Source organism: Dendrobates tinctorius, unplaced genomic scaffold (genome assembly GCF_039654945.1).
Source record: "Dendrobates tinctorius isolate UK_male_01 unplaced genomic scaffold, ASM3965494v1 ptg000021l, whole genome shotgun sequence".
NCBI lineage: Eukaryota > Metazoa > Chordata > Amphibia > Anura > Dendrobatidae > Dendrobates > Dendrobates tinctorius.
The window spans coordinates 29,397,956-29,916,376 of NW_027361689.1; the positions used below are offsets into that span (position 1 = coordinate 29,397,956).

Genomic DNA, 518,421 nt, shown 5'->3' on the forward strand with positions numbered 1-518,421 from the left:
CAGCTCCTGCACCAATCTCAGAAGCATCCACCTCTACCTGGAACGGGAGTGAGACATCAGGTTGCCGCAAAACCAGGGTGGAGGTAAATCTTCGCTTCAGCTCCTGAAAGGAAGCAACAGCCTCCGGAGACCAATTCAACACATCAGCACCCTTCTTAGTCAGATCAGTCAATGGCTTGGCAATACTAGAAAATTTTGCTATAAATTTCCAATAAAAATTAGCAAAACCCAAACATTTCTGGAGGGCCTTCAAAGAAGTGGGCTGAACCCAATCATAAATGGCCTGTACCTTGGCCGGGTCCATTTCAATAGTTGACGGAGACAAAATAAATCCCAAAAATGAAATCCTCTGTACTCCAAAAAGGCATTTCGATCCTTTGACATACAGGGAATTCTCCCTCAAGATCCGGAACACAGTCCGAATATGTTCCACATGAGAATCCCAATCCTTGGAGAAGATCAAAATATCATTCAGATAGATAATCAAAAATTTATCGACAAAGTCTCGGAAAATATCGTTCATGAAGCACTGGAAGACAGAAGGGGCATTAGTGAGCCCAAAAGGCATCACCAGGTACTCAAAATGTCCCTCCGGAGTATTAAACGCCGTCTTCCATTCATCCCCCTGCTTAATGCGGATAAGATTATACGCCCCCCTGAGGTCAAGCTTGGTAAACCAGCAAGCACCTCTAACTCTAGAGAATAGATCTGAAATCAGGGGTAACGGATACTGATATTTAATAGTAATTTTGTTGAGGGCACGATAATCAATACAAGGCCTTAAAGAACCATCCTTTTTGGCCACAAAAAAAAAGCCAGCACCTAAGGGTGAAGAGGATGGTCTAATATGACCCTTCTCCAACGCCTCCTTAATATAGGATCGCATAGCCTCGTGCTCGGGTACAGATAAATTGAAGAGCCGACCCTTGGGAAATTTACACCCCGGGCTCAGTTCAATTGCACAGTCATAACTCCTATGAGGAGGCAAAGATGCAGACTCATTCTCACTAAATACATCATAAAAGTCCGCCAAATAGTCAGGAACATCATGCGACTGAGGAGAGGTGGAAAAAACCGGAGCCTCACTAAAGGCACACCGACAACCCCAACTCACCACAGACACAGATTTCCAATCCAAAACTGGATTATGAATTTGCAACCAGGGAAACCCCAGAACAACGGCATCATGCAGACCATGCAACACCAAAAATCTGCAATTTTCTTGATGGTCTGGGGTGACCCGCATGACCACCTGGGTCCAAAACTGAGGTTTATTTTTCGCCAAAGGAGTAGCATCAATCCCCCTCAAAGGGATAGGCGTCTGCAGAGGTGTCATCGGAAATCCACAACGTTTGGCAAAATCCAAGTCCATTAGGTTTAGCGCTGCTCCTGAATCCACAAAAGCCTTGGCGGAAAATGTGGACAGGGAGCAGATCAGAGTAATTGCCAGAAGAAACTTAGGTTGAACACCACCAACAGAAAACGTGTGTGCAAAGCGTTTCTCTCGTTTAGGAACAGAAATAATATGCGAGGCATCTCCACAGAAAAAACACAGCTTATTACGCCTTCGTTCATCCTGACGTTGCACCCTAGACAAAACTCTATCACATTGCATAGGTTCAGACGTCTGTTCAACCAGTGGAAACACCTCTCGTGCAATCCTGCGTTCACGTAAACGCCGATCAACCTGAATGGCTAATGACATAGAATCGTCCAGACCAGAGGGAACAGGAAATCCCACCATAGTATCTTTTACGGCTTCTGACAAACCCTTCCGAAAGAGAGCAGCCAAGGCATTATCATTCCAGGTAGTAAGGACCGCCCACTTTCGGAACTTTTGACAGTACAACTCTGCAGAATCTCGACCCTGGTTCAATGCCAACAGGGTCTTTTCAGCCTGATCAATAGCATTAGGGTCGTCATACAACAACCCCAAGGCTTGAAAGAATGCGTTCACATTAGTCAGAATAGGATCACCTTAAAGATGATTTCAGGGAATTAGGCTGTAAGCTTAAAGCAAGGACCTCCAAGGTGGTATTTTCGGAAATACTTCCTGTACCACGTGCCACGCCAGAGAGGCAACGGGAGATTAGGGAGGTTAATAAGTGGCTCAGGAATTGGTGTAGGAAGGAGGGGTTTGGGTTCCTGCAGAACTGGGCCGACTTCTCAGTTGGCTACAGGTTCTACGCTAGGGACGGGCTGCACCTCAATGGGGAGGGTGCAGCTGTGCTGGGGGAGAAAATGACTAGAAGGTTGGAGGAGTGTTTAAACTAGGGACAGGGGGAGGGTATTCCTTTTATAGGAGGGGAAGACAGTGCAGATAGAGACCTGGGCACAAATAATGACATTGGGGGTGGGGGTGGCATGGGGGGTGGGGTTAGAACAGTTAATAATTTAAGAAAGAATAGAGGTACAGAGAGATACATAAAGTGCATGTATACTAATGCCAGAAGTCTCGCCAACAAAATGGAGGAATTGGAGTTAATGTTGTTGGAACATAATTATGACATGGTGGGGATATCTGAGACATGGCTGGATGAGAGCCATGACTGGGCAGTTAATTTACAGGGCTATAGTCTGTTCAGAAATGACCGTACAAATAAGCGAGGGGGAGGCGTATGTTTATATGTAAAATCATCCTTAAAACCCATCCTTCGTGATAATATATATGAATCTAATGAAAATGTAGAGTCCCTGTGGGTAGAGATAAGGGGAGGGGGGAAAAATAATAAATTACTGATAGGGGTTTGTTATAAATCTCCAAAAATAATGGAAGCTACAGAGAATATCCTCATAAAGCAAATAGATGAAGCAGCGACTCAAGGAGAAGTCATTATTATGGGGGACTTCAACTACCCTGAAATACATTGGGGAACCGAAACCTGCAGTTCCAGCAAAGGTAATAGGTTTTTGACTACTATGAGAGACCATTACCTTTCACAACTGGTTCAGGACCCAACAAGAGGGGGGGCACTGCTAGACCTAATATTATCCAACAGGCCAGACCGCATATCAAATGTAAGGGTTGGGGGTCACTTGGGTAATAGTGATCACAAATTAATAAGTTTTCATGTATCCTTTAATAAGATGTGTAGTAGAGGGGTTACAAGGACACTAAACTTCAGGAAGGCAAATTTCCAACGGATGAGAGATGATCTTGGTGCAATTAACTGGGACGATATCCTGAGACATAAAAATACACAAAGAAAATGGGAGACGTTTATTAGCATCCTGAATAGGATCTGTGCACAATATATACCGTATGGGAATAAACATGCGAGAAATAGGAGGAAACCACTATGGCTAAATAGAGCTGTAAGGGGCGCAATAAGAGATAAAAATAAAGCATTTAGAGAATTAAAGCAAGTAGGTAGTGATGAGGCATTAAATAAATACAGAAGATTAAATAAATTCTGTAAAAAGCAAATCAAGACAGCAAAGATTGAGACAGAGAGACTCATTGCCAGAGAAAGTAAAAATAATCCCAAAATATTCTTTAACTACATAAATAGTAAGAAGCTAAAAAATGATAGTGTTGGTCCCCTTAAAAATAGTCTGGGTGAAATGGTGGATGAGGATGAGGAAAAAGCCAATATGCTAAATGACTTTTTTTCAACAGTATTTACACAAGAAAATCCCATGATGGATAACATGATCAGGGATAAAAATTCTCCATTAAATGTCACCTGCTTAACCCAGCAGGAAGTACGGCGGCGTCTACAAATCACTAAAATTGACAAATCCCCGGGCCCGGATGGGATACACCCCCGAGTACTGCAGGAATTAAGCACAGTCATTGATAGACCACTATTTTTAATCTTTAAAGATTCCATAATAACAGGGTCTGTGCCACAGGACTGGCGTATAGCAAATGTGGTGCCAATATTCAAAAAGGGGACAAAAACTGAACTTGGAAATTATAGGCCTGTAAGTTTAACCTCAACTGTGGGTAAAATCCTGGAGGGTTTTCTAAGAGATACTATACTGGAGTATCTGGAGAAGAATAACCTTATGACCCAATATCAACATGGGTTTACAAGAGACCGTTCCTGTCAGACTAATCTGATAAGCTTTTATGAAGAGGTAAGTTCCGGACTGGACCAAGGGAATGCAGTGGACGTGGTGTACATGGACTTTTCAAAAGCTTTTGATACGGTGCCACACAAAAGGTTGATACATAAAATGAGAACAATGGGGATAGGGGAAAATATGTGTAGGTGGGTTAAGAGCTGGCTCAGGGATAGGAAACAAAGGGTGGTTATTAATGGAGCACACTCGGACTGGGTCACGGTTAGCAGTGGGGTACCACAGGGGTCAGTTTTGGGCCCGCTTCTTTTTAACATATTTATTAATGACCTTGTAGGGGGCATAGAGAGTAGAATTTCAATATTTGCAGATGACACTAAACTCTGCAGGGTAATTAATACAGAGGAGGACAATTTTATATTACAGGAGGATTTATGTAAACTAGAAGCTTGGGCTGATAAATGGCAAATGAGCTTTAATGGGGATAAATGTAAGGTCATGCACTTGGGTAGAACGAACAAGTTGTATAATTATGTGCTTAATTGTAAAACACTGGGCAAAACAGTCACTGAAAAAGACCTGGGTGTATGGGTGGACGACAAACTCACATTTAGTGGCCAGAGTCAAGCAGCTGCTGCAAAGGCAAATAAAATAATGGGATGCATTAAAAGAGGCATAGATGCTCATGAGGAGAACATAATTTTACCTCTATATAAGTCACTAGTGCGACCACACTTAGAATACTGTGTACAGTTCTGGTCTCCGGTGTATAAGAAAGACATAGCTGAACTGGAGCGGGTGCAGAGAAGAGCGACCAAGGTTATTAGGGAACTAGGGGGTCTGCAATACCAAGACAGGTTATTACACTTGGGGTTATTTAGTTTGGAGAATCGAAGGCTTAGGGGTGATCTTATTACAATGTATAAATATATGTGGGGACAATACAAAGACCTTTCTAATGATCTTTTTACTCTTAGACCTGTGACGGGGACAAGGGGGCATCCTCTACGTCTGGAGGAAAGAAGGTTTAAGCATACTCACAGACGCGGATTCTTTACTGTAAGAGCAGTGAGACTATGGAACTCTCTGCCATGTGATGTTGTAATGAGTGATTCACTACTAAAATTTAAGAAGGGACTGGATGCCTTTCTTGAAAAGTATAATATTACAGGGTATATACACTAGTCTCCTTAATATTGCGTTGATCCAGGGAGCTAGTCTGATTGCCGTATGTGGAGTCGGGAAGGAATTTTTTTCCCCAATGTGAAGCTTACTGTTGCCACATGGGGTTTTTTTGCCTTCCTCTGGATCAACATGTTAGGGCAAGTTAGGATAGGATATGGGTTGAACTAGATGGACTTAAAGTCTCCCTTCAACCTTAATTACTATGTTACTATGTTACTATGTTACTATCTGGTTTCAAACAAAACGCCCAATCCTGGGGATCGCCACGCAGCAAAGAGATGACAATTTTAACCTGCTGCGCGGAACTCCCTGACAAGTTAGGCTTCAAGGAAAAAAATAATTTACAATTATTTTTGAAACTCAAAAATTTAGATTGATCCCCAAAAAATACATCAGGTGTAGAGATCTTTGGTTCAACAGCATGCGAACGAGCAAGGTAGGCGGAAATTCCCCGCACTTCCGCAGCAACCTGCTCCACATGATCAGACAATTGCTTTATCTCCATTGAGAGAAAAAAAAATTCCCCCTACGGCCTCAGAGATAAAGAGGAAAGAATATACACACTTTTTTTTTTTTTTTAACACAATTCTTTCCTCACAACAGGCTGGCTCCATTCTCTTCTTCACTTCAGCCAGCTCGCCCCGGATACTCTTCAGTTCATGTCTCATTTCCTCAATCCATTGAGGCTCTTCGACAACGCTTACGGAAGCCTCCATGCTACGGGCCTTCCCCATGGGAGCTGCCATCCCCTGCTCTTGCTCTCGCACTCAGGCCTGACTCCCCACTTTGGAGAAGGCTATATGTGGGTTCATTCGGACCTGTTCCCGCAATGCCTGCTTGATTAGTGGGTCCCCGAGTCTAGTCACTAGCAGGTCGTGCAGGGTAATGTCGATGGGTCCTACCCCTATTCCGTCCTTCCTCTCTATGACTGTGTATAGCTCCAGGAGGGCGCTCAAATACTTGGTGATGGTCTCCCCCTCCCCCTGCATCCGACTGAACAACCGGGTTCTCAACTCCCCCACGTCTGTTGGATCCCCGTGGGTCTCTTCCAGGATCTGCAAGACCCTGGCAAAGGTGTTGCGGCGTCCCGGGGGTCTCAACATCACTGACTTCTGGGCTTCCCCATCTAGCGCCATAAGGGCCACCTCAGCCTCTAAATCGGGGGTCATGGGGTGCATGCGGAAAAGGCCCCGCATACGCTCTGTTCAGCTCCACAACAGCGTATCGGAGCCAGAGAACCGGGGCAAGTTACTTAGCATAGCCCCCAGGGAGATGCTGGATCGGAGGCCCCCATTATTAGCAGCACCCGCGGCCCCACTCTGATCGGGCGCACCACCGTCTGCGTTCGGAGACTGCATCCTGCCGACTACGCCAAATGTGGTACTAGCTGTTACGCAGGATGCAGTGACGAGTCGCGAGTCGGTTTGGTGCTTTTATAATAGGTGCTTTTATAATAATGTTTATAGGCCTAAAGAGGACTTTCCTCAGTCTCAGCCTGTTCAACCAAAGGGGGTAACAAGGGTTGCCCTCGCAGGGGCTCAATACAGTTCACACAAACAGAGAACACGACTAAGTCCGGCGAGAGCCGGTCACTATAGGGCCGCGGTATGGCCGACTATGGGTTCTTAACTATATAGTCAACTTAGCCGTCCTGACGTCCCTCAGCATTCTCGACGGTGGTTCTTCGGCGGAGCAGCTGCTGGGCCAGCTGCTGAAGAGTTGGCGTAGTCTTTCAGCGTTCCGCCGCTCCTGTGGCACTGGGGCACAGGAGTCCTTGGACGAGTAGGCCACAGCCCCTGGACGGGGGCAAGCGGCAGTGATGCAGGTTGGCGGGTGACAGGCCACCTGTGCAGCTAGCCGCTGCGACGGGGACTCAGTGGTGAGCAGAGGCTCGGCCCTTGCCGCGGACCGAAGCGAGACAGTGGTGGCCGCCGACTGCACTGGACTTTCCACAGCCACTGGTGAAAGCAGGGTGGCTGCGGGTGGCGGGGAACAGGCCGCAGCCGCAGGCAGTGGCCGCGGGCTGGAGCGGGGCAGCAAGTTTCGGTCGTTCGTCTTGGCGCGGTCCCTCTGAAGTCCTCAGTGAGCGTCTTCCATGGCACTGGTTGGTCACTCTAGCTCTCAGTCGCTTCCACAGTCTTATGCTGCCTCTGTCCCAGTCTGCTGACTCATCGTGACTGGCGCTCCCCGCCCCTTTTATACTGGCCCCTCCCCTAGCCCATCTGTCTACCTCAACGGTCCGTCCCCGAACTCTATCCCCCGCGAATAGTTGCCCCGGAACCTAGATGTCGCCTCCCTTGGTTCCGGCCCGGACACTCGACGGGGGCCGCTCCTCCCACACTGGAGCAGAGGCGGCCACAGACATTGGGGAGCAGACCACAACCGGAGTAGCAGACAGGACAGAGGCGGCCACAGGCATCGTCGGATAGGCTGTGGAGTCGGCTGCAGCCGGGATCAAGGCGGCCGTGGGCTCCAGTGAGTAGGCCGCAGCCGAAGCCGCAGATGGGACAGCGGCGGCTGCGGATGCCGGTAAATAGGCCGCGGTGATCTGAGGCGGGCCCGAAGTGACGGCAGGCCCCAATGGATAGGCTGCGGCCAGAAGACGGAGCTCAGGAGGGGTGGCCGAAGGTTGGTTCCGCGCCGGCGCTGCCGGGCGGGGTGGATCGGGGTGGTTGTCAGGAGCCCTAAAGTCATCCTGGGCCATAGTCGCTGGAGAGCGGGAGGTCAGCCGGGGAGGTCGAGGACCGGTGTCAGGGCCCGGGGGCCTGTCTTGTGCTCTGGGCGTGGGGGTGGTAACTGCCTGTTGCCCGCTGGGCCGGGGAAATGCTCACCTTCCCCGGCATCGCAGCTCCCAGCAGGCTTTCCCGAAGCTCCTTCAATAGCCGTGGGTCTTCACCCTGCCGTCCGGCAGGGCCGGCCTCCAGGCCCAATGGCTCCGCGGGGAGAACTCGTGCAGATTCTTCCAGCGGCTGTTCCAACAAGGTCGGGGTATCGAGAATGGCTCCCAGGGGCAGGTCACCCGACGAGATTCGATCTCCTGACGCCATTTCCATTCCAGGCGTCCGAGGCAGCTGCAGCATCGCATCTTGTCCGAGTTCCCGAAGCTCAATGGCACCAAGCACCTGCATCCAGTCTCTCCACCTGGGCCACTCCTGTTCTTGGGTGGGTCGTTGATCGGACTCTCCACCCACCTTCCAGGGTCCAGCATGGGAGGGCGGCTGTCTCCTGATGTAGGCCGCTCCCCCCAGGGGCGGGTGCGACATAGTCCCAGGTTGTCCAGCATGGCTGCAAACTTCTGTGTATTTTTTTGATGCTGAAATGCCACAGCCATTTTGACAAAACACTTTTCCGCCCCGGATCCACCAGCAATCCTAAGCACAGTCCCAATTTGTAATCCACAGGGAAAAATAAAATCTTCACCCCATACAGCTTGGGGTCCTTTAGTACTTTGAGGCAGGCTTGCCGCTGAAGGTGTTGTATTTGCGGCAATAATCCTGCCGACTACGCCAAATGTAGGTAGGGTGACCGACAGGGGGGTGACCCGCTTCTTGCCGCTGACAGACACGAGACAGAGACAAAATTTCTGTTCAACAGGTCCGCTTTTATTGGCCGTCCTCCTGACGACCACAGCAATACACCACAGCAGCTTCACACTTCTTCATACACAGGCCCGGGTACCTTCACTCTCTTTTCCTGTAGTCGTGACGTCCTCCGTGTTTCTCTTCGCCGTGGCTGCCCTAGGCCTATCTACCACAGCGCTTCACCAATCTGAGTACATCGTCCGTTTGGTACCCCCAGGTCATCTCCGTCTGTGGCTTTTGTTGTGTGGGCCACCCCCCGTGACCGTCTCAACTGTCAGTCCCCTACGGAGCCTCTTCTCCGTCCTCTCTCCTCAGCAGAGCCTCCTATCTCTTGCGCTCCCCTCACTGACTGACCCTTCCAGAACCTTCTCTTAGCCTTTTATCCATCCTGTTCTGGTAATCCCGCCCACCATGACTTGACAGTTTTCTCAACCAATGGCAGTTATTCAGTCCCATTCCTACACTCTCCACTGCCCTCTAATGGTCAAACTACAATACTACACTACACCTCTGCCTCTCCACTACAAACAGTTCCGCCCGTCAATCCACCTTCCCTACAAGTACATTGGACAGTATGCAGTATGCTGTTAAGCTCCCTCTAGTGGTGATTAAAGGCAGCAAGAATGCTACAATGCAAATTTGCCGCTATGTGGCCTCTATCAGTGTGATGACCAAGAAATAAACATCACAATATGTTTGAACTGACAAATTCCTGATAACAATCAATGGAAACCTTGTTTCAAGTTAAATCTATTATAAGATACATCTTAATGTGACCATGATTTTCATCCTTTTACTTTTAGATGCTGCGGATTATTTTAGACGTGCTGGTGAAGGAGTGTCCAAATGACTTCTCACCACTTATACACCTTTTTATGTCCTTAAAGGGGTTTTCCATTTTTTCCAGCTAATCTCTGCCAATGTAGATGGTACGAGCTGCTGACCTCCCCGAATAGCGATTAACATGATGACAGCACTGCAGACAAACAACAAAAATGGGGAAGCGGCTGAAACTCAGCGTCTGATCTGAGGGAAGGTGAATAAAGCTCAGCTTGTTTGAGTTTTGGTGCATCAAATTAGGACTGGAGACAGAAGTTTTCTGAAACTAGAAAACGCTTTTAGCTTCTTCCCGACGTACTGTATGATGCACTGGTACGGCCACTGCTGGGTCTCTCTGTTTGATGAGGGCTCAGGATCTGAGCCTGCATCTTATGTTATTCAGCCATCATCTGTCTCTAGGAGCTGTGAGTGGAGCGGAGCTTCACAATTTTGATGGACTTGGAATTTATTTCTTGTTTTCCGGCACATTGCAAGGAAAAATGTCATTCAAACATACAACTGATCCCGTAACAAACAAGTCCCCATACAAATATTTTGCCAGAAAAAAAAATTATTGCTTTTGGAAGAAGAGGAGTAAAAAAAAAAAAAAAACACTCAAAAATCTCTGTTTCCTCCGCACATCACCATTGTGGGGTGCGCCACTGACCAACCAGTCACAAGGGCACAGCCACCACCGACAACACCAGGGATCGGACCCATGCCCACTGTGCTGGGTTTCCTGTGTACTGCATATACAGTATGTGATAGAGAGGAGGCCATATCTCAGGAGGAGAGGCACAGTAACAACAGAAAAAGAACACTAAAGGCAAGAGAACAACGATATTTACAGCGAGTGACATATTAATGGCAACTGATAGCATTAGCAACTCTTTCAAGTGAAGATCCCTTTTCATACGAAACCTATGGAAAAGCATAGCCTTGCAATCTGCATCCTCCAAATGTTTAAAAAAAATTTTGGGTGCACACTTCCAGAAAGTGTTTCAATTTTCACAACCTGTAACTTGCCATCCACTCTTTAGGAGTGTATATTTCCTCTTTATCAGCATTCTGTCAGCACTATAAGAGCTGGAACTTCCTTTCCAACCTTCCTTAGCATATGTTTCTTCTGCCAGTGCCTTGCCTCCCTTGAACTGAAAGCCCGTCTCTCTCTTGTGTCTGTATGCAGACCTGAGAGCTGGATAGATACCTAACCTTCCTTTTCTACTGCTAGAGATGGATTAAATTTTATAACAGGCAGTAAAAAGTGGGTTTGAAAAAGGAAGGCGCATAGAGGATTTTTAGATAAAGCGTTTTGCTGATTGTCTCGTAATGGCTTTGGTTGCCTTTGCCATCTCCCACTCGAAAATAAATATTGTTGTAGTAGGCAGGGTCCTATCTCCCAACTTTTATAAACAGGGAGAGAGTTTTGTATTGTGGCATATACACAGTAATTATGCCTCTATTGAAGTTCCTCAATGTTGTCATCCAATGAAACCCCTTTCATGGCAATTATAGAGTATGATGCTCCCAAAAAAAGCCCCCACCCATACACACAGAGAATAATATACCCACACACACAATTATGATGGCCGCAACAGTCATCAATCAGTATGATGCCCCTACACAGACATAGTATCATTGCCCCCCACAGCCCCTCCCACAGTATGATGGTACCTCAGAATAATCACCTCACACCTACTCAGTGTAATGCTCCCACAGCCCCCATTCTGTATGCTGGCCCCCACACAGTATGATGTCCCCACCTCCTCTCCCCACACAGAATCATAGCCCCCACAGCCCATTGCACAACATGATGGCTCTTCGTTATGATGCACTCAAAGCCTCCAATCAGTATTATGCTCCCCAGGTGCCAGCCCCACTCAGTCTTGTGGTCCCCAATGCCAGCCACCACTCAGTATGGTAGAGTCACGATCCATTTTCGGATCTGTGGCAGAGTCTGGACTCTCTTATATGAACCTTTTTCCTGTCTGGCCTCGGAGGTTAATATGGAGTTTTGCCCCTGGTGGCCGCTGGTGTTATTACAACTGTAGTTGGTCGGCTGCTGGGTTTTTGCCCCCGGTGGCCTCTGGTGTTACTACAACTGTAGGTGGTCGGCTGCTGGGTTTTGCCCCCGGTCGGCGCTGGTGTTACTACATGTTTAATTAGTCAGCAGGTGGTGACCGGGGCCTCCTTCCTATAAAAGGTCATCAGCTGCTGCTGCTCCCTGTTGGTAATAATGGTCATTTGCTAACCAACCTTGGTGAAGACTGGACCTACCTGGTGGAGAGGGGGTTCAGTGTATGTGGAGCAGAAGGAGTTGCTGCTGGACGCTGTTCGGGTGCCTTTCTCTGCTGCTTGGAGCATTGGCAGCAGGTAAAGCTAAGTTTGGGTTTTTTGTTGCTTTAATGGGACGCCCTCACACCCAGGGCTTTGGGGTACTCGGTACCGGGCCCGATGTGCTTTGATGGGAGATGTCACGGCAGCTGGGACCTGGCCCGTGGCCCTGGGCGCTCATTGTAAAAAGGGAAATGTTCAGTGTGCTTATGATGAGTGAATCGTGACGCCACCTGTGGTGTTCAGCAATAGAGATGTAAGCCGACGCTGCAGACAGATCCTCTGGGACAGATGGTGTGGTGCAGCATTGATGGTATAGCCCTCCACAGGCAGGGCTGTAGTCCCAGGGCAGTGTAGGTGAAGTGACACTTAGATGGTGTAGTGTCAGGCGCAAGGGATGTAGCAGTGCTGGGCAGGTTGGTGCAGGAATAAGTTGAGGACACCAGGTCATGTAGTTCCAAAGCTTTACTCAGTCTGTTGAAGGTACAGGTGCCCGCATCCATGCCGTGTCCTCCGGGTCAGGAGCTCAGCCAACCTCCAGGCAAGATGAAGTACTCCTTTCCAACACTCCGCCAACATGTGCCTTTTCTGAACGTCTCCTCCTATAGTGCCTTTGAATGAAGTACTCCTAGTACTGAGTTACACTGGAGTTCCTCCTGTCAGATGTTCCTATGAACTCTACTTGTACGGCAGACAGCACTAGCCTGCTTCGGGGACTCCTTGCTGCTGAGTCCTGGCTCACTAATATGTTGCTGTTGTGCCCCCAAGTCTTGTGTGGGAATAAAGTGGTCACTACTTCTATTCCTCCGGTGTCTGCTGCAGGACCATTAGTATCCGTACAACCTCGGGGACCGGACCCCGGCCTTGCGCTTAGAACTTGAAAAGGGTTCTCCTCTAACCCTTATTCTCCTCGCGTTCTGTGCTAATCCTTCTACCCAATGGAGATTCAAGCTTCCTTTCTCTGTCTCCTTTCTGTGCCAGCAGACCCAGATCACTGTAGCCTGCAGCAGCACTTCCTTCTTCCATCCCTCTCCCGGGGATCTCTCTTTCTCACACTCTGTCCTTCTACAGCCTCACTCACTGACTGAATGACTAGACTGACTGACTGACTCAACTGTTCCCGCTCTTTTGTGCGAACTAAACTCCACCCACCTCCCAGCACGTTTCGTGTTCTAAGCAGGGAGCCACCAAGGGGTGCTATGCTACACTCCAAGCAGGGAGCCACCGAAGATGCTTTGATACACTACTTTGTGGTGTGGGGTGCAGGTGTTGGAGCGTGGTCAGGTGTCTCCACCTTACCTGGATGGTGGGGTACCACACCTCAGGAGGAGGTGCAGTACCTCTGTGGTGACTGAGCCTCAGGGGCACCACATACCCTCCCCCATTAAACACAGCACGTCTGCGGGCTGCAAGGAAACAAAGTTGACAATACAGGAACATACAAATTTTTATATTGCATAATGAACATGTCTTATACTAAACTTCCCAATGTGGGAGGCACTGTTTCTTGAACGTTACAAACAATTTAACTGTCTATCTATATTTAAAGTTATGCTACCTAATTTAAGGTGCTATGTAAGCAGATTCACTATCAACTTTAGTAACACATTTCTTTTCTGTTATCTTTCACATTTTCTACTCTCTTCTTTTCCTTTTGTCTTAGGAGTGACAACCGCTATTGCCTGATTCGTCATCTGCATATTTTTATTCAATTCTCACATCTTTATTCAAACATTGTAAAACATTCACCGTATTTCTTTCTCAATTAAACCCTATGAAATCTGTCATTAATACTTTCACTTCACACTATCACTTTCTAATTTCTTGTTCAAAAATACTAAGCATTATCAATAAGTGCAAAGAGTAGACATTGGACCGGCCATCATGTCTGACAATGTCCCTATAACGAGGTAGTCCTTGTTCCAAGGGCAGGTTCCTATGTAAAACCAAGAGAAAGCACCTAAAGAGGTGCAAGCTATGTACATTAGCAGTTCTGGATCACTCAGCGTCCATGATCTCCACAGTTCAAATGTTAAGGCTGCCAATCAAACTGGGCAACAACTGGGAATAAAACAAGAAAACAACAACATGATAACCAAAAAAAATAGAAAACAAGAGCAAAGGTGCAAATACCCTCCTGGGTAACAAAAGTTAGTTTAAATCAACATTAGGGCTAGTTATCCCCTCCTGGGGTTCCGGAAGCTGGTTTCTTGGACTGCTTCCAGGGGAGATGCTCTGGGTGTCCATATGGGTTGAGGAATCGCTGGTGCTCATCTGGCATGGCTGCTGTCTGAGGTACAGCTGGTGTTGCGATACCAATGGTTGCCGGTGATGCCCCTGCTACCAGTGATTCAGTGGGAATGGCAGCTGGTACCAATGGATAAGATTCTTCATCCTCAGGGGGTACCGCCGCTCTGGTCCTTGATCTAACATCTAGGGATGCCGTGGCCTGTCTGCGTTGGTAAGAGGCTACCTGGGGGTTTTGCAGCTGCGGCCAAGGGAACCCATGATGCACTTCAAGATCCCAAAGCTGCCGAGGCCTTTCCAAGTCCCGAAGGTGTCAGATAGTACGTGCCTGCTCCAACCGTACTTTTCTCAACAGGGCTTTCCTCCACTTCCCCATCTCCATCAGCCTGGTGCTCCCGGATGACTCATCCAACACCCCCATTTCAAGCTCCAGCAGGCTAGCCTCCGACAATGAGAACACAGAGGGTAGTCCGTTGGGAGGGCCTGCATCCATACCTGGTGGCTCTCGGCGATGCTGCCTCAGGTCTGGCACAAGCCCGGTGCGGGCCCTGGTGACAGCGGTGGTGGAGGTGGCCTTCCGGGTAGATATCGGAGACGGTGGTGGAACAGATGGCGGTTCCGGGTCCGCGGGGGTCTCCTGTGGGACCTGTGCGGCCATGCTAGGTCCAGGCGGGAGCTACTCTTCCTCCGCTTCAGCTCCAATGCTTCACACAGCGGCGGTGGTAACGGAGATATCACAGGGGATGCTGCCGGTGGTATTGCAGCAGTCGCAGGCTCTACAGGGTTTGCCTAGGGATGATCTGGTACAGCGATGGCGGGTACCAGTGACTGGGGTACCGTGGGTGTAGGCCCCTCCAGGGCCGGCTGCCACTTCTTCCTCCAGAGCGCCTCCTGCTTCAGCCGCAGTTCGTGAGTCAACCGGGCAATCTCCTCCTCCAGCTGTTAACAGTTCATCCTGGAAGCCGGGTCGGAGCCTTCAGCCATTGCGCCGGGGAGATTCAGCGCAACCTCCTCGCGCTCTGCAGGCCTCCTCCCTTCTCCTTCCAATATGGCGTTCTGGCGTCCTTCTTCCCGCCTCGGCCCTTTTCCCTCCACTGACTTCCGCTCCTCCTTCTGAGGGCGGCATCTTCTTCCAACTCCTCCATACCGGGCCAGTATATGAACCACCAAGGGGTGCTATGCTACACTCCAAGCAGGGAGCCGCCGAAGGTGCTTTGCTACACTACTTTGTGGTGTGGGGTGCAGGTGTGGGAGCGTGGTCAGGTGTCTCCACCTTACCTCGATGGTGGGGTACCACACCTCAGGAGGAGGTGCAGTACCTCTGTGGCGACTGAGGCGCCACATTAACCCCATGGTGTCTGTTTTATTTTCCCTTGTGTGTTATTTGGTGCAGTTCACTTTATTCCCTGTCTCACCTCCTAGGGAGGGGGCTGTGGTTTTAGCTCAAGGCTAAACAGGAGATAGACTGGGGCCTCACTACCTTCAAGTGTACCCCCAAGTTAAGGAAAGTCAGGGCACCTCCTTAGCCTGAGGGGCAGTTCAGGGGCCCAGGTTCCATGTATCTCCTGCTTTCTCCCTACTGCCCCGTGACATGTAGCCCCCCAATGCTAGCCCTCCTCTCAGTATGAGGATCTCCAATGCCAGTTCCTCCCTCAGTATATTAGCCCCCAATGTTGGCCCTCCATTCAGTCCACACAGCTCTACTCAGCATTACAGTTCCCAATGTCAGCCCCCACTTAGTATGAGGGTCCCCAATGCCAGTCCTCCACTCAATATGAGTGTCTCCAATGTCATCCGCCACACTCAGTATGATGGCCCCCAATTCCAGCCACCATCAGTATGTGAGTCCCTACAGCCCTTCACGTAGTATGAGGGTCTTCACAGCTAATGACATAGAAAAAAAAATAAACACTAGCGTGCTTCTCCCATCTGTGCTGAGTGAGTACTGATATTTTGCACTGCAGGCGCGATGTAGTGACGTCATCATGCGTGTATTGCGCGGAGTCTCAAACTCACGGGCGCATGCTGAATGGTGGACCACACAAGTCTTCAGCTCCCTGATCCACTATTCCATTGAACAGTAAAATTGTGGAAACAGGTAGAGATAAGGGACCAGTTCCGAGAGGCACTGCCCCTCATCGCTGGATTATGGTCCCCATACTGGTGGAGTGGTCTTCCACTAGAGGCAGTACACCCTAGCTACCCAAGAAATTCCTTTCTGTTAAACTCCTTTTAAAATCCAGCACAATCTTCAATACTTTATTTTTTCTTTCTCTTCTTCAGTACGTGCCCTCTACTCACTCAAGTGGTGAATTTCTTCCTGCAGATCTAAGGCTGTAGTCCTCACTTGTGATACGGTACATCATCAGAAAATATTTTTCTTTCTCCTCTGTACTTCTACACATCACGAATGACCTCCTGCCCATCAAAATCTATTTTCACCCACACACCAGCCTGCAGCTTCTAACAGTCCAAGGTGTCTACAGAACCTTCACATAAGAAGGAAACTTTGATATTTTTATTCCAGATCACTTTTAACATGAGCCTGGAGAATGGCACTGTACACAAATTGAGAGAGAAGGATGTCACAGATGCCCAAGCAGATGATGGGCCTCACACAAAAGACATGTTCTGGGGCTGAGTCGATTCCTAAAAGAATACGAGCAGCTTCCAAAAACCTGTCCTGTCATTATGACAAATTGTACTTGCGGCAGCACGTCAGACAAAATTGTGGAAAAATCGGTAAAAACACAAGGTTTATATACATCCAGAATATTATTTCAGATGCTAGTAATAGAAGAAGAAAAAGAAGTAATAGAAGAAAGAAGAAGTAGAAGTAGTAGGAGAAGAAGAAAAAGAAAGAAAGGGGAAGAAAAAGTAGAAATAGAAAAAGAAGTAGAAGAAGAAGGAAGAAGTAGAAGAAAGAAGAAGGAAAAGAAGAAAGAAGAAGTAGAAGAAGGAAGAAGTAGAAGAAGAAGCAGAAGAAGCAAGAAGAAGTTGAAAGAAGAGGAAATAGAACAAGAAGCAAGAAGTAGAAGAAGAAAGAAGAAGTAGAAGAAGAATTATTAGTAGTAGTAGTAGAAGAAGAAATAGTAGAAGAAAAAGAAAGAAGAAGAAGAAAGGAGAAGGAAGAAGTTATGAATACTGTAACCCATTGATTCCAATTTATCCAGTATGGAAAAAATGTTGATGTGTTCAGGGCTCGTTCAAACATCAGTGATTTATCTCAGACGTACAAAAACGGATCGTTTTTCATCAGTGTACTCGAGACAAGTTTAGTCAAGGTTTAGTTAGCATTTCATCACTGAAAAAATAAATGAATAAATAACTAAATAATTTACAAAGTTTCTTCAACCCATTGCAATGTTAAAAAATATGAACGGCACACAGTGTTCATGTAAGATGAACTGCAATAAAAGCAGCCTTTGGAATGATGTGGCATTGATTCTAGATAAAAAATAGACTTGTTTTATCTTAAAGGGAATCTGTCAGCAGGTGTTTGTATGTAATCTGACAGCAGCCTGATGTAGGGGCAGAGACCCTAACTCCAGCACACTGGAGCACATAGTTTACTGGGTGCAGCAGTTGTGATAGAATCATTGTTTTCTCTGCTGCAGATCTAGCAGAGCTCAGAATACAGAGCTGTGTATAACCCCGCCCACACCACTGATTGACATCTTTCTGTGTACACTGTGCATAGGCAGGAAGCTGCTAATCAGTGTTGGTGGTGACGTGGTTGGACTAGTAGGCACAAGGAAGTTTGTCCTCTAGTGATAATCTCCTGCTGATAAAACACTGATTTAATTGAAACAGCAAAACACGGCCTAGTAAATGATACATTGCTGGAATTAGTGTCTCTGCCCCTATATCATGATGCTCTCAGACTACATATAAAAAACCTGCTGACAGATTACCTTTAAACAACTACTTTAACACATCATTTTTTCTTGTCTTGAATATAATAACAAAAAAAATAAATAAACTGAACTTGTACAGAGGCACACAGAGTCACCCCAGGTCACCGTGCCACCATATGGGGTCTCCTTACAGTGTGCTACTCTGCAATACTGTGCCAAATTATCAAGTTAATATTTTATTCCATTAGATTTATACAGAGCCTGACCAAAAGTATCTCTGCTTCCCTCCGTATGAATATACACTGTATGGTTCTCATCTTTAGTCCAGGTAACAATGATCGTAATTCTTGGTGACTGCAAGCTTCAAGCTGTCGCTTCTTTTCCCACAAGGAGCAGGATGTATCGTTGTCAGTAATATACCGTATAATGATATTCATTGCTGGATCATGTCCCCCAAAATGAATAAAAATATAACCATCTCCCTGACCTTTGCAGATTGCGACAAACAAAAGGAAGAATTCTAAGTTATCGGATACATTATTTGCCGTTAATGTAGGCTGGAGGCATCAAAGTAATGGAAAACGTCCCTGTTGGTATGCAAGCTACAAGAGCGCGGCTTACAGCAGGGAGCTCAGAGTTTTAGCGTTCGTCAGCAGAAGCTGCAATCTTCATGAAATCGCTTCATCAATCATAAACCTATTGAAACTGTATTAACTGATAAGCCAGTGAGCACAGCGAAAAAGAAAGCGTTGGCGGTCTGCAAAAGCCGTTATTAATAATGGTGTGGTCTAAAGCAATCCGGCCATTTTTGTCTTGGAGAAAGCAAGAAAATATTTTGGAAGTGATATATTTGATGTGGAAAAAGCCTCTAAGCCGCTAATATATTACAATATATAATGCTTAATACACACAACTCCAAAAATGAATGGAGAAAAAAAAGATTACTGAAGAAAAAAAATAATCCAAAAATTTTTTTATTGTAAAAAAAAATATATATTTTTTGTTATATATCCATAAGAATCATATCAAAAAGTGAAAACCACAAATCAAAGGACACGGATCAAGGGACATGTAGGAAATGCCATGGTTATTTTCACATAAAAAAATGGTAAAATATATACATACCGTATATATTATATTACAACCTACAATAATAATTTGTATACCAAAATTTCTGCAAAAATAAGAGGTCTTAGGCCGGGGTCACACTAACTGACGCAAAATAAGGTCCTTATTTTACATGCGTAATACGGATGAATGACCCCTAAATAGTGTTCCATATGTCATCCGTAAGCAAGGTGTGGTCGCGTATTTGGCGCATGTGTGCATCCGTATGTAATCCGTATTGCGAGATTTTCTCGCAGGCTTGCAAAATGGACATTTAATGGTTTTGAGGCCTGCAAACTATTTAAATCATTAGCCTGCACCCTATTTATTGGCTCAGGAACAGGTGGCAGCCTCCATTCTGTTCAGTTGTGACCTTGCCTTCACTAGGTGTGTTGGTGTTGTATGTGCAACATGGCAGACAGTCTGAGTTTCAACACAACTGAGCAGGTTCTCTTCAACTGGCTTTTGTCACGGCGCTTTGGTCAACCATACCCAGTGATAGTGGATCCGCGGAGGAGGAGACGCATGTGGGTCCATCCACATTTGAGGCAACGACTCACAAGAGGTCATTTCCACCGCCTCTATTCTTCTCTGCAGGATCATCCTGAAAAATTCTACCAATACTGTCGCATGAGCCTTGCAACATTTGATCGACTCTTGGAGACAGTGTGCCCTGGGATAACCTTTCAGGACACAAGGATGCGCAAAGCTATATCTGCAGAGGAGCGAATTCTACTCACATTACGGTATGTACTACACAACCACATTCTCTATGTTCATGATGAGTTGCCCAAAGTATGTATTTTTTGCTTTTTGGACTAAGTTTAATGCCCGCATCTTATTCCAGATATATATAAACTTACAGACCAGAATGTTATGTGTAATATGTACTGAATATCTCTTAGTCATTGTGCGACCAAATATGTGTGTGTTAGTAGATCTGAATCGCTAACAAGTTTGGTATGTATGTACCTGGTCTTTTGTTAATTTGTACATTCTAAAATGTTCCATTTCTGTTGTTCTTCAGCTTCCTGTCCACTGGCCTGTCTTATGCCGCCCTCCACCATGAGTTTCTCATAGGAAGATCTACTATTTCTGGCATAGTCAGGTCGACATGTAGTGAAATATGGTCAAGACTACATCAACCTCGTTATGCCCGAGCCCAGGATGGAAGACTGGTTGAGGATATCAAGGGACTTTGAGGAAGAATGCCAGTTTCCTAATTGTATTGGGGCCCTTGATGGCAAACATATCCGGGTGCGTAAGCTGCCAAACTCTGGCTCCCAATTCTTCAATTATAAACAATACTTTTCTGCTGTATTGTTGGCTCTGGCCGACCCTCAATACAAGTTTATAATTGTTGACATTGGGGCCTATGGAAGGACGGGAGACTCTCGAGTCTTCAATACTTCCATTATGGGTCAGCGGCTACGCACCAACCAGTTGGATCTACCACCACCACGCCACCTACCAGGCTCCACTCAAGAATCAGTCCCTTATGTCCTTGTGGCAGATGAGGCGTTTCAGTTAACGCGCAATGCCATGAGGCCATATCCCCGGCGCAACCTGGACCACCGGCGCAGAATTTTTAACTTGCGCCTATCACGTGCTCGGCGACTGGTGGAGTGTTCCTTTGGCATTCTTTGTGCCAAATGGCGGGTACTCCAGTCTGCCATTCAGCTGAGTGAACAAAATGTTAATGAAGTTGTTAAAGCCTGTGTGGTTCTTCATAACTTCACCAGGATACATGATTGTTCCTCCTCTGCTGGTGTTGTGCGTGGGTTGGACAATGTGCGTAGAGCGAGACCACCTATCAACCCTCAACGTAGATCGCTCTCTGGGCTCAAAGTGCGTGATATTTTCACAAATTACTTTATGTCACAAATTACTTTATGTTACCTAAACTTCTTGGCAAGAGCATGCTGTGTCTATGTTACAATTTTTTTGTTTATGTCTGTCTAAATACCGTATTTTCCGCTTTGTAAGACACACTTTTTTTCCCCCAAACTTGGGGGGAAAATGGGGGTGCGTCTTACAAAGAGGATATACCTTATCGGGTGTAGGCCGCAGGGGTGTTCGGGCGTCTCCGGGTGTCCGTCAGCGCTGTGGGTGTCGCCGGGTGCCCAGCCGTGTCTCCAAGTGCCCAGCGGTGTCTCCAGTTCCCATCCCGGGGCTCTGCCGACATTTTTCGACAGGCCAGAGCCCCGGGGCTCTCTCTCGGTTCCCTCTGTATTGGCTGTAGTGTCAGCACTGAAATCTCATCCCTCGAGAATTATACGGCTGTTGGGAGCTGCCCCATAGAGAATCATTTGTCCGTGTGTAATGCGTGCTTTTAACGCCTCTCATTCATCCGTATTCCACTCTATTGTGACCCCCGCCTTAAATGTATATACCAAACCCCACAAGAAGTGTTCAAACAATACTGTTATAAAATTATTATAAAGTGCTAAGTGCATAAATGGGGTTAATCTTGTGCAAAAAAAGAAAAAAACTTGAAAAAAGCCCATGTATATAAAACTAATGATAAATCACACACAAAGTTGAAATCCCTGTGAGGTGATTCCAAAAGCGAGCCTAAAGTATAATAGTACACACAATGCGCTCTAAATAATCATGTGTGCATGGTAATATGTTAAAAAAACGGACAAAAAATGCAGCATACTGCAATGGAGGTAAGAAATCCCTGTGAGGTGATTTCACAAACACACCTAAAGTGCAATAGTACATGTAATGTGCTCTAAATGGGTTGCCCTCGCACACCCAGGGCAGCGGGGTACTCGGTACCGGGCCGGTGTCGAGGCGGGAATGTGTCACAGCAGCGGTGACCCAGTCCGTGGCCCTGGGCACCCAATATCAATGGCGGTGATGTTAATGGTGTTAGTTTATTAGAATAGTTTGTGACGCCACCCGTGGTGTTTGGCAAGTAAGATGTTGAGCCAACGCTGCATGCAGATCCGCTGGGACTGATGGTGTGGTGCAGCAAAGATGGTGTAGCTCCCCACAGGTGGAGCTGTAGTCCCAGGGCAGTGTAGGTTCAACGGATGAGGAGAGGCGCAGAATGGTATGGAGGCTGGTACCCAGGTGTAGTGGTGCGGGAATAACTGGAGGACACCCGAGTATGCGGTTCCAAAGCTTTACTCACTGTTTGCAGTTCACTCAACTGCCTACCTCCGTACAGTGTTCTCCAGGTCAGGACTCCAGCCAACCTCCAGGCAGGATAGGATTCTCCCTTCCACACTTCGCCAACATGTACCTTACTGAACGACTCCTCCAATGCGCCTTTAGGTGCGAAGCACTCCAGTACTTAGTTACCCTGGAATGCCTCTCTCTAGGTGTTCCTAGTCTTTACTTGTATGACAGACAGCTGTAGCCTGCTTCGGGGACTCCTCACTGCGTCCCGGCTCTCTATTCAGTTGCTGTTGTGTCCCAAGTCTATGATGGGAGCAAGGCATTAGCGGCTCACTACTCCTCCGGTGTCTGTTGCCGGACATAAAGATCCAATCAACCTCGGGGACTGGGCCTCGGCCTTTGCGCTCTCTGGACTGGAAGGCTTCTCTATCTTTCTTCAACCGGCTTCCCACCGTCCTTCTATTCTCCTTCGTTCCGATCTGTTCTATCTCTCTTATGGAAGGTTAGGTTATCAATCTTATCAGTCTTTTTCTCTGGTCTTTCTCATGCCAGCAGCCCAGATCACTGGGACCTGCTGCAGCATGTCCTTCAGACACCCATCTTCTCTCTTCTCTCACTCTTCCCACTCTTTTATATCTAACTCCACCCGCCTCCCCAGCACCTCTCGTGTTACGAAGCCAGGGACCACAAAAGGCACCCTATGACCTTTCCAGCATAAAGCATGGATGGGTCCCTGCTGAACTGTCCTGTGTGTGGGGTGCAGGTGTTGGAATACGGAAAAGAGTTCCCAGCCTACCTGGATGGTGGGGCACCACACCTTAGGAGAAGGTGCAGTACCTCTGTGGCGACTGAAGCCTCAGGGGCGCCACATAAACAAACACATGTGTGCCTGACAACTTGCTGTGAAAATGCAGAGACAGACAAATGCAGCAACTGCAATAGCGATAAAGGTTGTATACCTGTTATGTAGCGTAATGACCGTCCCACCAGAGCCGTGTCCTCTCACCCTTTCTTTAATGTATTACCATGCACACATAGGATTATTTAGAGTGCATTATGTGTACTATTGTACTTTAGGCTCACAGGGGAAGAAGTGGTGTCACTTGCTGGCCCCAATCATAGACCGAGCTGTTCGGCCCACCAAGTCGGGTGCTTAGATGACATATGCTGGTGGTGGTTATGCTCTTAGTGGTCAGGTCCCCACTGATCTTGGCATGGCAAAGGTTGCAAATGACTCCTTTTTGTGTCTCAGTCCTATCTATAAAAAAGTCCCAGACTGGGGAACACCTAATTCTTTGACTGAGAAATTCACAAGTGGCTGTGCTTTGCGGAACAGTTGCCCGCCTTATCCCTCTGGTCACCCCCCCACTGCCTCTTCCTGCCTGTTTCAATGCTATACCTCCTCCTCAGCTGTGCATGCCAGTTTCCCTGGATGGGTGAGTGACTTCGTCATCTACCACCTCATCTTGCACTGCCGCACCCTGGATCTCCTTACTTGGTGACTTAACAAGAACCTGACTTATTGGCAACTATATCTCATGATCATCTGCCTTCTCAGACAAAACTTGCCGTACATCACTATCATCTTCTTGTGACTGTGGCTACTTTAAGTTTTGTTCATCACTAAACAACATTACCTCCTGTCTCTCTTGGAGAATACAGGGTCAGAGCCCACACTCAAGAAATGATGATATAAAGAACTCCTCGGAGTGTCCTAGTGTAGGATCATTGGTTTCCTGGGACTCAACATGGTGGGGGAAGGAGGATCATGGTGAAGTGATCCAGACTCTTGCGAGGTGAGACTGGACCATGTGGAAGACTGCATTATCTGCTATCCAACTGACCATATGTTCACACAGAAGTGGCTTCAGAAGTGATATCTCATGTCTCCCTGCAAAGTGGGACTAGAAGCTATGTGTCGTAGATGGGCGTGTTGCTTGTGCGCAAGCAACAGGCACATTGACACTTGACCCACATCCTCTCTGTCTGTGTGCACCATCATCAGCATTTACACTTTCCTGTCCCTTACCACATGCCTTACGCATTTTGTAATTGCTAGGTCTCTGTAAACCAAGTTTCCTTGATTAATTGAAACAACATTTTTTTAATAGAAAAAAAAATGTGGTCACCTGTAGCAGACTTTTTTTTTAAATATCAAATCACAGTAATTTCACACAAAGCTTGTTAAACTGTATGGATGACAATATAGTCAATTTTTTCACCAAAAAAAATGTGATCACCTGCAGTTGCTATATAGTATTTGGCAATGGACTGAAAGGCCCTAAGCCCTGCCTAGAGGTTGCATTCAGCCACTCTCTTTGCTCCAGCAGTTGGCCCTAGGCTAAATAATAATAATAAATCTTTATTTATATAGCACCAACATATTCCGCAGCACTTTACAATTCAACAGTTCATATACAAGTCATAAGTAGCACCGTTAAAGATAATACAATAATTAAAGCAAAGATAATGATGACCCAGTCTGTAAGAGCTTGCAATGTATGATGCAGAATATATTGCATAAAAACAGGAAATAAAACAAGATTAGCCCTTTGAAGGACTTTTAGTACAATGGTTGGTTCAGCATCAGCACCAGTAGCACCAATGCAGGACTGAAACTGTGCACACACAGGCCTGGACAACTACTCTTTCCCTGTTTCTGAGCTGTGCAATAGCATCAGTGAGCTGAGCGTGGTGGCCCCAGTCCTTTTATAACCTCTGATGAGGTAATGCGGCCAGACAATCATAGTAATGCCACTCTCAAGATGGCTTTGGCATTACAGTGACTGGCAAGCAATCCCCGCATGTTTATTGAGTGAGTGTTAACAGGCGCCAAACATGGGGTCGGGAAATCAAGCATTCAATCCAAGCACCAGCCATTGCTAGACGAGTGCAGAGCATATCCCTATTGGGAGGGTGCCTTTTATACAAGATGCCACCCAGCTCTTGGCTGGGGGCATCTTGCAGCTGCGTGCTACCCATTTAAGAACCGAGGAGCATATGCGCGCACACTAGGTGCGCTGCCATAAGTCAATGTGGAATGCACAGAAGAAGAGGGAGAGAGCAGAGGAGCCATGTGGGGTCATCTTCAATGTTCGTCACTAGTGAAGAGCGAGTACTAAAATGCTCGAGTGCTCGTTGCTTGGTTCGAGCAAATTGGAATACTCGGGTACATGACCCAAGCAACGAACCCAATGTAAGTCTATGGGCAAACCGAGTATTTTTACCGCAACCCCCTCCCCGGGGGATCCTTCTAAAGTCTAAAAACGTCAGAAAATGATGGAACCAGTGCTCAAATGACATGGGAACATCATGGGGATCGCCCTTGGAAGCATTTCTGACTCCCAGGTCACAGCTGTAAGCAATGTTTGCGCCATTTTTCCATTTTTAAAGGCGCACAATAAAACTTACAAAAACGAAACCAAAATTGATTTTCCTGGAAATATGTTAAGGAACATCCTTTCCAGGGTAATGGCTTTTATTTAAGGCAAAATAATTAATCCAAAACAAAAATTTTCTTCATCCACTTGGGCTATGTTCACACGTAGTGTTTTTGATGCGTTTTTCAAATTTAGCATTGCTTTTAACCAAGACAAATGCATTCATTTTAACAGTTTACAACCTTCTTTGGCTATGTGGTATGTGACACATCATCAGACACATCCTGTTTCATTTATGAAGTCTATTTTTAGAGGTCCAGCAGTTGTCCCTCACTATTCTTAGAGAGCCATCTGTCGGCTATGCTTTGTTGTTCCCATGATTAAACATTGGGTCTCTTATACTATTATTGTGTATGCAATGAATGGCAGGGCTGCCCAAAATTTGGACGCACCCCAATAACCCATTCAACAGACGTCATGGATGACCACATGCAACCAAAGTTCCAAGTATTTATTTGGTACTCCCATACTGTTTGCTTATGCAATGAATGCAAGGCCTGCCCTGCACCAAAGTTACATGCACCCGAATAAGCCTTTGAACACACGTACTGGTGTGGGGAGGAGGATCCCCATATAGTGTTTGGGCCGGAACCAAGGGGACCGCCATCAGAGTTATTGAAGGAAGCACAACAGGGGAATTACAAAGGGAGACATGCAACTGAGGTTGTCAGGGCAACAGGGGGAGGGGCTAGGGTAAAAGGAGCAGGGGACGCGCTGAAGTGGCAGTTGGGGAAGAGAGGGAGTGAAGGCAGGACGCAGGGTGACTTGCAGGGGCACCGAGAGGAGCCTGCGAGGAGAAAGCGAGCGATTTACCGACAAGAGAGACGTGAGAGACTGTGCCCAGAGACTGCTCCCCGCTCCCGTTCTGAGAGAATTATCCCCGCTAACCCCCGCCTTGAAGAGAGAGGAACTATACCTCCGGTTGTGGCCGTGAGTATCGGTAACCAGGCCTCAGAGACCTGGGCCCTTCCCCCCAGCCTTCCCCCATCACGCCGACCCGGCCATCATCGGCCTCAAGATACGCCACATTGTCACAGGCGGGATAAAAGGCTCGCTACCCTGGCTTAGGAAGAGACTCCTTGGTAAAGGACGGCTACAGGCCTTTCTGGGGAACTGCGTCATCACCGCGCACCACCTCCATCATTTACTTCAGGGCCCGTTGAGCCCCAACGGCATTGCTTTCTTCAGGGCCTGTTGCGCCCCACCGGCAGTGTTTTCTTCAGGGCCTGTTGCACCCCAGCGGCAGCGTTTCCTTCAGGGCCTGTGGCGCCCCAGTGGCAGCGTTACCTTCAGGGCCTGTTGCGCCCCAACGTCCCCGTTTCCTTCAGGGCCTGTTGCGCCCCAGTGGCAGTGTTTCCTTCAGGGCCTGTTGCGTCCCAGCGGCAGCGTTACCTTCAAGGCCTGTTGCGCTCCAACGTCCCCGTTTCCTTCAGGGCCTGTTGCGCCCCAATGTCCTCGTTTTCTTCAGGGCTTGTTGCGCCCCAACGGTATTATTTTCTTCAGAGCCTGTTGCCCCCACCGACGTCACTTTCCTTAGGACAGCCACCTCAGTGACCTCAACGCGGCCACGCTACTGAATCCAGCAGTCCCTGGAAGGCTAAGTGAAACTATATTGGGTTAAGATTGTTGAGTCCCTGCGTGGACTGTTGGTGTTGTACTTATTCCTTGTTTTGTTCAGCCTAGCCCTTCGGCTAGGGTTATATAAAAGAAATTTCGAAAACCACCATTCGTTTATTGTCTCGTCACTGCATCCTGCGAACCTGTCCGACCCTACACTTGGCGTAGTCGGCAGGATGCAGTCTCCGAGCATAGACGGTGGTGGCGCAGGTCAGGGGAAAGCTGTAGAATCTGTAAATAATGAGGGCCCCCGTACTAGCATTTCATTGGGGGCCATGCTGAACAACCTGCCTAGATTTTCCGGCTCCAATACTATGCTATGGAGCTGGACAGAGCGAATGCGGGGGCTCTTTCGGATGCACCCAATGACCCCTGACCTGGAAGCTGAAGTGGCACTCATGGCCCTAGACGGGGAGGTGCGGAGGTCAGTGATGTTGAAACCTCCGGGGCACCGCAACACTTTTGAAAAGGTGTTGCAGATAGTGGAACAGACCCACGGAGATCCCACTGATGTGGGAGAGTTAAGGACCCGTCTGTTTAGTCGGATGCAGGCAGAGGGGGAGACGATTACTCAGTATATGAATGTGCTCCTAGAATTGCATACAGCTATTGAAAGAAAAGATGGGGTAGGGGTAGGACCTGTTGACATTACCCTACGTGACCTACTGGTGACTGGACTGCGAAATCCACTGATAAAACAGGCATTACGGGAACAGATCAGAATGAGTCCCCAAATAGACTTTTCAGAAGTGGGAAGTCAGGCACGGGTTCGGGAGCAAGAGCAGGGGATGGCGGTCCCCGTGGGGAAGGTCCGAGGTGTGGAGGCCTCCTCGAACACAGGTGAGGAACCCCAGTGGGTGGAGGAGATGAAGCGAGAATTGAAAAATATTAAGAGCGAGTTGGCTGAAGTAAAGAGAAGAACCGAACCAGAGACTGGACGACCCAGTGTTAATCCCGGTCCCTGGGGGTCACGTTCTCCGCGGGGTGGTCAATCTATACCGGCCCGGTGTTATGAGTGTGGAGAACCAGGCCACTTCACCCGAGAGTGTCCGCGGCGTGGGAGATACCCACCCCGGCGGCCATTAAACTAAAGTGCTCCGGGCTGGGGGAACGCCGCTTGGAGCCGAAAACCACAACTAGGGGTGGTGGAAGTCCCGAAGATTTGATAGCAAAGTGTCTGGTAGTCTGGGCAGAAGTAGAGGGCCGGGCCGTCCGGTGTCTGGTGGACACAGGGTCACAAGTTACCACTATGCCCGCAGCGTACTTTCAACGAAACTTTCCAGAGGCAGCAAGGCCCCAGTGGGGACCCATGATTAGACTAGTAGCCGCTAACCAACTGCCGGTCCCGGTTGCCGGGGTAGTGTGGGTGCAGATGACGTTGTGCGGTAAACCCCTCGGCCGCAGAGGGGTGGTGCTGACTCAAGGAGAAGCTGATCAACGACACCCCGTCACCATAGGCATGAATATTTTAAAAGAGTTTGGTAACCTGTTGCTTAATGATCCCACACAAAGGACACTGAAGCAGTGGGGTTCTCGCACAGCTCAGGGACAGGTATTCCAGCAGCTGGTGCGAGGTGCGCGGATGCATCGGGACTGCCAGGAGGGTGAGGCTCTGGGTAAGGTCATCGCGTCAGCGGCACCCCTGCTTGTGCTGCCTCCTGGACAGACAGTGATGGCCCTGCCAATTCGGGCCCCGATACCTTTGGAGGGCGTAGAGGTGCAGGTGGAGCCGTGTCACTCAGAGCACTTACCTCCTGGCATACTGGTGGCTCGTTCCCTCGCTACGGTGCGAAAAGGAACCGTCCTGGTCCGCTGCGTTAACCTTGAAGACCAAGATACCATTCTGAAAGCACGGACTGTACTGGCCAAACTAGTAAAGCCTTTAGAAGAAGTGCTGCCCGCTCCTGCGGTTCAATTACGAGTACACCCCGAGGATCCTTGGGAGGTAACAATACGAACCTTACAGGCCCACGAAGTCTCCACACAAGAGAAGGGCCGAAATATTTTGAAGCAGATGCGGGCCGAGCTTTCTGGACTAACTGCGGCCCAACTTTCACAAGTAAAAGCATTGCTGGGACAGTACCACAAAGTATTTGCTAGCCATGAGGACGACTTTGGGTGTACCACCGCCATCACTCATGAGATCCCCACAGCAGGAGCGGCCCCTATCCGAGAACGATATCGAAAGATCCCGCCACAACTCTATCAAGAGGTGAAAACTTTGCTGGCTCAGATGCTGCAAAAAGGGGTGATACGGGAAAGTCAAAGCCCTTGGGCGGCCCCCATCGTGTTGGTCCGGAAGAAAGATGGTACACTACGATTCTGTGTGGATTATCGTAAATTGAATGCTTGCACTATTAAAGACTCATACCCACTGCCCCGCATAGAAGAATCTCTGTCTGCATTGGGCAAAGCAACATATTTTTTGACCCTGGACTTGGCCAGTGGGTACTCGCAGGTGCCCATGTCAGAAGAGGACAGAGCTAAGACGGCGTTCATAATGCCCATGGGACTGTTTGAGTTTAATCGTATGCCATTCGGGCTGGCCAACGCCCCCGGGACCTTTCAACGATTGATGGAGCGATGTTTAGGAGATCTCAGTTTTGAGGCCACGTTGATCTACCTGGACGACATCATTGTCTATGCCGCCTCCTTCGAGGACCACCTGAAGCGGTTGGGACAGGTACTCAGCCGGCTGCAAAACTACGGGTTGAAGGTGAAGCCTCAGAAATGCCACCTATTTCGCTCTCAGATTGAGTATCTGGGTCATGTCGTTTCGGCAGAGGGTGTGAGGCCGTCCCGGGAGAAGGTTGCTGCTATCCAGGAATGGCCTACCCCCGAGACGGTGAAAGACTTGCGGGCTTTTCTGGGGTTAGCTGGATATTACCGTCGTTTCGTAAAGAATTTTGCATGTCGAGCTCGAGCCCTGCATGACCTGCTGAAGGGGGCTTCCGCTGGGGCCAATGGGCGAAAAATCCAGTAGCAACACCCTCAGGAAGAGGCCTTCCGAGATCTTAAGGCTGCACTCTCGGATGCCCCAGTGTTGGCTTATGCGGATTTCTCTCAGCCGTTCATCCTGCACACTGACGGGAGTCTTCACGGGCTAGGGGCTGTGTTGTCACAGGTTCAGGATGGCCGGGAGAGGGTGATCGCATATGGAAGCCGTTCACTCCATGACTCCGAGCGTAACCCTGACAATTACAGCTCTTTTAAGCTCGAGCTCCTCGCAGTGGTGTGGGTTATGACGGAGAGATTCGCAGAGTACCTAGCGGGCTCCGAGGTGGTAGTGCGAACTGACAACAACCCACTGGCTCATTTGGAAAATGCCAAGTTGGGGGCTTTGGAGCAGCGATGGGTGGCCCGAATGGCGAAGTACAATTACAAGATTATTTACAAAAGAGGGGCCGAGAATGTTCATGCAGATGCTCTTTCCAGGATTCGACATACAACTCCCGGACAGAATCGAGATGAAGAATTAGAAGGAGAGGAAATACCGTTCGCTCTTACCGCTGCCGTGCTCATCAATGTTGATGCAAAAGTATCTTCCCCAGAGGCCCACAGGGGCATCCTGGAACAATCTCGGGATAAGTGGATACAACAGCAACAAGAAGATGAAGAAGTTGGACTTCTCCGGACATGGGTCGCCGCTGGTCAATTACCCACTGATACTCAACGACAAACTTTGACCCAAGACCTGTCGCTGATGCTGCGACAATGGGAGACACTGATTATCCGAAAGGGACTACTGTACCGTAAAATCACTTCGCAAACAACCTCAACGACTGTTTGGCAGGTGGTTACACCCGGAGCTCAACTACACGAGCTGGCTCAAGAGGCTCACGAAAAAGGGGCCCACTTTGGAGTCAAAAAGACTTTGCAATGGTTACAACAGAACGTTTATCACCCACGCTTGTCGGCTGTTGTGGAAGAAGTTTGCCGTACCTGCCGCTTGTGTGAATTGGCCAAACCGCCTGCTCAGAGGGCCGCAACACAGACGATTGTGACTTCAGCACCCTTTGAGCTCCTGACAGTGGATTATCTGACCATTGGTCCCGCATTCCAGAGATACGAACATTGTCTCGTCATGGTGGATCATTTCACCAAGTTCGCTGTGGTCACCCCTACTCGAGACCAGACCGCGGAGTCAGCCGCCTCCGCAATTTGCAGAAACTTTATACAAGTGTACGGCTGTCCTCAACGTATACATTCCGACCAGGGAGCATGTTTTTTGGGAAAAGTTATGGAGGAACTACATCATCTTTATGGGATTGATAAATCCCGGACCACACCATATCACCCGCAAGGGAATGGGGCTTGTGAGCGATTTAATCGGACATTGATTCAAATGCTACGCACTCTGGAGAGTGACAAGAAAGCTCGTTGGCCTGAATATGTTTCTGAATTAGTATGGGTTTATAATAATCGGGTACATCGAGTTACGGGCTATACTCCTTATTTCCTGCTGTTCGGACGAGAGGGTAAAGGGATCACGGAGGTAGAGTTGGACCCCGAAGAGCCTCGGCCCTGGACCGGAGTGTCATCTTGGGTCCGAAATCATCGCCACAGGCTGCAAACTCTTCACCGAATTGTACATACCAAACTTCAAGACTGGGAACACCCAGGGAAGAATACAACCTCCCCTCCCCATCTCCAAAGCGGGGACCGTGTGCTTGTACTAGATCAACGCCCCCAGAATAAACTGGAGTCACGTTGGGAAGAGAGTCCTTATCGGGTACTACGCCGTATCCATCCAGAAGGACCTGTGTACGAAATACGGCCCGAGCAGGATGAAACACTGCCCACCCGCATTGTGCATTGTAATATGTTACGCCCGTGTATTTTCACCGACCCGAAGCAACTGGAACCTGTTCCGAAGACATCCGAACCAGAGTCCATATGCTGGGACTCGGAAGACGAGGATTTTCCTCCAGTTCCCAAGGGCCCTCCACCCAATAATGAGCCAGTTGACACAATTAACCCACCAGCACCATGCAGCCCACCGATGTCCACCACCCCAGAAGATTCCACCCCAGAAGATTCCACCCCAGTCGAACTTAGACGCTCCGAGCGGTCAACAGTCGGCAAACCCCCGAACGGTATGAACAAGATCAGTTCGTATGGCAACGAATATTAACACCTTTACAGGCCAATCTTAATAGACTAACTCCCTCGCCCGAGGACTGGCGAGCTTACAGGGTGGGGGAATGTGGGGAGAAGGACCCCCATATAGTGTTTGGGCCGGAACCAAGGGGACCGCCATCAGAGTTATTGAAGGAAGCACAACAGGAGAATTACAAAGGGAGACATGCGACTGAGGTTGTCAGGGCAACAGGGGGAGGGGCTAGGGTAAAAGGAGCAGGGGACGCCCTGAAGTGGCAGTTGGGGAAGAGAGGGAGTGAAGGCAGGACGCAGGGTGACTTGCAGGGGCACCGAGAGGAGCCTGCGAGGAGAAAGCGAGCGATTTACCGACAAGAGAGACGTGAGAGACTGTGCCCAGAGACTGCTCCCCGCTCCCGTTCTGAGAGATTTATCCCCGCTAACCCCCGCCTTGAAGAGAGAGGAACTATACCTCCGGTTGTGGCCGTGAGTACCGGTAACCAGGCCTCAGAGACCTGGGCCCTTCCCCCCAGCCTTCCCCCATCACGCCGACCCGGCCATCATCGGCCTCAAAATACGCCACATTGTCACAGGCGGGATAAAAGGCTCGCTACCCTGGCTTAGGAAGAGACTCCTTGGTAAAGGACAGCTACAAGCCTTTCTGGGGAACTGCGTCATCACCGCGCGCCACCTCCATCATTTACTTCAGGGCCCGTTGAGCCCCAACGGCATTGCTTTCTTCAGGGCCTGTTGCGCCCCAGCGGCAGCGTTTTCTTCAGGGCCTGTTGCGCCCCAGCGGCAGCGTTTCCTTCAGGACCTGTGGCGCCCCAGCGGCAGCGTTACCTTCAGGGCCTGTTGCGCCCCAACGTCCCCATTTCCTTCAGGGCCTGTTGCTCCCCAGCGGCAGTGTTTCCTTCAGGGCCTGTTGCGCCCCAGCGGCAGCGTTACGTTCAGGGCCTGTTGCGCCCCAACGTCCCCGTTTCCTTCAGGGCCTGTTGCGCCCCAACGTCCTCGTTTTCTTCAGGGCTTGTTGCGCCCCAACGGTATTATTTTATTCAGGGCCTGTTGCCCCCACCGACATCACTTTCCTCAGGACAGCCGCCTCAGCGACCTCAACGCGGCCACGCTACTGAACCCAGCAGTCCCTGGAAGGCTAAGTGAAACTATATTGGGTTAAGATTGTTGAGTCCCTGCGTGGACTGTTGGTGTTGTACTTATTCCTTGTTTTGTTCAGCCTAGCACTTCGGCTAGGGTTATATAAAAGAAATTTTGAAAACCACCATTCGTTTAGTGTCTCGTCACTGCATCCTGCGAACCTGTCCGACCCTACACTGGATGGCAACATGAAACCAAAGTTCCCATTATTCTGATTTTTTTAAGTCACCTAAAGTTTGCCCATGAAGTGAATACAAGGTCTACTCAAATTCAATCCCCCAAGGAAGAAATGTGGAGGATGGTCTTAGCAAAATGTTTTCCCAGTTTACAGGAGCGGGTCTCCTATACTTGTAATGCCCATACACTAAGTGCATAGACTGAAAAACATTTTCCCCTTGGGGGGGACACCTCAACATAGAGTGTAAACATTTTTGGAGTGGGCATTATAAACACTCTTGAAAAAAATTACTTGGCTTTTGCATCACGGGCAACGATTACCCTGGTGTTCTAGTGGTGTTGTCGGAAGAGACGTGGAGGATGGCCTACTAAAACTGTTTTCCCAATTTACAGGAGCGGGTCTCCTATACTTGTAATGCCCATACACTAAGTGTATGGGCTGACAAAAATTTCCCCCTAGGGGGAACACATCAACCTACTGTGTAAATATTTTTTTTATGACCATCATAAACACCCTTGAAAAAAATTACTTGGCTGTTGCATCATGGACCTCAATTACCCTGGTGATCTAGTGGTGGTGTCGGAAGAGATGTGGAGGATGGCCTACTAAATCTGTTTTCCCTCCTAACCCCACACATAAACTTACCCCATCCAGCACTATGACAACCAGCACAGCAGAGTCGTCCTACACTGAGGCTCCTGATCATGTGACCCCTGACTCCTCCCCTTCTGTGACCTCATCACAGGTCCTGTGCACACAGAACAGCCACCATGCACTATTGAATGAGCGCCTCCCCCTGCACTCTGTAGTCACGGAGCTCCATAACTGGTCACTAAGAGATGTCGGCAGCAGGTCTCATCCTCCATCACGTAAGACACTGGGGGGTGGAGTGCAGAGCTCAGGGGGAGGAATAACTGAGTCCATGCTGGAGGAGGGGGCACAGGACATGATGGAAGCCCAGGTCCCACTTGAAGCCGGCTGCTTCTTTGCTTGACTGGGCGGGCCCCTAATCTCTCCAAGGCCCCGTCGCAGCTGCGACCCCTGCGACCTCAGTAGTTATGCCCTGGCAACAGGCTGTATGGTTCCCACACCCTGGCGCCCTGCAGATGAAATACAATGTCCCTTGTACTGCATGTGCAAAACACACTCACGGTTATCGTCAGAGGCATCTCGGCTGCTGTCATGTGGGCTCTGCATTCATGAGCTCCGCAAATCACTTAAGAGATGAGGTCTTTTTCCAACAGCTTAACTTTAATAGACAGCAGCGTATTCATCACATAGGCAGCACAAGTCAAACACAGAGACATCTTATCTGCATTTTTCACACAGGCAGCACAAGTTGAACACAGAGACATCTTCTTATCTTTCCTTGTCATCTTGACAGACTCTATCTTATGCATCAGCTTCCCTTTCCTGGCAAGGTCAACTATATCCCTGGACAATCCGTGTCTCACCTGTTTCCTTGGACAATCCCTGTCCCTCTTCTGGATAATCTCTGTCCCTCTTCTGGACAATCTCTGTCCCACTTGTGCTCCAGGCCCACCAGCTTCCAGCCATTTCCCTGGTCTGGCTGCGAGTTATAGCGTAACGGGCTCGCCAACTCAGCTGCCTCCTAATCCCAGCCGCTAGCTTTGGATCCTTCCTTGGAATGGCTCTGTATAAGCTGGTGACAACCTACACGATTCTCAGCCCGGGGTCCCTTGCTGAAACAGCTTTATCACCACGGCCTGTAATACTCTGCTTACACGTCCTGCCCTTAGGCAAGGTTCCTGGGCCTCTGACAGAACCAGGAAGTATCTGTCCTATACCCCAGTGCTCTGTGCTGGTCTGCTGTGTGACTCCTCCCATCTACTTAACCTCTATGCTGCCTGTATCTAACTAACACTCTTATATATCCTATTCTCTATCTCTAATGGGCCCCCTCTATTCTAATCCCCTTATGGTCCTGCACTACTTCTTAATCTATCTCTAAGCCTATGCGCAACACATGACAAATACATTTACATTGCAGTGCATCCAATAGTAAAACAATAAAACATCAGGGTGCCTCATGTGACACAGGTGAACAGCGTTAAGGAGAGAGAAGGTACATGAGGGTCCCCGCCACCTGCTTACAGTAGTTTGACACCTACCCAATGCCTAGGGCAGATAAGCTTATTGAGAGGTTAGGACCAGCTCAGTACATCACCACCCTGGACCTCACAAAAGGATACTGGCAAATTCCCCTGTCCAAAGAGCTGGGTGAAATGAGCTGCTCACTTACCTCCAGTCAAGTTTATGGAATGTCTGATTTAAGGCAACTGGTGTTGTCTCACTTTGTCTATGTGTGTGTAAGGTGAGTGAGTAGGCCTTGTATGTGCTGCTCAAACCCTGCTGGAGTTTGAGAGTGAAGATTTAACATTTAAACAGGTGAGCCTGTGATTTATATGGACTGGTTATTTTCTCGGAAGCTGCTGCAAGCGACATTTTATGGGTAACAGTAGCAAGGGCAATACAGTATGTTATTACACTATCAGAAAACAGCGATGTGACTAAATACAATATCTATGCAATGTTCTATTATATACACTTAATGTTCTTATTATCTAGCAGTTAAACAACTATTAATGCCTTTATGTCTCAGCTATACAGGAGTTACTCTTAGTATTATGCCCATCCTCATTGTAGTTTCTGTAAACTCCTCTGATCGTTAAACTGGCCCTGGTGGGGGTCACCGGTATTTCCCACTTGGCCACAATTGCTAGATATTTAAGTCACTGGGTATATGGTGTGCTTGTCGCAGTGGCCAGCTCCGTTCCCTGAAGCACGGACCCAACTCACACCCTGTACCATTCGTCTGTATTGGAGGAAATGGCCCACAGGAACGGTCCTCTGCTTCAGCCACATCATCTCCCGAGCCTGGTTCGGATATGGTCACTGTCTTCTTCTGGCGCTGCTTACGGTCTTTTACTGGTGCTGCTAATGGTCTTCTACTGACACTGGTCACATTCTCCCTCACAGTTCAGGCCTTTTACCACATCTGAGCGCTCTCAGACCCTTCTGTGGCGATCGTGGCTGTAAGCCCACCTTGCAGCTACCCAACCTGCCTGGTATAGGTTCTGGCGCCAAATCCCCTTCTTGTCCGTCCAAACCTTTTATAATTAGTAACTGCGTACCGATGTATTTAAAACCTGACCATGTGAATAGTACCATGTGAAAGGTAATGTCCGATGTGGACATGCTGGGTAAGACGGCTTTATATGCGTTTGTATTCAATTTTGCAAAGATTTGGGAGGTCTCCACCCCTCCCTTGTGGGCCATGCACATATAAAGCCGTCTTACACAGCGCATCCTCATCGGACATTACCTTTCTGAATCCTGCTTATATAGGTACTATTCACATGGTCAGGTTTTAAATACATCGGTTAGGGACTGCTCTGATGGGTATACCTTGACGTTAGGTGGAGTGGCTTAGTATACATTTTTTGCAAGAAACGTGTCAACTAAATACCCTGTTTTGTTATCATATTTTTACTAGCACTTGCTGTTTACTGTTATATATATTCTTTTACAACAGAATATTTTGACACGTTTGTTATACTGTGTTTCTGTCTTTTGGTGGTGTGAACACTGTCCTGCTGACTTGTCCGCTGTGTGCATGGCACATGTGTTTGTATTCATACACATTATAAGGCCTGCACTTAATATGACGCCCACAAAGTCATCCCACCCACAGTATGATGACTGTAACAGCCCTCCACATAGTATGATGGCCCCCGTAGTCCCTCACATAGTATAATATCTCTCACCATCCCCCAAACACGGTATCATGGCTCCCACTGCTCCTCACACAGTATGATTCCCCCAAGGTATCACTCCCTATGGGATAGGGGAAAGCTTTGCAACTTTATAGAAGGGAGTACATTATCGTTAAAGGGGTATTTGGATTCTTAAGTCTGAAAGTTATCATCTATCCAAGGTTCAACTGCTGTAGCCCCAGTGATCCCAAAAAAACAGAGCTCTGAAGAACCTCATGTGAATGGAGCAGTGGTCAATCATGAACTCTGCCAGAGCAGCATTCAGCAATCACCGGTGGTCCTATTAAGAGTGAATGAAGTGGCAGTGTGCATGATCGACCGAGCACTGCCTTCAGAGTCCTGGTTCCCAGGATTAGTGGGAGCCCCAGCTGTCAAACCATGGATAGGGAATAACTGTCAATTTTGAGAATATCCCTTTAATAAAAATGCGCTCCCTTCTGTAAAGTTATAGGAAAATGAGAATTGACCATGAAGTTGTGTGGTGTGGTGGCCTCATGCCTTGATATATTATTTATATTGTTTACAGAGGGGAGATACACAATGGCAAAACATACTATTATTTTTAGTGATTATTTATTTGTATGTGTAGAATATTTGAATACAATGTATCAATAGTACAGAAAGATATAAAAGGCTTTAATGTACACCTAAATAAATAGACTCACGTATAAATGCTGTAAAATCTACTGAAATTGATCTAATGAGTCATAGTTACATCCAATCAATTCACATGGATGAGGTCGGTGATCTTGAACTGCTGACAGGCCTTTTTAGCTCAAACCTCTGACACAACAGTCTAAGCTTCGGTCCATTGAGATCAGTAGTAATATGCTGAGATGAATGTGTCAGATTTCCCATCAGAGATATGTCTGAGCTGCGCCAAAGGTTTTTGACATCTATAGAGATTTCTCATTCTGGAAATCAGTGACGGTAGGAGGTTACTCACTTCACGATGCTCTTGATCTATTAACTACAATATATCACAAAATTGTGGATTCAGTGTGAACAGTTCACAACTTTCAAAATGTATTCTCTTCTTTATTACATAAGAAACTATGCAAGGAGAAATGATACCCCTTGGATCCCGGTCAGACTCCTTTCACCCAGCCGAACCAGATCTCACACTTTGCACTGACGAGGGACAGTACCCCGAAACACAGTGTCTGCAAATTAAGATTCTGGTTTTGGCTTTTATCCTAAGTCATGTGACAAGGCTCGTTAAAGGGTCAACATTCAATTCTAGGTTTGCTACTTCCTATTGGGGTCACTAGAGTTCTAGTTCTTTTCCTCTCTGAAGATAACCTTTTGCATATTTCTCAAAGGAGCATTGCGGCTTAAAAGTCTCCTCATCTCGGCATACTTTACATGTCACTTTCCGCAAGGAGAAACATTACCCCTTGGATCCCGGTCAGACACCTCTCACACAGCTAAACCAGCTCTCATACTTTGCACTGATGAGGGGCAGTACCACGAAACACAGTGCTTGCAAATTGGGAATCTGGATTTGGCTTTTGGCCTAAGTCATGTGACAAGGTGTGTTAAAGGGTCGACATTGACTTCTAGGACTGCTACTTCCTATAGGTGGCACTAGAGTTCTAGCCCTCTTCCTCTGTGAAGAGACAATTTGCATAAGAAACTATTGTAATACAATGTAGAATCTGGTGTCATGTTCTACTTAATCCCATGAAGTCATGAGTAGGGAGTCCTGCCAACAAGAACAAACGTACAGGAACAATGGGATTCTTTTTCTGTCTTGTTTACCGCTTAAATACAGGTGTAAAACGGGGACATTGGGATTAAATACAAAGATACTTCTAAATAATGAGAGAACATTCTGTAACAGCCCAAGTGACACTATGTTCAGCAGCAAAGTATTTTATACTATCTTATTTCGCGTTCCTTGCTAGAGTCATAAAGTACAAGCTGACTATGCACAGTCATCAGTGAAAAGTGAGAAATAAATGTTTATACTTATTTTGATATATAGATTGGCCCGTATTGATTCCTATTAAAATCAAATGATCAGAAATAGAAAAATAAAAAAATTTTAGGACCAAGAAAGTTCCAAATTTGCCTAATTAATTTGAAGGTAAAATGTTCCTGTTGTGCAAATAGCACAATCTTTTAGAGTTTCAGACTGAAAAAAGCTTTGGATTTGCTTATGAAATCTATTAGTTTACATCTTTTACAGTTTTAAATACACTGCAATACTGAAGTATTCTGAAGCATAATGGGAGCAATCAGACTTAGGCCCCCTTTACATTTTAGCGTCTCCTGTACGTGTCGTGCCATTTCTCACACGTATCGGAGACACACCCGCACACCCATTATAGTCTATAGGGCTGCACACATTGCCGTATGTTCACTGTCGCCTTGGCCGGATTGGAGGAATGCTGGACTACGTCGGAACATTTTTTAAAATATATTGAAGAGGGACAGTGTCTTAGTTTTTGTTTCTCTCTTTTTATGTTTTTCAGGTATCCATTTGTGGACTATGTCGGATTCCCAGGACTACGCAGGACCTGCATCTGGCTTTTTTTATATATAAATTGGTGCACCAGGGAAAGTGTGTTGGGTGTTTTTTCAAATAAAGAATTTTTTTGTGTGTTTTTCTTTTTATTACTGGGTTAGTAATGGGGATGGCTGATAGACACCTCTCCATTACTAACCCCATGGGTTGATACCAGCTGTGATATTTGACAAATCACAGCTGACGTCAACCCCAACTACCATTGACCTGATTGCCACCGCACCAGGGCAATCTGGAAGAGCAAGGCAAAGCGCCAGAATTGGAATCTAATGTGATGCCCCACTTCTGGAGTGGCTGTGGGCTTGTATTTTTAGGCTGGGAAGAACCCGTTAACCAGGGATCTTCGCAGCCTGATAATATCAGATCACAGCTGTCTGCTTTACATTTGCTGGTTATCAAAAAAATGGAGCGAGCCCATGTCATTTTTATTTATCTTAATACATGTACAGTAAACTACACTTGCAAGGAAATAACTTGATAAATAGATTCTACTCCCTTCCTCTGCTTGTAAACACAGTAGATGCCAGCAGTGGGTAACATGGTAATTCAGTGATTAGCACTGTAGTCTTGCAATGTTGAGGTCCTGGGTTCAATTCGTACCAAAGACAACATCAGGCGCTTGTATGTTCACCCCATGTTTAAATGGGTTTCCTTCGGATACTCTTGTTTCTTCCCATATTCCCATGACACACTTATAGGGTATTTAGATTATGAACCCCAATAGGGACAGTGATGATAATGTCTGTAAAGTGCTGTGTAATTAATAATGCTATATAAGTGAGTATACTAAATACTGTAGATCAGTGAGGAGAGCAGTGCTGTGTATCATTACATGTGTCACACAGAGGAAGCTGGGTTTGATTATCTTTTTTTCCCCCTGCCTTACTCCTCTTGCTTATGATTGTTCAATGTCATGCAAGGCAAAATGTAACAGACCCCAGAGATAAATATATGGTAAAGCCCCCTTGGTCTTAGCAAAAATTAGAACTTAGACTTTACAAGCTAATGTATCCGTAAATTGGAAAGTCTAGTTTTGAAGCATGAACATAGAATAACAAAGAAAGGTGAGCTTTCTCTTCATTTTTTAAGTTCTACTCTATATATATACTATACCATTCTCTGCTCAATTGACCAATCATTGTCTACCTGACAGGTTTGTTGGTTCATTTAAACCTTAGGACTCGATAGTCAGCCACTGTCTGTTTTAATAAATGCAATTCAGCATAGTACTAATTACTAATGGAGAATAAGCAATTATCTTTCTTTGCCCTTCTAGCAAATGACATGTTGTATTTCCCATTTCCATTGTTAAGTGTACATGTTTTTATTTTACTACTTACCAAGAAATTTATACTCTTTTAGAGCTGGATTAACCCTCTGACATCTGGTGGGCAGTGGGCACCCCTCATGGGCTATTTTATGACAATGGATGTATTTGTTAATTTTGGTAAACAAGTCACAGATTAGATGGCGGAGGTGGATATTCTGGGCAAGTTAATGTGTTTGGGAAGGTTGCAAGACACACATGGGCATCTATGAGAAGGGGAATAGGTTAGTCATGGCTAGATATTTGTAGACCTTGGCATCCAAACCCCACTATAATTGGATCCAAATATGTATGGCAACTGCTGAATTTTCTCTTCTGCTTAACTGGGTTGTATACTACTGGATAACCCCTTATTAATGGGCATGGTGAGGTGAGAAAACAAAACATAGTACCTCCCATACAGGTGTAAGGAGATGGACATATTGCCCACATTTCCCCCTTGAAGAAATAGTAAATTTTTGTTTCATGTAATGTGAACTGAGATATGCGTTAATAGTGTTGGCATTGTGTTCTGCCCGACAGTAGGGAGAGTTAGAGTTAATGGTTGGGACTAGCCCAGAGTGGGAGGGGCTAAGCTAAAGGGACAGAGACATTTTTATCTCAGAACGTCAGATGTGTGCATCTGAAGTAGACCTAAGGTCTGCACAGTAGGCAGTGTCACATGATATGAGTGTCCTGAAGCAAGGGAAGGCCGAAACTGTGGTTAGCGTGAACCAGAGTACAGAGAAAAGGTAAAACAAGCAGTGAATGATCAAAAGGAGGAGGATCTTGGAAGACGCCTAGCAGTACGGCCCAGAGTTTATAACTGCAAGAGATAGATGGGACAGACTATGTGAGATGATGAGGGTGCCCCAGGCGGGAGTTCCAGAGTGTCAATGACAGAGAAGTTAAGTACCGGTCATACTGGCAACATAGTTCCCTTGAGGGGAAAGAAGACGCGGAACTGTGGATAGACAATAGGCCTCTTGCTAACTGGACTGAGTTGGGTTGTGGTGAAAGAAAGTGAAACAGTGGAGATTGACAACAAACGAGTAACGAGAAAGGATTCGGAACTGTGGTTGGAAAATGCTCTGTGTTGTGGAGGAAACGTTCTTAAAGTTGTGTACCCGTTATATGAATATAATCCCCACCATGTCATCATTCAGTAAAAAGTTTATTTTTGATTAGGGGTCTCCCTCATTGAACTGTTCAACTTCTGGTCCTGGCCTACCCAAGTCATCACTAACATGCGGCCTGCAAGGATGTAGCACCCCTATAGCACAAGTCCCAGCAGGACCCCACCTTCATGTAACGTGCCGGGCGGAAGAAACGAGTACCTCACCCATGGCTACTACAGTGCACCTGACCCTCTGTAATCAGCGCTGCGTACCCTGTCGGTCTGCTTGGATCAGTGTACTTGTATCACCTCCACCAGATGTTGATCCCAGCAGACCAGTAGGTGGTGCAATCAGGGCCGGCAGTTGGGGCAGGCAAACAAGGCAGATGCCTAAGGCCCCCACCCACAAAGGGGGCCTCCTGCATCTGCAGCCCCTTTAGGAAGTGCACAGAGAGTGCACAGAGATTGGGGGCCCCACTTTGAATTTTTTCCAGGGCTCCAATTTATCTAAAACCAGTACTGGGTGCGTACTGGGTGCAACGCTGTGTACAGGGGATCAGCACCCAAATAGAGTTTCAGGGTTTTTTTTCCTCAGTATGTTAGGGCCAAGGACTGGACAGGATCTCATGCGGAAAAAATCTGAACACCTTTCCCAAAAAAGGGAAGACATACTGGGCTCTTGGAAAAGTTGCTAATTGTTCTGACTGATACAGATGCCTCATAGGACATTCTGGTTATGGGATGCTTCACAAAATATTTCCGAATGCACACAGTTTGTGGGCAAGAAATGGGATTTGTTTAAGGGTGTAACATGTAAAAAGGAATCAAGATTATGGATAAAAACAATATGTGGTAAGCAGATTTGCGTAATAAAAAACCTTATTCTATGAATTATTATGGGGCACTTTGCTGGTATTATTAATGGATGCACTGTTTGGATGCACCCCTGTAAGAAGATGAGTCGAGACGGAGTCAGTGGTGTGCGATGCCCTTAAAGGCTGGAACTATCGGGGCTGTCAGCACTGTTGGCCGGGGAGGTTTCCTCTGACAGGGAGAGACCTTTCTCTCAGACGGCAGGGGGCGCGGGGTGCATAAGGCGACCTGAGCGCGGGAACGGGGCAGACTTGGCGGGAAGGCGACAGGAGACAGTTGACTCCCTCTCCGCCGTTGACTCTGACACCGCCACTTCCCACAGACCCCCGTGTGCTGACCTTGAGACTTCTCGTGACGCTATTAAGTTACCGTCTGTTCCCACACTGTTGGATACCCCTGTTTAACCCGAGATACCGGATAAACTGCATAGAGACTATTCTGGCTGTTGCCTCTTGTACACGTGCTCACAACCCGTGTCCGGCACCATCTCTGAGGAATCCACATAGAAGACTGTTTCCACGTTCCGACACACCCAAGTCAAGCAGGACTGAATCCATCAGCATTGTCAGGTGGCAGTGCTACTTGTATCTCCATAGCAAAGCCAGAGACATTGTGTATCATTTGAGACACTGCCAGGAGATTTTCCAGCCTTCCCCTTGCCAGAACTGCATCCAATAAGTTGTCCCGTTTCTTTGTATATTTTTTTGCTGATTGTCTTTACTTCCCTGCGTGAAGTACCGCTTGTTATTGATTGTTCCGTAAATCCTTGTTAATGCCTTCTCTGTCTCCGGTTACTCACTGCATCCCATGAACTGTTCGCTCCTTACAGGGGCACTCTGATAGGACAAATAGGGATTTTCTGGGGAGATTATTTATGTAGGATACTACAGTGAGACTGATTATGGGGGAACTCCAATAATCCTAGTATTGAAGTCATTCTGAAAACACTTTTACAAATATTTAAGTTATTGTTTAGGGCTTAGTGCTTAAAGGGATTGACCAGGGTTAGAACAATATGGCTGCCTTTTTCTAAAGACAGCATCATCACTATATATCGATAAGTTTGGTCTGGTTGTATATCTCCGCTCTATTTACAGGAGTGGTGCATAGCTGCAATCCCACACACAATCTGCAAAGAGGGCGGCACAGTTTTTGGAAGAAGTCAGCCATATGTTTCAAATTCTGGACAACATGGGAAAAAATCCATATTTCATGTTAACGGAAACTGTCAGTAAGTTTTTGCTACTGAAACCGAGAACAGCATGATGTAGCGGGAGAAAGCCTGATTTCAGTGATGTATCACTTACTGGACTGCTTGATGCAGTTTTGATTGAATCCCTGTTTTCTCTGCTATAAATGTAGCAGTGGTCAGATCGCTGAGCTGCGTGTAACCCCGCCCACACCCCTGACTGGCAGCTTAACGTGTACACTGTTAGCAAGCTGCCAATCAGTGATGGTGGCGGGGTTACACAGATTAGTCTGTTTGTCTTGCATGCGCCACCTAGTCCTCTAGTGATAATCTCCTGCTGATAAAACACTGATCGTATTCAAACTATAACCAGCTGCTGAGCAAGTGACTCATTGGTGGAATCAGGACCTCTGCCCCTATATTATACTGCTCTAAGATAAAATAGCAAAAACTTGCTGACAGATTCAATTATCCCTGATAACATTCTTTGTTTCAATAGCACTTACAATTGTATAAAAACATGAAAACAGAAATTTACACGAAACTGAAAAGTATAAGATCCCGCAAAAAATATTTTTTAAAGCAAGCAAGTATGGTTGTAGGGCTAGTGGATAGTTTGTATGGACTTCATTTAAATCCTTCATGACTGCCAATACGTATTTTTATTGACCTGAGATACAATAGAATATCATCCACATACAGGTGACAATCCAGCAGCTGTCAGCTGACAACTTGCTGCATCAGCCACGATCAGTGTTTGCACCATCCATATCTGTTTAACCCCTTAGATGCTGCTGTCAATAGTGACTACATCATATAAATGATTAACAAAGTGTGGGGGCTCCCTCTTTATCCCCATTGGCATCCTGAGATCATGATTGTGTGGTCCTGATGTTTGCCATGGCAGTTCATGGCCAAATAGCGGCCTTAGAGTCTGACGGCTGTTGTAACCTGTTCAGTAGTTAGCATCATCTAGGTGGTAAAAATACACATTTTCATTCCTGATATGCCACTTTGTATTAATTCCTGAAAATCACCTGAAGGGTTAATAAACTACCTGACTGCAGTTTCAATATGTCAGGAGGCACTGTTTTTAAAATGGTATAACTTTTGGGTGTTTCCCAATATATAGGACCACCAAAGGCACATCAAACCTGGATAGGTCCCTAAAAAAAAAATTTTGTAAATTTCCTTGAAAAATTGAAAAATTGCAGCTACATTTTTAAACCTCCTAAAATGCTAAAAAACTAAAAGAACATTTTACAAATGGTGCTGATGTTAAGCAGACTTGTTGGGAATGTTATTTATTAATGTTTTGCTGTGGAATTACTATCTGGATTAAAGGGATAAGCATTCAAAGTTTGAAAATTGCACATTTTTAAACATTTTCCTCAAATTTCTGATTTTTTTTTATAAATAAACACAAAACATATCGACCTAAATTTACCATTATCATAAAGTATAATGTGTCACGAAAAAACAGTCTCAAAATCACTGGGCTTTGTTGAAGAGTTCCAGAGTTATTACCAGATAAAGTGACATTGGTCAGATTTCAAAAATTTGTCTCCGTCACTGATCAACCAGCCATAAGAAATCAAAATAATGAACCAGTTTTTAAACTACTTATGTTCGGTGTTGTGCTCCAGATTTCTGACCACGTATCAGTATATTATGCTAATTCTGCTCCATATTTGAATAAATATACATCCCAATTATAGATGTAAATATAGCTGAATAAGCAATTTACATGCAGATTCCATAACAGATGTGAGTTGTGATGGTATGTGTTTTTCAGACATGAATTAATAATTACATTCAGTTGGTTGCTTCGCAGTGCAATGAAAAAAAATAAATATTAAAAGTATTTGCCCCTATTCATGTGTCCCCAGGTGTCATTCAGATTCTGCAGAGCAATTTAGTGACATGTCGGAATTAACTCCTTCATGCCAGTTTTCCTTTTAGTGCTTTTGACTCTTCATCTCTATGTCCCATTGATGTTTTAATGTCACCATGAATGGCTCAGGTTCCGATGATGTTAACTTTGTGTTATCTACTAGATTCAATCAATAGCGATCACAGCATTTAGAAGATTGTGAGAGGGAGTGAGCTCCTTCTGTCACCCATCCGGCACCCCTGCGACATGATCACTGAGGACCGAGGGTTTCAAGGTAGTCTGAGGTCAAATGATGACCTCTGAGTCTGCCAGCTACGTGGCCTATTAGACTTAGACAGCAGCAAGGTCTAACAGGCTATCTGCCAATGTAAAACTGACAGTTCTCATGCATTGAAATACAGCTGGGCAGAATGCTTGGGCACTACAATGTATGGGCAGTACACTGACAGATTTGCATTTTCACTAAGCAACATCCAGTGCTGCTTGTTATCGATCGGAAGCAGCAATCTACACCTGCAGATAAATTCCCAGAGGGATGTAATTTCCAAAACGGTTCACTTGAGGAGGATTCTGCTCTTCAGACACTTAGGGCCTCTGTATATGGAGTCTGCAAACTATTCTTTAAAAATTTGTTCTCCAAGAATCAAATAGCACTCCTTCCATCCTAAGTTTTGCCATGTGACTAAGCAGTACTATACAGCCACATAAGGTGCATTGCCACGCTCAGCGGAAATTTTGTGCCAAATTTTGGTGCCATTTTTACCCATTTCTCCTTGTGAAAATGTAAAATCTGGCTCTAAAACTTTTTTTGTGGTAAGCAAGCACCTGAAGGGTTAATAAACTTCTCGAATAAGGCTTTGAGCACTTTGAGGGGTGCAATTTTTAAAATGTTGTCTTTTGGGGCATTTTCTGTCATATAAGCTCCTTAAAATCACTTCAGATATGATGTGGCCACTTAAAAAATTGGTTTTGTAAATTTTGTTGGAAAAATTAGAAATTGCTGAAAAACTTTTACCCCTTCTAACTTCCAAACAATAAAAGAAAATTATGTTTTATATTTCAAAAATGATGCAGATGTGGTAAATGTTATTTATTAACTATTTTGAGTGATATAACTATCTGGTTTAAGGGCATAAAAGTAAAAAAAAATTGAACATTGTTAAATTTTCACCAAAATACCAATATTTTCACAAATAAATATAAAAACATTTACCTAAATTTACCACTAACATGAAGTACAATATGTCACTACAATCCGTTGAAGCGTTCTAGAGTTAATAAAATATAAAATGACGCTGGTCATAATTGAAAAAAATTGGCCTGCTCAGGAAGTTGAAAACAGTCTCTGTTTGGGATTTCCAGATGGTTTTGCCTGATTTATCTGTGGAAAACATCGCAAAAATTTGGCACATCTGTACTTCAGTATCCCACCCGGGAGTGATTTTATGCAGATCGAGTAAAAAGCTCAATTTTTTGCATCATTTTGAAAAAGATGCAACTTTTTGCTAAAAAAGTCGCAAAAAATGGTTAATGACAGGTAAAAAAAAAAAGTTAATTACTGACTTTGCACAAAATCCATGAACCGCCTTTGCCATTTTGATGAATTTGGGGCAATAAGCATCACGAATACCACATGAAAAAAAAGTAGGCAAATGATGGCCAATATTGTTTTATGTACATACACATTTGTGGGATTTATCTTTGCGGTAAGCCTTCATCCGTCATTTAGATTCATTGCTAGAACATTTCATAATCTTTAACCTTATGGGACCTCAATGATATTGTGATGTCCATATACAAAGGGTCCCTGATGCAGAGATAAATACATTCCTGCTGTTGATTCCTGAAAAAGTAACAGGGGCATTGATGTAGACGGTCCGTTCCAAAAATTCATTATGGCTGACAATTTTTGTCATCATACCCCATAGTGACAATACCGTTCTTCCAACTGATCACCAAAGCTATTCCGTGTGCCTAATGGACCTACATTTTTGTAGTGCTGTAATATTATATTTGTAGAATACAATCAGAATTCTTTTTTTCTTGAAGTGAAAAAAATACATCGATATACGTCCCCAAGAGATCAGATTCAGATTTAGACAAACAAAGCAAAAATGTTTTGCCTGTTTATAATGGTTAGGGTCAGCTTTAACTGCGTCGTAATCCTTGTTGAAATCATTGTTCACATAGATCAAATAGTTTTTTTATTATAGCATTGGGGTAAAAATAAACAGTCCAAATCTATATTAACCGACAAAAATTTCTACATTTTTTGACTTTTAATGAAAAATTGTTCCTTGAAGCAGGTGATTAGCTCCAACAACTTCAATAGGGTTGACTTATGATGCACTTTTTGGGCCTTTTTATTGAAGGAGATTGTCAGGTCCATTGCCCATTGAAAGGACCCTGGCAGTCAGTTCTTTGCTAGGTATGTTGTCTGGGGGTGTTCTTACCACTGAGAAATCTTGTAGAACCTGTCTTTTTTCCACTTTTTAAACTTTTCATTAACTCCTAATAGTAACATTTTAATTAATATTAAAGGGAACCTGTCAGCAGGATTGTGCTGAGTAACCTACAGACACAGTCAGGTTAGCGCCGTCATACTGTGCATGCGCCATCGGCACCATCTTGATGGAGTCAATTTTTTTTCCTCTAGCAAAATGATGCCACCGGTGCCTGTGCAGTAGCATCTATGGAATCGCCGATATATGCTACTGCACAGGCAAGGCCAGTGTCCTTTTGAGAAAGATTTTTTTTTTTAGAATCAATGTATATGGCTAAATAAAATAATTTAATGCACATTACACATGCGATCATGCTACAGCGCAGGCGCTGCTGCCGGCGCCTGCCTGCTGAAGGTGATTTTTTTCTTTTTAATACATATAATAATAATAATAATAATAATAATAATAATAATAATAATCAGTAAGTAAAATACAGCAGGTCAGTGAGGGATCAGTGACCTGTCATAAGCCATCAGTATGAATACCTAAGCAGAGCACCACATGAAAACCCCCCCCACAGGCCGCCCCAGAGCATGGGCATATCATTAACTCAAAACTGAAAATAAAGATTAAGCAACAACCACAAGACGGATTCCTCAACCAAGGCATCATTGTAATCAGTATAATGGCGCCAACTTGACACTGTCTGTAGGTTACTGTGCACAATCCTGCTCACAGGTTCACTTTAATGCAGTATATTGCAATTTTGGTTTATTTCCTTTGAGAGCAAGAAAATATTTTGTTCAAATGAATGTTTCAGAAGTAGTCTTCTTTTAGTCTCTATTATAAGGGCTCTCTGAGCGGATTTCCTCCGAGCATAGCCTAACAGCTTGATGCTGTCTATCTAATATTTCCTAGTGTATAGAGTCTCTTTGTACTTTCACCCTGACATGCTCGACTTGGCAGTAAAACAAGAAGCCCTTATACAATATTGAAGCCTCTAATCAAATTCAATCTCTTTCAAGCCGCTTAACATTTCTTCTTTTTTTTTTTTTACAAGTGGTAAAGCGGGGTCTTTCAACCATTTGCATTTAGGGAGATTCCAATATTGCCTTATTATTCTGGTGTTAAGAAAAACTGTTAATCCTTTCCATGAATATACTTTCATTAATCATAAAAGAACCTCACCTTTAAAGTGAAGCAGGGAAAAGCGAGCTTGTGGTCTGCCTTTTTATCTTTTATTCAGTCGTCGCTCGGCACCGTTGAGTAGACAAACCCATCCGCACTTTTTCAAGAATGAATTTTAAATGAGTCCATGAGTTAAAATGCTGATAACAGTAATTTCCTTGTAATAAAAAAGCTCTGACAAATTATACACTGCTCCCCTTTACTTGGGAAATAATTTAGACTTCAATATAGAATTGTTCTTAGACTAAGAAAGAAAAGAAAAAAAAAATCACCTGATGTCTTCCATGGTCGCTTCTATAAAAAGGGAACTACCCATATTGGTATATCTCATCGCACAACGTATTCTTGAAGTCTTTCCAAATAATTTGGCAAGTGATCCTATGACTATGAAAAAGTTAGAATAGAAAAATAATACGTGTGAATACTTCCTAATGTGTCTTAGTTTCTGCTCACAGCTAGTTTTATGTCTCCTTTTACTATAATTGCGGGAAAATAGCTTCTAATCATTAGGTTAAGAGGAGGTGGTGAAGGACACCTAACGGAAGTATTCATCATCCTCAATAAGCTATACATAATGAGCTTTTCATAACATACATGTTAAATAGATGCTATTATGGTCTGTTAGTGATAGCGGTGACTGTCAGGGCTTGTTTACATAACCGTATTTTCGGTACGAGTGCTAGCCGTTAAAAAAACGGACCAATGTTATTCAAAGGGTAAGTGTAGAGGAACAATTCTCTTCTGGCGTGTGAAAAAAATTGCAGCATGCACTAGTTTCTTCCAAAAATCAGATAAAACTTGTTCATTCAAACCTATGGGTGCGTTAAAAAAAATTGGATGCCATACAGAGCCACTGCATAGCATCCGTTTCTTACGGATACATTGCAATTTTGTAACATAGGAAACTGTAAATTGTCTTAGAAATGATTAATAGCTGCAGATTGTATACAGATGACAAGTTAGAAAAAAAATCGTCCCACTTTTCTGGATGAAACTCTGAATGATGTTTTATACGCTTGAGTGCAGCTACCCTTGGTGACGTTCTTATTCTTACGGTCTCCATTAGAACTTGGTGAGGTTTCGATGTTGCGCATTTTCTGCAGCATTTTTTAACCCCTTCCTGACATCAGACGTACTATCCCGTCCATGGGACCCGGGCCCCAATGCCCATGGACGGGATAGTACGTCTAGCGCGATCAGCGGCGCCCACATGGTGAGCGCCGCTGATCGCGGCCGGGTGTCAGCTGATTATCACAGCTGACACCCGGCACAATGTGTCAGGGGCGGTCACAGACCGCCCCCGACACGTTAACCCCTTGCACACCGCGATCAAACATGATCGCGGTGTACCGGGGGTTAAAGGGAAGCATCGGCAGGGAGGGGGCTCCCTCCGTGCTTCCCTGAGCCCCCCACGGCAGCGCAATGTGCAGCGCTGCTGCGGGGGGCTCCTTTCCTGCAGGCCCCCGAATCCAAGATGGTGACGGGGGCCTTCGGGGGCCTGCAGGAAGCTGGCTTCCTCAGTGCCTGCAAAGCGCAGGCATGAGGAAGAATTCTGCACTGCCTGTGACAGATTGCTGATCTGTCACAGTGATCTGTGATGTGACAGATCAGCGATCTGTCACAGGACAGTGATGTCCCACCTGGGACTATTTAATAAAGTAAAAAAAAAATAAAAAAAAAATGTTAAAATAAATTTAAAAAAATCGCCAAATAAATTAGAAAAAAAAAATAAATATTCCACCAATAAATCCATTTTTTGGAAATAAAAAAAAAAACAATAAAAGTACACATATTAGGTATCGCCGCGTCCGTAACGACCCGCCCTATAAAACTGTCCCATTAGTTAACCCCTTTAGCGAACCCCTTAAAAAATAAAAATAAAAAACGAAGCAAAAAATAATGATTTATTATCATACCGCCAAACAAAAAGTGTAATAACGCGCGATCAAAAAGATGCATATAAATATCCATGGTACCACTGAAAACATCATCTTGTCCCGCAAAAAACGAGCCGCCACACAGCATCATCAGCGAAAAATAAAAAAGTTATAGCTCGCACAATAAAGCGATGCAAAAATAATTATTTTTTATATAAAATAGTTTTCATTGCATAAAACCGACAAAACATAAAAAAACGACCTAAATGAGGTATCGCTGTAACCGTACTGACCAGAAGAATAAAACCGCTTTATCAATTTTATCGCACGCAGAACGGTGTAAACGCACCCCCCCAAAAGAAATTCATGAAACGCTGGTTTTTGTTGATTCTGCGTCCCAAAAATCGGAATAAAAAGCGATCAAAAAATGTCACGTGCCCGAAAATGGTACCAATAAAACGTCAACTCGTCCCGCAAAAAATAAGACCTAACATGACTCGGTGGGTCAAAATACGGAAAAATTATAGCTCTCAATATGTGGTGATGCAAAAATTATTTTTACAGTAAAAAGCGTCTTTTAGCGTGCGACATCTGCCAAACATAAAAACCGCCATAAATAGTAAATCAAACCCCCCGTTATCACCCCCTTAGGCCGGTTTCACATTAGCGCTTTTTAAGCGCACTCACGGCCGGGGGTAGCTCCGCCCCCGAGCCGGCTCTCTGCCCGGCGTGCCCGCCCCTTGCTTGTAGCGCCGCCTCCTAGCGGACAGCGGCGCCTGCGATCGGCGCACCCTATCTTTAGCATAGGGTGCGCAGATCGTGCGCAGGCCGTGCGCTAGTTGCGCTTTGACCTGTGCTGCGCACTACTGACGGTGCGCCGTGCGCGCCAAAATCCGAAAAGTTCGATTTTGGCGCGCACGGCGCACCGTCAAAAGTGCGCAGCGCAGGTCAAAGCGCAACTAGCGCACGGCCTGCGCACGATCTGCGCACCCTATGCTAAAGATAGGGTGCGCCGATCGCAGGCGCCGCTGTCCGCTAGGAGGCGGCGCTACAAGCAAGGGGCGGGCACGCCGGGCAGAGAGCCGGCTCGGGGGCGGAGCTACCCCCGGCCGTGCGTGCGCTTAAAAAGCGCTAATGTGAAACCGGCCTTAGTAAGGGAAAAATAATAAAATTAAAAAAATGTATTTATTTCCATTTTTCCATTAGGGTTAGGGCTAGGGCTAGGGTTAGGGCTAGGGTTAGGGTTAGGGTAGGGTTAGGGTTAGGGCTAGGGTTAGGGTTAAGGCTAGGTTTAGGGCTGAGATTAGGGTTAGGGGTGTGTTGGGGTTCGGGTTGGAGTTAGAATTGGGGATTTCCACTGTTTGGGTACATCAGGGGCACTCCAAATGCAACATGGCGTCTGATCTCAATTCCAGCCAATTCTGAGTTGAAAAAGTCAAATGGTGCTCCTTCCCTTACAAGCTCTGCCATGCACCCAAACAGTGTTTTACCCCCACATGTAGGGTATCAGCCTACTCAGGTCAAGTTGCAAAACAATTTTTGGGGTCCAATTTCTCCTGTTACCCTTAGGAAAATAAAAAATTGGGGGCAAAAATATCATTTTTGTGGAAAAAAATTTTTTTTTTTTTTCACGTCCAAGCGTTATAAACTTCTGTGAAGCACTTGGGGGTTCAAAGTGCTCACCACACATCTAGATAAGTTCCGTGGGGGGTCTAGTGTCCAAAATGGGGTCACTTGTGGGGAGTTTCAATAGTTTAGGTACATCAGGGGCTCTCCAAACGCACATGACAACCGCAGACCATTCCATCAAAGTCTGCATTCCAAAACGTCACTGCTTCCCTTCTGAGCCCCGACGTGTGTCCATACAGTAGTTTTCTCCCACATATGGGGTGTCAGCGTACTCATGACAAATTGGACAACAACTTTTGGGGTCCAATTTCTCCTGTTACCCTTGGGAAAATGAAAAAATTTGGGACTAATTGATCATGTTTGTGGAAAAAATACAATTTTTTTATTTTCATGCCCAGGCATTATAAACTTCTGTGAAGCCCTTGGGGGTTCAAAGTGCTCACCACACATCTAGATAAGTTCCTTAGGGGGTCTCGTTTCCAAAATGGGTTCATTTGTGGGGGGTTTCCACTGTTTAGGTACATTAGGGGATCTCCAAAGGCAACATGACACCCGCAGACCATTCCATCAAAGTCTGCATTCCAAAATGTCACTACTTCCCTTCCGAACCCTGACGTGTGTCCATACAGTAGTTTTTTCCCACATATGGGGTGTCAGCGTACTCAGGACAACTTGGACAACAACTTTTGGGGTTCAATTTCTCCTGTTACCCTTGGGAAAATAAAAAAATTGGGGACTAATTGATCATGTTTGTGGAAAAAATACGATTTTTTTATTTTCATGCCATGGCATTATAAAATTCTGTGAAGCCTTTGGGGTTTCAAAGTGCTCACCTCACATCTAGATAAGTTCCTTGGGGGGTCTAGTTTTCAAAATGGGGTCATTTGTGGGGGGTTTCCACTATTTAGGTACATTAGGGGCTCTCCAAAGGCAACATGACACCCGCAGACCATTCCATCAAAGTCTGCATTCCAAAACGTCACTACTTCCCTTTCGAGCCCCGACGTGTGCCCATACAGTAGTTTTCTCCCACATATGGGGTATCAACATACTCAGGACAAATTGGACAACAACTTTTGGGGTCCAATTTCTCCTGGTACCCTTGGGAAAATAAAAAAATGGTGACTAAAAGATCATGTTTGTGGAAAAAATACAAATTTTTTATTTTCACGCCCGGCCGTTATAAACTTCTGTGAAGCACTAGGGGGTTCAAAGTGCTCACCACACATCTAGATAAGTTCCTTGGGGGGTCTAGTTTACAAAATGGTGTCATTTGTGGGGGGTTTCCACTGTTTTGGTACATCAGGGGTTTTCCAATCGCGACATGGTGTCCAATCTCAATTCCAGCCAAAAACGTCAAATGGCGCTGCTTCCCTTCCGAGCTCTGCCATGCGCCCAAATAGTTGTTTACCCCCACATGTAGGGTATCAGTGTACTCAGGACAAATTGCACAATAACTTTTAGGGTCCTGTTACCCTTGGAAAAATAAGAATTGAGGGTGAAAAGATCATTTTTGGGGAAAAAATATGATTTTTTAATTGTACTGCTTTATGTTATAAACTTCTGTGAAGCCCTTGGGAGTTCAAAGTTCTCACTACACATCTAGATAAGTTCCTTAGGGGGTCTAGTTTCCAAAATGGTGTCAATTGTGGGGGGTTTCCACTGTTTTGGTACATCAGGGGTTTTCCAATCGCGACATGGTGTCCGATCTCAATTCCAGCCAAAAACGTCAAATGGCGCTGCTTCCCTTCTGAGCTCTGCCATGCACCCAAATAGTGGTTTACCCCCACATGTGGGGTATCAGCGTACTCAGGACAAATTGCACAATAACTTTTAGGGTCCTGTTACCCTTGGAAAAATAAGAATTGAGGGTGAAAAGATCATTTTTGTGGAAAAAATATGATTTTTTAATTGTACGGCTGTATGTTATAAACTTCTGTGAAGCCCTTGGGGGTTCAAAATTCTCACCACACATCTATATAAGTTCCTTAGGGGGTCTAGTTTCCAAAATGGTGTCATTTGTGGGGGGTTTCCACTGTTTTGGTACATCAGGGGTTTTCCAATCGCGACATGATGTCCGATCTCAATTCCAGCCAAAAACGTCAAATGGCGCTGCTTCCCTTCCGAGCTCTGCCATGCGCCCAAATAGTGGTTTACCCCCACATGTGGGGTATCAGCGTACTCAGGACAAATTGCACAATAACTTTTAGGGTCCTGTTACCCTTGGGAAAATAAAAATTGGGGTGAAAAGATCATTTTTGTGGAAAAAAATATGATTTTTTAATTGTACCGCTGTACGTTATAAACTTCTGTAAAGCCCTTGTGGGTTCAAAGTTCTCACCACATATCTAGATAAGTTCCTTGGGGGGTCTAGTTTCCAAAATGGGGTCACTTGTAGGGGGTTTCCACTGTTTAGGTACATCAGGGACTCTTCAAACGTGACATGGCGTCCGATCTGAATTCCAGCCAATTTTGCATTGAAAAAGTCAAACGGCGCTCCTTCCATTCTGAGGTCTGCCATGCGCCGAAACAGTCGTTCCCCCCCACATATCAGGTATCAGCGTACTCATGACAAATTGCACAATAAATTTTGCAGTCCAATTTCTCCTGTTACCCTTGGTAAAATAAAAAAAATTGAACCTGAAGTATTTTTTTTGTGAAAAAAAGTTAGATGTTCATTTTTTTTTAAATATTCAAAAAAATTCCTGTGATGCACCTAAAGGATTAATAAACTTCTTGAATGTGGTTTTGAGCACCTTAAGGGGTGCAGTTTTAAGAATGGTGTCACTTTTGGGTATTTTCTATCATATAGACCCCTCAAAGTGGCTTCAAATGTGATGTGGTCCTAAAAATAAAATGGTGTTGTAAAAATTAGAAATCGCTGGTCAACTTTTAACCCTTATAACTTCCTAACAAAAAAAAATTTTGGTTCCAAAATTGTGCTGATGTAAAGTAAACATGTGGGAAATGTTAGTTATCAAGTTTTTTGTGTGCCGTATCTTTGTGATTTAAGGCCATAAAAATTCAAAGTTGGAAAATTGCGAAATTTTCAAAATTTTCGCCAAATTTCCATTTTTCTCACAAATAAACGCAAGTTATTTGAATGAAATTTTACCACTAACATGAAGTACAATATGTCACGAGAAAACAATGTCAGAATCACCGGGATCCATGGAAGCGTTCCAGAGTTATGACCTCATAAAGGGACAGTGGTCAGAATTGTAAAAATTGGCCTGGTCATGAACGTGCAAACCACTCTTGGGGGTGAAGGGGTTAATCTATTAGATAAATAAGTTACTTGCATTTTTTCATTGCGTTTTTGATGGCATTTTTATTGCCCTCTTGTCTCTTTTTGGTATCTCGTGTTTGTTACTAAGCTGCTTAGTTGTTGATACTTCCAAATATTTGACTGATGAAACTTTATTGTTACAGTCATGTGAAGATAACACGCATTTTTATTTCCTGCAGATTTTCCTCATTTAATGCAATTCTATGTGGGAAAATAACAGAAATTAGCATGTTGCGGATTTGAAACTCGCACCACAGGTCAGTTTACGCCGCAAAAAATTAAAACACAATAGGCCTGAGATTTCTATGAATCCCTTCTTCTTTGATAGAACTATTAGACACTGTGTTTTTTGCTCAGTGAAAATCTGCTGTATCAAAAACCAATTGTGGGAATTTAATTGTGATGAGTGAGCATGCTCGGATCAGGTGTTGTCCGCCATGCTCGTGTGCTAACCGAGTGTCTTCGTCGTGCTCGAAAAATATGTCTTGTGGCTGTTCAACAGCTGTAACACATGCAGGGATTGTCTGTTTCTTAAGCAATCCGTGCATGTGTTGCGGGTGTCGAACATATTATTTGAACACGATGAAGTCAGTTGGTTAGCACACGAGCATGCTCGGATAACGCCTTAGGCCTCTTTCACACTTCCGTTTTTTACAATCAGTCAAAATCCGCCAGGTTTTGAAAAAAAACGGATCCGCAATTTTTTTTGCGGATCCGTTTTTTTCCCCTTTGACTACCATTATTGGCGGATTTTGACGAATTGCCGTCCATTGCATCCGTTTTTGTGCGGATCCGCCATAATGTTGCCGTCCGTTAACATCCTCAAAGATTTCAAAACGGAGCTTGCAACGTTTTTTTGCCCGGCGGATCCTCCAAACACTGATTTAACACGAAATTTTGTCTGGGTGCCGGACAAAAAAAATCTCTCTCTCTCTCTCTCTCTCCTTCCCGGCCAGCGGTTCCTTTAAATTACCTCATTTTGCGGATCCGTCAAAAAACGGATCCTGTGGCATCCGTTCACATCAGTTAACAACGGATCTGCTTCTCCGCCTTTTTGGCGGATTGTAACTGACACAAAAAACTGAAGTGTGAAAGAGGCCTTATCCGAGCACGTTCGCTCATCACTAGATCTTAACCTTACAATTGCAGCATCTAATGGGTGTTAGTTATATAACACAGCCCAGACTCTCTGCAAACAGCGAGAGCTCGACTTCTATATTCATTCTGTGCACTTATAACTGACCTAAATTGTATAGATGTGACCTTTCTTAAAATTACAGAGATATCACAATGCAGACAGATATTCCCAATGCAGAAAAGTGTAACTCACCCCTAACTAAACAAATTCAATGGCTGTAAGTTAAGAGATAACTTTCTACGTCATAATTGGGAGGGTGTTAAAAGTAATCGATCAGTAGGACCATCCCTCCTAAACCGGCTATATGGGCATGTAGGTCATGGGAAGCTGAATAAAATACCTTGATACAGTGGGGAAAAAAGTATTTAGTCAGCCACCAATTGTGCAAGTTCTCCCACTTAGGAAGATGAGAGAGGCCTGTAATTGACATCATAGGTAGACCACAACTATGAGAGTCAAAATGAGAAAACAAGTCCAGAAAATCACCTTGTCTGATTTGGCAAGATTTATTTTTCAAATCATGGTGGAAAATAAGTATTTGGTCATTAACAAAAGTTAATCTCAAGGTTTTGTTATATATCCTTTGTTGGTAATGACAGAGGTCAAACATTTTCTGTAAGTCTTCACAAGGTTGGCACACACTGTTGGTGGTATGTTGGCCCATTCCACCATGCAGATCTCCTCTAGAGTAGTGATGTTTTGGGCTTGTTGCTAGGCAACATGAATTTTCAAATCTCTCCAAAGGTTTTCTATGGGGTTTAGATCTGGAGACTGACTATGCCACTTGAGAACCTTCATATGCTTCTTACGAAGCCACTCCTTTGTTTCCCTGGTGGTGTGCTTGGGATCATTATCATGGTGAAAGACCCACCACATTCCATCTTCAATGCCCTTGCTGATCTTAAGATTTTTACTATTCTTACAAATCTTCAACGATAGCTAAACTATTTTTTATTTTTGTAATTATCTTCCAGGTATTGCAAAATTATATTTTTTTTGTAATATACTTCATTAACTTACTTTTGTATCTCTCTCTCCTGAACATAGATTCATAGTTTTAAGGTAGAAGGTAGACATACGTCCATTGAGTTCATCCCGTAGCCTGCAGTGATGTTTCAGTTCTTAGCTCCATTACAAGCTGCTTTAAATTGCTCCTCAGCAAGATCCTGACATTGCAAAGTTAGGATTTTTTGTAAAATATTTCATTAACGGATTTTGCTTTCTTCTCACTTAAACACTATGCATGTTGGTTAAGTACTGGGATTGGAGGTGGAGAGGCTCAGATGGGAATTTCAGTAGACATCTTAGTCTTAGCCTCTCCACCACCAACCTCAGTACTCAAAACAGCATAGTATTTATATGAGAAGGAAGCAAAACAAGGTCATGAAATAAATTATAATAAATTATAAAAAATCCTAACTTTGCAATGTCTTAAGGTTTATAAAAAGAAAAGTTTGACTACTACGCAATGCACATTTAAAATTGGTTTATTGTAGGGTCCCATCTGTATAGGGTTTCCTTGTCAGAGCAGATGGGATCTTATTGTTTGACCAAAATGTCTGCTAAGAACTGAACATTTCTAAGTATAGTAGTAGCAGTAAATATAGCTATAAGACAATTTGACATGATTTATATAGTCAGTGTTTTCATAAAGTTTAGTGAAAGAGTGCTGCTGGATCTTTTGGGGGGTTTTTTGGTGAAGAATTATAGTTGTTAGGATTTTTTTTTCTTTTTTTAAATAAGTGTGCACTTTTTCTTAAAGTGTGACACTCTGTTTATGGTCTAAAGCTCATCCCTAGACACAGCTAATGGACAATAATAGTGCAGTTTCAGGAAGTTAGAACAAAATCTTGGATGTGATTGTGGTGTCTTATGTCATGAACCATCGCTCGACTGCCAACTGCTCCTCTATTTAAAAGTAAAAATCCCCACTTTAAGTTGGTTCACAGTATGTGAAAATATACGACATTGTGCAAATTCTGCTGTTTGAAATAAATCACAAAATTGCAGTAAAATTACTGTATTTTGTACTGTGATGTGTTCTCATATAATTTAGGTTGTCGGGAGGTCCTGCCAAAATTAGCGCTGTCCATCTACAATATTTTAATTTCAATAGGTTTAAAAGTGTTGTCCGGTGAAAACAAGATATTACCTATCCAGTGGATTGGTGATAACTTTTTGATCTGTGGGGGGCTGACCAGTGGGACCCGCACCGATCAGCAGAGTGTTGAACTTTTATACCCCCTTCAATGTAGTGGCTCCATTTATTCCCTATGGGGTTGCTGGGCTCTGAGGTTGGCTTTTTCTGTCAACTGCACAGAGAACAAATGGCGTGCCAATTGGACATCCATCTTTGTCATGTCTGTTAGAGGCTGCAGGCTCAAAAAGAGTTACCTTGGACAGATTCGGCATAAGCCACTCAGTTTGGCAGATTCCAGAGGAACCCAAGCGTTCACTGTTTAACCCCTGTAAAGGGATCTGGACTTATAACGGGGTCCACAGAATTGTTTCCACAGAAGGGCTGCCATCCAGAGGAGCAAACTAGAACAATAAGGGTCACCATGCTGGGTCAATATCAGGAAGTCACATTGGGTCAAAATCAGGAGGCAAACAGGGAATCAAATTAAGGACCGAGGCCAGACAACAGGATACACAAAATCACACAGGAGCAAGGTATCAGAAACCAGGTCAAGATGAAAACTAACTAATAACTAGCAGCTAGTGTCAGTCGGCTTGGGTTCATATAAAAGGGAGCCTTGCACATGGCTCCTAGCAAAGAGTTATTTACCTACCAGCTCACTGCAGCAAAAGACAGGTGTTTGGAAAGATAGAACAAGCCTCACCAATCTTAAAGTTAAATGCCCACATGCTTCTGTGGCGCCCCTGAGGCTCAGTCACCACAGAGGTACTGCACCTTCTCCTAAGGTGTGGTGCCCCACCATCCAGGTAAGGTGGGAACTCCTGACCACGCTCCAACACTCACACCCCACACAACAGGGTAGTTCAGCAAAGCCACATTGCTGCTCTTGCTTGGAGTGTAGCAGAGCACCTTTTGAGGCTCCCTGCTTGGAACACGAAACGTGCTGGGAGGTGGGTGGAGTTAGAATTCATAAAAGAGTGGGAAGATTTAGGATTTAGGGCAGTCAGTCAGTCAGTCGGGGAGACTGAGGGAGGGAGTCACTCAGAGAGGAGTGAGGAATGGAGATCCCTGAGAGAGGGATGGAGGAAGGAGTGCTGCAGCAGACCTGAGTGACCCGGGTCTGCTGGCACGGGAAAGGAAAGAAGGAGACAGACACTGAACTGAAGCCTGAGCTTCCATAGGAAAGAAAGACAAGTACGAAACGTAGGAGAATAAGAGAACACAGAGGACGTGGGTTTGGGGTTGTATGGACACTAATGGTTCTGCAGCAGACACCGGTGGAGTAGTGGGCTGTAAATGCACTACTTCCATCTAAGACTTGGGGGCACAACAGCAACATGGATAGAGAGCTGGGACTCAGGAGTGAGCAGTCCCCGAAGCAGGCTACAGCTGTCTGCCGTACAAGTAGAGTTCTTGGGAACATCAGTTAGGAGGAACTCCAGTGTAACTCAGTACTAGGAGATCTTCACACCAAAAGGCGCTATAAGAGGAGATGTTCAGAAAGGCACATGTTGGCAGAGCGTTGGAAGAGAGCATTCCATCTTGCCTGGAGGTTGGCTGAGTCCCTGACCCGGAGGACATGGCACGGAGGCCGGCACCTGTGTGTACTACAGACTGTGAGTAAAGCTTTGGAACTGCAAGCCCTGGTGTCCTCCATTGATTCTTGCGCCAACACACCCAGCACTGCTACATCTGGGTACCAGCTTCTACACCGCCTGCGCCTCTCCTCTTCCCCTACATCTACACTGCCCTGGGGCTACAGCTCCACCTGTGGGGAGCTTCACCATCTTAGCTGCAACCCATCACCAGCCCCAGAGGATCTGCAAGCAGCGTCGGCCTAACATCTCACTTGCCGAACACCACAGGAGGCGTCACGAATTATTCCACCATAAACAATTTCCTCATTACTTGGGCGCCCAGGGCCATGGACCGGGTCACTGCTGCTGTGACACATCCCACTGATACCGGCCCGGCACCGAGTACCCCATGGCCCTGGGAGGGCAACCCACTTCCGATGTCCAACAGAGACAGTAGGGTTAGTGCACCGCCACCTAGCAACCAGGGCAGAATTTGCTGCAGTATGTTCAGACACGGATGTGACGATTTTGTAATGATTATAAAAATTCCCTGTTCTGACAATTGGTGCGAGTCAAAACAGTCAGACCCCCACTGATCGGTAAGTTGTTAGATAAGAAGAGAACTTGTTTTCACTGGGCATATCTTTAATGTAGGGTGACCATTTAAACAGGGATCCACTCTGGAGCCGATTCATCAAACTGTTTTTTCAGTAGAATTTTGGAGTAAAACTTTTAGGGTATGTGCGCATGTTGAGGATTTGCTTTTGTGAAATTCTGCTTGGAAACTTCCTCTCTTGGCAGAAAAGGCAGTTGAAAATCTGCGCGGTTTTTATGAGGATTTGATGCAAATTTTCATGCGGTTTTGTCTGCGAATTTGCAAACTAAATAAAGATATATTATTTAACAAAAAAAAAGAATTGTGATGTCATTTCACTTCTTTTTCTTTCTACATTGAAGACCATAATTTTATTACATAGCATGTTCAAATATAATGTTTACACACACAAAACAAATATAAGTATATATATTACATACAGTATATACTCGAGTATAAGTCGACATGAGTATAAGCCGAGGCTCCTAATTTTGGCACAAAAAACTGGGAAAACTTATTGACTCGAGTATAAGCCGAGGGTGGGAAATGCAGCAGCTACTGGTAAATTTCAAAAATAAAAATAGATACCAATAAAAGTAAAATTAATTGAGACATCAGTAGGTTAAATGTTTTTGAATATCCATATTGAATAAGATGCCCCATACAAAATACGCCCCATATAATGCTCCATAAAGTTCATGATGGGCCCCATAAGAAGCTCCATACAAAAAATATGCTCCATATAATGCTGCACAAAGGTTAATGGTGGCCCCATAACATGCTCCATATTAATACATGCCCCATATAATGCTGCACAAAGATTAATGGTGGCCCCATAGCATGCTCCATATTAATATATGCCCCGTATAATAATGCTGCTGCTGCAATTTAAAAAAAAAAGACATACTTCACCTCTCGTCGCTGCCCGCTGCTCCTCAGCGTTGCCGTCTCTGCAGTAATTGTTGAGGCAGAGGGCGCGCACTAAAAACGTCATCGCGCCCTCTGACCTGAACGTCACAGCAAGAGGACCCGGGAGACAGCACAGCAGTGGAATGGGGACAGGTAAATATGGCATGGCTCACCTTCCCCAGTCCTACTCACCCTCCTGGCATCTACATATCAGGTTCTGCTACAACTCAGTCCCGGCGTCTGCATCTCTCTTCCTGTCTTCTTCCTGTGCGGCCATGTGATACCACTCATTAAAGTAATGAATATGCGCTCCACCCCTATGGATATGTCCATATTCATTACTTTAATGAGCGGTGTCACGTGACCGCACAGGAAGAAGACAGGAAGAGAGAAGCAGATGTCAGGACTGAGATGTAGCAGAGCCTGATATGCGGACGCCAAGAGGGTGAGTATGATGTCTTCTGCTCCCCTGCTTCCCCTCCCCCGCCAGCTTTCTGGCATATGACTCCTGTATAAACCGAGAGGGGCATTATCAGCACAAAAAAAGTGCTGAAAATCTCGGCTTATATACGAGTATATACGGTATATACAGTGGAGAAAAAAAGTATTTAGTCAGCCACCCATTGTGCAAGTTCTCCCATTTAAAAAGATGAGAGAGGCCTGTAATTGACATCATAGGTAGAGCACAACTATGAGAGTCAAAATGTCAAGTCAAAATGAGAAAAAAAATCCAGAAAATCACCTTGTCTGATTTGGCAAGATTTATTTTTCAAATTATGATGGAAAATAAGTATTTGGTCATTAACAAAAGTTCATCTCAATATTTTGTTATATATCCTTTGGTGGCAATGACAGAGGTCAAATGTTTTCTGTAAGTCTTCACAAGGTTGGCGCACACTGTTGTCGGTATGTTGGCCCATTCCTCCATGCAGATTTCCTCTAGAGCAGTGATGTTTTGGGCTTGTCGCTAGGCAACATGAATTTTCTAATCCCTCTAAAGGTTTTCTATGGGGTTTAGATCTGGAGACTGAGTAGGCCACTCCAGGACCTTCATATGCTTCTTACGAAGCCACTCCTTTGTTTCTCTGGTGGTGTGCTTGGGATCATTATCATGGTCAAAGACCCACCACGTTCCATCTTCAATGCCCTTGCTGTTGGAAAGAGGTTTGCACTCAAATTCTCATGATACATGGCCCCATTCATTCTTTCATGTACACAGTTCAGTAGTCCTGGTCCCTTTGCAGAGAAACAGCCCAAAAGCATGATGTTGCTACCCCCATGCTTTACAGTAGGTATGGTGTTCTTGGATGCAACTCAGCATTCTGTCTCCTCCAAACACGACGAGTTTTGTTTCTACCAAACAGTTCTATTTTGGTTTTATCAGAGCATATGACATTCTCCCAATACTCTTCTGGATAATCCAAATGCTCTCTAGCAAACTTCAGGTGGGCCCGGTCATGTACTGGCTTAAGCAGGGGGACACATCTGACATGGCAGGATCTGAGACCCTGGCGGCGTAGTATGTTACTGATGGTAGCCTTTGTTACAATGGTCCCAGCTCTATGCAAGTCATTCACTAGATCCCCGTGTGGTTCTGGAATTTTTGCTCACCGTTCTTGTGATCATTTTGACCCCACAGGATGAGATCTTGCGTGGAGCCCCAGATCGAGCGAGATTATCAGTGGTCTTGTATGTCTTCCCTATTCTTATTATTGCTCCCACAGTTGATTTCCTCACACCAAGCTACTTGCCTATTGCAGATTCAATCTTCCCAGCGTGGTGCAGGGCTACAATTTTGTTTCTGGTGTCCTTCGACAGCTCTTTGGTCTTCACCATTGTGGAGTTTGGAGTGTGATTGTTTGAGGTTGTGGATTGGTGTCTTTTATACTGATCACAAGTTCAAACAGGTGCTATCAGGGGCGTCCGTCCACCAATAGTGAAGGAGAAAGAGGACCCAATCATGTGACCAGCAGCATGCTTTTAGGTGACCAAATACTTATTTTCCACCATAATTTGCTAAATATATCTTGCCAAATCAGACAAGATGACTTTCTGGATTTGTTTTCTCATTTTGACTCTCATAGGTGTGGTCTACCTATGATGTCAATTACAGGCCTCTCTCATATTTTTAAGTGGGAGAACTTGCACAATTGTTAGCTGACTAAATACTTTTTTTCCCCACTGTATATACATATTCATATATACATAAATATATATATATATATATATATGTCAGCTAGATACCCTCATTATTAAAAAGGTGCGTAAAGAGTTAAATAAAAGACACACACACATGCAATTGCGTGAAACACAATATCTGTTTATTTTTCTAAAAACTTTTAAAAAATTGAGTATGCTCCCACGTAATTTTCATAACCAGCAGAGGGAAAGCCGACAACAGAGGGCTGATGTTAATATTCTGGGTAGGAGCCAATATCCATGGCCCCTTCCCAGGTTATTAATATCAGCTCACAGATGTTTGCTTAGCCTTTCCTGGCAAGTTTACCGGGGAACACCAGAAAAGAAAAATCTACATGGGGTCCCCCTATAAAATCGAACCAGCAAATGCTAGGCAGACAGCTGCGGGCTGATATTAATAGCCTGGGAAGGGGCCATGTATATTGGCACCCCCAAGACTAAAAACATCAGCTCTCAGCCACCCCAGAAATGGTGCATCTTATAGATGCGCCAATTCTGGCATTTAGCCTTGCTCTTTCCACTTGCTCTTGCCCTGTAATGGTGGCAAGTGGGGTAATATTTGTGGGGTTGATGTCACTTGTGTATTGTCCAGTGACTTCAAACCCATGGATTAGTAATGGAGAAGTGTCAATAAGACACCTATCCATTACTAATCCTATAGTTATATGGTAAATAAAGACACAACCGAAATAGTCCTTTATTTGACATAATAGCACACTCCTTTATTGAATCTTAATTAACCATACTTACTGCATCGCTTAATCCCCGAATCCCTCAATCTCCTGCAAAAAAATAATAATAAACAAACATAAATACTCCTTATCCGATGTAGTCCTAAATAATAAGTGTCCCACGGGGATCTCATGTGTAGAACAGTCACATCAGGAGATGTGACTGTTCTACTCGGCCTCCGATGATACACTGTCAGGAGCTATTTGCTCCAGCAGTGTATCACTGAGAGTTCACAGGAGTTCGTGCTCTCACTTATGGCACTACAGCTGCATGAGAATTTTCTCACACAGCGGTGCCGCAAGTGAGAGCATGAACTCTGGTTACTTCTCACAGCGGTGCAGTGATACACTGTGGGAGGATTACCTCCTGTCAGTGTATCACCGGAGGCAGAGTAGATCAGTCACATCTCCCGATGTGATTGTTCTCCATGTGAGATCGTCATGGGGCACTCGTTATTAAATGACCTATGGCGTAAAGGTAATTATATGTTGGTTTATTATTTTATTTTTGTTGCAGGAGATCAAGGGCATCGGGGATTAGGTGTTTGGTGAGTATGAATGGGTTTTTTTGTTTTACAGTTTAACACAGTCGCCGGATGATGGGACTACTGTCCCATCATTGGCTCATGCTGTCACTAGGACTCATGACCGGCACACACACAGGCACCCGCAGACAGACACACATACAGACACCCGCAGACAGATGGACACAGACAAACAGACATGCACATATTCTCCGCCCACACACGCTTCCTCCTTCCTTTCCGCAGCGTTTTTGGCACGCAAATCCACAGCAAATCCAAACCTTTTTACACCTGTGCTTGAGCTGCGGATTTGACTGACTCAATGTTAGTCAATGGGTGCACAATGCTGCAGATCCGCAAAAAAATTGACATGCTGCGGAAAATAAAATGCTGCGAATCAGTGCGGAATTTTCCGCAGCATGTGCACACCATTTCTGAATTCCCATTGATTAACATTGCTTGAGCACTCCTTTGCAAATTTGGTGCAAATCCGAGCAGAAATAAAGCTGCGGATCCGCAACAAATCTGCAACGTGTGGGCATAGCCTTAAATGTCACAAGAATTTGTGACTTTAGCCACTCCTAGACCAGTTCTGGCAAGCTACAGCAATGTTTTATAAAGTAGGTGGTACTTAATGCAGCTGAGAAATTCATTATTTACACCACAAAGATGGCTTAAATTACAACAGAGATATACTCCAATCGTTGACTGTCGCACATTTCTTGCGATGGCACAAGGAAGCTAAAGAAAATGCCACAATTCATTGATTTATTCTGTTAACTTTTTAAAAAGTTTTAAAAGGTTTAAAAACGTAACAGTAACTTTTCTTTTTTTTTTAAGGAAATTTACAAAACATATATTTTTAGGGACCTATTAAGTTTTGAAGCGACTTTGGGGGTCCTATATATTGGAATCCCCCAATAAAGATACATTTAAAAACAGCGCCCCCCCCAACATATTTAAAATTGCTTTCAGATAGTTTATTAACCTTTCAGGTGCTTTTCATGAATTAATGCAAAGTGACATGAAAAAAATTATTTTCACCACCTAAATCTTTCTAACTTTTGAGCAGGCCGCTATAGCTAGATGACTTTAAGGCCGTTACATGGCCATGAATTGCCATTGCAAAAATCAGGACCACACGATCAAGATCTCAGGGTGCCAATGGGATTAAAGAGAAAGCCGTCAAATTCTGTTAGGCTGGTTTCACACTTTCGTTGGGCAGAGCTGCGGAGGACTGCATACTTCCTCCGTTAAGCCCCGCCCACTGCCGCAACTCTTCCATTCAGCTCCACCTACGTCGGCATGCGTCCTGCATAGCTATCTTTAACATTGGGTACGCAGGCCATGGGAATGTATACGGATGCCTCCGCATGCGTCGTTTTGACGCTGCGCCGAACTGCGTCGAACACAACATGTTGCATTTTGATGTGGTCAGTGCAGTGTCAAAATGACGCATGCGGAGGCATCCGCATACATTCGCATGGCCTGCATACCCAATGTTAAAGATAGGTACGCAGGACGCATGCCGACGTGGGCGGAGCTGAATGGAAGAGGTGCGTCAGTGGGCATGGCTTAACAGAGGAAGTACGCAGTCACTATTTAAAACAGTATTTAAGGGGTTAAACAGCCACGGTTGGTGCTAACACTGATGGTGGCTGAAGCAGCAGGTTTTTGTCAGCTATAGTGTACAGCTGATAGCTGCTGGATTGTTACTTGTATGTGGGGATGTTAGTCTCTTATATCGAAGGTCAGTTTAAGTCGTATTGGTGGTCATTAAAGGGTTAATTATTTATGGGACTGTCGAAGGTAGCCAAGTAATCCCACGGTCAGGAAAATAAGGCTCAGAAATGCCCCTTGTAAATCAAAAGATGGGCACCACTTGATTCATTCTCCATGGAAATACTGGAGATAGCTGAGAAATGCGATCAGATATTTCTATCAGATCCATAGAAATGAATGGAACTGTGTCGCACATCCACAGTCACTGCTCCATCCCTATGGAGCTTTTCAGAGTCCTGTTTTCAATATCATGGGCAACTCAGTAATTGAAGAATGAATGCAGTGGTATCTTACATGCAACGCCACCAATAAATTCTGTCGGGGCACTGGGATGGGTGTTAGTCCAATTGCGCAGACCGCTACCGATTCACAAGGTAAGGCCGGGATCACACATGCAAGAAACACGGCCGAGACTCACATGTTAATACCCCGCACTGCCGCCGGCACTCTGGAGTGGAGCGTTTAGCTGCATGTATTGCTATGCGGCCGCACCTAAGTGCCGGCGGCAGTGCCGGGTATTGACATGCGACTCGGCCATGTTTCTCGCATGTGTGATCCCTTTAATGTTTTATCTGTAAGCAAACAAAAACCATGCTGATGTGCCATCAGAACTCTACTTCAGAATGTGAATTCATCCTACACATACAAAAATCTACAGACGATTTTGCATCTTATGGGAATAATACACAAAGCATCTGTTTTGACTTTAATAATCAGTTTATTATTATTTTTTACAAAACTCTTTTTTTTTACTGAAAGCATAAAACCTCATTAAAGTACCACTCCAATGTTTTTTTTATTGCAGCGCCTGAGTGGTGCAACTAATCTAAGTTTCTTGCACTTAAAATTATGTTTATCAGCCACTGTCTTCATCTTTTATTAGTGTCGCTCCTGCTGGTCTCCAGCAGTTTGCAACCTGCCGGCTCACTCCAATGTTTGCAGGGCAGTCCGGAAGTCAAAACTAAATGTAAGTCTAATGGCAGAGACACACTGGCGAATTTTTTGTCCAAGAATCGGATCGTAAAACTTGCCCTGGCCGGCACCTCTCCTGACCTGAACTTGACAGCTGCATAGTAATCCATCACGCTGTCAAGCTCAGGTCTGGAGAGGTGCCGGCCAGGGCAAGTTTTACGATCCGATTCTCGGACAAAAAATTCGCCAGTGTGTCTCTGCCCTCAAAGAGCCAGAACAAGGTCAGATTGAGGATCTCATAGACTTACAGTGAGAGCTTGTGACCAATACCTCTGGCTTCGAGTCGCTCAGAAGTAGCGGTCACAAGATGGCGGCACGGGATCTGAGCGGTTCTGGGAAGAGTAGAAGATGGCTACTGATGAGTATAATAGTAGGGTCAGAGAACTTAGATAAGTTGCACCACTCCAGGGCTTTAATAATAAAAAAAATGCTGCAGTTGTTCCCTTTCAAATATAATTTGTTTCTTGCTGCATTTATTTATTAAAAAAAAAAAAAAAAAAACGTGCACTGCACTCACCTTCCCCAGGTCGAGTCTTCGCTGCTGCTCACGGTGTCTGGCATCGGCTGCTGCGCTGATGTCACATTGACTGTGCAGCAGCCAATTAGAGAGCTCAGCTGCTCGGAACTTGGCGTTCCGTTTACACTGGATTGTGTGCTCAATGATTGGCTGCAGAAGGTGAGTACAGCGCGGTTGTTTTCTTTTTTAAACAAAATGCAGCGAGAGATCAAATTATATTTGAAAGTGAACACCTCCTTTAAAACAATTCAATAACACTGAAGGAATTGATTCGTTTCTTGGTAAGACCCTCATGACAATGCATATTTCTCTACAGAAACATCAGAAGTAAGACAGAATAGAGCAATGAAATACAGATACAATATGGACTGTATTCATATCTGCAAGATTACATTTTAAACAAAAAATATTTCCCAATTTAATTTAGGTAAAACATTCAAACACCTATAAGCATTACGCCTATAACACATCTTTTCAACAGGATTTATTTCTATGAACCATCCTTACAAATCCTCCCCAATAGCAATACCATCTATTTATGCCATCTCCAGAGTATGAATCTTCTATCGGAGATAAGGATGAAGCTGTTTAATCTTTGCTTTCTTTGACAGGCCAATCCTAAGAGGACCTGAGCGTGTCTTGAGTGGTGTCACTCTTCCAATCCCATGAGAAAATGTCACTGCTGGGGAGAAGATAAAAATGTCTTATCGTGAGACGCAGTTCAGTAATGATATTCTCATTTTTTCGTTGAAATAATAGATAAACAACAGTGCCAAGTATTGTTGGGAATGACAGGCTCTACTTGACAGACAGATGACCAGCTGGGAATAAAGATTTATGTTTCATTGTTTTATAATAAATCAAATCCATGAATTCAACTAATTCCATTCTGTCACTTCTGCTACATGATACATATATTTCTTCCTGGTAAAGTCTTATAAATAATACAAAATTAAATTTTTTCCACACTACAAAACCAGCATCTTCCCTGGAGATGGCAATGCACTGTGCTGGCAACCTGCCAGAAATACAACATCGGCTGGTACTGCACTTGAGCATATGCAAGACACTAAAATCTTATGGAGAAATAATACTGGGACCACCCTCCTTTTACTAGTTCACTCCTCCAGTCTGAGACTTCCAGACATACAAAGGCTGTGAAGTGAAGTACAGACCCCAAAGTGACGATCCTCCCTACAAGGAGTCATATACCAGTAGAATAGCCTTTCTTTATGTTATATCAAAGGGACAACGGCTTCTTGTATCATCATTTTAAGCCATACTGTATGTTCGGGTTTGATTTCATTCAGAACAAACTATGTAATAAATTGGTGTTGCAATTAGGACATAAGTTCCACATCAAATTTTGTGTTATTTTGTGATCCCCTATTGAACTAATTACTGATACTTTTTTTAAATTTGTAATAGTGGCTAACCTTTAAATAAGACAAATGAATGAATCTAGTGGTTGATCCCAGTTACTTGTATCGTTTCACCATATATAGGGCACTGACTATTGACATCAATCAAGGTCTCAAAAGAATAATCTACATATTTCCCAGACCCTTTTGAAATGTGAAGGAAACTGATTTCACTGTCTGTTATACTGACGAGCAAAATGGTAAAAATGTTTTGAACTTTTAACTCTCAGGCTCCATATCTCACCATCCACTACTGCTTTGAACGTGAGACTGCCATCATTTTACAGACATCATCTTGGCTATCTCATACATAAATTTGACTTGCAACTATTTAGCATATGATTAGCTATGCAGATTCTTGCTGTTACACATGTGGTTGAGGAACCACTGTGCCACGGATCGTGGAGAACCTGGGCATAACTAAGCAACTACCTGGTTCTTCACTAGAGCTTCTGATAGTGTGATTAGACCTGAACCCAGGAGCATGCCAGGTGCTACTTCAGGAAAGACACTGGAGCCACGGCAGCTGACCCTCAAAAGGACAGGGAAGCAGCACCAGCCAGGAACTGGATAACAAGGGGACGTGTGGCTGGTAGACAGAACAGGTACAGGATCAGAAACAGACAGGATAGGTTCAGAAATACAGGACAGACTCAGATACATGATCACAGGTGCAGGTTCAGACTGGACTGGTGAGGGTAGTGGTATAGGTGCAGACAAGATGGATCATGCTCTGCACATGTTAAAGGTAGGATGGGCTCAGGAACAGGTTACAGCAGTGCAGGCAAGAACCATTTAAGTCAGGGCAAGCAGGATCAGGTGTGGGCATGATGGACGGACAGAATTAGGTTCAGACACGGCAGACAGGATGGTCAAGATCAGTTTCAGTGAGCACAATGTGATAGCCAGAAACACACTGAATACTAAAGTTGCTGAGGCACCTCCCAATAGGGAAGGGTGCCTTAAATATCAGACGTCTCCCAGCTATTGGCTGGGGACATTTTCAGACTCACTTGCAGAGGCACTGGCGCTGTTCTAGCACTTGTCATGTCACTGTATTGCTACTGGTGGTGGAAAAATCTTTTTTTCCTGTATACTACAAAATACAATATGTTCTCGCATTCCCTAATATCCCAATGTTTAATTAGGTTGATGCCTAAGCAAAAAGGCACTAGTTCAATAGTTTGAATTGATGAGCAGCCATAAAGAAGATTTCCCAAGAAAAGAGAAACTGCATCATCCAGCTCATTGATAGCGGTCTTTCGGCCAAGAAAATTGACAAACTGTATCATCTCAGCACCATGACAGTTGGAAGAATATGAAATGAAGTCCATCCATCCATTTAAAAGATAAGAGGTGGACATCCAGGCAAAATATCAGAGTCAACAAGTCGGCTCATCACAAGGTCTATCAGTTCTGTCGCGACAAATATGGCAGTGGAGGAGGTTCGTATGCTTCATAATAGTGAGATCACAGATGTCCATGCAAGCACTGTGAGACGCACATTACACAAGTCTGAAATGGTGGCTCGACAAAAAGGTCAAGGAGCCTCAACTGCAATATTGTCAGAAGTAGGGTCAGCTCATGTTTGCAAAAAATTATATTTTGGTCGAGACATGTTTGAATATGATCTAGAGCATGCCCAGAAGGATTCTCGCAGTGTTAAAAGCCAAAGGTGGATTTACAAAATGCTGCTAAATTAATAAAAATTAAAATGAGATTTTTAGGAGAAAAACAGGAACAATGAAGTGACATGATAAGAATCTGCATAACTAATCATATGCTAAATAGTTGCAATTCAAACTTATGCATAAGATAGCCAAGATGATTGTTTGTAAAATGATGGCAGTTTCATGTTCGAGGCAGTAGTGGATGGTGAGATATGGAGCCTGAGTTCAAAACATTGTTTCCCTTTTGTTTTAAGGGTAGGTGCACACGGTCACTAACCGCTGCGGGTTGGACACTGCATACTTGCGTAGTGTCCAAACTGCAGCGTCCAGATGATACAGCATAGCGGATGGGATTTCAACAAATCTCATGTCCACTATGCGTCCAGAGACGCCTGCAGCTTACCTGTGGAGGCAGACAAGCGGCGCGTCTTTCCAGACCACAGCATGTCTATTTATCTTGTGGAGACGCGAACCTCCACAAGATAAATATCACCTGTACAGTGTTTTGGATGCGGTGAATTCACACGATTCAGTGAACACATGCGGATTCACGTGCGTTCAATAGCCGTCAGCGCTTTGTACGCAATGGACATGTGCTGCATCCAAAGCGCTGCTGGGTCGCCCTCCCAGGGCTGTGGGGTACTCGGTGCCGAGCCGGTTTCAGGGGAATGTGTCACAGCAGCGGTGACTCGGTCCGTGGCCCTGGGTGCCCAAGTAATGGGGGAATGTAATGTAGTTTAAGTGGAATGGAATAGTTCGTGACGCCACCTGTGGTGCTCGGCAAGGGAGGTGTTAAGCCGGCGCTGCATCCTCTGGGACAGATGGTATGGTGCAGCAGTGATGGTATAGCCCTCCACAGGCAGGGCTGATGTCCCAGGGCAGTGTAATTGTAATGGTTGTCAAGAGGCGCAGGCAGTGTAAAGGATGGTACCCAGATGTAGCGGTGCTCAGCGGGTTGGCGCAAGAATGAATGGAGGACACCGGGGCTTGTAGTTCTAAAGCTTTACTCACAGTCTGCGGTACACAAGGGTGCCTGCCTCCGGGCCGTGTCCTCCGGGTCAGAGACTCAGCCAACCTCCAGGCCAGATGGAAAGCTCCTCTCCAACACTCCGCCAACATGTACCTTTCCTGAAGACTCCTCTATTGCGCCTTAAAGTGTGAAGAGCTCCAGTACCGTGGTACTCTGGAGTTCCTCTTGTCAGATGTTCCCAAGAACTCTACTCGTATGGCAGACAGCTGTAGCCTGCTTCGGGGACTCCCTTCTCCTGAGCCCCGGCTCTCTAATCAGTTGCTGTTGTGCCCCAAGTCTTAGTTGGGAGTAGTGCATTTACAGCCTACTACTTCCCCGGTGTCTGCTGCAGAACCATAAGTGTCCATACAACCTCGGGAACCGGGCCCCGGCCTTGCGGTGAGAACCTATAGGCATGGTTCCTCTTCCAACCCACATCCTCTCTGTTCTCCTTATTCCTTCGTTCCGTATTGATCCTTCTCTCTCTTATGGAAGCTTAGGTTGCAGTTCTACTTCTTTCTCCTTCTTTCCCTTTCCCGTGCCAGCTGGCTCAGATCACTGAGGCAGCTGCAGCACTCCTTCCTCCATCCCTTCTTCCAGGGATCTTCACTCCTGTCTGAGTGACTTCTTACCCGCCTGACCTTCTGCCAGACTGAACCTGTAATCCTACACTTTCCCACTCTTTTATATATCTCAACTCCACCCACCACCCAGCACATCCAGTGTTCCAAGCAGGGAACCACCAGAGGTGCTCTGCTACTCTCTAAGCACTGAGCCGCAATGTGGTTGTGCAGAACTACCCTGTTGTGTGGGGTGCGAGTGTTGGAGCGTGGAAAGGAGTTCCCACCTTACCTGGATGGTGGGGAACTTCACCTTAGGAGAAGGTGCAGTACCTCTGTGGCGACCGAGCCTCAGGGGCGCCACACTGCCAATTACTGAACATGTGCATATACCCTAATGAGTGTGAGTATAAGAAACTTTGCAATCTAATATACATTTGTGAGTCACTTCTCTCTTTTGCTTCCTGGTCTCAGCACACATGAGAAACTTTAAAATATATCTTATTAGAGGGAAATGTCCTTTTATGAGCCACTTCTTATTTTCCCTCTTGTACCCTGGACTCTTCTGAAAAGTGTTAGATTTTACAAGACACTTTTTCAGCTCACTGTGGGATCAGATAACATGCTGAGAGGAAAGGAGGTGGGGAAAAGCAGCTACACAGAGACAAGGATTCACCCAAAGACAATGCTGCTACTTTCTAGTACTGTAAGTGTTTTATTTGATCCCAGTGAAGGATTCACAGCTACAGTGCACATTTCTACTATGTAATATCCTCAATTCTGCTGCTGTTTAATGTATCTAATTGAGAGAGATAGCGGAGCGGGATCTCCTCATCTCTGTGTACTTTGTATTGGAAACATCCACTAGTCTGCAGAGAAGAAATCAGAGTAAGGCCGGGATCACACATGCGAGAAACTCGGGAGAGGAGCCTGCAGCTCCATGTATTGCTATGCAGCCGCACGCTCCGGTCCGAGTGCCGGTGGCAGTGCCGGGTATTAACATGCAAGAGTCGGCCGTTTTTCTCGCATGTGTGATCCCGGCCTTAAAGGGACTCTGTCAGGACAGAATGACAGTTCAAACCAATTACACAGCATGCCCAATCATTTAAATACAACTTCCCACCTGATTGTTTGTTTTCCATCTATGTCCACCCCCCATTCTTTGATTGACAGCTCTGGCTTCATAGAGCCAGAGAAGGACAGAGATAAATGGAAAATTAGCAGGTGGGAAGGTGTAACTAAATGATTGGTCTCCCCGAGGTGCCAGAGCGCCTGTACTTGGTTTGAACAGTCATTCTGTGCTGACAGAGTCCCTTTAATCCAAGGTTCTCCCAACTCCAGTCCTCAAGGCCCACCAACAGGTCATGTTTTCAGGATTTCCTTAGTATTGCCCAGGTGATAATTGCTTCAAAGACTTTGCAAATTAAAACCTCTCTTATCTCACAGGAAATACACAAGAAATATTATACATCTGTATGGGGGTTATGCTCACATCATTTTAGCTGGTTAAAGGGAATTTGTCACCCTATTTTTCACCTAACAGCTGCCGACACCGACATCAGGGGCTTATCCCTGTTGAGGGCAGAGCAGAGTCCTGCAGTGCGCAGGTGCGGGAGAGGTCCGGCGCCTACGCACTGCAGTATTCTGCTCTGCCCTCAACAGGGCAGAGCAGTGCACCTGCGCAGGAGCCGCGACGGGAAGGAAAGAAGAAGATGTCACTGTTAGAAGATATGAGGCGCCGCACCGGACCGCGACACCCATCGGACCCGAACCGGACCAGGACCGTTCCTGGGTGAGTATAATCTAACTCTTTTTTCTTATCTTTCAGGTTACATCGGGAGCTTATCTACAGCATTACAGAATGCTGTAGATAAGCCCCTGATGTCGGTGCCGGCAGCTGATAGGCAAAAAATAGGGTGACAGATTCCCTTTAATAGTGTCACCTATAAGCTGAGCAATATGGAAAGGAAAGAGATAAAATAACATATTAATGTAGTCAAAGAGCCAAATTATAGATATACCTGTCTGCAAAAAGTGGCAGTTTTTAAAGAGGTTGTCCAGGCTTGAGGTGCAAGTCTGCAGTCACTCTTTCTGACTGCAAATTTGAGAATCCTCTCAGAGTGCGGTGTGTGCGCTGTAAGGCTGTGTTCACACACAGTGTTTTTTTAGCGTTTTTACCGCGGTTTTCACTATAAAACCGCTATAAAACCGCTAAAAATAAGCTTCCCAGTCATTTCTATGCATTTTGCACTTTTTGTGCACATTGATGCGTTTTTTACCGCGAAAAAAACGCATCACGGTAAACGCAGCATGCTCATTAATTTTGAGGATTTTTCTGCGGTTTTGGCTTCTTCCATGCGGTTTGAAACCGCTGCGGAAAAATCGCATCAAAAACGCATCAAAACCGTGCAAAAAACGCGCAAACACAGCCACGGAAAAATAGGTGCGGTTTCTGGGAAGGGATTCAGGTTTTTGAGCAGAAATTTTCTGCAACGTGTGCACTTAGCCTTAGGATTCTCTAGGGATGGTGTAGGGAGCAGACAGTCATGTGAACACAAGTACTTGCATACTTCTGAACATATTTCAACTAGACATGTCTGACCTCGCTTAATTCACTTGTATTAATGAGGCCGCACATGTCTTGTCAGCACGTAACCATATCTATGCAAATCGCACATTTGCGGTCACACTCCCGCCCGCTCCTGGAGCCAGTACCGGGTAATCCTGACAGTGCGTACACATATAGTGACTGCAGACTTGTACCCCAAGCCTGGACAAACCCTTTAACGCTATCATTTGTAGAGAACAGTGCTTGCAAATGATGCAATTCTAGTAGACCCAATGTTATAAGGAAAATCAAATATAATCCTTTATATAATGTTTACTTTAGTATGAAGTTATCATCCAGAGATTATATTGACGTCACCATGATAACGTCTGAATTATAAGGTGAAAATATGAGCATCCAAGAGATAAAATAGGAATCTTTATATTCATAATTGTCAGCCAAAGTCATCATAGATCCACCTTTTAAAAATAACCCTAAAAAATCTGAAATATACAGTGGGTACGGAAAGTATTCAGACCCCTTTACATTTTTTACTCTTTTGATTCATTGCAGCCATTTGGTAAATTCAAAAAAGTTCATTTTTTTCTCATTAATGTACAATCTGCACCCCATCTTGACTGAAAAAAAAAACAGAAATGTAGAAATTTTTGCAAATTTATTAAAAAAGAAAACTGAAATATCACATGGTCATAAGTATTCAGACCCTTTGCTCAGTATTGAGTAGAAGCACCCTTTTGAGCTAGTACAGCCATGAGTCTTCTTGGGAATGATGCAACAAGTTTTTCACACCTGGATTTGGGGATCCTCTGCCATTCTTCCTTGCAGATCCTCTCCAGTTCCGTCAGGTTGGATGGTGAATGTTGGTGGACAGGCATTTTCAGGTCTCTCCAGAGATGCTCAATTGGGTTTAGGTCAGGGCTCTGGCTGGGCCAGTCAAGACAATTTTAAGCGGTATGTGTGGAGAAAACCAGGCACTGCTCATCACCTACCCAATACAATCCCAACAGTGAAACATGGTGGTGGCAGCATCATGCTATGGGGGATTTTTCAGCTGCAGGGATAGGACGACTGGTTGCAATTGAAGGAAACATGAATGCGGCCAAGTACAGACATATCCTGGATGAAAACCTCTTCCACAGTGCTCTGGACCTCAGACTTGGCCGAAGATTCACCTTCCAACAAGACAATGACCCTAAGCACACAGCTAAAATAACAAAGGTGTGGCTACAGAACAATTCTGTGACCATTCTTGACTGGCCCAGCCAGAGCTGTTATGAATGAGCCACCGAGGAGGAAAAAACAAAAAACAAGCTAAGCCCAGAAAACCGGAGAGGTTGGTAACTAGCGGATTGCAGACCCCTGATCCTATCCACACAACTAGCAGTAGCCGTGGAGCGTGCCTACCGTGGTCCTAGACGCCTCGTCACGGCCGGAGAACTAAATAAGCCTAAAGAAAGAAAGGGAAAATCTAAACTGCCCCAGAGCAGACCCCAAAGCAATAGACAGCCCCCAACATGTATTGTCGGTGAAACAAGATGAAAACACAAACACAGATAGAAAGATAGGCTGAGCAAACGATGGGGCCCTCACTAACTAGAAAGGACAGGAAAGAAAAGCTGCTGTCTGCAATCACGCAAAAAACCCTGCCAAAAAATGTCCAACACGTCTGATAGAAAAAGGCCCTGAAGCCGCTAGACTTCAAATCCCTATATCAGCACTCAGGTATATTCTGAAGACAGAGCAAAAGAGATCAACTGATCAGAGACAAAATGGGGATTCAGCCCAGTCCCAACCAGGGCTGGCTGAACACAAAAACTAAGTAAACCAGACGAAAACTCATATGAACAATAGCAGAGAAAACTTAGCTTTAAGAAGGCAGGAACCAAACTGGAAACCAGAAGCCACAGTCAGGAGAAATCACCAGCAAGAAACTAGGGAGTCAGCTGCCTTAAATCCAATCAGAAATTCCTGATGTCCAATCACAGTGCTCTTCCTCAGGTGGATGGTCTCTGCCATTTAGATCAGCTTCATTACCTCCCTTCACCAACAGAGGGAGTCCAGATAGAGAACTCACTACTCCTCTGTCAGCACAGCCAGCTCCATAACCCTCACCAGAAGCCAGAGGCAAACCCGAAAATGAGCTCACAACAGTACCCCCCCTTGAGGAGGGGTCACCGAACCCTCATCCATGCCACCAAGCCGATCAGGATGGGCCCGATGAAAAGCACAAACCAATCTATATGAATATCAGAGGCAGAGACCCAAGAATTGTCCTCCTGGCCATAATCCTTCCACTTGACCAACTACTGGAGTCTCCGTCTAGCCAGACGAGAATCCAGTATTTTCTCTACCTCATATTCCACATTACCTTTACCCAATACAGGGTCAGGAGGTGCCGCCATAGGAACTACTGGCTCAACATATCTCTTCAACAGCGACTTATGAAACACGTTATGGATCTTAAACGTAACAGGAAGAGCCAATCGAAAAGAAACCGGATTAAGAATCTCCAAAATCTTGTAAGGTCCAATAAATCTTGGCTTGAACTTTGGAGAAGCCACTTTCATAGAGATATTCTTTGATGACAACCAAACCATATCACCCACTTTAAACCGGGGACCAATGGTCCTATGCCGGTTAGAAAACCGCTAGGCCTTTTCCTGGGAGAGAGACAACTTATCCACTACTTGGTCCCAAATCTGCTGCATTCTCTCTACCACAGTGTCAACACCTGGGCAGGCTGAAGATTCCACTTGCCCTGAAGAAAATCGAGGATGAAACCCAAAGTTACAGAAAAAGGGGGACATCAAGGTGGCAGAACTAGCTCTATTATTTAAAGCGAATTCGGCCAAGGGCAAAAATTAAACTCAATCATCCTGATCAGCAGATATAAAACATCTCAAATAGGACTCCAAAGTCTGGTTTGTTCTCTCCGTCTGCCCATTGGTCTGAGGGTGAAACGCAGAGGAGAAGGACAACTGAATTCCCAGCTTGGAACAAAAGGTTTTCCAGAATCTGGAATCAATCTGAACTCCTCTGTCAGATACAATGTTCTCAGGAATCCCATGCAACCGAACCACCTGTTGGAAAAACAAGGGTACCAACTCTGAGGAAGATGGCAACTTTGGGAGTGGTACAAGATGGACCATCTTAGAGAATCTATCACAAATCACCCAGATAACAGTCATTCTCTGAGAGACAGGAAGATCAGAAATAAAATCCATTGAAATATGGGTCCATGGCCTCTTAGGCACCGGCAAGGGCATCAACAACCCACTAGAGCGAGAACAGGGTTTAGACCGGGAACAAGTCCGACAGGACTGCACAAAATTCCTGACATCATGAGATAAGGCAGGCCACCAAAAAGACCGACTCACCAAATCTCTGGTACAAAAAATACCTGGATGACCAGCTAATGCGGAGCAATGAACTTCAGACATCACTCTCTTTCTCCACTGGTCAGGAACATACAATTTTCCCATAGGACAACGCTCAGGTTTGTCCTCCTGGAATTCTTCCAGAGCACGTCTCAAATCAGACGGGATGGCAGAAAGAACTACCCTCTCACCTAGGATGGTAGTAGGCTTGGTCACAATAGGAGAATCAGCAAAGAAACTCCTAGAAAGGGCGTCTGCCGTAACATTCTTAGTGCCTGGAAGAAAGGAGACCACAAAATCAAAACGCATAAAAAACAAGGCCCACCTAGGCTGTCTAGGATTCAAGCGTTTGGCCGACTCAAGGTAAATCAAATTCTTGTGGTCAGTGAGGACCACAACTTGATGTCGAGCTCCGGCCAACCAATGTCTCCACTCCTCAAATGCCCATTTCATGGCTAACAATTCAACAATTCCCGATTCCCCACATCATAGTTGCGTTCAGATGGGGAGAACTTTCGGGAAAAGAAAGCACAGGGATTCATTTTAGACGTCACATTATCTTTTTGGGACAAAACAGCTCCTGCACCATTCTCTGAAGCGTCTACCTCCACCTGAAAAGGAAGTGAGACATCAGGTTGCCGCAAAACCGGAGCAGAAGTGAACCTTCGCTTCAGCTCCTGAAAGGCCGAAACAGCCTCTGAAGACCAATTCAGCACATCAGCACCCTTCTTAGTTAAATCAGTCAGTAGTTTAGCAATACCAGAAAAATTAGCTATAAATTTACGATAAAAATTAGCAAAACCCAAAAACTTCTGGAAAGCCTTCAAAGAAGTGGGTTGAACCCAATCATAAATGGCCTGTACCTTGGCCGGGTCCATTTCAATAGTTGACGGAGACAAAATAAATCCCAAAAATGAAATCCTCTGTACACCAAAAAGGCACTTCGATCCCTTAACATACAAGGAATTCACTCTCAAAATCCGGAACACAGTCCGAACATGTTCCACATGAGAATCCCAATCCCTGGAAAAGATCAAAATATCATCCAGATAGATGATCAAAAACATATCCACAAAGTCCCGGAAAATATAATTCATGAAGGATTGGAAGACAGAAGGGGCATTAGTGAGCCCAAAAGGCATCACCAGGTACTCAAAATGTCCCTCCGGAGTATTAAATGCCGTCTTCCATTCATCCCCATGCTTGATGCGAATAAGATTATGCGCCCCCCTGAGGTCAAGCTTAGTAAACCAGCAAGCACCTTTAACTCTGCAGAATAAATCAGAAATCAGGGGTAACGGATACTGATATTTAACCGTAATTTTGTTGAGGGAACCATAGTCAATACAAGGCCTTAATGAACCATCTTTCTTGGCCACGAAAAAAAAAACAGCACCTAAGGGCGAAGAGGATGGTCTAATATGACCCTTCTCCAACGACTCCTTAATATAAGATCGCATAGCCTTGTGTTCGGGTACAGATAAATTGAAAAGTCGACCCTTGGGAAATTTACACCCAGGTCTCAACTCAATTGCACAGTCATAACTCCTATGAGGAGGCAAAGACGCAGACTTGCTCTCACTAAATACATCATAAAAATCAGCCAAATAGTCAGGAACATCATGCGACTGGGGAGAGGTGGAGAAAACAGGAGTGTCGCCAAGAGCACACCGACAACCCCAACTCACCACAGGCACAGATTTCCAATCCAAAACCGGATTATGGATTTGCAACCAGGGAAAACCCAGAACAATGGTATCATGTAAATTATGCAACACCAAAAATCTGCAATTTTCTTGGTGGTCTGGGGTGACCCGCATTATCACCTGGGTCCAAAACTGAGGTTTATTCTTCGCCAAAGGAGTAACATCAATACCCCTCAAAGGAATAGGCGTCCGCAGAGGTGTCATAGGAAAACCACAACGTTTAGCAAAATCCAAGTCCATCAGATTCAAGGCCGCTCCTGAATCCACAAAGGCCTTCGCAGAAAATGTGGATAAGGAGCAGATCAGAGTAATTGCCAAAAGAAACTTAGGTTGTACACCACCCACAGCAAATGTGTGTGCAAAACGTTTCTCTTGTTTAGGGCAGACAGAAAAAACATGAGAGGCATCTCCACAGAAAAAACACAGCTTATTACGCCTTCTAAACTCCTGACATTGCGCCCTAGACAAAACTCTATCACATTGCATAGGTTCAGACATTTGTTCAAAAGGTGGCAGCGCCTCCCATGTAGTCTTGCGTTCACGTAAACGCCGTTCAACTTGAATGGCTAATGACATAGAATCATCAAGACCAGAGGGAACAGGAAATCCCACCATAGTATCTTTTAAAGTTTCAGACAAACCCTTCCGAAAGAGAGCTGCCAATGCACTATCATTCTATGTAGTAAGGACCGCCCACTTTCGGGATTTCTGACAGTATAACTCTGCAGGATCCTGACCCTGGTTCAATGCCAATAGGGCTCTCTCAGCTTGATCAATAGCATTAGGTTCATCATATAACAACCCCAAGGCTTGAAAAAATGCATCCACATTAGTCAAAACAGGATCTTCAGGTGTCAAAGAAAACGCCCAATCCTGGGGATCGCTGCGCAGCAAGGAGATGACAATTTTAACTTGCTGCGCAGGGCTCCCCGATGAGTTAGGCTTCAAGGCAAGAAATAATTTACAATTATTCTTAAAATTGAAAAATTTAGACCGATCCCCAAAAAGCACATCAGGAGTAGGGATCTTTGGTTCAACAGCATGTGAATGAGTGAGATAGGCGGAAATTCTCCACACGATCAGACAATTGCTTAATCTCCATCAAGGAGAAAGAAAAAAAAAGAATCCTCCTATGGCCCCAGAGGAAAAGAGGAGAAAGTATACATATATAAAAAAAAAAAAAAAAAATTCCGACACTTTTTTTTTTTTTTTACAATTCTCTCCTGCTTTTGAGTACCCTAGAATCTGCGGTATGGCTGGTGATTCTGTTATGAATGAGTCACCGAGGAGGAAAAAACAAAAAACAAGCTAAGCCCAGAAAACCAGAGAGGTTGGTAACTAGCGGATTGCAGACCCCTGATCCTATCCACACAACTAGCAGTAGCTGTGGAGCGTGCCTACAGTGGTCCTAGATGCCTCGTCACGGCTGGAGAACTAAATAAGCCTAAAGAAAGAAAGGGAAAATCTAAACTGCCCCAGAGCAGACCCCAAAGCAATAGACAGCCCCCAACATGTATTGTCGGTGAAACAAGATGAAAACACAAACACAGATAGAAAGATAGGCTGAGCAAACGATGGGGCCTCACTAACTAGAAAGGACAGGAAAGAAAAGCTGCTGTCTGCAATCACGCAAAAAACCCTGCCAAAAAATGTCCAACACGTCTGATAGAAAAAGGCCCTGAAGTCGCTAGACTTCAAATCCCTATATCAGCACTCAGGTATATTCTGAAGACAGAGCAAAAGAGATCAACTGATCAGAGACAAAATGGGGATTCAGCCCAGTCCTAACCAGGGCTGGCTGAACACAAAAACTAAGTAAACCAGACGAAAACTCATATGAACAATAGCAGAGAAAACTTAGCTTTAAGAAGGCAGGAACCAAACTGGAAACCAGAAGCCACAGTCAGGAGAAATCACCAGCAAGAAACTAGGGAGTCAGCTGCCTTAAATCCAATCAGAAATTCCTGATGTCCAATCACAGTCCTCTTCCTCAGGTGGCCGGTCTCTGCCATTTAGATCAGCTTCATTACCTCCCTTCACCAACAGAGGGAGTCCAGATAGAGAACTCACTACTCCTCTGTCAGCACAGCCAGCTCCATAACCCTCACCAGAAGCCAGAGGCAAACCCGAAAATGAGCTCACAACACAGAGCCCTGACCGAAACCCAATTTCACATCTCTGGAGAGCCCTGAAAATGGCTGTCCACCAACGTTCACCATCCAACCTGATGGAAAGGGAGACGATCTGCAAGGAATCATGGAAGAGGATCCCCAAAACCAGGTATGAAAAAGTTGTTGCATCATTCCCAAGAAGACTCATGGGTCATGGCCGTACTAGCTCAAAAGTGTGCTTCTACTCAATACTGAATAAAGAGTCTGTATATTTATGACCATGTGATATTTCAGTTTTTCTTTTTTAATACATTTGCAAAAATTTCTACATTTCTGTGTTTTTTTTCAGTCAAGATGGGGTGCAGAGTGTACATTAATGAGAAAAAAAATTAACTTTTTTGAATTTACCAAATGGCTGCAATGAAACAAAGTGAAAAATTTAAAGGGATCTGAATAATTTCCGTACCCACTGTATATACACATTAAAATAGAAACATACAGTATATAACAAAAAAATCTCAGTTGAATGTGGACTTTTATATGGGACTAGCTGAAGAGCCCGGCGCTGCCCGGGCATAGTAACTAACTGTGGTTAGTTATAGCAAATTATAATTATCCTCCATCCCATAGTCCCGTGCCCATATACCCATCATACATATCCACGATCCCATAGGCCCGAGCCCATATACCCGTCATACATATCCTCCATCCCATAGTCGAGTGCCTATATACCCATCGCACATCCTCCATCCCATAGTCCCATGCCCATATACCCATCATACATATCCGCCATCCCATAGTCCCATGCCCATATACCCATCATACATATCCGCCATCCCATAGTCCCGTGCCCATATATCCGTCATTCATATCCTCCATCCCATAGTCCAGTGCCCATATACCCATCACACATCCTCCATCCCATAGTCCCGTGCCCATATACCCGTCATACATATCCTCCATCCCATAGTCCAGTGCCCATATACCCATCACACATCCTCCATCCCATAGTCAACCATTATGACATCATAATGAGCGGCGGGGCTTGCAACCTATGATGACATCAGCGTCGCCATGGCAACCATTATGACATCATAATGAGGGGCGGGGCTTTATACACACACACTTTTTCCCCATTATGTAGATAGGGGCAAAATTGTTTGGTGAATTAGAATGTGCGGGGTTAAAATTTCGCTTCACAACATAGCCTAGGACACTCTCGGGGTCCAGACGTGTGACTGTGCCAAATTTTGTGGCTGTAGCTGCGACGGTGCTGATGCCAATCCCGGACATACATACATACATACATACATACATACACACACTTGAGCTTTATATATTAGATATCTGACTTTCATATGAGCTTCTAATAACCTCCTGGCAATATGAACAGAGCTAGCCACATTCAGTTTGCAGCAGCTCAGCCTCAGATGCCCTGTGTCTGAAAATGCTTCTGAGAGGGGAAAAGACAAAACATTTGATGAAGAATATGTGTGAAGGGGCATGTGGTTTGGTGCCATAGTTTAAAAATCAGAATCAAAGCCCACATGATACGCATAGGAGATGAAGAGAATAGGAAAAAAAATACATGTTAATATCCCATGCAATGCAGTACAAGCAGTTTAGATTAGAATACATTTCTAGACACTGTTTCTTTAAAAAAAAAAAAGAAAAAAAAGCGGCGCTGGTAACCAAGGAAGACGTCGAATGGTGATCAGCAAGTATATTACCGTACTTACTTTACTCTACATATACACTTACACAGATATAGGAAATAAAATGTTTCATGGAAGTGATTCTACATCAAATTGCGTATTTCTTTTGAGGAATTTATATGCATATGAAAAAGTCTATGGCATTTCTGAAACAAAATCCGCAACAAAACACACAAGTAACACATACAAATTTGCTGTGGAAATATTGCAGAAAATCTCATTAAATTCTGTAATTCTGTACACGTCCAGATTCTCTTCAGGGCCCTAGAGAGCAAGGACTTTCCAATGTCTTATATCATTTGTTCATAGACATTTTGGACATTTCATATTTCACAGCAGTTCATGCAATCTGTACTTTTACCTTTCTCAGGGTACGATGAAATATTGGTTTCTGTGTCACTACTATTCAGAAAGGCTGGTTTCCAGGATAAAGATTTTGGAATGACTTCTGTAAAATATGTATTGTAAGATAATAGTTACACAATTTATTTATTTTATATATTTATATAGCGCATTGCTGTACAGAAATTGCCATCGCTTACATCTGTCGTGTCCCCATCAGGGATGAAATCCAGATTCTAAATTAATAAATCAGTAAGTTTTTGGAGCGTGAGAGGAAATCCATAAAATCACAACAAGTGCATATTAACTTAAGGGAACAGTGACATAAAATATGACAAATTTTACTCATTGGTGATGTTGTTGATAGATCTTTGTGCAGTGAAAAACTATATATTGTTACTGTATATCTAATATTAAAAACACTTAAGCAATTGTCCCAATGAAAATAAAAAAAATCTGGTTGGTTTATACTGCTCCTATACAGATCGATGTGTCCTTCACTAACACACCTTGGTGGTTATCACTGAGATTATTACTGGTTGTCTGAGGAATGTTCTGCGGCGCTAAAAATGCACTTGAGCAAATCATCAAGATCCGCTGCTGTCAGCTACTTGGCAATTGTCGATGAATGATGTCCTAGATGTACTCGATGGGGGACAAGTTCAAAGACACTGCAGGTCATGGTAGCTTATTTACGTCACACAGGCTGCTCACAGTAGCATGAGCAACATACAACCTGGCGTTGTATTGCAAAATGGCTAGTGGGCATCTGCAAATAAGCCTACTCATTATATGAGGAAAAAATTAAAAAGAGATAGACTTACCTGGAGAATAAATAGGATTAAAAGTTCGACAGGATATTTCTATTCGCATCCACAGGACATTGCGAATGTTTTTGCTACATTTTTTGAAACATTGTACAACTTACAACAAGATCCCAAGATTCAGTGTCCAGATCAAAATGCTATCAACTCCTTCTTAGCGGGCTTAAATCTTCCTCAAATAGATAAATTAGATTTGAAACAATTAAACAAACCCATTTCCCTAGAAGAAATCAATAATATCATTCACAAACTTAAATCATTTAAGTCTCCTGGTCCCGACGGGTTTGCTAATGAATACTATCAAATATTTTCTAAAATCCTTTCTCCCCAATTAAAAATCTTATTCGATCACGTAGCGACTCTAGGATCGTTTCCAGCAGACATGTTGGAGGCTACTATAATATTAATTCCTAAAGAGAAGGGTGAATCAGAGTGTGTAAAGAATTATAGGCTATCTCCCTGATCAATGGAGACATAAAAATATACTCGAAGATCTTAGCGGAAAGACTTAAGCATATTTTGCCTCGCCTGATCAGGTGGGTTTTATTATTGGGAGGCAGACGTATTCTTATTTTACTTAATTTGGCCCAATCCACTAACGTTCCTTCTCTCTTTTTAACATTAGGTGCGGATAAGGCTTTTGCTAGAATCAACTAGTTGTATCTCAAGAATGTCCTGTTTAAATTTGGTTTTGACGACAACTTCATTTCTTCCATTTTTTCATTATATTCTAATCCTAATGCCAAAATTTATATAAATAATCATTTATCCAAATTCTTTTGCATTACCAATGGTACTAGGCAGGGATGTCCCCTGTCATCCCTTCTTTTTGCATTGGCTATAGAGACACTAACCGAAAAAATTAGATGAAATCCTTCAATTTCGGGTTTCCATACTAAAATCGTTCACACAAATTGAGCCTTTTCGCTGATGATTTATTTGTTTCAGTAACCAATCCGGTCAATTCTGTGGTAACGTTAATGGAAGATTTGGGGCATTTCTCAAATATTTATTTTTCAAGATAAACACGCAAAAATCTAAAGTTTTTCCTTTCAATTTATCACACAGTGATATCAAGCTAAATTTTAGATGAGACTAAGTTCCAATTAGAAACAAAAAGTTTAACATATCTTGGTATTGAAATCACCTAAACTCTGAGCCACATTGTCCCTGCTAACATTGAAAATCTTATAAATACCTTATCTAGGGATTTTCTTCATTTTGATCTCAAAGATCTTACACTTATGAGCAGAATTCTAGTTGTAAAATCGTTCATATTGCCCAAAATTCTCTATATATTTCAGTCTATTCCTTTGAAATTTAATGCAAAGCTCTTGCATAAAATACAGACTTTGGTAAAATTGTTTGTTTGGAAAAACAAGAAACCTAGGGTTTCTCATAACATATTGTTTAGGGGTAAGAAGCATGGAGGTTTGGCGTTGCCAAACATTGAGGCTTACTACCAGGTGACTCTTGTTAAAAATAGTGTGCATTGGTTCACGAAAGGGGTTTGTCCTATGTGGTTAGATCTGGAACTTGCAGGTAATAATTATAAGCCTCTGCAGGATACTTTCTTTAGTTACCTTTTAGAGACTAAGAGCAAAAATCATACACACCCGATTCTGGATGCTATCTTAGGAATCTAGTTGAAATTCTCTAGATTAAAAAGAAAAGAAGACAGAACTTCCTCCTTCAAAAATTCTTTTAAATTGATAGCTGACGTATGCCAATTCTCTCTGCCCAGTGTCTGGTCTGATCGGAAAGTAACAAAAATAGGGGATATATGGGATGGTTCTCAGGTCGTTTCATTTTCCGAGATAAAGGAGAAGTTTCATATACCCTCTGACGAGTTTATGTCTTATCAGATTTTAAAAGATATTCTCCATAAATTGTTACTCAAAAAGTCTTTGAATCTAGATGTCGCAGTCTCTTTGCTTGGCAACATTAACTCTAGTACTAAATGGTCTCTTAGAAACATTTACTCCAGACTCAATGGAGACATTACTTTCTCCAAACATACCTATATGGAATGGTGGGAGTCGGACTTAAGAATGACTTTTAGTCTAGAACAATGCCCCATGAGCAGTTTTTCAACATAATACCAGTCTGCATTCTTCTCACGCTACTGTGAGCACCTTGCATGACCTAAACGTGATACCATGGCCTGCAACGTCTAAAGACTTGTCTCCCACTGAGCACATCTAAGACATCATTATTCAGCAAATAGGGAACTGCCAGCAGATGTTTTGAAACTTGGTTTCCATTTTTTCATTATTTGCAGAACATTAATATGTCTATCCCATTCTGTGATTTTCATAATTCCACAATTTTTTTCTTTTCAGTGTTGCAATTTCAATATTGAGGAGTGTAATTAAATAAAATCGAGTCTCACCAACCTCTTAACGTTGGATTTTACTGAGCAGCGCCTCAAACAACAGCTGTGCTGATACTTTTTACATATAATGGTGAACCATACAGTAAATCTGTGGAATTATGAATGATTTGTTGGATTTTTGCACTTGGAATATTTATAGATGTATTGCTCTAAAATAGTAACGCACAATATTCTTGGCACGCACTGAACATATGTAGAGGCATGAATATTAATGAAGTATCTAAGAACCACATTTGCATCCTTACGTAAAGAAAAAAGTCTTTCTACTGTCAAAATGAAAAATACAGTTAAGCGATGTATATCCTTCATTGCTTTTCAACAGAGCATGAGCCACCCCCCATGCAAAACACTTTGTCATCACCCCATTTATGTCAACAGGAGGAAGTTGCAGTTTACTAGATGGGTAGATCGGAGCACTGCCGTTCAGAAAAAATGTAGACAGCTCTGTGGTTGCCCAAGAAGACCCCTACAGAATAAAAAGTGATGAAGTATTCTTGTGAATTGCCAGCACTGCTCTTAGCCTTTCAAATGCAGTTTTTGGGATTTTACAAGATTTTTCTCAAGAGTAGGGGCTGTTGGGTATTAGTTAAAAAATAAAATTACTTACCCCTTGAAATCTCAGCCACTCATGTATCACTGCACTGTTAGTCCCTGCCAGTCATGCAGTGTTGATGTCCCATCCAACAATCACCTGACCACTGCGGCCAATCACTGGCCTCAGTAGTGAAATTACTATGTTGAGTTAAGTGATAAACTTCAGTGGTTAGTTGATTAATGGATGAGGGATCGTAACTCAAGCAGTGGGGAATTCAAGCAGTAAGTGAATGTTTTTCTCTATTTTTTATCATTTTACTCCCTATGGAACATTTGTACAATCCTCAAAGCCCATTAAGAAATTGTGACTAGAAATGGAAGAAATGATAGCTAAGGAGTCATTGAAAAGAGTGAGAGGAAGTTGGGACAAAAGCACTGACATGTCAGGACAGTCCAGCTGAATTGGGGACGATCGAGAGCTCTGTCTAATGTGATAATGATCTTCATTTTCATGTGTAGGTTAAAACAACAACATTAACTGGAACAATTCCAGCTGTGTATGAGGCATAAAACTAGGTGAGGAACAGCCAAACTCTGTTTCAAAGGAAGACAGTTTCATGTCACAGGTCATACAACATGGCAACACTGAGCACAGCAATAAGGCAGTTATACAGCATCAGCAAGGTCAGTCTCAGGCAAATATCTGACAGAAAACTGAGGTTTCAAGATGAGCTGATTAAGCTATTCAAAATAAGCACCAATAAATGGGCTACATAAATGACCAAAGACTTAGGCTAGTTTCACCTTAGCGTTTTTTAGCACTGCGCTTCGTGCGCAATAGAAATGCATGTAAAAAACGCATCATGCATTTTGCATGCGATTGCGTTTTTTAGGCGCATGCATTTTAACCAGTTTGTAGCCATGTTAACTCTTAAAATGCATGCGATTTCAAACTCAGGCGTGCGCTCACTACAAAAAAACACATGTGTGTGCAAACGCTACACCATGCGCCCGCCATGTTAAACATAGGGGCACATGCGCATGGACATGCACGATGCGCTGCGCTAAAAAATGCTAATGTGAAACCAGCCTTAGCGATCGGCCAAAGAAACATTGCAGCAGAGGAAAGGCACATCATGCTGATTTCCCTTCCAGAATAGATGTTTTGCAGTGTCATCAGCTCAGAACTGGCAGCACCAGATGGGACCTAGCTAGAACCATCTACTGTTCAGAAAAGTCTGCTAGGTGACCCTTGAATGAAAGATGGCCGCAGGGTCACACAGGTACAGTGGCCCATAAGCTCCTGCTCAGAGCAAGAGCGGACACGCCCCCCGTCTGCGATGCACTGAGCCATTGCCCTCCAATGCAAAAGCATTGTAGAGTATAAGATCAGCGATCAGGGTAAGGAAAGTTGATGTTCCTTACTGGGAAAAGGTTTAAAAAAATTGTAAATACATTTTAAAAAATCACAAAATAAAGAACAAAAAATTTGCCCAAACTTTTATATGCAAATGTATATTTTTGTAAGAAAAAGTACACATATTTGGTATCGCCGCCTCAGGAACGACCTGACCTATAAAACTGTCACACTAGTTAACCGATTCAGTGTTCACGGTAAAAAAAAAAAGTGTACAAAAACTATGCTTTTTCATTATACCACTGAGCAAAATGTAGAATAAAATGCAATAAAAAAGTTAAATGTAAATATAAGTGGTATTGATGAAAATGTCATCTTGTCCCAAAACAAATGAGCTGCCATACATCTCCATCAGCGGAAAAATAAAAAAGTCATAACTCTCAGAATATAGCAATGCAAAAACAATTCTTTTTTTCTATAGAATAGTTTTTATTGTGTAAAAGCGCCAAAACATAAAAAGTTATGTAAATGTGCTATCAATAAAATCATACTGACCGAAAGAATAAAGTCGTCTTATCAATTTTACCACACGGTGAATGTCGGGCAGCAATGAAGCACAAAAAAACAAATCCTGAATTGCTGGGTTTTTTTCATTCTGCCTCCCAAAAAAATTGTAATTGAAAGCGATCAAAAAATGTTATGTGACTGAAAATGATAACAATAAAAATGTCAACTTGTCCTGCAAAAACAAGCCCTCACATTACCCTATCGGCACAAATATAGAAAAATTATAGCTCTCAAAATATGATGCGAAAACTTTGGTTTGCAAAAAAAAAGGCATCTTTTAGTGTGTGACAGCAGAAAAACATTAAAAAAAATATAAATCTGGTATCGCTATAATCCCACTGACCAGAAGAATAAAGTCATCTAATCACTTCTACCAAATGAGGAACGGCAAAAAAATAAAACTAATTCTTCACCTGCTGTTGATTTGTTCATTCTGCCTCCCAAAGATCGCAGTAAAGCTCCATTCACATTTATCCTGTGCTCTACACTGAGTACTTACACTAGAGTTTCTGTGTAAATCTCTGAAATACATGGTTCAAATGGACCCACCGACGGAAGATCCCTATAATGATGAAGATGGAGACACTGTAGCCTTCATCTGGCCTATGATCTGGTGGTGCCCATCTTTTTAAGTGTGCATAAAAGTGGTTGACCACAGTTTTGTGCACGTCTGAAAAAGCAGGACACCGGTCAAAAGAGGCCAGAAAGGAGTACAGAGTATCTCTGTTGTCTCATTATAGTGAATGGATCCCTTAGGGGTTTCATCTGAATCATGTCATTCAGAGATTTAGATGGCAACCCCGATGAAACCGCTCAGTGTAGAGCACAGAGTAAATGTGATCCAAAATGTTATGTAAAATGTTCCCAATAAAACTTAATTCACAAAAAAGCAAGTCCCCAGTTAGGTCCGTCATCTGTCAATGGAAATACAGGGGGCTTCCAAGTTACTGACAGTGCAGAGATTCTGGAAAAGCGCCATGACTCCTTGGCCCCTAAAAGAAAGACAAGCAAATTCTGTGCTCACAAATCCAAAAGCCCCCTTCCCTTTTTGAGCCCTACTGTGTGCCAAAACTGCAGTTAACATCCACGTTTGGCATTTCTGTAGCAATGAGATCCTGCATAATTTACAGGTTCATGTCTCCAGAAGCACAAGCTGGGCATAATGTACTGGGCACTACAATGTATGGGCATTGCAACATTTGGATGTTACAATGGCAGATTAGCAATTTTCACTCAGCAACACTCACTGCTGCTTGTTTCTGGCAAACACCATGGATTCAAAATCATCACTGCCCCTGTAGATAAGTTCCCAGAGGAGTGTAATTTCCAAAATGTGGTCACTTGAGGGGGTATTCTGCTCTTCTGGCACTTAGGGCCTCTATATATATGGAGTTTGCAATCTATTCTACTATAATTTGTTCTCCAAGAGTCAAATCTCTTTCAGTTCCGAGTCTCACCATGTGATTAAGCAGTACTATACAGCCATATATGGGGTATTGCCACATTCAGCAGAAATTATGTGACATATTTGGGGGCCAGTTTTACTCATTTTCCCATGTTTCCATGTAAAATTTGTGACTAAAACAAAATTTTTGTGTTAAAAATATTTTTTTTCACTTCTCAATGACATAATATTGTGTGATACCACATGTCAAAATGCTCACTCCACCCCAGTGTAGTTTGTAAAATGAGGTCACTTATAGCGGGGTTCTGCTTTTCTGGCACCTCAAGGGCTCTGCCAATGTGATATGGCACCCTCAAACCATTCCACCAAAATGTGCACTATAAAATGTAACTCCTTCCCTTCTGAACCTCAAAAGTAGTTTTCAGCAACATATGAGGTATTGGCATACTCAGGAGAAATTGCACAACATATTTTGTGTTTAATTTTCTCCTAGTATTTCTTTTGAGAATTGAAAACTTAGAGCCAAAGCAATATTTTAGTGGAAAAAATGCTAATTTTCCATCGACTCAGCCCAGTGTTACACAATTCTGTGAATCGACTGAGGGTTAAAAATGCTCACTACACTGTTTTACGAATTCTGCAAGAGGTGTAGTTTCCAAATTGAGGTTTCTTCTATTTTAACAATTCCAGGCTCTTCAAATGTGACATGGTATCAGCAATCTGTTCCAGTCAAAATTGTGCTCCAGAATTCCATAGGCGCTCCGTCCCTTTCGAGCTCTGCTGTGTGCCCAAACAGTAGTTTTTCACCATATATGGGGTATTGGTGAACTCAGGACAAATTGCACAAATTGTATTGCTCATTTTCTAATGTTACCCTTGTGAAAATGAAACATTTGGGGCAAAAGGAACATGTTTGTGGGAAAATGTATTTTTTCAACGTTATATAATTCGTTGAAGCATCTGTGGGTTCAAGGTGCTCACACCCCTAGATAATTTTCATAAGGGTTGTAGTTTCCAAAATGGGGTCAATTGTGGGGGATTTCAACTGTTTAGGCACATCAGTGGCTCTGCTGCCTCTGCAAGCACGACATGGTGTCCGCTATCCATTCCTTCCAATTTTGTTCTGCATCCCTTTCGAGCCCTGTCATGCGCCCAATCATTAGTTTTCCTCCACATATGGGCTATTGGTGTACTCAGTACAAATTGCACAACAAATTGTATGGTTTATTTTCTCGTGTTACCTTTGTAAAAATGCAAAATTTGGGGCTAAATATACATTTTTGTGGGAAAAATTAAAATGTTATTTTTTTCCTTCCACATTGCTTTAATTTCTGTGAAGCATCTAAAAAGTTCATAAACTTCTTCAATGTGATTTTGAATAGTTTGAGGGGTGCAGTTTTCAAAATAGTGTCACTTGTGGGTATTTTCTGTCATATAGACCCCTCAAAGTCACTTCAAATATGGTGCGGTCCCAAAAAAATTGGTTTTGCAAATTTTGTTTCAAAAATGAGAAATTGCTGAAAAACTTTTAACCGCTTCCTGACCGCCAACGGTAGATAAACGTCGGCACTTGCTGGGCTTTGTGCAGCGCCGACGTTTATCTACTGTCGGCGGTTTTGTGCCCCCCAGGACCCCCACATACCTTATAATACAGGGATCCCGGTGCACAATGCTTGCTGCGACCCCCGACTTCATCGAGACCTGATTGGTTCAGGTCCTGATGATGTCAGCATCACAGCAGCCAATGAGAGAGCTCGCTGGGAAAGCTGCTTGTTTCCCGGTGATCTGACTCATAATAACTCGACTTCTCCTCTGATCATCATCTTGCACTGACAGGAGATCAGAGGAGAAGCAGCGTTACTGTGTGACAAGATCGCTGCCTGGCACAAAGTAACCCGACTTTTCTTCTGATCATCATCTCGCACTGACAGTAGATCAGAGGAGAAGCAGCATTACTGTGTGACAAGATCGCTGCCTGGCACATAGTAACGCGACTTTTCCTCTGATCATCATCTCGCACTGACAGGAGATCAGAGGAGAAGCAGCGTTACTGTGTGACAAGATCGCTGCTCCTCTGATCTTCTGTCAGTGTGAGATCAGAGGAGAAGTGGCATTACTATGAGTCAGATCGCAGGGTTCAAAGGAGAAACAGTGTAACAAGCGCTGCTGGCAACAGCTGTGTCAGGCAGCGATCTTGTCACAAAAAAAGCAAAGTAAAAAATAAGCAGGTACGCAGGTTAGGGCTAGGGCTAGGGTTAGGGTTACAGTTAGGGCTAGGGTTAGGGCTAGAGCTAGGGTTAGGGCTAGGGTTAGGGTTAGGACTAGGCTAGGATTAGGGCTAGGGTTAGGTTCGAGGGTTAGGGTTAGGGTTAGGGCTAGGGCTAGAGTTAGGGTTAGGGCAAGGGTTAGGGCTAGGGTTAGGTTTGGAATTAGGGTTAGGGGTGTGTTGGGGTTAGGTTTGTGGTTAGGGTTATGGTTGGGATTAGGGTTGGGGTGTGTTGGTGTTATGTTTGTTGTTAGGGTTATGGTTAGGGTTGGGATTAGGGTAAGGGGTGTGTTGAGGTTATGGTTGGAATTAGAATTGGGCATTTCCACTGTTTAGGCACATTAGGGGCTCTGCAAACACAACATGACGCCCGCAGACCATTCCATCAAAGTCTGCATTCCAGAACGTCACTACTTCCCTTCCAAGCACCACCGTGTACCCAAACAGTAGTTTTCTCCCACATATGGGGTACAAGCATACTCAGGACAAATTGGACAACAGCTTTTGGGGTCCAATTTCTCCTGTTACCCTTGGGAAAATAAAAATTTTGGGGCTAAAATATCATTTTTGTGGAAAAAAAATTTTTTATTTTCACAGCTCTACACTATAAACTTTAGTGAAACACTTGGGGGTTCAAAGTTCTCACCACACATCTATATAAGTTCCTTGGGGGGTCTAGTTTCCAAAATGGTGTCATTTGTGGGAGGTTTCCACTGTTTAGGTACATCAGGGGCTCTCCAAATGCAACATGGCGTCCGATCTCAATTCCAGCCAATTCTGCATTGAAAAAGTCAAACGGCACTCCTTCCTTTCTGAGCTCTGCCGTGTGCCCAAACAGTGGTTTAGCCCCACATTCGGGGTATCGGCGTATTCGGGAGAAATTGCACAAAAAAATTTGTGGTTCATTTTCTCTTTTTACACTTGTGAAAATAAAAAAAATTGGTTCTGAATTAAAATGTTTGTGAAAAAAAGTTAAGTGTTTATTTTTTCCTTCCACATTCCATTCATTCATGTGAAGCACCTGAAGGGTTAATAAACTTCTTGAATGTGGTTTTGAGTACATTGATGGGTGCAGTTTTTAGAATGATGTCATTTTTGGGTATTTTCTGTCATATTGACCCCCCAAACTCACTTCATATGTGAGGTGGTGGCTAAAAAAAATGGTTTTGTAAATTTTGTTGTAAAAATGAGAAATCGCTGGTCAACTTTTTACCCTTATAACTTTCTAACCAAAAAATTATGATTTCAAAATGTCACGAGAAAACAATGTTAGTATCAGCACTATCCGTTGAAGCATTCTAGAGTTATGACCTCATAAAGTGACACTGGTCAGAATTGAAAAAATTGGCCTGGTCACGAAGGCAAAAATAGGCTCTGGCACGAAAAGGTTAATACTTCCAATTTCCTAACAAAAAAATATATGTTTAAAAAATGATGCAGATGTGGTAAATGTGGTGTATTAACTATTTTTGTGATGTATCTGTATGGTTTAAGAACATAAACATTAAAAGTTTGAACATTGTTAAAAGTTTTACCAAAATACCGATATTTTCACATATAAACGCCAAAAAATGTACCTAAGTTTACCACTAACATGAAGTACAAAAGAAGAATCTTAGAATCACTGATGTACATTGAAGCTTTCCAGAGTTATTTGTAATATTTTTGTCATATTAAAAGTCACTTCAAATGTGATGTGGTCCCTAAAAAAAATGGTTTTGTAAATTTTGTTGGAAAAATTAGAAATTGCTGATAAACTGTTAACCCATCTCACTTCCTAACAAAGAAAAATTCTGTTTAAAAAATGATGCAGATGATTATGTTTAAAAAATTATGTTGATGTAAAGTAGACATATGGGAAATGTTAATTATATATTATCTTGCACAGCATGGCTAACTGGTTTAAAGATGTAAATTCTGAAAATATGAACATTGCAAGATGTTTTGTCTCAATTTAGATATTTTCACAAATAAACACAAAAATTTCAACCTAAATTTACCACCAACATAAAGTGCAATGTGTCACGAAAAAGCAATCTCAGAATAACTGAAATTTGTTTAAGCATTCCAGAGTTATTACCGCATAAAGTGACAATGGTCAGAATTGTAAACTTTGGTCTTGTCAGGAAGGAGGAAATAGGCTTCGAGGTGAAGAGTTTAAAGAGGACTTTTCACCAAATTTTTTATGTTGAACTGGACATACAAAGTAAAAATGGCTGTAGAACCGAGTAAAACTTTTTTTGGTTTCCTTTTTAATTTTGCCTCTCTGTTGCGGAGGTATCATCAATCAATAATATTTGGCACTTAATAAGTTAATTTCTATGAAAAATAAAAAGCAAATAAAAAATACATACCGTAAACGTCGGATAAAGAGAAATATTTTTTAGAGAAGGAAAACACATTTTTAATTTAATTTTAATAATTTTTTGCGGTTATAAAAAATGTTGAAAAATAGACAAGAGAGTATGACAGTCATAAAAATAAGACCCCACATCTCACAAAAAAGATAGCTATGTATTAAATGTGAATATTGCCCATTATTTACCTGCCCGTTACTGCTATAATTAAAACATCCTTTTCTGTTACATCTGATGACTCAAAGGCAAATATGAGCTATGCTTGTAGCATCCTTGTCACTACTGCTTTCAACTAATGCCATAGCTAAGGAATGGGAAAACAGAGAGACTTACCGGGTTTTAAGACTCAAGGCACATCTATATTCTTCATGTCCGGCTGTAAAGACCTGCAGCAATCATCGAAGCTATATATTGTTCCTAACTTTAGAGTGGGAAAATGTGAGAACATCTACACATCTGCTAAACAAAGCACCCTTCGGATATGAAGGCATGTACCTTTTCCCTGTGTAACCTGGCTCGATTAATTATACTACCCACTCTTATTTATTGAGACATCTGAACGCTCTATTAAACTCATCCCACAGCCATATAATATTTATTTGCAACCTTCTGTACTGAGATGATTGCTCATATTAATACTACAAACGTGCTGCAAATATTAGGTTATATATTGTAGGTTTTGATGATTTCCCTGATATTATGATTATTCAAGTCAGACCATTTCATATTAAATTCATTATTGAATATTTAATATTTTAAGACAAATTGCATAATGCTGTTTAACATGACAGGTTTTAGATACAATACAATATTTTTTGCATACTCTGTATTCCAAACATATTTATAGAAATTATTCTATAAATTTTGTCAATTTACTTGAGGGAGGAAGTTGTAAAATTATTGTCATAGCTGCCTGTGAAAATTGTACCCTCCACCTTGCAGCTTCATCACGAGACATTTTCTGTTTCTGCTTCTTGACACTAAAGCCCTTTTGAAGAAGCTAACGTGAAATTAGTGTGTTAGTGGTGGTTCAAGTTGTATCACATTCTTTTTAGTAAATTTACCTAATCTGTTCTTCTTCCAATTAATATTTTCTTGGTAATGAGATGGTTAATACTGTGTTTTTGCAACCTATGTATAATCCTTTTCACTTGAATTTAATTTAGCTGTGCTTCTTGTATGCTTTACATTGCATGTCTCAAAATTTAGGCTCAATTTAATTTTACAGCATAAATTTATTATATCATGCCAATTATGGGTTTCACATGAACCCTTTATGGCTCCTATATGTATTTATTTGAGAAATTAATATTTATGCAACTTTCACTTTGCACGCTGTAAATTCCTTGGATTTGATTATGCATTTGCAGATTAGGGCGATTAGGCATTATTAAGTATTTTGCTGTGTTCCGGGACATAGTTCACCGGCGCATGCGCAGTAATGCTTTTCGGCTTTGCCTGCAGTTGGATCAAGCATACTGCGCGTGCGTGAGTCCAGATTGCAATGCGCATGCGTGGAATATGGAGAACAAGTAAGGATATTCACAGAAATATTGTGGACAGCAGCCAAGGAGGGGTGGAGGAAAGGAGCCCACAGACCGTCCATTGGACTGGACACAAGTCATTTACATAGCCTGCCAAAATGAGGTGACAGATTCCCTTTAAGTCAATATCGACCCTTCAATGAGCCTTAGCTCACAAGTCAAACCAGAATCTCTATTTGCAGACACGTGTTTCGATATGTTGCTCCTTCTCAGTGCAAAGTATGAGATCAGAATTGTCTATATGAGATGGCTCTGACTGAGTTCTGTGAAGAGTGACATGCCTGACATGCCAGAGTAAAGAGACTTATAGGCTATGCAATGCTCCTCTGGGAAATTAAATAAAGCTTCTGGTTTGGCTTTTATCCTTTATTATTGGACAAGGCTCTTTAAAGGGTCAGTACTGACTTTTAGGATTGCTACTTCCAGTAAGTGACACTAGAGATCAAGTTCTCTTCCTCTCTGAAGAGACCATATGCATATTTAATTTCTAAGAGGAGCATTGCATGGCCTATAAGTCTCCTTAAACCGGCATGTCAAGCATGTTGCTCTCAACAATGAGAGGTATTAGCCCTTAGTAACCATTTCTATTAAATTTGGCCTTTATTTTTGTTAAATATAAAGCCTTATAGACAGTAGCCTGAAGTCCACTGAATTGTTAAGAAGAAAGTATTTCAGTATTTGAAATGAGCTCTGACTTAAAGGGAACCTGTCACCCCCCCAGGGCACCTTCAGTAGCACTAAGGCTGCATTCTATGAAGGTGGCTCTTCTTTTTCTGACCCCTAGTAATGCTGAAATATCGACTTTTATAAATAGCTCCTCACACCTGTAATGTGTCCCATAGGTATGATGTGTCCCCCTGTATCAGCCGCCTACCATCCGACCATCATGCCTGTCCGGTGTCTCGGTGCCGCCCACCACCTGTCCATCATGATTGCAGACAGTGTCTTTCCTTTCCTATCCTGTCTAGTCAGTGTGGGACATATCATTTTTCAGTCTATTTTCCTGCCTGCGTTTGTGTTTTCATCTTGTCTCACCGACAATATATGTTTGGGGGCTATCTATTCCTTTGGGGTCTGCTCTGGGGCAGTTTAGATTTCCCTTTTCTTGCTTTAGGCTTAGTTAGCTCTGCGGCTGTGCCGAGGCGTCTAGGATCATCGTAGATACGCTCCACGGCTACTGCTAGATGTGTGCATAGGATCAGAGGTCTGCAATCCGCTTAGTTACCATCCTCTCTGGCTTTCTGTGGCTTAGCCTGGGCCTGCTCTCCTCCTCGGTGACCCATTCATAACAGAATCACCAGCCTAACTATAGAGTCTAGGGTACTGTAAAGAACGAAAGAATTAAAAAAAAAAAAAAGTGTCAGAATTTTTTTTATATATTTTTTCCTCTTTTTTTTCTGGGGCTGCAGGAGGAGATTTTTTTTTTTTCTCTAAATGGAGACTAAGGCCTGTTTCACACTTCAGTTTTTAGTGTCAGTTAAAATCCGCCAAAAAGGCGGAAAGCGGATCCGTTCCTAACTGATGTGAACGGATGCCACCGGATCGGGGTTTTTTTGACGGATCTGCCGAATGAAGAATTTTAAAGGAACCGCTGCCCGGGAAGGAGAGAGAGAGAGAGAATTTTTTTTCTGTCTGCCAGAAATGATTTCAGGGTTAAATTTCCTCCTGACTTTATTTCTCCGGGCATGCGCTGTATAAAAATGCGGATCCTGCAGTACAAAAAACATTACATGGTCCGTCCAGGCATCTCGGCGGACGCAAAAAAATTGATGGATCCGCAAAAAAACGGATCCAACGGATGGCCATCCATCAAGATCCGCCAGTAATGCAAGTCAATGGGGAAAAAACGGATCCGCCAAAAAAAGGCGGATCCGTTTTTTTGCAAAAACGGCGGATTTTGACTGATGGTCAAAAACGGAAGTGTGAAACAGACCTAAGTAATTGTCTGATCGTATTGAGCAGCTCGCTGCTGAAGTGCGGGGAATTTCTGCCTATCTCACTCAATCATCTGCTCTTGAACCAAAAATCCCTACTCCTGATGTGTTTTCAGGGGATCGGTCTAAATTTTTGAATTTTAAGAATAATTGTAAACTATTTTTTGCTTTGAAACCTAACTCATCGGGGAGCTCTGTGCAGCGGGTTAAAATTGTTATTTCCCTGCTGTGCGGCGATCCCCAGAATTGGGCCTTTTCTTTGACACCCGGAGATCCTATTCTGGCTAACGTGGACACGTTTTTTCAAGCCTTGGGGTTGTTGTATGATGAACCTAATGCTATTGATCATGCTGAGAAAATCCTATTGGCATTGAACCAGGGTCAGGATTCTGCAGAGTTATAATGTCAAAAATTCCGAAAGTGGGCGGTCCTTACTAAATGGAATGATGATGCCCTAGCAACTCTCTTTCGGAAGGGTTTGGCAGAAACCATAAAAGATGTTATGGTGGGATTTCCTGTCCCCTCTGGTGGTCTAGACGATTCTATGTCACTGGCCATTCAAATTGATTGGCGTTTATGTGAATGTAAAATTACACGAGAGGCGTTGGCGTCTTTCAAACAAACGTCTAAACCCATGCAATGTGATAGGGTTTTGTCTAGGGCACAGCATCAGGAGTTTAGAAGGCGTAATAAGCTGTGTTTTTTCTGTGGGGACGCCTCTCATACTATTTCTGTCAGCCCTAAACGAGAAAAGCGTTTTGCTCACACATTTGCGGTGGGCAGTGTACAGCCTACGTTCCTTTTGGCAATTACCCTGATCTGCTCCTTGTCTACATTTTCCGCTAAGGCTTTTGTAGATTCAGGAGCAGCTTTGAATCTGATGGATTTGGACTTTCCTAAACGTTGTGGTTTTCCCATGATACCCCTGTGGACTCCTATCCCTTTGAGGGGTATTGATGCTACTCCTTTGGCGGAGAATAAACCCCAGTTTTGGACCCAGGTGATAATGCGGGTCGCCCCAGACCACCAAGAAAATTGTAAATTTTTGGTGTTGTACAATTTGCATGATACTATTGTTCTGGGTTTTCCTTGGTGGCAAACTCATAATCCTGTTTTGGATTGGAAATCTGTATCTGTGGTGAGTTGGGGTTGTCAATGTGTTCTTAATGACACTCCTGTCTTCTCCACCTCTCCCCAGTTATAACTGTGCAATTGAGTTAATGCCCGGGTGTAAATTTCCCAAGGGTGGGCTTTTCAACTTATCGGTACCCAAATATGATGCTATGCGATCTTATATCAAGGAGTCATTGAAGAAGGGTCATATTAGACCATCCTCTTCATCTTTAGGTGCTGGGGGGTTTTTGTGGCCAAGAAAGATGGTTCATTAAGGCCATGTATTGACTATCGTTCCCTTAACAAAATCACTGTTAAATATCAGTACCCGTTACCCCTGATTTCTGATTTATTTTCCAGAGTTAAAAGTGCCTGTTGGTTTACCAAGCTTGACCTCAGGGGGGCGTATAATCTTATTCACATCAAGCACAGGGATGAATGGAAGATGGCGTTTAATACTCCGGAGGGGCATTTTGAGTACCTGGTGATGCCTTTTGGGCTCACTAATGCCCCTTCTGTCTTCCAATATTTTATGAACGATGTTTTCCGGGACTTTGTGGATAAGTTTTGATCATTTATCTGGATATTTTGATCTTTTCCAGTGATTGGGATTCTCATATGGAACATGTCCAGACTGTGTTCCGGATTTTGAGGGAAAATTCTCTGTTTGTTAAGGGATCGAAGTGACTCTTTGGTGTACAGAGGATTTCATTTTTGGGATTCATTTTGTCCCCATCTGCTATTGAAATGGACCCGAACAAGATACATGGCATTTACGACTGGGTTCAGCCCTCTTCTTTGCATGCTCTCCAGAAGTTTTTGGGTTTTGCTAATTTCTACCGTAAATTTATAAGTAATTTTTCTGGTATTGTTAAAACACTGACTGATTTGACCAAAAAGGGCGCTGATGTGGTGAATTGGTCTCCAGAGGCAGTCTCGGCATTTCAGGAGCTTAAGCGGAGATTAACCTCTGCTCCGGTTCTACGGCAACCTGATATCTCACTCCCATTTCAGGTGGAGGTAGATGCTTCTGAGATTGGTGCAGGAGCCGTTTTGTCTCAAAAACATCCGGTGACTTCTAAGATGAGTCCCTGTGCCTTCTTTTCTCGAAAATTCTCCTCATCTGAACGTAACTATGTCGTGGGTAATTGGGAATTGTTGGCCATGAAATGGGCATTTGAAGAGTGGAGACATGTGTTGGAGGGAACTAGACATCAGGTTGTGGTCCTCACCGACCACAAAAATTTGATTTATCTTGAATCAGCCAAACGCTTAAATCCTAGACAGGCTAGGTGGGCCTTGTTTTTCACTTGTTTTAATTTTGTGGTCTCCTTTCTTCCGGGCACTAAGAATGTTAAGGCGGATGCCCTTTCTAGGAGTTTCTTTGCAGATTCTCTTGATGTGACCGAGCCTACTACCATTCTAAATGTGGGTGTAGTTCTTTCTGCCATCTCACCCAATTTGAGACGTGCCCTGGAGGAATTTCAGGAGGACAAACCTGAACGTTGCCGTGTGGGAAAATTGTATGTCCCTGACCAGTGGAGGAAAAGAGTAATGTCTGAAATTCATTGCTCCGCGTTGGCTGGTCATCCAGGTTTTTGTTGTACCAGAGATTTGGTGAGTCGGTCTTTTGGTGGCCTGCCTTATCTCGTGATGTCAGGAATTTTGTGCAGTCCTGTGGGACTTGTTCTCGGTCCAAGCCCTGTTCTCGTTCTAGTGGGTTGTTGATGCCCCTGCCGGTGCCCAGGAGGCCATGGACCCATATCTCAATGGATTTTATTTCCGATCTTCCTGTCTCTCAGAGAATGACTGTTATCTGGGTGATTTGTGATAGATTTTCTAAGATGGTCCATCTTGTACTACTACCAAAGTTGCCATCTTCTTCTGCGTTGGTGCCCTTGTTTTTACAACAGGTGGTTCGGTTGCACGGGATTCCTGAGAACATTGTGTTGGACAGAGGAGTCCAGTTTGAATCCAGATTTTGGAGTGCTTTTTGTTCCAAACTGGGAATTCAGTTATCTTTCTCCTCTGTATTTCATCCTCAGACCAATGGGCAGACTGAGAGAACAAACCAGACTTTGGAGTCCTATTTGAGATATTTCATATCTGCTGATCAGGATGACTGGGTCTGAAGGTAGTGGAGCTGGTCAGATTGACAGAGGGGTTGCGAGTTCTCTTTCTGGGCTCCCTCTGGTGGTTACTGGAGGTAATGGAGCTGATCTGATTGACAGAGGCTTGCGGCCTGATAATGAGGATGACGATTGGAGATCTGGGGTTTCAGATTGGGATTTAAGACAGCCGACTCCCTCTATCCCTGCTGGTGATTTTGTTCCTGTGCCTCCTGAGGTCTGATGTCTCCAGCTCTGTCCCTGCATGTTCAGCTAAGTGGTTCATTTGCTATTCTGCTTGCATTTGATCTGGTTTTGTCTATCTCTGTTTTGTGCGGGTCAGCCAGCTCCGGCTGGGGCTGTGCTGAATCACCGCCCATATGTTACTGCTTGTGCCAGTTTGTTTTGTCCCCTGTTAGATTGGTCTCTTTTTGCTCTGCTTTCAGAATATACCAGAGTGCTGATATAGTGGGAGCAAAGTCGTGCGACTTCAGTGTTTTTGCACATCAGACGTGTTGGACTTTTTGCAGGGTTTTTTGTGTGATTGCAGACAGTGTCTTTCCTTTCCTGTCCTGTCTAGTTAGTGTGGGCCCCATCATTTGCTCAGTCTATTTTCCTGCCTGCGTTTGTGTTTTCATCTTGTCTCACCGACAATATATGTTTGGGGGCTATCTATTCCTTTGGAGTCTGCTCTGGGGCAGTTTAGATTTTCCCTTTCTTGCTTTAGGCTGTTAGCTCTGCAACTGTGCCGAGGCATCTAGGATCATCGTAGGTACGCTCCACGGCTACTCCTAGTTGTGTGGATAGGATCAGGGGTCTGCAATCGGCTTAGTTACCAACCTCTCTGGTTTTCTGTGGCTTAGCCTGGGCCTACTCTCCTCCTTGGTGACCCATTCACGCATTTGTAAGAGGTGTATGGAGCAGATCCGCATGTGTAAGATGTGTATGGAGCAGAGCCGCATGTGTACGAGGTGTACGAAGCGGAGCCGCGTGTGTATGAGGTGTACGGAAAGGAGCCACGTGTGTACGAGGTGTAAAGGGCGGAGCCACGTGTGTACGGTGTGGGCGGAGCGAAGCCGTGTGTGTAGGAGGAGGTGTGCGGAGCAGAGCCGCATGTGTACGAAGTGTGCGGAGCGGAGCCGCGTGTGTACGAAGTGTGCGGAACGGAGCCACGTGTACAAGGTGTGCGAAGCGGAGCCGCATGTATACGAGGTGTGCGGAGCAGCGCTGCATGAGTAAGAGGTGTATGGAGCAGAGCCACATGTGTACAAGGTTTACGGAGTGGAGCCATGTGTGTAAGAGGTGAACGTAGCGTGGCTGCGTGTGCACAAGGTGTACGGAGCAGAGCCGCATGTGTACGAGGTTTATGGAGTGGAGCCATGTGTGTACTGAGTGGAGCCGTGTGTGTGCAAGGTGTACGGAGCTCTGCCATGTGTGTACGAGGCATACAAAGCGGAACCGTGTGTGCGCGAGGTGTGCGGAGCCGTGTGTGTACGAGGTTGGTGTATGGTGGGGAGCATTCATGCCTCCCAACCGTCCCAGATCCAGTGGGACAGTCCTGATTTTGAGTGTCTGCCCCGCTGTCCCGGCCGGGAGCTTACTTCTCGCGCGGACACAGGAGTACACGGCTGAGCCCCAAGGAGCACTTTAAAACTCACACGTGACGTTCCACTGGAAGTGACGTGTTGGAAGCTGACCGGAAATGAGATATTTTCGGGAGGAGATTGTGACAGAACCATGGAGGCACTTCAGGGAATGCTTCAGATCCATCACCGTGTTCTCCTCTGACAGAGCGGACAGCGGGATCACCTTGGAATCGGGGATGCCGGCCATGTGAGCGGATCATGATATGTCCTGCGCCGGGAGGCTCAGGTGAGCATTACAACAGGAGCCAGGCTGCTATAGTGTCTTTATAGAATCTTTCTTTCTCTCTCTGTTTCTTTCTCTCTCTGTTCTTTCGCTCCCTCTCTAATCTTTCCTTCTCTCTCTGTTCTTTCTTTCTTTCCCCTCTTTCTTTCTTTCTTTTTTTTCTTTCTCTCTCTGTTCTTTCTTTCTCTCTCTCTCCTTTCTCTCTTTTTTCTCTCTCTGTTCTTTCTTTCCCCTCTTTCTTTCTCTCTGTTCTTTCTTTCTCTCTCTCTCCTTTCTCTCTTTTTTCTCTCTCTCTGTTCTTTCTTTCTTTCCCCTCTTTCTTTCTCTGTTCTTTCTTTCTCTCTCTGTTCTTTATTTCTTTCTCTCTCTGTTCTTTCTTTCCCCTCTTTCTTTCGCTCTCTGTTCTTTCTTTCTCTGTTCTTTCTCTCTCTGTTCTTTCTCTCTCTCCTTTCCTTCTTTTTTCTCTCTCTGTTCTTTCTTTCTCTCTCTGTTCTTTCTTTCCTCTCTTCCTTTCTCTCTCTGTTCTTTCTTTCCTCTTTCTTTCTCTCTCTCTCTGTTCTTTCTTTCTCTCTCTGTTCTTCCTTTGTCTCTCTCTGTTCTTTCCTTCTTTATTTCTTTATCTGTTCTTTCTTTCCCCTCTTTCTTTCTCTCTGTTTTTTCTTTTTTCTCTCTCTCTTCTTTTTTTCTTTTCCTCAGTACCAGCCAGTGTGCCCATAGTACCAGCCACTGTGCCCTCAGTATCAGTCAGTGTATTCAGCAGTGCTAAATGGGTGCGATTGGTGCGTGGATATGGGTGTGACTAGTTGTGAAATGGGTGTGGTCAGGGAATGGCCTAAAATTTGTGGGGGCCAAAATGGAGCACGGGGCTGCAGAATGGAGCAAGGGGCGGCAGAATGGAACATGGGGGGGCAGAATGGAGCATGGGGGCAGGACCATGGGGCAGGATGGAGACAGATGGGGCAGGATTGGAGACAGATGGGGCAGGATGGATACGATGGAGACAGATGGGGCAGGATAGATACAATGGAGACAGATGGGGCAGGATCATGGGACATCACATGGGGCAGAATGGATGCTCATGAGGGCAGGATGGGAGAACATACGGCTGAAGCCAGGAATTTGACACACGGGGGCCAGAATATATCATAGGGGCTAATTAAATGATTATCTGTGTAGCAAGGTGGATATTAAAACTTAACCTTTATTAGGTAAAATTGTAAAAAGCCAAATTAGTCAAACAACAAAAACAAAGGGGTACCACAGTGAAGGAAGTGCCCTATAACCAATCAACAGAAAAAGGAGGGGTTGTTAAAAAGGTACCACTGGCCTCTCAGATCCTCAATATTAATCTGACCTGATAGCAAAGTGACTATAGTTGCCCATAGGATGAATAGTATATACATGATCTCATTTATATGGTACAAATAAGTGGTGCTTATAAGAAAAGGATGTTATACCCATACATGTTATTGTGACTTACTTCGACAAGTGGATGACATATCCTATGGGCAACTATAGTCATTTTTCTATCAAGTCAGATTAATATTGAGGATCTGAGAGGCCAGCAGTACCTTTGTAATACCCCCCCCCCTTTTTTCTGTTCGTTAGTTATAGGGTACTTCCTTCACTGTGATACCCCTTTGTTTTTGTTTGACTAATTTGGCTTTTTACAATTTTACCTAATAAAGGTTAAGTTTTAATATCCAACTTGCTTCACAACTAATCTATTTTGTGGATTGTTCTATTCCTGCTTTACATGCTAATTAAGGGATATTATTGCTGCAGTGATGTATTTATTTTATTTTTTGAGGATACTGTTTTAAATGGGAGGGCAGTCCTGTTAATGTGCAGAGCAACACTTTTTTCTTCATCTGGTGTAGTTTAGAATTTGGGATAAAATTAAGTAATGTGTTCTGGAAGTTGTGCTCTAGATAACTGTGTTATTTCCTGCAGAGATGAGCCCTGGCTGAAAGAAGTGACGGCGGTCAGTGCTGGATGAAAGATGAAAACCAAAGATGAAGGACTTCACCTAGAGATGTCACTTGTGCGTTAGAGTGTTACCTGTACACTGACACTATACCCTGCATACTATATACAGCGGTCCAGTGTATAATGTCACCGGTGATCACTGTATTACCTATACATTATATACAAGCTCCTGTGTATAATGTCACCGGTGATCACTGTATTACCTGTACACTGACATTATATACAGAGATCCTGTGTATAATGTAACTGGTGGTCACTGTACTACCTGTACACTATACACTATATACAGAGCTCCTGTGTATAATGTTACTGTCTCCACCTTTTATCGGCGCCATCTTGTGACTGCAACTTCTGTCTGTGGGAAGTCAGAAGTAGCAGAAACCCTCTATCAGGCCACATTCACACGTTCAGTATTTTACCTCAGTATTTGTAAACCAAAACCAGGAGTGGAACAATCAGAGGAAAAGTATAATAGAAACACGTCACCACTTCTGGATTTCTCACCCACTCCCGATTTGGCTTACAAATACTGATGTAAAATAATGATACTATAGGCTGGTTTCACACATCCTGATATTTCCACTACTGGAAGAAATGGTAGTGGAGATATCTGTGTCCATGTGTGTAATACGTGTGGCAACTGTGTGCCACATCAGTACCACACGGACAGCCGCAGGGGAAGAAGCGCTACAGTAAGCACTGTTCCCCGGCCAGGAGCGCACCTAAAATGAAGCAAGTTGATCACTTCACCTCAGGCGGCATTGAATCCCTGAAGACAGGTGTAAAGATCAATGTTTCAAATATATTCCTATTTAAAAGTGTGTGTATTTTACAAGTGCATCAGGTTAGACTATTAAAGAGTAGACCAGATTTATTTGTACAGATTTTACTATGGTGGGGGGGCGCCATTTTGCAGTTTGCCTCAGGCAGCAGAGAGGCTAGGTTCACCCCTGCTTAGACCCCCTTCACATGTCCATATTTCAAGTACGTATGGAATCCATTTTCTCTCAGAATCCACACGTACCAATTATAACCTGTGGGGTTGCTCACATGTCCATGTTTTTATATGTACTGTGTGTCCATGTAAACCATATGGAGACATGTCCATTTTTTACCAGAAACATGGAAGACAAGGGCCAATACAAGTCTATAGGTCCATGTAAAACATGTACCTTCGTGTGTCATCAATGTGCTGTATGTTTTTAATATTGCAATGCATAGGATAAACTCTGCCATTTCTGTTTCTTTAGCCATACCGGAAAAACTCTGATGGCACACTATTGGCACAGTGAGCCAAAACACTAATGACATCGTATTGTTTTTTCCGGTACCGGATTTATATGTATGGGTAAAAGAGGCCTTAAAGTTATAATGTATAAGAGCAGCGCTCTCCTCTATGAGTGTCTGGTATTGAAGCTCAGGCCCATTTCGTAGAATGCTGGAACACCAAATATTGCCCATTGACAAGAGCTGGGATAAATCTGGTAAAACTGATGCAGCTGCTGTCCTTCATTCTTGATCAAGATCGAATGGGTCAGACATGCACATTCACATATTTATAGTATATGATATCTATGTTTAGAGCCATCAAACCCCTATAATGTTCTCAGACTAGAGTAAACATTAGATAATCTGATTGATATCAGTCTGAGATGAGGAACAGAATGTTCTGACGACTGATGAGCTTCTTTTTTCGCCCTTTACTGTGGCCAGCCAAACATTTAAATCATGTAAGACAGGCTGGCATATGCTATCTAATAGATTGAGCCTTTCAAATGAGGTTGTCAGATAGTGACCCCTCCTCCCCTCAACAATCAGTCTCAATCAGGACAAAGTGTCAGTAAACTGGATCTTAAACGGAATCTGTCAGGAGATTTTTGGTATGTAATCCAAGAACAGCACGATGAAGGGTCTGAAATCCTGATTCCAGTGATGTATCACTTAGTGGACTGCTTGGTGCAGTTTTGATGAAATCACAGGTTTCTGTGCTGTAGATGTAGGAGTTTGCTGAATACTGAGCTGTATATTACCCCACCCTCACCCCTGATTGGGAGCTCCTTTGTACATTGACAGAAAGATGCTAATCAGTGGTGGAGGTGGGGTTAAACAGAGCAGGAAGACTGCATGGCACAAGGCAACTAGACCTCTAGTGATTGTTTCTCACTTATAAAACACTAATTTTATTGAAATGACAAGCAAGCAGCCGAGTAAGTGACACATCGCTGGAATCTATACTTTAGCCTGCTCTCAGATTAAATAACAAAAACCTGCTGATAGCTTTTTTCCAATCTTCTTTTTTCAGAAGCATGCTGCTTCTCTGTCTCCCAACTTCCTGCTTCACAGTTAGGACCAGCAGCCTGGTCTCGCTGGTGCTCAGAACTGTGTTCTCCAATGCCGATAGTAGAGGCAGCTTTACCTCTGCAACATAGGAGGAGCTCATCGGCACTGAAGATGGCAAGATCCAGTGATCCTCACAGCATCAGAGCAGAGATACAAGCTCTATAGCAAAGGGCTTGCAAGTGCTTGCTTCTTATCTAAGAGACCTGCAAATCCATTGCACCAGTCAAACTATGCTACAGATTTTTTGTGTACTATTTGTATGAGATTTCCTTAAGTACCATTCACAATGTTACTACTTCAATTCACAGCGGCTTTTCCATCCAATAAATCCAAATAGAAAATCTATTGCGTATACGGCCAGTGTGCACATGACCTATAGGACCTTTCCGTCAGCAGAAGCCTGGTCCTAGAGAATACTTAAGCTACACTCTGCTGTACAATTTTTTGTTGGATGGATCCATAAGTCAATCAGATCCCTCAGGCTTTATTACAGAATGAATCCATAATAAACTATAATGGCTTCTTTGTAATAACTGAAACCATGCCCTTACCATGAGCCTAGGTCAATTTTCTGAAAATAAACTTATATAGAAATTGAACCTCTCGAAAGCCATTAAATATGTTGCTATCCGTATTATAAAGAAAATTTTGTTTTGGTGTTTCACTCCTACTGTAATAGACAATGTTATCCACTTACCTACATTATCAGCAGAATACAAAGATTCTTCATCACGTGGATAAGAAGACATACATGGCTGAGGCACTTCCTGTTCACTGACTTCAGAGGTAATCTTCCTATCACATTCGTAGTCTTCTATGGTCATTAAATCCTTGCAATCACTACCAACTATTACTTCACAACTTGGAGAATTCTCTTCGATTTCATCCTGCAGCTCTTTGGATTTGCCACAAGCTTCTTCCAGTCTCTCTGCATCTTGTGTCTTGATAGTTTCAACATCTTCTACTTCAATCAAATGGAACATCTTTAGTTCTTCTAAAACCAAATCAAACTGGGCTTTCATCTCAAAATCGGTGTTTTTCAGCATCGCTTTACTCCCTTCAATGGAAACGTCAGTGATTTCTTTTTTAAGCACTAGAGATGCTTCTTCTTTAATTTCTTGCTCACTGTTTTCACTTGTTATAGTTTCTACATAAACACAAGACACTGGGCTCCTGTTCCAATGTCCATTCAAAATGGATACTTTGACATTTTGATTTTCTTCTTCCATGCCATTAAAATTTTTGAATGTCATATCCTCTTCACCATCTTCCTTTTCCCATTCTACATTGTGTTGAGCAGCACCACTGTTCATATTCCCTGTTTGGACTTCATTTCTTTCCTTATTTTTGAATTGCTTTGTACATGACTGATGTTTGAGCTTTGTTTTTATGATTTGGCACTCAGATATACACCCGGAGTGATTTTCCTCCATTGTAGTCATGTTGTCCTCTCTGGATCCACTTTTGTAAATCAACATCTCATTCCGGAAGGAACAATATATCTTGTTGTGACTTTCTGGTTCCAACAAACATTTCTCTAAACAGATTTTTTGAAACCGCTCAGTACAAGACACCTGCTTTGACCACGAACACTCTACATAAAAGTCAACATTATTTCCAGATGTCTCTTTTTCAGACTGTTTAGTGTCGACTCCACTCTGAAAGTGTGAAGGAAAACAGAAGTCTTGTTTGTTAAGTGCAGATTTATACTCCAGCTGAGCTGTTCTAGTGATGATATTTATATTTTCGCCGCCAAGAGAAACCTCCACTTCTGCTTGCTCATACTGCAAGCCTTCGTGTCTTGATGCAAATGATTCGTCAGTCATTTGACAAGAAGTGCTTTGGAAGCCAAGGATAGGAAAAAATAAGAAATCATCTTTTGTGTTTCCAAGTAATGAAGCTGCGAGTATTGCAAAGTTGATGTCAAGCTGTGTTGAAAATGTTTTTTCTTTTGTCAAAAATGTCTCACCACAATGACGATTTTTGTTAACAATACAAGGCAATAACGATTTATTTGTTAGAGAACTTTTTAATTTTTCATCCTGTATCATTCTCCTTTCACAAGCTGTCCAATTGAAACAATTTTGTCCTTGCCTCTCACCTGGTTCGGTGCGGTTAACATCGCTAAGAATAACATCCGTAGTTAGTATACAAGGATGCTCTGACAGTCTGACATGCAGATTAATATTACTGTCAGTGTTGTTTGTCAAACAAAGGCTTTCATCAGAGTCGGCCAGAACGTTCCCGTGTCCTTTCTGTTGCAGACTACCGCATAGCATCTTATAATCAACAGAACTGTCAGCTTGAGGAATGAAAGTGCTACTAAAAACCTCTTTTGCAACACCAAGTGAAAAAGATGATCTAACCAATGACTTTACCGCTGACCCAAAGTAACATCCATCATCAGACATTTTAGAACCGGGTATGACATTGCAGCATGTTTCTGGAGCACTTAGTATCATAGACATAGATGTATTTTTCTCCGAAGAGGCTTCTCTTTTTTCACAGGGTTTTATAAAGCTATCTTGGTCCTTAGATTCTATTTTGGCACAAGGAATAAAATCTATACTTTCCATAAAATAATGATGCAAATCGCCATGTTTGTTTATGATGAAGGGTCTTTTTGTCCTCTTCTCTTCTCTTCCTAACTGTGCGTTTGCTTTCCTCTTGCGCCATCGATTCTTCCTTTTCATAGCTTCCGCTATATTTTGGTTCCAAATCGTCTCCTTGACCCAATCAGCAATAAAAATATCATAAAGAGCGCTCTTAAACCCTATATCACCAACAGATGTCTGGTAGAACGCTATACTGTGCTCATACAGTATATGACGACCGCTAGCCGCGGCCACTTTGGCAATAAATCGACAGTCATTACCAGAAATAGGCCATAAATCATGTGAATAATTAGAATTGTATGCTGATACAATGTAATTCTCCCAGATTAGGTCTAGTTGGGAGAGAATCATGTCCTCCATGGATAAATGCATTACTAAGTGATGGAAATGTGTGTTTTTCAGGCTGCCCACTTCTTTTTCGACTGTGACTCCCACCAGAGAATCTCTTTCCGTGGCCATCTGCATTTGTTGGGACTGCAATGTTCCCCTGTATTTCTGCCATATGTCATTCACTTCTGCGTTTGACTGGTGTCCTGGGTACATTATACGGACTTCACAAATCTTCTCAAAATGAAAAAAGGAGGCTGTGAACATGAAAACACAGAGATAAAATGAGGCGTTAACACATACGGTAACTATTCAGTTAAGATCATAACAAGAAGTTTGGTTTTTAATCAAAGACTGGTAAATGTGAAGTGTCACTGGTGATGATGGAGGTAGGGGTGGGAAGTATTTCCATGGCTGTCTCATTGATCTCTGAATAGGACTTGCATAAATCCATGCAAATACAGCTCTATCCTTCTGTATGTACAGTAGCAGAAATATCTGTTGCTGTTACAATACCCTCACTGTCAGAATTCAAGAAGAGAAAAGCCTTTGTATATAAAAGCAAAATGAAAGAAAAAATAGTATATCCCATCTATTTTCCAAATCACTGAAAATAATTTGTTCAATCAAAACACAAAAACGTATAATAAAATCTGAGTACACTCATGCTTTCAAGTTGGATCCCCAGAATGGAAGAGAATTTAAAATACAAATGAAAACACCCATTTTAGGCACCAAAATCTACGTGTCACAAAAGCGTTTAAAGAATCGCCAGATTTTCAATCAGAAAAAAAATGGTAGATTTTAATCTCAATTTCCATTCGTATAGCATCCTTTTTTATACATCAGTGGCTATTAAAATTTACAAGACCAAATATAGTTGCATATGTTAAAGAACTGCAATGTCTCTGTAAAAATTTGATACTGATATTCGCACTCATAGAATTGAAAAGATAAATCTCATTCAACTTACGGAAGAAGCTGCGATTTTTTTCATGTGCAGATTTGTTCTGTGAAACAAAACATTCATCTGAACAGCCTAAGGCCTCTTTCACACATCAGGTTTTCGCCGTCAGGCGCGATCCGGCGCTTTTGACAAAAACCGGATCCGTCGAAATGCAATGCCGGATCCGGTTTCCCCCCCATTGACTTGCATTAGAGCCGGATCAAGCCGGATGGCCATGCGTTTCATCCGATTTTCGCCGGATCCGGCAATGTGACGCGATCCGGCGTCTGGAAAAAACGGCTACTGTAACGTTTTTTGTCTCCGGCGAAAAAGCCGGACACGCCGGATCCGGCTTTCATACAATGAAAGCCTATGAGCGCCGCAATGCGCCTGATCCGGCGACAGCCGGATCCGGCTGCCGGATCCGGTTTCTTTGGTCTGAGCATGCTCAGTAGCTCTGCCCACAAGACATATATAAAAGCAAGACAGTGGGACCCTCAGCCACACCCAACATGCCACCCAAGCCAAGAACCAGGAGCAGGAGAAGGCAGCAGACATCTGCAGCAGCAGCACCATCAGCACCACCCCAAATGGAGCAGCATGCTGAACAACGGGAGGGGAGTCCAGCAGCAGATGAGAGACTGTAATTATCAAATCCCCCATTCCTCCAAACTAGGGCTATGGAATATCAAGATATTCATTGGCCCTTTGTTTCTCTTTATTCAACAGCCGCCCAATAGATGCAGCAGCAGCAGCAGCAATGGCAGCAGCAGAAAAACCACCCACAGCCATGGAGTCTGGCCATGAGGAAGACAGCACATCTTCTTCTGGGAGCCCTCCCTCGCATCGTCAGCGTTTGACGGTAAGTTTTTATTTCCAAAATCCATCATCTCTGTAATATATGTCTATTCATTGCCTTTTATTTCAAAACAGGAATCACAAGATGAAGAGGAGCTCCCAGAAGAAGAAGGAAGGGGTGGACAGACACTTGGAGTGGGCTCACAATTGGTAAGTTTTTTGCATCAAACGCAGAAACACAACATCACACTACACACAACACATAGAAAACAATGTTCTGCAGACCACACACAGCAAACAAATGCCTACATCCAAAGACATAACATTTTTTGTTTTCTTCTCTAGTCTTCCCAATCTGGTGCTCGGCCAAGAGGTCCTCGCAGTGCCTCCCGGGGTCGTCGGCGACAGCAACGCGGCGGTCACCAGCGTGTAAGTATAAATATTTTTGCTTTGTTTTTTTTGCACTTTTTATTTCATTTCTTTTGTGGAGGCTAATTATGTTATTTTTGTCTTTTTCTTTAACAGCCTTCACAGCGTGCTCCCGACTCTGACGGTGAGGATGGAGGGATTGATGTGGACCGCCTCATCGATCTCGTCAGAGAAAGGGAGCCGCTCTGGAATATGGCTGACCGACGCCACGCTGACCTGATCGTTACCCGACGACTCTGGGAGGAAATCTGTTCGCTCCTTGTGGAACGCTGGGAGGACCTCGAAGCTCGGGCCCAGATTAAAGAGCGTAAGTATATACAGTACCGGTTGCTTGATTTAAACCAGTGTTTCCCGAACTCCAGTCCTCGTGGTCCCCACGGATCATGTGTTCAGGATTTCTATTTACTTTGGAAATCCTGAAAACATGACCCCTGGGGACCATGAGGACTGGAGTTTGGGAAACACTGATGTTGTATACTAACCACTTTGTCCTTTCTCGTTTCAGGGGAGAGAATTGTGAAGCGGTGGCGGTCTGTGAGGGATCGTTTCAAGAAGGAGTTCAATAAAGAGATGCGGGCCCTGAGTGGATCTGGAGGACGCAGGAGCAAGTACAAGTACGCACGAGCCCTGTCGTTCCTCCGGGAGACAATGCTCACCAGAAGGTAAATATTACACACCACATGTGACAAAAAAATGTTTAGATGTAACTTTTTTTTTTCAGCCAGGGCCATACCATGTCACTATTTTAATTGTTTTTTTTTCTCTTTATTCCACAGCACGGTGAGCAGCACTCGGGAGCCTGCACGATTGGACCCTTCTGAGACGATCCCTGAGGAGACCGGCACCGAGGGAGACTTCGACCGCCCCGGTACATCTGCACCTTCCCAGCCTTCCCACACATTCGACCCATCTGTCCCATCCACCAGCACAGGAGCATCGTGGCCGCCTACATTACATGAAGCTGCTGGTGAGGAGATCACTTTCCCTTTACCCCACCCTTCTGCCCCTGCCACCTCTAGTACACCTGCGGGTACTGGGCGGCAGCGGCAGAGGGGTCAGGAAAAGAGTTATGCGCCAGAGTTCTTGCATCTGAATGCATCTTTCCAGAACTGTCTAAAAGTCTTGTCAGAGCAAATCTCCGCAGGCTTTCAGCAGATCAACTCCAGCATTCTGGAGGTGAAGACACTTCTGCAAACCATGCATTCAGAAGCAAGATCTTCGCCAAACCACACCTTTTTCAGGTCTGTTGTGGAGCGCATGGCAACACTATCTCCTACCCAGCAGATGCATGTAATGCATTCGTGCCACGGTGCTCTACAGCAGGTTACCTCCCAACCTCCACCTCCCACCACTGTAGTTCCTCCACCTGCACCCCCTCCAGCCACTTTCCATCCTCCCCCTCCTATTACATCTGCACCCCCTCCAGCCACTTTCCATCCTCCCCCTCCTATTACATCTGCACCCCCTCCAGCCACTTTCCATCCTCCCCTCCTATTACATACCAGCAACCTCCCCAGTACCAGCAACCTCCCCAGTATCAGCAACCTCCCCAGTACCAGACATCTCCCCACTTCCAGCAACCTGCCCCGTATCAAACTCCTTCCCCGTACCAAACTCCTTCCCCGTACCAAACTCCTTCCCCATACAACTTTCCATCAACATCATCTGCTCCTACAGTCCCTGCCCAACCCTCCACTCCACCGCCCACCACCTCTTCTGCCTCCCACATGTCCACCCATTCTGTAGCTTTTTCCACACCATCACCTCTAACTGTTCCTTCCCCACCACGATCCCAGTCCTCTCTCCACACTCCCATTGTCGAAGTGTCCTGCAGCCCCTCCAGCAGTATTTCCACCCCACACTACACAGATTTGTAATGTGTGTTTTGTAATAAAAATGCCCAGTTTTTTTTCAAACCTTTATTAAAAAAGTTTTTTTAACTTTAAAAACAGTTTACAAACAATAAAATATTTTAAATAAAAGTTAAATTATTGTTTACACTGGTTGTCTGTCATTTCTTTCTGCGGCGAAATATGTTTAAAAAAAGGTTAAATAAAGGGTATTTAAAAGGTAAAAAGGTATTCAAAACCAGGTATATAACTGTGGGTAAATTTTAGCTTTTTGCCACAGTTGTGTTCCTGGTTGTGTTTGAAGCAAAGTATTTCACCTAAAAAGTTGTGTTTATTGTTGGTGATTTCCTAACAATGTACACAACTTTTGTTAAAAGGTGAAATACTTTGCATAAAACACAACCAGGTACACACCTGTGGCCTAAAGCTAAAAATAGAGACCATGACAAGATAGCCAACTTTGGTTGGCAAAGGTATATACTGTTGGTACAGAAGGTACACAAGTTTGGTTAGGGCACAAATCTTTCACACTCTGTCATCCTGCCAGTGTACTCTGCCTTGAGGTGACATAAAGTATAGTGCAAAATTGTCCCTCTTTACTGAAACCGTCACAGAACTTCTAGTGGTAATGTCATGGTAATCTTGCAAGGTGGTTTCTTCAGAGGTGTCCTCAATGGAAATGGGTTCCTTGCAGATAACAAAATTGTGGAGTACCACGCAAGCTTTGATCACCTCGTCAACAGTTTCAGTCTTGAGGTTGATCGCAGTCAATAGGACCCGCCATTTGGCTGTCAGAATACCAAAGGTACATTCAACCATTCTTCTTGCTCTTGTGAGGCGGTAATTAAAAATGCGTTTTGGTCTTGTCAATCCTCTGCTAGAGTACGGTTTCAAAAGGTGTTCTGACAGCTGGAAGGCTTCATCCCCTACACAGACAAATGGCATAGGTGGACCAGATGTTTGCGGCAGCGGTCTAGGTGGTGGGAACTGGAAGGTGTTTCCATACAGTTTACGCCCCATGGCAGACAGTTTGAAAACTTGAGAGTCATTGGAGCAGCCATAGGCCCCAATATCAACAGCAATAAATTTGTATTCCGCGTCAGCGATGGCCATGAGGACAATTGAAAAATATTTCTTGTAATTGAAATATTCCGATCCCGATCCGGCTGGCTTTACAATGCGGATATGTTTCCCGTCCACAGCGCCCAAGCAGTTGGGAAACTGACATATCTGTTGAAACTTGTCAGCAATTTCAATCCACCTCTCTGTTGTGGGCTCCGGTAAAAACTCTTCAGCTAAGGAGTCCCACAGTGCACGGCATGTGTACTTCACTATTCCTGATATGGTGGAAATCCCGAGTCTGTACTGGAAATGCAGTGACGAAAGGGATTCTCCAGTTGCAAGAAATCTGTGGGGAATTAAAAAACAATTAATTAGTTTAAAATCACAGCATTACATACCAAAACTCAGCTATAACACTTGGAGATACAAACTACCACCAACAAGATTGCAGTGAAAGTGTGCTCTGATGCGATCACATCCAATAAATGTGGCTTACCTTAAAGTCACCATCAGACGCTCTGCGGGTGAAACAGAGAAGCGGCAATAGGTGTCCGCTTTTCTTATGAGGTGTGCAATGCGCTCCACCAAGTAATCAAAATTCTCCATTTTCATCCGAACATATCCAAAAAATTTATCCGGGTTTCGTCGAAGGTCCATGCAGAGTGTAGAATAGACCCCACGCGTCATTCTCTTGGCTGTGATGGGGTGGATCCACAAACGTCGTTTACGATGCCTGATGCGCTGCTGTCTCGCTCTCTCCTTCTCCAGAACAATTACCCTCAAACGATTCGCCTCCGCTATAAAATCCGCCAAATTCTTCAAAATATTTCCAATCACAACATCCATCTTCGCCAGTAACTTGCTCTTCTCTCCAACCTGCACTTTCTCCTCGACAACCTGTCAAAGAAGGGCTGTAGGAACACTCTATATATAGTTTTCCAGTAGCCAATCCCGTTCGGAAGGCCACAAGGGTCAATTTTAAAAACCGGATCCGGCGTAATCCGTCGAAAAACGGATAGAAAAACGGATGAACCGGATGAGACGGATCCGGTTTTGTCTGTCAAGAACAAGACGGATCCGGCAGAAAACCGGATCCAGAACATCAGGTTTTAGAAAACATTTGCCGGATCCGGCGTTCCGGCACGACGCCGGATCGCGCCTGACGCCGAAAACGTGATGTGTGAAAGTAGCCTAATTGAATAATATTGGTTATAGTGCCATCAGTTTTTTCATGGACAGCACCAAGACTTAAAACACCTAAACTGAAAATTCAAAACCAAAGTACTGCAGTACGCAGGTGCCGGGAAAGGTCATAGAGACCCAGCGCCTACGCACTGCACTACTTTACTCTGCCCTAATGCCCTAAACAGGGCAGACAAGTACGCTTGCGCAGAAGCGCGATGCCGGGGAGCCATGAGGGCGACACCGCAAGAAGATGAGAGGCGCCGGACCCGGACCTGCGACACCCATCGGACCGGATTGCACCGCACCCCCCCTTCCCCCGGGTAAGCATAACAAAACTTATTTTTCTTATCTTTCAGGTCGTATTGGGTGCTTATCTACAGCATTATAGAATGCTGAGAGCATATAAGAAGAGGCGTGAAATGAACAATAAAATTACAATCTTTTATTTGAATTTAACAGACAAACAATGATAAAAAAAAGTGCAAATTTAGTGCAAAGTGACTAGCCAAAGAAACTAAGTGCCACCACCAGATGGCAAATAAGAGCAAGATACATACACAAATAAGCACCAACATAAATAAAACTTGCATCCGGAGACTAGAAAAAAATCATATAGTGTATTGACTATATTTCCATAACCCTCAAAATTACGGCTAAAGTGCCCCGTGACGAAGGTACGCCGTCAAAACGCGCGTAGGGGAAGTGGCACCATCGCATGGTGAGGTAAGATATGTTTATTACATTCATTACATCAATGTAGGATACTATGGTCTTCACATCTGTACTCCAGTGTTCTATCCAATGTGTATTGCAGGCACTTTAGCTGTAGTTTTGAGGGCTATGGGAATATAGTCAATAGACTACATGATTTTTTTCTAGTCTCCGGATGCAAGTTTTATTTATGTTGGTACTTATTTGTGTATTTTCAATCTTTGACTATGTTGTCATTGCATCAAAAACTTATCCTGTTACAGTTCCAGCAAAGTGGATAGAATTTATAGAAATCTCATGCACACAGTGCTTTTTTTTATTCATGGTAAACTGTTTTTTCTATGGTGGAAATGCATGTAATTCGCACCTAAGCAAATGAATAAAGTTTTGTCAAAGCCAAATACCAGGCAGTATAAAAAAACAAAGCAGCTTTGTTTAAAACATGACATACCAACAAGAAAAAAACCCGCAACAAAAGCGCATGTGAAAAAAATCTGCACACTATGACTAAGGGCGCCTACATACAATAATTCAACATGCTTTTTTATTTAATCAAGATAGAATGAAATGTGGATAATTTTATACAAGGAATTGGGATGTCCCGTTTTCTCTACTTTTTCCACATACATTTGTTAGTTAATTTTGTATGTTGTTATATGTTGTATAGCTTCCCTAATAGGAAGGCGATAGAGGGCCCTAGTGCTGCTTTAGAGGTGGAGGTGGGCCCATCTGTGGTTGCACAGCTTTACCTTACTGCTATGTCCCTCTCTCCCTGGTGAAAAGCTGTCAGGCTGTGTTCACAGGTTGTTGTAGCCAAAGCACTTTTTATTTATTTATTTATTTTTAATTCTCATAAAAATAGGTACGTTTTTGCCTTGATTAGGGCAAAAATATATTTCATGCCTGCTACAAACCTCACCTACAGTATATCCTAAACGTGTGCTGTATAACAATTAGCTTATTAGAAACATTAAGTTCAGGAACTCTCGATGTTTGTGTCTTTTATTAAAAAAAATGATTCCGTAAACTAGATTTTTATGCCAAGTTTATGTTTTATGTACAAGATTAGTTACTCATTGAAACCGCAGAAGAGATTTTCACAATTATAACCATGGAACCGTACTGTAAACATGTAACTGAAGTTTGGTAAATATGTACAGTTTGTAGTAAGAGCCACTCCTAACACTGGCAGGAGATCACACTTTAGTTTCTTTAGACTGTTGCCCAGTATCGGCCCACTCACGTAATATGTGATTACTGGTCTATTATGCTTGGATTTGCTGCAGTTCTACGTTTTAAGCAGAAACCACTTTACAGCGACCAGAGGTTGCTGGGATTACAGAAACAGCTGAGCACGCTTGTAACATTGTGTCTATATGGCCGGCGTCACACTACCGTAGAATACGGGCGAGTGCTATGCAAGAAAACATTGCAGCACTCGACCCAGTGTTAATCTGTTCGGCATCTCACATCAGCGTTTATTTTCTCGGGTGTATTCAGCGTGCGTGTAAAATTTCAGCATGCTGCGACTGTACGCGTATATCGTCCAAGACTCACCAATGCAAGCCTATGGGTGCCTGAAAAAAATCGCACAGCAGTCGTGCCATGTGAGTGCTATCCGATTTTTACGCACCGGTGTCCTTTGAAAAGTCGGCAATTCATGTGCCGCGTACAGTAAAATCGCAAAGTGACAGGTTAGAATACAATAGATAGAATAGATATATACAAATAGAATACATAGATATATAGATGTTAGTGACACACACATATATATATATGTATTTATATTACATAGATAGATAGAAGAAAAGCTGGCAATTCATCTGCTGTGTACTGTAAAATCACAGCAGGAGCCGACAGGATAGAAGAGATGGATTACATACAGTAAATGCATATTGTGCGAATCATGTAGGAATAGTGGATGAGGGCAGGTATATCTCGCCCAGATACCTTTCCTATGTGGCCTAGTCTGGTCAGTATCGCATCTGGTGACTAATGAATAATGGGAGGGCGGATATAAAAGGATGCCAGGTGGTTGTGTGAGTGTCTCAGCCTGGGAACACAGAGAGTCTGTCTGTGTGAGAGACACACGTGAGTGGAAGCAGTGCCCACTGTAACTGTGGTTTGGCTGGACGGGAGAAGCCCGCCAGTTGGTAGTTAGGTTGTACCTTGTTTAGTTAGTGCCGGACAGGCAAGGATTTGTTTTATGTTTTTTTTCTTTATGCATTGCTTTCACCTTTAATAAACCTGACCCAGTGTCAGTTATACCTGGACCCCGGCTGTGCGCCTGAGTTTCATGCTGAACGCACGTGACCTTTGACCTCGGCAAAGGCGATCCCGGAGTGTTTTATCACAATATAGAATAGCTACATATACACATGTTAGTGACATATACATACAATTAGTGCAGTGTGTGCAGCTTACTGTACATGTAATAAATTAATAAAAGATTATTTTTCCCAAAAAAATGGCGTGGGCTCCCAAGGAATTTCCGTAACCAGCAGAGAAAGCCGGCAGCTGGGGGACGATTTTTATAGCCTGAGAAGGGGATAATACCCATGGTGCTTCCCAGGCTATTAATATCAGCTCACAACTGCATACTTACCCTTTACTGGCTATTAAAATGAGAGACTCTAAAAAAATGACATAGGGTCCCCCTATAGTTAATCCAGCAAATTATATGCAGACAGCTGCGGGCTGATATTGATAGCCTAGGTAGGGGCCATGGCTATTAGCCCCCCGGGCTAAAAACATCAGCTTTCAGCCACCCCAGAAAAGGTGCATCTCTAAGATGTGCCAATTTTGGCACCTAGCCTTGCTCTTCCCACTTGCAATGTAGCGGTGGCAAGTGGGGTAATTGTTGGGGAGGGTTGATGTCACCTTTGTATTGTCAGGTGACATCAATAAGACTTCCCCATTACTTACCCCATAGTCATGTTGTATAAAAACACAGACACACAGAAAAAGTCCTTTAATTGAAAGAATGACACAGACTAATCTTAATTAAACCATACTTACAACCTCGCCCATTCCCCCGATGACCTCGTCATCTGCAAAAGGGTTAAAAAAGACAACAAAATTCCAAACCTTTCCGCAGAGATGCTGCTAATCCATTTGTTCCACGATGGGTCCAACTCAACTAGACAGATGTACAGTAAATCAGATGCTTTGTGGTGTAGCAAGTGTCATCGTTTTATGAGTGGGGGTCATCATGACCTGTCACCCTGTACCACTCCAGCTCTGCTCCCTTTGTCGGAGTGAGGCCGGGATCACACTATCGATTAAAACGGATGAATGCAATGCGATAAAAAATCGCATTGCCTTCGAATCCATGTTATTCAATGGTGCTGCTCACATCATGCGATTTTCTTATCAGATCCGATCGTCGGACCGAGACAATCGCAGCATGCTGCGATTGTCACCGATTTTCGGATCGGATTCGACAATGCAAGTCTATGGATGCGATAAAAAATCGCATGGAAAACACACCACACGTGTGTCTTGCGATTAAATCGCAAGACTTCTCCTGGGCAACAGGAAAGAGCAGGAGGCATGGCCAGGAAGCTTGGGTATGCAAATTTCTCAAGCAGCATAAAAAAAAACAGGAAGAACGCCTCCACGGGGTCCTCCATCATGTCCACGCCAGTGAATGTGGAAATGCTGATAGTTCTGGTCCAGGAGAGGCCAGAACTATGGGACCAGAGAGATCCCCACTATGCTGACCGCAGACACAGGGAGGCAGCGTGGACAAGAATCTGTGGCCAGATGTTCCCAGGATATGCGGCAAGACCTCGGGAGGAGCGGGACCAAATTAGTAAGTGAAAGAATGTGTTCACATAATCTAAACCCCTAATCTAATCTGCACAATGTAAGGCCCAATAAGTCATTTCTCAGATATCGGTAATTAATGACTTTGCCTTTATTTTTTTGGACCATATTTACTACATCTACATTCCAAATCCCTGACTGGTGGCAGCATGAAGATTTTGCGTGAAAAAAGTTTGATTTATTTAGCTAATTGTTCTGCCACCAAATGCAGTGATCTTCTATTTTTTGGGGCCCGTATCTTAGCCACTATATAACTAGTGTTTTTGTAATAAAAACAGCATAGATGTTCGCATTATTACCACAGGATTTTTTAAATTTGGTTAGCAAATATGTTGTTTCGAAGGTCCTTTGTAGTAGGCCTCAACCTTTTTTTTTTGGTTGATTGGTGTGGAGTCAACAGGAATATAAATCCTATCATTTGTAAAATGTGTGCCTAAGCATTGGGTAAACCTTGATTCCATAGCCATATGTGTGTTGTAACAAAATCCTGTGTTTTTGTTAACATTGTAGTGACTGATGTGACAAGGCGTTGGCGCAGCTGCAGGGACACATATAGGAGGGAGAGACAGCTGAGGTCCCGTAGTGGAGCGGCCGGAACCACAAAGAGGAAATACCTCTATTACGACCGCCTACATTTCCTGGCTTCTGTGATGGAGCTGAGATCGTAAGTACATGGTTTAATGTAGTACTTTGTATATTCTGTAAGCACAATTTACTTGATGTGATTTTTACCATTGTAGCACCGAGTCAAACCTCACAGAGAGGGAGACGGGTTCCGACTCTGAGGTGCTGAATAATCCTGAGTCGGATGTTGCTGCAGGCTCCGGCCCATCTTCTGGACTTCCCAGAGCAACACCAGCACCACCACCAAGATCACCACCACCACCAGAATCAGTTTGCCAGCCAGCACAGCCTGATGACCGGGGCAACAGTAGCAGCCCCAGCATGCCACTGGAGACCTCGCCACAGCCTTCGGCCCTACCACGACGAGGCAGGCGCAGGAGAGAAGGAGCAGCTTCGGGAACAAGAATGCAGGTGGACCGAGGTGTATTGGACTACTTGTCGACAGCTGCTCATGATGATGGGGCGGAGGCATATGGGCGCAGTCTGGCACAGTATTTGAGGGCAATTCCCCGTGGGTACAGGCTGCGTACGAGAGGGGCTCTCCAAATCGTCTTGGATGCCAGCACACCACCCAATAATCCCCACAGTGTCTTTCAGTTTCTTGAAAGGTGGCAGCTGTCAGAGGAGAATCAGATTGATAGGCTGGTTGGACTTGATGTGACAAGTCAACCATCCTTGGAACCTGTTCCTCCTCCTCCTCCTCCACGGGTGGCAACACCTCCGCCTCAGCCTGCACACATCCCCAATGTGGCTCCACAGGTCCAATATATGGGCCAGGGCGCACATGCCCAATATGGCCACTTTAACTTACCCAATGTTGGTGGTTGGCCCCAACATGGGTATGTTAGACATGGACATATTGGGGGATATGGGCAATTTGGGCAGCCCTACCAGGACTACCCACAACAATTACAAAATTACCCCTACCAAAACCTACAAATAGATCCTGGCAGGATGTAACAGATGGCACGGCCACCTGCCAGTGCACAGGGAGACAGAGATGTGGCCCAGCAACCAAGGCCAAATGTCCAAACAGGCCCCCCACCTTCACCACCCCCAACCTACCATGACTTGTAGGTTTTCATTTTTACCTTGTTGTTATGTTTGGTGTATTGTCCATGATGTTTTTTGTTTGCCTTGAAATGTTTAATCCTAATGTGCTGATAACATTAGGCCAAAGGCAACTACTATGGTTATATGTTACCGCAATAACCCCAAAAAAACAAGTAATAAACTTGTTTACATTCTCTATGTGTGTCTGTTCATGTACGTACATGTTCTGTAATGTGTTAGATTGATATAGTAACAAGTACTGGTAAAACAAAAAATTAACACAAAGGTAAAGCCAAAAATCTTTATGAGAACACAACACTAACAAACCACTACATAGATAAGGCATCATCTTGCCATGGAGTTGCACCCTGAGGTGTTACGAAATAATTTGTCAACACATCACGGACTTTGAGTCCGGAAATTGGACGACGGGGTGGGTTTACATGTGTCCTAGGCCTAGACACATTAGCAGAGTCCACTTGAGCATCATCATATGAGGGGCAGTCATGTATCCTTGTAAAGTTATGTAGGACAACACAGGCTTTAATAACTTCATTGACATTAGCTTCACTCAGCTGAATTGCCGACTGTAGGACCCTCCATTTGGCGGTAAGAATGCCAAAGGCACATTCCACCAGTGGCCGAGCACGTGATAGGCGATAGTTAAATATTCTACGCCGGTGGTCAAGGGTTCGTCGTGGATATGGCCTCATGACATGTCTGCTCAATGGGAACACCTCATCTGCTACAATAACATAAGGCACCGGTTCCAGATTTGAGTTGGGAAGCTGACGTGGTGGTGGAAGGTCAAGCTCATTATTACGCAGCCGCCGACCCATAATGGAAGAATTGAAGACTCTTGAGTCTCCAGTTCTTCCATAGGCCCCAATATCTACAATTATAAACCTGTAGTGAGTGTCAACCAAAGCCAACAATACTACAGAAAAATATTGTTTATAATTATAGAATTGGGACCCTGAGTTCGGCGGCTTACGCACACAGATGTGCTTCCCATCTAGGGCTCCAATACATTGTGGAAACTGGCACGTGTCCTCAAATCCACGGGAGATACGCAACCAGTCAGGCATTTTGGGCTCCGGCATTACCACATGATGGAGTCTGGTCCAGATTTCGGAGCATGTAGACCGTACAATGCCAGAGATTGTTGATTTTCCAATTAAAAATTCTAAATGCAGACCAGCATATGAAAGGCCAGTTGAAAGGAAGCTAAAAAAAGAGGAAAAAAAAAATTAGGACATAGCCAAACAAACAACAGATACAGTTTCAAACACATTTAAAGTCGAGGAACTCTAAAGTAGGCATGATGAAGATTACATTACATGCCATGGCTTGGTTCTGAAAGCCACAAGCATAAAATTGTTGTTGGTAAATGTTTTGGAAATAAATTAAGATAATAGGGCAATGTGAAATATGATTAAAGGTGTGTTAAATAAATATGCAGCTTCACACATCATCAACATATTGGTTTGAGACATACCGTAAGGTGAGGAGTAGACGCTCCTCAGCAGAAATAGCTTTGCGCATCCTCGTGTCCTGAAACGTGATCCCAGGGCGCACAATCTCCAGCAAAATATCAAAGGTCGCAAGGCTCATCCGACAATATTGATAGAACTTCTCCGGATGGCTACGCAGAGATGTATAGAGACGGTGGAAATGGCCTTTAGATATCCTTCGGAGCAAAAGGGGATGGACCCACATTCGCCTACGCCTAGTCGGATCCACAATCACAGGGTATTGCTCCCCAAAACGTCGGGATAAAACCCAATAGAAAAGAACGCGCTCAGTGGTGTTAAAAGTGAGCCTGTCTGTCATGTTTAGCACAAAGCAGAGCTAACCAAATCTAAGCAGTGACTGTATGTCAAAGGGAGCAGCCATTGGAGAGGCCATAAATATAGGGCGGGATGATTTTTTAAATGAGTTTCAGGCCTAAGAGCGGTTATTTGTCAATTTTGGAACGGTCAGAGAAAAAATCGGCAGACGGATGTAAAACGGATGCTTACATGCGATTAAAATCGCATCAATGAAGAAAAATCGCATCAAAAACGGATCATTGGTTAAGAGACCTTTGTGCGATTTCGTACCGTTAAAATCGGACCGTTTTTTTAATGGTTGTGTGTGACTCCAGCCTTAGGGCGAGAATGGCATGAAAACACTAGAAGTCGATTAATTTTGCACAATCTTGCATTAAGCAAAAAACAGCAGTATTTCAAAGTTTTTTTCATTAGAATTTTGGTCAAAAAGCTTTCAAGAATTGCCCCTAATGTGTCAAAGAAAAGAAAAAGAAACACAAACACCAGAAAAAGAAATAATCAAAACAAAATTTGAATTTTTACCCCTTAATGACCGCAGATAGGCCTTTTAACAACGGCAGTTAAGGGTACTTATTCCTCTGCACTGCTTTTTAACGGCGCTGAGAAATAAATGTATAGCACCCTCCAGTGTCAGAAATTCTCCAGGGTCAGCTACCGGGGGTAGCTGAGACTCCGATGAACATGATTCAGGTCGGTTTTTACCGATCCCAGTGTTGCGATCACCGTTATTCATGGAATAAAAGCAACTGAAAAAAAGAGTCCAATTTCCCATTTCCACCGAGCCCTCTCATACCTCTGATGTCCCTGGACCCTCCTGCATCCCTTGGTGATGTCCCTCGGCCATCGGCATCTTCTTCCGAGAAGAAAATGGCGGGAGCATGCAGAGTGCACCCGACGAGATCTGCCGGCCAGCGCTGGAAACAATAGGAAATGTTGCCTATTGGTTCATTTTGATCTCTCTGATAGAGCCTATCACAGTGATCAAAATAAAAAAATAGTAATTCAACCTCCCCTTTATCATCAACCTAGTTAAGAAAAATAATAAAATTTTAAAAATGTATTTATTTCTATTTTTCCATTAGGGTTAGGCTTAGAGCTAGGGTTAGGGTTGGGCTTAAAGCTAGGGTTAGGGTTGGGCTTAGAGCTAGGGCTAGAGTTGGGCTTAGAGCTAGGGATAGGGTTGGGCTTAAAGCTAGGGTTAGGGTTGGGCTAGGGTTAGGGTTGGGGCTGGAGCTAGGGTTAGGGTTGGGTAGGGTTGGGGTTGTGTTGGGGTTAGGGTTGTGTTGGGGTTAAGGATGTAGTTAGGGTTGTGGCTATGGTTGGGATTACGGCTAGGGTTGGGACTAGGTTTAGGGGTGTGTTAGAATTAGGGTTGTGGTTAGGGTTGTAGTTAGGGTTGGGATTAGGGTTAGGGGTGTGTTGTAGTTAGGGTTATAGTTAGGGTTCAGATTAGGGTTAGGGGTGTGTTGGGGTTAGGGTTGGTATTAGAATTGGGGGGTTCCACTGTTTAGGTATAGCAGGTGGTTTCCAAACGCGACATTGATTCCAGCCAATTTTGCGTTGAAAAAGTCAAATGGTGCGCCCTCCTTTGTGAGCCCTGCCATGCTCCCAAACAGTGACTTTCTCCACATACAGGGTATTGTGTACTCAGGAGAAATTGCACAACAAATTTTGTGGTCTATTTTCTCCTGATACCCTTGTAAAAATAAAAAAAATTTGGTTCCAAAGTAAATTTTTTGTGAAAAAAGTAAAATGTTCATTTTTTCCTTCTACATTGCTTTAGTTCTCGTGAAGCATCTGAAGGGTTAATAAACTTTTTGGATGTGGTTTTGTGCATCTTGAGGGGTGCAGTTTTTAGAATGGTGTCAATTTGGATATTTGCTGTTAGATTGAACCCCTAAACTCACTTCAAATGTGAGGTGGTCCCTAAACAAAATGGTTTTGTAAATTTTGTTGGAAAAATGCAAAATCGCTGGTCAACTTTTAAGCCTTACAATGTTCTAACAAAAAAAAAATAATGCTTCAATAATTGTGCGATGATGTAAAGTTGACATGTGGTAAATGTTAATTATTAACTATTTTGTGTGACACCACTCTCTGATTTGAGGGTACAAAAATTAAATTTTTGAAAATTGCAACATTTTCAAAATTTTTGCCCAATTTTCATTTGTTTCATAAATAAACGCAAGTTATATCAAAGAAATTTTACAACTAACATGAAGTACAATATGTCACAAAAAAAAACAAGCTCAGAATCACTGGGATCCATTGAAGCGTTCCAGAGCTATGACCTCATATAATGACAGTGGTCAGAATTGTAAAAATTGGCTTGGTTCATTAAGTACCAAATTGGCTCTGTCACTAAGGAGTTAAACTAACCACATAACCATGTAGGAGATGGAGCAACAATAAAAATTATTATTTTTGTTTTTAAACCTGTTTCTCCATTTCGCTAAAAATTTTTTACTATAATAACACAAATGAGGGTGTTCAGTACACCTTTGGCATGTTTAAATACCTCATGGTACTGCTTCACCAACTTAGGCTAGTTTCACACTAGCATATGGAGGAACTGCGGAGGGATGTGGACTTCCTCCGTGAAGCTACGCCCACTGCCACACCTCCTCCATTCAGCTCCGCCTCATCGGCATGCGGCCTGCTTACCCTATCTTTAGCATAAGGTATGCAGGCCGTGCCGATGTATGCGGAAGCCTCCGCATGCGTCATTTTGACAGTGTAGCGACCTGCGCCGAACGCAACGTGTTGCATTTTGTTGCGGTAGCCACACCGTCAATATGACACAGGTGAAGGCACCCACATACATCGGCATGGCCTGCGGACCTAGTGCTAAAGATAGGGTGAACAGGCTGCATGCCGACAGAGGTGGAGCTGAACGGAGGGGGCGTGGCAGTGGGTGGAGCTTCACGGAAGAAGTCTGCATCCCTCCGCAGCTCCTCCATACGCTAGTATGAAACTAGCCTTATTTAGGCTGGTTTCACATTAGCATATCTATGCGCAGCGCATGATCCACATAGATCCGCATGTGTCATGCGTACATATCTTTAACATGTTGTACGTATGGACATGGGTTTGCATGCATTCGCATGCGGATGCATGCACCGTTTCGCAGTGTGCGGCAAACACAGCATGTTGCATTTTTTGAGGCGTCAATTATGTGCAGCCATGCGCATGCGGATTATTGCGGATTGAATGCGTCAAAACAATGCATTACTGTCTATGGGAACGCATTGTTACGCAAGAACATGCGTACACATGCGTTCAATATGAGACTGAACATGTCCAGGAACTGGTTTCATCCACTCCGAAAAACAAAGGGGTATAAAAGGGGGTGAGGACAGCCCATCCTTCAGCTTCCACCATGTATCTGAGTGCAGCAGCCCAGCCTTCCACTTCCACTATGCAGCTGAGTTCAGCACCCCAGAAACAGGAAAAAAAGCAGAGGAACCAGCAAAACGAAGGCCAGGAAAAGAAAAGTAGCTAAGAAGCATAATCCAAACCCTCCAACACCCTCACCTCTGAATGTGTCTTTATTTTCAAGTCTGTCCACACCTTCCCTTGGTTCTCTGCCATTCAATGTGTCAATCCCTTCCAACTTGTATTCCGCTCCTAATGTGTCCTCTTCCCCCAATGTGTCCTCTGCCAATGTTTCTGGCCCAATCCTCCAACTTCCCCAACCACTCCTAGCCTACCATCACAGCCCGACACCCCCCAGGTCCACAATGTAACTCCCTCCCGCAGACCCCGAAAGTACTTCCCATCATTGACCAATTCTCTACCTAGCTTCTTCATTTTCTTTCAACTGACACCCCCACTATCATCATGGGTGACTTCAACATCCCCACTGATACCCTTCAGTCAGCAGCCTCCAAACTCCTGTCCCTTACTTCCTTACTTCATCCTTTGGACTTACTCAGTGGTCCTCCTCAGCCACTCACACAGATCTTCACCCGTCTCTGCTCTCTTTCTAACTTCACCAACTCCCCTCTCCCTCTACCTGACCATCATCTACTCATTTTCTCATCCCTGTCCTCCTCACCGGGCACCCATGTCCAGCAACACGCACACCCCCGCAGAAACCTTGCATACCTAGACACCCACGCGCTCTCTGACTCTATTCTACCACTGGCATCCATATCCTCACTCCATGACACAGACGGTGCCACTGCTTTCTACAATGCCACTCTCACATCAGCTATTGACACGGTTGCCCCTCTCGTTCATGGCAGAATGCGACATATCAACAGACATCCCTGGCACAATAACACCACTAAAAAGGTCCAGCAAGTGTCCAGGATTGCAGAGCGGTGCTGGAAGAAAACAAATTCGCATGATGACTTCACCACATTCAAACAGGCAACACTCGATTTCAAATCTGCCCTCACCTCTGCTAAACAGGCCTACTTCACACTTCACAACCCTCGTATCTTCCCTATCTTACAACCCAAAACAGTTATTCAAAACTTTTAACTCCCTCCTCCGCCCACCACTGCCTCCTCCAACCTCCCTCATCTCTGCTGAGGACTTTGCCACACACTTCAAAAATAAGATTGACCAAACAAGGCAAGTCTTCATCACTCAACCACTACAACTCCTTTTTATACCAGACCAATGCCCAAACCCCATAGCCTCACTCTCCAACATCAGTGAAGGGGAGCTTAATCGCCTATTCTTCAAATCGCACCTCACAACCTGTGCACTTGACCCCATCCCACCTCCTCCCCAACCTCACCACCACACTTATCCCATCCCTAACCCACCTCTTCAACCTATCACTAATGTCCGGTACCTTCCCTTCTGCTTTCAAGCATGCCACAATCACTCCTATCCTTAAAAAGCCAACCCTCGACCCAACCGCTATGTCCAGCTATCGCCCAATATCATTGCTTCCATTCGCTTCCAAACTCCTGGAACAGCACGTCCACGCTGAACTTTCCTCCCACCTATCATCTAACTTGCTCTTTGACAATCTACAATCTGGTTTCCGCCCCCATCACTCCACTGAGACAGCCCTGACCAAAATTACTAGCGACCTACTTACAGCCAAATCAAATGGACAATACTCTATACTCCTGCTTCTAGACCTGTCCTCTGCATTTGACACAGTTGACCACTGCCTCCTACTACAGATCCTCTCCTCCTTCAGCATCAAAGGCCTTGCCCTATCCTGGATCTCCTCATACCTTTCCAACCGCACATTCAGCGTCTCCCACTCCCACACCACCTCCTCATCCCACCCTCTCTCTGTTGGAGTCCCCCAAGGCTCTGTTTTAGGACCCCTATTCTTCTCAATCTGTACACTTGGTCTAGGGCAACTCATAAAGTCCCACGGATTCCACTACCACCTTTATGCTGATGACACTCAGATCTACCTCTCTGGCCCAGACGTCACCTCTCTGCTGTCCAGAATCCCAGAGTGTCTATCAGCCATATCCTCCTTCTTCTCCTCTCGCTTCCTCAAATTCAATGTAGACAAATCTGAACTCATCATCTTTCCTCCATCTCACAGATCTTCCTTACCCGACCTAGCTATAACAATTAATGACATCACACTTTCCCCAGTACCAGAAGTCCGCTGCCTCGGAGTAACCTTTGACTCTGCCCTGTCCTTCAAACCGCACATCCAAGCTCTTTCTACCTCCTGTCGCCTCCAGCTCAAAAATATTTCCAGAATCCATCCTTTCCTCAACCCTCAATCTACTAAAATGCTTGTGCATGCCCTCATCATCTCCCGCCTCGACTACTGCAACATCCTTTTCTGTGGTCTCCCTGCTAACACCCTCGCACCTCTCCAGTCCATCCTTAACTCTGCTGCCCGACTAATTCATCTCTCTCCTCGCTACTCCTCCGCTTCTCCCCTCTGCAAATCTCTTCACTGGCTCCCATTCCCTCAGCATATCCAGTTCAAATTACTAATACTGACCTACAAGGCCATCTATAACCTGTCTCCTCCATATGTCTCTGAACTAATCTCCCGATACCTTCCCTCACGTAATCTCCGGTCCTCCCAAGACCTCCTTCTCTCCTCCACACTTATTCGCTCCTCACCCAACCGTCTCCAAGACTTCTCCCGAATAGCCCCTATTCTCTGGAATTCTTTGCCCCAACAAGTCCGACTATCAACCACACTTGGATCCTTCAGACGGAACCTGAAAACCCACCTCTTCAAGAAAGCCTACAGCCTGCAATGACCCCGCTACCTCCTCGCCACTACCGGAGATATCATCTCAACCAACACCAGAACTGCTGCAACCCACCAACCTACTGTCTCCTTCCCCACCATCCAGTAGCATGTAAGCAGGGTCCTCTCTCCCCTCTGTATCAGTATGTCATTGTTAGTTTGTTTACTGTAAGTGATATCTGTAATTTGTATGTAACCCCTTCTCATGTACAACACCATGGAATCAATGGTGCTATATAAATAAATAATAATAATAATAATTATTATTATTTTTCTTTTTTTTTAATTTATTTGTTAAATTTCAAATTGTTTTTATTTTTGTTATTAAAAATTATTTTGTTTCACAATACCTGTCTCCCTGCGTTTTCTTTATCTCTTTATTTAAACATGTGTATTGTTGAGTGAAGTATTATCGGGTGTTACAGTCAAGGTATTTATTATTAAAGTTACAGTCAAGGTGTTAGTATTAAAGGGATCCTGTCACCCCCCCAGGGCGTTTTTCAGTTTAAGAGCCACCTTCAGCAGCACTAAGGTTGCATTCTGTGAAGGTGGCTCTTCTTTTTCTGACCCCTAGTAACGCTGAAATATCAACTTTTATAAATAGCTCCTCATACCTGTAATGTGTCCCATAGGTATGGAGTGTCCCCCTGTATCAGCCGCCTACCATCCGTCCATCATGCCTCTGTCCTGTGTCTGGGCGCCGCCCACCATCCATCCATCATCATGCCCCTGTGCGTCGCTGCCTCCTCCTGTTTTGAATGCCAGCACCTCCGCTGTGACAAGAGTTCTTGGGCATGCACAGTGCGCACTGCCCGAGAACCAACATCAGGCTATTGCGCCTGCGTGTTGTGGAGGCCCCAGATCCCGCCCCACAGTGAGTTATGATGTATTCACACTGCGGGGCTGGGGCAACGGCAACACGCAGGTGCAATAGCCTGATGTCGGTTCTCGGACAGTGCGCACTGTGCATGCCCAAGAACTCTTGTTACAGTGCAGGCGCCGGCATTCAAAACAGGAGGAGGCAGCGACGCCCAGGGGCATGATGATGGATGGATGGTAGGTGGCTGATACAGGGGGACACACCATACCTATGGGACACATTACAGGTATGAGGAGCTAGTTATAAAAGTCGATATTTCAGAGTTACTAGGCCCTTAAACTATTTCATCTTGCCATGCCACACATCCAATATCCCTAGGCAGCAAATATATCCCTCATTTGGGCAACTTTCACTGTAGTACTCAGAGGGTGATCTTGGTAATCCTGCAATGTGGTATTAACAGGTTCCTCAAGTTCTAAGTTGGGTTGCTCTTTTGCCAGCATGTAATTGTGCATAACAACACACGCTTTCACAACCTCATCAATTGTCTCAATTTTAAGATTGATAGCTCCACAGTTCATCGTGCCCTTTTCAGTTGGTAATTGTAAATCCTTTTGGTGTGATTCAAGTCCTGACTTGAGTACGGTTTTATGAGGTTGGCACACATTTGAAACGCCTCATCCCCAACCACATCAAATGGCATTGGCGGTCCTTCAGTGTTCGGAAGAGGTCGTGGCTGTGGAAAATTGAAATCATTACCATACAAATGTTGGCCCATGACTGAGTTTTTGAAAGTCTGGGAGTCATTTCCTGTTCCAAATGTGCCAACGTCCATGGCGACTAATCGACAGTCAGCATCTGCAATCGCCATGAGAACAATCAAAAAGTATTTTTTGTAATTGAAATACTCAGATCCGCTTCCAGCTGGTTTCATAATCCGAATGTGTTTGCCATCCACAGCCCCCAAATAGTTTGGAAAATGGCAAATGTCTTGAAATTTTGCAGCATTTTCCAGCCTGAGTTTAGCTGTGGGTTTGGGGAGGAATTCTTCATGCAGAACATCACATAAAGCACGGCAGGTGTCTCTAACAATCCCAGAAAGAGTGGATGCTCCAATCCAGAATTGAAAATGTAGAGATGATAAGGTCTCTCAGGTAGCCAGGAATCTGCCTAACAGAAAATGGGTAAAAAAATAAGTACATGGCTTTTCAAACAATAATACTAACGACATGTGTTTGTTTTTTAAAATTATGTACCTCAGGGTCACCAACAGACGTTCCTCCACAGGAATTGCTCGACATAGTTGTGTGTCCTGCCTGGTGATGGATCCTCGGACACGTTGCATCAAGTCATCGAAACTCTGTTCCGACATCCTTGTGTAGTCGAAAAACTCTTGCAGGTTTTTACGCAGCTCTGTGTACAATGAGTGGTAGGCTCCATGGCTCTCTCGGACTTAAACAATGGGGTGTTGTCAATAGCGACGACGTCTTCTCTATCTTTCTCTTCTTCTTTCTTCTTCACAAGCCACAGCAAAGGCAACAGCCAATTTCAATTGCAAATCAAGATTAATAAGGAAGCTCTCCACGCTAAGATCAATCTTGCAGCTGGATACAGCAGCAAAAGACGAGGATTTCATCTATGCAGTGTGTCTATATATATAGAAATCACATGAGTCAGGCCCATTGGGTGTCTGGTGTCAAGGAAACTACTGGAAAAGCATTGGAAATATCGAACGCATGCGCAGAAACAATGCAAATGCATGTGGGTCGCCCTCACACCCAGGGCAGCGGGGTACGTGGTACTGGGCCGGTGTCAGGGGGAAAGTATCACGGCAGCTGTGGCCCGGTCCATGGCCCTGGGCGCCAAATATCAATGGCGGTGATGTTAATAGTGTAATAGTTTATTTAGATGGTTCGTGACACCACCCGTGGTGTTTGGCAAGCAAGATGTTGAGCCAACGCTGCATGCAGATCCACTAGGACTGAGGGTGTAGTGCAGCAAAGATGGTGTAGCTCCCCACAGGTGGAGCTGTAGTCACAGGGCAGTGTGGGTGCAATGGATGAGGAGAGGCGCAGAATGGTATAGATGCTGGTACCCAGATGTAGCGGTGCTAAAGGTGTTGGCGGCGAATGAATGTAGGACACCAGGGCTGCAGTTTCAAAGCTTTACTCACAGTTCATGGTACCCACTGGTGCCTGCCTCTGTGCCGTGTCCTCCGGGGTAGAGACTCAATCAACCTCCCGGGCAAGTCAGGGATCTCCTCTCCAACACTCCGCCAACATGTACCTTTCTTGAACGACTCCTCTATTGCGCCTTTTAGTGTGAAGAACTCCAGTAACGTGGTTACTCTGAAGTTACTCCAGTCAGATGTTCCTAGAACCTTACTTGTATGACAGACAGCTGTAGCCTCTATCGGGGACTCCCTTCTCAGAAGTCCTGGCTCTCTATCCAGTTGCTGTTATGTCCCAAGTCTTAGATGGGAGTAGTGCATTTACAGCCAACTACTCCACCGGTGTCTGCTGCAGAACCATAAAACCTCGGGGACCGGGCCCCGGTCTTGCGCTGAGAACCTATAGGCAGGGTTCCTCTTCCAACCCACAACTCCTCTCTGTTCTCCTACTCCTTCGTTACGCGCTGTTCCTTCTTTCTCTTATGAAAGCTTAGGTTGCAGGTCTACGTCTTTCTCTTTCTCTTCTCTTTCCCGTGCCAGCTAGCTCAGATCACTGAGGCAGCTGCAGCACTCTTTCTAAACTGAACTCAAACTGAACTCAAAACTAACTTCAGAACTGAACTCCTCTCGCCTGACCTCCTGTCAGACTGACCTACAATTCTCAACTTTCCCTCTCTTTTATACTAACTCCACCCACCTCCCAGCACATCTCGTGTTACGAAGCAGGGTTCCATGAAGGGTGCTCTGCTACCCCCAGCCTGAAGCTGCTAGGCGGACCTACTTAACTATCCTGTGTGTGGGATGCGAATGTTGGAGTGTGGAAAGGAGTTCCCAACTTACCTAGGCGGTGGGGCACTACACCTTAGGAGAAGGTGCAGTACCTCTGTGGCGACTGAGCCTCAGGGGCGCCACACATGCACACGCAGCGTTTTTTGCCATCATGCGTAAAATGATGCGGCTAAAAAACGCTGCGCAAACATGCATCTGCATGCGTTTTTACATGCGCTTGCACATGCAGATGATACGCTGCGCACAAAGATGCTAAAGTGAACTAAGCCTTTCTGTCTATGTTGATAGATAGCATTAGATTTTCCAGATATACCTCTGTTATATGATCACTGTCAGCAGCAGAAAGCACGTAAATCAGGGGCAGACATATAATTTGTCAGCAAAGGTTCTGAATACTTATGACCATGTAATATTTCAGTTTTTGTTTTTTAATAAATTTGCAAAAATTTCTACATTTCTGTTCTTTTCAGTCAAGATGAGGTGCCAAGTGTACATTAATGAGAAAAAAATGAACTTTTTTGAATTTACCAAATGGCTGCAATGGAGCAAAGAGTGAAAAATTTAAAGGGGTCTGAATACTTTCCCTACCCACTGTATATATATATATATATATATATGGAACAGTGGGGACCATCATATAATATGTGGGGCTGTGGGGATCATCATACTATATGCTGTGGGGACCATCATGCTATATATATGTGGCTGTGGGGACCATCATACTATATATGTAAGGAGGTGGCGGTGAACCTAATTTGCCTCCTCTCTCCTATGCACTGCGCCCAATGGTTCCTGTATGTTTAAGTGTATTAATGTGTCATGTCTAATATGTAATGTTTTCCATGTCATTGTACATTCTATGTTATGAAAATTGTACGAAGTTATTGTAGGGATAGAAAAGGTTAACTAAGGGGGCTGGATCAGCAGCATCAAAGGGACAGGAAGTTCCTGTCTCCAGTCAGTGCCAGCAGTCTTGCCCATGACAGGATGCTCCCCACTGTCAGAAGCAGAAGGTGCCCTGGTCGAGGGGATAAAGCTGCTGCAGATGCTGCCTCAGTCTGCCGGGCAGTGTAGAAGGACCGTGGGACCGTCATCAGAAAGACTGTTGTGACTCTCAAGTTCTAGAGGGAGCTACTGATACTGACTGGCCTCAAGTAGCTACAGGGACAGAGCAGGAAGCATTGTTTTATGTACAGTAAAGTTTTCCCTGTTGGATCAGAACTGTGCCTGTCGTGTTTTCCTGGATCCTCATCCCCAGTGGCTGCAGTGAGCATGAAAAGAAAGTAACTGACTGTGCTGTAGGATTGGGACCGCACCTGTCTTTTTCATGTGCAAGAGGCCGTGGTACTTATGGACTGTTGCCTTAATAGAATCGGTCATGACTACCACCCCGTGCCACCTTGTTGCATATATATGGGGCAGTGGGGACCATCATATCATATGTGATTCTGTGGGGACCATCATGCTATATGCTGTGGGGACCATCATACTATATATATGGGGCTGTGGGGACCATCACACTATATATATGGGCTGTGGGGACCATCAAATTATATATATGGGGCAGTGGAGACCATCATACTATATATATATATATATATATATATACAGTATATATATATATATATATATATAGTGCTGTGGGGACCATCATACTATACATAGTGGGCTGTATGGCATACTATTGGTGGGGAGCTGTGGGCACCATCATAGTATATAGAGGAAAATGTGGAGCCTCATACTATATACGTAGAGTGGTAGTGAGGACCTCATATTGTATATAGTTATGGCTTTGTAGCCATTTTACTATATATAGGGAGCTCTGGGGTCGTCAGTGTATAATAAAGGGCTTTGGGGCCCATCATATTGTAAATTGGAAAGGACACCATTGTAGGCATTTACTACAGGCCGCCTGTGCAAGCTGAAGATATGGATGAACTCTTTATGCATCAAATGGCCAAGTTCTCCAAAAAATATGACATAGTTGTCATGGGAGATTTCAACTATCCAGACATTTGTTGGGAATCTCTCTCAGGCAAAACTAACAGGTCAAGGAAATTCTTATCCTCTCTTGCTGACAACTTTATCTTCCAAAAGGTAAGGGAGAAAACAAGGGGAACAGCTACCTTGGATCTAATCTTTATAAACAGGGAGGAAATGGTTGAGGAGGTAAAAGTGGCTGAGACCCTAGGAGGTAGCGACCATGCTATTTTAGAATTTTGGATAACTAGAGGCGGAAGACCTGTGAAGACTCAGACGTCAAGGTTAGATTTCAGAAAGGCAGATTTTAAGGGATTCAGAAAGAGAATTGGAGGGATCCAATGGCTGGATATCCTTAAAGACAAAAATGTCCAGGAAGGATGGGAAATCTTGAAAAATGAAATTCTCAAAGCACAGTTGTTAACAATTCCGAAAAGAGGGAAGAATAGGAAGCATTTAAGGAAACCAGGATGGATGAACACAGAACTTAAGCACATGCTAAAAAGGAAGAAAAAAATGTTTATAAAATGGAAAGAGGGAGGCATATCTAAAGAAGAATATAATGCTGTCTGCAGAACCTGCAGGGCACAAATCAGATTAGCTAAAGCTGAAAATGAATTGAGGCTTGCAAGAGATGTCAAAAGCAATAATAAAGGATTTTGGGGATATGTCAAAAGTAAAAGAAAAGTCAAAGATGCTATAGGATTTTTACAGGATGAAAATGATGAAATGGTAAGACAGGATGTTGAGAAGGCTGAACTTTTAAATTCCTATTTTGCATCTGTTTTCTCTCAGAAAGGAAATGTAACATCAACTGTTATTCACTGTCCTATTAAGGGAATAGAAGAATCCAGGATATCTATAAACAGAAAGATAGTGAGGAAACACTTAGCTAACCTAAATGAATTCAAGTCTCCAGGTCCAGATGAATTACACCCCAGAGTACTGAAGGAGATAGCAGAAGAAATTTTTGAACCCCTCTCCATAATCTTTGAAAATTCTTGGAGAACAGGAGAAGTCCCAGAAGACTGGAGAAGAGCAAATGTTGTTCCTATCTTCAAAAAGGGGAAGAAGGTGGACCCAGGCAACTATAGGCCGGTGAGTCTGACTTCTATACCAGGAAAGATCTTTGAACAAATTATTAAACAACATGTATGTCAATACCTGGATAAGAATGAAGTGATTAAACAGAGTCAGCATGGGTTTGTAACTAATAAGTCATGTCAGACTAACTTAATTTCCTTCTATGACGGTATCACTGATTGGGTGGATCAAGGAAATGCTGTAGATATAGTATATCTTGACTTCAGCAAAGCATTTGACAAAGTCTCTCATACAATCCTTATTGAAAAAATGACTAAGTATGGAATGGACAAGGCAACTGTTAGGTGGATTCATAACTGGCTTAGTGATCGGACCCAAAGAGTGGTCGTAAATGGCTGCACATCCAGTTGGAAGAATGTCTCAAGTGGGGTACCACAGGGCTCTGTCCTGGGCCCTGTATTGTTCAACATCTTTATCAACGATTTAGATGAAGGAATTGAGGGTAAACTGATTAAATTTGCTGATGACACAAAGCTAGGAGGGATAGCTAATACTAGAGAAGAGAGAGAGAGGATTCAAAAAGATTTAAATAAACTGGAGAAGTGGGCAGCAACTAACAGAATGGTTTTTAACAGGGAGAAATGCAAAGTACTACATCTGGGCAATAAAAATGAAAAAAGCATATATAGAATGGGAGGAATAGGGCTAAGTGACAGCACATGTGAAAAAGACTTGGGTATACTAATAGGTCACAGACTGAATATGAGTCAACAGTGTGATGCAGCAGCAAAAAAGGCAAATGCAATTCTAGGATGTATTAACAGAAGCATACAGTCTAGATCACGTGAAGTCATTATTTCCCTCTACTCCTCTTTGGTCAGACCTCATCTGGAATATTGTGTCCAGTTTTGGGCACCACATTTTAAAAAAGACATCAACAAACTGGAGCAAGTTCAGAAAAGAGCGACCAGAATGGTGACCGGTCTGCAAACCCTGTCTTATGAGGAAAGGTTGCAGGATTTGGGAATGTTTAGTTTGCAAAAGAGAAGACTGAGAGGAGACTTAATAGCTGTCTACAAATATCTAAAGGGCTGTCACATTGTAGAAGGATCAACTTTATTCTCATTTGCACAAGGAAAGACTAGAAGCAATGGGATGAAACTGAATGGGAGGAGACACAGATTAGATATTAGAAAAAACTTTTTGACAGTTAGAGTGATCAATGAGTGCAACAGGCTGCCATGAGAAGTGGTGAGTTCTCCTTCAATGGAAGTCTTCAAACAGAGGCTGGACAGACATCTGACTGGGATGATTTAGCGAATCCTGCTTTGAGCAGGGGATTGGACCAGATGGCCAAGGAGGTCCCTTCCAACTCTACAATTCTATGATTCTATGATTCTATGTTTCTATGATAGTGTGTATTGGGCTGTAGGATCATCATACTGTATATACAGAGCTGTGTGGGCACTTAGAGGTCATTATTTGTTATAAATAGGGGCATTATTAGTTTTGATAGGGGCACTAAGTTTCCATTATTGTTTTTGGGGTGCATTGTTAACTTTAAGTGGACACTCAAGGGTATTTGTTGCTGAAAGGGGGCACTTGGGATATTATATCCTTCAAAAGAGCATACAGGGCCTTTCTATGTAGCACAGCAGGGGCATTAATAGATTCTATGGGATACTATTTAATTTTGTTTTGGGGGTAAAAATAGTAATGGCACAATTTTTTAAATATAGGGGTCACTATTACATGCCGCAGATGTAGGCAGAGTGGGGAGTTTTTGTAGGTTGGGAATAGATGGAGATGTTGCTGGAGATGTGATAAGTCAAATAGGTTTTTGTTGTAATTTTTGCAGAGGAGTCATGGGTGGAAGAAGTGGTAATGGAGGTCTGGACCAGATGGAAAAGACGGGAAAAGTGAACAACCCCAGAGAGGACGTCAGCTGTACACTGGGTGCACAATTATTAGGCAAATGAGTATTTTGATCACATCATCCTTTTTATACATGTTGTCCTACTCCAAGCTGTATAGGCTTGAAAGCCAACTGCCAATTATGTAAATCAGGTGATTTGCATCTCTGTAATGAGGAGGGGTGTGGTCTAATGACATCAAAACCCTATATAAGGTGTGCTTAATTATTAGGCAACTTCCTTTCCTTTGGCAAAATGGGTCAGAAGAGAGATTTGACAGACTCTGAAAAGTCAAAAATTGTCAGATGTCTTGCAGAGGGATGCAGCAGTCTTGAAATTGCCAAACTTTTGAAGCGTGATCTCTGAACAATCAAGTGTTTCATGGCAAATATCCAACAGGGTGGCAAGAAGTGTGTTGATAAAAAAAGGTGCAAAATAACTGCCCATGAATTGAGGAAAATCAATCGTGAAGCTGCCAAGATGCCATTTGCCACCAGTTTTGCCATATTTCAGAGCTGCAGCGTTACTGGAGTATCAAAAAGCTCAAGGTGTGCCATACTCAGGGACATGGCCAAGGTAAGGAAGGCTGGGAAATGACCACCTTTCAACAAGAAACATAAGATAAAACGTCAAGACTGGGCTAAGAAATATCTTAAGACTGATTTTTCTAAGGTTTTATAGACTGATGAAATGAGAGCGATTCTTGATAGGCCAGATGGATGGGCCCGAGGCTGGATCAGTAAAGGGCAGAGAGATCTACTCCGACTCAGACGCCAGCAAGGTGGAGGTGGGGTACTGGTATGGGCTGTTTTCATCAAAGATGAACTTGTGGGACCTTTTTGGGTTGAGGATGGAGTGAAGCTCAACTCCCAGACCTACTGGCAGTTTCTGGAAGACACCTTCTTCAAGCAGTGGTACAGGAAGAAGTCGGTATCGTTCAAGAAAAACATGATTTTCATACAGGACAATGCTCCATCACATACATCCAAATACTCCACAGCGTGGCTGGCCAGTAAAGGTCTAAAAGAAGAAAAAATAATGACATGGCCCCCTTGTTCACCTGATCTGAACCCCATAGATAACCTGTGGTCCCTCAAAAATGTGAGATCTACAGGGAGGGAAAACAGTACACCTCTCCGAACAGTGTCTGGGAGGCTGTGGTGGCTGCGGCACGCAATGTTGATCGTAAACAGATCAAGCAACTGACAGAATCTATGGATGGAAGGCTTTTGAGTGTCATCATAAAGAAAGGTGGCTATATTGGCCACTGATTTTTTTTGCTTTGTTTTTGAATGTCAGAAATGTTTATTTCTAAATTTTGTGTTACTCTATTGGTTTACCTGGTGAAAATAAACAAGTGAGATGGGTATATACCCTAATAATTCTGCATAGTAATAGTTACCTGCACAAACAGATATCCTCCTAAGATAGCCAAATCTAAAAAAAAGCCGACTCCAACTTCCAAAAATATTAAGCTTTGATATCTATGAGACTTTTCAGTTGATTGAGAACATAGTTGTTATTCAATAATAAAAAGAATCCTCTCAAATACAACATGCCTAATAATTCTGCACATGGTGTAGTAAGACACCATGTATAACTGTACTGTGTTCTGTTAGGTATAGGTAATGGTGATATTATAATATTATGTATTTGCTGTGCAGTGCTAATTATGCAAATTGTCTCCAGAGAGGAAGAGGACTAGAACTCTAGTGCCACCTATTGGAAGTAGCAATCCTAGAAGGAAATGTTGACCCTTTAACGAGCCTTGTTACATGACTTGGGATAAAAGCCAAGCCAGAATCTCAATATGCAGACACTGTGTTTCGAGATACTGCCCCTCGTCACTGCAAAGTGTGATATCTGGTTTGGCTGTGTGAGAGGCATCTGACTGATATCCAAGAAGTATCATTTCTCCTTGTGGAGAATGACATGCTAAGCATGTCGAGGTGAGGAGACTTAAAGCTGCAAAGCTCCTCTGGGAAATATGCTAATTATGCAAATTGTCTCTTCAGAGAGGAAGAGGACTAGAACTCTAGTGCCACCTATTGGAAGTAGCAATCCTAGAAATTAATGTTGACCCTTTAACGAGCCACTTAGGTGCAGTGGTAATGGTAATGGGCATTGTGTAGCCATATTGTTTTGGCCTTTTATAGTACAGTAGTATTTTGATAGTATTGGTCTTTTTATAGTGTATTTTTAGTTAGTAATATTTGTATACTGTAATTTAATTATATACTTTATGTATATATACTCTTTTAGATGGCTGTAGGGGGGCCGTATGAGGAGACATTCACCTTGGGGCTTGGGCCCTTCTTCTTATAGGACCCTAGTAACTCCTGTGCAATTGGTACAACCTGTACAGCCGTGCATGTGCCCAAGAGGTAGGAGGCAGTAGCGTAGCTGCCAGGGGGTTGAGGGGGCGGTTGTCCCGAGGCCATCATGCAGCATGGGGTCTAATAAGGGGGCATCATACAGTGTGGACACTACTAAGGGGATCATCATACAATGTGGAGGCTGCTAAGGGGGCCATCATACAGTGTGGGGCTACTAAGGGGGCTATCATTCAGCATGAGGTTAGTATGGGGGCCATCATACACAATGGAGGCTATTAAATGGGCCCTCATATATACTGGAGGCTACTAAGGAGGAGATGATACAGTGTGTGGAAAACTAAGGGGGACCATCATACAGAGGAGCTACTAAAGGGAGGATGAAACAGTGTTGGGGCTACTAAGTGGGGGATCATACAGAGTGAAGGCTACTAAGTGGGGGATCATACAGAGTGAGTGCTACTAAAGGGACCTCCTACAGAGTGGGGAAACTAAGGGGGCTTTAATACATCATGGCAAATACTAAAGTGGCCATTATACAGTGTTGAAGCTATTAAGTGGGCCATCCTATAGCGTGGGGGCTACCAAGGAGGCACTCCTACAAAGTTGTGTCTACAAATGAGACCATCATACAGAATGAGGGATATTAAGGGAGTCATCTTACAGAGTGGTGGCTACTAATGTGGCCAATATGCTGTGTAGACTATTGTTGCTAGGCATCGGATTCCTGCAGCGACACAACAGGAATCCAGAGCCTCACATGCTGCTCTGCAGCAAGCCATTCCTGAGGCTAAGTCCCTCTGCTGCTCCACTGAGCATGCTCACGAGATGATCTCCCATTGGAGGTCAGGAGTCACGTGCTCAGGTCCTTCTCCAGATCTGATTGGTCCATCTCAGAGATCTGGAAGGTCTCGGCAGCACACGGCTATAAAAGGCCCGTATGGCCACTCGGCCATGCGCTAGTATAGACTCTTCTTGCTAGATGTGTGAATGGTGATGGATGTATGATTCTGGTGACTGACTTATTAAGATTCCCCTCCCTCTGATATTACGCATGTGGATAGGGAACTACAGAAAGAGTCAGCGCCAGTCAGTGGCAAACCTTAGGCCACTGTGCACACCGCACCTCTACACTAGCGTCCGGTGGTGTCACGTCTCTCACGGCACTATCGCATAGCGGCTGTGTCTGCCACCGCGCTGCATTCAGCAGCCCTTACCGGCGACCGCAGTTGCGATGCCGTACGCACGGTAGGTCTAGACGGACACTGTCCCCTGTCTTGGACCCTGTCCTGTGACCTGATACCGTGCGTGCAATTTCGCTGAGACCTGTGGGTCTAACAGGCTCAGTGTTCATGTTTATGTTATAGCGCCTCTGTGAGTTAACAGAGTCCGCTCTGCACACATCGGGTGACGTTGAACCCGTGTGCATTATACCGCCATATAGCGCGTCTGCCATTGTCTAGCAGCGGTTTTATCACCTACTGCATGGTGGACCCCGGGCGGCGAACGCACTTTCTATTATTTTATATTTAGTGTGTTCCGCCGTCCCTAACAATTGTGGAGGCCATAATACAGTTTGGGGACTACTGTGGGGGCCATCATACAGTGAGGGGGCCATCATACAGTGTGGGGGCTACAAAGAGGCCATTATACAGTGTGGGGGCTTCTGAGGAGCCATTATGCAATGTGGAGGGTACTGTAGGGCCATCTCTCAGTGTCCAGAATACTGTGGGGGCAAAATGCAGTTTTGGGGGCGTTATAATGTCTATATTGAAGTTGTAGAGACATCATATTGTATAGAGGGGAGCTGTGGGGACATCATACTGTGAATGGGGGCTATAAAGGTATCATCACATGATTTTTCGAACAGTGCCAATACTTTTGTCCACCCTCTTTTTTATGTTTGGTGTGGAATTATATCCAATTTGGCTTTAGGACAATTCTTTTTGTGTTTTTTCATTTAAGACAAATTAAATGAAGATAATAATACCAAAGAATTTGTGTTTGCAATCATTTTCAGGAAGAAACTGAGTATTATCTGACAGAATTGTAGGGGTGTCAATACTTTTGGCCACAACTGTAAACAGTCTCCAGCCGCGACTAAGGCCTCTTTCACACTTCAGTTTTTTTACGTCAGTCAAAATCCACCCCTTTTTTTTTTTTTTTGCAGAATCCGTTTTTTCTTCTCATAGACTAGTATTGGTGGCGGATTGTGACGGATGGTCATCCGTTGCATCCGTTAGTTGACGGATCCGTTCGTATTTCAGCGTCTCCCTCTCTCTCTCTCTGTCTCTCCTCTTTTCCAGAGTTCACTTTCTTTAAATTTCAGACACAGCGGCGGACCCATCCAAAAAAACGGATCCGGTGCATCCGTTTTTTACAAGGCGGAAACGGATCCGTTTTTTCACACTATGACGGTTTGCAACTGACGTCAAATGACTGAAGTGTGAAAGAGGCCTAATATAATCAGTAACTGCCATCTATGGGCAGGAGCTCAGCTCCTGAGCCCCTTCCACACATGAGGACCCCTTTCCATGAATAACATGTCCATTGGCGGGAAGGAGCTCAGTAGAAGGAAAAAAAAAATTGGCTTCTGTCGCCTTTTTCTGAGACCCATAATATTTGTATTTTTCCATCAATTCACCTGTGTAAGGGCTTGTTTTATTGGGGATTGCTGAGCTATAATATTTATTGGTACATACATACAACATTTTTCTTGCCTTTTTCGAGGGAGGTGCGGAGACTGAACTTTACAGCGTTTTATATTTTGATAGATTGAACTTTCAGGCTATGTTCACACGCTGCATTTATGCAACATTTTTTTTGGTGCATTTATTTGTGCGGGAAACAAAATACCGTATTTTCATCAGCAAAAGGAACAAGATTTCTAAGGTCTCAATTACACAGAGTTTTTTTCCTTGCATTTTTTTTAAAAACCGCAGCATGTCAATTTTTGCAGCAATTTTCACCCAATCGAATGAATTAAACAAAACCTGAAGTAAAAATGCAAAAAAAAATTTAAAAACGTGTGAAAAACACTTATATTGTAATAATAACACTTGAAAAATGCCATGTGTGAACATACCCTTACAAAAGAGACAATCCTGAGTAAAAATGCATGTTTTGTCATTTTTTTATTCTCCTCAACTGAGGAAAAGGCGGGCAAGGGGAGGGGGGGTTCATATTTTTTTAATAATAATAATTTAAATTATTATTTTTTTTTTTTACTACATTTTTAGATCCTGAACCTGCAATGTGGGTGTGTGGAGTATTATGGGGCGGTTTTTTTTCTTACATACTTTTAAGTATAACTTTAATACATCATAAAAATACATATAATAACTAGGAATGTTACCCCACACAAAAAAAAGATTAAAAACTGCTATGAAAAACACTTAAAATTTGCGTCATTGGCTGAAGTGATATGCGCCATATTTCTGTCACAAAACTGAATGTTCTCCATTGTGTGAATTAATTTCTTCCGTGTTCTAATAACCTGTCCCTCAGAGTGAAAATATAATTATATTGAGGGTGTCCTTCCTCTCCTCCTCCTTATACCAGTGGGAGGACTGGTCCTTACTGGTCATTACTGGCTGGACATCGCTTCTTCCCTCACTTAACACCAATTTTACCTCAGGTGGCGCAAATTCTCCTCATAAAGCAAAATATGTACAAACTTTATTGACAAGTAACATTTGTTGACATAAAGTTTCCAGTCAGGAAAAAAAAAGATTAAAAATCACCTCAGAGTTCTGTCATCTTATATTCTCGGACCAAGATGGCGACCCCGTCCTCTTACACAGCTCACAGCCTCCTAATATTCCTCAAAATTCACATTTGTACACATTGTTTTTTAAACCCATTAAAGATGCAGACAATTTTTGTTTTTGCTCTTTCATTTTTTCCCCTCCACCTTAAGAGCAATAACCATTTTTCTTCTGTGTAGATAGACGTAGGTTTTAAGTTGTTGTGTTTTTTTGAGGGATGAGTTTTATTTTTCAATCATCTTACTATATGATGTATTAAAAAAAAACAGACAAAAAAATTGAAAAAAATAAAAAATAAAAAATAAATAAATAAAAAATTTAATTGATGTCAAATAATGCCATTCCGGCGATGTTTTTGGGTTTCATTTTTACAGTGTTCATTGTGCAGTAAAAATGACCTTGTGACATGAATCTTCAGATCCATGCGATTGAGGTGATTCCAAATTAGGCATTTTTTATTATTATATAAAATAGATATTTATTATTATTATTATTATTAATATTATGAAAAAAAACGGTTGAAGTTTGTAAAACTTTTATTTGGCTTGTGATTGTGATGCCATTTTCCTGGACCATGACCCTTAATTTTTTTTTTTTTTTTCTGCCGAGCTGTTGTTTTTGTTTGTACCATTGTGGGGTATATACAATGTTTTGATTACTTTTTATTATATTTCTGGGGCCTATAAATGGCAATTTTGGAGGTTTGGGGGATTTTTTTTGCAGCATTTAACTTACGGTTTAAATAATTAAATATGTTCATGGATCAGACTTTTACGGAGGAGTCTACATTTTGCTTATTCTTATTTATTTTGATATAAGGAAAAGCAATTTGAGATTTTTTTTTAGTAATCAAATTTTTTTTTTTAAATTTTCATTGTATTGTTTAGTCTCCGCAGTTGATTTTAACCTGACATTTTTGTTCGCATGTTCTGTATACGATATTGCAGCATGTAGTGAAAATCACGGCCTGCGCCCTGAGCTCCGTAGAAGTACCATGATGGTAACGACAGGGGCTTACCACAGTTCACGAGCTTTTGTAAGGGGGGTCAGGACTGTAGTCGTGACCAGAGACACTGAAGCATCTGTGTCCCGACCTTCCCTCACAGAAAACTTTATTCCTCTTCTCAGCGTACCTGCATCTCCAGGTTCAGGTCCCCCCAGGCTGCGACGGTCCCTCTTCCAGGGTGACCCCCCAGTAATGGAGACACTGTCCAGGGTAACTTGAACATTCTCTTTACTTAATTCTTCACACGTTACATCCACAGTTGGCACATCATGGAATTCACTTGTCTCCTCATCTTTCCCTGCTTTGCTGTCGCTTCTGTGCGGCACACGCCCAGACCGTCCTAGACTGCTACCCATTTCCTTCCTCGCCTAACCTCATCATAATGACAATTCCTTCTGCCTGTTTCGCCCCAGACTCGAAATCATCAGTCACCCGATTTGGTTACCTCTGGTAAAGCATCCGGCCCGTCTGTACAGTTCTCGTCGAAGCTCCAACTTCCTTCATCTCAGTCCAACCGACTCCTGCCCTAAGACATCTGCCCATGCGATGAGTCACCACATCTTTCCTTTTCTGTTCTGGCCCACTGCTATGTTGCACAGTGGCCGTGGATAACGTGGGTTGCAGCGATTTAACGTTATGTGGCTGCCAAGCTGTCCTGGGCCTATAGCCCATGTGGACACTTCAGGCACCCTGGCCCTGTCTGAACTAACTTCCTACAAACTCCTGTCTTACTACCCAGCAGCCCCTCCTACACTTAACCCTCTGTAAGCATACTATGAACTATACCTACAGTGCACACTAGTATGCCTCCATCTAGTGGTTCCCACAAGTACTACAATTACCCTTAGTAATAAAGGGTACACTTCACTTTCCCTAAACTGCACATGAGCATTAGTAAACATTATTACATTATATACAATGAAGAGCATGACAACACGTTATTATATTACATTAAAGGAACATGACATAATATAATATAGTTCTACAAAGATTGGTAACACATGTATGAATGTGGCAGTACCTTAAATGTGAGAGGTAATACAAATTACAATGTAGCAGTACCACAAATATTAACATAGACATTACCAACATTAGCATATGTAAACATCAATACACTGAGAACAATTAGAGGAAGGTAATTCTGTCTCACCCCCTTAAACTATCATGGCAATGAACGAACCAAACGAATGCCCCATTTTTGTTTTTCATTGTTTACCATGAGGGATAAATACTGAGTAAGGCCTGGATCACACTTCCGTTTTTTAAAATCCATCAAAATCCGTTTTCCGCTAAAAAACGGATCCGCCATTTTTTTTGCGGATCCGGTTTTTTGTCCCATAGACTTCCATTAGCGGCTACCGCGGATCCGTCAAAAAAACGGATCCGTTTGCGGCAAAACGGAAACGGATCCATTTTTTCACACTTTGGCGGATCCATGCGGATGCCAAAAAACGGATGTGTGAAACAGGCCTTAAAGGGATTGTCCACTTTCAGGAAAGTAGGCGCCAAATTGTGTAAAATTCATAAAATAAACTCAGCAGGTACTTACCGTCCCTAGGTCCAGTGTCGAGTCTCAGATCCACCACGTACCGGTGTTATGACTACATCGGTTACGTCATATCAACAGCGTGCGGCACCGCTCTAACCAGTCACTAATCTCAGTGCTTGTGTGCCGATCTCAGCGTCATGTATGGTCAACCTTGATCTCAGGGTCTGATCACTGGGGCTTGCACCGACTGGCAGAAAGGGAAGTTTTCATTCCCGATCAGGAGCTTTTATTCTCTTTACAGAATAGAGCGGCAGGTTGGATGCTTGACGGCCACTCCATTTATTCTCTATTGTGCTGTTAGAAGGAAATGCTAAGAGCAGCCCTGTAGGGAATGACTGGCGCGGCAGCCAAGCATGCTTATTCCCCATCCATTCTAGCAAGGATAAAAGGGCTCCTTTTTGAAGATTAATGCAGGTCCTAGCATTCAGACCTTACCGATCAATAAGTTATCACATCACCTATCCTGTGGATAAGTGATGGTAATTTGTTTCTTCGTACAACCCCTTTACCTCCCAAGGCTGTTTGCACCTTCATCACCAGGCCAAATTTTACAATTCTGACCAGTGTCACTTTATGTAGTAATAACTCTGGAACACTTCAACAAATTCAACTGATTCTGTGAAGGTTTTTTCGTGACATATTGTACTTCATAATAGGGGTCAAATTTCTTTGATATGTACCTGATGTGACTGAATGTCCGGCAAATAATTCAAAATGTTATCCAGATAGACTACCACAAACCCAAACAGCATAACGTAGTTTTTGCTGTGTCCCTCTCGTGCATTAAAAACAGTCTTCCACTCACCCCCCTCCTTAACCCCTTCACCCTGAAGCTTGTTTTCACCTTCCTGACCAGGCCAATTTTTTTCAATTTTGACCACTATCAATTTATGAGGTCATAACTCTGGAAGGTTTCAATGGATCTCACTGATTCTGAAAATATTTTCTTGTGACTTACTGTACTTCATGATAGTGGTAAAATATATTTGATATGACTTACATTTATTTGTGAAAAAATCAGAAGTTGCAATTTTCAAACTTTTAATTTTTATGCCCTTAAATCAGAGAGTCATATCACACTAAATAGTTCAAAAATGTCCCACATGTCTACTTTACATAAATACAATTTTTTAAAGATTTTTTTTATTAGCAAGTTAACCCCTTCCTGACATCTGACGTACTATCCCGTCCATGGGACCCGGGCCTCTATGCCCATGGACGGGATAGTACGTCATAGCGATCAGCGGTGCTCACGGGGGGAGAGCCACTGGTCACAGCCAAGTGTCAGCTGATTATCACAGCTGACACTTGGCACTATGTGTCAGGGGTGGTCACGGACCACCCCGGCACGTTAACCCCTGGCACACTGCGTTCAAACACGATCGCAGTGTACCGGGGGTTTAGGGAAGCATCGGCAGGGAGGGGGCTCCCTCCGTGCTTCCCTGAGACCCCCGCAGCAGCGATGCTGCGGGGGCCTCCTTCCCTGCAGGTCCCCGAATCCAATATGGCGGCGGGGACCGTCAGGGGCCTGCAGGGAGCCGAGTTCCTCACTGCCTGCAGAGCGCAGGCATGAGGAAGCCTGCTGCAGTGCCTGTGTCAGATCGCTGATCTGTCACAGCGATCTGTGATATGTCAGATCAGTGGTCTCACACATGACAGTGATGTCCCCCCTGGGACAGTGTAATAAAGTTAAAAAAAAGTGTAAAAATAATTTATAAAAAATCACTAAACAAATAATAATAAAAAAAAATATTCCCTAATTAATTCATTTTTTGGAAATTAAAAAAACAAACTATAAAAGTACACATATTTAGTATCGTCGCTTCCGTAACGACCTGCCCTATAAAAATGTCCCATTAGTTAACCCCTTTAGCGAACCCCTTAAAAAATAAAAATAAAAAACAAAGCAAAAAATAATGCTTTATTATGATACCGCCGAACAAAAAGTGCAATAACGCGCGATCAAAAAGACAGATATAAATATCCATGGCACCGCTGAAAACATCATCTCGTCCCGCAAAAAATGATCTGCCACACAGCGTCATTAGCAAAAAAATAAAAAAGTTATAGCTCGCAGAATGAAGCGATGCAAAAATAATTATTTTTTATATAAAATTGTTTTCATTGCATAAAAGGGTCAAAACGTAAAAAAAGACATAAGTGAGGTATCGCTATAATCATACTGACCCGATGAATAAAACTGCCTTATCAATTTTACCGCACGCAGAACGGTGTAAACGCACCCCCCAAAAGAAATTCTTGAAATGCTGCTTTTTGTTCATTTTGCGTCCCAAAAATCGGAATAAAAAGCGATCAAAAAATGTCACGTGCCCAAAAATGGTACGAATAAAAACGTCAACTCGTCCCGCAAAAAATAAGACCTCACATGACTCGGTGGGTCAAAATATCGAAAAATTATAGCTCTCAAAATGTGGTGATGCAAAAACTATTTTACAATAAAAAGCGTCTTTTAGCATGTGACAGCTTCCAAATATAAAAACCGCCATAAATAGTAAATCAAACCGTCCGTTATCACCCCCTTAGTTAGGGAAAAATAATAAAATTACAAAAAAATGTTTTCATTTCCATTTTCCCATTAGGGCTAGGGTTAGGGCTGAGATTAGGATTTGGAGTGTGTTGGGGTTAGGGTTGGAGTTGGAATTGGGGGGTTTCCACTGTTTGGGCACATCAGGTACTCTCCAAACGCAACATGGCGTTTGATCTCAATTCCAGCCAATTCTGCGTTGAAAAAGTCAAATGGTGCTCCTTCCCTTCCAAGCTCTGCCATACGCCCAAACAGTTTTTTACCCAACATATGGGGTATCAGCCTACTCAGGACAAATTGCAAAACAACTTTTGGGGTCCAATTTCTCCTGTTACCCTTGGGAAAATAGAAAAATTGGGGACTAAAAGATCACGTTTGTGGAAAAAATATGATTTTTTTATTTTCACGCCCGGGCGTTATAAACTTCTGTGAAGCACTAGGGGGTTCAAAGTGCTCACCACACATCTAGATAAGTTCCTTAGGAGGTCTAGTTTCCAAAATGGGGTCATTTGTGGGGGGTTTCCACTGTTTAGGTACATCAGGGGCTCTCCAAAGGCAACATGACACCCGCAGACCATTCCATCAAAGTCTGCATTCCAAAACGTCACTACTTCCCTTCCGAGCCCCGACATGTGCCCATACAGTAATTTTCTCCTACATATTGGGTATCAGCGTGCTCAGGACAAATTGGACAACAACTTTTGGGGTCCAATTTCTCCTGTTGCCATTGGGAAAATAAAAAAATTTGGGACTAAAAGATCATGTTTGTGGAAAAAATAAGATTTTTTTATTTTCATGCTCGGGCGTTATAAACTTCTGTGAAGTTACCCCCACATGTGGGGTATCAGCGTACTCAGGACAAATTGCACAATAACTTTTAGGGTCCTGTTACCCTTGGGAAAATAAAAATTGGGGGTGAAAAGATCATTTTTGTGGAAAAAATATGATTTCTTTAATTGTACAGCTGTACGTAATAAACTTCTGTGAAGCCCTTGGGGGTTCAAAGTTCTCACCACACATCTAGATAAGTTCCTTGGGGGGTCTAGTTTCCAAAATGGTGTCATTTGTGGGGGGTTTCTACTGTTTTGGCACATCAGGGGCTTTCCAAACGCGACATGATGTCCGATCTCAATTCCAGCCAAAAAAGTCAAATGGCGCTGCTCACCTTCCGAGCTCTGCCATGCGCCCAAATAGTCATTTACACCCACATATGGGGTATCAGCGTACTCAGGACAAATTGCACAATAACTTTTAGGGTCCTGTTGCCCTTGGGAAAATAAAAATTGGGGGTGAAAAGATCATTTTTGTGGAAAAAATATGATTTTTTAATTGTGCGGCTGTTTGTTATAAACTTCTGTGAAGCCCTTGGGGGTTCAAAGTGCCCACCACATATCTAGATAAGATCCTTGGGGGGTCTAGTTTCGAAAATGGGGTCAGTTGTGGGGGGTTTCCACTGTTTAGGCACATCAGGGACTCTCCAAACGTGACATGGCGTCCGATCTGAATTCCAGCCAATTTTGCATTGAAAAAGTCAAACGGCGCTCCTTTCCATCTGAGCTCTGCCATGTGCCGAAACAGTGGTTCCCCCCCACATATCAGGTATCAGCGTACTCAGGACAAATTGCACAATAACTTTTGCAGTCCAGTTTCTCCTGTTACCCTTGGTAAAATAAAAAAAATGGACCTGAAGTAATTTTTTTGTGAACAAAAGTTAAATGTTCATTTTTTTTTTTTAAACATTCAAAAAATTCCTGTGAAGCACCTGAAGGGTTAATAAACTTCTTGAATCTGGTTTTGAGCACCTTGAGGGGTGTAGTTTTTAGAATGGTGTCACTTTTGGGTATTTTCTATCATATAGACCCCTCAAAGTGACTTCAAATGTGATGTGGTCTGTAAAAATAAAATGGTGTTGCAAAAATGAGAAATTGTTGGTCAACTTTTAACCCTTATAACTTCCTAATGAAAAAAATGTTTGGTTCCAAAATTGTGCTAATGTAAAGTAGACATGTGGAAAATGTTACTTATTAAGTTTTTTGCATGCCATATCTCTGTGATTTAAGGGCATAAAAATTCAAATTTGGAAAATTGCAAAATTTTCTACATTTTTGCCAAATTTCCATTTTTTTCACAAATAAACGCAAGTTATTTGAATGAAATTTTACCACTAGCATGAAGTACAAAATGTCACGAGAAAACAATGTCAGAATCACTGGGATCCATGGAACACTCCAGAGTTATTACCTCATAAAGGGTCAGTGGTCAGAATTGTAAAAATTGGCCCGGTCATGAACGTGCAAACCACCCTTGGAGTAAAGGGGTTAAAAGGGTTAAAGGGAGCCATGATTTTAATTTTTATATTAATAATTATTAATTATATAATTAATTATTTATAATACAAAATTAAATAAGCTACTTTCATAGTTTTTTATTTATTAACTTTTACATTTGCCACTGGAGGCTGCCATTTTTGTTAGAGTTGGCATATGTGTCTGGGCACGACACTTGCACTCATCACTTACAGCAGCCATGGGCATAAGAGACCTCAGTCAGACTCCAACCGCATCTCCTATATTGAGGCAGCTCTTCATGCCTCTCAGCTGGGCATGACCCCCTGGGCTGTCCAGATCACAGTTGTGGGAGGAGATCGCGGCCATTTTGTTGTAGCCTGCAGCATGCTGTGGGCTGCGATAACAGTAGATGTCTGGGAGAAGCTGCTGGGAAGTGAGGGTCCAGGGTAAGTATCTGCAGCGCTAGCGGTGATTGCAGTCAGTAATTAGTATTACAGTACAGGCTGCGATCTCTGCTCACTGCCAACCTGGCTGTCTTGCTGCAAGCATCCACCCTCAGTCCACTGGCAGGAAATCGGCCCAGCAGCAGCACGTCTTCCTGTATATGTCTGCTGTATTTCTGTGCAGCAGTGATTTGTGGCTGGATGTGTTGCAATTTATCACCCTGATACAGTGACTGTCAGTACAGGCCGCAGTCTGAAGTCTCCCTGCTCCGTGAAAAGCTCCGGAGGGATCAATGCTTCTGAAAATATAGCAATTCTCTGCAGCACAGGATCCCTGCATAGTTACAAGGGGCGGCACCAAAAGCGAGGCTTGCCTGTAATTGTTAAGCCTTCCCTGCCTGCTATGTAAACAGCGATTTCTCATTTTTTCAACAAAATTTACAAAACAATTTTTTTAGGGACCACTTTACATTTGAACTGTCTTTGAGGGACCTATATGACAGAAAATACCCAAAAGTGACACCATTCTAAAAACTGCACCCCTCAAAATGCTCAAAACTACATTCAAGAACTTTATTAACCCTTCAGGTGCTTCACGGGAATTTTTAGTATGTAGAAGGAAAAATTGAACATTTAACTTTTTTTCACAAAAATTTTACTTTGGACCCGCATTTTTTTATTTTCACAAGGGTAACAGGAAAAACAGACCCCAAAATTTGTTGTGCAATATCTCCTGAGCATGCCAATTCCCCATATGTGAGGGAAAACCACTGTTTTGGCGAATGGAAGGGAAGGAGCGCCATTTGACTTTTTGAAGGCAAAATTTGCTGGAATAATTAGCTAACGCCATGTCATGTTTAGAGAGCCCCTGATATGCCTAAACAGTGGAAACCGCTCACAAGTGATACCATTTTGGAAATTAGATCCCTCGTGGAAATTTATTTAGATGTGTTTTGAGCACCTTGAATGCCTCAGGTGGTTCAATGCAATTTGTTGTGAAATTTCTCCTGGGTACGCCGACACCCAATATGTTGAGGAGAGCTACTGTTTGGGTACACGGTCGGGCTTGGAACGGAAGGAGTGACATTTTGTAACACAGCTTTTGATGGAATGGTCTGCACTTGTCATGTTGCGTTTGGAGAGCCCCTGATGTGCATAAATAGTGGAAACTCCCCCACAAGATACCCCATTTTAGAAAATAGACCCCACCAGGAATGTATCTAGAAGTGTGGGATGTGATGTGGTGTGGCGCGGAGAGCACGTTGCTTCACAGATGTTTATAACATAGAGCCGTGAAAAGAAAAAAAATCCCATTTTTCCCACAAAAATGTTATTTTTGTCCCAAGTTTTTTATTTTTACAAGTGTAAAAGGAAAAAATGGAACCCAAAATTTCATGTGCAATTTCTCTTGACTACGTCGATACCTCATATGTGGTGCAAAACTACTTTTGAGACACAGTGCAAAGCTCAGAAGAAAAGAAGCGCCATATTGGCGTTCAGACTTTCCTGGACTGGTTGGAGGGTACCATGTCACATTGGTAGAGGCCCTGTGGTGCCAGAACAGCAGAACTCCCCCTAAGAGATACAATTTTACAAACTACACCACGCAGTTAATTCATCTAGGGGTGCAGTGTTCATATTGACACCACAGGTAAATCACAGAATTTTATACCATTGGGCAGTGAAGAAAAAATAATTATATTTTTACCACCAAAATTTTGTTTTAGCCCCAGATTTTACATTTACAATGGCACCAAAATTTGTCATACAATTTTTGCTGAATGTAGAAATATCCTCTATATGGCTGTACAGTACTGAGACTTGGGAGGAATGAAGCGCTATTTGCCTCCTGAAGCGCAGATTTTCCTATAATAGTTTGCAGACTCCATATACAGAGCATCTAAGTGCCAGAAGAGCAGAAACACCCATCAACTGACCTCAGTTTGGAAATTACATCCCTTTGGGAATTTATCTACAGGTGTAGTGACTATTTTGACTCCATGGGTGTTTTCCAGAAACAAGCAGCAGTGTATGTTGCTGAGTGAAAATTGCAAACTGCCATTCTAGTGACCAGTATGTTGTAGTGACCGGAACGCCCAAGTGACCAGTACATTGTGCCTAGCGCATGCTTCATCTCTGTAGATGGAATAGTGGCCACAGCCAGGTATTGCACATCCGCTCCCTATTGATTTGAATAGGTGACTGATGTGCAGTAATTGGCCGTGACCACTATACAGTTGACGGAACTGTGCTGTGCAGCTCCGTACCTGAACATTTTCAGCTACCGCCGACACCGGGAACAGCTGATTGGTGGGAATGCCGAGTCGCACCCCCACCGATCAGTCATTGATGACTTATCCTAAGGCTAGGCCATCAATGTTAAAGTCCCAGACAACCTCTTTAATAAGCCAATGTGATCCTGAAAGAGCCAATTGAATCCATAATATGAAGGATTCGACACAACATTATATATGGAACCTACCGCTTAAATCAACATAGCTGCTGCTTACCAAAAGTTTGATCTGTGCTGATGAGGCATAAAAAGTTGAAACAGATCTGTGATCATATCAGTATTACTAGATAAATGAGCACAAGTGAAATTTATGAGTGAGGCTACAAGCAGGATAGAACTTTTAAAGAAGTTGTTCACCACTTGGACAACTTCTCTCATACCCCCCGCTTGGTCCCAATAAAATAATAAAGCTTATACTCACCTCCCATGTCGACACTCCGTCTACTTGGGTTCCTGTGCTGTTGTTGTGAAACGTGATGCCGATGCCAAATCGGTGCTGGCGTCACTGTCCCTGCCTCCTGTCGAACTGAGCAGGAACAGGAAGTCCGAGATCAGCTGCAGCCCGGACTTCCTCTTCATGTTCGAATTGTCCAAAGGCGGAGACAGTGACGCCAGCGCTGATTGGGTGCTGGCGTCACGTGCTACAACAACAGCACCGGAGCCTTGAGACTGCGAATATTGACACAACGGGAATGGTGCCAATATGGGATGTGAGCATAGGCTTTATTATTTTATGGAGCCAAACATTTGGATCAAGAAGGGGTTGTTCTAGTAGTGGACAACCCCTTTAAATAGTTTATCATTTTGGATAAAAGAAAGCATTTTGTGGTCTCAAATGATTAACTTTATAAATAATTTTATTGTATTATTCATTTGCTTCCTCAATACAAAATTGAGTAACTTTCTAAATATTCTTCATTAAAAACGTCATACTATTTTGCTCCTGCCGAGAGTCTGTAATGTAGCTGACAAATCTGCAAAAATGTTATAAATCTGTCAAAGTTCCTGCTCAGTTCTCAGTCTTTCTATCACTGTTGGGCCTCGTTCATACACCCAGGCTCAGACTGGCCCATCGGGTAACAGGGGAATCCCCCGGTGGGCCCCTGTACAAATCTGGGCCCCCAACCCCACGGAGGGGAACAGGATTGCACACAGATCTTTGCAGTGTGGAGAGGGAAAAAACACATACAGTCTCATGGAGTGACAGTCTGTAGAAAAGGAGGATAGAACATGAAGAGAAAATCATCGCAGGATAGAATCTGTGCTGATGTAAGGAGGTGGTGGGGACTCTCGACTGCCTTCTCCCTTCTTTGGACACTGTGCACATGTAACACATGCGGCATCTTATTACATACCGTTTCCCCGAAAATAAGACACCGACTTATATTAATTTTTGCTCCGAAAGTTGCACCATGTCTTATTTTCGGGGGGGGGGGGGGGGTCTTATTTTCTCCAGAAAAAGAATTGACAAATTTTTAACATTTGTTAACATACCAGCGTATGCTGAACAGTAGTTGTAATCATAGAATCATAGAATCATAGAATCGTAGAGTTGGAAGGGACCTCCTGGGCCATCTGGTCCAACCCCCTGCTCAAAGCAGGATTCGCTAAATCATCCCAGTCAGATGTCTGTCCAGCCTCTGTTTGAAGACTTCCATTGAAGGAGAACTCACCACTTCTCGTGGCAGCCTGTTCCACTCATTGATCACTCTAACTGTCAAAAAGTTTTTTCTAATATCTAATCTGTGTCTCCTCCCATTCAGTTTCATCCCATTGCTTCTAGTCTTTCCTTGTGCAAATGAGAATAAAGTTGATCCTTCTACAATGTGACAGCCCTTTAGATATTTGTAGACAGCTATTAAGTCTCCTCTCAGTCTTCTCTTTTGCAAACTAAACATTCCCAAATCCTGCAACCTTTCCTCATAAGACAGGGTTTGCAGACCGGTCACCATTCTGGTCGCTCTTTTCTGAACTTGCTCCAGTTTGTTGATGTCTTTTTTAAAATGTGGTGCCCAAAACTGGACACAATATTCCAGATGAGGTCTGACCAAAGAGGAGTAGAGGGAAATAATGACTTCACGTGATCTAGACTGTATGCTTCTGTTAATACATCCTAGAATTGCATTTGCCTTTTTTGCTGCTGCATCACACTGTTGACTCATATTCAGTCTGTGATCTATTAGTATACCCAAGTCTTTTTCACATGTGCTGTCACTTAGCCCTATTCCTCCCATTCTATATATGCTTTTTCCATTTTTATTGCCCAGATGTAGTACTTTGCATTTCTCCCTGTTAAAAACCATTCTGTTAGTTGCTGCCCACTTCTCCAGTTTATTTAAATCTTTTTGAATCCTCTCTCTCTCTTCTCTAGTATTAGCTATCCCTCCTAGCTTTGTGTCATCAGCAAATTTAATCAGTTTACCCTCAATTCCTTCATCTAAATCGTTGATAAAGATGTTGAACAATACAGGGCCCAGGACAGAGCCCTGTGGTACCCCACTTGAGACATTCTTCCAACTGGATGTGCAGCCATTTACGACCACTCTTTGGGTCCAATCACTAAGCCAGTTATGAATCCACCTAACAGTTGCCTTGTCCATTCCATACTTAATCATTTTTTCAATAAGGATTGTATGAGAGACTTTGTCAAATGCTTTGCTGAAGTCAAGATATACTATATCTACAGCATTTCCTTGATCCACCCAATCAGTGATACCGTCATAGAAGGAAATTAAGTTAGTCTGACATGACTTATTAGTTGCAAACCCATGCTGACTCTGTTTAATCACTTCATTCTTATCCAGGTATTGACATACATGTTGTTTAATAATTTGTTCAAAGATCTTTCCTGGTATAGAAGTCAGACTCACCGGCCTATAGTTGCCTGGGTCCACCTTCTTCCCCTTTTTGAAGATAGGAACAACATTTGCTCTTCTCCAGTCTTCTGGCACTTCTCCTGTTCTCCAAGAATTTTCAAAGATTATAGAGAGGGGTTCAAAAATTTCTTCTGCTATCTCCTTCAGTACTCTGGGGTGTAATTCATCTGGACCTGGAGACTTGAATTCATTTAGGCTAGCTAAGTGTTTCCTCACTATCTTTCTGCTTATAGATATCCTGGATTCTTCTATTCCCTTAATAGGACAGTGAATAACAGTTGATGTTGCATTTCGTTTCTGAGAGAAAACAGATGCAAAATAGGAATTTAAAAGTTCAGCCTTCTCAACATCCTGTCTTACCATTTCATCATTTTCATCCTGTAAAAATCCTATAGCATCTTTGACTTTTCTTTTACTTTTGACATATCCCCAAAATCCTTTATTATTGCTTTTGACATCTCTTGCAAGCCTCAATTCATTTTCAGCTTTAGCTAATCTGATTTGTGCCCTGCAGGTTCTGCAGACAGCATTATATTCTTCTTTAGATATGCCTCCCTCTTTCCATTTTATAAACATTTTTTTCTTCCTTTTTAGCATGTGCTTAAGTTCTGTGTTCATCCATCCTGGTTTCCTTAACTGCTTCCTATTCTTCCCTCTTTTCGGAATTGTTAACAACTGTGCTTTGAGAATTTCATTTTTCAAGATTTCCCATCCTTCCTGGACATTTTTGTCTTTAAGGATATCCAGCCATTGGATCCCTCCAATTCTCTTTCTGAATCCCTTAAAATCTGCCTTTCTGAAATCTAACCTTGACGTCTGAGTCTTCACAGGTCTTCCGCCTCTAGTTATCCAAAATTCTAAAATAGCATGGTTGCTACCTCCTAGGGTCCCAGCCACTTTTACCTCCTCAACCATTTCCTCCCTGTTTATAAGGATTAGATCCAAGGTAGCAGTTCCCCTTGTTTTCTCCCTTACCTTTTGGAAGATAAAGTTGTCAGCAAGAGAGGATAAGAATTTCCTTGACCTGTTAGTTTTGCCTGAGAGAGATTCCCAACAAATGTCTGGATAGTTGAAATCTCCCATGACAACTATGTAATATTTTTTGGAGAACTTGGCCATTTGATGCATAAAGAGTTCATCCATATCTTCAGCTTGCACAGGCGGCCTGTAGTAAATGCCTACAATGGTGTCCTTTCCATTGTTCTGTCCTTGTATTCTTACCCAAACAGTTTCCACAGAACTCCCAGTCTCTGAAGCTTCAATCTCTGTGCAGATATACGCGTTTCTAACATACAATGCGACACCCCCTCCTCGTTTATCAAGTCTGTTTCTTGCAAATAAGTTGTATCCTTCTAGTCTTGTATTCCAATCATGTGTATTGTCCCACCAAGTTTCAGTGATTCCAATGACATCATATTTCTTTTCCTGTGTTAGTAGTTCCAATTCTCCTTGTTTGTTGCCCATGCTTTGTGCATTAGTATAGAAACATTTTAGTTTGTGATTGGTTTCTCTTTCTCCAATATTTTTATTAATTAGATTCTTTCGTCTTTGTTCTTCCTTTCCACTTCTAATAGCAGAGTTCTCAATAGCATTTGTCAGGTGTATGGCTTTTTCTGGTCTTTTGCTTCCCTTCCCATGTTGTTCTAGTTTAAAGCTCTCCTTGCAAGTGTAGCAAGGCGACTTCCAAATACATGCTTACCAGTCTTCGTAAGGTGCACCCCATCTCTAGCAAGTAGTCCATCGTATAAGTAGTTCACTCCGTGATCCAGAAATCCAAATCGTTGCTGACGGCACCATCGACGTAGCCAGTTGTTCACCTGCAGAATCTTATTCCACCTCCTTGTTCCATGGCCATCCACTGGGAGGATGGAAGAGAAGACCACCTGCGCTCCCAGTTCTTTCACTTTCTTGCCTAAGTCTTCAAAGTCTCTAATGTATAATAATTAGATCTGTCTCTTTAAGCAAGCCAGACTTATGGGACTTGGAGGGTGGAGACAAGAGGGATGAGAAGGGAAGTTTCAGTTTCACTTCTGGTAGCATGGGAATGCAACTGTTATGCTGTGTGCTGGAGGACGCAGAATAAAACATATCTAAAGTTTAATACCTTGAATTCTTCATAACGTGTGGATATTACAACTGGCGACGAGGATGGGATATAATCACCTACTGCTGTGAGTACAGACTATATTTTACCGCTTCACACGCCAGCACCACTGAGAGACTCTATCATGGCTGACTACTTGCACACATTCCCACAGTTTGATATGACTGATGTCATTAATCTCTCCCATAACTGGAGAAAATGGCTAAACAGATTTGAGAATTTCCTAGAAGCCATGGACATAAAGGAGGAGAAAAGAAAGAGAGCTTTGCTCCTGCATTGTGCAGGCACAGGAGTCTATGACATATACAGTACGTTACCTGCAGCAGAAACAGACACATACAGCAACTGCACTAAAGCTCTCACTGGCTATTTCAACCCCAAACAGAATATCAGATATGAAAGATATAAATTCAGGATTGCCAAGCAGCTTCCAGAAGAGTCCATAGACACTTATGTCACACGGCTAAAAGAGTTAGCACATGGATGTGCCTTTACAGATGTAGATGATGAAATCCTAACTCAAATAATTGTCACCTGCTCGTCTAATAACCTAAGGCGTAAGGCTCTGCAGCAGGATATCGCTCTACATGATTTGCTCAAAATGGCCCGTGCTATAGAAATAGCAGATCATCAGGCTACCGTAATGGAGAATGGGGATAAATTACATGTGCATAATCTCAAACAGAAAAATTTACCAGACAAACAAGCCCAGAAACAGAAGAAATGTTATAGATGTGGACAGGATTTCCCTCACCACCAGAACAAATGTCCAGCTTTGGGACAAACCTGCAGTAAATGTGGAAAAGGGAATCATTTTGCAGCTGTTTGCAAATCAGCGCACTACAAGCCTCCGCTGCCTATGACAAAATCTGCAGATGTAAAAGTGATAAATCAGGACACAGAAGAAATATCTGCGACTGAGAACTATGTGTTCACTACCTCTGTCACTGGTTCAGTACAGTCTCCCTGTGTTACACTCTCAATCTGCAACACTGACATTACCTTTACAATAGATACAGGAGCTTCAGTGGATATCATAGATGGCACTACATATGAACAATTGAAAACAAGGCCAGTCTTACAACAAGTGCAGACTAAAATCTTTCCTTATGGATCTAAAACACCTCTAGCTATAATGGGACAGTTTGATGCTGAAATTAAATATAAAGAAAACAGGCAGAAAACCACTTTCCACACATTACAAGGATCGGGAGGATGTCTTCTCAGCTATCACACTGCCTTGGAGCTAGGGCTCATCCAGATTATTCATACCATAACTGACCCTGCGGATATGGATGTACAAACTATGGTGAACAGCTTTCCCTCCCTATTTAGTGGTTTGGGAAAACTAAAGGACTCTCAAGTACACCTTCATGTGGATGACAATGTTCGTCCAGTAGCCCAGCCTCACAGGCGTATTCCATTTCACCTGAGACAGAAGGTAGAAAAGGAACTCCAATTGCTCATGGATGAGGACGTTATTAAAACTGTTACTGGTCCCACTCCGTGGGTCTCTCCACTTGTGGTAGTTCCAAAACCAAAGACTCCTGATCAAGTGAGACTGTGTATTGACATGCGCCTGCCCAACACCGCTATCCAGAGGGAAAGACATATCTCACCTACGATTGATGACATTATTCATTTATTAAATGGAGCCACCGTCTTTTCAAAGCTCGACCTCAATAAGGGATATCATCAATTAGAACTGAGTCCAGAGTCCCGATATTTGACCACATTTTCCACCCATGTGGGCCTCAGAAGATACAAAAGATTGACTTTTGGAGTCTGCTCAGCAGCAGAAATTTTTCAGGATGCAATAAGGAGTGTCATTCAACACATCCCAAATGCCTTTAATTACAGTGATGACATATTGGTTTTTGGTAAAACTCAAGCTGAGCATAATCGTGCTCTATATGCTATCTTCGAATGCCTGCTTTCTGCTGGACTCACTTTAAACAAAGAGAAGTGCGAGTTTGACAAGGGTTCATTAGAATTCTATGGTCACAGCTTCTCGGCAAAAGGAGTACAACCAGACCCCAAGAAAGTGGAAGCTATCAGAACAGCCTCAATTCCACAGGATGCTAGTGAAGTGCGTTCTTTCCTTGGAATGGCAAGTTACTGTGCTAGATATATTCCGAATTTTTCAACAATCAGCAATCCACTACGGGAACTTACAAAACAAAGTTGTATTTTTCAATGGTCTCAAGGCTGTCAGGCCTCTTTTGAAACAATTAAAAATGAACTCTGCTCGACAACCACTATGGCTTATTTTGATCCAGCTCTTCGAACTGAACTGATTGTGGACGCCAGTCCCGTGGGACTGGGTGCTATTCTAGCTCAATACAAGGATAACAATCAAAATCCTCACATCATTTCTTATGCAAGTAAGAGTTTAACAAACACTGAAAGAAAATATTCTCAACCTGAAAAAGAAAGCTTGGCAGTTGTCTGGGGATGTGAACACTTTCACTTATTTCTCTATGGAGCTCCCTTCACCATTGTCACAGATCATCAAGCACTTCTTACAATTTTTGGAAATCCCAGAGCTAAAATGCCTGCACGAATTGAACGATGGGGCCTACGTCTACAGGACTACAACTATAAAATTGTTCACAAACCTGGAAAATACAGTAATCCGGCTGATTATCTTTCAAGACATCCTACTAATGATGATATACCTGTGCATTTCTCCATTGAAGAATACCTATGTTTTGTTACAGATCATGCCGTGCCAAAAGCACTTTTTCTTGATCAATTTATAAATGAAACAACAAAAGACAAGACACTCTGTGCCCTAATACAAATCATCCAAAATTTCCTGATTCTGAGATTGATCTGAAAGAGTTAAAACTATTCTCAAACGTACATGAGGAATTATCAGTCACTGAAGAACACCTCATTCTTCGAGGTACCAAACTAGTCGTACCTAAGACTTTGCGTAACTTAGTCATGCAGATAGCACATGAAGGTCATTTAGGAATTGTTGGCACAAAGAAGTTACTCAGAGAAAAAGTGTGGTTCCCAAATATGGATCACTTGGTGGAAGAAAAGATTAGACGCTGTTCTACTTGTCAATTAATCACTCCATCATCAAACTTAGAGCCATTACAAATGTCTCCGTTACCCACTGCTGTCTGGGAGGAAGTGGCAGTCGATATATATGGACCATTGCCAAATCGCCAATACATTCTCGTAACAATTGATGAATATTCTCGATACCCTGTCATTTCATTTATCTCTTCAACATCTGCTAATAATGTCATACCAGAGCTGGACGACATTTTCTCGGCATATGGTATTCCAAAAGTGGTCAAAACAGACAATGGACCTCCATTCAATGGACATGTGCTTACACAATTTTCTGAATACTTGGGATTCAATCACAGGAAAATCACACCTTGCTGGCCGCAAGCCAATGGAATTGTGGAACGTTTTATGCGCACTCTGGGGAAACGTATCAAGGCAGCGAGTCTGGAGCACATCCCACTGAAACAGTCATTATACAAATTCATGCGTAATTACCGCAATACGCCACACTCCACTACTAATGCTGCTCCAGCTCATTTAATGTTCAGCAGAACCCTGCGTATACGTCTCCCTGATGTGACCAGCCATCCCCGACCGAGTGACTCCTCAGTGAGATCCACAGATTTCTCCAACAAACAAGCCATGAAACGTTATGCAGACAGAAGGCGAAGGACACAGTCAAGTGCCATCGAAAGAGGGGATGTCGTGGTGGTACGTCAAAGACCAACCAACAAGACTTCACCTGTATATGGTCCTGCAAAATATTATGTTACCAAAAGGAAAGGCAGCATGATCACAGCTGAACGAGATGGACACTCCATAACGCGAAATTCTCCATATTTTAAAGTCATACCGCAGAATGATGACAATGAACTCTCTTTGGTGGAAGATTTGGTATCCGATGGTGGAGAGGACCAACAAGAGGTAGCTGGTCCATCAACAATGGACTCTCTCAATGAGCCCAGACGTTATCCTACACGAGAGAGAAGAGCTCCATCGAGGCTTATTGAAGAAGTGTAACTACAGTTTTGTTTGTTTTTTTTGTTGTTGTTTGTTTCTCTGGTTTTAGAATTGAACAAATAAGACAAAACGGACATATGATTTCTTTGGACGTTTTCATGTCGTTGCATTTATCAGTAATATAGATTATTTATAAAAAAAAAAAAAAAGGGATGATGTAATGTATAATAATTAGATCTGTCTCTTTAAGCAAGCCAGACTTATGGGACTTGGAGGGTGGAGACAAGAGGGATGAGAAGGGAAGTTTCAGTTTCACTTCTGGTAGCATGGGAATGCAAGTGTTATGCTGTGTGCTGGAGGACGAAGAATAAAACATATCTAAAGTTTAATACCTTGAATTCTTCATAACGTGTGGATATTACAGTAGTCATCACAAAACAGTAGAATCAAATAATCTGTGAATCGTATCAAGAATTTCTTGTTACTATCGTATAATTACAGTATTTCCATGTACAACATGTAAAACAGCGAACAATGGTTCATTTACTGATCTCAATATTTAATAACACAAAACAAGATTTATTCAATGACAACCATGTCATCATCTTCTGGAACATCATCATAACAATCCAAACTCTGAAGTTCCTGTGGAATTTCTTGTGACTCCATTTCCTTCAGAATCATTGGTCCATATCTCTCATGTCTAGCAATAGCACTGTCCTTAAATGAGCACTTCTTGTCAAGGTAACCTGCTCGTAGTGCATTTGCAATGCAAGTGTCAGTGATTTTCTCCCATGAATTCTTCACCCAAGTCACAATCTCTGTCAGTTTAGGTTTCACAAAGTTTCCACGTTGATTTCTCTCCATTCTATTTTCAATGTAGTCATTGATTTCCACACGCAAATTGTCCTTGAATGGCTTGGTAATGGCGATATCGAGAGACTGGAGATAAGCCGTCATTCCTGCAGGAATCATTATTTGATCTATTTTTCTCTCATGAAGGAAGTTCTTCATGTCTTCGGCGTGGTGAAAGATTGTATTTAGAGAAGTCAGCGTCATCAACAAAGGTCTTGAATGCAAATGCGCGTTTATTAATTTCAGCATCTTCCAGCCTAAAGAGTGCTGGGGATCTTCTCAAAGACAGTTCACTTCGTTGAAGGAAGTTATCCAGCCAGTGTTGTGGTGTCTTGAATTCTTCAGGGGCAATTTCAAACTGTGGTGCAATTGCAAGGGCAAATTCTTGAATCTGAGCCCTAGTCACAACAAATGTCTTTGCTCTCCTGTCAGCATCCCACTCACAGATCAGGTCTGCCAGCTCGGAATATAATGGTTGCCGACCAGATCCAAATTTGCGCTTTTTAGCATTTCCGCTGTCCACTTGTTGACAGAGGTTACCGTAATCTGCTCGCCATTTTTGGACCAATCGGACTCTCAACATTTTCTCTTTGCAGAATTCAGTAAGATTTTTGCCCCAAGATTCTTCCACGATTCCTTTTTTGTACTCGACGGAATAGCTCTTTCTTTTAGCGCTCATTTCTAGGGGTAAAAATATACCGTATCACCATTGTTTACGGTATTTCTTTTACAGTACGGTACTTTACGGTAGACCGTTCAGCAGAAAAGCAGACAACAAATCAAAGTAACACACTACGGTATGGTACTGTAATTGCCTGACTCCCACACAGGGCCACAAAACATAAGGGCTCTAAAATGGCCCCCACACACTTTCTGGACACTGTACCGCTACCGTAACAATCACCCACAGCAGTTCCTTTACCGTAGCAGCCCCATCATCATTTTGCAGCCCCAAATATTCCCATCATCCCATTGCAGCCCTCATCATCCCTTTACAGTCTCCAATACAGCACCCCCATCATTCCATTACAGCCCCCATCACTCTACAGTACAGTATTGCAGCCTCCCATCATCCCACATCATCCCACTGCAGCCTCCCATCATCCCGGTATCCCACTGCAGCCTCCCATTATCACAGTATCCCACTGCAGCCTCCCATGTGTGTACCGTACACACACACACACCCTTACACAGACACACACACACCCATACACAGACACACACACTTACACAGACACACACACACCCATACACAGACACACACACACTTTCACTTTCTTACTGGTTTCCTCCACAATGCTGCTTTCAGTGCTTTGATGGTGCACCCATTTCAAAACTAGTCACACCCATGTCCACACCCCAACTGCACCCATTTAGCACTTCTGATCACACTGACTGGTACTGAGGGCACAGTGTTTGGCATTATGGGCACAGTGGCTGGTACTGTGGGCACACTGACTGGTACTGAGGACAAAAAAGAACAGAGAGAGAGAATAAAGAAAATAGAGAAAGAAAGAAAGAAAGAAAGAAAGGAGAAAGAGAGAAAGAAAGAACAGAGAGAGAAAGAAAGAAAGAACAGAGAGAAAGAAAGAACAGAGAGAGAAAGAAAGAGGGGACAGAAAAAAAGAACAGAGAGAGAAACAAAAAGAGAGGAAAGAAAGAAAGAATAGAGAGGGAGAGAGAAAGAGGGGAAGAAAGAACAGAAAGAAAGAAAGAGGGGAAAGAAAGAACAGAGAGAGAAAGAAAGAACAGAGAGAAAGAAAGAGAGGAAAGAAAGAGAACAGAGAAAAAGAAAGAAAGAAAGAAAGGAAAGAAAGAATAGAGAGAGAGAAAGAAAGATAGAAAGAAAGAAAGAAAGAGGGGAAAGAAAGAACAGAGAGAGAAAGAAAGAAAAAGGGGAAAGAAAGAACAGTGAGAGAAAGAAAGAGAACAGAGAAAAAGAAAGAAAGAGGGGAAAGAAAGAACAGAGAGAAAGAAAGACCAGAGAGAAAGAAAAAATAAAGATTAGAGAGGGAAAGAAAGAACAGAGAGAGAAAGAAAGAATCAGAGAGATAGAAAGAAAGATTAGAGAGGGAAAGAAACAGAGAGAAAGAAAGATTCTATAAAGATACTATAGTAGCCCGGCTCCCATTGTAATGCCCACCTGAGCCTCCCGATGCAGGACATATCATGATCCACTCACATGCCCGGCATCCCCAATTCCAAGGCAATCTCACTGTCCGTGCTGTCGGAGGAGGATACAGTGATGGATCTGAAGCATTCCATGAAGTGCCTCCATGGTTCTGTCACAATCTCATCCCGAAATTACCTCATTTCCAGTCAGCTTCACGCACACCACTTCCAGTGGAACGTCACATGCAAGTTTTAAATTGCTCCTCGGGCCTCTGCCGTGTACTCCTGTGTCCGCGAGAAAAGTAAGCTCCCGTTTGGGACAGTGGGGCAGACTCTCAAAATTGGGACTGTCCCGCTGGACCCGGGACGGTTGGGCTGTATGAATGCTCCCCACCATACACCTTGTACACGCATTGCTCCGCACACCTCATACACACGGTTCTGCGTTGTATGCCTTGCACACACACGGTTCCGCTCCACACACCTCGTACACACACGGCTCCGCTCCGCACACCTCGTACACACACGGCTCTGCTCCGTACACCTCACACACACACACGGCTCCGCTCCATACATCTTGTTCACACGCGGCTCTGCTCCGCACACTTCGTACACACACGGCTCCGCCCCATACACCTTGTACACACACAGCTCTGCTCTGCACACCCCATACACATGCGGATCCGCTCCGTACACCTCGTACACACATGGCTCTGCTACATCCATTCTGTAAACCCCTCCTGACCCCACACATAAACGTCCCCTCATACAGCACCATGACAACCAGCACAGCAGAGTCCTGCATACACTGAGGCCCCTGATCATGTGACCCCTGACTCCTCCCTTCCTGTGACCTCGTCACAAGTCCTGTGCGCACAGAGCAGCCCAGTGACGTCATTGCTGGGATTTATCAGTGAGGGGCTGCGGTGGGTCTCTCTGGGAGGGCGAGGAATGGATGGGGTCGGTGCATGGGGGGGCATGGTGGCTCAGTGCAGTGTGGGAAAAATAATCTCCCACCCGGACATCGGGGCAGACAGTCAAAATCGAGACTGTCCCGCTTGATCTGGGATGGTTGGGAGGCTTGTTATTATCTGTTACTCTAAATGTAATGTTCATTTAATGTCTTGTCTTAAATGTCCGACTTAGCTTAGGGATAGAATCTTAAGGGTTAACAGTGGGGAGGAGCTAAAAGGGGAACGGTGAGGAGCCCCAGAAACTTAGGAGAAGGACGTCCTGCTTAAACAGCAGAGCCCGGGCAGGCTTGCCCAGGGCAGGACTCTACTTCACCCGGAGCAAAGGACACCACAGTAGAGGGGGAATACAAGCGGCCCAGGACAGCTGGGCAGTGTGGATGGGCACCTGGTCTGTGAGAGCAATTACAGGAGGACTGTTGGTTCCCAAATTCCACATGGGAGCTGTTGATGCTGCATAGCTGGTGAAGATGCAGGGAAAGCACAGGAAGCATTGCTGTATTTACCTCATGTTTATTAAAAGTTTGCTAACATTGGAACAAGTCTTGGCTTGTGGTGCATCCAGAGGATGCATTCCCAGTGTGATAGAGGTAACTTACCATGCCACAGGACCGGGAATTTATCTGTGTTTTTATGTGCAAGGGTGCTCACTGACTGTGACTTAGTGGACTCGCCCACGACTACCACCCCGTGCCACCTTGTTACACTGATACATGAGACAATGAAAACGAATAGCACCTAGGTACACACAAAGCTTATATCCAGCCTGTATTACTGAGAAAGATGCTCTGACAAGAGAAAAATAAGGAACTAAGAGAATGCTGCAAATGGAGGTATAAATATTTCAACTGTAATTTTATTAACTAAAGGTAATTACTAACATACTGTATATAAAAATGTTGTTTTTCAATCTCAAATGTGTCCATATCCTTTAGATGTTACTGACCTTTTACTAATCTTATAGATTTGGGAACAGCACCATGGCACATTTTCAAAGCCCTTTTTCCTGTAACTACAACTGTTAGGAAGCACAATATAATTTTCATTACACAGAACAAGTTTTGAATGTCGGAGGCACCCCATGCTGCTATAAGTGCCACGTGGGCGTAATGGCTTACAAGATTTACCAATGTCAACTCTGACATTAATGTAACAATGGCAATACATAGAATAAAAACACACCATGTTTGATTTAATAATAGATTTGCTATTTTAATTCCTGATGCAACTTAATATGCATTATTACACTTTAGATAAGGAATAGGTGTTTTTTTTACCGAATTTTATACTAAGTATGGTAAATACATACTTAGGTGCGGATGTTTACGTGTCATGGTTGATGTAATTTCCATAACAAGCCCATAAGTGATTTCTTTATAAAGTGATCAAACAAGGGCTCTGTGGGTAGAAGGAAACATCTGAGAAAACTTTCTGCCTTTATAAAGAGGGAAATATATTTAGTCCACATGAATAGCTTTTCCAGAAGGTCCTTTACATGGCAGCCACAGAAGCAGTTTTGCCTGTGGCATCCATTTATCCAGATAATATCGCATTATCACGTCTCCTAACATTCAAACTCTGCCCAGTTCTACCCGTTAAAATCATTCCAGTTTTTCTCATACAAGTTCTATCTGTGGTTTTCATGGCTAGAACAATTACACTACTGTTCAAAAGTTTAGAGTCACTTAGAAATGTCCTTATTTTTTAAAGAAAAGCATAGTTTTTTCCAATGAAGCTAACATTAAATGATTCAGAAATACGCTCTAGACATTGTTAATGTGGTAAATGACTATTTTAGCTGCAAACGTCTGGTTTGTAATGCAATATGTTCATAGGTGTACAGAGGCCCTTTTCCAACAACCATCACTCCAGTGTTCTTATGGTACTTTGTGTTTGCTAACTGTGTAAGAAGGCTACCCTTGAAAACCCTTGTGCAAGCATGTTAGCACAGCTGAAAACAGTTTGGCTGATTAGAAATGCTATAATCCTGACCTTCCTGTGAGCTAGTTGAGAATCTGGAGCATTACATTTGTTGGTTCCATTAAACTCTCAAAATGGCCAGAAAAAAAGAACTTTCATGTGAAACTCGACAGTCTATTCTTGTTCTTAGAAATGAAGGCTATTCCATGCGAGAAATTGCCAAAAAACTGAAGATTTCCTACAACGGTGTGTACTACTCCCTTCAGAGGAGAGCACAAACAGACTCTAATCAGAATAGAAAGAGAAGTGAGAGGCCCTGCTGCACAATTGAGCAACAAGACAAGTACATTAGTCTGAAGTTTTAGAAATGATGCCTCACAGGTCCTCAACTGGCAGCTTCATTAAAGAGTACACACAAAACGCCAGTGTCAGTGTCTACAGTGAAGAGGCGACTCTGGGATGCTGGCCTGCAGGGCAGAGTGGCAAAGAAAAAGCCATATCTGAGACTGGCTAATAAAAGGAAAAGATTAATATGGGCAGAAAAACACAGACATTGGACAGAGGAAGATTGGTTAAAAGTGTTATGGACAGACGAATCCAAGTTTGAGGCGTTTGGATCACACAGAAGACCATTTGGGAGATGCAGAACAACTGAAAAGATGCTGGAAGAGTGCCTGACGCCATCTGTCAAGCATGGTGGAGGTAATGTGATGGTCTGGGGATGCTTTGGTGCTGGTAAAGTTGGAGATTTGTACAAGGCAAAAGGGATTTTGAATAAGGAAGGCTATTACTTCATTTTGCAACGGCATGCCATACCCTGTGGACAGGTTTGATTGGAGCAAATTTCATCCTACAACAGGACAATGACCCAAAGCACACCTCCAAATTATGCATGAACTATTTAGGGAAGAAGCAGGCAGCTGGTATTCTATCTTTTATGGAGTGGCCAACGCAGTCACCTGATCTCAACCCCATTGAGCTGTTGTGGGAGCAGCTTGACCGTATGGTATGCAAAAAGTGCCCATCAAGCCAAATCAACCTGTGGGAGGGGCTTCTGGAAGCATGGGGTGAAATTTCTCCAGATTACCTCAGCAAATTAACTGCTAGAATGCCAAATGTCTGCAATGTTGTAATTGCTGCAAAGGGAGCATTCTTTGACGAAAGCAAAGTTTGAAGGAGAAAATTATTATTTCAAATAAAAATCTTTCTTTTGTACTTTGTCAATGTCTGGACTAGATTTTAACTTCGTTTGGCAACTTATTTGATTAATAAAAGTATGAGCTTTCATGGAAAACACAAAATTGTCTGGGTGACCCCAAACTTTTGAACGGTAGTGTATGTTTTACAGTATATGGAGCTGTTGACATGTCGGTGTATTTTTGCAGACCGAGCTCATAGTCATGGAGGTGTTTACACTACATAGGTTCCCATCAAGAGATCACTTCATCGTTGGCTGCTTGGCTTGCATGAATTGGCCAAATTATGTGCTAAGTATCTCCTTTTTTTCTTATTATATATTTATTTAGAGCAGTAATGCTATACATATTTCATATATTTCATATTTACATGCCTTAGCACTACAGGATGCAACTTTATTTTTTTTATTAAGGAGGTCACAGTCACGTCTCACTTTACTGCAGGTGGCGGCTGTAAGCACTCCCCGACACTTTGATTGATAGCTCGCGGTGCAGAGCCAGCTTTCCATCAAAGTGTAGGTCCAGGCTTACAGCCGTCGCTCACTGTATGATGAGCAGTGTTGTGAGAGGTGACTGTAGCCACTTAGTACATGCCCTTTTGACTGAAAGCCGGCACTACCCATTTGGAAATTCATTTTCTCGTGGTAGCCACAATTTCACTAAGGCAGCCAGGAAGCATTGTAATGCTAGCTGCCTGCAGATTAGCCCTGTATCTGCAGTCAAATAGTGTTTTCCGAGGCGACAGGTTCCCTTTAAAGTGCCTAGGGTAACATGATCTCTAAGAAACGTCTTGATAATGTCCAGAAAACTTATCAGAAATTGGCCCTTTTATAAAAATAAAAAAATTGAAATAGTCCCTATTACTTTTGTGGATGGATGGTCCCACAAATTCAATTGAGTAGGGATAACTTAAAGTACCAAGCAGAAAGATATGCGACTATGGCACTGCCTTGAGTGCTGCACCACTTTCATTCTGCTGAACATTTGGGCCAGAAGAATCAGATTGTCACACATTAATCACATACCTGTATTTTTCCAAAATAACCTTTTATTTTGGATAAACAGATGTCTGTGACTGCAAAGGGAATTAAATGTTTTTGTAGAATTAAGGCTAAGTGCACACGTAGCAGAAAATTTCTGCTCAAAAACCTGACTCCCTTCCCAGAAACCGCGCCTTTTTTGTCTTTGCGTTTTCCAAACGTTTTCGTCGCGGTTTTTGCGCGGTTTTGATGCGTTTTTTTCGACGCGTTTTCAAAATGCATTGAACAAGCCAGAAACGCAGAAAAATCCACAAAATTAATGAGCATGCTGTGTTTTTTACCACGATGCGTTTTTTTTGCGGTAAAAAACGCATCAATATGCACAAAAAGTGCAAAATGCATAGAAATTAATGGGAAGCTTATTTTTAGCGGTTTTATAGCGGTTTTATAGTCAAAACCGCTAAAAAAACGCTGTGTGTGAACACAGCCTTAGTGGTAGTAGAAAAGTTTCTCACTCAGGGATGGCAAAAAAATATGTAGTCACCCACAGATGTTAGTTCAGAAACTTTACTCACAACGAGGCAACAAGCCTGATGGTTACAGAGTTGTAAATGAGGCAACATGCTTGATGGTTACAGAGTCTTATATGAAACATTAGACAATCTGGTTAACGTAAAGGTGGAATGAAAATAGAGACACTTTGCAGACACTTGTTACAGCCCAACGGTAATCTCTACAAAGACCTGCACAATCTTGTCTGGTAAGTTGCTCAGTTTTAATGCTTATTCAGTACATCTCAGTACTTCCTTCACATGCTCCATCGGCTTTCAGATCTGTGTGGCTATCTCTTCAGCTTACCAATGGCTAACCATTAAATCTGGCAGCTATCTTTTCACCTTAAATGGGCAAAAGAGCAAAATACTACCGAACAGTAGCACATTGCTGACAATACGCAGCAGACATAACATACAGCGCAATAAAGAATATGGAAGCCCCATGCCATAGCAATGGGATCAAGATGACATCAGTCCTTAAACAGGTTTTCCAGGCGTGGGGCTAAAGTCTGCAGCTACTCTATGTGATTGCAGACTTGTGAATCTTCACAGTGCGTACTGTCAGGATTCCCCGATGTGGGTGCCAGGAGCTAAAGGTGATGTGATCGCAAGTATGCGATTTGCACACTTCCGACCACATTCCAACTAGACTTGTCTGGACTCGCACAATTTCCTTGTGCTGAGCAATTCTGCACATGTCTAAGCAGCAGATGACCGCATGTATGTGCTCTGTGAGAATTCACATAAAGTGACTGCAAACTTGAACCCCAAGACAACTCCTTTAATTTTTGTAGTTGGGTGGAAGGTTGATTTTCAACTTTCTTAGTATAATTTCTGATTGCCACTCTTTTCACTATATACTGTATACTGTATAAAGTCAATGTAAAGCTGCTCCCTGTTAAAAACCATTTTTTAAATCAGCAATAAAATATTTGTGGAAATTTTTTCATTAAAAAAAGGAGTTAAAGTTCCCTTTCGGCGCCTTACACAATGTTTCCCTTTTACAGCGAACAATCTTCTGTTTCTATCAAATATATTATTACTCTGTGTGCAGCACTGTGGCCCCAGACACATGCGCACTCCTATAAATCTTACCTGAAGGGTTATTATAGCGGTTGATCTCGTTAACACTGTGTGTGCTGTTCCTGCCTTTCTAGGCTCTTGGGAAGCCTGATTTTCTTCAGAGTGATACTTTTAATCTTGAGCATTACTATTACCTCATTTACACACAAGGGCACAGATCTGCAATCCTTGCGGCTGTCCTGCTTGTTCTCATCCCCTTTGCTATTAGGCTAGGTTCACATTCCATTTTGGCCTACGTCTAGTGACTTCATCGGGGCTTACGTCTGAAACCCTTGAAAACGAGATTCGAACGCTTGTGGTGAATTGGAGAAGGGCAACTGACTGCAATGATGCAGATGGAATCACTATGTGCTCTTTTGGACATCTGTAAGGAGGTGGCGGAGAACCCCATTGCTTCCCTTCTCTCCTATGTGCTGGTCCCGTGCACTTCACTGTATTCTATGTATAAGTGTGCTGTGTTTGCCATGTCATGTGTATTGACTTGTTGTAATATATGTGTTCTTACTGTATATGGTGAAACTTGTACATATTAGAGACAGGGACAGCAAGGTGCTAAGGAGTGGGTTGGGATAACAGCTCAAAAAGGGGAGCAGGAAGCTCCTGCTCTGAGTTAAGAGCCCGGGCACGTTTGCTCAGGGCAGAGGCTCAGTTGTGGCTGGGAGCCTTGCTGGATCCCAGGAGGGGTAAAGACTGTTGCCTGGACCCCAGGAGGGGTACAAAGTGCTGCCCGGACTTTTGGGTAGTACAACGGGTACTAGGACTACGTAAGTGCCCCGCCGAAGGGACTTCAAGCGTCCAGATTCCGGCATAAGTACGATCTCCTCTTTCGGTTGCCATGGACGTGGTTAGGGAGAGAGCAAGAAGCTATTGTTATACTATATTCCTTCTTTTTATTAAATTGTTTCTTTGTTGGACTGCAGCTGTCTCTGGATTGTGTCTGTCCTGCCTATTTTCTGTACAAGGTGTCGGGGTGTACACTGACTTTGGTTTAGTTAACTTGGCTGGGACTACCACCCCTGGCCACCTTGTTACACATCAATTTCAGACATATCTCCCTATTTGAGGCACATTCCAAGATGTAGTCGATTATGTAACTATATAATCCCCGATGGAGCCTTTGTCAGTAAGCAAAAACGCAATGTGAACGTAGCCTTAGGCGGTTAGAACTCTTTGCAGGACTCTGAACTGTGTGAATTTATTTCTATTCTTATCCATTTATTTTAGCAAAATTCCACCAAGATATTCAGTATGAAGTGGTGTACCTCCAATGGTGGCTGTAGACCATACGGCCACTATAGGACCCGTGAGTCGGGAGGTTCAGTGCCGGCATCACACTTCCAACTTTGTCTTTGTTGGCATCCTGAATGCCAATACACTTGAAAGCAATGATGGATGAGGGAGCACCAGCTGACACTCCCTGCTCCATTATGCTTCCTCTGCATCTGATGTGTCAGCACTGCGGGAGTGATGACAAAACTACAATGCGTTCACTGTGCCAAGCAGAGCAGAGCTACAGAAAACACGCTGAGGAGACCGAAGCAGCGGGGTGGAATGGAGGGAGGTGAGTATTTTATTTATTTATTTTTTATCAATGACTACTTGTGTGGCCCATTATATTATATGGAAGATAATGTGGAGCCATTACATTACAGTAAAAGGAAGGCTATGTTGGACCATTACATTATATGGAAGGCAATATGTTGTCCATTATATTATATGGAGGGCTATGTGGGGCCATTACATTATATGCAAGGCAAATTGGAGCCATTACATTATATGGAGGGCTATGTGGGGCTATTACATTATAAGGAAGGCAAAGTGGGACCATTAAATTATATGGAAGACAATGTTGGGGCTATTACATTTCATGGAAGGCTATGTGGGGCTCATTATATCACATGGAAGACAATGTAGGGGCCATTATATTATACTGTATGGAGGGCTATGTGGAGCCATTACATTATATGGAGGGCATTGTGGGGCATATTGTATCGAAGGCTATGTGGGGCCTAATATATTAAATGGATTGCTATGTGGAACCATTATACTATATTTATACTGTATGAACGGCTATGTGGGGGCCAATATATTGTTTGGAGGGCTAAATGAGGAGAGGGAGCAATACATTGTTTGGAGGGCTATGTGGGGCATTACCGTTTTGAGGGTTATATGGGTGGCATTACTGTTTGGAGCACTATATGGGGACCATCATTCTCTTTGAAGGGCTAAGTGGGGGCAATGATACTATTTGGAGGGCTATGTGGGAGCTATTTTCCTGTTTGGAGGGGTATGTGGGGACTATTGTACTGTTTGGATGGCTATGTGGCAGCTATCATATTGTTTTAAGGGCTATGTGGAGGCCTTTATAATGTTTGGACAACTAGTGGGAGCCATTATATAGTGTGGAGGTTTGGGGTCCATCATACTGTGTGGGGGTCATCATATTGTTTGATGGGCTGTGATAGGGTCACAGTTGGGGCACCATACTGTGTTGGTGTCTCCATATTTTGCCAGGTGAGTACAGTGGGGTCATTATACTGTACATTTGGAGGGTGCTGTGTAGGAATCCACTGTGTGGGTGTCATACTGTGTTTCAGGGGCACTTTTTTGGCATTTTGGGGGCAATGAAAGGGGAATCTAGGGCTTCAATAAGAGGAAAATTACTCTGTAAGGGCTGCAAAGTTGTATGGTATGCTCCTCTGTGCCCCACTGAATATAATTTTTTTTTCTTTTTTGGGGGGAGGAGGGGCATTTAGAACTTTTGCTATGGGTCCCCATGATTTCTATGTATGCCCCTGTCAGTCTGTGCCCTAATTGGAGCTCAAGATGAAAATTTCTTATCTCAAAAAAACATGCACAGACTAGGGTCGATTTTCATTAAAAAAATCAACCAGTATATCACATACCTACCAACTCGTGGTGCTACCTATTTGGAAAGTCCTTGAATCCTCGACATTCTACCTTTTTTCATTCTACCTTTTTTCAAGTCATGCACTCCACCGTAACCATTTCATGCCCTGGTTCCTGTCCCCAAATGTGCATTTGGACGGTCGAGCTTCTATTGTTATGTGACACATTCAAATCTTTTTTATATACGGTATACTGTATTTATTTAAAAGCATTTCAAACCATAAAAATATGCAATCCTATTGACCCCCCCAAAAAAAAATAAATTTCTGGCCACCATTTTATTCAAGACAAGAGTAAGACTCATCGCTGCTGAAGTGAATTGACCTCCAGTCCATTCCTTTGCTACATAATAGCCTCCATTGCTCCTTTCCAGCCTCCGATCTACATGTGAAAATTCCATGAGCAACAACACGAAGAAGAGGTCATAAGGAAACGTCTAACTAGTCCTACTCAGAGGATTATCGTGTGGGGTGGCTTAATTGATGATTTTCAACATGGAAACACCAGGTCCCATGTTTCTCATGGTACTGTGAGCAGCCTATGTGGCCTAAATGTGCTCCCATGACTGCAGCATCTCCAGACTTGTCTCCCATTGGACACATCTGAGGAATAATTGGTCGGCATATGTCAAAGAAGCTGCCAGCAGCAGATCTTAATTATTTGCCAATGTTCATTCAGCGTGGCAGAACATTCCTCAGACAACCACTGATGACCTCATTGATAGCAGCCGGGGCTGTAAGTGCGTAGCAATCATACTCCATGCAGAATAAAATTGAGATGCTTTGAAACGTTTGTTTTACAACACAGCAAATGGATCTCATTGTTGAAAGTTATCAGTTAGGAGAAAAGTACAAAAAATATACTAGGCATTACATATACCAATAACCACTCTGAAGAAGATCACCAAAAAGTGGCCACACGACTGGTATGGGGCCCTTGAGGGTGGGGCTCGATGCCAGCAACAGGCCCACACATCATTGCAAATTCAAGTGTATAGGGAGAGACACACGCCCTCTCCCATCATTCCCCCTCTGCATCTGACATCAATGACGCAGATACTGCCAGCTTATGCAATGACGTCACTACTTGCTGCCCGCTCTTCTGAGAAGGAGCAGTGGGGGAACGAGGATGAGAAGTGAGAATTGTATTTTGGTTCTTTGGAGAGTGCATTATACTGTATGGAGACCCCAGGGTCTCTTAACCCCTTCACCCCCAAGGGTGGTTTGCACGTTCATGACCGGGCCAATTTTTACAATTCTGACCACTGTACCTTTATGAGGTCATAACTCTGGAACGCTTCCATGGATCCCGGTGATTCTGACATTGTTTTCTCGTGACATATTGTACTTCATGTTAGTGGTAAAATTTCATTCAAATAACTTGCGTTTATTTGTGAGAAAAACGGAAATTTGGCGAAAATTTTGAAAATTTCGCGATTTTCCAACTTTGAATTTTTATGCCCTTAAATCACAGAGATACGGCACACAAAAAACTTGATAACTAACATTTCCCACATGTTTACTTTACATCAGCACAATTTTGGAACCAAAATTTTTTTTTGTTAGGAAGTTATAAGGGTTAAAAGTTGACCAGCGATTTCTCATTTTTACAACACCATTTTATTTTTAGGACCACATCACATTTGAAGCCACTTTGAGGGGTCTATATGATAGAAAATACCCAAAAGTGACACCATTCTAAAAACTGCACCCCTTAAGGTGCTCAAAACCACATTCAAGAAGTTTATTAACCCTTTAGGTGCGTCACAGGAATTTTTTTGAATATTTAAAAAAAAATGAACATCTAACTTTTTTTCATAAAAAAAATACTTCAGGTTCAATTTTTTTATTTTACCAAGGGTAAAAGGAGAAATTGAACTGCAAAAGTTATTGTGCAATTTGTCCTGAGTACGCAGATACCTGATATGTGGGGGGGAACGACTGTTTCGGCGCATGGCAGAGCTCAGAATGGAAGGAGCGCCGTTTGACTTTTTCAATGCAAAATTGGCTGGAATTCAGATTGGACGCCATGTCACGTTTGGAGAGTCCCTGATGTACCTAAACAGTGGAAACCCCCTACAAGTGACCCCATTTTGGAAACTAGACCCCCCAAGGAACTTATCTAGATATGTGGTGAGAACTTTGAACCCACAAGGGCTTTACAGAAGTTTATAACGTACAGCGGTACAATTAAAAAATCATATTTTTTCCACAAAAATGATCTTTTCACCCCAATTTTTATTTTCCCAAGGGTAACAGGACCCTAAAAGTTATTGTGCAATTTGTCCTGAGTACACTGATACCCCAAATGTGGGGGTAAACCACTATTTGGGCGCATGGCAGAGCTCGGAAGGGAAGCAGCGCCATTTGACGTTTTTGGCTGGAATTGAGATCGGACACGATGTCGCGTTTGGAAAACCCCTGATGTACCAAAACAGTGGAAACCCCACACAAATGACACCATTTTGGAAACTAGACCCCCTAAGGAACTTATCTAGATGTGTGGTGAGAACTTTGAACCCCCATGGGCTTCACAGAAGTTTATAACATAAAGCCATACAATTAAAAAATCATATTTTTTCCACAAAAATGATCTTTTCACCCTCAATTCTTATTTTTCCAAGGGTAACAGGACCCTAAAAGTTATTGTGCAATTTGTCCTGAGTACGCTGATACCCCACATGTGGGGGTAAACCACTATTTGGGCACATGGCAGAGCTCGGAAGGGAAGCAGCGCCATTTGACATTTTGGGCTGGAATTGAGATCGGACACCATGTCGCGTTTGGAAAACTCCTGATGTACCAAAACAGTGGAACCCCCCCACAAATGACACCATTTTGGAAACTAGACCCCCTAAGGAACTTATCTAGATGTGTGGTGGGCACTTTGACCCCCCCAGTGCTTCACAGAAGTTTATAACACCCGGGTGTGAAAATAAAAAATTCGTATTTTTTCCACAAACATGATCTTTTAATCGCCATTATTTTATTTTCCCAAGGGTACCAGGAGAAATTAGACCCCAAAAGTTGTTGTCCAATTTGTCCTGAGTATGCTGATACCCCATATGTGGGAGAAAACTACTGTATGGGCACACGTCGGGGCTCGGAAGGGAAGTAGTGACGTTTTGGAATGCAGACTTTGATGGAATGGTCTGCGGGTGTCATGTTGCCTTTGGAGAGCCCCTAATGTACCTAAACAGTGGAAACCCCCCACAAATGACACCATTTTGTATACTAGACCCCCCAAGGAACTTATCTAGATGTGTGGTGAGCACTTTGAACCCCCCAGTGCTTCACAGAAGTTTACAACGCCCGGGCGTGAAAATAAAAAAATTCGTATTTTTTCCACAAACATGATCTTTTAGTCACCATTTTTTTATTTTCCCAAGGGTACCAGGAGAAATTGGACCCCAAAAGTTGTTGTCCAATTTGTCCTGAGTATGTTGATACCCCATATGTGGGAGAAAACTACTGTATGGGCACATGTCCGGGCTCGGAAGGGAAGTAGTGACGTTTTGGAATGCAGACTTTGATGGAATGGTCTGCGGGTGTCATGTTGCCTTTGGAGAGCCCCTGATGTACCTAAACAGTGGAAACCCCCCACAAATGACACCATTTTGTATACTAGACCCCCCAAGGAACTTATCTAGATGTGTGGTGAGCACTTTGAACCCCCCAGTGCTTCACAGAAGTTTACAACGCCCGGGCGTGAAAATAAAAAATTCGTATTTTTTCCACAAACATGATCTTTTAGTCACCATTTTTTTATTTTCCCAAGGGTACCAGGAGAAATTGGACCCCAAAAGTTGTTGTCCAATTTGTCCTGAGTATGCTGATACCCCATATGTGGGAGAAAACTACTGTATGGGCACACGTCCGGGCTCGGAAGGGAAGTAGTGACGTTTTGGAATGCAGACTTTGATGGAATGGTCTGCGGGTGTCATGTTGCCTTTGGAGAGCCCCTGATGTACCTAAACAGTGGAAACCCCCCACAAATGACCCCATTTTGAAAACTAGACCCACTAAGGAACGTATCTAGATGTGAGGTGAGCACTTTGAACCCCCAAGGGCTTCACAGAAGTTTATAATGCCAGGGCATGAAAATAAAAAAATCGTATTTTTTCCACAAACATGATCAATTAGTCCCCAATTTTTTCATTTTCCCAAGGGTAACAGGAGAAATTGGACCCCAAAAGTTGTTGTCCAATTTGTCCTGAGTACGCTGACACCCCATATGTGGGAGAAAACTACTGTATGGACACACGTCGGGGCTCGGAAGGGAAGCAGTGACGTTTTGGAATGCAGACTTTGATGGAATGGTCTGCGGGTGTCATGTGCGTTTGGAGAGCCCCTGATGTACCTAAACTATTGAAACTCCCCACAAGTGACCCCATTTTGGACACTAGACCCCCCACGGAACTTATCTAGATGTGTGGTGAGCACTTTGAACCCCCAAGTGCTTCACAGAAGTTTATAACACTCGGACGTGAAAATAAAAAAATCATTTTTTTCCACAAAAATGATATTTTTGCCCCCAATTTTTTATTTTCCTAAGGGTAACAGGAGAAATTGGACCCCAAAAATTGTTTTGCAATTTGTCCTGAGTAGGCTGATACCCTACATGTGGGGGTAAAACACTGTTTGGGCGCATAGCAGAGCTTGGAAGGGAAGGAGCACCATTTGACTTTTTCAACTCAGAATTGGCTGGAATTGAGATCAGACGCCATGTTGCATTTGGAGAGCCCCTGGTGTGCCCAAACAGTGGAAACCCCCAATTCTAACTCCAACCCGAACCCCAACACGCCCCTAACCCTAGCCCTAACCCTAGCCCTAACCCTAACCCTAGCCCTAACCCTAGCCCTACCCTAACCCTAACCCTACCCCAACACACCCCTAGCCCTAACCCTAGCCCTAACCCTAATGGAAAAATGGAAATAAATATATTTTTTTAATTTTATTATTTTTCCCTAACTAAGGGGGTGATAACGGGGGGTTTGATTTACTATTTATGGCGGTTTTTATGTTTGGCGGCTGTCGCACGCTAAAAGACGCTTTTTATTGTAAAAATAGTTTTTGCATCACCACATATTGAGAGCTATAATTTTTCCATATTTTGACCCACTGAGTCATGTGAGGTCTTATTTTTTGCGGGACAAGTTGTCGTTTTTATTGGTACCATTTTCGGGCACATGAAATTTTTTGATCGCTTTTTATTCCGATTTTTGGGACGCAGAATGAACAAAAACCAGCGTTTCATGAATTTCTTTTGGGGGGGTGCGTTTACACCGTTCCGCGTGCGGTAAAATTGATAAAGCGGTTTTATTCTTCGGGTCAGTACAGTTACAGCAATACCTCATTTAGGTCGTTTTTTATGTTTTTGTCGGTTTTATGCAATGAAAACTATTTTATATAAAAAATAATTATTATTTTTGCATCGCTTTATTCAGCGAGCTATAACTTTTTTATTTTTTCGCTGATGATGCTGTGTGGCGGCTCGTTTTTTGCGGGACAAGATGACGTTTTCAGCGGTACCATGGCTATTTATATGCGTCTTTTTGATCGCGTGTTATTACACTTTTTGTTTGGCGGTATGATAATAAATCATTATTTTTTGCTTCGTTTTTTATTTTTATTTTTTAAGGGGTTCGCTAAAGGGGTTAACTAATGGGACAGTTTTATAGGGCGGGTCGTTACGGACGCGGCGATACCTAATATGTGTACTTTTATTGGTTTTTTTTATTATTATTTCCAAAAAATGGATTTATTGGGGGAATTTTTTTTTTTTTTTCTAATTTATTTGGCGATTTTTTTTTTATTATTTTTACACTTTTTTTATTTTTTTTTTTACTTTATTAAATAGTCCCAGGTGGGACATCACTGTCCTGTGACAGATCGCTGATCTGTCACATCACAGATCACTGTGACAGATCAGCGATCTGACACAGGCACTGCAGAAGGCTTCCTCATGCCTGCGCTTTGCAGGCACTGAGGAAGCCAGCTTCCGCAGGCCCCCGAAGGCCCCCGTCGCCATCTTGGATTTGGGGGCCTGGAGGAAGGGAGTCCCCCGCAGCAGCGCTGCACATTGCGCTGCTGTGGGGGGCTCAGGGAAGCACGGAAGGAGCCCCTTCCCTGCCGATGCTTCCCTTTAACCCCCGGTACACCGCGATCGTGTTTGATCGCGGTGTGCAAGGGGTTAATGTGTCGGGGGCGGTCCGTGACCGCCCCTGACACATTGTGCCGGGTGTCAGCTGTGATAATCAGCTGACACCCGGCCGCGATCAGCGGCGCTCACCACGTGGGAGCCGCTGATCGCGCCGACGTACTATCCCGTCCCCGGTCATACGGGCCCGGGTACCGTGGACGGGATAGTAAGTCGGATGGCAGGAAGGGGTTAAAGGGATCATTGGTATGGAAGTTAGGGCAATTCCACTAAGCGCTCTGGTTCTGACCCCAGGCCTCTCTTAAAGGGATCCACGGTACAGAAGTGAGAGCAAATCCACTCTGTGCTTTGGTACTGACCCCAGGCCTCTCTTAAAGGGATCATTGGTATGGAATTCAGGGCAAATCTATCCAGCGCTTTGGTTCTGACACCAGGTCTCTCTTAAAGGGATCCCCAGTATGGAAGTTAGGGCAATTCCACTCAGCATTCTGGTTATGACCCCAGGCTCTCTTAAAGGGATCCCCGGTAGGAAGTCAGGGCAATTGCCTTCAAATGCTCTGGTATTGAACCCAGGCCTCTATTAGGCTGAGTTCACACGTGGCTTTTTTTCGCGTTTCCGCGGCGGTTTTAACCGCGCGATTTTGCCGCGTCAAATAAGCATCCCATGCATTCCTATGGTATTCCGCAATGCTGTGCTAATGCTGCGGTTTTTACCGTGGCGGAATCGCTTCGCGGTAAAAACCGCAGCATGCTCATTAATTTGCGGAATCGCGGCGATCCCGCACCCATAGGAATGCATTGTTCCGCTTACTTCCCGCATGTGGCTGTGCACAACATGCGGAAAGTAAGCAGAACAATTGCGGATGGTACCCACGGTCCGGAGGAGAGGAGACTGTCCTCCGGGCTTTGGGTACCATATCCCTGTAAAAAATAGAATTTAAAAATAAAAAATATTGTTATTCTCACCCTCCGACGTCCCGCGCAGCCTTCCCGCTTCTCTTCACGCTCTCGTTCCCAGTAGTCCTTTGCGAAAATGCCCGCGATGGCGTCCGTTCTCGCGGGATCGCAAAGTCTCGCGGTCATTCGCGCGACGTCATCGCGAATTACCGCGAGACATCGCGATCCCGCGAGAACCGACGTCATCGCGGGCATTTTCGCAAAGGATTACTGGGAACGGATGCGCGGGACGTCGGAAGGTAAGAATAACACCATTTTTTATTTTTTTTTTACATTTTATCTTTTACTACTGATGCCGCATAGGCGGCCTCAGTAGTAAAAAGTTGGTCACACTTGTCAAACACTATGTTTGACAAGTGTGACCAACCTGTCAATCAGTTCTCCAAGCGATGCTACAGATCGCTTGGAAAACGCTAGCATTTTGCAAGATAAATACGCTTGCAAAATGCTAGTTTTTCCACGGGAAAATCGCGGGAATTTAAAATGCGATTTTCCCGCGGACTGGAATTCCGGAATTCTCGCGGTAATTTCCGCGAGAGTTCCGGTACGTGTGCACTTAGCCTTAAAGGGATCATTGGTATGGAAGTCAGGGCAAATCCATCCATCGCTTTGGTTTTGACCCCAGGACTCTCTTAAAGGAATCCTTGGTATGACCTTTCCACTCAGCGCTGTGGTTCTGACCCCAGGCCCCTCTTAAAGGGATCTCCGGTATGGAAGTTAAGGTAAATCCCTCAGCACTCTGATTCTCACCCCAGGCTTCTATTAAAGGGATCATTGGTATGGAAGTCAGGGCAAATCCACTCAGTGCTCTGGTTCTGATGCCAGGCATCTCTTAAAGGGCTTCCCGGTATGGAAGTTAGGGCCATTCAACTCAGCGCTCTGTGTTGGGAATTCGCTTTCTGGCCTCCCTCTGGTTATTACTGGTTATTACTGAAGGTAGTGGAGCTGGTCAGATCGACAGAGGGGTGGCGAGTTCTCTTTCTGGGCTCCCTCTGGTGGTTACTGGAGGTAATGGAGCTGATCTGATTGACAGAGGCTTGCCACCTGATAATGATGATGACGATTGGAGATCTGGGGTTTCAGATTGGGATTTAAGACAGCCGACTCCCTCTATCCCTGCTGGTGATTTGCTTCCTGTTCCTTCTGAGGTCTGATTTCTCCAGCTCTGTCCCTGCATGTTCAGCTAAGTGGTTTATTTGCTATTCTGTTTGCATTTGATCTGGTTTTGTCCATCTCTTGTTGGTGCTGGTCAGCCAGCTCCGGCTGGGGCTGTGCTGAATCGCCGCCCATATGTTACTGCTTGTGCCAGTTTGTTTTATCCCCTGTTAGATTGGTCTCTTTTTGCTCTGCTTTCAGAATATGCCAGAGTGCTGATATAGTGGGGCGCTAAGTTGTGTGACTTCAGTGTTTTTTGCATCAGACGTGTTGGACTTTTTGCAGGGTTTTTTGTGTGATTACAGACAGTATCTTTCCTTTCCTGTCCTGCCTAGTCATTGTGGGCCCCATCATTTTCTCAGTCTATTTTCCTGCCTGTGTTTGTGTTTTTATCTTGTCTCACCGATAATATATGCTTGGCTGCTATCTATTCCTTTGGGGTCTGCTCCAGGGCAGTTTAGATTTCCCCTTTCTTGCTTTAGGCTTAGTTAGCTCTCCGGCTGTGCCGAGGTGTCTAGGATCATCGTAGGTACACTCCACGGCTACTGCTAGTTGTGTGGATAGGATCAGGGGTCTGCAATCCGCTTAGGTACCAACCTCTCTGGTTTTCTGTGACTTAGCCTGGACCTGCTGCCCTCCTCGGTGACCCATTCATAACAGAATCACCAGCCTAACTGTAGACTTTAGGGTACTCCAAAGAAGGAAAGAATTTAAAAAAAAAAAAAAAAGTGTCAGGATTTTTTATATAAATATTTCTTTTTTCCTCTTTTTTTTTCTGGGGCTGCAGGAGGAGATTTTTTTTTCTCTAAATGGAGACTAAGCAATTGTCTGATCGTGTTGAGCAGCTCGCTGCTGAAGTGTGGGGAATTTCTGCCTATCTCGCTCAATCATCTGCTGTTGAACCAAAAATCCCTACCCCTGATGTTTTTTTGGGGATCGGTCTAAATATTTGAATTTTAAGAATAATTGTAAAACTATTTTTTGCTTTGAAACCTAACTCATCGGGGAGCTCTGAGCAGCAGGTTAAAATTGTCATTTCCCTGCTGCGCGGTGATCCCCAAGATTGGGCCTTTTCTTTGACACCCAGAGATCCTATTCTGGATAATGTGGACACGTTATTTCAAGCCTTGGGGTTGTTGTATGATGAACCTAATGCTATTGATCAAGCTGAGAAAACCTTATTGGCATTGAACCAGGGTCAGGATTCTGCAGAGTTATATTGTCAAAAATTCCGAAAGTGGGCGGTCCTTACTAAATGGAATGACGATGCCCTAGCAGCTCTCTTTCGGAAGGGTTTGGCAGAAACCGTAAAAGATGATATGGTGGGATTTCCTGTTCCCTCTGGTCTAGACGATTCTATGTCATTGGCCATTCAAATTGATCGGCGTTTACGTGAACGTAAAACTACATGAGAGGCGTTCCCGCCTTTCGAACGAACGACTGAACCCATGCAATGTGATAGGGTTTTGTCTAGGGTTCAACGTCAGGAGTTTAGAAGGCGTAATAAGCGGTGTTTTTTCTGTGGAGACGCCTCTCATGCTCTTTCTGTCTGCATTGAACGAGAAAAGCGTTTTGCTCACACATTTGCGGTGGGTAGTGTACAGCCTAAGTTTCTTTTGGCTATTACCCTGATCTGCTCCTTGTCTACATTTTCCGCTAAGGCTTTTGTAGATTCAGGAGCAGCTTTGAATCTGATGGATTTGGACTTTGCTAAACGTTGTGGTTTTCCCATGATACCCCTATGGACTCCTATCCCTTTGAGGGGTATTGATGCTACTCCTTTGGCGGAGAATAAACCCCAGTTTTGGTCCCAGGTGATAATGCGGGTCACCCCGGACCACCAAGAAAATTGTAAATTTTCGGTGTTGCACAATTTGCATGATACTATTGTTCTGGGTTTTCCTTGGTTGCAAACTCATAATCCTATTTTGGATTGGAAATCTGTGTCTGTGGTGAGCTGGGGTTGTCAATGTGTTCTTAGTGACACTCCTGTTTTCTCCGCCTCTCCCCAGTCTCATGATATTCCAGACTATTTGGCTGATTTTTCTAATGTATTTAGTGAGAGTAAGTCTGCGTCTTTGCCTCCTCATAGGAGTTATGACTGTGCAATTGAGTTAATGCCTGGGTGTAAATTTCCCAAGGGTCGGCTTTTCAATTTTTTCGGTACCCGAACATGATGCTATGCGATCTGATATCAGGGAGTCGTTGGAGAAGGGTCATATTAGACCATCCTCTTCACCTTTAGGTGCTGGGGGTTTTTTTGTGGCCAAGAAAGATGGTTCATTAAGGCCATGTATTGACTATCGTTCCCTTAACAAAATCACTGTTAAATATCAGTACCCGTTACCCCTGATTTCTGATTTATTTTCCAGAGTTAAAAGTGCCTGTTGGTTTACCAAGCTTGACCTCAGGGGGGCGTATAATCTTATTTGCATCGAGCACGGGGATGAATGGAAGATGGCGTTTAATACTCCAGAGGGACATTTTGAGTACCTGGTGATGCCTTTTGGGCTCGCTAATGCTTCTTCTGTCTTCCAGTGTTTTATGAACAATATTTTCCGGGACTTTGTGGATAAGTTTTTGATCATTTATCTTGATGATATTTTGATCTTTTCCAGTGATTGGGAATCTCATGTGGAACATGTCCAGACTGTGTTCCGGATTTTGAGGGAAAATTCTCTGTATGTTAAGGGATCGAAGTGCCTTTTTGGTGTACAGAGGATTTCATTCTTGCGATTCATTTTGTCCCCATCTGCTATTGAAATGGACCCGGCAAAGATACAGGCCATTTATGATTGGGTTCAGCCCACTTCTTTGAAGGCTCTCCAGAAGTTTTTGGGTTTTGCTAATTTCTACCGTAAATTTATAAGTAATTTTTCTGGTATTGTTAAACCACTGACTGATTTGACCAAAAAGGGCGCTAATGTGGTGAATTGGTCTCCAGAGGCAGTCTCGGCATTTCAGGAGCTTAAGCGGAGATTCACTTCTGCTCCGGTTCTATGGCAACCTGATGTCTCACTCCCATTTCAGGTGGAGGTAGATGCTTAGAGATTGGTGCAGGAGCCGTTTAGTCCCAAAAAGATCCGGTGTCTTCTAAGATGAATCCCTGTGCCTTCTTTTCTCAAAAATTCTCCCCATCTGAACGCAACTATGACGTGGGGAATCGGGAATTGTTAGCCATGAAATGGGCATTTGAAGAGTGGAGACATTGGTTGGAGGGAGCTAGACATCAAGTTGTGGTCCTCACTGACCACAAGAATTTGATTTATCTTGAATCAGCCAAACGCTTGAATCCTAGACAGGCTAGGTGGGCCTTGTTTTTCATGCGTTTAAATTTTGTGATCTCTTTTCTTCCGGGCACTAAGAATATTAAGGTGGACGCCCTTTCTAGGAGTTTCTTTGCAGATTCTCTGCATGTGACCGAGCCTACTACCATTCTAAATGAGGGTGTAGTTCTTTTCACTATTTAATTTCAGGAGGACGAACCTGAACGTTGCCCTATGGGAAAATTGTATGTGCCTGAACAGTGGAGGAAAAGAGTAATGTCTGAAATTCATTGCTCCGCGTTGGCTGGTCATCCAGGTATTTTTGGTACCAGAGATTTGGTGAGTCGGTCTTTTTGGTCGCCTGCCTTATCTTGTGATGTCAGGAATTTTGTGCAGTCCTGTGGGACTTGTTCTCGGTCCAAGCCCTGTTCTCATTCTAGTGGGTTGTTGATGCCCCTGCCGGTGCCCAGGAGGCCATGGAACCATATCTCAATGGATTTTATTTCTGATCTTCCTGTCTCTCAGAGAATGACTGTTATCTGGGTGATTTGTGATAGATTTTCTAAGATGGTCCATCTTGTACCTCTCCCAAAGTTGCCATCTTCTTTTGAGTTGGTGCCCTTGTTTTTACAACAGGTGGTTCGGTTGCACAGGATTCCTGAGAACATTTTGTCGGACAGAAGATTCCAGTTTGTTTCCAGATTTTGGAGAGCTTTTTGTTCCAAACTGGGAATTCAGTTATCTTTCTCCTCTGCATTTCATCCTCAGACCAATGGGCAGACTGAGAGAACAAACCAGACTTTGGAGTCCTATTTGAGATGTTTCATATCTGCTGATCAGGATGACTGGGTCTCATTTTTGCCCTTGGCCGAATTCGAGCTAAACAATAGAGCTAGTTCTGCCAGTTTGATGTCGACCTTTTTCTGTAACTTTGGGTTTCATCCTCAATTTTCTTCAGGGCAAGTGGAATCTTTGGCCTGCCCAAATGTGGACTCTGTGGTAGAGAGAATGCAGCAGATTTGGGACCAAGTGGTGGATAAGTTGTCCCACTCTCGGGAAAAAGCCAAACGGTTTTCCAACCGGCATAGGACCATTGGTCCCCAGTTTAAAGTGGGTGATATGGTTTGGTTGTCTTCAAAGAATATTCCTATGAAGGTTGCATCTCCAAAATTCAAGCCAAGATTCATTGGACCATATAAGATTTTGGAGATCCTTAATCCCGTTTCTTTCCGATTGGCTCTTCCAGTTACGTTTAAGATCCATAACGTGTTTCATAAATATTTGTTGAAGAGGTTTGTGGAGCCAGTAGTTCCTATGGCGGCGCCTCCTGACCCTGTATTGGTTAAAGGCAATTTGGAGAATGAGGTAGAGAAAATATTGGATTCTCGTTTGGCTAGACGGAGACTCCAGTACTTGGTCAAATGGAAGGTTTATGGCCAGGAGGATAATTCTTGGGTCTCTGCTTCTGACATTCATGCCGAAAGATTGGTACATGCTTTTCACCGGGCCCATCCTGATCGGCCTGGTGGTGTGGATGAGGGTTCGGTGACCCCTCCTCAAGGGGGGGTACTGTTGTGAATTCGCTTTCTGGCCTCCCTCTGGTTTTTACTGAAGGTAGTGGAGTTGGTCAGATCGACAGAGGGGTTGCAAGTTCTCTTTCTGGGCTCCCTCTGGTGGTTACTGGAGGTAATGGAGCTGATCTGATTGACAGAGGCTTGCCACCTGATAATGATGATGACAATTGGAGATCTGGGGTTTCAGATTGGGATTTAAGACAGCCGACTCCCTCTATCCCTGCTGGTGATTTGCTTCCTGTTTCTCCTAAGGTCTGATTTCTCCAGCTCAGTCCCTGCATGTTCAGCTGAGTGGTTTATTTGCTATTCTGTTTGCATTTGATCTGGTTTTGTCTATCTCTTGTTGGTGCTGGTCAGCCAGCTCCGGCTGGGGCTGTGCTGAATCACCGCCCATATGTTACTGCTTGTGCCAGTTTGTTTTATCCCCTGTTAGATTGGTCTCTTTTTGCTCTGCTTTCAGAATATACCAGAGTGCTGATATAGTGGGAGGCTAAGTCGTGTGACTTCAGTGTTTTTTGCATCAGACGTGTGGGACTTTTTGCAGGGTTTTTTGTGTGACTGCAGACAGTGTCTTTCCTTTCCTGTCCTGTCTAGTCAGTGTGGGCCCCATCATTTTCTCAGTCTATTTTCCTGACTGTGTTTGTGTTTTCGTCTTGTCTCACCGACAATATATGCTTGGGGGCTATCTATTCCTTTCTTGCTTTAGGCTTAGTTAGCTCTCCGGCTGTGCCGAGATGTCTAGGATTATCGTAGGTACGCTCCATGGCTACTGCTAGTTGTGTGGATAGGATCAGGGGTCTGCAATCCACTTAGGTACCAACCTCTCTGGTTTTCTGTGACTTAGCCTGGACCTGCTCTCCTCCTCGGTGACCCATTCTTAACAGCTCTGGTTCTGACCTCAGGCTGATGAGATAGAATCTTAGAATCGTAGAGTTGGAAGGGACCTCCTGGGCCATCTGGTCCAACCCCCTGCTAAAAGCAGGATTTGCTAAATCATCCCAGACAGATATCTGTCCAGCCTCTGTTTGAAGACTTCTATTGAAGAAGAACTTACCACCTCTCGTGGCAGCCTGTTCCACTCATTGATCACTCTAACTGTCAAAAAGTTTTTTCTAATATCTAATCTGTGTCTCCTCCCATTCAGTTTCATCCCATTGCTTCTAGTCTTTCCTTGTGCAAATGAGAATAAAGATGATCCTTCAGCAATGTGACAGCCCTTGAGATATTTGAAGACAGTTATTAAGTCTCCTCTCAGTCTTCTCTTTTGCAGGCTAAACATTCCCAAATCCTGCAACCTTTCCTCATAAGACAGGGTTTGCAGACCGGTCACCATTCTGGTCGCTCTTTTCTGAACTTGCTCCAGTTTGTTGATGTGGGATATTAGGGGTAGTAGTCCGGTGGCTCTGGCTGATGGGATGATGTGGGATTATTAGGGATAGTAGGCTGGCGGCTGTGACGGGATGATGTGGGATATTGGTGGTAATTGTCTGGTGGCTATGGCTGACGGGATGATGTGGGATATTAGGGGTAGTAGTCCGGCGACTTTGACAGGATGATGTGGGATATTAGTAGTTCGGTGGCTCTGGCTGACGGGATGATGAGGGATATTAGTAGTTTGGTGGCTCTGGCTGACGGGATGATGAGGGATATTAGTAGTCTGGTGGCTATGGCTGACGAGGCGATGTGAGATATTATAGTGAATGTGGCTATGCATAGTGGGCGTGGCTCTACACTCAGCTTTATATATATATATATATAGATAAAATCATTATGATTTGTTATAGCTAACCGTCGTTAGTTACTATGCCTGGGCAGCGCCGGGCTCTTCAGCTAGTTATAAATAAAAAAAGGAGGTAATATTATGTATTTTTTACTTATATCTACAATTTCAAACTTGGCAAAAAAAAGTGATGCTAAAATGTTTGATCTGCTAAATTAATTGATGTTCAATTGAATAGATAATAATTAGCAAAAAAAGATAAAAGAGAACCGTATAAAGCAGATAATAAACTTGGCCATCAAGAGAAAAGTATGAGGACTACGCTTTTAGAATTATGTATGAATCTCATTGACTTCCACCAAATAATTATAGTGTTTGCATACTATATGTTGTAATGCTATTGCTGGCACTACTGGATGGTTCCACTTCCCTCTCCATGCAGACGAAGGCAGACGCCGAAATGCACGTCGGGGTCAGGTGCATCCCGGGGATCCTGCACCATGGGCATAAGGTACTGATTGGGCGCATTTTGGACTAATTTTGAATATGTATTCTGTTTGCAGCAATATATACTAGTATTTAGGATCGTTTGCCATTGAGCGCATATTATTGACCTATTTTGTTGGGATATATGTTTGATTATCTTACTACTTGTTGCATGAACAGTCTGTACGTTTATATGCCCTAGTCCTGCTACTTATGGCCTATCTGCATTTGCACTTTGTATTCTCATATACACTGTATTTGGTATTATTGTGTTTTTTTACCTTTTTCTGTTTAATTTTGCATGTGCACTTTATACCTATATATGTACTGCACTTTATATTGCCGTATGCCCTAGCCCATTTTTTGAATTTTGCATTTTGCACTTTATATTTATATATGCACATAATAATTAAAAATCAAGATTTTATTTATTTATTATTTTTTGTGGCTTACTAATCTTTTTTGATAATAGTCTTTATCTTATGAATTTATAAAGCCACACTATATTTATGTGCAATATATTGGTGCAATTGATCCCCAGTGTTGCCCTTTCTTTTGGTATTTTGTTCCCATCACTTCCTCTAGTTATTTGTATTTTGAAATAAACGTTTATCTTATTTTGAATATTGGACGTTTCTGTTTCTTTCGGTTCTTTTCGTAGTAGATTATTTTAATTTCCGATTTGTCCTTTTCTTTTTGTATTGTCCATTTGTACATTGATTGGGTGGACTACATTTAACTATAACCTGTATATTTTCTCTTAATATGTACTTTTTGCCTGGGAATTTTGTTGAATTTAACATTATATTATATGGAAGGCAATGTGGGGGCCATTATATTATATGGAAGGCAATGTGGGGCCATTACATTATATGGAAGGCAATGTGGGGCACATTATATTATATAGAAGACAATATGGGGGCCATTATATTATATGGAAGGCAATGTTGGGCCATTACACTATATGGAAGGCAATATGGGGCACATTTTGGAAGTGCATTGAGCAGCAGGGTAGTTTACTGGTAAAAAGGAAAAAAATCTGTTAAATCGTCTGCCCGAGCGAGTGTGAACGAGCTGAGTGTGACCTGAGCGTAAGTGCGAACTGTGGTAAGTGTGTGACTTGTGATTCAGTGAAGAGGTATTTGGAAAACCTTTAACAAATACCTGTGTGAATTGGTGTGAGCTGCTGAATTGTGGGTTGCTGAGTGCTTTTCTACCTGTTCAAGTTTTGGGGGGCTTGTTTAACCTCTCTACAAGGTTAATCTTTTATTTTACTGTGTCTTTAAGGGTTAACTTTATTGCATTTAAATCTTGAGGTGTAATTATATTCACAAGGGGTTAATTAAGGGTGGGGGATCATAATTAAGGGTTTATGAGGGACAGCTGGTTGGGGCTCAACTCCTTTTGGAAGTGCATTGAGCAGCAGGGTGGTTTACTGGTAAAAGGGAAAAAAAATCTGTTAAATCTTACGGAGCGTAAGTGCGAACTGTGGTAAGTGTGTGACTTGTGATTCAGTGACTTTGGATTCAGGGAGTTTCCAAGGGAGGTATTACTGAATTACTGTTATACAGTGGGGAAAAAAAGTATTTAGTCAGTCAGCAATAGTGCAAGTTCCACCACTTAAAAAGATGAGAGGCGTCTGTAATTTACATCATAGGTAGACCTCAACTATGGGAGACAAACTGAGAAAAAAAAATCCAGAAAATCACATTGTCTGTTTTTTTTTCATTTTATTTGCATATTATGGTGGAAAATAAGTATTTGGTCAGAAACAAAATTTCATCTCAATACTTTGTGATATATCCTTTGTTGGCAATGACAGAGGTCAAACGTTTTCTGTAAGTCTTCACAAGGTTGCCACACACTGTTGTTGGTATGTTGGCCCATTCCTCCATGCAGATCTCCTCTAGAGCAGTGATGTTTTTGGCTTTTCGCTTGGCAACACGGACTTTCAACTCCCTCCAAAGGTTTTCTATAGGGTTGAGATCTGGAGACTGGCTAGGCCACTCCAGGACCTTGAAATGCTTCTTACGAAGCCACTCCTTCGTTGCCCTGGCGGTGTGCTTTGGATCATTGTCATGTTGAAAGACCCAGACACGTTTCATCTTCAATGCCCTTGCTGATGGAAGGAGGTTTGCACTCAAAATCTCACGATACATGGCCCCATTCATTCTTTCATGTACCCGGATCAGTCGTCCTGGCCCCTTTGCAGAGAAACAGCCCCAAAGCATGATGTTTCCACCACCATGCTTTACAGTAGGTATGGTGTTTGATGGATGCAACTCAGTATTCTTTTTCCTCCAAACACGACAAGTTGTGTTTCTACCAAACAGTTCCAGTTTGGTTTCATCAGACCATAGGACATTCTCCCAAAACTCCTCAGGATCATCCAAATGCTCTCTAGCAAACTTTAGACATGTACAGGCTTAAGCAGTGGGACATGTCTGGTACTGCAGGATCTGAGTCCATGGTGGCGTAGTGTGTTACTTATGGTAGGCCTTGTTACATTGGTCCCAGCTCTCTGCAGTTCATTCACTAGGTCCCCCCGCATGGTTCTGGGATTTTTGCTCACCGTTCTTGTGATCATTCTGACCCCACGGGGTGGGATTTTGCGTGGAGCACCAGATCGAGGGAGATTATCAGTGGTCTTGTATGTCTTCCATTTTCTAATTATTGCTCCCACAGTTGATTTCTTCACTCCAAGCTGGTTGGCTATTGCAGATTCAGTCTTCCCAGCCTGGTGCAGGGCTACAATTTTGTTTCTGGTGTCCTTTGACAGCTCTTTGGTCTTCACCATAGTGGAGTTTGGAGTCAGACTGTTTGAGGGTGTGCACAGGTGTCTTTTTATACTGATAACAAGTTTAAACAGGTGCCATTACTACAGGTAATGAGTGGAGGAAAGAGGAGACTCTTAAAGAAGAAGTTACAGGTCTGTGAGAGCCAGAAATCTTGATTGCTTGTTTCTGACCAAATACTTATTTTCCACCATAATATGCAAATAAAATGAAAAAAAAACAGACAATGTGATTTTCTGGATTTTTTTTTCTCAGTTTGTCTCCCATAGTTGAGGTCTACCTATGATGTAAATTACAGACGCCTCTCATCTTTTTAAGTGGTGGAACTTGCACTATTGCTGACTGACTAAATACTTTTTTGCCCCACTGTATTTTATTAATACTTTTTATTTATTTTTGCTTATCTTTTCTGTCTGGTGCAATCCCCATTAGGACGTGCTCCACTGTTGCCATTGCCATCCAGTGCACGTCTTGCCGCATGTATGAAATCCTTGAACAGCCGGTCGAGGGTGCATACTGCTGTGCAAGATGTGAGCATGTTGTGCATTTGGAAGCCCAGATACTGGATATAAATGTGCAGCTGGCAACACTGAGATCCATAGACAATATGGAAAGGAGTCTTCTGCTCACTGAGCAGACGCTCAATGGGATAGATGAGGGGGGGGATGCTAGGTCGGAGCTGCAGGACAGTGAAGCAGCCAGCTGGGTGACAGTTAGAAAGCAGGGTAGAGGGAAGAGCTCCAGGAAGGCTAGTCCTGATCTGGCACACCCCAATAAGATTGCTAAGTTGGCAGATGAGGGGAATGTCAGTGCAAGAGTAGCACTGCAGCAGCAAGGAATGTCCTCTGAAAGCCGGAGGAGTGTCTGCTCCAGTAAGGGTGGAAATAGGAGAGCAGGGCAGGCCAGACAGGTTCTGGTAGTGGGGGACTCAATTATTAGGGGAACAGAAATGGCAATCTGTCACAAAGACAGGGATCGTCGAACGGTGTGCTGCCTACCTGGCGCTCGATCAGGTTGACAGATTACTGGGAGGGGCTGGTGAGGATCCAGCGGTCATGGTGCACATTGGCACAAATGACAAAGTTAGAGGTAGGTGGAAGGTCCTTAAAGATGATTTCAGGGAATTAGGCTGCAAGCTTAACCCCTTAATCCCATATGACGTACTATCCCGTCCATGTGCCCTTGGACTTAATTCCCAGGGACAGGATAGTACGTCATAGCGATCAGCGGCGCCCACGTGGTGAGCGCCGCTGATCGCGGCCGGGTGTCAGCTGATTATCACAGCTGACACCCGGCACTGTGCTAATGCTGCGCTTTTTTCCGCGGCGGAATCACATCGCGGAAAAAATCGCAGCATGGTCATTCTTTTGTGCGGAATCGCAAAGAATTGCCGCGATTCCGCACCCATAGGAATGCATGAGAATTGCTTACTTCCCGCATGTGGCTATGCCCACCATGCGGGAAGTTAAGCATCTCATGTGCGGTTGGTACCCACGGTGTGGAGGAGAGGAGACTGTCCTCCAGGCCCTGGGTACCATACTCCTGTAAAAAAAAGAATAAAAAATAAAAAATCGGGGTATATTTACCTTCCGACGTCGCGCGCTGCATTCCCGGCCTAAGCGTTCCCAGTAATGCCTTGCGGCAAGGTCCTGTGATGACGTAGTCTCGCGAGATCACTATAGCAACGCGAGACCAACGTTATCACAGGTCTCGCAAGGCATTACTGGGAACGCTTATGCCCGGGAATGCAGTGCGGGACGTCGGAAGGTAAATATACCCCGATTTTTTATTTTTTTATTATTTTTTACATTCTATCTTTTGCTATTGATGCCGCATAGGCGGCCTCAATAGTAAAAAGCTGGTCACACTTGTCAAACACTATGGTTGACGAGTGTGACCAACCTGTCAATCACTTTCCAAGCGATGCTTCAAATCGCTTGGAAAGTGCTTGAATATCGCACGCGAAAATCGCGGCAAAATCGCGAACATAATCGCGGTAAAATCGCGGTGAAATCGCGCGGGGAAAAAAACGCGCGATTTCTGGGAAGGATTCCGGTTTTTAGTGTCCGGAATAAAACGCTACGTGGGCACATAGCCTCAGCGTGTGACAGCTGCCAAACATAAAAACCCGCCATAAATAGTAAATCAAACCCCCCGTTATCACCCCCTTAGTTAGGGAAATTAATAAAATTAAAAGAAAATGTATTTATTTCCATTTTCCCATTAGTGTTAGGGTTAGGGCTAGGGCTAGGGTTAGGGCTAGGGCTAGGGTTAGGGCTAGAGTTAGGGCTGAGATTAGGGTTAGGGGTGTGTTGGGATTAGGGTTGGAGTTAGAATTGGGGGTTTCCACAGTTTGGACACATCAGGTGCTCTCCAAATGCAACATGGCGTATGATCTCAATTCCAGCCCATTCTGAGTTGAAAAAGTCAAATGGTGGTCCCTTCCAAGCTCTGCCATGCACCCAAACAGTGTTTTACCCCCACATATGGGGTATCAGCCTACTCAGGACATTGCAAAACAACTTTTGGGGTCCAATTTCTCCTGTTACCCTTAGGAAAATAAAAAATTGGGGGCAAAAATATAATTTTTGTGGAAAAAAATGATTTTTTTATTTTCACGCCCGGGCGTTATAAACTTCTGTGAAGCACTTGGGGGTTCAAAGTGCTCACCACACATCTATATAAGTTCCGTGGGGGGTCTAGTTTCCAAAATGGGGTCATTTGTGGGGAGCTTCAATAGTTTAGGTACATCAGGGGCTCTCCAAACGCACATGACACCCACAGACCATTCCATCAAAGTCTGCATTCCAAAACGTCACTACTTCCCTTCCGAGAACTGACGTGTGCCCATACAGTAGTTTTCTCCAACATATGGAGTATCAGCGTACTCAGGACAAATTGGACAACAACTTTTGGGGTCCAATTTCTCCTGTTACCCTTGGGAAAATAAAAAAATTGGGGACTAATTGATCATGTTTGTGGAAAAAATACGATTTTTTTATTTTCATGCCCGGGCATTATAAACTTCTGTGAAGCCCTTGGGAGTTGAAAGTGCTCACCCCACATCTAGATAAGTTCCTTAGGGGGTCTAGTTTCCAAAATGGGGTCATTTGTGGGGGGTTTCCACTGTATAGGTACATTAGGGGCTCTCTAAAGGCAACATGACACCCGCAGACCATTCCATCAAAGTCTGCATTCCAAAACGTCACTACTTCCCTTCCGAGCCCCGACGTGTGCCCATACAGTAGTTTTCTCCCACATATGGGGTGTCAGCGTACTCAGGACAAATTGGACAACAACTTTTGGGGTCCAATTTCTCCTGTTACCCTTGGGAAAATAAAAAAATGGGGACTAAAAGATCATGTTTGTGGAAAAAATACGATTTTTTTATTTTCACGCCAGGTCGTTATAAACTTCTGTGAAGCACTGGGGGGTTCAAAGTGCTCACCACACAACTAGATAAGTTCCTTAGGGGGTCTAGTTTCCAAAATGGTGTCACTTGTGGGGGGTTTCCACTGTTTAGGTACATCAGGGGCTCTCCAAAAGCAACATGACACCCGCAGACCATTCCATCAAAGTCTGCATTCCAAAACGTCACTACTTTCCTTCCGAGACCCGACGTGTGCCTATACAGTAGTTTTCTCCCACATATGGGGTATCAGCGTACTCAGGACAAATTGGACAACAACTTTTGGGGTCCAATTTCTCCTGGTACCCTTGGGAAAATAAAAAAATTGATGACTAAAGATCATGTTTGTGGAAAAAATACGATTTTTTTATTTTCACACCCGGGCGTTATAAACTTCTGTGAAGCACTGGAGGGGTCAAAGTGCTCACCACACATCTAGATAAGTTCCTTGGGGGGTCTAGTTTCCAAAATGGTGTCATTTGTGGGGGGTTTCCACTGTTTTGGTACATCAGGGGCTCTCCAAACGCGACATGGTATCCGATCTCAATTCCAGCCAAAAACGTCAAATGGCGCTGCTTCCCTTCCGAGCTCTGCCATGTGCCCTAATAGTGGTCTACCCTCACATATGGGGTATCAGCGTACTCAGGACAAATTGCACAATAACTTTTAGGGTCCTGTTACCCTTGGAAAAATAAGAATTGAGGGTGAAACGATCTTTTTTTTTTTGGAAAAAATATGATTTTTTAATTGTACGGCTGTATGTTATAAACTTCTGTGAAGCACTGGGGGTTCAAAGTTTTCACCACACATCTAGATAAGTTCCTTGGGGGGTCTAGTTTCCAAAATGGTGTCATTTGTGGGGGGTTTCCACTGTTTTGGTACATCAGAGGTTTTCCAATAGCGACATGGTGTCAGATCTCAATTCCAGCCAAAAACGTCAAATGGCGCTGCTTCCCTTCCGAGCTCTGCCATGCGCCCAAATAGTGGTTTACTCCCACATGTGGGGTATCAGCGTACTTAGGACAAATTGCACAATAACTTTTAGGGTCCTGTTACCCTTGGGAAAATAAAAATTGGGGGTGAAAAGATCATTTTTGTGGAAAAAATATGATTTTTTAATTGTACCGCTGTACGTTATAAACTTCTGTGAAGCTCTTGTGGGTTAAAAGTTCTCACCACATATCTAGATAAGTTTCTTGGGGGGGTCTAGTTTCCAAAATTGGGTCACTTGTGGGGGTTTCCACTGTTTAGGTACATCATGGGCTCTCCAAACGTGACATGGCGTCCGATCTGAATTCCAGCCAATTTTGCATTGAAAAAGTCAAACGGTGTTCCTTCCCTTCTGAGCTCAGCCATGCGCCGAAACAGTGGTTCCCCCCCACATATCAGGTATCAGCGTACTCAGGAAAAATTGCACAATAAATTTTGCAGTCCAATTTCTCCTGTTACCCTTGGTAAAATAAAAAAAATTGAACCTGAAGTATTTTTTTTGTGAAAAAAAGTTAAATGTTCATTTTTTTTTAAATATTCAAAAAATTCCTGTGACGCACCTAAAGGGTTAATAAACTTCTTGACTGTGGTTTTGAGCACCTTAAGGGGTGCAGTTTTTAGAATGGTGTCACTTTTGGGAATTTTCTATCATATAGACCCCTCAAAGTGGCTTCAAATGTGATGTGGTCCGTAAAAATAAAATGGTGTTGCAAAAATGAGAAATCGCTGGTCAAATTTTAACCCTTATAACTTCCTAACAAAAAAAAATTTTGGTTCCAAAGTTGTGCTGATGTAAAGTAAACATGTGGGAAATGTTACTTATCAAGTTTTTTTGTGTGCCGTACCTCTGTGATTTAAGGGCATAAAAATTCAAAGTTGGAAAATTGCGAAATTTTCAAAATTTTCACCAAATTTCCATTTTTTTCACAAATAAACGCAAGTTATTTAAATGAAATTTTACCACTAACATGAAGTACAATATGTCACGAGAAAACGGTGTCAGAATCACTGAGATCCATGGAAGCGTTTCAGAGTTATTACCTCATAAAGGGACAGTCATCAGAATTGTAAAAATTGGCCCGGTCATGAATGTGCAAACCACCCTTGGGGCTTAAGGGGTTAAAGCAAGAACCTCCAAGGTGGTATTTTCGGAAATACTTCCTGTACCATGTGCCATGGCAGAGAGGCAACGTGAGATTAGGGAGGTTAATAAGTGACTCAGGAATTGGTGTAGGAAGGAGGGGTTTGGGTTCCTGGAGAACTGGGCTGACTTCTCAGTTGGCTACAGGTTCTACGCTAGGGACGGGCTGCACCTCAATGGGGAGGGTGCAGCTGTCCTGGGGGAGAAAATGGCTGGAAGGTTGGAGGAGTGTTTAAACTAGGGACGGGGGGAGGGCATTCCTTTTATAGGAGGGGAAGACAGATAGAGACCTGGGCACAAATAATGAAATTGGGGGTGGGGGTGGCATGGGGGGTGGGGTTAGAACAGTTAATAATTTAAGAAAGAATAGAGGTACAGAGAGATACATAAAGTGCATGTATACTAATGCCAGAAGCCTCGCCAACAAAATGGAGGAATTAGAGTTAATTTTGTTGGAACTTAATTATGACATGGTGGGGATATCTGAGACATGGCTGGACGAGAGCCATGACTGGGCGGTTAATTTACAGGGCTATAGTCTGTTCAGAAATGACCGTGCAAATAAGCGAGTGGGAGGTGAATGTTTATATGTAAAATCATCCTTAAAACCCATCCTGCGTGATAATATATGTGAATCTAATGAAAATGTAGAGTCCCTGTGAGTAGAGATAAGGGGAGGGGGGAAAAATAATAAATTACTGATAGGGGTTTGTTATAAGTCTCCAAAAATAATGGAAGCAACGGAGAATATCCTCATAAAGCAAATAGATGAAGCAGCGACTCAAGAAGTCATTATTATGGGGGACTTCAACTACCCTGAAATACATTGGGGAACCGAAACCTGCAGTTCCAGCAAAAGTAATAGGTTTTTGACAACTATGAGAGACAATTATCTTTCACAACTGGTTCAGGACCCAACAAGAGGGGGGGGCACTGCTAGACCTAATATTAACCAACAGGCCAGACCGGATATCAAATGTAAGGGTTGGGGGTCACTTGGGTAATAGTGATCACAAATTAATAAGTTTTCATGTATCCTTTAATAAGATGTGTAGTAGAGGGGTTCCAAGGACACTAAACTTCAGGAAAGCAAATTTCCAACGGATGAGAGATGATCTTGGCGCAATTAACTGGGACGATATCCTGAGACATAAAAATACACAAAGAAAATGGGAGACGTTTATTAGCATCCTGAATAGGACCTGTTCACAATATATACCATATGGGAATAAACATGCTAGAAATAGGAGGAAACCACTATGGCTAAATAGAGCTGTAAGGGGTGCAATAAAAGTATTTAGAGAATTAAAGCAAGTAGGTAGTGATGAGGCATTAACTAAATACAGAATATTAAATCAATTCTGTAAAAAGCAAATCAAGATAGCAAAGATTGAGACAGAGTGACTCATTGCCAGAGAAAGTAAAAATAATCCCAAAATATTCTTTAACTACATAAATAGTAAGAAACTAAAAAATGATAGTGTTGGCCCCCTTAAAAATAGACTGGGCGAAATGGTGAATGAGGATGAGGAAAAAGCCAATATGCTAAATGACTTTTTTCAACAGTATTTACACAAGAAAATCGCATGACGGATAACATGATCAGGGATTAAAAATTCTCCATTAAATGTCACCTGCTTAACCCAACAGGAAGTACGGCGGCGTCTAAAAATCACTAAAATTGACAAATCCCCGGGGCCCGGATGGGATACACCCCCAAGTACTGCAGGAATTAAGCACAGTCATAGATAGACCATTATTTTTAATCTTTAAAGATTCCATAATAACAGGGTCTGTACAACAGGACTGGCATATGGCAAATGTGGTGCCAATATTCAAAAAGGGGACAAAAACTGAACTTGGAAATTATAGGCCAGTAAGTTTAACCTCAACTGTGGGTAAAATCCTGGAGGGTTTTCTAAGAGATACTATACTGGAGTATCTGAAGAAGAATAACCTCATGACCCAATATCAACATGGGTTTACAAGGGACCGTTCCAGTAAGACTAATCTGATAAGCTTTTATGAAGAGGTAAGTTCCGGACTGGACCAAGGAAATGCAGTGGACGTGGTGTACATGGACTTTTCAAAAGCTTTTGATACAGTGCCACAAAAAAGGTTGATACATAAAATGAGAACAATGGGGATAGGGGAAAATATGTGTAAGTGGGTTAAGAGCTGGCTCAGGGATAGGAAACAAAGGGTGGTTATTAATGGAGCACACTCGGACTGGGTCACAGTTAGCAGTGGGGTACCACAGGGGTCAGTTTTGGGCCCGCTTCTTTTTAACATATTTATTAATGACCTTGTTGGGGGCATAGAGAGTAGAATTTCAATATTTGCAGATGACACTAAACTCTGCAGGGTAATCAATACAGAGGAGGACAATTTTATATTACAGGAGGATTTATGTAAACTAGAAGCTTGGGCTGATAAATGGCAAATGAGCTTTAATGGGGATAAATGTAAGGTCATGCACTTGGGTAGAACAAACAAGATGTATAATTATGTGCTTAATTGTAAAACACTGGGCAAAACTGTCACTGAAAAAGACCTGGGTGTATGGGTGGACGACAAACTCACATTTAGTGGCCAGTGTCAGGCAGCTGCTGCAAAGCAGAGTTAAGCGACTTTGGTCGGATCGGGTTTCATGAAACAAAATTTGTTTCAGATGAAACTGGTCCAACTAGGGCAAAAAAAAGTCGGAGTTTCGTCCGAAACCCGACCCTAATGCAAGTCAATGGGAAATAAAAGTCGGCATTGAGCGGATGACATTCACCCACTCAATGCCGACTTTTATTCCCCATTGACTTGCATTGGGGTCGGGTTTCAGACGAAACTCCGACCTTTTTTTGCCCTAGTCGGACCAGTTTCATCCGAAACAAATTTTGTTTCATGAAACCCGATCCGACCAAAGTCGCTCAGCTCTACTGCAAAGGCAAATAAAATAATGGGATGCATTAATAGAGGCATAGATGCTCATGAGGAGAACATAATTTTACCTCTATATAAGTCTCTAGGGTGACCATACTTAGAATACTGCGTACAGTTCTGGTCTCCGGTGTATAAGAAAGACATAGCTGAACTGGAGCTGGTGCAGAGAAGAGCGACTAAGGTTATTAGGGAACTGGGGGGTCTGCATAGGGGCGGACCTACCACCCGTGCAGCCGGTTCATTGTACGGGGGAGAGGGGGGCTTCTCCTGCACCGCATGGCTAATTATTCAATTTTCAAATTAGCCATGTGGAGCGCAGGAGGAGAGCAGTGCAGAAGCATTGGAGTACCTGTGGTGACATCATCGTCATGTGATCAGAGGGCGGAGCTGATCACAGGCCTTCACCATTGATCAGCTCCGCCCCCTGATCACATGACGATGACATCACCACAGGTCCTTCAGCTCACACAGGAGCTGCATCTTCCAGCAGGAGCGGATTGGAGACGGGACAGGATGGGGGCAAGATTGGAGACAGGGCAGGATTGGAGATGGGGGCAGGATTGGAGACGTGGGCAGAATGGAGATGGGGCAGGCTTGGAGACATTGGGGGCAGGATTGGAGACATTGGGGGCAGGATTGGAGACGGGGCAGGATTGGAGACGGGGCAGGATGGAGACGGTGCAAGATGGAGACAGGGCAGGATTTAAGACATTGGGGGCAGGATGGAGATGGGGCAGGATGAAGATGGGGCAGGATGGAGATGGGGGCAGGATTGGAGACATTGGGGCCAAGATGGAGACAGGGCAGGATTGGAGACATTGGGGGCAGGATGGAGACATAGGGGGCAGGATGGAAACATTGGGGCAGGATTGGGGGCAGGGTAGAGACAGGGCAGGATTGGATACAGGGGGCAGGATTGGAGATACAGGGGGTAGGATTGGAGATACAGGGGGCAGGATGGCAGACACAAGGGGCATGATTGGAGACACGGGGGCAGGACTGGAGACAAGGGGGCAGGACTGGAGACACGGGGGGCAGGATTGCAGGTACAGGGGGCATGATTGGAGACAAAGGGGGCAGGATGAAAGACATGGGGGCGGGATTGCAGGTACAGGGGGCATGATTGCAGACACAGGGGGCTTGATTGGAGACAAAGGGGGCAGGATGAAAGACACAAAGTGCATGATTGGAAACGGCAAAATGAAGACATGGGGCAGGATTGGAGACAGATTGGGTAGGATCATGGTGCAGGATGGATACGATGGAGACAGATGGGGAGATTATGTGGGGCAGAATGGATACTCATGAGGGTGAGATGGGAGAACATATTGCTGAAGCCAGGAATGAGACACACGGGGCCAGGATGGAGGATATTAATACCATAGGGGCTAATTAAAGGATATTATTACTGCAGTGATGTATTTATTTTAGTTTTTGAGTATACTGTTTTAAATGGGGGGGGGCAGTCCTGCTACTGTGTAGAGTGATACTATGTTGCCTTTTTTTCTTCATGTGATGTAATGTAGAAGTTGGGAAAAAAATAAGTAATGTGTTCTGCAAGTGGAGCTCTAGATAACTGTGTTATTTCCTGCAGAGATGAGCCCTGGCTGGAAGACGTGATGGCGATCTGTGCTGGATGAAAGATGAAAAGCAAGGATGAAGGATTTTACCTAGAGACGTCACTGGTGAGTTAGTGTGTTACCTATACACTGACACTATACACTGTATACTATATACAGAGGTCCTGTGTATAATGTCACCAGTGATCACTGTATTACCTGTACGTTATATACAGAGCTCCTGTGTATAATGTCATTAATCACTGTATTACTAGTACATAGACACTGGATAGTAAGTACAGATCCCCTGTGTATAATGACACTTATGGCGATAGTATTGTTTTTTTATTACTGATCAGTATTGTACAGTCATGGCCAAAAGTTTTGAGAATGACACAAATATTAATTTTTACAAAGTCTACTGCTTCATTTTTTCTAATGGCTATTTGCATATACTCCAGAATGTTATAAAGAGTGATCAGCTTAACAGCAATTACTTGCAAAGTCAATATTTGCCTAGAAAATGAACTTTATCCCCCAAAACACATTTCAACATCATTGCAACCCTGCCTTAAAAGGACCAGCTAACATCGTTTCAGTGATTGCTCCATTAACACAGGTGTGGGTGTTGATGAGGACAGGGCTGGAGATCAATCTGTCATGATTAAGTAAGAATGACACCACTGGACACTTTAAAAGGAGGCTGGTGCTTGGCATCATTGTTTCTCTTCTGTTAACCATGGTTATCTCTAAAGAAACACGTGCAGTCATCATTGCACTGCACAAAAATGGCCTAACAGGGAAGAGTATCGCAGCTAGAAAGATTGCACCTCAGTCAACAATCTATCGCATCATCAAGAACTTCAAGGAGAGAGGTTCCCTTGTTGCCAAAAGGCTCCAGGGCGCCCAAGAAAGACCAGCAAGCGCCAGGACCGTCTCTTAAAAGTGTTTCAGCTGCGGGATAGGGCTACCAGCAGTGCAGAGCTTGCTCAGGAATGGCAGCAGGCAGGTGTGAGTGCATCTGCACGCACTGTGAGGCGGAGACTCTTGGAGCAAGGCCTGGTCTCAAGGAGGGCAGCAAAGAAGCCACTTCTCTCCAGGAAAAACATCATGGACAGACTGATATTCTGCAAGAGGTACAGGGAGTGGACTGCTGAAGACTGGGGTAAAGTCATTTTCTCTGATGAATCCCCTTTTCGATTGTTTGGGACATCTGGAAAACGGCTTATTCGGAGACCAGGTGAGCGCTACCACCAGTCTTGTCTCATGCCAACTGTCAAGCATCCTGAAACCATTCATGTGTGGGGTTGCTTCTCAGCCAAGGGAATGGGCTCTCTCTCAGTCTTGCCTAAAAACACAGCCATGAATAAAGAATGGTACCAGAATGTCCTCCAAGAGCAACTTCTCCCAACCGTCCAAGAGCAGTTTGGCGATCAACAATGCCTTTTTCAACATGATGGAGCACCTTGCCATAAAGCAAAGGTGATAACTAAATGGCTCAGGGAACAAAACATAGAGATTTTGGGACCATGGCCTGGAAACTCCCCAGATCTTAATCCCATTGAGAACTTGTGGTCAATCATCAAGAGACGGGTGGCCAACAAAAACCTTCAAATTCAGACAAAATAAAAGCATTGATTTTGCAAGAATGGACTGCTATCAGTCAAGATTTGATCCAGAAGTTGATTGAGAGCATGCCAGGGAGAATTGCTGAGGTCCTGAAGAAGAAGGGTCAACACTGCAAATATTGACTTGCTGCATTAACTCATTCTAACTGTCAATATAACCTTTTGTTACTCATAATATGATTGCAATTATATTTCTGTATGTGATAAAAACATCTGACAAACACACATAAAAACCAGAGGCCAGCAGATCATGTGAAAATATAATATTTGTGTCATTCTCAAAACTTTTGGCCATGACTGTAGTATTCAGTCACTATGTGGTGGTAATATGTAGTCTGGACATGGTGTTGCGGTATTTGTCCCTTGCATGTGCTATTATTTGGTCACTTTGTGGTGGTAATATATGGTCTGGTCCTGGTGTGGCGGTATTTGTTCCTTGTATGTGGTATTAATTATAGGTCAACAGCATTTTTGGTGCCAAAGATATTTCATTGAATTTAGGGTAACTTTGGGGTGCTGATTCTGAATATGTCATCAGTTTTGCCAGATTGGCTCAAGTTTTTGAGATTTTTCGTAAAATGTGTAAAAAAAAAGACGTAATTTGCTACACGCGCATTAATTTTATTGATATTGTCATGAATACAATAAATTTAACAAAGTAAATGTTGATTTTAGTTTATTTTAACTAGTTTTAGAAAGTAATCTTCAAAAATGAACAAGACATGAAAGATAGGAGACATTTAATCGCTGGAAAAGCGCTTTTTATATGATTTTCTTCTATGTGAGCTATTGGGGCAGTCACGCTGTAGATTCCAGCAGTAATCAGCCATCATATGTCTGTCCCATCTGCCTTGGTACCTTTCCTCCATCACCATAATATCCTGATGAAATCTCTCCCCTTGTTCTTCGCTAAAATCTCCAAGGTTTTCTGGAAATCTGTCCAAGTGACTGTGAAGATAATGCAATTTAATGCTCATGTGTACACCCAGATTTCTAAATCTCAATAGCATGTTTTGTACCAGTTCTTCATAATTGTCTGCCTTTTGATTTCCCAAGAAGTTCTTCACTACCAACACAAAACTACACCATGCAGCAGCTTCAATGTCATTCATTTCCTTAGGAAAATTTGAATCTTTAATGAGTTTCCGAATTTGAGGACCATCAAAGATTCCTGCCTTCAGTTTTTCGCTGCTAAGACCAGGGAAAGATCTGCAGATGTACATGAAGCAATTACCATCTTTGTCTAATGCCTTGACGAACTGCTTCATTAATCCTAACTTTATGTGAAGTGGTGGTAGAATGATTTTTTCCCTGTCCACCAAAGGTTCGTTCACTATGTTTGATGCTCCTACTGTCAAGGTGTCCCTTGGAGGCCAATTCAGTTTCTCCCAGTGCTGATGTTTTGCTCTACTATCCCACATGCAGATGAAGCAAGGATACTTTGTGTATCCACTTTGCTGTCCAAGTAAAAAGTTGACCATTTTTAAATCAACACATATCAGCCACGAATGTTCATGGTAGCACAGTTTCTCCAAGACCATTTTGACATTTTGGTATTGTTCTGCAAGTTTAGTTGAGTGAGCTACTGGAAGAGATGCACACTGATTGCCATTGTTCAACAAAACACATTTCAAACTCCTTTTAGAACTATCTATGAAAAGCCTCCAGTCTACAGGACGATATACTTGTAAACCCATTTGCAGCATCAGGCCAGGAATATCCTTACAATATACAAGTAGGTCATCTTCACAGAAAAATGGAAGAAGTGCTTCTTCTCTGGTCCTGTAAGATGTAATTTTAGTTCCAGGCGTCAGACAATTTTTTTCACTTAGCCTTGAAGCTAAAAGTTCGGATGCACTTTTTGAGAGGTTGAGGTCTCTTATTAGATCGTTGAGCTCTCCTTGGGTAAATTGCGTAGGTGTTCTGAAACTTCCTTCATATTCTAGTTCACTTCCAGAACTAATGCTTAGCTCCATACCCTGCATTTCATCATCATCAGGTGGGGGAAGGTCAGGTAACATGGTAAACACAGGTACAGGCACATCTTCACAATGAGGGACAGGCCTTCTTGCAGATTCCATGTTAGGATACTCCCATTTTCGTTTCTTATGCTTATTGAATCCTTGTACTTGCACTGCACAGAAATAACAGTCATCATGATGATTTTTTTGCTCTCTCCACACCATTGGAACACCAAATTTGAAGCTTGTTCTTTGTCCTTTGCTCCATTTTCGTAATAATTCGATACATGCTTTGCACACTATGTGTGGTGCCCAAAACTTGTCTTGGTCCCCAAGCATAACCCCAAAATAGGCAAAATACACTTTTTTAACGAAGTCTGTTATGTTTCTTCTATGTTTTGGCAGTGTATATTCACCACAAATGTAACAGAATGAGTCTGGATCGTTAAGACAACTTCTTCTTGATGAGTTCATGCTTTTCACTGGAAAACAGACAACAACATAAAGTTAGTGCAAAAATCAAGCTATGAACAAACTTTTAGAACACTAATTAACACAAAACTATATTGAGAACTGCTCAGTTCAAGTACTAATCCAAAGAAATTAATGAGATGATGCGTCGCATTTACCAACAAGTGCTATAAATAAGATACCAAAAATCTCAAAAACTTGAGCCAATCTGGCAAAACTGATAGCATATTCAGAATCAGCACCCCAAAAATACCCCAAATTCATTAAAATATTTTGGACACCAGAAAAAAATTTTTTTTTTGTTGACCTGTGATAGGTCACTATGCGGTGGTAATATTGTGTCTGGTCATGGTGCGGTGGTATTTTTCCTTTGTATGTGATATTAATGGTCATTTTAAAAATTGAAAAATAAATACAAATGTACCTAAATTGTATTGCATATTTTAACAAATATTTAATAGGTTATAGTAGAGTAGAGCTTGGCCAAAAGTGTCTACAGTGTTGTGATGGCGGCTTAAAACATATTTTGGCGGAAAAAAAATCTGTCGGCTACATGTGTGATCTGGTGATGGGAACTGTTAATGTGTGATTGGTGAGACGTGGAGTTTTTCAAGAGAGGGCGGTGGGATTGTGGACAGTTTGAAGGGTAGAGGCGGGGCTGGGGTGGAGCCTGGGCGGAGTCTTACGGGGGCCCCGAAAATGTTCCCAGTATGGGGCCCTGAAATTCCTAGTGGCAGCCCTGCCCCTGCCCATATGCTGCAGCAGTTCAGGAATGTGCGGAGTGCGGACACTGGACAGTGTGGAATGGATGGATCCTCTTGGTCTGGCCTGCCCTGCCTGCTCCAGGTAAGATTACTACCAGAGCTAAGCAGGACTGAGGGACTGGGACCGAGGCGCAGGCATGATTTTGGGGGGGCTCCTGGGGTGGGGGAGAACTGAACATTATCTGAAGGTCTATGTGGGGCCATTATACTATATGGAAGGCTATATGGGGCGCAACCTGCCTGTGTCACCTAAGCATTGGATTTTGTTTGGGTTTTTTTTTGGTGGATTTTGATGACTTGTAGAAAAATTCTACTTCCATGTTACTCTGCTTTCCATATTATGCAGGTATACACAAAAGAATAAGACTGTAAGGATCATAGTGATGGAAATGCCCGTCAGATGTCCCTATTGGCGATCTTCTCCTTCATTTAGTCTGACCATTTATTATTATGAACAAATCGTTATCATTGTATGACATCATAGGGAATACAGTAGCATTACAAACCATAGCATCTAATGGCGATTCATGAAATACATGGATGAGCCGGTCGAATAAAGCAAGAGGTGCCTTTGTTAGTGGTTCTTCACACTGGCTTATGGAGAGGAGTCTCGAGCAGGAAACACATTATCATATCTATATGAAACCAGTCAGTGAGGTATAAAAAATGATTCATGTGAACACATTAAAAAGACAATATGAATTTCCTGAAGTTTACCATAACAGCAATGTCAATAAAACATAAAAAAAATTAAATAATAAGTTAAATAACCCTCTCTAGAAATTTCCCAATGACCACAAAGAACAGTGAGTTTTTTAGATATGGTAGAACCTATACTTTTGCTATGACACATTTAAAAAAACTTGCAAAGAAATTAACCCTATATCACTTAAAGGGAACCTGTCACCCCCCCGGGGCGTTTTTAAGTAAAAGAGCCACCTTCAGCAGCACTAAGGCCGCATTCTGTGAAGGTGGCTCTTATACAAGCAATCATGCTGGCTTTGTTCACCCTGCACCAATTTTCCTGCATCCAATGCGTACCTAACAGCGGAGGTTGGCACCCTAAGCAAACAAATGAGTGATGGCGCCCCCGCTCCTTGGCGGCTATCCCTAAATCTCCTAGATAGCCCTATGCCGGTGAATCATGCAACCACCTAATTGTGCGTGCATAGGGAAAAGGAGTAGACAGGGAATGCCGTATAAGGACTAATAGTAAAGGTAGATGGCAATAATAGAGGTGTGCTTAAAAATGTGAACAATGTCACACTGATAAAGTGACATGTGCATAAAGAAATATGTAGTACCTCGCTATACCGTCCCCTACCTAACAGCGGCGGTAGGCACCCTACTTGTCAGGGGATATGGCGCCCCTGTTCAGTAACGACTATCCCTGGGAGTCGCTAATGATAATTCAACTAACCCACAGAATAGCCTTATGACAAACAGCATAGGCAGGTAACATGTGATGTTAGACCAAGAACAGATAGAAGTTCAAATTCACATATTGCTTTTATGTTTTTTTTAATCAGAAACAAAGTTTACTAAGGCTGGTTCCACACTTGTGTTTTTTTGCGCTGTTTTTTCGAGCAAAAAAAGCATGCGTTTTTTTCCTATTCTTAACACGGGTGCGCATACACAGGCTTTTGTACGCGTTTGTATGCGCATGCGTTTTTTTGTAGTGTGCGCTCGGGCGCACAAAATGCACTCTCTTGCCTTTTTTGAGCGTCCGACTTGCCCCAAAAAACACATGCGCACGCATGCGTTTTTTTTCACCCACCCACCCATTATAGTCTATGGGTGCGCTGACGTGCGCATGTTAATGCGCACGTCAGCACAAAAAAAACATGCGTTTTTTTTTAAACGCGCGCAAAACCGCAAAAAACGCACAAAAACGCATGATGCGTTTTTTATGTGCTTTTGCACTGCGCACAGTGCGCAGCGCAAAAAAACGCAAGTGTGAAAGTAGCCTAAGTACCCTGTGTTATGTACATGCACTATTGCTTTTTACTTACTTAGAGCAAGGTATATGTTAATTTTGATTTTTATCTTAGATTCTGTCCAGTGGCCAGTGTGAACATGATCCTACAAGTTGCAAGTATGCCAACTTGAACTCCAGGTAAAATCATTCAGTTTGGCTTTAGGTTCTTGCTCTCAGGGCACACAAGGGCTTTTTACTCCTTTTCTTTGAGCTTGACATTATGTTTATATAGCTTCCCATTGTTGGATGTGCATAGTCTTGGCCCGTTCCTGCTTGGCACGATGACGTCATTTTTGACACGTGATTTTAATATTACGGGAGATGGTTAGGACCATTCCAGTTTGGGTACACCTTGGTGCTGGGGGGAAAGGCTTTTATGCTTTTTTTTTTTTTAAATCAAAAACGGTGTTACTAAGTACCCGTCCCTTTATTATTTATATGCATAACTGTTTTTTACTTACTTATAGCATAGTATGTGTTCATTTTGTTTCCAACTTAGATTTTATTATGGGGACATGGTAGCAGTCATAGATACTGAAATTCTGTCCCTGTCCTTGTTTTAGATCCAGAATAGTGATGGGAGAGCCCTAAATTACTCGGAATCGCTTGACTCTAGCGAGTCCGAGCCCGGGACTCGCTACTCGTTGCGAGTCTAGCGAGTCCAATGTTAATGAATGGGGAAGCGAGTCTTAGCGAGTAATGTGCGATTTACAAATCGCAGATGTGTCTCGGAAAGCGCTTGCATTGGCGATTTGTAAACCCCACTCGCAACAGTTTGTTTCTGCTGTGTCCGAGTCCAAATTCGCATTTGTTTGTCTTATTTAGCGCCGATGAGGCGAGGGAAGCGATTTTCTCTAGCACACACCATGCTTTGAGCAAACAGGAAATAATCCGAGTCGAGTTGACATACGCACACACACACAGAGCAATACAGAGCAATCATGGCCCGTGTCACTGTCAACACGCTGCAGTTGATTGATCTGGTGGAGGCTCGGCCCCTGCTTTGGCTCCCCACTGACCCTGCCTATGGGCATAACATCCAGCGGACTACAGCCTGGAGGGAGATCGCTCAAGTGATGTTCCCTGCACTGCTACGGCCACGACCTCGTCCCTTTGCAACCTCTTTTTTGGGAAATTGTGGTTTTTGTGACATTGTTGACAAATGCACAGTCACCGAGATGGAGTTAGGTGGTGCTGTAGGCGTCACTTGCTGGCGGGGTAAGTGTGTGTGCTGACACCTAGCAGTGAAGCTGCACACTAGTCCCTGCACTGTGCACTGCACTGTAAGGCTTGATCCTCCCTGCCTGCCTGCCTACAGTCTACACAGTACTCCTCTGTCCTCCTGGTAGCTCTCAGAAGAGCTGTTTGGGTTTAATATAAGGAATCTTGAAGTTTCCGTACACTAACTGACAATCCCTATGATCTGCTCAAGCATCTACCTCACCCTGCTCTATCTCAGATCTCTCAGGAATGTAGAGGAAATGGCGGTGGAAAAGGCTTATATACAGCCTCGCCTCTCATACATGACATAGGCATCACGATGGACAGAAGCCAATCATAGTCCTGCCACAACCAACATTACTGAATATGATTGGCTAACATGCTTGTCCATCTAAAAAAGTTTTCTGACCTAACACGCTAGGCTGTCTCGGAAGCTTTGTAGGAACATAACAGATTCTATATTTGCGAGTCCCGAATCCAGTATACAGGACTCGGAATCGTAGACTCGCTCAGACTCGCTCAGACTCGCTGTTGACAGCGATGTGATATAGCGAGTCTAGCGAGTGAGAAAAAAAAACTCTGACAAAACTAGGATTGCAATTGACTTGCATTGGACTCGTTACTGTGCGAGTAATCACTGGGAGACTCGCCAAGTAACGAGTCCAGCGAGTCCCTTACTATTCGCCGAGTAACGAGTCCTAGCGAGTAGACTCGCCCATCCCTAATCCAGAACTGGGGTGAAAAATTTAAGTTTTTTCAAAATGTGGATGATATTACGTCTTGTATGTGGGTGGTGTCCATCCTCAAAATCAAAGATGAGCTTCAATTCCAGATATAATATATTTCTGGGGAAAACTACTAGACCTTTTACGTTCTTAGCTCAACACTCCCCGTTAAGAAATTGATAAGACACATGAGACTTATTTTAGTTATCTTCCCCTGTAATCATTTCTTCTTTATGACAAAATAGAAATGTATATTGAAGTAAGGTATTCATGTATGTGTATCTATCAGCAGTAGCTCTCGTTCCTATGTCATTGCAGTGACTCTGTCCATCAAATGGGCCCATTTCCATGAAGATTATGCTATTAAAATGCTATAATTACCTCCAATGTATTTCTGACAACCTTTAAATGCCGTAAAATGCTGTTAATTGCAGCCAGATGTTTCACTTGTGCTTTTCTATTTAGGGAAGGTCTCAATTGGACAAGATATTTTCTGTATTCCAAGGAAATTAATTTCTGAAATCTTGACAAAGTGAGGGAGATAAAATATAAAGCAAAGGATTCTTTACGCTGATAATGTCACGGAAATTCAGGGATGTACTGAGGCGTACAGACATTTTTATATGTGTACTATATATCTGTTTGGCGGAGAGCAGAGTTTCTACTGCAATCATAAATGTGGAAGACAGGAAAAGGGCAGCTGCTCTAGTAAAAGTCATTATTTACAGAGCTCCAACATATTCTGCAAAACTTTACAACACAGTGGTTATGATGAATATTTACACTTTCTAGATCGGGTCATTTTACAATTTTGCACTTTCCTATTTACCTCCCTTTGTTCCAAGAGCCTAAAACCGTCTGCATGGTCACACAAGGGCTTGATATTTGCGGGAATAGTTGTAGTTTTGAACGTAGTTTCATTTTACTTTACAATGTACTGGAAAGTAAGAACAAAAATTTCAAATGTACCGTAAAGGTAAAAAAAAAAAAAAAAAATCCCACCCTGTTTGTGCTATAAAACAATGACGTGGCTACATGATTCTTCTTGATTGATGATTCTACAAATCTAAACTTATATTGTTGATTTTCTTATTTTAGTGGTTAAAATAAATTCAGAACTTTAGGTTATAATGTGTACGTGTGGCATCCATGAAAAAAAATGGATGACGCACACGTACTGCAATGATGGACCCGTGAAGGAGGCCTCACATAAAGGACTACAATAAAGAATACCTGGCATGCATAATGACAAATGATGAACTCTCACTTTTCAAGTACAGCTCTTTGAGAAGAAACTTAACTCAGCCAACCAATTCTAGTTTGACTTTATGTCCTAAACCATCTATATGGTCAATATTGACATATAGGCGAGCTATCTCCAAGAAGTGGCACTAAAGTCGCTGTTTTCTTCCTCCATGAAGTGGTCATGTAATGTTTCCAGGGAACATTGCATGGTCTATAAGCCTCCTTGCTTCAACTTTACTCCTAAGACCCCTCAAATACAGCGACATATTCTTCTTGTAATGAAGGATACAAATTATATGTCCTTTATGTGACTGAGCAACCTTAACATAGTAACATAGTTTTGAAGGCTGAAGGAAGACCTTATGTCCATCTAGTTCAGCCTACTTTTAGTGCAGCTGTTCTGCATTGGTGATCCTGGGGAAGGCAAAAAACCCACAGAGTAGAAGCCAATTTTCTCCATAGGGAAAAAAATTCCTTTTCCTAAGCTGGGTCAACCATCTACCTATAATATGTTATTCATAACCTTCTATACTGTTACTCACAAGAAAAGCATCCATTCCTTTCTTAAACTCATTCAGTTAGTTGGCCATCACCACTTCCTCAGGAAGAGAATTCCAGAGCCTCACTGCTCTTACCGTGAAGAACCCTCTTCTATGCTGGTGCAGAAATTGTCTTTCCTCCAAACGAAGAGAATGCCCCCTTGTTCTTGTCACAGTCCTTGGTACAAACAGTTCATTGGAGAGATCTCTGTATTGCCCTCTGATATACTTGTACATATATATTAGGTCTCCCCTAAGTCTTTTCTTTTCTAGAGTAAATAGACCTAATTTTGATAACCTTTCTGGGTATTGTAGTGAACCAACTCCATTTATCATTTTAGTAGCCCGCCTTTGAACCCTTTCAAGTTCAGTAATGTCTTTCTTGAGCACCGGCGTCCAAAATTGCACACAATACTCCAAGTGTGGTCTGACGAGTGATTTGTACAGAGGGAGAATTATGTTTTCATCTCGTGTCCCTAGACCTCTTCTAATGCATCCCATGACCCTATTTGCTTTGGTGGCAGCTGCCTGACACTGGGCACTCCAATTTAGCTTCTTATTGACTAAGATGCCGAAGTCTTTTTCCATGTCTGATTTCCCCAGCAGTTTCCAATTTAGTAAGTAATTGTAGTATCTGTTTCTCCTTCCCATGTGCATAACCTTACACTTATCTGTGTTAAACCTCATTTGCCATTTTTAGCCCAATTCTCCAATTTACTCAAAACTGTCTGTAGTTGCAAACTGTCCTCCTTTGTGTTAACTACCTTACATAGTTTGGTATCATCTGCAAATACTGATATTTTACTGTGTAAGCCATCCACTAGATCCCTTTAGGACTCAAGTGTGACTGCAACCTATGCATGACCTATGCAGCAACCCTGAACACATTCTATAGGAAAGATCTTTAAGCAGACCCCTTTCATAAATTTTTTAGTTCTCCGGTAGAGCTGATATAGAACAGTATCTGGGTCCTGTGCATTAAAGTGAAGGGCATCATGTTTGGAACCAGATTTGTATATAGCTGCTCACTTTATTTTATAAGCTCTGATGGGTGACAGACAGCTTTCACTTGGAACCCTTATTTATCCCTAACCCTGAAATCAATCCTATCTGAACAGCACCCTGGTTACATCTGTATGTCCTAACAGAACATAAGTATAAGGTTTGTCTTAGACAACCCCTTTAAATAAAGGAACATAAAAGCCAAATGCAGTTTTTGTAGTGTTTTTCTTTTTGTATATATCGCTTGATGTTGGACAAGTCCTATTGCTCCTTATGAAATGATGCGTGAAGATTATCAGAGTTGGACAATCCATATACATTATCTTCTAATTCTGCATCTCGAGAAAGGCTTTTATGACATTTCCAAGAAACCTTTAGCATTTAGTTAAAAAAGAGCTTAATCAGACATTTCAGTAATACCTTGAAAAACGCAGGATGTGAGCATTTAAATGCAGAACAAATTACATATAATGAAGCACTTGAGCCTCGATTATATGTTGATCAGGTTTCATTAAGGGAAAAGTTCTGGTGAAGTTACAGAACATGTAAAGAGCTATAAAATGGATTTTATTATCCAGCTTTTTAATTACATAAAATGTGCCAAATCAGAGACATGAAAATCACTGGCGCCAGTTATTTGTCTTTGGCAAAAGAGGCTAAGACCATGCCACAACCAAATAATACTAATAGTGGGTTCCCATTGGAAATGTTAGGATAGGGTCTCTTCCTCAGGAAGCCGGCTATGGCAGAAGTGGTATGATGCTGTGGGCTCAATGTCAGTGGTGATGCAGAGCGGAGATCATTGCTTTCCCGGTGGCCATTCTCCTAAAGCCCGTGGGCTTCCAGAGGCTGATGATCTTGGCCCGGCCGAGATCTTAATCCGTGCAAGCTCCCTGAAGCCCACAAGATCCCAATCTGCGCAGGCGCTACCTCCGGTGGCCCACGATTTCAGGGAAATGGCCACCGAGAAAGCAATGCACTCTGCTTTGCCTCACCGCTGACACTGGGAGCGCAGCATCACACCTCTGGAGCCCCTCAGCATTTCCCACTTCTTCCGCTGCCGGCTTCCTGAGGAAGGGACCATGCTTCCTGTGACTCAGCTCCACTGCCACCGACCCCAGGTCAAATACCTTAAATTTGTACTATGACACGGACCCCCACCATATAAAAATCTTTTTTCCTAGTTTCCTTCACAAAATTTGAGGTGCATCTTATGGTCCGTTGCATCTTACAGTCCAAAAAATACAGTAATAAATGAGATCTAAGTATATTGCTGGCAATGTACATGTGATAGATCAAGAAGTAGAAGTCTTGAATAGCCTCAGTGGTCTGTGTGATCATTAAAATGCTTTTTCTATAGCTTTTTACAGATTGTGATATGTAAAAAAAAACTATATACATAACATACATACACGTAACACAAAAACTTGCACAACAGCACATAATTTTCTCATGATAGATTTCATTTAAATGCTTCCCAGCGTTTTAAAATAATAGAAGAAATAAACACCATTACCATTTCTTTTCCATCTGGGTTTTTTTTAATGATTATTATCACCTTCCACCTGCTGGTCTCTTCTTCCTGGTCCCATCCTCGTCAAACCAGCAATGGTCAGAAATGCCTATTCTGTCAACTACTGGCTGTGCAGTGACTCGCCTCAATCAGTGATTGGCCATATGGATCCTTCCAGGGTGTGTTGAGAAACTGGACTAAGAAGGAAAGACCGGCCTGGATAAAGCACTTTTGCAAGAGCTGTGGGTGATTGGCTGAGACATTTTTAAAAAATTACTTGCCAGAATATTCCTATAACCCAGTAGATAAAACCTACAGTCATACCTCCATAAAGCCGACATTGCTGCCCTCCTCATTTACCATTTGCAACTCTACATCAATCTTCATCACATCCAATTTAGTTTTGCGCTTGGAAGTTTAGAGTTAACCTTGGCAAAAGAAGACCCTTAGTAATTTCCTTTAACAGAATTAGGATCTGCCACTACTTTCCCCGCTACTTTCTGATGAGCTGTGACAAGCTTCCTTGCAGCTTCATCAGTGCTCGCTCTTGGCCTAACTCCTTCAGACAACTAAGAATGGCCGCAGTCACCGGGGAAATAAGGAAGAAGAACAACAATTTACATTATACTGCTGGTGACCACTGAGAAGGGCAGAAAATGTCGCTCTTGTCCGGGGTCCCTGAGCATCACTCATTGTAAACCAAATCACGGATGCAGCGTAAGGGTTAGATGTCCATCGATCAAATGCTGAGGCTTCACTGGTCATTCACAGGTTACACAACTCAAGAGGATCCTGACTGCCAAGTGCCTCCTGAAGATACATCAGGAGGGCACAAACGGAATGGATTTTTCATCTTCTTGCTTAATAGGAAAACTAAAGAATAGAGAGTGACCCCTTTATTTACCAAGAAACCACAGTGTGTCTTCCTCGCAGCTAGATCTATCCAGAAAACAAGAAGAAAAACTTAAAGCTGACCTGCCAATCGATTTTACCATACAAGCTATGAGAAAAATTAGCAGCCATAAGAGCAAGTAATTTGCCACAACAGAAGGATGCAGACAGGGTTATGCAGGATGTATACTAGTAGGAAGCAACTAGGATGTAATGTGTATGCTACTAGGAAGCAACTAGGATATAATGTGTATGCTACTAGGAAGCTACTAGGATGTAACATGTATGCTACTAGGATGTAACATGTGTGCTACTAGGAAGCAACTAGGATGTAACATGTGTGCTACTAGGAAGCAACCAGAATGTAATGTGTATGCTACTAGGAAGCAACTAGGATATAATGTGTATGCGTGGCGCCCCTGAGGCTCAGTCGCCACAGAGGTACTGCACCTTCTCCTAAGGTGTGGTGCCCCACCATCCAGGTAAGTTGGAGGCTCCTGACCACGCTCCAACACTCACACCCCACACAATATAGTTCAGCAAAACCACATTGCGGCTCCTTGCTTAGAGAGAGGCAGAGCACGTTTGGTGGTTCCCTACTTGGAACACTAGACGTGCTGGGAGGTGGGTGGAGTTTAGAATACATATAAAAGAGTGGGACGGTTCCAGGATTGAGGTTCAGTTGAGTTCAGAGGTTGAGTAGGAGAGAAGAAGCCACTCGGGAGGAGTGGGGATCCCTGGAAGAGGGATGGAGGAAGGAGTGCTGCAGCTGCCTCAGTGATCTGAGCCAGCTGGCACGGGAAAGGAAAGAAGGAGAAGGACATTGAACTGAAGCCTGAGCTTCCATAGAAGGGAAAAGGACAAGTACGGAACGTAGGAGTAAAAGGGAACATAGAGGACGTGGGCTAGAGGAAGAACCCTGCCTAGAAGTTCTAAGCACAAGGCCGGGGCCCAGTCCCCGAGGTTGTATGGACACTAATGGTTCTGCAGCAGACACTACTCCCATCTAAGACTTGAGGGCACAACAGCAACACGGATAGAGAGCCGGACTCAGGAGTAGAGAGTCCCTGAAGCAGGCTACAGCTGTCTGCCGTGCAAGTAGAGTTCTTGGGAACATCTGTTAGGAGGAACTCCAGTGTAACACAGTACTAGAAAATCTTCACACTTAAAGGCGCTATAGAGGAGACGTTCAGAAAAGGCACATAAGTTGGCGAGCGTGGAAGGGAGCATTCCATCTTGCCTGGAGGTTGACTGAGTCCCTGACCCGGAGGACATGGCACAAAACCGGGCACTACAGACTGTGAGTAAAGCTTTGGAACTACATGCCCTGGTGTCCTCCATTCCTTCCTGCGTCCGTCCGCCTGGCACTGCTACATCCCCTGCGCCAAACACTACACCATCTAAGTGTCTCCACATCTACACTGCCCTGAGACAACAGCCCTGCCTGTGGAGGGATATAACATCATTGCTGCACCACACCATCTGTCCCGGAGGATCTGTCTGCAGCGTCGGCCTACCACCTCACTTGCCGAACACCACAGGTGGCGTCACGAACTATTCATTTAACTACATTCCACCATTCACATCTTCCTATTACTTGGGCGCCCAGGGCCACGGTCCGGGTCACCGCCGCTGTGACACGTTCCACTGATACCGGCCCGGTACCGAGTACCCCATGGCCCTAGGAGGGCAACCCATATGCTACTAGGAAGCAACTAGGATATAATGTGTATGCTACTAGGAAGCAACTAGGATGTAACATGTGTGCTACTAGGATGTAATGTGTATGCTATTAGGAAGTAGCTAGGATGTAAAATGTGTGCTACTAGGAAGCAACTAGGATATAATGTTTATGCCACTAGGAAGCAACTAGGATGTAACATGCATGCTACTAGGATGTAATGTGTATGCTACTAGGAAGCAGCTAGGATGCAACGTGTATGTTACTAGGATGTAACATGTGTGCTACTAGGAAGCAACTAGAATGTAATGTGTGTGCTACTAGGAAGCAACTAGGATGTAATGTGTATGCTACTAGGAAGCAGCTAGGATGTAGCATGTGTGCTACTAGGAAGCAGCTAGGATGTAGCATGTGTGCTACTAGGAAGCAACTAGGATGTAATGTGTATGCTACTAGAAAGCAGCTAGGATGTAGCATGTGTGCTACTAGGAAGCAACTAGGATGTAATGTGTATGCTACTAGGAAGCAGCTAGGATGTAACATGTGTGCTACTAGGAAGCAACCAGAATGAAATGTGTATGCTACTAGGAAGCAGCTAAGATGTAACATGTGTGCTACTAGGAAGCAACTAGGATGTAATGTGTATGCTACTAGGAAGCAACCAGAATGAAATGTGTATGCTACTAGGAAGCAACTAGGATGCAACGTGTATGCTACTAGGATGTAACATGTATGCTACTAGGAAGCAACCAGAATGAAATGTGTATGCTACTAGGAAGCAGCTAAGATGTAACATGTGTGCTACTAGGAAGCAACTAGGATGTAATGTGTATGCTACTAGGAAGCAGCTAGGATGTAACATGTGTGCTACTAGGAAGCAACTAGGATATAATGTGTATGCTACTAGGAAGCAACTAGGATGCAACGTGTATGCTACTAGGATGTAACATGTATGCTACTAGGAAGCAACCAGAATGAAATGTGTATGCTACTAGGAAGCAGCTAAGATGTAACATGTGTGCTACTAGGAAGCATCTAGGATGTAATGTGTATGCTACTAGGAAGCAGCTAGGATGTAACATGTGTGCTACTAGGAAGCAACTAGGATATAATGTGTATGCTACTAGGAAGCAACTAGGATGCAAAGTGTATGCTACTAGGATGTAACATGTATGCTACTAGGAAGCAACCAGAATGAAATGTGTATGCTACTAGGAAGCAGCTAAGATGTAACATGTGTGCTACTAGGAAGCAACTAGGATGTAATGTGTATGCTACTAGGAAGCAGCTAGGATGTAACATGTGTGCTACTAGGAAGCAACTAGGATGTAATGTGTATGCTACTAGGAAGCAACCAGAATGAAATGTGTATGCTACTAGGAAGCAACTAGGATGCAACGTGTATGCTACTAGGATGTAACATGTATGCTACTAGGAAGCAACCAGAATGAAATGTGTATGCTACTAGGAAGCAGCTAAGATGTAACATGTGTGCTACTAGGAAGCAACTAGGATGTAATGTGTATGCTACTAGGAAGCAGCTAGGATGTAACATGTGTGCTACTAGGAAGCAACTAGGATATAATGTGTATGCTACTAGGAAGCAACTAGGATGCAACGTGTATGCTACTAGGATGTAACATGTATGCTACTAGGAAGCCACCAGAATGAAATGTGTATGCTACTAGGAAGCAGCTAAGATGTAACATGTGTGCTACTAGGAAGCATCTAGGATGTAATGTGTATGCTACTAGGAAGCAGCTAGGATGTAACATGTGTGCTACTAGGAAGCAACTAGGATATAATGTGTATGCTACTAGGAAGCAACTAGGATGCAAAGTGTATGCTACTAGGATGTAACATGTATGCTACTAGGAAGCAACCAGAATGAAATGTGTATGCTACTAGGAAGCAGCTAAGATGTAACATGTGTGCTACTAGGAAGCATCTAGGATGTAATGTGTATGCTACAAGGAAGCAGCTAGGATGTAACATGTGTGCTACTAGGAAGCAACTAGGATGTAATGTGTATGCTACTAGGAAGCAGCTAAGATGTAACATGTGTGCTACTAGGAAGCAACTAGGATGTAATGTGTATGCTACTAGGAAGCAGCTAGGATGTAACATGTGTGCTACTAGGAAGCAACTAGGATGTAATGTGTATGCTACTAGGAAGCAACCAGAATGAAATGTGTATGCTACTAGGAAGCAACTAGGATGCAACGTGTATGCTACTAGGATGTAACATGTATGCTACTAGGAAGCAACCAGAATGAAATGTGTATGCTACTAGGAAGCAGCTAAGATGTAACATGTGTGCTACTAGGAAGCAACTAGGATGTAATGTGTATGCTACTAGGAAGCAGCTAGGATGTAACATGTGTGCTACTAGGAAGCAACTAGGATGTAATGTGTATGCTACTAGGAAGCAACCAGAATGAAATGTGTATGCTACTAGGAAGCAACTAGGATGCAACGTGTATGCTACTAGGATGTAACATGTATGCTACTAGGAAGCAACCAGAATGAAATGTGTATGCTACTAGGAAGCAGCTAAGATGTAACATGTGTGCTACTAGGAAGCAACTAGGATGTAATGTGTATGCTACTAGGAAGCAGCTAGGATGTAACATGTGTGCTACTAGGAAGCAACTAGGATATAATGTGTATGCTACTAGGAAGCAACTAGGATGCAACGTGTATGCTACTAGGATGTAACATGTATGCTACTAGGAAGCCACCAGAATGAAATGTGTATGCTACTAGGAAGCAGCTAAGATGTAACATGTGTGCTACTAGGAAGCATCTAGGATGTAATGTGTATGCTACTAGGAAGCAGCTAGGATGTAACATGTGTGCTACTAGGAAGCAACTAGGATATAATGTGTATGCTACTAGGAAGCAACTAGGATGCAAAGTGTATGCTACTAGGATGTAACATGTATGCTACTAGGAAGCAACCAGAATGAAATGTGTATGCTACTAGGAAGCAGCTAAGATGTAACATGTGTGCTACTAGGAAGCATCTAGGATGTAATGTGTATGCTACAAGGAAGCAGCTAGGATGTAACATGTGTGCTACTAGGAAGCAACTAGGATGTAATGTGTATGCTACTAGGAAGCAACCAGAATGAAATGTGTATGCTACTAGGAAGCAACTAGGATGCAACGTGTATGCTACTAGGATGTAACATGTATGCTACTAGGAAGCAACCAGAATGAAATGTGTATGCTACTAGGAAGCAGCTAAGATGTAACATGTGTGCTACTAGGAAGCAACTAGGATGTAATGTGTATGCTACTAGGAAGCAGCTAGGATGTAACATGTGTGCTACTAGGAAGCAACTAGGATGTAATGTGTATGCTACTAGGAAGCAACCAGAATGAAATGTGTATGCTACAAGGAAGCAGCTAGGATGTAACATGTGTGCTACTAGGAAGCAACTAGGATGTAATGTGTATGCTACTAGGAAGCAACCAGAATGAAATGTGTATGCTACTAGGAAGCAACTAGGATGCAACGTGTATGCTACTAGGATGTAACATGTATGCTACTAGGAAGCAACCAGAATGAAATGTGTATGCTACTAGGAAGCAGCTAAGATGTAACATGTGTGCTACTAGGAAGCAACTAGGATGTAATGTGTATGCTACTAGGAAGCAGCTAGGATGTAACATGTGTGCTACTAGGAAGCAACTAGGATATAATGTGTATGCTACTAGGAAGCAACTAGGATGTAACGTGTATGCTACTAGGATGTAACATGTATGCTACTAGGAAGCAACCAGAATGAAATGTGTATGCTACTAGGAAGCAGCTAAGATGTAACATGTGTGCTACTAGGAAGCAACTAGGATGTAATGTGTATGCTACTAGGAAGCAGCTAGGATGTAACATGTGTGCTACTAGGAAGCAACTAGGATATAATGTGTATGCTACTAGGAAGCAGCTAGGATGTAACATGTGTGCTACTAGGAAGCAACTAGGATGTAACATGTATGCTACTAGGAAGCAACCAGAATGAAATGTGTATGCTACTAGGAAGCAGCTAGGATGTAACATGTGTGCTACTAGGAAGCAACTAGGATGTAATGTGTATGCTACTAGGAAGCAGCTAGGATGTAACATGTGTGCTACTAGGAAGCAACTAGGATATAATGTGTATGCTACTAGGAAGCAGCTAGGATGTAACATGTGTGCTACTAGGAAGCAACTAGGATATAATGTGTATGCTACTAGGAAGCAGCTAGGATGTAACATGTGTGCTACTAGGAAGCAACTAGGATGTAACATGTATGCTACTAGGAAGCAACTAGGATGTAATGTGTATGCTACTAGGAAGCAGCTAGGATGTAACATGTGTGCTACTAGGAAGCAACTAGGATGTAATGTGTATGCTACTAGGAAGCAGCTAGGATGTAACATGTGTGCTACTAGGAAGCAACTAGGATGTAATGTGTATGCTACTAGGAAGCAGCTAGGATGTAACATGTGTGCTACTAGGAAGCAACTAGGATGTAATGTGTATGCTACTAGGAAGCAGCTAGGATGTAACATGTGTGCTACTAGGAAGCAACTAGGATGTAATGTGTATGCTACTAGGAAGCAGCTAGGATGTAACATGTGTGCTACTAGGAAGCAACTAGGATATAATGTGTATGCTACTAGGAAGCAGCTAGGATGTAACATGTGTGCTACTAGGAAGCAACTAGGATGTAACATGTATGCTACTAGGAAGCAACCAGAATGAAATGTGTATGCTACTAGGAAGCAGCTAGGATGTAACATGTGTGCTACTAGGAAGCAACTAGGATGTAATGTGTATGCTACTAGGAAGCAGCTAGGATGTAACATGTGTGCTACTAGGAAGCAACTAGGATATAATGTGTATGCTACTAGGAAGCAGCTAGGATGTAACATGTGTGCTACTAGGAAGCAACTAGGATATAATGTGTATGCTACTAGGAAGCAGCTAGGATGTAACATGTGTGCTACTAGGAAGCAACTAGGATGTAACATGTATGCTACTAGGAAGCAACCAGAATGAAATGTGTATGCTACTAGGAAGCAGCTAAGATGTAACATGTGTGCTACTAGGAAGCAACTAGGATGTAATGTGTATGCTACTAGGAAGCAGCTAGGATGTAACATGTGTGCTACTAGGAAGCAACTAGGATGCAACGTGTATGCTACTAGGATGTAACATGTATGCTACTTAGAAGCAACCAGAATGAAATGTGTATGCTACTAGGAAGCAACTAAGATGTAACATATGTGCTACTAGGAAGCAACTAGGATATAACATGTGTGCTACTAGGAAGCAACTACAATATAATGTGTATGCTACCAAAAAGCAACTAGGATGTTTCAGGGCTTCAAACTTGCTGAAAAGCATACTGTTTTATGCAATTTATTTTTTTCATCACTACTCCTACCTCCTTGACTTTTTAAGCGGGCTGTTTAACCCTCTAAATAAATGCCAGCAGCGATAGCTATTTTGACTCCATAACTAAGCCAAGAGTGTAGGGCGCTTGACACACCGTTTCTGGGCTGTCTTCTTGAGCTAGTACTCACATGTAGATATATCATCAGAAAACTTGAACTCGACTCTAGGAGGCACACATGAAAATTACAGAAGAAGGTTTATTTTCCAGCTGAATTCTTGTAGTTATGCACAATTACAGTAGGTAAAAAAAGACTTTTCTGAACAAAAGCTGCAAACACATGGGCTTCTAAGATGGTTGACCATTAGTGAATGAGGGAGAAGAATGAGAAATTGAGGGGTTACTGAAATCAGAGCTACATCAAAGAGAGACAGTGAGAGACGAAGGGCAAACTTATGAGGGCAAACTTTATTGCATATCAATGAGACAGCACAGTGTAAAAACACAAAGACAATACTATACTGTCTGTATAATTCCTAAATTTAGAAGGTTGCGAAGGATGCTCCCTCTCTCATCCCATTGGTCCTGTCAGGTGTAGTGCATTCCAATACATGTGTATTGCAATTCATTAGACCAGAGAAGTATTAGTATTATTTAGTATTAAAGTCCCACAGAGAAGCTAAGTAAAAAAGGTAAAAATAAGTAAAAAAGAAAAGTCTAAAAATAAAAAAAGCTAAAAAAAAGTATGGGAAAAAACACAAAAATAAACAAACTACACTTACTTGGTGCTGTCGCATCTGGTGTGACACACTATATAACTAGACCTGTCACATTATTTAACCCATAGAGTAAAAACATAAAAAAAGATTAACAAAAAAAAAACAATGCAAAAATGCTGTTTTTTCAGCCACACAAAAAAAATGGAATAAAAAGCGATCATAAAGTTTTTTGCATCACTGAAAACGTCATCTAGTGCCACACAAAAACAAACCCTAACTGAGTTCACATCTGTCAAAATATGGCAACGCAAAAACAAATGATTTCTGGAAAAAATATTGCTGTCAACGTGCAAAAGTAACAAAACGTTTGCAAATGTAGTGTTGTTTTAATTGTACTGAGCCGAAGAAGAAAGCTCTTTTCACTGTTATCACACAATGAACGGCATAAAAAAATACATAAAAATAATTTGTGATTTGCTGTATATTTATTCATTTTGAGATTAAAAAAATGTACTAACAAATGGCACCAATAAAAACTTTATTTCATCCTTCAAATAACAAACCCCAACATGGCTCTGTTGGTGGAAAAATTTAAAAGGGATAGCTCTCAAAATGGGGTGAAGCTAAAAAAATTATTTTTTTACGAAAGAAAAAAGTGTTTTTAATGTGTGACAGTAGCAAAACATAAAAAACATATATAAATCTGGTATCGTTGTAATCGCGCTGACCCGAAGTAAAAAACCGCTCTATCACTAATACCGCACGGTGAACATCAAAGAAAAAAAAAGAACAATTCCTAAACTGCTGTTTATTTATTCATTTTGCCTCCCAAAAAGTGGAATAATAAGGCTCAGTTCACATTTATCTTGTGCTCTGCGATGAGCGCTAATGTCAGTTTTTATGTCTAAAACTTCAAATAACAGAGTTCAGACAAACTCCAGAAAGTATAATTCACTGAAATGAGGCATAATGGTCTCTGCTATCTTCAACTTCCTCTGGTGGTGACACTGGTGGTGTGTCGTATTTTGAACCTTGCACAAAGGCGCAATTGTCTATGCTTTTTAAAACCTATAAAAAGATGGGCACCACCGGATCAGAGCCAGAGTCCAAAGTGACTACATCTACCTCATTTTAGAGAACAGAGGTTCAGGGGTTCTGTCTAAAACTTGCTTTTGGGGGGTCTCTGCTGTTTTGGCATCTCAAGGGCTCTGCTAATGTGACATGGCAATTTATTTCAGTCAAAATTGTGCTCCAAAAGTCACTTAGTGCTCCTTTCCTTCAAAGCCTTGCCATGCACTCAAACAGTAGTTTTCCTCAACATATGGAGCATCGGAGAAATTGCCAAAAAAATTGTGGGGTCCATTTTCTCCAGTCACCCTTGTGAAAATGAAATATTTGGGGATAAGGATAAAGGAACTCTCCAAATTCTCCTCAAAAACTCAAAACTTCACAAAATTTTGGAGCTTCCACTCAGATTCTGCTCCAAAAACTTGGTTTGCACATACTGTAAAACTAAGTTCACTACAGCGTATAAAAAAATCGTACGTCAATTTTCATCTGTATTTTCCCCACCTTTTAAAAAGGGACGTTAAAAAGAAATTAAAAACAAGACACAATAAGATAATAGTAACCGCTGAATAAAAAAGGAGGGTGAGAGGGCAGAAAAGACAAGCCAGCAGTCCTGGTGGTTAACATATAATGGCTTCTGTTCTGACCTCTTGACTGTTTCCTAAAGGGAATCTGTCGTGATGATTGATCTCCTAAACTGCTTATATTGTCATGTAGCTCATTGAAAGACGAGCAAATTTCTACCTTTATATTTCAAATCTGCTGTTCCATAACTGAAAAATCCATGCTTAAATTCAAATGAACTTGAAGTGCTCTGGGTGTGATATAGAGCACTTAACGAGCCTCCTCTTCTCTGGCTCTATTTTCCACCTAGTGCTACCTTCTTCTGCTTCACTGAGAGCTCCTGGCTGTGTCGATGAGTCACTGAGATGTGAATCAAACAGAAGTAGATGGCGCTAGCCAGGAATAGAGCAGATGCTCAGGAAGTGCTCCAATCCCACCCAAAGCACTTCTATCTCATTTGCATATAGATTCAAATATGAATTTTTTGATTACTCAGCAGCATATTATATAAAACGTAGAAACCAGCTTACCTTTCAATGAACTACATGACAAGAGTCTGGGGGGGTATGTTTTGATAGAATCCTTTTAAATAGATGAACTAGTGAGTTTCATGAATTTACTATGCCAACGACTCCCACCTGTCATTGGGCATAGAAATATTTTTTTCTCAGTCATATTTTTGTTGCTGTTGGCTCTTGAGCTGCTGCTTGTCTACTGGTGAACTCCCTGCTGCTGCGCCTCATTATTCGGCGCTCCACCTCTCCATGCTCTGCTGCCTACAGTCCCCTGTGCATCTCCCCGATAACTGCTATCTGGACTTCTAGTAAGGAGCTGTTCGCCCTGGAACTGCTGTGGCCAGTAAGGAATCCTGACGTCTCCATCTCCTCTTGGTCTGTGTTTGTTGGGCTGCAGTGCTGGACTTGTGCGGAACTTTCAGCCCAAAAGTTTCATGTGGTGACCTACCACTGTTAATGCTACTCTGTGAATTGCTGGACTGCTACGTCTAGGCGCCGTGTGTATTTTCACCTACGGTATATGATTGCTGGACTTATACACGTTAGTGCGGTGTGCGTGCTCATCAATAATAACGCTGGACTCTCTCATTAAGGGCTGTGTGCTTCCTCTTGTATATGCTGCTAGACTCTCACGTTTAGTGCCTAGTGCACAACTGCATCAAATTACAGTTGGACTGGTTCATATTAGCGGTCGCACCCCATTCTTCAATTTCACTGCACATTACTATATTGTGCTGTGTTTTCGCTACTATTGCAGGAAGTGCTCTTTTAGTTTTGCTTCACTTGCATCATTCTATATTGTGCTGTGTTTTGTTACTATTGCAGGAAGTGCTCTGTTAGTTTTGTTTCATATCTTAAAATACTTATTTACATCAGCTTTGATCTCAGTCTCGTGTTAACCCACGCAACCAGATTCCGTAGTACCCTTATTACTGTTACAGTCAGGGACACCAACAAACCATTTTGCCCTATCCAGAATATCTAGATAATGACTAAAGGCAACAAACTGAACCTTTGCCCCGGGGGAAAGAAAATCTAACAATGTTCCTTTTTCTTGTTTAGGATTGTTGAATCCAATGTGAGGTTCAATGTTCTTTCAATTTCAGCCCATAAAAAATCTGAAACTGATATTGAACAGCAATAAAAGTTTTTGTTCCACTACAACTCTTTCTCCATAATCATAACATTGAACGCCAGCTCCGCCATTCATAACCCCACATACCATCTGGAGATGCTGACCTCAGGTGGCGGCAAGGAGGAGATGCTGCATCAGTGGGGTTTTGTTTACAAGCTGATCAAAGAATCACTGTGTGTCTAATTTTATGTAGAGTTTATTTTCAGTAAACCTATGTGACTGTATCATCAGGTTTCATATATTATTAATGTGCCTGCTGACTGGGGATGCCAACAACAATGACAGAGTAAATATCACTTCTGTTGTCCCTGCAAAAAGTAATGTGCCCAATCTATTAAGACTAGCGTTGTGCTGTGAGGAAAAATACTAAAGACGCATCCAGACTGGGCATGCAACAGTCGCTAATTACAAGATCTCCTGCCAAATCCTGTCATTTATACAGCTCCTAGTCTGCCAGAACTGGGGCATTGGCCTAATTAAGAATTTCTGGGATGTTGAAGATCTCCTGTGCCCAGTGGTGCTATTAGACCCATCTGGAAAGTGCCATGCGAAATGAGAAGGTTGGAGGCAATTCTTGGGTCTGAATCTGGCAGTACACCATCACCATGATCACACCAAGAGTGGGTACTGGAGATTGCCCCCCATAGCACATCCAGAGGTACTGGACCAACCCTCGGTCTGTGGGGCTGTTGGAGAAACATTGCTCTGATTGAGCACGTTGCCTAGTGGCTAGCTCATTTATTGCTCTTCTTTGGTGATGCAACATTAATTACTGGACTTAACTGGTTGTGTATCGTCATGACTGGTGGTGCATCTGAGAAGTCAAGAGAAGATTGAGGTTTCAATGATTGGGAGCCTCATACTTATTTGGGCAATCCTGTGCCAACTAACCGGTCAGGAGAAAGTGTTTTCACTTAGCATAGCAGCGAAACTTGAAAAGTTTGCTAAAACCTCATGTAGAAATTAAACCCTCTTTTCAGGACATTCTTTTAATCAATAGTGGCGGAGAGATATGGCTGAGATCTCCTGTAGGATCTATAATCATAATTCATCAGATAACATGGAGCATGACCCCCAGAGCTCAAAAAGAGTTCACTCTGGGTGTTCTTAAAGCGGTCACTAAATGTAATTTTACAGTCTCTACTTTTAGCCTCCAAATGGGAACCATGAAAGAGGAGTTCTGATTAATGAGACAAGATTTACGAGTAACTAATGAAAGAATTGTGGCAGTCGAGAGTCGCGTAAGTGACATTGAGGACAAATTGCCTGTCCTGAAAAAATATGCAAGCAGACTCACCAACCAGATTGCTTTATTGTTCACTAAAAGTGATTTGGGGACCCACTTGAGAAGACTTAATATCAGGATGGTAGGAGTTCCAGAAAATGCGGAGGCACAAATTCAACTGAGTATTTTCAGCCTGGCTTAGGAAGATTGGTGTGGATGTCCTTTCTTCACAGTATGCAGTTGAAAGGGCACACAAAGTCCTAACTCACCCGCTTCCACCAGGAGCAACTCCAAAACTAGTGCTAATTACACCGATGGATTGCCAGAAATTACCCAGAAATTTCAATTAATGATCAGAAAGTAGCATTTGATCTGCATTACTCTACAAAGGTTCAAAAGAAGAGGCTTCAATTCTACAATGTCAAGAATCGTTTAACCCCTTCACTACCACGGGTGGTTTGCACGTTAACTCCCGGGCCAAATTTTACAATTCTGATCACTGTCCCTTTATGAGGTAATAACTCTGGAATGCTTCCATGGATTCCGGTGATTCTAACATTGTTTTCTCGTGACATATTGTACTTCCTGTTAGTGGTAAAATTTCTTTGATATAACTTGCGTTTATTTGTGAAAAAAAATGGAAATTTGGCGAAAATTTTGCAATTTTCCAACTTTGAATTTTTATGCTCTTAAATCACAGAGATATGACACTCAAAAAACTTAATATATAACATTTCCCACCTGTTTACTTTACATCAGCACAATTTGGGAACCAAAATTTTTTTTTTGTCAGGAAGTTATAAGGGTTAAAAGTTGACCAGCAATTTCTCAATTTTACAACACCATTTTATTTTTAGGGACCACATCACATTTGAAGTCACTTTGAGGGGTCTATATGACAGAAAATGCCCAAAAGTGACACCATTCTAAAAACTGCACCCCTCAAGGTGCTCAAAACCACATTTAAGAAGTTTATTAACCCTTCAGGTGCTTCGCAGGAATTTTTTTGAATGTTTAAAAAAAATGAACATTTTAGATGTCCATCGATCAAATGCTGAGGCTTCACTGGTCATTCACAGGTTACACAACTCAAGAGGATCCTGACTGCCAAGTGCCTCCTGAAGATACATCAGGAGGGCACAAACGGAATGGATTTTTCATCTTCTTGCTTAATAGGAAAACTAAAGAATAGAGAGTGACCCCTTTATTTACCAAGAAACCACAGTGTGTCTTCCTCGCAGCTAGATCTATCCAGAAAACAAGAAGAAAAACTTAAAGCTGACCTGCCAATCGATTTTACCATACAAGCTATGAGAAAAATTAGCAGCCATAAGAGCAAGTAATTTGCCACAACAGAAGGATGCAGACAGGGTTATGCAGGATGTATACTAGTAGGAAGCAACTAGGATGTAATGTGTATGCTACTAGGAAGCAACTAGGATATAATGTGTATGCTACTAGGAAGCTACTAGGATGTAACATGTATGCTACTAGGATGTAACATGTGTGCTACTAGGAAGCAACTAGGATGTAACATGTGTGCTACTAGGAAGCAACCAGAATGTAATGTGTATGCTACTAGGAAGCAACTAGGATATAATGTGTATGCGTGGCGCCCCTGAGGCTCAGTCGCCACAGAGGTACTGCACCTTCTCCTAAGGTGTGGTGCCCCACCATCCAGGTAAGTTGGAGGCTCCTGACCACGCTCCAACACTCACACCCCACACAATATAGTTCAGCAAAACCACATTGCGGCTCCTTGCTTAGAGAGAGGCAGAGCACGTTTGGTGGTTCCCTACTTGGAACACTAGACGTGCTGGGAGGTGGGTGGAGTTTAGAATACATATAAAAGAGTGGGACGGTTCCAGGATTGAGGTTCAGTTGAGTTCAGAGGTTGAGTAGGAGAGAAGAAGCCACTCGGGAGGAGTGGGGATCCCTGGAAGAGGGATGGAGGAAGGAGTGCTGCAGCTGCCTCAGTGATCTGAGCCAGCTGGCACGGGAAAGGAAAGAAGGAGAAGGACATTGAACTGAAGCCTGAGCTTCCATAGAAGGGAAAAGGACAAGTACGGAACGTAGGAGTAAAAGGGAACATAGAGGACGTGGGCTAGAGGAAGAACCCTGCCTAGAAGTTCTAAGCACAAGGCCGGGGCCCAGTCCCCGAGGTTGTATGGACACTAATGGTTCTGCAGCAGACACTACTCCCATCTAAGACTTGAGGGCACAACAGCAACACGGATAGAGAGCCGGACTCAGGAGTAGAGAGTCCCTGAAGCAGGCTACAGCTGTCTGCCGTGCAAGTAGAGTTCTTGGGAACATCTGTTAGGAGGAACTACTGTGTAACACAGTACTAGAAAATCTTCACACTTAAAGGCGCTATAGAGGAGACGTTCAGAAAAGGCACATAAGTTGGCGAGCGTGGAAGGGAGCATTCCATCTTGCCTGGAGGTTGACTGAGTCCCTGACCCGGAGGACATGGCACAAAACCGGGCACTACAGACTGTGAGTAAAGCTTTGGAACTACATGCCCTGGTGTCCTCCATTCCTTCCTGCGTCCGTCCGCCTGGCACTGCTACATCCCCTGCGCCAAACACTACACCATCTAAGTGTCTCCACATCTACACTGCCCTGAGACAACAGCCCTGCCTGTGGAGGGATATAACATCATTGCTGCACCACACCATCTGTCCCGGAGGATCTGTCTGCAGCGTCGGCCTACCACCTCACTTGCCGAACACCACAGGTGGCGTCACGAACTATTCATTTAACTACATTCCACCATTCACATCTTCCTATTACTTGGGCGCCCAGGGCCACGGTCCGGGTCACCGCCGCTGTGACACGTTCCACTGATACCGGCCCGGTACCGAGTACCCCATGGCCCTAGGAGGGCAACCCATATGCTACTAGGAAGCAACTAGGATATAATGTGTATGCTACTAGGAAGCAACTAGGATGTAACATGTGTGCTACTAGGATGTAATGTGTATGCTATTAGGAAGTAGCTAGGATGTAAAATGTGTGCTACTAGGAAGCAACTAGGATATAATGTTTATGCCACTAGGAAGCAACTAGGATGTAACATGCATGCTACTAGGATGTAATGTGTATGCTACTAGGAAGCAGCTAGGATGCAACGTGTATGTTACTAGGATGTAACATGTGTGCTACTAGGAAGCAACTAGAATGTAATGTGTGTGCTACTAGGAAGCAACTAGGATGTAATGTGTATGCTACTAGGAAGCAGCTAGGATGTAGCATGTGTGCTACTAGGAAGCAGCTAGGATGTAGCATGTGTGCTACTAGGAAGCAACTAGGATGTAATGTGTATGCTACTAGAAAGCAGCTAGGATGTAGCATGTGTGCTACTAGGAAGCAACTAGGATGTAATGTGTATGCTACTAGGAAGCAACTAGGATGTAATGTGTATGCTACTAGGAAGCAGCTAGGATGTAGCATGTGTGCTACTAGGAAGCAACTAGGATGTAATGTGTATGCTACTAGAAAGCAGCTAGGATGTAGCATGTGTGCTACTAGGAAGCAACTAGGATGTAATGTGTATGCTACTAGGAAGCAGCTAGGATGTAACATGTGTGCTACTAGGAAGCAACCAGAATGAAATGTGTATGCTACTAGGAAGCAGCTAAGATGTAACATGTGTGCTACTAGGAAGCAACTAGGATGTAATGTGTATGCTACTAGGAAGCAACCAGAATGAAATGTGTATGCTACTAGGAAGCAACTAGGATGCAACGTGTATGCTACTAGGATGTAACATGTATGCCACTAGGAAGCAACCAGAATGAAATGTGTATGCTACTAGGAAGCAGCTAAGATGTAACATGTGTGCTACTAGGAAGCAACTAGGATGTAATGTGTATGCTACTAGGAAGCAGCTAGGATGTAACATGTGTGCTACTAGGAAGCAACTAGGATGTAATGTGTATGCTACTAGGAAGCAACCAGAATGAAATGTGTATGCTACTAGGAAGCAACTAGGATGCAACGTGTATGCTACTAGGATGTAACATGTATGCTACTAGGAAGCAACCAGAATGAAATGTGTATGCTACTAGGAAGCAGCTAAGATGTAACATGTGTGCTACTAGGAAGCAACTAGGATGTAATGTGTATGCTACTAGGAAGCAGCTAGGATGTAACATGTGTGCTACTAGGAAGCAACTAGGATATAATGTGTATGCTACTAGGAAGCAACTAGGATGCAACGTGTATGCTACTAGGATGTAACATGTATGCTACTAGGAAGCAACCAGAATGAAATGTGTATGCTACTAGGAAGCAGCTAAGATGTAACATGTGTGCTACTAGGAAGCATCTAGGATGTAATGTGTATGCTACTAGGAAGCAGCTAGGATGTAACATGTGTGCTACTAGGAAGCAACTAGGATATAATGTGTATGCTACTAGGAAGCAACTAGGATGCAAAGTGTATGCTACTAGGATGTAACATGTATGCTACTAGGAAGCAACCAGAATGAAATGTGTATGCTACTAGGAAGCAGCTAAGATGTAACATGTGTGCTACTAGGAAGCAACTAGGATGTAATGTGTATGCTACTAGGAAGCAGCTAGGATGTAACATGTGTGCTACTAGGAAGCAACTAGGATGTAATGTGTATGCTACTAGGAAGCAACCAGAATGAAATGTGTATGCTACTAGGAAGCAACTAGGATGCAACGTGTATGCTACTAGGATGTAACATGTATGCTACTAGGAAGCAACCAGAATGAAATGTGTATGCTACTAGGAAGCAGCTAAGATGTAACATGTGTGCTACTAGGAAGCAACTAGGATGTAATGTGTATGCTACTAGGAAGCAGCTAGGATGTAACATGTGTGCTACTAGGAAGCAACTAGGATATAATGTGTATGCTACTAGGAAGCAACTAGGATGCAACGTGTATGCTACTAGGATGTAACATGTATGCTACTAGGAAGCAACCAGAATGAAATGTGTATGCTACTAGGAAGCAGCTAAGATGTAACATGTGTGCTACTAGGAAGCATCTAGGATGTAATGTGTATGCTACTAGGAAGCAGCTAGGATGTAACATGTGTGCTACTAGGAAGCAACTAGGATATAATGTGTATGCTACTAGGAAGCAACTAGGATGCAAAGTGTATGCTACTAGGATGTAACATGTATGCTACTAGGAAGCAACCAGAATGAAATGTGTATGCTACTAGGAAGCAGCTAAGATGTAACATGTGTGCTACTAGGAAGCATCTAGGATGTAATGTGTATGCTACAAGGAAGCAGCTAGGATGTAACATGTGTGCTACTAGGAAGCAACCAGAATGAAATGTGTATGCTACTAGGAAGCAGCTAAGATGTAACATGTGTGCTACTAGGAAGCAACTAGGATGTAATGTGTATGCTACTAGGAAGCAACCAGAATGAAATGTGTATGCTACTAGGAAGCAACTAGGATGCAACGTGTATGCTACTAGGATGTAACATGTATGCTACTAGGAAGCAACCAGAATGAAATGTGTATGCTACTAGGAAGCAGCTAAGATGTAACATGTGTGCTACTAGGAAGCAACTAGGATGTAATGTGTATGCTACTAGGAAGCAGCTAGGATGTAACATGTGTGCTACTAGGAAGCAACTAGGATGTAATGTGTATGCTACTAGGAAGCAACCAGAATGAAATGTGTATGCTACTAGGAAGCAACTAGGATGCAACGTGTATGCTACTAGGATGTAACATGTATGCTACTAGGAAGCAACCAGAATGAAATGTGTATGCTACTAGGAAGCAGCTAAGATGTAACATGTGTGCTACTAGGAAGCAACTAGGATGTAATGTGTATGCTACTAGGAAGCAGCTAGGATGTAACATGTGTGCTACTAGGAAGCAACTAGGATATAATGTGTATGCTACTAGGAAGCAACTAGGATGCAACGTGTATGCTACTAGGATGTAACATGTATGCTACTAGGAAGCAACCAGAATGAAATGTGTATGCTACTAGGAAGCAGCTAAGATGTAACATGTGTGCTACTAGGAAGCATCTAGGATGTAATGTGTATGCTACTAGGAAGCAGCTAGGATGTAACATGTGTGCTACTAGGAAGCAACTAGGATATAATGTGTATGCTACTAGGAAGCAACTAGGATGCAAAGTGTATGCTACTAGGATGTAACATGTATGCTACTAGGAAGCAACCAGAATGAAATGTGTATGCTACTAGGAAGCAGCTAAGATGTAACATGTGTGCTACTAGGAAGCAACTAGGATGTAATGTGTATGCTACTAGGAAGCAGCTAGGATGTAACATGTGTGCTACTAGGAAGCAACTAGGATATAATGTGTATGCTACTAGGAAGCAACCAGAATGAAATGTGTATGCTACTAGGAAGCAACTAGGATGCAACGTGTATGCTACTAGGATGTAACATGTATGCTACTAGGAAGCAACCAGAATGAAATGTGTATGCTACTAGGAAGCAGCTAAGATGTAACATGTGTGCTACTAGGAAGCAACTAGGATGTAATGTGTATGCTACTAGGAAGCAGCTAGGATGTAACATGTGTGCTACTAGGAAGCAACTAGGATATAATGTGTATGCTACTAGGAAGCAACTAGGATGCAACGTGTATGCTACTAGGATGTAACATGTATGCTACTAGGAAGCAACCAGAATGAAATGTGTATGCTACTAGGAAGCAGCTAAGATGTAACATGTGTGCTACTAGGAAGCATCTAGGATGTAATGTGTATGCTACTAGGAAGCAGCTAGGATGTAACATGTGTGCTACTAGGAAGCAACTAGGATATAATGTGTATGCTACTAGGAAGCAACTAGGATGCAACGTGTATGCTACTAGGATGTAACATGTATGCTACTAGGAAGCAACCAGAATGAAATGTGTATGCTACTAGGAAGCAGCTAAGATGTAACATGTGTGCTACTAGGAAGCAACTAGGATGTAATGTGTATGCTACTAGGAAGCAGCTAGGATGTAACATGTGTGCTACTAGGAAGCAACTAGGATATAATGTGTATGCTACTAGGAAGCAGCTAGGATGTAACATGTATGCTACTAGGAAGCAACCAGAATGAAATGTGTATGCTACTAGGAAGCAGCTAAGATGTAACATGTGTGCTACTAGGAAGCATCTAGGATGTAATGTGTATGCTACAAGGAAGCAGCTAGGATGTAACATGTGTGCTACTAGGAAGCAACTAGGATATAATGTGTATGCTACTAGGAAGCAACTAGGATGCAACGTGTATGCTACTAGGATGTAACATGTATGCTACTAGGAAGCAACCAGAATGAAATGTGTATGCTACTAGGAAGCAGCTAAGATGTAACATGTGTGCTACTAGGAAGCAACTAGGATGTAATGTGTATGCTACTAGGAAGCAGCTAGGATGTAACATGTGTGCTACTAGGAAGCAACTAGGATATAATGTGTATGCTACTAGGAAGCAGCTAGGATGTAACATGTGTGCTACTAGGAAGCAACTAGGATGTAACATGTATGCTACTAGGAAGCAACCAGAATGAAATGTGTATGCTACTAGGAAGCAGCTAGGATGTAACATGTGTGCTACTAGGAAGCAACTAGGATGTAATGTGTATGCTACTAGGAAGCAGCTAGGATGTAACATGTGTGCTACTAGGAAGCAACTAGGATATAATGTGTATGCTACTAGGAAGCAGCTAGGATGTAACATGTGTGCTACTAGGAAGCAACTAGGATATAATGTGTATGCTACTAGGAAGCAGCTAGGATGTAACATGTGTGCTACTAGGAAGCAACTAGGATGTAACATGTATGCTACTAGGAAGCAACTAGGATGTAATGTGTATGCTACTAGGAAGCAGCTAGGATGTAACATGTGTGCTACTAGGAAGCAACTAGGATGTAATGTGTATGCTACTAGGAAGCAGCTAGGATGTAACATGTGTGCTACTAGGAAGCAACTAGGATGTAATGTGTATGCTACTAGGAAGCAGCTAGGATGTAACATGTGTGCTACTAGGAAGCAACTAGGATGTAATGTGTATGCTACTAGGAAGCAGCTAGGATGTAACATGTGTGCTACTAGGAAGCAACTAGGATGTAATGTGTATGCTACTAGGAAGCAGCTAGGATGTAACATGTGTGCTACTAGGAAGCAACTAGGATATAATGTGTATGCTACTAGGAAGCAGCTAGGATGTAACATGTGTGCTACTAGGAAGCAACTAGGATGTAACATGTATGCTACTAGGAAGCAACCAGAATGAAATGTGTATGCTACTAGGAAGCAGCTAGGATGTAACATGTGTGCTACTAGGAAGCAACTAGGATGTAATGTGTATGCTACTAGGAAGCAGCTAGGATGTAACATGTGTGCTACTAGGAAGCAACTAGGATATAATGTGTATGCTACTAGGAAGCAGCTAGGATGTAACATGTGTGCTACTAGGAAGCAACTAGGATATAATGTGTATGCTACTAGGAAGCAGCTAGGATGTAACATGTATGCTACTAGGAAGCAACCAGAATGAAATGTGTATGCTACTAGGAAGCAGCTAAGATGTAACATGTGTGCTACTAGGAAGCAACTAGGATGCAACGTGTATGCTACTAGGATGTAACATGTATGCTACTTAGAAGCAACCAGAATGAAATGTGTATGCTACTAGGAAGCAACTAAGATGTAACATATGTGCTACTAGGAAGCAGCTAGGATGTAACATGTGTGCTACTAGGAAGCAACTAGGATGCAACGTGTATGCTACTAGGATGTAACATGTATGCTACTTAGAAGCAACCAGAATGAAATGTGTATGCTACTAGGAAGCAACTAAGATGTAACATATGTGCTACTAGGAAGCAACTAGGATATAACATGTGTGCTACTAGGAAGCAACTACAATATAATGTGTATGCTACCAAAAAGCAACTAGGATGTTTCAGGGCTTCAAACTTGCTGAAAAGCATACTGTTTTATGCAATTTATTTTTTTCATCACTACTCCTACCTCCTTGACTTTTTAAGCGGGCTGTTTAACCCTCTAAATAAATGCCAGCAGCGATAGCTATTTTGACTCCATAACTAAGCCAAGAGTGTAGGGCGCTTGACACACCGTTTCTGGGCTGTCTTCTTGAGCTAGTACTCACATGTAGATATATCATCAGAAAACTTGAACTCGACTCTAGGAGGCACACATGAAAATTACAGAAGAAGGTTTATTTTCCAGCTGAATTCTTGTAGTTATGCACAATTACAGTAGGTAAAAAAAGACTTTTCTGAACAAAAGCTGCAAACACATGGGCTTCTAAGATGGTTGACCATTAGTGAATGAGGGAGAAGAATGAGAAATTGAGGGGTTACTGAAATCAGAGCTACATCAAAGAGAGACAGTGAGAGACGAAGGGCAAACTTATGAGGGCAAACTTTATTGCATATCAATGAGACAGCACAGTGTAAAAACACAAAGACAATACTATACTGTCTGTATAATTCCTAAATTTAGAAGGTTGCGAAGGATGCTCCCTCTCTCATCCCATTGGTCCTGTCAGGTGTAGTGCATTCCAATACATGTGTATTGCAATTCATTAGACCAGAGAAGTATTAGTATTATTTAGTATTAAAGTCCCACAGAGAAGCTAAGTAAAAAAGGTAAAAATAAGTAAAAAAGAAAAGTCTAAAAATAAAAAAAGCTAAAAAAAAGTATGGGAAAAAACACAAAAATAAACAAACTACACTTACTTGGTGCTGTCGCATCTGGTGTGACACACTATATAACTAGACCTGTCACATTATTTAACCCATAGAGTAAAAACATAAAAAAAGATTAACAAAAAAAAAACAATGCAAAAATGCTGTTTTTTCAGCCACACAAAAAAAATGGAATAAAAAGCGATCATAAAGTTTTTTGCATCACTGAAAACGTCATCTAGTGCCACACAAAAACAAACCCTAACTGAGTTCACATCTGTCAAAATATGGCAACGCAAAAACAAATGATTTCTGGAAAAAATATTGCTGTCAACGTGCAAAAGTAACAAAACGTTTGCAAATGTAGTGTTGTTTTAATTGTACTGAGCCGAAGAAGAAAGCTCTTTTCACTGTTATCACACAATGAACGGCATAAAAAAATACATAAAAATAATTTGTGATTTGCTGTATATTTATTCATTTTGAGATTAAAAAAATGTACTAACAAATGGCACCAATAAAAACTTTATTTCATCCTTCAAATAACAAACCCCAACATGGCTCTGTTGGTGGAAAAATTTAAAAGGGATAGCTCTCAAAATGGGGTGAAGCTAAAAAAATTATTTTTTTACGAAAGAAAAAAGTGTTTTTAATGTGTGACAGTAGCAAAACATAAAAAACATATATAAATCTGGTATCGTTGTAATCGCGCTGACCCGAAGTAAAAAACCGCTCTATCACTAATACCGCACGGTGAACATCAAAGAAAAAAAAAGAACAATTCCTAAACTGCTGTTTATTTATTCATTTTGCCTCCCAAAAAGTGGAATAATAAGGCTCAGTTCACATTTATCTTGTGCTCTGCGATGAGCGCTAATGTCAGTTTTTATGTCTAAAACTTCAAATAACAGAGTTCAGACAAACTCCAGAAAGTATAATTCACTGAAATGAGGCATAATGGTCTCTGCTATCTTCAACTTCCTCTGGTGGTGACACTGGTGGTGTGTCGTATTTTGAACCTTGCACAAAGGCGCAATTGTCTATGCTTTTTAAAACCTATAAAAAGATGGGCACCACCGGATCAGAGCCAGAGTCCAAAGTGACTACATCTACCTCATTTTAGAGAACAGAGGTTCAGGGGTTCTGTCTAAAACTTGCTTTTGGGGGGTCTCTGCTGTTTTGGCATCTCAAGGGCTCTGCTAATGTGACATGGCAATTTATTTCAGTCAAAATTGTGCTCCAAAAGTCACTTAGTGCTCCTTTCCTTCAAAGCCTTGCCATGCACTCAAACAGTAGTTTTCCTCAACATATGGAGCATCGGAGAAATTGCCAAAAAAATTGTGGGGTCCATTTTCTCCAGTCACCCTTGTGAAAATGAAATATTTGGGGATAAGGATAAAGGAACTCTCCAAATTCTCCTCAAAAACTCAAAACTTCACAAAATTTTGGAGCTTCCACTCAGATTCTGCTCCAAAAACTTGGTTTGCACATACTGTAAAACTAAGTTCACTACAGCGTATAAAAAAATCGTACGTCAATTTTCATCTGTATTTTCCCCACCTTTTAAAAAGGGACGTTAAAAAGAAATTAAAAACAAGACACAATAAGATAATAGTAACCGCTGAATAAAAAAGGAGGGTGAGAGGGCAGAAAAGACAAGCCAGCAGTCCTGGTGGTTAACATATAATGGCTTCTGTTCTGACCTCTTGACTGTTTCCTAAAGGGAATCTGTCGTGATGATTGATCTCCTAAACTGCTTATATTGTCATGTAGCTCATTGAAAGACGAGCAAATTTCTACCTTTATATTTCAAATCTGCTGTTCCATAACTGAAAAATCCATGCTTAAATTCAAATGAACTTGAAGTGCTCTGGGTGTGATATAGAGCACTTAACGAGCCTCCTCTTCTCTGGCTCTATTTTCCACCTAGTGCTACCTTCTTCTGCTTCACTGAGAGCTCCTGGCTGTGTCGATGAGTCACTGAGATGTGAATCAAACAGAAGTAGATGGCGCTAGCCAGGAATAGAGCAGATGCTCAGGAAGTGCTCCAATCCCACCCAAAGCACTTCTATCTCATTTGCATATAGATTCAAATATGAATTTTTTGATTACTCAGCAGCATATTATATAAAACGTAGAAACCAGCTTACCTTTCAATGAACTACATGACAAGAGTCTGGGGGGGTATGTTTTGATAGAATCCTTTTAAATAGATGAACTAGTGAGTTTCATGAATTTACTATGCCAACGACTCCCACCTGTCATTGGGCATAGAAATATTTTTTTCTCAGTCATATTTTTGTTGCTGTTGGCTCTTGAGCTGCTGCTTGTCTACTGGTGAACTCCCTGCTGCTGCGCCTCATTATTCGGCGCTCCACCTCTCCATGCTCTGCTGCCTACAGTCCCCTGTGCATCTCCCCGATAACTGCTATCTGGACTTCTAGTAAGGAGCTGTTCGCCCTGGAACTGCTGTGGCCAGTAAGGAATCCTGACGTCTCCATCTCCTCTTGGTCTGTGTTTGTTGGGCTGCAGTGCTGGACTTGTGCGGAACTTTCAGCCCAAAAGTTTCATGTGGTGACCTACCACTGTTAATGCTACTCTGTGAATTGCTGGACTGCTACGTCTAGGCGCCGTGTGTATTTTCACCTACGGTATATGATTGCTGGACTTATACACGTTAGTGCGGTGTGCGTGCTCATCAATAATAACGCTGGACTCTCTCATTAAGGGCTGTGTGCTTCCTCTTGTATATGCTGCTAGACTCTCACGTTTAGTGCCTAGTGCACAACTGCATCAAATTACAGTTGGACTGGTTCATATTAGCGGTCGCACCCCATTCTTCAATTTCACTGCACATTACTATATTGTGCTGTGTTTTCGCTACTATTGCAGGAAGTGCTCTTTTAGTTTTGCTTCACTTGCATCATTCTATATTGTGCTGTGTTTTGTTACTATTGCAGGAAGTGCTCTGTTAGTTTTGTTTCATATCTTAAAATACTTATTTACATCAGCTTTGATCTCAGTCTCGTGTTAACCCACGCAACCAGATTCCGTAGTACCCTTATTACTGTTACAGTCAGGGACACCAACAAACCATTTTGCCCTATCCAGAATATCTAGATAATGACTAAAGGCAACAAACTGAACCTTTGCCCCGGGGGAAAGAAAATCTAACAATGTTCCTTTTTCTTGTTTAGGATTGTTGAATCCAATGTGAGGTTCAATGTTCTTTCAATTTCAGCCCATAAAAAATCTGAAACTGATATTGAACAGCAATAAAAGTTTTTGTTCCACTACAACTCTTTCTCCATAATCATAACATTGAACGCCAGCTCCGCCATTCATAACCCCACATACCATCTGGAGATGCTGACCTCAGGTGGCGGCAAGGAGGAGATGCTGCATCAGTGGGGTTTTGTTTACAAGCTGATCAAAGAATCACTGTGTGTCTAATTTTATGTAGAGTTTATTTTCAGTAAACCTATGTGACTGTATCATCAGGTTTCATATATTATTAATGTGCCTGCTGACTGGGGATGCCAACAACAATGACAGAGTAAATATCACTTCTGTTGTCCCTGCAAAAAGTAATGTGCCCAATCTATTAAGACTAGCGTTGTGCTGTGAGGAAAAATACTAAAGACGCATCCAGACTGGGCATGCAACAGTCGCTAATTACAAGATCTCCTGCCAAATCCTGTCATTTATACAGCTCCTAGTCTGCCAGAACTGGGGCATTGGCCTAATTAAGAATTTCTGGGATGTTGAAGATCTCCTGTGCCCAGTGGTGCTATTAGACCCATCTGGAAAGTGCCATGCGAAATGAGAAGGTTGGAGGCAATTCTTGGGTCTGAATCTGGCAGTACACCATCACCATGATCACACCGAGAGTGGGTACTGGAGATTGCCCCCCATAGCACATCCAGAGGTACTGGACCAACCCTCGGTCTGTGGGGCTGTTGGAGAAACATTGCTCTGATTGAGCACGTTGCCTAGTGGCTAGCTCATTTATTGCTCTTCTTTGGTGATGCAACATTAATTACTGGACTTAACTGGTTGTGTATCGTCATGACTGGTGGTGCATCTGAGAAGTCAAGAGAAGATTGAGGTTTCAATGATTGGGAGCCTCATACTTATTTGGGCAATCCTGTGCCAACTAACCGGTCAGGAGAAAGTGTTTTCACTTAGCATAGCAGCGAAACTTGAAAAGTTTGCTAAAACCTCATGTAGAAATTAAACCCTCTTTTCAGGACATTCTTTTAATCAATAGTGGCGGAGAGATATGGCTGAGATCTCCTGTAGGATCTATAATCATAATTCATCAGATAACATGGAGCATGACCCCCAGAGCTCAAAAAGAGTTCACTCTGGGTGTTCTTAAAGCGGTCACTAAATGTAATTTTACAGTCTCTACTTTTAGCCTCCAAATGGGAACCATGAAAGAGGAGTTCTGATTAATGAGACAAGATTTACGAGTAACTAATGAAAGAATTGTGGCAGTCGAGAGTCGCGTAAGTGACATTGAGGACAAATTGCCTGTCCTGAAAAAATATGCAAGCAGACTCACCAACCAGATTGCTTTATTGTTCACTAAAAGTGATTTGGGGACCCACTTGAGAAGACTTAATATCAGGATGGTAGGAGTTCCAGAAAATGCGGAGGCACAAATTCAACTGAGTATTTTCAGCCTGGCTTAGGAAGATTGGTGTGGATGTCCTTTCTTCACAGTATGCAGTTGAAAGGGCACACAAAGTCCTAACTCACCCGCTTCCACCAGGAGCAACTCCAAAACTAGTGCTAATTACACCGATGGATTGCCAGAAATTACCCAGAAATTTCAATTAATGATCAGAAAGTAGCATTTGATCTGCATTACTCTACAAAGGTTCAAAAGAAGAGGCTTCAATTCTACAATGTCAAGAATCGTTTAACCCCTTCACTACCACGGGTGGTTTGCACGTTAACTCCCGGGCCAAATTTTACAATTCTGATCACTGTCCCTTTATGAGGTAATAACTCTGGAATGCTTCCATGGATTCCGGTGATTCTAACATTGTTTTCTCGTGACATATTGTACTTCCTGTTAGTGGTAAAATTTCTTTGATATAACTTGCGTTTATTTGTGAAAAAAATGGAAATTTGGCGAAAATTTTGCAATTTTCCAACTTTGAATTTTTATGCTCTTAAATCACAGAGATATGACACTCAAAAAACTTAATATATAACATTTCCCACCTGTTTACTTTACATCAGCACAATTTGGGAACCAAAATTTTTTTTTTGTCAGGAAGTTATAAGGGTTAAAAGTTGACCAGCAATTTCTCAATTTTACAACACCATTTTATTTTTAGGGACCACATCACATTTGAAGTCACTTTGAGGGGTCTATATGACAGAAAATGCCCAAAAGTGACACCATTCTAAAAACTGCACCCCTCAAGGTGCTCAAAACCACATTTAAGAAGTTTATTAACCCTTCAGGTGCTTCGCAGGAATTTTTTTGAATGTTTAAAAAAAATGAACATTTAACTTTTTTTCACAAAAAAAATTAATTCAGGTTCAATTTTTTTATTTTACTAAGGGCAACAGGAGAAATTGGACTGCAAAAGTTATTGTGCAATTTGTCCTGAGTACGCTGATACATGATATGTGGGGGGAACCACTGTTTGGGCGCATGGAAGAGCTCTGAAGGGAAGGAGTGCCGTTTGACTTTTTCACTGCAAAATTGGCTGGAATTCAGATTGGACGCCATGCCACGTTTGGAGAGCCCCTGATGAACCTAAACAGTGGAAACCCCCCACAAGTGACCCCATTTTGGAAACTAGACCCCCCAAGGAACTTATCTAGATATGTGGTGGGCACTTTGAACCCCCAAGGGCTTCACAGAAGTTTATAACGTACAGCCGTACAATTAAAAAAATCATATTTTTTCCAAAATTATCTTTTCACCCCCAATTTTTATTTTCCCAAGAGTAACAGGCCCCCAAAAGTTATTGTGCAATTTGTCCTGAGTACGCTGACACCCCATATATGGGGGTAAACCACTATTTGGGCACATGGCAGAGCTCAGAAGGGAAGCAGCGCCATTTAACTTTTTTGGCTGGAATTGAGATAGGACGCCAAGTTGCGTTTGGAAAGCCCCTGATGTACCAAAACAGTGGAAATCCTCCAATTCTAACTCCAAACCTAACCCTAACCCTAGCCCTAACCCTAGCTCTGACCCTAGCCCTAACCCTAGCCCAAATGGGAAAATGGAAATAAATAAAAAAAAATTATTTTATTATTTTCCCTAACTAAGGGGGTGATAACAGGGGGTTTGATTTACTATTCATGGCGGTTTTTATTTTTTGCAGCTGTCATATGCTAAAAGACGCTTTTTATTGTAAAAATAGTTTATGCATAACCACATTATGAGAGCTATAATTTTTCCATATTTTGACCCACCGAGTCATGTGAGGTTTTATTTTTTGCGGGACGAGTTGACGTTTTTATTGGTACCATTTTCAGGCACGTGACATTTTTTGATCGCCTTTTATTCCGATTTTTGGAACGCAGAATGAACAAAAACCAGAGTTTCACGAATTTCTTTTGGGGGGGTGCGTTTACACCGTTCCGCGTGAGGTAAAATTGATAAAGTGGTTTTATTCTTCGGATCAGTACGGTTGCAACGTAAAATAATTATTTTTGCATCGCTTTATTCTTCGAGCTATAACTTTTTTATTTTTTTGCTGATGATGCTGTGTTGTGGCTTGTTTTTTGTGGGACAAGATGACGTTTTCAGTGGTACCATGGAAATTTATATGCGTCTTTTTGATCGTGCGTTATTGCACTTTTTGTTCGGCGGTATGATAATAAATCATTATTTTTTGCTTCGTTTTTTATTTTTATTTTTTTAGGGGTTCGCTAAAGGGGTTAACTAATGGGACAGTTTTATAGGGCGGGTCATTACGGATGCGGCAATACCAAATATGTGTACTTTTATTGTTTTGGTATTTTTTTATTTCCCAAAAAATGAATTTATTGGGGAATTATTTTTTTTTTTTTAAATTTATTTAGCGATTTTTTTTAAATTATTTTTACACTTTTTTTTTTTTTTTTTTTTTTTACCTTATTACAATGTCCCAGGGGGGACACAACTGTCCTGTGACAGATCGCTGATCTGTCACATCACAGATCACTGTGACAGATCAGCGATCTGTCACAGGCAGTGCAGAAGGCTTCCTCATGCCTGCGCTCTGCGGGCAGTGAGGATGCCAGCTCCCTGCAGGCCCCCGAAGGTCCCCGTCGCCATCTTGGATCTGGGGACCTGCAGGGAAAGAGCCCCCCGCAGCAGTGCTGCACATTGCGCTGCTGTGGGGGTCGCAGGGAAGCACGGAGGGAGCCCCCTCCCTGCCGATGCTTCCTTTAATCCCCGGTACACCGCGATCATGTTTGATCGCGGTGTGCCAGGGGTTAACGTGTCTGGGGCGGTCCATGACCGCCCCTGACACATTGTGCCGGGTGTCAGCTGTGATAATCAGCTGACACCCGGCCGCGATCAGCGGCGCTCACCACGTGAGCGCCGCTGATCGCATTAGACGTACTATTCCGTCCTTGGGACTTAGGTCCCAGGTCACATGGACGGAATAGTATGTCCAATGTAGGAAAGGGGTTAAAGGTACTGTCACACGGTCAGGATCGCTGGTGCATCGCTAAGTGGTCGCTAGTGAGCTGCCACACAGGCAGATCTCACCAGCGACATCGCAGGGGTCGGGGGTCGCTACTTACCTGTCAGACGAGTTGATCCTGACGTCCTCCCATCCGCGTCCGCTCGTCGTCACAGCAGGAAGCTGACGACGAGAAACGGTCCTGGACGTTCTTGCGTGATCAGCGATAACCAGGGGGGGAGCGGTCGGAGGTAAGTATCAGACATAGCGATATCGCTTAGTGTGACAGGCCTTTAAGAGCAACAGATACCCAGTACGCCATGCTATACCACTCAAGATTAAGGGTAGCTGCTCTGGGATCTACATATTTTTTTAACAATCCAAAAAACACCGTGGATTAGATGGATTAAAATGAACAACTGAGGAGATCTAATAGACAGTGATTTGATGTCTTTTCAAGTAGCCCAACCTTGAGATTTATAGAGGCGCCTTATCTGTACCCTATGATATGATATGCTATGTTTGTCATTAATACCTCCTCCCATCCTTAGATCTATGTTAACGAGCCTCAATGGCAATAAGATATTGTTTTGCCAAAACATACCTTGTTTCAAGGTGGACCAGTTCCTCACTTGTCTAAAACTTTTGTGCTTTAACATGTAGACATGAAATACTGTACATGACATTTGAATTGGCCAAGTTATTTGCTAAATATCTTTGTTTTTTTCCTATTTTCTAGAGCATTAACGCAATTCAAATTTCCGAAATTTCATGTTTACATGCCATAGCGCTGCGGAAACGCTTAAAAAACGCTAGGTAAAACGCATCCCATGCAGTCCTATGGGATTCTGCAATTGCTGTGACAATGATGCGGATTTTTTCGGTGCGAAATCGCATAGCGGAAAAATCCGCAGCATGTCCATTAATTTTGCGGAATCACCGGCGACTCTGCCGCAATAGGATTGCATTGAAATGCTCACTTTACGCATTTGGCTATGCCCACCATGCGAAAAGTGAGCGCTTCATATGCGGATGGTACCCAGGGTCTGGAGGAGAGGAGACTTGGAAAAGCGCTAGGATTCTGCAAGCTAAAAACGCTTGTGTTTTGCGGGAAAAGGCATGCAAATTCCGCATGCGTTTTACCCGTGGCAGGGAGTTGCGGAAATGCTGCGGACAATTCCACAGCATTTCTGCAACGTAGGCACATAGTCTTAGTGTTATGTTATATGATTTTTCAGCTTTTTGGGGCATTCCATCAATTTAGGGGTGTGTGAACTGAGATCTGAATTAATTTTGGTGCCTGGCCAGCAATTCTGCATAGAAATGCAGCCAAATCAATTCATTTGGGAGGAACTCTGCTGGAATTTCCTGAAAATAGACAATTCAGGACCACCAGAAAGTGATGGCTAGTGATGAGCGAACCAGTGGATGTTTGGTTTCGCCGGGTTGGGGCAGAGTTTTTAAAAAGTCTGGTTCGGGATCCGAACTTTACCCTAAACTCTGAACCCCATTCAAGTCAATGAGGACCCGAACTTCAGTGCTGTAAAATGGTCATCGTAAGGGGGCTGCAAAAGGAAGCAAAATGGGGGTAAGAGCAAGACAATTGCCCGGCAAACAAATGTGGATAGGGAACTGACTTAAAATAATATAGAATAATAAAGAGAAAAAAATTATAGTTTTGAACCTGGAGATGGAGGTCAAACTGGAGGAGGAAGTTGAGGAGGAGGTGGAGGTGACGGTGTAGGTAGAAAAGGCGTAGGAGAATGAGGTAGCCAACATTGTTTTTGTGTTTTGTTTTTTTATTGATTTTTTTGGTAGTACTTTGAAAACAGTCAGTGTAAGGCTATGTGCCCATGTTGCAGAAATGCTGCGGAAATGTCCGCAGTATTTCCTCAACTCCCTGCCGCTGGTAAAATGCATGCGGAATTCACATGCGTTTTCCAGCAAAACACAAGCGTTTTGCAAGTGTTTTTAGCTTGCAGAATGCTTGCTCTTTTCCAAGCGATTTGAAGCATCACTTCGAAAAGTGATTGACAGGTTGGACACACTTGTGAATGTTAAAAATAATAAAAAAAAATAAAAAATATGGATATACTCACCTCGTAGCGGCCTCCGGAGTCGTCCCGCCCCTCATTGGCGCTGCCGTCAACTTCCGCTCCCAGGGATGCCTTGCGACAGTGACCTCTGATGACATAGCATCACGCTAGACCGCTACGTCATCAGAGGTCATTCACGCAATGCATCCCTGGGAACAGAAGAAGCTGGCAGTGTGGCTGAGAGGCGGGAGGACTCCGGGGGCCGACGGAGGGTAAGTATATAGACCTATGTTTTATTTTAGTTCTATTTTTTTACAGGAGTATGGTACCCAGGGCATGGAGGACAGTCTCCTCTCCTCCAGACCCTGGGTACCATCCGCACATGAAGCGCTCACTTTACGCATGGTGGGCATAGCCACACGCGTAAAGTGAGCGTTTCAATGCAATCCTATGGCGGCGGAATCGCCGCGACTCCGCAAATTAATGGACATGCTGCAGATTTTACCGCTATGCGATTCCGCAGCGGTAATATCCGCAGCATGGGCACAGCAACTGCGGAATCCCATAGGATTGCATTGGGATGCGTTATATTAGCGTTTTTTAAGCGTTTCCGCTGCGGCAGAAACGCATAAAAAACGCAACGTGGGCACTTAGCCTAATAATCTACTGACCTCTCTCACTGTATGCAGGCCGAGTAATACTCTGCAATTTTTGGGTTGAAAACAATGAGGAGAGTATCATATAGGGGATGTGGCCATGTTGCTGCTGTTGGTGGTGATGTAGCTGCTGCAGGGAGAGAGAGGCCGTGGTCGATCTGTGTCTGTTACGCACCTTTGGTGCAAGCAGGCAACAGGACATTTGGTGTAATTTCATTGTCCCAAGTACCGCTGGATGAAGGGTGAGGCCAGAACAAGTAGAGGTGGTTAAAATGCAGATTTTGCACCTGCTGCCCATTGGCATCTGTCTTCCACCTCACCCACTTGCAGATCAGGCCAGCAGACTGAGCTCCCAGTCATGCAGCAGTCACTTCTGACTGTGTTGGCTGTGGTTCCGTGGACCATCCACTTGGCCCTGCCCAGAAAGTGGAAGAGATTGAGTGCACTGATGTCCAACCACTTGTTCTGTTGAAGGATTAGTGTGTGGGATGGGTAATGCAAATGGCCAGTGGACCACCGAAGCACATCTCTGATGCAAGTGACGAAACAGAGGTGCCACCTGCTGCAGCTTTCTGCTGTGTGTACACCGGCAAGGAGGGCAGGGGTGAGGACTGGGTGGAACATCATGCGGGGGATTATTTTTATTATTTCTTTTTAGAGCACCATTGATTCCATTGTGCTGTACATGAAGAGGGGTTATATAAAAAAACACAAATAGAAATTAAAATGAAACAACTAATAGTGACAGACAGGTACAGAGGGGAGAGGACCATACCCTTATGGTCTTACATTCTACAGGATAATGGGGACGAGGACAGTAGGGTTGGGGGTTGCAGGAGCTCTGGTGTTGGTGAGGTGGCAGCGGGGTCATTGCAGGCTGTAAACTGTTCTGAAGACTTGTATTTTCAAGTTCTGCTTGAAAGTTCTGTATGTAGGCGATAATCAAATGTGTTGGGCTACAGAATTCTATAGGATGGGAGACACTCGGGAGAAGTCAGGCGATTGGATGAGGAAAGTACGATTGTGGAGGAGAGAAGGAGGATCAGAGATTACATGGAGGAGATATCAGGATATTATTCAGAGATATATGGTGGAGACAGATTTTAAATGGCTTTGCATGTCAGTGTTAGAAGATTGAAGTGGAAACATTGTGGAATTGGGAGATAATGAGGGGATTTGCAGAGGTGAGAAGCAGAGGAGTAGTGAGGATAGAAGTGGATTAGGAGGGTAGCAGAGTTGTGGACAGACCGGAAAGGTGTGATGATGCAATGGAGAATATTGAGGTCCAAGATCCCACATGGAGTCAAGGCCATCTGAATGACCTAGGCAGTTTGGAGGAAGAGGTGGCAGTCACTCTGCCCCAGGTGCACAGCAAAAGTGGGAGCGGGGTGGAAAAGCGCAGAGGCTGGCCCTTAGCCAATAAGTTGGCTGCTACAGAGCACAGCAGCCAGCCCCTAGCCTTTTCACTGTCCATGTTACCTCCTCCTCCTACTCCACTTCCGCTACCATTTCCTCATTGGTCAGAAAGTTTGGGCCGTCTGTGCGCGCTCTTGGCGTTCTCATCCTGCTGCTACTCGCGTGTCTGCGGTGTGACATCACTTCTGCTTTCCTGCTTCCCACCTCATTTGTATCGTACCCACAAGTTGGAACTTCACCTTGCATATGCTGGATAGATTGTCTAAGAAGCCAAGGGAGCAATATTGGAGTTTCAGCTCCAGTAGGCACAGGTAGGCGAGTCAATCATCAGCTTTACTATCCCACTTCTATGCTTCCTTGAAAAAAACTCTTCAGGCAATGATGGATCAGATGGTGGCACAAGAAGAAGGTTAGTGGGCAGTTCGGAGGAAAAGGTGGTGGTCATGCTGCTCCAGTTTCACAGCACATAAGGAAATAGGGTGCAAAAGCACCCCTGGCAACCCCTATCCAGTACGTTGGCTGCTACTGGCCACCGCACTGACAAACTGAGAGCACCAAAGCTAGCTCAAAGGACCATAGCATGGCAGAAATGTGGAAAACCTTACTCAGCACCACACTCTGATATGGTCCATATTAGCAGAAGCCAGCATTTAAGTTATGCGTGTATTGCAATTCACTAGGTATTAATAGGTTAAACACTAAAAAAATGCAACTGAACCTGCCAGTTTCTTTACAGACTAGATATCCTGACACCGCAGTCCTTAGTGGTGCCTTCAGGTACAGAGATAGCTCTACCCAAAGAACTGTTAGATGGCTCGGACATAAATACCGTAAACGGTTGATTCACGTCCCTCCTAAAGGAGAGGGGGCAGAGCGGAGTGTGAATTAACTACAAGAGGAGAACTGTGCTGAACAAAGGAAAGATGTTACAGTGAGTAAAGTAAATACCAAAATACCAAACAAAGAATAAAGTAATTACTCTTAAATATACAGCCTACTTACTAAAATTAAACAGAAGAGAAGTGCAAAGTATATCAAAGAAATAAAGAAACAAGGTGAAAATCCTTATCTCAAAGCTCACAGACTGACCCCAAACATCAATACAATGTCAGAACATTTAAATGAATCTATCACCAGCAGGAAACGCTTGCTGTGTGATCCCAAACAGGCGTATACGCGTGTCCAAAGCCAACCTGGGCAAGCTCACATTCATTAAAATTAACCAGGTGTGGATCCCACAGGACTTGTTCGTACCTTTGGCTGAATATAGAAATATACCAGCCACACTCAGCCATTATTAGACTCCACCGCAGTTTGTTTGTTCTATTTTCCATTCACAATGTTTTTGGACCTACTCAAATTAAAATAAAAAATAAGGGTGTTTTGCAGAGTACACCCACACAAGCTGTATTGCAGAGTACTACCACGCAGGCTTTATTCAGAGTACTCCCACAGAGACACGAGCAGAGTACACACACAAGTCTTTCTGGCACAGTATTCTCACAGACACGGTTGCAGAGTAGAAAAATGTGTTAATACGCACCGTACTCCCACAGACATGGGGGCAGAGTATAACTATTTTTTAGGCCCACAACTCATACAGACACAGCGGCAAAGTAAAAAATTTTTTTTAGGCACACTACTCATATAGATACAGCTGCAGAGTACACAGAGGCTTTTGGCACAGTACGCACAAAGGCTTTTTGGCACAGTAGTCCCAGAGGCTTTTTGGCACAGCACTTCCACAGACACAGGTGCAGAGTATAAGTAATTTTTAAGTCCACAACTCACACAGACACATCGGCAGAGTATAATTATTTTTTAGGCACATTACTTGTACAGACACAGTTGCAGAGTACACAGAGTGGCTTTTGGCACAGTATGTGCAGTCTTTTTGGCACAGTAGACAAAGATGCTTTTTGGTACAGAACTCCCAGAGACAGGATTGCAGAGTATACACAGAGACATAAAGGCAAAGTTATTTTTTTAGTATAATAATTTTTCAGACACACTAATCCCCAAAAACACGACTGCAGAGTATACAAATTTTTTACAAACACTGCTCGTATAGACACAGTGTTATGAGCGGTGGAACGCACTAAATAAAACTAAAATAAAGTGCGTTCACCGCTCGGGGTCCACCGTGCGGTAGATGGAGTAACCGCTGCTAAAGAGGCAGGACACTCAGGCGGTAATGTGCACAGGGTTTTAGCTCCACTCAGTGCACAAAAGCAGATTCTGTTATATGCACAGAGCTGCCAACAAAAGCATAAATACCGCTGAGTCTGTATAGAGTCACAGACTTCAGCGATGTGGACACGGTATTAAAGGTCACAGAAATAGCCTTAAACACCAGGACTATCCCCTCTAGACCTACCGTAAAAAATAAGGTACGAGGTGTTGCAACTGCGAACACCCGAGAGGCTGCAACCGCAGCGCGCCGTGAACAGAGCCGCAAGCAAGGCGCTGCAAAGACGCTGGTGCAATGCAGGACGCTTAGCTGCTTAAAAAGGTATAGCTGGAGCACGCTGGCGCTAGCGCTGCTACTGGCGGCTGCCCAATCACTCACACAATCGTAATATCAGAGGGAAGGGGTTTCATAATAAGTCATCCACCAGTCCAAGCATCCATACCAAACACACAGCAGCAAGTATGAGAAATACTAGCGCATGGCGGAAAAGCCATGCGCACTTTTTATAGTGACCGGGACCTTCCGGAAATCTCCAGAGCCCTGAGCTGAACCAATGGAATCAGGAGCAGGACCTGAGCACCTGACTCCTGAACTCCAATGGGAACTCATTCCAGGAGCATGCTCAGAAGCTGGCTGAAAGGACTTAGCCTCTGGAGACAAATGTGAGGATCTGGATCTCTGCATAAGTATGGCAGGACACAGATTCCTGACACACAGTGGTAAAGTAAAAATATTTTTTCGGCCCACAAATAGGAAAGAGATGATTGCAGAGCAGAATTTTATTTTATTTTACATACACTACTCCCAAAAACACAGATGCAGAACATACACATTTTTAGAAACACTGTTCGTATAGACACAGTAGACAAGTAAATTTATTTGTTTGGCCTACAAATGGCAACTAGTCGACTGATGCCAGTTATTTATTTACCAGACTCCTAAAAAAAATAGACACTAGTCCAGAAATACATTTTTGGGGCCTAGAAATGGCATCAAGATTGTTGATGCAAATTATTTATTTCCCAGACTACTAAAAAACACACAATAGTCCAGAAAAATTATTTTTGCCGCCTGGACCTCGCAAAGAGATGGTTGATTCCAATTCTTTATTAGCCACACTAATAGAGAACACACTGCAGTGCTGAAAAATTATTTATTTGGCTTACTAATGGCAATTATATGGCTGATACCAACTATGTAATTGCCACACTACTAGAAAAAAATAGCAGTACTGAAAAATTATTTATTTGGCCTACAAATGGCAACGAAATGGCTGATGCTAATTATTTATTTGCAGTACTACTAGAAAAGACACAGTGAGAAATTCTCACGGTGATTTGATGTGAACTCACTGTGGTGACCTCATCTCTGACTTTTTCCCACTGGGAACGCAGCCTCAGTGAGGTAACGATGATGTCACCGCTGGTCACTGATGCTGTGCTCGCAGCAGCTCATTCATCAGTGGTTCTCAGCCTGGACGGTCACATATTGTCACCGTCCAGGTTGAAAACTATTAATAACCCAGACATGGATTACGGCGTGGGACAGAACGACGGAGAGGTGAGTGATATGGTTTTTTTATTTTAGTTTTAGGGATTCATTGGAATTAGGCGTGAGTATAACTGTGTTTCTTATTTTTAAATAAAAATGGAAAACTGTGTTTTGTTTTATTTCTAATAAAGGACTTTATTCTGGCTGTGTGTTTATTTACCATATAACTATGGGATTAGTAATGGATAGGTGTTTTATAGATGCCTCAACATCACTAAGCCGTGGGTTTGATGTTACCAGACAATACAAAGGTGACATCCACCCCACAATTATGAACCCCACTTGCCACCGCTACAAGTGGAAAGAGCCAGGCAAAGTGCCAGAATTAGCGCATCTAATAGATATGCCTTCTCTGGGTGGCTGCAGGTTGCTATCTTTAGGCTGGGGGGGTCAATATCCATGGCCCCTTACCAGCCTGAGATTACCAGCCCCCAGATATCGGCTTTAGCAAGGCTGGTTGTCAAAAATGGCAGGGACCAGACGTTTTCTTTTAAATTATTTATTTAAATAATTAAAACAAACAGCGTGGAGACTCATCTATGCTTGGTAACCAGCCTTGCTAACACTGACAGCTGAAGGTTGCAGCCCCCAGCTATCAGTTTTGACTGTCTGGTTACAGAAAATATAGGCGAACCCACGCCAGATTTTGTATTTATTGCGCAAGCAGTGGGTGATGAATACTCTCAACAGCCTCTCCTCTCACTTATTAGTGTCAGCAGGTGTAGGCTGAGGGGAGTACTAGTCCCATCAGCCACCGCCTGCTGTCATTGTTATCACTTGAATATAACTCTCATCATTCTCCCCTGCTCATGCTGATCACCGGCAGAGCAGGGGAGAATGATGAGAGCTGTCTTCAGCACCAAGCCCTGGGGAACAGTGCTTAATGTACCGCTTCTTCCCTAGCGCCCGTCCGGGTGGTACTGATGCGGCACATGGTTGCCTCACGTGTGCCGCAAGTATTACTCACATAGACACTGACATCTCAGGCACTGTAAGTATCAGGACGTGTGAAACCGGCCTTAGGAAAAAGTTGGTTGTTGTTTTCCATGAGGTGATTTAGGTGGCTGTTTTGCCATCATCCTTGCAGCGGCTCCATCACTGCTGGCATCTCTTGCTCTATATCTATACAGTCAATTATAGAAAGCGGGCAGCTTACTATAAGCGGAAGCCGACTGAGGAATGAGCATGTCACTACTTTTAACTGCTTCAGGGTTACTGAACCCGAAGTAGTTAAAAGAAGTGACATAAGATGGAACAGGTGAACAGTGAGGTCGTTTCGACATTGCTGTGCAGAATGTTCAATTTATGGAACACTTTTGCGGTGCTCTATCTGACGGATTCTGGGCAAAATTTGCCTGAGGCCACATGCACACATCCAGAATTTGGTGAGTTTTTTACGCATGGTGGACATAGCCACATGTGTAAAGTGAGCGTTTTAATGCAATCCTATGGCGGCGGAATCGTCGCGATTCCGCAAAATTAATGGACATGCTGCCGATTTTACCGCTATGCGATTCTGCAGTGGAAAAATCCACAGCATGGGCACAGCAACTGCGGAATCCCATAGGATTGCATAGGATGCGTTTTTTAAGCGTTTCCGCGGCCGCAAAAAGGCGGCGGAAACGCTAAATAAATGCAGTGTGGGCACACAGCCTTAATAGACGCTCAACAGCCCAAACACGCCATTGTTCCATACAAATGAACGATTATTCTCTGCACTTTATGAGCGCTGTGTACGTTTATTTTTTTTGAGAACGGGATCAGCTCAAAAACTAAAAAAGACCCTGAGAGGGATGGTGGCCAGATAATGGAAAAGTAATGTTGATTTTTTTAGGTACCTTTTCCTCAAGAGCATTGGGGGGGGTCTAAGCTCACAGACCCCCTCATCTATAAACAAGATAGGGCACAATGTATGTGAGGCGCCCCTGAGGGCTCAGTCACCACAGAGGTACTGCACCTCCTCCTGAGGTGTGGTACCCCACCATTCAGGTAAGGTGGAGTCCCCTGACCACACTCCAACACCTGCATCCCACACAACATAGTAGTGTAGCAAAGCACCCTTTGGTGGCTCCCTGCTTGGAACACGAAGCGTGCTGGGGGGCGGGTGGAGTTGAGGTTTTGCATCAAAAGAGCGGGAAGAGTTTAGGATTCAGTCAGTCTGATGGAGTCAGAGGAAGAGTGAAGATCCCCTGAGTGGGATGGATGAAGGAAGTGCTGCAGCCGACCTCAGTGATCTGGGTCCACTGGCACAGGAAAGAGACATTGATAGAAAGCCTGACTCTCTTCATAAGAAAGAAGGATTAGTACGGAACGTAAGGAGAGGAGGACTAAGGATTAGGGTTGGAGCAGGACCCTTCTCAAGTTCACAGCGCAAGGCCGGGGTCCGGTCCCCGAGGTTGTATGGATACTAATGGTCCTGCGACAGACACCGGAGGAATAGAAGTTGTCACCACTTTATTCCCACACCAGACTTGGGGGCACAACAGCAACAACAGTGAGTCGGGACTTAGTAGCAAGGAGTCCCCGAAGCGGGCTACAGCTGTCTGCCGCACAAGTAGAGTTCATATGAACATCTGACAGGAGGAACTCCAGTGTAACTCAGTACTGAGAGTACTTTACTATAGGCGCAAAAGGGAGACGTTCAGAAAAGGCACATATGTTGGCAGAGTGTTGGAAGGGGGTACTTCATCTTGCCTGGAAGTTGGCTGAGCTCCTGACCCGGAGGACACGGCACGGATGCGGGCACCTGTACCACAACAGACCGTGAGTAAAGCTTTGGAACTACATGCCCTGGTGTCCTCCGCTTATTTCTGCGTCAACCTGCCCGGCACTGCTACATCCCCTGCGCCCGACACTAAACCATCTAAGTGTCACTTCACCTACTCTGCCCTGGGACTACAGCCCTGCCTGTGGAGGGCTATAACATCTTTGCTGCACCCCACCTTCTGTCCCAGAGGATCTGTCTGCAGCGTCGGCTTACATCTCTATTGCCGAACACCACAGTTGGCGTCTAGACTAGTGTTGAGCGATACCATCCGATATCGTGAAGTATCTGATCAGATTGGATTGGACCGATACCCAAAAAGTATCGGGTATGACCGATTCCGATAACGGAAACCCCATTCAAGTCAATGGGACAGAAATATCGGAATTAAAAAAAAACCTTTCTTTACTTGTACATCCAGTTCGGGAGGGGGATACAGAAAGAAACAACACAATTATAAAATATAAATAATTATACAATCAAATAAAAATTAATGAATTAATAATTGACCAATGTGTTTCTTCCAAAGAGTGGATGGCAGACCATCCGGTATATATGAAAAGATGGTCTGCCATCCCCCGGGAGGGGGGAAGAGTGTGGGCGGTGTGTGGGCGGATACTGTGCGTGTCTGTGTGTGCGGGGTCTGTGCAGGCCTGCCGAGGGTCTGTGCGGGCTGCCGGGGGTCTGTGCGGGCCTGCCAGGGGTATGTACGGGCTCCCAGGGGTCTGTATGGGCCTGCCGGGGGTCTGTGCGGGCCTGCCGGGGGTCTGTGCGGGCCTGCCGGGGGTCTGTGCGGGCCTGCCGGGGGTCTGTGCGGGCCTGCCGGGGGTCTGTACGGGCCTGCCGGGGGTCTGTACGGGCCTGCCGGGGGTTGTGTGTGTGCGCAGGCATCGTCCGATGGGACTACAAGTCCCATCGGGCTATGCCTGCTACAATGACAGTGATTGACATATTAGCCATCCGGCTAATGTGTTGAATGTAAAAAAAAAAACAAAAAAAAAAAAACAAAAAACAAAACATACATACTACATATATACTACATTCATACAACATACATACATACTACATACATACAACATACTACATACATACTTTATATATACTACATTCATACAGCATACATACAACTTACATACTACATATATATATATATACTACATTCATACAACATACATACATACTACATGCTACATACATACTACATATATACTACATTCATACAACATACATACTACATATATACTACATTCATACAACATACACAAAACATGCTACATACATACAACATACATACTACATGCAATACATAAATACATATAGACATACAGTACATATTACATAGAGTACATACTTACCATCACTTGTAACTTTGATCCCCGAAGCCAGTGTCAGCTTTAAAAAATATTAAAATAACAAACAACCGATATACTCCCTGATCGGCAGAAATCCACGAGTGTCCCACGACGATCTCCCGTGGAGAACAGCAGCATCAACTGATGCCACTGCTCTCTAGGGGCACCAGGAATACAATGACGGGAGGTAGGTATCCTTCCGCACTGTATTCCTCCGCCACTGTAAAAAAAGAGTCCCTAGTCTCACTTTTGGCATTGCTGTGTGAGAAAGTTCCCATGCAGCTTTTGCCATAAAGTGGGACCAGTGAACTATAGTAACCTCTCAGTGATGCACTGCAAGAGATCGTCGTGGGACACTCGTGGATTTCTGCGGATCAGGGAGTATATCGCTTGTTTGTTATTTTAATATTTTTTACAGTGAGATGACACTGGCTTCGGGGATCAAAGTGACAAGTGAAGGTGAGTATGTACTCTATGTTATATGTACTGTATGTCTATATGTATGTATTGTATGAATGTATTGTATGTAGTATGCATGTTGTATGTATGTGTATGTATGTATGTTGTATGAATGTAGTATATATGTATGTTGTATGAATGTAGTATGAATGTAGTATGTATGTAGTATGTATGTATGTTGTATGAATGTAGTATATATGTAGTATGTATGTATGTATGTTGTATATCTGTAGTATGTATGTTGTATGAATGTAGTATATATAGTATGTATGTATGTTGTATATATGTAGTATGTATTATGTAGTATTTATGTTTTTTTTTTACATTCAACAAATTAGCCGGATGATGGTACTACTACTGTCCCATCATTGGCTAATGTGTCAATCACTGTCATTGTAGTAAGCATAGAGACCGATGGGACTTGTAGTCCCATCGGACGATGCCCGCACAGACCCCCGGCAGCCCGCACAGACCCCCGGCAAGCCCGTGCAGACCCCCGGCAAGCCCGTGCAGACCCCCGGCAGGCCCGCGCAGACCCCCGGCAGCCCGCACAGATCCCCGGCAGGCCCGCACAGACCCCCGGCAGGCCCACACAGACCCCCGGCAGGCCCACACAGACCCCCGGCAGCCCCGCACAAACCCCCGGCAGCCCACACAGACCCCCGGCAGCCCGCACAGAACCCGCGGCAGGCCCGCACAGACCCCCGGCAGGCCCGCACAGAACCCGCGGCAGGCCCGCACAGACCCCCGGCAGGCCCGCACAGACCCACAGCAGCCCGCACAGACCCCCGGCAGGCCCGCACAGACCCCCGGCAGGCCCGCACAGAACCCGCGGCAGGCCCGCACAGACCCCCGGCAGCCCGCAGACCCCCGGCAGGCCCGCACAAACCCCCAGCAGCCCGCACAGACCCCCGGCAGGCCCGCACAGACCGCGCATCATGGTGACATCATTTCAGCAGCCAATCACAGTCACAACACTGGCTCATTGCATTATGGGAACTTCCGATTCCGGTATCCGATATTGTAAAAATATCAGTACTCGGTATCGGAATTCTGATACAGCGAATATCGGCTGATACCCAATATTTGCAGTATCGGAATGCTGAACACTAGTCACGACTCATTCATTCACACTGAACATTTCCCCTTTGTTACGTTGGGCGCCGGGTCCCAGCTGCCGTGACATCTCCCATGGAGGTTCATCGGCCGGTACCGAGTACCCCACAGCCCTGGGTGTGGGGGCGACCCATATGGATTAGTATTAATGCAGCTGCTGCGCAGGTAACACAGAAGGCAGGACGTAAAGGTGGAGGGAGGACGGAATACAAGGAGTGGAGGAAAGTGTGGACAGAGGAGAGGAGGAGGAGGGAGGCTGCAGCCACCGCCGCCGCTGCTGCTTCTCACCGCGCCTGCGCACTGCGGCTCCACGGAGCCTTGATTTTGTCCGGGATTCCCAATTCTGCAGCACAGAGCGGAGCAAGCGCTGAGATCAGGCGCCGATCAGGAGGGAATTACCGCCAGCTACGGGCGAGCACGGCCGGGATCAGCCTCCTGACTGCCAGCTGCACCCCCAGCCCGGAGACCGGAGGGCTCTGACTCGTGTGTCCATCTGCATTGCTCCTTATGTAAGTGTCATTCATCGCCATCATCATCAGAGCACAGGCTGCTGCTGTATGGAATGTACATTGCAGATAGGAGGAGGGGAGCAGCATGGACCTCTATGGGGAGCACTTTTTTTTTTTTTTTGGGGGGGGGGGATTTGTCACATTTTGTTCCAATGCAAATTCAGATGTATGATCATAACCCCCAATGGTGGGCAGCGCATGATGAGCGGAGGGCATGGGGTGGCACTGGGTCCGCAGCCCCCAATGTAGGCACACGTCCATCCTCCGCCTCATCCCATCTGATGGTATATACTGTGTATATAGCAGAGCTGCGGGCTCGTCCTGTGGATGGGGGGCACTGTGTCATCTGCACCCAAAGGGAGTCCTATAATGGGATGACCGTATGTCCGCCTGCCCCGCGTGTTCTACGGAATGTACACGACCAGCCAAGGTCACAGCCGTGTGCGCTCTGCGTCTGACAGACGGCTCATCCGCTTTCTTCACGTATAAATGGTGCATGGACGCACGTGCCTTTTGCCGCAACGCAAATGCTTATTTTATTTTATTTTTTATGTCTGTACTCATGTTGTCAGATGATGGAACAATGGCTTTATAATCGTTGCCTGGAGATTATAACCGTATTATGTGGCTATTAATGATCCGGTAGGAAATAAAGGCTGCAGATGGCTGTGTGGCATCGTAAACGGATACAGTAATAGATCTGCAATGCTAATGATATGTGCTGGACTATTCGTATCTATCTTTTATCTAATATGTACTGTTTATGGCATCTGTAATCCAGTCCCATTTTTCTCTGTGCACTGGACATATTTGGTGTGTGCTGAGAAGGGTTTTGGTAAATCTAAAGGATTGCCCTATCTATCTGATAGATATGAGATTATCTATACATCTATCTATGTCTAGTCCAGTGTGATTTTTCGGCCCTATATAAAGGGCATTTTTGGTGTATACTGTGAAGGGCTTTTGACCCCCTCCCTACATCCTCCCCCCCTTTAAAAAGAAAAAAAACATAGAGGCTTACACTCACCATCCATAGGGATCTGTGCTGCTATCTGTCCGTCTGTCTCACATGTATGTCTTTCTATCATCTTTGGAAGTATTTTTCTTACTTATCCGGCAAAATCCCTAAATCGGCACAATCTGCTTAGCCTGTAAATGATGAATCCTTCCATAGTTCTGCCCGGCGGTCACACACATTAGCCCATTCCATGTTTTTCTCTGTCTCGATGGGCACAGACGATGAAAATGACCTCTGGCCAATGTTTAAGGTTATTTGTTAGAAAGCCCTTGGTCTGTGTCTGTAGATTGGAGACGAGCTCCTGGCAATCAGCTCAGTGGCGCCCCCTTTCCCCCCGTCTCTGCAGTCAGCCCCCCACTCCGCTCTGCAGTCAGACTCTCCTCATGTGTGTGACATGTGTAATGTCCTCCCGATACCGTGCGTCTAGCAGTGTCCCGTCCATCATGTAGAAGATTTCAACAGAGTGCCGAGTGGGTCCATTTGTAACCGGTCACGGAGACATGACCTGCGTCTGTACATACGAACGTAATATCTTATGGCGGAATTAGCTCTGCTACTTCGTGATATTAAAAAAAAAAATGGTAATAATAATAATCATTGACTCGTGAGAAGGAAACAACGCGACCATGTTATTTGACAAAAGGACGGAGCAGCACTTTCTCCAGGAAGTATAATGGAGTCTACGTGTAATTGCCAAATGCTGCAGTACATAAAGGCCACTCAGACGGATGACAAGTTTGGCAGCTGAGACATCTTGTCGCAGCGCAGCGGCACCAAGAGAAAAACGGGGGCTCTGTGCAGGGGATCTATGGCTGGGCTGTGTTAGAGGGGCCATCGCTCGCCCTCATTGCAGGGGGACTGTAGGGGAATGTAGTATACCGGGGAGTCAGATGTGGCGGAGCTGGATTTGTCACATGTAGCGGAGCTGGATTTGTCACATGTAGCAGAGCTTTGTTTGTCATAGGTGCCGGTGATTTGTTCTAGGAACTTGATCGGAATTACAGTTATTACTGGAGCGGCTCCCTGCGGAGAAACACAATCACATCTGACCGATTTATCCAATTTCTTTTTTTTTTTTGATCTTTGATTGCATCTTGGAGAGTCTGGCGTCCATAATCGCCATATGTCACGGAGGACGGCAGTGATTTATGATACGTTATGCCAATAAGGATCAGCGGCGTCGCGAGAGGAAAGAGGCGTCTGATATTATGGGACAGTGGGGTGACTTTTGGAGCCATTATTCATTGTATCTCTGATAAACCAACATGATGGTCGCACAGTCAGCCAGCCTCCTTCGTGCCCCGAGAGTGCTGCGATCTCTCCACTACGACCTGGTTCACATTTTGTGTGTTTGATGCAGATTTCTCTATCTGAGATCCGCACATATTTTCCAGACTTATGGTTTTTTTTACGTGTCCGACTTTCTCGCTTAAACTCACAAAATACAAAATGCAACGGAACAACGCCAGACCTGAGGTTTAACCTTCAGATTTCGGGTTACCGTTGAAATGAATGAGTAAAATCCGCACCGGAAAAAAAAAAGCTACCTTTCACATCGGAAGTAGACGGGTCACTTCGGGGTTTAAATAATGCAACAAAAGCTCATTCCCGTGCAGAATTCGCACCAAAAAAACGAGGCTTGTGGACGAGAGTAAGGCCGGGGTCACACTTGCAAGTGCAATTTGAGAAACTCGCGCCTCAATACCCATGCAGCCGGCGGTTCGGACCGGAGCGTTCAGCTGCATAGAAAGACATGCAGCCGCACACTCCGGTCCCGAGTGCTGGGTATTGAGGCGAGAGACTCGCGTGAGTTTCTCGCATTGCACTCACAAGTGTGACCCCGGCCTAACGTTAAAAATCATCCACTTTGCTAATAATGTACACGGGAACAATCTGCACCAAATACGCAAAGAGGAAACCCAGCCTCAGTATTGGTGATGAGCGAGCGTGCTCGGATAAGGTGTTATGTGAGCATGCTCGGGTGCTAATAGTATGCGAGCACGCCGAAGACACTCCATGTTTGAGTCCCCGCAGCTGCCTGTCTCGGTGCTGTTCAACAGCTGCAACACATGCATGTATTACCTGTTTGTTATGCAATCCATGCATGTGTTGCGGCTGCCGAACAGCTGTGAGACATGCAGCCGTGGGGACTCAAACATATTTTTCGAGCATGCCGAAGACACTCTGTTAGCATCCGAGCACGCTCGCTAATCAGTATTTGTAAGTCAAGATCAAGAGTGGCACAATCAGAATCAGAGGAAAAGTATATTAGTTGCTAACATTACATGAGTCCGGTTTCAGCCACGCAGACCTTTATGGGACCTTTATCATTCCTTTATCAGCCCATCTCTCTTTTTCTATGACTTGATAAAGGCCCTGTGTGGCCGAAACGTTGTCATTTTTCTACACTAATAAAGTTACTAAAAGGAGGACATCTGGTTCCTGGATTTCTCTGAAAAGTATAATAGAAACTGGTCATCACTTCTGCATTTTAAACCCACTCCAAATACTGATGTAAAATACTGAACATGTGAATGTGGCCTTCATCTGCTCATTCAGAGATAAATGATATTTCTTGCATTTTTAGGCAAATTTGGCTTTCTAAACGCCTCCAGAAATGCTGGTTGACAACCCTGAAGGTTGTGTGACGATAGCGGTGTTTGTTGTCAGACAGCTATTAAATTGGGCTGATCCTCCGTAACGGCAGAAAATCAAGGGTCCTCTAAAGGAGCATAATGTTAGTGGGCGGGTATCCTAGCGCCTAGGGAGGATCAAAAACGTCCCTTATGGAAAGACCAATACTGTAAGTTTACGTTCACACTATGAGTTTTTGATAATTTTTTTTTCTTACACTGCATATTTTTGAAAAAAAAAAAATGCAATTAACCTATCTTGCCTAATGGGTGCAGAATATTTCCAATATCAAAAGCCTTAAAGAGGTTGTCCACTACATTAAAGCTTGTTGATAGTTGGGGTTGTAAGTTTTGCACTGGGATCTTATAGATAGACTGTATATATGGATTTGCCCTGGACGTATCATACCGGAACATACATTTAAAGGGATGTTTATCAGCTGTAAATAGTAAGATATATATAAACTCATGTGGTTCTACTAAATCTGGGGGCCCTTTTCCTGCTCCCAAACTCTTGGCTTTCGATCCTAAGTTCGACCCAGGACAGCATTTCTTATGCCAGCAAGTGACCAGGTAAAAGGGACATGTTAACTGGTAACGTCACTCGCTAAGCCAGCCCTATTCTCATCACAGCTGACGCATAGACTGAGAAGGGGGCTGGCTGCCATTAAACCACTGATATCTTTTTAAATTGTATTTATTAATCTCCCTTTACGGAAGCAAATTGTGAAGGTTCCTATTGAAAACCAGTGAACGGAGGTGTTGAGAACCGAAGAATATTGGAAAATTGTATAACTTTTCACTATGCAAACACTGACCTTGAAACAGAAGCAAATAATTCTTTTACCATCTTGGTGCCCTTTATATTAGGTGGATGTGCCCATTTTTCTACATTGTCATTATACCGTACCTACATGTCAGCGTGATAATAAATACACCCGCCGGTCATTAGGTAGCCTATTGATTAGTGGCAGGGGTAGACAATGGGCAATCATGTGGGTGCCGAATGATTCTATTAAAATGCTGTAAAATGAATGTTCCCAGAGCAATTCCAACAGCACTATGCCTTACGGGTGACAATTACATTCCATGCAGTGCTGTATACTCCTCCGAGCTGTGCTCATCCTGTTCTCCCTTGTTCATGAATAGAATGCCACAGCTACAGTGCATACTGACATACTTAGAGGGCAAGAGAAGAGAGGAAGTGCAGGCGTATACGTTCAGTTATTGCAGCACTCTTTAAATTAAGATTGAGTTGCAATACCAGACACAGACACTTAACAAAAACGGCGCATTGTTACATTTGAAAGTAGTGGTATGGCAGTATAGGCCCTTGTCCTCCTGGTAAAATCGCCGTAAAACCCAATGTGCCAGTCATAAGAGAGCTAATATAGACACAACATGCAAAACAGCATTGAAGTGCACTAGAGGCGGGTTAGTGCACTTAAAGGAAGCAGTTCAAATGCATTGTCACGCCTCAAGTGCACCAGTACTGATTTGCATGTGGCTTTTCTCATGACAGGTCCATCGGAGCTATATATATATATATATATTTATTTATGGCTGGAGACAGCTGTACAAATGGTTGTGACGTGTAAAAAGAAATTACAATTTTCAAATAAAAGATAGTGATGATTTTTGTGATCTCACTGAATAACCCTTTATGAATGAAGCCTTACTCCCTCCAATAAATGAAGCATTTTGGGAAATGGTTGATAACTAATTGTCACATTTTCAGTTAGAAGATGCATAATTCGGCTGTTTTGTGCAGCGTGCTATTGTGCCGCAGATAAGTGACAATCTGACAATGGTGACGGAGGTTTATTATAGCAGTAGACATCGTGAATAGATGGCATAGTTTCGCAGTTTGCCATTTTAGAAAACTGCAGCGCAAATATTTTACTTGCAGTGGGCCCAAAACATTAAGAAAATGACTATAATTCTATTGGAATTTTTGGCTTGCAAATGCACGTTCAGCTCCTGCTCTTATATTATCAAGATCTAATAACTGCGCTCCCGGTGGAGCTATATGAGGCAGCATTGGAGAAATACACTCACTGGCCACTTTATTAGGTACACCATGCTAGTAAGGGGTTGGACCCCCTTTTGCCTTCAGAACTGCCTCAATTCTTCGTGGCAGAGATTCAACAAGGTGCTGGAAGCATTCCTCAGAGATTTTGGACCATATTGACATGATGGCATCACACAGTTGGCGCAGATTTGTCGGCTGCACATCCCTGATGCGAATCTCCCGTTCCACCACATCCCAAAGATGCTCTATTGGATTGAGATCTGGTGACTGAGGAGGCCATTTGAGTACAGTAAACTCATTGTCATGTTCAAGAAACCAATCTGAGATGATTCGAGCTTTATGACATGGCGCATTATCCTGCTGAAAGTAGCCATCAGATGTTGGGTACATTGTGGTCATAAAGGGATGGACATGGTCAGCAACAATACTCAGGTAGGCTGTGGCGTTGCAACGATGCTCAATTGGTACCAAGGGGCCCAAAGAGTGCCAAGAAAAAATTCCCCACACCATGACACCACCACCACCAGCCTGAACCGTTGATACAAGGCAGGATGGATCCATGCTTTCATGTTGTTTACGCCAAATTCTGACCCTACCATCCGAATGTCGCAGCAGAAATCGAGACTCATCAGACCAGGCAACGTTTTTCCAATCTTCTACTGTCCAATTTCGATGAGCTTGTGCAAATTGTAGCCTCAGTTTCCTGTTCTTAGCTGAGAGGAGTGGTACCCAGTGTGGTCTTCTGCTGCTGTAGCCCATCTGCCTCAAAGTTCGACGCACTGTGCGTTCAGAGATGCTCTTCTGCCTACCTTGGTTGTAACGGGTGGCAATTTGAGTCACTGTTGCCTTTCTATCAGCTCGAACCAGTCTGCCCATTCTCCTCTGACCTCTGGCATCAACATGGCATTTCCGGCCACAGAACTGCCGCTCACTGGATTTTTTTTCTTTTTCGGACCATTCTCTGTAAACCCTAGAGATGGTTGTGCGTGAAAATCCCAGTAGATCAGCAGTTTCTGAAATTCTCAGACCAGCCCTTCTGGCACCAACAATCATGCCACGTTCAAAGGCACTCAAATCACCTTTCTTCCCCATACTGATGCTCGGTTTGAACTGCAGGAGATTGTCTTGACCATGTCTACATGCCTAAATGCACTGAGTTGCCGCCATGTGATTGGCTGATTAGAAATTAAGTCTTAACACACAGTTGGACAGGTGTACCTAATAAAGTGGCCAGTGAGTGTACAGAGTCACTGCGACTGGCTGGGATCATGAGCTAACCATGCGACTCCAGAGATCCCGGACAGCATCAGAGCAGCATTTACCAGCTCAATAGGAACGAGCTTGTAAATGCTGCACGTTTGGCCACAGCTGCTAGCAAGCAACAGTAGCCGGTCACCTGGGCAACAATCTGTAACCAACCATATGAAAATGATTGGTGTAAAAAAAGGAGAATAATTTCAAGTTGCTTGTGGCCAAAAAATTAGAATAACCCTTTCAGGCAAAATGAAATATACGCAAAAATAAATTTATTAAAATTTTTTTTTTCACCATTTATAGTTTAAAATACACTGCAAACATTGAAGATGTGTCCCCAAAAAAGACAGACCAAAAATGCCCTAGAGGAGGCATGAAACCCCACCAAGTGGAAGAACCGGGCTCCTGAGACTCTTGCTGTGTTACTAATGGCAGAAGAAGCCAGAGAGAGGTTTATTGGGTTCTTTGTCCTCTTCCATAACTCCACGGAACTTCATTCCCAAGGCCGGCATTCTTTGCCATCTTCTATTTCACAAGGTCACTGACTTGTGGTGTAAAATCTGGATGAAGGAACTTCAGCGCGATAGGAGTCCGTAGATCGATATTCTATTGATATGTTATGAATGTCTTTGGATAGACTACCCCCTGAAAAGGGTTGTGCTGTGGACACCCCATGTCTGTGTCTTACTAGGATATAATGAGTGATAAAGGTGGCTTTGTAGTAAATCCGTCCTGGCAAAATCCTTTTAATTTAATTTTTTTTCCCGCTCCACCAATATTTTTAAAAAATATTTGTTATTTTTCCTACAAGTTTTAGGTTTTATTTTTATAGGGCTGTTTTGGATTTTTATGTCTTATGTCTCCTCAGGCATCCACTTACAGGTGACCTTTTATCTACCAAGCTTCCTAAAAGGTAACCTCCTGGACATCTTGATCTATTTGCATTGACGTTGACAGAAGACAGGACAAACGTTTTAAGATGAGCAAATAAGGTTACCATCACTCTATGGAGACAATTCAAAAGCCAAGTTGCCATTTTTGGGATTAGAGCTCTTAATCCGTCCGGTATCTTGTTTAGCTTTTGCAATATTCTGCCCGCGTTAGGTGATCGTTTTTTACTTTTGACCGGTTTTGTGTTTTCGTTCCCCTGGTTGGGAACAAGGTTAAGGTTTGTTTAAGCTTTGGTCTCCTGGGAGGTTGTCTGGCATCAGTGGGCACGAATAATGTCTTTCTTGTATGGATAACCTAGATTTGGGTACGTCGCGGCACATGCCAATGTTTTTACAAAAACGTATGAGATTTTCCTCTTTGTAGGCCGAGGTCTAAATATTATTCATATCAACAAATGTGGCGTCACGGATAGACGATGTTCATTCCATTTTAGGCTTTGTGTGCCCTTGGGTGGTGTTTCGGTCTATGGTTCCCGACTTCTGACATCTAAGGAACGTTGTTTTTTTAAGACTGAGTTGAAGTTATCAACAATGAGACAGACATTTCCTTCAAGGTGGATGATGTAAATTCTGACTAGAGGGCAAAAGAGACAACTGCCTAATGGCCCGAGCACCCAGGAGACCTCCACCTGAAAATGGCCTATCATATCAGAATGTCCCAGATGTGCCAAAATGTTTCCATCTTAGGGTTTGTAGACCCGTTGAGTATTTCCAGTAGATTTTTCTGCAGCAAAAACTAGTGTTGGCAAGAAAACGCTGCGTAAAATATGCAAAATTTTGATGCATTTTTTCACACATTTATTTGACTTGGTACATACCTCAGCACCCTTGTCAATCTCGAGTAACGAGCACTTGCGCTCTTCTCTAGTGGCCACACAAAGTCGATAAATGTCTGCCAATTTAATTGGGATTGACCGTTGATCTAATGTGTGAAAGAGTGGTGGGACATGCAGCCACGGGGTCACGAATGCATGGTAATGACAGATTGCCTAAGAAACAGGAAATCCCTGCACGTGTTGCGGCTGTCGAAGAGTGGCGAGACATGCAGCCACGGGGTCTCGAACATATTCGAGCATGCCGAAGACACCCGGTTAGCACCCGAGCTCGCTCATCACTAATAATAAGCACATGGTGCTGTCTGATTTTTTTTTTTTTTTTTTTTCATGGACCCATAGACTTGTCTTGGCAAAATTTCTCTGAGCCTCAGATCAATAATACAGAAACAAGCACAATAAATAGGAGCAATCTAATATATAAAGCTCAATGTGTGTGTGTGTGTGTCCGGGATTGGCATCCGCACCGTCGCAGCTACAGCCACAAAATTTGGCACAGTCACACGTCTGGACCCCGAGAGCGTCATAGGCTATGTTGCGAGGCGAAATTTTAACCCTGCGCGTTCCAATTCACCAAACAATTTTGCCCCTATCTAGATAATGGGGAAAAAGTGAAAGAAAAAGTGTTGGAGGCAAATTGACAGCTGCCAGATGTGAACAAGGGGGAGAATGAGAGCGATGGCGCCAAAGAGTATATACCGTACAGTTGCTAAGGTGGGGCCCTGACATGGGATACTCACCACACACGGGGATGTGAACACACACAAAATGCGCCACACACTACCATGTGCTTCACCACATATACCACCCTCAGCACACATTTCACCACACATACACCAACCTCGCCACATAAAAGTCCAAACACAAAAGTCGCCACTCAAAACTCGCCATGTTGTCCCAGAGCTGTTTAAAAGATGAAACATGAGCTGTGATTGGCTGCTATCAGCAACAGTTTTCTTTGTAGACAGATGTGGTAACTGAGGCCTATTATTCTTATCATTTCTATGGTGTTATCGTCCTTCTGTAAAGCTGGAAATAACACAATTTATTACTGTGCCAACACAGACCACCCTCTGACACAGACTGCAGGGGGAGCCCAGTATCACACAGGATAGGATTAGATACACGGCTCAGCAGACAGTATCACACAGGATAGGATTAGATACACGGCTCAGCAGTCAGTATCACACAGGATAGGATTAGATACACGGCTCAGCAGACAGTATCACACAGGATAGGATTAGATGCACGGCTCAGCAGACAGTATCACACAGGATAGGATTAGATACACGGCTCAGCAGTCAGTATCACACAGGATAGGATTAGATACACGGCTCAGCAGACAGTATCACACAGGATAGGATTAGATGCACGGTTTTTATGTGCAATATAATCATTATAATTTGTTATAACTAACCACAGTTGGTTACTTTGTCCAGGCAACGCCGGGCTCTTCAGCTAGTAGTGTATATACTAAATGAAAAAAAAAGAAAAAATAAAGATGTGATATATAGGTATATACTTGCTAAGGATAGAATGAATGGCAGACCATTCGGGAAGTCAACTAGTATATTAAGAGGAAAAAATCCGAACATAATGGTCATCACAGATGGTAGAACAAATATTAGGATAATAAATGAATATTTATTATGACAGACAATAAAAAATGAGGTAATTGTGACATATGTGGTACATGCAAATACCTGCACTTACTAAAAGACCAATAAATAATATATACATGGGAGAAATATTAATAAAGACACTTGTAATAACCCATGTAGAAGCTGCTTGCTAAGATGGATGAACAAAAATAAGTATATGCTGGAATCACAAGAATAAAAGTGCTAATGTGCAAAATACTGGACTGGTAATAACCACAGATCCAAACAAAGCAAGTGCTAAAGTTCTGGAAATAACGTTGAAGGTGATTACTAAATTGGCAGTGATATGTAAAAAGTGGAACCAAAAGGTATGAAAAAAAATATTAAAACATATGTGTCAACAAAGGAATGATAAGAATCCAGCATATAGTCATATGTACTAAGCCCCCATAGAAAATAAAGGGACTAATATAGACAATGTTATTAGAATAACATGGTCAAGGCAGGGCTATACCTGTGGCAGCAGGTTTAGTAGATGCAGGAACGCGCCCCGAAGCGCTGTTTGGAATAGATCCTTTGTCAGGGGCCCCTGTCTCCACTCGCCGTCCCACTCTCCACTCGCCGTCCTGCTCTCTCCCTCTGCAGCCCCTGTTTCCACTGGTCGTTCCTCTCTCTCCCTCAGCAACCCAGCTCTCCACCAGCGTCCCGCTCTCTTCCTTAACAGCCCAACTCTCCACCCGCCATCACGCTCTCTCCTTCTGCAGCCCCGCTCTCTCCCTTCGCAACCCCTCTCTCCATGCGCCATCCCACTCTATCCCTCCACAGCCCCACTGTCCATCCGTGTCCTGCTCTCGCTCCACAGCCCCGCTTTCTCCCTCCACAATCCCGCTCTCCATGCGCCATCCCACTCTTCCCTCCACAGCCCCACTGTCCATCCGTGTCCTGCTCTCGCTCCACAGCCCCGCTTTCTCCCTCCACAACCCCGCTCTCCATGCGCCATCCCACTCTTCCCTCCACAGCCCCACTGTCCATCTGTGTCCTGCTCTCGCTCCACAGCCCCGCTTTCTCCCTCCACAACCCCGCTCTCCATGCGCCGTCCCACTCTATTCCCTCGCAGCTCCGCTCTCCACCCGCGTCCCGCACTTTCTCTCTGCAATCCCGCTCTCCATCTGCCAGTGGGTGGGGCTATGTTGAGTGGCCGTGGCTTGATACATACATACATACACATTTTATATATATATATATATATATATATATATATATATATATATATATATATATATAATATATTACACATGTTCGCATTGTAAAACCTGCTGAAATGCCGGCAACAAAGTTAGGGAGTACCGTGCTCCTTACTGGATTCGTAAACAGTCCTAAAGCCATATTCAAAGCTGCAACTGACTGAGACGAAGTGCAAACTGCACATTAATAATCGAGAACACCTCTATTCTTCACTTAATTTGTAAAGAAGTGTCTAATAATGATGATCCTTGTCCGTACACCCCATTAGGGGACATGGACATCACATGATACGGATGCCTCCAATCTTTTGTCATGCTCGACAAATATGTTCGAGTTCCCGTGTCTGCATGTCTCGTGGCTGCTTAACGGTCACAACACATGCAGGGATTACCTCTTTGTTAGGCAATCCCCGCATGTGTTGCAGCTGTCTAACAGTCGCGAGACATGCAGCTGCGGGGACTTGAACATACTATTCAAGCACGCCAAAGACACTCGTTAAGCACCCGAGCATGCTCGGATATCGCCTTATCTGGGCATTTAGGACATAAATTCAAAGCAGAAAACACACACTGAGTCCAAAATTCTCCTCTGGGCAACAACATCTGGTTGACCTTGCCAGGCTACAACATAAACTGTTTAAAATAGTCTTCTCCAAAAACTTTGGAGTCGTATTAATTTTCTTTTTAGAGGATTCTTTTTTTGCTCCAATATGTCTGTATTAAGCAGAAGAGTGTATTTTTGGTCCGAGTGCAAAACATCGGATCGCACTCTGACCAATGTTATGGGCCCTGCACATCAGATTGGACCGAGTCTGTTTGAGGGAGAAAAAGAAATGCAGGATTTACATCTGTAAATTGGATCACACTCGGCCATGAAAGTCTATGGCTCCATTAAAAAAAAAATCAGAACATCCGATGATATCGGAGTGGGGTCCACTTTCCACAGAATGGAGAAGATGAAGACATTTTTTTTCCATCTCCTGCTCCTCCGAGAAAATCAGTTGAAACGCTGATCAGAGGGAGACTGGCATAATTGGCCCGATTCTGCTGGATGAGAGGATATTTGCTCAGGTGACCCCGGCCTTATTGTGCTTTGAGTAATGAGACCCTATGAGTTTCCAAGTTAGGGGAGTAATCAAAACATGTCTCTCTACAATCGGAGACATCTACGATAGGTCTCCCACCCATCCAGAGTACTTATTGGCTATAGCTTGCTCCACTCTTCTGGGGTTCCCTTCTGGTTTTAATCCAGAAAATTTGGAGCATGTAAGGGGTTGACCAGTTGTGATTCCAGTCGAAAGTGGTCTTTAAGAAATTGTTCTTTTGGTGCTGAACTGGCAAAATTCAGCTGACTGGAAATGGCGACCGGCTACTTGGACGTAAATCACGTCTCAACAGAGTTGCTCCAAAGCTATTTGTTCAGTTTTTCAGATTGTGAAGCCCTCCCCTAATGAAGTCCACATACATGGAGTGAAATGACTCCCAATTTATACAATTTCCTCTAATATTGTGTGCCCAGTAATATATAGGTTTGTGATTCTTTGAAATATCCGTGGTATCTTGTCTTCGCTCTCATGTAGAGAACTGGATATTTTTTCCCTTCTAGCTGAATCTTCACTTTTGGTTGGAAATTTTCTCCAAATGCCAGCAAAACAGTTAATAGTCATGGAATTTTATCTGTGTTTTTCCTCCCTCAGTGATACATTTGTACTGCATGAATGATGATGTGTTATTCGCTTGTAGCAAAGTGTGGCCTTTTTTTTTCCTCTTTTTTTATGCGCTATTTTTCTGCAGGACTGGCTTGTATCACACATAATGACCATGGATCAAGATAGGAACATAATGCCTGAAGCTCCTGGATACTGTGTACACTGCTCCTTGGAGTGTGGAGTAATGCCTTTCATTACAAAGAGAGCCCTTTACTACTGGAACGGAAATATTGTTGTGCAAGTTTTTACTTGTTTCAACATGAACCAGGTCAACATTACCAGCAAGAGTGGACATGTTTCTTAGTTATTGGCATGCTTTTCAGCAGACCCCTAAGGGACCACTTTTGGAGAATCATGGAATGTTAGAGTTGGAAGGGACCTCCAAGGTCATCATGTTCAACCCCCTCTTCAATGCAGGAGTCACTAAACCTTTTCAGACAGATGTCTGTCCAGCCTCTGTTTGAAGACTTCCATTGGAGGAGAACTCACCACATCTCGTGGCAGCCTGTTCCACTCATTGATCGCCCTCACTGTCAAAAAGTTTTTTTCTAATATCTAATCTGTATCTTCTCCCTTTTGAGTTTCATTCCATTGCTTCTCGTGTTTCCATGTGTAAAAGAGAATAAGGATGATCCCTCTATACTGTGACAGCCCTGCAGATATTTGTAGACAGCTATTAAGTCTCCTCTTAGCCTTCTATTTTGCAAGCTAAATATTCCCAGATCCTTTAAAGGGAACCTGTCTGCAGGATTGTGCATAGTAACCTACAGTGTCAGGTCGGCGCCGTTATACTGAATAAAATGATACCTTGATTGATGAAATCCGTTTTGTGACTGTTTCTTAATCTTAATTTTCACTTTTGTGATAATGAGATTCTTGTGCCCTAAGGCGGGGCTGGGGTATGTGGTGCTCTGATTAGATATTCATAGAGATCCGATAGCTGCTGTTGCGCAGGTGGCGCCATCTTGCTGGAGAAGGAAAAAAGTCTTCCTCCAAGATTGCGCCGGCTGCGCCTGCGCAGTAGCAGCTCTTGGAGATTGCCAACAGCTGCTATTGCGCTTGCGCGGGCGGCGCCATCTTGGTGGAAAACTTTTTTTTTTCTTCTCCACCAAGATGGCGCCGCCTGCGCAACAGCAGCTATCGGATCACGATACAAACCGATAGCTGCTACTGCGCAGACTCCCCGGGCGCCATTTGCAAAATTACTTTTTTTCCTCACTCAAGTAAATTTTCAAAATTGATTAAGTGCTCAGTAACCATGTGATTATGCGGCACCTGCCTGCAGAAGCGTTTTTTGTTTTTTTTTTTTTAAATTCAGTATGTGATGGTATTCATTATGCAAACTAGGGGGCAGGTCAGTGAGGAAGTCTGCATCATGAATACCTAATCAGAGCACCACATACCCCAACCCCGCCTTAGGACACGAGCATATCATTAGCACAAAACTTAAAATAAAGATTAAGAAACAGCCACAAGACAGATTTCATCAACCAAGGTATCATTTTATTCAGTATAATGGCGCCGACCTGACACTGTCTGTAGGTTACTACGCATAATCCTGCTGACAGGATCCCTTTAACCGTTCCTCGTAGGACATACTTTGCAGTCTGCTCACCACCCTGGTAGCTCTTCTCTGAACTTGCTCCACTTTTTCAATGTCTTTTTTAAAATGTGCCCAGAACTCGACACAGTATTCCATATGGATTAATAAAGAGAAGAGATTGTGCACCAAACAGGGGAAGTGCACAATCTGGTTCCAGGTGAATTCCCTCAGCTAAAAGTTGCTTCAAGACCATCCATCCTCAGGAACCAAGGAAAATATTATTGGCTGATAAATCTTTCTAAAGAGTAAAATTCCCATTAAAAGGCTCGAAAAATATTCAGAATTGAGAGTCCTCAGTGGTTGATACCATCTTTTCAGTCAGCCATTAAAAAGGTAACACATTGCAAGCTTTCGAGACTACTCAGGTCTCTTCATCAGGCAAAGACTAATACAAAATCTGAAGAATCACATTTATGCACAACACAGCACAGAAAAAATACAATAGCTAAGACAAGTGACATGAAGCAGAACTATCATTATGGGAGAGGGAGAAACATAAATATTGGACCAGTTCATAGATAAGGAGTGAAAGTTTTATTGTCCTCTGATTGGGGTCTGGTAATGTGTTGTGTGATGCCCCCACAAGGTCTTAGGAGCAAATTCCTTAATTGATGTAAAAAGACATAAATCCATGCGACACATTCATTTCTGCACTGAGAGTGTCAAGTGTAGTCATGAGCTTGTACTCCCAGACTTTTTTTTTTTTTTTTTGTCTCTCTGAGATGTGAAGTTACCTTTCAATACCAAAATATTCAGAATTGAGAGTCCTCAGTGGTTGATACCTTTTAATGGCTAACTGAAAAGATGGTAACACATTGCAAGCTTTCGAGACTACTCAGGTCTCTTCATCAGGCTAGACTAATACAAAATCTGAAGAGTCACATATTTATGAACAATACAACACAGAAAAAATGCAATGGATATGACAAGTGACGTGAAGCAGAACTATCAATATGGGAGAGGGAGAAACATAAATATTGGACCAGTACATAGATAAGGAGTCCGGATGTTTTGTAGTCCTCTGATTGGGGTCTCCTAATGTGTTGTGATGCCCCCACCAGGTCTTGAAAGCAAATTCCTTAATTGATGTAAAAAGACATAAATCCATGCGACACATTCTGCTCCAGTCTTTCTCAACGTTTCCAAGCCAATTACCCCTTACTAAAACAAATCCTTACAAAGGGTCCAAAAGCAGTGGTCATACAGTGCGATGTGAACACAGAATGAGTGCCCCCTGGAGGCATGGTATGTATGAAAAACAAGTTGACAATGTAGGTTTTGGAGGGGTTTTCCAGTTTTTTGACTGAGCTTTACTCGTCGTCTCCAGGTCCAGTCCTGAGTCTCCAGGGCAGGGAGATGGCTGACATGCAACGCAAAGGGAAGGGGTGTGGTAGTTGATAAAGAGGAGCCCTGCTGGTAGGGAGAGGGTAAAGATGGAGACCCCCTCAACACTCATCTTTTGCTGACACCTGCGCTCCCTATTTCCCCTAGGGAGCCTAAGAAGCCTGTCACGTACCTAAGCCCTGGCTTACCCTGGGTCCTTAGCCCTAGATAGTGAGCTGGGCAGCAAGACACTAGGCACGTGGAAACAGCCGGGGAACAGAGGTTTCCGAAAACCAAAAAAAGGCTATGATGACGTCATGCATGACCTCATGTTTTGAGACTGTCAGGGGCTTCCATCTGATTGAGGTGAATCTCCTAATGGCGCCATTCACTGTAGTGAATCAGTCACTTTGTACTCTTTTTCTGGCGTGCGTGTCCATCTTTTTAGGTGGACACAAAAGTGCGGTCCACCGGAACGGAGGCCTCATCATAGTGAATAGCTCTCTTGGGATGTTGCACCTGAACACTGTTTTTCGGAGCTTCTAAAATAAGCCTCTGACAGTCCCGAATGTGGGGTCAAACATGGTGTGAACATCGCCTTAGATAACCTGAACATGGATTCGTTTTTATTTCCATTCTTGGTTTAGGTAACTGTTTGCAATTATTACAGGTCTTGATGGCAGCAGGGTTGGTGCTGCAACAATGGCTATGGGTAGCTGCCCACCACAAGGATCTAGGCCAGCAACCGTTTCCAGATCATTTCTGCTGGACATTTATTACATCTGTTGCTAAGCAACTACGCTTGAGCTTCAGAAACAAAGGCTTGAGAGTTCTCATCCCCCAAACACTTTGCTGGATGGAGAGCCAAGAAGTGTGAAGCCTCATAGAAGGAGGGGAAACCTTAACCCCTTCATTACTAAACCATATATGTGCCAATACTATTAGGGATATGCCACATGCTTGGTTCAGAAAATGATTTTGCCTTATAAAGAATCGAAAAATTCAAAGAGGATTCTAACGGTCAGCAGAATTTCTCTCACTAAAATATATGTGCATATCGCTCTTTCAAAGACAAGTCCAGCAATACCTTTACATGGCCGGTCCGTTCCTCCCTTACATCATCTTTTGAATTGATGAAGTCGCACAGCATAGAGGCTGTCAGTCAACCAGGAGGAGGTGACGCAGGGCGAGGAATAGAGCTGAAGTGACAGATGCTTCAAATATACCATAGCCATTTCTTTATCAATTCAAACTAATTTCTTAGTAGTTGGTGAAAGGACTGGCAAGGTAAATGTATTGCTGGACTTTTCTTTGAAAGAGCTACATTCACATATACCGTAAGTAATTTTTTGGCATGAAATCCTCCTGACACATTCCCTTTAAAGCCTTAAGCAATTTAATTATTCCATTAATGTACAGACCTACTAGCCTACCTGAGAGCTTTGTTCCCTTTCAAATGTATTATTTCCTCCATCCTTCATCCTCCTCTTGTTTCTTCCTTCCTTTTCTTCTTCCTCCTCCTTCTTTTGTTTCTACCTTCTTTCTTCCTTTCTTTCCTTTTTCCTCCTCCTCCTCCCTCTTCCTCTTCCTCCTCCCTTTTCCTCCTCCTCCTCCCTTTTCCTCCTCCTCCTCCTTCCCTCTTTCTCCTCTTTTTCTTTCTCCTCCTTCCTTCTCCCTCTTCTCCTTCTGAATATTCCATCCTCTTCCTTTTCCCTCTTCCTCCTCCTTTTCCCTTTTCCCTCTCCCTCCTTTTTCCCTCTCCCTCCTTTTTCCCTCTCCCTCCTTTTTCCCTCTCCCTCCTTTTTCCCTCTTCCTCCTTTTTCCCTCTTCCTCCTTTTTCCCTCTTCCTCCTTTTTCCCTCTTCCTCCTTTTTCCCTCTCCCTCTTCCTCCTTTTTCCCTCTCCCTCTTCCTCCTTTTTCCCTCTCCCTCTTCCTCCTTTTTCCCTCTCCCTCTTCCTCCTTTTTCCCTCTCCCTCTTCCTCCTTTTTCCCTCTCCCTCTTCCTCCTTTTTCCCTCTCCCTTATTTAATCTTATTTGTAGTGATCTATTATCTGGATTAGGATATGGACTTGCATGCATTCATGTGACTTGGCCTAGGGTACACAAGGACATTCCTTCTTGGTGGTCTTATCAGGCGTCTTTGGCATCATCATCAAAATGAATTGTGCTCCGATACATTATGGCTCTCTCTGTGCTCCTGTTATAATACCTATCATAGCTACCAATGTTTTAAAGTCCACAATTAGGACATTTAATCCTCTGCCCCAGCACTTCTCTGAATTGACCCCAAAGGGCCAAGAAGAACGACCGAATAGCGCCTTTTGCAGAAGCCGTGACTTTTTACTTGCTATCAGGAAACATAGATGGATGGATAGACATGTGTGAAGCTTAGCCCACAGGTGTATGCATGCGGAATATTATATGACATGATTGCACAATTGTTTCTACTGAGGGTTGGAACAATGTAGTAGACGGCAGTCATTTAACCGTTTTTCCAAACCTCAATAGCCGTTTTTCAGCCCCTGTAGAAATGAATGGAACATTTCTTTTTTTACATATGATACTGATTTTCCTGAAAATCATTCTTAAAGGTTTTGTACAGAATAAAAAAATCAGAGCTATAATTACATGTCTGATATAAAGTACTTTTTAAAAACAATAGGTAAATTCTGTGTACCGTACCCATGTTGGGGGTCAGTCGTCCAGTGGGATACAATGTCACCGCATCTGTACTAACAATGACTTATTATTCCATGAATGATTTTACTTTCCTTTGGAAGTAATTAGAAAACAAGTGTAAACTGTGACGAATGTGCCGGTGGGGACGCATCTGTCTTCACTATTCTCTAGGTGCGTAGCAACGACAGCGTCTTCCCATTGGTGATGCATCCGTGCGGACCCCCGTGCTGACCCAGTGCGTCCTCTTTACACACGTCACATAAATCATGTCCTGAAAAAAATCTGCCTCTTCGCACAAAAAGCGGTGCAGACCTCTACTTAATTAGCGGTTTCAATTTATCGCTATTGATTGGCTATTACAATGGCGCTGAGTCTGTGCCTCTCACATCCCTTAAATTCGGGCTATTTAATCACCATCACTTATTAGAATTCTTTTAATTAATATAAATTTATTTTACTTCTCATATTATAATAGAACCTGAAAGAACAGAAGTTTTGTATTGCGGGTGTTCCTAAAACATTGGAAAATTATTTCTTTTGTGAATTAATTTAAATTGAAACTGTAATGTTTAAATCAGATTTTGTTACAGGTATTAAAAAAAAAACTTTTTTATAAAGATTATAATCTGAAAAAAAAAAATCTTGTAATTTTCACACTGGCACTAGGGCTTTCTTTTAGACTCCTACTTCCTGTCCTTTCAGGAAGAGTTTACAGCAGTTTCCTTATCATCACAGGCCAGGATTATAATGACAGGTAGCAGCACCTCTGCACATGACTGAAATCTACCAATCACAATATTTGAACAAAACCTAAATATATCCCTATAGCAAAGCCATGAAGTACACATAAATACGTCGCCAAACCGCAAAACTTCACATAAGGCAAAGTAAAGTTAAAATAAATCTTTATTGAGAAATATCACAAGATAAAAAACCAAACAGGTACCACAGGTGCGGGAAAAGAAGGTGGGTAACCCAAGGAGTGACCAAAAACACTATATATGTTACTGGTCATACACATATATTGCATGCACATATAAATAGCAAAAGCAATGTTGGTTCTAGGTAACTATGCACAGAGGAATGGGGCCTGTCAATTAACATAAAGAATACCATACAGAAAGTATTATGGGTGATGTACATATTAACTAATTGTAAGGCACCCGGGGCACATAGTAAAAAATTAGGGCATAAATATGCAAAATAAATGTTATGTAATAAAGAACAATGCGTCCAAGGTTGCAAACAAATAGATGGTAGTATAATAATAACACCAGGCCCTAACACACTACCGAAGGTACAAAAGTTTTGTTCAAAAGTACCAGCGTATGTACATATAGAAAAACATAGTTACCTAGGGAGCACACCTGGGGGACCCACCACACCCGATGCGCGTTTCGCATTGAAATGCTTCGACGAAGGGGTGGTGGGATCCTGGCCAGATAGGGTATATAAACAAATGAGAGCCAATAGTAAGCAGATGACCTAATTACATTGGTAATGATAATCTGTAGTAAGTAAGAGTAAGTTCATTGGACCGGCAACGTGAAATGGGTGGCGTGATGTTAATTAATCGATAAAGACCCGTCATCACTAAGTTTGTGAATAAGCTCCAATTGGAGCACAGTGTTGCGCGCATGCGCTTTAGAGTCCTGATGACGCGTCACCAACATCCAGGGACGCTGCTTGTGTAGTCATAGTAGCGCTAGAGGTACCGGAACGTAATATCCGGTACTATTCCTACCAACGTCACAGCCGCAAGATCAAGTTGCCATGGTTGCAGCAAAGCCGCCAGAAACTCCTCCTGGTAATAAGAAACCCCTGGAGTATAACGGCATGGGTACCCAATAAAACCGAGATAAAAAAGCAGGAGCGCAGATAAAGCCAAAAAGAGCGATGCAACCCGTCAAAAAACGAAAATAAAAAAACAAAATCAATCCACTGCGGAGAAAAATACAAATTAGTGCATATATAATAAACACACCCTCACTGGGGGAAGATTAAAGTGTCTATTGCAACAATACCACATTCCTCTGTGCATAGTTACCTAGAACCAACATTGGTTTTGCTATTTATATGTGCATGCAATATATGTGTATGACCATTAACATATATAGTGTTTTTGGTCACTCCTTGGGTTACCCACCTTCTTTTCCTGTATCTGTGGTACCGGTTTGGTTTTTTATCTTGTGATATTTCTCAATAAATTTTTATTTTAACTTTATTTTGCCTTGTGTGAAGTTTTGCGGTTTGGTGACGCAATCACAATAGGTGGTGTCACAGCATCCCTTCTTCCCCTCCCCTCATAATCACCTTTGCACCCGCTCATTAGACACTTCAATACAAAAGATGGGGTCCGACCATTGTGGCTAATGTCCATGTGTTATTTTGTAAATTAATCTGTTGTCAGTGTGAATATTGCACAGGTTATTTTCTTTAAACCACTGATTGTGTGCTTTTTTTTGGAGGTCAAAAACCCGAATAAAAAAAAAATAGATCATTTTGTGCCTCTTTAACTAGGCAGAGACGGCAAAGAGGCATAAATATAGAAATTACATTGTATGAACAAAATTTAACAAAATTTTTATTATTAAAGGATTATTGTCTATCCACAGATTAAGTAATGAACATTCCCTAGGGGTCCAACCACTGGGACCCGCACCAATCACAAGGATGTTCGAGACTCCAGTGTGAATGGAGAGCTAGCGTCAGTTAGGGTTGAGTGAAAAGCTTCACTCTGGCCTGGTTTGGTGTTCAGTCCAGTACTACCTGGCAGCCGGAGCAGGGCAGTTTTCCATTCTGTGCTGACAATTCTGAACATCTTTGGCGTTTAGTAGACCCCATGATCTGGTATGCACCAGTGGTGCCCAGGATCCTGGTCTGAGAATGCCGGCTGCATAAGTGCAGACTGCCCTGTTCCTACTACCACGGAGGACCAGACTGAATGCCAAACTAGGGCTGAGTGAATCTTTTAACTTAACTTTAGTGTCAATGCGTGGCCTCTGCTTTTTTTTTTTTTTTCTTTTTACATCTGTGGGACCGACGTAGAGCACTAACTGGTTTTTGTGTCTACAAAGAAGTTTAAAGGGGAATGTTTCTCCTTGTTGAGAGTTTCAAGCTTGCGTAAGGAGACGTATAGGCAATGCATTGCTCTGTTGGGAATTTAAAAACGCAAATAACCTCTTCAGAAGTTGCATGGCTTATAAGTCTCCTTATGCCACCGTGGCAATCTCTACAAGAATGAACCAGCCCCCTTAAACCCTCAGCCAGAGGCCTCTCACCTAGTCAACTCAAATGTCCTCCTTTGCACTGAGGAGGGTCAACACATCGAAACGCGTGTCTGCAAATGGCGTTTCTGGTTTGGCACTACTGTAGAGTTCAAGTCCTCTTCCGCTCTGAAGACGCTGTTTTGCATTTGACTTAAAAAAATATATTGGCTGCCCATTATTTTTGGATAAGTTTTGCAGAATAAGGAAAAATCAGAATGGTGACCCTGGGTGACATCGACCATCGACAATAAGGCATCCCACTGCGTAAGTCACTGAGCATGCTCACTACACTCTTCTATAGACGTCCATGAGACTCCTGGAGAGGAATGTAGTGAGTATGCTCTGTAACCTGTCTCTGGATGCTTCCCGTTGTGTGCTTGGGGCAAGATGTCTGCCTCCAAAAATAAATAAGGGGTACTTTTTTTTTTTTCCTTGTCTTGACTGAAGAAGTTAAGATGGGGGACTTCTTAGATTGTACGCTGGAAGTTCCCTTTGCGTATGGCATAAAGTGGATAATTCTGTACAGAATTGCTAGGCTTGTGCATCAGGATATCACAACACAGAATCCACCAGATCTAGGATCGTTTTGGTATTTTTCCTCCATGGTATGATTGCACCTTCCATCATCATCCTCTCGATTGCCCGCTGTTTGCATCCCTCCAGACCATTCGGAAGCCGTTGATTGCTCCTGACGAGTGGCTCGTGTCCGGCACTCTCACGCCGTGATACTGTTTTCTACTTTTTTCCCCTTCGTCCGTAATGGTCCATTTTGCAAACGATGGATCTTCTGTGCTCAGATGTCAACCTCAGTTTCTACAGTCAGCCTGGAAGAATAAACTATCGCGGCTATTTATAACCAGGTAATTGAGCCGATCGGAAAGAGTCATCATCGATCAGGTGTGGGAAGTCTATAATTTCTCTAAAGAGGGGCTGAGGCGCTCGCCCACTTCCTATCATTCTCGTCAATAGACGTTGTTTGGAGGAGAAAGGACTTAACCTGAAACATAGCTCTTAACCTCCGCTCCAGCAGATTGACGAATCCTTGGGACTGGTCCGTTGACGTCATCACATAAGCGTTACCTGTTGTGTTGCCTCCTAATCCTGCCTTCGGGGGGTCTTTGTATAGAATATAATCACCTCACTGTGCCCAGGTATTGTATTATGCCGCATACACTGCCGCCGCCGCGTCCTCCGACGTGTCAGTAATTGTAGCGCGTGCTTCACTTTATTTAGATGGTTGTTTGTTGCTACAATATTGGAATAAAATGAAGAACATTTTTTACATTTCTTCTTACTTTTGTTTATTATGTTGCTGTACGTTTTTATGTTCTTACTAGCGCCATTTTTCATTTTTTAATTTTGTTTTTTTTTGGGGGGAGGGATGGAGGGGAAACTCTTCAGAGTGTTTCCTAACACCGCGAGCTGGTATTTAATAGCGGCTGTAGCAGACTCTTGGTTGGACGCTAGAGCCGTCACTCATGGGGTTCGGGTTAGAGAGCCAGAGGCGCCACACATCAAGCACTTGGGATCATAGTCAGGGGAATTAATACTTATTAGTCCTCAGGTGTAGTAAATTTTTGCATCCCCTTGAAATAGAAGTTGTTGTTTTTTTCTTTTGTTTTTCTCTTCTTTTGTAATTCTTTTTGAAGTTGTATGAAGAAAAAAAAGCTAAATAAACCTGCATACATTATTGCATATGGACGAAAAGGAGGGGTTGATCCAGCTTCCAGAATTTTTTTTTTGCCAAATTTTTTTTTATTTGATGAAGAAGGTGCTGAAAATATTTGCAAACATCAATAAAAGGACAGCATAGCAGCAACGCGTTTCAAGCGGACATGACATTCTTTGTGAGATCTCTGACAAAGAAGGCTATGTGTGTTTCAAACGTGTTGCTGCTATGCTGTCCTTTTATTGATTTTTTTTATATATTTTTTGCACCTTCTGTGAAATTTAAAAAAAAAATTCGGCAAAAATTCTGGAAGCTGGATCAACCCCTCCTTTCATCCACATGTGATTGCATCTTGTTCAATGGATCTCGTGCCTCCAGCCAGCTAGGGCGTGGGCGAGCTGGTATTTTTTTATCTACTGTTATTACATACACCTGGTGAGGCTGGTGTACTTACTTTGAAACTCCATGTGCGATTGGCTTTATAATCCAGATACTAAAGGGAGCGAGGAAGCTTGAGCCGGACTCGTAAATGCTATTTTAATGTTTTGTAATTGCCAACCAATGACGTCCCAAATGTGCTCGTTGGGAGACAAGTCCGGAGACGTTGCAGGACATGGTATCACGTTTAGGCCACACAGGCTGCTCACAGAAGCACCGGCAAGTTGTGGCCTGATGTTATGTGTAAAAATGGCTCTTGGGACTCTTTGGAGAAATGGCCAAACCACTGGCTCCATGAACAAATCAATGTAATACTTATGCTGTTAGTGTATCTAGAATGAAGACTAGAAGGGTCCAGCTAGCATACATTTTGGAGGACCTCTTCAGTAATGAGTCCCACTTTTGTTCTGGATACAATGATGGTAGCATATTTTGTGTGGAGACTATGTGGGCAATGCCATGAAGAGTCTTCATGAGGGAACATGCTGACATGGCATTAGTCGGCAGTTACAAAAGGAGCTGCCAGCAGTGGATCTTGATGATTTGCCCAAGTGCATTCAGCGCAGCAGAACATTCCTCAGAAAACTAGTAATCTCATTGATAACAGGACAAGGCTGTATGTGCGGTGATTTCTGCATATATAAACACATAGATTATATGTATATATGTCTATATATCTCAAATACATCTTTCACATGTTTTTATTTACTTGTCATTGAAGATGGCAGAGACACCTTGCAAGGGTTTCCCACAAATCTTTCTATGCGACGTCCCTCTTGGTGACTATTTCCATGTCTTCCGGCACAGATCAGATGCGAATATTGTGCTTATTATGAATATTCCCTTGTGTGCTGGAGGTGTCAGAAGCCGCCCGATCCATACGGTCAGGTGAAGAGGGATTTATGACGCTTCTATAAATAATAGTCATTTGTTCCTATGCAAATATTTTCCATTTATTCGGCTCCTGGTGTTGGCACGTGCTACTAGAGACAACGGCGTGTTTGTAGTAGCGTTGCCTTGCTTTCACCCTTTCTCTCTTTATCACACTTGGTGTAAGGAAATATTTCTTTAGTTGTATGTGGAAAGAAAATGGGTTACATATCTGACACTGTCTCTTAGCCGGCTCTGACCTGGTGTAATCCCAGCGCCTCGGGGAACCTGCGGCGCCGTCACAGCGTGAGAATAGCTGCTGTTACTGCGCACCCTCGGACCCTGTGCACATTGCTATCTGGAGTTTAAAAGGGGCCTTCACTAAATTCCATTCAAATCTGCATTACTGGGAATCCTTGACCCTTTGATTTATTTTTACTGAATTCTATGCAATATGGATTTCTGAATGGCATATCGTGTAAACCAGACCATGTATTGTAACGTTAAGGGGTGTGAATAATTCTGCAATTCCATGTTAAAAGCATAAAGCTGTAGGAGATTTTAAATCGGGACTAGCAAAGTCTCTTTAATTTTCTTTTGTACAGTAATTAGTTTAGTTTTAGTTTCCTGTGAAGGGGTGTGCTAATTTCTCTGTTTGCAGTCACCTCTGTTGCCTAGCAACCTGTCAACTTCCTGTCTCTTCCTGTAGTCACAGGAAGCTCTCTTTAAGGGATTGTTCTCAGCATAGACCTGTATAACATATGTACAGTACAGGGTGGGCCATTTATAAAGTTGGATCCAAAATGTTCGACTTCAAAATGGCCGCCATGGTCACCACCCATCTTGAAAAGTTTCACCCCTCCCATATACTAATGTGACACAAACAGGAAGTTGATATCACCAACCATTCCCATTTTATTTAGGTGTATCCATATAAATGGCCCACCCTGTATATGTCTTAGATCTCGCCCCTATACTGTCTCGTGAGCCAGGGACTCAATGTAGTGGTGACCACACTTACGACGCTCTATCCGTTGATTTCTGTAGCAACCGTTTACAGTCACTCTTTATTCCCGTACAGACTACACATAAGTTGTAAAACAAACCATGCGAAACAGTTAAATCTCTTGTCCAGTTTGACCTTGCTTTCCATGAAATGTCTCCAGCTGGCAGCCACCACTGGTGATGAGAGATGACTTCTTCAAATCACCGTCTGCTGACTAGATGGCAACGAGGGGAAATTATGTGCATTTATATCACATCTGTTGTAGCAGCATGTGGGGAATAAATGAATGCAATCATATATGGATCTTGGCCTGGTTATATAGTTCTTAGCCTGGCTATAGAGTTCTTAGGCTGGTCATAAGTTCTTACCCTGGCCATAGGGCTTTTAGGCTAGCCATAGGGTTCTTAGCCTGTCCATAGAGTTCTTAGCCTGGCTATAGGGTTGTTTGGCTGCCTATAGAGTTCGTCGGCTGGCCATAGGGTTCGTCGGCTGGCCATAGGGTTCGTCGGCTGGCCATAGGGTTCGTCGGCTGGCCATAGGGTTCGTCGGCTGGCCATAGGGTTCGTCGGCTGGCCATAGGGTTTTTCTCCTGGCCATAGGGTTTTTCTCCTGGCCATAGGGTTTATAGCCTGGTTGTAGTATAGTTTTCATCCTGATCTTATGGTTTGTAGACAGGTCGTCATATGGGTCTTCGCCGTATCATATGATTCCTAGCATGATCAAACGGTTCTTCTAAATATTCCAAAGTTTTAACTAACAAGTCCCATGTTGTTCCCAATATATTACTACTGTCAACCTTCACTTTTGATGTAAAGTTGTCATATTGATTGGCTCGATTACGGTTTCACAGAGTTCACGTCAATTCTGATATCTACAATGGCCTTTATCAGGCGTTGGAGTCATTGCTGATAGTCTTGTCTCTTCCAGGCTATGTCCTGTTCGTTACCAAGAGAGTTCAGGAGTTTTAAGGTCCCATCTCACATAGTGAGATCGCTAATGTGTCACCGATTTTGTGACGCAACAGCGATCTCGTCTGCGATCTTGCTACATGTGACACATAGCGGTGACCATCCCCCCCCCTGCTGGATATCGCTGATCGTGCAGGAATGTCCTGAACCATTTTTTCGTCGTCGGCGTCCCGCTGGCCAGCGCGCATGCTGTGTTTGATCGCTGGATCATTGCTGTGTTGCTGAAGAGATCTGCCTGTTTGGCAGCTTACTAGCGATCATTTAGCGACGCACCAGCGATCCTTACCAGGTCGTATCATTGTCGGGAACGCTGGTGCGTCGCTAAGTGAAACGGGACCCTAAGGACATAAAATCATTATATGTTACTCCTTTTTTATGTGATTATCAAGATTCTTTCCAAGATCTATTCAAATGCCACCAGAGGTTCTATTGAATTCCTGAAACTATTTGCAGAGAAGTTTTACTAATATTTACAACATGTTCCTAGGTTGTCCCATATAGGTATGTGTCTAACTATGGACAGGTATGGCACTGTTTTTGGTCATTTTGTTTTCTTTAGAACCCTTGACAACCCCTTTTACTGTGGAACTTTAAGATTATGTTAATGAAGTGCAGAGCAGGCAGACCTGGTATAATTTAGGTCACCCTTTTATGTCTCGTATTATACATGCATTAGAGAGCAGTCGTAGCGAGTCCTCATCCATGAAGGACATTCAGTGAGGTCTCTCCGGAGTCCCCTGGAGTTCTTTGTGCAGCAGGTGTTTTCCCAGCACAGACTATCTAGGAAACTCGCATTATAAAGCACAAAAAGGTATTATTGAGCCGCTAATTGCTTCTGTGCCAGACATCATGTAAAATAATGGAAGAGACAAATCTCCAATTACTTGTTTTATCATGTCCTTTTTTTTTAAAATCTGAACAGTAAGGACTTGTTCACACGCTACGTTTCTGCAGCCATGCGAATGGGATTTCTGAAATCTCCTGGAAATGTTCCCTATTTTTCTTCACGGATTTTAATAATCAGTGTTTTTCAAATCTGCAATATGTCAATTCTATCAGTGATTTTTCACCCATTCAAGAGTGAGAAAAAACACAAGATAAAGACGCATTAAAAAAGTGTCAAAAACGCATGTGTTTTACGCAGTGTTGTTCCTGCCAATACTCCCATTTTTTTGGTGCAGAAAAATCTGCAAATATTCAACGTGTGCACATAGGCTAAATAGTTTCTTGAGTAAATGGGGTATTTATGTGTTATTGTTGGCTTTCATTATGTATTGGATTGATAATAACTTGCTTGTCACTGGGGGGCCTACTGCGGTGACCACTACTGTTCCCGAATTCCCCATATAATAGAGCATTTGCTGCTTGTGCTAACCACCATTCTATTGTCTGAGCCTAGTAGTGACAGCGAATGCAGACAAAAGGGCAGATTACACAGGTTTCCGATACCCTGTGATCCACTTTTGATCACCAGACCCTTAGGCTATGTGCACACCAGGGCCGGACTGGGACTAAAATTCAGCCCTGGCATTTGAAGTTACACAGGCCCACTAGTCACATGGTGACTATATAATATCTTTGTACACTTGTAGGTTATGAGAAGTGAGAGTAGATTAACACGACTATATAACATGTAGTCACAGCTGTGCCCAGTATTTCAGCTCAGTCCTATTTATTGCTTTTAGGTACAGTACTCCTCCCAAATCTCTGTCCCCTTTTGTACGCACGGTAACAGAATTCCTGGCAGAACTGCTCTCTATTGGGCAACCAGACCCCCTGGTCATAGCCGCCCCTATCATACCTCCCAAATTTTGCCCACGCCCAGCCACACCCATTTCACAACTAGTCACACCCATGTACACACCTAATCGCACCCATTTAGCACTGCTGATCACACTGACTGGTACTGAGGGCACAGTGGCTGGCATTATGGGCACACTGACTGGCACTAAGGAAGAGAGAAAACAGAGAGAGAGAGAAAAAAGAAAACCGAGAGAGAAAGAAAGGAGAAAGAAAGAACAGTGAGAGATAGAGAAAGAACAGAGAGAGACAGAGAAAGAACAGAGAGAGAAATAAAGAGGGGAAAGAAAGAAAGAACAGTGAGAGACAAAGAAAGAACAGTGAGAGACAGAGAAAGAACAGAGAGAGAAAGAAAGAGGGGAAAGAAAGAAAGAACAGAGAGAGACAGAGAAAGAACAGAGAAAGAAAGAAGTAAAGAAAAGAAAGAAAGAACAGAGAGAAAGAGAGGAAAGAAAAAGAAAGAAAGAGGGGAAGAAAGAACAGAGAGAAAAAAGAAAGAACAGAGAGAGAAAGAAAGAACAGAGAGAAAGAAATAAAGAAAGATTCTACAAAGATACTATAGCAGCCCGGCTCCCATTGTAGTGCCCACCTGAGCCTCCCGGTGCAGGACGTATCATGATCCGCTCACATGGCCGGCATCCCCGATTCCAAGGCGATCCTGCTGTCTGCGCTGTCGGAGGAGGACACGGTGATGGATCTGAAGCATTCCTGGTTCCGTCACAATCTCCTCAAGAAATTCTCATTTCCGGTCAGCTTCCAGCACATCACTTCAGGTGGAACGTCATGTGTGTGTTTTAAAATGCTCCTCGGGGCTCCGCCGTGTACTCCTGTGTCCGTGGGAAAAGCCCGCTTTGTATGCTTTGTACACACTTGGCTCCTCTCCGTACATCCCGTACACATATGGCTCCACTCCATACACACGGCTCCACTCCGTCCACCTCGTACACGCGTGGCTCCTCTCCGTACACCTCGTACACACACACGGCTCCGCTCCGTACACCTCGTACACGCGCGGCTCCTCTCCGTACACCTCGTACACGCGCGGCTCCTCTCCGTACACCTCGTACACGCGCGGCTCCTCTCCGTACACCTCGTACACGCGCGGCTCCTCTCCGTACACCTCGTACACACACGGCTCCTCTCCGTACACCTCGTACACGTGCGGCTCCTCTCCGTACACCTCGTACACACACTGCTCCTCTCCGTACACCTCGTACACGTGCGGCTCCTCTCCGTACACCTCGTACACGCGCGGCTCCTCTCCGTACACCTCGTACACGCGCGGCTCCTCTCCGTACACCTCGTACACGCGCGGCTCCTCTCCGTACACCTCGTACACGTGCGGCTCCTCTCCGTACACCTCGTACACACACGGCTCCGCTCCGTACATGCGTGGCTCCGCTCCGTACACCTCGTACACTCACGGCTCCGCTCCGTACACCTCGTACACTCACGGCTCCGCTCCGTACACCTCGTACACTCACGGCTCCGCTCCGTACACCTCGTACACACAGGGCTCCGCTCCGTACACCTCGTACACACAGGGCTCCGCTCCGTACACCTCGTACACACAGGGCTCCGCTCCGTACACCTCGTACACACAGGGCTCCGCTCCGTACACCTCGTACACTCACGGCTCCGCTCCGTACACCTCGTACACTCACGGCTCCGCTCCGTACACCTCGTACACTCACGGCTCCGCTCCGTACACCTCGTACACACACGGCTCCGCTCCGTACACCTCGTACACACACGGCTCCGCTCCGTACACCTCGTACACACACGGCTCCGCTCCGTACACCTCGTACACACACGGCTCCGCTCCGTACACCTCGTACACACACGGCTCCGCTCCGTACACCTCGTACACACACGGCTCCGCTCCGTACACCTCGTACACACACGGCTCCGCTCCGTACACCTCGTACACACACACGGCTCCGCTCCGTACACCTCGTACACACACACGGCTCCGCTCCGTACACCTCGTACACACACACGGCTCCGCTCCGTACACCTCGTACACACACACGGCTCCGCTCCGTACACCTCGTACACACACACGGCTCCGCTCCGTACACCTCGTACACACACACGGCTCCGCTCCGTACACCTCGTACACACACACGGCTCCGCTCCGTACACCTCGTACACACACACGGCTCCGCTCCGTACACCTCGTACACACACACGGCTCCGCTCCGTACACCTCGTACACACACACGGCTCCGCTCCGTACACCTCGTACACACACACGGCTCTGCTACATCCACACTGTAAATCCTGACCCCACACATACATACCTCAACCAGTACCATGACAACAGCAAAGCAGAGTCTTGCAGACGGTAGAGGCAAGGCTGAGCGCACAGGACCTGTGATGAGGTCACAGGAGAGGTGGAGTCAGGGGTGACATGATCGGGGGTCTGGACAAAGGCTCCTGCTGATCATGTGACCCCCTGACTCCTCCCCTCCTGTGACCTCATCACAGGTCCTGCGAACAGAGCGAGCAGGCAAGCGAGTGCGATGCTGTGAGTGGCTGCGGAGGGGAGGGGGTCTCATGCTAAGGCGAGGATGGGGTGCGTGGGGGGAGGCGTGGCGGCTTATCTCCCTGCAGTGCGGGAGGAACTTGAAACTATCACCGCCGGGCCAGCGGCAGGAGCAACAGTGGCCGCAGCAGCTGGCAAGCGGCCACCCGCGGCCCACGTGACAGCGGCCCAGCGGGAAAATGCCTGGTTGGTTATATTGCCAATCCTGGCCTGGTGCACACGCTGCGGTTTTTGCTGCGGTTCCGCTGTGGTTTTGGCCCTGCGGAACCACAGCAGTTCCGCAGACATGGTACAGTACCATGTAACCCTATAGGTTTTCAAAACCGCTGTGCTCACGCTGCATTTTTTTCCGCGCGGTTTTGCTGCGGTTTTTTTTCCGCAGCATGTCAATTGTTTCTGCGGATTCCGCTGCGGTTTCACACCTTTAACATAGTAGAGGTGTGAAACCGCAGAGCAAAACCACAGGCCAAACCGCAGCAAAACCGCAGGTCACTTTACCTGCGGTTTTACCTGCGGTTCCGCGGGAAAAAACCTGCAGGTGAATCTGCAGCGTGTGCACATAGCCTTAAAGTGTATCTGTCAGTAGGATCAACCCTTCTAAGCCGTGTATAGGGGCATGTAGGTCATAGGAAGCAGGAATAAAATGAATCCATGATATCGTTAATTTGATGTCTTATTCCAGAGAAATCCACATTTTTCTAAATGTGTAAAGGAACTGTTAAGATCTATGGGCCGGACATAGATCTCTCTGAGAATCTGCCTCCAGGGCTTATTTTAAATAAAAGCAGGCGTTACCAGTGCCTGACGAAGGCAGACGCCGAAACGCACGTCGTAGTTGGGCGCATCCAGGGGACCCTGCTTATACAGGCAATAAGGTAACTTTGGAGGGTTATTGAGCGGACTTAAGTTTATCCTAGTTATACAAATATGTGGTGTAATTAACTCTAACTTTGCTGCTATTGAGCAGACTCATTTGAGTTTATCCGATATATTCACACATATATTGTGTTACTAGTGCTAACTTTGCTGCTACCGCCCCTACTTGGCCTCCTCTGTGAATTTATCTCATGCATTTGCACTTTATATGTGATTATGATTATTTTTTTCCTGTTTACAAATTTGCACATTAGCACTTTGTGTATTTCTGTGGTACATTGAATTTTGCATTTGATTATGTCATGCAATTTTCCCAAGCTGTAATTATTCTTGGCCACAATTTATTTTTATATGCAATATTTTATGCAATTGTCGTCCCCTGTGCTGCCCCCCTTCTTTGGAATTTTGTTCCCACCCCTCCTTATGGTTTTTGTTTTTCTACCAATAAACTTTTTCTTATCGGACATTTTTTCGGTTCTTTGTTTGTTATTTGATTTTCCGATTTGTCCATTTGTATTGTCCATTTGTGCATTCATGGTTTGGATTGGTATTGATTCTATTTTCTACCATATTATTTCATATTATATGCACTCTGCCTTGGAATTTATTTGGTTACCATAAAGGGCATATTGCAATACTATCCGTGTCCTGTCTGATAGAATTTAAACGGACTGTTAATGATTATTTTTAAATGGATCCTGGAGTCTGCTCCATTCATTGACTTTACTTCTTAGTAACATAGTTAGTAAGCAAGGCCGTAAAAGGACATTTGTCCATCCAGATCAGCCTATATTCTGTCAGAATAAATCCCCAGATCTACGTCCTTCTAAAGAATCTAATCACTGTAAGATACAATATTGTTACGCTCCAGGAAGACATCCAGGTCTCTCTTGAACCCCTCGACTGAGTTCGCCATCACCACCTCCTCAGGCAGGGAATTTCAGATTCTCACTGCCCTAACAATTAGGCTATGTGCACACATTGCGGTTTGAAAGCGTTTTTTCGCTGCAAAAAACGCATACAACACACATCTCATTGAATTCAATGGTATTCCGCACATGCTGTGCTAATGCTGCGTATTTTTCCGCGGCGGAATCGCATAGCGGAAAAATATGCAGCATGCTTATTCTTTGTGCAGAATCGCGGGGATTCCGCACACATAGGAATGCATTGTTCCGCTTGCTTTCCACATGTGGCTAAGCCCACCATGCGCAAAGTAAGCGGATCATGTGCGGTTAGTACCCAGGGTCTGGAGGAGAGGAGATTCTCCTCCAGGCTCTGGGTACCATATCCCTGTTAAAAAAAAGAATTAAAATAAATCATGATATTCTCACCTTCCGGTGTCCCCCGCAGCGTTCCCGATCCTCAGCGATGCTCCCGGCAAGTCCCGTTCCCAGTGGTGCCTTGCGACAACGACCTGTGATGACGTAGCGGTCTCGCATGATGCTACGTCATCTGGGGTCATTGTCGCAAGGCATCGCTGGGAACGGGAGTTGCCGGGAGCATCGCAAGGATTGGGAAGGCTGCGGGGAACGCCAGAAGGTGAGAATATCACGATTTTTAATTTTTTTTTATTATTTTTAACATTCTTTCTTTTACTATTGATACCGCATTGGCAGCATCAATAGTAAAAAGTTGGTCACGCTTGTCAACGACTATGTTTGACGAGTGTGACCAACCTGTCAATCAGTTTTCCAAGCGATGCTACAGATCGCTTGGAAAACGCTAGCATTCTGCAAGCTAATTACGAATTCCGCATGCATATTTCCCGCTTATTTCCCATGGCTGGGAGTTGCGGAATTGCCCCGGAAACTTCCGTGGCAATTCCGCACGTGTGCACATAGCCTCAAAAATCCTCTTCTATGTTGGTGGTGAAATCTTCTCTCCTCCAGACGCAGAGAATGTGACCGTCACCTTCCTTGATATCAACAGATCCTCTGAGAGATATTTGTATTGTCCCCTTATATACGGTACTTATACATGGTTATTAGATTGTCCCTCAGTCGTTATTTTTCTAGACTAAATAATCCTAATTTTGCTAATCTCTCTGGATATTGTAGTTTCCCCAATTTCCTTTATTAATTTTGTTGCCCTCCTTTGTACTCGCTCTAGTTCCATTATATCCTTCCTGAGCACCGGTGCCCAAAACTGTACACAGTACTCCATGTGCCGTCTAACCAGAGATTTGTACAGAGGCAGTATAATGCTCTCATCATGTGTATCCAGACCTCTTTTAATGCACCCCATGATCCTGTTTGCCTTCTCAGCCGCTGCCTGACACTGGCTGCTCCAGGTAAGTTTAACATTAACTAGGATCCCAGAGTCCTTCTCCATGTCAGATTTATTCAGTGGTTTCCCGTTCAGTGTGTAATGGTGATATTGATTCCTTCTTCCCATGTGTATAACCTTACATTTATCATTGTTAAACCGCATCTACCACCTTTGAGCCCAAGTTTCCAACTTATCCAGATCCATCTGTAGCAGAATACTATCTTCTCTTGTATTGACTGCTTTACATAGTTTTGTATCATCTGCAAATATCGATATTTTACTTTGTAAACCTTCTACCAGAACATAACTAAACATGTTGAAGAGAATAAGTCTCAACACCGACCCCTGCGGTACCCCACTGGTAACAGCGATTCAGTTAGAGAATATATCATTTATAACCGCCCTCTGCTTTCTATCACTTAGCCAGTTACGTACCCATTTTCCCCCAAAATGATCAGAATAGATCATTTCATGTATGAGGCTCGAGTCAAAAATGATCACACACAGAAGACATGTGAGTGTGCCCTTAGACAACCGTTGTCCTTGTGGTCTACCAGTGCATTAACCAGTAAGTACCTTGCTCAAAGTGAACCTGTTACATGGTGCCCAATCCGTGTCCAATCTGTATGATCTCAGCCAGGTATGCTGCGGGATTTTAGAGAACAACTTACTTTAAAAGCCACGGGGAACGAGGCTACGCTGTAGGCTAGTCAAGCAGGCGTGTACCGGGTGACTTCTCTCTGCCCCTTGCCCTGGATTGACAGGTCTCTGCCTATATGCCCAGTGACCATAATACATAGGCTCTCAGAAATAGGTTGGAGTTCCCGGACTCCAAGAATGGTTCATGGGCTGCCATAACTTCCACGTTTCTATAGGTTTATCCGTAAGTGATGCCACGATGCTCCATCATCAGCTGAAGAGACATATCCAGGCCCCTTCTACCAGGCCATGCCCACCACAGTCCTCTCGATGACTTCCAGACCATGTTGGTGAGCGTGGCCTGTCAAAAGGGACCTGGTGTGGGGCAGAATTCTTGGCTGTACACTTCACTTGACACTCATCCATAAAGTCCCCACTGTCGCAAAGGTTTCTTGCCCAACGCGTGGACCTTTAAATTGGTGCATTCTATTCAGATGATCCTCCTCAGCATGTTCAACTTGGCGCTTGTTGGAAGTGATGTATTCTGTGCTGCATCTTGTCCTTTCTGCATGGTATAATCTCGTTATTGCAATAATTCAGTTTTTCCTCTATTCTGCTTCCGGCCCGGACCTGTGTCACGTTATATCTGTGACATAACTATTTATATATTGCAATTTCTACAGTTTATCTGCTAAGTGGCAGCGCAATTAATAGACAATTAAAACCTTGGTTTTCTTCATGAATAATTTCATGCCTTTATGCATGAAGCAATTTGAGGATTTAGTCATTTTTCAAAATGTTTTAACACTGAAGCGTCGTGTGAAAAATAAGCTTGGAAAACCCAAGAGAAATTAAAGGAATATTCCATCTGGGCTGCCAGCGCTGTACACCATTGACCTGTTCTCAATGAGATTTATGGGATGGGATTTGATAACTAAATAGTTTTCCTATAAAGAAAGCGGCTCTAGCTTATCTATTCATTCTTTAACTTAAGTTTTTCTTCTTTATAGATTCTCATTCTTTTACTTCCAGGACATAATTGTCATAATTTATTTACAATTTATCATATACCTATTAAATAGTTATTACTATTTCTACCTCTCATGATTGAGAAGGTAGGTCCCGGCCATCGGCATTGGACGTACAAGAATAGCTGTTCTGAGCTATTTGCCTAACTCAGATAGTAATGATTAGGAGTTGCAACGGAAACAAGCGAGTTGCGATGGTGGCGTAACTCCTGAGTTGTAGAAACTGCGTAGCTCACTCTATTACGCTCTTGCTGTAGCTCGCACTAATTTCTGTGCTCTTGGATGGTTCCGTAACCTCACCTCTGGCGGCCAGGACTTTCGAAGCAATGATTCCCGTCTCCGCTATGAAAGACAGAGATGGGAATAACCCTATAAATGCTAATGAGAAACTAAAGTTATCCATTCAACAGGGAAGCTTAGAAAATTGGGATCGCCCAAATCCATTAAGGTACTTTACAGCACTTTTAATGCACGTGGATGTTATAGAGAGGGTACCATTTTAGGGATCCAGTTTTAAATAAGAGCAGCTCATTTTAGACAGAACTCCTTCCTGTCCGTGTATTCCATGATTCCATTTTTTGAATACTTTTATAATACTAAACATCCTTGGCAATAGATTAGCAGACCTGTCATCAGATCAAAAGTGGCCAGTTTTTGCTCTTGTTTTACTTTTGCTACTCCCCTGAGTATTCCAGTTTTGTTTTTTGTTTTCAAATCCGCCATACAGTTCCAGAGATATGGGGCTTTTTATTTCGTGCTTATTTCTATTTACCAGGGGGCGTGGCTCACAGGATCCTCTGGGGCGTGTCTTTAGGAAGCTCTGCAAGCCACGCCTCCTTCTTAAAGACCATAAGAATTGGCACTAAATATAAAGGCCCATATTTCTGAAACTGTATGGTGGAGTTAAAAAAGAAAGAAAAAGGAAAAATACTCCTCTGGGGGCAGCTGGAATAAATTAAGAACAAAAACTGTATACTTTTGACCGTTTGACAGGTCCTCTTTAAAGCCATGGCTCTATGACAAATTTGGTTGGGTTACTGAGTAGTTCTATGGATGTTTTTAGGATAGTTTAGTAGAGATGAGATGATCACTTTGTGCAACCCACAGTCCAGGTCACTGCTCTCTCTTCGAGGACAGTAGCGGCTGCGGTTTTTCCTTACCTTCTTAACCTGAGGTTCATAATTAGCCGGACTGGCGACTTGTTACCTGTACCAAGCCAGCGAATCACCACCCCAGGAACCGGAAAGCCCAGGACATTTGAGCAGCTCCTGTCCAAGGACAGAGAGCACGGACTTGGACTGTGAACCAGGTATTGTGTGAAGCGATCCGCTCATGGCTACAGTTAGGTTATGCTTTTCACATTATTGTTTCTAAGCTTGCTGTATCCTGAGAGGAGTTGCCCAGCATGAACCACGATTTTTTTTGTGCTATATGTGTCTGTAGTCACCTGTGAATGACTATGTTTTTATGAGTTTTGCTAGCATGTGATATTATTTTATTGAGTTTAGATGATGAGAAATTATAGTATGTAAAATGTGCAGATAATACAGACGTGTCCTTCTTTACTTATCTTCCCATATATTGGGATTTCTTTCGGCCCATTATCATGAAATTGGCTATAATGAGCTGGGGAGCCACCCATTGCTCCGTATATTGCACTGCCTCTTTAAGACACCTTTCCTGCTGTAAATTCACTTCCAAAAACTAACCCCATACCGGATCACGTCTAGGATTATTTCACTGTTTAAATGTCACCTTCATGTTCTGCATTACAATGCGGGCACTCAGACGAGAAGACAATGTCAAATGCATAAAACATAGCAGGTCATTATTCTGGAAGTTAGACGAGGACTAATAAGAGCGGACTAATTGCCAGGAAGGCACGAGGACTGGCAGCGTTCCCACATTACGGTAACAGCGCTGTGGTTTTCAGACTTCTCATTATCTTCCATCACCAGACATGGACATAGTTTGGAATTTTTTTTTTTTTTTTTTTTTTTAGGTACAAATAAGGATAGTTTAGAAGTTTTGCTGATGTGCAGTCCCTGAGTTAGGCCTCTTTCAGGCTTCAATTTTTCTTGTGCGAGTGCAATCCTTGTTCACAAACACCACTCGTACCTGCGTCAGTCTAAGCGGCTGTTTACATGTCTGATTTGTTGTTTTTTTTTTATTTCCCGGACTAAAAAGTCAGCGCAAAATCACAAATACATGTTCAATATTGATCAGAGTGTTGAATCAAAATTGGCAATGTAGGTCTGTGAAAAAAAATCGGACAACACTCAAGTGACATCCGAGTGCCATTTGACTTTTATGGACTATTAGACCATGTTCACACATTCAGTATTTGGTCAGGATTTCACATCAGTATTTGTAAGCTAAAACCAGGAGTGGATGATAGAAGTAGTGACTATTATACTTTTCCTCTTATTGTCCCACTCCTGGTTTTGGCTTACAGATACTGATGGGAAATACTGACCACATACTGAACATGTGAATGTGGCTTTAGAGAGAAGGTAGAGAAATTTTTTTCTTTTACGAAAAAGAAAAAAAACCTGATGAAAGTCTGACTGCTTTCTTTAGTGGGGTCTCTGACGGCTTTCTCTAGTGGGGTCTCTGACGGCTTTCTCTGACTAGGTTTCTCTGACTAGGTTTCTCTGACTAGGTTTCTCTGACTAGGTTTCTCTGACTAGGTTTCTCTGACTAGGTTTCTCTGACGGCTTTCTCTGATGGGTGTCTCTGACTGGTGTCTCTGACTGGTTTCTCTGACTAGGTTTCTCTGACTAGGTTTCTCTGACTAGGTTTCTCTGATGGGTGTCTCTGACTGGTGTCTCTGACTAGGTTTCTCTGACTAGGTTTCTCTGACTAGGTTTCTCTGACTAGGTTTCTCTGACTAGGTTTCTCTGACTAGGTTTCTCTGACTAGGTTTCTCTGACTAGGTTTCTCTGACTAGGTTTCTCTGACTAGGTTTCTCTGATGGCTGTCTCTGACTGGTTTCTCTGACTGGTTTCTCTGACTGGTTTCTCTGACTAGGTTTCTCTGACTAGGTTTCTCTGACTAGGTTTCTCTGACTAGGTTTCTCTGACTAGGTTTCTCTGACTAGGTTTCTCTGACTGGTTTCTCTGACTGGTTTCTCTGATGGGTGTCTCTGACTGGTGTCTCTGACTGGTGTCTCTGACTGGTTTGTCTGACTAGGTTTCTCTGACTAGGTTTCTCTGACTAGGTTTCTCTGATGGCTGGTTTCTCTGATGGCTGGTTTCTCTGATGGCTGGTTTCTCTGATGGCTGGTTTCTCTGATGGCTGGTTTCTCTGATGGCTGGTTTCTCTGATGGCTGGTTTCTCTGATGGCTGGTTTCTCTGACTGCTTTCTCTGCCGAGGTTTCTCTGACTGGTTTCTCTGATGGGATGTGTTGTATTTCATGTTGCTGGTCACAAGTTGCATGCAATTTACCTGCATTAGACTTCAGTGCAAGTCGAACTGATTTTTTTTTTTTTTTTTTTACAGCAAAATCACAGCTCTAAAATAGTCGTGTAACAGCAAGGGGCAAACTAATTGCATAAATGTTTTTCTCATCCCACTTTTCGGAGAACTGCTGTCATGCGATACGTCACCGTGTAGTTCCAACTTTATCCTTCGTCCAATACAAGTGAAGGAATAGCTTGCAGTACTGTTCACGGCCACTACTTAATGTATGGCGCTATGCCAGTTCTGGTGCTCTGCAGCCTATTCGATCTGCCGATCAGTGGGGGTGCCATAACCAGAACACCACCAACCTGATATTGATTAGTTGTCCTAAGCCGCGGCAAAATATTTTAAAGGGTTGTCCGCTACTTTTGTATCGCCGATCTCTCCTAGTGATAGTTCATTGATGTCATGTTGGATCTCAACAGATCATTTCCAGCAGCAGACGGATGTCAACAGTGTACCGAGCCCAACACCAGCCCCACACATTGTTTAGTGGCAACTGCCAGGTACTGCAACTCAGGTCCTCTTCTCTTTAAGACAAACTGATCATGGAATGATGAGCTGTGGTGTCCCGTTCCTTCCACGAATCAGTGGGAGTCTGACATCTGGCAAACCCCACCAATCAATTTTTATTACATATAGATAGGATATAAATATGCAATTAATGGTCACCCCCTATAAAATACAAAATTCTCTTGTGGTTTCCCATAGGAATACATTGTAATTGATGTCAAAGCTCTAGTGGTCCCCATAATACTCAGGTTGGAGGTTTTTGCATTGAGCTCTAGGAAGTGCATTTTATGTATGTGCTAATGGGGTGGTCTAGGGTGCAAGTTCTCAACCTGGGGTACATGTATCTCATGCTTTATGCTGCTTCTTGCATTGATAAATTCTGGATTTTTCAGGGAAGTGAATGATGTAACTTTAGATACAGTATATAGTCCAACACTTACATTTTGAGTTATTGGTGATAGGTGATGAAACCCAGAGAGACTCCAGTAAGCGTTTGACGCACTCACAAATTTTCGCAGGCAAGTATATAAAGCTTTCCCTTAAAGTGCTATATGTAAAGGTGCTGTACCAGGACCACGTTATCTTTTGGGCAGGACCACGTTATCTTTTGGGCAGGACCACGTTATCTTTTGGGCAGGACCACGTTATCTTTTGGGCAGGACCACGTTATCTTTTGGGCAGGACCACGTTATCTTTTGGGCAGGACCACGTTATCTTTTGGGCAGGACCACGTTATCTTTTGGGCAGGACCACGTTATCTTTTGGGCAGGACCACGTTATCTTTTGGGCACGACCACGTTACGTTTTGGGCACGACCACGTTACGTTTTGGGCACGACCACGTTACGTTTTGGGCACGACCACGTTACGTTTTGGGCACGACCACGTTACGTTTTGGGCACGACCACGTTACGTTTTGGGCACGACCACGTTACGTTTTGGGCACGACCACGTTACGTTTTGGGCACGACCACGTTACGTTTTGGGCACGACCACGTTACGTTTTGGGCACGACCACGTTACGTTTTGGGCACGACCACGTTACGTTTTGGGCACGACCACGTTACGTTTTGGGCAGGATCATGTTATCTTTGGTGCAATAGAATAATCTCTAGTTGGCTGCTAGAAGGTCTTGAATCACGATCAGCAGGAAATTGAGCAGAGGATTTTTCAGTGAAGATGTGTGTGTATATACAGTATGTCCATGCCTATATAGTCTCCGTAACTGCAAACCCTTGAATTATTGGTGGAAGGTGGTGAAAATTCCCGGCAGATGCCACTACCAGTAGTGGACTACAGACTAGGTCATTAAGTCCTAATACCTTATAAACAGGGAGAAAATGGTTGAGGAGGTAAAAATGGCTGGGACCCTAGGAGGTAGCGACCATGCTATTTTAGAATTTTGGATAACTAGAGGAGGAAGACCTGTGAAGACTCAGACGTCAAGGTTAGTTTTCAGACAGGCAGATTTTAAGGGATTCAGAAAGAGAATTGGAGGGATCCAATGGCTGGATATCCTTAAGGACAAAAATGTCCAGGAAGGGTGGGCAATCTTGAAAAATGAAATTCTCAAAGCACAATTGTTAACAATTCCGAAAAGAGGGAAGAATAGGAAGCATTTAAGGAAACCAGGATGGATGACAAATCACCAGGCCCTGATGGCATTCACCCTCGGGTATTAAGGGAGTTAAGTAATGTGATAGACAGGCCTCTATTCCTTATATTTAAAGACTCTATGGAAACAGGGTCTGTTCCTTTTGATTGGCAGCAAGCAAATGTGGTACCAATATTCAAGAAGGGGTGTAAAAGGGAACCTGGAAACTATAGGCCGGTAAGCTTAACATCTGTTGTGGGTAAAATTTTTGAAGGGTTTCTAAGGGATACCATTATGGAATATCTCAATGTTAATAAATGTTTAACTCCATATCAACATGGATTTATGAAGGATCGCTCCTGTCAAACTAACCTGATCAGCTTCTATGAGGATGTAAGCTCTCAAATGAAGCAAGGAGAATCATTGGATGTCATTTATCTCAACTTCTCTAAAGCATTTGACACTGTCCCACATAAAAGATTGGTAAGTAAGATGAGAAAGCTTGGGCTAGGGTAAAATGTTTGTAGATGGGTAGGCAGCTGGCTTAGTGATAGAAAACAAAGAGTGGTTATTAATGGTGCATACTCAGATTGGGCCAGGGTTACTAGTGGGGTACCACAGGGTTCAGTATTGGGCCCCCCTACTATTTAATATATTTATTAATGATCTAGTGGATGGCTTACACAGTAAAATATCAGTATTTGCAGATGATACAAAACTATGTAAGGTAGTTAACACAAAGGAGGACAGTTTGCAACTACAGACATGCGTCCTTTTGACGGTGCCCCGACCTGCGCCAAACGCAACCTGCTGCAGTTTGGTTGCGTCGGCGCACCGTCAAAAGGACGCATGCGCCGCCAAACGCATACTGCGCACGGCCTGCGCCCCCTGTGATAAAGATAGGGGACGCAGGGCGCATGCAGCGTCATGCGCCGGTGGGCGGAGCTACCGGCGGGGCGCGGCAGGGGGCGAGGCTTAGCGGCGGCCGTGCGCAGGCCGTCGCTGCGCTCATAAACGCTAGTGTGAAACTAGCCTAAATTGGAGAATTGGGCTGAAAAATGGCAAATAAGGTTTAACACCGATAAGTGTAAGGTTATGCACATGGGAAGGAGAAACAGATGCTACAATTACTTACTAAATGGGAAACTGCTGGGGAAATCAGACATGGAAAAAGACTTAGGCATCTTAGTCAATAAGAAGCTAAATTGGAGTGCCCAGTGTTAGGCAGCTGCCACCAAAGCAAATAGGGTCATGGGATGCATTAGAAGAGGTCTGGGGACACGAGATGAAAACATAATTCTCCCTCTGTACAAATCACTCATCAGACCACACTTGGAGTATTGTGTGCAATTTAGGACGCCGGTGCTCAAGAAAGACATTACTGAACTTGAAAGGGTTCAAAGGCGGGCTACTAAAATGATAAATGAGTTGGTTGACTACAATACCCAGAAAGGTTATCAAAATTAGGTCTATTTACTCTAGAAAAGAGAAGACTTAGGGGAGACCTAATATATATGTACAAGTATATCAGAGGGCAATACAGAGATCTCTCCAATGAACTGTTTGTACCAAGGACTGTGACAAGAACAAGGGGGAATTCTCTTCATTTGGAGGAAAGACCATTTCTGCACCAGCATAGAAGAGGGTTCTTCACGGTAAGAGCAGTGAGGCTCTGGAATTCTCTTCCTGAGGAAGTGGTGATGGCCAACTCACTGAATGAATTTAAGAAAGGAATGGATGCTTTTCTTGTGAGTAACAGTATAGAAGGTTACGAATAACATAATATTCTAGGTAGATGGTTGACCCAGCTCAGGGGATGGAATTTTTTTCCCTATGGAGAAAATTGGCTTTTACTCTGTGGGTTTTTTGCCTTCCCCAGGATCAACAATGCAGAACAGCTGCACTAAAAATAGGCTGAACTAGATGGACATAAGGTCTTCCTTCAGCCTTCAAAACTATGTTACTATGAACACAGAACTTAAGCACATGCTAAAAAGGAAGAAAGAAATGTTTATAAAATGGAAAGAGGGAGGCATATCTAAAGAAGAATATAATGCTGTCTGCAGAACCTGCAGGGCACGAAGCTGACAATGAATTGAGGCTTGCAAGAGACATCAAAAGCAATAATAAAGGATTTTGAGGATATGTCAAAAGTAAAAGAAAAGTCAAAGATGCTATAGGATTTTTACAGGATGAAAATGATGAAATGGTAAGACAGGATGTTGAGAGGGCCGAACTTTTAAATTCCTATTTTGCATCTGCTTTCTCTCAGAAAGGAAATGTAACATCAACTTTTCTTCACTGTCCTATTAAGGAAATAGAAGAATCCAGGATATCTATAAACAGAAAGATAGTGAGGAAACACTTAGCTAACCTAAATGAATTCAAGTCTCCAGGTCCAGCTTAATTACACCCCAGAGTACTGAAGGAGATAGCAGAAGAAATTTTTGAGCCCCTCTCCATAATCTTTGAAAATTCTTGGAGAACAGGAGAAGTCCCAGAAGACTGGAGAAGAACAAATGTTGTTCCTATCTTCAAAAAGGGGAAGAAGGTGGACCCAGGCAACTATAGGCCGGTGAGTCTGACTTCTATACCAGGAAAGATCTTTGAACAAATTATTAAACAATATGTACTGTAAGTACCTGGATAAGAGTTAAGTGATTAAACAGAGTCAGCATGGGTTTGTAGCTAATAGGTCATGTCAGACTAACTTAATTTCTTTCTATGACAGAATCACTGATTGGGTGGATCAGGGAAATGCTGTAGATATAGTATATCTTGACTTCAGCAAAGCATTTGACAAAGTATCTCACACAATCGTTATTGAAAAAATGGCTAAGTATGGAATGGACAAGGCAACTGTTAGGTGGATTCATAACTGGCTTAGTGATCGGACCCAAAGAGTGGTCGTAAATGGCTGCACATTCAGTTGGAAGAATGTCTCAAGTGAGGTGCCACAGGGCTCTGTCCTGGGCCCTGTATTGTTCAACATCTTTATCAACGATTTAGATTAAGGAATTGAGGGTAAACTGATTACGTTTGCTGATGACACAAAGCTAGGAGGGATAGCTAATACTAGAGAAGAGAGAGGGGATTCAAAAAGATATAAATAAACTGGAGCAGTGGACAGCAACTAACAGAATGGTTTTTAACAGGGAAAAATGCAAAGTACTACATCTGGGCAATAAAAATAAAAAAGCATATACAGAATGGGAGGAATAGGGCTAAGCAACAGCACATGTGAAAAAGACTTGGGTATACTAATAGATCACAGACTGAATATGAGTCAACAGTGTGATGCAGCAGCAAAAAAGGCAAATGCAATTCTAGGATGTATTAACAGAAGCATACAGTCTAGATCACGTGAAGTCGTTATTTCCCTCTACTCCTCTTTGGTCAGACCTCATCTGGAATATTGTGTCCAGTTTTGGGCACCACATTTTAAAAAAGACATCAGCAAACTGGAGCAAATTCAGAAAAGAGCGACCAGAATGGTGACCGGTCTGCAAACCCTGTCTTATGAGGAAAGGTTGCAGGATTTGGGAATGTTTAGCTTGCAGAAGAGAAGACTGAGAGGAGACTTAATAGCTGTTGTAAGATAGCGCTGCCATTCAAGGTTGGGGACACTCGTTTGGCAGCCAAATAATACGTCCAGCGCGGGGTTTCCATAAAACAATAACAATCCATGCGGTTTATTCAGGCATCATAAACCCACAGCAGCAACATAAAGTTCATATAATCAGTATAGCGTTCATGACAGAGCTTCCCTCTCCCTGGGAACTGTCAGCCGCTTGCAGCCATTACTCACAGCATTCACGTGCTGTCAGGCAGGAAACCCCATCTCCCAGCGGGACCTTCCACAATGGACCAACCGGGTCCAAGCATTCACTCCATGTGACCTACCCTGGCCACCTTATATGGTCCGTAGCCACGCCCACTGGGTCACATGGCTATGATCTCATCACAGGTCCTTCACACTCACATAGTCTTTTACTACCAGTGTTTTCAGACACACCCCTGGGTGGATTTGTAGGTAGCTGGTCCCGCCCGTTTCTCCAGCTACCTGAAGACTTCCCTAAGACATTGACACGGAACCTCAGCAGTGTCATTGCTGATCAACACATACACAAGTCTTCATCTCAAGGCCACCCACCTTGAGATACATTACGATCATTCAGCATCCTACTCCTGTCAGGACACTGGAAATGCTTATACGCCTGTCCTGGACCGCACACACATCGCCCCCTAGTGGACACAGTGGTCACTACACCACACTGTCTACAAATATCTCAAGGGCTGTCACATTGTAGAAGGATCGTCTTTATTCTCATGTGCACAAGGAAAGACCAGAAGCAATGGGATGAAACTGAGTGGAAGGAGACACAGATTACCGTATTTTTTGGACCATAAGACGCACTTTTTTCCCAAAAAATTTTGTGGGAAAGTGGGGGGTGCGTCTTATGGTCGCAATATACTAACCTCCAATCATGGCTGGTGCGGGTGCCGCGGGGCTCTGTGGTGCGGTGGTGGCAGCGGGCTGTGCTCCGGTGCAGGGGTAGCGGCTCTCTGTGCTCCGTGGGGGGCTCCGCCGGCATTTCCTCGAAGCCCGGAGGCCCCCGCATATCTGTTGCTGGCTGCTGCCATGTTGCGGTGGCCTCCGGGATCATGGACGCCGGGAAGATGGCCGCCGGTCCGGGGACGGTGCATGCGCAGGTTCAGATCTCGTCGCGATCACAAAGCATGTTTCATTTCACCAAAGCTGTTCAAAAGAAGCTGTGATTGGTTGCTATGAGCAACAGTTTTCCTTGCAACCAATCCCTAAGCATCTCTCATTTCACCAGAGCTGGTTAAAAGTAGCTGAGCTGTGACTGGTTGCTATGAGCAAGTTTTCCCACTTGACAACACCTCAGCAGATACTGACATGGGGGGAGAAATCTCGCATCCCTGAGAACATAAGTTCCCAGCCATTTTCTGCCCCCCTGAAAGGAGCAGAGAGCACGACAGAAATGAATCCCCCCCCCCCCCCCCCCCTGCCCATATCCCCATCACACATCCTCTATCCCGTAGGCACATCTTGCCCTTTAAAGGGATCATTGGTATAGAAGTCAGGGCAAATAATAATAATTTTATTTCTATAGCGCCGACATATTCCGCAGCACTTTACATTTTAAAGGGGACTTGTACAGACGATAGACATTACCGCACAACAATAATCACATAGATCATAACAGATACCAAGAGGAATGAGGGCCCTGCTCGCAAGCTTACAGTCTGTGAGGAAAAAGGGAGACACGAAAGGTGGGTGGTAACAGTTGCCTTCATTGTTCAGACCAGCCATAGTGTTGAGTATGTAACAGTACAGACACAGAGGGCTAATGGATGCATAAAGCATGTGGGAACATGATGTGGGAACCTGGTTATGGTAAAACTTTTGGCTGTGCCACACAGGGATAGTTAGGTTAATGTGTTGAGGCGGTAGGCCAGTCTGAATAAATGCGTTTTTAGGGCACGCTTAAAATTGTAGGGAATCCACTCTGCACTTTGGTACTGACCCCAGGCCTTTCTTAAAGGGATCTCTGGTATGGAAGTCAGGGCAAATCCATCCAGCGCTTTGGTTCTGACCCCAGGTCTCTCTTAAAGCGATCCCCGGTATGGAAGTCAGGGCAATTGCCTTCAAATGCTCTGGTACTGACCCCAGGCTCTCGTAAAGGGATCTCCGGTATGGAAGTTAAGGCAATTCCCTGAGCGCTCTGATTCTGACCCCAGCGTTCTATTAAAGGGATCTCCGATATGCAAGTCAGGGCAAATCCACTCAGCGCTCTGGTTCTGATCCCAGGCTCTCTTAAAGGGATCCCCGGTATGGAAGATAGGGCAAATCCACTCAGCGCTCTGGTTCTGACCCAAGGCCCCTCTTAATGGGATCCTCGGTATGGAAGTGAGGGCAAATCCACTCTGCGCTTTGGTACTCACCTCAGGCCTCTCTTAAAGGGATCTCCAGTATGGAAGTTAGGGTAAATCCCTCAGCGCTCTGATTCTCACCCCCAGGCTTCTATTAAAGGGATTATTTGTATGGAAGTCAGGGCAAATCCACTCAGTGCTCTGGTTCTGACGCCAGGCCTCTCTTAAAGGGATCCCCGGTATGGAAGTTAGGACCGTTCCACTCAGCGCTCTTGTTCTGACCCCAGGCTGACGGGATGATGTGGGATATTAGGGGTAGTAGTCCGGTGGCCCTGGCTGAAGGGATGATGTGGGATATTAGGGGTAGTAGTCCGGCGGCTGTGTTGGTATGATGTGGGATATTTGTGGTAGTTGTCCGGTGGCTCTGGCTGACAGGATGATGTGGGATATTAGGGGTAGTAGTCCAGTGGCTTTGACGGGATGATGTGAGATATTAGTAGTCCGGTATCTCTGGCTGACGGGATGATGTGGGATATTATAGTAAATGTGGCTATGCGGAGTGGGCGGGGCTATACACTCAGCTTTATATATATAATGTAGATATAATATTTATAATTTGTTATAACTAACCGTAGTTATTTACTATGCCCGGGCAGCGCCGGGCTCTTCAGCTAGTTTACTATATAGTAAAAAAAACAAGATGTGATGCGTATCTGGCCTTTGGGTGCCAAAAGGACACTTGTTTATTACCCGTTTTCTATAGGGTTTTACAGATACATTACTCGTGCATATATCGGTGTGAGCAAAGTATAATGGCTACATTAGTCTTTATTTTTCCATCTCCCTCAGTGACTCATACTTTATTCTCCATTTTTATCTATTTTCTGTTTTGACAATAATAATTTTAATCCCTCGTTTCATAACTGTAAACATTTTACGGGAATCTCCAAAGCAAAAACTTCACATCTTTTTTTTTTTTTTTTTTCTGCCGTCACTTCTCCCTCATCTGTTACCTTATTTTAAGGTCATATTACTAGACCATGGTGGAATAGCTAGGTAATTAATTTTGATTGGCAGTGTCGCACAGCAGCGGGACATAAGGCCAATGTCCTGACCAAAATAATAACATTTTGCCTTTCACTTCTTTAACTTGATAATTTTCTTGGAAGTTTTTTTTCCTTTTTCTTTTTTTGTAGCTGCTGTAAATTTCACGGGTTATCTTTTAAAAAAAAAAATTAAACTTATGCAATAAATATGGCTTGTACAAAAAATATAAAATATATAAGTTGTGTCTAAAGAGAAGGAAAATGATTCAAACTTCCCTGGTGCAGTTCGGTCCTCTGTGGCAAACGGACCAGGGCAATGATCCCTTCTGCTCCACCAATTCTCAGCATGGGCATGCTGGGTGCTCCAGAGAAATTCTTTACAGCCATTCTGGAAAAATTATGAATTTGTATCATGTATAATCCAGCAGAAACCCTTTAGGCAGATCTATGATCTACTAATACTTCTAGCAAATGCCTTAAAAGATATGGACACTTCTGGAGTCTTTTGCTCCCGAAATAATTTGTCGAGGACTATTACAATTTTTCACTATGGGCCGAAGAGCGAAAAGTCAAGTAGTTGCTACCTACTTGCCTACCTGCCAGGAAGTGTGCGGTCACTGACCACTTCTGCCATGTTATTCTGCGGCTTCTTTTTAAGTCACGTCCACAGAGCAGCGGGTTCTAATCCGCCCTACTTTTTTGACATGGCGTGACTGCTGACGCCATGTTGACTAACAGCCGGTTCCCCGCTGCCTAACTGCGGGGAGCCAGCTGTCATGTCGATCAAGCAGCGATTTCTCATTTAGTTTCGGGGAGGTGGCTGTCAATCAGCATGATGTCAGCAGTCGCGCCACGTCAACAGAGCAGACTAGAAGAAGAAAAGCTGGTTTGTTATGTGGAAAGGTCACCAGGAGGTGTCAGTGATCGCTCTGTGTCGGCCCCGGGAGGTAGCAACAACCTACCTCTGTTACCTACTACCTGCCTGTTAGTTTTTAGGCTGATAGTAAAAAAAAATATCCTGGATAAACCCTTTAAAAGAATGTGTTTTTTTTTTTGGCTGAATACATTTTTTTTTTTTCCAATTGGGTTTCATTACAAACTTTGTACTGGCTGTTAAAGGTTCTTTTATTATCCCACGTTGATGGCTGCTGAATTAATTAACTGAGAAACTATTGGTGAGCTTATGACCTCGTCAGTTAGCTCAGTTAATAGACCTGAAACAATTACAAACTCCCTATAAGGCCGGGATCACACATGCAAGAAACTCGGATGAGTCTCGCATCTCAATCCCTGGCACTGCCGCCGGCACACTGGAGCGGAGCGTGCGGCTGCATGTATTTCTGTACAGCCGCACACTCCGCTCCCGAGTGCCGGCGGCAGTGCCGGGTATTAAGATGTGAGACTTGTCTGAGTTTCTCGCATGTGTGATCCCGGTCTAAGAATGAGCTCCCTGGCAGATTTTCAGATCACTCATTCTGGAGCCAGAAATAAAAGGCAATCGGTGCAACAGATTTAATGAAACAATTACAAGAATTATTATTAGCACAAAACACATTCATTTAAGATAAAAAAAAAAAAAAAAAAATATTCCCCGAGGGTCTCCATATCCACCCTGAGCATGGGAAGCAATTATCTTTTTTCTTATGTCAAACTACATTTTAAACTGATGAAAATTACTTGTATAATACATGTGCCAGATGATTAGAAAGGTGGAAATTACTTGGCATTAGTTGCGTGTGAGAATCATTCTGGCATGTGAGAAACAACGAGAACAAGAGGAGGCATTCACGGAATATGGCGGGTACCAAGATGTTTTTTTCAACTACCTGTTATAATGAGATTACGTCGTTTGTGTAGGAGGATTATGATCATAATAATCATTATACATCAACAACAAGTTAACAAAGAAGTAAAGTAACAAAAAAAAGCATATGAGCAAGAAAACAAGGGTGCTTTCACACGGCATTCTGGCACCCGTTCATTGGTCCGGTTGGGATTTATGTCTGGACCCCCCGCCAAACAGGATTCGGACGAATGTGCCAATTGGGCCATAGACTATAATGATGTCAACAGAGTGAACGTGCATATAGTTTTCGGCATGTATTGAAGGCGGACACTCAGTGTTGTAGACTGCATCTGGGTGTCCGCCTCCAGTAGGCGAACCCGCTCGAAAATAATGCACGACAAAGCGCACATTCACTTTGCCATCATCATTATGGTCTATGGCTCTTGTTGACGCATACGCCTGTGTCCCGTTTTGCAGGGTGTCCGGATGTAATCCCCAACGGGAAAAACAAATGGGTGCCCGAACGCAGTGGGAAAGCACCCTAAGAGATGTCCATGCCCACAAGAGCTTACAATCTAAATGGAATGGAAGAGTGTCAGTATAGACAACATAAAAGCAGTTTTAACCGGTCTCCCAGCAAGTACCTGAAAAAGTATCGATATAAAGTTGAATTGTATTACAGGAGAAGACATAAACAGCTTATTACCGCTTCTGTCTTCTATATTGCCAGCTGTATAGTAAGCATTAGCACTGTCCGTGATTTACTAGAACCTGGCGATCACATGATATATTTTCTTTCTTTTATTGCAGAGCGCTTAGTTCTTAATTAGACCTAAGATCAGGAAAGTGATATGTAGCACAGCAGGGGGCTGTTTTCCTCTGTAACTGGAGCTTCTATAAATGCCCGGTTACAGTGGGAAAATTGAACAGTAAAATTAAAAAAGATGTGATACATTCTCCAGAAATCTTTTATAATCTCTTGGAGGACAAATTATGCAAAAGTATTTAGTATGAAGTCTCTGTTGCAAAATAAATCTGAAAAAAGTCCTTTTTTCATATAAAAATGATTTTATTATATGCATATGACAAAAAACTTCACGTAAACATTAAATAAAAAAAAACTAATATAACAATTGTTATTTCTATACCTATAGCACAAAAAAACTGTATAAATTACACAGTCCCTTATAAGAACCCCCCCAAAAGTCGCTCTAAGAGATTATACAATTTGACCTGCATAATACAAAGCCACATAAAGCCGAAAAAAATGGCTGGACATTGAGGCTCTTTTAAGTTGGGTAATTAATGGGTTAAAGTAGGAAATGCAAGAAGCAAGGGAAACCAGGAAAATGAATTCTGCAGACAGGGGGCAGCACAGGAGGGAAGTTCTGCTGACTGGAATGAGTGGATGTAATATGGAGGGATGCGAGTTGTGGGTCTACATGAAGAGCACTGTAGGGTTGGATAATAGTGAAGAGCGACCATGCTTGGATAAGTTATTATCTGAGCCTGCTCAGGAGCCAACCGAGTATCTTCGAGTCCCCACGGCTTCATGTCTCGCGGCTGTTCGACAGCGGCAACACATGCAGGGATTACTGCCACAGCCTGGCTCAGCATATTCTCACTCTGCAATAATGTGCCAGAGTACTGGAAACCCACAGAGCTGGAGCATAGAAGAGCAGCAGTGCTGGAAACACAATGGATGCAGCAGACGCAAAGTCCTCCGAATGTTCACCTAAGGCCTCTTTCACACATCCGTTTTTCATGTCTGTATGCGGTCCATTTTTTAAGGACCATAAATATGAACGCACATACACCCATTGTATTCAGTGGTGGTTCGCACATGTCAAGTTTGTCACACAGACCGTGTGTCCGTGTGAAAAACCCACAGACATGTCAGTTTTTAACATGCACCACAGACACGAATGACATTTTTGTATCATCAGTGTGACACATTCCAATGCCTGAGAAAAGCAGTACAGTTCGTGCTGGGTGCTAAAGGCAACTCTTATCATTGTTGCCTGGTCTCCCTAAGATCAGCGCAACAAGGTGACAATGATGGGAGTTGTATTCAGCACCCACTGTGTATATCATGTATTAAATAAGTAATTTATAAAAATTAAGTGAGAAATCTCAAAAAAAAAATTTTTAACACCAGAGGGAAATCCGACCGCTGGGGGCTGATAATCTGGGAAAGGGGCCAATATCCCAAAAGGTTCCAAGGCTATTATTGATAGCTCACAGCTGTTTGCTTAGCCTTGACTGGTTAGTTTATGGGGGACCCTAGAAAAAAAAGACTTGCTGTCCCCTTATAATTACTAACCAGCTGTGGGCTGATATTAATAGCATGGGAAGGGGCCATGGGTATTAGCTCCCCTCCCAGGCTAAAAAAAAAATCACCCCTTAGCCGCCCCCTAAAATGTTACATCCTTAAGATACACCAAATCTTAGCCTGGGAGCGAGCTAGCACTTTAAAAATACTTGCTACTACTTTTAGCTCTCCCCTTATCCATTGCGAATTACTGAGGCCAATCTGTGTAAATCATTTGTCACTTTACGTCAATTTTGTTATCCAATATCATTTTTGTAATAAACTTTATATACTTTTTATGGCATAAATTTTGCTCTTCTTTTTCTTGCGTTTTTATTAGTTTTGTATACTCGTAGCAGGAAACAAACAGTTGGAGGAATAGTAATACACAAAATTAACATAGAAAAGTTTCAAACCAAATAAATAGTTTATAATTTACCCTAACTTATTCTCAGTTTTGTTTATTTTTTTTTTTATGGCAAAAAAATGACTGTAATCTTTCCTTCAAAAAGAGAAGATCCCCGACATAAAAAAAAATGCAAATGTGAACAGTTCATGGCTATTTGTCCTCTTTCCACGCTGAAGGTATTTTCATGTAAAAAGTATGAATATTAACTTGCGATACGCTTGAGTTCACTTGTTTGTGCCACAGTTTTAACATGACGACTTTTGACATAATGGTGTCTGTGCAATATGTTGTTTACTATGTAAAAAAAAAAATACGGGAATATCTAAGCCAGGGATGGGGAACCTCAGGCCCCAGGGCCATTTACGGCCCTCAATGACCTTTTATCAGGCCCCCGAGCAGATTCTCGGGGACCGCATTCTTGGGCAGGGCGTTGTATTTTGATTGCCACAATCTCATTAATTTCTTCTTGCTCTGTTAGCACACACACGCAGTGTTCACTATTGAACATTGAAGGGCATGCAATGAAAGATTACGTCCCGACACCAGTGCCAGAGTCAGGATGTAATTTGTGGGCGGAGTTTATAGGGCCCCCGAAAGATGGTATAAATATCCAAATGGCCCTTGGCAGAAAAAAGATTCCACACCCCTGGGCTAAGCAAATACAGTGTGAGCTACACATGAAGAAAAAGGATGACGTAAACACCTTGGGTTGGGTTGGGTGCCACATCTGTTTTTATCACACATTGATAATTTGGATCATTAAATCTGCAGAGTAAATCTGTTCTATGATAACATAATGGATAGTTTGTTAATGGCCCAATATGTTTTCTTTTCAATTGTCCATTTTGTGAAGTTGACAACTGCATAATGCTGCCATTTTGTACTATATATAGTAGAAAAAATACATTCTGCATCATCTTTAGTTGTGTTCACATCTGCATTATGGTTTGTCAAAAATCAAACCCAAGACGACGCTCTACTGGATCTGCTATCGAATGGATACCAACCAAGCCCAATGGACCACATTGACAATCATTGAGGTCTGTGGGGATTTCACTGCGGTCAAGCAGTGCTTACCTCCTGTTAAATCTGATGTAATTCATAGCAGGACCTCTGAATGTAGCCTGTAATTCAAATGTAAACAGAAGCATACAGAAGTTTTCCGAAGAAATAAAAAAGCTGTCTATAACCTCAAAAATGCAAACAAAATTAACTTTTTGAAAATAACTGCAGCGTAAATTTATACTCCATCAAGCGTGACCCCACAATCCTTATCTTAATTCAGTTAAACATGATTTTTTTGATGAAAGATTGTTCCCATTTCCCCGGGCTATCAATATGAGTCGATTGAGTGAACACATGGGTTTTGAGGTGCACATTTGAGAGACAATGAAAGCGTTGGGGGGAAAAGAGGCACCCATACCATTACAAACCACACACTGAGGCATCTGTCACTCTGTATAATAAAGGAGGACATGCTATTGGATGGATTGTATAGGATGGATCTATTGTTTTGGATGGATCTCTACATAATAACTGAGAGACTATGTATCAATAAATGGTTACAGTATGCATATTAAGGGCATATACTATCTAATAAAGGATGGATTATACATTATAAGGGAGGACACTAATATTGGAGGGTGCTGTAATTAATAAGGGAGTACTCCATGTAATATAGCATGACTAAATCATTCTGGAGGCTACTGTAACAACGGACTATACATGAGGGATGAGAGTAACTGATGTATTATACATAAGGGAGGACACTATATATAATAATGAATGGTGTTATACATAAATGAAGTTGCTTTACAGACATGACTGTTACTACCATGATTTTCTGCAAGCAATACAGTGTAAAGGAATAAATATTTGCATCCTGTGACTTACTGGTGATGTCTACCCAGATTTAGAATTGCTTTCTTTCTTTTCTTCACCACTTGCACCAGTCCATCATAATATCTTTTTTTTCAGCAATGACTCATCTCTGCAGAATTTGCCACTTAAAGTCTGCTGCTCCTCACTTTTCCTGCAGATCATCGCACCCCTTCTAAACAAGTTTACATATATGTGTGCACTAAATAAAAAATGCCCATGCTGGCTGCACCCCTAAATAGAAATGTACACCACATCATTATACACTACCGTTCAAAAGTTTGGGGTCACCCAGACAATTAGGTGTTTTCCATGAAAACTCATACTTTTATTAATCAAATGAGTTGCCAAATGAACAAATGAATTTAAAATCTAGTCCAGACATTGACAAGGTTTGAAAAAAAGATTTTTATTTGAAATAATAATTTTCTCCGTCAAACTTTGCTTTCGTCAAAGAATGCTCCCTTTGCAGCAATTACAGCATTGCAGACCTTTGGCATTCTAGCAGTTAATTTGCTGAGGCAATCTGGAGAAATTTCACCCCGTGCTTCCAGAAGCCCCTCCCACAAGTTGGTTTGGCTTGATGGGCACTTTTTGTGTACCATGCGGTCAAGCTGCTCCCACAACACTCAGTGGGGTTGAGATCTGGTGACTGCGCTGGCCACTCCATTACAGATAGAATACCAGCTGCCTGCTTCTTCCCTAACTAGTTCTTGCATAATTTGGAGGTGTGCTTTGGGTCATTGTCCTGTTGTAGATGAAATTGGCTCCAATCAAACGCTGTCCACAGGGTATGGCATGGCGTTGCAAAATGGAGTGATAGCCTTCCTTATTCAAAAATATCCCTTTTACCTTGTAAAAATCTCCCACTTTACCAGCACCAAAGCAACCCCAGACCATCACATTACCTCCACCTTGCTTGACAGATGGTGTCAGGCACTCTTCCAGCATCTTTTCAGTTGTTCTGTATCTCACAAATGTTCTGTGTGATCCAAACACCTCAAACTTGGATTTGTCTGTCCATAACACTTTTTTTTCCCAATCTTCCTCTGTTCAATGTATGTTCTTTGGCCCATATTAATCTTTTCCTTTTATTAGTCAGTCTCAGATATGGCTTTTTCTTTGCCACTATGCACTGAAGACCAGCATTCCTTAGTCGTCTCTTCACTGTAGACGTTGACAATGGCGTTTTGCATGTACTATTTAATGAAGCTGCCAGTTGAGGACGTGTGAGGCATTGATTTCTCAAATTACAGACTCTAATGTACTTGTCTTGTTGCTCAGTTGTACAGTGGTGCCTCCCACTTCTCTTTCTACTCTGGTTAGAGCCTGTTTGTGCTCTCCTCTTTAGGGAGTAGTACACACCGTTGTAGGAAATCTTCAGTTTCTTGGCAATTTCACACATGGAATAGCCTTCATTTCTGAGAACAAGAATAGATTGTCAAGTTTTACATGAAAGTTCTTTTTTCTGGCCATTTTGAGAGTTTAATGGAACCAACAAATGTAATGCTCCAGATTCTCAACTAGCTCAAAGGAATGTCAGGTTGTTAGTGTCAGGGTCCTGGCAGCGCCGGCGTACAGCCTCTACTAAGCAGGGACTCACCCGCACCGTAGGGATCCCTGGGGACAAGAACAGCCGGAAAATAAAGATGCACAGGACCTGAATGTAGAAGTTTAGCAAGCCGGCATAGGATCTATGGTCATGTGAACAATCATGTGACTGCAAGGGGGCGGGGCTTAGCGTCCTGCTTTCAGAGAAGGTAGAAAACTCAGTCAGGCAAAGCAGAGGTCAAGCACAATACAGGCAAGCGAGGTACAGGAGGGATAAACAGACGGAAGGTCAGACAAAGCCAAAGGTCATACACAAGATATCATTAAAGTACCAGGGATGAGACCGAACGGATAGTCAGAGCCAAGCAGAGATCAAAAACCAAAGGACGTAGAAGGTACCAAGCAGAATCCAAAGCGATATCCAGAGAACAGACCGAGTCATACACAGAGAATCAAGCAACCAGAACACAGCACTAACACACTCAGGGGTCACCACACAATACCAAGGGCGAAAGTATAACTGACGGGGGATGGGAGCTTCCTGAGGCTATAAGAAGTCTCCCCAGAACCAATGAGAGGCCACCATAATAGGTCCCAGGTGTGCAGGTGAGAGTCTGCACTGAGATCAGAACATTAACCCCAGAAGTGCCGGTCACCCAGCACTGGTATCATGACAGTTCACCCCTCTCAACGGGGGGCCTCTGGACCCCCAAGCTTGCCCAGGCACCTAGCATGGAAAGCCCGAACCAGACTATCCGCATGCATCAACCGGGCCGGCACCCAGGACCTGTCCTCCGGTCCATACCCCTTCCAATGAACTAGGTACTGTACTGACCGCCGTACCAACCTACGATGTGACCAATCTCATATTCCACATGTCCCTCAACAGAAACCGGAGGAGCAGCGTACTCGGATTCTCCCCAGACTGCTTCAAACGGCTTCAGTAGAGATCTATGGAAGATGTTAGGGATCTTGAAAGAGGGTGGAAGGCACAGCCTGTACGCTACTGGGTTGATTTTTTCCACAATCTTGTATGGGCCAATGAATTTGGGGCCCAACTTGGTTGACGGAATCTTTAACTTAATGTTTCGCGTGGAGAGCCAAACTTTCTCTCCCACCTGAAACATGGGACCAGGTGTTCGTTTCCTGTCCGCGAAAAACTTATACCTGCCCTGAGACCTAGATATACGCCGCTGGACTTCTGCCCATGTATCTTTTAACCGCTGAACAGAGTCCTCAGCCCCGGGCACCCCGAATCCAGACGAGAAAACTCACCAAAATAAGGACTGAACCCATAGTTGATCAAGAAAGGGGACATACCAGTGGATTGACTCACCCGACTACTGAAGGCAAATTCAGCCAACGGCAGTATATCACACCAGTCATTCTGTCTAGCAGAAGTCAGACATCTGAGGATCTGTTCCAGAGACTGATTAGTGCGTTCCGTCTGACCATTACTCTAAGGATGGTATACAGACGAAAAGGACAGAGATATCCCTAATTTTTTGCAGAAAGCACGCCAAAACTTAGCCACAGACTGCACACCACAATCAGACACCACATTCAAGGGTACCCCATGCAAGCGGACCACATGCTGCACAAACAATCTGGATAAGGTCTCAGCAGAAGGTAATGCGGACAGGGGTACAAAATGAGCCTGCTTTGAAAATCTGTCCACCACTACCCATACCACCGTATTACCCCTGAAAGAGGGAAGATTGGTAATAAAATCCATGGACAGATGGGTCCACGGTCTTTCGGGAACTTCCAAGGGCATCAGCTCCCCCGCCGGCCGGCTATGGGAGCTTTTAGAACGAGCGCAGACCCCACAACCAGAAATGAATTTCTTTATATTAGAACCCAGAGTAGGCCACCAGAAGATCCTAGCCACCGCCAGTCGCGTGGCTGATATACCAGGGTGAGCACACAACTTGGATTCGTGGAACTCTTGCAAGAGTTTAAGGCGAAGTTGCTCTGGGACAAACAACTTGCCCCCTGGTTTGGCCGCAGGAGCAAGCGACTGGGCCCCCTCAATTTCCCATTCCAATTCAGACGAAATCCCTGCTAACACCACCCCAGGGTGCAGAATGGAGGACGGTGGCTCAGGGACAGACACGGTGAAAACTACGAGATAAGGCGTCAGCCTTGACATTCTTTGACCCTGGACGGAATGTAATAGTAAACTGGAAACGAGAAAAAAAGTGACCAACGGGCCTGTCTGGGCGTTAATCTTTTAGCAGACTCGATATAAGACAAATTTTTGTGATCAGTGATCACAGTAACTGGGTGACTGGCCCACTCCAAAAAGTTCCTCCATTCCTCAAACGCCAAGTTGACCGCAAGAAGCTCTCTATTGCCTACATCATAATTTCTTTCAGCAGCAGAGAACTTCCTGGAAAAGAAGGCACATAGCCTGAGTTTGGTTAGAGTGGCAGGCCCTTGGGACAACACCGCCCCCAGTCCCACCTCCGAGGCGTCCACCTCCACCACAAATGGTTTGGAAGGATCTGGCTGTACCAAGACAGGAGCAGACATAAAACATTTTTTCAACGTCGCAAAGGCCTCTTTTGCGAGTGAGGACCAATTTCTCACATCCGCACCTTTGCATGTTAGATCCGTGAGAGGTTTGACCACTTGCGAAAACCCCCGGATAAATTTGCGGTAATAATTGGCGAACCCCAAGAAGCGCTGAAGACCCTTAAGATCTCGGGGTTGCACCCAATCCGCAATGGCCTGCACCTTCTTGGGGTCCATGCGAAAACCCTCACCGGATACAATTAGTCCCAAAAAAGACAATTGTTGCACACAGAATAAACATTTCTCCAATTTGGCATACAGATGATTTTCTCTCAGTCTTTGGAAAACAGTTCGTACATGTTCCAAATGAGAATGCTTGTCGGAGGAGTATATCAAAATATCATCTAAGTAGATAACGACAAAACAACCAATGAGATCCCAGAATACCACATTGATGAAATTCTGAAATATGGCGGGGGCGTTAGTAAGACCAAACGGCATGACAACATTTTCAAATAGTCCCTCGGTCGTGAGGAACGCGGTTTTCCATTCATCCCCCTCTCGGACCCTTATCAAATTATATGCCCCCCGAAGATCCAGTTTAGAAAGCCACTTTGCCCCTGATAGTTGGTTACATAAATCGGGAATCAACGGAAGGGGGTACGTATTCCTTACAGTAATCTGATTAAGCTCCCGGAAGTCAAGACAGGGACGTAACCCGCCATCTTTTTTCTTTACAAAAAAGAAACCTGCCGCCATAGGTGAGACTGAAGGACGTATGTGTCCTTTGCGCAGACTTTCAGCAATGTACTTCATAGCCAAGCGCTCAGGACCGGACAAATTAAACAGACGGGCTTTAGGTAATTTAGCCCCAGGGACCAGCTCAATAGCGCAGTCAAAGGGTCTATGTGGCGGTAATGTCTCGGTCTCGCTTTCGGAGAATACATCTTCGAAGTCCTTCAGGCATTCCGAAATACCTTAAAGCTCGACAAATGATACAGACACAGATTTAACAGGTTCAACCAGCAGTGCGGATTTATCACATAACTTAAAATCATTAAACCCCCATTGAACAATCTCCCCCGTTTTCCAGTTAATAACTGGGTTATGGCGTTGTAACCAGGGCATGCCTAACACCAACCCTGCAGGTGGATTGTCCAGCACAAAACAACTTAGGTTTTCCTCACGAGTTGCGCCCACCCTGAGCGAAAACAAGTCAGACATAAAGAGAATTCCCTCCTTAGTAAGGGGAGAGGAGTCAATGGCCATCACCTTGATCGGAACCTTGAGCCTAACTGTCCCTATCTTGCAGTGTGTGACCAATTGGGAGTCAATGAGATTAATCGATGACCCGCAGTCCACGAAGGCTGTAGAGGAAAAAGAACTACCGTCCACAAACAGTTCCACAGGCAGTAACACTTTAGAAAACGAGGAAAAGGGTACCTGAGGGTCTGAGTAGTCTCCCCGTTGACTACCCAGACCTAGTCGTTTCCCGCTGACCGGGTTGAAGATGGGCAATCAGGACACTCCCTTTTCCAATGTCCCGTTTTACCGCAGTAAAAGCATAACTGCTTGTCCTTCCGGCGTTTCCTCTCCGTATCCTTCAGGAGGGCGCCTACATCCATGAGCTCAGGGGCAGTCTCTTTTCCACTGGGAAACAATGGAGTCTCCACCTGCATCACCCCTCTGGCCCGCAGCCTGCGGTCCAACCGGACGGCCTGGGTCATGGCGTCCTCGAGAGAGTTAGGTGGGGGATGTAGCGCCAAGGCATCCTGCAGCCGCTCGGACAAGCCTCTGCGAAAGAGTCCTCGGAGTGCGGCATCGTTCCAAGAGACCTCTGCGGCCCAGCGGCGGAATTCAGTACAAAACCACTCAGCTGAGTGTTTCCCCTGACAGACACTCATCACCATGTCCTCTGCCAATCGCACTCGGTCAGGCTCATCATAAATGTGACCGAGGGCCTCAAAGAATGCATTCAGACACACTCTCAGGGGCAGTGGGAGAAAGGGAGAAAGCCCAAGCTTGTGGGGACGCTCTTAACAGAGACTTAACGACCCCAACCTTCTGACTTTCGTCCCCAGAGGAACGTGGTCTCAAACTAAAAAAAAGTTTGCACCCCTCCATGAAGACCCTGAACTCCTTTTTGTTTCCAGAAAAAAAGTCAGGCAGTTTAACAGGTGGTTCTGGGGACACCAAATCAACATCACTAGCCCCAGCCCCCAGAGACCCAGCAGCTAAAGCCCCCCGCACTGTCTCAGAAACCTGCTGCTGAGAACGAGCCAGAGCTTGCTGCTCCAGAGATAAACCCTGAAACATCTGACTCAGACTTTTCATCTGGTCAGCCAGAGACAGTATGGGATCCATAACTCTGCATAAAAAACCCCCCAAAAAACTTAATGGTCAGTTATAATGTCAGGGTCCTGGCAGCGCCGGCATACAGCCTCCGCTAAGCAGGGACTCACCCGCACCGTAGGGACCCCTGAGGACAAGAACAGCCGGAAAATAAAGATGCACAGGACCTGAATGTAGAAGTTTAGCAAGCCGGCATAGAGCCTATGGTCATGTGAACAGTCATGTGACTGCAAGGGGGCGGGGCTTAGCGTCCTGCTTTCAGGGAAGGTAGAAAACTCAGAGTAAGGCAAAGCAGAGGTCAAGCACAATACAGGCAAGCGAGGTACAGGAGGGATAAACAGACGGAAGGTCAGACAAAGCTAAAGGTCATACACAAGATATCAGTAAAGTACCAGGGATGAGACAGAACGGATAGTCGGGGCCAAGCAGAGATCAAAAACCAAACGGACGTAGAAGGTACCAAGCAGAATCCAAAGCAATATCCAGAGAACAGACCGAGTCATACACAGAGAATCAAGCAACCAGAACACAGCACTAACACACTCAGGGGTCACCACACAATACTAAGGGCGAAAGTATAACTGACGGGGGATGGGAGCTTCCTGAGGCTATAAGAAGCCTCCCCAGAACCAATGAGAGGCCAACATAATAGGTCCCAGGTGTGCAGGTGAGAGTCAGCACTGAGATCAGAACATTAACCCCAGAAGTGCCAGTCACCCAGCACTGGTATCATGACAGTTAGCTTCTCTAATCAGCCAAACTGTTTTCAGCTGTGCTAACATATTTGCACAAGGGTTTTCAAGGGCATTCTAACTATCCATTAGCCTTCTTACACAGTTAGCAAACACAAAGTACCATAAGAACACTGGAGTGATGGTTGTTGGAAATGGGCCTCTATACACCTATGAAGATATTGCATTAAAAACCAGACGTTTGCAGCTAGAATAGTCATTTACCACATTAACAATGTATAGAGTGTATTTCTGAATCATTTAATGTTGGCTTCATTGGAAAAAAACTTTGCTTTTCTTTAAAAAAAATAAGGACATTTCTAAGTGACCCTAAACTTTTAATGGTAGTGTCTATAATTAGCTACTGTGCAGTCAGCCATTGAAAAAAATAAATAAGCGAACACTGTGCACCCCTATTTGTGACAAATTAGCCACTCTCCCAAATAAAATTATAAATTCATCAGTCAGTGAGAATCCCCCATTCAATATATGTCTATTACCCATTGCTTCCCCCCATTAATTATCCACTGCAACCCCCCCTCAATTCATTGCCTATTGCGCCTCTCTTCTCCTCCCAATTCATTAGCCACTGTCCTCCTAGCCCCCTTAGTTCATTGCCCCAAGAACTCGCCTACGGACAATCTTGCATGGAGCCACTTCCAGGAGCCGCATCAGTCAGGATCCTGCTGAATAACAATCTCATAATTGCACTGGCTCCATCATAGAGATGGGCCAAAAAATGAAGAAAAATGCAGCACTCATGGAATCCGTTAAAAAACCATAGTCCTTTATTGAATTAGTTGGACAAGGTCGGCATGAGGGCTAGGTACGTGAGCAACCTGCAGGGAAAACAACTACAGCTGTTTCGCGTAACACACGCTTCAACAGGTCCACATCTGGACTATGGTATTTTAACTGATTCCACGAGTGCCGCATTTTTCTTCATTTTTTGGCTTTATACTACGTGTGGTGTCATGCAAGCACCGGATTAACAGTTTTGAATATCACCCAGACGCCCGGATTTCAGACATCCATGTCTCCACCAGTGAGTAGACTTTGCTTGAGTGACGTTTTGCTTTTTCTCTCTGTTTGCTTATTGCCATCATAGAGATGGTATCTGGCAGGAAGCGACACTACTAATTGAATATGGTAGGCTGCGGAAAGCCATCCATGCCTAGTCTTGCTCAAGATTATAATGGGGATAAAGTGGATATGGAGCCCCCCAGAGATATGTGCCCTGGGCAGTAGCCCACATTGCCTCACTGTAATCCGTCACTGTACAGGACTTTACTTTAGTCTTCTGGTGGAATTTTTTTCTGATTATAGAAAACAAATTGGACACTATAAACCTGCAAAACCATTGTAAGACTAGATACAGCGATGTGTAAAACAATTTTTTTTATAGTCCTTGTGTGTAGGACTTTTGCTTCCGTTACTGCTTTTAATTTTTTTTTTTTTTTTTTTTTTTGCTGTGTTTTCAACTCGGGCCACTGTGTATTTGTTCCTATTAATTCTATTTTCTGTCTTTGAAAAGCTGCCTGTCTCTTAATTCTCTTTCTTTTCAATGTTTTATTTATTGAAATTTGCCAGTTACATCAAAAAGGAAGCAATCAACAAAGTAGCTTAAGAAATTATTATATAACATACCACTTTTCGGGAGTTAAACAAGTGATTTGAAATATCAATACATGGCAAAAACTATTGATATACAGTGGTTTAAGGACAACAACAGCCTTAGGCTGTGTGCCCACGATGCGATTTTTAAGCGTTTTTGCCGCGATTTTCGGCGCAAAGACGTTTAAAAATCGTGTACAGAATGCACCCCATGCATTCCTATGGCATTCCGCACATGCTGTGCTAATGCTGCGCTTTTTTCCGCGGCGGAATCGCATTGCGGAAAAAATCGCAGCATGCTCATTCTTTTGTGCGGAATCGCAAAGAATTGCCGCGATTCCGCACCCATAGGAATGCATGAGAATCGCTTACTTCCCGCATGTGGCTATGCCCACCATGCGGGAAGTTAAGCGTCTCATGTGCGGTTGGTACCCACGGTGTGGAGGAGAGGAGACTGTCCTCCAGGCCCTGGGTACCATACCCCTGTAAAAAAAAGAATAAAAAATAAAAAATCTGGGTATATTTACCTTCCGACGTCCCGCGCTGCCATCCCGGGCCACAGCGTTCCCAGTAATGCCTTACGGCAAGGTCCTGTGATGACGTAGTCTCGCGTGACTCTAGCGGTCTCGCGAGATCGCTATAGTAACGCGAGACCAACGTCATCACAGGTCTCGCAAGGCATAGCTGGGAACGCTGAGGCCCGGGATGGCAGCGCGGGACGTCGGAAGGTAAATATACCCCGATTTTTTTAAAATTTTTTTTATCATTTTTAACATTTTATCTTTTACTATTGATGCCGCATAGGCGGCCTCAATAGTAAAAAGCTGCTCACACTCGTCAAACACTATGTTTGACGAGTGTGACCAACCTGTCAATCACTTTCCAAGCGATGCTTCAAATCGCTTGGAAAGTGCTTGAGAAAATTGCGTCAAAATCGCGAACAGAATCACGGTAAAATCGCGGTGAAAAAACCGCGCAATTTCTGGGAAGGAGTCCAGTTTTCACTATGCGTTTTAAAACGCTATGTGGGCACATAGCCTTAAAGGAACTTTCAGTAGCAAGATATATTTGGGTTCAAATCCGGGTTCCTTCCATCCACACGCCCTGGCTACATCACATATGCCATGATGTCAAACAAAGATGAAAAAAAAAAACAGTATAGGGAGTAAAGGGACAGGAGGTCAAGCAGAGAAAGGAAGAAGTTGGAAGATAGGGGTGAGATATAGGGGCAGTAGGGGGAGGGGGGGTAGAGGGGAGCACTAGGCAACAAGGATTCTGTCTACACTGATAAAACCGAACAAGGAGGCCACTATAGCCTTATTAGTTTTTACTAATGGATCTGAATCGGGTCCATGGGTGCCATATTCTTTCAAAAACTGAAAGAGAGCCATTCACCAGGGCAGCTAGTTTGGCTACCTGATATAGCATGTCTACCTTTTCCTGTAGTTGGGATATAGATGGAGTAGTAGTTGTCTTCCAGTTCATAGGTATCAGAAGTTTCGCTGCCGAAAGAATGTTTTGAGTCAACAGAGCGGTATTCTTATGTCAAGTCGGTGACAGGAAATTTAAGAGCACTATCTCCGGTGTCAATGTAAGCTTTTTGCCCACAATTTTCCCGATATAATCCTCTACCAGGTGCCAGAACTGCAGCAGGGGTGGACAAGACCACCACATATGTAAGTTCCCTCCGAGTCCCAGCATCTCCAGCACCTAATAGTAGACCCCATCCGCCAATGAGTATTTTGTTTTGGTGTAATATACCATCTGGCGACTATTTTAAGTTTGAGTTGATTCCTAAATTGTCACTTTTGTTACTTCAAACTTTATATACTGTACACGAAAAATATATGTGACTATAAGACCCTTTGCAATATATCTTTTAGGCTACTTTTTCGCTGCCTCTTCACCTCATCATTCACTCAAAACCTGCTAAAATCTGCTTAGGTGAAAACATATTGTTCAACCTGCTCACTGAGTGATCAGGTTACAGCTGCCTATTGATGCCTGAGGATAGGGCAATCGGGATATCCAACCGTCCAGAAATTCCAGGACAGTCTGTAAAAATAGAGCAGTTTTTTGCCCTGTCCATAAGAAAAATGTAAGATTTCCGTGATTTTTTTTTTTTTAAGTTGAAGAAATTTGCAGATTATTTTGACTTTAATTATCATCATTTTACAGTTTACCGTGAATGCAACTGATGTCTCATATCAAAATTATGGGCTGTAGACCGGTATCACTTATAATGATTTTTTTATGGTTTTCCTATGTGTCCGAAAAAAATATTGTCTGTAAGTGTTTTTTTTATAAACTGTCCATAAAAAATAAAAGTCAAGTTGACAATGCTGAGGGCAAGGGAGAAGAGGTTGGATGAGCAGTGATTCAGATCATGCTACTGCTTACTAGTAAGTGTTTCATTTAATCCCAGAACTGGATTAACAGCTTCATTGCTCATTACTACTGCATAATGACCACTATGTGGCTGCTGCTTTTGAATATGTACTTCAGACAGACAGGAGAGCAAGAGTCGCTCATGTCTTTGGGTGCTGTGTATGGAAGTCATCAAAGACCATAGGAAATTAAAAATTGAGCCTACAGAGAGAATTTTTTTTAGCGTATTCAAGTCAAATGATGGCCAAAAATAATGTTTTTACTAATTCTACAGTGTTGCCTGAAACAACAGGTACACCAATAATCTAAATGCCTTGACCGGGGCGTTGAATCTTTTTACCATCCTCTTTTTTCCCTCCGATACCAAGTTCCCAGGACACATGGCTCCACAAACCTCTGCGTCCAGCTACATCTGTCTATTGTCACAGTGCAATAGGATGATGCCCCTGGATATCACAGTGCCTATTGTAAGGTATGCTTGAGATTATGTGGATCCACTAGGTCACAATTGGATTTGGCATAAGAAAAAGAGTCTTAAGAACCACCAGGAGTTCTTTAACCGTAATGGTCACAAGAGGGTGGAGGCATTTGCATAGGAAATTCCAAGGCGGCTTCCCAGCTGGCACATGGTTGGGCAGAAGACTCCAGGACAAAGAAACGAGGAGGTAGGCAAAAATCATAATTGAACAATGCATACATTAAGTCAGGTTGAGTTTGGTTGCAAATGGTCAGGGCAGACGGAAGACAGACAAGGTCTAGGTCAGTAACAGAAATCTTAGAAGCAGATGCCTAGTGCACAGCAAGAGCCAAAAGTACCTTCTAGTTTAGTCCAAGTGTCCTTAAAATCCAAGGCACCAGTAGATGGCAGTGGTGCATGACAGCTGTAATTGGGCAGTGCGATTTGGAGGAAGTGTGCCAGCCGGGAGGAAAATAGTGTATTGGGAAGGCGTAAGCCGACAATTGGTGACACACATCAGTGCTGTGGAGTCAGTAAGCCAAACCTCCGACTCCTAAATTTCCATGACTCCGATTCCACCAAATGGGCTCCGACTCCGACTCCACAGCCCTACCAGGGCTGTGGAGTCGGTAAGCCAAACCTCCGACTCCCACTCCTCAATTTCCATGACACCGACTCAGACTCCACCAAAATGGCCTCCGACTCCACGCTCCGACACACATATGAAACAGCATTGTTTGGTTTTTTTTTTTATTAAAAAGAAGACCTGATGCTAGTGGGGTGGGAAAGGGGCCTCATGATGTTGGGAAGGTTGTACGTGGCCAGAAGACATTAAGGCAGAGATGGGCAAAAAAAGGTTGATTATTGGAGACAACTTGGCCATTCTGATAGCTAGTTTGATTGTTTCAGTTGGCCAACCTGAAGACCATTTATTTAAGACATTAACCTTAAAAATTACAAATTTCTCAGTGCATTGGTTTCCTAACTTGCTGGATTAGTCCAAACCTGGTTCTTATCCCCCCTTATAAAGAATTATTGAAATACATTTTCAAGGCTAAATAAAATATTTTCTATAATAAATACTTGTTTTATATAACCATAATATAAATGCAGAAACATGAGCAAATGTGTCTTTATCTACCTTTGACTTCTTTATCAGCCAAAGTGCATTCCTGACAAGTGTGTTTTATCTGCTATTTCATTAATTCATCTACATTTACCGTACATGTTTATTGCTAGAGGAACCTTGCTTCTGAGCTGTGTCCTTGAATGTGATTTCTTTTGTCCTTTTTGTGCAGTTGTGATTTTTTTTTTTTTTTTTTTTTTTAATTCTATTCCACCCACGTTCTTTTGGCATTGTGTGATTGCGACCCTCTTTTAGTCCATTGCCATATGGAACACAAGATAACATAGAAATGTATTCCACCTATTGTTGTTTTGGAGGCTGGGGTTCATCTGTCAGATTTCTAAGCCTACTGATGAGGTCCTCAACCTTTTTGTATAAATAGATTAAATGCTATTATTATTATTACACTGATTAATGCTCAAGTTGTTGCCGGGGTCCTCGGACACTCGAATAAATAAGAAGATAAATTTCTACCAGTATTTTATAACCAATGTGGGCAATCAACTTTTCTAATGAGATCAGTTATCACAGAACTCAGAAGGATACAACAAAGTAATTATTGATCCCTTATACTTGTCATTCGGGCATAAAGAATCCCAGATACCAGGTATAAATTGTGCCTTAAAAACACTGTTTTGGGGTTTTTCCTCTAATAGTTTGTCTATACAGGGTATTATACATCACCTTTCCACTGAATCACTGGGGCTCTAGAGGTCTGGAAATGATTCCTCATCACTCAACCCCTGGTAAAAGGAGCTTGAGCTGATACTCAACTGTAGCTCTATTCAATGTCTATGTGACTGACTGAAGCAGTCAAATTCTGTGCTCAACCACCAAACTTCAACTCATACGTGCCACGGATTCTGGACTCGATTCCTGTGAGTGGTGGGTCAACTAGCAATCATACGTTGATCATCTATCCTGTGAGTAGGTGTTAAATGTCATTCACGGGGAAAAAACACGCTATTGTTTATTTGTAGTCTCATTGTATGGCCACAAATGGTTTTGCAAGAGAGGTCTTTTTGGTTCTCAAATTTTTAGAGACGTTTGTCCATCCCTATTTTGACATCAACTTCAAATTGCTTCTTTCATAGTAGAAGACACGTATTTGCAAAGGTTTTTTACGATATGTCACAGTGGTATTGTCCAAGTTGCTGGAACACCACCGTTTTCAACAGGGCTGTGGAGTCGGAGTCGGAGTCGTGGAGTCGGAGCTCATTTTGGTGGAGTCGGAGTTGGAGTCGGTATAAAATGGACCGACTCCGACTCCTAAAATATATAATAAATTGGGTACAGTAATTCAATGCAGGATGTGCTGAATATTTTTTCATAGGAGTTTGGGAAAGTTATGAAATGTCCTATAAATGGCTGTTATATTCCTGATCTAAGGCTACATTCACACACAACGTTTTTCCTGTGTTTTTTGAGGATACGTTTTTCAGCTGCAAAAGCTGATCATCTTTTTAAAAAACTGCATCACCTGAAAGGTTTTTGAGCTCATAGATAATGTTTTCAATAGCAAAAGCAGATTAGAAATCTGCTCTATCTATCCATTTATCCATATCTGTCTATCCATATCGTATCTGTACCAAAAAGAATGAAAACCGGGTAGTACACCAATATATATTCTGTTCTATCTAAACATCTTGATTATTGGATCATAAAAATGATTAAATGTCTGAGGTTCACATTGTACTACAATAAATTTTTCACTTAAATATAAGCAATATGTGTGGGAGTCGGAGTCGTGGAGTTGGAGTCGGAGTCGGTGTAAGGGAAATTGAGGAGTCGGAGTCGCAGGTTTGGCTTACCGACTCCACAGCCCTGGTTTTCAAGAACAAAGTGTCCCATCAACTGTTTTAATGAAGAGATGTCAGCCACCTCTTTATTACAGTCATTAAGCCCCCACTCGTAGGTTTGAATCATGGATGGGGTACGAAATATATGTAGCCCATGTAAGTTCAATAAGAAATATTTAGAAGTTTTGTCAAGTTTAAACAACCATTTCATTGGAGTAGGTTTCTCTGTTCAGAATACATATCCCTTGGCCAGAGTAGATTCAAAGAGTTCTGGAGGTCCTGTTCTGCATTAAACAGACTACTTAATGATTTGCCTGAGAACTGTTAGTGTTCCTTGATTTTGCTGTGGAAATATTGAGCACTTACTGCTAGGTCTCCTCTCGGCTTACAACTAATCTCTGATGAAACTTTTTGTGATCTGCATTGTGTTGAGAAACCCTTGTAAAGCAGGCCATACACGAGAGAGCTGTTGGCTGAAGCTCATTCATCTCTGCTAACTCCCCATACACTCAAGCCCTCTGCTCAGCCAAAAGTTTTGAATGGAAAGAGAGGAGAATGACACTGCCAGAAACCTCTACTGGCAGCTTATCTCGCCTAAATACAAAGGATCGGGAGTTGAAATTCCAACTACCTTTTTATATTCTTCCCCGACTGATGATGTTTGTAGGACACCATAGGCATCAACTAGTTGACCGGTACCCTGAAATCGATAGATTTGGCGAACTTCTATTTTGTTTGCTGTCTTAACTAGAAATTTTCAAAGCAGAGAAACCCTTAAGGAAGAACTCCATTTCAAAAGATCAGCAGAACTGATCCAGATGAAGTGTAATTAGATGCGAAACAGCTATAGCCGAGTGTGTCTTCACTCCTGTATTCCCATGTGATCTTGGAATAAAAAAGAACAAAATAATGCGTTAGTGGTGAGTGCCACTTATTTTTCTTCTCATATCCTTTAGGAAGATCTGCCTCCACTTTATTACTGATTCGTTTTCGGAAGTAGGACAAAACCTAATAGATAATCCCATACATAACAGCTGTTTGCTCGGCCGGCAGCTACCTCTCTCAACCCGTCCATGCACAGGAGAGCTCGGTCAGCAGAGTGCTTCTGTGTTTTCTATGAGAGAGACGCTGTAGAGGCTACTTCTCTCACTAGGAACATAAGGCTCAGCAGTCCAAAATCAGACGTGCTCTATCCTTATCTCCCTTGACATCATCTGTCAGGAGCCCCCAAATATAGAAGACTGTCGCCCGAGCCCGCTAATATCGGTGGATTTGGCTTATGTTGATCTAATGTGCACAGGGGCCATAAGAGATGATCATCATTGTAATTGGAGAATGAAAATCTGAAACAACCTGGAGGCGACAATAAGATGTGTTTATTACAGTCTAAGTATTATGACGGAAGGATATTGAGAAGACAACCCTTAGTCCACAGTGAAGGCGGGCTGGAATCTGACAGTTTCCATGATAACACTACCCAGCTGTGCTAATGCTAATGGACATTATTGAATAAAGGATGATAAGATAACACCTAATTCAAGTATAATTTGGATCTCATATCCAGTTAAGTCCTTTTATATTAAAACTGGGATCATTATACAGTAACTTCAGGGAAAGATAACTCTAATTAAAATGGTTCTCAGTGTTAACCTTGCATATTCCTGACTCCTTCAGTTAGACGATAGAGCCCATATAGTTACAATAATACAGTATACTATGTGGCCACTACTAGAACTACGGCACAAGTTCTGCAGAGGCTGGCGCCTATAAAGGTTCTTCGGGGGTTGTGACAATTATATGAACACTATTGGGCTGTCATTAATAATAACCCCTTCTGCATCCAATATTTCAATTTTCTCCTCCTCTTCCTCCAAGACAGATAACTTTTAGCCGGATGATATTTTTTATTAATGGGAACAGTTAAAATCTTGAGTGACACCATTCATTTTACCATGTAATGTTCTGGACAGTGAGAAAAAAATCCACATAGAATCAAAAAGAAATGTAATTCCAACATTTTTTTACTATGTTTATTGTATGGCATATATGACCTGGCATCAAGAATTTCTAAGTCTGTATGATCATGGAGATGCCAAAGTTCTAAAATTTCTTTTTTTATTTAGTTATTTTTTTTTTAGAGAGAAGTAAAAAAAAAAATTGTGTTTGTGTTGCCATTATCAGACGCTTTTTTAATTTTCAATCAATGAATCTACCGGAGGATGTTTTTTCGCGCACCGAGCAGTAGTTTTTATTGGTTCCATTTTGGGGTGTATGTGATGTTTTAATTGTCTTTTATTGCATTTTTTATTTTTGAGAGAGGAGCAGTAGCCAAAAACGTACATCTGACATTTCAATTTCTTCATCCCTTGTTGTGCATTTTAACCATGGTCTTCTCTCAAATTCGGCAACTTTCTAGTGTAAAACATAGAAGTATGGAGTGTAGATGCCGTCTCTCATTCATGGTGCTGTTGGTTCCCGTTAAATATTTATCGAATATTGAACATCGCCTACATTCAGAAAGTTTAATTTTCTGCTGTAATATGTGACTTGTTCAGATGACCTTATACCATGTTGGCTTCTAACTTTCAGGTATGGGCTGTAACCTAAATTATAGAGTGATTTGTAGAGACTTCCTGACTTTTTCTCCTTTTTGTAGGGTATAATTCGGTACAAATACCCCAAAAATTTTTTTAAAAAAATGATTGCATCTTCACTTACTTCTTCACTAGTGTCATGTCCCATGATTTAGAATCATAATTATATTGTTGTTTTTTTTATTGCTGTGTATAGATCTGTCCCTTTTAGAGGTTGTCTCCTCCCCCTTCGCATGTGACTCTCATTTCTGTAACCCCTCCCTTCTTCTCGATCTTTGAGTCTTTCTCCATCTTGGAGACACACGTTTATGCAGCTCTGTCCAAGGAAAGTCTCTTTTTACCTACTGTAACTGTGCATTATGCAAGGATTCAGCTGAGATTAAACCTCCTTCTGGACCCTTCAAACGTGCTCTTTTTCAGTTGAGTTTAAGCTATCTGCGGACATCACTAAACGTGAGTAATGGTAAACAGACGCCATGGGATGGCAGTCTATGCGCCCAACACTTACAGTTTGGCCATGAGGCAGAATAACAAGGTTGTCTTTTATTTTGCGTCCTGGCCATGCAATTTTTTAAAAAATAGGAGCAGTTCATTCTAATTATTCGAAAAGACAAAAGCCGGCACTCAGCCACGGCAAAGAGTCAAAAAATAGTTTCCTTTATTTCATAATGGTAGAAAATATTTTAAAAATGTGCCCATGCTAAGAATGGCGGGACAATTTTTAGTTTAGATGTGTTCTTAATTACAGTCACATCACTCTGAACCAACCTGTAAAAAACGGGTGCGTTTTTTTTTTTTTTTCGTTACTAAACGTAGAATGGGGCCACTTCCCATTTCGCGTCGTCCACAGTTATCACTTACTGCCCCTTCTGAGTGGATATGACCGCCACTGTTGTTGGGACCCTTTACCACCTTACTAGCTGTGTCTGTCCTAATAAATAATGGCCACAATCTTTCCTCTTTTCTTGGATATCGGCTTGGATGATTACCTCATCAGTTGGAAAAGCGATAATAACTTATTTCTGTAATGAAATTGTGGTTAATTACAACAATCCCATTGACGCGGCTGCGAAGGTGCGATCGCTTCCATCGTCCCTCGTGCCGGTGGAAATTAGCAGAAGTCAGGATTGGCTGATGGCCAATGTAGAAATGATTTCAGGCTTAAAGAGGATATCCAGCGAGTAAATGGGTGATACGAGAGATGTTACAAGCAGTCTGAAAATTAATACAGTTTGATGTTTGAGTCTGGGGAGTATTATGCTCTTGTTCTGTGTAAGTGCATTATAGGGCACCTCTGACAGAAGGTAATACGTAGGAAGCTGTCCGGTCAGGGTTAATGATGGAGGGATTCATTAGTCACCATTCCTTGGCTAGAGTATGTTTTTATTACTTTGGGAGCACAGTCATTAGTGTAAAAGTATTACATGTCAATGATATAGTTTGCTTTATCAAGAGCAGGACTTCTCCAACGTGTTCTTCTGGGGCCAAATCTTATTGATCTCTGGATCTTGCCAGCTGGTGACATCCATGCCAAAAAGTCTTCGTTTTGATGTCTCCGCATCCTCTGCACAATGGTGCCACAATTCCCAAGTGCCGCTCTATTACCAACAGTGTTGCCGGTACTTTCATGGTCTTGCGTTTTCTGCAGAAAGAACGCGGTTGCCCTCCTTCTTGCCATTTTGTTTTGTGCCTAAGAACATGGCGATCTGTGATCAATTGCCTCTTCTAGAACTTTACTAGAGCAATGTGGGCATATGGGGAGGGCATGCCTGGACTGACCTAAAACCAGGACACTTGATTAGTAAAACCTGCCCAGCAGTTTCAGAAACATTGATCAAGGTCCCTCAACCTTTTTTTAGTCTAGTAATCCCTAAAGAAATTTTTATCCAAAAAGCTGTGGTCCTTCAGTTATCAGCAAAATGCCTCCGCACTGTGATCGTAAACCCTATCCTCCTTCCTCCTTTTGAATCATAGAATCGTAGAGTTGGAAGGGACCTCCTGGGCCATCTGGTCCAACCCCCTGCTCAAAGCAGGATTCGCTAAATCATCCCAGTCAGATGTTTGTCCAGCCTCTGTTTGAAGACTTCCATTGAAGGAGAACTCACCACTTCTCGTGGCAGCCTGTTCCACTCATTGATCACTCTAACTGTCAAAAAGTTTTTTCTAATATCTAATCTGTGTCTCCTCCCCTTCAGTTTCATCCCATTGCTTCTAGTCTTTCCTTGTGCAAATGAGAATAAAGTTGATCCCTCTACAATGTGACAGCCCTTTAGATATTTGTAGACAGCTATTAAGTCTCCTCTCAGTCTTCTCTTTTGCAAATTAAACATTCCCAAATCCTGCAACCTTTCCTCACTTTTGCAAACACCCAGAAGCAGACGGGAGGCGTGACATTACAGATCCCGCCCATATTTACTGCAGCCGTAAAGTGAGCTACCAGTGCACTGGGTTATCATGTCAAACGTAAGAATTTGCTCCCCCTAGTTTTTCAGATTTTATACCATTAAAAAAAAAAAAAATATATATATATATATATATATATATATATATATATATATATATATAATATTTTTTTATTAGCACTTTAATTGTTGACATTTTTATCCCTTTAAGCGAAAATACACAGCTGTCAATTTTATTGTCCTTAATCCCTTCTAATTATGTATGTAATGTCATGACAATATATTAAAATACTCACCGATTGACTTTTTCTCTGTTTTCCTGCTCTGGTTATTTTCTTGGCCCACATAGCCGCTTACACAGGGTCTACTGAGTAGAGTGATAGCTACTTTCCCGGTATAAGTCCGAGGCTCAGACCCAGGCTCCGTAGATCTACATTAAAAATGCAGCTTCCAGATCCCACTTGAACCTTTATTTGTGAGGTCATGGGGCCAAAAGAGGACAGGAACGCCGCTGAAAACCGAGGGTCTATTAACCAATCGTACATACATAGTAACATGGTTAGTAAGGCCGAAAAAAGACATTAGTCCATCCAGTTCAGCCTATAAAATTCTGTCAGAATAAATCCCCAGATCTACGTCCTTCTAAAGAACCTAACAATAATTGCCACCATTTAGTCCACAATTAGTGCGGACTGCAGCCAGTGCTTATTTATTACCACTATTCCCAGTACAATTGATGCTTACATTCTGGCCACAAACCATAATTCATACCGACGGCCAAACTACAGTGAACGTCACTTCCTATAAAAGCTCAATGCTGCCACCCCCTATACAGGGTCTGTCCACGGTTTAAAGCGACATATCGACAAAGATCCCTACATTGTCAGCTCACCTCAAAAGGGGTGTCCCATCAGGATATCATATCAAATTCTGCCTATATACCCTATTTGTATTTTTGTATGTGAATATTATGATCTTACAGTGGAAATACTACAAGGTCATACTACGAAGATCTAAATTGTTACGACTCAGTACATCCTTTCCACTTGCACTTGGTCCTTTATATAAAGATTTATTTTAGAATCTTCTCCTTTTTTTTAATTGCAAGCTCCAATAGACAAAGCCCTAAACTCACACATACTTCTATGTTGCAGTTTCTCTACTCTTTCGTGCTATATCAGTTTGCAGCACAGTCTGGGTCAGGACTACCAATAACGGCGCGTTCACACGTCCGTACAAGTCGGTCCGGGATCGGACTGCAATTTTTGGATTGGCCGTGAGTCTCCTGACCATAGCGTATCCACTTCATAAATTTCTATGAAGCTGTCACTCTTGCTCTGGGTTCACCCCGGTCAGTCCAAACATTGCAGTCTAATCTCGGACCAGTTTATACGGACGTCTGAATGCTCCCTTATTCGAAATCGGGTGGAAAATTAAATGGGTATTGCTTAAATTCATATCACTAAATGTAAAATATTTTGGGAATATTTTTTGTATTTTGCATTTTTAAACAAAATCAATTCAATATAACCAGCAAATAGTAGTGGCCAAATGCACAAGGCTGCACCTAAGAAAAAAGCATGCAAGCTCAAAAATAGGTTAAAGAACACACATTTTTTGTTAAATAAACCTTATAAAGTATTCCAAGTAAAAATAAAACAAAATATACATGACACAATTAAAAATGGTGGGCGGAGAAGGACAGCTAGTAATAGAAGTATAGTCCAAGTCAAAAGTACATCCATTGTCAAATGTACATTAACAATAACATCACTAATAGTCGTATAGAATTTAGAAATGACTATTTGAAATAGTAAAAGAGGACAGTACAAAAGTCAAGAATCAAAGAGGTGACTTGGCTATTAAATGCAAAAAAACAGTTGAAAACCATATGTGAGATAATAAGAACTGGAAGAGCCTAAATATAAGGCAAGCAAAAGCTGTGAATTGTTCACCCACCAAACACACTCTACGCACGTTTCGCTAATTGCTTCTTCTGTGGCTTTGTGTATGTTTGTTTTTTTTATTAGCTATACTTTTTATTGTCTATTTGAAGGGAACCTGACAACAGCATCAACAACTATTAATGAATGAAATGTCTACGTTTGTATTTTAATGATGATTTCAGGCAACCTCATTATATGGGCAAAGTTTATAGAATATCGCGATTATCACTTTTTACAAAGTTATTTCTCTGCATATTCTTTTGAATAGGACTAGCCCAGTAGTCCAAGCGGTGTCTACTACATGCAGACTAGTCCTGCCTAATCTCCTGTTAGTACCCCCACTAAGGCTTGTATTCACACTGTACATGCCCCAGAAGTTTGTTGTAGCAAACACCTCTAGGATCAGTTTTTGTGGCAGGCGTTTTATATTTTATGGACCGTGATTTGTTTTTGTTTTTTCGTGGTCATAAGCAGAATTGCAGGTTTGTGAAACCACTAATTTCTGAAAAAGTATAATCTTTTTTACAGATCCTTTTATTTCACTAGATAGAATGGCATGTATAATGAGGTTTTTTATTTCTCGGGCATGTAGAATATCCCTTTAGGAAAGCGCTGTATTCATAATTAATGTATCAGGGTTTCCGCAAGTGTATCAGGTCAGACCGCCATGGGACTGAGATTGTTTGAAGATTTATTTTCAGCGTATTTATATCCTTGAAAATCATGGCAAAGAGATTTATTATTTTATTGTGATCTGCATAATGCGGCATTGTGTTAGGCTGCAAAGATTTATTGTTTATTGGAAGCACAAATACTGATTGTTGGAGTGAGCTGTTTTCTCTGGCGACAGGCGGGCAGGTCAGACTGACGGTTTGCCGAGTAAGTCATGTAAGCCGCCTCTCATCGTCAGATTTTTATTTTTTTTCTTTTGTATTCCACTTTGTTTAGTAACAAAAACTTTCAACTGATAATACACTTGATTCTACTTCCGGTAATACATTTGAGTCTTCTCCCGTTTTCTCCGATGTTCTGGTCCATGGCTGCATCTATAACCTGCCGGCTCATCGTGTGGAGCGGCGGCTACTCTCTATAAAATTCAGCCTCGTTCTTAGTCTCATAGGGTTGCATTGAGAAAATTCCAAAAGTGACCTTCACTCCACACAGAAACCACTGTGTACTGTAATTCACAGATGCAGTCACTTGGTCCTGCAGTGGACCAGAGCGCCGCTGAAACCAGGAGAAAATGCCTACCATTCGGTATTTTACTACCTTCATAACACACACATGATGGCTAACAATCTGGCAAAGAAAAAAAAATCACTAGAGTGGGGCTTAAAGTTTGGAGATATCAACCCACCAGCATGATTTTGTGTGACTGAGGTTTAGGGTCTTAAACAAACCTGTGTCAAAATCGTCTGTTTTTGGGATTAAATGGGAATTGAGTCCAGCATGTGCCATGAAGGGAGGTGTACAGTCCTTGGCTTCAGCATGGCCCAGTGCAGATGGGCCAAGTTTTTTTAGTACTCAATACTGAATCAGTAGGTAAAACGCCTAAGCACCGAAATGACGACGGAGAATGAACATCCTTGATACAATAAGTGAATATTTTACTTTGAACCCATAAGAAAAGGTCCAACTTTTCAACCAACAATGGTCTTTATCAAGGACATTTGTATTGTAAAGAAGCCCAGTATTAGGTAGATTGCGCTGTGTGTGGGCCAAAGCCACAGACCCGCACAAAGCCTCATTGGTCTCGTACCTGGCTCCACTACAATACAAATGTCATTGATAATATCTATTCATTTATTCCAAAAAGATCTCTGTTCTCCATCATCAATTCAGTGCCAAGGTTTTTGCCTACATTACATCAGGACTTCGGTCCTTTCCTCAAGCCCGTACATTTCAGAAACAGTAGTGAGAGTCTTTCCTCCAGAATCTAGTACTGAATCAGCCCATTTTGACATTGACCTGTCGTACATGACTTGTTTTTGGTTTAGTGGTCCCAAACCTATTGATAAGTTCTGTTTACTTGTTCCCTGATCCTATCTTGGATAACTGTGTAATCTCAATTAACATTAATTGGAGAGAGGTGTGAATTTCCTGGATGAGTCCACCACTGGCTCTTGTCCAAAGACATGGAGATGACCCTGAACATGATGATGTCAGGAGTGTCTGTTCGTCACGGGTGGACTGTGCTATTCTTACTGATTAAAATGATGAAAGCATCAATAAGTATAAACAAAAGGCCCCTTAAATAAAAAAATTAAATAATCCATCCCCTAGGATACCCTTCAGAACCATCCAACAGACATGAATTCATTTTACATGAGCTTCAAAAATTAACTCAAATTATACAGAATATATTTAACCCCAAATAATGTCATCAGTGATTTACATGAGAAGAAAACATGGCACTTCTGGAAAAAATATAATGGTGTACAAGTAGGATAACTGAATCTGTCAACTGTGATGTAGAGACACTAGGCGCTCTCTAGTCTTAGCAGTGGACACCGCAGAACTTCTTAGCCCTACCACACACTGTTCTCCTTCATTCAGATGACTGACGAGCAAATTTTTCTGGTTTTGCCACGTTTAATACATTTCCATTGAATAAACCTACAAGAGTGCCAAGTATATCATCAATACCAGTGATGTAGGCCTATGCAACCCTACCTATTTTTCTTGACCTAGCTGTCCACACGTGTGGCCACCTTTTCATTCAGTTTCCGTCACCTGTTAGGGAACCTTCACTTTGACAATTTTATCAGACATTTCAGAAATATATCTTGTGGATGTACCTTCAATATCTATGGTGGGAAAAAAACACAAATCATGCAGTCTTAGAAGAGGCTGGGGGTAAGTTCAAGTAGGAAATTTCTTGCGTCTCCATTGACCTTGACAAATCTTCACATATCACATGGTTCCTAGATGCCGCAGCCTCGGTTATGGTAGATGTTTAGATGTTTGACACAGAGTTTTCTGTTTGGATGTTGTGGGGGTGATCTCTTAAGGTGAGATCACAGCGATTGCCTGTCCCTGACCTGATAAATATGAGCCGAGTGCATGCATAAAAGATAGACATCGGATACAAAACCAGATGCGTTCTCTTCTCTCGGCAAGAGTTGGCACAGAACTGACTTTATTAGTACAGAACAAAAGATCATGTAGCAGTGGCACATCTTCTGAGCAACCATCATGTCAGTCTGCGATTGGTCCATGTTAGGTCCATTCCATATATAGTCTTCAGTGTTATCCATTTCACATTCCAAGTATTCCTTCCAGGGCGTAGTTCCAGGATGCAGACGCCATCTTGCCACACCATATCTGAACTAGCTTATGTAAGATTAATAATTGATTTCATTAGTCATTCTCTCCTTCACAATGTCATCAGTGCTATGTGTGAAGGGGGCTGGCAGACCGTCTCAACAACCATTGAAAAGAAAGGGCTGGTGTAAGCAGTCCCCCTCACATACAGCACTGATAAACATATTAAGACAAGAAACATCAAACTCAAGCAGATGGTGGAGCTGTCGTAACTGCACTGATATCTGATGATCGGGACATCGTTCATAAGAGAAAGACATAAGTATTTTTTTTAAGGAGCACATCTAAACATAATTGTTTTTGCAACTGGAAATTCCCTTCAAGTGTTCCTAATAATTTTTATTTGGCTTGGACTATGAATTGAAGGTGTCTAAAGATGACTACACTAGAGGTAGAAAACATTAAAATTGTCATATGTTCTATGTATAGAATGTGGTAAAATGTATTATAGTTATTATATAGTGAAATTGAAGTAACTGATCCAAATTTTTATTTTTAGAACTACAATGGGTAAACAAAACAGCAAACTTGCCCCTGAGGTGATGGAAGATCTGGTGAAGAGCACAGAGTTTAATGAACATGAACTGAAACAATGGTATAAAGGTTTCCTTAAGGACTGCCCAAGTGGAAGACTCAACCTTGACGAGTTTCAGCAACTCTACGTAAAGGTAAGTTACATCTATGTCTGAGTCATGTTTCCTGTTTTTCCGACCAGAGATGGACCAGTCATCCACTAGAGACACTTTGGGATCTGAATCATCTCATACCAAATAAGTGGCTTTTAAGATCCTCAAGGAGCTTTGTATACGACTGTTGACATACTTCATCTTCTACGTGAACGTCATTCTTCTTCTAGAAGTAGAGCATTGATGATTTTTTGTGCAAACTTCTCGTATTAGTAAGATAAAATGTTCACACGCTGAAGTCAATTTGACAAACAATATGTAGTTTATTTATCTTGTGTCCATATGATCCAGATTTATATTTTTAAAAGGAGATGTAGAGGAAAAAAAAAACATGGCTGCTTTTTTTCAGAAATGGTCTCATAGCTGTTCTCGGGTTTTCTGCGTGTTAGGGTATGTTCACATGAAGTTATTTCAGGCTTCCAAGCAGAAAACACTTTAGAAAACACCGATTTGTTTTTTTCGTGACCCTCACTTTTTTTCTTGGTGTTTTCTGTAGACTTTTTGGGGGGCTTTTTTCATAATTTTTGGGTGAGTTTTTGGACCTTTTTTTGACCCCTATGAATTAATAAAATGTTAGCCTTTTTTAAGCTGAAACAATGAAAAAAATGTTAAACATTTACTTCTATTGTAAAGTATGGATCATATTCCTAGCGGAAAACTCCTGAAGCATGGTTGGCTCACTTTTTTCAACCACTTGGCATTTTTGGAAACCTAACTTCTTTTGGAAGCTTTTAAAAGATGCTCAAAAGCCTGACCATATGAACAACAAGTTGTTTTTGTTATGGCAATGAACAGGAAGAATGTTTCGAATGTTTATTCAGCGCCATATTAGGCATTTTTTGAAGTGGACCTGCTCAAGAAATGTCTAAGAAAAATGTACTGTGAACATATCGTCAACGCTGATCACTTCAGTTGCATTGAGCTATATTACAAGAGGCAACCACTGGACCTGTTTAGTGCTGTTAATGAAAAAGAACAGTCATGGTTTTCTATCACTGCAGAATCTCATTAAGTCTAGGGCTCCACTGCAACTTTTGGTTGCCGTAAAATCTAATTTTCACAATGTTTCGCATCCATGTTGGAAACCTTATTATCGTCGCACCGGTTTCTCCCCCATAGTAAAACCATAAAATAAACAGGCAGACATGGTTTTACATGTAGGTACACATTCACACTATGGCCATATAACAGACAAAACTTAAGATAAAAACAAAAATTGCAAATACCCTGTAGTAAGTGAATAAACAGTAATAGTACTTGTAAATGACATAAGGTACCTAGTTGACACTGTTTTGATTAAAAAAAAGCATAAAAGCCATCCCACTGACAAGCTATATCCAATCGGGACGGTCCCATCTCTAGTGATAAACCACACCATATATCAGCAGACCTCAATGTACATGGGGGCAGAGCAGAAGAGCAGAAACGGGGCACGACTGTTCAGACACCTGCCCATGGGAAGCTGCATAGACAAAATGCTCAGCCCAAAAAACGTTCCCCTGTTTTATAAAGTACAAAAAAATAAAGCTAAACCAAATAAAGGAGCCGGAACATACAGTATGTTGGTACAAGTGCAATGTGTAGGTGGGCATTCACACTGTAGCCATCTAACAGACAGATATGTAGTTGTATCTTTTAACTGCTCTATTTGTGTACATGGACTTCATAGAGAGGGATTCTCCTTTATGTGCCAAAATATTGAGCCACTCTGTAAGTAGGTGTTCTGCTCTGAGGACCTGGCACGTCAATGGGTTACGTGGATGACCATTCATTTTAGGGTAGTTGTGGGGTAAAATATATGCCTGGAAATTAGATTTTCCTACCGAATATAACTAATTGGCGGGTGTGAAGCTGCCTTCATTTTTTTAAACCGAGTGGTCTTCCTGAAATCGGCTATATAAAGGAAAAGTTAAATGTAAGCTACACACACAGGCAAAACTGTTGTTATCCTTCAGGTAAAGTAAGAAAAACCCACAATGGTCAATGAAATAACTTGAAACTGACAAAAGTAATTTTCTATTTAAATTTACTGATTATCAGCTAATATAAATCAGACATTGATTTTCAATTGTGGTTCAACAGAAAAATAATTAAAAAAGAAGCAAATTAAAGTATTGAAAGGAATGAACATAATTTACCCATAGAAACATGCTAAACTATGGTTTGCCCTGTAATTGGCATCACAGATGTCTACAAAATTGTAATCAGTCTGTCTATTTGAAGGCTGAAAAGTAGTCACTGTGCTGTTTGTTATCATGGGAAACATGGACCAAAGAAAGGTAGCGAGAGAGTTGTCTCAGGAGATTAGAAAAAAAATTATAGACAGCAATGTTAAAGGTATATTGATTATGAAAACCTTGTGCTTTTTCACAAAAACCCAAATATAAGAGAAGTTACTCATACTCAGTACTTTTATTCCTTTTTTCCTGTAGATCCTTGTGATATTAAATAAAATGATGGTTACCCTTTAAACTGTCTGATTCGGCCATTAATCAGAGCCGCTGCCATTTAATAGTACATAACATTGAGAAACGTCTTCTGGAAATTCCTACTTTCCGATGAGGCCTCCCCTGTAAATGTCTCATTATAGGGGACTATATACTGTATTATATTTTTCTTCAGAATGTAGGTAGATACATTAGTAACTGGCACTTTAAGTCTTGTCTTCTCGTGGGCGACATTTTGGCAGGTGTTGTAAATTCCGATGGTGTCCACAGCTATTTCTCACGATGAGTGATGACAAACCAGTCATAGGCAACTCCGTAACTATCAAGCGTTAATTTACAAATGGGCTCTTAATGGCTGTTCTGTATTTCTGAACATCTGCCATATCTATTCATAGACGCACAGATGGAACCATGGATCTCACCACAGAATAAATCGTTATAGATATTTTAAGGTGCGGGTTATCCAGTTACCTCCGGAGTACTGCCCACACTTTGTACAGCATATAATGCATTTCAATTCACATTACTTCAACCCCTTTAAGGCCGGGATCACACACAGCGAGATACGGCCGAGTCTCGCAGGTTAAAACCAAGCTCTGACGCCGGCACTCTGGAGTGGAGCGTGCAGCCGCACAGCAATACATGGAGCTGCACGCTCCGCTCCGGATTGCCGGTGCCAGAGCTTGGTTTTAACCTTCGAGACTCGGCCGTATCTCGCTGTAGTGTGACTCCGGCCTAATAGCGTTTTTGTATAAATAGTTACTTTTAAAGGGGTAGTCCAGTCTTCCCAAATTTTTACCCATTCCCTGGATAGATAATTGCAAGATCAATGTGGATCCCACTAATAGGACTCCCATTGAGAGCAAAAATAAGTTACTTGTGACTCTATTGGTTCTTCTATGTCACTAAGGGTCTCTTTACACTGTAGTGATGGGCAGTCTGGCTCTTTTTGGTAATCTGGATCACTAGAAAGATCCGGCTCTTTTGGATCCTAAAACGATCTCTATAAAATGTGTTCACGCCATATTTAGGATGATGTTGACGCATCCGAAACTGTATTTTTCTAGGACTAGATTGTAACTACAGTTTTTCTCTTCATATTCTTGCTCAATTTTTTGTTTTCCCTTCCTTGCCTAAACGATTTACTACTTCCTAATTACTGAAATAGTATTAGTCACTGAAATACCTGTTCCAGGTTCTGCAGGTCCTGTATCCTGCATTCTCCATTTCGTAAGTCATTCACAAATCAAAGACATAATAAAAATTTGTTATAAAATTTTGTAGCAGAACAAAGTCGATCATTTTAAATTACATCTTGTAGAGAGTTAAGCCGGCCATACACATTAGACGGCTGTTAGCCGAACAATGCTTTGGCTGATCGTACGGCCGGCGGTCTTCTGAGCTGACTCTTCCATACACTGTAGTACTCCTGTGTTCTCTATTAGAATGTCGCCAACAGACATCTCTGCTTATCTCGAGAAGAGCAATTTGATTGGCTGTTCAAAATCAGACATGCTTGAGCAACATCTTCCCTGACTATGAGTTGGCTATCTCCACCATACACAGTAGACTGTTGGCCGAACCCATCGATATTGGCGGGTTCGGTCAACATTAGTCTGATGTATATGGGGATCTTTAGAAGCCTAAGGAATCTGACCCTCCCACAGGCTGAGAAAAGCATCTCCTAAAAGAACCTGACTTAAAAAATGCTGTAAATGAAAACAAACATACTAATTTATTCAGCTATAATATTATAGATCACATGATGGGTCCAAAAAAGACCATAAATGAAAAGACTAATCCTACTCAATCAAAATTTGCACTGTATGTAAGCAAAATCTTCGGTACCAGTTGGTCTGTGAACATATCACTACAGTAGCTGTGTGTTTTGTAAGTGGAATACATTTTGAGAATTCGTTTTTTGTCTGCCTTTTACACATTATTTATTTCGTTGACAACCATGACTTCATTCCAAGGACGTTGTGGTGTTTTTCTTACTTAACATCAGACTTCTGACTACTTTCCGTCCTTTATTTTAAAAAAAATAAATAAAGCTTTGAAGGTGAAGGCCCTTATTTCACCCGAAAACCAAAGATTTCTGTCTGTTTCCTCTGGTAAATTATTATTGTTATATGAATTATGGTGAATGGAGCTTGTACTGTATGAACGGTTGTGCATACAGGAAAAGGGCACCATGGCAGACTACACCTTTTGGGTGGCTGGTGTAGAACATCACGTCCCTTCCATAATGCTTGGGTTGATTCCTCACATATTTGGTAGGCTCTTAGGAGAGGGGATAGACATGCACAAGTTCTTACCACTCATTTAAAATTAGGGATGAGGCCCAGCTCTCCATCCAGTGATCCGATAGTGGTAGCACAGTCTGTTTCTTTGGTATCTACACCTTTATGCTAAGATTATTACCGTAGCCAATATAATCTTGTGTTTTTGTGCAAATGTTGGAGGGAAGCATAAGGTAAAGCTTAATTGTGACCATCCACCAGTTTTGCTCGAATTGAATTTAGAAAAAAATAAAATGGTGATAGTGGAGCGATCTCTGAATTTGATAGAAAATGAATGGTACACAGTCGGTGCACCGTTATTGAAAACAAGAACATGTAGACTTGAGGTTGTTTCATTTAATTCTTACTGCTTCATCAGGGGCACAGATGCCAAATACAGTGGAGTCACACACCTTGTCTTTTTTTTCCACCAGTGTTGCAAATATTAAATAGTGAGAAGAAGAGAATGGTAGCCAAAACCCAGCAATAATCTGAGGAAGCTGGAAAGGGGGACCAACAGAAGGACGTTTTCTTGTTTTGTTTTTCAAAAGGATTTTTGCAAGGTAGAAAAAAAATATTATGAATTAGTTGTGAATTGTAAATGATATAAATTACTTTTAGGGCGCAGTCACACGGCCGTATAAACTGGACCAAGATAGGAACACATTGCACAGATGAGCCGGCAGCTCTCCCGACCCGAGTGTGACAGCTGCCTAGAAATGCAATCTGTCGCACTTGAGATGGGAAAGCTGCCGGACAGTTCATGCACTACGTTCTGGTCTTGGTCCGATTTATGTGGCTGTTTGACTGCGTCATTGGGCTGTAGTGTTATTTGGCCTAGTGCCCTGGTAGTTGCTCCATACTTAGTCCCTGCAGTTTTGTTTCTGGTCCTGTGCTCGACACAGGTCAGTGTTTCCTGTGTGTAAAGGAGGCTGGATGGATTCTTATTTTCATAGATGAGCCAACCCCCTTCAGAGAAGAGGGATGGTTTAGCTATTAAAACACATTGTCGACAGTGCAGTTTCTGCTTTGGCCACATACCGTCACATGAAACATTGTCTTGTGTTGATCACCAAACCAGAAGATAATCTGCTAAGACCAAGGATAGAGCGGCCACCAGAAGGACCTCTGGTTTAATAGAACTACTGTATATTAGTAAGTTATATACATCTCATGTATTTTTACCTGGATCACCCCTTTAAACTCAGTTTAGACTTAATGAATCATTAGTTGAACACAACAAGGGTTGTTGGCTCAAAACAAAAGTGAATTATCGATAGTAAGTTTTGGGCTGAAATTTACTTTCCGCTCTTCTCTGTGTAACAATCCAGTAAGCAAAACGATGTCTATGAATATTTTATCCTATTTTGGGAGCACATTGGTGTGTTTTCCTGTAGCATTTGTATTCTGTCTGGTATAACACTGACTAACGACAAACAATGCAATGAACAGGAGGACTACAATCAGCCAAAAGGTCAGACATTGTACATTGAACGGATTATATGCCTCCAAGAAACCAGTGGACGGCAATGACATTTTCAAAATGCTTAGGGCTGATTTAATTTTTTGGCGTCTTTTCCATTTTTTGTCAAAATTGAAAGGTTAATTCATAAAAAATATAAAATTCACCCTAAAATTATTTTTAAGAAGTTATGAAAAACTCAAGGATGATGTAGCCAAGTAGAGCAAAGGGAAAGAAACAAAAGTGACCAAGGCACTGATCACATTGAATGTATTGATATTCTTACCATCGGAGTGAAAAACCACATTATTAGTTAAAGGGAACCTGTCAGCAGGATTGTGTACAGTAACCTACAGACAGTATCAGGTCGGCGCCATTATACTGATTACAATGATACCTTAGATGATGAAATTTGTCTTGTGGTTGTGGTTTAATCCTTATTTTCAGTTTTGAGTTAATGATATGCTCGTGCTCCGGGGCGGCCTGTGGTGGGGTCTTCATGTGGGGCTCTGATTAGGTATTCACCAGTATGGCTTCTGACAGGTCACTGATCCCTCACTGACCTGCCCCCTAATTTTCATAATGAATATTGTATATGTCATGGTAAAAAAAAATGGCTCCCATCGCGATTGGCGATAGCTGCTACAGATTAATACATACTGTAAATGGTCACAACTGCAGATATCTAACGTTGGATGTTGCTATAGGGTTTGTCCATTGGACTTTTTTTTTCAAGTACTTAGAATTGTTAAAAAGAAGCAATACTGACCCATACTGGTCCCAAGCAGCTGCCAATCCAACCCATAAAGGGAACTGTTCACCAGGTTTTCCCATGTAGACTAAAAGCAACACCTTCAAGCTCTTACATGTCACTCCAGGAATCCATGTGTAAGACCCAACTCCACCGTAGATACATGAAAGTTCCTTTTATAACCCTCCCGCCGTATGTTAATTGGCACGTTCCATTCCGATAGGTGTTGCAGGTCTGAGCTCCACCCCTCCACACACAAACACACACACACACACTTAATTGTCGGCCCTCTTGTGGACGTGGATGTCATCCACCTAGTACTGAAAATCTCAAGTCTGTGCCGTTGAAGAAGAAGGCAGAGCAAAGTACTGTAATGTTCATGTACCGGCTCCACTTTCACTTCCAGGTCATCAGCTACCATCTCGGAGCGATTTGCAAAGGAGAATTCTACAGAAGTTTTTTCATGGATCTGCAGGGGACATGGGCACTTACCCACAAGCTGCTTAAGTCATGTCTAAGTGCGCATTCAGACGTCCGTTCAAATCGGTCCAAGATTGGACTGCAATGCAGGGATTGGCCTTGGCTCTCCCCACCCGAGTTTGACAGCTTTGTTACACTTGGGTCTGGAGACCCGCCAGTCCATGCATTGTGGTCCGATTTTGTACTGATTTGTATGGACATCTCAATGTACCCTAGGAGAGTTTAACGGTGGTGCTTTTAGCTTCTACTTGTCTCCACTTCATAGTCCCATTGAGATGCACAGGAAATTCCCACTCTGCTAGAAAATGGTTTATGTGCGTCAGAACTGTGATCAGTAAGTCAGGATCATTTTTCTTGGTGGTTTCTATTGAAGTTTTTGCCTGGTGGCTCAGCATGGGAAGTAGTATATGCACGAACATTCACAGTTTCATACTGTACTCAATGTTAATGTGATCAGCAAGTGCTCTTCAGACAAATTAGTGCTGTCCAGTCAAGAAAGATAAGAGAATTAGTTGTGAACTGATAGTAACCAAGATGTCTTCCTGATTTACAAGTTTTGAGAAGTTATTGACGTATAGTGGTCATTACCTACCGGTTGTAGCAAGATTATAGTGCAGTGTATGCTTCAAAAAACCTCAATGTCCAATAAGCTCAACGAAAATATTGGAGGATATAAATGAAAGGAAGAGGTGGGGATAAACTCTACAACTTTGTTTCCCTTTATTGATTTAGAAGATCTAGTTATTGATCTAGAGATCTGATCCGGAGTGATAATCGGACAGGTTCAATCTAGTAAAAAAATTCACATACTTACATATATGTTTATGGTATTTTCTTCTAAGAAATCATATAACATGGTTAAAAAAGCTTTGTTGTCAATGGAGATCGAACCTTTCCTTTTCCAGAAGGAGGGAGAAACCCCAATGTGTTTCAAGGGCAATTTACATGGAACAGCTTTTCACCCCAATTTTTTTACGGGTTGTTTATATAATGTGCATAGTCCTGTCTAGTCCTTCCTCTAACTAAATTTAATTATTTTATTCTTTCCTCATAACTTAGATCCTTTATGTCCCTTATCAGTTTTGAGGCTCTTCTTTGTACCTTTTCTAACTCCAGACCATCCTTTTCTATCAGGGCTGTCAAGTCGGTAAGCCAAACCTCCATCTCCGACTCCTCAATTTCCCTGAGTTCCGACTCCATGACTCGGACACGGACTCCACAGCACTGCCTCAGTACTAAACATGTACATGAATTGCAGCTCAGATTCATTCCAACTACACCGTGTGCAGAATTTTTAGGCAAGTTGTACTTGAGAGGATTCTTTTTATTATTGAACAACAGCTATGTTCTCAATCAACCCAAAAGACTTAAATATCAAGGCTTAATATTTTTGGAAGTTGGAGTGTTTTTTTTTTTTAGATTTGGCTATCTTAGGAGGATATCGGTTTGTGGAGATAACTATTACTGTGCAGATTTATTAGGCAACTTAAAAACCAAATATATTCCCATCTCACTTGTTTATTTTCAACAGGTAAACCAATATAACACAAAATTTAGAAATAAACATTTCTGACATTCAAAAAAAAAAAAAATCAGTGACCAATATAGCCACCTTTCTTTACGATGACACTCAAAAACCTTCCATCCATAGATTGTCAGTTGCTTGATCTGTTTACGATCAACATTGTGTGCAGCAGCCACCACAGCCTCCCAGACACTGTTCCTGGAGGTGTACTGTTTTCCCTCCCTGTAGATTTCACATTTTATGAGGGACCACAGGTTCTCTATGGGGTTCAGATCAGGTGAACAAGGGGGCCATGTCATTATTTTTTTCTTCTTTTAGACCTTTACTGGGCAGCCACACTGTGGAGTATTTGGATGCATGTGATGGAGCATTATCCTGCATGAAAATCATGTTTTTCTTGAACTATACTGACTTCTTCCTGTACCACTGCTTGAAGAAGGTGTATTCCAGAAACTGGCACTAGGTCTGGGAGTGGAGCTTCACTCCATCCTCAACACGAAAAGGTCCCACAAGTTCATCTTTGATGATACCAGCCCATACCAGTACCCCACCTCCACCTTGCTGGCATCTGAGTCGGAGTGGAGCTCTCTGCCCTTTACTGATCCAGCCTCGGGCCCATCAAGAGTCACTCTCATTTCATCAGTCCATAAAACCTTAGAAATATCAGTCTTAAGATAAAACGTCAAGACTGGGCCAAGAAATATGTTATGTTTCTTGTTCAAAGGTGGTCGTTTTTCAGCCTTCCTTACCTTGGCCATGTCCCGGAGTATGGCACACCTTGTGCTTTTTGATACTCCAGTAACGTTGCAGCTCTGAAATATGGCAAAACTGGTGGCAAATGGCATCTTGGCAGCTTCACGCTTGATTTTCCTCAATTCATGGGCAGTTATTTTGCGCCTTTTTTATCAACATGCTTCTTGCAACCCTGTTGGATATTTGCCATGAAACGCTTGATTGTACGGTGATCACGCTTCAAAAGTTTGGCAATTTCAAAACTGCTGCATCCCTCTGCAAGACATCTCACAATTTTTGACTTTTCAGAGTCCGTCAAATCTTCTGAACCATTTTGCCAAAGGAAAGGAAGTTGCCTAATAATTAAGCACACCTTTTATAGGGTCAAAACAACCATACCCTCAACGGATACCAAGAATGTATGAAGTTAATTATTTTTAAAAAATCAATTTATTAATCAATATTAAAACAATACATATAATGGGTGCTCAAAGATCAATCAGAAACGGTTGGGAGCAAACACAATCAGCCAGGTCACAAACTAATTATGTGTATAGCCCTAGGTGGTATAAAACTCATATGTAACTCATATCAATTAATGCTCCTACTTATAATAATGCACAGATTTGTAAACATTAGATAATTGAAAGCAGCTAAATCAAATAAAGATAGTGCACCGCAAATACAAATAATGTTTTTATTAATGATCTAGTGGATGGCTTACACAGTAAAATATCAGTATTTGCAGATGATGCAAAACTATGTAAGGTAGTTTAACACAAAGGAGGACAGTTTGCAACTACAGACAGATTTGAGTAAATTGGAGAATTGGGCTGAAAAATGGCAAATGAGGTTTAACACAGATAAGTGTAAGGTTATGCACATGGAAAGGAGAAACAGATGCTACAATTACTTACTAAATGGGAAACTGCTGGGGAAATCAGACATGGAAAAAGACTTGGGCATCTTAGTCAATAAGAAGCTAAATTGGAGTGCCCAGTGTCAGGCAGCTGCCACCTAAGCAAATAGGGTCATGGGATGCATTAGAAGAGGTCTAGGGACACGAGGTGAAAACATCATTCTCCCTCTGTACAAATCACTCGTCAGACCACACTTGGAGTATTGTGTGCAATTTTGGACGCCGGTGCTCAAGAAAGACATTACTGAACTTGAAAGGGTTCAAAGGCGGGCTACTAAAATGATAAATGGAGTTGGTTCACTACAATACCCAGAAAGGTTATCAAAATTAGGTCTATTTACTCTAGAAAAGAGAAGACTTAGGGGAGACTTAATATATATGTACAAGTATATCAGAGGGCAATACAGAGATCTCTCCAATCAACTTTTTGTACCAAGGACTGTGACAAGAACAAGGGGGCATTCTCTTCGTTTGGAGTAAAGACAATTTCTGCACCAGCATAGAAGAGGGTTCTTCACGGTAAGAGCAGTGAGGCTCTGGAATTCTCTTCCTGAGGAAGTGGTGATGGCCAACTCACTGAAAGAATTTAAGAATGGAATGGATGCTTTTCTTGTGAGTTACAGTATAGAAGGTTTCGAATAACAGAATATTATAGGTAGATGGTTGACCCAGCTTAGGAGAAGGAATTTTTTTCCCTATGGAGAAAATTGGCTTCTACTCTGTGGGTTTTTTGCCTTCCCCAGGATCAACAATGCAGAACAGCTGCACTAAAAATAGGCTGATCTAGATGGACATAAGGTCTTCCTTCAGCCTTCAAAACTATGTTACTATATTAAATGACGAAAAATATCAAGACACCTGACCGCTGCTTACAACAAAGTGTCTGTGTGCAACCAAAATTACATCATGGTGCCTGACTGCTGCTTTCAATAAAGTGTTTATGTGCAAACCAAGAGCTGGACTCATAGCACTGTGAGGGCATGAGTAAATGGTATAACATGAGATAATTTCCCACCATTATGCGCAAAACATGTTGAAATACCTGTGATGCTGTGTCGGGACCCACTCCGTGTCCCCTGACGCGCATTTCTGCGTTCCTTTTTCAAAAGGGGCGTGTTTTTAGGCGGGGGATCTCCCTGTTTATAAGTGCCCTCCATCCAATCGGCTTCTGTTACCGAATCACGTGGTGCTCTGAATAGGTTACCGATGTTCATTACAGGCCAGGATATAACGGCGCATGCGGCTCTGTTGTCAGCTCCCGAAAGTGACCACCCACCTCCGGCTGATGGAGCGCACTGCGTTCCACATCGGGATGACCGGGCAGAAGACAGGCGCCCACATCAGGTGCCAGACATAGGAAGTCTGGAGAGACTCCAAGGGCGACCCTGTTGGATATTTGCCATTAAACGCTTGATTATTCGGTGATCACGCTTCAAAAGTTTGGCAATTTCAAAACTGCTGCATCCCTCTGCAAGACATCTCACAATTTTTGACTTTTCAGAGTCCGTCAAATCTCTCTTCTGACCCATTTTGCCAAAGGAAAGGAAGTTGCCTAATAATTAAGCATACCTTATATAGGGTGTTGATGTCATTAGACCACACCCCTCCTCATTACGGAGATGCAAATCAGCTGATTTACATAATTGGCAGTTGGTTTTCAAGCCTATACAGCTTGGAGTAGGACAACATGTATAAAAAGGATGATGTGATCAAAATACTCATTTGCCTTATAATTCTGCACACAGTGTAGTGATGAGTGAATGTGCTCGGATAAGGTGTTACCCCATGCTCGGGTGCTAGCCAAGTGTCTCCGGCGTGCATGAAAAATATGTTTGAGTCCTTGCGGCTGCATGTCTCGCGGTTGTTCAACACTCTCAACACATGCAGGGATTGCCTAACAAACAGGAAATGCCTACATGTTTTGTGGCTGTCGAACAGTTGCGAGACATACACCCAAGGCACCCACGGGCAGTCGGAACATATTTTTTGAGCATGCTGAAGTTACTCTGTTAGCACCCGAGCATACTCAGATAACGTTCGCTCATCACTAATCTCAACTAAAAGCCTAGATCCTTAGATGAGGAACAGAACGGACCTTTATAGGACATTTCATAACTTTATGAAAAAATGTACAGCACATTCTGCTTTGAACTACTTTACCAAATTTATTATATATTTTAGGGGTCCGATTCCACCAAAATGGACTCCACAGCCTTGCTTTCTATGAACAGGTGCCAAGAACTAAATGAATATTCCAGATGAGAGGCCACAATAATGGTTTGTGATGTGGTAGTATTACATCCCTGTCCATACCTCTTTTTAGTACTTGGCATTATCCTTCTGGTTTTGTTCTATTATCTATATTTAGAGCCTTCTCTTCAAGTGAATCTCCTAGTTTTTTTTCCCCCCAGGATTCATATGGTGCATGCAAATTATTATTATTTGCTGGAGTCAATTGCAGAAATAGAAACAGTTCTATGAATTCCATGTTGTAAATTATTAATAAGATAAATAATAGTCAATTACTGTGTGTTCTGACCGTAGTAGAACTCTCCTTTAAATACATCCTGCATCCTTAGTATTATTTGAACAGTCCCTATAGCAATGGATAAGAAGTGGATGAATAATATATAAGTTGTAATTAAGACTTATAAAAGTGCACACAAGAGAGACCGAAAATCTAACGAGAAGCTCTGACTCCGTTGCTTCAATAAACCGATTGCTCCGTCTAGTTTATTCAATGATGACGTAGATGCAGCTCTCCACTTACGTAAATTAGCTGGGATTCAGCATCGAAATACAAGTCCTGTTGTATTTTCTGCTTTGTACTCTCAAGTTAATGACTCACTCCAAAGACATCAGTTTGCTTTTTCTCTTCTGTCTCTGATTGTCACTCTATTCTGAGTTATTAAAAGAATAAAAAAATTGAAAATACCCAGGCTGAGGTATATAGGGGTAGAAAGGTGCCCTCTTGCACGAGATTTCCCAAAAGCTTCAAGATGACATATGTTACACATGGCCTAGAGGGGGCATATATTTTACATTGTGTTCAGGAGCTACAAGTTAACCACTGCCCAGCAAGGGTATACAGTGCCTTGCGAAATTATTCTGCTCCGTGAACTTTTCAACGTTTTCTCTCTCACCCATGACAGCACCACGGAGAGAGGGGGTCCGCGGTGCTGTCATGGGTTCCGAGAAACACCGTTATCGGTGAGTAACTAAGCTATTCCCACATATCATGCTTCAAACACAAAGATACCAAATGTAAATTTTTGGTGAAGAATCAACAACAAGTGGAACACAATTGTGTAGTTGAACGAAATTTATTGGTTATTTTAAATTTTTGTGGAAATTCAAAAACTGAAAAGTGGGGCGTGCAATATTATTGCACGCCCCACTTTTATTGAAGCTTCAGAGACTGGGAGGTCTGTGGAAACTGTTTGGGTAAGAATACAAGGACAGAACAATGGAATGGACACCATTGTAGGCATTTACTACAGGCTGCCTGTGCAAGCTGAAGATAGGATAGGGATGAATTCTTTATGCATCAAATGGCCAAGTTCTCCAAAAAATATGACATAGTTGTCATGGGAGATTTCAACTATCCAGACATTTGTTGGGAATCTCTCTCAGGTCAAGGAAATTCTTATCCTCTCTTGCTGACAACTTTATCTTCCAAAAGGTAGGGGAGAAAACAAGGGGATCTGCTACCTTGGATCTAATCCTTATAAACAGGGAGGAAATGGTTGAGGAGGTAAAAGTGGCTGGGACCCTAGGAGGTAGCGACCATGCTATTTTAGAATTTTGGATAACTACAGGAGGAAGACCTGTGAAGACTCAGACGTCAAGGTTAGATTTCAGAAAGGCAGATTTTAAGGGACTCAGAGAATTGGAGGGATTCAATGGCTGGATATCCTTAAGGACAAAAGTGTCCAGGAAGGATGGGAAATCTTGAAAAATGAAATTCTCAAAGCACAATTGTTAACAATTCCGAAAAGAGGGAACAATAGGAAGCATTTAAGGAAACCAGAATGGATGAACACAGAACTTAAGCACATGCTAAAAAGGAAGAAAGAAATGTTTATAAAATGGAAAGAGGGAGGCATATCTAAAGAAGAATATAATGCTGTCTGCAGAACCTGCAGGGCACAAATCAGATTAGCTAAAGCTGACAATGAATTGAGGCTTGCAAGAGACGTCAAAAGCAGTAATAAAGGATTTTGGGGATATGTTAAAAGTAAAAGAAAAGTCAAAGATGCTATAGAATTTTTACATGATGAAAATTATGAAATGGTAAGACAGGATGTTCAGAAGGCCGAACTTTTAAATTCCTATTTTGCATCTGTTTTCTCTCAGAAAGGAAAAGCAACATCAACTTCTTCACTGTCCTATCAAGGGAATAGAAGAATCCAGGATATCTATAGACAGAAAGATAGTTAGGAAACACTTCGCTAAACTAAATGAATTCAAGTCTTCAGGTCCAGATGAATTACACCCCAGAGTACTGAAGGAGATAGCAGAAGAACTTTTTGAACCCATAATCTTTGAAAATTCTTGGAGAATAGGAGAAGTCCCAGAAGACTGGAGAAGAGCAAATGTTCCTATCTTCAAAAAAGGGGAAGAAGGTGGACCCAGGCAACTATAGGCCGGTGAGTCTGACTTCTATACCAGGAAAGATCTTTGAACAAATTATTAAACAACATGTATGTAAGTACCTGGATAAGAATGAAGTGATTAAACAGAGTCAGCATGGGTTTGTAGCTAATAAGTCATGTCAGACTAACTTAATTTCTTTGTATGACAGAATCACGGATTGGGTGGATCAGGGAAATGCTGTACATATAGTATATCTTGACTTCAGCAAAGTATTTGACAAAGTATCTCACGCAATCCTTATTGAAAAAATGACAAAGTATGGAATGGACAAGGCAACTGTTAGGTGGATTCATAACTGGCTTAGTGATCGGACCCAAAGAGTGGTCATAAATGGCTGCACATCCAGATGGAAGAATTTCTCAAGTGGGGTACCACATCGCTCTGTCCTGGGCCCTGTATTGTTCAACATCTTTATCAATGATTTAGATGAAGGAATTGAGGGTAAACTGATTAAATTTGCTGATGACACAAAGCTAGGAGGGATAGAGAAGAGAGAGAAAGGATTCAAAAAGATATAAATAAATTGGAGCAGTGGGCAGCAACTAATAGAATGGTTTTTAACAGGGAAAAATGCAAAGTACTACATCTGGGCAATAAAAATGGAAAAAGCATATACAGAATGGGAGGAATAGAGGGCTAAGCAACAGCTCATGTGAAAAAGACTTGGGTATACTAATAGATCACAGACTGAATATGAGTCAACAGTGTGATGCAGCAGCAAAAAAGGCAAATGCAATTCTAGGATGTATTAACAGAAGCATACAGTCTAGATCACGTGAGGTCATTATTGCCCTCTACTCCTCTTTGGTCAGTCCTCATCTGGAATACTGTGTCCAGTTCTGGATGCCACATTTTAAAAAAGACATCAACAAACTGGAGCAAGTTCAGAAAAGAGCGACCAGAATGGTAACCGGTCTGCAAACCCTGTCTTATGAGGAAAGGTTGCAGGATTTGGGAATGTTTAGCTTGCAAAAGAGAAGACTGAGAGGAGACTTAATAGCTGTCTACAAATATCTCAAGGGTTGTCACATTGTAGAAGGATCATCTTTATTCTCATTTGCACAAGGAAAGACTAGAAGCAATGGGATGAAGCTGAATGGGAGGAGACACAGATTAGATATTAGAAAAAACTTTTTGACAGAGTGATCAATGAGTGGAACAGGCTGCCACGAGAGCTGGTGACTTCTCCATCAATAGAAGTCTTCAAACAGAGGCTGGACAGACATCTGTCTGGGATGATTTAGCGAATCCTGCTTTGAGCAGGGGGTTGGACTAGATGGCCCAGGAGGTCCCTTCCAACTCTATGATTCTGATTCTTTAACTTAATACTTTGTTGCCCCACCTTTTGCTGCAATTACAGCTGCAAGTTGCTTGGGGTATGTCTATCAGTTTTGTACATCGAGAGACTGAAATTCTTGCCCATTCTTCCTTGGCAAACAGCTCAAGCTCAGTGAGGTTTGATGGAGATCGTTTGTGAACAGCAGTCTTCAGCTCTTTCCACAGATTCTCGATTGGATTCAGGTCTGGACTTTGACTTGGCCATTCTAACACCTGGATACGTTTATTTGTGAACCATTCCATTGTAGATTTTGCTTTATGTTTGGGATCACTGTCTTGTTGGAAGACAAATCTCTGTCCCAGTCTCAGGTCTTTTGCGGACTCCAACAGGTTTTCTTCAAGAATGGTCCTGTATTTGGCTCCATCCCTCTTCCCATCAATTTTAACCATCTTCCCTGTCCTGCCACCACCATGTTTGACAGTGGGGATGGTGTGTTCAGGGTGATGAGCTGTGTCGCCTTTACGCCAAACATATCGTTTGGCATTGTTGCCAAAAAGTTCGATTTTGGTTTCATCTGACCAGAGCACCTTCTTCCACATGTTTGGTGTCTCCCTGGTGGCTTGTTGAAAACTTTAAACAACACTTTTTATGGATATCTTTGAGAAATGGCTTTCTTTTTTGCCACTCTTCCATAAAGGCCAGATTTGTGCACTGTACAACTGATTGTTGTCCTATGGACAGACTGTCCCACCTCAGCTGTAGATCTCTGCAGTTCATCCAGAGTGATCATGGGCCTCTTGGCTGCATCTCTGATCAGTCTTCTCCTTGTTTGAGATGAAAGTTTAGAGGGACGGCTGGATCTTCGTAGATTTGAAGTGGTGTGATGCTCCTTCCATTTCAATGTGATCGCTTGCACAGTGTTCCTTGGGATGTTTAAAGTTTTGGAAATCAGTTTGTATCCAAATCCGGCTTTAAACATCACAACAGTATCACGGACCTGCCTGTTGTGTTCCTTGGTTTTCATGATGCTCTCTGTGCTTCAAATAGAACCCTGAGACTATCACAGAGCAGGTGCATTTATACGGAGACTTGATTACACACAAGTGGATTATATTTATCATCATTAGTCATTTAGGACAAAATTGGATCATTCAGAGATCCACAATGAACTTCTGGAGTGAGTTTGCTGCACTGAAAGTAAAAGGGCCGAATAATATTGCACGCCCCACTGTTTTTGAATTTCCACAAAAATTTAAAATAACCATTAAATTTCATTCAACTTCACAATTGTGTTCCACTTGTTGATTCTTCACCAAAAATTTACATTTGGTATCTTTGTGTTTGAAGCATGAAATGTGGGAAAAGGTTGAAAACTTCCAGGGAGCCAAATACTTTCGCAACGCACTGTATATGTTAAAGGGAATGAGTGAGTGCAAAAACATTGGAAGGTAGGGACTGGGGGCTTAGGGGTGACTTTTCTCCTTGTGAAGAGTCACAAGCCAAGCCTGGCATGTCAGAGTGAAGAGAATTATAGGCCATGCAAAATAAATATGCAAATTGTCTCTTCAGAGAAGAAGAGAACTAGAAATCTAGCACCATTTATTGCAAGCGGCGATCCTAAAAGTCAATATTGACTCGGAGTCTTGCAATATGACTTAGGATAAACGCCAAACCAGAATCTCAGTTTGCAGACACGTGTTTCTGGTTGTTGGCCCTCATCAGTGCAAAACATCATATCTGATTTAGCTAGGTGAGAGGATCTGAACTAAATAAATACCTTCTTTTTTTTGGCTGCAGAGAGAGTCATCACTGCTGAAAAAAATTACCATTGATCCATTATGCAAATTACCTGGAAAGTTTTCTATGGGCAGCCCCAATACTTCCTCCTTGACTGTGATTACTGGCTCAATTTTTCCACTTTGTCACCTTCTTCTGTATCGATTGTACCTTGAACTCGTGGCCCCAGGCATGTGCCATATTCTCCTTTCTGCCGACAATAGTCTCATTTTATGTGCCCTCCATCTGTAAGGGAGAAAAATACTGTGCATGCGCCAGGTCAGTGACGCAACACGCATGTACAATATTTTAAAGAGGGCTCACAAGTAGGGGCTTCTCTTTAAGTCTATGCGTCCTAGTAGGGCTTAATGAAAGAGGATATCTTGGGTAAATTTTCACCAATATGTGGATCTCCAACCAGTGTTAAACTACAGCTCCCAACTTGCACTGATCAAATCAATAATTTACACTCTCCGTCTCCGTGTATGCAGCATATATGTCTATGATAAGAAATGATTCTCGGCCTCCGATTTTATAATATATATATTTTGTACTAACATGGTAAATGCTGTGGTGGCAGTCATAGTTTTGCTATGCAGTTTTTTTAGTATAGTCACAAGAAGGTGTTCGCAGAGTCCACTGCCCATTAGAATGGCGTTACCTCTTATAAGCATCATTAGTGACACAGAACCAAGCACATCAGTGGAAAAGGAACCAAATTCCTGGTGCAGTTCACCTTTAAAGGTGGTCCATACTCCATGGGTGTTATTGAGTGACTTCATCGTTATTACTAGGGATGCAGATATTTCACTGCTCGCGGCGTTACAACTTTTAGTGTAAAGGTTCCAAAAATATTCAGGAGGTATGCTTAGTCTTACCTGGACCCATTCCCGCTCTGCCAGCTACATAACGCGATCCTTCAACTGGCACGGGACAGAAAACAAATTCTGCTCCTTCCACGACAAGTCTGTCATTCAAGCCGAAGATACTTTTTGGACACTGCATGTTATGATGGAGTAGAACCCTGAAATCTGAAATGAAAAAAACCTCCAACTAAAAGACTGCAGACTTCTGAATCCTCACATTGCGCACACTGCAGATTGCTAGGATTCTCTGGTGACAGCGGCGAGACCGGGTGCTCATGGGGCCACAGGTATGCAATTTGCCTATGTTCAGCCACATTCCGACTAGACTTGTGCGGCCTCTCTCAAGCACGTCTAGTCTGCACATGACCGCATGTATGCAAATTGCATTTCACTGACAGTCTGCAGTGCACGCTCTGTGAGGATTCAGAAGTCTGCAGTCAAATAGAGAGACTGAAGGCTGGAAAATTGCTTTAACTAGTTCTTTATTTGACCTTTTAACCAAGGTCTCCTGTTATGAATGAGTCACCGTAGGAGGCAAAAGCAGAAATACAAGCTAAGGCTAGTTTCACACTTGCTTTTTTTTGCAGCACGTTTTTCCCCGCAAAAAAACGCATTGAAAAAACGCATACAAACGCATACAGATGCTGTGTTTTTTTCAAGCATTTTTATGAGCATGCATGAAAAAAACGCAGCGTTTTTATGCGTTTGTAGTGCGTTTTTACCGCGTTTGCGTTTTTTTCCAACATTAGGTGGCCCCTCACACTAACCCAAACCATGACTTTACTAACCCTAACCCTGACCCTGACCCTAACCCTTAACCAAACCATACCCTGACCCTAACCCTGACCCAAACCCTAACCCTTAACCAAACCATACCCTGACCCTAACCCTGACCCAAACCCTAACCCTTAACCAAACCATACCCTGATCCTAACCCTGACCCTAACCCTTAACCAAACCATACCCTGATCCTAACCCTAACCCTGACCCTAACCCTAACCCTTAACCAAACCATACCCTGACCCTAACCCTTAACCAAACCATACCCTGACCCTAACCCTGACCCAAACCCTAACCCTTAACCAAACCATACCCTGATCCTAACCCTGACCCTAACCCTTAACCAAACCATACCCTGACCCTAACCCTTAACCAAACCATACCCTGACCCTAACCCTAACCCTTAACCAAACCATACCCTGACCCTAACCCTGACCCTAACCCTTAACCAAACCATACCCTGACCCTAACCCTAACCCCCCTTAACTAACCCTAACTCTAACCCAAACCCCTAAATTCCATTGTCTAAACTAATGGTAAAAAAAAAAACGCATGTGCAAAAAAACGCATACATAAGCATGCCAATGCGCACATATGCTCACCATAGACTTATAATGGGTGTCTTGCTGTAAAAAAAACGCATTGCGCACGCATGCGTTTTTTTGAGGCAAGTCGGACGCCCAAAAAATGCAACAGGTTGCATTTTGTGCGCCCGAGCGCATACCGCAAAAAAACGCATGCGCGGAAAAACGCGTACAAACGCATGTGTATGCGCACATAAGCGCATCCCATGCAAAGTATAGGGAAAAAAAACGCATGCGCTATTTAGCGCTAAAATACCGCGAAAAAAAAACGCAAGTGTGAAACCAGCCTAAGTCCAGAAAACCAGAGAAGTTGGCAACTATCAGATTGCAGATCCCTGAACCTATCAACACAACTAGCAGTAGCCGTGGGGGGTTCCTACGATGCCCTAGACCCCTCGATCACAGCCGGAGAATTACATAGGCCTAAAGAAAGAAAGGGGAAATCTAAACTGCCCCAGAGCAGACCCCAAAGCAATAGGCAGCCCCCAACATATAATGACGGTGAAGCAAGATGAAAACACTAACACAGACAGACAGACTGAGCAAAGATGGGGCCCAAGACTACCTAGATAGGAAAGGACAGGAAGGCTGCTGTCTGCAATCTGCCAAAACCCTATCAAAGACATAAGCCAACAAGCTGATATGAAAAAGGCCCTGAAGCAGCTAGGCTTCAAAAACTAAATCAGCACTCAGGTATTTTCAGAAGACAGAGCTAAATGAATTCAGCACACTCCAGCAGGGAATGGCAGAAATCCAGAAAAACAAAGCAAAACAAAGTCAAAGCACCAAAGCAAAAGGCCGAGCAGCAAACTTAGCTTTAGAGGAGCAGGAATTCAGACTGGTCTCCAAGGATCCCACAGAGAAATCACCCGCAGGGCAGAAGGGCTTCGGCAGCCTTATATCCAGTCAGTAACTCCACTCAGCCAGTCATCATCATCAGCCTCAGGTGTTTGATAATCAGGCTCACTACCTTTCTTTACCAGAAGAGGGAGTTCCTCGGGCCTCAGTAATGAAGGGGAAAATGAACTCGCAACTGTCTCCCTCAGAGGTCATGGGTCTTCCAGCAGGACAATGACCCAAAACACACTTCAAAAAGCACTAGAAAATGGTTTGAGAGAAAGCACTGGAGACTTCTAAGGTGGCCAGCATGAGTCCAGACCTGAATGCCATAGAACACTTGTGGAGAGATGTAAAAATGGCAGTTTGGAGAAGGCACCCTTCTAATATCAGGGACCTGGAGCAGTTTACCAAGAAAAATGGTCTAATATTCCAGCAGAGCATTGTAAGAAACTCATAGATGGTTACCGGAAGCGGTTGGTCGCAGTTATTTTGGCTAAAGGTTGTGCAACCAAGTATTAGGCTGAGGGTGCCAATACTTTTGTCTGGCCCATTTTTGGAGTTTTGTGTGAAATGATCAATGTTTTGCTTTTTGCTTCATTCTCTTTTGTGTTTTTTTATTTAAGACAAATTAAATGAAGATAATAATACCAAAGAATTTGTGATTGCAATCATTTTTATTTTTTAACCTCCCTAGATGTGGACGGAAAAGAAAAATTGACAAGAGATTTCAACGCAAGATTGTGCGGATGTTGGATAAAGAACCTCGACTAACATCCAAACAAGTTCAAGCTGCCCTGCAGTCCGAGGGTACAACAGTGTCAACCTGTACTATCCGTCGGCGTCAGAATGAAAAGGGACTGTATGGTAGGAGACCCAGGAAGACCCCACTTCTTACCCCAAGACATAAAAAAGCCAGTCTGGAGTTGCCAAAACTTACCTGAAAAAGCCTAAAACTGTCACGGTCATGTGTGTCTGGACGCAGCGAGTACCGCAAGGCGAACCCATATGACACACGTGACCCTGGATGCACCGCCTCCTGTTGGGCGAATTTAAATAATACGACGTGCAGCTGGATACACCACCTCCAACTGGCGAATTTAGGTATTACACGTATTTATCCAATAGTCTGGAACCCCGCCTCCAGTAAGGCGAATTTAAATAATAAAGGGGAACCTGGGTAACATTAACAATGGTAGGCCCTGCGATAGGGAATAGGGACTTGGAGACCTCCTGCACTCCCCTGAGCCAGAGTCCCTGCACTCCTAACGTTCCCTATGCCGGTTCCGCACCGGGCGACGCACAGGAACCTTAAAACCCTGACTCGCCCTGACCCTAAACCCTCACTAGGGAATTGGTCGGTGCGGAAACTAATCCCACCACTGCACTAAACACACACAAGGGAAAATGACAATACAGGGGGAACACCACATAGCTTTGCTCTGTTGCGTACGCTCCTAGCAACAGAGCCCACCACCTGCGTGCATCTTCTCCACCTGGATCAATCACCATAACCAGATCCATCACCATAGTGCAGCCTTGGAGCAGAGTCCACCACCAGTTGCAGCTGCCCAGTAAACAGTCCCAAAGATAAGTCCAGCTTCTGCCAAAAAGTCCAGCATGCTTGAGTCCAGTTTTCAGCAACCAAGTCCAGCATGCTGAGTGCAACTCTCACCATAGTCGCCACTCCACCAAGCCATGCAAGCATCTCCTGCTGACACCATAAACTGCGACTCCACCACGCCATGCCAGCCCTCCATGCAGACTCCATAGCTAACTCAACCCCTCTGACTGGGCTGCCCAGGACTCTCATTCAGCTCCTTCTTTCACCCAGGCTTCCTTGAGAATGACGAACTCACAATATCACCAACAGTGATTGAACACACCTGACTCTTATAGAGCCTCACACCTGATTTATAATTACGTGCACATTAAACCAAAGAAACTAAAGTGTACTACTGCTCACCACCACCGGGGCAGCTTAGAATGAACGACACCACGTGTAATAATTCTAATGGCCACCAGGGGCAATCACACCACTTTGGCACCAAGCCAAAGGGAAAAAAGTTCACTTTGTGCATTTAAACTGTCAGATCCACCTTGGATCATGACAAAACCGTTTTGGAAGAATGTTCTCTGGTCAGATGAGACAAAAGTAGAGCTTTTTGGGCAAAGGCATCAACATAGAGTTTACAGGAGAAAAAAAGAGACATTCAAAGAAAAGAACACGGTCCCTATAGTCAAACATGGCGAAGGTTCCCTGATGTTTTGGTGTTGCTTTGCTGCCTCTGGCACTGGACTGCTTGACCGTGTGCATGGCATTATGAAGTCTGAAGACTACCAACAAATTTTGCAGCATAATGTAGGGCCCAATGTGAGAAAGCTGGGTCTCCCTCAGAGGTCATGGGTCTTCCAGCATTACAATGACCCAAAACACACTTCAAAAATCACTAGAAAATGGTTTGAGAGAAAGCACTGGAGACTTCTAAGGAGGCCAGCAATGAGTTCAGACCTGAATCCCATAGAACACCTGTGGAGAGATCTAAAAATGGTAGTTTGGAGAAGGCACCCTTCAAATATCAGGGACCTGGAGCAGTTTGCCAAAGAATGGTCTAAAATTCCAGCAGAGCATTGTAAGAAACTCATTGATGGTTACCGGAAGCAGTTGGTCGCAGTTATTTTGGCTAAAGGTTGTGCAACCAAGTATTAGGCTGAGGGTGCCAATACTTTTGTCTGGCCCATTTTTGGAGTTTTATGTGAAATGATCAATGTTTTGCTTCATTCTCATTTGTGTTTTGTCATTTAAGACAAATTAAATGAAGATAATAATACCAAAGAATTTGTGTTTGCAATCATTTTCAGGAAGAAACTGCGTATTTGGAGCAGAATCCGCTTGTTGGACTGGCAAGTTCAATAGCGAATTTGTTTGTGGTGTAAAATAACGACACTTGTTAAATAGGCAACTGTTGTGAATTCCCTTGCTCGGATTTCTGAGCCGAAGCTCCCTCTGGTGGTTACTGAGAGTAGTGGAGCTGGCCAGGTTGATGGAAGTTCCCCACCTGACGACGATAATTGGGAACCTGGGATTACTGGCTGGGAGCATATAATTGAGCTGGCTGCTCTTGGAGGTTGCTGGTGATTTCCTCCTTGTGCATTTGGAGTTCTTTTGTCCCCTGCCTGATCTGCATGGTTCAGTTAAGTGATTCTTTTGCTAATCCTTTACATCTAATTTGGTTGTGCCTTTTTTTTGCCTTCTGCTTTGTTGCTGGGGTTCAGCGTACTCCCTGCTGGGGGCAGCGCTGGGCCATGCTCCATATGTTACAGCTTGTGTCAGTTTGTTCAGTCCCCTGTTATGTTGGTATCTTTTGCTTTGCTTCCAATTTATACCAGAGTGCTGATCTAGCGGGGGTGAGGTTGTGTGGCCTCAGGTTTTTTGTATATCAGAAGTGTTGGATTTTTTTAAGGTTTTGTGCGTGATTGCAGGCAGTATCTTTTCTGTCATGTCCTGTCTAGACTGCATACATACATACATACATTCATTTTTATATAGAGAGATTTTACCCCATTTTTAGGCATCTTCTATGTATCACTGTTCATAGTAAGCTGAGGAATGCAATTTCGGCTGGCTGCTGATGTCATAACCCTCATCTCTGCCCTCCTAAATAGTATCTTTACCAATATCAGCTTTATGAGTATTCAAGAAAACAGAGATGGGGCTGACAGACCAAACTAGCTCTCTGACAAATTGTGAGCTATGTACTGTCATACACAGAGGATGTAGAAAGTAAACAATTTTCAGATGAATCAATTACAAAAAATTTTTTTTCCAAAGCTCGCAAAGGTGTCTATAGCCTTTGAAAACTGCAAAATCGTCATCTTATTTCCCTGAATATCAATGCTCCAGACCACAAAATGTGAAGGGAATCACAACATCGCCCAGTTCCCTTTGTTTTTTTGATCAGCAAGGGTCCTTGAAAAAAACTCAAAAGAAACTCTAAAAACTCCACATTTTTAGCTTCATGATATATAAGGGCACATGAACGCATTTTAGTGCCCACATTTAACTTGTACATGGACAAGCACCAAACCACAAAGAGGTCATTCACCTTCATGTTGAGTAACTATCACAGTGAATGGAAACACTTCAAGAACTGAAACATAAGGAAAATTTACATATGGTGGGTCAGAAGCTCAGCATAGTGAGGGGTTTCCCTATTGAGAGGTGATAGATTATGGACAGCCGCCTCCTTTGGGCTTTATCTAGACCAACTATTGAATTCATTCTGTGCAGCCTATGATTCATCATCTCTACATATTTGTCTAAGGGTAGGTTCACACGACCAATGTCTCCACATCTGAGAAAAACGTTCTGGTTTATTCCGATCTGAATTTCATCATGGTGGCTTTAGTGTTTCTTGGACATGGAGAAAAAAAAGTTTCTCCACCTTGTCCGTTCTGTTAGTCCATAAAAATGGGACCGCTCTTGGATGTCAAATTTATTTTCACGAACCAATAGACTTGCATTGCCGATTTTGATCCAAAATCGGACATGTCTCCTAGGAAAGAATCACAGCACCCTAGAATATCACAGGTAAAAGTGCTATCCGTGAAAACCACGGATAGTAATCGGATGAGAAAATTGGTCGTGTGCGTGAGAGCCAAGAGTAGGTTCACTCATAGCATACAATACGCATGTTTTTCTCTACGTATTTTAGAGCATTTTTTCCTTGCAATTTTCACCCATGCGCTGCAAAAACGTCGAAATGACAAGTAGTGTTTTGGCAAAAACACAGCAGGGCTCAAAATACACGTAGGAAAAATAAAACAGCATATGCATGAGATTTTAGGAATCTCTTTGATTATGCTAGTACTTTAAACCGCTGTGTATTCTAACTAAATGCACTGTGAAAAAAAGGCTTCAAAAACACCAAGTGTGGACATTCTACAATGGTCTAAATATCTGCAACCTCTTGTGACTACTGACGTAACTGATGCCCAAAACGTGCAGCACAATATTGGTAAGAAGTACTCTTCAAGAGCATTTGAAGTGGCCACTTCAGTGATCAGAAGAGACATCTTGGTAGTGACGGCTTCTTCATTGCTTCAAGCTGAATAACACCCGTGTTAAAAGCTTATCGAAAGGGAAGTCTCTACCAGCAGAGATGAAAAGTCTTCCATCCCGGACTGGCGCTTCCCTGTAAATAGTTCCTACTGACTGCATATTATACTTATACGCTAAAAATTTTGGCTTGACACACTGTAGGGATAGAAGTATTGAGTCACATCTCTTGATCACTGAATTCAAGTCTTTAATTCAGAGCCATTGCCACCTTATGTATCATTTGGTTCTTTGTCCCCCACTGTATAACATTCGGATTTTTGCCCAGCTGAATAATATTTGACCCTTTGCCCCCTGCAGTATAACATTCAGCCCTTTTCCCTCCTACTGTATAACATTCAACCCTTTGCCCCCCGTTGTATAACATTCAGCCCTTTGCCCCCTCGCTGTATAACATTCAGCTCTTTGTTCCCTCGCTGTATAACAATCAGCCCTTTGCCGTCCGCTGTATTATAATATTCAGCCCTCTGCCCCCTCGCTGTATAACATTTGGCTCTTCGCCCACCACTGTATAACTTTCGGCCATTTGCCCCCCCCCCCCCACTGCTGTATAACTTTCGGCCCTTTACCCCCCCACCGCTGTATAACATTTGGCCCTTTGCCACCTCCCACCGCTGTATAACTTTCAGCCTTTTGCCCCCCCCAGCACTGTATAACATTCGGCCCTTTGTCCAACTATTCAATAACACATTTCTCTGAATCATAAACCCGAATATCTAAAGTAAAGCTATGGATGTACTCAGTATTAGAGTGCCCATGAACAGATGGCATTAGTTTGGGGTAGAAAACCTGATGACAGGTTCTTTTCACTTTATACTGTCAGTTTGTGGCTGACAAACTTACTTTAGGAGAAGAGATCGTTTCCTACTACTACAAGACATACACCTCTACCGACCCAAAACCATATAAATAAACTACAGAAGTTTTAGTATCCAGTTCTGTGAAGTATTTATGCAAAACTGTAACTTATCATGCCTATGTATCAGCGGCATATCTGGAGGAGGAATAATGAAGAACATGCTGTCTTCAATGAAGCATGATGAAGGCTCAGTGATGCCTACTTTCAAGCAAAACAATTGCTTGGTGATGCCTAAAGTCAAGCATGATGGTAGGTCAGTAATGCCTACAGTGAAGCATAAAAGTGGTTTGATGTCTACAGTGAAATGTGGGTGTCTCGATGATGCCTACAGTGAGACATGAAGGTGATTTGATGTCTACAGTGGAGCATGGCAGAGGCCCTTGGTGATACCTACAAGAAAGATTGGAGGTGGCTCAGTGATGGACAAAATGAAGCATGGCAGGGAATTGATGATACCTTCAGTGAAGTATGGCTTTGTTACCTTCTGGGGTGCTTTGCTTCCTCTGACATTGAACCCATCTTGCATCCTGCAAGTTTTCAATCAGGAGATTGTAAAAGAAAAAACGTCATGCCTACTTTGAGGAAGCTAAAGCTTGTGCATCATTGGATCTTCCAACTATACACTAATCACAAGAAGGTTCTGTAGTCACCTGACTTGGCCCTTAGGAAATGTTTGGGGGATTTGAAGAAAACGGCCGCAGCACACAAACCCTAGAATATTAGAGAGCTGGAAGCCATTTCCCAAGAGAAAGAGAATGGTGCTCTACTAAGTAATAAAGATGCTTGTCATGAAGAGGTGAATATTTCCGAGAATGCAGTAGTCAATAAAAGTGGAATTTTGGGTATATTTTGGTGAAACCACTTGTTATATAAGTTGTGTTAAGGTACGTTGCTGTTTGTTTATGGATTTATTTGTATTTTAAAGTTTCTACATTTTTGCAAATCTTGTTATGTAGGTCTTTACTTTTTCTACCCTTAAGCAATGTAAAAAAAAAAAATCTGAGACCTAAAAAAGAACAGTACAAAAGATGACTCAAAATGGAGAAACTGGCAGGTCAGTGTTCTACAATAAGCCATTGATTTCCCTCCTGTTATGAAATGACCTTTTATCTCTGCGCTTTTGCGAGGGTGTAAAGCAGCGCACTCGTCTCCGCAGCCTCCATGTGCCCCTCTTCTTTGTCTCTGGCTGAATTCCTTTTTTAAATATTTGACGCCTCTCCTTCCTGTTCTGTATGAAGATGTACAGCGTGTTCCAGATACCAAATGTGGGCTGGCAATTTTTTTCTCTTCTTTAGCCACAAAAACAAGCAGCTCTTCTTCTGCCATGCTCTTGTATATAACAAATTCACAGGCGACGACGTATCATTCCGAAGTCTTCAGAAATTTAGGTAAATGGAGAAGTTGACAGGAGCGCCCATCTGCGCTAAACAACGGTGCACTTTTCTATTCAGCTTCATTATTATATTTTTAGGCTTTGTTGTGTTATTGGGGGTACTGGTATTTTGCAGGCAATGGCATATGTACTGTGGAGGAAGATGATGACACTGCTATCCGGCTCGTAGTGAGGGGAGCCTTGCCAAGTTAGTGAAGATCTAACGGTATGTCATGTACGGTCACTGGAGGTTTTTTTATATGAATTTTGATGTGGAGTCTGCTCTAAAATCCAGATGAATACCTCTTCAAATACTCTTTGAGTAAACTTCCTGTTGAAATAGTTTTTGATGTAGAGTTTAGAGCAGAATTTGCTTCAAATCTTTTTTTTTTTTTTAAAGTTGGAAGGGACCTCAAGGGTCATCATGTCCAACCCCCTGCTCAATGCAGGATTCACTTAACTATCTCAGACAGATGTCTATCCAGCCTCTGTTTGAAAACTTCCATTGAAGGAGAATTTACCACCTCTCGTGGGCAGCCTGTTCCACTCATTGGTCAACCTCAAAGTTTTGTAGACTTTGGAGTTAGTAAATGGAGCAGATAGGCCTTAACCAAGGGATAGGGTAGTTAGTGAGTTTGTCATAACATCACTTGGGTCTAGGTCAAATTCATTGTGTCCTGGATCAAAACGGGGTGGTTTTTATGTGAACCCCGTGAAAAGTGGGTGTTTCTAGAGTAGGTATTACTTGTGGAGGATTGTGATGGGAATGTTGGGCTGGGCTTTATTCTCCCTACAAAAATGTTGGTAAATATGATACCATTCTTGGTGGTCTAGGATAGTTATTGGGGTTCATAACACCATTTCTGGAGGTCTAGAGCAGTGAAAGAAGTGTTGTCTGCATCTCCAATGCTCTATAAGGAGCTGATTCTAGTTTCCAGATGTTCCTGGTCAGAATATAAAATTTTGATATTCATATCCCTGGCAATATAGAGGTAAATTATGAACACTTTCTCTGATCTACAAGGAGAGAATTTATGGAGTCTGGGTAGCCTTATTTCAGCGCAGCTGAAGAAGCTGCCTCAAGGTTCTCAATTTAGTAGAAGAAAGACCGATATTGGAGATGTTCTTCACTGTGAAACTCCGGTTGAGGAAAAGTGGTTTATGTAGAGTTCACTTATTGTTACCTATTTATAGACATTGCCTCTGGAATGAGAAGACATGTGGTGATAAGGATTGCATGCAAGTAAACTCCTCACTGGCTGTGTAGGAACGAGATTAATTTCGGAAAGCTCCTGATTAGACCTGCACTCAACATGAACTAAGGGTCACTTAGATACCGCAGTGAGGCTTTTGTCACTTCGTTTGTCACATCATAATGTATAAGAAGTTAGCTAAAGGCTTCAGCTGCATTCACACCGACCGATAATCAGAAACGAGCGTTTCTAGGCTTCGTGTCCCAATTATCGGCTTGTCTAAACAGGTTGCCAATCACCTGACGATCAAAAAAACATTCGTTCGTCGGGTGAAAAGACTAAGGGGAACTCGTCACCAGTTTTTCAAAACTGAAACAAAAGTCATCACCGTTAACTACTCATGTAGTCCACCAACCTGCACATATGCCACTAACTCCCCCTGCATATCCCCAAAAATTCCTTTTATCTCTCGCCATACGCTAATCAATGCCGTCCAGTCTTTTGCACCTGCAAAATTCCTGTAATGCGTATTTGGCGGCACTGACTTAATTTCCATTTAATAGGCGCCGGCGCATTATAGGACTTCGCGCTGCCCTCTAATAGGGAAAATTAAAGTGTGCCTGTTCTTCCACTGCGCAAGTGCGAGATTCACAGCAATCTGTGGGTGACGTCAGACTCGTCATCCACATCAATTAAGGTAGGAGGATGGCCATTTTGCCGATAAAGGAGGCGTCGACTGCAGACCAGTGAATCCAATGGGAGCGGTCCGTGCTGATTACCATACGGTGCTGGAGACTTATGAACGATATTTATGGGGTTATGCGGAAGGATTTAGTGGCTTATGTTCAGGTTCGTGGGCTATGGTAAGGGTGGTGGCTTTAGTTTATATTTGGAAAATGGTGGCAGGTGCCTATTTAAAAATCATCGTTCTCTACAGCACATATCTGTGTAAACAGGACATGTGCTGCTGAGGTCAATAGTATTTTATACACACTGAATAATTGTATTAATGATCGTTCTGTGTTCATGGAACAATTTCATTGTTATCCTTATCCATATTAAAGAGGTTGTCTGGCCTTTACAGTGCAAGTCTACAGTCATTCTAGGTGACTGCAGACTTGTAAATCCACACAATGCGGGCACTGCACACTGTTAAGATTCCCCCAGTGCCAGCGTCGAGCGTGGGAAGGTATGTGATTTGCATACTACTGGGCCACATTCCGATTACGTGTCCTGACTTACCCAATACACTTCTATGGAGCAAGGCTGTGCTCGTCTAGTCAGCACTTGCCGTCGGTCACACGCCTTCCACCAGCATCAGATAATCCTCACAGCGTGCAGTGAGCGCACTGTGAGGAATTAAAAGTCTTCAGTCACATTGACTGACTGTAGACTTGTACCCTAAGACCAGACCACCGCTTAAATGCAACTTGAAGAGCTTTACTTCCTAATTGTGTCTCTGTAGAGGAGTGATAGGAACAGGAAAACTGTGACGTCAAGAAAAAGCCTCTATTCGGCCTTCAGTATCCTCAGGGGTGGAGATCCAGGAACCTTTTCTTACTTCTTTACCAATCAGACATTATATGTGCCCTCTGATCATCACATATATGTGATATTTCTACTAAAATGTGAAAACTCAAACAAGGGCACATTTAATCTCTCCCTGTCTCCCTAGCTTCTAAATCAGAACATTTTTCAATATTTGAAAGTTCTGGTGAATATTTGGTGATGTGAGTGTGTAGATATGGACGCTGTACTTTCACAACCATTATTTTCAGAAGGGGAGGTGTGCTTTCTTGTGCGACTTCACGGTGCTTGGGACAAATTTTGAAGCCTTTATTTAACGTTTCAATGTAAATTGCTGCGTAATAAGTTGACGCTATATAAATAAAATTATTACAAATTATTATTAAATTTTGTGCATAAATTACATGGAGGTATCTATGTTATTGTGTCACAGTATGGTCATTTTTTTTATTATTTAGGTGTTTTATTTCTGTTTGTCAAAAGCGTAAAAATTATCAAAAAAATTTCAAAAATTGATTTTATTGTTTTTTTTTTTTATTCACCAAAGGCACCTATTGTAGAGTTTCCAGGGAAGTTTATAAAAAAAAAAATAGAAGTAATTAGAATGTATAATTTAATTATAATGTAATGACCACATTTTAATTACTCGGTAAGGGGATAACTATATTCTTTTCCTTGCATATGGAAAATCGTACGTTAATCTTAGCAGAAAAGAGCCGCCCTGATCATAACGCAGCTTTTCCATCACGTGCGTTAGCAGTTTTAATATGGAAAATAATGCCAGGTACTTGATTAAATGAGGAGTCTATCTCAGAAAAAAAGAAATTGGATCGGACCTAGGAACTTGGATTAAATTAACGGAAAAACGCTTAGTGATCAGTGTGAAGAGGATTATTGGTCTTGGCTGCACAGTGGGCTTTGAAGTTGCTTGTTGGTCAAAGATTTGTTTTTCCATCGACCAGCTGGTTTATTTTGGCATCGAGTCTTTTCCTGAAGACGTGGACGTTTGTGGGCTTTATTATAAATTGTTAGTGGCATTTGGAGATTACGTTTCCTAATGTACCCGCGATTGACTTCATGCCGGTGGTGGGCGCTCTTCCTACACACATGTATTCCTTACCTTCGTATCGGCATCGTACAATTTTACGAGCATCTTTATCGTTACATGCATAAAATTAAATGCATATTTGTTAAGCACGCCGAAGACACTCTGCTAGCACCTGAGCATGCTCAGATCCGAGCACGTTCACTCATCACTTGTAATAATTAAACTCAAAGTCCTTTATTACTCGATATAAAAATTTAGAGATTGAAAACTTCTTTGAAAAATAGGGCAAAAATGATTTGGGACTAGCCTCATGCTTATCAAACAATTCAGTTCTTATTCCGTTATGTCCCTTTTTCCCTTTGGGCCATTATTCTAGATAAACGGGAAAAGGGGTAGATGGGAGTAGAACCAGAGTTGGACAGACCCACCAGAGAACCCTCCGGTGGGCCCTGGCTGCTTCTTCAGGAGAGTTCATAGTGCAAACCTTGAGTGGGGGAGAAAGGTGGGCCCTCAGAATCAAATTCTCTGGTGGGCCCAATGTTCTTCAGTCTGACACTGAGTAGAACACATGACCGAAAGATCAGACTACACACAGGTTTCTTTGTAGTCCGTGACTATGGAAACTGTATACAACTTTACTTGGTTGGAGTAAGGTCAGAGTTTTGGCAATGGTTTCAATGGTCACTTTGATTCCCACTGGAATCTGTCAGCAGGTTGATACTATTTAATCTGTGAGCATCATAATATAAGGCAAGTGAGCCTGATTTTCTACTTTTATTATTATTACACCTACTATGTAAAGTATTGGGATAGGGTCTTGAAGATGGGAATACCCCTTTAACTCATTCTGCAAAAGGACGACGCAGGACAAAGGCTATAGAAGGCAAATTGTGCAAAAATTTTAATGAGAGCCAATGGAAAATTTTTAGTCCCAGTTTTGTGCATTTAATCAATGAAAAAAATAATAATTGTCCCCAAAGGTGGATAGTAAAGCAAGTTATAATTGAGGAATATTTTCTATATGTTGTAACGGTAAAGGATAAAGAGGGATCGTGTCCCGGAGATGAGCGCCGTCCTGGCCACGGTACGGGGGGTATTATTACGGCTTTATCACCGTAGCCATTCCACGTAACCGGAACAGAGTCATTCTTCTGTTGCTATATAAAGCCCCTCTCCGCTCTGCTGTAACTAAATATATAATTCAATAGAATTGGGATTTGAGTCCCCGTTCCCGACGCACTAACGAGACAGCGTTCCTAAGCAACAGACCCACGTGTAGAAACACAGGGAAAAAAAATCATCACGCTGTGTCAAAAAAGAGAGCAAAACAAGGCGAGGTTTATAAATGGCTGCGGTGCAGAATCATTCCTCATATTCAGTGAGATCCTCCGAGTGCACCCGTCACCGCGGATTCTCGTCTCCGTTGTTCACTCCCTTATATACATATGCATAGAGGTGCTGCTGGCCGCGCGCTCTGTGTTATGGATTTATCTATAGATTCTGCCCGATGTCAATGGCTGAAACGTGGAAAGAGATGAAATACAGCGGCGAGGGTGCGAAATACCTCCCATCATGATAGGAGAAATGCACTGGCAGCCCCTGATCTACAACAGAGCAGAGTATGTTAAGCTATAGGGACAGAGGTGTTAGACACTTAACGTTACACCTCCAGGAGTTTTTGTATGTCCCAGTCTTCATACATAGATGTAATATGGAATCGGTCCTTTTGCAGCTCTCACTCTTCTGGGAAGACTTTCTACACAATTTTGGGAATTTTTTGCCATTCATCCAGAAAAACATTTGTGATGTCAGATCCTGATGTTGAGGAGAGGTCGAGCTCACAATCTCCATTTTAGCTCATCCCAAAGGTGTTGGATGGGGTTGGAGTCAGGGCTCTGTGCGGCCAGTTATGTTCTTTCTACAAATCCATCAATCACGTTTTTATAGACCTTTTGCACTGGGCAAAGTCATGGGGATCAGAAAAGAGCCTTCACCAAACTGTACCCTTAAATGTGGTAGCTACAATAATCCAAAATATCTTGTGCTGATGCATTAAGATTTCCCTTCACTGTAATTAAGGAGCTAAGGCCAACTCCATGAAAACCAAGCCCATAGCATTATCCCTCCTTCACCAAACTGTACAGCTGGCACAGTGCTGTCAGCTGGCTAACGTTCTCCTGGCATTCACCAAACCCAGACTCATCCATCAGATGCCAGATGGAGAGCTGTGATCCTTCACCCCACATTTCCACTGCTCTAGAGTTCAGTGGTTGCAGTTTTACACCACTCCATTCATTGGATGCCTGGCATTGTGCTTAGTGATGTAAGGCTGCACAAAGCATTTACCGTACTCACAAGATTCCAATGAATTAACATAGTAAAAATAGTATCTAATACTCAGTCCTGAAGGTGTGCGTATTATACACTTGCCCAACTTAAGTTTCGCCTACTCTGCTTCATCCGGGGTATGTCTACATCATGGATTATCCCTCTCAATATATACCATTTGGAGTCTTTAAAAAAATCTGAATTCCACGGTATGTGTTATCCACAGTGGCACTATATAAACATAAATGAGCGTCCCAAACATTAATGAAAAATAAACACAGAATAAGTACCAAGAAGAAAAAGCAAAATAATTAGTTCCCGATTATAGTCAATGTGCCCATTTTTGAGCCTGGAAAAGTTTAACTGAAATGGCTGAAACACCCGTTCTACAAGAAACCAATACAAAGGAAATGCAGAAAAAAATGAATCTCAGTTAAACGGGTTGTTCATTACTCGAACAACCTTTCCTCAATCGCTATATCTCCTTGTGCACAATAAAAGCAGCCTATACTCTTTTCCGGTGCCGGCGCCGTTCATGCGATGTGTGCGCCGGGACTCACGGGACTTTGTCATGTGAACCCTGCAGACAATCAGCAGCCGCCTCACACTACCGAAACTGGCTCGAAAGAAGTGAGAGCTGCTGCTATTTTCTGACTTCCTCAAATGTCCGTTGTGACCGAAGGAAGTGAAACTAGTTGGCTGCAGTGATCACGTGAGGTAACAACATCTCTCGAGCTGGCGCGCACATTACCGGAATGGCACCGGATGTGTTTATTTAATACAGGAAATATAGCAATTGAGAAAAGGGTTGTTTGCGTCATGGACAACCCCTTTAGCCCTTGGGGAGGAGTCCTCATGTCCCTTTTGGCTGATGTCTCCCCTATAACCAGTGGCTGTAAGTAATGATGATATGAGGATTATGGAGGGTCTCCTGTTCTGTAGTTTTTCGTTTGATTCTATTTTTTGTGCTTTTTTTTTTTTTGCCGCTGGTTAAATTTAAGGTATTCTCCACGTTGAAGAGATTTCACGCTGCCTCTGGAAATGAAGCAGAAGGCAGGTTTGTGATCCCAGACACGGATCAATTTAATTCATTTAATTCACTGCTGGAGGCCAAGCTGTGTTAAAACATGGAGCGATATTTTGAATAATTACCTTAGGATTCCTTTTGGGTCCTTTTTTTTTTTCCTTTTTTTTGTTCTCGTTCTTCTCTGGATGAGCACATTGATTAACCCGTATATACCCGTATATATGTCACCTTGCACCATGCACTACATACAAAGCATTCACAGTTCTCCCCCCAAAAAAAAAATTCTGTGTGAGGGTCACTGACATTCAGAAGTTGTTAACAACTCTTCAAGACGGTTAAAGATAGAATCATAGCATGGTAGAGTTGGAAGGGACCTCCAGGGTCAACATGCCCAACCCCCTGCTCAATGCAGGACTCACTAAACCATCTCAGACAGATGTCTGTCCAGCCTCTGTATGAAGACTTCCATTGGAGGAGAACTCACCACCTCTCATGGCAGCCTGTTCCACTCATTGATCACCCTCACTGTCAAAAAGGTTTTTTTTAATATCTAATCTGTATCTTCTCCCTTTCAGTTTCATTCCATTGCTTCTCGTGTTTCCATGTGCAAATGAGAATAATGATGATCCCTCTACACTGTGACAGCCCTTGAGATATTTGTAGACAGCTATTAAGTTTCCTCTTTTTTGCAAGCTAAACATTCCCAGAGCCTTTAATCATTCCTTGTAGGACATACTTTGCAGTCTGCTCACCACCTTGGTCGCTCTTCTCTGAACTTGCTCTAGTTTTTCAATGTCTTTTTTAAAATGTGGTGCCCAGAACTGGACACAGTATTCCAGATGAGACCTGACCAAGGAGGAGTAGAGATAGAGTTCATCATTTGAACTGTTTGCGCCATCACAGCTGGCAGCTCATATGCAGATTGAGTTCCCAACTGGTCCTCTTTAATATCGTGTCAGATTGGCACATGCGCTTATTGGGATCTTGGCTCAATTAAGTACATTTTTTAGAGATGTCATTGAGCCGAGATCTCAATCTGCGCATGCGCCGCTCCTTGATGCCACTTTTTTGTAGACCAGCCTGGAAATCAATTTGTGCATGTGCCATCAGCGTGAAATTTCAAACAGGAGGCAGATCACTGAACAAGCAGTGACCGGTCATCATTCAAACACCGGAAGCAGACGGAGTGGCCAGGGCAGGAGGAGAAGATCCAGTGCTCAGTCCCACCCCTGTGAGCATGTGCAAAGTTCATGAGAAGGGAGGAGGATCGGGGTCAGCTGTGAAATTGTATAATAATAATATTTTTTATTTCAAAGGCACCAACGTATTCCTCAGCACTTTACATAACAGATGGGACATGTACGGACAATTAAGACATTACGGAGTAACATATAACTCCACAGATACCAAAAGGAGTGAGGGCCCTGCTTGCAAGCCTACAATCTATTGTGATTGGTGGGTCCGGTGTTATCAGCTGTGTGTAGAGGAGTTACCAGTCATTGTAATTCTGCCTCTGCTGATAAGGAGACTGCTGAAAACTCTTCCTGAAAGGAAAGAAAGTATGAATCTAAAAATGCTCCAGTGGCCGCTGCGACAATAACAAGATTACTCTTTTTTATGTTAATAAAGATAATGATATGAAAAAAAAATTGCAAAAAATAATACATGTAGCACAAAAACCTGATTTAAACAATGTCAATTTCTGATGACAACTTCCATTTAAATCTTATTCTCACCCCTGTGACCTGCCGGCTGTCTTGATTGTGAAGATCAGAGAGATGGCGCCACATGTGCGGCTTTCTAAAGTCACTTCTATGAGCGCAGTCGTGATTGGATTATCTCGTTAAAGAATAACAATTTTTGCACCCTGTACCAGCCACTAAGGGGAGCTTCTTGCATATAAATTTCTACCGTCCTTAAGAAGGTTGTCCAGACTTGGGGCTCAGGTCTGCGGTCGTCCCATGTGCATACAGACTTGTAAATCCTCACAGTGTGCACAGTGCTTGCTGTCAGTATTTTCTGGTACTGCCAGGTTCAGGTGGGCACGTGACCGCAAATATGCAATTTGCTTATATGAGGTCACATGCCGACTAAACGTGCGCGGCTTTGCTAAATACAAGTGAATTGAGTGAGGCCGGACACATCTAGTGGGAATGTGGATGGAAGTATGCAAGATCGACTGCTTCCAGCACCGGTGAATTCCGACAGCGCGCCCTGTGAGGATTCACAAGTCTGCAGTCATAAAGTGACTGCATGCAAACACATAAGCCGCGGAGACACCATCACATGTTTCTCAACGCAAGCAATGACTAGCCAGGTCTTTCACCGGGAAGGAACAACCACGGGAACGGCAGTCTCCAATGAAGGAAACCACCTATGCCAAAACATGGTATCCATCCACAGACAGCTGTTTCGGATGTGACTGCAGACTTGATCGCCAAGGTCTGACAACCCCTTTAATAAAACTTAAATCTGTTGCATTAGCTCCTCTAGCGGTGGCTGCATATAAACAGCATTTTATCATTTCATTCAGTGACAATAAGCAGCTCACTGTCCAGCCTTTTTTTACCACCAGGCCAGTTACCATGCTAACAACTTGAGGAGCTGCCTTTACGGTTGGTAGACCATTGTCTTTCCAAAAGTAAAGTAGATCTGTCACAGATTTCAGAATACCAGCTGCATACATTAATATATATATATATATATATATATGTTGGACCTGATGTGGCTGGTGTGCTTACTATTAAAATCTATAGCAGAAAGGCTGTAACGAGCATTTTACGAAACAAGCTTTAGATAGACTTCTTAAAGTGTTCCCTTTAATATTGGGACGGGAAAACGAAAACCAATTATGATAGCCATTCTCACATGGATTTTTCCAATGTAAGTACACCAGCCTATTCAGGTGTAATCTCTTTCTCAGGAGCCTACACCTTGATGCTGTACATAGTGGGGGTGGTAGTGCTGGTATACAGATTGCAATGTAGCATACAATTTACCAAATTATTTGACCCTTTATGTCCCAGTGATGCTCAAGGACCTGAACTGGGTACATGTCTCAACCACTCTGGCGGAGCTGTCTGATGTATATGCCGGGAGTGGTGGCATAAAGTGACATGCGTCACCCAGCGTGTGCCTCTCAGTTTACATTTTTTAGCTCTTTCATTTAATGGGACCGCAAAGGGCACTATCCTGTACCCAAAAAATTAATTACAGAGGTAATATTGTGATCATTTACATCAACGATACAACGTATTTATATCCATTTGTACTGGGTTATGTAAACATTCACATTCCTTCGTAAGATCCAGCTCCATGACCAGCTAATGGAACGCAATTTTGGGAAAACCGCTGCCGCTCGACACCCACTCATCTTTTATTGTAGGAGGCTCTTTGCTCGGCATGCCGTTGGCTATTCCTTTGTTCAGCACAATACTTAAGATGACCCTTTATCAATTTATTCCAGACCCTTCTACACTGAGACGTTCACTCTGTCTCCTGTAAAACCTGCAGGGGTTTGATGTATTGTAGTAGTGCCAGACTACATCATGTCAGATCTGACACTCTGGCACTAAAGCTTTTCAGATTAACTTGCAGAACTAGGTGATGTGCCCTCTTCATTTCGCGCTATTTTTGCATTTTTGTAGAAGGTGAAGAAATTCAGGCTAAAAAAGTGCAAAAGTAAAATAAAGGCACAAAATACCATCCCTGGTACGGTTTATTCTTTATTACAATTCAAATTGTAAAAATGCATGAAAAAAGGTTTTTTTTTACAAGGACATCTATTGGATCTCTCCTCCATTCCTTCATTAAAGAGGCTGTCCTGTCTGATAGATGTGGGCCCCATTTATTTTAAGAATGGGGCACCATCCTACACCAATGAAGTGGTGCATGTGCCACAGGTGGACACGGACAGAAGAGCGCTCCTTTGCAGAATCTGTATAGGGGTCCATAGCTCATAGTGCTCAATTCTCCCTTCTTTGAAGGTGGTAGTGGCCTCCCTATCTCTTGGGCCCCTGTGCGGCTGCACAGGTTGCACCAATGACATGTGTGTCTTCATTTGCAAGGGATTTCCAAAATATTTTTGAACTCCTATAAAAATGAATGAAGAGAGCAGCGCTTGCACGGCCACTCCCGTAATCCAAAATGCTTGCAGTGGGGACACCTCTTGTGAGATACAGTAGGTGACGCTTATCCCCACCATTGGGGACCCCTAACTATCAGATATTTGTTCTCTTGAATCTGACGTTGTTTGTTTTTTGTTCATTCGTCTCTCCTTTCCTGAGATATTACCTTCTCCTCCTTGTTTAATCTAGTCTTGTGACCGAATTGAGCATGACCCTCATCTCTTCTCTGTAGGAGTCTCCTTCAGGACCACACCAACTTTGCCAATAAGATTAGATTTATACTCAGGGAAGAAGGGGCCATATCTCAGGATTGGAAAAGGGTAGGATCAAAAGAGAAACAACCCCGAGCTCAAGAGAACAGAGACATTTTTTAAAAAAATTACATACTGATGGAAAGTAGCAGGTCCTCATGAATATCTCCTGACTTAGCCTCCATATTCTTCTTATTGAATGCTCTGAAACTTGAAGATGAATCTTTCATTTTGTTTTGCCTTTTTCCTTGCTCTTTAGTTGTGCCGTTTATAATTCTGTTATTTTTTTTCTTCTTTAGCCTGAGATTGAGGAATGTGATTAGTGTGATACTACTGTAAAAAAGACCTTGTGAGGATCCAATGCCAATACCTAGGTTCTATGAAGTGTCAAATGTTGCCGATAATTATACTTTCTTCTTTTTGATGGTAACTTTATGTGCGGAGGATCTAAATTCCAATTTCCCTAAGCTTTTCTGTTTTTAAAAGGCAAAATTCCGCCAGACAGGAGATTCATCCTGCCCAGACCACGGGCAGCATTACCCAGACACTGGCAGCCATGTATGTTTTAGTTTGAAATGTAATTGTTAGCTCCTCGCTAGACAACGCGGGATTCCCGGAGTGGACCCTCTGGACCGTGGCACCAAGGGGCCCCGGACGAGCAACCAGGTGGACCTGACCCCTATACAGGGACCGTTAGGAGCAGGTCCAGGGGTTCGAATGCCACGGTGGCTGGTACCAAGAGGGGCGGCTCGGAATGGAGTGCCAAGATGAACACAGGAGAGCGGGAATGAAGTGGGACTACCTAAGTAGACACGAGTAGGGAGGACTGGAATAAGACAGCAGGTGGCACCACGGTTAGGCAGGACTGCAGTCAGACAGCAGGTACGGACATAGGCAGGACTGGAGTCAGACAGCAGGTACGGACACAGGTAGGCAGGACTGGTGTCAGACAGCAGGTACGGACACAGTAGGCAGGACTGGAGTCAGACAGCGGGCACGGACACGGAAGGCAGGACTGGAGTCAGACAGCTGGCACGGACACGGAAGGCAGGACTAGAGTCAGACAGCAGGTCTGCAAGGAAGCACAAAGTAATCAGTGGGTGGCAGCCTAATGCACGGCGGCCACAGGACCTAGAATGCTGTAGAACAACAACGATCAGGCACCTCCACTATGGGAGGGAGGCCTGATATAGACGCAGCTGTGCCCCCATTGGTCCGGCGGTGCTACCGGGTCAGGGCACAGCTGGAGATAAGATCAGGAACAGTGAGCCGGCCGGGGCCTACGGCCCATGCGCAGGGCCTGTAATGACATCACCGGCCGCGGGCCGGCGGGCCGGTCAGAGGAGGACGCCGGGGCTGGAGGGAGCGAGGCTGCAGTGCAAGGTAAGTACGAGCGCGCGTGACGGAGGGCCCGGTGAGGTGCGCGGCAGGAGGCCTGGGGACTGTGACAGTAATTCAGGGACTATGCATTTCAGAAGACTAATCCACCAGGCCTATCCTCGATGACTTCTCCACACCTGCTCTTCTGGACTCGGAGATAGACCTGTCATCCTAGGGCAGTGTTTCCCACACCGCTCCTCACAGTTCCCAACACGTCATATTTTCAGGAATTCCTTAGCGTTGCACAGGGGAGAGAACAAATTCTGATGCCTTAATAATAATTCCATCACGTATGCAAATCTAAGGAAATCCTTAAAACATGATGTGTTGGTGGCCATGAAGACTGGAGATTGGGAAAAACTGGTCTAGGGAAATGGGGCAAGGAAAAGCTGCAGGAGACCTGCCTCTTTGAGTAGTTATCTAAGATGCATCGTCTTCGGACAGCTTTCTCAAGTATACCCCTGGCTGCTATTTAAACGACCCATGAGGATTCCACAATAATGGGGGCTACAAAGGCTACCCCTGTCCAACCAGTTAGATGTCATGATTGCTGTTCATCACAGCATCTAAGACGTCAAATTGATGCGACTACATTTGGTTTCAATCAAAGCAATTACCAATGAATGTCTGCCATGTAAAACAGCTGGCACCCTCTCCTCTTGTACATATACCGTGGCTGTGGACAGACACCAGCCCAGGAGCGGCGCTGTTTGGCATTGGGCAGCTCCAATTTACCGACTCGTTAGAGTTTGATGACTTTCCCAGGTTGGCAATATGCCACTGGTGTCATGCACATAAAATTGCTTAATATCCAGGACTAGGGTTTACGTACCATGAATATTAAACATTCACCTGTTGTGAGGTCCCCTCAAGAGATGGGTCCCAGTCAAGAGCATGCACTCCACCACGTGAACTACTTTATTGACAAGTAATAAGGTGAGAAATCAAACCCAGGAATCATAAAAAGAGCATGAAGGGGAAACAAGCACAAATCCCTTTAGTCCAATTTTGCAAAACCGCCTCAATAATAAGGGTTATTTCAGTCTTTTCTATAAGACCCTCTGTCTTTTTTCTAAAACTCATTGGTATCTCTTAATTGTCCTAATTACCATGATTATTTCCAGGAATCTTCATCGTTGTCATCGAATATCTACTCACTGGGAACATCAAATTGATAATAGGATTTTTGTTCAACCAGGTATGTTCCGATTGATGCCAGTAAGCATCTAAATTCTCTATTATATGCCTTATTCCCATCTATCGGATTTATATAAACAAGAACTTAATTTGTTTTGCTTTTGTCAGTGGTTGTGTTCATGGGGTTGGCATGTTGCATCTGGTCTCCTGAAGACCATCTGGACTCTAACCCCAATAAACCATACTACTTACATAATTCCTAATGCTGATCCGCAGCTTCATTTACTTTCTATTTTTACATATCTTCTGTCTACTGAGGTTTTCGTCTCCTCCTTGAACAGTACCTGAAGCCGTCATTCGGTATCAGTGTTATGGCTGTGAGCTGGCGCTCTCTTCTCTCTTGGATTATGTAAGACCTTAGAAGGAATCTTAGCAGAATATTGCTGACTTGGTTTGAATGTAAAGTTACATTATCTGCGTTTTTCATAATTCTAGTTGAAAATGTTGTCGGCCCCCAAAAAATATTTTTTACCCACAGTAGTTACTAAAATACTGGAATGGGCACCACCATATAACAACACAAGAAGCAACATAATTCATTTTCAATGACCCTTTTAAGAACACTACCAATTTTCACAGGACTTGATCTGGTCCCGAAATGGGTTTTTCACTCTGGACAATTCCTTTTGGTTACATGTTTTTTTTCCAATATTTTTCCATGATCTCCAGAGATCAGTGGTAAAGAGTAAAGGAACCTTGCAGCAATAGTTTACAGTAATTTTCCTACAGCGCCATCAAAGAGTAGCAAAACAGTACACGACACTTACTCAAATGAATGGTTACGTGCAATGCAAAAATTAGTTGTGCTCTAGAAGAGATGTTCCTTGCATCACTCTCTGCTGTGGCTGATAGATGAGGGTCCCAAATCGTAAATCTCCCTCCTAAAAGGTGAAAATTGTATATTTGAGTATAGGTTTTCAAAACCAAACCCTAGTTAATAGTAATCAAGCGATGGATAGTCGCTCCATGTAATCAGTCTTCCACCATTAAAAAAAAATGTTTAATATTTTTCAAATGAGTGGGCCACCCTTGACCCGGGGCCACGAGGACAGTGTGGCGCCCCTGAGGGTTCACTTGCCACAGAGGTACTGCACCTCCTCCTGAGGTGTGTTACCCCACCATTCAGGTAAGGTGGAGACACCGGACCACACTCCAACACTTGCATCCCACACAAGAGTAGTGTAGCAAAGCACCCTTTGGTGGCTCCCTGCTTGGAACACGAAGCGTGCTGGGAGGCGGGTGGAGTTTAGTTTGCACTAAAAGAGCGGGACGAGAATAGGATTCAGACAGTTAGTCACAGGACTCTGACGAGGAGAGTCTGTGAAAGGAGATCCCCTGAGTGGGATGGATGAAGGAAGTGCTGCAGCCGACCTCAGTGACCTGGGTCCGCTGGCACAAGAAAGGAACATTGATAGAAAGCCTGACTCTCCATAAGAAGGGAAGAATTAGTACGGACGTGAGGAGAAGACGAGAACCAAGGATCAGGGTTAGAGGAGAACCCTTCCCAAGTTCTAAGCGCAAGGCCGGGGTCCGGTCCCCTAGTTTGTATGGATACTAATGGTCCTGCAGCAGACACTGGAGGAATAGAAGGAGTGACCACTTTATTGCCACACAAGACTTGGGGGCACAACAGCATCGTGAGTGAACCGGGACTAGGTAGTAAGGAGTCCCCGAAGCAGGCTACAGCTGTCTGCCGTACAAGTAGAATTCTTAGGAACATCCTACAGGAGGAACTCCAGTGTAACTCAGTGCTGTGAGTACTTCACTAAAAGGCGCTAAGAGGGAGATGTTCAGAAAAGGCACATATGTTGGCGGAGTGTTGGAAAGGAGTACTTCATCTTGCCTGGAAGTTGGCTGAGCTCATGACCCGGAGGACACGGCACGAATGCGGGCACCTGTACCACAACAGACTGTGAGTAAAGCTTTGGAGCTACATTCCCTGATGTCCTCCACTTATTCTTGCGTCAACCTGCCCGACACTGCTACACCCTTCCTGTGCCCGACACTACACCATCTAAGTGTCACTTCACCTACTCTGCCCTGGGACTACAGCCCTGCCTGTGGAGGGCTATAACATCATTGCTGCACCACACCATCTGTCCCAGAGGAGCTGTTGGCAGCGTTGGCTTAACATCTTCCTTGCCGAACATCACAGGTGGCGTCACGAATCACTTATAAACTTTCACCACCATAAGCACACTGAAACAACTCCTTTTGCAATGGAGCCCCAGGGCCACGGACCGGGTCACTGCTGCTGTGACAACTCCCATTGAGAAGATCAACCATCCCGGTACTGAGTATCCCACAGACCTGGTGTGTGAGGGCGCTCCAACAGCTACTAGAGCTATTGTTAGGAATTTAATATAGTAGTAAGGCATCCAATAAACTGGAAAAAAAAGATAAGTTACTAAAAGGGATCCTTTTCTATTAGCTAATGCATCTTTCTTTGTCGGAAAAGTGCAATTTAGCCCATTAACAGTGAATGGAACGAAAGCCTAATGGTCTTGATGGGATCATAAGTCTGAGACTTATTCTCCTCAAGTCGCTGATGATAAAAACGATTTGCTGGTGAGATTTCTAAGATTATCAGGGAGAGTCACAATCTTAAATTTAATAGTATGGACTGGATACTGTCCTACAACTCTAAGGCACCATCTTCTCAGTCCTGGTCATAATGAAATACTACTGGGCAGCATGGTGGCTCAGTGGTTACTACTGAAGCTTTGCAGCGCTGAGATCCTGAGTTCAAATCCCATCAATGACAACATCTGCAAGGGGTTTGTATGATCTCCCCGTGTTTGAGTGGGTTTCCTTCAGGTGTTCCGGTTTCGTTCCAGTTTCCTTCCATACTCCAAAGACCTACTGATAGGGAATCTAGATTGCGAGCCCCAGTGGGGACAATGATTATAATGCTTGTTAAGCGCTGTGGAATTATACTGCTATATAAATGAGTAAATAAAATGAATACTATGATTTTTGATTTATAAAATGGATAAGGTGTCTCGTAGAATACCAAGAGCTCCTTTGTTGCCGGTTGGCCATACGTGGTTACTTTGTTGATATCACTTTCGGGCCTATGTTTGCTAGCAATGGATATGCCAAACATACTCATAGTGCTCCATTTGTCAGAAAAAAGTGTCCTTTGTCCTCCTTCAGGCTGATACACAGTACTGAGCAAAAGTTTTAAGCAGGTGTGGAAAAATATTAGTTTATTTTTATCAATTTAATAAATTTGTTCAAGCCTATATCCGTAGAAGATTTGGAGTTAGTTCTCGAAGATGTTTGGAACAACCTCCCTGCCGAGTTCCTTCAAAAACTGTGTACAAGTGTTTTACGTCGGTTTACCTTACAATGTGAGCTTAAAAATCCTTACTGTGTTTCCTCCCAACATATGCCGCAAACATCATCTGAAAAGGACCTTACTGATACCTTCATTTGGTGGGACATCTCTCTACCCTTGGATTTTGCTGCTGGAAAATCATGGGGTCTAAATTTTAAGTTTGAGAAATGAGAAGATGGATTAATTGACAAAAGATCACTACTTTGATCCAAGACACTATTTGCATGTTTGAATTTACAGAAGGTTCATTATAATGTTCTATCTTACCCTAAAGGTCCACATGCACATTAGACGTGGATTTCGTTGACAGTTTAATGTATATTGGGGCTCCTGACTCTTACCCAACAGATATTTTGGAGGAGAAAAGGATCTGGCCTTTTGGATTTCCAACAACCAATCCCTTTATTTTCCAATACATAAGCCACTGCCTGAGGAGTGTGGCGTTGGCTCTCCAAGAACACAGGAGTATTACCCTAGTCAAAGGTTCCCATACATAGGGGAGTCGGGGGGGGGGGTACATGGTGTCTCACAGCTATTTAATGTGTATTAGGGCCTTAATAAGCAGTACGGCCCCATTGACCCCTTTAAAGGGCCATAACACTTGGTAGATCACGGAGGGTTCATTCTTGAGACTGGATGTAATCAGGCCCACAGATGTAACCAACGTTATCTGCTGTCAAAATTGGCGTAATCTTAAGCTAAAACCTATCTAACTTTAAAATGTCTAGGAAGGTGGGTAAATTTACACCTAAGGTAGAAATGAGCAAATCAATTTATCAAATTAAAAAAGATTTGGTAGGAATTTGTCCAAAAATTTGAATTTATCAGAATTAAATTTTTGGGGGGATTCAATTTGGATGAATCCAGCAAAATGGCAAATAGCCATTTTGCTGGATGTTTTGGGGAAACGGCAAGGGGTTACAACAAGAAAACGTTATACGTGCAACATCCTTTCAGCCTCATGATCAATTTAGGCCAATGACAAGCCGCCGATTGACTTGTCAGAATGAAGTAACAGGAGATCGCCTGTGGAAGCGCTGCATAGGAGGCATAAGAGGTGTAAGAACAGGCAACAAAGGAACTGGTTTTTTTTGTTGTTTTTTTTTGGAGGGGGTTTACCTGTATTCTCCCTTTCTTTTCAACCGAATCAGCCAGTTGAGCAAATGTATCTGAATTCATTTTTGAGAGATTCGCTCAACTTTAATCTAGAGTCAATTTATATGTAAGTGGAGAACCAAGTGAATGAAGAACTGTGATAAATTGTAGTCTGCCGTTTGGTTGCAGTCAGATGGACTCTTACCTGCTATTTGGATTCCAAACTCAGAGATGACTCTGAACCAACAGGGAGATATAAGGCCTTAAAGAGAATCTGTCACCAGGTTTCTGCTGCCTCATCTGAGAGCAGCAAAATTTAGAAAAAGAAACCCTGATTCCAGTGTTGTATCACTTAGCTGACTGGGTGCAGCAGTTGTGGCACAATCAGTTGTTTTAGATGTAGCATGTTTACATTGTGCATTGCCGGTAAGCTGCTTATCAGAGTAGGGAGCGCAGTGGGACCAGGGCTCACAGGAGCTATAGTCCAGGCATTAATAATCTCCTGGTGATAAAACATTAATTGTATGGAAACCGCACACTGCCTAATACTTGACACATCCCTGAAATCTGTGGCTCAGCCCCTACATCTTGCTGTCCTCGGATTATATAGAAAAACATGGTGACCGATTCCCTTTAAGGTACATTCAGAAGTCAGTTTTTCACTTACGAGTTTTATCTGGGTTTTTTTCACGGCTAGAACTCCTACCTGGTAAAGTCTATGGGGCTTTTTCACATGTCCAATTTTTTTTACGGTCTGAGTGGTCTGCGCAGAATTATGGGGACATGTCAAATATTGATCCGAGTGTCTGATCAAAATTGACCGCTAGGTAAGAAAAGACTGAGAAACTTTTTTGTTATCTTTCTCATCCAAGAAAAACTGATGAAACTCGGGCCAAACTCCGATGAAACTCTGATCGAAAACACTGATGAAACGCGATACATGTCTTTCTCATAAATCAGTGCAAGACAATTGTACCAAAGCACCTACGTTGATGTTCATCTTCAGATCCTCCTATCACCATGAAGACAATACAGTTCTGCTCCCGTCATTTCCACCCCACTGGATGTAATGAAGTTATTTTGCTTTGTGCTGTCACTGCTCCATCAATGGCTTGAGTCTTGGTCCGTTACTTAATTTGCACTGACCATATGTTTTCTGCACCAGTAGCTCAGCTGGTGTGCGCCGCTGCTCCTTCCATGCTGACAGCAAATGAGGAAATAAGACTTACTCCTCAGTGCAGCTTTAATCACTCCGCCAGATGTCAGAGGAGGTCATAGGAATCTGAAGCAACGGGGCTGACCCATAAGTCCTCGAAATATTCCTCTTTTTTTTCCATCTGTTGCATGTAAAGATTAAGGCCAGCGTATGACATTGGCCTCTCGGTAGGGATTGCATAATTAAGCTCTAAGGCGAAATATATAGCGTGGAGCATTGATCATTTTCCATGGACATACATGATGGGTCAAAATGCGTTGGACCTTAGGGTTACTTAAGGTAATAGATTTGTCTTAATTGCTTCCACTTTAGTAGCGCCCCCCCCAGATATCGATTGATAAGACCGGCTAATACTTGATGACCTAAGCGTTCATTGCTTAGATCTCATTAAAGAACAGCTGAGATTGAAAATCAATTAATTTACTGCAAACGAAGATCCCAACTCCCAAAGCCTCATCGAAAAAATAAAAAAATTTTTTTTTTCTTTTTTCTGGTTTTGCATTTATTAAGCCGGTCTGCAAAGGAGAACGGGCAATGAGAACCTTGTCAGACGTCATCCTGGAGAAGATTTTGTATTACCTTCGTGAACAATTAGTTGTGGTTAACTAATTGTAGATCTGTTGGTTTTACTAATTAGCAACTATCGAGGGAGTTTGGGGGATTTCACCTCCGCCCTGTTGTTGAACTAGAGGCAGAATGATGAGAGCAATATAGAAGACGCTAATCCTCATGGCACTTGGTTCATTAGGGGCATCAGTGTACACATCAGCACGGAGTCCCTATGGCAATGCACTATGCAGTGGTAGCCACCCGCCATGTGGATACTACTTTACCTCTAGATCAATTTGCAAAGGTAATTTTGAAGAACTGAGCCAGAGGAAACTGCAGCATCACTTATTGGAATTGGTGGTTCCTCTGTTTACTGTGTGTTGAGTTGGTATCTGTCATTGTAATTCTGTCTGTAATGATAATGAGACTTCTGAAAAGTCTTCTGTAAAGAATAAAACACAGATTTTTATTTTTTTTTCCTTTTTTCAATTTTTTTTTCAAGTCCATTTTTATCAACGCACATGATTTATGAATTTTGCCCAAAATCAATAATCTTTTTTATTTTTGCCTTTAAGCTGTTTTGCATGTTCTGTTAAAAGGGTACAAAAATTGCTATAAAATTGTCAGGCGTATATAAAATCATTCCATGAAAGTACTGGAGTACATTTAGGGGGAAAAAAATGAACAACTATTTAAAAAGTTGCAATTGATGAATCTCCAGACAACAGCTGGACACCCCAAATCCTGATCACAACAAAGAAAATAAAAAACAAAAAAACAGGCAAACATATATAATATAGGACCAGATGAAAAACAGCGAGAAAGTAGACAAAAAAGGGAACGTATTCAACAATGAATCGGGTCCTATGAGCCTAAAATATAAATGGCCCCAGTGGCCAGGGTGAAGCTAGGGACATCTAACTTGCTGGAGTGCCACAGCTCTGCTGCTGGGTGTTTGGCCCCCCAATATGCCACTTAGATGCCCACATTTATGAGGTGATCCCAACCATGCATCCAGCTCTGGTCCCACCCCAAAATAACCACTTTTTGGGTGGGACTTACATAAACCCTGCCTTTTTGGGGCCAGGAGGCATCTTGGGAAATGGGGGATAGTTGGCAACTATGCTAATATTGATTGCCAAACATTTTATTAACCCCTTTAATGATTAATAAAAGTGGTTGTCCGCTATTGGACAGCCCCTTCTAAACTGCTAACGTTCCCCTGATAAAATAATAAGGAAAAAAGACACATACTCTCCTCCCAAGCTTTGTGCTCGTATTTTTTTTACTTTCCTTGGACTACTTTAAAAGTTCAGTTGCCCATCAAAACCAATCACAATGCTGCTTTCATTTTTAAAAGTGCTTTTGACAAGTGACAGCTGAGCTGTGATTGGTTGCTATGGGTAACAAATACAGTCTCTTATCTTTACTCAATATCATGTTAATACAGATGACATGGAGGATACAGATAAGGCCTCATTCAGACATCCATGAGGGAAAAAGAGACCACTTTTCATCAGCGTTGTGGGTCCGATTTTCATTAGCTTTTGGCCCTTGTGTTTATTTTTATAGGGAGTGTGGCATCTGTTTTTTCTCGTATCCACAAAAAAGAAAAATTACACAGCAGAAAATGGATGACAGTCAGATGGTATTCAAACTCGGATAAAAAATGGAAATGTGTCCGGTAGAGTTGGTGCGAATCGATTAGCAAGCCCCAGTCGTCAGTAATCTGTGACCGCTAGATAGAAGTCCTGGGAACTGCCTCCACCTCCCAGCATCCTCAGCTCTTCTTTTGATTGGCCGGCCTGGCATGACATAATCACCGTGAACAGTGGACCTGGTTCTGTGGTGTTTGTTACCTTACATCATTATGTTTCCCAATTGGACGGTGTGTATATATATATATATATATATATATATATATATATATATATATATATATATATATATATATATAGTGCTTGCCATCACTACCAAACAGGTTGAACTTGGGTTCATCCTACCACAACACCTTAGACCAATCTTGGCAAGCTCTAGTCGGACCTTCCGGTTCTTGGCAGAGGTGAAAGGCTTCTTGACCGGAGCTTGCCTCAATATATGGTTAATCAGGACGGCGATGCGGGTGTTACCAATGTCGGTAAATCATTATTGTATGGCGTTTCAAAGAATTTGCCATCAGATGCTGAATCCCGCCATGCCAGCAGAGACTCCCTCACGCTATTACATATCGTCTTCGGCCTGTGTGAGATGAAAGGCCTTGAAACACGTAGAAGTGGCGGATTTGTGATTTAACCCCATCCTCCAACCAGCAGGATGCTCTCATAGTAAAGTGTTCAAGATTCCCGGACAGAGTAAAAGAAAATCGTCTGTAAATTGAATTGTGATGAGTCTTGCGGGAACAATGCTGATAATTTGGTATCACCTTCTTCAGGGTACAGCGGGGAACCTTGCTATATAGATTTGTTTAATGCGCGTCATTTCAAGGAACACCGGCTCATGGCAGTCATTATATCATGGTGTGTTTAAAAGAGGAATAAAAAAATAATCTCTCTACATTTCTCAATTGGAAAAAAAAAATCGCCAAAATACCAAAAGTAGTATATTTTAAAGAGAACCTATCATCAGGTGAAAAGTAGTCAGATTTTGCCCTAATCTTATTCCCACTGCTCCCCTATACGTTCCGTTTGCTTTTTTTTACATCTGCCATACGGTTCCAAACAAAATGGGACCTTTTATTTAGTGCGATTTTTTTTTTTTTTTTTTTTTTTTTTTTTTTTTTTTTTCTTGGTCAGTTTTGACCGGTAACTGGTCCTCTTTTACGGCTTTAAAGGGGTTGTCAAGGATTAATATACAGTGGGTACTTAATGGGGTTGTCAAGGATTAACATACAGTGGGTACACCTTTAAATTTTTCACTCTTTGTTTTGTTGCAGCCATTTGGTAAATTAAAAAAAAATGTTTATTTTTCCTCATTAATGTACACTCCGCACACCATCTTGACTGAAAAAAACAGAAATGTTTTTTGACACTGATTCCATTAAGTGATATTTGGCCAGGAGTACAAGGAGTCTGTTTACTGTATCTGAGGGGTTGCTCTGGCCATCACCGTTTAACCCTTGTTCAGGGATCTGGGCTTACATATGGGCCCCTGGGTTGGGGCTACAGAGTCAGCTGAACTGCTGGCCGGTGGTACAGGCTGGCAGAATGAATTGTAGCCGGATCAGAACCATGAAGTGAAGGGACAAAACGTAAGGTAAGAGAGTAGTCAAAAAACGAACCGAGGTCAAAATCGGGACTGTCCACTGGAAATACATGCAACATACACAAATGTTCACTAAAGCTAGTCAAGTTCTAACTGGCAGTGGACAGCAGGATATCAGGAACTTATACTGCTTGCGTCAAGTCATTTTAAGGTTTGTGTAATAGTGGAATAAAGGGACTTGACCAATGTTCGGATGTTCTGAGGATCTACTGACTCCACAAGCAGGAGTGTAAATAAGTCCTTAATTTAAAGGCATGCATAATGGTTCTCCATAAAGGTCACTTTTGCCATCAAAACTATGGACCTCATTTGGTTTAATTGGCCAAGATTTGGCTGTTTGTCACAACCAGATGTCTTTCATTATTTAGAAAACGTGTGATACTAGAGTGAACAGTGCCTAAAGCGGCAAACAAAAATGGAGGAATTTTCTTTTCTATGGGTATGTAAATACAGGTGCTTCTCACAAAATTAGAATATAATCAGAAAGTTAACTTATTTCAGTTCTTCAAAACAAAAAGTGAAACTCAAATATTTTATAGAATCATTACAGAGTGATCTATTTCAAGTGTTTATTTCTGTTCATTTTGGTGATTATAGCTTATCGACAATGAAAACCCAAGAGTCATTATCACAGTAAATTAGAATACTTTATAACACCAGCTTGAAAAATGATTTTAAAATCCGAAATTTTGGCCTACTGAAATGTATGTTCAGTAAATGCACTCAATACTTGGTCGGGGCTCCTTTTGCATCAATTACTGCAATGCGGCGTGGCATGGAGGCGATCAGCCTGTGGCAATGCTGAGGGGTTATGGAAGCCCAGGTTGCTTTGATAGCAGCCTTCAGATCTTGTTTGTCTATTGCTCATGAGTGGCTTGAGGATAAGTGCCCACGTTGCAGAAATGCTGCGGAAATGTCCACAGCATTTCCGCAACTCCCTGCCACGGGTAAGCGCATGCGGAATTCGCATGCGTTTTCCCGCAAAACACAAGCATTTTGCAAGCGTTTTTAGCTTGCAGAATGCTTGCGCTTTTCCAAGCAATTTGAAGCTTCGCTTGGAAAAGTGATTGACAGGTTGGTCATACTCGTCAAGCATAGTGCTTGACAAGTGTGACCAACTTTTTACTATTGATGCTGCCTATGCAACATCAATAGAATATTAAAAATAATAAAAAATAGGGATATACTCACCTTCTGTCGGCCCCCAGAGCCTTCCCGCATGTCAGCCACGCTGCCAGCATCTTCCGTTCCCAGGGATGCTTTGCGCAAATGACCTCTCCTCCAGACCCTGGGTACCATCCGCACATAAAGCGTTCACTTCACAAATGGTGGGCATAGCCACATGTGTAAAGTGCGCGTTTCAGTGCAATCCTATGGCGGTGGAATCACCGCGATTCTGCAGAAATAATGGACATGCTGCGGATTTTACCGCTATGCGATTCCGCAGCGGTAAAATCTGCAGCATTGACACAGCAACTGTGGAATCCCATAGGATTGCATGGGGATGCGTTTTTGAAGCGTTTATTAAGCCCGGCGGAAACACATAAAAAAAGCAACATGGGCACACAGCCTGACACAGGGAATGCAACACTTCTAGTCCATGTCCTAGATACGTCTGTGTGTGGTGGCACTTGAAGCAATGACTTCTTGTGAATCTCTCCCAAATTTTTTAATTTACTTTTCATAACAATCCTTTCAAGGCTGCGGTTATCCTGGTTGCTTGTGCACCTTTTTCTACGACACTTTTTCCTTCCACTCAACTTTCCATTAATATGCTTGGATATAGCACTCTGTGAACAGCCAGCTCCTTTAGCAATGACCTTTTGTGGCTTACCCTCCTTGTGGAGTGGGTCAGTGACCGCCTTCTGGACATCTGTCAGGTCAGCAGTCTTCCCCATGATTGTGGAGCTACTGAAACAGACTAAGGGACATTTTTAAACGCTTAGGAAGCCTTTGCAGGTGTTTTGTGTTAATTCTAATTTACTGAGATAATGACTTTTGGGTTTTCATTGACTATAAACCATAATCATCAACATTAACAGAAATAAACACTTGGAATAGATCACTCTGTAATGACTACATATAATATATCACTTTCATTGCTTATCATTTTCAAAAAACTCTTCATGCTGTCAGTGAATTGAAACTCTTCAAGGTCTTTCATGCTGAATAATAACCAGAAAAACTGAACACAAACACATAACAAGCCATGAACCTTTTTGAGCAGGACAAAGCTTCAGTCCCTCAATGTGAATGAAAACCTCACCGTTCATTACTTGCAAGCAGAGATCTTGAAAATGCTGTGTAATTGAAATGCAAAACTACCGCAGGTATGATTCATATCTGCATGAAGAATTCTTTTTTGTCGTCGGAATAGAAAAATTAAATGTTACATCTTGTGACGTGTTGGACAGCAACACCTTCTGACAAACCCCATTGAATTTAAAAAAAACAAAGGGAATCGAACACTTGTGAGTATGCAAAAATAAGGTAGTGCTTTATTAGAAATTAATCCAAAATAAAGTGGTGTTTCGGTTAAAAAACTCAGACCTTTATCAGACAGATTCCTGATATCCGAGAAGTGAAAAATTTGGCGCTGTGTCATAAACAGGTAGAAACCCAATTGATATGTGCAGATAAATTGTCGCTACCTGTTTCTGACACAGCGCCACATTTTTCATTTGATATCCACAATCTTTTAGATAAAGGTCTGAGCTTTGGACCAAAACGTTGCTTTATTTTGGATTACCGTACATTTCTCATAAAGCACTACCTTCTTTTTGCATACTCAAGTGTCGGATTCCCTTTGTTCTTGAAGTATATGGTTTGGCATCCTATCCAAGCACTCGCCCACTCGTTGAACGTAATGAGGTCTATCAGGATTCCATGATGACATCTATCCTTTTACCACAAGGTAGAGGGCACAATGGATAGGTTACATTTATGATACCTTTCTATATAAAGTCCCATAATCACGAATATTTGATAATCCGACTCCTTTTAGCGCTTCTTAATACCAGATTAAAGGAATGGAGACTTGATTTCTGCCATTTTAACTTCTTTTTAATGTTTCTGTGCGTTCAGAATAACTGTATACAGCATAGAGAGGTCACAGAGACCTTCGTGCCGGTTCCTGTTTTTTTTTTTTTTTTTTGTGTTTTTTTTTATTCTATGCTCCAGGCCAAGTCCTGGCAGCACTCAGCAGTGCTCCATGCCAGGATATCAGCAGAAAAACCTGTCTTTTGGGGCTGACGTGGGCATTGAAGGAACCCGCGCCTGTGTGGTAACCTTGCAGTATAATGAACGGTTGTTCAGCTCCCGTATCCCCCCCGCCCTGTGTTTCCACACTACTTTCTGTTAGAAAAGTATATTTGGATGGAGAACATCCCCCCACCTCTCCTAGCAAAACAGGATCCCATGAATTGTATACAAGACATTACTATTGCCTCTGGTTGCACAATCGGGTCATTTAAGGTGTGAGGTGCTTTGTTTCCCTGTATTATCCATTATTTGTTATACAGATGAAGCCGAGCTGAGTTTGTCAATGCAGCAGGGTGGGGCATCACACGTCTCTTTTGGCACACTTTTAACACTTCCTATTTTGTCTGCTGTTGGTTTTAATACAAGCTTGCACAACCTACAGCTTTATCCTGACTCTTTCAGAACTTAGGTGGCAAAATACAACTCTGCTTAATTTATATATGAAAAAGTTTAAAGGGATTTTACGGCCTTGGGGTACAAGTCTGCCATTACTCTGTGACTGCAGACTTATGAATCCTCACAGCGTTCACAACGGCGCCGGGAGCGAGTGGTCATGAGACCGCAAGTATGCGATTTGTATTCTTCCGGCCACATTCCAATTAGGAGTGTCCGACCTCGATCAGTTCACTTGCTTTGAGTGAGGCTGCGCACGTCTAGTCTGCATGTGACTGTGTATCAGCAAAACACGTATTTGCGGTTTCACATTGGTACTAGAGAATCCTGACACTGCATGTAGAGTGACTCCAGACTTGTACCCTATGGCCAGACAACCCCTTTAATCCTGCATTTTCTAATAACTTGATCTTATTTGACAAGTAGTCTGATTAATGTACAATTTGAAAATCAATTTGATTATAAATTATCTTATCCCTCCCCAAAAAACATTCCAAACTGCAACGTAGGTCTGACAGTGGTCTCTTGGCAGTGCTAAAATGGCTAACACAGACAGACTTGGCGTAAGCCACTCGTGTACCCCAGATTTCGGGTTTCTCTGTGCTTCACGCTTTAACCCTTGTACAGGGATCTGGACTAACACATGGACCCCTGTGTTGGTGCTACAGAGTCAGCTGCTGCCCTATGGTGCAGGTTGGCAGAAAGAATGCTTCAGTAGCCAGATTAGAACCAAGAAGTCAGTGCAGGGACAAAACGTATGCAGAAGCCTAGTAGAAAAACAAGCCAAGGTCAAAATCCGGAATGTCCTGTGGGAATACAAGAAGGATATACAGAAGTTCACTGAAACTAGTCAAATTATAACTGGCAGTGGTCAGCAAACAGGCAATCCCCACATGTATTCAGGCTGTCTAGCAGCCGAAAATCATGCTGCTGCGGCGACACAAACTAAATCTCTGAGCACGCCCAAAATACTCAGAGAACACCCAAGCATGCTCGGTAAACTCGAGTAACAAGTATACTCGCTCATCACTAACTGACAGAAGTTAACTCTCGATCTCCCAGCCCAGACTGAACTACAAGTCAAGGGGACACAACTGGATTTGTCGCTTGCAACATGACTGTGATGCTGTCTGATGACAGAAGCACAGAAAGGAAAGGCAGGCACTAAAACAGATGTCACATCCACTAGGTTTCTCCCTTCTGTGTAACTTACGGTCCACTGCTTGTTGCCAAGTGCAATCCATCTCCTGCAGCCAAAACACCAATAGATTACATCATGTGGGGTTGGGAGTTTGTCTTGCTGTTCCTGTTCTCCTGTTTAACACACTATATACAGGCATAACAGAGTGGCAGGCTGTCTGTTCAGTACTGGCGAGTTATTGGACAATGGTAAGAGAAAGGCATGCTGGGAGGTTAGGGAAAGGAGGTTCCAGCTCCTATAGTGCTGGCATAAGAATGCTGATGAAGTGAAACCACCCACATAAAAAGTGTGGGTAGGAAGTCACAGTGAATGAGAACTTGGACAGTTCCTGGACATATCATACCGGTATGGGCACCAAAAGCAAGTTTTACTTGTGTAACCTGAGGGCATTTATCTTTCGCTATTTTTGCAGGACAAGGCAGCATATCACTTTTGCTCGGAATGTTTCTTTAAACCTCTATGATAAATGCATTTGTGTAAAAGTGGTCATCTCTCTAACCCCAGATACGCTGTACTGAAGGATGAGCAATATGTGCAGTGTGAAAATAAACGTTTATAAAGGAAACTCTTCGCAGAGAAGCGGAACATGATATCACCGTGCCGAGCGTGGATTGAATGTTTTGTTCTCCCACGTATTAGGCTGGGTCGTTACTTACTCTGTTTATTTGCAAAGTAAATACCAAGGTACTGGCATGCTTCCTCCCATACACCCTTTGTAGTGCGGACGCGGTCATGTGACTCGAACGTGAAGTGCCAGCTTCCCCATACACAGGATCAGTTTGACGAGCATCTCGAAGCACAGATTGGGGAAAATGTTCAGTGACATTTCCGATATTACAAGTTAATGAAATTCACCAAAATAGCAGGAAGCTAAAAAAAAAATTCATATCGTGTAAGGGTTGTTTCACATTTGCGTTTAAGGCCGCAACGTCGGCCTGCGCACAGCCGCCGCTAAGCCCCGTCCCCTGCCGTGCCTCCGCCATTAGCTCCGCCTACGGGCGCATGACGCTGCATGCGTCCTGCGTCCCCTATCTTTAGCACTGGGGACGCAGGCCAAGCACAGGTGTGCGTTTGGCGGTGCATGCGTCCTTTTGACGCTGCGCCGAGCGCACCAAATTGCAACCTGTTGCATTTGGCGCTGGTCGGTGCAGCGTCAAAAGGACGCATGCGCCACCAAACGCATACCTGCGCTTGGCCTGCGTCCCCAGTGCTAAAGATAGGGGACGCAGGACGCATGCAGTGTCATGAGCCCGTAGGCGGAGCTACTGGCGGAGGCACGGCAGGGGGCGTGGCTTAGCGGCGGCCGTGCGTAGGCCGACGCTGCGGCCTTAAACGCAAATGTGAAACCACCCTAAGTCAGGGTTCTCCAACTCCAGTCCTCAAGGCCCACCAACAGATCATGTTTTGAGGATTTCCTTTGTATTGCACAGGTGACGCAATTATCACCTGAGCAATGCTAAGGAAATCCTCAAAACATGATCTGTTGGTGGGCCTTGAGGACTGGAGTTGGGGAACCCGGGTGTAAGTGACCAGTGGTGTGTAAAAATCAGATCTCACAGTGCCATGGGCTAGCAGTAAAAATGTGCCCATTATTAAAATGCTTCTCATGCCAGAACAGCCTACCTACAGTCACCACTTTAGTGGGAGCTCATTAACTTGCATTGAAGACTAGCTGTAGACATCTTTATCTTTAGCTCCCTCTAGTGGTGGCTGCACAACAGAATCTTACAGCCAGAATGATGCAGCAATTCTAAAACATACAGCATTCAGTTATACACTTGCGGCTCGAGCTTTGATATATGTGTATTTTTCAGGCATCGTGGAGCCTCCGCTTTGTAAGCAGAATGAATTTATAATTGCTGTAATTAAAAGATTATTGTCGCTCAGATGCCCTTATGCCCCGTGAGTAGGTGCATTACGGTGATTACTGCCGGGATAAACAGGCGTTTCCAGTCCCCGGTCACATTGTATCCGTCTGTAGGAGGGCAGCGACGTTCCATTGTCCTATATGAGATGGGCTGGGAGCTGTGTTCATTAAATAATACAAGCTGTCATAATAATCATTTTGGTTACAACGTATCACACAACATTTACCGATCCAATCTGACACAATGAAAGATAATGAAAAAACGGTTTTGGGCCGGGACGGTAAACAGAGCTTTGTGTTTTCCCTGGAATCGTTAATTGCCAATTAAGTTTTATATAGCGGCTCAGACGCACATCCTATTACCTGTAGAGGGTCACTTCCCATAGCGAGGGGGATGAGAACGTTTGATCCACTAAGGAAAAAAAAAGGTATCCTAATGAGCGCGTTTTTATAAAAAAAAAAAAGAAAAAATTCTTCCTTTATCTATTGCAAACGTTTTATTATTTTTTCGACCTGCTTTCTAGTTGTGTCTATTTCATGAAAGTTATTAGCAATTAAAACTATCTAGATAAGAGTAACCCCCATAAATTGATCCAAAGTGATCAGAGGGCTTTTACGCTGCGCCTCCTTTTCACATCCGACTGCATGTAGCAAATCGACAGGTATGACTCGCATATCATTTCTAGCAGGGGTGTAAAAACAATAGGTGCAGAGGTAGAATCGCACCCAGGCCCTGGAGCCTATGGGAATCCCAAAAGTCCCTTATGCCTATGTAAAAAGAACAATGCTATTAAAGACTTTCAATAATTTGGGGGGACACCCCATTGAAGTTTTTGGATTGGGACCCGTAATCTTCAAGTTACGTCACTGATTCCTAGGTGCTACATACTCGCAAAACTTGTACCAAAAGAAAAAGACCAAAAGCTATATGAATAACTACAGTGCGCACTGTTGAGTATCAGGACAAAAATACAATCAAAATACTAATAGGTGTAATGTAAAACACAAGGGAGAAAAAAACAAATGGTTAAGGCCGGTTTCACATTAGCGCATTTTATGCGCACGCACGGCCGGGGGTAGCTCCGCCCCCGATCCGGCTCTCTGCCCGGCGTGCCCGCCCCTTGCCTGTAGCGCCGCCTCCTAGCGGACGGCGGCGCCTGCGATCGGCGCACCCTATCTTTAGCATAGGGTGCGCCGATCGTGCGCAGGTCGTGCGCTAGTTGCGCTTTGACCTGCGCTGCGCACTTATGACGGTGCGCCGTGCGCGCCAAAATCCGAAAAGTTGGATTTTGGCGCGCACGGCGCACCGTCAAAAGTGCGCAGCGCAGGTCAAAGCGCAACTAGCGCACGGCCTGCGCACGATCGGCGCACCCTATGCTAAAGATAGGGTGCGCCGATCGCAGGCGCCGCTGTCCGCTAGGAGGCGGCGCTACAAGGAAGGGGCGGGCACGCCGGGCAGAGAGCCGGCTCGGGGGCGGAGCTACCCCCGGCCGTGCGCGTGCTGAAAATGCGCTAATGTGAAACCGGCCTAAAACATTTTTTTTTAAAAAAAAAAAAAGCATCATCGTGATATAAACAGACATCAAAGTGGCCAGAATTACCCCCCTACCTTCTAAAGAAAATGGTATCTGGCCAATGAACAAATAACACTGGTCAACAGCATTTTTGGTGCCAAAGATATTTCATCGAATTTAGGGTATTTTTGGGGTGCTGATTCTGAATATGTCATCAGTTTTGCCAGATTGGCTCAAGTTTTTGAGATTTTTGGTATCTTATTTATAGCACTTGTTGGTAAATGCGACGCATCATCTCATTAATTTCTTTGGATTAGTACTTGAACTGAGCAGTTCTCAATATAGTTTTGTGTTAATTAGTGTTCTAAAAGTTTGTTCATAGCTTGATTTTTGCACTAACTTTATGTTGTTGTCTGTTTTCCAGTGAAAAGCATGAACTCATCAAGAAGAAGTTGTCTTAACGATCCAGACTCATTCTGTTACATTTGTGGTGAATACACACTGCCAAAACATAGAAGAAACATAACAGACTTCGTAAAAAAAGTGTATTTTGCCTATTTTGGGGTTATGCTTGGGGACCAAGACAAGTTTTGGGCACCACACATAGTGTGCAAAGCATGTATCGAATTATTACGAAAATGGAGCAAAGGACAAAGAAAAAGCTTCAAATTTGGTGTTCCAATGGTGTGGAGAGAGCCAAAAAATCATCATGATGACTGTTATTTATGGTAAACACAGGTACAGGCACATCTTCACAATGAGGGACAGGCCTTCTTGCAGATTCCATGTTACTCCCATTTTCGTTTCTTATGCTTATTGAATCCTTGCACTTGCACTGCACAGAAATAACAGTCATCATGATGATTTTTTGGCTCTCTCCACACCATTGGAACACCAAATTTGAAGCTTTTTCTTTGTCCTTTGCTCCATTTTCGTAATAATTCGATACATGCTTTGCACACTATGTGTGGTGCCCAAAACTTGTCTTGGTCCCCAAGCATAACCCCAAAATAGGCAAAATACACTTTTTTTACGAAGTGTGTTATGTTTCTTCTATGTTTTGGCAGTGTATATTCACCACAAATGTAACAGAATGAGTCTGGATCGTTAAGACAACTTCTTCATGATGAGTTCATGCTTTTCACTGGAAAACAGACAACAACATAAAGTTAGTGCAAAAATCAAGCTATGAACAAACTTTTAGAACACTAATTAACACAAAACTATATTGAGAACTGCTCAGTTCAAGTACTAATCCAAAGAAATTAATGAGATGATGCGTCGCATTTACCAACAAGTGCTATAAATAAGATACCAAAAATCTCAAAAACTTGAGCCAATCTGGCAAAACTGATGACATATTCAGAATCAGCACCCCAAAAATACCCCAAATTCATTAAAATATTTTGGACACCAGAAAAAAATTTTTTTTTCGTTGACCTGTGTAATATATCGGTACCACACAGCATAAAGTGCCCTTATGTAGTGTAACAAGGTATATGTATGTATAAAAGCGGAACTCAAAAAACAGGAATCCTACAACATCCAGTATCAAGCAATACAGTGTATTAGTGCAAAAAATAAATCCCCTAGGGGGAGTAGGGGGTCTGTATGTCCCCTGAGGAAGCCTTATGGCGATACACGTGTACCAAACAAACCCCCTACTTCTCCTAGGGTCTGACATTTATTTTTTTGCACTAATGCACTTTATTGCTTGATGTTGGATTTTGTAGGATTCCTGGTTTTGGGAGATCCACTTTTATACATACAAATACCTTGTTACACTACAGAAGGGGACTTTATGCTATGCTGTAACTATATGTAATTTTTTTCGTTTGGCCAGGGACTTTTGTGCATAGGAGGTAAGGGGGAATTTTGGCCACTTATCATGGTGAGCCAGTTTGATTTCTGTTTATAGCACAATAATGCTTTTTTTTAAAATAGTTTTTAACCATTTTGTTTTTTTTTAATTTAAGCTTTAATTTAATTATCATTACATCTGCATTTTTAGCTACTCACTGGAAAAAAACCTGCAAAGGAGAGCCGCAGTCTCTCAAATCTCAGGATCGGTGGTGCTCACTACATTCGGATCCCCGTTGATTTGCAGCAATGCATGCAAACATCTTACAAGGTGGAATCTTCTCTGTCCTTCTGAAATCTGTAGATCCCTTTTCCCTGCCTGTAGAGTCTCCTAAAATGATTTCAAACCTTCTAAATGTGCTGGAACAGTTAATAGTATCTCCTGATGGCTCTTGTATTCCCATGGTGCCGTGGATCTACCTGCAGACCATATGTTCCTCGAAGATGGGACCCTTTCCATTCGATGAATCATACCATCAGATGCACACTAACTGGGACAGGCATGTTTAATGCTTGGTCACCCACCACATTAACCGTCCCGGAGGAGAAGGGTTTATTGGAAGTGTTTAATTAGATTCTCCTCCACTTGAGAATGTTTAAGAGCCTGGCGAAAACCTGAGCTGTGCTCCTTTCCGGAGAGTCCACAGAGCTCCCGAATGAGCATTCTCTATTGATACATACAATATGTTCTTGATTTAAATGGATTTTTAATGAAGACAACCCTCATCCACATATCCACATGCCTTAGTAAGGTACGGACATTATAAAGGAGAATATGGGACCCGCATTATGAGCTTGTATTGATGGACTCAATCTGTGTATCATACAGTTGTGGCCAAAAGTATTGACACCCCTGCAATTCTGTCAGATAATACTCAGTTTCTTCCTGAAAATGATTGCAAGCACAAATTCTTTGGTATTATTATCTTCATTTAATTTGCCTTAAATGAAAAAACACAAAAGAGAATGAAGCAAAAAGCAAAACATTGATCATTTCACACAAAACTCCAAAAATGGGCCAGACAAAAGTATTGGCACCCTCAGCCTAATACTTGGTTGCACAACCTTTAGCCAAAATAATTGCGACTAACCGCTTCCGGTAACCATCAATGAGTTTCTTACAATGCTCTGCTGGAATTTTAGACCATTCTTCTTTGGCAAACTGCTCCAGGTCCCTGATATTTGAAGGGTGCCTTCTCCAAACTGCCATTTTTAGATCTCTCCACAGGTTTTCTATGGGATTCAGGTCTGGACTCATTGCTGGCCACCTTAGAAGTCTCCAGTGCTTTCTCTAAAACCATTTTCTAGTGCTTTTTGAAGTGTGTTTTGGGTCATTGTCCTGCTGGAAGACCCATCACCTCTGAGGGAGATACAAGTGTCATGCGTTTTTCATGTGAGAACAATCCGATTTTTCACACCTAGCATCTGATTTACATCCGAGTGCAGTGCGATTGCTATCAGAATGCAATGTGATTTTAACATGAGCAATTCTCTGTCATTTACACATCGTTGTCAAAGGAAATATTCGTTTAAAAAAAAAAAAAAATATATATATATATATATATATATATATATATATATATATATATATATATATAAATCCAACAATGTAGACCAGCTCACTCCTGTGAACCACCTGGAACCTCAGCTGACCTGGTTAACTCTGTTGTGCCCGGATCTGGATGTAGGAGTCCATCCATACAAATGTGAACAACGACAAAGCAAAGTCCAGCAATAACGTGAGCAATCCAGGATGCTGTTAAAAAATGTTTTCTTTTTATTCATAAATCCATTAAAATGCAATGGTCCAAGCAGTTCAAAACAGCAAAAAGTTTCTTTTCTTATTTGGATTTGAATGATTTCAATCTAAAATTTACTAGTAGTGGTCATGAGGTATCAATTAACTTCTTGGATTTGAAACTGACCGCAGATCTGGACAATGATGGGGTTCGGATATCTCCCTATAAAAAATCCATTGCATGCAATAGTATTTTAATGGCTTCCTCTAATCACCCCAAACATGTCATTCAGAATATTCCTGTGGGGGAGCTTATTAGACTAAAAAGGAATACTACATCTAGTGACAAATTGGAGGAAGGAATTGAAATGACCTGTAATAATTTAAAAAAAAGGGGGTATCCTAATTGGTCCTTGGACAGAGCCAGAAAAATAGTAGCAGGCATGGATAGGGTTAAGCTGTTGGAATCTACTGAGAAAAAAAGACAGTTTGACTCTAAAAAATCTAGGGTGGTTTTCAGTACCAATTATAGTCCTCAGTTTAATTCTATTATTAAAATCATCAAAAAATATCTTCCCTTGTTATCTCAGAATGATATTTTGAAAAATATTGTGGAAAATAATGATATTGCCTTTGTGGCAAGAAGAGCCCCGACTTTAGCTACACTATTATCACCCAGCATGTTCAAAGATCCAGATAAAATTTCCCCTAGCAATTGGTTAAAAACAACAGGATTTTTTAAATGCGGTGCCAATATCTGTAAGTGCTGCGGTTTTGCTAATAAATCTAAAACATTTACATCTATCTCCAATAAAAAACAGTTTAATGTTTGTTCTTTTATAAACTGTAATACAGAGAATGTAGTGTATCTAATTAATTGCAATATATGCCGTATGCAATATGTAGGTTGCACGATGAACCCCCTTAAAACTAGAAGCCGCAAACACCTATCAGACGCTAGTAATTTGCCTATGGTTGGTGCATCAGTAGTATCCCGACATTTTTCAAAAAAACATAATGGGGATTTACGCGGTTTCTCCTTTATGGGCATAGAGCATGTAAAAAAACCATTGAGAGGGGGAGATTTTCATAAAAAAGTGCTTGCAAGAGAAAGTAGGTGGATATCTGAGTTGGGGACTCGCATGCCACAGGGCTTTAATAACCGCCTGGATATCATTATGCACTATTGATATATTTGTATTATATAATGCTGGTTAATATTATTGTTCTATGTTTTTGTACCACTGGGGCTATGTGCACATGGTGCCGATTCTGCTGTGGAGTTTTCCGCATAGATTTTGCTAAATCTTTAGGTGAGATGATCTGCGTTTTGCCTGCAGATTTGTCGCAGATTTGGTGCAGTTTTTGTGCGGATTTCCCCTGCAGTTTCCACCTGCAGATTTCTATAATGGAGCAGGTGGAGAGCTGCAGCAGAGCCGCACAGGAGAAGCGATATGCTGCTTCTTTTATTCTGCACCAGATCTGCGCAGAAAAATCTGCAGCATGTGCACAGCCTTTTTTGTTTTACATGGCCTTAAATGTTACTGTGCATCACGTGCAGTTCTGCTGCGGACCTGCAGGGCCAAATCTGCTGCGGAACTGCACGGAGTCTGCACTGTGTGCACAGGGCCTTAAATCTTATGGTCAGGTTATTGGACATTCCTAATGTACTTTTCTCCAATATGTTGAATTCTTTCCTTATAATCTTTATGCTTGTTGTATACTGATCAATATGTGGATAGTTTATATGTTTGATCTGCTTTTATAGCACATGTTTTTAAGTCTCTCACATATGTTTATAATTACCCTGATGGGAGTGGGATGTATATAAGGTTCCATATTTGGAAAGCAGATTAGATTCTGGACCGTGAAGAAGGCGGGTTCTACCGCTGAAACGCGTAGTCCTATCTGCACGACTTTCCTGCGTTATTGCTGTTTTGAACTGCTTGGACCATTGCATTTTAATGGATTTATGAATAAAAAGAAAACATTTTTTAACAGCATCCTGGATTGCTCACGTTATTGCTGGACTTTGCTTTGTCGTTGTGTGTGTATGTATATATATATATATATATATATATATATATATATATATATATATATATACACATACATGGTGGTCCAAAAGTATTGAGTCATTATTGAGTAGAAGCTCCCTTTTGAGCTTAGTACAGCCATGAGTCGTCTTGGGAATAATGCAAGTTTTTCACACCTGGATTTGGGGATCCTCTGCCATTCTTTCTTGCAGTTCCTCTCCAGTTTCATCAGGTTGGATGTTGAATGTTGGTGGACAGCCATTTTCAGTTCTCTCCAGAGATGCTCAATTGGGTTTAGGTCAGGGATCAGTCAAGAATTGTCAGAGTTGTTCTGAAGCCACTCCTTTGTTATTTTAGGCTAGTTTCACATTTGCGCTTTATAGCGCAGCGACGGCCTGCGCACGGCCGCCGCTAAGCCCCGCTCCCTGCCCGCCCCATCCGGTCATCGCCGCCTACTAGCGCACATGGGCGCTTGCGATCTGCGCACCCTATCTTTAGCATAGGGTGCGCTGGACGTGCGCTAGCAGGATTTTGCCGTGCGCTGCGCACTTTTGAAAGTGCGCCCGTGTGCGCCGAATGCAGCATGTTGCATTTCGGCGCGCACGGCGCACCTTCAAAAGTGCGCAGCGCACGGCAAAATCCTGCTAGCGCACGTCCAGCGCACGATCTGCGCACCCTATGCTAAAGATAGGGTGCACAGTTCGCAAGCGCCCATGTGCACTAGTAGGCGGCGATGACCGGATGGGGCGGGCAGGGAGCCGGCAGGGGGCGGGGCTTAGCGGCGGCCGTGCGCAGGCCGTCGCTGCGCTATAAAGCGCAAATGTGAAACTAGCCTTAGCTGTGTGAACCTTCGGCAAAGTCTGAGGTCCAGAGCACTCTGGAAGACGTTTGTTCATCCAGGCTATCTCTGTACTTGGCCACATACATGTTTGCTTCAATTGCAACCAGTCACCCTGTCCTTGCAGCTGAAAAACACCCCATAGCATGATACTGCCACCACCATGTTTCACTGTTGGGATTGTATTGGGCAGGTGATGAGCAGTGCCTGGTTTTCTCCACACATACAGCTTAGAATTATCACCAAAATATTCTATTTATGTCTCATCAGACCAGATAATCTTATTTCTCATAGTCTAAGAGTCCTTCTTGTGTTTTTTTAGCAAACTCTATGCGGGCTTTCGTATGTCTGGCACTGAGGAGAGGCTTCCGTCAGGCCACTCTGCCGTAAAGGTCCGACTGGTGGAGAACTGCAGTGACAGATGACTTTGTGGAACTCTCTCCCATCTACCTACTGCATCTTTGGAACTCAGCCACAGTGATCTTGGGGTTCTTCTTTACCTCTCTCACCAAGGCTCTTCTCCCACGATTGCTCAGTTTGGCTGGACGGCCAGGTCTAGGAAGACTTCTGGTGGTCCCAAACTTCTTCCATTTAAACATTATAGAGGCAACTGTGCTCTTAGGGTACCGTTACACCTAGCGATGCACCAGCGATCCCGACTAGCGATATGACGCGGTCAGGATCGCTGGTGCATCGCTAGGTGGTCGCTAGTGAGCTGCCACACAGGCAGATCTCACCAGCGACATCGCTGGGGACGGGGATCGCTACTTACCTGTCAGATGCGGCGATCCTGCGTCCTCCCGGCCGGCTCCACGCGTCGCTCGTCGGCGCCACAGGAAGCGCCGCAGGAAGTGACCGACGAGGAATGGTCCAGCAGCTTCTCGCGCGATCAGCGATAATCAGCGGGGGAGCCGGTCGGAGGTAAGTATCACATGCAGCGATATCGCTAGCAATATCGCTGCAACGTCACAAAATCAGTGACTTTACCGCTATATTGCTAGCGATATCGCAGTGTGTAACGGGGGCTTAAGGAACCTTGAGTACTGCAGATATTCTTTGGCCAGAGCTGTGCCTTGCCACAATTCTGTCTCTGAGCTCCTTGGCCAGTTCCTTTTGACCTCATGATTCTCATTTGGTCTGACATGCAGTGTGAGCTGTGAGGTCTTATATAGACAGGTGTGTGCCTTTGCAAATCAAGTCCTATCAGTTTAATTAAACACAGCTGGAATCCATTGAAGAAGTAGAACCATCTCAAGGAGGATCACAAGGAAATGGACAGCATGTGATGTAAATAACGAGTGTCTGAGCAAAGGGTCTGAATACTTATGACCATGTGATATTTCAGTTTTTCTTTTTTAATAAATTTGCAAAAATTTCTACCTTTTTTTTTTTTTTTTTTGTAGGTCAAGATGGGGTGCAGTGTGTACATGAATGAGAAAAAAAATGAACTTTTTTAAATTTACCAACCGGCTGCAATGAAACAACGAGTGAAAAATTTAAAGGGGTCTGAATACTTTCCGTACCCACTGTATATGTGTGTGTTACTGACATCTATCTATATATCTATGTATCCTATGTATATATCTATTCTATTCTAACCGATCAGTGTCATTACTGTATGCGGGCACATGAGTTGCCGGCTTTTCAAATGCGATCGGTGTGTAAAAATCGGATGGCGCTTGCATGGTCCGAGTGCTATGATTTTTTTCTCGCACCTATTGACTTCTATTGCAGGATGCGATCCAATTTCCAATTACAATCGCAGCATACTACGATTTTTTTTTTTTTTTTTTTTTCAGTCCGATCGTGACTTGATCAGAACTGGAACCAAAAAACGCAGATGAACACACAATCATAGAATAACACTGGTCCGATTTCAAGCTGATTTTTTTTTTTATCGAGCGGATTGCATTTGTCTGATTTCATCGCAAGTGTGAATGAGCCCTAAGACAGAGATTTTCAGTAGCTTCTTACTGAAGTAAATTTACACTGGATTCCTACTATCTCAGATCTCGGATTTTCCCATTCAGATAAGAGAAGTGAAATAGACTGAAAAAAGCCTTTGATGATCCCGCTGTGTTGGTCTGACCTTTTTTTTTTTCTATTAGTAAATGAATGAAAAAAAAAAAAAAATCATTGCGGGTTTGATTTTTTTTTTTTTGCCTTTCATCAGTTGTACAGTTCGCTCTCGGTGGAATTGCGCAGGGAGAGCGGGATTGATTTGGTGGCAGGGCTGTGATTGTTTTCCTTTTCTGCTGAATACTGTATAGTAAATGAGTCTAGTAAATCCTGTCGCTGTGCTTCATGAATTCTCAAACTGCAATAACCAAACCTGTCGTTTCTTTTTCACCTTTTTTTTCATTATTTTATCGTCTGCCTCAATATCCCTGGCAGCTGTCTGCGAACCGAGTGTAAATCCTGTCCTAGTAACCAGATTGGCGTGTGACTTGGGGTCCCAAAAAGTAATTTGATGAAGAATTTTGATTTATTTTAGGGGGAAATGTTATATTTCACATTTCCTAATAAATTTACTGACCGACCTTCAAAAGAAAAAGCCACTCCCTATATTTTCCATATGTCCTATAGAGCACATGGACGAAGATGGTCAACTTCCATGGTTACGTGCTGTCCTACTACTCTATCCACTCATCAGTAGACCTATACTTATTTACCCCCTGTCGTATCTATATCCCCAGCCAATCCTCTATCCCAAAATTTCCTTTACCATTACCCTGTGTCATCCATATCTCTTTATCCACCTTTATCCACTCTTTTGTCCTCTTTGACCTTCCCTCTATCTACTATTCTTTCTTTTTGCCTCCACTAATTTTCTTCACTGCGCTTTTCTACTTCTGTTAACCTTTGTCTTCAATTCATTTTTCCAGTTCTTGTCTCTCCTTGCCCAATCTCCACATTATCTCATCTCCCTCCTCGCTCTTCTCAATAATGCGATCTGTTTCTTTGTCCACTGGATACTCCATTGTCTCACAGACTACCATTTTCATCGCCTTCATTCTTCCTCCTGCTTTACCCGTTTTATTTCTCTCCACCCATCACTTCTGCCATCTTTTGACTTCTCGTCTATTACATATAATTACCATTCAATCTCCCTGTCTTCTCCGTTATCTATAGCCACTCGGTGCCATTACCTCCTAACAATTGTTTATACAGTGGGGCAAAAAAGTATTTAGTCAGTCAGCAATAGTGCAAGTTCCACCACTTAAAAAGATGAGAGGCGTCTGTAATTTACATCATAGGTAGACCTCAACTATGGGAGACAAACAGAAAAAAAAATCCAGAAAATCACATTGTCTGTTTTTTTTTTTCATTTTATTTGCATATTATGGTGGAAAATAAGTATTTGGTCAGAAACAAAATTTCATCTCAATACTTTGTGATATATCCTTTGTTGGCAATGACAGAGGTCAAACGTTTTCTGTAAGTCTTCACAAGGTTGCCACACACTGTTGTTGGTATGTTGGCCCATTCCTCCATGCAGATCTCCTCTAGAGCAGTGATGTTTTTGGCTTTTCGCTTGGCAACACGGACTTTCAACTCCCTCCAAAGGTTTTCTATAGGGTTGAGATCTGGAGACTGGCTAGGCCACTCCAGGACCTTGAAATGCTTCTTACGAAGCCACTCCTTTGTTGCCCTGGCGGTGTGCTTTGGATCATTGTCATGTTGAAAGACCCAGCCACGTTTCATCTTCAATGCCCTTGCTGATGGAAGGAGGTTTGCACTCAAAATCTCACGATACATGGCCCCATTCATTCTTTCATGTACCCGGATCAGTCGTCCTGGCCCCTTTGCAGAGAAACAGCCCCAAAGCATGATGTTTCCACCACCATGCTTTACAGTAGGTATGGTGTTTGATGGATGCAACTCAGTATTCTTTTTCCTCCAAACACGACAAGTTGTGTTTCTACCAAACAGTTCCAGTTTGGTTTCATCAGACCATAGGACATTCTCCCAAAACTCCTCTGGATCATCCAAATGCTCTCTAGCAAACTTCAGACGGGCCCGGACATGTACAGGCTTAAGCAGTGGGACACGTCTGGCACTGCAGGATCTGAGTCCATGGTGGCGTAGTGTGTTACTTATAGTAGGCCTTGTTACATTGGTCCCAGCTCTCTGCAGTTCATTCACTAGGTCCCCCCGCGTGGTTCTGGGATTTTTGCTCACCGTTCTTGTGATCATTCTGACCCCACGGGGTGGGATTTTGCGTGGAGCACCAGATCGAGGGAGATTATCAGTGGTCTTGTATGTCTTCCATTTTCTAATTATTGCTCCCACAGTTGATTTCTTCACTCCAAGCTGGTTGGCTATTGCAGATTCAGTCTTCCCAGCCTGGTGCAGGGCTACAATTTTGTTTCTGGTGTCCTCTGACAGCTCTTTGGTCTTCACCATAGTGGAGTTTGGAGTCAGACTGTTTGAGGGTGTGCACAGGTGTCTTTTTATACTGATAACAAGTTTAAACAGGTGCCATTACTACAGGTAATGAGTGGAGGAAAGAGGAGACTCTTAAAGAAGAAGTTACAGGTCTGTGAGAGCCAGAAATCTTGATTGCTTGTTTCTGACCAAATACTTATTTTCCACCATAATATGCAAATAAAATGAAAAAAAAAACAGACAATGTGATTTTCTGGGTTTTTTTTTCTCAGTTTGTCTCCCATAGTTGAGGTCTACCTATGATGTAAATTACAGACGCCTCTCATCTTTTTAAGTGGTGGAACTTGCACTATTGCTGACTGACTAAATACTTTTTTGCCCCACTTTTTGTTGCCTTTTTTATATTCTCAATCTCTTCATCCTCTCTTCTAGCACTTCAGTCTACGCTTCCACCATGTCTGTTTTTCCTTTCTTTTCTATATTGCCACTATCCATCCTTCCATTCTCTCCACTATACTATTTACCACTTCTTCATTTTTAATTTCTGCATCCATTCTCTGCCCTTCCACCATTGCTTCTGTCTATCCAACCTGTTCAGGCCACCAAACTCTCTATCATTAGTCTACACTACCACATCCTCCACCATTGCCTCTAACCTCTCATGCATTGCTTCTGTCCTCCCAACAATGTTCTGCACTATTACCGGTGTACACTCAGTCAAATTCTCTTATCACATCTATACACCCATTGCATCGAAGCTCTCTTCCATTACCTGTACGAACCCAGCTCTATTTTCCACCTTTGATTCTAACCTTTCCATCATTACCCCAGTACATCCAACCATACGGTCTTCCATTGCCCCTAACCTCTGTACACTCAACATATTCTCCACCAGTCTAACCTTTACTCCATTACCTTTGTCCTCCCAACCATATTCTCCACTAATTCCCTCTAACATCACCTCCATTACCTTTGGATACCCTACCATAGTCTTCACCATTGCCTCTAACCCAGGAGTAATCAACATTTTTTTTTGGTCCAAGGGCCGCAATGCCATACTGAAGCAATCCCCATGGGTGCAAAAATGTAAAGTGGTACTTACATGAATACATCACCAGAACCACCATCAGTACATTAATAATACATCACCAGAACCAAGTTTTGAGTATTTGAGGATAATTTCAAGAGATTCTGTCAAAACTCTAAATTTTGAGGATTTCTAAGTTTTGACATAGCCATGAGACATGTTTTGGATTGCTACATGTGTACACAATCAGGACCACTGTCGGCACATGAATACAGCACCAGAACCATCGTTAGCACCTGAATGCAGTGCCAGAACCATCATCAATACATGGATGCAGCACCAGAACAACCATCAGCACATAAATGCAGCACAAATATGTTTGAATACAGGAAAAAGGGAGACATCGCCACGGGCTGCACATCATCCTTTGGCGGGTCGCATGCAGCCCGCAGGTCATATGTTGAGTAGGTCTGCTCTACCCTCTCTTTCATTTCCTTTGGCCAGCTTACCAAATTTTCCTCTAATACCACCTTCCACCCAATTAAATTATCTATTATAACTGCTAACCGCCCAACCAGGTTTTCCACCATTGTCTCTAACCTTTCCTCCATTACCAATCATATTCTAATTTCCACCATTGGCTCAAACAGTTCATCCATTACCTCTGTTTGCCCAGCTATATAATAAACTATACCTTAGTCACCCAAATTCTCCAATTTTTTACTTCTGCACACCCAAAGATATACAGTACTCTATCACCTTTGTGCTCCCAACCATATGCCAACCATTTCCTCTGTCCACCTAAGTACAGCAAATTTCATTTTCGACCATAGTGAGGGGTTTTACCAACGGGGACTTATGTTAGAGTATTGTGAACTGTCATTGGTGTTTGATATCTATAAGTGATGTGTCTTTCACCGATCACACTCTAGAACTTCGTTTTGTGAAGTTTATGTCATAAAACAACAGCTAGAAAACCAAGACTATTAAATCCATTCAGAATTTTCTATAGAAAACCCTAAAGCCTTTTATCTAATGTTGCCACTAATAGGAGCTCCACATTTTTTCTATTTTTTAAGTCTAAAAATGATGTTGGAACTTATGACTAAAGGTGGATTGCATGATCTACTGTATATTAGATACAGTTGGGAAGATGGCAAGATCATGACCACATTATGTGGATTTAGCTACTTTGCAAAAGAGCAAAGAAAAAACCCATGCAATTCTGTAACACTTTTAGAAAATTGTGCAATTTGTAAAAAAAAGCTGGTGCAAAACGATTAATAAATGTATAATAATGAGGACAAAAAGAATTTACACTGATAGACAAAGTCATGGAAAATGGCACAGAATTGATTAATCGTCCCACAGCAAAGCAAACGCTCAGAGCTGAAGTGTCACGCCACAGCAGTCGGGTGACCCCAAATCATGGGCTCCTTCCCTGTCTCTAACACTAGGGGGTACCCTATCTTGCCCTACTCCCCGGAATACTTCTGTTCTCTTCCCACACACTGGGAAGAGGGGTGCTACTGTGCACCGTAGTACACCAACCCAACAAACAAGGCAACACAAACAAGGGTTAACAGAAAACTCCAGGCATACAAAATATTCACTCATGTAACAGAAGAATTCACCAGGGAGTGCAGGACGGGGGGAAAAACCAAAGTAGGAGAAGGAAGAGAATTCTCACACTTAAAAACCACGCACCAGTCACAGATAACTCCTCTCCCTCCATTAGCCATGCAGCAAATGCTAGCTCTGACAAGGATTTGTGTCAGAGCCTACATTATAAAGGGAAAAGGAGTGGCTAACTGAGCTCAGCTGTAAGCACAGGGATTTCCAACATGTCCGATTAACCCCCGTTCTGCCAGAAGGAATACATTTAAAATGAAGGTTAATTGCTTCTTCTCAGCGCCGGAGTAGGAGCGAACAGATGCTGCGGTCTTCTGGCTCCACACTTTTGCAGTAACCCCGTGACATGAAGACCAGCACGTGCGCATTGTCAGTCTTTGTACACTGTTTTGGACAAAGTAATTTTGGTCTGTTCTTCCTCCAGTCTAGATGACCCAGCTTGAGCTTGAGATTGGATGTGCACAATGGAAAATGCCAACACTCTGCGCATGCACCAGTTTCAGCTAATCATGAGCATTGTTTTCGCTCTGTTGATGCTCTAGTCTTGATGGCCCTCAATGAGCTTGAGGTTGGGTCTGCGCAGAGCAAAATGGATTACTTTTCCCACACTGTGCACCAACACTATGCACATGTTTCAGTTTTTAGCTCTATGTCAATCACTGTACATTGTTTTGTACAAAGTAATCAATCGTGACCAGATTCTTCCTCTAGACAAAGTGGCCCCAAAAGAGCTTGAGAGGGCGTGGCCTGAGCTGGCGATGGTGTAACACGCACGGCTCAGGATCTCTCAGGAGGCATCTCCTAAAGCGACAAAGCAAAAGAAAATCGCTCTCTTCGATAACCCACGGAAGGATTGGTTTCTCGTTACTCAGAGGTACTTTCTGATACCCTTTGAACTGAGCTTTTGACATTAAAAAAGACATTTTTGAAATCTGAGGCCTGTTCACGCCATTTTACTGCAAGGTGACACCATTTTGAACTGTGAGTGGAAAAAAAGCTTTCCCTGCTCCTTCCATTACCCACCGGCTGTCCTTGTCCTCAGAAAAAGTATCTCCACGCTTGTCTACCACATTTTAAAGATTTTTATTGTCTTTTGGAGATATTTTTTTAGAAAAATCCTGTCATATACCAGCTGATTGGCGGAAGGATACAAAATAGTCCCCACCCTGTGCCTAATCTGACAGGATTTCTCTCGCTAATTAAAAGACATTGACTTTTTTTTTTTTTGGAATCTCCTCTTTTCTGTTTTAGACCCTTTGGAAGTCCCAGGGTGTCCTAATTTAGCTATATTCCCCTGCTTTGTGCGAGGCTTCGGGAGCTATAACGGCTGCGGAGGGATCTCTTTCATCTCAACGTCCTATCTCAAGTACGCCGTTTTCCTGTCATAACAGATCTGTGAGGCGGAAGGACACAAAATAGTCCGTGATTTGTGCCTATTTCTATGTTACCTCCGCTCCCCCACCACTCCTGTGCGGCTCCACTGGGGTGATCTGCCTTTCTTCAGCGGTGCCGTTTATCAGCTGCCGGCTCCCCTGTTGCATATTTTATGAGCGGGGACTGACGTCACTGAGCCCTCTGTGAAGACTAGCCGCCTGTCATGGCTGCATTTAAAGTCACAGGGAGCGCGTCTATATCGGCGCGCAGTTAATAAAGGATTTTACTGTATGCATCATACAATATTAAAAGTGCCATCTGATTCTGTGGTGTATTTCATTCCTCACGTTCCCTTTTATAAAAAGGCATAGGAAGACACAAGAATTTTCTATATTTTTAACGTTTATTCAGTATAAACATCACCAATAATATCAATTCTCTCTAATATAATCACTGCAAGGCAGGATTCAAAAAAGGGGCCAAGATGAGTCACAAGGCTACTCCAGTGTCCACTTCAACGAAAGTGTCTAGTACGACTCCTCAAAAAGCACAAAAATTTCAGGATTCTTGCAAGCCTCACTTTAAAGATCAAGTGGATATCGTTAACCCATTTAAGGCCAGATCTCCTCATAAAGAGGTCATGGATACATCTCTCTCATCAAAAAGGAAAAATCCTGGTAAAACTTCTGAAAAATTCACATCGCCAGCCAACGCTTCAAGTCCTGAGTCTGGAGATAATTCACCAAACTTTTCGCCGGAAAGGTCAAAATTTAAGATGGATAACACTAATCCTTCTCCTTCCCAAAATCTGTATGTTATATCCATACACTCTTACATGGATACTCTCGCCCAGAAAATCACGTCCAGTATGTCTCAATCATTTGAAAACCAAAATAAAATTTTACAGCCCACCTTAGATAAATTTAGCAGCAGGTTAGACAACCACGAAAAACGGCTAACTGTAGTGGAAGAACACACTGATGATTTACCAAAAGACAAACATGACCTCAAATCTGAATTTCACAGACTTAAAATTAAAGTTGCGGATATAGAAGACAGGAACAGACAAAGCAACTTGAAAATAAGAGGAATGCAAGAATCTATCTCACCGGATAAACTAGAAGACTTCGTCAAGACAATTTTCAAAAAATTACTACCAACACTTACAGACCAAGATCTCATCATAGATAGGATCCACAGACTTCCCAAACCACGGAATATCGATAAAGATCTACCTAGAGATACCATCTTAAGGGTACACTTCTTCAAGATTAAGGAAAAAATTCAACAATCTGTTAAAGATCTAGGAGGCTTTCCAGAACCCTATGCTCACCTTCAGCTATTTACGGATCTTTCAAAGGAAACGATTGAAGGAAGAAAGTCTTTTAAGCCAGTCACTTCCACCTTGAGGGAAAATAATATCCCCAATAAATGGGGCTTCCCACTTAAACTTTTGATAATCTACAAAGGAAAGACGACCGTCCTATTCTCACCTAAAGAAGGACAAGATTTCCTGTCCTACTACAGGACACCTGACTGCCATAGAATCTCCAACTCTCAAGACCCTGGGCCCTTGTCAGAGAAGGGATGATCCAACGGAGAGACCTGGCCAATATATTTACTCACCTTGTTATAAGGCCTCTCTACACTTCTTGATTATTTGGTCAATATATTGTATTGTACTGCTTATTATTCTTTCCACATGTTTTCTCACTTCTCTACTACTTTATGGACTCATGTATCACATGAGATTATTTTCCTTCTGGTAATAGTGTTGCTATGCCAAGGGATGCCTCCAATGGGATCCATACACAAACTTTCCCCACTAAGGAATTAGAGCCTTCCGAATCGGCTCTTCCTGAAGGACAATTTTGTTCTTATTGTTTTTGTGTCTCTTTTGTTTTTGATTTCAAATAGGTATATAGTTTGAGGTTTTTGGACAACTAAGTTCTACAAAGGTAGGTGCACTCTGGTTACTGCATTTCCTCTACCCCACTTCATACGAATCCAGCCATTCTTATAACATGAAAATAAAATTAAAATCATACAATGTCAGGGGGCTAAATAGCCCTTGGAAGATATTTTCCATTGGTAGGGAGATTAACGGGATGCATCCTGAGGTTGTATGCCTTCAAGAAACCAAGTTCAAAAAAGACAACCACCCTTCTATAAATCTCAAAAATTTCCCATTTGTATTTGAATCTTGCGGCCCACGAAAGAAAGCTGGGGTTTTAACCCTGATTAGTAACTCAATTTCCTTTGAATTGCTTTCTGAAGTAAAAGACGAAAAAGGACATTATCATATTCTCCTGTGCAAATTGAACGGCCAAACCTTCACAATAGTTAATACTTATGTTCCCACCATCAGACAAATTAGCTTCCTGAATAAGCTAATGAAAAAATTAGACACCTTACGATCAGAAACCCTACTTTTGTTAGGGGACTTTAATATGGTGCCAGGTGGTGTACTAGACTCCACCTCTCCCAGCAGACAAAAAACGCAATCCTTGAACAGCTGGATTTATAATCACGAGCTATTCGACTCATTCCGCTGTTTGAACACCACATCTAGAGAATTTACTCATTTTTCTGATGGCCATCAGTCGGCATCTTGAATAGATCTGATACTCACAGATGTCTTCTCCTTGCCAAGGTTCACCTCCAGCTCCATACTTAATAAATCTATTTCAGATCATTCCCCGGTAACTGTAGAACTGATAATAGGGTCCCCAATTCATCCCCAATTCATGTGGAAAATCAACTCCTCTCTGCTTCATAACCCCACCATCAAATCTGAAATCAGCTCAGCCTTACAAAATTATTTTAGTGAAAACGAATCAAACCTCCTCAATCCGTTTACTTATTGGAATGCTCACAAGGCGTTGTTGAGGGGAGTCTTGATTCAAATTTCCTCCATACAAAAAAAAATTAATAGGGATAAAATCCTCACCCTACAACAGTCTATTAAATCTAAAGAAGAGGAACTATGTCGATCCTCTGTTTCCTCTAACAAACAAGCTGTATTATCAGAACTTACTGATCTCAGGTTGCAGTTAAGGAAAATCATATTCAATTTTTACGACTCATCTATTAGATCAGCAAAATGCAAACATTACTTATCTATAAATCGCCATTCAAAATACATGTCAAACAGAATTAAGAATATACGGAAACGGAATAGAATTGACAGCATAACTTCCTCTAATGGTACTGTACATCCCTGGTCCACCCTAAAGATATTGTAGGAGCTTTTGCCGATTATTACAAAAATCTGTACAATATCAACCAAGACAACCACAATATGCAGCCATCTACCTCAGAGATTGAATCATTTCTTTCCAGCATGAACCTTCCAAAGCTTAACCCTGAAGAAATCATTTTTGTCTTCTCCCTTCAATGAACAAGAAGTCCTAGATACCATAAACAAACTTAAAACAATCAAATCACCCGGCCCAGATGGGTTTAGTAATGATTATTTCAAGTCTTTTAGTAACCACCTTGTCAAAGTATTTAACTCGGCTTTCCAAACAGGTCAATTTCCTAAAGAGATGCTGGAAGCGACAATTATCGTAATCCCAAAACCAAATTCTGACACTAGCCAAATTTTTAATTATAGACCTATATCCCTCATCAATGCAGGCGTAAAAATTTATGCAAAGATCCTGGCCAATAGACTAAAGGGGGTTTTACACATAGCGATATCGCTAGCAATATCGCTATGACATCACCGATTTTGTGACGTTATAGCGATATCGCTATGTGTGATACTTACCTCCGACCGGCTCCCCCGCTGTCCATCGCTGATCGCACGAGATCGTGCAGCTCCATTTCTCGTCGGGCACTTCCTGCTGGGCTTCCTGTGGCGCCGACGAGCGACGTGTGGAGGCGGGCGGGAGGACGTCTTCATTGCCGCATCTGAAAGGTAAGTATCGTCCGCTATATCGCTGCTGCATCGCTGTGAGATCTGCCTGTGTGGCAGCTCACTAGCGATCATTTAGCGATGCGCCAGCGATCCTGACCAGGTCGTATCGTGGTCGGGATCGCTGGTCCATCGCTAAATGTAAAAGGGACTTTAATCAATTCCTCCCGAGTTTAATTTCCAATGATCAGATAGGCTTCATCAAAGGAAGACAATCCATAGATGGTACGAGAAGACTCATTAACATAGTTAAGCTTATTTCCTCGAACAAATTCAGGGCCATTGTTTATTTCTCTTGATGCTGAGAAAGCGTTCGACCGCCTTAATTGGTCATATCTCGAAGCAACTCTCAAAAAATTTGGAATGGCTTCTCAGATCACGAGAGGTATTATGACTTTGTACTCCGGCCCTGGTGCAAGGGTTTATTCCAACAATCATCTTTCCTCTACGTTTAATATAGCTAATGGGACCAGACAGGGTTGCCCATTGTCACCATTGCTTTTTGCATTAGCTATTTAACCTCTGGCCCAACTAATCAGGAACAGCACAAAGATCTCGGGAATCAAAACTTTGCACAAAGATTTTAAAATACCGTTGTATGCAGACGATATTAATCTTACCCTCACAGATCCAAGGAACTCTATCTCTGCCTTACAAACCTTAATCCAGACTTTTGCTAAAATCTCTTATTTCAAAATAAACGACTCAAAATCCAAAATACTTGGCTTTAACCTAGGATCAGACCAAGAGGAAATTGAGGGCCTCTCACCTTGGGGGTGGGCCACTGATGGGCTGACATATCTAGGACTAAAATTCGTCAAAAACGTAAACTCTCTAATAAAAATAAACTTAGAGCTGCTTACTAAAAAGCTTTTTATTGAATTCCGTACATCTAGAGATGATGGGCTTTCTTGGTGGGGAAGAATCATGATGATCAAGTCGTATATTTTCCCAAAAATCCTATACCTACTTCGCTCGCTGCCTTTAAAAAAAAATACCCACTTCCTCTCTCACAAACCTTCAAGCCTTATTAAACTCCTTTATATGGAATAACAAAAGACCCAGAATAGCAAAAAATATTCTATACAACCATAAATCTTATGGTGGAGCTGGTTCCCCAAATATTACGGCCTATTACATTGCAAATTTAGTCAAACAAAGCTCATACTGGTGGCCCCATCATACGACACCAGCTTGGCATGAACTAGAACTGTTCTTTAATAATTATAAACCTCTTCACCTACTAATTCTGAACCAACTCCTTCATAAAAAATTATTTACAAATTCTCATCCGATTTTTTTTCAAGCTATTTCTGAAGCTTGGAAAAAATTTTCTGCTCCAAAAAGAGGCTCTAACAAAGAAGTCACAATAAAAAATCTGGCTCTATCAGTTATCTTTCAAGCGTCTAATCAGACCATTGACCCCATTTGATCTGAACTTGGACTTAAAAAAATTAAAGATTTATACGATGGCATTACTTGTACACCTTACAATAAACTCAAAGAAAGATTTCACTCTACTACCCCTGCTTTCTTACAATATGTTATCCTCAAAGACATAATCCATGCGTTCCTCACTATCTACCCGAGAATCTCTGAACCAGCAGTTAACCTTATTTGTAATATAGATCATAATATTTTTTGGAGTTTTGAATACACGTACAAATGGTGTAACAATAGCTTTGAAGCGGTAAAGACTCAAAATATTGTCAAATGGGAAACCGAATTGCACATGACAATTGACCCTTCTGACCTTGAACAGGCATGTACCCTCTCGTATGCCTCTTCCATTTCCTTATCACTACAAGAGACCCACTTCAGGCTTTTAACGAGATGGTATTATACCCCGGTTAGACTTCATAGAATCATCCCTGACAATTTTCCGCTCTGTTGGAGGGGTTGTGGAAGGCCAGGAAATATCTTGCATATATTTTGGCAATGTCCCAAAATTGTTCCCTTTTGGAGAAAGATTTCTAACCTTATTGATTTTATCCTAGGAACACGACTTATTTTGTCTCCTCGTCTGGCCCTTCTTTCTCTGGACGCAGAAAAAATTGACCCTACTAACAGGCTATTGATTATGCGCATTTTACTAGTCTCCAAACATAGTATTGCCTTTCTGTGGAAAAACCCAAAACCCCCACAAATTAATGAAATTATAGACAAACTTAGCCTTCATCATTCTTTTGAATTGAAATTTGCGAATGTGCATGATCAATTTGCTAAATATCTAGGAAATGGTCTAGATGGCTGGAGTTGGTCTCTTAAGTCTTCACCCAGCGTGCACCTGCCTAAGGCCCCTTGTGTTTGGGTCTTTGGAACAAATATATGCTGAAATACCTACCTTTGTAATAATTCACTGCATAATATGCTTCTGCATTAACTTGTTTCATTTTATGTCTTCTTTATATTTGGACTTTATTGTCTTTCCTTTTTCCTTCTTTCCCTTTACATTCCCCCCCTTTTTTTCCCCATCTTTCCTTCCCCATCCTCCCCATTTATTGAAACTCAAATAAAACATTTGGAAAACAAAAGAGCTTGAGACTGAATGTGCACAATGCAAAATGGATTACTGTTCCCACAGAAGAGCCAACACTTTGCGCATGCACTGGTTTCCAGCAAAAATGTCAGTTATCCATTGTTTTGGAAAAAGTAATGAATCTTAAACTTTCTATCTCCAGTCTGGATGGCCCCAAATGAGCTTGAAGCTGGCTCTGCCCAGAGCAAAATTGATTACTTTTCCCACACAATAGCCAACGCTATGTGCATGCACCAGTTTTCAACTCTACTACGGAAACACTAATTTTTGGACTGTCTTTGGGTAATGTTGCAGCTGTTCCCATGTCAGCCATGGGTCCAGTAGTGGGGGCTTAGTGAAGATACTGACCAGGACACCTAGACGCTTCGGATTCTCTCAGTGGAGCCCTTCGCTTTCATCTGCCAATGGCTCTTGAGTTTTTCAAAGTAAATTCCTCAGGGCTACAATTAACTAATAGATGTAGAATTAGAGAACATTTTCTGGTTGCAAATTGTGATGGTAGCTCTTCTCGTCTTCTGAGAAGTAAAAAAAAATGGCAGAAAATGATGACTTACACGCCAGTAAACCTCACAATCCGCTAATTTGCACTAAGTAGAGAAGGAGGACTAGGATAAAGATTTGGAGCCAAGAAAATGTACGATTTACTGCAAAACGTGATCCCTGTTTGGGCTGCAGTTCCATGTGGACATTAGATATCGATCGCACAGTAAAACACTTGACTTTGATGCATAACATTCATCGACTTCAACTCTGGCCGTCCCAATGTGCAGGAAGCTGTAGAGCTAGAGCTCGGGATTAGAGCTAAATGTGGCTCCATGATTTATGAGCGGCCTATATAGAATATGGCGCAATGATGACGTCCCGGATGCTTCATTTCACCTGCTGTTCTACTGTATTCCACTGTTCTGCTCAGTTTTTCCTGATATTACATGTTTTCAGCATTTCTTCTGCAAGTTTTCTTGTCCCTGAGTCAGGAAATGATGGAAGTGGCAGACATCCTAAGTAGGATCCATAAAGACCCGGAGTAACCTGCTGCTATATAGTCTCTTTATGCTGTATATCACATCGTATACGTCACGCCTGCACTACAGTATAAAAATAATACTCCGCAATAGATTGTGCACCATTATTATAGCAATAGTACCAACACATAGGATACACAAAGCATTTTCAGTGCCAACATCAAAGGACATTAAGGGAACAGGGGGCGTGACAAAGGCCAGGCCGAAACGCGCGTTGGGGTGGGTGCAGGTCCTGCTGTGTCTCTGATACAGCTACCTGGGTAAGACTTATTATGTGTGAATCTATGACTCTGTGCTCATTATGAGCCTTCTGTCTGATGAAAGTTATGTTACCTATATCTAATTACCCATTTAGTCTTTTCTATTTCTTGTAGACATTTGGTCTGTATAAGTATTACCTTGTATCTAGATACTTACCGCTTGCCCCTTGCATCTTTTGGATGTTTTTCTGATGCACATATGCACTTTTTTCTCCCCCATTTACCTTTTCCCTTAATGTAAGATTTAAAATAAAGTGCAAGTGGAAATTTGATCCCATGAAGACCATGAATACTTTTCTAAAATGGAAAAACATGTCAAGGTGATCTATAAATCTGACATATTGGTGAAGAAAAATGCTTATAGAAAGATATGGATACCTTCAGGGGCATTTTCTTTTGCATAAATGCATGGATTTAGGGCTGAAAACTATTTTTGCAACTGGCTTTTATTAAATTTGCAAAGTTTGGCTTTTTTTTTTTTTATACAAGCTCTTTGTTTCTCTGCACATTACCGTTTGAAGAATGAGTTAAATAAGAATCCTTCAGTGAGCTCTGCATTGCTGGCTGCAGAATTAGTTAACTAAGAATCCTTCAGAGAGCTCCTTTGAAATTCTTTTTTTTTTTCTTTTTTTTTTTTTTTTTTTTATTTGATTCTTTCCAGATCTTTTCTCAGTTTTTTATGACCACATCAAAGTTCAGTTCAGCTTTGGCCTGTGGTCATAAATCAGTACAGAGGAGTTCAGGAAAAAAGACAGATAAGAGTTACAAACTCCCCATCAAAAATAACTCACTGGTTTTTTAATTAACTCCTTCTTCAGCCAGGATATACAAAGAAATATATGCTATATAAAAGCAAAAGCCCCTTTGACCATGTTTAGGGGTTTCAGTTAGTGGGGAAACATTTTTTTTTTTTTTTTTACTTTATCTGTATTGAGACAGGTATTTTTTTCTTCTGACACTTTGTTCCAAATCCTCTGCTGAGCAGTAAGGGAACACACTGCATCCTGAGCTCAGTGTATACATGTGATGTATGCAGTAAGCTCCGGAGCTCCCCCTAGTGGTAGCCAGAATTGTATCTTGTAACTTTACGGGTGGATCGGTGCAGCAGAAAAACCTTGTGTGACTGGCGCCTTACATTATGTCTTATGTTTTTTCTTCCCAGTTTTTCCCATACGGAGACGCATCAAAGTTTGCCCAGCATGCATTCAGAACCTTTGACAAAAACGGAGATGGGACCATTGACTTCAGAGAGTTCATCTGCGCACTGTCCATAACTTCAAGGGGAAGCTTCGAACAGAAACTAAATTGGGCTTTCAATATGTACGACCTGGACGGAGATGGTAAAATCACCAGGGTGGAGATGCTGGAGATCATAGAGGTGAGTGATTGTCCGCGGAGCTTCGCTAGGACGCACGTCACCGAACTACGCGGCTAATCGTGGGCAGCGGAGATGAACGCTTTTATGGAGGGCAATTAACACGGCACAAAGCTGGATGGATGTAGTGTTAGAGGGGCATTGTCTCCGGCTACATTGCACAATGTGATAACACCGCCCGGCTATGAATGCTTAAGGGTTGTGTTATAAAGCCATCCACTGATAAGGAGGAATTCAGCTTCTCTCCCGCACTGTGGCTCTAGTGTGACTGTAACCTCCCCTACCTTTATAGCAGTGACTGTAATGTTACATAGGACTGTCAATTAAAGGGCACTGACGTATCTTTTTTAGTAAATAATTATTTACTTCTTCATATCACAATTCCCAAGCACACTTCCTTACAACTTTAGAATGTGCCAGTCCCGTTATTCCTTCTTGAAATTTATGGAGAAATTGACAATTCATACCAGTTTGAGGGCTTGTCCCTACACAGAGTGATTCAGTCAAATCAGTGACCAGTTTGTGGGTGTGTCCTTACAGAGAGTGACTTGGTCCAATCAGTGACCAGTTTGTGGGTGTGTTCCTGCAAAGAGTGACTATCCAATCTGTGACTCCCCACAAAGAGACCCTATCCAATCAGTGACCAGGTTGTGGGTGTGTCCTTATACTAAATCCAATCAGTAACCAGTTTGTGGGGGTGTCCCAACAGTGACTCAGTCCAATCAGCAACCAGTTTTGGGATATGTTCCTGCACAGAGTGACTAGTCTGTGATTAGTTTGGGGGGATGTCCCCACAGAGTGACTGTCCAATCAGTGACCAGTTTGTGACTCTATACAATCAGTGACCAGTTTGGGGGGGTGTCCTTATATAGAGTGACTCAATCCAATCAGTGACCAAGTTGTGGGTGTGTCCCTACAGAGTAACTTTGTCCAATCAGTAACACGTTTGTGGGTGTGTCCCAACAGTGACTCAATCAAATCAGTTACCAGTTTGTGGGTGTCTCCCTACACAGAGTATTTCTGTCCAATCATTAAAAAGTTTGTGGGTGTGTTCCTACAAAGTGAAGGTGTCCAATCAGTAACAAGTTTGTGGGTGTGTCCCTGCACAGAGTGACTCTGAAGAGGGGAAATGTTAACACCCAGATTTCCATATAATCATACATTTCTGGGAGGAATAACAGAGGAATGGCACAACATAAAGTTATAGGAAAACATGATCCAAATTTAGTTTTTTCTATGGAGAATACAAGTCTTTACTAAAACGAGAATACAAGTCTTTACTAAAACGGACCTATCAGGAGATGAGACACATCCCCTTTAAGCAGCTGCCCTATATAAAATTAGGAGCAAACAGCTCTTCTTTAATCTGCTCTTCCAAAGAATCACATGACAAACCCCAGCTCTGCTATATCAGTAGCTTATTCCAGCTATTCGTGTGTGTCATTTTGCAGTTGTCAGTGCTGTAACCAAAGGCCGGGGGCGAGCAAAACGAGATAAGAGCACATCTTTATACAGACGTAGCTCGTTGTCATAATATTGTGTTCATACATTCCTAATCTTATGAATAATGGACACGCAGGAGAAAGGAACACGCACAGAACGCAGCAGCTGAAGGGTACGATGCATCTGGTATGGCCACACGTTCACATCAGCAGATGATGATATGGAAGACTAAGAGGCATCATAGGGGCGGGCGTCATAGGGAGAGAGGGGTATCAAGTCAATACCCCATAACAGACAGAGCTGTCATTGAAAGGAAGGCAATATGTACAAGAGATAGCGGCCCAGATTCATCAACACCGATTTTTTGTGCTCCAGTCTTGGGAGTGGGCGGGAGAATGATTTGCATACACATAGTCATGTGCCGACTAGACTTCGTGGACTTTCTCAATACAAGTGAGTTGAGTGAGTCCGAACATGTCTAGTTGGAATGTGGCCACAAGTATGTGTCACATGACTGCCCGAATCCAGCGCCATCACCGGAAAATCCAGACAGCGCGGACACTGTGTGCTGTGAGGATTCACAAATCTGCAGTCACATACAGTGACTTCAACCTCGAGCCCCAAGCCTGGACAACCCCTTTAATGAATGTGGCACATCTTTCAGTTGCCAAGCACCATTGCCAGAAATGTTACTCCTGTCAAAGGCTGGAGTGCTCTGCTGCTGTAATTCACAGCACTTTTTTGACATACGGTAAATTATGACAATTTTGTCACCTTTGGTCAGCCAGACCTCCTCCTGCCTAAGCTCCAACCACTTGTCAAAAAGCTGCCGGCACAGTCTTCAAAATTAAAAAAAAAAAATTACAATTTTTGCACAACTACAAATTGACCAAAAACTTAGTTCTGTTTTTTAATCTTATTTTTTTTTTATCACCTTTTTTTTTTTTTTTTGCTGCCTTTTGCATTATGTTTGGAGTGGATTCCTGGAGGGAAGTGTATCAAAGAAGTGACATTTCACATTTTTTTTTCTAAGGCGAGATTTTCAGATCCAAATTGTAAAAAAGAAACTGTATGAACAGCAATATGGATTTACCATTGAAATTAGTAGGACTCCTATTCGAAGAGCATTTGATGTGGGTTTTAGCGCTGTTCCACTTTGTGGTGTTTTCATTTGTTTTTTGGACTCCTGGTATTTTTTCCCGTGCACCACCTGCTCTACATGTGGGATCTTTTGCTTTCCCACAGGCTTCTGTGTAGGGAAAAAAAACACATTTTAAAATCAGTGCATAAAAAGTCACAAAAACAGCACATGTAAAAAATGCATGAAAATCATTAGACTGTGTACCTATGTAGAGGAATACTTTGGGGTTATTTTTGTGCTGAAAATCTGTTGTGTTTAGTTTGTAAGCAAAGTAGTTGTGAAAACTCGCGCACTGCATGTTTTAAAGACGCTGGTGAATTGTGTAATTTTTGTGGTGCATTTTTCTCTTTAGGCTTCTAGGGGGATCCTGGAAAGAAATCACATAAAAAAAAAAAAAAGTTTATAAAAAAGGCAATTGCATTTTTAAGCCCGGATTCAACTCTTTTCTGTGCAAAAAAAAAATTGCATTAAAATCGCTGCTTGAAATCTGCAGCAAAAATGCATCAAATAAAGTGGAAAACAAATAATAAAGATGGCGCAAAAAGGCAATAATCATTTAAGAAAAAAGTTTCTCCGCCATTCTGTCCGTCCGTGAAAATTACATCAGAGTGCGGTCTCAATTTTTCATGTACTATACCTTTTGAATTGCATTGTCAATTTTGACCCTCAGGTTAAAATCAGATATGTCTTCGATATTTTCTGCTGGTCCAAAAAAAGAATCAGACCTATGCACAGCCCCATAGAATATCATAGGTACGAGTGTTATTAGTGAAAACCATGGATAGTGCTGGTACGTGAAAATAGGACGTGAATGAGCCCCCAAAATAATTGAGGGTCTCCCTGGTTAGACCCTGACCGATCACGCAACGATAACATATATGTAATTATATACATTGTCCATACTTGCTTAGACTCTGTTCACACTTGTGTTAGTAGCACATATGGACCGAGACTAAACTGGACATACACACTTGTGGCTGAAATCCATTGAAACGGGATCAGTCGTCATTGATACTGTATATGAGGAAAGTTTGGATCAGACATGTTGGATTTCAGCATGCCCAATCCTTTGTTTCTGCAGGACAAGAGCTTCGCCTGGCATTGCCTTATTGATATAAGCATGCACGCTCATCCAGGCTTGGTGTGCATGCACATAGTGAATTGGGGTGAACAGCAGCTTGAACTAGTGTAATAGGAGTGTCTGACTCACACACACGGGCCCCGTATTTTCCATCTGATGTCTCCATACAACATTAAAGCCTAAAACTAAGCAGACGTGTAAGGCTGGTTTCACATTCGCGTTAAAACAACGCTGCGCACTGCGTCGTTAAGCCCCGCCCCGATCCGGCTCCCTGCCCGCCCCATCCGGGATCACCGCCTACTTTCGCATTTGCACGCATGCGATCGGCGCACCCTATCTTTAGCATAGGGTGCGCAGATCATGCGCTGCCAGTGTGAAAGTAGCGTGCTGCGCACTTTTGACGGTGCGCCGTGCGCGCCAAAATGCAACATGCTGGCGTTGTTTTAACGCGAATGTGAAACCAGCCTAACCGAGATTATTTATTATTCTGGTGCCGCATTAGTTTCTTACATGAGCTGCGAAACTGAAGGTCAGGACAGAGCCTTGAGGAACTTTTTTTTTTCTCGCTCTTCTGGGCATGTTCAGTTAATTTGTAAACCTACAAATGCAGATTTTGTTGCCATGAATAAATGATTTTGGACTGACCCAGTTTATTAACCGCCAGACTCCTGGTAACGCAGTGCAGCAATTTGTGACATTTACAGTTTTGGTTGTGAGTGTGACGCTGAGTCACTTCTCACGGCCAAGCCTTGAGACGGGATAGTCCAGGTGTCACGCACACTGTAGGACAGACTAAGTGCAACACAAATAGGGAAGGGGAGCCAAACACTAGGGAAGGGGAAAGTGGGGACCCCTAGACTGATCTAACGTCACCCTGTCTGTCTGTCCTACAGTCCCTATATAGGTTCCACACCTATCACCGAGCAGGATACCTAGTTCCAGTGTGACCCTGACAAGAAGCCATGCATCGAGAAGGACAGGATAAAAGCTAGTCAATCCCACTAACACTAAAGACAGTAAAGATAAATGAAACCAGGAGGACACTCAGCTTGAGTAGACTCAGAGAGAAACGCCGACACCCTCCAAACTCCAAGAGGACGCTAGCAGACTGCTGCAGCTCCAAGCTTCACCAGAGATGTGTAAATAGGAAATAACACCTGCACCTCACAACAGGAAGTAGGAAGTTATAAACACCCAGATCCAGGTGTGGTCATTAGCACCGGGGGAGGTGGCCACTAGTCTGCAAAGCAAACTACCGAGACTTTCTGCAGACAGATGCAGTGCAATGGTCTTCAGCCTCTGACACATCTGTGACACCAAGAATCCGAGGTCAAAAGCCAGGAAGGGAAGAGACAAAGACGTAGTCAGGTAATGCTCCAAGGACACAATACCAGTAAGATTGCGGATCAGAGCAGAAAGGGATAAAGAGACGGATGGTCAGAACGAGGTCCAAGGTCAGGCAGGTCAAGGTCTTATGAGGAAAGGTTGCAGGATTTGGGAATGTTTAGTTTGCAAAAGAGAAGACTGAGAGGAGACTTAATAGCTGTCTACAAATATCTAAAGGGCTGTCACATTGTAGAAGGATCAACTTTATTCTCATTTGCACAAGGAAAGACTAGAAGCAATGGGATGAAACTGAATGGGAGGAGACACAGATTAGATATTAGAAAAAACTTTTTGACAGTTAGAGTGATCAATGAGTGGAACAGGCTGCCACGAGAAGTGGTGAGTTCTCCTTCAATGGAAGTCTTCAAACAGAGGCTGGACAGACATCTGACTGGGATGATTTAGCGAATCCTGCTTTGAGCAGGGGGTTGGACCAGATGGCCCAGGAGGTCCCTTCCAACTCTACGATTCTATGATTCTATGAAATATCTACAAACAGAACACAAGGCACAGAGAGACAAATCACACAGAATATAAGTCTGACAGAGATCTGTGACTAACAGCCCAGTTAAGTATCCTGGCAATCACCTGGGTCAATGAACACCTGGAAACAGTCTCAGATTGGACGGACGAGCTGTCAATCAGCACACTGACAGCTCAGCACACCCCTGTACCATATTGGATTGCTGAGCTCTCAGCAACTGCCTTCCAGACACACTGAGGGGTGCAACCGTGACAGGGAGGTTGTCAGGTTTAGGACTCTTGTTTTCAAGACTTAAGGTAGATGGGATCAGGGCTGTGCATGACCATCATCTACTTGCCAAAGTGGCTACAAAGAATGGAGAAGATTGACAAACTAAATTCACCCGAATTGTGCCTAAACTTAATGTAAAAAAAAGTAGTATATAAATATATTACAGTACGTGCTTTAAAGGGTTATTCATAAATCTTTATAGATTGTATTGTTGGAAAGTGCTTGTAAAAACAAGCACTTTTGCAATTTACTGTTTATTAAAATTTGCAGAGACCCTCATTCTAGTGATGTATCACTTACTGGACTGCTTTGTTCAATTTTGATAAAATCTCAGATTTTCTTCTGCAGATTTATGCTACTGATTGCAGTTCGCAAACTGCCAGTTAGTGGTGAGGACGTGGTTACACAGATTAGCTGGACTGCCTTGCATGCGACACCTAGTTCTGTCGTGATATTCGCCTGCTGATAAAACACTGATTGTATTGAAACTACAGCACACAGCTTAGTAAGTGACACATCCCTGGAATCAGGCTCTCTGCTCCTACATTATACTGCACTCAGATTAAAAAGCAAAAACCTGCTGACAGATACAGCTTAAAGCCAATGTTTCATGGGGAAAAAATGCAGTACTAGTATAGTAAAAGTATTTACTACTAGTGCCTCCTATTTGGACACAATATATGTTATATCATGTAGTCTCTACCCAGTTGGCTTGTAAATATATTAAGAATCAGGGATGATTGTCTACGTGACAGCCCACACCATACTGGAGACCCGGTCACTAAAATCCCCCATCATAGAGTTTTGATAGCTTTGCACCCCCTCATCGTGCTTCTCAAGCGGTAGAAAATGATCACCCATTGTATAATTGCGTCAGACGTAGAGTTCAGCAAATCTCCCAAAATTCAATTTGGTTCCCATGAGATTCGATTTCCATGAAATAAGTTTGGAGTAAGTCAAATCTCAATCACAAGAAAGTCCAGTTTTTGTATACCAGGACTAAGAACACTAGAACTGGTTTTTATGGAAGGTTTTCACCCCAAATCTTCACATAGTATGTCCACTTTTCTCAATGTTTAATGGATTACAAATAAAACTCATATTTTTTTAACATGTCTTGGCAGCTGGATTTTTTTTTTCTTGGAAAATCAAATCTGCATCGAAAAGTTGAAAAATGGCAATAAACTATTATACTCAGCCATCCCCAAACCCGTCTCGCCACTCCTTTGTCCGGTCCTCTTGATTGCTCCTCTTTGACCCTCCTGATCTTCTGGCAATGCCGCTGATGTAAAAAGCATGCTCCACGTGGGCAGTGCTGGAAGACACCGAGTAGTCAGAAGAGAGGCAGAATAGTTTTAACTCCTTCCCGGCCCACAAAAAGGCTTTGGAACTGGTTGCCATTTGGATTATCGCAAATCGAATCCCCCAAAATTTGGATTTGCTTGAATCCAAAATGTTATGTGGGTCACCCTCCCAGGGCTGTGGGGTACTCGGTATCGGGCCCGATGAGCTTCAATGGGAGATGTCACGGCAGCTGGGACCCGGCCCGTGGCCCTGGGCGCCAATTGTAACAAAGGGGAATGTTCAGTGTGCTTATGATGATTAAAGTTTATGAATGAATGAGTCGTGACGCCACCTGTGGTGTTCGGCAATGAAGATGTTAAGCCGACGCTCAAGACAGATCCTCTGGGACAGAAGGTGGGGTGCAGCAATGATGTTATAGCCCTCCACAGGCAGGGCTGTAGTCCCAGGGCAGTGAGATGAAGTGACACGTAGATGGTGTAGTGTCGGGCGCAGGGCTAGGCACAAGGATGTAGCAGTGCTGGGTGTGTTGACGCAGGAATAAGTGGAGGACACCAGGGCATGTAGTTCCAAAGCTTTACTCACAGTCTGTTGCAGGTACAGGTGCCCGCCTCGGTGCCGTGTCCTCCGGGTCAGGGGCTCAGCCAACTTCCAGGCAAGATGAAGCACTCCTTTCCAACACTCCGCCAACATATGTGCCTTTTCTGAACATCTCCCTCTTAACGCCTATAGTGAAGTACTCTCAGTACTGAGTTACACTGGAGTTCCTCCTGTCCGATGTTCCTATGAACTCTACTTGTACGGCAGACAGCTGTAGCCTGCTTCGGGGACTCCTTACTACCTAGTCCCGGCTCACTCACGATGCTGTTGTGTTCCCAAGTCTGGTGTGGGAATAAAGTGATGACAACTTCCATTCCTCCGGTGTCTGTCGCAGGACCATTAGTATCCATACAACCTCGGGGACCGGACCCCGGCCTTGCGCTTAGACCTTGGGAAGGGCTCTCCTCTAACCCTAATCCTTAGTTCTCTTCTTCTCCTCACGTTCCGTACTAATCCTTTCCTCCTTATGGAGAGAGTCAGGCTTTCTATCGAAGTTCTTTTCCTGTGCCAGCGGACCCAGGTCACTGAGGTCGGCTGCAGCACCTCCTTCATCCATCCCACTGGGGATCTTCACTCTTCCTCTGACTCTGTCAGACTGACTAAATCCTAAACTCTTCCCACTCTTTTGATACAACCTAAACTCCACCCACCTCCCAGCACGCTTCGTGTTTCAAGCAAGGAGCCACCAAAGGGTGCTTTGCTACACTACTATGTTGTGTGGGATGCAGGTGTTGGAGCGTGGTCAGGTGTCTCCACCTTACCTGGATGGTGGGGTACCACACCTCAGGAGGAGGTGCAGTACCTCTGTGGCGAATGAACCCTCAGGGGCGCCACATATGCAAAATCAGTTTTTCCACAAAGGCTTCATCAGTCTCTAGTCCCATGCTCTCCCGACCAATTTCTTGCTCGAGACCATATCCCATCCCATGTAGTCCCAGTGGCCCCATTGCTGCCTGTGCACTAATTCCAGAAGCCACTGGAATGCAGAATCAAGGAGAGATGCACGCTTGATCTGTCAGTCAGGCCAACACCATACGAAGACCTCTATAACCGATCATACTGCCAACAGTGACCATATAAAGCTCAGACACCAGCACAGCTTGTTGTCACACTGCAGGATATACAGGAGACCATCATACTGGTCAGATACACTCACAGCCAAAATTCACAAAAAGTAATCTTTTTACTGATCCCTTTAATAGACCTAAATAAATTCATATCCCAGATCCTAAATTAAGTGCAGACCACACCCTTCCCCAGACCATTGTCCAGGTGCAGGTATTTCCTTTTTCCTAGCTGTTACAGATAGAGGAGCCTCTATGTTCCTCAGCTGGCCCACCTATGGGATTTTCATATTCTTAAAGGCCATGGACATGATTGATTTTTTTACTTTTTTTTTAATTCATGAAAAATTAAGCAACTCACTAAATGGTCTTCATTAAAATTTTTCTACCATTTTGCAACTGCTTCACATGGGTAATATGACTGATGACGTAAGAATAATACCGCAGCACATGTCCCACTTTATAAAAGGTGGAAAGGCAGTATTCACTGCGGCCGTTGGTTTACTAAAGCCTCTACTGCATTCACTACTTGGAACATGTGATGTAGGATTTTTCTTCCTTGTGGATACGAGGTTCTTGGGCAGAGACTGTACGTGTTCTTCATGTTGTATCGTCTTATTCCACGTAGGATATACTATTGCTGCTGTTTTCCAAATCCCACACTGTTCCTGGCTCTGTTTGTCACTTTCCTTCTCTCATTGTGGAGATAGATACAGAAAAAAGGAGGTTGTGCACAGGAGAGGGAGGAAAGCATCCAAGTCTTCAGGGAGCGCAGGACACACAGGCTGAGATGAAAGCACAGGCATATTATCAGTGTTAGAAAGAAAGGAGTTCAGATCCACCATTAATGTCCATCAGCACAAGAGGGGAAAAAATTCCAGGTGGGCTTTAAAGGGAGAAATGGGTGAAAGTTTGAAGCGGTGTTGATACACAAGAGCTAGTGAGGGAAATATTATCCTCGATGCACAGATCTCATATTCACCACATATTACTGGAAAGAACACTACTTATCAGGGGGTCTGAAAAGAAATAAGAAATTCAGCATAAAACTAAGTGAAACTTTTTTTTTAACACACGGTAACCAGTAAAATGTCGGACTACGGTAATTTTTCCTATGACGTAGGTGTCTATAGCCTTATAGTAGAATCATAGAATCGTAGAGTTGGAAGGGACCTCCTGGGCCATCTGGTCCAACCCCCTGCTCAAAGCAGGATTCGCTAAATCATCCCAGTCAGATGTCTGTCCAGCCTCTGTTTGAAGACTTCCATTGAAGGAGAACTCACCACTTCTCGTGGCAGCCTGTTCCACTCATTGATCACTCTAACTGTCAAAAAGTTTTTTCTAATATCTAATCTGTGTCTCCTCCCATTCAGTTTCATCCCATTGCTTCTAGTCTTTCCTTGTGCAAATGAGAATAAAGTTGATCCTTCTACAATGTGACAGCCCTTTAGATATTTGTAGACAGCTATTAAGTCTCCTCTCAGTCTTCTCTTTTGCAAACTAAACATTCCCAAATCCTGCAACCTTTCCTCATAAGACAGGGTTTGCAGACCGGTCACCATTCTGGTCGCTCTTTTCTGAACTTGCTCCAGTTTGTTGATGTCTTTTTTAAAATGTGGTGCCCAAAACTGGACACAGTATTCCAGATGAGGTCTGACCAAAGAGGAGTAGAGTAATGTTACTGTTGTGCTGCTTTTTATGTAAAACGTTCACATGTGAATTCCTACAACTTTGTAATATACTTTAAATATGGCACTTTCCATCTGCATTCGTTTCCCTTTCTCTGTAAATGTTTAGAAACCTCATCAATCTCCAAAAAATCCATCTAGAATAATAAAGTAAATCGAAGACTGGAAGAGGGGGATGCAGCTGCAGTGTTTTGCCTAGAGTGTTAATGAAACGGGATGAATGGCAGTGGGGGAAATAAACATTTACAGAACGCTGTTTTTCACCACATTTCCAATTTATTACTCCTTGCACTATAATAGAGCAATCAATTAGATACCAAGAAATGTCATAATTTAACTGCCTTTGTTAAGCAGGTCAAGAATTTTTGAAAAATTTTCTCGTTCGGTTATTGGAATTATTTTCATGTTATTTTTTGATATATTGGGCCTAATTTTTATGTGTTTTATATATAAACTAGCTGAAGAGCCCGGTGCTGCCCGGGCATCGGGCATAGTAACTAACTGTGGTTAGTTATAGCAAATTATAATTATCCTCCATCCCATAGCCCCGTGCCCATATACCCATCATACATATCCACCATCCCATAGTCCCATGCCCATATACCCATCATACATATCCTCCATCCCATAGTCGAGTGCCCATATACCCATCACACATCCTCCATCCCATAGTCCCATGCCCATATACCCATCACACATCCTCCATCCCATAGGCCCATGCCCATATACCCATCATACATATTCGCCATACCATAGTCCCAAGCCCATATACCCATCATACATATCCTCCATCCCTTAGTCCAGTTCCCATATACCCATCACACATGCTCCATCCCATAGTCCCATGCCCATATACCCATCACACATGCTCCATCCCATAGTCCCATGCCCATATACCCATCATACATATTCACCATCCCATAGTCCCATGCCCATATACCCATCATACATATCCTCCATCCCATAGTCCCGTGCCCATATACCCATCATACATATTCGCCATCCCATAGGCCCGTGCCCATATACCCATCATACACATTCGCCGTCCCATGCCCATATACCCATCATACATATCCTCCATCCCATAGTCCCGTGCCCATATACCCATCATACATATTTGCCATCCCATAGGCCCATGCCCATATACCCATCACACATCCTCCATCCCATAGTCCCATGCCCATATACCCATCACATATCCTCCATCCCATAGTCCCATGCCCATATACCCATCACACATGCTCCATCCCATAGTCCCATGCCCATATACCCATCATACATATTCACCATCCCATAGTCCCATGCCCATATACCCATCATACATATCCTCCATCCCATAGTCCCGTGCCCATATACCCATCATACATATTCGCCATCCCATAGGCCCGTGCCCATATACCCATCATACACATTCGCCGTCCCATGCCCATATACCCATCATACATATCCTCCATCCCATAGTCCCGTGCCCATATACCCATCATACATATTTGCCATCCCATAGGCCCATGCCCATATACCCATCACACATCCTCCATCCCATAGTCCCATGCCCATATACCCATCACACATCCTCCATCCCATAGTCCCATGCCCATATACCCATCACACATCATCCATCCCATAGGCCCATGCCCATATACCCATCATACATATCCTCCATCCCATAGTCCCGTGCCCATATACCCATCATACATATTCGCCATCCCATAGGCCCATGCCCATATACCCATCACACATCCTCCATCCCATGCCCATATACCCATCACACATCCTCCATCCCATAGTCCCATGCCCATATACCCATCACACATCCTCCATCCCATAGGCCCATGCCCATATACCCATCACACATCCTCCATCCCATAGGCCCATGCCCATATACCCATCACACATCCTCCATCCCATAGGCCCATGCCCATATACCCATCACACATCCTCCATCCCATAGGCCCATGCCCATATACCATCACACATCCTCCATCACATAGGCCCATTTCCATATACCCATCATACATATTCACCATCCCATAGTCCCAAGCCCATATACCCATCACACATCCTTCATCCCATAGGCCCATGCCCATATACCCATCACACATCCTCCATCCCATAGGCCCATGCCCATATACCCATCACACATCCTCCATCCCATAGGCCCATGCCCATATACCCATCACACATCCTCCATCCCATAGGCCCATGCCCATATACCCATCACACATCCTCCATCCCATAGGCCCATTTCCATATACCCATCATACATATTCACCATCCCATAGTCCCAAGCCCATATACCCACTACACATCCTTCATCTCATAGTCCCATGCCCAAATACCCATCATACATACCCTCCATCCATAGTCCCGTGCCCATATACCCATCATACATATCCTCCATCCCATAGTCCTGTGCCCATATACCCATTATGATATCACCACCACCATGGCAGCCGTTATGACATAACCGTCACCATTGCAACCTATGATGAATCAGCGTCGCAATGTCAACAATTGTGACATCATAATGAAGGACGGGGCTTGATGCACACACACTTTTTCCCCATTATGTAGATAGGGGCAAAATTGTTTGGTGAATTGGAACGCGCAGGGTTAAAATTTCGCCTCACAACATAGCCTATGACGCTCTCGGGGTCCATACGTGTGACTGTGCCAAATTTTGTGGCTGTAGCTGCGACGGTGCGGATGCCAATCCGGGACATACATACATACATACATACAGTCATGGCCAAAAGTATTGACACCCCTGCAATTCTGTCAGATAATATTCAGTTTCTTCCTGAAAATGATTGCAATCACAAATTCTTTGGTGTTATTATCTTCATTTAATTTGTCTTAAATGAAAAAACACAAAAGAGAATGAAGCAAAAAGCAAAACATTGATCATTTCACACAAAGCTCCAAAAATGGGCCGGACAAAAGTATTGGCACCCTCAGCCTAATACTTGGTTGCACAACCTTTAGCCAAAATAACTGCGACCAACCGCTTCCGGTAACCATCAATGAGTTTCTTACAATGCCCTGCTGGAATTTTAGACCATTCTTCTTTGGCAAACTGCTCCAGGTCCCTGATATTTGAAGGGTGCCTTCTCCAAACTGCCATTTTTAGATCTCTCCACAGGTGTTCTATGGGATTCAGGTCTGGACTCATTGCTGGCCACCTTAGAAGTCTCCAGTGCTTTCTCTCAAACCATTTTCTAGTGCTTTTTGAAGTGTGTTTTGGGTTATTGTCCTGCTGGAAGACCCATGACCTCTGAGGGAGACCCAGCTTTCTCACACTGGGCCCTAAATTATGCTGCAAAATTTGTTGGTAGTCTTCTGACTTCATAATGCCATGCACACGGTCAAGCAGTCCAGTGCCAGAGGCAGCAAAGCAACCCCAAAACATCAGGGAACCTCCGCCATGTTTGACTGTAGGGACCGTGTACTTTTCTTTGAATGCCTCTTTTTCTCCTGTAAATTCTATGATGATGCTTTTGCCTTAAAAGCTCTACTTTTGTCTCATCTGACCAGAGAACATTCTTCCAAAATGTTTTAGGCTTTTTCAGGTAAGTTTTGGCAAACTCCAGCCTGGCTTTTTTATGTCTCGGGGTAAGAAGTGGAGTCTTCCTGGGTCTCCTACCATACAGTCCCTTTTCATTCAGACGCTGACGGATAGTACGGGTTGACACTGTTGTACCCTCGGACTGCAGGGCAGCTTGAACTTGTTTGGATGTTAGTCGAGGTTCTTTATCCAACATCCGCACAATCTTGCGTTGAAATCTCTTGTCAATTTTTCTTTTCCGGCCACATCTAGGGAGGTTAGCCACAGTGCCATGGGCTTTAAACTTCTTGATGACACTGCGCACGGTAGACACAGGCACATTCAGATCTTTGGAGATGGACTTGTAGCCTTGAGATTGCTCATGCTTCCTCACAATTTGGTTTCTCAAGTCCTCAGACAGTTCTTTGGTCTTCTTTCTTTTCTCCGTGCTCAATGTGGTACACACAAGGACACAGGACAGAGGTTGAGTCAACTTTAATCCATGTCAACTGGCTGCAAGTGTGATTTAGTTATTGCCAACACCTGTTAGGTGCCACAGGTAAGTTACAGGTGCTGTTAATTACACAAATTAGAGAAGCATCACATGATTTTTCGAACAGTGCCAATACTTTTGTCCACCCTCTTTTTTATGTTTGGTGTGGAATTATATCCAATTTGGCTTTAGGACAATTCTTTTTGTGTTTTTTCATTTAAGACAAATTAAATGAAGAAAATAATACCAAAGAATTTGTGTTTGCAATAATTTTCAGGAAGAAACTGAGTATAATCTGACAGAATTGCAGGGGTGTCAATACTTTTGGCCATGACTGTACATACATACATACATACATACATACATACATACATACATACATACACACACTTGAGATTTACAGGTTTTTTGCTTAAAAAAAAAATAAATTTGTTCTTATTTAAAAAAAGACCACAGAGGGCCACTAAAATACATTTAAAAATTTTTTTTCTGTTTCCCTTTTCATAACACTTTTATATGTTTTGAGGGGGTTTGGGCAGGGGTAGACACAGTGGTTTGGAGTGACTTTCTTTTTGTCTTATTTCTTGCATTTACTTTATTTTTATTTTTTTATTTAGCATATTGTGCTCCTCATAATCTCATAAAAGGCTTAAATTACTAGTCTGGTGACAATAGACTTGAGACCTTTCAGTTTATATCACAGACGATAGCTGTGAATGACAGCAAAAAGACTATACAGCAAGAATTGCTAATAGTACTATATATCACTAGGCAGTTGTAAATTGAACAGATATCTGGTGTTGAATGAAAGTCTTAAAGATTATACTACAGCCAACTGATCTTTCATAGATACCCCTACTATGAAGAAATGATGATTATGATTCTTTATTTGTATCTGGCATATAAATATAAAGAAATTTTCTCAAGAGGTGTGCTATATTGGTCCTGATAGGAGTTTTGCCAAATAGTCTAGCATATAGAACGGTGGAATTGTATCATTTTTTTTTAGCAATTTATTATTAAAAGTTATATTTTATCATAGTAATTCACTTTGGTCGGTGATTTTTAGAATATGTGGATGTTTTCTGTGATCTATCACCTAGCATTTCCTGCTGGGTCTGGAGAAGGAAGCAATGTCAGTGCTTCATTATTGTTAAATCCAAAGGGAATTCGTAGTTATATTCCACGCTGCAGCTGAGGCAAATTCCAGGAGAATGCTGTATGATTGCAGTGGTTTTATTCTACGCGTTTCAGGGGTCTCATGCCCCCTTCATCAGGAAATACCACCTGATATTTCCTGATGAAGGGGGCATGAGACCCCTGAAATGCGTAGAATAAAACCACTGCAATCATACAGCATTCTCCTGGAATTTGTCTCAGCGGCAGCGCGGAATATAACTACGAATTCCCTTTGAATTTATCATTTCTTCTGGTCATTGAAGACCTGTGGATCCGCAGCAGCCCCTACTTACACGCTTTTATCTCATCCTAACCAGGTGAGCATATTTCAAGATATACTGTCCTTTGTAACATGGATAAGACCCTATTGCGCTTTTTGTCTTCCCCCCTTTTTTTTGTGCAATAGTGCTTCTTTATTTGTATGCACAGCACTCATTCAGCGCTGTGTATAAAACTATCAGTTATGCAGAAAGGGTAATAAACCATCTCTGCCTTCTCTATGGAGAGTCCGGTCGTGTTTGACAGCCGTCTCCCCTGCTGACTCTGCAGCGACGTTTAAAACGTGAATGTGACTCCTTTCTCCAATATGCATAGCCGTAGTGGATCCCGCAATCATTAATCTTTTTTTTTTTTTTTCCCCTCCCTCATTCTCCAGGCTATCTACAAAATGGTGGGCACTGTGATAATGATGAAAATGAACGAAGACGGCCTTACGCCCGAGCAGCGGGTTGACAAGATCTTCAGCAAGATGGATAAGAACAAAGACGACCAAATCACACTGGATGAATTCAAAGAAGCCGCAAAGAGCGACCCTTCCATTGTATTACTTCTCCAGTGTGACATACAGAAATGAGTAATCACTCTGACGCATTTCGGACTGCACAAAACGAAAAAAAAAAAAAATTGTCAATGTTCCATTCAGTTTGCAGCTATTTCCACGACGAAAACAGAAAAAAAACACAAAAACCACAAAAAAACAAAAACAAAAATAATTGCTTGGACTACCTATAAATGGACTTGCTTCTTGTGTTTGAGACACTTGTGTGCATGAGAATGTCATTTGCTAAAAGAATTTTAAAAAGTATATCCAATATCTATATTAAAAACAAACAAACATAAAAAAAAAAAAAACAGGAAAAAAATTGACTGCCACAAATGTGAAGTGTGCAATGTAATTTCATAAGTCCCTGAAGCCTGTGCATCAGTAACGTACCGCATAATGATACTATTTATTGTTTTACTGATGCTAGCTGTGTGTCTCTTTTTACGTGTTCGTGGTAGTGACACTGATTGCCATGGCGATGTTACTGTTCCGACTAGCGCATCTCACCCGCTGTAAAGTAGTCCCGGGCAGGCGGAGGGACATGACTTCGGCTCATGGATCTACCCCGTCCCTTTCACACATGTGCTTGTGATGTCAGTGAATATATATGTAATTCATTTGCATGCCTCTTAGGTTTGCCTTAATTCTTACCTCATTTGCACCCTGAAACAAATCGGGAAAGAATCGTATCAAGAGCAACGGAGTGTGAACAAATGCAAGTCCCACCGAAACCCTCCCAAAATTCATTCAGAGAAATATATATAAATATATATATATAGCTATATGTACATATAAGTTTCAGCCAAGATGATATATGTATGTTTTATGTATATAAATATTATATACATAGGTACTCGTACATGAGATGCATATACGAAGATGTATAAAGGTGACCTGTTGTTTCAATGGGATTGAAAGCAGTATTGATTTCTCAGAAAAGTAGATTGATTTCTGAATTTTCAAAAGAGGTTGCAATATATGTCCCCAAATAAATAATTTATACCATTTGACTCTTTCCCAGGTGGTGTCTAGAATTTTGTATGCAGAATTGTAACTTCTGTCATTCAAGCACCGAGTTGTCAGAGTTGTAGTTCAGGTCCTCATCTATCAATGTAGAGAGAGGGGTGGAGGGCACCATCACATATCCAGAAGCTATGGTGTATCGACCTGGAGTATGCCAAAAAGAGTCAAATATATGCAAGAAAAGGAGACATACTATACACCAGGGATCACCAAACAATACCAATAGTATAAAAAAAAAATTTATTCAAGTAGTCTTAGGAAAAACCACACACACCAACAAATAATTAAAAACAAAACAGGACAAAAAAAGCCCCATGAGATGTTATATACCTCCTGAACACAATCCGGTCAATCCCATATGGAACCTATACATAGTAGGTTAGTCACGGAATGGTGAGGAAACACAATGAGAAGGATACTTATACATGTATAGGAAAAAACTAAACCATTTAAATAACAAAGTATCACAATATGAGAGTAGATCCCCAAAAGGCCTAGGGAGGAGAAATTCCTCCAATAGCTGACTTTACATAGAAAACTGAAAAATGGCTAACAAGGCAGCAGTGCTGATTCTGACACCCTGATGTAGTAACCAGCCATTAGGTGGCTACTAGGATCCTGCATACAAGTCAATGCATGAAGTATTTTGTAATAGATTGGGACACATTGGAGAGGATGATTATAAGTGTGTGAACCAATACTAAAAGGTTAATGGCAGCAGTATCACAATAGATAAGGAAAAAAGCCCAAACAAACATGATAGATTGAGCCAACCAACCTTGCAGTACACGGTGGAATTTACACACAGCCTTTGACACGCATGCTGATGCACAAGGCGCGATCTTCAACCTCTCCTGTGCCTTAGGGCTCATACTTGCGAGAGCACGATTCCTGTGCGAGTCTCTCACAAGAAATCCTGGCACTGCTGCTGGCACTCAGACCGAAGCATGTGGCTACATGTATTTCTGTGCAGCCGCACGCTCCGGTCTGAGTGCTGGCGGCAGTGCCAGGTTTTCATGTGAGAGACTCACACGACAATCGTGTGAGTCTCTCGCAAGTGAGTATGAGCCCTTACACCTGCACGTGTATCTTTTAAGGAGGGCTGTAGAGTCTGTAAGCCAAACCTCGTACTCGGACTCCTCAATTTCCCAGACTCCAACTCCATAGTATTGAATTCATCAGAGCAGCTAAGCTCTCCAAACAAGAGCTTAGACGAAAAGCGAACTAAAACATAAGGCATATAGAAAGAACATAAACATGACTATTAATGCATAGTTTATTGAAAGTTTAAATATGCTTTAAGAAGTTCTTGTCTTTATCCTGTTTTTGTGTTCACTCTAGCAGTTCTGAGATGAGTGCAGGCATTCCTTCCCAGTGCCTTTTTGCTCTGATCTGTATAGAATGAGCTTCACTACTGAGCATGTACATAAAGTGCAGCACAGTTTCATCTCATCTACGACCCCACAGCACTGGTTGCTACTGAGCATGTACATAAAGTGCAGTACAGATTCATCTCATCTATGACCCCACAACACTGGTCACTACTGAGCATGTGCATAAAGTGCAGCATAGATTCATCTCATCTACGACCCCACAGCACTGGTTACTACTGAGCATGTACATAAAGTGCAGTACAGATTCATCTCATCTACGACCCCACAGCACTGGTCACTACTGAGCATGTGCATAAAGTGCAACACAGATTCATCTCATCTACGACTCCCCAGCACTGGTCACTACTGAGCATGTACATAAAGTGCAGCACAGATTCATCTCATCTATGACTCCACAGCACTGGTCAGTACTGAGCATGTACATAAAGTGCAGCACAGATTCATCTCATCTATGACTCCACAGCACTGGTCACTACTGAGCATGTGCATAAAGTGCAGCACAGATTCATCTCATCTACGACCCCACAGCACTGGTCACTACTGAGCATGTGCATAAAGTGCAGCACAGATTCATCTCATCTACGACTCCCCAGCACTGGTCACTACTGAGCATGTACATAAAGTACAGCACAGATTCATCTCATCTACGACTCCCCAGCACTGGTCACTACTGAGCATGTGCATAAAGTGCAGCACAGATTCATCTCATCTACGACCCCACAACACTGGTCACTACTGAGCATGTGCATAAAGTGCAGCACAGATTCATCTCATCTACGACTCCCCAGCACTGGACACTACTGAGCATGTACATAAAGTGCAGCACAGATTCATCTCATCTACGACCCCACAGCACTGGTCACTACTGAGCATGGACATAAAGTGCAGCATCGATTCATCTCATCTATGACCCCATAGCACTGGTCACTACTGAGCATGTGCATAAAGTGCAGCATAGATTCATCTCATCTACGACCCCACAGCACTGGTTACTACTGAGCATGTACATAAAGTGCAGTACAGATTCATCTCATCTATGACCCCACAACACTGGTCACTACTGAGCATGTGCATAAAGTGCAGCACAGATTCATCTCATCTACGACCCCACAGCACTGGTCACTACTGAGCATGTGCATAAAGTGCAGCACAGATTCATCTCATCTATGACTCCACAGCACTGGTCATTACTGAGCATGTGCATAAAGTGCAGCGCAGATTCATCTCATCTACAACTCCACAGCACTGGTCACTACTGAGCATGTGCATAAAGTGCAGCGCAGATTCATCTCATCTATGACGCCACAGCACTGGTCACTACTGAGCATGGACATAAAGTGCAGCACTCATTCATCGCATCTATGACCCCACAGCACTGGTCACTACTGAGCATGTGCATAAAGTGCAGCACAGATTCATCTCATCTACGACCCCACAGCACTGGTTGCTACTGAGCATGTACATAAAGTGCAGCACAGATTCATCTCATCTACGACCCCACAGCACTGGTCACTACTGAGCATGTGCATAAAGTGCAGCATAGATTCATCTCATCTACGCCTCCACTGCACTGGTCACTACTGAGCATGTGCATAAAGTGCAGCACAGATTCATCTCATCTACGACCCCACAGCACTGGTCACTACTGAGCATGTGCATAAAGTGCAGCACAGATTCATCTCATCTACGACCCCACAGCACTGGTCACTACTGAGCATGTACATAAAGTGCAGCACAGATTCATCTCATCTACGACCCCACAGCACTGGTCACTACTGAGCATGTGCATAAAGTGCAGCACAGATTCATCCCAACTAAAAGCCGAGATCCTTTGATCAAGAACAGAACATTTATAGGACATCTCATAACGTTCCCAAATTCTTATGAAAAAAAATTGAAAAATTTGAGCACATCCTGCACTAAAGTACTGAACCCAATTTATTATATACTAGCTGAAGAGCCCGGCGCTCTGTAGTTAGTTATAGCAAATTATAATTATCCTCCATCCCATAGTCCCGTGCCCATATACCCATCATACATATCCACGATTCCATAGGCCCGTGCCCATATACCCATCATACATATCCTCCATCCCATAGTCCCATGCCCATATATCCATCATACATCCTTCATCTCATAGTCCCGTGCCCATATACCCATCATACATATCCTCCATCCCATAGTCCTGTGCCCATATACCCATCATACATATCCACCATCCCATAGTCCCGTGCCCATATACCCGTCATACATATCCTCCATCCCATAGTCCAGTGCCCATACACCCATCACACATCCTCCATCCCATAGTCCCATGACCATATACATATCCGCCATCCCAAAGTCCCGTGATCATATACCCATCAAACATATCCTCCATCCCATAGTCCAATGCCCATATACCAATCACACATCCTCCATCCCATAGTCCCGTGCCCATAAACATATCCGCCATCCCATAGTCCCGTGCCCATATACCTGTCATACATATCCTCCATCCCATAGTCCAGTGCAAAAATATACCCATCACATCCTCCATCCCATAGTCCCGTTCCCATATACCCATCATACATATCCTCCATCCCATAGTCCCGTTCCCATATACCCATCATACATATCCTCCATCCCATAGTCCGGTGCCCATATACTCACACACATCCTCCAATCCATAGTCAACCATTATGACATCATAATGAGCGGCGGCGGGGCTTGCAACCTTTGATGACATCAGCGTCGCCATGACAACCATTGTGACATCATAATGAGGGGCGGGGCTTGACACGCACACACTGCTTCCCCAGTATGCAAATAGGGGCATTGTGACATCATAATGAGGGGCGGGGCTTGACACGCACACACTTTTCCCCCCAGTATGTAGATAGGGGCAAAATTGTTTGGTGAATTGGAACGTGCGGGGTTAAAATTTCACCTCACAACATAGCTTAGGACGCTCTCGGGGTCCAGACGTGTGACTGTGCCAAATTTTGTGGCTGTAGCTGCGACGGTGCGGATGCCTATCCCGGACATACACACACACATACATACACACTTTGAGCTTTATATATTAGATTTTCGGAGTTGTTCTGTTTTATACTTTACCAAAATGGACTCTGACTCCACAGCACTGCTTCTCGGCATCCTGCTCACAATTTGGGCAGCATGAATCTCCTTTGATTGTACATAGATTATCTCAATACAATGACGTCTGCTTTTTAGTGCGGATCCGCTGCAAAAAAACACTTTAAAAAATCTTTGACATTCTTTCCTCTTTATTTATATGTAAAATCCACTTTGCTATTTCCTGACGCTGATTCTGTTATAAGGGTGTTTCCTCACACTGAGTTTTTTTGTTGAGTTTTTGGAGCGGAAGCACTCCAAGATCCTCCTCAAATCTAAAAGCTTCCTTAAAAAAAAAACTGTGTTCAGCTCATTTTCTGCTCCCAAAATTCAGTGTGAACATACCCTTAGGCTGCATTTACAGGCAGTGGTCATGCTGCGACTTAATTGCAACAGTCTTCTGCCACTGCAGTCTTTTTAATATTTCCTTGCACAACCAATTAATCTTGCAGTGGAACGACTGTGTCATGTGAAAAGCCGTGCAGCCTACAGCACAGATTTTGTGACTGGAAGTGCTGGGAAATAGTAGAAAGACTGCAGTAGCGCAGAGCTATTGTGATTAAAAGCTGCAGCATGACCACTGCATTTGAACGCACCCTAAAAATTCTTTGAATTTGTCTGCCTCAAAAAATTCTATGCACACATTGCTTGTTTGTGTTGGAAGCTGGAAACACAGCCATAAGTAAGAATATGAGCTAAATGAGTCAAAATTGTGATGTTTTAGAAAGTTGTCAGAAAAGCGTCATAATTTGTGTATGGGGAAGTGTAGCCACAGACTGGCCTCAGTGCCCATGCTGTACTTTGCAAAAGCGCCAAAAATGGGTCCGTGAGGATCAGAACTTAAGTAATGGAATAACATGTCCCAGTCTGATCAACTACGTCTCCTACATCACGTCGACAGCTGGGTTTGTGAGCTTCATGTACCAGAGGTAGAGATGGCACAAGGATGGACAATGAGAAGAAGAAATCCAGTGGAGTGGTGTGATGCCTGTGTGATGGAGCAACGTTCTTCTGGGAAACCTTGGGTCCTGACATTCATGTGTATATGACGCGTACCACCAAAATCTTGTACCTCCCTTCATGGCAACAGAATTCCCCAGCAGCAGTGCTGTTTTCAGTAGGATAATGTCCCTGCCACACTATAAAAATTGGTTTAAGGAACATGACAACAAATTCAAGGAGATGACTTGTCTCCAACTTCCCCAGATCTCAATCTGAATGATCATCTGTGAAATGTGCTCGAAAAAACATGTCTAGTCCATGGAGGTCACAGCGAGCAACACACAGGATTTCGAGGATCTGCTGCTAACGTCTTAGTGCCAAAAACCAAACGGACCTTCAGAGGTCTTATGGAGACCGTACCTCAGTGGGTCAGAGCTGAGCTGGTTGTACAAGGTTGCTCCACACTATATTTGGTGAAAAATCTCCCGCTATGGATTTTTACGATGAGGTCAATAACATCTATTGTTGGGAGGAGAAAATGGAAGGCCACTGGTAGGCTGCCATGGTATGTGTCTACACAACTACTAAGCTGTAAAGTGGCACCATCATACTTCATTGGAACGCCATTGTCCAAATCATGTCATGTGAAGGCAAATAGATTCCACAGGTAAGAAACCAATAATTTCTGACAAAATGACAATGAACAGAGGATCGACCTTTTGCCAAACCAGTGCCACACTTATCTATTGGCTGTGTCTCTTGGTATTGCAGTACCTCAGTGGGACTGAGCAGTAATATTGCGAGAACCATGCATCTGAGGGACACCGTTTCTGGAGAAAAAGAAAAATCCATTTTGCTAATCCCAGACAATCCTTTTAACAAAGGCAACAATTTCTACCGCAAAATGGGAGCTGCTAATTCCAACTCTGATTAGTTGTGTTTAATATTGGTTTATTACGTCAATTTCCATTGTGGATAATTCCTAGTGCAGATAGTCACTGCATGATGCACCCATTCATCCTGGGATCGGTGCAGGGATACGTGGTCTCTTACAGCCGTCATTACCAATAAATTATGGTATACAAGATGTGAATTGGTTATTTTTAGAATTTTCTGTCAGCAGATCCCAGGATAATATTGTTATTGTGAAAAATGATGGGTCCTGCCACCCCGGTGCTGATCCCACAGACGTCCCAGTCCAATCGCTATTCCTTCCTGTGGTTATTGCATCCTTAGGCACTTTGTAATACACAGTGATTTATCATTGTAGACGTCCAGCCTCTTTATTCATAGACGTAAACTTCTATATTAGTGATGCTAATGGTGGATACACAGAGGAGAGTGGATGAAGCTAATCGACGAGAATTATTCATGTCCTCTGGATCAACATGTTAGGGCAAGTAAGGATTATTATTTATTATTATAGCGCCATTTATTCCATGGCGCTTTACATGTGAGGAGGGGTATACAGAATACATACAAGTACAGTAATCTTAAACAATACAAGTCATGACTGGTGCAGGATGAGAGAGGACCCTGCCCACGAGGGCTCACAATCTACAAGGGATGGGTGAGGATACAGTAAGCGAGGGTAGAGCTGGTCGTGCAGCGGTTTGGTGGATTGGTGGTTACCGCAGGTTGTACGCTTGTTGGAAGAGGTAGGTCTTCAGGTTATTTTTGAAGGTTTCCATGGTAGGCGAGAGCCTGATATCTTGTGTTTAGAGAGTTCAGAGTAGGGGAGATGCGCGGGAGAAGTCTTGTATGCGATTGTAGGAAGAGGAGATAAGAGGGGAGTACAGAAGGAGATCTTGTGAGGATCAGAGGTTTTGGGCAGGTAAGTACCTGGAGACGAGGTCACAGATGTATGGAGGACTCAGGTTGTGGATGGCTTTGTATGTCATGGTTAGGGTTTTGAACTGGAGTCTTTGGGTAATGGGGAGCCAGTGCAGGGATTGACAGAGGGGAGAGACCGGGGAATAGCGGGGGGGGGACAGGTGGATTAGTCGGGCAGCAGAGTTTAGAATAGATTGGAGGGGTGCGAGAGTGTTAGAGGGGAGGCCACAGAGCAGGAGGTTGCAGTAGTCAAGGCGATGATGAGGGCATGGACTAGGGTTTTTGCAGATTCTTGGTTGAGGAATGTACGGATCCGTGAAATATTTTTGAGTTGAAGTTGGCAGGAAGTGGAAAGGGCTTGGATATGTGGTTTGAAAGAGAGATCAGTGTCAAGGATAACCCCGAGACAGCGAGCTTGTGGGACTGGAGAGAGTGGGCAGCCGTTTACTTTAATGGATAGGTCCGTTGAGAGGGTCACATGAGATGGGCGAAAGATGATTAATTCTGTTTTGTCCATATTAAGTTTTAGAAATCTAGAGGAGAAGAAGGATAAAATAGCAGACAGACATTGAGGGATTCTGTTTAGTAGGGAGGTAATATCTGGTCCAGAGATGTAGAGTGTCATCAGCATAGAGGTGATACTGAAAGCCGTGAGATTGTATGAGCTGTCAAAGGCCAAAGGTGTAAATGGAGAAGAGCAGGGGCCCTACAACTGAACCTTGCGGGACTCCGACGCATAGGGGGCGCAGTAAGGAGGTGGCGTGCGAATGGGAAACGCTGAATGTCCGGTCTGTTAGGTATGACGCAATCCAAGATAGGGCCAAGTCTGTGATACCAAGAGATGAGAGGGTTTGTAGTAATAGGGAATGGTCCACTGTGTCAAAGGCAGAGGACAGGTCCAGGAGGAGGAGGACAGAGTAGTGTCACTTGGTCTTGGTGGCTAGTAGGTCATTGGTGACCTTAGTTAGGCCAGTTTCAGTGGAGTGGTGTGGCTGGAAGCCAGATTGTAATCGGTCAAGGAGGGAGCAGGAAGAGAGGTGGGAGGACAGTTCAAGATGGACGTGTTGTTCCAGTAGTTTTGAGGCATAGGGGAGAAGTGATATAGGGCGATAGCTAGATACAGGGGATGGGTCAAGAGAGGGCTTTTTGAGGATAGGTGTGATTGAGGCATGTTTAAAGCTTGAGGGGAAAACACCAGTTGTTAGTGATAGGTTGAAGAGGTGGGTTAGGGTTGGGATGAAGACTGTGGTGAGGTTTGGGATAAAGTGGGATGGGATTGAGTCAAGTGCACAGGTAGTGAGATGTGATCTTGAGAGTAGAGTGGAGGATATGGATATGGGTTGAACTAGATGGACTTAAAGTCTTCCTTCAACCTTAATCACTATGTTACTATGTCAAGCAACTGGAGATGCCACCCGATCATTATTTGATGGTGTTTTTGGGAAAGCGGCGAGGGCTCAAACATAGTATTCGAGCACGCCAAAATCGCTCTGCACCTGAGCACGTTCGCTCATCACTATTCTCTATAAATGTTGCTCTAATTTTAAAGTTATCTTTCTTTTTGAAGTCTTTAATTTTCCTTGACAACTTTGCTTATCTAGATTTTTTAGGCAGATTAATGAAATGCGACTGTTAACAAATGTCACATTTTTTGGTACATCTTACTCTAGTCTCCTCCTGGAGTAAAATTTCTGGAGGAGTTTTCCACTTGGTACATTTTTGCGACTTTTTTTTTTACAGGATTTGCGACTTTTTTTGGTGATAAAATGTCACAAAAACTGTACAAAGACAAAAATGCCAAATTTGATGGAATTTGGTGCAAAAATACATCAGTGAATACATAAAAAAGAAAAGTGTACTTTTTAATAAACCGCAAATGATTAATTGGGCTCCATTTGGTCTATCTTTAAAGAAAAAATGGATAGAAGCTGGGCCTTCAGCAACAAACATTGGACCGTTTACATTCTTAAAAGAATCAGTCACTATTAGTAGTGTAAGTCCACAAAGGTTAGAGGCGGCGGTCACCTAGTATTATGTGAGGCTTGGATAGAGTGCCTGTCACACAGATGTACACCATGTTCATCATACAGCCTATTACTCATGCCCATATTATTAGATCAGGTGGTGAGGAAAGCTGCCTTTTTTCTTAAGGTTTGGACAAGCTGTGACTTTTCAACAGTGAAGAATTAGTAGAAAAATCTGCTGCAGCTGCTGCAGAATTGCTGCAGCTTTATCGCACATTCTACCTTCTGCATTGAAGAGATTTGTGATGGTCAATTTTCACTATAGACTAGTTTTGTATATTCCATAAAATCTAGCGCACAATGCTGACACTGTAATAAGTTTTTTTCTGAATGCAATTCCATGGTAGAAAACCCACAGTGTATTCATCCCAATGGCACTTACCCCAAAGGTCACAAACCAAATTACAGCATTGGGCAAGATCGTGCTGGACAAAGACAAACTTGCCTTCGGAGACGCAGAGATTTTACAGCACTGAGAAAAATAAAATGGAAATGCTTTACACTAATTCAACTGCAAGTGCACAGAGGGTGGTGCAATCGGCTAAGTTCATCACTCCTTTACATTATTTTCTGCCTACCGCCACTCATATGTGCTTGATTTACATCTTGTCAGCAAAACTATGCCACAATTCTAAAAAAGTGCTCAACCGGTGCTAATGACGCACACAGGGCAGGCACTCGGTGGGGAATAATCAAGAAGAGTGATAATCCTCAGAATTAGTTTGGGCTTTTACATTGAAACCGCTTTTGAACAGGTACAAGATAGATGTGGGTGAATCGATTCATAGACTGACTCCAGTCTATTGGTCAGCACCATAGTCTCTGGAGGCTCTTGAATCTCTTGAACTCCCAGGATCTCCAGTGAGGCTTTTGATTAGCCAGGACTGGCACAACCTCATCTGAACACCATGTCACTATGATGATGTCGCGCCAACCCTGGTTAAAAAAATTACTAGAGATCCCGAAGGTAAGAGATTTGCATGCCTCCAGGCCAGCCACCAGGAACTACTGACCTGACAGGTGAAAAATACTGGGGATTCTGGAAGGTTAAGAGATTCCTGAGCCTCCTGCCCAGCCACCAGAAACTACTGACCAGACAGGTGGAAAATACTGGGGATCCAGAAAGGTTAAGAGATTCCTGAGCCTCCTGCCCAGCCTCCAGAAATTACTGACGTGACAGATAAAAAATACTGGGGATCCCGGAAGGTTAAGAGATTCTTGAGCCTCCTGCCCAACCACCAGATACTATTGACCTCACAGATGAAAAATACTGGTGATCCCGGAAGGTTAAGAGATTCCTTAGCCTCCTGCCCAGCCACCAGAAACTACTGACCTGACAGGTGGAAAATACTGGGGATCCCGGAAGGTTAAGAGATTCCTGAGCCTCCTGCCCAGCCACCAGAAACTACTGACCTGACAGATGAAAAATACTGGGGATCCCGGAAGGTTAAGAGATTCCTTAGCCTCCTGCCCAGCCACCAGAAACTACTGACCAGACAGGTGGAAAATACTGGGGATCCAGGAAGGTTAAGAGATTCCTGAGCCTCCTGCCCAGCCTCCAGAAATTACTGACCTGACAGGTTGAAAATACTGGGGATCCAGGAAGGTTAAGAGATTCCTGAGCCTCCTGCCCAGCCACCAGAAATTACTGACCTGACAGGTTGAAAATACTGGGGATCCAGGAAGGTTAAGAGATTCCTGAGCCTCCTGCCCAGCCTCCAGAAATTACTGACCTGACAGGTTGAAAATACTGGGGATCCAGGAAAGTTAAGAGATTCCTGAGCCTCCTGCCAGGCCACCAGAAACTACTGACCTGACAGGTGAAAAATACTGGGGATCCCGGAAGGTTAAGAGATTCCTTAGCCTCCTGCCCAGCCTCCAGAAATTACTGACCTGACAGGTTGAAAATACTGGGAATCCCGGAAGGTTAAGAGGTTCACGAGCCTCCTGCCTAGCCACTAGAAACTACTGACCTGACAGATGAAAAATACTGGGGGTCCCAGAAGGTTAAGAGATTCACGAGCCTCTTGTCCAGCCACCAGAAATTACTGACCTGACAGATGGACTAGTCACTAGAGTCCCGCAAATCGATTTGACCATCTTCACCACTGGAGCAATATTACAGTAGTTATAATGTCTTGTGCCTGTTATCTAAATTTTCTTCAACTTAAATTTGATTTCTCCAAACTACAGACAATATTAAACAGATCTCTTAATGGAGGCTGTTGTACTTATTTTAAAAATCCATGTTAGAATTCAGTCTTGTTATTCATTTCTTGGAAGTCTCAGTGGTTCTGAATTTCTTCTATTAGAAAAGGGAAGACGACCGACGTTCCCCCTGAGACCTTTAATGCCGCAACACATTTTTACTTCAAATCGTCATTAACTAAGTTGTAGAAATATCATTAAAAAATTCATGTAAACTGGATACCCCAGAAGCTCAGCTTAAATCCTTGTAAACAAGTTGAGCAAAAAGATTTGTATGACCATGATCCAGTAGACACGTTGGTAGATTGTGGCCACTTGATCAGAGATTGGTGAAACTCCTACTACCTGTGGTATCCTTGATGCCTTCTCTGATTAGTAGAACCACTAACTGATGCACACATCATGCCACAACAGTGATACAATGCCAGGCCTCCTGATCAAAAGAGGTGCTAGGGATGCCAGCAGGTAGCAGGAGGTTCAGAGCACTCTAGTCCAGCTGTTATGGATTAATTGCATGTCCAATGAATCAGGGTCCTGTAAATATTTTTTCCCAACTCTAAGTTTGAAACCTTATGTAGGTGTGATATAATGTCTCCAGAACTATTTCTGATATATTTAGCCCCATGCGTTATGAGAAGGAATATATATGTTTTTTAAAATAAGGGCACTGCCCAAACCATGCCAGTCCTCCTTCCGTCTTATCTTTTGGAGAACAAAAGGATCAGCCATCGGAAATTCAACGTGATCAATTCTTCTCTCTCTGAACATCATGTGTCATCAGGGAAGTGTCAGGAGGCTCCCATACACATTAGACTGTTGGCCAATCCTCCAAGATCTGTGTGTGGCCGGCCTTAGACTGTGTATGAGGGGCTTTAGGTTCTCAAGTTCTTCAACTTGCACAACCAAGCACCGCCACCTTGTATTATTCAGATTTTTCTTTAAATATATTTAGGATTAGAACCGTTTTAATTTATAGTAAATTTTCTTGATGTTTCTAGAACTTTTTCTAAGACCTTAGAATAAAGTGTTCGCTTTAAGAACTGGAGACAGGCAGAAGGATCTGTCTGCATTGCACCACGAGCTGCATGGAATCTGCACGTACATGCTGGGACTTACTCCTTGACTCATTAACATCGTGCACGGTACATTGAGCTCTGCTGCAGCAGTCAGAATCCTCTGACACAATATGTGAAGACTCAAGTAAAATGAAATGCTACAGACTCAAGTCGCCTAGATTGTTTATTCTTAACCCTGTCAACAGACATGACAAAAGCTAAGCCTCAATGTGACCCTGCCCAAAAAAGGCAGGAGCTGAATGACCAAGTCCATGGATAGAGAGGTATTTGCTCCCACTAGCACAGAGAGCGTAGAGCAGGGACATGTCAATCAGACGAGATCAATACATCAGTATAGGAAATTTCTTGGCCTTCATGGTTCAAAAAAAGGTTAATGGAACTGTTACGTTGATGGAATGTAGAAAAATCACACATATGAGCGTCACAAGGCATGAAATGCAAAACATGACTGAAAAGGACCTCCACCACTTTTTATAAGTAAAAAAAATGTGTCGGCATTGTGTAAAAATAGCAAATTATATATACTCGTCTATCAATCAGCCACTATTGATCTCATACTACTGGCGTTAAAAAAATGTGCACCTCATCGCGGTCAGTATTACAGGACTGTAGAGCACCAGATGACCACATTACCCCGTTACTGTGCTGTGTATGAGTGTGAGAACTTAAGCATTGAGGATCTAGCATGTGAATATTCCACTTCTACCAGTAACGTTGTGTAGACCACTTTGGTAGAATGGACATAACTTCACCATAAGTGAAAAAACAAAGATCTACAAACGTATTTACAAAGTTTTAAATCAAATTTCACTGTGCAATAAGTAATTGATGAGACAACCACTTTATAAAAAGACAGTGACCCAGCTATCGACTGATCATATTGAATTCGGCTTCTTTTAATTGGTTTTCCTGTAAAATGTATTTTTCAGGTCTACCAGCCGGCATACCTTGAATATAACAAACTCAGCAGCGTCTCACCCATCTCTGCCCAAGATTGAGCCTCCGAGTCCTATGGTTATCCACATAGACGTGCGCCATCTTCCCTTTTAGAAGGTCCAATATACCCTAAACGAGTACGGAGGCTGTACTGATGGGACAACCAATTTTACATTTTTCACGTGACGTGTACATGACAAGCAATTTAACTGCAATTGTTGTGAATGGAACTGTAGTTATATATTGGACTTAACCCAAGAGAATATTTGCACAGATATCCTTAAAGGGAGTCTATCATCAAAAATGACCTATTGTTTAAATCAGGTTTTGTATTACATGTATTTTTTTATTTTTTAATTGCTATATATATACACTCACTGGCCACTTTATTAGGTACACCTGTCCAACTGTGTGTTAAGACTTAATTTCTAATCAGCCAATCACATGGCGGCAACTCAGTGCATTTAGGCATGTAGACATGGTCAAGACAATCTCCTGCAGTTCAAACCGAGCATCAGTATGGGGAAGAAAGGTGATTTGAGTGCCTTTGAACGTGGCATGATTGTTGGTGCCAGAAGGGCTGGTCTGAGAATTTCAGAAACTGCTGATCTACTGGGATTTTCACGCACAACCATCTCTAGGGTTTACAGAGAATGGTCCGAAAAAGAAAAAAAATCCAGTGAGCGGCAGTTCTGTGTCCGGAAATGCCATGTTGATGCCAGAGGTCAGAGGAGAATGGGCAGACTGGTTCGAGCTGATAGAAAGGCAACAGTGACTCAAATTGCCACCCGTTACAACCAAGGTAGGCAGAAGAGCATCTCTGAACGCACAGTGCGTCGAACTTTGAGGCAGATGGGCTACAGCAGCAGAAGACCACACTGGGTACCACTCCTCTCAGCTAAGAACAGGAAACTGAGGCTACAATTTGCACAAGCTCATCGAAATTGGACAGTAGAAGATTGGAAAAACGTTGCCTGGTCTGATGAGTCTCGATTTCTGCTGCGACATTCGGATGGTAGGGTCAGAATTTGGCGTAAACAACATGAAAGCATGGATCCATCCTGCCTTGTATCAACGGTTCAGGCTGGTGGTGGTGGTGTCATGGTGTGGGGAATTTTTTCTGGGCACTCTTTGGGCCCCTTGGTACCAATTGAGCATCGTTGCAACGCCACAGCCTACCTGAGTATTGTTGCTGACCATGTCCATCCCTTTATGACCACAATGTACCCAACATCTGATGGCTACTTTCAGCAGGATAATGCGCCATGTCATAAAGCTCGAATCATCTCAGATTGGTTTCTTGAACATGACAATGAGTTTACTGTACTCAAATGGCCTCCTCAGTCACCAGATCTCAATCCAATAGAGCATCTTTGGGATGTGGTGGAACGGGAGATTCGCATCAGGGATGTGCAGCCGACAAATCTGCGCCAACTGTGTGATGCCATCATGTCAATATGGTCCAAAATCTCTGAGGAATGCTTCCAGCACCTTGTTGAATCTCTGCCACGAAGAATTGAGGCAGTTCTGAAGGCAAAAGGGGGTCCAACCCCTTACTAGCATGCTGTACCTAATAAAGTGGCCAGTGAGTGTATATATATATCATGATTGTTATTTAAAAAAAATAATAATCCAGCAATTTTCACAACGGCCACTGGGACTTTCCTCATACTAATACTTCCTCTTCTTTCTGGACGAGTTTTCAACAGGTTCATTATCATCACAGGCAGGATTACGACAGGTAACACATCTAAATACAGCTGATACCCCAGGATCCACGAATCACAAGGGAAGATGTCATAGCTTCACCTGCTCCGCCTCTCTTCATCATGACATTTGCACATGCTCATTAGACACTTCAATACACATGACTGGAATACAAGGCTAGAAGGACACAACTTATTTGCAAGAAACAGACTTGATAAACGAGGAGGTGGTGTCACATGGTATGTTAGAAACGCGTATGTCTGCACAGAGATTGAAGCTTCAGAGACTGGGAGTTCTGTGGAAACTGTTTGGGTAAGAACAAGGACAGAACAATGGAAAGGACACCATTGTAGGCATTTACTACAGGCCGCCTGTGCAAGCTGAAGATATGGATGAACTCTTTATGCATCAAATGGCCAAGTTCTCCAAAAAATATGACATAGTTGTCATGGGAGATTTCAACTATCCAGACATTTGTTGGGAATCTCTCTCAGGCAAAACTAACAGGTCAAGGAAATTCTTATCCTCTCTTGCTGACAACTTTATCTTCCAAAAGGTAAGGGAGAAAACAAGGGGAACTGCTACCTTGGATCTAATCCTTATAAACAGGGAGGAAATGGTTGAGGAGGTAAAAGTGGCTGGGACCTTAGGAGGTAGCGACCATGCTATTTTAGAATTTTGGATAACTAGAGGAGGAAGACCTGTGAAGACTCAGACGTCAAGGTTAGATTTCAGAAAGGCAGATTTTAAGGGATTCAGAAAGAGAATTGAAGGGAACCAATGGCTGGATATCCTTAAGGACAAAAATGTCCAGGAAGGATCAGAAATCTTGAAAAATAAAATTCTCAAAGCACAATTGTTAACAATTCCGAAAAGAGGGACGAATAGGAAGAATTTAAGGAAACCAGGATGGATGAACACAGAACTTAAGCACATGCTAAAAAGGAAGAAAGAAATGTTTATAAAATGGAAAGAGGGAGGCATATCTAAAGAAGAATGTAATGCTGTCTGCAGAATCTGCAGGGCATAAATCAGATTATCTAAAGCTGTCAATGAATTGAGGCTTTCAAGAGACGTTAAAAGCAATAGTAAAGGATTTTGGGGATAGGTCAAAAGTAAAAGAAAAGTCAAAGATACTATAGGATTTTTACAGGTTGAAAATGATGAAATGGTAAGCCAGGATGTTGAGAAGGCCGAACTTTTAAATTCCTATTTTGCATGTTTTCTCTCAGAAAGGAAATGTAACATCAACTATTCTTCACTGTCCTATTAAGGGAATAGAAGAATCCAGGATTTCTATAAACAGAAAGATAGTGAGGAAACACTTAGCTTACCTAACTAAATTCAAGTCTCCAGGTCCAGATGAATTGCACCCCAGAGTACTGAAGGAGATAGCAGAAGTAATTTTTGAACCCCTCTCCATAATCTTTGAAAATTCTTGGAGAACAGGAGAAGTCCCAGAAGACTGGAGAAGAGCAAATGTTGTTCCTATCTTCAAAAAGGGGAAGAAGGTGGACCCAGGCAACTATAGGCCGGTGAGTCTGACTTCTATACCAGGAAAGATCTTTGAACAAATTATTAAACAACATGTATGTACGTACCTAGATAAGAATGAAGTGATTAAACAGAGTCAGCATGGGTTTGTAACTAATAAGTCATGTCAGACTAACTTAATTTCCTTCAATGACAGAATCACTGATTGGGTGGATCAGGGAAATGCTGTAGATATAGTATATCTTGACTTCAGCAAAGCCCTGTCCTATGTCTTGCCTTCTCTGAAGGCTCTTATTGCATATTCCTGTATCTTGGTACCTTGCCTAGTACTTCACTGTCCGCCTGCCAGGAGGCTGAATATCCTGGCCTTTGAGTCTTGGTCCCAGTACCTTGTCTGTACTCTGTCCTACCTTAGTCTCCCTTTCTCCTTGTCTGTGGCTTCCTTCCCTGCTGTGTCTTTCCTTATGTCCTCTCTGTCTGTGCATCTGCACCCTCGCAGCTCTGACTGTGCATCTGCACCTTCGCAGCTCTGCCTGCTCGGCTCCCTAGCCGCTCTGCCTGCTCGGCTCCCTAGCTGCTCTGCCTGCACGGCTCCCTAGCCGCTCTGCCTGCACGGCTCCCTAGCCGCTCTGCCTGCACGGCTCCCTTGCAGCCCAGCCTGCTCCGCACCCCTGCGGCTCTGCCTACTCCACACTCCAGCCTATATCCATACCTGCACCTCCTGTGTGAACAGGTCCAAATCCTGTTCCAACATACACCACTCCTTCCTGCCTACACCTGCTGTGTGAACAGGTCCTTACCTGTCCCTTCTCATACCACGCTCACCTGCCCTGTGTCTCAAGTCGTGCCCGCCTGCCCTGTCTTCAAGCCGTGTCTTCAAGCCGTGCCCGCCTGTCCAGTGTCTTCAAGCCGTGCCCGCCTGTCCAATGTCTCCAAACCGTGCCCGCCTGCCCTGTGTCTTCAAGCTGTGCCCGCCTGCCCTGTGTCTTCAAGCCGTGCCTGCCTGCCAGTGTACCAAGCCGTGCCTGCTTGCCCTGTATCTCAGCCGTGTCCGCTTGCCCTGTGTCTCAGCCTGCTTGTCACTCACACCTGTCCAGGTGTCCTGTTCCCGAGTGGGATCAGCAGCCACAGCCAGACACCACCCTGGAGTGGCACCCGGCAGCTACCTGCGCACAAGCCTGACCTCACCATCAGAGGCTCCAGTGAAGACCGAGGTAGCTGCCGTAGTTACGCCCCTTCCAGGGTAGTCTGGTTTGTGGCACAGTGGGGCCACAACCCCCCGGCTCACGCCATTCAGCCAAGGCGTAAGCGTGACAGTTTGCACAGGCCATGGTCCCCGCTGAGTCCCATGTCCTTCCGCTCGCAGAGCATGATGAACTCTCTTCCTGCCAGTATGAGCCACCGGAAGAATTTGTTCCGCCTTGCGTGGTTCCAATTGTTGAGACGTCTGAACCACTCATTGTCTCCAGGGCTATGTATGAGCAACTTCTGGCCTATGAGGAGCACAACCCAGATGACCCGCCTAGGTTCTATGGGGACCCTAAAGAATGCCAAGGGTTCCTGAAAAAGTGCCTGCACTACATCCTGCAGAATGCAGCTTGTTTCCCCTCTGACCGGGTCAAGGTGGGATACCTAGCTGGTGATGCCTTGATGTTGATCTATCCTCTTTGGGAAGCAGGGGACCCTGTCGTCATGAGCCTGGGGGCCTGCCTGGTGGCCTTCCGTAAAGTGTTCGACATGCCTCGTCCAGCTGCTCCTGAAAAGTCTTCCCCTCCAAGTTTCCAGAGACAGACCAGACAAGAGGAACCTGTGGGTGAAACGTCTCAACCACCTATGACCGTCCAGCCATCACCTGTTCCACAGTCTGCCGATGCAGCCTCCCGTGCAAGATCCAAGACGTCTAAAAAGAAGAATCGGGCAAAGTTGCAGCCGGAATCTGGACTCTGTCCTGTGAAGCCTATGATTGTTTCGTTGCCTTCTGGGAGCTTTGGGGTGTTCGAGCCACCAGCCATGCAGAGTCGGTGTGTGATCTCCATTCTTCAGCTCCAGAACCCGTCGTGGGCATCGTCTAAAGGTGGCCGAGCCCTCTTTGAGAACAGTCTAGTCCTGCAAGGACAACTACAGCTCCAGTTTGGAGCTTTGTATACGAAGAAGTTTGTCTTCCATTGGCTGTCTGGTATGCCCATGGGTCATTCTGAACCAGAGATCCTGGTGCCCATTTATGTTTGGAGACCCAGCAAGGCACCACACTTGAAACAACCAAGTGACAAGAGGTGTCTGGTTCCCTTGCGTCGCATTCAGTCAGCAAGGTCGTCTTCTCCTGGTTTGCTAGTCACCGAGTCAAGGTGTGAGGATGCCTCTGAAGAGGGGGAGGCGGTCGCAGTCTCCTCACACATCCCCAGCGACTATACCAGTGTTCTGCTCCCAAGAGCACCCCTGCCTCTTGATTGTCTTCCCCAGGATAAAGGGCTGAAGATGGATCCAGAGTGTATGCCTTCAGCCCCCCTGTGGCCTAGGGGTGAAGGTCCCGAGACAGAGCTTCACTCATCCTCTAACCAGGAAGATGTAGTCCAGTTTTTTCAGGGTAACAGGCTGAAATGGCTCCCTGTATGTATGCCTCCAGCTTCCATGTGGCAGGTGGATGAAGAGGTTGGAACAGTGACCTACGTATCTCCGTTTCTCACCCTTCTGGAGGAGGTCAAATTTTCTTTGGATAATGGGCTAAAAATGGACTCTGTGCAGGTGTAATCAGTTTCTAGCTGGCCGGCTGATGTAGGGGCGAAGTCTGAAGCTGCCAGGGCCCTGCTTTTTGCCAATCTGGAGGAAGAAGTCTTTGTACGCTCTGTGTTGGAAACTGACTCCCTTGGGCACCAAGAAACCGGGCACTCTGGGATTCCTGATGGCACACATACTCCACCCTACCTGAAGGATGTCGTGTCAACCTGGACTGTGTGTGGTCCCCTACTCCTTCTTCAGGTCATTCTAGCAGGCTTGAGGAAGAAGGGCCGTAAAGGGGGGGTACTGTAACAACCCTGCTGGCATCACTGCATGGCCTCCCATCCCCCGCACATCAACTTACTCACTGCTCCGGGTCATGCTGTGAATTCTGTCTATTGCCAGCTCTGTGCCCTGTGCCTCTGCTCTTCTGTATGTTTCCTGGCTATGTGTGTATAGGGGGGCAGCGCCAGAACTCTCTGGTTCTTATGCAGTCAGGGTGCACCTGTCTAATCTGTCCCTGACCAATCACCTAGAGCCCTTGACTATTTAGTTCCGCCACACCCACTGAAACATGGCCTGTGCAATGTCTAAACTCAGTTAGCTCCTTGCTGCTGAGTTAGCCAGGCCCTGTCCTATGTCTTGCCTTCTCTGAAGGCTCTTATTGCATATTCCTGTGTCTTGGAACCTTGCCTAGTAATTCTCTGTCCGCCTGCCAGGAGGCTGAATATCCTGGCCCTTGAGTCTTGGTCCCAGTACCTTGTCTGTACTCTGCCCTACCTTAGTCTCCCTTTCTCCTTGTCTGTGGCTTCCTTCCCTGCTGTGTCTTTCCTTGTGTCCTCTCTGTCTGTGCATCTGCCCCCTCGCCGCTCTGTCTGTGCATCTGCACCCTCGCCGCTCTGTCTGTGCATCTGCACCCTCGCCGCTCTGCCTGTTTGGCTCCCTAGCCGCTCTGCCTGTTTGGCTCCCTAGCCGCTCTGCCTGTTTGGCTCCCTAGCCGCTCTACCTGCCCAGCCCCCTTGCAGCCCAGCCTGCTCCGCACCCCTGCTGCTCTGCCTACTCCACACTCCAGCCTATATCCATACCTGCACCTCCTGTGTGAACAGGTCCAAATCCAGTTCCAACATACACCACTCCTTCCTGCCTACACCTGCTATGTGAACAGGTCCTTACCTGTCCCTTCTCATACTACGCCCGCCTTTCCAGTGTCTTCAAGCTGTGCCCGCCTGTCCAGTGTCTCCCAGCCGTCCCCGCCTGTCCAGTGTCTCCCAGCCGTCCCCGCTAGAGTTGAGCGACTTTTGGTTTTTTAGGGTCGCGTTTCCAAAAGTCGGGTCGAGCAAGATCGTCCGATTATAGGGAAAAGTCGGGGTCGTCCCGAAACACGAAACCCAATGTAAGTCAATGGGGAATAAAAGTCGGCAGTGAGAGGAGGACAGGAAACACACCTACAGTGCCCATTTGAATGCCAAAAGCATCAATTCTTCTTACTTAAGCTTGTCAACCTTAATTAACTTCATAATACAAGTTACGCACTGAAAAATGGGGGTTATTTGGCTAAAGTTGTGGGGGGGGGCTGGCTCCAGGTTTTCATGTGCCCTGGGCGAAAGAGCGCCCCTTTAACACATACCAAAACTCATCATGCTCCGATACGGCAGAGAAATAGCGGTATAGTACAATGAAAAATACTTCACTTTTTACATCTCATGACAAGGCCCATCTATTTCTCCATACAGAATCATTGGTCCCATATAATGTTTGAAACAGTATATGATGAGCTCCACATAATGCTACAGTATATGTTGGTCCCCATGGATGAAGCTCCACTGTCTTATGGGCCCAAATAATGCTCCAAACATAATGGGCCCCATTTCTAATGCTCTAGTGTATAATGGGCCCTGTAAATGCTGCTCCAGTGTCTGATGTCCACATTTGGAATGTTCCAGTGTATGGTGGGCCCCATCTATCATTCTCCAGAGTAACGTGCTCCCCAAAAATTGCTGTCCCAACATTGAAAACAATCAAATAAGTCTCCTCGCTAGGGAATCCCTGTATTAGTCTGGACTCCTCGTCGTCCCCATCTTCCATCTCACTGCACAGTATTTCAACCTTGCAAGTGCTGTGATCCTGAGCAAGCAGGGGGGGCCCACTCGTTGGCGACGGCACTGGCACAGGGCCCCTGATAGTACGGTGGTGTGTCTGTTGGCGGGTGGGCCGAACCTGCACTTTCATCTGCAGCTTCCTCTTTGTCACCGTGTAAGATGGAACTGTATATGGGAAGGGTAACCTGAGTTTCATCAGGGTCAGATTCAGGCCGTGTAGCGTGCGAGGGGAATGTAGTGGTCTGGGTCAATGTACCAGCAGATTCATCGAGCAGTGGCTGGGCATCAGTGCACTTGTGTCGCCGTCGCCACAGTGGCATTACCTTCCTCCTAGGGAGTGTGATGTCATGCTTGGGAGCAACGAAGGATCTCTCTAGCAGGTTAACTGATTGGGCAGAGTTATTCCCACGAGTCATGACCCTCCAAACAGCGTTCATGAAGGCAAATTGTTTGTTTTACGTGGGCAGTATGGTTGCAAAGCTGAACCTTAAAGGAATGTCCAGAAGGGCACCACCAGGAGTGGAGCCTATGGTTAAATTCGACTCCACCTGGGAAACCTCAACCATGCCAGCTACAGAACAGATGCACACATTGCAAGCTTAATTCCGTTAACGAACGAGACTCCGTCATGCCCCGCGGTCCGAGTCCAGCTTACTAGAGGGACACGTGAGGCTCTGGAACATGAGATTGGCCAATAACTGGTGTGTCATGCCCTTACATGTCCGTGGCTGCATGTGCGCTACACTGAAAAGGCCAGCGTTTGTCGCTTACAGGTGCAGATAACCCGCTGAACAACGTTAGTGATGGGGATCACTGATCACAATTATTACCCGCGAACAATGATTTCCCAGTAAGTGCAGGTCAACTGCAGTTCCGGAATTAGGCCTAACCGTCATTCCTGAAAAAATGAAAAACTTACGTGTGCAAACCACATGTGCTGTAGCTTGCTTAACAGCTCGCCAGCCGTTCTCACGCCCAGTATGGATTACACGTGATTGCACAAAGGTTAGAAAGGGTACCGTATCCCCAGATAACATGTATGGATAGCATACACATTCAAAATATATGTCTCAGGAGGCAGGCTCAGACGGTGTTAGGCCCAGTATGGATTGCACGTGATTGCACAAAGGTTAGAAAGGGTACCGTATCCCCGGATAACATGTATGGATAGCGTACACATTCAAAATATACTGTATGTCTCAGGAGGCAGGCTCAGACGGTGTTAGGCCCAGTATGGATTGCACGTAATTGCACAAAGGTTAGAAAGGGTACCGTATCCCCGGATAACATGTATGGATAGCGTACACATTCAAAATATATGTCTCAGGAGGCAGGCTCAGACGGTGTTAGGCCCAGTATGGATTGCACGTGATTGCCAAAGGTTAGAAAGGGTACCGTATCCCCGGATAACATGTATGGATAGCGTACACATTCAAAATATATGTCTCAGGAGGCAGGCTCAGACGGTGTTAGGCCCAGTATGGATTGCACGTGATTGCACAAAGGTTAGAAAGGGTACCGTATCCCCGGATAGCATGTATGGATAGCGTACACATTCAAAATATATGTCTCAGGAGGCAGGCTCAGACGGTGTCAGGCACAGTATGGATTTGACGGCCCAGATTACACAGCAGAGGAGCAGGGAGAGGTAAAGATTGCAAATGCTGGGGCCCTGCCCAAGCAAGGGGGGCCCACTCGTGGGCGTCGGTACTGGCACTGGGCCCCTCATAGTACAGCGGTGTGTCTGACGGCGGGTGTGCACCACCACCGTCAGAGACACTTGATTGCACTATGAGGGACCCTGTGCCAGTGCCCGCGCCCAAGAGTCGGCCTACCCACCTGTCCAGGGCAACGGCACTCGCACGGTGTCGTGCGCTAGGTGGTGACCCCGGCCATGGGGGGGGAGGCAGCACAGTTAGGGAGTTTTAGAAAGTGGCATATGTTGATGTTGGACATTCAGCTGATGCAAAAGGCGAAATAGGTCATGTCCCAGGAAGAGGTGGACCAAAGCAAGCCATTTTTCTGTCACCCTATGTGTCATCAGGGGAAGGTGGGACAAAATCCTTGGAAACCCATGCATGGTTCATTTTAATGAAGGTTAGATCATCCACATTTTGGGTTGACAGACGGGTCCTTTTTTCTGTCAGGATTGATCCAGCTGCACTGAAGACTTTCCGATAGCACACTTGCAGCTGGGCAAGCGAGCTCCTGTAAGGCATATTGGGCCAATTCAGGCCAGGTGTCCAGTTTAGCGGCCCAATAGTCAAAGGGGAATGGCCTGTGTGGGAGAACATCGATATGGGAGGAAAAGTAGTTTGTAACCATGGTTGACAACTGCTGTCTCCTGACACTTTCCATCGATGCAGTATTACCAGTTGTGTGAGCGGTATTTGAAAAATCAGTCCACAACATTGTCATGAAACCCCTGTCTCCAACGCCACTTCTGCTGTGTGCACCACAAACACCTCTGCCAAGCTGCCCCCGGCCCGTACGGCTCGTGTGAGAACCATCACCGCTGCTGTGTGCGGGGAATGCCTCAAGCAACCGATTTACCAGAGTTGCTTGTTTATTAGCCAATATTAGGTCAAGGTTCTCCTGTGGCATGATGTTTTGTAATTTGCCTTTATAGCGTGGATCCAGGATGCTGGCCAACCAGTAGTCGTCATCGTTCATCATTTTGGCAATGCGTGGGTCCCTTTTTAGGATCCGCAAGGCATAATCTGACATGTGGGCCAATGTTCCCGGTGTCAATGATGCACTGCGAGTGCTGGTTGGAGGAGCACTTTCTGGCAAATCCACATCCCTCCAGTCACGCACAAACCCTGTACCAGACCTTGCCACGCCAACATTTTCACTTGCCCCACGAGATGCATCCTCCTCCCCTAAGTAATCATCCCCATCATCATCCTCCTCTTCTTCCTCCACCTCGTCCAGGAGAGGTCCCTGAGCAGACAATATAAAATAAATTTTTGGCACTCAACTTGAAATGATTGGTAGAATTTTATTCGCAGTCATAATATTAATATATTATTATGACTGCGAATAAAATTCTACCAATCATTTCAAGTTGAGTGCCAAAAATGTATTTTATATATTCTCTGGTGTGGGAACCTTTTTTGTGCACCATTTCAGCTGTGCCACGGTATACATACCTGAGCAGACAATGGCTGAATGTCATCAAGGATTCCCTCCTCCTCTTCCTCCTCATCAACATTGGCTGCAGACGCCTGCTCCTTAAGGTGCGTCAAAGTTTGCATGAGCAGACGCATAAGTGGGATGCTCATGCTTAGGATGGCGTCGTCTGCGCTTACCAGCCGTGTGCATTCCTCAAAACACTGAAGGACTTTACAGAGGTCTTTCAGCTTCGACCACTGCACACCTGTCAACTCCATGTCTGCTCTCAAAGTGCCTGGCCGTGTATCCTCCCACAAATGCATTATGGCCTGCCTCTGCTCGCACAGCCGCTCCACCATGTGCAGGGTGGAGTTCCACCTTGTTGCAATGTCGATAATGAGGCGGTGGTTGGGAAGGTGGAGCAATCGTTGCAGCTTCTGCATACGAACGGAGTGTACAGGCGACCGGCGGATGTGCGCGCACAGTCTTCGCACCTTCTGGAGCAGGGCTGTTAACTCCGGATAATTTTTGAGGAAGCACTGCACCACCAGGTTCAAGGTGTGAGCCAAGCAAGGTATGTGGCTGAGTTTTGAAAGGGCTATGGCTGCCACAAAATTACGGCCGTTATCACTAACTACCTTGCCTGCCTCAAGATGTACACTGCCCAGCCATGACTCAGTTTGTCGCTTCAAGTACTCGGCCAGCACCTCTGCGGTATGTCTGTCGCCCAAACACATCATCTGCAACACAGCCTGCTGACGCTTTCCACTAGCTGCTCGATAGGGGGACACATCGTGTGCAACAGTGGCAGCTGCAGATGGAGTGCTCGTACGACTGCGCTCTGTGGACGAGCTTTCGCTTCTGGAGGAGGAGGAGGAGGAGGGTGGAACGCCTACAGCCAACTGTTTCCTATACCGTGGGCAAGGCAGCACTGTCCCACCACCGCTGTTCCCTGTGGACCCTGCATCCACCACATTAACCCAGTGCGCAGTGATGGACACGTAACGGCCCTGGCCATGCCGACTGGATCATGCATCAGTAGTGAGGTGCACCTTTCCGCTCACTGACTGCTTGAGTGCATGGACAATGCGGTCTTTCACATGATGGTGGAGGGCTGGGATGGCTTTGCGAGAGAAGAAGTGGCGACTGGGTAGGTCATAGCGTGGTACTGCATAGGCCATGAGTTCGCGGAAAGCTGTGCTTTCCACCAACCGAAAGGGCATCATCTCAAACGAGATTAGTTTGGCAATGTGGGCGTTCAAACCCAGTGTACGCGGATGAGAGACTGAGTACTTTCTTGACCTACTCATAGTGTCTGGGAGGGTGAGCTGGACTTGAGAGCTGCATATGGTGGAAGTAGCGGTGGACTGGGCGGACTGAGAGAGGGTTGATGATGGTGATGGAGTTGGTGTTCTTTCTGATGGCCTAGAATCAGTCTTTCGTTGATATAACAGTGGGATTCCCTGACTGCTGTGGCCTTGCAACGACACCTCAACATTTGCTGCTGTGCTAACCGGTGGGCTTACAGTGGGGGAAACAATGTAGCGTTGCTGACTACCTTCGTTGTGATCAGTTGCACATGTGGCACTTGAGGTTTGGTGTTGTGTCCACGCTTGCAAGTGCATGCTGGTTAAATGTCTAAGCATGCAACTGGTATTCAAATTTTTCAGATTTTTCCCTCGGCTAAAGGTCTTTGCGCACTTCTTACAGATAACCTTGGCCTGATCATGAGGATTTTGTTCAAAAAAGTGCCACACTGCACTCTTCCTACTTTGGCAGACATTTTGCGGCCTAGCACGCTGTGATCTTTTGACCCTCTGGACAAGCTGTCCAGCAACTCTTTTGATGTTTGGAACCTGTCTTTGGAGTGCTCCGGGCCTGCCAGATAACAGCTGTTGCGATGTCGATGTCTGCTGTGGATGCTCCTCATCTGAGCTATTGGAAGCAGCACCCTCTTCCCCCAATGGATGCCAATCTGGGTCAACAACTGGGTCATCCATCACCTCCTCTTCTATGTCATGTGCACCTTCCTCTGTGTCACCGTGTATGGTGGTATAGTGTGCGGGAAGGGGCACCTGAGTCTCATCAGGGTCAGAATCTGGCTCTGTACACTGCGAGGACAATGTAGTGCTCTGAGTGAATGTACCAGCAGAATCATCCATCAGCGGCTGTGCATCAGTGCACTCCATGTCAGATTCATCTTGGCCTGGGTAATTCACCATTTCACTTGATAATCCAGGCATGGTATGTGAAAACAGCTCCATGGAGTAATCAGTAGTATGGCCTGCGTCATCCTTCAATCTTGGTTGGGGTGAAGGACACAAGGAAAGGTGTGGTTCATGAACATGAGCCTCCAATGACGACTCAGTGCTTTTACATTTTACAACTGAAGAAGAGGAGGCGATAGAGCTGGAGGCTGAGTCAGCAATGTAAGACAAAACTTTTTCCTGATGCTCTGGCTTTAAAAGCGGTTTGCCAACTCCTAGAAAACTAAGCGTTCGAGGCCTTATGTAGCCAGACGATGACGCAGGCTCAACACCTCCTGCATTCGGTCCTATTTTGCTCTTGCCACTACCCTCAGATCCACCACCAACACCATCATTACCAGCTGCCAACCCCCGCCCAATTCCACGGCCTCTTCCACCAGCCTTCCTCATTTTTGGTAGAAATGTAGACAAAATCCAACAAACTATATAGTATGTAAAACAAGGTACAAGGTGTCTATAGGACAGGGGAGATTTTGAATTTCTGCACACACTTTTGGACACTGGACACTTTTGGATTGTGTGAGGCCCAATGAATATCTGAGCGCTATGTGACAGGCTCGATGGCACAGCTGTGACCTAAGTGACTAGAGGATAAGGGAGATTTTGAATCTCTGCACACACTTTTGGACACTGGACACTTTTGGATTGTGTGAGGCCCAATGAATATCTGAGCGCTATGTGACAGGCTTGATGGCACAGCTGTGACCAAAGTGACTAGAGGATAAGGGAGATTGGATTGCTTTTAAAAAAGCAGTTTGCGGAGCAGTGGGTAAACAGCAATGCCAGCCTGTCAGGAAGCCTTAAAAGGCAGCCCAACAACCAACACTACTGATACACCATAATATAGCCTCCCCTTGCACTGCACACACAGTGACTGGTGTGTTGTGCAGGCCAAATTGCTATCAGCAGCAGAAGCAGTTTTTTTTTCTTCTCAGCAGGACAAAAAAAAAAATTGGGCTTGCTTTTAAAAAAGCAGTTTGAGGCCCAATGAATATCTGAGCGCTATGTGACAGGCTCGATGGCGCAGCTGTGACCAAAGTGACTAGAGGATAAGGGAGATTGGATTGCTTTTAAAAAAGCAGTTTGCGGAGCAGTGGGTAAACAGCAATGCCAGCCTGTCAGGAAGCCTTAGAAGGCAGCCCAACAACCAACACCACTGATACACCACTATATAGCCTCCCCTTGCACTGCACACACAGTGACTGGTGTGTTGTGCAGGCCAAATCGCTAGCAGCAGAAGCAGTTTTTCTGTCTTCTTCCCTGCCTAACGCTCTCCCTACAGAATCAGCAGCAACCTCTCCCTATGCTAAGATCGGCAGAAGTAAGATGGCAGTCGGCGTGCACTCCCTTTTATACCCCCTGTGACGCCCACCAAAGCAAGCCAATCACTTGCATGCCCTTCTGAAAGATGGTGGTGACCCGTACCTATGTCATCACGTTGCCCACAGTGTCTGTGGATCCTGATTGGCTGACCTGCCGCACAAGCCTGACCTCACCATCAGAGGCTCCAGTGAAGACCGAGGTAGCTGCCGTAGTTACGCTCCTTCCAGGGTAGTCTGGTTTGTGGCACAGTGGGGCCACAACCCCCCGGCTCACGCCATTCAGCCAAGGCGTGAGCGTGACAACAGGGTTAACGACATGATTGGCGTGTCGACGGACACGCCTGGTTCGGGTTCACAGGACGAGGCCTGCGCATGCCAAGGGGCACTCCAGGGAGAGACAGAAGGACGGTGGCCTGCGCGTGCAAGGGCACGCCAAGGACAGGTACAATGGCAAACCGAGGTACTGTCATCGACCGACAGGGTCCAGGTATCTGGCTACGGACATCAGCTCCGGACATGAGGCCGCAGTCATCTAGGTCAGGACCTCTGGCAGTGCTCGGCAGGTTATGGAATCCGGCAGGCAAACTAGGGTTAAGAGCAGAGCAAAAGAGGCAAAAGGCTTTGTGCAAGAGTAGCACGAAAAAGCTCAGTGCGAGAACCAGCATGCGTGCAAGAGAGCACGGAGACCACGGCGGGGGCACTGGCAGGTGGTACCGACGATGGCAGCTGCAGGCGGGCACGACTAGTGGCGACACCGCTGCGGGGCCACACAGCCGGGAACCACTTTAGCACTCGACGGGGGCACGGCTGAGGCACACAGGCGAGCACGACTAGAGGTGTCATGGCTGAGGCACACTAGGCAGGCACAGGCGACCAGGCACGTGCACGGAGGCACGGAGCCACAAGGCAGGGCTAGGCAAAGGTACAGGACAGAGACGCATGCGATACCGCACGGCAAAGCCTAGTATGAAAAGTGCAAGAGCGCACGAAACATCAGGGAAAAGACAAAGAACGAGGCAGAGACCTGCGCATGCAGAGAGCATGCCAGGGACAGGGACAGTCTAGCAGCGGAGCGTAGGTCGAAGCCCAGAGCCGGGCCAAGGCAGGGCCTTGGGACTAGACAGGGTACAGAGCGAGGCCTGCACGTGTAGAGACACGCCAGGGAGAGGTTCAGAGCGGAGGCCTGCACGTGTAGAGACACGCCAGGGACAGAGCAGAGGGCTGCACATGTAGAGACATGCCAGGGAGAGGGTACAGAGATGGGGGCCTGCACGTGTAAGGAGACACGTCAGGGACAGGGTACAGAGACAGGGTACCTGAAGCCACAAAGCAAAGCAAGACAGGAAACATGGAAAGAAACACAGAACAGAATCAGAGCAAACAAGGACTACAAGACAAAGCAGGGCAAAGACAAAACATGGCACGAAGGACAAACACTAGACAAGGCACGAGACAAGAGACGGAATACGAGCACGGAGCGTGTGCAGAGACGCACTACAGAGCTAGGTGCAAGGGCACAGAACACAGAATAGAGGGAGCGCCCCACAGACCAAGCAGCCATGCAGGGACACAACACAATACTCAGGCCCTGAGCATAGGAAGGGAAGGTCTGATATAGGGGACAGCACCTTCTCTTCCGGGTCAGGACCAGGGGAGAACTTCCTAGTTCAGATGTTCCAGGATCACAGAGGGCAGTCACATGATCAGGGTTTCAGACATGACGAGATGATTGCAGAACCAGACAGTGCAGGATCCTAGGAAAGGTCACATGATCAGAGTTTCAGACATGACGAGATGATTGCAGAATCAGACAGTGCAGGATCTTAGGTAACGTCACATGATCAAGGTTTCAGACATGACGAGATCATTGCAGAACCAGACAGTGCAGGATCCTAGGAAGGACACATGAACAGGGATTCTAGGCATGACGAGATCACAGAAGGCAAAGCAGAAACACAGGCATCTTGCAGCTCAGCAGACATGAGGTGAGTGCACACTGCTCTAGGGAACAAGCAGAATAGCAGACAAGATATGCGCATGCACATCGCTCCAGGAGTTCTTGAGACAAAACAGACAAGGCAGACATGACAGACATGGCGGACATGACACTTATTGAAAAAATGACTAAGTATGGAATGGACAAGGCAACTGTTAGGTGGATTCATAACTGGCTTAGTGATCGGACCCAAAGAGTGGTCGTAAATGGCTGCACATCCAGTTGGAAGAATGTCTCAAGTGGGGTACCACAGGGCTCTGTCCTGGGCCCTGTATTGTTCAACATCTTTATCAACGATTTAGATGAAGGAATTGAAGGTAAACTGATTAAATTTGCTGATGACACAAAGCTAGGAGGGATAGCTAATACTAGAGAAGAGAGAGAGAGGATTCAAAAAGAAATACATAAACTGGAGCAGTGGGCAGCAACTAACAGAATGGTTTTTAACAGGGAAAAATGCAAAGTACTACATCTGGGCAATAAAAAAGAAAAAAGCATATACAGAATGGGAGGAATAGGGCTAAGCAACAGCACATGTGAAAAAGACTTGGGCATGCTAATAGATCACAGACTGAATATGAGTCAACAGTGTGATGCAGCAGCGAAAAAGGCAAATGCAGTTCTAGGATGTATTAACAGAAGCATACAGTCTAGATCACGTGACGTCATTATTGCCCTCTACTCCTCTTTGGTCAGACCTCATCTGGAATATTGTGTCCAGTTTTGGGCGTCACATTTTAAAAAAGACATCAACAAACTGGAGCAAATTCAGAAAAGAGCGACCAGAATGGTGACCGGTCTGCAAACCCTGTCTTATGAGGAAAGGTTGCAGGATTTGGGAATGTTTAGCTTGCAAAAGAGAAGACTGAGAGGAGACTTAATAGCTGTCTACAAATATCTCAAGGGCTGTCACATTGTAGAAGGATCATCTTTATTTTCATTTGCACAAGGAAAGACTAGAAGCAATGGGATGAAACTGAATGGGAGGAGACACAGATTAGATATTAGAAAAAACTTTTGACAGTTAGAGTGATCAATGAGTGGAAGAGGCTGCCACGAGAGGTGGTGAGTTCTCCTTCAATAGAAGTCTTCAAACAGAGGCTGGACAGACATCTGTCTGGATGATTTAGCGAATCCTGCTTTGAGCAGGGGGTTGGACCAGATGGCCCAGGAGGTCCCTTCCAACTCTACGATATGATTCTATGATTCTAATACAAAAGATCGTTGCAGGATCCGACCATTGTGGCTATGTACGTTTGTTGTTTCTTAAAATAATGGGAAGTTAAAGTCTAAAGAAGCCCCAGTGGCCGGGGTGAAAATTGCAACATTTCTTTTTAATTTTAATAAAGATTTTGCCATGTTAAAAAAAATGCCAAAAATGGTTAAAACATAAATTTAACATAAAAATCTGATTTAAATGATAGGTCAGTTTCCGATGTCATATTCCCTTTAAAGGCTACTTTTACATGGAACAGATGATTTTTATTGTACATATGATAATGGTTACCATTACTTAAAGGGGCTACCTGGGACTTTAGAATTGATGGCCTCTCCTTAGGATGGGGGTGCGACTCGAAGCACCGTGGCAGATCAGCTGGTTGCCCCTAAATGTTCAGTTACGGAGATGCACAGGACAACTCCATAATTTGAATAGTAGCCACAGCCAGGTACTGTACATGCACCACCTATTCAAATCAATAGCGGATGGATGTGCACATTGTGCAGTACCCGGTTGCAGCCATTATTCTGTGCTGTGAAGCTCCGTAACTGAGCAGTTCTGGCCGCCACAAATGGAACGGCAGTTCGGTGCGAGTGCCAGGTGTCAAACCCCATGGTCAGACATTGATGACCGACTCCAAGGATAGCCCATCAATGTTAAAGTCTAGGACCACCCCCTGCAGTATTCATTACTTCATTCATTTGCAGACCCCGTGATATGCAGTTTGAAGCCTGTTTGGTGCAGATTTGCTGCATGAACATACCCTAAAGGGGCATCTAAAGACCCTACTGGCACGTATAATGACACCAGTAATATAAATGTTATACGGCAAGTCGGGGGTCCAGGTACAGGTTTTAGTAGACGCACAATCAGTGCCATGCAGACTGCAGATTGCTTGCCCGCAGCAGCCAATATGGCATTTTCTGGAGTGACATTACATAAGATAAGCCGCCGATACATCCCAAACAACAAAGCAATTACTGTACACAACACAAGATGAAAAGAAGAAAAAGATATTTCCATACGGAGGCAGAAATACTGCATCTATCCGAAACCGACTGCGGCAGAAAAATGGGTCATATGAAGAATAATTAAGAAACTACACAAAGAATTAGGAGAAGTACATCCCTGGAGAAGGACTCTGAGTTACTTACCTAAGAATGTTCATTAATATTCTGATTCATTATGTTCCTGTCTGCTGGACTAGGTTTGTCTATAAAATGTACAGAAGAGAGAGAGATACATGACCTTGTGTGGCAGAGAAGATCTGCTATTACTACTAACTTAAACCAGGAAATGCTTCCCCCTTTTGCTTGACCTTGCCCCCTCCCATGCTGGACTGGTCCCAAACATTTAACTGTTTCCTATACTGTACACTAATAAAGCCCGCCACTGCCTATATGCCCTAATGTTACTCTCTGTCACTAACTAAAGATGAAACATGTTCTATACTGTTCCTACCCCTTAGCTGAGTGTACCAGGTTACCTTAGGCATTGCCAATACAGTACCACACAGTATCATCAGTGCCTAGAACACTATGCTTTCTACATTATACCATCAAATCACAATACAACCGCATGTTAATGATCCCACTACAATTGTTGTCTTCAGGAGCAGGTATCTCACACTCTCTATCACACCCTTACAGTGGAAAAAATCCTCCACAATTTTCACCGTTTTTTTTCTGAGTTTTGTTTTTGCAGAGCTCACTATATGGTATAAGGCCTCATTCACACATCAGTTTTTTTTTCACACATGAGAAAAACTAAATTTTGGTCAGAGTTTCATCGTTTTTCTTCATACATGAAAAGCAAAAAAAAAAAAAAATTTGCACTATTTTCATATGTATCAGTCAATTGGACAGCATTTGAATGTCACCCGAGTGCGGTCCAATTTTTTCATAGACCCATAGACCTGTATTGCCGATTCTGGTCCGTTCAAAATCGGACATGTCTCCATGATTCTGCACTCGGTCCACAGAAAGTCACGGCCATGTGGATGGCCCCATTCACAATTGTAGGTGCAAATGTTATCTGTGAAAAACACGGATATCACTGTACACGGAAAAACGGACGACGGAATGAGGTCTTCATGGATTGCACTTGTGCCTTTGAAAGAGGGCCATTCACATGTCTGATATTGTCCGTGAACCAAGTGATCCGAAGAAAATCGTGGAGACGTGTCTTTTTTTAATTTCGGCAGTGCAAATCTACGGGTCCGTGACAATTTCTCAAAGCACTCGGATGACATTCAAACACGATCCAATTTCTATGGACACATAGGAGAAGGCTGAAAAAGTTTTTCTACCCACGTATGAAAAAAACTGATGACACTCGGACCACACTGTGATCAGAATAACTGGTCCATTTTCACATAAATGAGAAAAATGGACGTCTGAATGAGGCCTATCAGACCAGATAAGTCTTCAGGTCAGTGGGATTACAGCGATACCATACTTGTTTCACTACATATATATATATGATATTAAAAAAATACGGGGACCTGGATCTATTTGAGGGCTTGCTTTAGCGTGGCTACCTGACATTTTTATTAATACCATTTGGAAGTATTTTGCAAAGTTTTGATTGCTTTTTGGGGGAAGTATGAAGATCCAAAAAATTGACTTTGACTATTTATTGTATATTTAATAGCAATAATACTTTTACTTATATAGCGCCAACATATTCCGCAGCACTTTACACTGAAGCGGGGGACATGTGCAGACAATAAAAAAAAAATATGTATCACAATATGTGAAGAATTTTGAAGATATAGTATCATGTCAATCATTTGTATCTTATTTGGCCTGGGATTATATAACCCCTTCCTTTGTCCAGCACTGACAGAAAACCAGGCTTAGCAGGAAACTCACATTCTCAATGCCTCAAGGAGTAAGGTGGCACCTAGCTCAGCAGGGGGGTAAAGCCTCAAAGGCTGTGAGTGACAGATCTCACATCTTGACCAGCTCAGAACAGGACAAAGGCTTAATATAGAGTCTTGCTGAAGTTGTAAACACCTTCTACAACATTCCAAAAACATAATTCCATGAGAAGTTATGGATATACTACACGTCCTAGCTGTACATTGTGTATATTTCTGAGATCTCCGGAACATGGTGAACAACCGCCAGGGTCTCAACCTGTTCTAGCACCTAAAATTTCCCACGGCGCTCGTGGTGACGTTAAAAAGGTGAAGTGAGTTAATTGACTGCGAACTTGCAGGACCTGTCTGATGGCACCACGAGCAGGAGCACTTTCTCACGCTCGCTGTGCCCTCAGACAGGGAATAGGAGTTCACAGGGAGACACTGAGCACATGGTGCTGTGTCTACTGAATAACAAGCTGCATGATGCAATCTAGATGTAGCAGAGTTAGACCTGTCATCGGACAAATAGATTAGCAGCATCTCTGTGGAAAGGTGAGGAATATTGTTCTTTCTTTTTTTAAGCTCTTTTGTTGAAGACGATGGCATCGGGGGAATGGGCAAGATCGTAAGTATGGTTTAATTAAGATTATTAAAGGAGTCTGTGTCATTCTTAAAATTAAAGGACTTTTTTCTGGGTGTCTGTGTTTTCATACAATGTTTCTATGGGGTTTGTAATGGGGGCATCTTATTGACACCTCTCCATTACTAACCTCAGGGCTTGATGTCACCTGACAATACAAAGGTGACATCAACTCCTCCAACCATCACCCCACTTGCCACCACTACAGGGCAAGTGGAAAGAGCGAGGCTAAGTGCCAGAATTGGTGCATCTTAGACATGCACCTTTTCTGGGGCGGCTGAGAGCTGATGTTTGTATCCTGGGGGGGCAGTATCCATGGCAGCTGTCTGCATAGTTTTTGCTGTTTATTAAACATAAGGGGACCCTATGTCATTTTTTTTAGAGTCCCCCAATTTAATAGTCAGTAAAGACCAAGTATACAGTGGTGAACAGATATTATTTGCCTGGGAAGCTCTTTGAGTATTACCCCCTTCCCAGGAAATAAACATCAGCAACCAACCATCGGCTTTCCCTCTGCTGGTTATGAAAATTGTGCTGGAGCCCATGCCATTTTTTAAACAAAAATAATCTTTTATTTAATTACATATACAGTAAGCTGCACACACACTGCACAAATAGTATTTGCCACTGACATCTGTATATCTACCTATTCTATTTGTATTTACTGTATGTAATATAACTCTTCTATCCTGTCGGCTCCTGCAGTGATTTTACATTACACGGCTGCTGAATTGCCGGTTTTTCTTCTATCTACAGTTGTGGCCAAAAGTATTGACACCCCTGCAATTCTGTCAGATAATACTCAGTTTCTTCCTGAAAATGATTGCAAACACAAATTCTTTGGTATTATTATCTTCACTTAATTTGTCTTAAATGAAAAAACACAAAAGAGAATGAAGCAAAAAGCAAAACATTGATCATTTCACACAAAACTCCAAAAATGGGCCAGACAAAAGTATTCGCACCCTCAGCCTAATACTTGTTTGCACAACCTTTAGCCAAAATAACTGTGACCAACCGCTTCCAGTAACCATCAATGAGTTTCTTACAATGCTCTGCTGGAATTTTAGACCATTCTTCTTTGGCAAACTGCTCCAGGTCCCTGATATTTGAAGGGCGCCTTCTCCAAACTGCCATTTTAGATCTCTCCACAGGTGTTCTATGGGATTCAGGCCTGGACTCATTGCTGACCACCTTAGAAGTCTCCAGTGCTTTCTCTCAAACCTTTTTCTAGTGCTTTTTGAAGTGTCTTTTGGGTCATTGTCCTGCTGGAAGACCCATGACCTCTGAGGGAGACCCAGCTTTCTCACACTGGGCCCTACATTATGCTGCAAAATTTGTTGGTAGTCTTCAGACTTCATAATGCCATGCACACGGTCAAGCAGTCCAGTGCCAGAGGCAGCAAACCAACCCCAAAACATCAGGGAACCTCCACCATGTTTGACTGTAGGGACCATGTTCTTTTCTTTGAATGCCTCTTTTTTTCTCCTGTAAACTCTATGTTGATGCCTTTGCCCAAAAAGCTCTACTTTTGTCTCATCTGACCAGAGAACATTCTTCCAAAACGGTTTAGGCTTTTTCAGGTAAGTTTTGGCAAACTCTAGCCTGGCTTTTCTATGTCTCGGGGTAAGAAGTGGGGTCTTCCTGGGTCTCCTACCATACAGTCCCTTTTCATTCAGACGCCGACGGATAGTACGGGTTGACACTGTTGTACCCTCGAACTGCAGGGCAGCTTGAACTTGTTTGGATGTTAGTCGAGGTTCTTTATCAAACATCCGCACAATCTTGCGTTGAAATCTCTTGTCAATTTTTCTTTTCCGTCCACATCTAGGGAGGTTAGCCACAGTGCCATGGACTTTAAACTTCTTGATGACACTGCACGGTAGACACAGGCACATTCAGGTCTTTGGAGATGGACTTGTAGCCTTGAGATTGCTCATGCTTCCTCACAATTTGGTTTCTCAAGTCCTCAGATAGTTCTTTGGTCTTCTTTCTTTTCTCCATGCTCAATGTGGTACACACAAGGACACAGGACAGAGGTTGAGTCAACTTTAATCCATGTCAACTGGCTGCAAGTGTGATTTAGTTATTGCCAACACCTGTTAGGTGCCACAGGTAAGTTACAGGTGCTGTTAATTACACAAATTAGAGAAGCATCACATGATGATTCGAACAGTGCCAATACTTTTGTCCACCCTCTTTTTTATGTTTGGTGTGGAATTATATCCAATTTGACTTTAGGACAATTCTTTTTGTGTTTTTTCATTTAAGACAAATTAAATGAAGATAATAATACCAAAGAATTTGTGTTTGCAATCATTTCCAGGAAGAAACTGAGTACTATCTGACAGAATTGCAGGGGTGTCAATACTTTTGGCCACAACTGTATATAAATGTGTGCGTCACTGACATCTCTATATATATGTATTCTATGTGTATATATTGTATTTATTCTATCTATTCTAACCTGTCAGTGTGATATTACTGTACGCGGCACATGAATTGCCAGCTTTTCAAAGGACACTGATGTGGAAAAATCGGGCAGCACTTGCATGACTCGAGTGCTGTGCGATTTTTTTCTCGCACCCATAGGCTTGCATTGGTGAGTCTCGGACGATACACGCGTACAGTCGCCGCATGCTGAGATTTTACATGCACTCTGAATACGCTGATGTGAGCTGCCCATAGATTAACACTGGGCCGAGTGCTGCCATGTTTTGTCGCATAGCACTTGCCATTTTCTACTGTAGTGTGACGTCTGAATAAAGAGGAGGCTCGGCTTCTGAGCCCGCTGCATGAATCTGCACCAGATGTATGATTTCTCTGGAAACCGTCCCTCCACCATATAGCATATGGTCATGCAGTATATATAAATGAAAGTACCTACTTACAAACAACACACAATATGGCAAACAAATAATATCGCCGAAATAAGCACTAAAAAAAATAACAGATTGCATAAAAACAAGTATCACCATATCGTGCAGAAATAATAGCGCTATACATGATGTAATAGAAAAAAATGCTACATGTCTACAAAACACCGCAATACATGGTGGTCACAAGCCTCAGGTGGTAGGCCAACGGTGTCGCTCCCTTGGGCATCTCGTGTGTCCTGTGACCCCAAAGGCCAGGAAAGCAACCAAAACTAATGTCAACTAAAAAAGTGCAAGCGTCTGAAAATATACTCAATAAGCAGGACATGAAGGGTTAGCTGCGCTGCGTGTATGGAGCCCACTGTAGGTGAATCCGGGAGTTTATTTGACCTCCTGTCTTGCATAAGTCGCTGCTGACAGTGGCTGCTCCTGTTGCCTCTGATGCCAGTTATTGCTTGTGGCATAAAGCATCACATGAGCCGGTTCAGATAGCAGGAGAGGCGGCAGATTTCCACCAAGCTGACAAAGGCTTTCTTAAAGAAGACTGCCGGAGGGGATCTGGCTGTAAGGAGCTGCCAATTGTTATTTTCATAGTTTTCTTCTAAGCTTTTTGCAGTAGGAAATAGAAAATGATCTAAAAAATACCTTAAAAAAGTCGCCTGAAACTAACAATAAGGTATGAATTAATGTGCAAAAGCAGCGCCACTCTTGTTGCTAGGCTGTATCTGGAACTGCAGCTCTATCTTGTGCTGCAATACCTGGAACAGGCTATGGATAAAAGTGGCGCTGTTCTTGAAATATAGCTGATATCTTAAATATACTATTGTCATATACAATCATCATACATATACAATTTTATACATAACACACCATTATGTACTGTACATAGAAATAATAGCACCACATTTAGCTAACATAAATATCACAATCATGCATTGTTAACTATGCAAATTGTCTCTTCAGAGAGGAAGAGGACTAGAACTCTAGTGCCACCTATTGGAGGTAGCAATCCTAAAAGTCAATGTTGACCCTTTAACCCCTTCACCCCCAAGGGTGGTTTGCACGTTCATGACCGGGCCAATTTTTACAATTCTGACCACTGTCCCTTTATGAGGTCATAACTCTGGAACGCTTCCATGGATCCCAGTGATTCTGACATTGTTTTCTCTTGACATATTGTACTTCATGTTAGTGGTAAAATTTCATTCAAATAGCTTGCGTTTATTTGTGAAAAAAACAGAAATTTGGCGAAAATTTTGAAAATTTTGCAATTTTCCAACTTTGAATTTTTATGCCCTTAAGTCACAGAGATACGGCACACAAAAAACTTGATAAGTAACATTTCCCACATGTTTACTTTACATCAGCACAATTTTGAAACCAAAATTTTTTTTTGTTAGGAAGTTATAAGGGTTAAAAATTGACCAGCGATTTCTCATTTTTGCAACACCATTTTATTTTTACGGACCACATCACATTTGAAGCCACTTTGAGGGGTCTATATGATAGAAAATACCCAAAAGTGACACCATTCTAAAAACTGCACCCCTTAAGGTGCTCAAAACCACATTCAAGAAGTTTATTAACCCTTTAGGTGCGTCACAGGAATTTTTTGAATATTTAAAAAAAAAACCTAACATTTAACTTTTTTTCACAAAAAAAATACTTCATGTTCAATTTTTTTTATTTTACCAAGGGTAACAGGAGAAATTGGACTGCAAAAGTTATTGTGCAATTTGTCCTGAGTACGCCGATACCTGATATGTGGGGGGAACCACTGTTTCGGCGCATGGCAGACCTCAGCAGGGAAGGAGCGCCGTTTGACTTTTTCAATGCAAAATTGGCTGGAATTCAGATCGGACGCCATGTCGCGTTAGGAGAGCCCCATATGTACCTAAACAGTGGAAACCCCCCCAAGTGACCCCATTTTGGAAACTAGACCCCCCAAGGAACTTATCTAGATATGTGGTGAGAACTTTGAACCCACAAGGGCTTCACAGAAGTTTATAACGTACAGCGGTACAATTAAAAAATCATATTTTTTCCACAAAAATGATCTTTTCACCCCCAATTTTTATTTTTCCAAGGGTAACAGGACCCCAAATGTTATTGTGCAATTTGTCCTGAGTACGCTGATACTCCATATGTGGGTGTAAATGACTATTTTGGCGCATGGCAGAGCTCGGAAGGGAAGCAGCGCCATTTGACGTTTTTGGCTGGAATTGAGATCGGACACCATGTTGCGATTGGAAAACCACTGATGTACCAAAACAGTGGAAACCCCCCACAAATGACACCATTTTGGAAACTAGACCCCCCAAGGAACTTATCTAGATGTGTGGTGAGAATTTTGAACCCCCAAGGGCTTCACAGAAGTTTATAACATACAGCCGTACAATTAAAAAATCATATTTTTTCCACAAAAATGATCTTTTCACCCTCAATTCTTATTTTTCCAAGGGTAACAGGACCCTAAAAGATATTGTGCAATTTGTCCTGAGTGCGCTGATACCCCACATGTGGTGGTAAACCACTATTTGGGCGCATGGCAGAGCTCGGAAGGGAAGCAGCGCCATTTGACGTTTTTGGCTGGAATTGAGATCGGACACCATGTCGCGTTTGGAAAGCCCCTGATGTACCAAAACAGTAGAAACCCCCCACAAATGACACCATTTTGGAAACTAGACCCCCTAAGGAACTTATCTAGATGTGTGGTGAGCACTTTGAACCCCCAAGGGCTTCACAGAAGTTTATAATGCCCAGGCATGAAAATAAAAAAATCGTATTTTTTTCCACAAACATGATCAATTAGTCTCCAATTTTTTTATTTTCCCAAGGGTAACAGGAGAAATTGGACCCCAAAAGTTGTTGTCCAATTTGTCCTGAGTACGCTGATACCTCATATGTGGGAGAAAACTACTGTATGGGCACACGTCGGGGCTCGGAAGGGAAGTAGTGACGTTTTGGAATGCAGACTTTGATGGATTGGTCTGCGGGTGTCATGTGCGTTTGGAGAGCCCCTGATGTACCTAAACTATTGAAACTCACCACAAGTGACCCCATTTTGGAAACTAGACCCCCCCACGGAACTTATCTAGATGTGTGGTGAGCACTTTGAACCCCCAAGGGCTTCACAGAAGTTTATAACGCCTGGGCGTGAAAATAAAAAAATCATTTTTTTCCACAAAAATTATATTTTTGCCCCCAATTTTTTATTTTTCTAAGGGTAACAGGAGAAATTGGACCAAAAAAGTTGTTTTGCAATTTGTCCTGAGTATGCTGATACCCTATATGTGGGGGTAAAACACTGTTTGGGCGCATGGCAGAGCTTGGAAGGGAAGGAGCACCATATGACTTTTTCAACGCAGAATTGGCTGGAATTGAGATCAGACGCCATGTTGCATTTGGAGAGCACCTGATGTGCCCAAACAGTGGAAACCCCCCAATTATAACTCCAGCTCTAACCCTAACCCTAGCCCTAACCCTAGCCCTAACCCTAATGGGAAAATAGAAATAAATACTTTTTTTTAATTTTATTATTTTTCCCTAACTAAGGGGGTGATAATGGGGGGTTTGATTTACTATTTATGGCAGTTTTTATGTTTGGCGGCTGTCGCACGCTAAAAGACGCTTTTTATTGTAAAAATAGTTTTTGCATCACCACATATTGAGAGCAATAATTTTTCCGTATTTTGACCCACCGAGTCATGTGAGGTCTTATTCTTTGCGGGACGAGTTGACGTTTTTATCGGTACCATTTTCGGGCACATGACATTTTTTGATCGCTTTTTATTCCGATTTTTGGGACGCAGAATGAACAAAAACCAGCGTTTCATGAATTTCTTTTGGGGGGGTGCGTTTACACCGTTCCGCGTGCGGTAAAATTGATAAAGCGGTTTTATTCTTCGGGTCGGTACGGTTACAACGATACCTCATTTAGGTCGTTTTTTTATGTTTTGTCGGTTTTTTGCAATGAAAACAATTTTATATAAAAAATAATTATTTTTGCATCGCTTTATTCTGCGAGCTATAACTTTCTTATTTTTTTGCGGATGATGCTGTGTGGTGGCTCGTTTTTTGCGGGACAAGCTGACATTTTCAGAGGTACCATTGATATTTATATGCGTCTTTTTGATCGCGCGTTATTGCACTTTTTGTTCGGTGGTATGATTATAAATCATTATTTTTTGCTTCATTTTTTATTTTTATTTTTTAAGGGGTTCGCTAAAGGGGTTAACTAATGGGACAGTTTTATAGGGCGGGTTGCTACGGACGCGGCGATACCAAATATGTGTACTTTTATTGTTTTTGGGGTTTTTTTATTTTCAAAAAATGAATTTATTGGGGAATATTTTTTTTTTTTTTTACTAATTTATTTAGAGATTTTTTTTAAATTATTTTTACACTTTTTTTTTTTTTACTTTATTACATAGTCCCAGGTGGGCATCACTGTCCTGTGACAAATCGCTGATCTGTCACATCACAGATCACTGTGACAGATCAGCAATCTGTCACAGGCAGTTCTGCAGACTTCCTCATGCCTGCGCTTTGCAGGCAGTGAGGAAGTCAGCTCCCCACAGGCCCCCGAAGGCCCCCGTCGCCATCTTGGATCCGGGGGCCTGTAGGGAAGGAGTCCCCCCCAGCAGCGCTGCACATTGCGCTGCCGTGGGGGGCTCAGGGAAGCACGGAGGGAGCCCCCTCCCTGCCGATGCTTCCCTTTAACCCCCGGTACACAGCGATCGTGTTTGATCGCGGTGTACAAGGGGTTAACGTGTCGGGGGCGGTCCGTGACCGCCCCTGACACATTGTGCCGGGTGTCAGCTGTGATAATCAGCTGACACCCAGCCGCGATCAGCGGCGCTCACCACGTGGGCGCCGCTGATCGCGCTAGACGTACTATCCCGTCCATGGGCATAGGGGCCCGGGTCCCATGGACGGGATAGTACGTCTGATGTCAGGAAGGGGTTAACGAGCCTAGTTACATGACTTAGGATAAAAGCCAAGCCAGAATCTCCATTTGCAGACACTGTGTAATCATGCATTGTACATAGAAATAATATAATATCGCTATATGCAGCACACAAATTACACTATCATATACTGTACGCATACATAACACTATGTACACGGAAATATCGCTATATACTGTACACATAACACTATCATACTGTATATAAAAATAATACCGTTATGTTATGTACACAATAACTGCATCATATATACCATATGTAGAAAATGCCAACATTTATTGCACACAAAACTAAAACCAAATACTGTACAAAAAAATAATACTGCTATATAATGTACATAGAAATAACACTGCTATTTAATGCACACAAACACCATCATACACTGTACACTGCTGTATAAAGTACACATTAATAATATCATCATAAACTCTACATAGAAATAATGCTGCTATATACAGTCTATAGCAATTATATCACTTTATAATGCACACAATATATACTGTGCAATTAATAATAATAATAATAACAAAAATACCGCTATAAAATATGCACATAATAGTAGTAATGTACACATAAATAAAACTATTATATACCATGCAAAGATAATACTGCTATTTAATGCACACATAAATAACATCATTAAATGTACATAGAAATAATACAACTATAAATGTACAGATACATAACAATATACTGTACATATAATACTGCTCTACACAAAGAGCACAAGCAAAAACTGTACATAGAAATAATACAGCTACATAATGTACAAATAATATAATATACTGTACACAGAAATAATACTGTTTTATAATGTGCATACAATGACATATACATAGAAATAATACTGCTATATATTGTAAATATATTGACATATATTGTACATAGAAATAATGTATAATGTACACAAACCACATACTGTATACAGAAATACCATAATAATAATAACTATAAATAAATATACTGTATATAATACTGCTGTATATTTTACATATACATAACATTCTGTACAGAAATAATACTGTTATATATTGTACACATAAATAACATACTGTATATAGAAATAATACCGCTATATAATGTACAGTTAAATAACATACTGTATATATAGAAATAATACTGCTATATAAGGTGCACATAATGAACTGTATATGGAAATAATACTGTTGTATATTGAACATATGACAACATTCTGTACAGAAATAATACTGCTATATATAATACACATAAATAACACTGTATAGAAATAATAACACTATATAAAGTACACATAATTATCTTACTGTATGTAGAAATAATGCTGCTCTATATTGTACATATGACATAACATACTATACATAATACCGCTATATTTTGTACAAATTAATTTACTGTATATAGAAATAATACCGCTATATATTGTACACATGACATAGCATACTACATGTAATCCCGTTATATAATGTACACATAAATAACATACTGTATAAAGAAATAATACTGTACTATGTTATACATATGACATAACATACTGTAGATAATACAGCTATATAATGTACACATAAACATATAGAAATAATACCACTATACATTGTACATATTACATAACTTACTGTAGATAATAATACAGCTATATACAGTAATGCACACATAAATACCATATATAGAAATAATACCGCTATGTATTGTACATAACTTACTGTACATAATACCGCTATATAATGCAAATAATATCATATACTCTAAATAAAAGTAATACAATAATTTTGCAGCAAGGTGGGACGATCTAACACAGATGTTAGTATTTTTGGGCATTGCATCTGCTGATCTAAACATAAGCGGCAGTATAAGGCTGAGTTCACACGTGGCGTTTTTTTCGCGTTTCCGCGGCGGTTTTAACTGCGCGATTTTGCCGCGAAAAATAAGCATCCCATGCATTCCTATGGGATTCCGCAATGCTGTGCTAATGCTGCGGTTTTTACCGCGGCGGAATCGCTTTGCGGTAAAAAAACGCAGCATGCTCATTAATTTCGCGGAATCGCGGCGATCCCGCACCCATAGGAATGCATTGTTCTGCTTACTTTCCGGATGTGGCGGAACAGTGGAGTAACACAGGAGGGGTAATTTGGAATAATCTGGAGACGATGTCAGATTATACCAGCAAATTAAAGGTTATTGTACTCTTCATATGTCACGTACGGACGGACCAACCCCGGAAAATTATGCATTTCCTTGGCAGTATTCCACTTTAGCATCAAAAAAATGAAAATGGAATAAACGCCGTCCAGCACCCTGAACATGAGAAATGACAGGCACTCGCTGAAAAACATTACTCGATACCCAGGAAATGCAATTACAGCAACGCTTAGTGAAATTTGGACGGGCAAGTGATTAACATACATGTAATGAACAAATCACAGTTCCTATGATTTATTTCAAACAAAAAAGGAGAAGCAATTGAATCTGGGACTAATCAACAAATGTTGTGATAGCCTCAAATCCCAGCGATCATAACACAGATTAGCTGCCAGCCATACGCGTACTAGCTCCTCCACACCAGCGCAGCAAAGGCAAAAAGCTGTGACATCTGTTCCACCATTCTTGAGCTGTGAGGACCTCCGGTGGCCAAGTCCACCGAGATGCAGACTCCCACCAAATGTTCAGCTGCTTGCACAAATCGGATAAAACGGATTTCAGTTTCCTGACACTAGGTTATAAAGAAAGACTTTGCAGACTCAGCCTGGGAGAGGAATGTCTGATACAAAAAAATTAGACTCTCAAACAAGGAAAGGTCGCCTTGTTGTGGCTGGTGGGCACACACAAATTGGCCAATTTGTGCACAAAGTACCTCAATATTAGGGATGAGCGAACCCAAACTGGAAACCCATTATGCTCTCATTAGTGTAGGGATAAGACACAACTGGAGTGAAGGACAGGCAGGGCTGGTTTTAGGCAAAGTGGGGCCCTAGGCAAAAGTTTAAAAGGGAGCCCCAAATTCTCACATATTGCACCGTCACACAGAAGCATTTTGGTTGTAGTTTCATGAACTGAGTTCAGGCTGCTAAACGACAGTGAGCGACAATATTGAGGTCATGCAACGCTTATTTTCCGGCCTCTTTACACTAGCTGAGGAGGAATGATGGGCACAGAACAATCACTAATAGATCAATCTGTCCCCATACAGCAGCACATCTGCAGTCTTCACCAGACTATGTGCTGCAGAGAACAATTTCTGTTCCGGCATACACAATCCAATCACTCGATGAATAGGCAGCATTTTGCTTGCTTAGTACATAGTCCGCCACATAGCATAATGCACCACATAGTCCTTCATTTAGTATAATACACTCCCCATAGTCCTCCACATAGCATAATGAACCCTATAGTCCTCTACATAGTATAATGCACACCCCTGTCCTCAATATACAGTGCTGTGCAAATTAATTGGGACAAAGCATTTTTTTAAGTAAAATCATAAGTTGGTTACCAGTCCGTGATTCAAACCAGTTTTAACTGCTTTGAATAGGTGTGAGTGCCTATTCAAAGCAGTTAAAACTGGTTTGAATCACTGACTGGTAACCAACTTACAAATTTACTAATTTGCACAGCACTGTAGTATAATGTGCACCACAGTCCTCCATATTGTATAATGCACACCCCATAGTCCTCCATATAATATAATGTGACCCATAGTCCTCCATATAGTATAATACACTCTCCATAGCCCTCCATATAGTATAATACACTCCCCATAGCTCTCCATATAGTATAATACACTCCCCATAGCCCTCCATATAGTATAATACACTCCCCATAGTCCTCCATATAGTATAATACACTCACCATAGTCCTCCATACAGTATAATACACTCCCTATAGTCTTCCATATAGTATAATACACTCCCCATAGTCCTCCATACAGTATAATACACTCCCCATAGTCTTCCATATAGTATAATACACTCCCCATAGTCCTCTATACAGTATAATACACTCCCCATAGTCTTCCATATAGTATAATACACACCCTAGTCCTCCACATAGTATAATGTAGCCCCCCTCATATAGTATAATGCAGCCCCCCTAGAGTATAATGTAGCCCCCTCAAAGAGTATAATACAGACTCCTATAGAATATAATATCCCCCTTAGAATAAAAAAAAAACCAAAACTCACCTCTCCTTCTTGTTCCCCCTCTGCTCCAGGCTCAGCTGCACTGCCCGGCACACAGCATGGAGAGTAATGAAGTGATGTCATCGTGCACCCGCTGTGTCAGAGGCAGAGGGGAATGATGGGGGAGGGAGCGTTATCTGATGGAGGGAGGTGCATGGTCTGGGTATTCTGTATCCCTCCAGCCACACTCGTGATGCCTGTGACACCTTGTTGCCTCTGGGCAGCCTGCCACACGAGCCAATACATGCTGCAGTGCCTGCAGAATGACCGCCAAGTTGCCCATATTATTACCAGTGCAGATTACTGGGTGGCCACTTGATGGACAATGTACAGCCATTACTTCTGTCACTAGAGAGGGAATGCAAAATGTGTGAATAAAAGCACACACTGGTAAAACAAACTACTAATGGCTTTGCCACCTAACAGCGGGGGTTTAGTGGAAAAACAAGACAGAGACGGAGGAGGAGGTCACAGTTGGGGTAACACCAGTACCTTGCAAGGCAGGGTTAGCTTGGCTGAAATGTGTCAAAAGTTTTTGAGCACACCACAACATCCGTACCATGATCAGATAAGGTCCGTATTAGTAGGAGGCAGCGTTACAACAACATGGTGGAAGAGTACGTGTCCACACACTAACAGATGGATCTGCCCCATTTAATTTTTGGGTCTCCAAATTGGACACTTGCCAATTGAGCTTGCCCTTTATACCTTGGAGGTGCTGGCCTGCCCTGCAGCAAGTGTACTGACAGAATGTGTGTTTAGCATGGTGTGATCATGTGATCACAAAGAAGCGCATCCGCCTGTCTACAGCTGTATCTGTGGGGTTACTGTGCCAAAAGCTATGGTGTGTATTCTTTAACCTATATGTGTGAGAGCAATGCGCCTTTAACCCCTTCACGACCCATGACGCCTACGTAGGCGTCATGAAAAGCCGTGCCCAAACGACCTATGACGCCTACGTAGGCGTCATGCTATAAATAGCCCCGCTGCGGGTCAGGTGACCGGGGTCACTGAAAGGTCACCCGACCCGCACACAGAGGACATGCTACAGTTAATCCCTGGGGGAGTGGCTTAGCCCCACGTGCCTACAATCGCTCTGATTGGCTGTTAAAAGTGAAACAGCCAATCAGAGCGATTTGTAATATTTCACCAATGAAATTTGGTGAAATATTACAATCCAGCCATGGCCGATGCTGCAATAGCATCGGACATGGCTGGACACCGACACCCGACCCCCCCACACACCGACTGGCGGGGCCGATCGGCCCCCGCCACCGATGGACGGCGGCGATCGGTCGCCGCCGTCATCATCTGCTCCCCCTCCCCTTCCTATCGCTCCCTCCCACCTTCCGATCCCCCCGGGACCTCCGATCGTGCTCCCGGTGTCCCGCCGTTGCTCCCGGCGTCCAGATCATGGGCGCCGCCATCTTGCAAAATGGCGGGCGCATGCGCAGTGCGCCTGCCATTGTCCAAGATGGCGGCGCCCATGAATTTGCCGGTTGCCTGTTCATTTTTCATTTTGATCACTGTGATACACTCTCACAGTGATCAAAATGAAAAAAAAAAGTAAATACACCCCCCTTTTATCACCCCCATAGCCAGGCGCAAATAATAAAATAAAAAAAATATTTTTTTTTCCATTTAGGGTTCGAACTAGGGTTAGGGTTGGAATTAGGGTTACAGATAGGGTTAGGGTTAGAAATAGGGTTAGGGTTGGAATTAGGGTTAAAATTAGGGTTAGGGTTAAAATTAGGGTTAGGGTTAAAATTAGGGTTAGGGTTGGAATTAGGGTTAGGGTTGGAATTAGGGTTAGGGCTAGAATTAGGGTTAGGGCTGGAATTAGGGTGAGGGCTGGAATTAGGGTGAGGGGTGGGTTGGGATTAGGGTTAGAGTTGGGATTAGGGTTAGGGGTGTGTTGGCGTTAGGGTTGTGGTTAGGGTTATTATTAGGGTTGGGTTAGGGGTGTGTTGGGGTTAGAGTTGGAGTTAGAATTGAGGGGTTTCCACTGTTTAGGCACATCACGGGGTCTCCGAACGCGACATGGCGCCACGATTTATTCCAGCCAATTTTGCGCTCAAAATGTCAAACAGCACTCTCTCCATTCCGAGCCCCGACGTGTGCCCAAACAGTGGTTTACCCCCACATATGGGGTATCAGCGTACTCAAGAAAAATTGCACAACAACTTTGGGAGTCTAATTTCTCCTGTTACCCTTGGGAAAATAAAAAATTGGGGGCTAAAAAAATGATTTTTGTGAAAAAAAATGATTTTTTTTGTTTTCACGGCTCTGAGTTATAAACTTCGGTGAAGCACTTGGGGGTTCAAAGTGCTCATCAAACATCTAGATAAGTTCCTTGGGGGGTCTAGTTTCCAAAATGGGGTCACTTGTAGGGGGTTTCCACTGTTTAGGCACATCAGGGGCTCTGCAAACGTAACATGATGCCCGCAGACCATTCCATCAAGTCGCTATTTCAAAACGTCACTACTTCCCTTCCGAGCCCCGATGTGTGCCCAAACAGTGGTCCCCCCCCACATATGGGGTATCAGCGTACTCAGGACAAACTGGACAACAACGTTTGGGGTCGAATTTATCCTGTAAACCTTGTGAAAATAAAAAATTGCGGGCTAAAAAATCATTTTGTTGAGGAAAAAAATAGATTTATTTTCACGGCTCTGCGTTATAAACTTCTGTGAAGCACTTGGGGGTTCAAAGTGCTCACCACACATCTAGATAAGTTCCTTGGGTGGTCTAGTTTCCAAAATGGGATCACTTGTGGGGGGGTTTCCACTGTTTAGCCACATCAGGGGCTCTGCAAACGTAACATGACGCCCGCAGACCATTCCATTAAGTCGGTATTTCAAAACGTCACTACTTCCCTTCCGAGCCCCGATGTGTGCCCAAACAGTGGTCCCTCCCCACATATTGTGTACCAGCGTACTCAGGACAAACTGGACAACAACTTTTGGGGTCAAATTTCTCCTGTTACTATTGTGAAAATAAAAAATAGCGGGCTAAAAAAATCATTTTTTGAGGAAAAAAAAATATTTTTATTTTCACAGCTCTGCGTTATACACTTCTGTAAAGCACCTGGGGGATCAAAGTGCTCACTATGCATCTAGATAACTTCCTTAGGGGGTCTAGTTTCCAAAATGGGGTGATATGTGGGGGAGCTACAAAGTGTAGGCAGACAGGGGCTCTCCAAACACGACATGGTGTCCGCTAACGATTGCAGCTAATTTTCCATTCAAAAAGTCAAATGGCGCTCCTTCCCTTCTGAGCCCTGCCGTGCGCCCAAACAGTGGTTCCCCCCCACATATGGGGTGCCAGCGTACTCAGGACAAACTGAACATCAACTTTAGGGGTCCAATTTATCCTGTTACCCTTGTGAAAATAAAAAATAGCGGGCTAAAAAATAATTTTTGAGGAAAAAAAAATTATTTTTTATTTTCATGGCTCTGCGTTTATAAACTTCTGTGAAGCACTTGGGGGTTCAAAGTGCTCACTACACATCTAGATAAGCTCCTTGGGGGGTCTAGTTTCCAAAATGGGGTCACTTGTGGGGGGTTTCTACTGTTTAGGCACATCAGGGGCTCTGCAAACGCAACATGATGCCCGCAGAACATCCCATCAGTCTGCATTCCAAAATCACGCTCCTTCCCTTCTGAGCTCTCCCATGCTCCCAAACAGTGGTTTCCACTGACATATGGGGTATCGATGTACTCAGGTCAAATTACACAACAACTTTTGTGGTCCAATTTCTCCTATTAGCCTTGTGAAAATAAAAAATAGCGGGCTAAAAAATCATTTTGGAGGAGAAAAAATTATTTTTTTATTTTCACTGCTCTGTGTCATAAACTTCTGTGAAGCACTTGGGGGTTCAAAGTCCTCACCACACATCTAGATAAGTTCCTTGGGTGGTCTAGTTTCCAAAATGGGGTCACTTGTGGGGGAGCTCCAATGTTTAGGCACACAGGGGCTCTCCAAACACGACATGGTGTCCACTAACGATTGGAGCTAATTTTCCATTCAAAAAGTCAAATGGTGCTCCTTCCCTTCAGGACCCTGCCGTGTGCCCAAACAGTGGTTCATGACCACATATGAGGTATCTGTGCACTCAGGAGAAATTGCCCAACAAATTTTAGGATCCATTTTATCCCATTGCCCATGTGAAAATGAAAAAACTGAGGCTAAAATAAAATTTTTGTGAAAAAAAAAGTCCTTTTTTTTTTTTTACGGATCAATTTGTGAAACACCTGGCAGTTCAAAGTGCTCACTATGCATCTAAATAAGTTCCTTGGAGGGTCTAGTTTCCAAAATGGGGTCACTTGTGGGGGAGCTCCAATGTTTAGGCGCACAGGGACTCTCCAAACGCGACATGGCAACCGCTAAATATTCCAGCATATTTTCCATTCAAAAAGTCAAATGGCGCTCCTTCCCTTCTGAGCCCTGCCGTGCACCCAAACAGTGGTTTATGACCACATATGAGGTATCGGTGTACTCAGGAGCAATTGCCCAACAAATTTTAGGATCCATTTTATCCTGTTGCCCATGTGAAAAATGAAAAAATTGATGCTAAAAGAAAATTTTTAATGGAAAAATTAAAATGTTCATTTTTTCCTTCCACATTGCTTTAGTTGCTGTGAAGCACCTGAAGGGTTAATAATCTTCTTGAATGTAGTTTTGAGTAGCTTGAGGGGTGCAGTTTTTAGAATGGTGTCACTTTTGGGTATTTTCTGCCATATAGACCCCTCAAAGTGACTTCAAATGTGAGGTGGTCCCTAAAAAAAATGGTTTTGTAAATTTTGTTGTAAAAATGAGAAATCGCTGGTCAACTTTTAACCCTTATAACTTCCCAACAAAAAAAATTTTTGTTTCCAAAATTGTGATGATGTAAAGGAAATGTTATTTATTAACTATTTTGTGTCGCATAACTCTCTGGTTTAACGGATTAAAAATTCAAAATGTGAAAATTGCGAAATTTTCAAAATTTTCTGTTTTTTTCACAAATAAATGCAAACATTATTGACCTAAGTTTACCACTAACATGAAGCCAAATATGTCACGAAAAAACAATCTCAGAATCGCTAGGATCCGTAGAAGCGTTCCTGAGTTATTACCTCATAAAGGGACACTGGTCAATATTGCCAAAAATGGCCAGGTCATTAAGGTCAAAATAGGCTGGGTCATGAAGGGGTTAAGCCTCTGTGTGTACTCTGCATCCCTGCCTGTGGGAGTAGTGAAGGCCATTGCCTGAGTGTGAAATTTGTTATCAACTTCTGTGAGATAAATGTGGAAACATGTTCTGTGGGTGTATAATGCCCAAAAGCCTCTGAGTACTCTCCAGCCGTGTCTGTAAGAGTAGTGGGCCTAAAATATAATTTTACTCTACCTTTGTGGCCGGGCCTAAAGCTTATTAAGCTTCTGTTTAGAAGCTTTTCTGGGCTCTTTTGTATTCGTATTATCCGTCTCTTTGATCTGTCATCAATTTTCCTCCTGTGGCAACATCCAGGGAGGTTGGCTACAGTCCCATGGAGCTTACATTTTTGAATATATCTGCAACTGTAGTCACAGGAACATCAAGCTGCTTGGAGATGGTCTTATAACTTTTATTTGTCTAGAATTTTCTTTCTAATCTCCTGGAAGAACTCCTTCGCTTCCTCTGGTCCATGTGGAGTGTGATACACACCATGTCACCAAACAGCACAGTGAGTATCTGTAGCCTCTATACTAGCCACTCATTGATTCTAAGATTGCAGACACCTGTGATGCTAATTAGTGGACACACCACGATTTAACATGTCCCTTATGTCACATTATTTTCAGGGGTACCATCATTTCCGTCTAGGCCTATTTCAGGAGTTTTATTTTTTTTTAAATTCTTTGGAAGCATGGCTGAAGAGCAATGTCTGACTTTCATTTGTTCATTATCATAGATTTTTGATTTATTATTACTTTTGTCAGATTCAAGTTATTTCTGTCACCATTGTGGGTATTTCGGTCATTAAACGAGGGGCACCAACAATTTTGACCACGTGTGTCACAGTAAAGCAGTCAAAAATTCCTATAATCAATCTTTGCATCTATCTCGGTGGCTGCTGCACTCTTTGGTTTGCATATAACAGTCACAACGGCTTGCACCTGTTCATATTTGCTTCATTCTGTTAGGAGATGGCTGTTTCCAAGTTTTTGCACTTTCTCACTGTGGTGAGTAAAAAGCTGCAAAACTGCTGAAAGAATTGACATGCTGCAGATTTAAAGCGACCCGGTCTGCATGGAATGACTGTCCAAACCAAGTAGAGGCGCTCAGTGCACCCTTGATGTGGCCGAACATTTATATACACGTTCCCACATGCTTGGCTTCCATCTATGTTCAACCTTTTCTGGCTCTGTGAAGCCAGAACGGTCAATCAAAGAATGGGGGGAGGAGAGAGAAAACAAGCAGGTGGGAAGGTGCACTTAAATGATTGGCCCCACCATGATGCACCGAGCATCTGGATTCGGTAATTTTGATCTTCTGATCCATAACTTTGATCAAAAACAGACACACGGTCTACAAAAACCACTGGCCTGTGAATAGCACCAGAATCTTTAACGGGTGCATATTGAATCCGGACATCTGAACTAGGCCTTAAAGTGAATTCACATTACAATGGAGCGATCTGAGCAACTTTGAATAAGTTTGAATACGCCTCTCAATATATCAGAAGCGTCTGACAAGTGGACACCTTCGTGTAAACCTCACCACAAATCTTACTCCCATCACTGCTGGAGTAACATTTGTAGAGAAAGGAAATCTGATGAGCGCCGGTCGCCACACCCCTCTTCTTAACTAGCTCTGCCCACTTTTTCAGGGCTGGAGAATGCCAAAAGTCGCAACAATTTTAGTGCAGCCTCGCGTTGCGCCAACATTTTGAGTCTTTTCAAAGCTTTTTACACCAGAATGCTTACAAGATTTGATGAATCAGGCCCCAAGACTGTCTAAAAGACTCTCAACTTTACAGCCAGCTATGACATCCATACTGAACTACTGAACCCTTGCAAACAATTAAAATAAACCCAAAATTTTGTAATAATAATGGGATGGGCATGTGGGTAACATCTTTTTTCCCATGGGTAAAAGATCACCATGACCTAACCCTTCCCCTTAAATACTCCATTAAAAAACCTCCCCTCTCTCTTTTCTCACAGACAATAGGGTGCGGGTCTTTTTTCTTGCCAGTCCAATTTTTCATGGTAGTTGGCCTTCATTTCTTAGCCTGGGATCCTCAGTCTCGTGTGGCTCATTGACTGGTGGACAACTTTCACCTGGCTAAATTTCCATACAGAAAAGCTTTAAATGTTAAAGGACAAGTGTCTCTAATAAAGTGGCCGTTCGATGAGTATGTTTATCTCTTTCCATGTAAAAATCAATCGAATAATTGGTTTCATGCATTACTACAAGTTACTTTTTGTACTGGGTACGGAGGAGTGACTCCATGCTGGGCATTCACCATCTCTATCTCATGAGAATACAACATGCCGGCAGCAGGTAACAAAGGCAAAGGGAGTAGCAAAAGCTTGTCTTAAGTTTTCATTAACATCACTTTTGGGTTATTAGCTGCTTTGATGACCGTTTACTCTCTTTTTGAGGGGGGCAACCAAAAAAACAGCACTTCAGGAATTTCGACTTTTCGTTTTCCCTGCAGCATTCACCGTTGGGGTTACATTTTATATACGTTGACTTAACTTTTGCAAATGTTGTAATTTCAATTCTTTCTTTAACGCTTCAGCTTTTTATTTTTTGCTCATCTGATTTCATGAGTATATAGATTTTAACTCCATCCTTTCTATGAAGTCATCACACAGCAAAGATGGCAGCAACAGAAGCCTTCAGTAGGTTTTTGCAACCCTTGCTTTCCTGCAATCATCAAGATTGATGGGCAATCACATTAGCCACCACTGCGGGATTATGCTATTTACAAGCGGCTGTCAGAGCTTAAACAGTAGCAAATGGTGAGGCAGGTGCAGCCGGCAACCACCGAGAATGGAGCAGGCTCAGCTCCCGAGTCTGCTCTGAACAACCAGGATTTGACTTGCTCGTTACATATGCACCAGATCTCATCAATTGTTAAAGGTTGCAACTGGTAAAAAAAAAAAAAAAAAAAAAAAGGAAACAATAGCTACTCTCATCGATCCCTTGCAGTTCCTGTTCTGACGCTTTTGTGGACCTGGTCTCGAAATACGATAAATGGCTGAGCGGACACTTAGTTGTATCAGGACAGGACCTGGCTGCGTCCTTCACCCCTCACTTAGTGAAGTCCTAAGCAACCACCAATCCCATGATCCAATGAGTGAAGTGTATCAGGACAGGACCTGGCTGCGTCCTTCACCCCTCACTTAGTGAAGTCCTAAGCAACCACCAATCCCATGATCCAATGAGTGAAGTGTTCAGCCTTTAAAAAAAAAAGTCAAAACTACAGCTTCCTCCTGCCTCTCTTCACTCTTAAATTGCTAGCGCCTTCATTGTTCCAACACGAGGACAAAAGTGCAAGAGGCCCCGAGATAAATCCAAGGTTAAGTGATCATAACTGAAGTCCTCTCTGCGGAAACGGTTATCAATCATATCAATTTAAAGAATATTGTGCCATGACTGAGGAAATGTCATCGGAAGAGTGTAACAATAGTATGTGCATACAGATGAAGCCGCCACATTGCGGATATTAATTTTGCCAGTGACAAGATGACATTGCGCACTTTACTACAGAACGGATCATTTGTGGGTGACCAGAGGCGAATACAAAACTGGAGACCGTCATATAACACAGACGGGTCATCAAGGATCCCGACAAGAGACAAGACCTTTCATTCTTCCCCAGTGAACGGTATGAAGAAGACATTGCTTTCCTCTGATGGTGATGCTGCCACCTTGTGGAAAGATGAAGATTACGTTTCACAAAAACAATGGGACATAAAATATCATCCTTTATGGATAGACTTTTTTTTCCAGTTATGTGCTTTTTTTTGTTTCATCCTCTTCTTAAAAGAGCAATACCTGTATTTTGTGGTGAGCTGTAATTTTTATTGGTACCTTTAGGGTACACACAATGTTTTGAATGCTTTTTGTCGTCTTTGAAAAAGTGCAAAAACTAAAAATTGTAATTCTGGCATTTTCTCTTCTTTATGGAGTTTATAGAGGCAGCAACACAGAGTAAGTTTTTTTTCTTTATTTTCAGACTGGACAACAAAGGGTGTACATGGGGAAATAAACTTGTTTTTAATATTTAGCTGACTTTGACATTTTAATCCTTGATCCGGCAATTGTTTGTACGATACATTGCAATAGCGCAGTATTGCAGCGTATAGTAAAAATCATAGCCCCTTCTATGAAGACCTCCCATGTCTACCACAGTAACCCATCAGTAACCTATAATTGTGTAGGGAGGAAGGTCCCTCTCCACAGCCCCTATGAAGACCTTCAACAGGTCCATGTCTACCATAGTAACCCATCGAAAACCTATAATTTTGTCACAGGGAAGGTCCAACTTCACAGCCCCTTCTACAAAGGCCTTCAGCAGGCCCATGTCTACCATAGCAACCCATCAACAACCTATAATTGTGTTCCAAGGAAGGTTCCTCTTCATAACCCCTTCTATGCAGACCTTCAGCAGGTTCATGTCTACCATAATAACCCATCGAAAACCTATAATTTAGTCATAAGGAAGGTCCCACTTCACAGCACCTTCTATGAAGACCTTCAGCAGGTCCATGTCTACCATAAAAACTGATTGAAAACCTATAATTTTTTCACAGGGAAGGTCCCACTTCGCAGCACCTTCTATGAAGACCTTCAGCAGGTCCATGTCTACCATAATAACCCATCAACAACCTATAATTGTGTCGCAAGGAAGGCCCCTCTTCACAGCCCCTTCTATGCAGACCTTCAGCAGGTCCATGTCTACCATAATAACCCATCGACAACCTATAATCGTGTAGAGGGGAAGTTCCTTCTTCACAGCCCCTTCTATGAAGACTTTCAACAGGTCCATGTCTACCATAGTAACCAATCGGTTACCTAAAGGTGGGATGGGAACCAGAATGCGCAATTTCATGGCTGTGGTCAGAGATGTACAGCAGTGACTGGCAACAACTACGGTCACTGCTGTTAGAGGCAGCAACACACAGTTAGCACCCACCGCGTACAATATAGAGGGGGTTAATATATATTTAAGACGTTATATTAAATACACTTATAGTAACACAAAGATAGAAAGGTGATAGAACTGTGGAAATCACAGGCTGGATAAACATATTACTGATCTGCAAATTATGGAAAAAAGGAAACAAAGGGGACGATTTATTAAGGCGCTCATACCATAAATTTGGCAAAAAGACCTTAAGTTGCAATGTCTTGTCAGTTGCGTAAAAAAATTATGACTTTTGGTGTTTTTCACGCTTGTCTCGGACTAGCCGAGTATCAGATGTGCCTGAATGATTATGCGTTGAAGGCCGCTTAATGAATCAGGTCAGTGTACTCCAGCGAGCGTTTCATTTTGACTAGCATGCGCAACTTCATTCTTAATAAATCACTCCCCAAATTTTCAAAGCATCTAGATTTATTCAGTACGGAGTATGAGTGCCACATGCAGAAATCCTCGCACTTACAGCCGAGGCTGCTATCCTTGAGTTTATTAATCGTCATCTGAGGAATATTCTGCTGCGCTGAATGCACTTGGGCAAATCATCAAAATCCACTGCTGGCAGCTCCTATGTAATTGCTGACCTATGATGTCCTAGCTCTGCAAGATGGGAATCAAGTCTGGAGATGCTGAAAGCCATTGTAGCATATGGTAACAATTCAGACAGGTATTTCTAGGAGGCACAACAGAGGAATGGCACAGCTCAGAGAATCAGAATCGTTATTTTATGGAGAATATAAGTATTCAATAAGGAATTAAATGTTTCTCCTTCACCATAGGATCCTACTGCTGTTTTGACCAATGGGACACTTAGCAATAAAGAGAACAGGGCTCTGCAGTGGATGAAACGGAGGGGATGTGCATGTATATAAAGTGGGGAAAATAAGTATTTGGTACACTGCCGTATCAATTTATTATATAATTTGCATTTTATTGCATGAAATAAGTGGGACGGTGTTCTAGGAGTTGTACTCATTCTTCCTTCAAACACGGCTAGTGGCGTTGATATCAAATAATTCTATTTTGGTCTAATCTGACCACATGACCTTCTCCCATGCCTCCTAATGATTGAGACTGTGGTCCCAGCTCTCTTCAAGTCCTTGACCTGGTCCTTCCGTGCAGTTCTGGGATTATTCCTGACCTTTCTCAGAATCATCCTTATCCCACGAGATGAGATCTTGCATAGAGCCCTATTCTGAAGAAAATTGGCAGTCTCCTTCTATTTCTTCCACTTCCTAATAATTGTGCTAACAATTGTTGCCTTCTCACCAAGCTGCTTCACTATTGTCCTGTAGCCCATCCCAGCCTTGTGCAGGTCTACAATTTTTGTCCCTGGTGTCCTTAGACAGCTCTTTGGCCTTGGACATGGTGGAGAGGTTGGAATGAGGTTGATTGAGTGCGTGTGGACAGGTGTCTTTTATACAGGTAACCAGGTCAAACAGGTGCAATTATACGTAATGAGTGCAGAGTAGGAGGTCTTGTTAAAGAAGGTCTGTGAGAGCCAGAATTCTTACCTGTCTGTAGATTATCAAATACTTATTTCATGCAATAAAATGCAATTTAATTATTTAAAAGTCATACAATGTGATTTTCTAGTTCTTATATTTTTAGATTCTGTCTCTCACAGGTGAAGTGTACCTACGATAAAAATTACAGACATCTTCATTCTTTGTTGGTGGGAAAACTCGCAAAATCGGCTATGTATCAAATACTTATTTCTCCCCACTGTATGACTGATGGGGAAAACAGAGAACAGTGCTCTGTCATATCTGGCAGTCCCACACACAACGAATGGAGCAGACTTTGAGCATGTCAACCTCCATTCGTTGCAGTCCTATTTTCTGGATTCTGAGTTATTGCAGAAAATAAATTATATATAAAACCCTGCATACAGATGCTTCTCACAAAATTAGAATATCATCAAAAAGTTAATATCAGTTCTTCAGTACAAAAAGTGAAACTCATTATATAATCATTACACACAGAGCGATCTATTTCAAGTGTTTATTTCTGTTAATGTTGATGATTATGGCTTACAGCCAATGAAAACCCAAAAGTCATTATCTCAGTAAATTAGAATACTTTATAACACCAGCTTGAAAAATGATTATAAAATCCGAAATGTTGGCCTACTGAAATGTATGTTCAGTAAATGCCCTCAATACTTGGTTGGAGTTCCTTTGCATCAATTACTGCATCGATGCAGCGTGGCATGGAGGTTATCAGCCTGTGGCACTGCTGAGGGGTTATGGAAGCCCAGGTCGCTTTGATAGCAGCCTTCAGCTCATCTGCATTGTTGGGTGTGGTGTCTCTCATCTTCCTCTTGACAATACCCCATAGATTCTCTATGGGGTTAAGGTCAGGCAAGTTTGCTGGCCAATCAAGCACAGTGATACTGTTGGTTGTAAAGGTATTGGTACTTTTGGCAGTGTGGACAGGGGCCAAGTCCTGCTGGAGAATGACATTTCTATCTCCTAAAAGCTTGTCAACAAAGGGAAGCATGAAGTGCTCTAAACTTTCCAGGAAGACTGCAGCACTGACTTTGGTCTTGACAAAACACAGTGGACCTACACCAGCAGATGACATGGCTCCCCAAACCACCACTGATTGTGGAAACTTCACACTAGACCTCAAGCAGCTTGGATTGTGGCCTCTCCACTCTTCCTCCAGACTCTGGGACCTTGATTTTTAAATGAAATGCAAAATTTACTTTAATCTGCAAACACCTTGGACACTGAACAACAGTCCAGTCCTTTTTCTCCTTGGCCCAGATAAGACACTTCTGGCATTTCCTATTGGTCACGAGTGGCTTGGCACAAGCGACACTTGTAGCCCATGTCCTGGATACGTGTGTGTGGTGGCTCTTGAAGCAATGACTCCAGCAGCAGTCCACTCCTTGTGAATCTCTCCAAATTTTTGAATAGCCTTTTCTTAACCCCAATCCGACCTGTGACGCCTATGTAACGTCATGGAGAGATCGCGTTCCTGCGGGTCAGGTGACCGGAGTCCCTAAAAGGTATGTGGGGGGTGGCTTGCCCCCCTCCCCCGTGGCTATGATCGCTGATTGGCTGTTGAAAGTGAAACAGCCAATCAGAGCAATTGTAATATTTCACCAATGAATCTTTGTGAAATATTACAATCCAGCCATGGCCGATGCTGCAATATCATCGGCCGTGGCTGAGGACCGCGATCTGCCCCCACCGACTGACAGGGCCAGCAGATCGCCGTCGCCAGTATTTGCTCCCCTCCGCCGTCCAATTCCACCCATCCGGTGTCCCTCTGTGTTTTGGTCTTCCCCCATAGGTGCCGCCATGTTCTAAAATGGCAGGCGAATGCGCAGTGTGCCCGTCGAGATCTGCCGGCCGGAACTTGGCAGATTCATTCATTCCAGGTACATTTTGATCACTGTGGCAGACCCTATTACAGTGATAAAAATAAAAAAAATAGTACATAACCCCCCTTTATCACCCCCATAGGTAGGGAAAAATAATGAAATAAAGAAAAACCAGGGGAAAAGTCTTGAGAAGATCATTTGCATATTCCCAGTGCCTTCTGGGATAAGTGAAGAGTCTCCGCGAGCTCAACGATCACTGGGTTTTGGCCTTTGCAGCTGAAAAGAGGAAATCGGAAAACCAGGGGAAGAGTCTTGAGGAGATCATTTGCATATTTCCCAGTGCCTTCTGGGATAAGTGAAGAGTCTCCGCGAGCTCAACGATCACTGGGTTTTGGCCGTTGCAGCTGAAAAGAGGAAATCGGAAAACCAGGGGAAGAGTCTTGAGAAGATCATTTGCATATTCCCAGTGCCTTCTGGGATAAGTGAAGAGTCTCCGCGAGCTCAACGATCACTGGGTTTTGGCCTTTGCAGCTGAAAAGAGGAAATCGGAAAACCAGGGGAAGAGTCTTGAGAAGATCATTTGCATATTCCCAGTGCCTTCTGGGATAAGTGAAGAGTCTCCGCGAGCTCAACGATCACTGGGTTTTGGCCGTTGCAGCTGAAAAGAGGAAATCGGAAAAACTGCGCGCCGACAATTTTGGCTCATCTTTCATCGTTTTTAAGAAATCTCAAGATGGAAGAGGCCAGGAGCCATTTGGTGAGCTGCATTTCTTGCTACATGTTCACAGATTTACCAGTGGAAAAGCCAAGCTTCACATGCCACAAATGCAAGCTTGTGTCCCTGTTGGAGGAAAAGTTGCAAAATCTCGAAGAGAGGTTAGCTACGTTGAAGATCATTAAGGAAGGTGAAGAGTTCTTAGACAGAGCAGAATTCTCCATGTTACAGAAAGAGAAGAAATTCAAAGTGCACCTGAAGAAACAGAGGAATGGAGACATGTGACCCAGAGAAGCAGGAGGATCAGAAGGCAGTCAGCACCCATACTGCTCAGGAACCAGTACCAGGCTCTCACGCAGGAAAACAATGAAGAAATACATCAGGATAAGACTTTGCCAACAAACAACAACCTTGTACGCCTTCAGAGTCCTCCCGGATGGAGAAAGAAAAATGTTGTGAAGAAGAAACGGAGAGTGGCGGTCATGGGGGATTCCCTGTTGAGAGGAACAGAGGCCGCTATCTGCAGACCGGATATAACTTCAAGAGAAATGTGCTGTCTTCCAGGTGCAAAAATTAAAGATGTGTCTGACAGGCTATCAGGACTCTTCAGACCTACAGATGACTACCCATTCCTGCTACTACATGTGGGGACAAATGACACCGCAAGAAACGACCTGGAAACCATCTGCAGAGACTTTGAAGACTTAGGCAAGAAAGTGAAAGAACTGGGAGCGAAGGTGGTCTTCTCTTCCATCCTCCCAGTGGATGGCCATGGAACAAGGAGGTGGAATAAGATTCTGCAGGTGAACAACTGGCTACGTCGATGGTGCCGTCAGCAACGATTTGGATTTCTGGATCACGGAGTGAACTACTTATACGATGGACTACTTGCTAGAGATGGGGTGCACCTTACGAAGACTGGAAAGCATGTATTTGGAAGTCGCCTTGCTACACTTGTAAGGAGAGCTTTAAACTAGAACAACATGGGAAGGGAAGCAAAAGACCAGAAAAAGCCATACACCTGACAAATGCTATTGAAAACTCTGCTAATAGAAGTGGAAAGGAAGAACAAAGACGAAAGAATCTAATAAAAATATTGGAGAAAGAGAAACCAATCACAAACTAAAATGTTTCTATTCTAATGCACAAAGCATGGGCAACAAACAAGGAGAATTGGAACTACTAATGCAGGAAAAGAAATATGATGTCATTGGAATCACTGAAACTTGGTGGGACGATACACATGATTGGAATACAAGACTAGAAGGATACAACTTATTTGCAAGAAACAGACTTGATAAACGAGGAGGAGGTGTCGCATTATATGTTAGAAACGCGTATATCTGCACAGAGATTGAAGCTTCAGAGACTGGGAGTTCTGTGGAAACTGTTTGGGTAAGAATACAAGGACAGAACAATGGAAAGGACACCATTGTAGGCATTTACTACAGGCCGCCTGTGCAAGCTGAAGATATGGATGAACTCTTTATGCATCAAATGGCCAAGTTCTCCAAAAAATATTACATAGTTGTCATGGGAGATTTCAACTATCCAGACATTTTTTGGGAATCTCTCTCAGGCAAAACTAACAGGTAAAGGAAATTCTTATCCTCTCTTGCTGACAACTTTATCTTCCAAAAGGTAAGGGAGAAAACAAGGGGAACTGCTACCTTGGATCTAATCCTTATAAACAGGGAGGAAATGGTTGAGGAGGTAAAAGTGGCTGGGACCCTAGGAGGTAGCGACCATGCTATTTTAGAATTTTGGATAACTAGAGGCGGAAGACCTGTGAAGACTCAGACGTCAAGGTTAGATTTCAGAAAGGCAGATTTTAAGGGATTTAGAAAGAGAATTGGAGGGATCCAATGGCTGGATATCCTAAAAGACAAAAATGTCCAGGAGGGATGGGAAATCTTGAAAAATGAAATTCTCAAAGCACAGTTGTTAACAATTCCGAAAAGAGGGAAGAATAGGAAGCATTTAAGGAAACCAGGATGGATGAACACAGAACTTAAGCACATGCTAAAAAGGAAGAAAAAAATGTTTATAAAATGGAAAGAGGGAGGCATATCTAAAGAAGAATATAATGCTGTCTGCAGAACCTGCAGGGCACAAATCAGATTAACTAAAGCTGAAAATGAATTGAGGCTTGCAAGAGATGTCAAAAGCAATAATAAAGGATTTTGGGGATATGTCAAAAGTAAAAGAAAAGTCAAAGATGCTATAGGATTTTTACAGGATGAAAATGATGAAATGGTAAGACAGGATGTTGAGAAGGCTGAACTTTTAAATTCCTATTTTGCATCTGTTTTCTCTCAGAAAGGAAATGTAACATCAACTGTTATTCACTGTCCTATTAAGGGAATAGAAGAATCCAGGATATCTATAAACAGAAAGATAGTGAGGAAACACTTAGCTAACCTAAATGAATTCAAGTCTCCAGGTCCAGATGAATTACACCCCAGAGTACTGAAGGAGATGGCAGAAGAAATTTTTGAACCCCTCTCCATAATCTTTGAAAATTCTTGGAGAACAGGAGAAGTGCCAGAAGACTGGAGAAGAGCAAATGTTGTTCCTATCTTCAAAAAGGGGAAGAAGGTGGACCCAGGCAACTATAGGCCGGTGAGTCTGACTTCTATACCAGGAAAGATCTTTGAACAAATTATTAAACAACATGTATGTCAATACCTGGATAAGAATGAAGTGATTAAACAGTCAGCATGGGTTTGTAACTAATAAGTCATGTCAGACTAACTTAATTTCCTTCTATGACGGTATCACTGATTGGGTGGATCAAGGAAATGCTGTAGATATAGTATATCTTGACTTCAGCAAAGCATTTGACAAAGTCTCTCATACAATCCTTATTGAAAAAATGACTAAGTATGGAATGGACAAGGCAACTGTTAGGTGGATTCATAACTGGCTTAGTGATCGGACCCAAAGAGTGGTCGTAAATGGCTGCACATCCAGTTGGAAGAATGTCTCAAGTGGGGTACCACAGGGCTCTGTCATGGGCCCTGTATTAGGTAATACAGATGGTTAGCACTCGGCCAGAGGGTTCGAGTTCGCGGTGCCAGTGAGAAGGAACGGATAGTCCCAGAATCGCATAGACAATGTATAGTCACTGCACACGCTGATTGTACTTAATGTGAAGTAAATTTATTGCTTGACAGTGAGGAAGCGACATCAAACGACGTTTCGGCCACATCGGCCTTTATCACAAAGTCGCTGTAATAAAATACATACATAAAAATATCAAAAAATTGTAAACTTTATACAAAATATATACACATAGTATCCAGAGAGCATGGAATATAAGCACTAGAATTATTTAGAAAGATGTGGAGACATCAAACACGTGAAACTGAGAGATAACGCGGTAGATAAGAAACATGAAGGAGCGTGGTCATACCCTTTTCAATTGAATGTAGGGTCTGTTTTCACCAAATCGATAGTGTCACTGCTAGGCATAAATGAGTTGACAGCATATTCTGTAAGTAGGGATAGATGAACATATCGTTAGGGTGACATAAATAAAGAAAAAAAATAAAAAATAAAGAGTAAAAAATCAAGTACTGAACTGGGTGTCTGGAGGACAGATGGATAAAACAGATTAACCAGCATAAGTGGCGTAGCTAGTTGTATACAAAAAAGACAGTGAGGGACTGTAAAAATATGCCCAGGTATCTAGCTAGATAAAGGCCGATGTGGCCGAAACGTCATTTGATGTCGCTTCCTCACTGTCAAGCAATAAATTTACTTCACATTAAGTACAATCAGCGTGTGCAGTGACTATACATTGTCTATGGGCCCTGTATTGTTCAACATCTTTATCAACGATTTAGATGAAGGAATTGAGGGTAAACTGATTAAATTTGCTGATGACACAAAGCTAGGAGGGATAGCTAATACTAGAGAAGAGAGAGAGAGGATTCAAAAAGATTTAAATAAACTGGAGAAGTGGGCAGTAACTAACAGAATGGTTTTTAACAGGGAGAAATGCAAAGTACTACATCTGGGCAATAAAAATGAAAAAAGCATATATAGAATGGGAGGAATAGGGCTAAGTGACAGCACATGTGAAAAAGACTTGGGTATACTAATAGATCACAGACTGAATATGAGTCAACAGTGTGATGCAGCAGCAAAAAAGGCAAATGCAATTCTAGGATGTATTAATAGAAGCATACAGTCTAGATCACGTGAAGTCATTATTTCCCTCTACTCCTCTTTGGTCAGACCTCATCTGGAATATTGTGTCCAGTTTTGGGCACCACATTTTAAAAAAGACATCAACAAACTGGAGCAAGTTCAGAAAAGAGCGACCAGAATGGTGAACGGTCTGCAAACCCTGTCTTATGAGGAAAGGTTGCAGGATTTGGGAATGTTTAGTTTGCAAAAGAGAAGACTGAGAGGAGACTTAATAGCTGTCTACAAATATCTAAAGGGCTGTCACATTGTAGAAGGATCAACTTTATTTTCATTTGCACAAGAAAAGACTAGAAGCAATGGGATGAAACTGAATGGGAGGAGACACAGATTAGATATTAGAAAAAACTTTTTGACAGTTAGAGTGATCAAGGAGTGGAACAGGCTGCCACGAGAAGTGGTGAGTTCTCCTTCAATGGAAGTCTTCAAACAGAGGCTGGACAGACATCTGACTGGGATGATTTGGCGAATCCTGCTTTGAGCAGGGGGTTGGACCAGATGGCCCAGGCGGTCCCTTCCAACTCTACGATTCTATGATTCTATAAAATATATTTATTTTTCCATTAGGGTTAGGGTTGGAATTAGGGGTGTGTTGGGATTAGGGTTAGGCTTGTGGTTAGGAGTGTGTTGGGGTTAGGGTTGGAGTTAGAATTGAGGGGTTTCCACTGTTTAGGCACATCAGGGGCTCTTCAAACGCGACATGGCGCCACCATTGATTCCAGCCAATTTTGCGTTGAAAAAGTCAAACGGTGCTCCCTCCCTTTCAAATCCCGATGGGGTAAACCACTGTTTGGGCACACAACATATGGGGCATCAGCATACTTAGGAAAAATTGCACAACCTCTTTGGGGGTCTAATTTCTCCTGTTACCCTTGGGAAAATAAAAAAATTGGCTAAAAATAATTTTTTGAGGAAAAAAATGATTTTTTATTTTCACTGCTCTGCGTTATAAACTTCTGTGAAGCACTTGGGGGTTCAAAGTGCTCACCACACATCTAGATAAGTTCCTTGGGGGAGGGTCTAGTTTCCAAAATGGTGTCACTTGTGGGGGAGCTCTAATGTTTAGGCACACAGGGGGGCTCAACATACGCGAAATGTTGTCCGCTAACGATTGGAGCTAATTTTCCATTCAAAAAGTCAAATGGCGCTCCTTCTATTCCAAGCCCTGGCGTGTGCCCAAACAGTGGTTTATGACCACATATGAGGTATCTGTGTACTCAGTAGAAATTGCCCAACAAATTTTAGGATTCATCATCATGGAGGCTCAATAAAGGATACTAAATTTACTGGGATTAAAGTGGTTAACAAAAGTTGGCGGAAAGGCAATTTCAAACACCAGATGTCCAGAGAAGAGAGCAGATGGATATTTGAACTGGACACTTTGATCCCGAACGGTCTGAACAGTGAGATCGAACTATTTGCTTTTAATGTTTAAAGTTGTTGTTTTTTTTTCCAAGGTGATGCAGGATATACAAGAAGGATCTGTGCTGCATGGGGCTATCCCTGAGGAAGGAATCCGAGATTCTGAAACGCGTAGGATTAGCAATCTAGCCCCCTGGAGCGCTCCCTAGCCTGTCACGTGATTAATCACGTGTCTGTGACGTCATGCAAGGTCCTGCAGCGTCTCTGCACCTTGCAGGCTTTCCTAACGCGGCGTCTGTACTCTGTGCAGACGGCTGTTACAGATCCACAGATAGACGATAGTCACCAGCCAGGACTATGTCTTCTTTCAACACCTTGCTCACCTTTGATCCAAGATTGTTAATTTTATCTCACTGTGGAATTTTCATGAGAAGGACCTTCTGACTCCCTGTCTGCTAAACACCGTTATTGGAATTCCAGGGCCATTATGCCAGTGTCTGCCTGAAAGGTAACACATCCTTTATCTCAGTCTAGTTTGAGACATTAGTCTTGGCATATGAAAACTGGTTTGGTGGAATTTAACCCTTAGTTATACACTACAGCGCGAGTTTTTATAGCTTTGTTTTTTAAATTTTAGGATCCATTTTATCCTGTTGCCCATGTGAAAATGAAAAGATTGGAGGCCAAAATAAAATTTGTGTGAAAAAAAAAAGTACTTTTTCATTTTACGGATCAATTTGTGAAGCACTTGGGGGTTCAAAGTGCTCACTATGCATCTAGATAAGTTCCTTGGGGGTCTAGTTTCCAAAATGGGGTCACTTGTGGGGGAGCTCGAAAGTTTAGGCACACAGGGGCTCTCCAAACGCGACATGGTGTCCGCTAACGATTGGAGCTAATCTTCCTTTCAAAAAGTCAAATGACGCTCCTCTTCCGAGCCCTGCCATGCTCCCAAACAGTGGTTCCCCCCCACATATGGGGTTTCAGCCTACTCAGGACAAATTGGACAACTATTGGGGTCCACTTTCTCCTGTTACCCTTGGCAAAATAAAAATTGTTGCTGAAAGATCATTTTTGTGACTAAAAAGTTAAATGTTCATTTTTTCCTTCCATGTTGCTTCTGCTGCTGTGAAACATCTGAAGGGTTAATAAACTTCTTGAATGAGGTTTTGATCAGTCTGAGGGGTGCAGTTTTTAGAATGGTGTCACTTTTGGGTATTTTCAGCCATATAGACCTCTCAAACTGACTTCAAATGTGAGGTAGTCCCTAAAAAAATGGTTTTGTAAATTTTGTTGTAAAAATGAGAAATCGCTGGTCAACTTTTAACCCTTATAACTTTCTAAAAAAAAAAAAAAAGTGTTTTCAAAATTGTGCTGATGTAAAGTAGACATGTGGAAAATTTTATTTATTAACTATTTTGTGTCACATAACTCTGGTTTAACAGAAAAATTCAAAATTTGAAAATTGTTAAATTTCCGCCAAATTTCTGATTTTTTCGCAAATAAACGCAAAAATTATTGACTTAAATTTACCACTAACATGAAGCCCAATATGTCATGAATAAACAATCTCAGAAGCGCTAGGATCCGTTGAAGCGTTCCTGAGTTATTACCTCATAAAGGGACACTGTTCAGAATTGCAAAAAATGGCCAGGTCATTAAGGTCAAAATAGGCTGAGTCATGAAGGGGTTAACAATTCTTTTTCAAGGCTGTGGTTATCCCGGTTGATTGTGCACCTTTTTCTACCACACTTTTTCCTGCCACTCAACTTTCCATTATTATGCTTGGATACAGCACTCTGTGAACAGCCAGCTTCTTTAGCAATGACCTTTTGTGGCTTACCCTCCTTGTGGAGTGTCAGTGACTACCTTCTGGACATCTGTCAGGCCAGCAGTCTTCCCCACGATTGTGGAGCTACTGAAACAGACTAAAGGTCCTTTTTAAATAAGCCTTTGCAGGTGTTTTTTTGTTAATTATTCTAATTTACTGAGATAATGACTTTTGGGTTTTCATTGGCTGTAAGCTATAATCATCAACATTAACAGAAATAAACACATGAAATAAATTACTATATAATATATAAGTTTCACTATTTGTATTGAAGAACTCAAATAAATTAACTTTTTGATGATATTCTAATTTTGTGCAAAGCACCTGCATGTGTAGCAGAGCCGTTTCTGGTAATGATTTCATATGTTTCTATTC

At 43.2% G+C, this 518,421-nt stretch overlaps 2 protein-coding genes across 2 annotated transcripts; one reads left to right on the plus strand and one right to left on the minus strand.

The window, feature by feature from the left end:
• Window positions 1-69,607: 69,607 nt before the first annotated feature.
• On the minus strand, window positions 69,608-268,448 carry RAD51AP2 (RAD51 associated protein 2). The gene is made up of 4 exons (XM_073568265.1): window positions 267,806-268,448; window positions 111,769-114,270; window positions 86,489-86,575; window positions 69,608-70,671 (listed from the first exon to the last, which is right to left on the minus strand). Exons 1-4 carry the CDS (start codon window positions 267,864-267,866, stop codon window positions 70,553-70,555), a joined length of 2,769 nt encoding a protein of 922 aa, XP_073424366.1. The 5' UTR covers window positions 267,867-268,448; the 3' UTR covers window positions 69,608-70,552.
• Window positions 266,555-449,446, plus strand: VSNL1 (visinin like 1). Its single transcript, XM_073568266.1, has 4 exons — window positions 266,555-266,778; window positions 347,237-347,405; window positions 431,721-431,936; window positions 448,264-449,446. The coding sequence occupies exons 2-4, from the start codon at window positions 347,244-347,246 to the stop codon at window positions 448,459-448,461; spliced, it is 576 nt and encodes a 191-aa protein (XP_073424367.1). The 5' UTR covers window positions 266,555-266,778; window positions 347,237-347,243; the 3' UTR covers window positions 448,462-449,446.
• Window positions 449,447-518,421: the final 68,975 nt, after the last annotated feature.

Coding starts and splice junctions, on each gene's coding strand:
- VSNL1 (XM_073568266.1), top strand. CDS start 347,244: ATGGGTAAACAAAACAGCAAACTTGCCCCTGAGGTGATGGAAGATCTG. Junction 347,406..431,720: donor TTCAGCAACTCTACGTAAAG/GTAAGTTACATC, acceptor TTTTCTTCCCAG/TTTTTCCCATACGGAGACGC. Junction 431,937..448,263: donor AGATGCTGGAGATCATAGAG/GTGAGTGATTGT, acceptor CTCATTCTCCAG/GCTATCTACAAAATGGTGGG.
- RAD51AP2 (XM_073568265.1), bottom strand. CDS start 267,866: ATGATAGAAAGACATACATGTGAGACAGACGGACAGATAGCAGCACAG. Junction 86,576..111,768: donor GTATTCTGCTGATAATGTAG/GTAAGTGGATAA, acceptor CATATTTTACAG/AAGTCATTCCAAAATCTTTA. Junction 70,672..86,488: donor TTCATCGTACCCTGAGAAAG/GTAAAAGTACAG, acceptor TCTTCTCCCCAG/CAGTGACATTTTCTCATGGG.